Source organism: Leptodactylus fuscus, chromosome 3, assembly GCF_031893055.1.
Source record: "Leptodactylus fuscus isolate aLepFus1 chromosome 3, aLepFus1.hap2, whole genome shotgun sequence".
In the NCBI taxonomy this organism is placed as follows: Eukaryota; Metazoa; Chordata; class Amphibia; order Anura; family Leptodactylidae; genus Leptodactylus; species Leptodactylus fuscus.
The window spans coordinates 22496055-23072770 of NC_134267.1; the positions used below are offsets into that span (position 1 = coordinate 22496055).

Here is a 576716-nt window from a genome sequence, read left to right on the forward strand (position 1 = left end):
ATGAATCTGGGGGCAGAGATGGAGGGACATGAATCTGGGGGCAGAGATGGAGGGACATGAATCTGGGGGCAGAGATGTGGAGACATGAATCTGGGGGCAGAGATGGAGGAACATGAATCTGGGGGCAGAGATGGAGGGACATGAATCTGGGGGCAGAGATGGAGGGACATGAATCTGGGGGCAGAGATGGAGGGGACATGAATCTGGGGGCAGAGATGGAGGGGACATGAATCTGGGGGCAGAGATGGAGGGACATGAATCTGGGGGCAGAGATGGAGGGACATGAATCTGGGGGCAGAGATGGAGGGACATGAATCTGGGGGCAGAGATGGAGGGGACATGAATCTGGGGGAAGAGATGGGGACATGAATCTGGGGGCAGAGATGGGGGGACATGCATCTGGGGGCAGAGATGGGGGGCATGAATCTGGGGCAGAGATGGAGGGGACATGATTCTGGGGGCAGAGATGGGGGGACATGAATCTGGGGGCAGAGATGGGGGGACATGAATCTGGGGGCAGAGATGGGGGGACATGAATCTGGGGGCAGAGATGGGGGGACATGAAACTGGGGCAGAGATGAGGGGCATGAATCTGGGGGTAGACATGGGGGACATGAAATTGTGGGCAGAGATGGGGGACATGAATCTCGGACAGAGATGGAGGGGACATGAAACTGGGGGCAGAGATGGAGGGGGGGACATGAAACTGGGGGAGAGATAGAGGGGGGACATATAATTTACGGGTAACTGTAGGAGTATTATACTGTGTGCGGGCACATGAAAAATGAATGAGAATGGGCGGAGTCAACATAAAAGTGGGTGGGGCTAAATTTGCACATTTTGTCCCTCAAAAGTTGGGAGGTATGGGATCGGTTACTACTGAACTGGCGACTCTAGCGGCCCTAATAGCTTAGCTGAGCTCCCATAATGCATTGCTTTCCGCCCACTGTCTTTTTTGACATAGGTATATATATATATATATATATATATATATATATACACCAGAACTCAGAGCGCTCATCTCAGACACTGCAACAGTAGGAGGGGCTGAAATATCTGAGTCCAGAAATCAAAATAACTCTGAATGCAGCTCTTGATGTGAATGGAGTATAATAAAAAAAAAAAATCTACATCAAGTATGGTAAAATTTTAAAATTTTAGAAAGTTTTTGGTCTTTTTGAAGGTGAACCTGTGCTTTAAGACACTTAAAAGTCCTAAAACATTTTCAGTTTGTATCCTTGTGACAGGCGGGAGCAGAGCTCCTGACCTCTCCTGTATTATATAGATATATTTTACTTGTATATTTATGAGACACAGATTAATTTATGGGAATCGGCACAAAAAAAAAAAAAATGAAATAAAATCAGTCGGGATTTCGATGGATTATTGAGACGGCTGCTTGGAAATTAAAAAAAAAAAAAAAAAAACTTACCAAAGTTTTACACAGAAGTTTTTGAAATGTCTTAAAGGAGAATTTGGTCTCTCTGAGATGGACCATCTTTCAGAAATAAAGTCATTTTTCACAAGGGTGTGGTCAAGTTTATTCCTTCATGCTGGAAAGGCGGGTTGTGCGGTGTGTGCCGCCAAACCTTCAGGTGAGTAGTAGTAGGGTGGAAAATTAGATGTCCAGATGTGAAGGGTTACGTCAGTGCGACGGAGGCAGAAGATAAAAGGGTTCAGGCTCAGCTCTACTCAAACACTATATGGCATTATTATTTATACTGTATACAGCGGTATTATTTGTGCAGCGAATACTTGCGTTGCTATTTCTGAGCACTGTATGGCGTTATCATGTTATGCGAGCATTGTATGATGGCATTACTTTATTTATTAAGCATATGTCATTATTTGGGCAGAGTATGGCTGTATTATTTCTGATCATATTACAGTATATGAGCACTGTATGTCATTATTTGGCCAGTGTTTCATCATATAACGGTATATGAGCGCTGTATGACTGCATTATTGAAGCAGTGTATGATCATTTTACAGTATATGAGCACCATGTGTCATTATATGGGCAGTGTATGATCACATTACAGTATAGGAACACTATATGGCTATATTATTTAGGCAGTGTATGATCATGTTACAGTATATGAGCAGTCTATGTCATTATATGGGCAGTGTATGAATGTATTTCTATATCTGTCTGCCATCTGTCATTACTTGGGCAGTGTATGATCACATTACAGTATAGGAACACTATATGGCTATATTATTTAGGCTGTGTATGATCATGTTACGGTATATGAGCACTCTATGTCATTATTTGGGCAGTGTATGATCCTATTACAATATTTGGGCTCAGTATGGTGTTAATATTTGAACTATATAGAGCAGCATTATATATAAGCAGTATATGACCATAGTACAGTATGATGGTGGAAGTGTTCTATTTCCCTACAGCACCCCAACAGGAGGAATTAAGTATTACATGGTTTACATCACAACCTTTAGGATGTCTTATTAAAGAATGGTTATGGTCGGGGTGAACCTAACCTCTCCTCTGTCTATAGAAAAGCATCTTTCCGAAATATCTGACCCGGTTATCAGTGATTGCGTGATGAAAATTGTAGGCCACTCCTCCTCATTAGCAAATGAAGAAAAAATCCCCTAATTAAATATTTTAGCACCCCCCTGCTGGCCGGTCTCTGCTATTACAGAGTCACGTTGCGATTGCGGGGGAATCTACAGAGATCAGAGACCCCTATAGAAAGGTCCAAATAATCTCTTACGTCTTCATTTATTAACTAAAAACATTTTTTTCATCCTACAAAGCAAAAAACCCGCAATAAAAAAAGAATTTGAATAAGGAAAGATTTCTCCTTCAGTATTCCGGATACTTTGTGTTCAGATTATAGAAACGTCTCCGACGGAATAATTCTGAGTATCATTGTCTTTATCTCGGCTTCATCGTGCAGAACACAGATAGTAAAAGTCACAGAGAAGGAAATTAAATCTGTAGAAATTCCCTTCAGCGACTTAGAATGTAAAGTAGTCAGCGACTAATTGTGTCGAGTTTAATTTATGTTTTATCTTTTTATATCACAATTCAACATCCAAATAGTCCCGAGATCCAGGATTAATGTCTGCGTCATCTGTAATGAAAAGACGTCTTCACTTCTCTAGTAACATTATTGTTCTTCTCCTTCTGGTGCCATCTAGAATGTGACTGCAAATACACAGCCGACACGTAAGGAGATGGAACGTGCAGAAAGCGACAGTGTATAGAAGAATATTCTTGTATATAGGAGCAGTATTATAGTAGTTATATTCTTGTACATAGTAGTATTATAGTAGTTATATTCTTGTACATAGGAGCAGTATTATAGTAGTTATATTCTTGTACATAGGAGTAGTATTATAGTAGTTATATTCTTGTACATAGGAGCAGTATTATAGTAGTTATATTCTTGTACATAGGAGCAGTATTATAGTAGTTATATTCTTGTACATAGGAGCAGTATTATAGTAGTTATATTCTTGTACATAGGAGCAGTATTATAGTAGTTATATTCTTGTACATAGGAGCAGTATTATAGTAGTTATATTCTTGTACATAGGGGGCAGTATTATAGTAGTTATATTCTTGTACATAGGGGGCAGTATTATAGTAGTTATATTCTTGTACATAGGAGCAGTATTATAGTAGTTATATTCTTGTACATAGGAGCAGTATTATAGTAGTTATATTCTTGTAAATAGGAGCAGTATTATAGTAGTTATACTCTTGTACATAGGCAGTAGTATTATATTAGTTACATTCTTGTACATAGGAGTAGTATTATAGTAGTTATATTCTTGTACATAGGAGTAGTATTATAGTAGTTATATTCTTGTACATAGGAGCAGTATTATAGTAGCTATATTCTTGTCCGTAGGCGGTAGTATTATATTAGTTACATTCTTGTACATAGGAGGTAGTATTATAGTAGTTATATTCTAGTACATAGGAGCAGTATTATAGTAGTTATATTCTTGTACATAGGAGTAGTATTATAGTAGTTATATTCTTGTACATAGGAGTAGTATTATAGCAGTTATATTCTTGTACATAGGAGTAGTATTATAGTAGTTATATTCTTGTACATAGGAGCAGTATTATAGTAGTTATATTCTTGTACATAGGAGTAGTATTATAGTAGTTATATTCTTGTACATAGGAGCAGTATTATAGTAGTTATATTCTTGTACATAGGGGCAGTATTATAGTAGTTATATTCTTGTACATAGGAGCAGTATTATAGTAGTTATATTCTTGTACATAGGAGCAGTATTATAGTAGTTATATTCTTGTACATAGGAGTAGTATTATAGTAGTTATATTCTTGTACATAGGAGTAGTATTATAGTAGTTATATTCTTGTACATAGGAGGTAGTATTATAGCAGTTATATTCTTGTATATAGGCGGTAGTATTACAGTAGGTGCCAGTTATATTGGTTTGTATCATGTACTTGTTTTGTCCTAATGTTCATTGCTTCCTCAGATTGTTTAACTAATCTATTAGTTTGTGACCCTTGTACCTCCTCTAAGTCACTTTATAGTATGCTTATTTATTTTGACGTAGGTTAGTTTTCTTTTCTTCAGTTTTTGCTTTGCCTCCGACGCTGCACACAGCTGATTTATCCTGGTATGGCTAGTTGGCTATGAGTACTTTGATGCTACTGACATCCTCTTGCTCTTCTGTGACTACAGTGGTAAGTTATACAAAAGGGAACATTGTTTTTCCTTGATGTGCTTCATAAGTGATTACCACTAGATGGCAATGTATGGTCAGCAGAGCTCCCTTCTACATCTAGCAGTGCTGTGGGTGCAGTCACAGATGTTATATCTTCCCTATATTGAAGCCACAGACTATGGGAACAGTATTAAAAAGGAGGAAGCCATAATTACTGATTCCTGCCGCTCCCATTACATTTCTGCTTTTCATGTCCCTTAAGCAAATGTCCCAAATAATAAAGATGAAGAAATAACTTTCCTTTAACCTTTTATCTTCTTGATTTTTTTCCTGAATATTAAAGTCAATTTACATAGGAATGAAAATTCCACCGTGAATTAATATACAGTGGGGCAAAAAAGTATTTAGTCAGTCACCAATAGTGCAAGTTCCACCACTTAAAAAGATGAGGGGCGTCTGTAATTTACATCATAGGTCGATCTCAACTATGAGAGACAAAATGAGAAAACAAATCCAGAAAATCACATTGTCTGATTTTGTAAGAATTTATTTGCAAATTATGGTGGAAAATAAGTATTTGGTCACCTACAAACAATCAAGATTTCTGGCTCTCACAGACCTGTAACTTCTTCTTTAAGAGTCTCCTCTTTCCTCCACTCATTACCTGTAGTAATGGCACCTGTTTAAACTTGCTATCAGTATAAAAAGACACCTGTGCACACCCTCAAACAGTCAGACTCCAAACTCCACTATGGTGAAGACCAAAGAGCTGTCAAAGGACACCAGAAACAAAATTGTAGCCCTGCACCAGGCTGGGAAGACTGAATCTGCAATAGGCAACCAGCTTGGATTGAAGAAATCAACTGTGGGAGCAATAATTAGAAAATGGAAGACATACAAGACCACTGATAATCTCCCTCGATCTGGGGCTCCATGCAAAATCTCACCCCGTGGGGTCAAAATGATCACAAGAACGGTGAGCAAAAATCCCAGAACCACGCGGGGGGACCTAGTGAATGAACTGCAGAGAGCTGGGACCAATGTAACAAAGCCTACCATCAGTAACACACTACGCCGCCAGGGACTCAGATCCTGCAGTGCCAGACATGTCCCACTACTTAAGCCAGTACATGTCCGGGCCCGTCTGAAGTTTGCTAGAGAGCATTTGGATGATGCAGAAGAGTATTGGGAGAATGTCCTATGGTCTGATGAAACCAAACTGGAACTGTTTGGTAGAAACACAACTTTTCGTGTTTGGAGGAAAAAGAATACTGAGTTGCATCCATCAAACACCATACCTACTGTAAAGCATGGGGGTGGAAACATTATGCTTTGGGGCTGTTATTCTGCAAAGGGGCCAGGATGACTGATCCGGGTACATGAAAGAATGAATGGGGCCGTGTATCGTGAGATTTTGAGTGCAAACCTCCTTCCATCAGCAAGGGCATTGAAGATGAAAAGTGGCTGGGTCTTTCAACATGACAATGATCCAAAGCACACCGCCAGGGCAACGAAGGAGTGGCTTTGTAAGAAGCATTTGAAGGTCCTGGAGTGGCCTAGTCAGTCTCCAGATCTCAACCCTATAGAAAACCTTTGGAGGGAGTTGAAAGTCCGTGTTGCCAAGCGACAGCCCCAAAACATCACTGCTCTAGAGGAGATCTGCATGGAGGAATGGGCCGACATACCAACAACAGTGTGTGCCAACCTTGTGAAGACTTACAGAAAACGTTTGACCTCTGTCATTGCCAACAAAGGATATAGAACAAAGTATTGAGATGAAATTTTGTTACTGACCAAATACTTATTTTTCACCATAATTTGCAAATAAATTCTTACAAGATCAGACAATGTGATTTTCTGGATTTGTTTTCTCATTTTGTCTCTCATAGTTGAGGTTTACCTATGATGTAAATTACAGACGCCTCTCATCTTTTTAAGTGGTGGAACTTGCACTATTGGTGACTGACTAAATACTTTTTTGCCCCACTGTAATCAGCAACAATTTATGGAATGTAATGTACGCCGGACATCGATGCGATAGCGTAAGAAAATATGGGACTTCTTTGCAGGTTATGTATGTGTAATGCGTCGCTGCTACCTAGTGGCCAAACAAATAATATTTAAATGTTATGTGTTAAGGACCTGTGGTCACATGTACAGGTCCTGAAGGTGTTGAAACATATCGCTTTGGTAGGTGCCATCTTAGTCAGTCAGGCTCATGCAAGTTTTCCTCGCTGGGTACACAGTAGCAGCGTTCCAGTGTAAACTCAGAGAAGTGATGGGGTGACCTGATGGGAGTTGCAGTTTCTCAACAGTTGGAGTCCTGTAGGTTCTTCATCCCTTACATAGAGGCCTGGTCTAACCTCAGAAGCTTGCACCCATTTGGATATGATATTTCTTGATATAAACATCCCTTGCAGGCAGTGTGGGACCCCAGGCCGTGGCAGTGGCTAATGTAGCAAAGAAGAGAAGGAGGAACAGCCAAAAAGTTGAGGCTGCAACAGAAAAAACGTGACACAGATTAGATTTTGGCAGAAAATAGAGCTAAAATGTAGGAGAAGAGGGAGTCTCCCAAAGTGCAGACGTGCAGTCAAAGAGGAACCCAGGGATGACGTCTATGTCGAACAATAGTTTGGGTGTGACTTACTGCTAAAGGAGTCCTTTAGTATGAGAACATGCCCAAGGCACAGACCAGCCTATGGTAACAGGACATGGCCTAGAGTAGAGCGGAAAGTGAAGAGAAGTGTCACATCCATTGGGGATCCTATAAAAAGAAAAGTCCACAAAGATGCAGTACACCCAGTGGCGTAACTAGGAATGGCGGGGCCCTGTGGCAAACTTTTGACATGACCCCCCCCCCCAACCGACGCCGAAGACCTCGACTGACCCCCTCCTCCGCACTCTATTATGTCCCTTGGTGGCCCCTGCACACAGTATTATCCCCCATAGTGGCCCCTGCACACAGTATTATGCCCCATAGTGGCCCCTGCACACAGTATTATGTCCCTTAGCGGCCCCTGCACACAGTATTATGTCCCATAGTGGCCCCTGCACATAGTATTATGTCCCATAGTGGCCCCTGCACACAGTATTATGCCCCATAGTGGACCCTGCACACAGTATTATCCCCCATAGTGGACACCCATAAACAATTATTATACTCTTTTCAGACCCCAGAGTATAATAATTGGAGACCCGGGGGAATAAAAACATAAAAAATTACTGTTTCTTACCTGTTCCCCGGCTCCTACGCAGTCTTCTCCGCTGCCGTCCTTCTTCTATGACATCGGACGTCACATGACCCGGGAAGCAGGCCGGGTTCATATGACGTCAGAGATGTCAGACAAGTAGGAAGAAGGCCTGGCAGGATCATGGAGAGGTAAGTAACAGTGTTTTTTGTGTTTCTTACCTCTCCCGGGCCTCCGTTCATTATACTCGGGGGTCTGCAAAGACCCCCGAGTATAATGATAGTATTTGTGGGGCCTGCGGTGTCACTTACCGATCCCGGCCCAGCCAGGATCGGCAAGTAAATAGGGCCTGTAACGGCCTATTAAAAAAAAAAAAAAACAACAAAAACGCAGCGGTAGCGGCTGTCACCGGGCCCCCTAATGTCCTGGGCCCTGTGGCAGCTGCCTCTGCTGCTATGGTAGTAGTTACGCCCCTGAGTACACCCTAGTCAGAAAACGTATTCAATGAGTATATGGATTACTAATCCATACCAGCAGGGGCAGTGTCTCACTCTTTAGCAAAAGCAGGATTGAGGTACTCAGACCCCAAACAGATCCTGTACCCATCACTATAGAAGGTACGGCTCCAGTCTCTACAGTCCAGGTTTCAGGTTCACAACATCATTGCAGATGACGGTGACAGTGTCTATCAATGGCAGTATTTCAGTATTACGGTAATTCTGCCACCCGTTCTATTGACAGATCTGTATTCAACAACGGTCATGTGTAGTCTTAAAGGGATCCTATCATACAAACCATTTTTTTTTTTGAGTAACACGTCGGAATAGCCTTAAGAAAGGTTATTCTTCTCCTACCTTTCGTTGTCTTCTCCACGCCGCCGTTCCGTAGTAGTCTTGGTTCTTGTCGGTATGCAAATGAGTTCTCTCGCAGCACTGGGGGCAGGCCCCAGTGCTCAAACAGCACTGGGGGTGTCCCCAATGCTGCGAGAGAATGCTCTCCAACGCCGCCTCCATCTTCATCAGCAGTGTCTTCTTCATCCTCGTCTTCCACTGCAGGTTTCCGACTTCTAGGTCTCGGGCCTTGGGCAGAGCAGACTGCGCATGCCCACAGGCCACGAGAAAATGGCCACTTGCACAGTATTCCGTGGAGAAGACAACGAAAAGTAGGAGACGAATAGCCTTTCTTAAGGCTATTCCGACGTATTACTCATAAAAAAAAGGTTTCTATGATAGGATCCCTTTAAAGAGGTTTTCCCATCTTAGGGCTCGTTCACATCTGCGCCCAGTCTCCGTTCTGCAGGTTTCTGTTTCCTGCCTGAAACTGAACAGGAGACGGAAACCTCCAGGCATTTTTCAAACCCATTCATTTGAATGGGTTTGATAAGTGTCCGGCAGTGAGCACCCGTGAGCGTTTTATGCTCTCCGCGATGAAACCGTTTTTTTTTTTTTTTAATCGGACATGCAGGATGTTTAAAAAAAAATGGTTCGCCACGGAGAGCATAAAACGCTCACCGGTGCTCACGGCTGGACCTGGTCTGACAGGTTTCCGTCTTCTGCATGCAGAAAACGGAAACCTCAGAACGGAGATCAAACATTGGTGTGAACCCAGCGTCAGTGTTTCAGCCATCTGGTTGCAGTGTTTTCTGCTCACTTCCTGTATCACTTCCTGTCCCCTCTCCTCTGACAGAACAGGACACACAATAATTATGCAGATCAGATAATATGCAGATGCTAGTACAGAATGTACTCAGTGTTATCTGTGCATTTACATAGAGAGATAACAGACCAGGCTTTATCAGCAAACTGCAATTAGCTGAACAATTGTCCCGCTGGCAAGAACAGTGAGTAAGTGACGTCACTTGTCCTATAGGTCCGTCGTTATAGCAACGCTGTGTAAACCATGGGAGCAATAAGGTCACATAGCAGGCAAACAAAGCAGAATTTCCAAAGCAATATATTTAGGAAGAGGCTTCAATTAACATAAGCTACCAGTACAGATAGGATCCTTGAGATGGGACAACCCCTTTAAAAGAGAATATTCCTAAAGGTATCTAAGATGCAGTTAGTTCCTCACTCACTTGGCAGATTAAGTCTGGAGACCACGTGAACCACGGCATGAAGAAGACTTCACAAAGGAACATCGGCATACACAGATCTGATGTGCAGGCTAAAATTAATTTCCCACCCCTGATATAGATGATCTGTCGGCTCTCCTTTATGGTATAGTGTAGAATATAGAACCGGTTCTTTCTCTTTGTTTCTCAGTAATTGATTACTTACATTTATCTCTAATTAGTTTGTTGTCGATTCTTTAGAAACGGAAATGATTGATGGAAAGTAAATATTAGTATTATAGGGATTGTCCCATCACAAGGATCCTATCTATACTGCTAGTTTATGTGGATATAAGACTTTTTCTAAATACATTGCTTTATCAAAACTGCTTTGTTTGGCCGCCATCTTAATTTATTCACTTCATTGTTTACATGTGTTTCTAGGACCACGGGCCCTGGACCACGGGCTTATCTGCTCAGTCCCCCAGTGACGTAGCTGCCTGATTTCAGAGGGAGTGAGTGCTCGGCAGCAGCTCTGAGCTGTGTGTGTCTCTGCCACAGACAAGCAACGGAGCTCCTCAGATAGGGGAGGGGGGAGGGGAGAGATCCGGGACTTCTGAGCTCTTATCTCCTGCTCTTCCACTTATCAGTCGGTTTAATTGAATTTGGCTAATAAGGGCTGAGATAGGGAGTCCGATACCTCTGTCTGTATTACAAACTGACTCAGATCCAGCTCTGCTACATCAGCTTCAAACTGTGGTAATTCATTTACAACCAATCTCTCATTACTGACTGCAAAGATAGCAGAGCAAGTGAAACCCCGCCCACCAATGTGCCGAGAAAACCAGGAAGTGAAGAGAGCACAGAGCCTGCAGGCTGCTGAACAAGCGTGATGGGAATACCCCTTTAACAACAAGACGCAGCAAAACAGGATTTGGGTATGGCAGGGATTTTCAATGAGCAATGTTTATATCCTTTTCCTCATATTTATCTAAGCTCTATGGTCTGATTGTTGGGGCCACTGGGGCCCCTTGTGTGGATAAAATTATAGTGTTCATTCTTAACCACCACTCAAGTATGGGAGCACTGGTAGTCCACCTGGCAATGCTTAGTTAGAGCATTAATAATGGGAACTTTACATCCTGTTTTCTAATAAAACAAAGCTTTATAGATTGATAAACTATATTAGGAAAATGTTCACTCCCCCTTCCCCCGCCCTCTGACAAAATAGTGAAAAAAAAATGTAATGAAATGCGAGTTACACTTTAATGCGCTCAAACTATCACAGGTGAGTATGGAGGCTATATTCAAGTTTTTCTTTTTTTTTTTCTTTTTTTTATTAGTTTGTTATGTGTTTGGTTTTTTGCCAACTATACATTTTATGTGAATTTTATGATTAATATATCTATTTTTTCTGCATTCTTTTGCTCCAGGAAATTCCAAGGCATTAGCATGTGTTGTACATATGATAGTGGCCCCGTCTGTAACAGCTGATTATTATCCTGGCGTCTCGGATGCTGTATATACACTCCTTCTGTGCGTGCGCAGTGTTTTATCTTGTCTTTACAGGCTCATTGTGCAACATTGTTTACATTTTCTCAGAATTATTAATTATAGTTCTACGTGTCAGCTGTCACCATTTATTAATGACGATTAAAGAAGAAAAACGAGTACAAAGGTAATGACAATGTAGAGCAAAGTACATGTCACCCTGCTAATATGAAACAGAGCCCTGTTATCTCAGGAAGAAATAAAAGGACTATAGGGTAACACCCCATCTACCGCATCGTATTAAAAGTCAAATAAGGTCAAGAACAGAGGAATGGATGGAGAGGGAACTCGGTACTTGCAAAATACTCTCATGCTAATAAAGAGTTCCAGCTTCCCTCCTTGAGATTTTCCCCGCTACACCAGATCTTTGTTGGAGATGCTTGGCCAACAAGAGTATGATGTTGGAACTGTCTCCGCTTACATCCATTCTGTGATGAGGACCACATGGTTATTAAGACGGTCACTGGTGCCGCACTGAGAGATGACCCAGCCCTAATCCTTCTCTTCATTTTCCCTCGTCAGATCCAAAAACACGACCATAAATTGGAAGGCTTTCTACAAGGACTGGCCAGGACCATCATTCCCAGGCTCTGGAAGTCTACTTCAGTTCCATCCCTCTTAGGCTCCGTTCTCACGGAGTAACGCGCCGCTCATTTAGACACGTAAACACGTGTCAGAGCGCGGCGCTTCAAAACAGATCCCTTTGACTTCAATGGGTGCCGGCTTACACGTGCTACACATTGAAATCAATGGTTTTAAAAGCCTCCCATTGATTTCAATGTGTAGCGCGCGTAAGCCAGCACCCATTGAAGTCAATGGGATCTGTTTTGAAGCGCCTCACTCTGACACGTGTTTCCGTGTCTAAATGAGTGGCGCGTTACTCTGTGAGAACGGAGCCTTAGACTGGTTCCAGGAGATCCTTAGATATGACATATGGAAGACCTGGTTGCAAAACTCATGCTGGAAGACAGATTTAACCAAAAAGTTTGGCTGCAATGGTTTCCACTTTATATTTTTAGGGGCTTTGCAAATGCGACATGGCACCTGAAAACTATTCCATCAAAATCTGCCCTGCAAAAGCAAATTAGCGCTCTTTCCATTTTAATTCCTGCCAAGTACCCATACAACAGATTACAACTGCATATGGGCTATTCCTGAGGTATTCTAAAGAAATTGTGTAACAGCATTAAAAAAAAGTTTTAAAAAATATAAAAAAATCCCCTAAAAGTTCAACTCACCCCCCTTTCCCAAGAATACATAAAAAAGTAAAATATTACTATGAAAAACATACACATTAGGTATCCCTGTGTCCGCAAACGCCCGGCCAACAAACTTATACAAATATTTTTCCCATATGGTAAACACCGTATAGAGAAATAAAAATCAAAAGTGCCAGACCGCCGTTTTTCACAATTTTGCTTCTGATAAAAATGTTAATAAAAAGTGATCAAAAGGGTATAACCAAAAAGGTACACCTGGAACTGCGAAAATAGAAGCCCTATGCTATGCACGCCTGGAAATGGAAATAGAAAAAAGTTCCGGGTGTCAGAATAGAGAGACTTTTAGAGAATTTTTTTTTTTTTTGCAAAGGTTAGATTTTTGTTAAAGGGGCTCTATCACTGGATTTTCGCTATTTTAGATAAACGTATGCCTAAATAGCCTTTAAAAAGACTATTCAGGTCCTGCTAAAAATTTGTTAATTCCTGTTTTAATGAATTACCTTTTAAACATATATGTAAATGAGAACTTCCGTGCACCGTGAGCGTTCCCGTGCACCCCTCACGGCATACTCTGTTCACTCCCTCCTCTGTGGTTCTTCTATGTAAGTCCCCCCTCCTGCTTTCGATTCACCACCTCCAATTGTCTCTTCTCATGAAGCGTTAGCTCCAGGAATGATCCATGATGTAGCCATCATGGATTGGCTTCTCTTCATTGCTGTAAATACTCTCTGATTGGCTGGCGTCAATGCACTCTGTCATGCTCTAACACTTCGTTCGTCCCTGCTGCTCGGACTTCCTCCCTCGCCCTCCTTCTCGCAGTGAGTCGTCTCTCACATCGTAGCCAGCGCCGCACCTCCCATGAGGCGACCTGAAGCAAGCGCTTCAGGCGGCGCTATACCAGGGCCTCAGGGAGGGCGACATTTTTGCTAACCTAAGCCAGTCCAGGACTTAGCACCGAGCGGTGGTTTGGGGAGGCCACTGGAGCAGCGCTGCTCCAGCGGCCTCCCCTCACGCTCAGGCAGAGCGCAGGCAGTCTCCGGGCCTGCTCTCTGCCGGCGAACGGCGCTAAGCCCCACCCCCTTCGAAGCGCCACACCCCCTCCGCTAAGCCACGCCCCGATCCGCCCCCTCCCCCGGCGGGGGGGGGGCGGCTTTCTGCAGTTCGCCTCGGGCGGCGAAAGGGGCTGGTTCACCCCTGATCGTAGCATGTGGGGATGACAGGGAGCCCTCTGTTAGGAATGGCAGGGCCCCGTGGCGAACTTTTGACATGCCCCCCCTCCTGACCGACACCGACGACCTTAACCAACCGACCCGCCGCCACATTCCTGCATGCTCTATTATGCCCCATAGTGGCCCCATTACACAGTATTATGCCCCATAGTGGCCCCTGCACACAGTATTATGCCCCATAGTGGCCCCTGCACACAGTATTATGCTCCATGGTGACCCCTGCACACAGTATTATGTCCCATAGTGGCCCCATTACACAGTATTATGTCCCATAACGGCCCCTCTTTTCAGACCCCAGGATATAATAATCAGAGACCCGAGGGGGGGGGGGGGGAAATACAAACATTAAAAAAAAAAAACACTGTTACTTACCTATCTCCGGCTCCTCTGCAGTCCTCTGCGGTGTCTGCAATTTTTAATGACATACGGACGTCACATGACCCGGGTTATCACAGAGCAGTAGTGATGTCATCACAGGTCCTTTTCCAGAAGCAGGGAGATGGTGAATCGAAAGCAGGAGGGGGGACTTATATACAATAACCTATGACGTGAAGGGTGCACGGGAACGCCCACGGTGCACGGATGGCTCATTTACATGTATGTTTAAAAGGTAATTCATTAAAACGGGGGGGGGGGGGGTTAAAGGCTATTCAGACATATGTTTATCTAAAATAGTGAAAATCTAGTGATAGAGCCCCTTTAATCGTATCAAAACATAGAATACAGGTGACATGTCGCCATTGTGGCTGCAGAGTGAACAGCATAAAAACAAAGCCCGTAAGAAAACACAATTTTTTTTCCATCACCCCCTCTTCCAGATTTTTTTTTACAGATTCCCTATACATTGTACATAATGAGTTTTAGCATCATAGAGAACAATTTGTCCCGCAAACATTAAGCCCTCATATGGCTCTGAGAATGGAAAAATAAAAAACCTATGGAGTTTGGAAAATCGATTGCAGCACTGGAGTCCTGGGTTCTAATCCTGCCAAGGACAACATCTGCAAGGAGTTTGTATGTTCTCCCTGTGTTTACATGAATTTCGTCCTATACTCCAAAGACATACTAATAGGGAAAAATGTAGATTGTAAGCCCTATATGGGGAAAATCGAAAAATGTCACCAGTGGGAAGGGGTTAATGTAATTGTGCAGTATGACTATCTGTCTGAAAAGCAGAGCATTTCACTATTTTTTTTAATAAATAAATACAAAAATATTGATCAACGTTTACCACTAACATCAAGTACAACGTGTCACGAAAAAACAATCTCAAAATCACTTGTGTAAGATAAAGCGTCTGAAAGTTATTGCCGTATTGACAAATGTCAGTTACGAAAAATGAGGCCGTGTCCCCGAGGGGTTAACGCAATTAAACTAGCACAAGTGAGTTTTGTTACTCTATTTAAGGTTTTTTTATTTTTAGGTTTTTTATTTATGTTGAATTTTTATGTGACTTATTTTTAACTAGCATTACCCGTGACTTCGTCCACACCCCCCCCTCTCCGCGTGCCCCACCTGCAGTGACGCCCTAGTCCACCCGCCCATGGGCCAGTGCGCCCATGGGCCAGTGCGCCCATGGGCCACTACCTTCCACCCCGCTGGCCCCCTTGCCTTCCTCTCCCCCTGGCCCCCCACTTTTTTTCCCTACTCGCTCCAACATTCCCTTGCTCTGTTCTCCCTCCCTAACTTGTGGCCCTGGGCCCCCTTTCCACCCCACCACGTGCCACCTTTTCTCCCCCTACAAAAAGCCACCCCCCACCATGTGCTTTGTTTTTAACCTCTCTATCCACTCCCTCTGTACCCAAGGCTGTGACTACAGTCCCCCCCCCCTCCCCGGGCTGCCTGGTGCGCTGAGGTTATAGGGGTGCATGGGACTGGCAGAGCGTGCAGCGCAGCTGCTGCGGCCACGGACATTGCGCGGCACAGGTAGACGGCAGGTTGTGGGAGTTCCCTCTACCCCTTCCAAACCCTGGGTGAACTCACCGGTCCATGTCGCGCATAGGCCTCCAGCGATGCCGGCATGTGCAGCTCGGGGCTGCCGGCATGTGCAGCTCGGGGCTGCCGGCATGTGCGACTCGGGGCTGCCGGCATGAACGCCGCCATTCTTTTCCTGTGAATGTGCGGCCGGGTTGTGGATCTATAGCTCCGCCCCCACAGTTGCGTGGTCCAATCGGAGGCCCACGCCGGACGTGGTGACATCAGATCAGGTCCTTCAGCCCACACGGACCGTGAATTCGGTGCTCGCAGTCTGCAAACCGGGCAATATATACGGTGATGGTCAGGCGCCTATCTTCTTTTCCGGGTGCCATTGTAGGTATGTGCGAAATTTCAGTCACATCCGTTCACCCGTTGCGGTGTGTTAGTGGAACAAACATCCAAACATGCAAACACACAAACATCCAAACACACAAACTTTCCCATTTGTAACATTAGTAGGATGTATCGATTTATTTACTTTGTATTCTTCTGCTTTAAAATGTTCCTCCGTTTCGCTTATTAACAATGTATTGTATCCACCGGACCATCGGGAATTCTAATACTTTAGCTCAGTCAGTGGAAAGTCGTATGCATTAGCATATTCTCTACAAAAGTGATGGCCATCGTCTATAACAGAGATGGTTGTTATCCCGGCGTCTCTGATACCGTATATACACTCCTTCCGTGGGTGGTTTTACACTCCTTCTGTGTTGTGTCTTGTCTTTACAGGCTTGTTGTGTAACATATTGTTTACATTTCGTATTTCCAGGATTGCATTTACATTTCCAAGGAATTGTTACTTATAATTCTGTGTGTCAACATTTATTACTAAGAGTTAAAGAAGAAAAACCGGTCCAAAGGTGACGATAAAATAGAGCAAGGCAAATGTCACACTAGGCTGTGAGAACTGATGTGACTACTAGGAGTAGGATTGAGCCGATCTTGAGATTTCAGGATCAATTTTAAAATCTGATTTCCGATCATTTTCCAGCCGATCCCGATCATGAAATTTGCTCGATCGCCGATCGGAATCCGATCTTTTCCGATCCCGATCACTCAACCCTAATTAGAAACGATTCTGTAAAATTATTATACTCTGGGATATCTTCAGACACCAGAGTATAATAAATGGGGTCCCAAGAGAGGTATTTCTTTACACCAATTTCACTTCTGATTCTATCCAAACTTTTTCAACCTGAAACAAATCCTTGGGAACTTGTTTGAAATGTACCGGAAGTCTCATCGCACCCCAGAGTATGATAAGTAGAGGTCCAGTAGAGGTTCGGTAGCATAATAAAGTTATACTCACCTCTCCTGGGCACCCTCATGGCTTCTAGATGTTGTCATGCACTTGTGGGTCCACACTGAGGCCTGCCGGGGCACTTGATGTTAGCCAGAATCCGAGGGAGGGCAGTGCGGGGCTGCGAGAATATACACGAGAGGTTTGGGAAGGTGAGCACAATTGTTATGTTTCAGAATCTCCTCTGGGCTTCACCTTATATTCTGGGGACTGAACAGAACCCACAATATATAAATGCTATGTGGATTATGAACCCAAAAAGTTTTGGGTTGAATTTGGCTCGATATGGACTGGCAACAAGACATGATAGAAGGGCAAAATGTGTGGCTACTGGACTGTAACCTTGTGTAACGTTACTGTATAGTCATCCAGATACTTTATGCTGTGCTATGTCAGTCCATTGCTCTCTTTACACTACCCCAATATCAGATTGCTAAATATAGTCATACCCCATATAATAATATTCTTCTACCCAGACACAAGCCGCAGAGGTGAGCCCAGGGAGACCTCAGAAGAGGATGCTCGGAGACTACTAATATTCAATGTGATTTTTGCTGTTGACGCAACAGATGGCCCTGCAAAAAACGACAACTTATTCCTTATATGGAAATATCAAAATGTGGTCAGTGTCAAAATACGGGGCCCCGACTACCCCAATGCCCACTCTCCTTGCCCTGACGAATGGCAAAACAGTCATTGTGGGGCTTACATTGTATAAGGTTAAACCAGGACAGAGCAGACAACTTAGCACCTTAGCTGTATACCCCATCTGCATTACTAATGTGCCAACATTTTGTGGGTGTATCGCTCTAGGGCAAGAAGAGACATGACTCTGATGCGGCCATGATAGGGCTGAAGTCATTGTCTTCTATTAGATCAGGAAGGGTTGACGGTTTAACAATTGTTCCTTGTTAATGGTTACACAGTTGTGTGGGTTTATATCCACTTGTGTTTTCCAGGTTGTGAGCTTTCTAATAATGAGGGCTAGAATAGGAACAGATGATAATTAGAGATGAGCGAACACTAAAATGTTCGAGGTTCGAAATTCGATTCGAACAGCCGCTCAATGTTCGTGTGTTCGAACGGGTTTCGAACCCCATTATAGTCTATGGGGAACAGATACTCGTTAAGGGGGAAACCCAAATCCGTGTCTGGAGGGTCACCAAGTCCACTATGACACCCCAGGAAATGATGCCAACACCTCTGGAATGACACTGGGACAGCAGGGGAAGCATGTCTGGGGGCATCTAACACACCAAAGACCCTCTATTACCCCAACATCACAGCCTAACAACTACACACTTTACACACTCAATACCACCTCTCTGACAGTAGGAAAACACCTTGAAACATGTGTATTTGGCACTTGCAGTGAGGAGAGCTTGTCACCAGCAGTGAATTTGGCCCTTGTAGTAAGTTGAGGTTGGCACCAACATTTGTTTTGAAAATCAGGGTGGATTGAGCCTCTAACCAGCAGAGTTTGGGCAAATTCATGGTGGAGGGAGCCTCTAAACACCCCAGTTTGGGCAAATTCATGGTGGAGGGAGCCTCTAACCAGCCCAGTTTGGACCAATTCATGGTGGAGGGAGCCTCTAAACAGCCAAGTTTTGGGAAATTCATGGTGGAGGGAGCCTCTAACCAGCCCAGTTTGGACCAATTCATGGTGGAGGGAGCCTCTAAAAAACCCAGTTTGGACCAATTCATGGTGGAGGGAGCCTCTAAAAAACCCAGTTTGGACCAATTCATGGTGGAGGGAGCCTCTAAACAGCCCAGTTTGGGCAAATTCATGGTGGAGGAAGCCTCTAACCAGCCCAGTTTGGACCAATTAATGGTGGAGGGAGCCTCTAAACAGCCCAGTTTGGGCAAATTCATGGTGGAGGGAGCCTCTAACCAGCCCAGTTTGGACCAATTCATGGTGGAGGGAGCCTCTAACCAGCCCAGTTTGGGCAAATTCATGGTGGAGGGAGCCTCTAAAAAACCCAGCTTGGACCAATTCATGGTGGAGGGAGCCTCTAACCAGCCCAGTTTGGGCAAATTCATGGTGGAGGGAGCCTCTAAAAAACCCAGTTTGGACCAATTCATGGTGGAGGGAGCCTCTAAACAGCCCAGTTTGGGCAAATTCATGGTGGAGGGAGCCTCTAACCAGCCCAGTTTGGACCAATTAATGGTGGAGGGAGCCTCTAAACAGCCCAGTTTGGACCAATTAATGGTGGAGGGAGCCTCTAACCAGCCCAGTTTGGACCAATTAATGGTGGAGGGAGCCTCTAACCAGCCCAGTTTGGACCAATTAATGGTGGAGGGAGCCTCTAACCACCCCAGTTTGGACCAATTAATGGTGGAGGGAGCCTCTAACCAGCCCAGTTTGGACCAATTCATGGTGGAGGGAGCCTCTAAAAAACCCAGTTTGGACCAATTCATGGTGGAGGGAGCCTCTAAACAGCCCAGTTTGGGCAAATTCATGGTGGAGGGAGCCTCTAAACAGCCCAGTTTGGGCAAATTCATGGTGGAGGGAGCCTCTAACCAGCCCAGTTTGGACCAATTAATGGTGGAGGGAGCCTCTAACCAGCCCAGTTTGGACCAATTCATGGTGGAGGGAGCCTCTAAACAGCCAAGTTTGGACCAATTCATGGTGGAGGGAGCCTCTAAAAAACCCAGTTTGGACCAATTAATGGTGGAGGGAGCCTCTAACCAGCCCAGTTTGGACCAATTAATGGTGGAGGGAGCCTCTAACCAGCCCAGTTTGGACCAATTAATGGTGGAGGGAGCCTCTAACCAGCCCAGTTTGGACCAATTCATGGTGGAGGGAGCCTCTAAACAGCCCAGTTTGGGCAAATTCATGGTGGAGGGAGCCTCTAACCAGCCCAGTTTGGACCAATTCATGGTGGAGGGAGCCTCTAAAAAACCCAGTTTGGACCAATTCATGGTGGAGGGAGCCTCTAAACAGCCCAGTTTGGGCAAATTCATGGTGGAGGGAGCCTCTAAACAGCCCAGTTTGGGCAAATTCATGGTGGAGGGAGCCTCTAACCAGCAGAGTTGGTGGAAATCAGGGTGGAGGGAGCCTCTAACCAGCAGAGTTGGGGGAAATCAGGGTGGAGGGAGCCTAGTATTAGCAGAATTGTGCAACGCTTATGGTGGATGAGTATGAGGATGCGGAGGAATTGGAGAGGTTGAGTACAGACATGGAGTTTCATGTTGGGGTGCTTTACACAGGTGGGCACAAAAATGACGGCTCTACCCAGTGGTGGTTCATTTTTATCAAAGTGAGTCGGTCGGCACTCTCAGCTGACAGACGGGTGCGCTTGTCAGTGATGATGCCACCGGCTGCACTGAACACCCTCTCAGATAGGACGCTGGCGGCAGGACAGGACAGCACCTCCAAGGCATATAGGGCAAGTTCAAGCCACAGGTCCAACTTCGACACCCAATACGTGTAGGGCGCAGAGGGGTCGGAGAGGACAGGGCTGTGGTCGGAAAGGTATTCCCGCAACATGCGCCTATACTTCTCACGCCTGGTGACACTAGGACCCTCCGTGGCGGCACTTTGGCGAGGGGGTGCCATCAAGGTGTCCCAGACCTTAGACAGTGTGCCCCTCGTTTGTGTGGACCGGTGAGAACTTGGTTGCCTACTGGAGGAACTGCCCTCCCTGCCGCCAACGTCACATGCTGGAAACATCTCCATCATATTCTGCACCAATTGCCTGTGGCAAGCATTGATGCGATTGGCCCTCCCCTCTACCGGAATAAAAGACGAGATGTTGTTTTTATACCGGGGGTCAAGGATAGCAAAGATCCAGTACTGGTTGTCCTCCATGATTTTGACAATACGCTTGTCGGTTGTAAAGCACCCCAACATGAACTCAGCCATGTCTGCCACAGTGTTAGTTGGCATGACTCCTCTGGCCCCACCGGAAAGTTCAATCTCCATTTCCTCCTCATCCTCCATGTCTACCCATCCGCGCTGCAACAATGGGACGATTCGAAGTTGCCCGGAAGCCTCCTGTATCACCATCACATCATCGGACAACTCTTCTTCCTCCTCCTCCTCCTCCTCCTCCTCCTCCATTAAACGCAGTGAAGCGGACAGATGTGTGGACCTACTCTCCAGCTGTGACGGATCGGATGCTATCCCTAACTCCTCTGTGTGATCTGAGTTATCCCTGATGTCAATCAGGGATTCTCTCAGAACACACAAGAGCGGGATTGTAAGGCTCACCATCGCATCCTCAGAGCTCACCCTCCTTGTGGACTCCTCAAAGACCCGTAGGATGTCACAAAGGTCTCTCATCCATGGCCACTCATGGATGTGAAACTGAGGCAGCTGACTTTGTGGCACCCTAGGGTTTTGTAGCTGGTATTCCATCAAAGGTCTCTGCTGCTCAACCACTCTATTCAACATCTGAAACGTTGAGTTCCAGCGTGTGGGGACGTCGCACAAAAGCCGGTGTTGTGGCACATGCAGGCGTTGCTGGAGAGATTTTAAGCTAGCAGCGGCTACTGTCGACTTGCGAAAGTGGGCGCACATGCGCCGCACTTTCACCAGTAGCTCTGGAACATTGGGGTAGCTCTTTAGGAAACGTTGCACCACTAGGTTGAAGACGTGGGCCAGGCATGGAACATGTTGGAGTCCGGCAAGCTCCAGAGCTGCTACCAGGTTCCGGCCGTTATCACAAACGACCATGCCTGGGCCCAGGTGCAGCGGCTCAAACCATATTGCCGTCTCATCGAGGAGGGCATCCCTCACCTCGGAGGCAGTGTGCTGTCTGTCCCCCAAGCTGATCAGCTTCAGCACAGCCTGCTGACGTCTACCAACGCCAGTGCTGCAACGTTTCCAACTCGTAGCTGGGGTCAATCTAACAGCGGAGGAGGAGGCGGTGGCGGAGGAGGAGGCGGTAGAGGAGGAGGAGGAGGGGGGTGTTCTTCTCGTGTCCCTGCCAGGAATGTTAGGCGGGGAGACGAGGTACACCGGGCCAGTTTGGGAAGCAGTCCCAGCCTCAACTACATTCACCCAGTGTGCCGTCAGTGAAATGTAGCGTCCCTGTCCGCATGCACTTGTCCACGCGTCGGTGGTCAAGTGGACCTTTGTGCAAAGCGCGGAACTAAGGGCCCGCCTGATGTTGAGTGACACGTGCTGGTGCAAGGCGGGGACGGCACACCGGGAGAAGTAGTGACGGCTAGGGACGGCATAGCGAGGTGCCGCAGTTGCCATCAGGTCCAGGAAGGCGGGAGTTTCAACAAGCCGGAACGCCAACATCTCCTGGGCCAGCAGTTTAGCGATGTTGGCGTTCAAGGCTTGCGCGTGTGGGTGGTTAGCAGTGTATTTCTGCCGCCGCTCCAATGTCTGAGAGATGGTGGGTTGTTGTAAAGAAACGCCTGATGGTGCCTTTGATGGTGCAGGAGAAGGAGATAAGACAGGACCAGGGGAGGATGAGGTAGAAGTCAACAAAGTGGCGGAGGCAGATGAAGTGGTGTCCTGGCTCGTCCTCTGGAGTGCATCGCCAGCACAGTCAGCAGTGGCAGTGGCAGAGGCAGTGGCAGAGGCAGTGGCAGTGGCGTGAACGGCAGGCGGCCTTTGTCCTGCCGTTGCTGCCTGCCACTGATTCCAGTGCTTGGATTCCAAATGACGGCGCATTGAAGTGGTGGACAGGTTGCTCTTCTCAGAGCCCCTAATCAATTTCGAGAGGCAAATTGTGCAGACAACACTATATCTGTCCTCGGCGCATTCCTTGAAAAAACTCCACACCTTCGAGAAACGTGCCCTCGAGGTGGGAGTTTTTCGGGGCTGGGTACGAACTGGAACATCTTGGGAGATTCCGGGTGTGGCCTGGCTTCGCCTAAGCTGCTGACCTCTGCCTCTGCCTCTAGCTACCCTTTTTGGTGCTGCACCTGCCTCAACATCCACACTACTTTCCCCGCTTGACATCCCCCCTGTCCAGGTCGGGTCAGTGTCCTCATCATCCACCACTTCCTCTTCCAACTCCTGTCTCATCTCCTCCTCCCGCACAATGCGCCGGTCAACTGGATGCCCTGACGGCAACTGCGTCACATCATCGTCGATGAGGGTGGGTTGCTGGTCATCCACCACCAAATCGAACGGAGATGGAGGAGACTCTAGTGTTTGAGCATCTGGACACAGATGCTCCTCTGTTAGGTTCGTGGAATCGTGACGTGGAGAGGCAGGTTGAGGGACAATGAAAGGAGCGGAGAACAGCTCTGGGGAGCAGGGACAGTTTGGGTTATTGTTCTGTAAAGCTTCGGAATTTTGGGAGGAAGGAAGACAAGACTGTTGGGTAATAGGAGGAGAGGAGGCAGAGTCTGACTGGCTGCTGGACAATGTGCTGTAAGCGTTCTCTGACAGCCATTGCAAGACCTGTTCCTGGTTCTCGGGCCTACTAAGGTTTGTACCCTGCAGTTTAGTTAATGTGGCAAGCAACCCTGGCACTGTGGAGTGGCGCAATGCTTGCTGCCCCACAGGAGTAGGCACGGGACGCCCTGTGGCTTCACTGCTACCTTGCTCCCCAGAACCATTCCCCCGACCTCGCCCACGGCCTCGTCCACGTCCCTTTCCGGGAGCCTTGCGCATTTTGAATTCCTAGTTAGAAATTGGCACTGTATACCAGTAGTAAAAATTGTGGGTGCACGTAACCCCAATATATTCTTTGAATTCCCAGTCAGACACTGGCACTATATGGCAGTAGCAAGAAATGAGGGTATTTGTATTCCCAATATACTCTTTGAATTCCCAGTCAGACAATGGCACTGTATACCAGTAGTAAAAATTGTGGGTGCACGTAACCCCAATATATTCTTTGAATTCCCAGTCAGAAACTGGCACTATATGGCAGTAGCAAGAAATGAGGGTATTTGTATTCCCAATATACTCTTTGAATTCCCAGTCAGACAATGGCACTGTATACCAGTAGTAAAAATTGTGGGTGCACGTAACCCCAATATATTCTTTGAATTACCAGTCAGAAACTGGCACTATATGGCAGTAGCAAGAAATGAGGGTATTTATAACCCCAATATATTCTTTGAATTCCCAGTCAGACAATGGCACTGTATACCAGTAGTAAAAATTGTGGGTGCACGTAACCCCAATATATTCTTTGAATTCCCAGTCAGAAACTGGCACTATATGGCAGTAGCAAGAAATGAGGGTATTTGTATTCCCAATATACTCTTTGAATTCCCAGTCAGACAATGGCACTGTATACCAGTAGTAAAAATTGTGGGTGCACGTAACCCCAATATATTCTTTGAATTACCAGTCAGAAACTGGCACTATATGGCAGTAGCAAGAAATGAGGGTATTTATAACCCCAATATATTCTTTGAATTCCCAGTCAGACAATGGCACTGTATACCAGTAGTAAAAATTGTGGGTGCACGTAACCCCAATATATTCTTTGAATTCCCAGTCAGAAACTGGCACTATATGGCAGTAGCAAGAAATGAGGGTATTTGTATTCCCAATATACTCTTTGAATTCCCAGTCAGACAATGGCACTGTATACCAGTAGTAAAAATTGTGGGTGCACGTAACCCCAATATATTCTTTGAATTACCAGTCAGAAACTGGCACTATATGGCAGTAGCAAGAAATGAGGGTATTTATAACCCCAATATATTCTTTGAATTCCCAGTCAGACAATGGCACTGTATACCAGTAGTAAAAATTGTGGGTGCACGTAACCCCAATATATTCTTTGAATTCCCAGTCAGAAACTGGCACTATATGGCAGTAGCAAGAAATGAGGGTATTTGTATTCCCAATATACTCTTTGAATTCCCAGTCAGACAATGGCACTGTATACCAGTAGTAAAAATTGTGGGTGCACGTAACCCCAATATATTCTTTGAATTACCAGTCAGAAACTGGCACTATATGGCAGTAGCAAGAAATGAGGGTATTTATAACCCCAATATATTCTTTGAATTCCCAGTCAGACAATGGCACTGTATACCAGTAGTAAAAATTGTGGGTGCACGTAACCCCAATATATTCTTTGAATTACCAGTCAGACACTGGCACTATATGGCAGTAGCAAGAAATGAGGGTATTTGTATTCCCAATATACTCTTTGAATTCCCAGTCAGACAATGGCACTGTATACCAGTAGTAAAAATTGTGGGTGCACGTAACCCCAATATATTCTTTGAATTACCAGTCAGAAACTGGCACTATATGGCAGTAGCAAGAAATGAGGGTATTTATAACCCCAATATATTCTTTGAATTCCCAGTCAGACAATGGCACTGTATACCAGTAGTAAAAATTGTGGGTGCACGTAACCCCAATATATTCTTTGAATTACCAGTCAGACACTGGCACTATATGGCAGTAGCAAGAAATGAGGGTATTTATAACCCCAATATATTCTTTGAATTCCCAGTCAGACAATGGCACTGTATACCAGTAGTAAAAATTGTGGGTGCACGTAACCCCAATATATTCTTTGAATTACCAGTCAGAAACTGGCACTATATGGCAGTAGCAAGAAATGAGGGTATTTATAACCCCAATATATTCTTTGAATTCCCAGTCAGACAATGGCACTGTATACCAGTAGTAAAAATTGTGGGTGCACGTAACCCCAATATATTCTTTGAATTCCCAGTCAGACACTGGCACTATATGGCAGTAGCAAGAAATGAGGGTATTTGTATTCCCAATATATTCTTTGAATTCCCAGTCAGACAATGGCACTGTATACCAGTAGTAAAAATTGTGGGTGTATATAGCCCCAATTCTATTGCTAGGGGACTTGCAGGGTATTTCTGGGGTGAAGGTGGGGGGGCACACCGTTGGAACGGGTATCGGGGTATATATCGGGTATACGGGAATACACTGACAGTGTATTCCATTCAGGATCCTGGGAAAGCTGGGTTGCGGCGATTGAGCCCGTCAGTGCCACGTTACACTGACAAGCTTCTCCCTGGAATTTAGCTCTTATAAGAGCTGTTGGTTGTCTTCTCCTTCCTATCCTAGCCTGTCCCTGCCTACCCAGAATCTAAGCCCTAGCTAGCTGGACGGAAACCTCCGTCCTCGGTGAATTGCAAGCTCAGAATGACGCGAACCTGGGCGTCGCTGTTCTTTTAAATTAGAGGTCACATGTTTTCGGCAGGCAATGGGTTTTGCCTACTTTTTTCAACGTCACCGGTGTCGTAGTTCCTGTCCCACCTACCCTGCGCTGTTATTGGAGCAAAAAAGGCGCCAGGGAAGGTGGGAGGGGAATCGAGTAATGGCGCACTTTACCACGCGGTGTTCGATTCGATTCGAACATGCCGAACAGCCTAATATCCGATCGAACATGAGTTCGATAGAACACTGTTCGCTCATCTCTAATGATAATATATTTGGCTGATACCCAGTCCCGTGCCCCACCCTGTGCCCTGCTTACGTATGAAAATTGGTTGGCGCAAACTATTGCAACCATTTTACTCACAACGTCACATCCTCAAATTGTGATTATTTCACACCAAACAAACTGGAGTAAAATATTAATAAATTCCCCTCGGTTGCGATGCTACACGGGGTGTCCAGACCAGCTCCTGCCAGGACAAAGGGGAAATGACCCAGAAAGGGGTACAAGAAATGCTGAGCTGTGTTGGGATGTACTGCAAGAGTGTTCTGTAGAAGGGAAGAGACCCAGAGAGTCCTACCAGAGAGATCCCACCAGTGATACGGAGACTGCTCCAGAGTACCGAGAGCACCGCTGAGGAGGCGCCAGTAAAATTGTTGCATGTGTTAAATGACTGTCGCTTTCGTGAGATTCACTGTCTTGGTGCAAGCTGGTGCTGAGAAGATACTACAATGCTCATCTGTCACCTGTAAAGTGTCAGAGAGTCTGAAAGGTAAAGAATAACGTTGCGCTCATCTGATCGCATCTTGATTTATTTCTCAGCATGTACCGCAGCGCCTCTCACTGTTACTTACAGGGGTCTTCTGCTAGCAGAAAATTCCGCTAGTGGAAAAAAAAAGCTAGCAGAACCCATTGAATTCAATGGGAGGCTTTTTTTTTCAACGTGGAAAATTCAGTGCCAAATAAGCACCATTTTCCTCCGTGTGAATGGAACCTAAGACCCGCTCTTCTGACAGTGGAGAGATATTACTGCTGAAATTAATGGCACCGATATCTCCAGCACAGGGGCACATACAGTGATAGCTGGCAGTACAGTGAATTCAGTCTTTCTAGTGGTATATAATACCATCCATCTCTGAGGACATGAAAGGTCTAGGTATAGGACAGCTATAGGACCTGCTCCATAATTTGCAGCTCTTCAATTTGGCCCAGACACACGGACGCAAAAACAACAGCCGTATGTACGGCACCATTGAGATATAATAGTCTATAATCTTATCCACAATTGAGGATAAAAATTCTGGTCATGTGCATTACAGCTTAGTAACTCCTTGTGCCTCATAGTAATAGCAGTTAACCCCATCATCTCCCTCACATTAACCCCTGTGTGCCTCACATAAGAGTTACTGATATGTGAGAGACATGGAGGTAATAATAAGTATCTTCATTATTATTACCTCCATATGTCTCACACATCAGTAACCCTTATGTGAGGTACACAGGGGTTAATGTGTGGGACATGATGGGGTTAATTGCTATTAATGTGGGGCACATGGAGCACACCAATGGGCACACCAAATGCCTGACAATAATAGGCATACAGTAGTAACACCAGCATGTACCTGTAATTTTTTACTTTCACATTGCTTGCACCTCTCCTCTGTTCTGTTCTTGCAGGATGTAATGGCTGGAGCTCGGCAGGGTCCATCTTCTGTATAGGGATAAGCCCCGCCTCCTGGGCTCTCATTGGTTGGCAGAGGGCAGCCAGAGAAGGGAAGCGGGGTGAAGCCTCCTGACAGCGCTGAGTGGAGCTTCCTCGATCAATACTTTCAGCTCCTGCACTGGCTGCTATGTACAGTATTAGCGGCTGCAGCTACACACAGAGTCATTGACGTATACTTTCCCTATATTAATAGGGAAAGTATTCCAACGCTAGGGGGCCCCTGCAAGTGCTGGGGCCCTGGGCAATTGCCCAATTTGTCCCTCCCTAACGCCTGCCCTGGCCATGTCATCTTGTACCATTACTACTACTACTGCCATTGCTACAACTACTCCTACCACAACTACAACTACTCCTACTACTACCACTACCATTAATGCTGCTACTAAAACTACTACAACTACTACTACCACAATTACTACTAAAACTACTACAACTACTACTACCACCATTACTACTAAAACTACTACAACTACTACTACCACCATTACTACTAAAACTACTACAACTACTACTACCACCATTACTACTAAAACTACTACTACTACTACTACAAGACTTTTTGACTTTCTTTATAAACTTAAAAAGGAAAATTCTGACTTAGTAATTCTATTCATCTCCACGGAAACAGACTACAAAACACTGTGTAGTCAGATCCTGCCATCAGATTCCCTTCCTTTTGGCTCTTGTTGACCTACAAAACATAAGCTAGCGAGAAGTAGCCTGCAGATAGAAGGGCGTGTGACCACACACTATATAGTGTCTAATTGTAGGGTTACTGTTATTACTACTAATGTTTATCTGCGGTCCTCCTAATGCCTAAACTGCGGCTCCTACTGACATTACATGTGGCATATTATCTACAGCTCTACAATAAAAGGGTTATTTGGGGATAACACTCACATCACCTACATGATGAGGTGCAATGAACATGGCTGGAGTTAACCCCTGTGCAGAGGCCTCCAGCCCCCCAAGTGTATGCATTAGAGTACATGCTTATTGCAAACTATACACTGTCAGGCCACATATACTATAACCCATGCATCAATATGTCTAACAAATACATCAACTGAGTGGAATTGGGAAAAATAGAAGCATAGATCTTTAGTCTTAGGGCTATAATATTAGAAAGGAGCACATCCGTCATCTCTATCCGGTATATAATTCAGATCATCCAATCATATTCTTGCTCTTAGTTTTCTACATTGACTAATATTACCTGATAGCAGTGTCATGTTCTAGGTCATGTCTTGTCATGCAAAATTCTTAGGGAGCAAGATGCAAATCACATTCCTTTACCCTTGTTTGTTAGGTCCCTGTGCAGGTCACCTTGAGCTCTGCTATAGGTACCTGTCCCTACACTGCTGACCTTATTCGCTTCTTATAGCTTCCTCCTTGTCAAGTTACCGACAAGTTACCCTTTTCTTCCATAGGTTCACCGGCCACCAGGGAGTTATACCCGTCCAGTTATGGCAATAGACAATGGACTCTCCCTCCATGCTGTAAGCTGTAACATTTGATTAGGAAATGGAACCTAAATCATATTATATTATACTTAATCTTAGTCATATCATATTACATTAAACTTTACTAATATTCTGGCCCTGTGGCTAGTTCTGTAACTGGTAAGGCAAGGTAGGGCACAGTCATACCATCCCCAGGGCTATTAGTACATATCCAGCAGTTCAGTGGCGTAACTAGGAATGGCGGGGTCCCGTGGCGAAATTTTGACATGGGGCCCCCCAACCAACACCGAAGACCTCGACCGATCCCCCCCAACGCATTCCTATTATACACCATACACTCTATTATACACCATAGTGGCCCCTGCACACAGTATTATCCGCCATAGTGGCCCCTTCACACAGTATTATGCCCCATAGTGACCCCTGCACACAGTATTATGTCCCTTAGTGGCCCCTGCAAACAGTATTATGCCCCATAGTGGCCCCTGCACACAGTATTATGTCCCTTAGTGGCCCCTGCACACAGTATTATCCCCCATAGTGGCCCCTGCACACCATATTATCCCCCATAGCGGCCCCTGCACACAGTACTATGTCCCATAGTGGCCCCTGCACACAGTATTATCCCCCATAGTGGCCCCTGCACACCATATTATCCCCCATAGCGGCCCCTGCACACAGTACTATGTCCCATAGTGGCCCCTGCACACAGTATTATCCCCCATAGTGGCCCCTGCACACAGTATTATCCCCTATAGTGGCCCCTGCACACAGTATTATGTCCCACTGTGGACATCCATAAACAATTATTATACTCTGGGGTCTTTTCAAACCCCAGAGTATAATAATCTGAGACCTGGGGGAATAAAAACATAAAAAACTACTGTTACTTACCTGTCCCCCGGCTCCTACGCTGTCGGCCTCCACTGCCATCCTTGTTCAATGACGTCGGACGTCACATGACCCAGGACGCAGGCCGGGTTCATGTGACATCAGAGACGTCAGAAAGGACGTCAGGAAGGAGGCCTGGCAGGATCGTGGAGAGGTAAGTAACAGTGTTTTTTATGTTTCTTACCTCTCCCAGTCCGCCGATCCGAAAAGACCCCCGAGTATAATGATAGCAGCGGTAGCGGCTGTCACCGAGCCCCTAATGTCCCGGGCCCTGTGGCAGCTGTCTCTGCTGCTATGGCGGTAGTTACGCCACTGCAGCAGTTCCTCAAATTACTGTGGGAACCCTTATGTCCTTTCATAATTTCTTCATGATGTTTTAGAAATGATATTGTCCTAATTCTCTTTAAGAAGGTTCTCCACCAGGGGCAACATCAGGACCAACCCCGCCAGGGGCCACATCGTCAAAATTCGTTTCCAGATCCTACACGTTCCTGCAGTGGTTGGTGTGAACCCGCGTTGCTCTGCCTTCCAATGTTACAGATGTGGCAGTGGTCAGTAGCACATGGTATGGGCCATCAAACCTTGGTTCTTCTCACATGTAGTCACCACTCAATCTCCTATCGACAAATTATGTGATCCTCTAAATCTGGATCAGGGACAGGAGAAAACACATATTTAGAAGCATTTTTCAATTTGACTATCAAAATACCTAACCTAGTTAAATTCCTCTGCAATGAATGTATCTTCTAAGGAAGACACAAGCCTGGGAAGGAGTTACAATTAAGTATCCCATATAGAGTAAGTCTGATCTTTCTAAGGCTGGGTTCATACCAGCGATTGGTTTAGGTTCAGGAATTCCGTCCCCGAATCAGCTCGAAAAATACGGAGAGAAAGCAGGACTTTACTCTCTACATATGTCGGAAACCCAGTGGACCTCTTTATAGTTGATGGGATCTGGGGTTTCTTTTTTTTTTTTTTTTTTTTTTTTTTTTAAATGTAGATTGTGAGCCCCACACAGAGCTCACAATGTACATTTTTCCCTATCAGTATGTCTTTTTGGAATATGGGATGGAAAGCCATGCAAACACGGGGAGAACATACAAACTCCTTGCAGATGGTTTTTTGACTTTTCTAGACTTCTCTAAAATATATTCCTTACTTTAAAGACTCCATATTTTACAGACCACCACAGGTAGTTTCTTAGCCATGTTATTTCATGTCTGAAGTCATGACTCTGGCCATCTTGATCAATGTAGACTAGGACATACTCCTATTGGGCCACCTTTAGCAGTTAGATGAACCCACATGCAGGCTCTGAAACAGTTAAGATGGTTGTGAACTGTGTTGGGCAAGTACCTTCATTGTTTTATCTGGGTTATGGTAGGCAAAGATTATATACGGCTGAGTTCACATGGGGTTTTTTGGTCAGAATTTTGAGGAGGGATCAATGGGAGCCGTTCATTTCCTTTTTCTGTGAGCAGTCTGTTCCGGCTCCCAAAAAAAAAGAAGCAACATGCCCATTTTTCAGGCGGATGCCGCAGCCGTTTCAGCCACGGACGTCCACCTGAAGGCACTCCCTCCTGACTAGGCCCATTCATTTGGGCCTAATCTGGAGTGGAGTGCGCGATTGGATGCCAGTGCTGTGCACCGGCATCCAGTCGCAGCTACTGTTTTTTTGGTCTGGAATCTGAGGCAGCCTCCGCCTCAAATTCTGGACCAAAAAACTCAATTTGAAGTCAATCTACCACAATATACATGGCCTCCTTTACTTAAGTAAGTGGGGTTGCATTCTGGTTGGGTCATTACAAGGTACAGGGCTCTTGGCAAACAAAGTTTCTGTAAAAATTCTCGCTCATCCTGTGGGACTTGTTTCTGCAGGAGACCTAAGACAGACAGATCCACACTCTCCTGGTTGCCTGTATACTCTGTATCACTGTTAAGGGAAAGAGCTACAATGCTGCAGCCTTTGGCAACCTCATCTGTCATCAGGTTGCCCCTGACTTCTAGGGTTGTATAGATTGGAACCTTTGATGGCCACCATCTTTGGTAACTCTAAGGAATGGATTAAAGATTCTACATGTTAGATCGGTTTGCGTGAGGATGGGAGAAAGACGTACAGCCTAATGTCATGTACGAGGGTCCCATTTTATTATAATTCAGTCCACCTTATGTAACATTTTACAGATATGACAACACAATGAACACAACACATTGGCCAGAATTCAAGGTTGTACAAAATCTGAAAGTAGACAAACCGGGGTCTCTTATCTGACTCCTCAAGTGAGCTTGTTTGACAGACAAGTACAAAGATTTGGTCTTTCGCATAACACAATCGTGTAACCCTTCATTAGCATAGGCGGCTGTGACTTTGTTGTAGTGATCTGCATATTAGTCACTTAGGAGGGCGACATATTAAATCATCCCCCTCCCCCATGTGACATTATCCATGGAAGTTTAATGGAATGAGCTGTCTGTGATCTGCGGCTAATAGCAGCCGGGGCTGGTGGCCATTAACTAAAGCGGTCTCATCAGAGCGGGCGCAGACAGACGGCACATTAACAATGTGACACTTGTAAGGCTGCGATGTTAATGTGACAATGATGGCCGCTGTCATTGTGTTTGCTGATAACAATGGCCGCCCGCTTTATAAAGCCGTGACAGCGTTATTATCGCTGTTTATTTAATCTGTCAATTGTCGGATGACTTAATAATGGACTGAGGAAGTCGTGAGAATTATTCCCTTTGTATAAAGATCTATTGTATTCTGTGCTCAGCTATTAAAGGGATCCGAGCCCGCCATATAGAGAAATCTGTCATCTGTTCTTTAATGTTCTACTTATTACATGAACATGGAGATATCACATGGACATAGGGAACCTCAAGTAGGAAAGGGCTCTCTGGGGGAGACTTATGAAGACATCAGTGCAGGCAGAGGGTGTGTCTCATTCATAGAGGAGGGTGCGCCTCATTTATGGTGGAGGGGGTGTCTCATTTATGACGGAGGGCAAGTCTCATTTATGGAAGAGGGTGCATCTCATTTATGGTGGAAGTTGTGTCTCATTTATCACGGAGGATGTGTCTCAATTATGGCAGAGGGTGAATCCCATTTAATGCCAAGTAGTCACATTACATGTATGGACCACCATTTTCCATTTATTCAGGTGTCTCCATACCTCAACTGTATGGACCACCCTGTATGTAAAGTTACAACCTATTACACATACTAGTGCACTTATAGCTGCAGTGTCCCAGGTGTATTGTTGGGGGTATTCCTTGTACCTGCACTTGCACACATGGACTCTCTTCTGTTACTCCATTCTGATGACAGTTTATTTCCTACATTGTTGGCCAAAAGTATTGGCACCCCTGCAATTCTGTGAGATAATACTCATTCTCTTCCAGAAAATGATTGCAATCACAAATTCTTTGGAATTATCTTCATTTAATTTGTCTTCAATGGAAAACCACAAAAAGAATTTTCAAAAAGCCAAATTGGATATAATTCCACAGCAAACATAAAAAGGGGGTGGACAAAAGTATTGGCAATGTTTGAAAAATCATGTGATACTTCTCTAATTTGTGTAATTAACAGCACCTGTTACTTACCTGAGGCACCTAACAGGTAGTGGCAATAACTAAATGACACTTGCAGCCAGTTGAAATGGATTAAAGTTGACTCCACCTCTGTCCTGTGTCCTTGTGTGACCACATTGAGCATGGAGAAAAGAAAGAAGATCAAAGAACTGTCTGAGGACTTGAGAAGCAAAATTGTGAGGAAGCCTGAGCAATCTCAAGGCTACAAGTCCATCTCCAAAGACCTGAATGTTCCTGTGTCTACCGTGCGCAGTGTCATCAAGAAGTGTAAAGCCCATGGCACTGTGGCTAACCTCCCTAGATGTGGACGGAAAAGAAAAATTGACAAGAGATTTCAATGCAAGATTGTGCGGATGGCGGATAAAGAACCTCGTCTAACATCCAAACAAGTCCAAGCTGCCCTGCAGTCCGAGGGTACAACAGTGTCACCCCGTACTATCCGTCAGCGTCTGAATGAGAAGGGACTGTATGGTAGGAGACCCAGGAAGACCCCACTTCTTACCCAGAGACATAAGCCAGGTTGGAGTTTGCCAAAACTTACCTGAGAAAGCCAAAAACATTTTGGAAGAATGTTCTCTGGTCAGATGAGACAAAAGTAGGAAAAGGCATCAACATAGAGTTTACAGGGAAAAAAAGAGGCCTTCAAAGAAAAGAAGACGCCCCCTACAGTCAGACATGGCGGAGGGTCCCTGATATTTTGGGGTTGCTTTGCTTCCTCTGGCACTGGACTGCTTGACCGTGTGCATGGCATTATGAAGTCTGAAGATGACCAACACATTGTGCAGCATAATGTAGGGCCCAGTGTGAGAAAGCTGGGTCTCCCTCAGAGGTCAGGGCTCTTCCAGCAGGACAATGACCCAAAACACACTTCAGGTCAGCACTAGAAAATGGTGGTGAGAGAAAGCCCTGGAGACTTGTAAAGTGGCAGCAATGAGTCCAGCCCTGAATCCCATAGAACACCTGTGGGGGAGGGGGAGAGATCTCTTGGTGGAAGTTTGGAGAAGGCCCCCTTCACATCTCAGGGGGGACCTGGAGCAGTTTGCCAAAGAAGAAGGGTCTAAGATTCCAGCAGAGCCTTGTAAGAAACTCATTGCTGGTTACCGGAAGCGGTTGTGCGCAGTTATTGTGTCTAAAGGTTGTGCTACCAAGTATTAGGCTGAGGGCGCCAATACTTCTGTCCGGCCCATTTTTGGAGTTTTGTGTAAAATGATCAATGATTTGACTTTTTTTTTTCATTCTCTTTTGTGTTTTTTCATTGCAAGCAAAATAAATGAAGATATTACCAAAGAGTTTGTGCTTGTAATCATTTTCTGGAAGAACACAAGTATTATCTGACAGAATTGCAGGGGTGCCAATACTTTTGGCCAACACTGTATGTATCACTTTCTCTACATCAGATAAATTAATATGTAATTTTTAGACATAGTTGCACTAGACAGTCATAACCTGCACCTGTCGGCTCCTGTAGGATAGGAATCTTGCCTAAGGCTAAGGCCCCATGTAGTAGGCCACAGCCATAAAGTGCTGCAGGAAAGACAGCGGCAGAAACTTATTGTGGTTTTTCCGCAGCGCTTTTCACAGAAAGTCTCCAGAGTTTTCCTCTGCAGACTTTCACCTTCCATTATACTTATAGGGATACCACCAACGTTTCTGTAGATTATAATTGACATGCTGCAATTTCCAAAATCGCAAGGTTTTTTTAAATCGCAGCATATCCGCTGCGGATATTTTTCTGCAATGTGTGGATCATGGGATTAGCCAGAATCTCATCCACTTTGCAGGGACTGTAAAACACATAGAAAATGAGGTGTAAAACATGTGACGTTATTGTTGCAACTTCTATCAGAATTCCGGGGCATATTTATCAGTTTATCAATTGTGTCATCTGTGTTACGTGATTAAAGAAAAGGGTAAAGAAACATCAGCGGAATAATTATAATATCTGGCACCCCGCCTATTATTAATGCATCTCCCTTTAGGGGACACTACGCAAGAAAACTGATGACAGCTACGCCTCATTTTCACTGTAGTTTACCATATTGCTGAGGTAAGCACACAAAGAGCCAAAAACCTACCAAAATCATCCAAATAAATTGGTTTCACTTGTATAATTAGAAAATCTCCCAAAAACCGCATCAAAACTGCAACTGCATTTTTTCTGATGCAATTTGACCACTGAAACCCAATCACAGACCTCAGCTGTCATTCCGGAGACTGGAATAGTCCCAAAGAGGACCGAGACCTGTCCCCACGCTCCTCAATGGTATTCATTTGGTCTAATCCCCTGCTGCTGGAGAGTCTGTTCTCTGCTATGGTCAGGGTGCGGTCTAGGACAGGCCTCTTCCGGATCGTGGACATGGTTGATCCCGCAACATTGGAGCTCAGGTCCTTTGAGTTTCTTAAGACTAATGTGAATCTACCTGCTACTGAGTGACTTCACTACTCCCAGATGGTTCATCTTGACCAATATCTTCATGGATCCCTTAAGGTCTCTCTCCCCATTATTTGCTGCGCGGACCCATCTACCGCAGACCTCATTTCCTCTGTTTACTAGCTTCTTTCCTCCTAAGCTAGTGACTCTTCCTTCCATTACCATTACATGTCTAAGTGGTAGGAGACTGTGGATAGCTTTTTTCCCTGGGACAGTACAAGTTGGTGATGCACTGGTATCACACTCCCGCTCTCCTTCACACCTTGAACCCGGCAATTCCTTTGGAGTGCTGGCACTGCCGTAATGCGGTGGGCACTCTATATCACATCTTCTGGATATGCCCCCTCATTCTGGGCTTTTGGAGGGAGGTTAGGGCTCTGATGGATGCTCTTTCCTGCAGAGGGTCCGCCTTGACCCTTTAATTTATCTGCTATACCTCCCTCCTAGACACTTAGATAAGAAGACGTCCAGACTTTTTTTGTATCTTTGTACTGCTGCAAAAACCCTCATGGATGGAAACTGGAAGAGTGTGACTCCCCCTTTAGGTCCCCAGTTGTTGGCTAGAATGAAGGACAAGAGGAGCCTTGAATTTCTGACTGCTAGTCTTAATAACACCCTAGATGCCTTCCAGTCCACCTGGACCCCTGGTGCACATATTGTATTTTACAGGGTTTCTGACCCTCCCTTACTCACCTTGGTCTCTCCCTCTTGTTTTTCCCTTCTCTCTTGTGGTCATCTCTCTCTCACTCATGTGATCCATTGCCATGACATTCGAGAGCCTATTGAAGGCTCCCAGGTTTGTCTTGGCATTATTTCTACAATAGGATACTCTATGCAGCCTGTAATAGAAGTGCCAATATTTTGCAATGCATTCATGATCAAACCCTCACAACCCCTAAGTGGTCTAGTAAATACAGTATTAAAAACAACCCCACAAAACCATAAATTAAAAAAATATAAAAATTATTTCTAAAAAGAATTAAAAACTTAAAGGGGTATTCCCATCACGCTTGTTCACCAACCTGCAGGCTGTGTGCTCTCTTCACTTCCTGGATTTCTCGGCACATTGGTGGATGGGGTTTCACTTGCTCTGCTATCTGCTATGTTTGCAGTCATGAGGAATTGGTTGTAAATGCATTACCACAGTATGAAGCTGATGTAGAGGCTGATGTAGCAGAGCTGGATTTGAGTCAGTTTGTAATACATACAGAGGTACCAACCTCCCTTTCTCAGCCTTTATCAATTAAACTGACTGATTAGTGGAAGAGCAGGAGATAAGAGCTCAGAAATCCCAGAGCTCACACCTCCCCCCTCCCCTATCTGAGGAGCTCTGTTGGTTGTCTGTGGCAGAGACATACACAGCTCAGAGCTGCTCTCAGCACTCAGCCACTCCCTCCCCCCCCCCAAGAGCAGGCAGCTACATCACTTGGGGACTGAGCAGATAAGAGGTCAGGGCCCCGTGGTCATAGAAACGCATGTAAACAGTGAAGTGAATAAATTAAGATATCGGCCAAACAAAGCAGTTTTGATAAAGCAATGTATTTAGAAAAAGTCTTATATCCACATAAATTGGCAGTATAGATAGGATCCTTGTTATGGGACAACCCCTTTAAATCCCCCCTTTCCTTAGAATACATACAGTATAAAAGTAGAAAAGTACTGTGAAACACATACACATTTGTTATCCCTGTCTCAAAAAACACCCAGTCTACAAACTTATAATAATATTTTTCCAATACAGTGAACGTCGTAGCGCTGTTTTTTCCCTGTTTCCCCTCCGATAAATTTTTTTTAACAAAAAGCGATGAAAGCAATGGGCATTCCCCATAATTATACAAAAAAGACGCCCTATGCATCGAATGTCAGAATATGGCGACTTTAAGAAAGGGTTTTTTTTTTTGCCAGGTTTTAGATTTTTGTTAAGGGGTTAAAATGTAAATAAAACTGTATAAATTTGGTATCCCCAAAATTGTACCAAAACATAGAATATAGGTGACAGGTCATTTTGGCTGTATAGTGAACACTGTAAAAACAAAAGCCTGTAAGAGAGTCGCACAAATGCAATTTTTCTCCATTTCCACTCCATTCTGAATTTTTTTCCCAGCTTTCCAGTACATTGTACAGAATAATAAATGGGACCATTAGGAAGAACAATTTGTCCCCTGGACATTAACTCCTCATATGGCTCTGTGAACGAAAAAAAAAAGTTATGGGGATTAGAAAGCAGGAAGTCGAAAACGAAAATCGAAAAATGTCCCTTGCGGGAAGGGGTTAATAAGCCTGACTTGTTTCATACTGGTTCACCGATCAGTCAACAACTGATCTTCTCAATATCCGCACATACATGAGCGCCTCTGGCAATGGTGGCTTTGGGCTGTAGTGAGAGAAATTTGTCATTGTCACGGTCATGAGGTCACTGTGGCGGACAATAGGGCATGATGGATTTGATAGAAGGACTATGGCTGATTTTTATGGGGACATTGATGTCTCTGTGACTCTTACGGGGGTCTTGTGGCTGTTTGGGGGTATTGTGGATAACTTAAGACACACTTCTGGAGACTGGTGTTTTCTCCCTTGAAACAAGTGAATCTTACATCCTCTGGAGTAAGGAGTCTCTAGTAGGGTTGAGCCGATCTTGAGATTTCACGATCGATTTCAAAATCCGATTTCCGATCATTTTCCAGCCGATCCCAATTGTGAAATTTACTCGATCGCCGATTGGGATCCGATCTTTTCCGATCCCGATCCCCAACCCTAGTCAATGCTTCTCTATGGGACAAGTCACTTAAGAGTTGAGCTGATCTTGAAATAATCTCCAACCTCGATTCCGCTGGAAAAGATCGGGTTGGAATTCCGATCGCGATCGTGAAATTTACTCAATCGCCAATCGGAATCCGATCTTTTCCGATCCTGATCGCTCAACCCCAGTCTCTAGTTAATACGTTACCCTAATTTCCTGCTCTCAACTCATCAGAATCTCAAATCTTAGGCTGAGTTCACAAGAAGTTTTTTGGTCAGGATGTTGAGGCCGAATTCGTCTCAAAATCCTGTTCCAGCTCCCGGAAAAAAGAAGCCTCGAGACTTCAATGGGAGCTGTCTTTTAGGCCAGGATTTTGATGTGGATTCGGCCTCAAAATCCTGACCAAAATACCCCATGTGAACTCAGTCTTAGACATCCCAGAGCTGCTATCAATAATAGTAAATCTGCCGGGCTGTGGGAGGAGGTCTCAGGTGTTTCTAGAACTAACCTTATGCAACATCAGTGCCAAAATGACGTTACCCCAGCGCCTCAGGGTTTCTTTCACATGTAGTAACTTATTCCAGGATCTTGATCTCATTTTGCATAAGATAAGTGTTTTGGACCTTCCCCTCCACTTTTTTTTTTTTAAAGTTTCAAGTATTTAAATTCAGGTACATTAAGGACAATGTTCAGACGACAGAAGATTTTCTTGAAGAACAGATTATAGGTGAAGAGAAGAGAAACAGTAAGTCGTCTGCAGTGATATATATGTGATATTTAGTACAATCCAGTGCAATATTATTTATTGTTTTTTGTGCTTGTATTATTCCTATATGTCTTATTTCTTATTATAAAGGAAGTTAATGAATCCGTTTTGTGAATTCTCTTTATATTTTTATTGTATTTTTTTAACTAAAGAAGAAAGTAGTTTGTAAGTAAATTTTTTTTACTACTATTATGATTATTACTATAATCAATATTACATAATTATTGTTATTATTAGTATTGTTATTGTTACTATTGTTAATATTAATAGTGTTATTGTTAATATTGTTATATAATAATAATAATAATAATATAAATAATATAATAATATAATAAATAATATAATAATAATATATAATAAATAATAATATAATAATAATAATATAATAAAAAAATATAATAAATAATAATAATAATAATAATAATAATAATAATAATAATAATAATAATAAAAGTATTATTAATTCTATATAATTTTATTACTGCAATTTTACAGTTATTATAGTAACCTTAAGGGAATATCCACAAGGGTAGTGTGTTTTGCTGCAGAAAAATTTGCTGTGGATTTGGTCTGCGAATCAGAGGCAGAAATGCACACTGAATCTTCTGTAAACTACAATGTGTTATATGCAGATTGCTACAGAATTTGCTGCAGAATGGCCACCGATTTTACCCAGCTTTCTAAGGCTATGTTCACATCTGTGCTAAAGTCTCTTTCGCATTGTCTAGCTAAAATCAGTGGAGACACCTGAAGGAACCACTAATAGTCAATGGGGTCCCCCGGGCTCAGAGTGTTACTGCAACTTTAACAGTCCACCTTTCCAATGTTCAGTTCCCAAAAGACAGAGAGGCGGCACTAGTGTGAACTTAGTATAAAAAGAGGAGAATCGGTGGTAACAATTTGCAGAATATTAATTTATCCAAGGCTGAGGACCCAAGTTGTGGAAAAACATCCTTTTTAGTTGCAGATTTTGCTGCGGAATTAGAGCCAAAGTCAGGAGTGGGTTGAGCAGAAGGGAAACGTCCAACAGCTTATTTTATATTTCCTTTCCTTTTCAAGCCGCTACTAGAGATGAGTGAGTAGTACTCGATCGAGTAGGTATTCAATCGAATACTACGGTATTCGAAATACTCGTACCACTCGTTATTCGAATGTAAAAGTTCGATGCAGAACCAGCATTGATTGGCCGCATGCTATACAGTCGGGCAATCAACGCTGGTTCTTCTCCTACCTTTAGAAGTCTTCTCCGTGCAGCTTCACCGCGGCGTCTTCCGGCTCTTCATTCACTCTGCCAGGCATCGGACCTGGGCAGAGCCGACTACGCATGTCCGCTTGTAGTGCAGGCATGCGCAGTCGGCTCTGCCCAGGCCCGATGCCTGGCAGAGTGAATTCAGAGCCGGAAGATGCCGCGGGGACGCTGCACGGAGAAGACTTCTCGGAGGATCCAGCCCGACCCTCACTCGTGGTCTTGGCAAGTATAATTTGATCGAATGTTGCCTACCCCTGAAACGAGCATTTTCCCCCCATAGACTATAATAGGATTCGATATTCGATTCGAGTAGTCGAATATTGAGGGGCTACTCAAAACGAATATCGAACCTCGAACATTTTACTGTTCGCTCATCTCTAGCCGCTGCTTCAACCGCAGTATAATCTGCAAGTAAAAAACATTGCATTTCTGCAACGTGGGGCTTTATCATACACGTCAGTACAGTTGGCAAAGAGCACATTTATCATTAACTTTTATTCAATTCTTATCCTGGGTATGTCCAAAAAAAACTACAAAAAAAAGTTATTTTAAAACTCATAATTTTATTATTGCATTTTAATAATTACATTTGTATGTCCAGAAGGATAACATAATCCACAATGATTATAAGAACAAAAAGACTACAATTCCACTATTTATTTTTGCAATTTTTTAAAAGCCATACATTGCATTAGTAATATCTTCATTTTAGCCTAAATCCTCTTTTTTCAGAGCATAATGAGCCTGATCAGAAGGAGTAGCTGCACTGGCGCAGCCATCCATACCAGTATGGGCACCCTGGACAATCCACAGAAGTTTCACAATCAGGATTTTGAGACATTAAGAGAATGGCACCTGAAGAAGCGCGTCCTGTTCACAGATGAATCTTTCCCTGCAAATATGAACAGTATTGGATCACGTCTGAAGAATGAGCTCAATGCTCACAATATAGAATGGAAGAGACCAACGGTTAGTAGTGAGTGAGAGGCAGTAAGAGAGCCCTGGAGACGAGAAAGATGCCTTTAAGAGGGATTAAAAGACCTAATGAGAACTGTATATGCTCTATAGAGATGAATAGGACTGTAATGTGCATAATGAGACAACTGGCAGGGATACACAAGGGTGCAAAGGTCAATTTACATTATGTTATACTCCAGTCACATCCAGAGCTGCCCTGAGAAATTTACTGGCTGTTATTTGGATTACATTAGCACTGTGATAAAATACACACACCTAATGGTTTAGATTACATTAAATTACTTATTATCTGTTATACTCCAGAGCTGCACTCACTATTCTGCTGGTACAGTCACTGTGTACATACATTACATTACTTATCCTGTATTATACTCCAGAGCTGCGCTCACTATTCTGCTGGTGCAGTCACTGTGTACATACATTACATTACTTATCCTGTACTGATCCTGAGTTACATCCTGTATTATACTCCAGAGCTGCGCTCACTATTCTGCTGGTACAGTCACTGTGTACATACATTACATTACTTATCCTGTACTGATCCTGAGTTACATCCTGTATTATACTCCAGAGCTGCGCTCACTATTCTGCTAGTGCAGTCGCAGTGTACATACATTACATTACTTATCCTGTATTATACTCCAGAGCTGCACTCACTATTCTGCTGGTGCAGTCACTGTGTACATACATTACATTACTTATCCTGTACTGATCCTGAGTTACATCCTGTATTATACTCCAGAGCTGCGCTCACTATTCTGCTGGTACAGTCACTGTGTACATACATTACATTACTTATCCTGTACTGATCCTGAGTTACATCCTGTATTATACTCCAGAGCTGCGCTCACTATTCTGCTGGTGCAGTCACTGTGTACATACATTACATTACTTATCCTGTACTGATCCTGAGTTACATCCTGTATTATACTCCAGAGCTGCGCTCACTATTCTGCTAGTGCAGTCACTGTGTACATACATTACATTACTTATCCTGTACTGATCCTGAGTTACATCCTGTATTATACTCCAGAGCTGCGCTCACTATTCTGCTGGTACAGTCACTGTGTACATACATTACATTACTTATCCTGTACTGATCCTGAGTTACATCCTGTATTATACTCCAGAGCTGTACTCACTATTCTGCTGGTGCAGTCACTGTGTACATACATTACATTACTTATCCTGTACTGATCCTGAGTTACATACTGTATTATACTCCAGAGCTGCGCTCACTATTCTGCTGGTACAGTCACTGTGTACATACATTACTTATAGTGTACTGATCCTGAGTTACATCCTGTATTACACTCCAGAGCTGTACTCACTATTCTGCTGGTGCAGTCACTGTGTACATACATTACATTACTTATCCTGTACTGATCCTGAGTTACATCCTGTATTATACTCCAGAGCTGCGCTCACTATTCTGCTGGTACAGTCACTGTGTACATACATTACATTACTTATCCTGTACTGATCCTGAGTTACATCCTGTATTATACTCCAGAGCTGCGCTCACTATTCTGCTGTTACAGTCACTGTGTACATACATTACATTACTTATAGTGTACTGATCCTGAGTTACATCCTGTATTATACTCCAGAGCTGTACTCACTATTCTGCTGGTGCAGTCACTGTGTACATACATTACATTACTTATCCTGTACTGATCCTGAGTTACATCCTGTATTATACTCCAGAGCTGCGCTCACTATTCTGCTGGTACAGTCACTGTGTACATACATTACATTACTTATCCTGTACTGATCCTGAGTTACATCCTGTATTATACTCCAGAGCTGCGATCACTATTCTGCTGGTACAGTCACTGTGTACATACATTACATTACTTATAGTGTACTGATCCTGAGTTACATCCTGTATTATACTCCAGAGCTGTACTCACTATTCTGCTGGTGCAGTCACTGTGTACATACATTACATTACTTATCCTGTACTGATCCTGAGTTACATCCTGTATTATACTCCAGAGCTGCGCTCACTATTCTGCTGGTACAGTCACTGTGTACATACATTACATTACTTATCCTGTACTGATCCTGAGTTACATCCTGTGTTATACTCCAGAGCTGCGCTCACTATTCTGCTGGTACAGTCACTGTGTACATACATTACATTACTTATCCTGTACTGATCCTGAGTTACATACTGTATTATACTCCAGAGCTGCGCTCACTATTCTGCTGGTACAGTCACTGTGTACATACATTACTTATAGTGTACTGATCCTGAGTTACATCCTGTATTACACTCCAGAGCTGTACTCACTATTCTGCTGGTGCAGTCACTGTGTACATACATTACATTACTTATCCTGTACTGATCCTGAGTTACATCCTGTATTATACTCCAGAGCTGCGCTCACTATTCTGCTGGTACAGTCACTGTGTACATACATTACATTACTTATCCTGTACTGATCCTGAGTTACATCCTGTATTATACTCCAGAGCTGCGCTCACTATTCTGCTGTTACAGTCACTGTGTACATACATTACATTACTTATAGTGTACTGATCCTGAGTTACATCCTGTATTATACTCCAGAGCTGTACTCACTATTCTGCTGGTGCAGTCACTGTGTACATACATTACATTACTTATCCTGTACTGATCCTGAGTTACATCCTGTATTATACTCCAGAGCTGCGCTCACTATTCTGCTGGTACAGTCACTGTGTACATACATTACATTACTTATCCTGTACTGATCCTGAGTTACATCCTGTATTATACTCCAGAGCTGCGATCACTATTCTGCTGGTACAGTCACTGTGTACATACATTACATTACTTATAGTGTACTGATCCTGAGTTACATCCTGTATTATACTCCAGAGCTGTACTCACTATTCTGCTGGTGCAGTCACTGTGTACATACATTACATTACTTATCCTGTACTGATCCTGAGTTACATCCTGTATTATACTCCAGAGCTGCGCTCACTATTCTGCTGGTACAGTCACTGTGTACATACATTACATTACTTATCCTGTACTGATCCTGAGTTACATCCTGTGTTATACTCCAGAGCTGCGCTCACTATTCTGCTGGTACAGTCACTGTGTACATACATTACATTACTTATCCTGTACTGATCCTGAGTTACATCCTGTATTATACTCCAGAGCTGCGCTCACTATTCTGCTGGTACAGTCACTGTGTACATACATTACATTACTTATCCTGTACTGATCCTGAGTTACATCCTGTATTATACTCCAGAGCCGCACTCACTATTCTGCTGGTACAGTCACTGTGTACATACATTACATTACTTATCCTGTACTGATCCTGAGTTACATCCTGTGTTATACTCCAGAGCTGCGCTCACTATTCTGCTGGTACAGTCACTGTGTACATACATTACATTACTTATCCTGTACTGATCCTGAGTTACATCCTGTATTATACTCCAGAGCTGCGCTCACTATTCTGCTGGTACAGTCACTGTGTACATACATTACATTACTTATCCTGTACTGATCCTGAGTTACATCCTGTATTATACTCCAGAGCCGCACTCACTATTCTGCTGGTACAGTCACTGTGTACATACATTACATTACTTATCCTGTACTGATCCTGAGTTACATCCTGTGTTATACTCCAGAGCTGCGCTCACTATTCTGCTGGTACAGTCACTGTGTACATACATTACATTACTTATCCTGTACTGATCCTGAGTTACATCCTGTATTATACTCCAGAGCTGCGCTCACTATTCTGCTGTTACAGTCACTGTGTACATACATTACATTACTTATAGTGTACTGATCCTGAGTTACATCCTGTATTATACTCCAGAGCTGTACTCACTATTCTGCTGGTGCAGTCACTGTGTACATACATTACATTACTTATCCTGTACTGATCCTGAGTTACATCCTGTATTATACTCCAGAGCTGCGCTCACTATTCTGCTGGTACAGTCACTGTGTACATACATTACATTACTTATCCTGTACTGATCCTGAGTTACATCCTGTATTATACTCCAGAGCTGCGATCACTATTCTGCTGGTACAGTCACTGTGTACATACATTACATTACTTATAGTGTACTGATCCTGAGTTACATCCTGTATTATACTCCAGAGCTGTACTCACTATTCTGCTGGTGCAGTCACTGTGTACATACATTACATTACTTATCCTGTACTGATCCTGAGTTACATCCTGTATTATACTCCAGAGCTGCGCTCACTATTCTGCTGGTACAGTCACTGTGTACATACATTACATTACTTATCCTGTACTGATCCTGAGTTACATCCTGTGTTATACTCCAGAGCTGCGCTCACTATTCTGCTGGTACAGTCACTGTGTACATACATTACATTACTTATCCTGTACTGATCCTGAGTTACATCCTGTATTATACTCCAGAGCTGCGCTCACTATTCTGCTGGTACAGTCACTGTGTACATACATTACATTACTTATCCTGTACTGATCCTGAGTTACATCCTGTATTATACTCCAGAGCCGCACTCACTATTCTGCTGGTACAGTCACTGTGTACATACATTACATTACTTATCCTGTACTGATCCTGAGTTACATCCTGTGTTATACTCCAGAGCTGCGCTCACTATTCTGCTGGTACAGTCACTGTGTACATACATTACATTACTTATCCTGTACTGATCCTGAGTTACATCCTGTATTATACTCCAGAGCTGCGCTCACTATTCTGCTGGTACAGTCACTGTGTACATACATTACATTACTTATCCTGTACACATATAAGCGTGTATTTGTATATGTGATTTGTTGTCCGTGATTGATCTTTCTTTCTGGTTTAGTTATATTTCTTCTTCTTTTCTGCAGGAGATTTGTGCAGCTCCGCACTTCATTGTGGATGGGGTCAGCTTATTTGACATTTTACAAAGCAAACTCGGTAAGGATGAATTGTCAGTGCTGTAAACTTAGTGTAAAATGTAGTTTTCTGCCCAGGTGCTGTAATTCAATATCCTAGGGCAGTAATTGTGAACATTTTAGAGATAGAGTGCCCAAACTGCAACGCAGAACCCACTAATTTATTGCAAAGTGCCAACACGTTCATTTAACCTTAATACAGTGCGGATCCACAACTATGGGCAGTTACATACTTTCAAAATATGGTCGTGTGAGCTTTTCAGAGCTTTCAATGACACAACTTCTGTACTGAAAGGTAGAAGTTTGCATTTGGTATACTTCGGAACAATTAATGTTCACTATTTACATCACACAGGATCTTTTTTTATTGTGACCATGCAATGTTATTACAGCCTTTAATAATATCAAATGTTTTCTTTAAAAAAAAGAATTCTCTGTGATGTGAATATTGAAATATCCCAGTACAATCTTCTCCACAGTGGAACCTAAACAGTACAATCTGCTTCAAAGTGGCCTTACACAGTATAATATGCTCCACATTAGCCCCCACACAGTATAATATGCTCTAAAATGGCTCTTACACAGTATAATATACTGTACAATGGCCCCTAAACAGTAAAATTTACACACAGCAGCCCCTACACAGTATAATATGTCCCACAGTGTATGCACACAGTATAATCTGCTCCACAATGGCCCACACACAGTGTAATATGCACTATAGTATATCCACACTGTATAATATGCTCCAAAGAATCCCCCACACAGTATAATATACCGCACAATGGCCCCCACAAAGTATAATCTGCTCCACAGTAGCTCCCACACAGTATAATATGCTCAACAGTGTATCCACACTGTATTAAATGCTGCACATTTCCCCACAAAGTATAATATGCTCTAAAGTGGCTCTCACAAAGTATAATATACTGCACAATGGCCCCTACACAGTATAATATACTCAAGTAGCCTCCACACAGTATAATATGTTCCACAGCAGCTTCCACATAGTGTACTATGCTCCACAGTGTCCCCCACACAGTATAATATGCGCTAAAGTGGCTCTCACACTGAATAGTATACTACATAATGGACCCTACTCAGAATAAAATACTCACAGTAACCCTAAGACAGCATAATATGCTCCACAGTGGACCCCACACAGTATAATATGCTCCAAGGTGCCCCATTTTCACAAATCATAATATGCTCCACAGTGTATCCACACTACATAATATGCTGCACATTACCTCCAAAACAGTATAATATGCTCTAAAGTGGCTCTCACAAAGTATAATATACCGCACAATGGCTCTTACACAGTATAATATACTCATAGTAGCCCCCAGACATTATAATACGCTCCACAGTGTAGCCACACAGTATAATATGCTCCACCCTGTGTCAGGGTAGAGGTTACAATCTTCTGTTTAAGCCTCGGACCCGCAGCCTACCCTGACAGTTTTCCAAGTGCCCCCTGTGACATGCGTGCCATAGGTTTGTCACCATGGCCCTAGGGGGGTCAGATAGGCTTATTGGAACCCAGAATTGGAAACACAAGCTCCACCAGCTCCCAGTTCCTGGTACAACTGGGCTTTATAACAAAGTAGACGTACAAGTGGGCTTGTCTCTTGCAGGATCTTATTGGCCCATTATTGTACCAGAGCCTGAGACCAGAGAATCTCCTGGTGGTCCAATCTGTCCCTATGTCTGGATGTGCCACTTTTACTTCTATACATATAAAGTATGTGTCTTGCATTCAGATAAGGATAGGTTAACATTTGCCCTGGGCTCTCATTTTGGTCTGTCAGGGAACCTGAAAACTGGAGAGCTGGACTACTAAAACATACTGAAAGTGGTAGAGAAAAATGTCATCTGTGCAGGACTTTTCTCTCCGCCAATATCTGGCAGTTTCTAAGATAGAGACTCTGGCGCAGATGTGAACTTAAAGGGATCCTATCATTAAAACTCATTTTTTTCTGCCTACCACGTACTATCTTCTTCATGAATGGGTCTTCTTCACGTCTTCTTCCGGCACTGGCTTCAAACTTCTAGGCCTCAGGGCTAGGGCAAAGCCAACTGCGCATGCACGCTGGCCACAAGAAAATGTCCGCTTACACAGTATTGTAAGAGGCCATTTTCTTGTGGCCTGTGGGCGTGCGCAGTCGGCAGCCGGAGGCCTAGAAGTTTGAAGCCAGCACCGGAAGAAGACCCGTTCCTGAATATGATGTAGGCGGTGCTGGAGACTTCTCTCGCAGCATTGAACTCATTTGCATACCGACGAAAACTGGAAAATATATTGAACGGCGGCGCAGAGAAGACATCTAAATGTAGGAAAAGAATACCCTTTCTTAAAGCTATTCTTACGTGGAAGGCAGAAAAAATTGAGTTTTAATGATAGGACCCCTTTTACCTAAGTTGGTGACAAGTGGATGACTCAACACAGACAAGTAGATCATCAATGGTGTATTTCACAGGTGATTGCTGGGTGTTATCTGCTATTGGATCCATTACCTTGAAGCCTGGACTACTGGAGAAGATCATGCCACCAGGTCAGGGATATTGCCGAGCCTATGCTGGAATCTTCCATTTCAGAGTAAGAGCCAAATGATTATTTATTGTGAAATGTTAAAGGGAATCTGTTACCAAAAATTGTAGATGTGGTTATACGTTGTAGGCGTGTGTAGGCGTAGGATTGGGTCCCGCAGGCTTCCCGTCCAGCGCATAGCGCCACCTGCGGGCCAATCCAAACCTCGCCCTCGGCGTTGTGCAGTGAGGTGGCTGGAGTCCAAGTCCAGCTTTCGGCCCACTGAGCATGCTCAGACATTTTGGGTCCGCTCAGAGGCTAAGTCCCATTTTGCCCATACTGAGCATGATCGGTGACGTCATGCCACCGCCCCTGTTGGGCGGGGACTAGCCTTTATATACTGTGAGCCGACGCCCACCCGGGGCTCACACTTTGCCTAGTAATACGTTGAGACAGGAGGTTAGGGCCGGGTTCCAGTCAATTGCAGGAGCTGAGTAGGGATCCAGTTAGAATTCCTTGGCTCTGCTGTTTGGAATCAGTCAACCTATTCCTAGTCTAACTGCTGTGTAGCTCCTTGCAGTTTTAGGAGTTTGTTGTGTGACTGACCAGGAGTGAAGTTAACCCCTGGCAGTCTTGTGTTTTCAGCAGAGTGAAGCATATGCTAAGGCCCGGTTCTCCTGCTGTAATTAACAGGTGCTTATGGCAAAGCTTCATTTTACTTCACTCAACTGCTATACATAGGCACGCTCTCCCAGTGAAGTTAACTGGAGAGAGTCTGTTGCAGCCTGTTCACATTTGTGCCGCACAACATCACTGCCAGTGCAGTTTAACTGGTGGTTCATATTCAGACATACGGCTGCCCATCTGGGCTTGTGGACCTCGCCGCAGTGCTCTGCAGCTTAGCGGTTCTGGTTGTGTTCATTATTATTTTTATATATACACACAGAACCGTAACAGCGTGGTTATGCATTGTAGATGTGGTTATACATTGTAGGCGTGGTTATACATTGTAGGTGTGGATATACATTGTAGGCGTGGTTATACATTGTAGATGTGGTTATACATTGTAGGCGTGGTTATACATTGTAGGTGTGGATATACATTGTAGGTGTGGATATACATTGTAGGTGTGGATATACATTGTAGGCGTGGTTATACATTGTAGATGTGGTTATACATTGTAGATGTGGTTATACGTTGTAGGTGTGGTTATATATTGTAGGTGTGATTATACATTGTAGGTTCGATTATAGATTGTAGGCGTGGATATACATTGTAGGTTTGATTATACATTGTAGGCGTGGTTATACATTGTAGGCGTGGTTATACATTGTAGGCGTGGTTATACATTGTAGGCGTGGTTATACATTGTAGGCGTGGATATACATTGTAGGCGTGGTTATACATTGTAGGTGTGAATATACATTGTGGGTGTGGTTATGCATTGTAGGTGTGGTTATACATTGTAGGCATGGTTATGCATTGTAGGTGTGGTTCTACATTGTAGGCGTGGTTATACATTGTAGCCTACAATTTGTAGGTGTGGCTATACAATGTAGGCGTGGTTATACATTGTGGGCGTGGTTATACATTGTAGGCATGGTTATACATTGTAGGTGTGCTGCTTTTATCCTATGATGGATGTGATGTGAACAACAGACTGGAATAGGAATAGTGGGAACTTATTTTTGTCTTTTTACCTTCCAAAAGCCAAACCTTTTTATTTTTCAGTATCAGACCCATATGAGGGCTTATTTTTTGTGAGACTAATTGATTTTCTTAGGGTAAGTTCACACAGAGTTTTTTGGTCAGGGTTTTGAGGGCGTAATTGCCTCAAAACCCTGACCAAAAAGACGGCTCCCATTGAAATCAGGAGCATTTTCCGGGAGCCGTTTCTTCTGGCTCCCGGAAAAAAGTGAAATGCTTCTTCTTCGGGCCGAGTCACCTCGCAGCTGGATGCCAGTGTAGTGCACCGGCTTTCAGTCGCGATGACCCGTTTTTTGAATCGGAACCTCCGCCTCAGATTCCGATCCAAAAAAACTCAGTATGAACTTATCCTTAATGTTGCAGTTTTTAATACTCCATACAATGTACAGGGAAGCTGGGGAAAAAAAAACAGAATGGGGAAAAATTCTTATGTGCCAATTTTGATTTTAGTTTTTATTTGTTTTTAGAGTAACAGCACAAAAAATCTAAAAATAGATGTAACATGTCCAGACAATAAACATTGCAGAAATCTAAGAACAAAGATCAAGTTGCTTAACTCAGAGTTTCACCAGGAAAAGAAACTACTGAAAAATAAAAACAGGGAACATGAAATACAAAAATACAGGAGAGAAATCTTAGTTTATGCAACTTAGTCAACACAGGTTTTTTTTAAATTCATTCACTATATAGTAAAATTGACATGTTCCTTATATTCTTAGGGCAGAAACAATCACTACGACACTAAATGTATATAATTTTTGTCATGTTTTTTATACCTTTACAAAGTTTCAAAGTGCAAAATATTGTTTTAAAGGGATTCTATCTTTCAAACCCTTATTTTCTAACATGTCGGAATAGCCTTAAGAAAGGCTATTCTTCTCCTACCTTTCGTTGTCTTATCCGTGCCGCCGTTCTCTTGAAATTCCGTTTCTTTTCAGTATGTAAATGAGTTCTCTCGCAGCACTGGGGGTGGGCCTCAGCGCTCAAACAGCACTGGGGGCGTCCCCAATGCTGCGAGAGAACTCTCCAGTGCGGCCTCCATCTTGGCCTGGAACGAGGTCTTCACCGCTTCTTCTTCCAGCGGTGTCTACTAACTTCTAGGCTTCAGGCCTAGGGCAAGCCGACTGCGCATGCCCGCTGGCCATGAGAAAATGGCCGCTTACAATACTGTGCAAGCGGCCATTTTTCTTGTGGCTGTGAGCATGTGCAGCCGGCTTGCCCTAGTCCCGAGGCCTAGAAATTAGAAGACACCGCTGGAAGAAGACGCGGTGAAGACCTCGTTCCAGGCGAAGATGGAGGTGTCGCTGGAGAGTTCTCTCGCAGCGTTGGGGACGCCCCCCGTGCTGTTTGAGCACTGGGGCCCGCCTCCAGTGCTGCGAGAGAACTCATTTACATACCGAGAAAAACGGAATTTCAAGTGAACGGCGGCACGGAGAAGACAACGAAAGGTTGGAGAAGAATAGCCTTTCTTAAGGCTATTCTGGTGTGTTAGTAAGAAAAAAAGATAAAAAAAATAGAATCCCTTTAATAGTCACATTCTGAGACTCGTAACATTTTTTGTTTGCAGTACAAGATGTAGATTTTACTTTTACTATTTTGGGGAATATCTGACTTTTTATTCATTTAATTATAATTTCATTTTATTCATTTATTCGTTAAAAAAAATTTTTGAAAAAACTTAGGCTATGTGCCCATTTGCATCAGAATAGGAGACTCCAACAAAAAAATCTGTCAAAAATTGGTGGAGAGACAAGTCCCGCACGGAAGACTTTTTTCTCTGCTGTTTTCAGTATAAAAGCAGCAGAAACCTAAAGGACTCCAGTATAGTTTTTTTTAGCAGGCAAGCTCTCTGATGTTCTGGTCCCACAATGGACTCCAACGACGGAGAACCCAGCGCAAGTGTAAACCTAGCCAAAAAAAAACAAAAAACAATTTTACATAGATTTTAGATACATTTTACAGATTTTGTTCAGGAATTCTTAATCTATTTATATATATATATATATATATATATATACATTTTTTGATAGTTTTGGCACCTTGGTGAGTGGGTCGATGTCGTGATCGATGACAAGCTGCCGTTCCTGGATGGAAAGTATTTGTCGGTGCGGCCATCCTGCGAAAACGAATTCTGGCCTTGTCTCCTGGAGAAAGCTTACGCAAAGTAATTATTCATCTTCTTATTGATCTGATAATTGTAGGTTACTCATGAAGGAAAGATCTCTAGCACTGCCATTGAGTCTGTATTTGAGGGTATCATGAGACACCAGGGGGAAAAAATATAATTAATTTATTTTTTTTTTTTAGATTTTTGGGTTCATATCAAAACTTACACTGGGGAGATCCCGCTGAAGCCTTTGTGAATCTGACCGGTGGACTGACCATGACATTTAATCTAAAGAGCCCCGAGGCCCATACTTACTGGAACATGATTAGTATGGCGAGTCCGGACACATTGATGGCCTGTATCAGCGAAAAGCAGGTAAGGGATTATTACAGAGTCTTAGAAGTGTGGCTTTAGTGACCCATATTTCCATATTGTGGCCTTACTATACAAATGTTTGATTTTTGAGATACTGAAAGTATTTCTTAAAAAGTATTTGCCTGTTTGATGCCACCACAAGGGGGAGCTCAGCTCACTGTATTTTTAATTTAATGAAGTTAATAAGGGCAGTCTTCAGTAAGCTCCTGTGAACCCCTAATGGTAGTACCAGACAGCCAAAAACTTATCGCAAATTTTTGTAAGTAGTAGCAGAGGTAGGTTGTATCTGGAATAAAAAATGGAAAATGGTTAGGGTTGAGCAATCGGGATCGGAAAAGATCGGATCCCGATCGGCGATCGAGCAAATTTCACGATCGCAATTAGCTGGAAAATGATCGGAAATCGGATTTTGAAATCTCAGGATGGGCTCAACCCTAAAAGTGACTTTTCCCATAGAGAAGCATTGACTAGGATTGAGTGATCAGGATTGGAAAAGATCTGGCGATCGGGCAAATTTCACGATCGCGATCAGGATCGGCTGGAAAATGATCGGAAATCGGATTTTAAAATTGATCCTGAAATCTCAAGATCATCTCAACCCTAAAAATGGTAAAAGTAGAGATACCCGTTTTAATTAATAATAATTATACCAACTCTCCGGTGCACGTATAGAAAAATCAAAAATATTACAAGGATTTTTAGATGTGAACTTTACAGATATTTCTAAATCTTCATTGTATTCCAATTTATTTACAATTTTTTTGTAATGTCATTCTGTGTTTTATAGGATTGTATCACCAAGATTCAAAATATGCAGCAGGTAAGATCCAATTATATAGCATGTAATACTTTATTTCACCTGTGGAGGCACTGCAGAAAAATTGAACACTTGCCAAATCCCTTTATATTACAGATGTAATCAATGGGGGATTATCTGTGATCTGCTTAATTCTGTCCTTTAAGAAACCTTACCTCTTCTATTGCCTGTATTTAATGGGCCGCGATATTATTTCAGCCATACAATGCTGATGATGTAATTTTGTTACTTACAGAGATCCTACGCAGGAAACCGGAGGTGCAGTTGTATCAACAGTGTAAGTAGGAAACCCAATTATATGGAAGGTAGAGAGGAATTTGAAGGTCCTGGGCTTTATTAACTAAATTGCCGTTTATAATACTGATCTATTTCAACGTGAGTGAGGGGGACTTGGACCCTCGCAGGCACCAAGGGCAGGAGATACCACTAAGTAGAGGATTTTCCACTTACTTTATACAAATAAACGAGAGTGCAATTGTATACTATAGTAAGATCAGACTACACAGTGTTGGGTTGTAGTCTGTAATCATGGAGACACAGAAGACTACCTAGAAGCTGTAGACATTGATAGAATGAATTTGTTGTAACACAAAATAGTTGCAAGACGTTAGATCCTCATTCGTTTTGGCGATCAATATGTCATTAATATCTGAATTCTTTACAGGAGCGCCCATTGCTAAAATACAATGCTACCGAGGAAAGCCATATTTATACGATGAAAGAGCATGGACAGGTAATAGATGGTGATATATGGTGGGAGCGAAGGGGCTCTGATGGCTGCTTTGTTAGGACGTAAATCTGTACCCACTAGTATAATAAGGTAACACTATCTCAGGTGGATGGATCGGTCCAATTGTTCGCCGAAATACTTTGTGCTGCTTTCACTATGTAAGGATATGTTCACACAGGATTTTTTTGGTCAGGATTTTGAGGCCATATCCGCCTCAAAATCCTGACCAAAAAAGATGGCTCCCATTTAGGGTTGAGCGATCGGGATTGGAAAAGATCTGATCCCAATCGGCGATCGAGCAAATTTCACGATCGGGATCGGCTGGAAAATGATCGGAAATCGGATTTTGAAATCTGAAGATCGGCTCAACCCTAAAAGTGACTTTTCCCATAGAGAAGCATTGGCTAGGGTTGAGCGATCAGGGTTGGGCAAATGTCATGATCGCGATCGGGATCGACTGGAAAATGATCGGAAATTTTAAAATCGATCCTGAAATCTCAAGATCGGCTCAATCCTACTCCCTTTGAAATCAATGGAAGCCGGTCAGTTCTTTTTTCTGAGCGACATGCTCGCGACATCCACCTGAAGACACACTCTCCCAACTAGACCCGTTCATTTGCTCCTACGCTGGAGCGGAGTGTGTGACCGGACAGCATCCAGTCACAGGACCTGTATTTTGGTCCGGAACCTGAGGCGGCCTCCGCCTCAGGTTCCGGACCAAAACACCATGTGTGAACTTACCCTATGTCGGCTTCTGAGCCTCTCACACATTTTAATGTCTTTTATTGTTAGCGTGAGTCCAGTTTTCTTATGCTACTATATACAAATGGTCAAGGCTGAAACTATAAACTATAGTAGGGTCTGACTACACAGAGTCTGTAGTCTGTAGCCATGGAGACACATAGCACTACATAGTAACTGTACGTACAGATATGATAGATTTTTTAAATCAAGACTACTGTACGTGTGAGAGCGGCTTCATTTATATGTTCTATGATATGGTGAAATACAAAAGACTTGATAAAGTTTACATATCCTATAACTTTTGGCTTTAGTTTGTCACCAGTGCATTGTAAACCTATGTATTATTTACAGGGCCACCTAGAGGAGATAACTGATTGCTGCACCCCGGAGGAAATCCAGATATTTAAACTCACCAGTAAAGGACAGGTACAACTTTTTGATAAGAAACAGATGTAAAAGTTTCCTTATCTTTTAGCTTTCTACCTTAGATTGCTATCAATACGTTATTATAATCTGTATTCCTTATAGGACCACCTAGAGGAGATATGTAATGGCCACGCCCATGAGGAATTCTGTCCATGTTATGTCCCAGAGAATGGACAGGTGTGGCTTTATTTATTTATTTTTTGAAAGTAACTGTTAAAGTTTACATAAGTTGTATCTTTCTTCCTTAGATTGCTATCAATATGTTATTATAATCTGTATTCCTTACAGGACCATCCAGAGGAGATAATAAATGGCAACACCCATGATGATATCCCTACATGTGATGACACAGAGAACGGACAGGTGCTGCTTTTTAATCCTATTAATTAGTTATAAACATTTACATTTCCTTTAATTTGCTTCCTTAGATTGCTATCAATATGTTATTATAATCTGTATTCCTTACAGGACCACCCAGAGGTGATAATACATGTCAACACCCCTGAGGAAAGCCCTACATGTAACGTCACAGAGAATGGACAGGTGCTGCTTTTTAATTCTATAAATTAATTGTAAAAGTTTATATTTCTTTCAACTTTCTTCCTTAGATTGCTATTAATATGTTATTATAATTCTTATTCCTTACAGGACCATAAAGAGAAGATATTAAATGGCCACACCCCTGAGGAAAACCATACATGTATTGTCAAAGAAAATGGTCAGGTGTGGCTTTTAAATTATAAAAAATAGTTGCAAAAGTTTATATTTCTTTTAACTTTCTTCATTTCATTGCTATCAGTAGGTTATTAAAATTTGTATTCCTTACAGGACCATGAAGAGAAGATATTAAATGGCCACACCCCTGAGGAAAACCATACATGTAAGGTCACAGAGAATGGACAGGTGGGGCTTTTTAATTATATAAACTAGTAAAAATTTATATTTCTTTAGTTTTATTCCTTTCATTGCTATCAATATATTATTATAATCTGTATTCCTTACAGGACCAGAAAGAGAAGATATTAAATGGCCACACCCCTGAGGAACACCATACATGTAATGTCAAAGAAAATGGTCAGGTGTGGCTTTTAAATTATAAAAATCAGTTGCAAAAGTTTATATTTCTTTTAACTTTCTTCCTTAGATATCCATCAATATGATATTATAATCTGTATTCCTTACAGGACCACCCAGAGGTGATTATAAATGGCCACACCCCTGAGGAACACCATACATGTAATGTCACAGAGATCAAACAGGTGCTGCTCTTTTAATATATAAATTAGTTGAAAAAGTTTGGGTATCTTTTAACTTTCTTCCTTAGATTGCTATCAATATGTTATTATAATCTGTATTCCTTACAGGACCATAAAGAGAAGATATTAAATGGCCACACCCCCGAGGAAAACCATATATATTATGTCAAAGAACATGGACGGGTGAGTGATGTAAATGTGATGATGGTTCATTGTGAGATGCTCAGCGACTCATCAGAGGTGTAACTATAAATTACAAAATTGTATGACTACACACAGTTTGTTTGTAGTCTGTAGCCATGGAAACATATAGCATATCTAGATAGATACAAGGTAAGTGATGATAGCTTATGGTGATTGGCTCAGGGACTTTGTTGCTTTGTTTGACCAGCCTAATCCTCTCTTTAAACACTCATGAGTGGACAAGTCACTGCCTCTAACAAGATCAACACAATTCTCTCCAGAAATACTCTGTGCTGCTGGTAGAACCTGCTCATTGAACTATGTAACTCTATGTTCAGCCATTCTTCTCTATTCCCCTCCTCATGACACTGACTGTCACTAGTATCATCCCATGTGTGGACATGTCATTGCCGCCAACACATTCCTCTCCTGAAATACTGTGCTAATGGGGAATTTGCTCCTTTTACATGTAATAGTTTTTTAGAATATTAAAAATTTCATACATATTAACTAATAAAATCAACTTTAATTTACAGGACGTTTATACAGGCAACCGGAGTAAACACATGCTGAGTGATGTAAGTAACATAGTGTAGAAATTTAGGGGGTGCACGGGACCATGGAAACACCATGAAACAACAGCGGGTTACTCCAAATACACCTTATATAAAAATATGAGAAATTAAAAAAAAAAAAATCTAATCCCCTCGTCTTTTCCTGGGAGTCCATAGGCAGTTGCCTCATTGGCCTTCCCTACCATGTCTCATAGAGAGTTAGGTTGGTCACAGCAGGAAGAACGTGAACCTGGGCTGGCTCCAGCATTGCGTGGGCCGTAGGGCTACTAAACCTCAGTGGACCCCTTTGTGACGCAACTCATGTGGCCACATTGTGTACCTCTAGAAGCTGAAACAGCAAAAACATCTGGTATTTGGCGGTTTTGCTACAAAAGACCTTCAGGAAATGATAGGGGTCTTCGTAGCTTTTAAACTTTGCATTGCACTAATTAGTTTTGAGGGTTAATAAACCTACTAAGTCAGGGTGTTTTTGTGTCTAAAAAAGGGACCCTTACCTACTATGTATGTACTGTTTATAGTTTCTAATACGACAGATGGACCCTGGGATACTCTTGTTCACCAGAGCCCAAGTGTAACTACCTCTGTTCCCCTATAGCGCACCTATAGTTTGTAACTGTTGTGTCTATTCCCACCAGAAACTGCGAGAAAATACTCTCCTGGCGAACGGCCTAGTGGAACGCCATGCTTATTCTATAACAGACTACGCAGAGGTAAATAATGAAGATGTGGCCAATGATAATGAGCCTACTGGGGATTTCTAAATAGGGGTACAGATAAAGTGGGGATGGTCTGTAAACATTGGGGCATACCAGTCTAAGGTAGGGAAGCTCAAAGGACAATATTTCTTCAAGACTTGTCCCCGACATCACATTCCCCAGGGCCACCGCTGAGGCCTGTGATTAGGCCTTAGCTGTCACATGTGGCATATCCTGAAGTCTCATGATGCAAAAGCTTGAGGTCTCAGTAGTGACCCCGGTGCTTGTGACATCATATTAAGGATGCCCAGGAGACCCCGGTGTATAATGATAGCACTTCCAGATCATACCGAACAAGTTTGGCCTGAAATGTACCCAATCTCCAGAATATTTGTTAAACCGAATCTTGTGGGTTTCGCCCATCTCTATCTGTTATGTTTGCTTTGGTAGTAACCAGGATCTGCAGTTCCATATACTTGAATAAGATCTGCAATACCGGGCATTGCCATTACCAGATAGTTGGCAATATGCCTGGTAAACAATACAATGGTCAAGGTGGTCTCTTCTTTCAGCTGATGGGCGGGGACAATGGTAGCTAGACCCCCACTGATCAGATGTTGATGGTTTAGACTATTTGATTTACATTAGGAGATTTGTAGCTCTGTATCAGGAATACGCAGATCTGTCTTCCGATAAAGATACAGTATAGGAATCAGCAAATAATTTTATAGAATGAAGACGTTTCCTTTTAAATTGTGTAAAAATATTACAGTTATGTTTATATCTCTTCACAGGTTCCCTTTAGGAATGGATTTGTGAGACTCATTCGAGTATGGAATCCATGGGGCTTCGGAGAATGGAAAGGGAAGTGGAATGACAGGTAACTATAATGGGGGCACTTGAAGGGGTCTTATATAAGAAGGGCACAAAGTGTACAAAAATCTAAAAAAATATATTATCTGTCACAAAGTCTCCATTAAGGGAGTCCTCTATAGTATATGGGTGTGTGGCCTTACACAAAAGTTGTTAATTTTGGTAATACGCTTCAAAAACATATTCATGATTCCTTCCCTTAGGTGCCCTTTATGGCAGGAACTGAGAGAGACCGATAGACGGAGACTGCACAGAAACAAAGAAGATGGACAGTTCTGGTATGGATCTGCTCTGTCCTGACTTTTCAACTCATTTTTCAGATGCTGACTAGAGATGAGCGAACAGCGTTCAGTCGAGTCCGTGTTCGATTGGATATCAGGCTGTTCGAGATGTTCGATTCGAGTCGAACACCAGGTGGCAAACTCACTAAAAATTGATTCCCCCCACCTTCCCTGGCGCTTTTTTTGCACCAATAACTGCGCAGGGGAGGTGGGACAGGAACTACGACAACGAAAAAAAAATCTAAAAAAGTAATTGGCTGGCTAATTCAGGTGACCTCCAATTCTACAGGCAGGGTTAGCTAGGGATTACCTTTATTTAGGGAGGAATGTTACTCACCCAGCTCTTTGGGGCTCTATCTGGTCGGGATCCCTGTCAGCTTGCGATATGCGCGAGCTGACTTTTTCCCATAGGAATGTATTGACCAGCGTTGATTGGCCAAATGCCATACAGACTACAGCATTCGGCCAATCAACGCTGGCTCTGCCTGAGGCTCGTCTGTGAGGAGGCGGAGTCTAATTTCGGACCAAAATGGAGACTGCTGTGGACCGATCTTAGACTCCGCCTCCTCTGGCAGAACCAGAATTGATTGGCCGAATGCTGTACTTTGTATGGCATTCGGCCAATCAACGCTGGTCAATGCATTCCTATGGGAAAAAGTCAGCTCGCGCATATCGCAAGCTGACAGGGATGCCGACATAATACAGTGACTTGGGCATGTTAGATGCCCCCAGACATGCTTCCCCTGCTGTCCCAGTTGCATTCCAGGATGTTGGCATCATTTCCTGGGGTGTCATAGTGGACTTGGTGACCCTCCTGAGTCGAACAGTGGTTTCCCCCTAAACGAGTATTTATTCCCCATAGACTATAATGGGGTTCGATGTTCGATCGAACAGTCGAGTACTGAGAGGCTACTCGAATCGAACTTCGAACATTTCACTGTTCGCTCATCTCTAATGCTGACCCATCATTTCCAATTTTGTTAACTTCGTGTTTGGACAATTTATCTTCTTTCTGGAATAGTAGACCCCTCCAGATTTAGAGGGGTTTCCAGGACTAGAAAAACATGGCTATCTTCTTCAATTCCAATCCTTGGGTTTTGTCTGATATTGCAACAAAGATTAATTGAAGTAAATTGGGCAAAACCACACTTAACGTGCCACTAAGGATCTATGGAGATCTGGGTAAGCCATGAATAGAGTAGACCGGGGGACCTAGATTGACTTCATCATCCATTTCCTCAAGCAACTTTCCAAGCACAAACTAGTACTTGCAATATAGCTATTAACAATACAACCATTGTCAACAAAACTGGCCAGGATTTCCGTAAATAATCAGTATTTCCATTGTACAAGCAAAATCAGTGAACAATTTATGCAGCACCCAAGACAAAATTGTGTCAAATGTCATTGTGAGACCTCAATGGATGACACAACCAAACCTTATGTAAACTGTAATATTCTGTAATATTCTGGCTCCCAATGTAGAAAGTTATATATACTGTGGATTGAAGAGTTGTCAAACTATTGGACGTTTAGTATACTTTGTATTTTTCAGGATGTGCTGGGAGGATTTTATGCAAGAATTTTCCCGAGTCATTATCTGCAATCAAGTTCCTAATTTTTACGATTGGGGAGATCAACACAAGAAATGGTACCGCAAGATGTTCCAGAACCGGTGGACAATGGATAATATTTCATGGAATCAAATAGATAAAGGTAATTCTGTCTAGGTTCAGGGGTCTTTATAGTAGGCATGTCTCATTGTGCGGGTCTCTCCTTTATGGTGATCACATGTATTAATACGCCGTGTGGACAATAGTAATCATGAGAAAATGGTTGTACTGTTTGTCTGAGATACCAGACACAACCCATGGTCAAAAGTGGTGCTGTTTCCAGCTGCTATACCAGATACAGCCTGCACACAAGAGGGGCAGGGTTTCCGAAAAAGTAGACTTTTTTTGTTACTAGAGATGAGCGAACAATGAAATGTTCGAAGTTCGAAATTCGATTCGAGGAGCCGCTCAATACTCAACTGTTCGATTGAATATCGAACCCCATTATAGTCTATGGGGAAAAAATACTCGTTAAGGGGGAAACCACTATTCGACTCAGGAGGGTCACCAAGTCCACAATGACACCCCAGGAAATGATGCCAACACCCTGGAATGCAAATGGGACAGCAGGGGAAGCATGCCTGGGGGCATATAACATGACCAAGTACCTGTATTACGTCAGGATCCCTGTCAGCTTGCGATTTGTGGGAGATGACTTTTTCCCATAGGAATGCATTGACCAGCGCTGATTGGTCGAATGCCATACAGAGTACAGCATTCGGCCAATCAATGATGGTTCTGCCAGAGGCTCGTCTGCGAGGAAGCGGAGTCTAAGATTGGATCAGAATGGAGACTGCTGTGGACCGATCTTAGACTCCGCCTCCTCCGGCAGAATCAGCGTTGATTGGCTGAATGCTGTACTCTGTATGGCATTTGGCCAATCAATGCTGGTCAATGCATTCCTATGCCGAGATGTAGCAGTGCTGGCCGTGCACTCAGCTCAGCTACACCGGAGATGTAGCAGGACTGAGTGTGCACTGAACGCTGCTGCTGAGTGTGCGCTGAACCACACTCTCCCCTGCACAGTTATTGGTGCAAAAAAAGTGCCAGGGAAGGTGGGAGGGGAATAAAATTTTTAGTGAGTTTGCCACCTGGTGTTCGACTGGAATCGAACATCTCAAACAGCCTGATATCCGATCAAACATGTACTTGATCGAACGCTGTTCGCTCATCTCTATTTGTTACCAGATTCAACCTCTTTTTTTACTTTACTTTTTGTCTGTTTTTTTTAATCAAGACCACTGTGTATAAACATACAATCTTATTACACACAGATTTCTTCCTGAAGAATCCTCTGTACAGTATACAGGTGACCGGATCTGATGAGGTCAAGAGCGGAGTAAATGCTGTGGTATCTCTAATTCAAAACAGCAGAAATCGGCAGAAAGTTGGTGATTGGCTGCCGATTGGCTTCGTGCTGGTAAAGGTAGGTGGCGCCTCGGAGGACGATTGAGATACATGATCTGTATGTAGTGGAGGAGGACAGGTGGTGACTATAATGTATAGATGGAACAGAGGAGACAGGAAATGTATAAAGTGATCGGCCACACAATACAATGTATCCTGGTGTTTAGCTAAATGTTACATTGATTGTATTGACCGTGCTCATTGCTCACCGCTCAGAAATGTATAGCCAGGCGATCTGATAGGATTTGCTTTTTTGAGCTAAAGTGTTTGCAAACAAACAAAAGCTGTAACAGAATTCAGATTCTACATGAAATATGGAGATAAATTATCAGAGAATTATTTCTTATTTTGGATTAATGTATGCTACCCCCCCCTCCCCCATTATAAGAGGTACATGAATGGTGTGATGGATCAAAGATGCATCTATACGTTATATATTTAGTCTCTGTATTACTTTATATATTTAGACTCGGTTTTACTTTATATATTTACGTTATCTTTTACTTTATTTTTCTAGATTCAGTGTTCCTTATAAACTTAGACTAAGTATTACTTTATCTATTTAGACTCGGTATTACTTTTTATATTTAGACTCTGAGTTACTTTATATGTTTAGACTCAATATACTTTATAGTGTAATTCATATTCAAAATATATAATATAATACTGAGCCTAAATATAGAAAATAACATAGAATCTGAATATGTAAAGTAAAGCAAAATCTAAATGTATACAGTAATATTGATATATTGATCTAAATATATAAAGTAATACCAAGTCTAAATTAAGTAAAGCAGAGTCTAAATATATAAAGTAATAGTCTAAATTTTTAAAGTAAAGCAGTCAAAATATATGAAGTAATAGTAAAGCAGTCTAAATATATAAAGTAATTCTAAGTCTAAATATATAGAGTAATTTAGAGTCTAAATGCATAAAGTATTACGGAGTCTAAATATATTAGGTGACAAAGTCTTCTATAGACTTTATATATTTAGAGTCGGCATTACCTAATGTTTTTAGATTCTGTACTACTTTACAAAATTAATATCTGTATTTATATACTTAGACTCTCTACTACTTTATATATTTGGATTCTGTAATATTTTAATATTTTTATATTTTGTATTTTATATATTTAGATTTTGTTTTGCTTTATATATCTAATTAGTTATTACTTTTTATATTTAGACTCAGAATTACTTTATATATTTAAATTAGATTTTACTTTATATATTTAGACTCTTATTTTAAAAATTTAGATTCTGTGTTGCTATAAGTTTAGACTCTGTATTACTTATATATTTAGACTCAGTATAATTTTAAAGATTTAGATTCTGTTTATGTTATATATTAGATTTTAGGTAAGTCTATATATTTAGATTCTGTATTACTTATATATTTAGACTCAGTATAATTATAAAGATTTAGATTCTGTTTATGTTATATATTAGATTTTAGGTAAGTCTATATATTTAGATTCTGTATTACTTTATATTTTTAGACTCTGTGTTCCTTAGATATTTAGACTCCGTGATACTTATATATTTGAACTCTGTTTTACTTTATATATTTGGACTCTGTACACTATAAATTATTTTTTCGTCAAGCACTTTATGGTAGTATTTACTTGGCATGTTATACTCTCACAATTCTATTATTTTGTGAAAAGGCTTGAACGTAGGATTGAGTTATTATTATTGTTATTATTATTATTATTATTACCTGTGTTATTAAATGATTCTTATACTATTATCATTCAAACACTGACCCCCATTGTTCTTGTGTGTCACAGCTCCCAGACTCTGAAAAAAAGCCCCTAAGTTCCATCTTGACTCCAGCAAATATATCAATTATTAAGTCTTTCAAGAAGCACGATGTGTCTGAGGCCTTCAATCTGTCACCGGGGAGATACGGCGTCATTCCATACACCACACAGAAGGACCACGAATCTTCATTCCTCTTCCAAGTTTTCCTGAAGAGTGAAGGATGCATTGAGTATGTAACATTAGGCTTCTCCATACCCAGGTTTAGGGGCAGCAAAATCTCATAGCACAAGGTTATCTGAGTATGAATGAGGAGGGGCTAGTAAGCTTGAGTGGGTAAGAGGATGCAGTGAGGAGGTGGTGTGCGAGAGGCAATTTTGAGGCATATGGGAGCAGCGAGATGGGGCGATAGTTGGCTGGAGAGGATGGGTTGAGGGATAATTTCTAAAGGATGGGTGTGACAGTGGTGTGTTTAAAGGTGGAAGGGTTAGAGATAAGGTTAGAGATAGGTGGAAGAGATGGGTTAAGGCAGGAGTAAAAAGTTCAGTGAGGTTGGGGAAGAGGTGCAACTGGAATCGGTCGAGCGCACAGTTGGTGAGGTAGACCACTGAGAGAGACCAAAGGAGAAACTGGGAGAGGGATAGTAGTTGTAAGTAGGAAAGAGTAAAGGGAGTATTTCTGGGGTGGAAAGCTTGAAGATTTGGGAGTAGCTGTGCAGAGGACACATGGTATGGTAGAACAGATAGAAAGATAAAGATTTAGTTATTGATACTGGTGGTTAGGGGTTGGAAGAGTCAATTTTAGAATTAGGGTAAGAACAACAGTGATTAAGGCGATAAGCATTCTTTGTATGTGACATTGTGTAAGTGTTACATTTATTAGGATGTATATATATAGGTGAATTTTTGCAGTTCCCTTCAGGTCGAATTCTGGCCTAATTCTACTATGCAGATAGGGGTCTCCACTGATGAAATAAATGTGAGCAGAATTTTAAATGCATGTATATTAGAAATAGTACGATTTCATGTTCCATAGGCAAATAACTAAATAAAATGGAATACCCCTTTTAAATAAGCCACAATCCACAAAACCTACAAGGATGGTCCCTTTAAGAAATGATTCTATAACAATCAGAACTATCATAGAGCCGTGTAATATCTTATCATCTATTTTTTGTACTTTCCTATATATTAGTAACCAGTCTGTTTCTATTGTTTTGTTTTAGTGATATCGGTTCTCAACATAACATGGGTTATCATCAACAGAATTTTAAGGTAGGTATCAGTGTATGTACTACAGATAGATAGATAGATAGATAGATAGATAGATAGATAGATAGATAGGAGATAGATAGATAGGAGATAGATAGATAGATAGATAGATAGATAGATAGGAGAGATAGATAGATAGGAGATAGATGGATAGATAGATAGATAGATAGATAGATAGATAGATAGATAGATAGATAGATAGATAGATAGATAGATAGATAGCCGTGAGAAGCTTTATTATTGAGCTTAACCAATGACATTTTTCAATTTTCGATTTTTGTTTTTGACTCCCCACTTTCCAAACCCCATAACTTTTTTATTTTTCTGTTCTCAGAGCCATATGAGGGCTTAATTTTTGCCAGACAAATTGTTCCTCACAATGATGCCATGATGCCTTTCACCAACTCCAGCTCTTTCAATCCTTTAATAGCTGCCCCACCATTGATTCCAGCACAGTTGGAATTATGTCTCTAGCCCCCACCATTCCTGAGCAATCAGTGTTAATTTCAATACAAAATATTCTAATTAAGGTCCCGACTGTCAGGAGTGGGGGGGTCCTGGGCTGAAAGTCTAGGACTGCCCACCCGATAGTAGAGAGCCTAATTAAAATATTGGGTGCTCAAATTAACAACACTGATTGTTCAGGAATATTTGGGGTTAGAGACAGTCATGTTAACCTAAATTCTTTGGGATGTAACTGCCGTTACAATGTTGTTGATTTCTAGCAGTCATGTGCAGAATTAGTGAGTGCAATTCTGGATACAAAGTAATGAAATGAAGAAAGTGTATGAAGATAAGGAAGGGATCATAGGGATGGGTTGTTTTCATGTCCACTGGAAATTTGTTGCACATTTTTAACTTAGATCTGTTCTTGTTTTTAGGGACTGAACGTTCCCGATCATGAAAGTATCTTTAAACTCTATGCCACCAAGGTAAGTTTTACTTCCATATAATTCACCAGCTAGTGACATCACTTTCATGAAGTGGTCACGTGACCATAGCAGCCAAATATGGCAAAACACAATAAGTGTCCAATAGATTTATAGATGTTTCTCATCTCCTGATTTACTATAGGGATCAAGACTCCACGCCTGGGATCTAAAGAGATATCTGAATGACGTGGTGAGGAAAGGTGAGACTGAAAATAGCCAGATAGAGAATATAGAGGGAATGGATGGGTGGGGGGATATATTTTGTTAAATTAATTTAAAAAAATGGAAAATGGGCAAGTGTACAGATCAGTGTGATTGTGACAAGTCAGAACAACGCCGGAATAGCAGGTCTTGTGCGGGGTTCCCAGTTTTTAGTGGTTAGTACCTACAAAACATGGTGTAGAGATGGACCAGAGACAGAGCAGAGGCATCCATGGTTCATTGATTTGTTGAGATAGGGAAGGCTAGTCCATCTGGTCCAATCCCACAGAAGAGCTACTGTCAAGCAATCTGCTGAAAAAACCTGATGGCCATGAAAAAATGATGCTAGTACACACAGGACATGACCTCTTGCTCTATATGAGGCTTTCTACTCACATTGACACCCGTCCACCACTGAAGGGCCTGCAATGGACATAAGTATCAGAACTGGGCCAAGGAAGTAATGTACCCTATTCTGATAAGGCGTGTTCCATCATGGGGTCAGCAAAGTGTGAAGAGATAGCTCATGGGTGCACTACGAGAAGAAGCTCCAGTGGAGGTAGTGTGTCCTTGTGTCCTGGCATTATGTGGATGTTACTGTGACGGGTCAGCTTCCTAAATATTGTACACTCTCCCTCCAATGACAATGGCCTCTTCCAGCAGGGTAATCTCTCTGCTAGAGATGAGCAAATACTATTCGAAATGGCCGTTTCGAATAGAACGCACCCATAGGAATGAATGGAAGCGGCCGGCGCGCCGAGTTTGCCGGCGGCCGGCCACTTAAACCCCTGCGTGCTGTCTGCGTCCATTCATTCCTATGGGTGCGTGCTATCCGAAACTCACTCATCTCTAATTTCTCTGCCACTCTACAAAAACTGTGCAGCTACAGAAAGATAAAGTTGTTGACTTGGTGCCACATTCTCCTGATCTCAACCCAATCCATATGGAATGTGATGGAAAAACAAGTCCGTTCTAAGGAGGCCGCACCAGGCAATTTAAAATATCTTCTGGCAGTGTCTTGTGGAGTCCATGTACGATAGGCCAGCACAGATTTAGTAGCACGGTATTAAGCCAGAGAGTACAAAGTCACACCATGTCAGTGTCGGTGTCTATCTGCATAGCGCATATAATATACGTATTAATGTACAAAATTGTTTTAAAAAAATTAGTAAAATTTAAAATAATTAAAATGTATTTATAATTATTCATAATATATATACATTTATATATATATATATACATTTTTTTTATTGTTCCCAGAATATCCATATCCGTGTGGAGCAAAATTCACCATTGACGGCAGTCGGGAAATACTGGCATCAGTAGATGTATCCTTTACAATATGGGGTTGAGTTTGCTTTTTAATTTTATGATATTTTTTATTTTTTTTTTAATGGTGATGTTATTTTTTATTTTATTTACTATATCTATCTATCTATCTATCTATCTATCTATCTATCTATCTATCTATCTATATTACTCGTTACAGTTCTTTCCAGTAATATCCACGTAAGGTCACTGCCTGCTCTGTTCCTTTTATGGAGCTTTACTTGCAGGCGGATCTAGGTTGATCTTCCCCTTTAACCCCCGATTTTCAGAACAGTCCTGGCACAAGGGGTAGGATAAGTAGGCAATTGCATAGGGTGCAAGAGGTAAAGGAGGAGGCACAATTTATGGAATGAAGCAGGGGGTGCCATGTGAAACCACATTTTTTTCTTAAGTCCTCATGCAGATTTCAAGAAGAGGAACACTTGACGCTCCAAGGTTCCACGACTTACGGCAAACCATCAGTCAATATAAGGTAATTGCAGAATGAGAGATGACTGGCGGCTGCTTATCCAGTATATATAGGGATCTAAAGCTCAAATCATAGACCTAGTTGACAATATAAGGTCGGATATTTAAGCCTCAATCCAAATGCCCAGAAACTGCTCGCTTTGGGGTAAATTTGTACAAATTGCACCCTTAAGACTTCAGGGTTGGCTCCACCCCCTTCTTGAACATTTCCTGAGACTCTTGAGAACCATACATAATGATAACACCAGCAGCATAATACTTAAAGGAATATTTCAGTATTAGGAAAGAATGTTGGTGATGGAAATACTAACTATATTATGTATGTTTCCCTTTAAGGATACTTTTTCCAATATGGACGCCCATCGCTGTGGATTCCTCAATTTTGCAGCATTCCAGAAAATCATGCAGCAAGAAGGTAAAGTGTAGATGTCCACCGGGTATTCAGTATTACATGATTTGTGTCTTTCCATTAATACACTCCTTGGCAAAAAAAAAATACCGCACCCAGGGCAAAAAAAAAAAAATACCGCACCCAGATAGAAATGTTAGATTGAAAAACTTTGCATTCTATCTGTTATATAGTATACACAGCAGCATAGACATGTCAGTAGACCTGATTATTGGTGGGGGCTGTACCCTGTGGTCCCCATCGGTCTCTAGAATGAAGGTGCCGTGATACTGCCCTGAGATCCCCTTCATCTTCTTGGAGTTAGAAAACTTAAAGGGATTCTATCATTAAAATGCAATTTTTTCTGGATACCACGTTGGAATAGCCTTAAGATAGGCTATTCTTCTCCTACCTTTAGATGTCTTCTCCGCACCGCCATTCAGTATAAATACCAGTTTTCGTTTGTATGCTAATGAGTTCACTCGCAGCACTTGGGGCGGGTCCCAGTGCTCAAACAGCACTGGAGGCATACCCAATGCTGCAAGAGAACTCTCCAGCGCCGCTTGTGGCCGGGGGGCACGTGCAGTCGGCAGACTGAAACCCTAGAAGTTTCATGTAGTGCCCAAATAATACAATGACACTGCCCAAATAACAGTCATATATGTAATATCCAACTTATCTGATTCTTTTCTTGTCTAGGGCTCGATGTCCCCAATAATCTCCTCCATCAGTTCTTTGTTCGATATGCAGACATCGAAGGGAGGTTGAGTTTTGTCAGCTTCTTGATCTGTGCGGTGCGAATGAAGGGCGCTCTGGGTAAGTAATGAGCCAAACTAGTATAACACTCCCAAACAATGTGAGCCCCAATGTGTGTCTGATGTAACTGAAATGCATTCTGGGGGTGCTGATATATGTGCAAACATTGACTGTTCCAATTATTCTAAATTTTTGCTATATTGAGAGGGTGACTCCATTCACTTACATGGATGATGGAGTTGCAGGTTGACACGACACTTGACTACGTGTGTGCTCACTACAGAACTGCAGCTCAGTGGCCAGTGAACTCAATGCGAGCTGAACTGCAGTACCGGTGCCTGGCCAGGGACAGGCACTATCTGCTTCCAGCCCTGTGTTGTGCATAGTAGGGGTGTGGGTAGCGGCTCTGCACAGCTGATTGGTGCAGCAGCCTTTTGTCAGACCCCCACCGATCTGATCAGTACCTATACTAAAGATAGGCTATAAAATCCTAAATCCTGGGCAGCGAGCAAAGGGGATACTTTTGTATTCTATGTTGTGGGCACCAAATACACTTAGAAACCTCCTATTTAAAACCCTACATTTGATTTTTTGCAATAGAAGGGTTAATGGTTTGCAATGTCTTCCAGTTGCACCAATGTTGCACCCTTGTAGCATCCATATAATATAAAGCCCTCTTATGCCGAACACATACTATAATCCCACAATTCAACATCCACACAGTATAATGCCATAGCTCAGCCCCACATAGTATAATACCCCTCCGTGCCCACACAGTATAATGCCCTCTGTAACCACACGGTATAATGCCGTAGCTCAGCTCCATGTAGTATAATGCCCCTCTGTCCCCCACACAGTATAATGCCCCGCACTCCCACATAGTATAATACCCCTCCGCGCCCACGCAGTATAATGCCCTCTATCACCCCATAGTATAATACCCCTCCGCACCCACACAGTATAATGCCCTCTGTCACCACACAGTATAATGCCGTAGCTCATTTCCATTTAGTATAATGCCCTCTGTCCCCCACACAGTATAATGCCCCCCACATAGTATAATACCCCTCCGCGCCCACACAGTATAATGCCCTCTGTCACCACACAGTATGATGCCGTAGCTCAGCTCCATGTAGTATAATGCCCCTCTGTCCCCCACACAGTATAATGCCCCGCACTCCCACATAGTATGTTGCCACTCTCCTGATCATCCTCATCATTCTGTTGAGCAGGGATCAGTCAGGGTCAGTAGGTGCGAGGTATTAAACATGAACCTGCCCCCTTGTGTACACCCCTGAGTCTCTACAGTTCTGGTGACATAAAACATCTTTTGTTTCCATCATTTCAGAAATGTTTTATGCCCTGCCTGGTGATGGTAATGGAGCGTACGTACATTTGGAGGAGGTGAGTGTTCTCTATGGGCAATTGTTTTCACAGAATATAGTCACGCCATGTCATAAACTGGATACATTACAGGGGAAACATACAGTAGCTGACATGACAAAGTAGCTGGGACCCCCCATTAATCATAGTTGGAAGAATTCAGAAGACCACAGTTGGTACACTAAAGTTCCAATTGACCTAGATCTGGGGGGAGAAATCCCCATCACTGTTGGAGGGGTTTGGGCACCAAAGTGGAACCATGGCCCTTGTAATTTGGTCCTCTCCCCTCATGAATTACCTATATAGACACTTTTTATAATACTAATGCTGAAATTTGCTGAATCTGAAATAAATGAAAGTAATACTAAACCTAGAAATGAATGATAAATCTAGTTGTAATACTGCAATAAGGGAGGAGAGGGGGAGGATCCTGCTGCAGGATAATTTAATATATTTTACTTTTTTTTCAGTGGATGCAACTTATGATATAGATAAAGTCTGAGAACCTGACAGACTCTTGTGCGTGAAGAAAGCAATGGGTCAATAAGGTTTGGTTCACTGAAAACTACAGCAGGTCGGTGGGCCCTGACTACCACCGACCAAGAGTACAAGAATCTGGATCAATGGACTTCCCATTATTTCTGTTATGTAATAACTTTCAGAGACTTTGTTTCCACCCTCTTAGGATTCAGAATATAATCTTGTGACTTTTTTACTGTGAAATCTGCTGCATACACGGGTAGTATGGGGTCTACCGAATTTGGTTCTAGACATAAGAATAGTCAGCTGCCTTGTGGATGACCGGGCCATCACTAACAACAACACAGATGACTATTGAAGTCAGTGTGGTCAGACTCCGTGAACATGATGATGTTACTCAGACCTCTAAAAAGTGAAGACGTCTTGTCCACCAGGTCAAGAAGGACAAATGGGCAACAATGATGGTTTGAGCCGATGGGGGCGGAGCCTGACCGTCACTGCGCATGGAGTGCTAGACCTGCAGCTCCTCCGTGCCAAGTGCCAGAAACGAGTCACTTACCTCTCCAGCAGCCACGAAAATGGGCAAAACCGGCAGAGATAGGAGTAGTGATCCTCCGGGTACCCCAATATCGAAGCACACCTCCGGAGAAGTCCACAAATTCTTCAGGAAAAAGAACACACAGTCCCCACAACAGGCGCGCAAGATGGCGCCCGGAGGTACGGATGTGCGGGAGGGAGGGATGGATTCAGACGGAGAAAGTACAGCCAGTCTAGACAAACAGGACCTCTCCGCTAACTTAATCACAAAAACCTATCTGAAGAAGGTTTTAGCACAAGCAATGGCTCCAGTTTTGGCGGAGATCGCCGACATGAGAGCGGATCTCAATAATATTAATAGGAGAACTGAAACTTTAGAGGAAGGATGCAGCGCCATCACTTCGCATGCTGCAGCCTCTGCACAACATCTCACACTCCATCACAGGCATCTCAACAGAGCCTATGACATGATTGAGGACCTTGAGAACCGCAATAGAAGACGCAATGTGCGCATAAAAGGACTCCCAGAGTCATATACCCCTGAATCTCTGAGGGAGGTTGTCATGGCGATGTTCACCTCCTTCTAGGCCCAGAGAGAGCAGCCACTGTTCAGATAGAACGTGTTCATAGGGCGGTCAGGCCAAAACCTAAAGAAGGCGAACCACCACGAGATATAATTTGTGGGCTACTGTCCTCTGTGGACACCTCTGCTATTTTGTTGGCAGCAAGAGAACAAAGACCTTTGCAGTACGAACAGTATGATTACCAGCTATATCAAGATGTAGCCCCCTCTACCCTATCAAAGAGACGTATGCTACGCCCGCTGCTAGAAGCCCTTAAAGAAAAAGGCTTGCCATATGCATGGTTGTTCCCCTTCGGCCTATCCATACTCAAGCAAGGCCGTCGGATTACAATACGCACTCCCGAGGATCTGGCTTCGGCGTGGCCCATTCTTGACATCCCGCCCATTCCGATCCCCTCATGGTTGGCAATACCCGAAGATATTTCGGCATTACCACCTCTGCCGCAACCGGAGATCTTCCAGCGTATGGAGACTTCCAGATCCCCGAAATCGAGGAAACTTACAGGCAAACACCGTGATCAGGACTTACCCTAGCCATATTCCTAACCAAACCCCTGGGAGCTCTTACTTTGATAAGAATGGATATATATGCCCAAGCACTTTCAAACTAAGGGCAGTGTTGTTCTGAGACTTAAACCTCACACATGGACTTTGTATAATTAGCCCTTGCCTCCATTACAATTTGGAGCCCCCTCCCCCACCCATTTCTCCTGTCCCGTATCCCTTATCCCTACCCCCGCCTAACTTGGACCATGTCCCTACCATCACCACTCCATATCATTACTTGTTGTTCCTCGGACACAGAAGTTACTCAGAACCACATTGTCTCATCTTGCAAGACCCCAGTTGCTATGGACTCAGATATCCCCTGCAATATCTCAAGTCATCTGGTATTTGCCTTACCGTTTCTTGTTTGTTAATGGTTTAACGTTTATCTTTCCATTACTGTTCATATATGCTCTGTAACTACTTCTACACGTATTATGAACCTTTTTTTTTGGTATAGATGGTTCGGGCTGACAAATATTGCCTGACGCAGACTATCTCCCTTTGTTTCTATTTTTTGTTTTCTTTCATTGTACCCTAGGGGGGCGCTTCTCCCCGGGTCCTCGGGTCCCCCGGACTTTGTGTCTGCGGGCCCCGGGGCCTCGGGGTGCTGCTGTTCCCTGGACCCTCCTAGAGAGGGGATATAAACTGTATTTATTTGCATTTATGTGGCATATGCCTTTTCTCTTTTTTTTTTTGAGTTACTCCCGCTCTCTTCCCCTCCCTTTCCAAATATGCCAATGGAGACGGGAGGTTACCACCTTATGTGCACTTCCATGTCCCACCCATTTGGTAATCTAGTCTATTTCTATTTCTATGTCTCCTTAGCTTAAACTACCAATAACACTTTATAAGTGCATTGAGGTTTTTGACACATTGTATTATAATGTTATTGTATAACCCTGTCATGTCACTCACCTATGTATACCTCCCCTATACATATTAATACGCTTATCCCTCTACATTTATCATAAGGGCTGTAGTCCTTACCTTCACTAATTATGCAAGTACCTCACTCACCCACTCATCCATGTATCCAATGTACCCGTACTCTTCCCCTCTCCACCTTTTCATTCTCCCAACAGTCTCCCAAACATGCCCAATATTGCTTAGCTTCCATACAAGCAGAAATACATCTTCTTCCACCACCCCCAGCCCTCCCCCCCCCCTCACATACTCTCATCCGCTTTGTCACACAAAATTTTACCTCTCCGGAGTAAGCCCAATTTTCGTCTACCTGCCTTCCACATGTTTAGAATTATAAGTGACATAGTTTCTGGCCTTCACGATCAGAACCCTCTCTGTTTCCCTACCATTTGCACTGTCTAAACCCAGACAGCGCGTTTACCACGGTTGTTGAACTGCAGGTGTATCAACAACCCAATTCTCCTCACTTCATACTCTTTTAGTCCCTTTAAGTCACAGGGTTATTTACGGCCTTTCCCTTTTTCACCCACGCTTTCCCTCCCCTCCTCCCCCCCTTCCTTTCTCCTAACCTTCTTATCTTTCTTCTCACCTTTCTACCTTTCTGGCTACTTTCTCTTCCCTGCCTCGCTCACATCCCACGTATTCCTCCACTCAGCCTAGCACTAAATACTCTAACATTCTCATTGCTCTCTGGTCATACCAGTACAGTACTTACACTTCTGTCCCTTGGATACACTTACACACTCTAGTATGTCCTCCCTAACCATCACCACGTTTAACGCCCATGGCATGAACTCCCCCAACAAACGCTCACAAATTTTTACAGTACTACGAAAATTGAAATCACAAATAGTTTTCTTACAGGAAACCCACTTCAAAAAAGATCACATTCCACGTCTTCCCACCAATGCATACACAAAGAACTTTCACTCCACGAACCCAATGAAACCCACGGCCGGTGTCTCTATTCTGATACACCACTCGGTCCCTTTCGAATGTACACAAACATATGAAGATGCAGAGGGCAGATTCCTCATCCTGAAAGGCACAATAGCTTCCCACAAATACACATTAACTAATGTATACGCACCAAACCATGGGCAGGTTCCATGGCTACTGAACATGTTGCATACGTTAGAGCTATACGCGGAGGGTCAAATAATACTAGCAGGGGATTTCAATGTAGCTCTCATCCCGTCTTTAGATACATCTTCTGGCACCTCTGCAGTCTCTCAAAAAGCTCTAGGTAGGCTGTTACAATCTCTACATGACTTAAGACTGATAGACATCTGGCGCTCTCTTCACCCTTCCGTAAAGGATTTTTCCTTCTTCTCCAATCCCCAACAATCCTATCAAAGACTTGACTACATCTTTTTATCCTCTTCCCTTCTCCCCTTCACACCTAAAGCACGCATAGAAAATATTACTGTCTCAGATCATGCCCCAGTCTGGGCGTCTACTACCTTGAGCCAACTACCTAAAAAAGACTGGTGCTGGAAATTGAATGAAGCACTCCTGGACAATCCAGAAACAGTTGTGAAAATTAAGGAACATATTTATACCTATTTTGCTTTAAACTCTAATGCGGACACATGCCCCACTATCACATGGGAAGCCCACAAGGCAGTCATCAGAGGGCTACTTATTTCGCTAGCATCTAAAATCAAGAAAGATTCCCAAGCGGCTCTAGACAAAGTTATCTCAGATACAGCAGCTATTGAGAGACTGCGGAAGTCTAGTCAACAAAGGCCATTTAGAGACAACCTCTCACAGTTACGCGAACAACTAAGGGACATGATCAACTCTCGCACTGCCAAACAGTACTTACACTACCAACATAAGATCTATGCTCATGGGGACAAAGGGGGTAAGCTCATGACCTCAATGCTTCGGAAGAGGAAGACAAAATGCTTCATCAATTCAGTCAAAGATAAACACGGAGTATCACACACCCTGACACCTGACATAGCAAAAGCCTTCTTGCCTTTCTACTCTGATCTTTATAACCTGGAGACAAATAGCGCACCCACTGAAATGAACTCACGTTCTGACAGAATTGAGGAATTTCTCTCCTCTCTTCATCTACCCTCTCTTTTGGAGGAAGATACATCCACTCTTACCGACCCAATCTCCATAACTGAACTCAGAGATACGCTACACAGTTTCCTGACGGGCAAAAGTCCAGGCCCAGACGGGTTTCCACTCCAATATTACAAGATTTTTCAAAACGAACTTCTGCCACACCTTTCGCTTTCTCTGAACTCCCTTCTTTCAGGCGCCAAACTCCCAAGACAGGCGCAAGAGGCGCATATTACTCTCCTACATAAAGAGGGGAAAGATGCCACCCTTTGTGGGAGTTATCGCCCCATATCACTACTCAATCAGGATGTCAAAATCTGGGCCAAAATCTTATCTCACCGCATCAAACACCTCATTCCTAAACTCTTAAACCAGGAACAGTCTGGATTTGTAATGGGGAGGGAAGGTAAGGACAATTCCCATCGTTTACTGCATGCTATTACCTTTGCTCGCAAATCTAACTCCAAGCTAGTCCTCTTAGGTCTAGATGCTGAAAAAGCATTTGACCGTGTCAATTGGAAGTACATGGCAGCGGTGCTACAGAAATTCAAATTCCCGCCCCAATTCATCACAGCCATTTTCACATTGTACGAACAACCACATGCCCGAATCAAAATTAATGACACACTAACCACCTACTTTAACATTAAGAATGGAACGAGACAGGGATGCCCACTCTCTCCCTCATTGTTTATCCTCTCCCTCGAACCCCTTCTACAAGCGGTACGAGACCACCCGGACATACATGGCCTAAAGATTGGCAACCACACGCTTCATTCGGCTGCGTTTGCAGACGACATATTATTTCTAATCTCCAACCCTGATAAGGGTTTCCCACTCATCCTTGACCTACTACACAAATATGGAGAAATCTCGGGTTATAAAATAAATGTAGAAAAGTCGGAAGTGCTTAACATAAATGTACCAAGAAATCAAGTCCAACATATAAAGTCACTGTGTCCGTTCACATGGGCCACCAAATCAATAAAATACCTCGGAATTCGTATACCCTCTGACCCCGCCCTCTTATATGCAGAAAACTTTCAGACACTTCTATCAGACATACGCTCCAAATTAGCTTCCTACAACTCGCTACCTTTTTCCTGGTTTGGCAGGCGTAATCTTCTACAAGTCTACGCCTTCCCTACCATTCTCTATCGACTGCACATGATACCCATTCGCCTCCCTCCCGGATTCTTTAAAACACTTAAAAGCATCTTTTCAAATTTTCTATGGAAAGGTAAACATCCACGCTTGCCTATCAGACTCTTAATGAAAAAGAAACTAGAGGGAGGTATTGGGCTACCGGACGTAACAGACTACTACAAGGCAATACAACTTAAAAGATGGATTGAATTGTCCACCCCTAACCCCTCCATCCTATTTGATATTTCACTGACTACTTTTGGCCCTGCTTCTCTAGCAGATATGTGGCTCTATGGAAAACAAGGCCATAGATCCAGACAAATTGATCAGCTGTTGTTGGGTGCATGTGAAACATGGAGAGACCTAGGCGATTCTCTGGCACCTCTACATTCCCCCATGATGCCACTAGGACTCCTCCCTCACTGGGCGGGTGCTACTAAATCAACCTACGACACACTCTGGACCCACTTAAGCAAACACACCTTTCTAGATGTCCTGGATTCCTCACACAAAATAGACACCGAGAAACTGCTACAACTGGCAGAACCGACGCACCCCACCTTTCTCCACAGACAACACATCCTCCACACCATCAGGTGTTGGTCGAATTCCTACAAACTCCGTACGAATCTTACAGCCTTTGAGCGTGCCACTCTAGCCCATAACAAACTACTAAGAAGAACTTCTTATGTTCTAACCAAATTCATAAGTCCCCCAAAAACCTACAAACCTGCTTATCTCGCATCTTGGGAAATTGACCTCAAACTTTCTCTTACTGAAGAGCAAACTAAACAAATTCTCTCATATTCACATGGATTTTCACCTTGTGTGAGATTGCAGGAAGCGCATTACAAGCTTATTACTAGGTGGTACCGTACGCCTCAATGGCTCCATGACAAGGGACTGTCGGGATCCGATCAATGCTGGAGATGTAAACAGCACACAGGATCACTATTACACATTTGGTGGTCATGCCCCGAAATACAAACTTACTGGACGGACATCCAAAATACTATCAGGGGACTCACTTCGCCTGCCTTTTCACTCACTCCAGAGATGGTCCTTTTATCTCTCGCTTCTGCCGAATATAAACCGTCTAAAAAGAATTTAGTCTCCTACCTCATCCTAGCAGCCAACTCCATTATTCCTCAGAAATGGTTGAGCCCAGATCTTCCTACCAGAACTGAATGGATCAACAAGGTCCATCAGATTGCTCGCTTCGAGGAGCTCTCGAGCTGGCAGTCTAGGAAACATGATAGGTTTTTAAAAACCTGGTCACCTTGGAGAGCCCTCAAACTTAATTAGCATTATTATTCCTCTTTTACGTGGATTCCTTATAATGCCGGCTCGCGCTTTAGGCATTTCTCCTAAAATCTCCCCATAATTTCCCCTCTTACTTAGGATACACCTTGCATCCTATCTCCAAGTGTATAAGTGCACCACTGTATCTGATACCAAGAATGAACTTGTTTTTTATTTTCCCCGTCTATATTTTACCCCATGAACACACTTCTGTCTCCCCAACATTTCTGCCTCTTCCTTACTTACTCCTCCTCTTTCTTTTCCCCCACCTCCCTTATCCTATTTCCCTCTTTTCCTTCTTCCCCCACTCCCAACATCCATTTATCCTCCTCCTGGAACACCCGATTTTTAAGATGTACCCTCCCCTTGCTCGATAATTAATATAGGCTGTATTTGAACCCTTGACTTTATGGATTTTAAGATTGTCACCCGTTACTATATGTGATACTCACATGTTCAGAATTCATTATTTAGCTTTTCTTGTGCTGTTTTCAGAAGTTTATACCCCATGCAATCGTTATCTTGATGTAACCGTTTGTATTAATGTAAAATTTTCAATAAAAATATTATAAAAAAAAAATAAAAAATGATGGTTTGAGCCATGTGGCCTTCTGGCTTGTCTACAGTGACAGCACCATGAGCAACCCAATGGGACTAGAAGTCTCCCATTCTAATGGAGAACATGAAGAACATGAAGCAGGTCTAAGGTGTTTACATAATACATTCCAGAGAAGGGTCGCTATTTTGGGTTTTGCAGCAGTTCCCCCTTTACATAACCCTGGCCTAGTGCTAGACCTTCCTTTATATAAAGTCTAATGATGTAGATGAAGCGGAGCAGCTATCTCATCTCTTGCTGGACTAGGACAACCTTTGGTGACCAAAAGATTTTGAGGCTCACCCTTCAGCTGTACAATGGATGTCCTTCTCCCACTCTCTTTTGATCCTAGCGTCTGCCGTTGCACCTACAGGGCCAAACTGTCAATCAAAGTCTATAAAATAATCCAAAAATGTAATAAAACCCTCCAAGAACTGAAGTGTAGATTGGGGTGTTCTCTCTACTGACTGATCTAATGGGAGTAGCCACCTGTTATCAGATCAGTTGGGGCTGCACCATGTTATAATATGTTGGTTTAATGGGACCTAATGGGAGTTGCCCACTGCTACATCTCAGTTGGGGCTGCCCCCTGCAGGTCCAGTAGGGTGCACCCCTCTTTTAGGATCCCCTACAACTAACTATGGTAAAGTTTCTAGTAATCCTCTAAGGGCCACAAGAATCAGCGAAGCTCAGGGAGGGTTAGTAATAACCTTTATTAGCACACACAGTGATGTACAGATGTCTTCTATGTATTGTGTTTTTGCTTTTCATATCAAGTGTATCATTAATATCTGGTATATAATGAACCTATGATAATCACATATGTGAATAAAGCAATTGTCATGAATGCAGCTTGTATGTGAATATGACCTATGTAAATGTATGCTGCCTGGGGGTCTGACTGCAGGGACCCCACCGATCACAAAAGGAGTCCTGCCTTCCCCTGCTCTATTCACTTCTATGGGGCCAAATCATAGGCCTCAGTAGTCCAACAGGACATCACCCATAAGGCCAGAACATGACTGAAGAGGATCCCGAGGGATCACTGAGTGTTGCAAGCGAGCCTAAGGGAGAGGAGAGAAGGTGAGTGTCAGTGCTTATTATGTTTCTGCACCTACAATTATTAAACTCAAGAGGCCCCAAAGTATAATAACTGCACCCCCAGTTTCAGTGTGGCCCCAAACTAAACAGGTGGACAAACCTTATGCGTATTCCTGAAGTTAGTCTTGCAAGGTTTGTCCATCTCTAGTCATGTTGCAAGTCCTGTTAATGTGTCAGACATTGACTGGCAGGATATCTACTTTCCAACAGGTGGCGCTACAAGCACAGCTTTTTTTGGAGGAGGGGGGAGAAAGTTAACCTGCACTACTGTCCCATTCATACAAGGAACTCAGGAACCCCTGTTCTTGTGATGGTGGGGGTCCCAGTGTTCGTACATTTACCTGTCCTCATTGTTATTAAAACCCTTCAGTGTGCTGATATACCAAAAAATGAGAAACTGGCCCCTCTTATACAGGAGGTACGATACTAAGTAAGGTGAAAATGAGATTTCACTCCATTTCCCTCTAGCTATCACATACCAACATGCAACTATTCACTCCCTATCCCTCCCCTCTTTCCACTCAGATACCCCAGGCCTTTTACACTGACCTTCAAATGTCCTACCTAAATCAATGAGTGCATGTGCTTTGGTATTGGGACTGATATATACAATGGTGTATAACAGGGCCAGGTCAACCTTTGCTTATAGTGATTCAGATGGTGGTCACAATATGTACCATATGTGACTTTGGTAGTGGTAGTTAAGTCCCTGAAGAGGTACAGGAATCGCCATCACGATATTCACTTTATTTATAAGTTGCCATTTCCCCATCACTCTATAACATGTGGGGGATATTAAACTGGGGACAGATGAAGGTGACAATTAAACTGGAGGGATTAAGAGGGACATTAAAATGGGGACAACTGGAAGGGGACATTAAAACAATGGGAGTAGCTGGAGGGGGATCTGTTTGCCTCTAGTTGCCCCCAGTTTCATTTCACGCTCCAGCTACCATTAATTTATTGCCCCCTTCCAACTGCCCCAGTTTCATGTCCCTTCTAGTTTCCGCCAGTTTAAACTGAGGCACCAGGAGAGGGACTTGGGGCAGTTGGAAGGGAACATTATAATGTGGGGACATATAATTTACAGATGACTGTAGGAGGATTATACTGTGTGGGGGCACATGAAAAAAAATGAATGAGAATGGGCGGAGTCAGTGTAAAAGTGGGTGGGGCTAAATTTGCCAAGGCGCGCACAGCGTGCCACACATTCTGCCGCTTTTTCCGTTTTTCAAAAGTTGCGAGGTCTGTCTAGATACTACACCACACAGGACAGATCCTGTATATACTACACCATACAGGAGAGAGGACAGATCCCCTATATACTACACCACACAGGACAGATCCTCTATATACTACACCACACAGGACAGGTCCTCTATATACTACACCACACAGGACAGATCCTCTATATACTACACCACACAGGACAGGTCCTCTATATACTACACCATACAGGAGAGAGGACAGATCCCCTATATACTACACCACACAGGACAGATCCTCTATATACTACACCACACAGGACAGATCCTCTATATACTACACCACACAGGACAGATCCTCTATATACTACACCACACAGGACAGGTCCTCTATATACTACAACATACAGGAGAGAGGACAGATCCTCTATATACTACACCACACAGGACAGATCCTCTATATACTACACCACACAGGACAGGTCCTCTATATACTACACCACACAGGACAGATCCTCTATATACTACACCGCACAGGACAGATCCTCTAAATACTACACCACACAGGACAGATCCTGTATATACTACACCACACAGGAGAGAGGACAGATCCTCTATATACTACACCACACAGGACAGGTCCTCTATATACTACACCACACAGGACAGATCCTCTATATACTACACCACACAGGACAGATCCTCTATATACTACACCACACAGGACAGATCCTCTATATACTACACTACACAGGACAGATCCTCTGTATACTACACCACACAGGACAGATCCTCTATATACTACACCACACAGGACAGATCCTCTATATACTACACCACACAGGACAGATCCTCTATATACTACACCACACAGGAGAGATCCTCTATATACTACACCACACAGGACAGATCCTCTATATACTACACCACACAGGACAGATCCTCTATATACTACACCACACAGGAGAGATCCTCTATATACTACACCGCACAGGACAGATCCTCTATATACTACACCGCACAGGACAGATCCTCTATATACTACACCGCACAGGACAGATCCTCTATATACTACACCGCACAGGACAGATCCTCTATATACTACACCGCACAGGACAGATCCTCTATATACTACACCACACAGGACAGATCCTCTATATACTACACCACACAGGACAGATCCTCTATATACTACACCACACAGGACAGATCCTCTATATACTACACCACACAGGACAGGTCCTCTATATACTACACCACACAGGACAGATCCTCTATATACTACACCGCACAGGACAGATCCTCTAAATACTACACCACACAGGACAGATCCTGTATATACTACACCACACAGGACAGATCCTCTATATACTACACCACACAGGACAGATCCTCTATATACTACACCACACAGGACAGATCCTCTGTATACTACACCACACAGGACAGATCCTCTATATACTACACCGCACAGGAGAGATCCTCTATATACTACACCACACAGGACAGATCCTCTATATACTACACCACACAGGACAGATCCTCTATATACTACACCACACAGGAGAGATCCTCTATATACTACACCACACAGGACAGATCCTCTATATACTACACCACACAGGACAGATCCTCTATATACTACACCACACAGGAGAGATCCTCTATATACTACACCACACAGGACAGATCCTCTATATACTACACCGCACAGGACAGATCCTCTATATACTACACCGCACAGGACAGATCCTCTATATACTACACCGCACAGGACAGATCCTCTATATACTACACCGCACAGGACAGATCCTCTATATACTACACCGCACAGGACAGATCCTCTATATACTACACCGCACAGGACAGATCCTCTATATACTACACCGCACAGGACAGATCCTCTATATACTACACCGCACAGGACAGGTCCTCTATATACTACAGAAAAAACTATCTATAACAGAATCTGAGATATTTCTAGTTAAATATACTGTCATGAATGTGATTTTATATACAGCATGAACTGATCTGATGGATCCCCAGTTATTTTTTGGGGACTTTTATTTTGCCTTCTTGTGCTCCAGGATTTTCCTCTGTATTGTATCCGCCTGTCCATAGTGAATTCTAATACTTTCGATCAGTCAGAGGAAAGTTGTGTGCATTAGCACATTCTCTTCAAGAGCAGTGTCCAGTGAGTAACCTGGCTTCTCTGATACTGTATATACACTCCTTCTGTGGGTGCAGAGTGCTGTATCGTGTCTTTACATTGTTTTCTTCCAGGATTACAGTTCCACAGAATTATCGCTCATAAATCTTGTCAGCTCACATCATTTACTATTGACAACTAAAGAGGAAAAACCGGTCCAAAGGTAACGAAAATCTAGGTCAAGGTAAATGTCAGACTACAGTATGAGAATGGCTGTGAATACTGAACAACAATTCTGTAATATTAAATAAAACATTATCAGAGCCCTCTAATCTCTGGGAGAAATAATAGGACTAGAGGGTATCACCCCAACTACCGCACAAGGTTCGTTTTCATGAATATTCATGAATAGATATGGGAGAACTGATTGGTAACAAGGCGGGTTTGACCTGAGTATTTCATACATTTCAGGGTTGAGGGTTGACCCTCAAACCAGAAGGGAGATTATTATTCTCTGGGGTACCTGCAGACACCAGAGTATAATAAATGGGGTCCCAAGGGAGATGTTTGTTACTTTTTACACTTCCCCTCCTCCAGAAGAGACCCCGGAGTATTTCACTTCTGATTCTAGCCAGCTTTTTTGACCTGAAACAAATCTTTACGAACTTCTTCGGAATGTGCCAGAAGTGCTATTATTATACTCTATGTTCTCATCATAAGTAGAGGTCCAGGGGAGGTTCGGTAACATAATAAACAGTTATACTGATGTACGGACATCCAGAACCCACACAAATCTGCTGCCCTTGCAGCTTCCAAGTGCCCGGAAACTACAGTAGTGGATGGGGAGCAGAATTAAAGGGATTCAATTGATAAAATGCTATTTTTTGTCACTAAAACGTTGGAATAGCCTTAAGAAAGGCTAATCTTCTCCTACCTTTACATGTCTTCTCCTCGCCGCCGTTCGGTAGAAATCCCGGTTTCTGTCGGTATGCAAATGAATTCTCTCGCAGCACTGGGGGCAGGCCCCAGCTCTCAAACAGCACTGGGGGTGTCCCCAATGCTGTAAGAGAAATTTCCAGTGATGCCTCCATCTTCGCCTGAAACGGCCTCTCCCTGCGTCTTCTTTCGGCAATGACTTCAAACTTTTAGGCATGCGCAGTCGGCTCTGCCATCGGGCCCATCTTATAGTCTTTGGGGCTCTTTGGCTTTCATTTCTAACCACTTATTAATGCGTTCAGTATTCTGTTTGGGAGGTCCCCAAGAGGACACACCAAACGGAATACCAAATGTAGATGTGAACCTTGTGTCAGTAGCTAATGACTTATGAGCCCTGGTGCAAGAGTTCATCTTGGAACCCCCCTCTTCCTGACCGCATCCCAAATACCCCCAATGCCCACTCACCTTGCCCTGATGAATGGCAAAGCAGTCGTTGTGGGGCTTATATTGTATAAGGTTAAACCAGGACAGAGCAGACAACTTCACACCTTAGCTGTATACCCCATCTGCATTACTAATGTGCCAAGATTTTGTGGGTGTATCGCTGTAGGGGAAGACGAGACATGACTTTGATGCGGCCATGATAGGACTGAAGTCATTGTCTTCTATTAGATCAGGAGGATTGACGGTTTAACAATTGTTCCTTGTTAATGGTTACACAGTTGTGTGGGTTTATATCCACTTGTGTTTTCCTGGTTGGGAGCTTTCTAATAATGAGGGCTCTGACATGTGACAGCAGATGAAAACGCATGAGTGTCTCCTATAAATTCTGCCTAGTATGTAACTGCATTATATATATCCCCAAACTTCCTGTGACTACTTCAGTACATGTAGCTATAGGTATTCTAGTGGTGGTCACTCAGACAGGAAGTCAGGTGGTTACTAGGCAATCTGAGCCCCAATATCCTAAATAACATGGCTCAGGCTCAGGTCTGGATTCTGCCACACTGTATAATTCTCATTAGGTATTGAATGTTTTCAGTGACTGCGCAGCATAGACAATCGTCTTGTTATGTCTCAATCACAAATCTCTAAATTCTGAAGATCTTCTATTAAAATACAATATTCCGAGCAGAATAATTTACCACCAATCCCAATGATTATTAGTGTCTCGGCGCTTCTAGGCGGCTGTGACTTTGTTGTAGTGATCTGCATATTAGTCACTTAGGAGGGCGACATATTAAATCATCCCCCTCCCCCATGTGACATTATCCAGAGAAGTTTAATGGAATGAGCTGTCTGTGATGTGCGGCTAATAGCAGCCGGGGCTGGTGGCCATTAACTAAAGCGGCCTCATCAGAGCGGGCGCAGACAGACGGCACACTAACAATGTGACACTTGTAAGGCTGCGATGTTAATGTGACAATAATGGCCGCTGTCATTGTGTTTACTGATAACAATGGCCGCCCGCTTTATAAACTACAGCCGTGACAGCGTTATTATCGCTGTTTATTTAATCTGTCCATTGTCGGATGACTTAATAATGGACTGAGGAAGTCGTGAGAATTATTCCCTTTGTATAAAGATCTATTGTATTCTGTGCTCAGCTATTAAAGGGATCTGACCCCAACATATAAAGGGTGTGAATTATTTAAGGCAGAGGGTACGTTTTACTTATGGCGGAGGGTGCGTCTTATTTATGGCGGAGGGTGCGTCTTATTTATGGCGGAGGGTGCGTCTTATTTATGGCAGAGGGTGCGTCTTATTTATGGCAGAGGGTGCATCTCAGGCAAGTAGTAACTTCCAATAAAGGCATAGTAGTCATTAGAGTTGATTCGAATAGTATTCAAAACATAGTTTTGAATACCTCACTCCCATAGGAATGAATGGGAGCGGGCGAACAGCAAGGGGTTAAGCACCGGCAGCTGGTGCCAGCCGCGTGCTGGCCACTCCCATTCTTTCCTATAGAGCAAGGTAATCGAAACTGCAGTTTCGAATACTATTTGCTCATCTGTAGTAGCTCATCTCTAGAAGCCTCTTACCTCTGCCAAGTCAGTCTTCTCTGCGCCGGGCTGAAGAGATCCAATCAGATCGAAACAGCTGTCCTCGGCTGAGAGACTGTACTTGGTAAAATCTCACATCATTGCAACAGAAGCCTCTTGGAAGGTCGGGCATGATGTTAAAGGGAGCGCCCTCTATTGGGTTGCATGACAGTCAGTCAGGATTGCCCTTCCTCACAGCAGTGCCTATAGCGCTGTACAGTGTGAGCGGAGAGGAACTCCCCCTCCAATCCTGATAATAATCGTCTACGGACAAGTACTGGGGGAGGCGTTCCTCCCCGCTCTCGCAGTACAGCGCTATAGGCATGCCCTTTGGACGGTGAAGAGCTGCGGTTCCATCACCGATAGCTCTTCACCTGGGACACAGATCAAACTTAACTTAACTTGAATTGTTTTGTAAAGAGGAATGGTCCAAAATCCCTTCATCCAGGATCCAGGAACTGATTAAAAGCTACAGGAAGCGACTAGAGGCAAAAGGAGGAGCTACTAAATATTACTGGCACTCTTCTGTTGAGGTGCCCAGACTTTTGCACCGGTCAAATTTTGGTTTAATGCATATTGCGCATTTTCTGTTAGTACAAGAAACCTCATTTCAATCCTGAAATATTACTGTGTCCATCAGTTATTAGATAGATCAAACTGAAATGGCTTCTGCAAACACCAAAATATTTAGAACTAAAAATGATTAAGATTAATAGGGGTGCCCAAACTTTTTCATTTGACTGTATAGGGGCACTGGCATCTTTATGTCTCGTATAGGGGTATTGTGGCCGTTTTGGGGCATTGCTGTTAACTTAAAGGATTCTACCATCAAAACTCTTTTTTTTCTAGTTGACACATCGGAATAGACTTAAGAAAGGCTATTCGTCTCCTACCTTTAGAATTAGTCTCCGACCCGCCGTTCCATTAAAATTACGGTTTTGATTGATATGCAAATGAGTTCTCTCGCATCACTGGGGGTGGGTCTCAGCGCTAAAACAGCACTGCGGGTGTCCCCAATGCTGCAAGAGAACTCTCTCCAGTGATGCTTCCATCTTCTTCAGCAACCGCCTCTTCTACCCGCTGGGGTCACACTTCAACGCCTGCGCAGTCGGACTGCATGCAGAGCCAAGTGCACAGGCCGGTGGCCATTTTTTGGAGGCCGCTTGCATGCGCAGTTCAAACTGTACTCCATAGAACTACAGGAGCGTACTACGCATGTGCACATAAGCAGCCTCCAAAAAATGGCCGCCAGTCTGTGCATTCAGCACTGCCTGCAGCCCGCCCCCAGTGCTGCAAGAGAACTCATTTGCATATCATTCAAAACTGGGATTTTAACAGAACAGCGGGCCAGAGACGACTTCTAAAGGTAGGAGACAAATAACCTTTCTTAAGGCTATTCCGACGTGTCAACTAGAAAAAAAAGAGTTTTAATGGTAGAATCCCTTTAAGGTTAAGGCCCCACTAGCCGTATCTGCAGCACTAAAGCGCTGCGGGAAGAAATGCTGCGTGAACGTATTGCGGTTCTTTCCGCAGCGCTTTTAAGAGAAAGTTCACAGAGTTTTCCTCTGCGGACTTTCTCTTAACATTATATCTACGGGAAAGCCGTCAGCGTTACGAGCGCTCCCATTGAAGTGAATGGGAAGTGTTCGGGAGCCGTCCGCAGCGCTCGCGTGTGCGGCTGTGAATGAGTATTTTTACAAGCCCGGCGTTACTCCGTGTGCATGCAGCCTAACTATTCTAATAAGTTACTCTCATTTCCTGCTCTCAGTTCTTCAGAATCGCAGAAAGGACGAGGCCTTGTGTTCCTAGAGTTACACGTATGTGCCCCAGGCTTTCTTTTACATGGCATTTTGTATGTGATAAGTATTTTGGACCTTCCCCTCGGCTTTTTTTTTTTTTTTTACCTATTTAAGTTCTGGTATTTTACAGAGAATCATCAGACAGCGGAACATTTCCTGGAAGAACAGATCATAGGTGAAGAGAAGAGAAACAGTAAGTCAATGCAGTGATATACGGTGTATATAAAGTCCTGTGCACATTTATTGATTGTTTGGGGTTTTTTTGTACTTGTATCATCATTATTATCATCATCATTATTATTATTATTATTATTTGTCTTTTTTATTATAAAGGAAGTTAATGAATCAATTTTGTGAACACGCGTTATATTTTTATTTTATCTTTTTTAATAACAGAACAAAGTATTTTCTAAGTAAAGCTTTGCGGTTTTTACTATTATAATTATTACTATTATTATTATTATTGTTATTAGTAGTATTTTTCTTGTTAATATTATTATTGTTAATATTATTAATAATAATAATAATGTTATGGCTAATACTGTTATTATATATTGTTATCATTGTTGTGTTATTAATTCTATACACATCATTTTATCATTTCACAGTTATTATAGTAATCTTAAAGGAATATTCACAAGGGTAATGTTTTTTGCTGCAGAAAAATCTGCTGTGGATTTGTTTATGAATGCGGAAACTGTAAAATACAATTTGTTACAGGCAGATTGCTACAGAAATGACTGCAGAATGGCCACTGATTTTACCCTGCTCAGTCTAAGTGTCTGCCAAACATCCGCAGACACCTGAAGGAACCCCTAATAGTCAATGGGGTCCCCCGGGCTCAGAGTGTTTCTGCACTTTTTACAGTCCACCTTTCCATTGTTCAGGTTCCGAACAACAAAGAGGCGATGCTAGTGTGAACCTAGCCTAAAAACAGGAGAATCAGCCATGAAAATTGGCGGCATATCAACTTATCCACTCTAAGGCTGGTCTTACACGACCGTATTGGTTTTACGGTCCACAAGTTGCTGATCAGCAACAGTACTACTAGACATTGGACATAGACATTGCAGATGTGCGTGTCCTGCCGCACGCACTAGTCGAGTTCTATGGGCAAGTCCGTGCAGCGCCGGCCTTTGCGGACCTGCTGTATTCAGTACGGACCTCGGTCACGGCCCGACACACCACGGATAAAATATCCGGTGGTGTAAGAGGCCACACTGAATATGAACCATTTGCGGACTGAAAACCCATAATTGTGGACCATTTGCGGACTTAAATTACGGCCGTGTAAGACCAGTCTTAGGCTAAAGCCCCATGTTGCAGAAACACAACTTTTTTTGTTGCAGAATTTGTTGGGTTTTTTTCAGCCAAAGTCAGGAGTGGATTGAGCAGAAGACAGAAGTGTAAGAACTTCCTCTATATTTCCCATTCCTTTTGCGGCCATTCTTGGCTTTGGCTAAAAAAAAGCAACAAAATCTGCAACAAAAAAAGCTGCGTTTCCCACGTTTCAGAAATGAAGCTTTTTCTGTTGCAGACTTTGCTGCAGTTTTTTTAGACAAGGTCAGGAGTGAACTGAGCAGAAGGGAAAGGTCTAAGAATTGTCTTTATATTTTCCTTTTCCTTTGCTGATTTTGGCTCAAAGAAATGCAGCAAAATCTGCAAGAAGAAAAACACTGCGTTTCTGCAAACTGGGGATTTAGCCTACAGGTCAGTACAGTTTCCAAATATTGTATTTATCATTGACTTTTATTAAATTCTTGTGCTGGGGGATGACCAGAAAAATGTAAAAAAAAAATTGAGTTAATATTAATTTATACTTGAATGTCCAGAAGGATAACATAATCCACAATGATTATGTGAATGCAATACTGCAATTCCTCCATTTAGTTTTGCAATGTTTTAAAACCTCACATTGTATTAGTAATTTCTTCATTTTAGCCTAAATCCTCTTTTTATAGAGCAAGCATGAGCCTGGTCAGACAGAATAGCTGCATCGGCTCAGCCATCCATACCAGTATGGGCACCCCGGAGAATCCACAGAAGTTTCACAATCAGGATTTCGAGACATTAAGAGAATGGCACCTGAAGAAGCGCGTCCTGTTCACAGATGAATCTTTCCCTGCGAATATGAACAGTATTGGATCACGTCTGAAGAATGAGTTCAATACTCACAAAATAGAATGGAAGAGACCAACGGTTAGTAGTGAGTGAGAGGCAGTAGGAGAGCCCTGGAGATGAGAAAGATGCCTTTAAGAGGGATTAAAAGACCTAATGAGAACTGTATATGCTCTATAGAGATGAATAGGACTGTAATGTATATAATGAGACAACTGGCAGGGATACACAAGGGTACAAAGGTCAATTTACATTATGTTATACTCCAGTCACATCTAGAGCTGCCCTGAAAAATTTACTGGCTGCGACTTGGACTTATACTCCAGAGCTGCGCTCACTATTCTGCTGGTGCAGTCACTGTGTACATATATTACATTACTTATCCTGTACTGATCCTGAGTTACATCCTGTATTATACTCCAGAGCTGCGCTCACTATTCTGCTGGTACAGTCACTGTGTACATACATTACATTACTTATCCTGTACTGATCCTGAGTTACATCCTGTATTATACTCCAGAGCTGCGCTCACTATTCTGCTGGTACAGTCAGTGTATATACATTACATTACTTATCCTGTATTATACTCCAGAGCTGCGCTCACTATTCTGCTGGTACAGTCAGTGTATATACATTACATTACTTATCCTGTACTGATCCTGAGTTACATCCTGTATTATACCCCAGAGCTGCGCTCACTATTCTGCTGGTACAGTCACTGTGTACATACATTACATTACTTATCCTGTACTGATCCTGAGTTATATCCTGTATTATACTCCAGAGCTGCACTCACTATTCTGCTGGTACAGTTACTGTGTACATACATTACATTACTTATCCTGTACACATATAAGCGTGTATTTGTATATGTGATTTGTTGTCTGTGATTGATCTTTCTTTCTGGTTTAGTTAGATTTCTTCTTCTTTTCTGCAGGAGATCTGTGCGGCTCCGCACTTTGTTGTGGATGGGGTCAGCTTATTTGACATTTTACAAAGCAGACTCGGTAAGGATGAATTCTTCTCAGTGCTGTAAATTTAGTGTTAAATGTAGTTTTCTGTCCTAGTGTTTTATCTCATTACCCTAGGGGGTCAGATAGACTTATTAGTACCCAGAATTGTGTACACAAGATCCACAGGCCCCCGGTACCACAAAGTAGACAAGTGTTCTAATGCGTTTGTTTCTTGCGGAATCTTAGTGGCTTATTTTTGTACCAGAGCCTGAGACCAGAGATCTCCTGGTGGTCCAGTCTGTTTCTGTCTGGTCATGTCAATGTTGCCTCTAAACAAATACAGTATGTGCCTTGACTTCAGGTAAGGCTAGGTTCACATTTACCCTGGGCTCTTCATCATTTGGGTTCACCATGGGACCCAAAGGTTGGAAAGAGGGACTACTATTTTCCCGCAGGCCCTTATAGACCCTATATACTATACAGGGGTCTGCCCGATGTCCTCCGTTTTCATACTGTAACCATTGGAGAGCAATGTCATCTTTTCTCTCCATCCATTTTTGTTGGTTTTTGCAGCAGAGGCTCCGTCTCATATGTGAACTTAGCCTAAGTTGGTGACAAGTTGGTAACTCAACATTACGCAGAAACATTAGATCATTGACGGTGTATTTCACAGGTGATTGCTGGGTGTTATCCGCTATTGGATCCATTACCTTGAAGCCTGAACTATTGCAGAAGATCATGCCGCTAGGTCAAGGATACTCCGTAGGCTATGCTGGAATCTTCCATTTCAGGGTAAGATCCAAATGATTATTAATTGTGAAATATTAAAGGGAAAGTCTTATCAAAAAAAATGTTATACCCAGTTTTCATGTGAATTGTATTTTTTGAGAATTTTTACTGGTTTTATTTTCAATTTTCTATATTTTCTACAATATTTTTACTCCTGGGTGTTCAACGCATCCACTTTGTGATGTTACAAGGGGCTGGAAGGAGGCATTACCAATGATTGGCTCCTTTCCTGTGACATCATCAAGAGGGGCGTGGCATCCGTGGGAGACTCAGCTTTATAAAGCCGGGTTTGGTCAGTAGCGGCGTTGGGTATTCTAAGTACAAAAGCTCATCATCGGAGCTCAGGGAACTTTATTATATTAGGAATGGTTGTTCTTTGGCTAACAGCTACTGTAAAAGTGTAGACTTGTGCTGTGAGAGGGGAGAGGGAGCATCTGATTGGTGACAGCACATAGCACAATCCCCCAGTTCCACATCAGGAGGATCCTGCCCTCTCTGCATAGTTAGGGTTAGTTCGCAATACCATTATTTATCATCTGGTCCTCTCTTCTGCAACAGGATGAGAGCAACGGACATTAAATGACAGATGCAGAAAGAGTCCCTTGTGTCTGGTTTCAATCTGCATTCAACCCCATGTAAAAACACGATGGACGTTTTCTTCCATTACACTGTTTGTTTTTTTTTCATTATAATCAATGGGAACAGACACAGGGAGAGGGCGCACCATCCAAATTTACCACTCTACTACTGTTAATATCCATTGCTTTCATCCCATGATGGATGAGAACAACAGACTGTAATAAAAGTAGTGGGAATTTGCTGTTAGACAAGGTTCTGCATTGGAGACTCTATTATTCCCTTTCCAATGGAGCCATTTTTTATATATTTATTTTTGTATTTTTTATTTTTTACTTTACTTTTTATTTTATTTTTTACTCCCCACCTTCCAAAAGCCATAACCATTTTACTTTTCAGTTTACAGAGCCATATGAGGGCTCATGTTTTGTGAGATTAATTGTTAATGGTGCCGTTTAATATTCCATACAATGTACAGGGAAGCTAGAAAAAAATCAGAATGGGGGAGATTCATATACACCAATTTTGTGTTTTGTTTTTCTTTCTTTATATTGGGTTTTTAGGCTCTTTTACGGAAATTAAGCTTTTTTTTTTTTAACCAGATTTTGCTGTTTTTCTTGAGCCAAAGTCTGGAGTGGATTTAACAGAAAGGAAACATCTAAGGCCTCGTTCATATCTGCGTCGGTAATCCGTTCGGGGTAGTCCGCATGGGGACACCCCCCCTTCCCCCCGAATGGACTACCAAATGCATTTGTAAGCGGTGTGCAGTGATAGCACTCGGATCCCCATAGACTATAATGGGGTCCGTGTGCTGACCGCGAGATTTCCACAGGGAACATGTGGACAGATAAGTACTTCACAATCTACTTTCATGTCCGTATGATTCGTGCGGGCAGCGCACGGTAAGCACACAGACCCCATGCGTTCGGTAGTCTGTTCGGGGGGGTCCCCATGCAGACTCCCTGAACGGATTACCAATTGCAGATGTGAACCAAGGGTAAGAGCTTCTGTTATATTTTCCATTCCTTTTCAAGCTACTCCTGACTTTGGCTCAAAAAAAGCAGCAAAATCTGCAACAAAAAATGCTGCGTTTCCACAACATGGGGTCTTAGCCTTAGGGCCCGTGCACAAGAGGCAACGTGGCGCTCATTCTGACACGTAAACTCGTGTCAGAGTCAGCGCTGCAAAACAGAATCCCATTGACTTCAATGGGTTCCGTTTAACGCGCGTAACACATTGAAATCAATGGATTAAAAAGCCTCCCATTGATTTCAATGTGTAGCGGGCGTAAGAACTCAATGGGATTCTGTTCTGTTCTGCAGCGCTGATTGCAGCGAGTTTACGTGTCAGAATCAACGCCGGGTCCTTAGCGTTACAGCACAAAAAAATCTGAAAATAGATGTGACATGTCTAAACAGTTAACACTGCAAAAAAACTGAACAAAGTTCAAGTTGCTTAAAAAACAAGAACAAATAAATATAATTCAGTATGTGAACAGGTATCAAAGGTTCATCAGGAAAAGAAACTGCCGAAAAATAAAAACCGAGAACATGAAATACAAAAACACAGGAGAGATCTTAGTTTATATAAATCGGTCAACGCAGGTTTCGTTTTTACGGCGTTAACTGTATAGTAAAATTGATATGTCCCTTATATTCTTAGGGCAGGTACAATCACTACGGTGTTACATTTATATAGTTTGTCATGTTTTTTTTTTAAAAAAAAATCTTTAAAAAATCAAAACGCAAAATATGTTTTTAGTCGCCCTATTCTGACACTCGTAACTTTTTTTTATGTTTCCCTGTGTGAGCTGTGTAACCGATTTTTTTTATTTTTGCAGCACAAGATGTAGATTTTATTTTTACTATTTTAGGGAATGTCTGATTTTTTATTACATTTTTTTGAGAGGTAAAATGATTTTTTTTAAAAAAATATATTTTTCAAATCTTAGGAAAACCTAGTCTTAAAAAAAAAAAAAAAAATAACCTATTTCACATCTCCCCTCCTCCTTTCCCCCTCCCAGACTGTATTTCAGTCTCTGGCAAAATAATTACATAACTAATGAAGTTTGCCACCGGAACGCCTCAGTATTGTGTTCTTATGACAGTTTGGGGAGTCTTCAGAAGAGACCAGCAGGGAGCAGAAGGGGAATTGGGCACTATAAGGGCTAGTTCACACGGGGCCAAAGGGGCGGATTTTGACAGCGGAGTCCACGTCATAATCCGCCCCTTTGCAATGGTGGTCTATGGAGACGACTAGCGTTCTTCTTTCTGCTATCGGCAACTGCCGATAGCAGAAAAAAAGAAGCGAGCTGCCCTTTCTCCAGCGTTGGCCCATTCATTTGAGCCGACTTCGGGGTGGGGGAAGCCGCGACATCGTGACAGGCGGGTTTTGACCATATTTTGACTTGTCACTTAAAAGGAATTTCTTCCAAGGAAAACCAGCAATCTTCAGTTATGTAAAAATTGGCATTGCTTTATTCTTTACAGATTGTTTTTTTAAAAAAAAACATGTACAAAATTATTATTTTTTTTTTTTTAGTGCTTCAAAAAACGCATGACACACATAGCATAGTATGACTCACATATTTTGACTCCCCGAGTCAAAATATGGTCAATGTCCACCCCACCGCCCCCCGTGTGAACGAGCCCTAAGGGTAAGTTCACATGGGGTTTTTTGGACCGGAACTTGAAGTGGAGGCCGCCTCAGGTTCCAGTCCAAAAGACGGGTAGCCGTGACTGAAAGCCATTGCACTTCACCAGCATCCAGCCGTGCACTCTGCTCCGGATTAATAAATGGGCCTAGTCCGGAGGAGGGAGTATCTTCAGGCCGAATCACGAAGCGAAATGGCCTGGAGAATGAGCACCTCGCTTCTTTTTCTGGGAGCCGGAACAAGCCTGAGCAGCTCCCATTTATTTCAATGGGATCTCTCTTTTTGGTCAGGATTTTGAGGCGGATACGGCCTCAAAATCCTGACCAAAAACCTCTGTGTGAACTTACCCTAAACCTACTCAACGTCTGTACAACAGCAGAGACCTGACATTATGGCATTGACCCTCCTGATCAGGTGCCCTGTGTAGGGGAGGAGGAATGTAGGTGGAGGAGCAGTCTGACAGTGACATTAGACATCCGGGTCCTCCTATGCCCCTTTTGGGGGTTATAACTCTGGTAATAGAGGTGGGCACCTAATATTCCCAAAGTAGTAATAATATTTTACAACGTAACAAAAAAAAAAAAAAAAATCTGTAAATTTTATAGATTTTGGTCATAAATTCAGAATATAATATGTTTAAATATATATATTTTTTGGTTAGTTTTGGCATCTTGGCGAGTGGGTCGATGTCGTGATCGATGACAAGCTGCCGTTCCTGGATGGAGAGTATTTGTCGGTGCGGCCATCGTGCGAAAACGAATTCTGGCCTTGTCTCCTGGAGAAAGCTTACGCAAAGTAATTATTCATCTTCTCATTGACCTGATGGTTGTAGGTTACTCATGAAGGAAAGATCTCTAGCACTGCCCATGAGTCTCCACTTGAGGGTTTCATGAGCCACCAGGGGGCAAAAAAAAAAAATTTCATTTATAGTTTAATTTTTTTTTTAGATTTTTGGGTTCATATCAAAACTTACACTGGGGAGATCCCGCTGAAGCCTTTGTGAATCTGACCGGTGGACTGACCATGACATTTAATCTAAAGAGCCCCGAGGCCCATACTTACTGGAACATGGTTAGTTTGGGAAATCCAGACACGTTGATGGCCTGTATCAGCGACAAGCAGGTAAGGGATTATTTTGGACCCTAACAAATTCAACCAGACCGTGCACAGAGTCACCAGAGTCTTAACAGAGTGACTTTAGTGACCCATATTTCCACATTGTGGCCCTACTACACAGAAGATACAGGATCATGCTAAGTAATGTTTCATTTTTGAGATAATGAAAAGTATTTGTAAGAATCTGAAATTAAGAAAAATTTGAAGTCACAGACAGGGACATGACCATATACTATCTGTTTGATGCCACCACAAGGGGGAGCTCAGCTCACTATATTTTTAATTCAATAAAGGCAATAAAATCAATCTTCAGTAAGCTCCTGTGCGCCCCTAGTGGTGGTACCAGACAGTCAAAAACTATCGCAACTTTCAATAACTGGGAGCAGAGGCAGGCTGGATCCGGAATAAAAAATGGAAAATAGTAAAGCAGAGAGACCCGTTTTTATTTATAAAAATTATACCAACTCTCCAGCTCACCTACATAAAAATCTACAAGTGAACTTTACAGACATTCCCAAAACTTTATAGTATTTTTAAATAAATTATTTTATTTATTTTTTTTTATTCCATTTACAATGTAATATCCTTTGTTTTATAGGATTTTATCACCAGGAATCAAAGTATACATCAGGTAAGATCCAATGGTTTGAGTTATTATATATCATGTAATACTTCACTTCACCTGTGGAGGCACTGCAGAAAAACTGAACACTTGACAAATCCCTTTGTAGATTACATATGATCCATGAGGAATAATCTGTGATCTGCTTATTTTAAGGGAATCCTTTTTCTTTCCTTGAAGAAACCTTACCTCTTCTATAGTTGTATTTATTGGACCGAGATATTATTTCAACTATACAATGGTGATAATGTAATTTTGTTACTTGCAGAGATCCTACGCAGGCAACCTGAGGGACAGTTGCCTCAACAGGGTAAGTAGGCAACCCAATTGTATGGCAGCCAGAGAGGTATTTGAAGGTCCTGGGCCTTAATGCAAAATTTGGAAAAGGAGTCACCACCTACTATATAGCATTTATAATACAGATCTATTTCAATGCGACTGAGGGGTATTTGGGTGTAAAATAGTGTAATTGTAGAATATAGTAAGATCAGACTACACAGTGCTGGTTTGTAGTCTGTAACTATGGAGACACAGAAGACTACTTAGGAGCTGTAGACACAAATTGATAGAAGGTTTTTAATCTAGAATGAATTTGTTGCATCACAAAATAGTTGCAAAATGTTAGATCCTCTTTCATTTTGGCTATCAATATGTCATTAATATCTGTATTCTTTACAGGAGCGCCCAGTGGTTAAACACAATGCCTCTGATGAAACCCAAATTTTTATGATGAAAGAGCATGGACAGGTAATAGATGGTGATATATGGTGTAAGGCAAAGGGGCTCTGATGGCTGCTTTGTTAGGACATAAATCTGTACCCACTAGTATAATAAGATAACACTGTCTCAAGTAGATGGATCAGTCCAATTGCTTGCTGAAATACTTTGTGCTGCTTTCACTATGTAAGTCTCATTCTGTGCCTCTCACATGTCTCCCAGAGTCTGACCCCTGGCTGAAAAAATAAATCATAGTAGGGTCTGACTACACAGAGTCTGTAGTCTGTAGCCACAAAGCACTACATGGTAACTCTATGTACAGAAATGATAGGAGACTTTATAATCAAGACTACTGTCTGTGTGAGAGCGGCTTCATTTATATGTTCTATGATATGGTGAAATACAAAGACTTGATAAAAGATTACATATCCTTTAACTTTTGGCTTTAGTTTGTCACCAGTGCATTGTAAACCTATGTATTATTTACAGGGCCACCTAGAGGAGATAACTGATTTCTGCGCCCCGGAGGAAATCCAAATATTTAAAGTCACAGAGAACGGACAGGTGCGGCTTTTTTATATGAAACAGCTGTAAAAGTTTTCATATCTTTTAACTTTTAGATTGCAATCAATATGTTATTATCATCTGTATTCCTTACAGGACCACCTAGAGGAGATTGGTAATGACTACGCCCCTGAGGAAGTCCATACATGTAATGTCACTAATGTCACAGAGAACGGACAGGTGCTGCTTTTTTAATATCTAAATTAGTTGCAAAAGTTTTCATATCTTTTAATGTTCTGCCTTAGATTGCTATCAGTATGTTATTATAATCTGTATTCCTTATAGGACCGCCCAGGGGAGATAGTAAATGGCACCGCCCCTGAGGAAGTCTACACATGCAATGTCACAGAGATCAAACAGGTGCTGCTTTCTTAATATATAAATTAGTTGCCAAAGTTTACAAAGAATGGGCCTGCTTTTTTAACACAACAGAGCTTGATTTTTCAAATCTGACATGTGTTACTACACGCAGTAATAACTTTGGAACACTTTAATGGGATCCTATCAGTCAGACACAATTTTTTGTAGGTACCACATTGGAATAGCCTTAAGAAAGGCTATTTGTTTCCTACCTTTCATTGTCTTCTCCGTGCCACCGTTCGCCTACAATCCCAGTTCTTGTGGGTATGTAAATGAGTTCTTTCACAGCACTGGGGTCGGGCCCCAGTGCTCAGACAGCACTGGGGGTGGCCCCAATGCTGCATGAGAACTCTCTTCAGCGCGGGCTCCTCTTCTTCAGCAGCGTCATCTTCAGCCTCTTGTTCCGGTGGTGGCTTGTAACTTCTAAGGCCTCGGGCCTTGGGCAGAGCAGACTGTGCATGCCCACAGGCCACGAGAAAATGGGCGCTTACAATACTGTGCAAGCATCCATCCGACGTGGTACCTACAAAAAATTGTCTCTGACTGAAAGGATCCCTTTAACTCACCAAAGTAATTTTGATATTGTTTTTTCGTGACACATTGCACTTCGTCTTATTGATAAATTTTGGTTGATATGTTTTGTGTTTCGTTATGGAAAAAAATTGGAAATTTGTTGAAAATTTTTAAAAATATGCATTTTAAAATGTTTGAAATGATGTGCATTGCATACAGATTCCACCAAAATTAGATTATAAATCTAACGTACCAGATCCCTACTTTATGTCGGCATCAAACGTTACTGACCCTTTTATTTTTTACGGCCATTATAAGGTTTACAAATCAAACAACAATATTCAAAATTTTCAAGAACATTTCCAAAACCCATTTTTCAAGGGTCTAATCCAGTTGTGAAGGGGTTTTGAAAGCCCTCTGTATTAGAAACTCCCATAAATCACCCCAGTTTAATATGCTATTCACGCATATGTGGGGCTCTATCAGCATAATTTTGTATAACGTTCTTCCTTAGATATCCATCAATATGTTATTATAATGTGTATTCTTTACAGGACCATCCAGAGGAGATAATAAATGGCAACGCCCCTGAGGAAATCCCTACATGTAATGTCAAAGAACATGAACGGGTAAGTGATGTAGATATGATGATGGTTCATGGTGAGGGGTTGAGGGACTCTGATCAGGGGGGTAAATATAGGGGGTGCAGAGGTAGCAGTCAATATTGGGCCCTGGAGACTGAAGGGACCCAAATGTCTCTTAATAGTATAATAAAAAAAAAACTGTATTATACATTGTACATGTTGAGTGGGAGCCCTGTTATAGATTGTGGACTGGGACTTATTCCCCTGACTCTGATTGTGCTTTTTAAGACATGAAGTTGGACCCATTAATATGATAAGTTGGTAGTAGCTCAAGTAAAAGGATTGGCCTAAATATCTTCTGAAATACTCTGTTCTGCTTCTCCCATGTAATTCTAATCCTCTGGCCTCTCATTTGTCTCCATCACCTTCATCCTTTTGGCATAGTACCAAAACATATACTTTTCTTATGCCTTCTATATAAAAATAGTCAGAGGTGTAACTCCAAATTACAATATGGTCTGACTACAGAGAATTTGTTTGTAGTCTGTAGCCATGGCGACACATGGCGATAGTTCTAGATAAGATACAAAGTCACAGAGTACAAACAAGTAAGTCATGTAAAAGTGAAGATGGTTTATGGTGAGACGCTCAAGGAATTTGCTGCCTCATTGACCAGCCTAATCCTCTAGGACTATTTGATATATATAAATATATAAAATTATTCAACCTTATTTTACAGGACGTTTATACAGGCAACCGGAGTAAACGCATACTGAGTGATGTAAGTAACATTGTGTAGAAACCATGAAACAACAGCGGGTTCACTAAAACCTTATAAACCAACATGAGAAATGTGCTTAAAAACATCTCCAATCCCCACGTCTTATTCTAGGAGCCCCTAGGCAGTTGCCTCATTTGCCTTCCTTACAATCTCTCATAGAAGGATAGCTTGGTCACAGCAGGAAGTAGGGAGCTTTTTTCAAACAAGGCTACCTTGAGGATTGCACGAGCCCTTGGGCATCTAAGCCTCAGTGGGCCCCTTTGTAGTGCAACTCAAGTGACCACAGGGTGTCCCTTTAGAAACTGCAGAAGCAAAAACATTGGAAGTTGGGTGGTTTTGCTACGACAGACCTTCAGGAATCATTATGGGTTGTCCATAGCTTTAAACCTTTACATTGCACTACGGGTGAGAGCTGCAGCTATAATTGACATACTGTGCTTATAGACCGCTGTGCTTTAGGTGCCACATGTAGGTGAGATTAATAGAAATCTCATCCACTGTGCTATTAGCTGACGTCAGACTACAAAGACACCGTACGTAGTCTGATTCTACAGCCGTTTGTTGCTCCTCACCACTTGTTATACTATGGATGAGAAGAAGAAAAGATGAGATAGAATAGATAACTCATGACTGCAGGATCAGGGTGTGTTTGTAGTCTGTGACTATGGAGTTATATAGGCGTGCCTAAAGGCTGTAAACAGTAAGAGTTGTGGAGAGTGGAAAGTAGTTCAAAACTATTTGGGGGAATCCAAAATTAGTTTTGATAAATTCACTAAATGAGAGTATTTTTGAGCCTACAAAAGGGACCTTATCTACCATCTAGGTCTCCTAATATGACAGATGGACCCTGGAACACCCTTGTTCACCAGAGCCCAAGTGTAACTACCTCTGTTCCCATATAGTGCACCTATAGTTTGTAACTGTTGTGTCTATTCCCACCAGAAACTACAAGAAAACGCTCTCCTGGCGAACGGCCTAGTGGAACGCCATGCTTATTCTATAACCGACTTCGCAGAGGTAAATAATGAAGATGTGGCCAATGATAATGAGCCTACTGGGGATTACTAAATTTGGGTACAGATAAAGTGGGGATAGTCTGTAAACATTGGAGCATACCAGTCATAAGGTAAGGAAGCTCAAAGGAAGCTATGATAATATTTCTTCAAGACTTGTCCCGGATACAAAAATTGTCATGAACCACAAATTGGTCAAATGAGGTTCCTAAGACCAAATAGATTCTGTGATCCCAATATCTCAGTTGTCTGTTTCATCTAATGCTTGGTTGCATGCGATTCTTCTATCTGTATGAGTTATTTTTCTGTCTGATGCCGAGTATTGTTTGTAATTCTTTGGATGCATTTGTTCTTCCATCTGCCATTTTGGACACGTGTCTTCCTCCTCGCACCTCTTATGACATAACAAATCCCAGGGTCAATTCTGAGGACTGTGATTGGGCCTTAGAAGTAACATGTGGCAATGGGTCAACATGCCATGATATGGATGCACCCTATGCAGCCACTGAGGCCTGTTATTGGATTTCAGTGGTGTCCCCGCTATGTGTAACATCATACAGCAGATGCCAAGAGGCCCCGAAGTATAATGATAGCACTTTCAGGTTGTGCTCAAAAAGTTTGGACTGAAATGTACCCAATCTCATGAATATTCATTAAAACGGATCTTGGGGGTTTGCCCATCTCTAGCGGTGATGTTTGCCTTGGTAGTAACCTGGATCGGCAGTTCAGTTCCATATACTTGAATAAGAGCTGTAATACCAGGCACCGCCATTACCAGATGAATGGCAGTATGCCTGGTAATCTATAAAATAGTCCCTGTGGTCTCTTCATTCAGATGATCAGCAGGTCACTAGATCGGCATGTAACCAGACCCCCACTGATGTTGAGGGTTTAGCCTTTACGTGGCGTAAAAATATAGGAATCAGCACATAATTTTACAGAATGAAGAAATTTTGCTTTAAATTGTGCAAAAATATTAAAGTCATGTTTGTGTCTCTTCATAGGTTCCCTTTAGGAATGGATTTGTGAGACTCATTCGAATATGGAATCCATGGGGCTTCGGAGAATGGAAAGGGAAGTGGAATGACAGGTAACTATAATGGGGGCACTTGAGGGGGCTTATCAATAATTTCCTAAAATGTAAATAAAGGGCACAAAGTGTCCAAAAATATCACACAAAAAAATTACAAAAAATATTTAATTACCCATAACGTCTCTCATAAGGGTCTTTGTGACTCTTCTATGGTATATGGGTGTGTGGCTTTACGTACAAGATGTAAATTTTGGTAATACTCCTCAAAAATATATTCTGTATCCCTGTCCTTAGGTGCCCCTTATGGCAGGAACTGAGAGAGGCCGATAGACGGAGACTGCACAGAAACAGTGAAGATGGAGAGTTCTGGTACGGGTCTGCTCTGTCCTGACCTTTCAACTCTTTTTCCTTCTGACCCATGATTTCCAATTTTGTTACTTCCACATATGGAGAGTGAATTTTCTTTCTGGGATTGTAGAAACCTACAGATTTAGAGATGTTGTCCAGGATTAGAAAAACATGGCTGCCTTCTTGCATTCGAATCCATGGGTTGTATCTGGTATTACAGTTAAGCTTAAAGGGATCCTATCATTAAAACACAATTTTTTGTGACTAATACGTAGGAATAGCCTTAAGAAAGGCTATTCTTCTCCTACCTTTAGATGTCTTCTATGCCGCCGTTCGGTATAAATCCCGGTTTTCGTCAGTATGCAAATCAGTTCTCTCAAAATATTATGGCTCCAATTATGGAGCACTATATATACTGTGGATTGAAGAGTTGTCAAATTTGCCGATGTTTACTATACTTTGTATTTTTCAGGATGTGCTGGGAGGATTTTATTCAAGAATTTTCCAGAATCATTATCTGCAATCAAGTTCCTAATTTTTACGATTGGGGAGATCAACACAAGAAATGGTACCGCAAGATGTTCCAGAACCGGTGGACAATGGATAATATTTCGTGGAATCAAATAGATAAAGGTAATTCTGTCTAGGTTCAGGGGTCTTTATATTAGGCACGTCTCATTGCGATGATCACATGTATAAATATAGTGTATGGACAGTAGTGATCATTATAAAATGGTCGTATGCTTCTGGCTGTGATACCAGTCCCAATCTATGGTCAAAAGTGGCGCTGTTTCCAGTTCCTATACCAGATGCAGGCTGCGCACAGGAGGGGCAATGTTTCTGAAAAAGTAGACATTTGTTTGTTACCAGATTCGACCTCTTTAATGTCTCCACTGCAACTTTTTGTCCTTTTACTAATGTCCACCATATATAAATATACAATCTTATTACACACAGATTTCTTCCTGAAGAATCCTCTGTACAGTATACAGGTGACCGGATCTGATGAGGTCAAGAGCGGAGTAAATGTTGTGTTATCTCTCATTCAAAACAGCAGAAATCGGCAGAAGGTCGGTGAATGGCTGCCGATCGGCTTCGTGCTGGTAAAGGTAGGTGGCGCCTCGGAGGATGATTGAGATACATGATCTGTATGTAGTGGAGGAGGACGGGCGGTGACTATAATGTATAAAGGGGGCAGAGGTGACAGGAAATGTATAAAGTGATCGGTCGCACAATACAATGTATCCAGGTGTTTAGCTAAATGTTACATTGATTATATTGACTGCGCTCATTGCTCAGAAATCTATAGCCAGGCGATCTGATAGGATTTGCTAAAGTGTTTGCAAACAGACAAAAAATGTGATAGAATTCAGATTATACATGAAATATGGAGGTAAATTATCAGAGAATTATTTTGTATTTTGCAATAAATTATGTTACCCCCTACTGCCTACCATTATGAGAGGTAAATGTATGGTGTGGGGGATTAAAAATGTGTCTACACTTTATATATTTAGTCTCTGTTTTACTTTATATATTTAGACACCATGTTCCTTACAAATTTAGACTCTGTATTAATTAACATATTTCAAATCTGGTGACTTCATAAATTTAGACTCTGTTACATTATATTTAGAGTCTAAATATATAAAGTCTAAATGTATAAAGCAATCTAGAATCTAAATATATAAAATAAAGAGCTTAAGTATATAAAGTAACACAGACTCTAAATATATAAAATAATACAGAGTCTAAATATAGACTTAGATGTTTAGATTTTTTTATTTATTTAGATTTATGTACCGTATATACTCGAGTATAAGCCGACACCCCCCCACACACACACACACACACAAAAAAATTGGGAAAACTTATTGACTCGAGTATAAGCTAAGGGGGAAAAATGCTAGCAGTACCATACAGGCCCACAGCTTTTGGGCCTATATGTTACTACTAGCACAGGCTTCGGGCCTATGGTAATATCCCAGACCACGTGACGTCTGGGATATTACCGTATAGTCCTGAAGCCTGCTAGGATTAACATCAGATCCCGGAGAGGTGAGTAAAACTGTTTGTTATGTTCTCTCACCTCCCCTGGGGCTACAATTATTATACTCGGGGGTCTGAAAAGACCCCTGAGTATAATAATAGCGGCAGTGGGATCACGGCCTGGGCTCACCCCTGCTCACTGCTGTTCTCTGCGGCCTATAGTATAAGCCGCCCCAAGATGTTTCCAGAGCGTCTTCTCTTCCTTGGAAACATCTTGGGGTGGTCCTGGAGACAGCGCTGATTCACCAATCACCTATCGGCAGCAGCGCTGCTCCAGCGGCCACTCACAGTCAGCAGCGGGCCTCTGCTCCAGTGCTCGCAGTTAATCCTAGCAAGCTTCAGGACTATATGGTAATATCCTAGACATCACGTGGTCTGGGGTATTACCATAGACCCGAAGCCTGTGCTAGTAGTACCATATAGGCCCGAAAGCTGTGCTACAAATTGCTGCCCTCGATGGTTCGCGTGCTCCGACGTTTTGACAGCTGTCAAGCTGTCTCACTGCTGAACTTATTCCTTTTGCTGTGCCTCTGATTCTTCCGGCATCTCAGCAGCTTGCTTGGATGCCATATAATGATCGTGTTGTTGGCGTTGATGATCTGCCAGCTCCAGCGTTTCGGCAGCTGTCAAGCTTGCCTGTCACTGAACTCGTTCCTCGTGCTGTGCTCGTAATTGCTCTGGCATCTCAGCAGCTCACTGGGACCCCATATAATGAGCGTGTTGTTGGCATCGATGATCCCCCTGAGCTCCGCTTGAGGAGAACTCTGTGACTTCTGGCTACCTTCATAGCTGTCGTTGTTTCAGAATTTTGTAACAAATTAGATTTTCTTTTACCCAGCATGTTTGTCAGCACGCTGCCTGGAGCACATCAGATAATATGCAAATGATTGTACACAATGGAATCAGTGTTATCTGTGTGTTTACATAGAAAGATAACAGGATTTATCAGCAACCTGTAATTAGCTGAGATAAAGCTGCTGCCAAGAGCAGTTTAATATAGTATATGAACATAAATTCATAAGTCGTGAAGCCATGCCATTACCAGTATAAAAAGTTGCCTATGTGATAATCGAGGTTACAAACTATCTATGTGCCAAATCTCATCCAAATCCGTTCAGCTATTTTTGCATGATCGAGTACCAAACACACAAATGTCCAAACTTTTACATTTATAATATTAGTAGGATTTACCTGGCACTTTATATTCTCTCATGTCTATTATTGTGAGAAAAGGGTTGAGTGTAGAATGGAGTTATTATTGTTATTACCTGTGTTATTAAATGATTCTTATTACTATTCGGATACTGACCCCCATTGTTCTTGTGTGTCACAGCTCCCAGACTCTGATAAACAGCCTCTAAGTTCCGTCTTGACTCCAGAGAATATATCAATTATTAAGTCTTTCAAGAAGCAAGATGTGACTAAGGCCTTCAATCTGTCACCGGGGAGATACGGCGTCATTCTGTACACCACGCAGAAGGACCACGAATCTTCATTCCTCTTCCAAGTTTTCCTGAAGAGTGAAGGCTGCTCAGAGTAAGTAACATTAGGCTTCTCCATACCCAGGTTCAGGATTCTGGTCACATTTTCAGCAAAATCTCATGGCACAAGGTTATCAGTATATGAATCAATTATCAATGAGATTGAGTATGGATTGTGACCCCCTAGTGAAGGAGGAGCTCTGAAAATTTAAGATCAAAATATTGGCCTTCTGTCATACAAACAAAATTCAGTCTAATGGGCAGACAACATGCTATAGATAGGTTTATGGGAAAATATTTAGTACAACTTGTAACTTTCATTGAAATCCTTATTCTTTCTATGCTCAGCAGTTCAGTGGGTGGTCCTACCCTATTATTGGAGGCCTTCCCTGTATGAGCGTGCAGACAGAGGGGGCTGTCAGATACTATTTAGGACCGCCCACTGGACTCCTAAACATAGAAAGAGTCATGATTTCAATCATAAGGTTACTACAAGTTGTGCTCAATATTTCCCACATCAACGTGCTCAGCTCCTCCTGCTCTATAATATTCTACCTGCAGATTACATTACATTTTCATTGTGACAAGTTCCCTTGAACCCCCTCCCAAATAAAAGGAGTACCCCTTTAAGTAAGCCACAATCCACAAAAACTTACTGAGCATGGATGGGCCCCTTAAGAAATGATTCTATAACATTCAGAACTATCATAGAGCTGTGTAATATCTTATCATATCTTATTTTTCTTACATTCCTATAAATCAGTAACCAGTTTGTTTATCAATTGTTTTATTTTAGTGATATCGCTTCACAACAGAGTCTTAAGGTAGGTATCAGTGTATATACTGTGTACGATAGACAGACAGACAGATAGATACATAAATAGATAGATAGATAGATAGATAGATAGATAGATAGATAGATAGATAGGAGATAGATAGATAGGAGATCGATAGATAGATAGATAGATAGATAGATAGATAGATAGATAGGAGATCGATAGATAGATAGATAGATAGATAGATAGATAGATAGATAGGAGATAGATAGATAGATAGATAGATGATTGATAGATAGATAGATAGATAGATAGATAGATAGATAGATAGACATGATAAAGATAGATAGGGAGATAGCTGTGAGATGCTTTATTATTAAGCTTAATGTATGTGCAGTAAACTCCAGAGCTCCCCCTAGTTGTGGCTGTAGATAGACTGACTCTTATAAAACTCTGTGTCTGTAGGGAATTTGGAGCTCAGTATACGACAAGTAATATCTTGAAACTCCTGGGCCCCACTTCAAAATCTGCAACAGGACCCACGCCCACCCACCATGCACTATTAATAATCCTGGTAACTTCTTATTGGCTTTGAGCTTCCTAAGACACCAGGGCCCAGGTGTGACTATCTGCTTTGTCCACCCCTAATGGAGCACAGAACAAAAAAACTTTTCACCACCTTCACCAACTCCAGCTGTTTCCATCCATTAAAGGGAGTCTATCATTGGCTATAGTGATTTTTAACTAAGAATATATTTACATAGCCTTTAGAAAGACTATTCCAGGCATAATCCTCCCAGCCGGTTTTGAATTAGCCTGCTTTTAATGATATGCTAATTCGCCTCCACGGTGCACCCGGGAGTGTCTGTGATGTTCTCTGAGCACTGTATGATGTGTGTAAATGGGGGGGGGGAGTGAGAGCAGGGAATGTTGCTGCTGCTGCTGATGGCTCATCAGCCTTCCCTACTCCCCCCCCCTCCCGTTTACACATGTCACACAGTGCTCAGAGAACATCACAGACACTCCCGGGTGCACAGAGGAGGCTAATTAGCTTATCATTAAAAGCGGGCTAATTCAAAAACGACTGGGAGAATTACTGAATAAAAGGTATGTCTGGAATAGCCTTTCTGAATACTATGTAAATATATGCTTAGATAAAAATCACTATAGCCAATGATAGACTCCCTTCCACTGATTCCAGCACAGTTGGAATTTTGTCTCAAGTCCCAACTGTTCCTAAGTACTGTACATAATATGCTAATTAAGGTCTTTCCTGTCAGGAGGGGGGACCTGGGCTAAAAGTATTGAAATGAAGAGTCTATGAGAGTATAAAGATGTGATCATAGGGATGGGTTGTCTTCATCTCCTCTTGAAATTTGTTGCATATTTTTAACTTTGAACTATTCTTGTTTTTAGGGACTGAACGTTACCGATCATGAAAGTATCTTCAGACTCTATGCCACCAAGGTAAGTTTTACTTCCATATAATTCTCCAGATAGTGACATCATTTTTATAGAGTGGTCACATGACCATAGCAGCCAATCACGGCACAGCACAAGTAGGATAAGCATCGGATAGATTTACAGATTATTCTAATCTCCTGATTTATTACAGGGTTCAAGACTCCACGCCTGGGATCTAAAGAGATATCTGAATGACGTGGTGAGGAAAGGTGAGACAGAAAATAGTCAGATAGAGAATATAGAGGGAATGGATGGGTGGGGGGATATTTTGAGATTGTTGCAAAAAAATGGAAAATGGGCAAGTGTACAGATCAGTGCGACTGTGGCATGGGCCAAATTGTGATGCTGACAAGTCAGAACAACGCCGAAACAGCAGATCGTATGGGGGGTTCTCAGTTTGTAGTGGTTAACATCTACAAAACATGGTGTAGAGATGCATTTATTATGTCATAGGTTTTTATATAAAAATATTTTTTTATTTTTCTAGAATATCCATATCCGTGTGGAGCAAAATTCACCATTGACGGCAGTCGGGAAATACTGGCATCAGTAGATGTATCCTTTCCATTATTCTGGGGTTGAGTTTGTTTTTTTAGTTTTGTACTTAGATTTTTTTCATTATTTTTTAATTGCAATGTTATTTTTTTTTATAACATATATATTGTATATATATGTTATAACAGAGTATATGTTTATAATAGAGATGAGCGAACAGTGAAATGTTCGAAGTTTGATTTGAGTTGGCGCTCAATACTCGACTGTTCGATCGAACATCGAACCCCATTATAGTCTATGGGGAATAAATACTCGTTTAGGGGGAAACCACTGTTCAACTCAGGAGGGTCACCAAGTCCACTATGACACCCCAGGAAATGATGCCAACACCTCTGGAATGCAATTGGGACAGCAGGGGAAGCATATCTGGGGGCATCTAACATACCCAAATCACTATATTACGTCAGGATCCCTGTCAGCTTGTGATATGCGCGAGCTGACTTTTTCCCATAGGAATGCATTGACCAGCGTTGATGGCCGAATGCCATACAGAGTACAGCATTCGGCCAAGCAACGCTGGTTCTGCCGGAGGCTCGTCTGTGAGGAGGCAGAGTCTAATATCGGACCAGAATGGAGACTGCTGTGAACCGATGTTAGACTCCACCTACTCCAGCAGAACCAGCATTGATTGGCCGAATGCTGTACTCTGTATGCGAACCCTGCTGCATCAGAGATGTAGCAGAGCTGAGTGTGCACTGAACGCACACTCAGCCCTGCTTCATCTCCGGTATAGCAGTGCTGAGCGCACGGCAAGCACTGCTACATCTTGGCATAGGAATGCATTGACCAGCGTTGATTGGCCGAATGCCATACAGAGTACAGCATTAGGCCAATCAACACTGGTTCTGTGAGAGGAAGCGGAGTCTAAGATCGGTCCACAGCAGTCTCCATTCTGGTCCGATCTTAGACTCCGCCTCCTCACAGACAAGCCTCCGGCAGAACCAGCGTTGATTGCCCGAATGCTGTACTCTGTATGGCATTCAGTCAATCAACGCTGGTCAATGCATTCCTATGGGAAAAAGTCAGCTCGCGCATATCGCAAGCTAACAGGGATCCCGACCAGATAGAGCCCCAAAGAGCTGGGTGAGTGACATTCCCACCTAAATAAAGGTAATCCCTAGCTAACCCTGCCTGTACATCCCCCCTTTGCCCCCATTCATCCCCAATTTCCAGAACAGTCCTGGTATTAGGGGTAGGATAAGTCGGCAGTTGCATAGGGTGCAATAGATAAGGGGGGGGCACAATATATGGACTGAAGCAGGGGGAACCTTGTCAAACTACAATTTTTTCTTAAGTCCAAGTGCAGATTTCAAGAAAAGGAGCACTTGACGCTGAAACGTTCCATGACTTAAGGCAAACCATCAGCCAATATATGGTAATTATAGAATGAGAGATGACTGGCGGCTGCTTATCCAGTATTTATAGGGATCTAAAGCTAAAAATCTAGTTGAATCAAGGATTAAAATTTGGCACAAGCCTCCCTTGGTCTTTGGTGGTCAGTGATATATACAGGACCCCTAGTATCAGATTGTATAAGCATCAAATAAATGACGGTTACTCAGATGCATCAAGGGTATGGTCCTATATTACATCCACAACATTATACATCACATACTGTACATAGCTGGCAATAGAACGTCGGAGATTTAGGCCTCAGCCCAAATGACAAGGAAATGCCCAGAAACTGCCCACTTTGGGGTATATTTACACCTACCCCACCTCTAATACTTTGGGGTTGGCTCCATCCCCTTCATACACATTGCCTGAGACTCTTGGGAACCATATATAACGATAACACCAGCTTCATAATACTTAAAGGAATATTTCACATTTAGGAGAGAATGTTGTTGGTGGAAATACTAACTATATTATGTATGTTTCCCTTGAAGAATACTTTTTCCAATATGGATGCCCATCGCTGTGGATTCCTCAATTTTGCAGCATTCCAGAAAATCATGCAGCAAGAAGGTAAAGTGTAGATGTCCCCGAGTATTCAGTATTACAGGATTTGTGTCTTCCCATTAATACACTCCTTGGCAGAAAAAAATACCGCACCCAGATAGAAATCTTGGGTAATAAATGACAAAGGAGACAAGTGCCATGTCTGTATGGAGAAGGGGCTTAAAGGAGGAAAAGTTCAACTTAAAGTTCTTGTAGAAGACAGAAGCATAGACGTGTCAGTAGATCTGACGATTGGTGGGGGCTGTGCCCTGTGGTCCCCATCGATTTGTAGAATGAAGGTGCCGTGATACTGCCCTGAGAGCCCCTTCATCTTCTTGGAGTTGGAGTTAGAAATCTTAAGTTATATTATGAGAGTCAGGACTGGCCAAAGGTTGGATGGCGCTTTCTGTAATATTTCCTATGGATGACCTGCCCTATAGTGTACCAGGTAGTGCCCAAATAAAAAAAGTATGCAGTACCCAAATAAGATTGTCCTATAGTGCCCAATAACATCATATAATCCCAAGTCAACACAGTCATGGAGAGCCCAAATAATGTTATCCTATAGAGCCCAAAAAGCATTGTGACTATAGTGTCCAGATAACATCATCATATAGATCCCAAATAAGATTATCATGTAATGCCCAAATAATTTTGTCCTATAGTGCCCAATAACATTATCATATAGTCTCCAATTAACATATGGGGATATTGTCACTCCTTAGGGAGAGACCACCATATAGGTGTGTGGAGTCTTACAAAGCCCTTTTCGCTCCACTGTGGGGGATTATGGAAAGAATATGCAAATATGTTTCCCAAGATGTAAATAGGGAAACACTGCCTCTGTATGCTGCCCTCTATGGAAAGCTCCCTTGAACATCATGCCCGACTTTCCAACAAGCCTTTATTGCAATGATGCGGAATTATTGCAATAAAGACTTGTCAGAAAGTCGGGCAAGATGTTCAAGGGAGCTTTCCATAGAGGGCAGCATACAGAGGCAATGTTTCCCTATTTACATCTTGGGAAACATATTTGCATATTCTTCCAATTAACATAGTCATAGAGAGCCCAAATAACTTTATCATATAGATCCCAAAAACATTGTCATATAGTGTCCACATAACATTACCATATACTGCCCAAATAACACTACCCTATATTCCCTCCAGTGGATCGCTCCAAAAAAACGTGTACAATGTACAGCAGGTGGTTCCTTTGCAGTCGTCTTTTGTAGGTTTTGGAGCCAAGAGTGCTGTCAGGATTCTCAATCCGGCTGCTTCATCTTAACGGTTACCGTGTTAACTTGGGAGGCTTCTGCAGTTTCAGAGGTCTCCTGCGTTGGTCCAATAAGCTGCTGAGAAGGCCTATATAAGACCCCTCCCTCCTGACACAGGGCCAGCTAATTGTTGTACTACTTCCTAGTTTGGCTCTGCATCCTTCTTATGATTTGCATGTTTACTGAAAAAAATAATAAATAATAACTTGCAGAGCCCAAATGGGCTCTGAGCTGCAGAGCTACCCTGGTGAGAATGAAGCCTGACAGTTAGCGTCACTGCCAGGCTACTCCACCATTCTATCTAAATATCCCCTGATGAGCACTTTTGTGAAACGTGTTGCATTAGGGTCAGTGTTGGGACCGCCATTGTTAGGGCGGGAGGTATATTTGGGGTGACAAGGTGTCTTAGCATTGTTCTCTTGCACAGAATGGAGGACCTGTGCTTACTAGTTAGTTTATCATGTAGTTCCCAAATAATACAATAACGCAGTACCCAAATAACAGTCATATACAGTATGTAATGCCCAAATAACAGTCATATATGTAATATCCAACTTATCTGATTCTTTTCTTGTCTAGGGCTCGATCTCCCCAGTGATCTTCTCCATCAGTTCTTTGTTCGATATGAAGACGTCGAAGGGAGGTTGAGCTTTGTCAGTTTCTTGATCTGTGCGGTGCGAATAAAGGGCGCCCTGGGTAAGTAATGAGCCGAACTACTATAACACCCCCAAACAATGTGAGCCCCAATGTGTGTCTGATGTGATTGAAATGCATTGTGGGGGCGCTGATATATGTGCAAACACATTATATTTTTGCTGTATTAACTCTACATTAAATGGGCTGTTTTGTGCATATTTTGATGACATTTTGTGAGCCCACCCCCATAACAAGCCAACCTCATTCTGATGGGATCCTACACTGATACATTATATACAGAAGGAGACCATTGGCTGAAAAAAATAGTGACCACTAGGGGAGCTCACTGTACTGGGAGCTGTATGAGTTCATGTGCTGTGAGCTCCCTCTAGTGGTAGCAGCTAAGGACAGACTAAAGGCTAGGGTTTCGTGGAGAGTCCCATTACATAAACAAAGACCACCATGTCACCATGAAACTCCTTCACCAATTCAAGTAATTGCAATCGCTCTGCAACTCCAAGGGTGCTGTCACTTCTAGTCACAAAAACATCCCCCCCAAAGTATAATGTCTCATTTAGTGTTCCCGCCCACAGCATAATGCCCCCCCCCCCCCCCCGCGGCATCCACATAGAATATAGATCTCTTATGCCGAAGACACACCATAACCCCACAACTCAACACCCACAAAGTATAATGCCCACCGTCACCAAACATACCGTGCTCCACCCCCACACAGCACAATGCTCCCTGCCCCCACACAGTATGTGACCTTGGTAGTCAGAGTCGCTGCTGTCCTGATCATCATCATCATTCAGGTGAGCAGTGGTGGGCCAAGGTTAGCAGGTGCGAGGTTTTAACCATGAAACTGCCCCCTTGTCTACATCCCTGAGTCTCTACAGCCCTGGTGCCATAAAATAATACTTATGTTTTGTTTCCATCATTTCAGAAAGGTTTTGCGCACTGCCTGGTGATGATAATGGAGCGTACGTACACTTGGAGGAGGTGAGTGTTCTGTGTGGACGATGGGATTCACAGAATATAGTCATGGCATGTCATAAATTAAAGGGGAAACATACAGTAGCTGACATAGCAGAGTAGCCGGGACCCCCCTTCTCCAGGAATCATAATTGGAAGAATTGGGAGATCACAGTTGTTGCACTATAGTTTCATTGGACCTAGATCGGGGAGGGGGGGGGGAGGAGTCTCCATCAGTGCTGGAGGGGTTTGGACACCAAAGTGGAGCCATAGCCCTTTTAATTTCGTTCCCTCTACTCATGGCTTACCTTTATAGATAAATGAAAGGAACACTACACCTAGAAATTAAGGATTAATCTAGTGTTCCTACTGCAATGGGGAGGCGAGGGGGAGGCTCCTGCTGCAGGAAATTGTATTTACAATGTAATATAGTTTCTGTATATTTTACTTTTTTCTAGTGGATGCAACTTATGATATAGAACAAGTTTCGAGACTCCTGCGTGTAGAAAGCAATGGGTCAATAAGGTTTGGCTCACTGAAAACTACAGCAGGTCAGTGGGCCCTGACTATCACCGGCCAAGAGTACAAGAATCTGGATCACTGGACTTCCCGTTATTTCTGTTCTGTAATAACTTTCAGAGACTTTGTTTCCACCCCGTAAGGATTCAGAAAATAATCTTGTGACTTCTGTGAAATCTGCTGCAGACACGGGTAATATGGGGCCTGCGAAGTCTGGTCATAGACATAGGAGTATAGCCAGCAACCTTGTGATGACCAGGGCCATCACCAACAACACAGATGACTATTGAAGTCAGTGTGGTCAGACTCCATACACATGAAACCCTCCAAGAACACAAGTGTAGATTGGATTGTCTTCTACTGGATGTCTACGGACTAGGATTGAGATTTCAGGATCGATTTTAAAATCTGATTTCCGATCCTTTTCCAGCGGATGCCGATCGTGAAATTTGCTCAGTCGCCGATCGGAATCTGATCTTTTCCGAACCCAATCACTCAACCCTAGTCAATGCTTCTCTACGGGAAAAGTCACTTTTAGGGTCGAGCCGATCTTGAGATTTCAAAATCCGATTTCCAATCATTTTCCAGCCGATCGTGAAGTTTGCTCAATCGCCGATCGGAATCCAATCTTTTCCGATCCTGATAGCTCAAACTTACTACTGACCTAATGGGAGTTGCCTCTTGTTATCATATGTTGGGCTAATGGAGCCTATTGGGAGTTGCCCTCTGTTACATATCAGTTGGGGCTCCCCCCCCCCCTGCTGGTCCAGCGGGGTTTTACTCTAAATTTAAAAGAGTTTTTTTGATAAGGGCAACCATTTTCCATTTCAGGCATATGGATATCCTAGAGGTGCACCCCTCACCTAGAATACCTTACAACTAGTTATGGTAAAGTTTCTAGAAACCCTCAAAGGGCTAGTTCACATGGGGCAAAATGGTCAGGATTTTGACACGGAATCCGCGGCAAAATCCTGCTGCCTCTCATTGAAATCAATGAGAGCCGGTCAATTCCTTTTTCTGTGAGCGGTTTGTTCCCACTCGTGGAAAAAAAGGGAGCTGCCCTTTCTTCAGGCAGATTCAGTCGCGGCGTCCGCCTCGCGACACCACCCTCCGGACTAAGCCCATTCATTTGGAAAGCTGCGACGGAATGTGTTCATGCGGAATCCCGTATGAACTAGCCCTTAGGGCCACAAGAAACAGCGACACTCAGGGAGGGTTTTCAATAACCTTTATTAGCACACACAGTGATGTACAGATGTCTGTTATATATTCAGTTTTTTCTTTTCATATCAAGTGTATAATTTATATCTGGTATATAATAAATCTATGATAATCACATATGTAAATAAAGCAATTGTCATGAATGCAGCTTGTGTGTGAATATGACCTATGTAAATATATGATGACTGGGGGTCTGACTGCAGGGACCCCCACTAATCACCAAAGGAGTCCTGCCTTCCCCTGCTCTATTCACTTCTGTGGGGCTGACGGAGCATTGTACACTGCTAGAGTCCCATTGAAGTAAATAGGGCTGTACAAGTGCACTAGTGCTCCATCCATGCGGTGATGTTCTCGGAACAAATTATGCAAATTGCCGGTGGATTTGGCTTATGTCATGGTCATGTCTAGAAATGAGCAAAATGGTTCTGAACGCTTCGGATTCAATCAAAACTTTCCAAAGGTTTTGGGCTTGAACCAAACCTGAAAAGTTTGGAGTTTACCACCCACAAATCATAATTATACTCTAATATGGTGTGCAGGGGCAGCTATGGAGCATAATAGTGTGTGCAGGGGGCTCAATGGTCACTCCTTCACACTAAGGGGCCATACTTCTGATGGTTATCTCTCCACCCCAGGGAGCCATATCTCCGATGATTACCCCTCCACAACAGGGGGCCATACGTATGATGGTTATCCCTTCACACCAGGGGGCCATACCTATGATGGTTATCCCTTCACACCAGGGGGCCATACCTATGATGGTTATCCCTCCATACCAGGGGGCCATACCTATGATGGTTATCCCTCCATACCAGGGGGCCATACCTATGATGGTTATCCCTCCACACAGCGCCACACCTACCATGAGGGGACCTGAAGCGACCGCTTCAGGCGGCGCTATGCCATGGCCTCGGGAGGGCGGCATTTTTGCTGACCTAAGCCAGTCCAGGACAAGCTGTCTTGGACTGGCTTAGCGTCACCGTGTCTGCAGCCCAACATGGGAAGTGAGCGGTGTATTCGGGCGGCCCTGCTGGACACAGCGCTGCTCCAGCGGCCGCCCCTCACACTCAGGCAGAGAGCAGGTCCCCTCCCTGCCTGCTCTCTGCCTGCGAACGCCGCTCGCTCCGCTCGGACCCGCCCCTCTCTGCTCAGCCCCGCTCCTTTCTTGCGACCCTGCCCCCTCAGCTCCGCCCCCTCCTCCGGGGGGTGGGGGGGCGCTTTCTGACATCTGCTTCAGGCGTCAGAAAGCCCAGGTTCACCCCTGCCTCCACACCAGGGGGCCATACCTCCAATGGTTACTCCTCCACACCAGGGGGCCATACTTCTGATGGTTACCCGTGCACAGGGCTACACCTGAGACATTGCCCATTATTGGCCAAATTAATTAAGTAACTTCAAACATAAAAAAAACATAACTATATATAAATGCACAACAATGACTATAGTGTTTGATAATATTATCTTATCTTAGACCAACCTGAATAGTATATGCAGAATCTCCCATAGACTGCAATACGTTAAATTGCAGTCTATGGGATGATTGCAGGTTCAATTCCCCTAGGGGTAATTAATAGTAAAAAAAAAAAAAAAAAACAATAAAAGTTCAAGTCCCCCCACTCCACTTTCACTAGAATACATATAAAACAAACAAAAAAAAAAATACTGTTAAACACATACACATGAAGTATCCCTGTGTCTGAATATGCCTGGTCTACAAACTGGTTAGCACCGTGGCGGGAAAAAAAAAGTGCTGAACTGCCGTTAAAAATTTAAACAAACAGTGGTCAAATGTGTGACTGTTGTTCATGGAAAACATTAAGACCTACCCCGAAAATAAGCCCTAGCCCTTTTTTTCAGAGATAAAAATATTACAAGACCCTGTCTTATTTTCGGAGAAACACGGTAATTATATACTTATCCCAATACAGACTGTAAATGTTCCTAAGGGCTCGTTCCCATCTGCGCCCGGGGTCTCCGTTTTGCAGGTTTCCATTTACTGCACGAAACTGGGCAGGAGACGGAAACCATTCATTTGAATGGGTTTGAAAAGTGTGCGGCCATGAGCGCCGGTGAACGTTTTATGCTGTCCGCGGCGAAACCATTTTTTTTTTTTTAACCGGACACAGAGTCGGACATTCAGGACTGTGTGTCCGGTTAAAAAAACTGGTTTCGCTGTGGAGCGCATAAAACGCTCACCGGCGCTCATAGCCGGACCTGGTCTGACAGCTTTCCTGAATACAGAGACCCGAACGCTGGTGTGAACCCGGCGTTAGTCATCAGCTACACATGAAGAGTAAGAAATACAATAATCTGGTGCAATGTTTGTCGGAGCAATGTACATGTGATGACGCAGTGGTCAGAATACAACATGGCGGTCAGCCTACAACATGGCGGTCAGCCTACAATATGGCGGTCAGTATATCACACATGGCTATACAAATAATATATTCTTCCAGAAGACTGTGGAAATACATCTAGATAAGGCTCCATGTAATCCACACAGTCTTATACCATCCACCATTTTATGTAATAGATGACTTTCAAATGGAAGATGAAATAGCTACATGAGGTAATGGCGGACATTTTATAGGCATCTGCAGGACAGCATGTATAAAGTAACTGAAGGCTGCCATATATCCGCACAGTATACAGTCCTGATATGGAGGTCATATACAGATCATTAATCTCCATATATAGGGAGGGAAATAATAATAACAATAATAATAATAATAATAATAATAATAATAACACCAGCACTGAGATAGAGAACCTATAGAGATCACTGGACTCCATATACAGAGAGGGACCTGTATACAGCAGGGACAATACACACATCATGTCCAGTACATGTAACTACAAGGGATCATCAGTGCGGCCTCCATACTGTATCACCAGTAACATCACCTCACTGTGTTCTGGTCCAGGCCAGGCTGCTCCTCTCTCACCTGGGGCTCCATTACATATGACCTCCCAGCTCCACCGTAGAGAGCCCCTTAGGCCCCATGAACAAGCAGTAATCTATCATAGATCAGTCATGTCTGCGGTGTGTGAGGTAAATACATGAGAGGACCCTGTGACTGTATATATCCTGAGGTAATACTGCAGTATATATTATATATCAGCCATGTCTGCAGTGGGTGAGGTAAATACATGAGAGGACCCTGTGACTGTATATATCCTGAGGTAATACTGCAGTATATATGACATGGAGTGGTGATACTAAACTAGTAGTGACGTGTAATGTGAATGTGGTCACAGCAGTGCGGTGTGAGGTGATAAACCCCAATATTATACCTGATTCTACAGACATGTTTCCTCCAGTCCTTGTGGAGACAGAAAGATGAGGAGAAGGATGAGACAGGAGGTGACATCTATCCCTGAACTCCTCCCTATAGTAACACACTGAGCACTATATACTAATACTAATTCACACATACACACATATATATACTAATATTATACACACACATATATACTCCTAATACAGTCCTATGAAAAAGTTTGGGCACCCCTATTAATCTTAATCATTTTTAGTTCTAAAAATTTTGGTGTTTGCAGCAGCCATTTCAGTTTGATATATCTAATAACTGATGGACACAGTAATATTTCAGGATTGAAATGAGGTTTATTGTACTAACAGAAAATGTGCAATATGCATTAAACCAAAATTTGACCGGTGCAAAAGTATGGGCACCCTTATCATTTTATTGATTTGAATACTCCTAACTACTTTTTACTGACTTACTGAAGCACAAAATTGTTTTTGTAACCTCACTGAGCTTTGAACTTCATAGCCAGATGTATCCAATCATAAGAAAAGGTATTTAAGGTGGCCAATTGCAAGTTGTTCTCCTATTTGAATCTCCTCTGAAGAGTGGCATCATGGGCTACTCAAAACAACTCTCAAATGATCTGAAAACAAAGATTGTTCAACATAGTTGTTCAGGGGAAGGATACAAAAAGCTGTCTCAGAGATTTAACCTGTCAGTTTCCACTGTGAGGAACATAGTAAGGAAATGGAAGACCACAGGGACAGTTCTTGTTAAGCCCAGAAGTGGCAGGCCAAGAAAAATATCAGAAAGGCAGAGAAGAAGAATGGTGAGAACAGTCAAGGACAATCCACAGACCACCTCCAAAGAGCTGCAGCATCATCTTGCTGCAGATGGTGTCACTGTGCATCGGTCAACTATACAGCGCACTTTGCACAAATAGAAGCTGTATGGGAGAGTGATGAGAAAGAAGCCGTTTCTGCACGTACGCCACAAATAGAGTTGCCTGAGGGATGCAAAAGCACATTTGGAGAAGCCAACTTAATTTTGGAAACAAAGATTGAGTTGTTTGGTTATAAAAAAAGGCGTTATGCATGGCGTCCAAAAAGAAACAGCATTCCAAGAAAAACACTTGCTACCCACTGTAAAATTTGGTGGAGGTTCCATCATGCTTTGGGGCTGTGTGGCCAATGCCGGCACCGGGAATCTTGTTAAAGTTGAGGGTCGCATGGATTCCACTCAGTATCAGCAGATTCTTGAGAATAATGTTCAAGAATCAGTGACGAAGTTGAAGTTACGCCGGGGATGGATATTTCAGCAAGACAATGATCCAAAACACCGCTCCAAATCCTCAGGCATTCATGCAGAGGAACAATTACAATGTTCTGGAATGGCCATCCCAGTCCCCAGACCTGAATATCATTGAACATCTGTGGGATGATTTGAAGCGGGCTGTCCATGCTCGGCGACCATCTAACTTAACTGAACTTGAATTGTTTGTCCAAAATACCTTTATCCAGGATCCAGGAACTGATTAAAAGCTACAGGAAGCGACTAGAGGCTGTTATCTTTGCAAAAGGAGGATCTACTAAATATTAATGTCACTTTTCTGTTGAGGTGCCCATACTTTTGCACTGGTCAAATTTTGGTTTAATGCATATTGCACATTCTCTGTTAGTACAATAAACCTCATTTCAATCCTGAAATATTACTGTGTCCATCAGTTATTAGATATATCAAAATGAAATGGCTGCTGCAAACACCAAAATATTTAGAACTAAAAATGATTAAGATTAAGAGGGGTGCCCAAACTTTTTCATAGGACTGTATATATGTATACTGTATAGACTCCTAATATACACATATACACTTCTAATATACACATATATACTCCTAACGCTGAGTATACACATGTATAGTCCTAATATACATACATATATACAGTACTTCTAAAGCTGAATATACACACATATATATACTCTAAGGGTGCATGCACACTATGTAACGCCGGGCGTGTATGAGAGCCGTACACGCCGGCATTACAGCAGACTGCCGAACACTTCCCATTCACTTCAATGGGAGCGCTCGTAACAGCGGCGTTTACGAGCGCTCCCATTGAAGTGAATGGGAAGTGTTCGGCAGTCTGCCGTAATACCGGCGTGTACGGCTCTCATACACGCCCGGCGTTACGTAGTGTGCATGCACCCTAAGGGCTAGTTCACACGTGGGCAAAGGGGCGGATTTTGACAGCGGATTTCGCTGCAAAATCCGCCCCTTTACAATGGTGGTCTATGCAGACCGCCAGGCTTCTTTTTTCCGCTAGCGGCGGGCTGCTGCTAGCGGAGAAAAGAAGCGACCTGCCCTATCTTCAGGCGGAAGCCGCGCGGGCTCAGCCGCGCAGCTTCCGCCCCCGGCAGCACCCTCCTATGTCGGCTCATTCATTTGAGCCAACAGCGGAGGGGAAAGCCGCGACCGCCGCGTCTCTCTCGGTGTCAAAACCCGCGCGGGCAGTTCACGTGTGAACTAGCCCTTAACCACTTCAGTACCTTCCTGCGTCACATGATGTGAGAGTGTCCGATCGATCTGATTGACTCCCACTCCTTCATGAAGGTGGCAGGGACTGCCCATAAGACTCAGGTATATAAGGGCGAGCCGCGCCAGTCTGTCACATTGGCTATTAAGTACCGTAACCCACAATCAAGTCTTCAGGAACTGCATTTTTTACTGCATTTATTTTAGGCATCGTCCCCTCGATCCATTTTACATCCACTACTCCTGATGAACCTTGCACATGCAAGGAGAAACACGTTGAGGGTTTATCTATCAGTATAACTGAGGCCCCCTGCTTTGTATACAGGGGTAGGATCTACATCTTCTCCCTGTTGTGGATCTGAGCTGGGGTCTCCTTTGGCGTATTCACCATTAGCACTATTATGGCACATTGAAACATTACACAGGGGGGTCACATTGTGTCCTCTGCTGTTGTTACACACATGTGCCCCCTCAGTTGTTATACCCATACAGGCGAGATGCAATGAGAATTTACTCTCCGAAATAATGGCTGATATTGATATGTTTTGTTCATAGTTCACACCACACTTGTATTTTAACTCAATTGGGCTTTTTTAGAGTACACGTTACAAGTTATGTTTTCTATGGTTTTTGGTCGAGACCCCTCTTCTTTCTGTGATTTATAGTCATTCCTTGGGAACCCTAGTCACTGTCTGTGATTATTGTAATTTGGTCACCTTGGATTGGTAAGATCCCTGTCGGGCGGAGTTAATGACAGGTTGGAGGAAACGAGGGTCGATTTTAAAAAAGTGCGCTCTCTCAGACTGAACAATCGGGTTCTGTAAGGGAAGACGTCAAACACCTTACTAAAATCTATAAGGAATATGTCAGCTGCTGGTGAGAAGTGCAGGGGTTAACCAACTACCTGAAGCATAAAATTACACCCCGGGGCCATCCAACCTGCCAGATGGGTGAGATCAGCTGAGCTGAGCTATTTTTTGGTAGGGACCCATCTTCTTCTTGTGATTAATTCACATACCAGCATTGTCACTCCCTGTCCCTCTAGCTATCACTGATTCTTCAGAATTTCATTGTCTTTTGCCTCAATACCCAATCAAAGTCAAGTTCTACGCCCTGCCAAAGATTCACAAGGACCTTACACCCCTGAAGGGATGGTCAGTTGTGGCTGGGATTGGCTCGGTTATTCCAGAGTATATCCTCCTATGTCAGGGATACCGTGGATGTCCTCAGATGAATTGAGGACATTCAGGTGCCTCTTGATGTATGGCTGGCCAGTCTGGATGTGGAGGCCCTGTACAGCTCCATAGCCCATGACAAGGAGTGGTCGGCTGTGGTGGACTTTCTCCTCACCAGCCATCTCTCTAGACACAATAACCTGGTCCAATAACCTTGTCCAAATTGTAAGTTCTTCCACCAGCTCATGGTAGTGGCTATGGGGAGCCGTTGTGTTCCGACCTATGCAAACCTATACCTAGGCTGGTGGGAGAGGGAAGTGGTCTTCTCAGAGAGCATGGACGATTGGCCACAAAAGATACTCCTTTGGATCAGGTTCATAGACAATATTTTCATTCTGTGGAGTAGATCCAGGAGGGCTGTGTGTCCTTTGTACAGTTGCTGAACATCAGTTCCCGTACCATTTTTGGATCTCATTATTATCAAGTCTTCCTCAGGGTGTCCTAGTACTAACATCCACAGCAAGGAGACCGCTACCAATTGTCTCTTGCATTGAGAGAGTTGGCACCCTACACCATTACATGACGATATCCCTAAGGCCCAATACTTGAGAGGCAGTCGCAATTGTTCTGACGTCATGGATTACCATCTGATGACCAGGGACACTCTGTTGAGGGAAGCCACCACCATGCGTCATCTATTAGTGACTCCAACAGTTCATGAAATAAGTGGACAAGAGGCTTAATGAGAACATTTGGCGTACATGTTTTCTTTAAGAAATATTCCTTTATCTACAGGTCCATCATATGTGGATATGTAGTCAGGCATGGGGGATATGTATTTATCCATTCATGTGTATACTTCATCATCCAGTTCCCTATATATTGACTGAGGTATTGGGGGTATTAATATGGATCTAGTGCTCCACTAGTTTATTTTTGGTGGTTGCATTGTCCCTTCTGTCCTATCCAAGTACTGGGAAATCACAGTGTGAATGGCGGCAACTCTGCCTCTGCTTTTGTGAACAAAAGGAAGGAAGCCTGAAATCAGGTGAAACGCGTAGAGGCGGTTGTTCAGGGTTCAATACATCGGTTGGGACTTGGCTTGCTCCAGACACCATGGCCACAGGTACACTTTGTCTCTTGTGGGTATAGCATGTAGCGTATTTCTGTTATTCTGAGAGGGTATATCAGTATCATAGTCTGGCTCAGTTGCTGTATAGAGTGTTTGTATTTCACCATAAACTGTTTATCTACCTGTACCTGGAATAATTTGGTTTGTGGCAACTGTGCATCATCTTTACTGTGGGATTCCCAGTACTGATATGGGTTGGGTCCATATATTTTTGTGACTCTATTTTGGCATATTAAATGCCTATAGATTAATTTTACACCCTCTCATTTAGTACTTTTGCTCATGCTTATTTATGGATGTGGAGGTATGAATTTGAGATATTTATGATCTATGCTATTGATTCATTTATTACATTATAGCCATATACTGTCCCTTTGTTTCCATTTTATGTCTTGTGTGTATGTTTGTATGTTCTTTAGCTATTACCATCTGCCTTGCTGTAAAAGAAAATATTTTTTACTATTTATTTAATAAAATTTATATTTTATAGATATATTTTTTGCAAATTTTTGGCCATTTATTTGTTCTATGGTGGTTTCTGCTTTTGTGAACAAGGCTCGCTATAGACGGGGTCATTTATTTATACCTAAACAATATAATCCATGTGCCTAGCTTGCCTATTCAGGATTTATCCCATGCCAGGTATAGGATAGGATTTTATTGGTATCTCATAATCTTCTTTCTGATATTTTTATTCTATTGTTCTACTCCAGAGTGTTCTCTTGACCTTTATAAATGTCGTTTTCGTGACTATTCCACTTCTCCTCTTCATTCTTTTTCATATTATTTGCCTTACAGTTCTCGTTGGTGTTTATTTAGGAGCCACAGGTTAGATTCCTATTAACTATTTACTGTCAACACTTGGGACTATGCAGTTGGGCGGGGTGTGAAGGGATTGATCACTCCCCCGATGATGCCGCATGGTAGGTGAGGTCTTCTACATTTATACCCCACAGATACAACGGCGCCCCACGGCCATACACTAGTGTCAGGGGTTGCTGTGTTTGGGGATCGCCTGTTTGCAGGACTATCCTCATTTACATACTTCCCTCTGATGAAGCTGAAGGGAGGTGACAATTCTTGTAATATACTTTATTACCCCATCCTTTTTATTATAAAACAGGCTGTAACATTCTCCTTGGCATCACTAGAACTGAGCTGTGGTTAGGGCAAATTCATACACAGTTATATTGTAAAGGTGTAGAGCTGAAGCATTTACTAAAGGACAGGGGGGACGGTCACTTCAAATACCTGTATGTTTTATACCACCTAGAAAAAAATTCCTGGTATCATAAGAATGATGAGATTCTCAACTTTCATACTATGCCAAGCTTTAAGAACTATCTAGAATTATCTGTAACAGAATCTGAGATATCACTAGTTAGAATTTGATTTTATATGTAGCATGAACTGCTATATCCGTGATCCCCAAATATACATTTTATGTGACTTTTATTTTTAAGGTATCTCTTAATTTTCCATTCTTGTTCTTCAGGATTATCCTCTAATCCGGTTACAAATAATATATTGTATCCATCTGGCCATAGGGAATTATCAGGCTGGGTTCACACAGGGTTTTTTGGTCCAGACCAAAAAACGGTCCGGACCAGAAAGTGGGCAGCCGCAACTCAATGCCAATGCACTGCACTGGCATCCAGTCGCTCACTCCGCTCTGGATAAGGACCAATGAATGGGCCTAGCCTGGAGGAGGGAATATCTTCAGGCCGAATCACAAGGTGACTCAGCCTGAAGAATGAGCATGTCTGTTCTTTTTTCTGGGAACCAGAACAAACAGCTCCTGGAAAAAAGACCTGACTGGCTCCCATTGAAATCAAAATCTTTTTGGTCAGGATTTTGAGGCGAATACGGCCTCAAAATCCTGACCAAAATACCCCATGTGAACCCAGCCTAATACATTAGATCAATCAGAGGAAAGTTGTAGGCATTAAGTTATGTTCGCACAGAGTTTTTTTTCCAGCGGATTTTGAGGCGAAATCCGCCTCAAAATCCGCTGCCAAAAACGTCTCCCATTGACTTCAATGGGAGCCACTCGCTTTTTTTTCTGCTAGCTAGTAGTGGAAAAAAGAAGTGACATCCCCTATCTTGCCCCGGATCCCACGACTGATTCAGCCGTAACGTCCGTAGCTCGAGACACGCCAGAATGCCGCAACGGAATGCCGATGCACTGCTTCGGCATCCCGTCGTGGCTAGCTGCGCTGAAGTTTGCACCATTTTCCACCATGTGAACATACCCTTAGCATAGTCTCTAAACAAGCAGTGGCCGCAATCTTTAATAAAGCCAACGGTTAACCCGGCGTCCCTGATACTGTATATACACTCCTTCTGTATTGTGTCTTGTCCTTACAGGCTCGTTGTGTAACGTATTGTTTACACTTCTTATTTCCTGGATTACGTTACAGTTCCACAGAATTATCGCTCATAAATCTGTCAGAATTACTGACAAAGAAGAAAAACCGGTCCGAAGGTAATGAAAATGTAGAAGAAGATAAATGTCAGACTACAGTATGAGAGTGGATACGATTACTAGAAACAAGTCTGTAATATTAAAGAGAACATTATCAGAGCCCTCTAATCTCTGGGAATAATAATAGGACTATAGGGTAACACCTCATCTACCGCACAAGGCTTGTTGTGATGAATATTCATGAATAGAGATGGGAGAACCGATTTGTAACAAGACGGGTTTGATCTGAGTATTCCAAAAGTTTCGGGTTGTCTTGAACTCAAAACTTTGGGGTTTGTTACCCTCAAATCAAAATTGAAATTCTTATACTTTGGGGTATCTTCATAAACTAGAATATAATACATGGAGCTCCAGGGGAGGTGTTTGTTACTTTTTACACCTCCCCTCCTCTTTAAGAGACCCCAGAGTATGATAATAATTTTTTTATGTAGATGGTGAGCCCCCTATAGGGATCACAATGTACTTTTTTTTTTCCGATTAGTATGTCTTTGTAGAATGGGAAGAAATCCACGCAAACACGGGGAGAACATACAAACTCCTTGCAGATGTTGTTCCTGGCGGGATTCGAACCCAGGACTCCAGCGCTGCAAGGCTACAGTGCTAACCACTGAGCCACCGTGTTGCCCCCTCAGAGTATAATAATTCTATCCAAACTTTTTCACTGGCTGTATTTCTCTCCATTCCGACCCCCGTAGGTGGCCACTACAGCCGTCACAAGACCCTCAGGGTTGCAATGAGTCTCTTTTTCCTTACATTGGTGAAGGAGTGGCAGGGCAGGTGTGGCGATCTTTGCTTGCGTGCCAGGAGTTGCAACCAAAGTCGCTGGATATCTCTAGCTTAAAAGTTAGAGTCCTTGTGTCAGTAGCTAAAGACTCATGAGCCCTGGTTCAAGAATTCAACTTGGGACCCCTCCTCCCCGGGCTACCCCCAATGCCCAATCGCCTTGCCCTGATGAATGGCAAAGCAGTCGTTGTGGGACTTATAAGATATAAGGTTAAACCAGGACAGAGCAGACAACTTAGCACCTTAGCTGTATACCCCATCTGCATTACTAATGTGCCAAGTTTTTGTGGGTGTATCGCTCTAGGGTAAGACGAGACATGACTCTGATGTGGCCATGATAGGGCTGAAGTCATTGTCTTCTATTAGATCAGGAGGATTGACGGTTTAACAATTGTTCCTTGTTAATGGTTACACAGTTGTGTGGGTTTATATCCACTTGTGTTTTCCTGGTTGGGAGCTTTCTAATAATGAGGGCTCTGACATGTGACAGCAGATGAAAACTTCTGCTACTACTCCTCCTCCTACTACTATAACTACTACTATTACTAATGTTACTACTATTACTCCTACTACTATTATTAATAATATTCATAGCTCCCATAGCTCCCTGCATGCAGGGTTCCTCTGTCCGCTTGAGAAGTCGGACATCTTCACTTGCGGACAGGGAAGGACAGGCACGGAGTGCAAAAGAACGCACCTGATGCCCATTGAAATAAATGACAGGTGTCACGGACACAGCTAGTGTCCGCTCCTAGTGTCCGTGACAGATTTTGAGCGGACACTAGGAGCGGACACTACCTGTCGGACACCGACGGTAGTGTGAACGCTCCCTAAGAGATAGCCAAGATGATTGTCTATAAAATGATGGGAGTCTCATATTCCTAGCTGTAGTGGGCGGTGAGATCTGGAGCCTGAGTTGTATCATTGTTACCCTTTTGCTCATCAGTGCAATTCAGAAGGGACCTAATACAAGTCTGGTTATCAAAGACAGTCAGTCTACTGTACAGAGATAGAACTTTCTGTGACTACTTCAGTACATGTAGCTATAGGTATTCTAGTGGTGGTCACTCAGACAGGAAGTCAGGTGGTTACTAGGCAATCTGAGCCCCAATATCCTAAATAACATGGCTCAGGCTCAGGTCTGGATTCTGCCACACTGTATAATTCTCATTAAACTCATTAGGTATTGAATGTTTTCGGTGACTCCGCAGCATAGACAATCGTCTTGTTATGTCTCAATCACAATTCTATAAACTCTGAAGATCTTCTATTAAAATACAATATTCCGAGCAGAATAATTTACCACCAATCCCAATGATTATTAGTGTCTCGGCGCTTCTAGGCGGCTGTGACTTTGTTGTAGTGATCTGCATATTAGTCACTTAGGAGGGCGACATATTAAATCATCCCCCTCCCCCATGTGACATTATCCATGGAAGTTTAATGGAATGAGCTGTCTGTGATCTGCGGCTAATAGCAGCCGGGGCTGGTGGCCATTAACTAAAGCGGCCTCATCAGAGCGGGCGCAGACAGACGGCACATTAACAATGTGACACTTGTAAGGCTGCGATGTTAATGTGACAATGATGGCCGCTGTCATTGTGTTTGCTGATAACAATGGCCGCCCGCTTTATAAAGCCGTGACAGCGTTATTATCGCTGTTTATTTAATCTGCCCATTGTCAGATGACTTAATAATGGACTGAGGAAGTCGTGAGAATTATTCCCTTTGTATAAAGATCTATTGTATTCTGTGCTCAGCTATTAAAGGGATCCGACCCCGCCATATAGAGGGTGCATCTCAGGCAAGTGGTAACTTCCATTTGGGCATAGTAGACACATTACATGTATGTTCACCATTTTCCATTTACCCTTGGACCACCCCATATGTAAAGTTACAACCTATTACACATACTAGTGCACTTATAGCCGCAATGGCCCAGGTGTATTGTTGGGTATTCCTTGTACCCGCACTTGCACACATGGACTCTCTGCTGTCACTCCACTATGATGATAGCTTATTTCCTATGTATCACTTTCTCTATATCAGATAAATGGATACTATGTAACTCTTACACAGTAATAACCTGCACCTGCATATTAAGCCCTGCCCCTTTCAATAAGCCACACCCACCTGCCAGCACTTTGTGGCAATGTGTCTAAAAAACAGAGAAAATGAGGTGTAAAATGTGTGAAGTTATTGTTGCAACTTCCATCAGAATTCTGGTGCATATTTATTAGTTTATCCAATTGTGTCCTCTGCGATAAGTGGTCAAAGACACGGGTGAAGAAACGTCAGAGTAATTATAATATCTGGCACCCCGCCTATTATTATTGCATCTCCCTTTAGGGGACACTACACAAGAAAACTGATGTCAGCTACGCCTCACTTTCACTTTATCTGTTGAGGTAAATACAGGAGACCCCTGAGCTTTAATGATCATCATGAGTGGTACGATGACGTCATGAGACTTAGATACCGGCGTCATCATGCAGACACATCCCAAAGGACCACTGAAACCCAATCACAGTCCTCAGATGTCTCATGTGTTTCTAGAGTTAAACTTACCCTTGTCTATATGACGTTAATCCAGCGCCTCGGGGTTTCTTTCACATGTTATATTGCATAAGATAAGTATTTTGGACCTTCCCCTCTGCTTTTTTTTTTCTTAAGTTTTAAGTCTTTAAGTTCAGGTATTTTACAGAGAATCATCAGACAATTTCCTGGAAGAACAGATCATAAGTGAAGAGAAGAGAAACAGTAAGTCAATGAAGTGATATTATATATACATATAAATGTATGTCTATCTATCTATCTATCTATCTATCTATCTATCTATCTATCTATCTATCTATCTATCTGCCTATCTATCTATCTATCTATCTATCTATCTATCTATCTCCTATCTATCTGTAATATCTATCTATCTATCTATCTATCTATCTATCTATCTATCTCCTATCTATCTATCTATCTATCTATCTATCTATCTATCTGTCTGTCTGTCTGTCTGTCTGTCTGTCTGTCTATCTATCATCTATCTATCTATCTCCTATCTATCTATCTATCTATCTATCTATCTATCTATCTATCATCTATCTATCTATCTCCTATCTATCTATCTATCTATCTATCTATCTATCTATCTATCTGCCTATATATCTGTCTATCTATCTATCTATCTATCTATCTATCTATCTATCATCTATCTATCTATCTATCTATCTATCTATCTATCTATCTATCTATCATCTATCTATCTATCTATCTATCTATCATCTCCTATCTATCTCATATCTATCTATCATCTATCTATCTCCTATCTATCTATCTATCTATCTATCTATCTATCTCCTATCTATCTATCTATCTATCTAATATCTATCTATCTATCTATCTATCTATCTCATATCTATCTATCTATCTATCTATCTATCTATCTATCTATCTCCTATCTATCTATCTATCTATCTATCTATCTATCTATCTCATATCTATCTATCTATCTATCTATCTATCTATCTATCTATCTATCTATCTATCATCTATCTATCTATCTATCTATCTATCTATCTATCTATCTATCTCCTATCTATCTATCTATCTATCTATCTATCTAACTATCTATCTAATATAAAGTCCAGTGTAATATTTATTATTTTTTTTGTATTATTATTATTATTTGTCTTTTTTCTTACTAAAACATGTTAGTGAACCAATTATGTGAACACGTTACTTTTTACTTTTTTTTTTTTTAAAGTAAAGATGTAAGTAATTTGTACATAAGGTTTAGAGATTTTTACTCCTACTATGATTATTCCTATCATTAATGTTATATAATTATTCTTATTATCATTAGTATTGTTACTGGTAATATTATTATTGTTAATGTTGTTGCTAATATTATTATATATTGTTATTATTGCTGTATTATTAATTCTATATACATAATTTTATTATTGCATTTAAGAGTTATTATAGTAATATTAAGGGAATATCCACCAGGGTAGTATTTTTGCTGACAAAAAAATGTACTGTGGATTTATCTGTGTATCTGGGGCAAAATGCACAATGAATTAATTTGTTACAGAATTTGCCGCAGAATTGCCACTTATTTAACCCTGTTTTCTAAGGCTATGTTCATATCTGCGCCAGAGTCTCCTTCTGTCGCAGTGTGTGCCTAAAATCGGCGGAGAAGGAACCCCTAATAGTCAATGGGCACAGAGTGTTACCACAGTTTTAAAGGGAGTCTATCACTGCCCTCAGCTACTTTAAATCATTCCCATAGTGCTATAGGTATAGTAAGCAGAATTTAAACAATACCTTCCTTATGTTTCAGGACCCTGGGAAAAAGAACTTTTATTCTTTATTTAAAGAAGGATCTTGGAGCACAGAGGGAGTTTTCTTCTATTACTGAGTTTACCACTGCCCCCAGATACTTTAAACCCTTCCCATGGTGCTACAGATGCTGTTAGCAGAATATAAACAATACCTTTCTTATATTTCAGGGCCCCGGGAAAAAAAACACTTTTATTCTTTATTCAAAGAAGGATCGTGGAGCACAGAGGAAGTTTTGTTCTATTACTGAGCACTGCTGCAACATCACTAAACACACCCATCCTGCATCTCATCCCGCTGGGCAGGGGGAGGAACAACTCACACCTGAACGCAGGATGGGCATTATGGGAGTGGTTTAAATTAGCTGGGGACAGAGAAAGACTCCATTTAACAGTTTGAGTCTTGAACAACAGAGAGGCGACTGTAGTGTGTAGCTAGCACAAAAAGGACAGAATCAGTGTTGAAAATTTGCATCATATTAACCCTATTAATCCACCCTAAGGAGAAGGCTCAGGTCCCGCGTTGCAGACATACAGTTTTTTCCTGTTGCTGATTTTGCTGTAGTTTTTTGAGCCAAAGTCAGGAGTGGATAGAGCAGAAGGGAAACATCTTAGAATTTCCATTATAGATTTCTTTCCTTTACAAGCCACTCTTGACTATGGTTCAAAAAAACGCAGCAAGAAAAAACATTGTGTTTCCGCAACGTGGAGCTTTTGCCTAAAGGTCAATATGGTTGCCAAAAAGTGTATTAATCATTAACTTTTATTCAATTCTTGTGCTGGGTGATGTCCAAAAAAAAAAACCCAAAACACCCAGTATTAATTTAATTCTCATAATTTTATATTTGTATTTTAATAACTTTATTCGTATATTCAGAAGGATAACATAATCCACAATGATTATATCACCACAAAAATTCAATTCCCTCCTTTAGTTTTGCAATTTTTTTTACATCACACATTTACAGCAGTCTATCCTCTTTTTTTCAGAGCATAATGAGCCTGATCAGAAGGAGTAGCTGCGTTAGTACAAACATCCATACCAGTATGGGAACCCTGGAGAATCCACAGAAGTTTCACAATCAGGATTTCGATACATTAAGAGAATGGCACCTGAAGAAGCGCGTCCTGTTCACAGATGAATCTTTTCCTGCAAATATGAACAGTATTGGATCACGTCTGAAGAATGAGTTCAATACTCACAATATAGAATGGAAGAGACCAACGGTTAGTAGTGAGTGAGAGGCAGTAGGAGAGCCCTGGATATGAAAAATATGCCTTTAAGAGGGATTAAAAGACCTAATGAGAACTGTATATGCTCTATAGAGATGAATAGGACTTTAATGTATATAATGAGACAACTGGCAGGGATTGTCAAGGGTACAAAGGTAAAAGTTCAACAGCTTCACTCACTATTCTGCTGGTGCAGTCAGTGTGTATATACATTACATTACTTATCCTGTACTGATCCTGAATTATATCCTGTATTATACTCCAGAGCTGCGCTCACTATTCTGCTGGTGCAGTCACTGTGTACATACATTACATTACTTATCCTGTACTGATCCTGAGTTACATCCTGTATTATACTCCAGAGCTGCGCTCACTATTCTGCTGGTACAGTCACTGTGTACATACATTACATTACTTATCCTGTACTGATCCTGAGTTACATCCTGTATTATACTCCAGAGTATAACTATCCTGGTATAGTCACTGTGTACATACATTACATTACTTATCCTGTACACATATAAGCGTGTATTTGTATATGTGATTGATCTTTCTTTTAGGTTTATTTAGATTTCTTCTTCTTTTCTGCAGGAGATCTGTGCGGCTCCGCACTTTGTTGTGGATGGGGTCAGCTTATTTGACATTTTACAAAGCAGACTCGGTAAGGATGGATTGTCAGTGCTGTCAGTTTGGTGTAAAATGTAGTTTTCTGCCCTAGTGTTTTCTCTCATTACCATAGGGGGTCAGATAGGTTACTGGAACCCAGAATCAGGTACACAAATTCCAGCGGGTCCTGATCCCTGGGACAGCTGGACCTTAAAACAATTTAGACATACAATTATGTTCGAAGGAGCGTGTCCTTTGTGGCCCAATATTGTATCAGAGCCTGAGACCAGAGAATCTCCTGGTGGTCCATTCTGTTCCTATGTCTGGTGATTTCACTGTTGTCCCAAAACTTATAAAGTATAAGCCTTGACTTCCGATAAGGCTAGGTTCACATTTGCCATAGGCATTTCATCATTTTGGTCCACCGGGGGACCCGAAAGACAGAAAGCCAGACTGCTAAAACAGCATTTACCCTCGAGCCCCTGTGGACCTCATAGACTATAATGGGGGCCACCGGGTGTCTGAAGCTTTCTGATGGTTTCCGTGGCAGGGACTCTATCTGGAATGTGAACTTAGCCTAAGTTGGTGACAAGTGGGTGACTCAACAGACAAGCAGATCATTGACGGTGTATTTCACAGGTGATTGCTGGGTGTTATCCGCTATTGGATCCATTACCTTGAAGCCTGAACTGCTGCAGAAGATCATGCCGCTAGGTCAGGGATACTCCGTAGGCTATGCTGGAATCTTCCATTTCAGGGTAAGAGCCAAATGATTATACATTGTGAAGTGTTAAAGGGAATCTGTTACCAAAAATGTTCTATTTTTTTTAAACGAGTTTATGTGAATCTTATTTTTTAAGTTTTTTGACGATTTTATTTGCAAATTTCCATATCACTCACTATGCACAGAACATGTCTAGAAAATTCCCCCATAGACCTCAATGAGTCTGCTCCAGATTCTACACTTAGAAAATAAAAATAGATTAGAAAAAAGTGATAGATTTTAGACATGAGCGAGTAGTATTCGATTGAATACCTCCCCGCCGTATTCGTGTAATTGGCCTAACACCATGGGGTTAAACGCATTGAATACTCGATGTGCTTAACCCCTTGGTGTTCGGCCACTTACGCGAATACCTATGGCGGGGAAGTATTTGATCAAATACTACTCGCTCATCTCTAATAGATTTCACTATCTGGCTAGAATGAATAACTTGGTAACACAGTCCTGTTATATGAAATGACAGAAGGTAGAGACCATTCAAGGTATAAGGACAAGTTCACAGAAGCTAATGGTCAAGACTAGCAATTAAAATTTTTATTGATAATCAAAACAATCTGACTCTGATTAGAAGAGTTCCCAACATTTCACCTTGTAGAAAGAAAAAAAGTGATCTCCTAGTGATCTCTTTTACCCATCCTAAGACAAGACCATACAACATTCAACGCGTTTCCCCCCTAAATAATAGATTGGGGTTCATCAGGAGTGCTGATGGGGTATGAGAATAAATGCTACTGGCTACTGACCAGCTCTGGCCTTAGGGGTAATTGCCTTGCGATTTGACCTGAAGACATTCCCTCCTCCGGACTAGGCCCATTTATTGGGCCTAATCCAGAGCAGAGTGCGCGGCTGGATGTCAATGCAGTGCATCGGCTTTCAGTCGTGGCTATCCGGTATTTGGATCGGAACCTGAGGCGGCCTCGGCTTATATTCAGGTTGGCTTATACTCAAGTATATACGGTAATTGTTAATATTCCATACAATATACAGGGAAGCTAGAACCAAATCTGAACGGGGAGAAATTCTTATGCACTAAATTTGGGTTTTGTTTTTAATTTTAAACCATTTTTCTTGGGTTTTTAGAGATGAAAATAGATTTGACAGGTCCAAACAGTAAACACTACAGAAATCTGAGAATGAAGTTTAAGGTGCTTAAGCAAAGAACAAATACAGATAATTCAGTATGTGAACAGGTATTAAAGGTTCACAAGGAAAAGAAACTGCCGAAAAATAAAAACAGAGAACATGAAATACAAAAACACAGGAGAGATCTTAGTTTATGTAAATCGGTCGACACAGGCTTTGTTTTTACAGTGTTCACTGTATAGTAAAATGAAGGCGTTCCTCAATTTTACTGAATACTAGATACTAAATTTATATAGTTTTTACAAAATTCCAAAATGCAAAAAATTGTTTTAGTCGCCAAATTTCGACACTCGTAACATTTTATGTTTCCAAGTACGGAGATGTCTAACCAATTTTTTTTTTTTGCTGCACAAGATGTCGTTTTTAATTTTACTATTTTGGGGATTGTCTGAATTTTTATTAGATTTTTTTGGGAGTGTAGGCAAAATGATTTTTAAAAAATATTTTTAAAAACTTGATTCACATCTGCATCGAACTTTTCTCTCTGCTGGTTTCAGTATAAAAGACAGAAATCTGATGGACCCCATTATAGTCTATAGATAACCGCTGTTTTAGCAGACGAGTAGGGTTGAGCTGATCTTGAGATTTCAGGATCGTTTTTAAAATCCGATTTTTCCATCATTTTCCAGCTGATCTACCCTATTAACCCTTACCCGACATCTGCCGTAATAGTACGGTGCATGCCGGGTTTGTAACTATGGCGGCCGCCTGGGAGCCAGGCGGCCGCCATAGCCGCCGGGTGTCTACTGCTTTAGGCTGCTTTTACGGCACGCAAACTCTGACACACCGTATATGTGCCAGATCACGCTGCACATTACATCGTGTGAATGCACCCTTACGCAGTAGACAACCGGCACGAATGTCTCCGATTGGTCCTCGGACCGATCAGAGGCATTAACTCCTCCAGTGCTGCGGTCAAAGGCGCTGAAGGCGCCATCTGAAGGCGCATCTGAAGGCGCATAGGCGCCGCCATTTTGCCGGTGATCGCTGGCACCTGGGGCATGCTCCAGGGCCAGCGTCACGTTTCCATGACAGCCGGTCTGCTTTCACTTTCTTTTGCAGGCTGGTCTATGCAGCCCGCAAAAGAAATGATGATTTTTTGCAATGCATTGTAATGCATTGCATTAGTGATCAGACCCCCTGGGGTTCAAGACCCCTAGAGGGTCTAATAAATGCAAAAAAAAAGTAAAAAAAAAATAACATTTTTTAAAAAGTATTAAAAATTCAAATCACCCCCCTTTCCCTAGAACACATATAAAAGTAGTTAAATACTGTGAAACACATACATGTTAGGTATCCCCATGTCCAAAATCGCCCACTCTACAAATCTATAAAAATATTTTTCCTGTTCGGTAAACGCCGTAGCGGGAAAAATAGTCAAAAGTGCCAAACCGCCGTTTTTTCACTATTTTGATTCTGATAAAAATTTGAATAAATAGTGATCAAAGCAATAGCATTTCCCGAAAATGGAAGAACTAAAAAGTACACCCGGCCTCGCAAAAAAAGACGCCCTATGTATCTCCGTACACAGACGTATAAAAAAGTTACGGCTGTCAGAATATAAATAAATGTAAATAAAACCATATAAATTTGGTATCCCCGGAATCGTTACGAAACACAGAATACAGGGGACATGTCATTTTGGCTGCACAGTGAACGCCGTAAAACCGAAGCCCGTAAGAAAGTCACAGAAATGCAAATTCACCCCATTCTGAATTTTTTTTCCAGCTTCCCAGTACATTATACAAAATAATTAATGGTGGCATCATGAAGAAAAATTTGTCAAAGATTAAGACCTCATATGGCTCTGGGAGCAGAGAAATAAAACAAGTTATAGGGTTTAGAAGGAGGGGAGTCAAAAACGAAAAACGAAAATCAAAAAATGTCATCGGCGGGAAGGGGTTAATGATATATACATGAATAGGGTTGAGATAACCTCCGACCTCGATCCCGGTGGAAAAGATCGGGATCGGAATTCTGATCGCGATTGTGAAATTTACTTGATCGCCGATCAGAATCCGATCTTTTCAGATCCCAATCGCTCAACCCTACAGATGAGTTCTCTGTCATTCGGGTTCTCCTGTGGACCAGATTGACGGAGAGCCCAATGCAAGTGTGAACGTAGGCTTAAAAATAAAAATTAACTATTTTAGCCCCCCTACTCAGACTGTATTTTAGTCTCTGGATGAATAACAACATAACTAATGAAGTTTGCTGGAGTCTTCAGAAGGGGGAAGAAAGAGAATTGGGCAGCATAAACCTACTAACTGTCAATACAACTGCAGATAACTGACCGTTAAGGTATTCACCCTGCTGCTGATCAGCCGCCATGTGTAGGGGAGGAGGAACGTAGGTGGAGGAGAAGTCTGAAAGTATCACTAGACATCTGGGTCCTCCTGTACCCCTTTCGGGGGTTATAATTCTTGTAGTAGAGATACGGAAGTCACCTAATATTCCTAAAGCAGTAATAATAATAATATATACTCGAGTATAAGCCAAATTTTTCAGCACAGTTTTTGTGCTGAAAAAGCCCCCCTGGGCTTATACTCGAGTCAAGCAAAAAAAAAAAAATATTTTTATTTTTTTTTTGGGTGGGAGGGACCATGATCAGCCGCAATAGTAATGTATAGAATCTCCCATAAAATAGTGAAGAAAAAAAAAGCTTTAAAAAATGTAATAAAATAATCAAATAAATAAAAGTTGTAAATCCCTCCTTTCCCTAGAATACATATAAAAGTAGAAAATTACTGTGAAACACATACACATACACCCCCTCCCCTTCCCCAGCACCCAGTAACTACTGCACCCAAAAACTCCGACCATTTTAATTTTTGAAATTTTCCAGAAGCTGCTGCATTTCCCCTCCTCGGCTTATACTCGAGTCAATAAGTTTTCCCAGTGTTTTTGTGGTAAAATTAGGGGCCTCGGCTTATATTCGGGTCGGCTTATACTCGAGTATATACGGTAATTAAAATTTTTACAATGAAACAACAAATATTCTGTAAATTTTATAGATTTTGTTCAGGAATTCAGAATCTGTTTAAATATATAAATATTTTTTTGGTTAGTTTTGGCACCTTGGTGAGTGGGTCGATGTCGTGATCGATGACAAGCTGCCATTCCTGGATGGAAAGTATTTGTCGGTGCGGCCATCTTGTGAGAACGAATTCTGGCCTTGTCTCCTGGAGAAAGCTTACGCAAAGTAATTATTCATCTTCTCATTGACCTGATGGTTGTAGCTTACTCATGAAGGAAAGATCTCTAGCACTGCCCATGAACTAAAAAAAAATAAATCAAATTTATAGTTTATTGATTTTATTTTTTTAGATTTTTGGGTTCATATCAAAACTTACACTGGGGAGATCCCGCCGAAGCCTTTGTGAATCTGACCGGTGGACTGACCATGACATTTAATCTAAAGAGCCCCGAGGCCCATACTTACTGGAACATGATTAGTATGGCGAGTCCGGACACATTGATGGCCTGTATCAGCGACAAAAAGGTAAGGACCCCAAAGAGTCTTAGTAGTGGGACTTTAGTTACCCACATTTCCACATTTTGTTCCACAAAACATACAGGATTGTGCTAAGGACAGTTTTACTTTTTAGATAATGAAAAGTATTTCTAAGAAATTTAAATTAAAGAAAATTTGGAGTCACAGACGGTGATATGACCATATTCTATCTGTTTGATGCTACCACAAGGGGGAGCTCAGCTCACTGTATTTTTAATTCAATGAATCCAGTAACATCAGTCTTTAGTAAGTGTGCACCCCTAGTGGTGGTAGCAGACAGTCAAAAACTTATCGCAACTTTCAATAACTGGTAGCAGAGGCAGGCTGGATCTGAAATGAAATATTGAAAATGGTAAAACAGAGCTACCTACTTTTATTAATAATAATTATACCAACTCTCCAGCAAGCTACAGAAAAATCTAAAATTTTACAAAACATGACATGAACTTTACAAACATTCCATAATCTTTATTGTATTACTAGCTGGTACCCGCGACTTCGTCTGCGGTGATTGTAGCAGTGGGTATATACAGGCGCGGGTAAGGTTTTGGTACTGTGTATAAGGTATGGGATAAGAAATGTAACTTTGTATCTTGTTTTTGCTGTAATTCAGAGAATACGTGAGACTTTTGTGTTGAAGTTACTTTGTATTTGAGCTGCTATATATACGGTGTTGTGAGAAACTTTACATAGTGCCTTTGGGACAGAAGTATTTGAAGTTAACCCTTTCCCGCCGATGGCATTTTTTGATTTTCGTTTTTGACTCCCCTCCTTCTAAACCCCATAACTTTTTTATTTCTCCGCTCCCAGAGCCATATGAGGTCTTAATTTTTCCTGGGACAAATTTTTCTTCATGATGCCACCATTATTTATTCTATATAATGTACTGGGAAGCAGGGAAAAAATTCAGAATGGGGTGGATTTGAAGAAAAAATGCATTTCTGCGACTTTCTCACGGGCTTTGGTTTTACGGCGTTCACTGTGCAACCAAAATGACATGTCCCCTGTATTCTGTGTTTCGTTACGATTCCGGGGATACCAAATTTATATGATTTTATTTACATTTTGACCCCTTAAAAAAATCCAAAACTGTTGAAAAAAAATATTTTTTGAAAAGTCGCCATATTCCGACAGCCATAACTTTTTTATACGTGCATGTACGGGGTTGTATAGGGCGTCTTTTTTTCCGGGACCGGGTGTACTTTGTAGTTCTATCATTTTCGGGAAATGTTATTGCTTTGATCACTTTTTATTCAAATTTTTATCAGAATCAAAACATTGAAAAAATGGCGGTTTGGCACTTTTGACCATTTTTCCCGCTACGGCGTTTACCGAACAGGAAAAATATTTGTATAGCTTTGTAGAGCGGGCGATTTCGGACGTGGAGATACCTAACATGTATGTGTTTCACAGTTTTTAACTACTTTTATATGTGTTCTAGGGAAAGGGGGGTGATTTGAATTTTTAATCCTTTTTATTTATTTTTTTTATATTTTTTAACTTTTTTTAAACTTTTTTTTTTGCATTTATTAGACCGCCTAGGGGTATTGACATGGGTGGGCGGTGTTGCGGATTGTCAGAGCGGTGGGGGTCGGCAAACATGGCTGCTCCGGAGCGCTAAAGAGCGCCTCCTGGAGAATTGTTAAGGTGAGGTTCAAAGTGGTAAAGTATATGTATATGAGATTGTGTGGGGTTAGGGGCGAGGCTGTAGAGGGCAATATGAATTTTGTGGCTTTCTATGGTCCAAAGTGTGTGAGATTGCAGAGATGGTAGTGTGAGTTTGGGTTTTGTGGGGGTCCTGGCACAAACGTATGTGCGCTATTGTGATGAAAAGTAGCCTATTGCGCAATTGGGTGTATTAACTATGTTTGTGGAAAATTTCAGCCAAATCGGTGGAGCGGTTTTTCCGTGATTGAGGAACAAACATCCGAACATCCAAACACACACAAACTCACAAACCCACAAACTTTCACATTTATAATATTAATAGGATTGTTTAGGGATTTTCTTTTATTTCCAATTTTTTTTGTAATGCCATTCTCTGTTTTATAGGATTGTACCACAAGGAATCAAAGTATATATCGGGTAAGATCCAATAACATGTAATACTTCACTTCACCCGTGGAGGCACTGCAGAAAAACTGAACACTTGACATATCCCTTTGTAGATTACATATGATTCATGAGGGATAATCTGTGATCTGCTTATTTAAAGGGAATCCTTTTTCTTTCCTTGAAGAAACCTTACCTCTTCTATAGTTGTATTTAATGGGCCGAGATATTAGTTCAGCCATACAAAGCTGATGATGTAAATTTGTTGTTTACAGAAATCCTACGCAGGAAGCCGGAGGTGCAGTTGTATCAACAGTGTAAGTAGACAACCCAATTACAGACAAACTAATATGAGTCCACAGCCCCTCTGATGGAATGGCTGTTGATGCACGGACCCGTCCCCCGGATTGGGATGGTAAAATATATGCAAAGAGAAAAATAGTCCAGCACCAGAAGCATATAATGTGCTAAAACATAGCTTTTAATTGAATAGAAAAAAATAAAAACATATAGGAGGATACAGAAAAATACACCATATCTTCTAAATTCGACACATATTCATGAAAAATAGTCAATAAATAGAAAAGAGCATGACTGTAAAAATAAGATGGAAACAAACCACGTCCTTGTTCACATGATGGAAGCTGACGCGTTTCGAGACACTGGTCATGGCTACGACTAAGAGATCATTGATCATTGATCATTTTTAATTATGTTCTGGTTCTTTAATTAATTTATGCAAATTGGGACCTATGCTACCATGAATTGGTGCATCTAAAAATAGTTGCAAAATGTTAGATCCTCTTTCATTTTGGCTATCAATATGACATTATTATTTGTATTCTTTACAGGAGCGCCCATTGCCTAAATACAATATCTCTGATGAAACCCAAATTTATATGGTCAAAGAACATGGACAGGTAATACATGGTGATATATGGTGGGAGCGAAGGGGCTCTGATGGCTGCTTTGTCTCTCTATCTTATAAAAATGAATTCTTGTCCGTCTGTCTGTCTGTTCTTTATGCGCGACCAAACGACTGGCACGATCTTCACCAAATTTGGTACAGAGATACTTCAAGTATCTGGGAAGGTTTAAGACGAGACTCCAACTCGCTCAGAAGTACCGTTACCGAGATACAGCATTCCCAACACAATGCCCCCCCTCCCCCGACTTTGCCAATACAAACCTGCAAGTCTTTCACTCATATTCCAACTGCAATACACATGGTCACTCCACATGCACAATTCAACACTGATATTCAAACTGAGATACACGCATCAGAGGATTAGATACACACATCTGCACACAGTTCCACACATTGAAGGATTAGATACGTGCATCTGCACACAGTTCCACATGCCGAAGGATTAGATATACGCGTCTGTACACAGTACCACACTTCGGGGGATTGGATACATGCATCTGCACACAGTACCACATGCCAGAGGATTGGATACACGCCTCTGCACACAGTTCCACACACCAGAGGATTAGATACACGCCTCTTCACACAATACTACACAGGGGAGGATTTGATATGCGCGTCTGCACACAGTTCCACATGCTGTAGGATTAGATATGTGTGTTTGCACAAAGAACCACACGGGGGAGGATTAGATACGCACCTCTCAACACAATACCACACAGGGGAGTATTAGATACACACATCTGCACACAGTTCAATACGCCGGAGGATTAGATACACATGTGTTCACACAGCACCACACGCCGGAGAATTTCATACGCATCTCAGCACACAGTACCACATGCCGGAGGATTAAATACGCACGTCTGCACACAGTTTGACTTGACGGAGGATTAGATAAGCGCCTCTTCACACAAAACCACACGGGGGAAGATTAGATATGTGCATCTTCACACAGTACCACACCAACAAAGATTAGATACTTGCGTCTACACACAGTACTACACGGGGAAGGATTAGATACGCGCATCTGCACAAAGTACAACACGCCAGAGGATTAGATATGCGCATCTTCACACAGTACCACACGCTGGAGGATTAGATACGCACGTCTTCAGACAGTACCACACGCCAGAGGATTAGATACGTGCATTTACATACAGTACTTTGTAGGAGAGGATTAGATATGCACATCTGCACACAGTTCCACACACCGGAGGATTAGATACGTGCCTCTTCACACAATACTACACAGGGAGAATTAGATACGTGTCTCTGCACGCAGTACCATACGCTGGAGGATTAGATAGACGGCTATGCACAGAGTACCACACATTAGAGTTTTACTCCAGGTTTCCATAGCAACCCAGCCATTTTTGTTCACTGCTGTATGTCAGCTTTAAAGAAGCAGGGCACTGTGGATGACACAAGGTCACATACACAAGGTCACATACACACAGCTTTACTCCAGGTATCCATAACAACTGATCACAGGTTTTTCACTGATATCCAAAATGAGATACACATGATCACATGACGCTTATGGACACACACAAACGACATACATAATACACCAGTGTCCAATTGGACAATTCTTGGACAAAATATGTAATCTACCCGTGCGAAGCCGGGTCCTCCTGCTAGTTAGGACATAAATCTGTATCCACTAGTATAATAAGGTAACCCTATCTCAGGTGGATTGATTGGTACAATTGTCTGCTGAAATACTTTGTGCTGCTTCCACTATGTAGCTCTCATTCTGTGCCTCTCACATAGCTCAATTTCTGTCCCCTCCTTTTAATTTTAGCATGATTCCACTGGAAAAGTATTCTTATACCTAATATATACAAATAATCAAGGCTGAAACTATAAATTCTAGTAGGGTCTGACTACACAGAGTCTGGAGTCTGTAGCCATGGAGCCACATAGCACTACATGGTAGCTATATGTACAGAAATGATAGGAGGTTTTTTAATCAAGACTACTGTACGTGTGAGAGCGGCTTCATTTATATTTTCTATGAATTGGTGAAATACAAAAGACTTGATAAAAGTTTACATACCCTTTAACTTTTGCATTCAGTTTGTTATCAGCGCATTGTAAAAATATATGTATTATTTACAGGGCCACCTAGAGGAGATAACTGATTTCTGCGCCCCGGAGGAAATCCAAATATTTAAGCTCACAGAGAACGGACAGGTGCGGCTTTTTTATATGAAATAGCTGTAAAAGTTTTCATATCTTTTAACCTTCTGCCTTAGATTGCTATCAATATGTTATTATAATCTGTATTACTTACAGAGTCACCTAGAGGAGATTGGTAATGACTACGCCCCCGAGGAAATCCATACATGTAATGACACAGAGAACAGACAGGTGCTGCTTTTTTAATATATTAATCTTTTGCAAAAATGTATATATCTTTTAACTTTCTTCCTTATATTGTTATCAATATGTTATTATAATCTGTATTCCTTACAGGACCACCCAGAGGTGATAATAGAGGTCAACACCCCTGAGGAATGCCATACATGTAATGTCACACAGAACAAACAGGTGCTACTTTCTTAATATATAAATTAGTTTCAAAAGTTTACATATCTTTTAAGTTTCCTTCTCAGATTGCTATTTATATGTTATTATAATCTTTATTCCTGACAGGACCACCATGTCCAATGCCATACATGTAATGACACAGAGAACAAACAGGTGCTATTTTTTAATATGTGTATACGTTAGTTGCAAAGGTTTACATATCTTTTAACTATTTCCCATAGATTGCTATCAATATGTTATCATAATCTTTATTCTTTACAGGACCACTCAGTGGAGGTAAAAAATGGCAACACCCCTGAGGAAAACCATACATGTAATGTCACAGAGAACAGACAGGTGCTGTTTTTTTAATATATGTTAGTTTCAAAAGTTTAGCTATCTTTTAACTTTCTTCCTCACATTGCTATCCATGTGTTATTATAATCTGTATTCTTTACAGAACCATCCAGAGGAGATAGTAAATGGCAACGCCCCTGAGGAAATCCCTACATGTAATGTCACAGAGAACAAACAGGTGCTGATTTATTAACTAGAAAATCACTGTAAAGTTTAGATATCTTTTAACTTTCTGCCTTAGATTGCTATCAATATATTATTATAATCTGTATTCTTTACAGGACCATAAAGAGAAGATATTAAATGGCTACACCCCTGAGGAAATCCCTACATGTAAAGTCACAGAGATCAAACAGGTGCTGCTTTTATAATATATAAATTAGTTGCAAAAGTTTACACATCTTTTAACCTTCTTCCTAATATTGTTATCAATGTGTTATTATAATCTGTATTTCTTACAGGACCATCCAGAGGAGATAGTAAATGGCAACACCCCTGAGGAAATCCCTACATGTAATGTCACAGAGAACGGACAGGTGTGGCTTTTTTAAATAGAAAATAGCTGCAAAAGTTTAGATATATTTTAAATTTCTTCCTTAGATTGATATCAATATGTTATTATAATTTATATTCCTTCAAGGTCCACCCAGAGGTGGTAATACAGGTCAACACCCATGAGGAAATCCCTACATGTAACGTCACAGAGATCAAACAGGTGCTGCTTTTTGTAATATATAAATTGTTTGCAAAAGTTTAGATATGTTTCAACTTTCTTCTTCTTAGTTGCTATCAATATGTTATTATAATCTTTTTTCCTTACAGGCCCACCCAGAGGAGACTTTAAATAGCACCACCCCTGAGGAAAACCATACATATTTTGTCAAAGAGCATGACCGCGTAAGTGATGTAGATGTAATGATGGATTATGGTGACAGGCTCAGGGACTAATCCACTCTTGAAATACTCAGGAGTGGACAAGTCATTGCCTCTAACAAGATCAATTTAATTCCCTCCAGAAATACTCTGTGCTGCTGGTGGAATCTGCTCCTCCCACTACATAACTGGTGTTCACCTACTTGTCTCTATTCCCCTCTTCATGACACTGCCCCTGTCACTGGTATCATCCCATTTGTGGACAGGTCCATTGTCAACACATTCCACTCCTGAAATACTCTGTGCTACTGGGGAAATTGCTCCTTCCGTCATATAATTGTTTTTAGAATTTCCAAAATTTGATACGAATTAACTAACAAAATTAACCAACTTCATTTTACAGGACGTTTATACAGGCAACCGGAGTAAACACATACTGAGTGATGTAAGTAACATTGTGTAAAAATGTAGGGGGTGCACGGGACCATGGAGACACCATGAAACAACAGCGGGTTACTCCAAATACACCTTATATAACAACATGAGAAATGTACATAAAAACATCTCCAATCCGCACATCTTATTTTGGGAGCCCATAGGCAGTTGCCTCAATTGAGAGGGGAGTATAGTTTGTAACTGTTGTGTCTATTCCCACCAGAAACTACGAGAAAACGCTCTCCTGGCGAACGGCCTAGTGGAACGCCATGCTTATTCTATAACAGACTTCGCCGAGGTAAATAATGAAGATGTGGCCAATGATAAGAAGCCTACTGGGGATTACATGTCTCAAAGTCATGATGCTGGGTTAAAGGGCCATGATATTGATGTACCCCATGCAACCGCTGAGGTCTAAGCTGACACTCTGGTGCCTTTGACATCACACAGAGAAGACCCCAGTGTATAATGACAGCGCTTCATATTTGTGCCGAGTAAGTTTGGCCTGAAATGTAGCCAATCTCACAAGTATTCAGTAAACTGAATCGTGTAGGGTCGCCCATCTCTGTCTGTTATGTTTGCTATGGTTGTAACCAGGATCGGCAGTTCAGTTCCATATACTTGAATAAGAGCTGCAATACCAGGCACCGCCATTACCAGATCTATGGCAGTATGCCTGGTAAACTATAAAGTGGTCACGTGGTCTCGTCTTTGAGCTGATGGGCAGGGGACATTGGTAGCTAGACCCCCGCTGATTAGAGATTGATGGTTTAGCTTTTATTTGACGTAAAAGATATAAAGATATAGGAATCAGCAAATAATTTTATAGTAATAAGAAATTTCCTTTTAAATTGTTCAAAAATATTAACGTTTTGTTTATGTCTCTTCATAGGTTCCCTTTAGGAATGGATTTGTGAGACTCATTCGAATATGGAATCCATGGGGCTTCGGAGAATGGAAAGGGAAGTGGAATGACAGGTAACTATAATGGGGGCACATCGATAATTTCCTAAAATGTACAAAAAAGGACACAAAATGTTCAAAAATCATACAAAATATTATTTATCACAAATAGAGTCTCCCTTAAGGGTCTTTGTGGCTCTTCTATAGTATATGGGTGTGTGGCTTTATACACAAGGTGTAAATTTTGGCAATACTCCTCAAAAACATATTCTGTATCCCTGTCCTTAGGTGCCCCTTATGGCAGGAACTGAGAGAGACCGATAGACGGAGACTGCACAGAAACAGTGAAGATGGAGAGTTCTGGTACGGGTCTGCACTGTCTTGTCCATTTACTCATTTTTCTGCTGCTGACCCTTCATTTCTGATTTTGTTACTTCCATGTATGGACAATGAATATTTTTGGGAAGGATTGTAGAACCATTCAGATTTAGAGGGGTTGTCCACACAACCCCACAGGATTACAAAACATGGCCGCCTTGTATCCATGGGTTGTATCTGGTATTGCAGCTAAGATTAATGAAAGTAAATTGGGCAATACCACACTTAAAGGGGTATTCCCATGTCCCTTACTCACCAGTCTTCGCTGCTGCAAACACTTCTTTCTTCCTGGTTTTCAACGTCAATTGGTGGGCGGGGTTTCATATGCAAAGCCATACTGTCCGACTACCTCCAGTTTAGCTCCGCCCCCAAATTAGCGTGTAGCTCTGCCCACCACATAGCATGATCCTATGGGACGACTGAAGGGCCTGTGATGTCATCAAAGGTCCTATAACACTTGGATTTAGCTTGTTCTATATAGAGTCGGCTAAATCCTAGTGGGCTAAGGGACCAGGTCCCACTAGGATTTAGACTGTTTTATATAAGAAAGTAGCACTCATTTCCCCCCTCCTTTATCTGAGAGCAGGAAGCTAGGTCACAGGACACAGACACAGGAACAGCTACAGACACAGGCTCGCTCCTGTGCACTAAACCCCCTCCCTCCCCCCTAAGAGCAGTCAGCTATGGCACTTGGGAAATGAGCAGATAATCCCAAGGGCCATAGAAACGCAGTGTCAACAATGAAGTGAATAAATTAAGATAGCGGACAAGCAAAGCAGTTTATTTAGCAGTGTATTTAGGAAAAGTCTTAAATCCACATTAACAAGCAGTATAGATAGGATCCTTGTGATGGGACAACCCCTTTAAACATAGTACAGATATGGTGCTGTTTTTGGAAGAAAGTCTAGAATTTCTATGAATCCTAAGTCAGGAATCCAGAGCCAATTTGGTAGTTAAAGGCCTTATTTGCAGGGGAAAGTGCTGGCATTAGATCATAGAAAATGCCAGGTAGGTGACACTAAGGATCCATGGAGATTTGGGCAAGCCATGAATAAAGTAGACAGGGGGGCCTAGGTTGACACTGTCATCCATTTCTACAGGCAAACATACCAGCACAAATTAGTTCTTGCAATACAGGGCACCCTAGACAATGCAAAAAGATGACATGGCTGCTCGGTCTCCAGAATGAGGTTCCTGGAGCCAACAAAAGTACATGATTCAGGGGGCTTATTGTACAATCACCTTAGATTAATAGATCCTGGTACCCTACCATTAGTAGACCCTAGTACCCTACCATAGTAGATCATAGTACCCTACCATAGTAGATCATAGTACCCTACCATAGTAGATCATAGTATCCTGCCATAGCAGAACATAGTACCCTACCATAGTAGACCCTAGTTCCCTACAATAGCAGACCATAGTACCATATTTATTTGTGGTGGTTTCTGCCGGATTATTATTGTGTTATACCCTGCACCCACTAGGGAATCCTCTAGTACTTTGGTGTAACAATCCGACATGGAGTCGCAAACACCTGAGTCACAGGCTGAATTAGGAGGTCAGGTGGTGTCCAGGGAAGAGGAGGATCTGAGTACCAACACAATTTGGGACCCTCTAAATCATCTATGCAGTAACAGACACCAGAAAATCTTTTCACCCAACTTGGCTTAGACACTGGCTCAATTGAGATGAGACTTTTCTATCATGACGTAGACACTTCCGACATCTGAACACCCATAGACTTTAGAGAGTCAGAATTCATCAACCCAACTGGCCAGGATTTCCATAAATAATCACTATCTCCATTGCACAAGTAAAATCACTGAACAATTTATGCAGCACACAAGACAGAATTGTGTCAAATCTCACATGGGTTAGACCTCAATGGAGGACACAACTACATTGTATATAAACCGGAACAGTTTGTAATATTCTGCTTTCAAATATGGAACATTATACACACTTTGGATTGAAGAGTTGTCAAATTATTGGACGTTTCGTATACTTTGTATATTTCAGGATGTGCTGGGAGGATTTTATGCAAGAATTTTCCAGAATCATTATCTGCAATCAAGTTCCTAATTTTTACGATTGGGGAGATCAACACAAGAAATGGTACCGCAAGATGTTCCAGAACCGGTGGACAATAGATAATATTTCATGGACTCAAATAGATAAAGGTAATTCTGTCTAGGTTCAGGGGTCTTTATATCAGGCATGTCTCATAGTGGCCAGGGCTTCTTTAACAATAGGGCCAATGGTGCACTTGAAACCTTTGCACTCGGCCCACCAATGTCTTAAAATGGCTGTGATTGTAGGGGCTCGCCTTTATGATGATCACATGTATTAATATGGCGTATAGACCGTAGTGATCATGAGAAAATGGTCGTATGCTTCTGGCTGCGATACCAGACACAACCTATGGTTAAATGTGGCGCTGTTTCCAGTTCCTATACCAGATGCAGCCTGCGCACAGGAGGGGCAATGTTTCTGAAAAAGTAGACCTTTGTTTGTTACCAGATTCGACCTCTTTATTGTCTCCACTGCAACTTTTTGTCCTTTTATTAATGTCCACCATATATAAATATACAATCTTATTACACACAGATTTCTTCCTGAAGAATCCTCTGTACAGTATACAGGTGACCGGATCTGATGAGGTCAAGAGCGGAGTAAATGTTGTGTTATCTCTAATTCAAAATAGCAGGAATCGGCAGAAGGTCGGTGAATGGCTGCCGATCGGCTTCGTGCTGGTAAAGGTAGGTGGCGCCTCGGAGGATGATTGAGATACATGATCTGTATGTAGTGGAGGAGGACGGGCGGTGACTATAATGTATGAAGGGGGCAGAGGTGACAGGAAATGTATAAAGTGATCGGTCGCACAATACAATGTATCCCAGTGTTCAGCTAAATGTTACATTGATTATATTGACTGCGCTCATTGCTCAGAAATCTATAGCCAGGCGATCTGATAGGATTTGCTAAAGTGTTTGCAAACAGACAAAAAAAGTGATAGAATTCAGATTATACATGAAATATGGAGGGAAATTATCAGAGAATTATTTCTTATGTTGCAATAAATTATGTTACCCCCCTACTGCCTACCATTATGAGAGGTAAATGTATGATGGGATGGATTAAAAATGTGTCTACACTTTATATATTTAGTCTCTGTGTTACTTTATATATTTAGTCTCTGTGTTACTTTATATATTTAGTCTCTGTGTTAATTTATATATTTAGACTTGGTGTTCCTTATAAACTTAGACTTTGTATTAAGTTACATGAACTTCTGTCACTTTATATATTCAGATTCTGTATTACTTCATGTATTTAGACTCTCTGTTACATGATATATTCGGACTCTGTGTTACTATTTAGAGTCTAAATATATAAAGTAACACCTGGTGTAAATGTATAAAGCAATCCAGAATCTAAATATACTGTATAACATACAGAGCCTAAATATTTGATGTAAAACAGAATCCAAACATATAAAGTAACACAGAGTCTAAATATATAAAATAATACAGAGTCTAAAATTATAAAGTAATACCAAACTCAGTATGTAAAGTAAAGCAGAGTCTAAGGCTGTATTCACACAGAGTAACGCCAGGCGTTTTTTGTGTGTTTTTTGCACATTGCGCCGCGATAACGCCGCATAGCGGCGCTATGTGCAAAAAGCACACAAAAAACGCCTGGTGTTACTCTGTGTGAATACAGCCTTAATGTATAAAGTAATACCGGGTCTTAATGTGTAAAGTTATCCAGATTCAAAATACATAAAATAAAATACTGAGCCTAAATCTAGAAATGAACACAGATCTTGGCTATATGAAGTGATACCAAGTCTAAATATATTAAGCTTTACGGATCTAACTATAGAGAGTGTTACTGAGTCTGAATATATAACGTAATACCAAGTCTAAATCTATAACATAAAATAGTCTAAATACACCAAAAAATACAGAAGTCTAAATTTTTAAAGTACAGAGTCTAAATATATGAAATGAAACAAAATAGAAATTTTTAAAGTGAAACAAAGTCTCGATATAGAGTCTGAATATAGAGAGTAATACAGATTCTAATGTTTTAAAGTATTACAAGTCTAAATTATAATAAGCAACAGAGTCTTAGGGTTCATTCACATCTGCTTTTGTATTCCATCCAGGGAGAGTCCGCATGGAGACTCCCCCGAACGAAATACAAACACAATTGCAAGCACTGTGCTGTAAAAGCACACGGACCCCTTAGACTATAATGGGGTCCGTGTGATGGCTGCGTGCTCACCGCATGAATCATGCGGACAGGAAAGCAGTTTGGCAACTACTTTACTGTCTGCATGATCCCTGCGGAGATCTGGCGGCAAGCACATCGACCCATTATAGTCAATGGGGTCCATGCGCTTTTACAGCACGGCGCTTTGCACTTGCGTTTGGTATTCCGCTCCCCCAGACGGAATCCAAACGCTGATGTGAACACTATATGGCTGTATTTATTTGGCAATTTATACTCTCTCATGTCTATTATTGTGAGAGAAGGGTTGAGCCTAGGATGGAGTTGTTATTATTACTATTCGGATACTGACCCCCATTGTTCTTGTGTGTCACAGCTCCCAGACTCTGATAAACAGCCTCTAAGTTCCATCTTGACTCCAGAGAATATATCAATTATTAAGTCTTTCAAGAAGCAAGATGTGACCAAGGCCTTCAATCTGTCACCGGGGAGATACGGCGTCATTCTGTACACCACGCAGAAGGACCACGAATCTTCATTCCTCTTCCAAGTGTTCCTGAAGAGTGAAGGCTGCTCAGAGTAAGTAACATGAGGCTTCTCTATACCCAGGTTCAGGGTGCTGGTCACATTTTAAGCAAAATCTCATAGCAGAAGGTTATCTGAATATGAATGAGGAGAAGTTAGTAAGCTTGAGTGGGTAAGGATCGCGACCCCTAGTGATAGAGGAGCTCTGGAAATTTAAGATCAAAATATTGGCCTTCTGTCATACAACAAATTCAGTCTAATGGGCAGACATGTTATAGATAGGTTTATGGGAAAATATTTAGTACAACTTGTACTTTCTATGCTCAGCAGTCCAGTGGGTGGTCCTACTCTATTATTGGTGGTCTTCCCTGTATGAGCGTGCAGACAGAGGGGGCTGTCAGATACTATTTAGGACCGCCCACTGGACTCCTAAGCATAGAAAGAGTCATGATTTCAATCACAAGGTTACAAGTTTTGCTCAATATTTCCCACATCAATGTGCTCAGCTCCTTCATTTTCATAGTAACAAGTTCCCTTAAATCCCTTCCCATCGCAGCCATTTTCCCAAAGCCATAACTTTATTATTTTTCCATACAGAGCTGTATAAGGCCTTATATTCTGCAGGACAGATTGTACTTTATAGTGATACCATATAATATTCTAGATGATGTAGTGGGAAGCAGCAAAGAAATTCAGAAAGGGCAGATCTAGAAAAACTGTACTTGTCCTATTTTCTTATAAGGGCATTTACTGATCCACCAATATGACCAAATGAGCCACAATCTACAAAAACTTACTGAGCGTGGACGATTCTATAACAATCAGAACTATCATAGCGCCGTGTAATATCTCATCATTTATTTCTCTTGCTTTCCTATAAATTAGTAACCAGTCTGTTTTTCTATTGTTTTGCTTTAGTGATATCACTTCACAACAGAGTCTTATGGTAAGTAATAGAGATGAGCGAACAGTGTTCTATCGAACACATGTTCGATCGGATATCAGGGTGTTCGCCATGTTCGAATCGAATCGAACACCACGTGGTAAAGTGCGCCAAAATTCGATTCCCCTCCCACCTTCCCTGGCGCCTTTTTTGCACCAATAACAGCGCAGGGGAGGTGGGACAGGAACTACGACACCGGGGGCATTGAAAAAAATTGGAAAAAGTCATTGGCTGCCGAAATCAGGTGACCTCCATTTTAGACGAATAGTGGATTTCAAATCCGGGTCATATGAGAATGTGAACTTTGTGACTATGAGACAGGGATAGCTGTACAGGCAGGGATAGCTAGGGATAACCTTTATTTAGGGGGGAATGTTATTAAAAATAACTTTTTGGGGCTCTATCGGGTGTGTAATTGTGATTTTTGTGAGATAAACTTTTTCCCATAGGGATGCATTGGCCAGCGCTGATTGGCCGAATTCCGTACTCTGGCCAATCAGTGCTGGCCAATGCATTCTATTAGCTTGATGAAGCAGAGTGTGCACAAGGGTTCAAGCGCACCCTCGGCTCTGATGTAGCAGAGCCGAGGCTGCACAAGGGTTCAAGCGCACCCTCGGCTCTGATGTAGGAGAGCCGAGGGTGCACTTGAACCCTTGTGCACCCTCAGCTCTGCTACATCAGAGCCGAGGGTGCGCTTGAACCCTTGTGCACACTCTGCTTCATCAAGCTAATAGAATGCATTGGCCAGCGCTGATTGGCCAATGTATTCTATTAGCCTGATGAAGTAGAGCTGAATGTGTGTGCTAAGCACACACATTCAGCTCTACTTCATCGGGCTAATAGAATGCATTGGCCAGCGCTGATTGGCCAGAGTACGGAACTCGACCAATCAGCGCTGGCTCTGCTGGAGGAGGCGGAGTCTAAGATCGCTCCACACCAGTCTCCATTTAGGTCCGACCTTAGACTCCGCCTCCTCCGGCAGAGCCAGCGCTGATTGGCCGAAGGCTGGCCAATGCATTCCTATGCGAATGCAGACTTAGCAGTGCTGAGTCAGTTTTGCTCAACTACACATCTGATGCACACTCGGCACTGCTACATCAGATGTAGCAATCTGATGTAGCAGAGCCGAGGGTGCACTAGAACCCCTGTGCAAACTCAGTTCACGCTAATAGAATGCATTGGCCAGCGCTGATTGGCCAATGCATTCTATTAGCCCGATGAAGTAGAGCTGAATGTGTGTGCTAAGCACACACATTCAGCACTGCTTCATCACGCCAATACAATGCATTAGCCAGTGCTGATTGGCCAGAGTACGGAATTCGGCCAATCAGCGCTGGCTCTGCTGGAGGAGGCGGAGTCTAAGGTCGGACCTGAATGGAGACTGGTGTGGAGCGATCTTAGACTCCGCCTCCTCCAGCAGAGCCAGCGCTGATTGGTCGAGTTCCGTACTCTGGCCAATCAGCGCTGGCCAATGCATTCTATTAGCCCGATGAAGTAGAGCTGAATGTGTGTGCTTAGCACACACATTCAGCTCTACTTCATCAGGCTAATAGAATACATTGGCCAATCAGCGCTGGCCAATGCATTCTATTAGCTTGATGAAGCAGAGTGTGCACAAGGGTTCAAGCGCACCCTCGGCTCTGATGTAGCAGAGCTGAGGGTGCACAAGGGTTCAAGTGCACCCTCGGCTCTCCTACATCAGAGCCGAGGGTGCGCTTGAACCCTTGTGCAGCCTCAGCTCTGCTACATCAGAGCCGAGGGTGCGCTTGAACCCTTGTGCACACTCTGCTTCATCAAGCTAATAGAATGCATTGGCCAGCGCTGATTGGCCAGAGTACGGAATTCGGCCAATCAGCGCTGGCTCTGCTGGAGGAGGCGGAGTCTAAGATCGCTCCACACCAGTCTCCATTCAGGTCCGACCTTAGACTCCGCCTCCTCCAGCAGAGCCAGCGCTGATTGGCCGAATTCCGTACTCTGGCCAATCAGCACTGGCTAATGCATTGTATTGGCGTGATGAAGCAGTGCTGAATGTGTGTGCTTAGCACACACATTCAGCTCTACTTCATCGGGCTAATAGAATGCATTGGCCAATCAGCGCTGGCCAATGCATTCTATTAGCGTGAACTGAGTTTGCACAGGGGTTCTAGTGCACCCTCGGCTCTGCTACATCAGATTGCTACATCTGATGTAGCAGTGCCGAGTGTGCATCAGATGTGTAGTTGAGCAAAACTGACTCAGCACTGCTAAGTCTGCATTCGCATAGGAATGCATTGGCCAGCCTTCGGCCAATCAGCGCTGGCTCTGCCGGAGGAGGCGGAGTCTAAGGTCGGACCTGAATGGAGACTGGTGTGGAGCGATCTTAGACTCCGCCTCCTCCAGCAGAGCCAGCGCTGATTGGCCGAATTCCGTACTCTGGCCAATCAGCACTGGCTAATGCATTGTATTGGCGTGATGAAGCAGTGCTGAATGTGTGTGCTTAGCACACACATTCAGCTCTACTTCATCGGGCTAATAGAATGCATTGGCCAGCGCTGATTGGCCGAATTCCGTGCTCTGGCCAATCAGCACTGGCTAATGCATTGTATTGGCGTGATGAAGCAGTGCTGAATGTGTTTGCTTAGCACACACATTCAGCTCTACTTCATCGGGCTAATAGAATGCATTGGCCAGCGCTGATTGGCCGAATTCCGTACTCTGGCCAATCAGCACTGGCTAATGCATTGTATTGGCGTGATGAAGCAGTGCTGAATGAGTGTGCTTAGCACACACATTCAGCTCTACTTCATCGGGCTAATAGAATGCATTGGCCAATCAGCGCTGGCCAATGCATTCTATTAGCGTGAACTGAGTTTGCACAGGGGTTCTAGTGCACCCTTGGCTCTGCTACATCAGATTGCTACATCTGATGTAGCAGTGCCGAGTGTGCATCAGATGTGTAGTTGAGCAAAACTGACTCAGCACTGCTAAGTCTGCATTCGCATAGGAATGCATTGGCCAGCCTTCGGCCAATCAGCGCTGGCTCTGCCGGAGGAGGCGGAGTCTAAGGTCGGACCTGAATGGAGACTGGTGTGGAGCTATCTTAGACTCCGCCTCCTCCAGCAGAGCCAGCGCTGATTGGTCGAGTTCCGTACTCTGGCCAATCAGCACTGGCCAATGCATTTCTATGGGGAAAAGTTAGCTTGCGAAAATCGCAAACTGACAGGGATTTCCATGAAATAAAGTGACTTTTATGCCCCCAGACATGCTTCCCCTGCTGTCCTAGTGTCATTCCAGGGTGTTGGTATCATTTCCTGGGGTGTCATAGTGGACTTGGTGACCCTCCAGACACGAATTTGGGTTTCCCCCTTAACGAGTTTATGTTCCCCATAGACTATAATGGGGTTCGAAACCCATTCGAACACTCGAACAGTGAGCGGCTGTTCGAATCGAATTTCGAACCTCGAACATTTTAGTGTTCGCTCATCTCTAGTAAGTAACAGTGTATGTACTATAGATAGATAGATAGATAGATAGATAGATAGATAGATAGGAGATAGATAGATAGATAGATAGATAGATAGATAGAAGATAGATAGTTAGATAGATAGATAGATATGGGATCAATAGATAGGAGATAGATAGATAGATAGATAGATAGATAGATAGATAGATAGAAAGAAGATAGATAGATAGATAGATAGATAGATAGATGATAGATAGATAGATAGATAGATAGATAGATAGATAGATAGGAGATAGATAGATAGATAGATAGATAGGAAATAGATAGATAGATAGATAGATAGATAGATAGGAAATAGATAGATAGATAGATAGATAGATAGATAGATAGATAGATAGATGCAAAATCTTGAAATGAAGAGAGTGTATGAAGATAAGGAAGTGATCATAGGGATGGGTTGTCTTCATCTCCACTGGAAATTTGTTGCATATTTTTTACTTTGAACTATTCTTATTTTTAGGGACTGAATGTTCCCGATCATGAAAGTATCTTCAGATTCTATGCCACCAAGGTAAGTTTTACTTCCATATAATTCTCCATCCCATTTATGGAGTGGTCACATGACCATAGCAGCCAATCATGGCCCAGCACAAGTAGGATAAGCATCGGATAGATTTACAGATGATTCTAATCTCCTGATTTATTACAGGGACCAAGACTCCACGCCTGGGATCTAAAGAGATATCTGAATGACGTGGTGAGGAAAGGTGAGACTGAAAATAGTCAGATAGAGAATATAAAGGGTATAGATGGGTGGAAACAGTCTGTGTGTTCATAGTGGGGGGCTCCCAGTTTTTGGTGGTCAGTAACTACACCGCGACAATGCGGAGGCATCCAAAATTCATTGACTTTTTGGGATAGTGAAGGCTAGTCCATCTGTTCCAATCCTACCGAGGTGCTACTGTAAAGCAATCTGCTGAAAAAAGCCTGCCGGCCATGATAGAATTTATGTCAGTACATACAGGACATGATTAGATTTGAGCGATCGGGATCAGGATTGGCTGGAAAATGATCGAAAATCAGATTTTGAAATCTCAAGATCGATTCAACTTTACTGTACATATAATATACACCTAGGGTTGAGTGATCAGGATCAGGAAAGATCAGATCCCAATCGAGCAAATTTCACAATCGGGATCAGCTGGAAAATGATCGGAAATCGGATTTTAATATCCATCCTGAAATCTCAAGATCGGCTCAACCCTAGACATGATCCTTTGCTGTATATGAGGCTTTGTATCCACGTTGACCCCTGTCCACCAACTTAAGGGTCTGCAATGAACACATGAATTTCAGAACGGAGCCATAGGGCAATAAAATAAGGTGTCCTGTTCTGATAATTCGTGTTACATCATGGGAACAGCCTGGTGTATGCGTAATTTAGCTGGGGAAAGATGGGCGCACCAGTGGAGGTAATGTGTCCTTGTGTCCTGGCATCATGTCGATTTATAATTAGTTAATGTACATATTTATTTAGCATTTATTATGTCAGGTTTTTCTATAATAAAGTTTTTTACATTTTTTTCTAGAATATCCATATCCGTGTGGAGCAAAATTCACCATTGACGGCAGTCGGGAAATACTGGCATCAGTAGATGTATCCTTTACATTATTCTGGGGTTGAGTTTGCTTTTATAGTTTTAATGTTGGTTTTTAACTGTAACGTTATTTTTATTATATGTTCTGTATATATATTTTTACTTGTTACAAGTCTTCCCAGTAATATCCACATAAGGTCACCGTCTGCTCTGCTCCTTTTCTGGAGCTGTACTTGCAGACGGATCTAGGTTGATTTGCCCCAATTTTCAGAACAGTCCTGGCACAAGGGGTAGGCTAAGGAGGCAGTTGCATAGGGGGCAATAGATAAAGGGGGGCACAATTTATGGACTGAAGCAGGGGGTGCCTTGTGAAACCACAATTTTTTCTTAAGTCCATGTGCAGATTTCAAGAAAAGGAACACTTGACGCTGAAACGTTCCATGAGTTAAGGCAAACCATCAGCCAATATATGGTAATTATAGAATGAGAGATGACTGGCGGCTGCTTATCCAGTATATATAGGGATCTAAAGCTAAAAATCTAGCTAAGTCAAGGTTTAAAATTTGGCACCTAGCTACCTTGGTCTGTGGTGGTCAGTGATATATACAGGACCCCTGGTATCAGAGTATATAAGCATCAAGTCCATGGCGGTTACTCAGATGCATCAAGGATATTGTCCTATATTACATCCACAACATTGTATGCCGTATACATAGCTGACAATGTAACGTCGGACATTTAAACCTCACCCCAAAGGCAAGGAAACGCCCAGAAAATACCTTTACTTACTTTGGAGTAAATTTGCGCAAACTCCACCCCTAATACTTTGGCATTGGCTCCACCCCTTTACTGCACATTTCCTGAGACTCTTGGGAACCATACATAATGATAACAGCAGCAGCATAATACTTAAAGGAATAGTTCAGATTTAGCAAAGAATGTTGGTGATGGAAATACAAAACTATATTATGTATGTTTCCCTTTAAGGATACTTTTTCCGATATGGATGCCCATCGCTGTGGATTCCTCAATTTTGCAGCGTTCCAGAAAATCATGCAGCAAGAAGGTAAAGTGTAGATGTCCACCGGGTATTCAGTATTACAGGATTTGTGTCTTCCCATGAATACACTCCTTGGCAGAAAAAATACCGCACCCAGATTAGATTGTAAAACTCTGCACGGTGTTATGTGAAGCTCCATATACAGACGCGGTCACACAGGACATTGTGTCTGCCATATAGTACACTAACGCTCCATACCGCACCGACTTGTGCTACAAATGATAAAGACAAGGGGGAAAGCGCCACAATCTTAACCAATACATTTTTATGTTTGTTTATTAGTCACATGCGTAGAATTTCTCCTTATTTTCGGCTGTGTTTTAATGTTCACTGTTTTTAGAATAGTGTAATTTTAATTTTGATAACAATTTGAATGTAGGCCCCTCTTGATCTTGAGGCCCTAGGCTGAAGCCTAGTTAGTCTATTGGCACTGTGCTCAGGCATGTGCAGTACCGCTCTGAACAGAGCCCCGCTGTATAGTGTACCAGATAGCGCCCAAATAAAAAGAAGATACAGTGTCATATGGTGCTCAAATAAGATTGTCAAACAATGTACAGATAAATAGTCATATAGAGCCCAAATAACGTTATTATATAGAGCTTGAATAACATTGTCCTATTGTGTTGACATAACATTATCCTATAGTGCCAAAAATATTTCTCTATGTTGCCCCCAAAAATGTGCTCAACAAAAAACTTATACAATGTGCTGCAGGTGGTTCTTTTGTAGTCGTCTTTTGTAGGTTTTGGAGCCAAGAGTGCTGTCAAGATTCTCAATCTTCTGCTTAACCTGCAAGGGTAAGTTCACACAGGTTTTTTTGGACCGGATTTTGACGCCAAGGTCGCCTCAGATTCCAGTCCAAAAAAGGGCTAGCATCCATTCGCAGCATTCGCTTTGGATTAGGCCCAAATGAATGGAACTAGTCGGGAGGGAGTGTCGTGCTGTGGCGGATTCTGCGGCAAGAATTGGCATGTCGCTTCTTTTTTCGTGAGCAGCACAAAACCACTAGCAGAAAAAAAAGAAGTGAACGTCTCTCATTGAAGTCAATGGGAGGCGGTTTTTGGAGTCCGATTCTGCATCAAAATCCAGTCCAAAAAAACCCATGCGAACTTACCCTAAGGTTACCGCGTCAATCTGGGCGCCTTCTACAGGAAACCCAGGTTTCCTGGGTTGCTCCAATTAGCTACTGAGGAGACCTATATAACACCCCTCCCAGCTAATTGTTGTACTACTTCCTAGTTTGGCTTGGCATCTTGTTTGCGTTCATTTGCTTCATACTGACCCTTGACTTGTTTTTGGATACTCTGTTGCCTCCTTGTTCTGCATGTGATGTGCTTGGGTTTTGTGTTGGTTTCAGCTTGCAGCGTGTTACATATTGGTACATCCTTCTGTTGGTGACAATTCAGACTCTCAAATTTAGCTAAAGTCTATACAGCCTCTCAGCGGGCTCTGGTGAAGATTTCTGGGGGTCTGTCTTATCTCACAGGACTGTGCTAATTTTATACTGTGCTCGCTGTTATCAGCCAGCTCCTGCTGTTGCTATTGTGAAGCCTTACACCAATACCATAACAAGCGCACCCTTATGGTGTATCATGTAGTCCCCAAATAACACAAATAACAGTCATATATGTAATGTCCAACTTATCTGATTCTTTTCTTGTCTAGGGCTTGATCTCCCCAGTGATCTTCTCCATCAGTTCTTTGTTCGATATGCAGACATCGAAGGGAGGTTGAGTTTTGTCAGTTTCTTGATCTGTGCGGTGCGAATAAAGGGCGCCCTGGGTAAGTAATGAGCCGAACTACTATAACACCCCCAAACAATGTGAACCCCAATGTGTGTCTGATGTGACTGTAATGCATTCTGGGGGTGCTGATATATGTGCAAACATTGACTGTTCTAATGATGACATTTTGTAAGCCCGCCCTCATGACAAGCCAACCTCATTCTGATGGGATACTACACTGATACAGTATGTACATCAGGAGACCATTGGCTGAAATGAGAAAAAAATAGTGGCCACTAGGGGAGCTCACTGTACTGGGAGCTGTATGAGTCCATGTGCTGTGAGCTCCCTCTAGTGGTAACTGCTAAGGGCAGACTAAAGGCTTGGGCTTCATGGAGATTCCCATCATGTAAACATAAACCCTGAAACTCCTTCACCAATTTAATTGCAGTCGCCTTGCAACTCCAAGGGTGCTGCGACTTCTAGTCACAAAAATATCCAGCAGTGCCCAATCTCTTTAGAAGTCAGTCGCAGCACCCTCTGGGTGACTCCATTCACTTATAGGGATGATGAAGTCGCCGGTACACATGGCAGTAGGTTATGTGTGTGCCCACTATAGCATTCGGGGCCGGTACTGCAGCTCAGCAGCCAAAAACTGACTGCAAGTACTGAGAACTAATGGAAGGCAAATGGCAAAGGTCACACCAAATATTGATAGGATTTACATTTCTCTTTTCTTCATACACCATAAATATAAACTATTAACCCTTCTATTTCTGAAACCATTAAACCAGTCTCTGCAGGGGATATTCAGGACTCTCAAGGGGGATGGGGGGGGGGGGGGCGTGAATGATCTCCACACACAGTGCAATCTCCCCCAGGTGCACCAAAATATTGTAATACTGTCCTTAATTCCCCTCCAAAAGTATAATGTCCCCCTAGTGTTCACACCCACAGCAATATGCTCCCTTGTGGCATCCACATAGTATAACGTTTTCTTCATGTTTCCACACAATATAAAGCCCTCTTATGCCGAACACACACTATAATTCCACAACTTAACACCCACACAGTATAATGCTCCTCTGCTCCCACACAGTATAATGCTCCTCTGCTCCCACACAGTATAATGCTCCTCTGCTCCCACACAGTATAATGCTCCTCTGCTCCCACATAGTATAATGCTCCTCTGCTCCCACACAGTATAATGCTCCTCTGCTCCCACACAGTATAATGCTCCTCTGGTTCCACACAGTATAATGCTCCTCTGCTCCCACATAGTATAATGCTCCTCTGCTCCCACACAGTATAATGCTCCCACCCCTGCATAGTATTATGCTCCTCTGCTCCCACACAGTATAATGCTTCTCTGCTCCCACACAGTATAATGCTCCTCTGCTCCCACATAGTATAATGCTCCTCTGCTCCCACATAGTATAATGCTCCTCTGCTCCCACACAGTATAATGTTGCTCTGCTCCCACACAGTATAATGCTCCTCTGCTCCCACACAGTATAATGCTCCTCTGCTCCCACACAGTATAATGCTCCTCTGCTCCCACACAGTATAATGCTCCTCTGCTCCCACACAGTATAATGCTCCTCTGCTCCCACACAGTATAATGCTCCTCTGCTCCCACACAGTATAATGCTCCTCTGCTCCCACACAGTATAATGCTCCTCTGCTCCCACATAGTATAATGCTCCTCTGCTCCCACATAGTATAATGCTCCTCTGCTCCCACACAGTATAATGCTCCTCTGCTCCCACACAGTATAATGCTCCTCTGGTTCCACACAGTATAATGCTCCTCTGCTCCCACATAGTATAATGCTCCTCTGCTCCCACACAGTATAATGTTGCTCTGCTCCCACACAGTATAATGCTCCTCTGCTCCCACACAGTATAATGCTCCTCTGGTTCCACACAGTATAATGCTCCTCTGCTCCCACATAGTATAATGCTCCTCTGCTCCCACACAGTATAATGCTCCCACCCCTGCATAGTATTATGCTCCTCTGCTCCCACACAGTATAATGCTCCTCTGCTCCCACATAGTATAATGCTCCTCTGCTCCCACATAGTATAATGCTCCTCTGCTCCCACATAGTATAATGCTCCTCTGCTCCCACACAGTATAATGTTGCTCTGCTCCCACACAGTATAATGCTCCTCTGCTCCCACACAGTATAATGCTCCTCTGCTCCCACACAGTATAATGCTCCTCTGCTCCCACATAGTATAATTCCCCCGCCCCTGCATAGTATAATGCCCCCGCCCCTGCATAATATGTATCCATGGTAGTCAGAGTCACCACTCTTCTGATCATCCTCATCATTATGTTGAAGGTGCCATTAAGGTTTTAACCATCAAACTACCCCCTTGTCTCCACCCCTGAGTCTCTACAACCCTGGTACCATTATATAATACTTAACAGTTTTGTTTCCATCATTTCAGAAACATTTTACACGCTTTCCGGTGGTGATAATGGAGCGTACGTACATTTGGGGGAGGTGAGTGTTCTCTATGGACAATGGGATTCACAGAATATTTTCACACCAAGTCATAAACTGGATACATTAAAGGGGAAACATACAGTAGCTGACATAGCAAAGTAGCTGGGACCCCCCTATCAGAAATCATAGTTGGAAGAATCTGGGAGATCACAGTTGTTGCAGTAAAGTGTCATTAGACATAGATGGGGGGAGTAATCTCCAGCACTACCTGGAGGGGTTCGAGAACCAAAGTGGAGCCATGGCCCTTTTGATTTGATCCCCTTCCCCTCATGGCTTACGTAAATAGATACTTTTTATAACATTGATGCTACCTGAAAGAAACACTAAACCTAGAAATGAAGGACAGATCTATTTGTCCTACTGCAATGGGAGAGATTAGGGGGAGGCTCCTGCTGCAGGTATTTGTCTTTAGTTGTCCTACTGCAATGGGAGAGATTAGGGGGAGGCTCCTTCTGCAGGCATTTGTCTTTAGTTGTCCTACTGCAATGGGAGAGATTAGGGGGAGGCTCCTGCTGCAGGTATTTATCTTTAGTTGTCCTACTGCATTGAGAGAGATTAGGGGGAGGCTCCTGCTGCAGGCATTTGTCTTTAGAATTTAATATATTTTCTATATGTTTTACTTTTTTCTAGTGGATGCAACTTATGGTATAGAACAAAGTCTGAGAACCTGACGGATTCTTCTGCGTGTAGAAAGCAATGGGTCAATAAGGTTTGGTTCACTGAAAACTACAGCAGGGCAGCGGGCCCTGACTACCACCCTCTTAGGATTCAGAAAATAATCTTGTGACTTCTGTACTGTGAAATCTGCTGCATACACGGGTAGTATGGGGTCTACCGAGTCTGGCCATAGACATAGGAGTATAGCCAGCTGCCTTGTGGATGACCAGGGTCTACACTAACAACACAGATGACTATTGAAGTCAGTGTGGTCAGACTCCGTGCACATGAAGATGTTCCTCAGACCTCTAAAAAGTGAAGACTTCATATCCATTCTCCGTCCACCGGGTCAAAATGGACAAATGGACAACGCTGATGGTTTGAACCATGTGGCCTTCTGGCTTGTCTACAGTGACAGCACCATGAGCAACCCAATGGGACTAAAAGCTCCCATTCTATTGGAGAACATGAAGAACCTATAAACAGGTCTGAGGTCTTTATATAATACAGTCCAGAGAAGGGTCGCTATTTTGGGTTTTGCAGCAGTTCCCCCTTTACATAACCCTGGCCCAGTACTAGACCTTCCTAACTTCTTTACATGATCCTTTATGTAAGGTGTAATGATGTAGGTGAAGCGGGGCAGCTATCTCATCTCTTACTGGACTAGGACAACCTTTGGTGACCAAAAGATTTTGAGTCTCACCCTTCAGCTGTACAATGGATGTCCTTCTCCCACTTTATTTTGATCCTAGCATCTGCCGTTGCACATACAGGGCCAAAGTGTCAATCAAAATCTATAAAATAATCCAAAAATGTAATAAAACCCTCCAAGAACTGAAGTGTAGATTGGGTTGTCCTCTACTGGATCTCTATTGAACTAATGGGAGTTGCCGTCTGTTATCCTCTCAGTTGGGGTTGCCTGCTGTTATCAAGTGTTGGGCTAATGGGTGTTGCCCAAAGTTGCACATCAGTTGGGACTGCCCCCTGCTGGTCCAGTGGGGTTTTACCCTAGGTTCAAAGAAATTTTCCATTCAGGACAACCCTTTTCCCCATAAGGCATATGGATATCTTAGAGGTGCAGCCCTCCTTCACAGCTAGCTAGGGTAAAGTTGCTGAAAATCCAAAAAGGGCCACAAGAATCAGCGATGCTCAGGGAGGGTTTTCAATAACCTTTATTAGCACACACAGTGATGTACAGATGTCTTTTTTTTAATGTAGATTGTGAGCCTCATATAGAGCTCACAATGTACATTTTTCCCTATCAGTATGTCTGTGGCCCCCAGATGTCTGTTATATATTATGCTTTTGCTTTTCATATCAAGTGTATCATTAATATCTGGTATATAATGAACCTATGATAATCACATATGCGAATAAAGCAATTGTCATGAATGCAGCTTGTGTGTGAATATGACCTATGTAAATATATATGCCTGGGGGTCTGACTACAGGGACCCCACCAATCACAACAAGAGTCCTGCCTTCCCCTGCTCTATTCACTTCTATGGGGCTGACGGATTGTACACTGCTAGAGTCCTTCAGTCCCATTGAAGGGAATAGGGCTGTGTTCACACAAGTGCACAAGTGCTCCATCCATGCGGTGATGTTCTGGGAACAAGATATGCAATTTCAACTCTCAGCCTGCGCTGTGAACAAGCACTCCGGACACTTGCAGGCCGGGCAGCAGCAGCTCCGGGGGATGACGCGTTCCCCGCTCTTAGGGATGGAGGGAGCCGGGGTGCTGCTTCTTCACAGTGCAGGCTGAGAGTCATCTACAGACACTGGCAGGCGGGGCTGACAGGTGGTAACTCTCAGCCTGCGCTGTGAAGAAGCAGACAGCGGGGATCCCTGGGCGGCCACAGAACGCCGCTGTCTCCTACTTTCACGCTGCCTGGCCCCGCCCACAGACACACCCCACCCACAGGCCCGGATCGGCCCTGCCCACAGACCCGACCCCACCCACAGGCCCACCCCGGCCCCGCCCACAAGAAGTGGGTAGTAGATCTTTTGCCTTGCCAGTTTATAAAGTAGCTCACATGCTGAAGAAGTGTGAGTACCCCTGTTCTAGATCAACTGGATGTAGCCAGACATCTAACTATCTACTAACAAGAGGATCACATGGTCTGTATGATGGAGGTGGACTCTTAGCCAGTCATTACTGGAGGGTGGAAATCTCACAGCGATGATGTCATATGTACAGTGGCGTAACTAGCAATGGCGGGGCCCTGTGGCGAATTTTTGACATGGCCCCCCCCCAACCGACACTGACGTCGAAGACCTTGACCAGCCCCCTTCTCCGCACTCTATTATGTCCCTTAGTGGCCCCTGCACACAGTATTATGCCCCATACTGGCCCCTGCACACAGCATTATGCCCCATAGATGACACCCATAAACAATTATTATACTCTGGGGCCTGTAACGGCCTATTAAAAAAAGAAAAAAAACGCAGCGGTAGCAGCTGTCACCGGGCCCCATAATGGCCCGGGCCCTGTGGCAGCCCTGTGGCAGCCGCCTCCGCTGCCTCTATGGTAGTTACGCCCCTGCATATGTACTATGTATCCTATTAATATTATAAATGTGAAAGTTTGTGGGTTTGTGAGTTTGTGTGTGTTTGGATGTTCGGATGTTTGTTCCTCAATCACGGAAAAACCGCTCCACCGATTTGGCTGAAATTTTCCACAAACATAGATAATACACCCAATTGCGCAATAGGCTACTTTTCGTCACAATAGCGCACATACGTTTGTGCCAGGACCCCCACAAAACCCAAACTCACACCACCATCTCTGCAATCTCACACACTTTGGACCATAGCAAGCCACAAAATTCATATTGCCCTCTGCAGCCTCGCCCCTAACCCCACACAATCTCATATACATATACTTTACCACTTTGCCCCTCACCTTAACGATACTCCAGGAGGCTCTCTTTAACGCTCTGGAGCAGCCATGTTTGCCGACCCCCACCGCTCTGACAATCCGCGACACCGCCCACCCATGTCAATACCCCTAGGCGGTCTAATAAATGCAAAAAAAAGTTTTAAAAAAGTAAAAAGAATATAAAAAAATAAATAAAAAGGATTAAAAATTCAAATCACCCCTCTTTCCCTCGAACACATATAAAAGTAGTTAAAAACTGTGAAACACATACATGTTAGGTATCCCCACGTCCGAAATCGCCCGCTCTACAAAGCTATACAAATATCTTTCCTGTTCGGTAAATGGTCAAAAGTGCCAAACCGCCATTTTTTCAATGTTTTGATTCTGATAAAAATTTGAATAAAAAGTGATCAAAGCAATAACATTTCCCGAAAATGGTAGAACTAAAAAGTACACCCGACCCCGCAAAAAAAGAAGCCCTATGCATCCCCGTACATGCAAGTATAAAAAAGTTACGGCTGTCGGAATATGGCGACTTTTCAAAAAATATTTTTTTCAACAGTTTTGGATTTTTTTAAGGGGTCAAAATGTAAATAAAATCATATAAATTTGGTATCCCTGGAATCATAACGAAACACAGAATACAGGGGACAGGTCATTTTGGTTGCACAGTGAACGCCGTAAAACCAAAGCCCGTGAGAAAGTCGCACAAATGCATTTTTTCTTCAAATCCACCCCATTCTGAATTTTTTCCCTGCTTCCCAGTACATTATATAGAATAAATAATGATGGCATCAGGAAGAAAAATTAGTCCCAGGAAAAATTAAGACCTCATATGGCTCTGGGAGCGGAGAAATAAAAAACTTATGGGGTTTAGAAGGAGGGGAGTCAAAAACGAAAATCAAAAAATGCCATCGGCGGGAAAGGTTAACTTCAAATACTTCTGTCCCAAAGTCACTATGTAAAGTTTCTCACAACACCGTATATATAGCAGCTCAAATACAAAGTAACTTCAACACAAAAGTCTCACGTATTCTCTGAATTACAGCAAAAACAAGATACAAACTTACATTTCATATCCCATACCTTATACACAGTACGAAAACCTTACCCACGCCTGTATATACCCACTGCTACAATCACCGCAGACGAAGTCGCGGGTACCAGCTAGTATAAGATAATGCACAGAGAGAGGAGACACTATTGAAGCTCTGTGAAGTTGACAGATCCTCTATATACTACACCACACAGGACAGATCCTCTATATACTACACCACACAGGACAGATCCTCTATATACTACACCACACAGGACAGATCCTCTATATACTACACCACACAGGACAGATCCTTTATATACTACACCACACAGGAGGGAACACAGGTCCTCTATATACTACACCGCACAGGACAGGTCCTCTATATACTACACCAAACAGGACAGATCCTCTATATACTACACCGCACAGGACAGATCCTCTATATACTACACCACACAGGACAGGTCCTCTATATACTACACCACACAGGACAGATCCTCTATATACTACACCGCACAGGACAGATCCTCTATATACTACACCACACAGGACAGGTCCTCTATATACTACACCACACAGAACAGATCCTCTATATACTACACCACACAGGACAGGTCCTCTATATACTACACCGCACAGGACAGATCCTCTATATACTACACCACACAGGACAGATCCTCTATATACTACACCACACAGGACAGATCCTCTATATACTACACCACACAGGAGGGAACACAGGTCCTCTATATACTACACCGCACAGGACAGGTCCTCTATATACTACACCACACAGGACAGATCCTCTATATACTACACCGCACAGGACAGGTCCTCTATATACTACACCACACAGGACAGATCCTCTATATACTACACCACACAGGACAGATCCTCTATATACTACACCACACAGGACAGATCCTCTATATACTACACCACACAGGACAGATCCTCTATATACTACACCACACAGGAGGGAACACAGGTCCTCTATATACTACACCGCACAGGACAGGTCCTCTATATACTACACCACACAGGAGGGAACACAGGTCCTCTATATACTACACCACACAGGACAGGTCCTTTATATACTACACCGCACAGGACAGATCCTCTATATACTACACCACACAGGACAGATCCTCTATATACTACACCACACAGGAGAGATCCTCTATATACTACACCGCACAGGACAGGTCCTCTATATACTACACCACACAGGACAGGTCCTCTATATACTACACCACACAGGACAGATCCTCTATATACTACACCACACAGGAGAGATCCTCTATATACTACACCGCATAGGACAGGTCCTCTATATACTACACCACACAGGACAGGTCCTCTATATACTACACCGCACAGGACAGGTCCTCTATATACTACACCACACAGGACAGGTCCTCTATATACTACACCACACAGAACAGATCCTCTATATACTACACCACACAGGACAGATCCTCTATATACTACACCACACAGGACAGATCCTCTATATACTACACCACACAGGAGGGAACACAGGTCCTCTATATACTACACCACACAGGACAGGTCCTCTATATACTACACCACACAGGAGGGAACACAGGTCCTCTATATACTACACCACACAGGAGAGATCCTCTATATACTACACCACACAGGACAGCTCCTCTATATACTACACCACACAGGACAGGTCCTTTATATACTACACCGCACAGGACAGATCCTCTATATACTACACCACACAGGACAGATCCTCTATATACTACACCACACAGGAGAGATCCTCTATATACTACACCGCACAGGACAGGTCCTCTATATACTACACCACACAGGACAGGTCCTCTATATACTACACCACACAGGACAGATCCTCTATATACTACACCACACAGGAGAGATCCTCTATATACTACACCGCACAGGAGAGGTCCTCTATATACTACACCACACAGGACAGGTCCTCTATATACTACACCGCACAGGACAGGTCCTCTATATACTACACCGCACAGGACAGGTCCTCTATATACTACACCGCACAGGACAGATCCTCTATATACTACACCGCACAGGACAGATCCTCTATATACTACACCGCACAGGACAGATCCTCTATATACTACACCACACAGGACAGATCCTCTATATACTACACCACACAGGACAGATCCTCTATATACTACACCACACAGGAGAGATCCTCTATATACTACACCACACAGGAGAGATCCTCTATATACTACATCACACAGGACAGATCCTCTATATACTACACCACACAGGACAGATACTCTATATACTACACCACACAGGAGAGATCCTCTATATACTACACCACACAGGACAGATCCTCTATATACTACACCACACAGGACAGCTCCTCTATATACTACACCACACAGGAGATATCCTCCATATACTACACCACACAGGACAGGTCTTCTATATACTACACCACACAGGACAGGTCCTCTATATACTACACCACACAGGACAGATCCTCTATATACTACACCACACAGGACAGATCCTCTATATACTACACCACACAGGACAGATACTCTATATACTACACCACACAGGAGAGATCCTCTATATACTACACCACACAGGACAGGTCCTCTATATACTACACCACACAGGAGAGATCCTCTATATACTACACCACACAGGACAGATCCTCTATATACTACACCACACAGGACAGGTCCTCTATATACTACATCACACTGGACAGATCCTCTATATACTACACCACACAGGACAGATCCTCTATATACTACACCACACAGGACAGATCCTCTATATACTACACCACACTGGACAGATCCTCTATATACTACACCACACAGGACAGATCCTCTATATACTACACCACACAGGACAGATCCTCTATATACTACACCACACAGGACAGATCCTCTATATACTACACCACACAGGACAGATCCTCTATATACTACACCACACAGGACAGATCCTCTCTATACTACACCACACAGGACAGATCCTCTATATACTACACCACACAGGACAGATCCTCTATATACTACACCACACAGGACAGATCCTCTATATACTACACCACACAGGACAGATCCTCTATATACTACACCGCACAGGACAGATCCTCTATATACTACACCGCACAGGACAGGTCCTCTATATACTACACCGCACAGGACAGATCCTCTATATACTACACCGCACAGGACAGATCCTCTATATACTACACCACACAGGACAGATCCTCTATATACTACACCACACAGGACAGATCCTCTATATACTACACCACACAGGACAGATCCTCTATATACTACACCACACAGGAGAGATCCTCTATATACTACACCACACAGGACAGCTTCTCTATATACTACACCACACAGGAGATATCCTCCATATACTACACCACACAGGACAGATCCTCTATATACTACACCGCACAGGACAGATCCTCTATATACTACACCGCACAGAACAGGTCCTCTATATACTACACCGCACAGGACAGATCCTCTATATACTACACCACACAGGACAGATCCTCTATATACTACACCACACAGGACAGATCCTCTATATACTACACCACACAGGAGAGATCCTCTATATACTACACCACACAGGACAGATCCTCTATATACTACACCACACAGGACAGGTCCTCTATATACTACACCACACTGGACAGATCCTCTATATACTACACCACACAGGACAGATCCTCTATATACTACACCACACAGGACAGATCCTCTATATACTACACCACACTGGACAGATCCTCTATGTACTACACCACACAGGACAGATCCTCTATATACTACACCACACAGGGCAGGTTCTCTATACACTACACCACACAGGAGAGATCCTCTATATACTACACCACACAGGAGAGATCCTCTATATACTACACCACACAGGACAGGTCCTCTATATACTACACCACACAGGAGAGATCCTCTATATACTACACCGCACAGGACAGGTCCTCTATATACTACACCGCACAGGACAGGTCCTCTATATACTACACCACACAGGACAGATCCTCTATATACTACACCACACAGGAGAGATCCTCTATATACTACACCACACAGGACAGATCCTCTATATACTACACCACACAGGACAGATCCTCTATATACTACACCACACAGGACAGATCCTCTATATACTACACCACACAGGACAAATCCTCTATATACTACACCACACAGGACAGATCCTCTATATACTACACCACACAGGAGAGATCCTCTATATACTACACCACACAGGACAGATCCTCTATATACTACACCACACAGGACAGATCCTCTATATACTACACCGCACAGGACAGATCCTCTATATACTACACCACACAGGACAGATCCTCTATATACTACACCGCACAGGACGGATCCTCTATATACTACACCACACAGGGCAGGTTCTCTATACACTACACCTTACAGGTGTAATATATACCTTTCCTAGAAGTTGGCTGACTCGATATATTCACCCCTTCTATATGTGGAGATTATTGTGTCTTGTCACTACAGGCTCAGTCAGTAAGATTATTTACATTCCATTCCTTCCATTTTCTGTGAAAGAGTAAAAAACTATTTTCACAGAATCATGAAAAATTATTTTCGCTTTCAGCCGTCACGATTTATTACCGAGAATAAAAGCAGTTTCTGTGGACGAGATTCTAAGAAACTTACAATAATGGACAACCTTACAATTTTATAAGCCGGTACCCACACAAAATACAGGACTCTAAAGGAAAAAGTGCCAATTATCAAATCATTACAAATATGATCCAAAATAAATAGAAATGTACAAATAGTCACAGAAAAATCCTGCTTGGCAAAGGTGGAGTAGAACAGGGACCACAGTAAAGCTCATTCAATATACTGTGTATATACATTATATATATATTCACGTGGGGGGTTAAGCGACTGGCCGCCAGCAAAGTCTGCGTGCCAGCCACTTCCATTCATTTCTATGGGAGCGTGCTATTTGGAATGGCTGTTCCGAATAGTTTTCGCTCATCTCTAATGGATACCAGTAAGTATAGCCCCTTGTATACCCCCAAGTTCAATATAACCATACGGACAAAGACCACCAAGTAGTAAGTTGCAGCTAAGATGATCTATAATGAGATATTATCCATATAGTCCATACCTGAGGACGTGTTGCTGAATAACCGGCGGCCCAAACCCCTTGACCCCTCATACCAGTGCAAAAGAGGAAATAATAAGGTTATGTAGTGTGGGGTCCATATTAAGGGGGATATTATACCATAGGGGCTACAAGGGAACATTATACTGTAGGGGAGCCACAAGTGGGAATGAAACATATGTCTGATCTTATAAGGGAATGATCACACAATGGAAATAGATGAGAAATGTGAGGCTGACTACTTCTTCCATTTCCATCCCGAAGGCTTTCAACCGTGACCACGACTTTCACTCAGATGAACTGGGCTGATCAGCAGACTTGTCCGCAACTTGGGCTCTGCAGCTGAATCAGTCATGGAATCTGCAACGAGATCGAGCCGGACACTTATTTTTTCAGCATCCTACTTCCATCTTTGTCTTCCAATGATTGCAATGGGAGGCAGATTCATGGGGCGAAATTTGAACTGAACCTAAGACCGCATGGTCACATCTGAGTGTGTCATCCAAGTGGGATCAACGATGGTCCGTTCTGTTCCGAGGAAAATAGATCAGGTCCTGTCATATTATCGGAGGTTTAGGCCCTCTCCAACCACAGTCACACATACCTCCCAACCGTCCCGATTTCCGCGGGACAGTCACGATTTGGGTGACATGTCCCGCGGTCCCGGTTGGAGGGAGGTATGTCCCGATTTCAACTCAGATCTGCGTCCAGAGGACGCAGATCTGAGTTGAACACATATGCGGCTGAAGCAAGGAGCTGACACAGGTCAGCTCCTCGCTTCGCCGCTGCCCGCCTCTCTTCCTGACACATGCGGCTGAAGCTGCTCGCGTGCTCGCTTCGCCCCTGCGTCTCTCTCTCGCTGACACATGCGGCTGAAGCGAGGAGCTGACCTGTGTAAGCATCTCGCATTGCTGCTGCCGCCGGCTCCTGGCTTGTAGACGCGATGTACAAGCCAGGAGCCGGCGGCAGCAGCGAAGCGAGGAGCTGACACAGGTCAGCTCCTCGCTTCAGCCGCATGTGTCAGCGAGAGAGAGACGCAGCGGCGAAGCGAGCACGCGAGCAGCTTCAGCCGCATGTGTCAGGGAGAGAGGCGGGCAGCGGCGAAGCGAGGAGCTGACCTGTGTCAGCTCCTTCCTTCAGCCGCATGTGTCAGCGAGAGAGGCGGGCAGAGAGCGGCGAGGGAGCGGAGGAGAAGGTAAGTTTAATGTGGAGGTGGAACGTGAATCTGGGGGCAGATGAAGGAGAGGACGGCATGACACTGGGGGCAGAGATGGAGAGGACGGCATGACACTGGGGGCAGAGATGTGGGGACATGAATCTGCGGGCAGAGATGGGGACATGAATCTGGGGGCAGAGATGGAGGGACATGAATCTGGGGGCAGAGATGTGGGACATGAATCTGGGGGGCAGAGATGTGGGGACATGAATCTGGGGGCAGAGATGTGGGACATGAATCTGGGGGGCAGAGATGTGGGGACATGAATCTGGGGGCAGAGATGGAGTGGACATGAATCTGGGGGCAGAGATGGAGGGGACATGAATCTGGGGGCAGAGATGGAGTGGACATGAAACTGGGGGCAGAGATGGGGGACATGAATCTGGGGGCAGAGATGGAGAGGACATGAATCTGAGGGCAGAGATGGGGGACATGAATCTGGGGGCAGAGATGTGGGGACATGCATCTGGGGGCAGAGATGGAGAGGACATGAATCTGGGGGCAGAGATGGAGGGACATGAATCTGGGGGCAGAGATGGGGGACATGAATCTGGGGGCAGAGCTGGAGGGACAGGAATCTGGGGGCAGAGATGTGGGACATGAATCTGGGGGCAGAGATGTGGGGACATGAATCTGGGGGCAGAGATGGAGAGGACATGAATCTGGGGGCAGAGATGGAGGGACATGAATCTGGGGACAGAGATGTGGGACATGAATCTGGGGGCAGAGATGGAGAGGACATGAATCTGGGGGCAGAGATGGAGGGACATGAATCTGGGGGCAGAGATGGAGAGGACATGAATCTGGGGGCAGAGATGGAGGGACATGAAACTGGGGGCAGAGATGGAGGGACATGAATCTGGGGGCAGAGATGGAAGAGGGACATGAAACTGGGGGCAGATGAAGGGTGTATATGAAACTGGGGGAGAGATAGAGGGGGGACATATAATTTACGGGTGACTGTAGGAGGATTATACTGTGTGCAGGCACATGAAAAATTAACGAGTGGGCGGAGTCAACACAAAAGTGGGCGGGGCTAAATTTGCATATTTTGTCCCTCTTTCGGTTCTTCAAAAGTTGGGAGGTATGGTCACATACTGGAAAATATATTCCTTCCTAGTTTCCTCCTGAATTGGTGACTGGACATAAAGGAAGGATTTAGGAGGCAGCAAGATACATTCATCACCTTTAGTTACACCCTGAGTCAATATTCTAAATGTCAGATGATGGAACGCCTTTTTACCCCAAGGCAAATCTTTCAAAAACATATTATATTGTTTTTCAGCTATTTTTATTGTACTGTATATATGTATATACTGTAGACATTCAGTATCAGATGTCATACCCAACAGGAAGCAGTTGGTGGTGTAGACCTTCTCCTAGGTAGTGTTGTAGGACACACTGAGGTGAGGGGACTCCATACTACGGCGTTCTCGTGTGGACAGAGAAGAGGAATAGATAAAATGTTGCGCTCTTGTGAGTTGAAGGGGTTTTCTGGCCCCAATGGATGCTTCATGCGGATGATCCACCCATAGACGATCAAGTGAAGATCATGTCCTTCTAGAACATCAACTTCATGTGACACAACTCAGCTTTGTGTCCTGGCCAATATTTTAGTGACAGCGTTTAATTAACCTATGGAATGATCCTAAGCAGGAGACGACTCTGCAATGTGCTGGCGCAGAATGTGAAAAATGTTGTTGCCAAATGGATCTGTCCATAGTCCATGTGAATTCTGCCATACATCTATTCTAGTAACTATATATAACTGACTCATGAATGCGATGACATCCGTGATATACAAGGTAAATGAGATCAAAATTTGTTCTCAAAGAAATGTTGATCCATTTTAAATCGATGGCAACAAAAAATTTGCAATTTACAAGGGTTGGAACGTCAATAGTGACAACAATGATGTAGAGATGTCATGCAACAGATCCAGATAATGTCATGAGAGCTGCAGACACTGCGGCCGCAAAATTACTGGCGCAAAATAACGCGGCGTATATGCTCGTAACTCCCATTGAAATCAATGGGATCTTTTTGAGCGCTCAAACTCTGACACGCCGTATACGTGCCAGATCACGCTCAATTTTACATCGTGTGAACGCACTTTAAGGGTGCATTCAGACTACGTAACGCCGGGCGTGTATGAGAGCCGTACACGCCGGCATTACGGCAGACTGCCGAACACTTCCCATTCACTTCAATGGGAGCGCTCGTAAACGCCGCTGTTACGAGCGCTCCCATTGAAGTGAATGGGAAGTGTTCGGCAGTCTGCCGTAATGCCGGCGTGTACGGCTCTCATACACGCCCGGCGTTACGTAGTCTGAATGCACCCTAAGGGTGCATTCACACTGAGTAAACGCTAGCTTATTCTGAACGTAAAACACGTTCAGAATAAGCGGCGTCTAAAGCAGCTCCATTCATTTCTATGGGAGCGGGGATACGAGCGCTCCCCATAGAAATGAATGGGCTGCTTCTTTCACTCCGTGCAGTCCCATTGAAGTGAATGGGGAGTGCCAGCGTGTACGCTCCGGCATGAGCAGAGCTTGCCGTATACGCCGGCACTACCCATTCACTTCAATGGGACTGCACGGAGTGAAAGAAGCAGCCCATTCATTTCTATGGGGAGCGCTCGTATCCCCGCTCCCATAGAAATGAATGGAGCTGCTTTAGACGCCGCTTATTCTGAACGTGTTTTACGTTCAGAATAAGCTAGCGTTTACTCAGTGTGAATGCACCCTAAGGCTGCATGCACACGGAGTTACGCCGGACTTGTAAAAATATTCATTCACAGCCGTACACGCGAGCGCAGCAGACGGCTCCCGAACACTTCCCATTCACTTCAATGGGAGTGCTCGTAACGTGTACGGCTGTGAATGAGTATTTTTACAAGCCGGTGTAACTCCGTGTGCATGCAGCCTAAGGGTTACATCCAAGCTGTTAGTGCGCACTTCCATCAGTCTTGGAGTTCTGCCTATAAGTTGCACCACAGGAGACATTCGGTGCACATTTATCAATATTGTCGTTTCGAACATTGCACAATCCCATTTGCAGTTTTAGACATATTTATGATTTTGTATTACGGATCGTCATATATATGGAGAGTGTCTAGAAGCTCGAAATTCTGACTCTATGCCCGGTTCACATATGCTGATGTGTTCCATCCGTAAGAGTCCGCATGAGGACCCCTACGGACGAAACGCAAGCGCAACTGCAAGTGCTGTGCAGTTCAAGCGCACGGGCCCCATAGACTATAATGCCTGTGTATCACATTGAAAGCTATAGAGAAAAAAGCCCATTCATTTCTATGGGGAGCGCACGTATGCCGGCTCCCATAGGAAGCAATGGGATCTGTTTTAACGCCACTGATACAGAACGTGTTACACATTCAGAATCAGCCAGCGTATACTCCGTGTGAAGGGGCCCTAAAACAATACCCGACTAATAGTGTTGCGTTTCACCATGAGACAAGTATTTGGCACAAAATCTGCAGACAAAAAATTTACCTCGCAGGCTGTAAGGAACAAATATTTGGCGTACAATAACCAGATACAAATCATCTCTCAATTACTGAGGAGACAAATATGTGGAGCATGAGGGGAATACCTGGCGTACAAAGTAAATTGTTATAAATTCATTAGTTTACACCGGTTTACTTTTTGCAAGAAAATCTGCACCATGTTTCATAAATGTGTTGTAAAGTGAGACAGGGCTTGTTTAGTTTGAGGTGAGAAGACGCGTTAGTAACTTTGAGACGTCAGCTGGTTCCTAGAACCAAGGGCACCAACCACACCTTGCTTAGTGGTGACATGGGTTTGCAGGATGTGGACGTAGTATTCCCCACACTGGTGGAAGCATGGTGGATTTCGAGAATCAAGTTCTACTCCTCAGATCCTGCTGGGTGAATATTTGGTTCCCCGTAAAGAGCCCTGAAGCTGAGTCCTCGGGATCCGAGCCAGTGTCTTCCTTCCTCCACCAGGAGACCAGGAAGGAGGGTCATTGAGAGCTGATAAGTAGGGTTGAGCGATCAGGATCGGGAAAGATTGGATCCCGATCAGCGATCGAGCAAATTTCACGATCGGGATCGGCTGGAAAATTAACGAAAATCAGATTTTAAAAACGATCCTGAAATCTCAAGATCTGCTCAACCCCACTGACCAGGCAAGCAGCAAATGGCCCTGGTTGGAAAAAGGTGATTGCCATGTTGTGCACCATCCCAATGGTTACGTGGTGGAATACTGGTTCATTGGTAACACTGTGCCCACAGCAACCAGATTGTCATTTACTAACCTGAAATGGAGCTGCCCCTGATTGGCTTCTGGAGACAGACGCTCCTCATCTCTCTACTACTAGTTCTATACATTATCCCTATAGAGACAAGATGACCACAGTGTCCCTGGCCCCCGAGATGGTGCTGCACGACCCGACCATGTCCTGCCCTTCTCAAATATAAGATCTTTCTGTGAATTCTCCGCCGCTCTCCCTCTGCCCCTCTCACACATCCCCGCACTTGTGAATGCCATAACTTTAATGCGCTTTTTTAATAGAAATCCAATTTTCATCAACTTGCAGCTTGACAAGTCTCAAAATACAAAAAACCCCAAAACAGAGAATTTTATGACGTATTTTGGCTTCTTTACGATATCTCATAACATGAAAAGAAATTGGAAACAGACGAAAAACTGCTGAATTATGTTAACCCCTTAGCAACAGCCCATGAAGATAGAGTGTTTGTAGGAACTTGTTAAAAAATAAGAACAAAAATATTCCTCCTCCTACTACTACAACTACTCCTACCACTACTATTACTACTACAACTACTCCTACCACTACTATTACTACTACAACTACTCCTACCACTACTATTACTACTACAACTACTCCTACCACTACTATTACTACTACAACTAGTCCTACCACTACTATTACTACTACAACTACTCCTACCACTACTATTACTACTACAACTAGTCCTACCACTACTATTACTACTACAACTACTCCTACCACTACTATTACTACTACAACTACTTCTACCACTACTATTACTACTACAACTACTCCTACCACTACTATTACTACTACAACTACTTCTACCACTACTATTACTACTACAACTACTCCTACCGCTACCATTACTACTACAACTACTTCTACCACTACTATTACTACTACAACTACTTCTACCACTACTATTACTACTACAACTACTCCTACCGCTACCATTACTACTACAACTACTTCTACCACTACTATTACTACTACAACTACTTCTACCACTACTATTACTACTACAACTACTCCTACCGCTACCATTACTACTACAACTACTTCTACCACTACTATTACTACTACAACTACTTCTACCACTACTATTACTACTACAACTACTCCTACCACTACTATTACTACTACAACTACTCCTACCACTACCATTACTACTACAACTATTCCTACCACTACTATTACTACTACAACTATTCCTACCACTGCCATTACTACTACAACTACTCCTACCACTGCCATTACTACTACAACTACTCCTACCACTACTATTACTACTACAACTACTCCTACCACTACTATTACTACTACAACTACTCCTACCACTACTATTACTACTACAACTACTCCTACCACTTCCATTACTACTCCTACTACAACTACTCCTACCACTACTACAACTACTCCTACCACTACTATTACTACTACAACTACTCCTACCGCTACCATTACTACTACAACTACTCCTACCACTACTATTACTACTACAACTACTCCTACCACTTCCATTACTACTCCTACTACAACTACTCCTACCACTACTATTACTACTACAACTACTCCTACCACTACTATTACTACTACAACTACTCCTACCGCTACCATTACTACTACAACTACTTCTACCACTACTATTACTACTACAACTACTCCTACCACTACTATTACTACTACAACTACTCCTACCGCTACCATTACTACTACAACTACTTCTACCACTACTATTACTACTACAACTACTCCTACCACTACTATTACTACTACAACTACTCCTACCACTACCATTACTACTACAACTATTCCTACCACTACTATTACTACTACAACTACAACTACTCCTACCACTGCAATTACTACTCCTACTACAGCTACTCCTATTACTACTACTACTACTCCTATTACTACTATTACTACTCCTACTACAACTACTCCTACCACTACCATTACTACTACAACTACTCCTACCACTACTATTACTACTACAACTACTCCTACCACTTCCATTACTACTCCTACTAAAACTATTCCTACCACTGCCATTACTAGTCCTACTACAACTACTCCTACCACTACTATTACTACTACAACTACTCCTACCACTACTATTACTACTACAACTACTCCTACCACTTCCATTACTACTCCTACTACAACTATTCCTACCACTGCCATTACTAGTCCTACTACAACTACTCCTACCACTACCATTACTACTGCAACTACTCCTACCACTACTATTACTACTACAACTACTCCTACCACTACCATTACTACTACAACTATTCCTACCACTACTATTACTACTACAACTACAACTACTCCTACCACTGCAATTACTACTCCTACTACAGCTACTCCTATTACTACTACTACTACTCCTACTACAACTACTCCTACCACTACCATTACTACTACAACTACTCCTACCACTACTACAACTACTCCTACCACTTCCATTACTAGTCCTACTACAACTACTCCTACCACTACTATTACTACTACAACTACTCCTACCACTACTATTACTACTACAACTACTCCTACCGCTACCATTACTACTACAACTACTTCTACCACTACTATTACTACTACAACTACTCCTACCACTACTATTACTACTACAACTACTCCTACCGCTACCATTACTACTACAACTACTTCTACCACTACTATTACTACTACAACTACTCCTACCACTACTATTACTACTACAACTACTCCTACCACTACCATTACTACTACAACTACTCCTACCACTATTACTACTACAACTACAACTACTCCTACCACTGCAATTACTACTCCTACTACAGCTACTCCTATTACTACTACTACTACTCCTACTACAACTACTCCTACCACTACCATTACTACTACAACTACTCCTACCACTACCATTACTACTACAACTACTCCTACCACTACTATTACTACTACAACTACTCCTACCACTTCCATTACTACTCCTACTAAAACTATTCCTACCACTGCCATTACTAGTCCTACTACAACTACTCCTACCACTACTATTACTACTACAACTACTCCTACCACTACTATTACTACTACAACTACTCCTACCACTTCCATTACTACTCCTACTACAACTATTCCTACCACTGCCATCACTAGTCCTACTACAACTACTCCTACCGCTACCATTACTACTACAACTACTCCTACCACTACTATTACTACTACAACTACTCCTACCACTACCATTACTACTACAACTATTCCTACCACTACTATTACTACTACAACTACTCCTACCACTTCCATTACTACTACAACTATTCCTACCACTACTATTACTACTACAACTACAACTACTCCTACCACTGCAATTACTACTCCTACTACAGCTACTCCTACCACTACTATTACTACTACAACTACTCCTACCGCTACCATTACTACTACAACTACTTCTACCACTACTATTACTACTACAACTACTCCTACCACTACTATTACTACTACAACTACTCCTACCGCTACCATTACTACTACAACTACTTCTACCACTACTATTACTACTACAACTACTCCTACCACTACCATTACTACTACAACTATTCCTACCACTACTATTACTACTACAACTACTCCTACCACTGCAATTACTACTCCTACTACAGCTACTCCTATTACTACTACTACTACTCCTATTACTACTACTACTACTCCTACTACAACTACTCCTACCACTACCATTACTACTACAACTACTCCTACCACTACTATTACTACTACAACTACTCCTACAACTTCCATTACTACTCCTACTAAAACTATTCCTACCACTGCCATTACTAGTCCTACTACAACTACTCCTACCACTACTATTACTACTACAACTACTCCTACCACTACTATTACTACTACAACTACTCCTACCACTTCCATTACTACTCCTACTACAACTATTCCTACCACTGCCATTACTAGTCCTACTACAACTACTCCTACCGCTACCATTACTACTACAACTACTCCTACCACTACTATTACTACTACAACTACTCCTACCACTACCATTACTACTACAACTATTCCTACCACTACTATTACTACTACAACTACAACTACTCCTACCACTGCAATTACTACTCCTACTACAGCTACTCCTATTACTACTACTACTACTACTCCTACTACAACTACTCCTACCACTACCATTACTACTACAACTACTCCTACCACTACTACAACTACTCCTACCACTTCCATTACTAGTCCTACTACAACTACTCCTACCACTACTATTACTACTACAACTACTCCTACCACTACTATTACTACTACAACTACTCCTACCGCTACCATTACTACTACAACTACTTCTACCACTACTATTACTACTACAACTACTCCTACCACTACTATTACTACTACAACTACTCCTACCGCTACCATTACTACTACAACTACTTCTACCACTACTATTACTACTACAACTACTCCTACCACTACTATTACTACTACAACTACTCCTACCACTACCATTACTACTACAACTACTCCTACCACTATTACTACTACAACTACTCCTACCACTGCAATTACTACTCCTACTACAGCTACTCCTATTACTACTACTACTACTACAACTACTCCTACCACTACCATTACTACTACAACTACTCCTACCACTACCATTACTACTACAACTACTCCTACCACTACTATTACTACTACAACTACTCCTACCACTTCCATTACTACTCCTACTAAAACTATTCCTACCACTGCCATTACTAGTCCTACTACAACTACTCCTACCACTACTATTACTACTACAACTACTCCTACCACTACTATTACTACTACAACTACTCCTACCACTTCCATTACTACTCCTACTACAACTATTCCTACCACTGCCATCACTAGTCCTACTACAACTACTCCTACCGCTACCATTACTACTACAACTACTCCTACCACTACTATTACTACTACAACTACTCCTACCACTACCATTACTACTACAACTATTCCTACCACTACTATTACTACTACAACTACTCCTACCACTTCCATTACTACTACAACTATTCCTACCACTACTATTACTACTACAACTACTCCTACCACTGCAATTACTACTCCTACTACAGCTACTCCTACCACTACTATTACTACTACAACTACAACTACCACTACCATTACTACTCCTACTACAGCTACTCCTATTACTACTACTACTACTCCTACTACAACTACTCCTACCACTACCATTACTACTACAACTACTCCTACCACTACTACAACTACTCCTACCACTTCCATTACTAGTCCTACTGCAACTACTCCTACCACTACCATTACTACTACAACTACTCCTATCACTACTATTACTACTACAACTATTCCTACCACTACTATTACTACTACAACTACTCCTACCACTACTATTACTACTACAACTACTCCTATCACTACTATTACTACTCCTACTACAACAACTACTACCACTACCATTACTCCTCCTACCACTACCATTACTACTCCTACCACTACCATTACTACCATTATTACCCTTGCTTTCCCTCCGGGCCGATCTTATACTTCATAAAAGACCTAATACAAGTCTGGTTACCAAAGACAGTCAGTCTACTGTACAGAGATAGAACTTTCTGTGACTACTTCAGTACATGTAGCTATAGGTATTCTAGTGGTGGTCACTCAGACAGGAAGTCAGGTGCTTGCTAGGCAACCTGAGCCCCAATATCCTAAATAACATGGCTCAGGTCTGGATTCTGCCACACTGTATAATTCTCATTAAACTCATTAGGTATTGAATGTTTTCAGTGACTCCGCAGCATAGACAATCGTCTTGTTATGTCTCAATCACAATTCTATAAACTCTGAAGATCTTCTATTAAAATACAATATTCCGAGCAGAATAATTTACCACCAATCCCAATGATTATTAGTGTCTCGGCGCTTCTAGGCGGCTGTGACTTTGTTGTAGTGATCTGCATATTAGTCACTTAGGAGGGCGACATATTAAATCATCCCCCTCCCCCATGTGACATTATCCAGAGAAGTTTAATGGAATGAGCTGTCTGTGATCTGCGGCTAATAGCAGCCGGGGCTGGTGGCCATTAACTAAAGCGGCCTCATCAGAGCGGGCGCAGACAGACGGCACATTAACAATGTGACACTTGTAAGGCTGCGATGTTAATGTGACAATAATGGCCGCTGTCATTGTGTTTGCTGATAACAATGGCCGCCCGCTTTATAAACTACAGCCGTGACAGCGTTATTATCGCTGTTTGTTGAATCTGCCCATTGTCGGATGACTTAATAATGGACTGAGGAAGTCGTGAGAATTATTCCCTTTGTATAAAGATCTATTGTATTCTGTGCTCAGCTATTAAAGGGATCCGACCCCGCCATATAGTATTATAGGGGACATTGTCGCTATTATAGGGGGCCTTTTGGCTGTAATGGGGCTGTAAGCGAAATTGTGGCTTGGATGGGGACACTCTGTTGTTGTCATGGGCGTTATATAATATTAAAGTAAGGACCCTGGTGGTTCATAGCAGAAAAAACTATTCAGGCCAATGACCTGTCAGGTCTATAAAGCTTACATCTGGTCATTATGTGGCAGTGTTATTTATAGTTACACCTATACTGTATATACTACTTATTATAGGCCAAATTACTTGGGGGTGGGGGGACACTTATTTATCAGGAGCCTATAGACGCCACCTGCTCGCTGAATTCTTTCTCAGGCCTACACATCTGGGCCTGTGCTCACTATTATCTAATCCTCTTTGTGTTTCTTGAGCTAAACTTAACTTGGGTGTCCACAATACAGTAGACGGCGCCTCGGGGGGGTATTTCATGTGTTCAAACTTGTTCCGTCACCTTCTCATTTTGCAAGCTGTGCAAGATTTTGGACCTTCCCCCTCTTCTGTACTTAAGTTCTGCTGTATTATAGAAAATCATCAGACAAAGGGGAATTTCCTGGAAGAACAGATCATAGGAGAAGAGAAGCTGTAAGTCGTCTTCAGCGAGATATACGGTATATATTATTTGATGTGTTTTGTACTTGTATTATTGTTATAAAGGAAAGTGAAGAATCAACTTGGTGCTACTTTCATTGAAATATTCCAAGAGTCCTAATTCTTTATTTTTCCATTGACAAAGCTGTAGGACTTGTTTAATTGTGGGACAAGTTATAGATTTCATTGGTGCCTTTTGGGTTACCTAGAATTTATTCATTAACTCATTGAGGCAAATTTATTAAGACTGGGATTTCACATTTGGATTTACAAGGTGCAGAACAGAACAGGGGGTTGAGTTGCACGTTTGTGCATCTTAATAATTGTAATCTTAATCTAAGACAGTGGTTCTTAACCGGGGGTTTGATCGAACCCTAGGCCCTATGCACGGTTCATTTTGTGTACCAGTAAAAAAACATATACCTATGTCTTGAATTTGTAAAAAAATCTGACTAAAGAAGGGTTCGGTGAATGTGCATATGAAACTGGTGGGTTCGCTACCTCAAACAAGGTTAAGGTTATATCCACAGTAGTAATATAATCTCCAAAATTTATAGGGACAAAAAAAGTGCAATTTCATCATTAACTTTTCCAAATTTTCGTTTGCTTACACCATGCATGGTAAATTAGTAATATGTTCATTTGAGTCTATCCTTTATTTCCAGACCAAGCATGAGCCTCATAACAAGCGATAGCGGCTCACCCATTCATCCCAAAATGGGAACTCTACAGAATCCACGGAAGTTTTACAATCAGGATTTTAATACATTAAGAGAATGGCACCTGAAGAACTGCGTCTTATTTACTGATGAAACGTTCCCTGCAAATATGAACAGTATTGGATCACGTCTGAAGAATGAGTTCAATACTCACAAAATAGAATGGAAGAGACCAAAAGTGAGTAGTGAGTGAGAGGCAGTAAGAGCCCTGGAGATGAGAAAGATGCCTTTAAGAGGGATTAAAAGACCTAATGAGAACTGTATATGCTCTATAGAGATGAATAGGACTGCTGGTGCAGTCACTGTGTACATACATTACATTACTTATCCTGTACAGATCCTGAGTTACATCCTGTATTATACTCCAGAGCTGCGCTCACTATTCTGCTGGTACAGTCACTGTGTACATACATTACATTACTTATCCTGTACAGATCCTGAGTTACATCCTGTATTATACTCCAGAGCTGCGCTCACTATTCTGCTGGTGCAGTCACTGTGTACATACATTACATTACTTATCCTGTACTGATCCTGAGTTATATTCTGTATTTTACTCCAGAGCTGTGAACACTATTCTGCTGGTACAGTCACTGTGTACATACATTACATTACTTATCCTGTACTGATCCTGAGTTACATCCTGTATTATACTCCAGAGCTGCGCTCACTATTCTGCTGGTGCAGTCACTGTGTACATACATTACATTACTTATCCTGTACTGATCCTGAGTTACATCCTGTATTATACACCAGAGCTGCGCTCACTATTCTGCTGGTTCAGTCACTGTTTACATACATTACATTACTTATCCTGTACTGATCCTGAGTAACATCCTGTATTATACTCCAGAGCTGCGCTCACTATTCTGCTGGTGCAGTCACTGTGTACATACATTACATTACTTATCCTGTACTGATCCGGAGTTACATCCTGTATTATACACCAGAGCTGCGCTCACTATTCTGCTGGTACAGTCACTGTGTACATACATTACATTACTTATCCTGTACTGATCCTGAGTTACCTGAGTTATAATTCTTGTTCTTTTCTGCAGGAATTCTGTGTGGATCCGCACTTCACTGTAGGTGGGATCAGCTTATTTGACATTTTGCAAAGCCAAATTGGTAAGTATATTTTGTCAATATGAAACTTGCTTTTCTGCCCCTGATCCCAATACCATTCAGGGTTAGAACATTATTGGAACCTAGAATCTGGCACACAAGCTCCTGGTACTGTTGGACCTAACAGTATCTAGAGATACAATTGTAGAATCTAGAGATACAAATGTTTTAATGGGCTTGTCTTTTGCAGGTTCTTAGTGGCCCCTTATTATACCAGAGCCTGAGACCCCTGGTGGTCCCGCCTAGCCCCGATGTTCCTATGTCTAGTGGAACAACATTTACCTCTAAACATACATGTGTCTTGACCTTTAGATATGATTTAGCTCCTTACCCAGCTGTGTGACTCATTGTACAGTAGTCTGGACAAGCAGATCATTGATGGCTTACTTTACAGGTAATTGTTGGGTCTTATCCGCTATTGGATCTGTTACCTTGAAGCCTGGACTACTGGAGAAGATCATGCCACCAGACCAAGGATACTCCAAATCCTATGCTGGAATCTTCCATTTTAGAGTAAGATCTGAATGATTATTTATTGTGAAATCTCAGTATGTAGGATGAGCCAAAAATGCTGTATATCAAGAAAATTGCTACCCTAATTCTCTGCCATCTTGAAAGCCACCATATTAGATGCAATACAGTAACTAAAGGGAAGGATGAGAAGAGATGGAGGGGTGAGGAGGGGGATGAAGCTGCAGTCACTCAGCTTATAAGTGACCATACAGATTAGATTTAGGCTGATCATGTGTATGACATGCTTTAGAATCTGTTCATTGTACAGTAGTATGTTTTTTTTGTTTTCAGCTGTGGCACCTTGGCGAGTGGGTTGATGTCGTGATCGATGACAAGTTGCCATTCCTGGATGGAAAGTATTTATCGGTGCAGCCATCCTGCAAAAATGAATTCTGGCCTTGTCTCCTGGAGAAAGCTTACGCAAAGTAATTATTCATCTTGAAGAAAGGAACCTCATCACCACCCACGAGCCTCCTCGGTTCCACACACTTGAGGGTATTATGGGCCATGTAAAAAATATTTCAATTTTAAATTAATCGCTTTTTTTTTTTTTTTTTTTTTTTTTTTTTTAGATTTTTGGGTTCATATCAAAATTTACACTGGGGAGATCCCGCTGATGCCTTTGTGAACCTGACCGGTGGGCTGACCATGACATTTGATCTAAAGAGCCCCCAGGCCCATACTTACTGGAACATGATCAGTATGGCGGGTCCAGAGACATTGACGGCCTGTATCAGTGACAAACGGGTAAGCGGTTATGTCGGACCCTCGCAAATACGACCAGGGCATGCAGGTCGTGAGTCTTAGCAATACATCTATGGTGACCATTGTTGTCCCTACAGCCCTATTACTCAGGCTCATGCTAAATACAGTTTAGTCTTAAGGTGTTGAAAAGTTTTGTAAGAAATTTTTAAAGAAAGTTTTGAGCCACAGAGGGTGACATGACCATATTCTAGCTACTCACCACCACCACAAGGGGGCGCTAAGCTCATCGTATATGTAATTCAGTGAAGCCAATATAAACTGTCTTCAGTAGGTTCCTGCGCGCCCCCTAGTGGTGGCAGCAGACAGCCAAAAAATTAGATTGCAACTTTTTCTGATTGGTAGCAAGGACTTTGGAGATCAAGTTGGGCCTGGAATTAACAATGGAAAATGGTCAAACTGAGGTACCTGTTTTTAGTAATATCAAATCAAATCAAAAAAGCTTTATTGGCACGTCCGAATAGATATTTGGCATTGCCAAAGCTAGTAAAGGGGGGGGGGGAGTTGGACTCGGGTGGGTGAGTGGTGGGTATGGTGGGGGTGGGGTGGGTGGTTTAGGGTATAACAGTCCGTGGAGTCTCATCTTCCTCTTCGTTGGTGACCGCTATATGGGGAGGTGGGGTGGGGCGGGTGTATTGGGATAAATATAACAGTCCGTGGAGACTCATCTTCCTCTTATTAATGGTAACAATACTCCAACTCACCTTAAAGGGGTTTTTCGTTAAGGACACTTATCCCCTATCCACAGGATAGAGGACAAATGTCAGATCATTGTGGGTCCAATATCCAGGTCTCCCAGTGATTAAAAGAATTGGGGATCGGACGTCCCCCTAAAACATCCTTGTGAATGATGCGCCGGTCACATACATACACTGATGAGTAAAGGGTTTTTTTATTTCAATTTTTTTTAAAAAAAAATTATCTTCTATGTCATAGGGTTTTAACCCTAAGAACCAAAATATAAATCCAGTAATCTCCATTGGTTCGTGTAGCATGTAATACCTTATTTCACCCGTGGGGGCACTGTAGGGATATTGAATACTTGCTGCCATGTTCCTTCCCTGGGTACAACTGACCACTGGGGTTCTGGGAAGCAGGATAGTCTGTGATCTGCTCATTTTAAGGGGATCTTTTTTCTTTCCCTGAAGACATGGTTATAGTTGATGGACGAGATATGACGTCAGCCATACAATACTTATGATGTACTTTTGTTACTTACAGAGATCGTTGGCAGGCAGTCGGAGCAGTAGCCTCAACAATGTAAGTAGACAACCCGATTATATAACAGTCAGGGATGAAACCTTGGTGTAAAATTCCTAATAGGGCCACCACCTACCATGTGTCACGTATAATACTGATGTATTCCTGGGATGTGGGGTGCTTTGATCTCTTTAGGTACAAAGGGCAGGAGATGTCCCCAAATAAACAGGTAAGAAAATAATGATAAACTATAGTAACATCCGACTACGCAGAGATTGTTTGTAGTCTACATTGTTCTACATAGTAGATATAGACACAAGAGGTTTTTAATGAATACCATATGTAATTGGATTTCTTCTTATTACTATATGAATTGGAGCATTACAAAATTGTTGCAAAAGTTTACACGCCCTTTATATTTTTTTTACTTGAATTTCCATATCGATGTGTTATAATCTGTATCTCTTATAGGACAACCAAGAGCAGTTATTTAAAGACAACGCCCCTGAGGAAACCCATATGTGTAAGGTCACAGAGAACGGACAGGTGCGGCTGCAAAAGTTTTCATATCTTTTACCTTTCATCCTTAGATTGCTATCAATATGTTATTATAATCTGCATTCCTTATAGGACCATCCAGAGGAGATAATAAATGGCAACGCCCCTGAGGAACTCCCTACATGTAACGTCACAGAGAACGGGCAGGTAAGTGATGTGCAGATGGTTCATGGCGGGAGGTATAGGGACCGGAATCTGATAAATCTGCACCTATTAATATAATAAGGTGCTAATGTAAAGGAATCAATCTAATCCCCTGCTGAAATACTCTGTGCTGCACCTGCTATGTCACTGTGATCCTGTGGCCGCCCACTTAACATTACCCTCCTCCTTTGTGATCTTGGAATGAGACTATTAGATATACATCCTCCCATACTTACAATATACAACTAGTCAAGGGTATAACTAGAGATAATAGGCTCTGACTACGCAGGATTGTTTGTGGAGACAGATTATTATACATTGTAACCACATGTACAAAACTGAGGTTCTTAAACAAGACATTCTTATTGCATATAGCCCAATACAAAGGAGTCCCAAATGTCGCCATACTGTACTATCATGCTACTATGCAATACACTATGTACTGACCTCACTAACATGAGTGGGTAAGTCACTGCCTCTAATAAGATGAGCACACTTCTTTCCAGAAATACTCTGTGCTGCTGGGAGACCCTGCTCCTCCCACTATGTAATTTTCAGTCTGGGACCTCCCACTTGTCTCTATTCTCTTCCTCACATCATGACACTGCTTGTCACCTATAGCTCTGACAACACTAACCATAAGTGGTCAGGTCACTCATAGTCAGCACACTCCTCTCCTGAAATACTCTGTGCTGTTGGGAATGTGTTCCTTCCACTATCCATTGTAGAATTTCCAACCTATGATACATAGTCATTGATAGAACGAATCTATAATTTTATATTTCAGGACGTTTATACGGGGAACTGGAACTTAAACGCGCTGAGCAATGTAAGTAACTGGTCCGCCATATATAGCATGGGAATGGGCCCTTACATAGAGGATTAGGGGCCCCATCTGGGATGAATTTGGGGCTGCAGAGAGGGCTCAATTTAGGTTGGTCACAGCAGAAGGTATGGAGATTCTCCCATGAATGTACCTACATCTTGTGCGGAAAACACATGGACCCCTTTATAATCTATGGGGTCCATGTGATTTCATTGCTCACTGCTTTTTAATGTGTTTGGTATGCCGTTCGGGGAGTGGAATGCCGAACGCAGATGTGATCCAGGCCTAAGTTAGTTTTGAAGGTTGATGTACCCACTGAGCCAGTTTTTGTTTTGTCTTACCTACTATGTTATTTATATCTACTTACATGACAGAGGGGTCCTTGGGCATCTCATTCACTAGATCCCGGGTGTAACTGCTACCAGGGACATAGCTATGGAGGGTAGAGGAAGCAATTGCTATCAGGCCCTGGAGCCCCAAGTCACTCAGAGGCCTCACCACATCATAAGACCCCAGTATTATACATAGCACATGACCTGGGAAGTGGGTTCCCCTAAACTTTTGTGTATTGGGACCCAGGACCTTCTAGTTGCAGGCACACTTCTGACTACTGTGTAATTGTTGCGTCTATCCCCACCAGAAACTCCCGGAAAATCCTCTCCTGGGGAGCGGCATTGTGGAGCGGCATGCCTATTCTATAACAGACTACGCAGAGGTAAATAATGAAGATGTGGCCAATGATCAGGAGCCTGGTACAGGGGTACAGATAAAGTGGGGATAGCCTGTAAACATTGGGGCACACCAGTCATAAGGCAACGGAAACTACCCTGTTTCCCTGAAAATAAGACAGTGCCTTATATTAAATTCTCTTCCGAAATATATGACCTGTCTTATTTTCAGGGGATGACTTATGCAGCAGCTGGAGCGGGGCACAAACTTAGCGGAGCGCCGGCATGACTGCCGGTTGTAAGTGGTCCAGGAGGTGAAGGGGGGGTGTCTTATATTCGGGGAAACAGGGTAAGGAAATATTTTTTTCAGGCTGTTTAGAAAAAAAATAATTGGAACATTGAAACCATCAACAAGCATGAACACATACACTCATGATATAGATCAGTCCGGTCCCACCAAAGGCACAAAGTCAGTCAATGTTGATCACAGTATAAATAATAGAAGGAACCCCCTCCAACTTGTCCCCAACCTCAAAAAAACCTCTTGTTCTCAAGAATCCTGAAGAAGACATGAAGCTTAATCCTCAAGGGCTGGTCAATATCCATAAGAATTATAGATCCATCAACAGCAACTTATTGATGGTTTCTAATTTTTTTTTTTTAACACTGACAACTAAGTTAAAATATCAACAAAGGCAATAAGCAAATATTCTGGATAATGTGGATTTTACGCGGGAGGATGAAATAGTCCAAATACTGAAAGAAGGAAATTCCCTTTAATTTAGTGCTATACATGGTAAGACGTGTCCCAGATCCAATGATTGTCAGGGAGCAGTGGCTGGTCAGATGAGGTTCCTACTGACAGATGGATCCGCTCATCCCAAGTTCCTAGCAGGCCAATATTAGGACCACTGTGACCACCGCTATAACTAACCCCATACAAGTGTAACTGACCCCACAAGGGCTTTACTGGTCTCACAAGGTCTTTGCTGACCCCATAAATACTTAACTGGCCCCACACAAGACTTTACTGACACAACAGGGGATTTACAGACCCCACTATGGCTTTACTGACCCAATTATGGTATTAATGACCCCACAAAGGATTTATAGACCCCACTAGGGTTTTACTAACCCCACATGGAACTTACCAACCCCACTAGGGATTTACTGACCCCAATGAGTATTTATAGACCCCTCACAGGGGATTTACTGACTCCTCTACTGCTTTTATGACACATGAGGACTTTACTGACTCCGACAGGGGCTTTACTGACCCCGTCAGGGCTTTACTGACCCTGTCGGAGCTTTACAGATCTCATTGGGGCTTTACTGACCCCGTCGGAGCTTTACAGACCACATTGGGGCTTTACTGACCCCGTCAGGGCTTTACAGACCTCATTGGGGCTTTACTGACCCCGTCGGAGCTTTACAGACCCCATTAGGGTTTTACTGACTCCCACAGGGGATTTACGGACCCTGCTTTGGCTTTATTGAGTGATGTAGAAAACTGCAATTATAGTTGGATGTAAATTGTAAGATTCAGCTAAAAATAAAAAAGCAACCTTTCAATTTTACTAGATGATTTTCTTCCTCGGAGCTCGGCACAAAGAGACCAATTAAAATGTTTCACTTTTTTCAGCACAAAACCTCATTTAAAAGGTAAATGTTAACTCTGATGAAGCCGCGGAAATCGCTCAGTCACAGCAAGTTCTCTACCGCAGCTTAAAATAACGTAGGTTCGTGTTAGACCTCGTGCACGTGGCAGAGCCGTGTGCGGGAGGATGTGCTGGGAAACATATAGGCTCCACGGCTCTGTAGTATGGAGCCATCACACACGTTGTGCCGCCATATGGTGTCTCCATACACCGCTATATTGTGCAATTCTATCTATAGCCTATATACGGATCTTAATCAGTCCCATAAAAGTAAATGCAGCAGAAGATCACCTAGGGGACCACTGCGGGACCACCGGCCCAATCACATGGGTAATGGAGTGTATAGGGGATAAGATGGATAGAGAATTAGTTGCTCTCATGGGCAAACTTACCTTATGTGCAAATTGGTTATTTGGTTACTATATATCAGTGTTATTTGAGACCTGTATTATGGTGTTTGCTTTGACAATGTGGTGTTCTGTTATTATATCATTATGTATATTGAACTGTATATTGTTATTATTTGTGCACTGTATTACGGTATTTTTATTGTGCGGCACTACTACTTTTGCAGTGTATTGAGGCAGTGGCATGGTTTAGCATTGTTTCCAAATGATATCAGCAGCATATTCAGGTACACAATGTCCCCATAGACTGCTTTTCGGGTTGTATTAAGCATTTACTGATCCATAATACTTCCATATATTATCACTATATAAAGAAATACCACCATGTTAGAAGACTGCTATATAAAATTACCGCTATATAAGACTACCATTTAATACTGCCATATAAAACTTCCATACAATACCTCCACATAATACCGCTATATAAGATTACCATATAATACTGCTGATATATAAAACATCCATATAATACTGTTATATAAAACTGCCATGTAATACTGCTATATAAAACTTCCATACAATCCTTTCATATAATACCGCTATAAGATTACCATATAATATTGCTGATATTGAAAATGCCCATATAATACCGCTCTATAAAACTACTATATAATACTGCTATATAGGACTGCCATACAAAATTGCCATATAATACCCTTATAGAAAATTGCCATATAATACCGCCGTAAAAAATGACCATGGGCGTGTTCTCATCTCTTCATAGGTTCCCCTTGGGAATGGGTTTGTGAAACTCATTCGAATATGGAATCCATGGGGGTTTGGAGAATGGAACGGGAAGTGGAATGACAGGTAACTATAATGGGGGGCATTAGGGGGCTTCGCAATAGTGTCCTAAAATGTACATAAAAGGGGCAGAAAGTGTTCCAAAAATTACCAAAAATATATCTCACTCAGGGGTCTCTGTGATTTTTTTCATAGTATATGGGTGTCAACATTTTCATAGTGCTTCTCGATAACCTATTCTGTATCCGTGTCCTTAGGTGCCCCTTATGGAAGGACCTGAGAGAGGAGGACAGAATGAGACTGCACAGAAACAACGATGATGGAGAGTTCTGGTACGGATTTGCTCTGTCCTGACCTCTCAACTTATTATTCTACTACCGACCCATCGTCTTTAAGTCTGCTAGCTCCATTACAAGCATAGTAGAAGTCTCCAGATTTAGAGGGGTTGTCCAAGATTAGAAAAACATGGCTGTCTTCTTCCACAAACAGCATCACCATTCTTAGGTCTATTGATGTGAACAAAGCTGAGCTGCAATACCACACACAAACTGAGGACAGGGGTGGTGCTGTTTTTGGAAGAAATTCTATGAATTGGAAACCACTTTGGTGGTAACTGACCTCATTTGCAGTGGCAAGTCTTGGCATTAGGAAAGAGTAGCCAGATGGCTGGTCAATGCCACTAAAGACTCATGGGAATCTGGGTTACCATACGAAGCCATGACTAGTTGCTTAGTGTGACTATGTCATCCCTTTCCACCACCAAACTTCTAAGCACAGACCGGTTCTTCCAATATAGACATTGAAATCACGACCAGGGTGCCCAAGACGGTGCAATATTATTACACAATTGTCCATTGTTGGACTGAGGTTGGGCCCACCAGATGAAATTATTCCTAGTCCCATAAAATTCTTCTGCTTGACCTTCATTGTGTTAGATCCTGAACTTACTGGAATTCTGGTGGGCCTGAATGGAGTGCTAAACCACTTGGGTTACAGGTCAATAGGGTTACAATAGGGCATCACGTTGGGGGCACTATCACAATTTCCAATGACAATGCCACACCTTGCACACACTGCATTAGGAGGTCAGGTTGGGTCTAGGGAGACATCTGGGCAGCCATATCTAGTATTCATGGGTCGCCAACCCAATTGGTGGACACTTTGCTACACAATCACTATCTCCATTGCACCAGCAAAAACAATGAACAACAACAACAAAGAACTGTGCAAGGCATCATCCCGAGACCCCAATGGATGACACAACCACACAACAACTGTAATATTCTGGCTCCAGATATGGAAAGTCCTGCACACAAGAGATTTGTCAAGTTATTGGACGTTTAGTATACTTTGTATATTTCAGGATGTGCTGGGAGGATTTTGTTCAAGAATTTTCTAGAATCATCATCTGCAATCAAGTTCCTAATTTTCTCGATTGGGGAGATCAACACAAGAAATGGTACCGCAAGATGTTCCAGAACCGGTGGACAATAGATAATATTTCTTGGAAACAAATAGATAAAGGTAATTATTTTTAGGTCCACTCTACGTAGAGTAAATGATGGTACGTCAGTGATCAGATGATCACCCAGATCAGCAGATCCTTGGCAGCCCCACTGCTTACTCCCACTGCAATGGGGTGAATTTGCCATCCTTTAATAGCCGCCCCTCCGGTGATTCCGAAACAGTTGGAATTTTTTCTCTAGCCCCCACTGTTCCTGAGCAATTAGTGCTGTTAGTTTTGATGTCTGATATGGTAACTAGACTCCCTAATGTCAAGTGGGTGATGTCAGTAAGGCCTGCTTCTGCCTAACACCCACTTGACATTAGGGAGTCTAGTTATATATCAGGAATCAAAACTAACAACACTGATTGCTCAGGAATGGTGGGGGCTAGAGAAAAAATTCCAACTGTTCCGGAATCAGTGGAGGGGAGGCTATTAAAGATGGAGAGAGCTCAAGTTGGTGGAGTAGGGTTATTTTACAACTACTTCTATCCTTACTCTCTATTAATACATGTGATCATCACAAATGAGAATCTGCCACAATGAGACACTATAGGAGCAGCTCCCATTCTTGCAGACTCCAGTCGTCTTTATTTTTGCAAAGACTCAAGTCAAATGATAAAGAAAAATATTCATTATAGTCTTTACTAATAAGCGGTTGCTAGTATATAGTATTCCCCTTGGTATGGAAAAAATTCCAAAGGCTTAGGAATCAGTAAAGACAAAAAGAGCTTGAGATGGTGGAGGTGGTGAAAGGTGCTCTTTAAGAAATGGTTGTGCTATTCCTGGGTGCAATTCCAGACACAACCCATGGACAAAAGAGGCGCTGTTTCAAGCTGCAATACCAGATACAACCTGTGGACAAGAGGGGAGCTGTTTCTGGATAAAAAAGCAGATCTTCATTTGCTACCAGATGTAACGTCTTTCTTGTCTCTAACCACATTTTTTTTTTTTACATCTACTGTATATGAGGATACAATCTTATTATACGCAGATTTCTTGCTGAAGAATCCTCTGTACAAAATAACGGTGACCGGATCTGATGAGGTCAAGAGCGGAGTCAACGTGGTCATATCACTGATGCAAAACAGCAAGAATCGGCAGAAAGTCGGTGAATGGCTGCCGATCGGCTTCGTGCTGGTAAAGGTAGGTGGCGCCTCGGAGGATGATTGAGATACATGATCTGTATGTAGTGGAGGAGGACGGGCGGTGACTATAATGTATGAAGGGGGCAGAGGTGACAGGAAATGGATAAAGTGATCGGTCGCACAATACAATGTATCCCGTGTTTAGCTAAATGTTACATTGATTATATTGGCTGCGCTCATTGCTCAGAAATCTATAGCAGACGATCTGGTAGGATTTGCTTATTTGTGTCTGTTAGGGTGTATTCACACTAAGTATACGCTGAGCTGATTCTGAACGTAAAACACAAAGCAGATCCCATTCATTTCTATGGGAGCCGGCATATGAGCGCTCCCCATTGAAATGAATGGGCTGCTTATTTCCCTATTGGTTTCAATGTGATACGCCTTCTGATATGTGATCTATGTTCTATTTTGTAACTTTCACCCTCTGATATGTATTCTGTGTACAATTGTGTTACTTTCACCTTCTGATATGTGATCTATGTTCTTTGTGTAAGTTTCACATAAAAAAATATGGAGTGAGGAGGGTGGACTTACTATTATTCAAGTAATACCAGGTAATAGTAAATTATTAACATGCTATTTTTACCAATATATCACCCTCCGTTGTTCTTGTGTGTCACAGCTCTCAGACTCTGAGGAAAAGCCCCTAAGTTCCATCTTGACTCCAGAGAGCACATCTTGCATGAAATCTTTCAAGAAACACGATGTTACTGATGTGTTCAATTTGGCACCAGGGAGATACGGCGTCATCCCGTACACCACACAGAAGGAGCACGAATCTTCATTCCTCTTGCAAGTCTTCCTGAAGAGTGAAGGCTGCTCAGAGTAAGTAAGGGAGCGTTCACACTACCGTCGGTGTCCGACATGTAGTGTCCGCTCCTAGTGTCCGCTCAAAATCTGTCACGGACACTAGGAGCGGACACTAGATGTGTCCGTGACACCTGTCATTCACTTGAATGGGCATCGGGTGCGTTCTTTTGCACTCCGTGCCCGTCCTTCCCTGTCCGCAAGAGAAGCTGTCCGACTTCTCAAGTGGACAGAAAAACCCTACATCTAGTGTCCGCTCCTAGTGTCCGTGACAGATTTTGAGCAGACACTAGGAGCGGACACTACATGTCGGACACCAACGGTAGTGTGAACGCTCCCTAACTTAGTATGCTTAATATGTAACATCTTCAGATCCAGGTTCTAGGGTCAGTCACATTGCCAGTAAAATTCATTTATTTATAAATTGAAAGAAGGAATAACAGAGGAAAGGTATAATGCAAAGTACTAGGGGACGATGATCCTGAAGTGTCCAGACCCAGCATATCACCCCAGCCCTGCAGATAGATAGGTTACTGTCACCTTGTGAATCACTGTCTCCATTTCTGAGATATTGGTGCGGTTTTTATTAAATATGCAAACTAGCTTTTGGGTGTTACAATGGCGTCTATGGTTCCAAAGTGTAATTTTCATATTAACAAAAAGTGGATATCTCAGTAAGGAAGATAGGGATTCAGGTACCCTAACATATCTTGCCTACTAAACGTGGAGAATCCCTTTAAGAAATGTTTGTAAAATAATAAGAATTATCTGAGAATTGTGAACATATCTTTATTTTTCATTTATTTTTCTTAGTTTCCTGTGTGAGTAATCTGTCTGTTTTTCCATTGTTTTTCCTATAGTGATACCAGTTCTCAACCGAGTCTTAAGGTAGGTGTGTACTACAGATAGATAGATAGATAGAGTCCTATGAAAAAGTTTGGGCACCCCTATTAATCTTAATCATTTTTAGTTCTAAATATTTTGGTGTTTGCAGCAGCCATTTCAGTTTGATATATCTAATAACTGATGGACACAGTAATATTTCAGGATTGAAATGAGGTTTATTGTACTAACAGAAAATGTGCAATATGCAATAAACCAAAATTTGACCGGTGCAAAAGTATGGGCACCTCAACAGAAAAGTGACATTAATATTTATTACATCCTCCTTTTGCAAAGATAACAGCCTCTAGTCGCCTCCTGTAGCTTTTAATCAGTTCCTGGATCCTGGATGAAGGTATTTTGGACCATTCCTCTTTACAGAACAATTCAGGTTCAGTTAAGTTTGATGGTCGCCGAGCATGGACAGCCCGCTTCCAATCATCCCACAGATGTTCAATGATATTCAGGTCTGGGGACTGGGATGGCCATTCCAGAACATTGTAATTGTTCCTCTGCATGAATTCCTGAGTCGATTTGGAGCAGTGTTTTGGATCATTGTCTTGCTGACATATCCATCTCCGGCGTAACTTCAACTTCGTCACTGATTCTTGAACATTATTCTCAAAAATCTGCTGATACTGAGTGGAATCCATGCGACCCTCAACTTTAACAAGATTCCCGGTGCCGGCATTGGCCACACAGCCCCAAAGCATGATGGAACCTCCACCAAATTTTACAGTGGGTAGCAAGTGTTTTTCTTGGAATGCTGTTTTTTTGGATGCCATGCATAATGCCTTTTTGTATGACCAAACACCTCAATCTTTGTTTCATCAGTCCACAGGACCTTCTTCCAAAATGAAGCTGGCTTGTCCAAATGTGCTTTTGCATACCTCAGGAGACTCTGTTTGTGGCGTGCTTGCAGAAACGGCTTCTTTCTCATCACTCTCCCATACAGCTTCTCCTTGTGCAAAGTGCGCTGTATAGTTCACCGATGCACAGTGACACCATCTGCAGCAAGATGATGCTGCAGCTCTTTGGAGGTGGTCTGTGGATTGTCCTTGACTCTTCTCACCATTCTCCTTCCCTGCCTTTCTGATATTTTTCTTGGCCTGCCACTTCTGGGCTTAACAAGAACTGTCCCTGTGGTCTTCCATTTCCTTACTATGTTCCTCACAGTGGAAACTGACAGGTTAAATCTCTGAGACAACTTTTTGTATCCTTCCCCTGAACAACTATGTTGAACAATCTTTGTTTTCAGATCATTTGAGAGTTGTTTTGAGTAGCCCATGATGCCACTCTTCAGAGGAGATTCAAATAGGAGAACAACTTGCAATTGGCCACCTTAAATACCTTTTCTCATGATTGGATACATCTGGCTATGAAGTTCAAAGCTCAGTGAGGTTACAAAAACAATTTTGTGCTTCAGTAAGTCAGTAAAAAGTAGTTAGGGGAATTCAAATCAATAAAATGATAAGGGTGCCCATACTTTTGCACCGGTCAAATTTTGGTTTAATGCATGTTGCACATTTTCTGTTAGTACAATAAACCTCATTTCACTCCTGAAATATTACTGTGTCCATCAGTTATTAGATATATCAAACTGAAATGGCTGCTGCAAACACCAAAATATTTAGAACTAAAAATGATTAAGATTAATAGGGGTGCCCAAACTTTTTCATAGGACTGTAGATAGATAGATAGATAGATAGATAGATAGATAGATAGATAGATAGATAGATAGATAGATAGATAGATAGGAGATAGATAGATAGATAGATAGATAGATAGATAGATGGATGGATGATAGCCAGATGGATGGATAGATAGATAGATAGATAGATAGATAGATAGATAGATAGATAGATAGATAGATTAGATATTTTGGCACATTTTTTATTTTTACTTTGATCTGTTCTTGTTTTTAGGAGCTGAATACTTCCGATCATGAAAGTATCTTCAGACTTTACGCCACCAAGGTAACATTTACTTTTACATAATTCACCAGATAGCGACATCACAAGAGGTCACATGACCGTAGCAGCCAATCATGGCACAGTACAAGTAGGAGAAGTGTCTGATAGGTTCATGGCTGTGTCTAATCTGATTTATTACAGGGATCACGACTACACGCCTGGGATCTAAAAAGATTACTGAATGACGTGGTGAGGAAAGGTGAGACTGAAAATAGTCAAAGAATAAAGAGGGAATATATGGGGTGAGGGGCCACACGGTGGCTCAGTGGTTAGCACAGCAGCCTTGCAGCGCTGGAGTCCTGGGTTCGAATCCTGCCAAGGGCAAAAAAACATCTGCTAGGAGTTTGTATGTTCTCCCTTTGTTTGCATGGATTTCCATCTCATACTCCAAAGACATACTGATATGGAAAAATGTACATTGTGATCCCTATCTCACCATCTACATAAAAAAAATGTAATATATATATATATATATATATATATATATATATATATATACAGTATATGGGGTGACAGTTGTCCACAATGGGGGAATTTGTATATGGGGGTCTAGTCACAGACCGTTCAGAGCACCCATGCTGACCCCTGCACCCTTGCTGACAGCACCTACGATAGAAATGTGTGTATCAGAGCTAGTCCATGGAAAATGGAGGATGGCTCATGTGTTATATGATGTGGATGGCCAGGTGTCTGCGTCACTTACCTGGTAAGAGCTTGCACCAGGGACATTATATGGATGCTGAAATTACAAGATCTGATGCCAATATCTCTAGACACCGCAGGACTCCTGTAGATGAGTGTGGAGTCCGGGCCTTAATGGGTCAAAGCTGTTTTGGGGGCACAAGAGTGATCAGAATAATACACAATATTAGGTGCAATGTTACATTATTGTTACAATTAATGTTACAGTATTGCTGCATATCTGCATAGCACATACTGTATATAATTTGTCCACATGGTGACACTCTACAATAATGATACTTATCATGTAATATAAAGGCTCAGAGTCTTACACCCCCTGGTGGCAACGACTGTATCTATCTACAAAAATATTATTTAAAAAAAAATTGAAAAAATGGATATCATTTAAATGTATGTAAAATTCTGGACCAGATGTGATGGATGTATCTCCCAGGTGGATTCTCAAGCCTGTTACTATAGGACTTGTATTTATTAAGTTATGATTTATTATAGAATGTTATACTTTTCCCCCTAGAATATCCTTATCCATACGGAGCAAAATTCACCATTGACAGCAGTCGGGAAATACTGGAATCAGTAGATGTATCCTTTACATATATATATATATATATATATATATATATATATATATATATATATATATATATATATATAGTGTGTGTGTATGTGTGATATAAGTACCGTATATACTCGAGTATAAGCCAAATTTTTCAGCACAGTTTTTGTGCTGTAAAAGCCCTCGGCTTATACTCGAATCAAGCAAAAAAAAAAAAGTTTGGTTTTTTTGGGGGGTTTTTGGGAGGGGGGTCTATGACCAGCCGCAATAGTAATGTATAGAATCTCCCATAAAATAGTGAAAAAATAGAAGCTTTAAAAAAAATATAAAAAAATAAAGTAAATAAAAGTTATAAATCCCTCCTTTCCCTAGAATACATATAAAAGTAGAAAATTACTGTGAAACACAAACACATTAGGTGTCCCTGTGTCTGACAGTGCCCGGTCTACTGAATATAGGGGATCTGCAGTGCTCCTGTTCCGTCGGGAAGGGGTTAATAGGAGCACTGCAGATACCCTATAGTCAGCCAGACTGAATTCCAAGTGGGGGGAAGAAAAAACCCAGTCCTCAAGCTCAGGGAAGGGGCAGACAGACAACCAAAACACCCCCTCCCCTTCCCCAGCACCTACTGCACCCAAAAACTCCAACCATTTTAATTTTTGAAATTTTCCAGTAGCTGCTGCATTTCCCCCCTCGGCTTATACTCGAGTTAATAAGTTTTCCCATTTTTTTGTGGTAAAATTAGGGGCCTCGGCTTATATTCGGGTTGGCTTATACTTGAGTATATACGGTAAGTAAAGGTCTCCATGCCTCTCATCTGCCCCTCCGAGGAGGTCTAAATAATCCCATAATTGCCCCCTCTCCCATTCTCAGCTCTAGAACATACCCAGGTGTGAAGGGTAGGATAACTAGGCAGTTGAATAAGGAGCCATGGATAAAGGGGGCAGAGTTCATGGGCACCTTGTTGGGGGACATTGTATCCAATCCTATATTTTCTTACTCTCCTTTCCTTTGAGTTGATTTTTTCTTAAGTCCACATGCAGATTTCCGGAAAAGGAAAACTTGATGAAGGAAAGTTCCTTAACTTATGGAAAATCATCGGCCAATTTAAGGTAATTGTAGAACTAGAGGTGACTGACGGCTGCTTATCCTAAATATATGGATGTGAGGCGCAGGATCAAGTCGGAGGCTACAATTGGAATCTTTCAGTTTTAGAAATGAATGTAGCCAGTAGGAACCCTAAATATATTACGTATGTTTCCCTTTAAGGATCTTTTTTCCAAAATGGATTCCAGTCGCTGCGGATTCCTCAGCTTGGCAGAATTCCAGAAGGTCATGCAGCATGCAGGTATAGCGTGGATATAGGGTGGATATAGGGTGGATATAATGTGACCACTCCAAATATGGGGTTTTCAGTATTACACAAATTGTGTCTTTCAAGGAACATATCCCATATGGTGTATAAGATCTAGTTGTCTGACAAACACTTGCCTTACCAATCCAGTACGTGTACCTACGTCTGACCTAGAGATCGTAGGTCAGGGCTGGCATTAGGGTGGATGGTGCCCATGGCAATACCTCCAATTGATGCTATGGTCAATATTGTTGCCAAAAATTACAATAGAGTACGGAAATAGCCTTGTTATACAGTGCCCAAATAATATTATCACATAGTGCCCAAATAACAACACCCAAATAGGTTTGGGTATAAAGAGAGCACCTTATGTTGTAACACATATTACCTTAATAATACAACAACACAGTGCCCAAATAACATTGCCATATACATATTGCCCAAATAATATCGCCACTCATATTGTGCCCAAATAATATTACCATATAAATAGTGCCCAAATAATATCCTATATGTAATGCCCAAATAATAGTGAACAAAGACTTGGCAATGTTCACTTTGGGGGCGCTAATATATATGCAAACTGACTTTTATAGCTATATTGACTGTGAGGTTCTTAGCGAACACTTTGATCAAATTTTCTTGGCCCATCCTAAAAAGCACAACCTAATTTTCATGGGATCCCCCACTATTACACTCTATACAGGAGGGAAAAAATGGTGTCCATGGCTCCTAGGGATGTAGGTTTGGGCAGCAGGAGTGCCCCCTATAGTGTACCTCATAGTACCCAAAAAGTAAAATGATATTGTGTCCAAATAACATAGTAGCTCCCCTTATAACTGGATATCCTACATGATAAAGGCTCAGTATTCTGGATCCCTTGACTCAATTGAATACTTATAATTAGAGATGAGCGAACAGTGTTCTATCGAACTCATGTTCGATCGGATATTAGGCTGTTCGGCATGTTCGAATCGAATCGAACACCGCGTGGTAAAGTGCGCCATTACTCGATTCCCCTCCCACCTTCCCTGGCGCCTTTTTTGCTCCAATAACAGCGCAGGGTAGGTGGGACAGGAACTACGACACCGGTGACGTTGAAAAAAGTAGGCAAAACCCATTGGCTGCCGAAAACATGTGACCTCTAATTTAAAAGAACAGCGACGCCCAGCTTCGCGTCATTCTGAGCTTGCAATTCACCGAGGACGGAGGTTTCCGTCCAGCTAGCTAGGGCTTAGATTCTGGGTAGGCAGGGACAGGCTAGGATAGGAAGGAGAAGACAACCAACAGCTCTTATAAGAGCTAAATTCCAGGGAGAAGCTTGTCAGTGTAACGTGGCACTGACGGGCTCAATCGCCGCAACCCAGCTTTCCCAGGATCCTGAATGGAATACACTGTCAGTGTATTCCCGTATACCCGATATATACCCCCGATACCCGTTCCAACGGTTTGCCCCCCCCACCTTCACCCCAGAAATACCCTGCAAGTCCCCTAGCAATAGAATTGGGGCTATATACACCCACAATTTTTACTACTGGTATACAGTGCCATTGTCTGACTGGGAATTCAAAGAATATATTTGGAATACAAATACCCTCATTTCTTGCTACTGCCATATAGTGCCAGTGTCTGACTGGGAATTCAAAGAATATATTGGGGTTACGTGCACCCACAATTTTTACTACTGGTATACAGTGCCATTGTCTGACTGGGAATTCAAAGAGTATATTGGGAATACAAATACCCTCATTTCTTGCTACTGCCATATAGTGCCAGTTTCTGACTGGGAATTCAAAGAATATATTGGGGTTACGTGCACCCACAATTTTTACTACTGGTATACAGTGCCATTGTCTGACTGGGAATTCAAAGAGTATATTGGGAATACAAATACCCTCATTTCTTGCTACTGCCATATAGTGCCAGTTTCTGACTGGGAATTCAAAGAATATATTGGGGTTACGTGCACCCACAATTTTTACTACTGGTATACAGTGCCATTGTCTGACTGGGAATTCAAAGAGTATATTGGGAATACAAATACCCTCATTTCTTGCTACTGCCATATAGTGCCAGTTTCTGACTGGGAATTCAAAGAATATATTGGGGTTACGTGCACCCACAATTTTTACTACTGGTATACAGTGCCATTGTCTGACTGGGAATTCAAAGAGTATATTGGGAATACAAATACCCTCATTTCTTGCTACTGCCATATAGTGCCAGTGTCTGACTGGGAATTCAAAGAATATATTGGGGTTACGTGCACCCACAATTTTTACTACTGGTATACAGTGCCATTGTCTGACTGGGAATTCAAAGAATATATTGGGGTTATAAATACCCTCATTTCTTGCTACTGCCATATAGTGCCAGTTTCTGACTGGTAATTCAAAGAATATATTGGGGTTACGTGCACCCACAATTTTTACTACTGGTATACAGTGCCATTGTCTGACTGGGAATTCAAAGAGTATATTGGGAATACAAATACCCTCATTTCTTGCTACTGCCATATAGTGCCAGTTTCTGACTGGGAATTCAAAGAATATATTGGGGTTACGTGCACCCACAATTTTTACTACTGGTATACAGTGCCATTGTCTGACTGGGAATTCAAAGAGTATATTGGGAATACAAATACCCTCATTTCTTGCTACTGCCATATAGTGCCAGTTTCTGACTGGGAATTCAAAGAATATATTGGGGTTACGTGCGCCCACAATTTTTACTACTGGTATACAGTGCCAATTTCTAACTAGGAATTCAAAATGCGCAAGGCTCCCGGAAAGGGACGTGGACGAGGCCGTGGGCGAGGTCGGGGGAATGGTTCTGGGGAGCAAGGTAGCAGTGAAGCCACAGGGCGTCCCGTGCCTACTCCTGTGGGGCAGCAAGCATTGCGCCACTCCACAGTGCCAGGGTTGCTTGCCACATTAACTAAACTGCAGGGTACAAACCTTAGTAGGCCCGAGAACCAGGAACAGGTCTTGCAATGGCTGTCAGAGAACGCTTACAGCACATTGTCCAGCAGCCAGTCAGACTCTGCCTCCTCTCCTCCTATTACCCAACAGTCTTGTCTTCCTTCCTCCCAAAATTCCGAAGCTTTACAGAACAATAACCCAAACTGTCCCTGCTCCCCAGAGCTGTTCTCCGCTCCTTTCATTGTCCCTCAACCTGCCTCTCCACGTCACGATTCCACGAACCTAACAGAGGAGCATCTGTGTCCAGATGCTCAAACACTAGAGTCTCCTCCATCTCCGTTCGATTTGGTGGTGGATGACCAGCAACCCACCCTCATCGACGATGATGTGACGCAGTTGCCGTCAGGGCATCCAGTTGACCGGCGCATTGTGCGGGAGGAGGAGATGAGACAGGAGTTGGAAGAGGAAGTGGTGGATGATGAGGACACTGACCCGACCTGGACAGGGGGGATGTCAAGCGGGGAAAGTAGTGTGGATGTTGAGGCAGGTGCAGCACCAAAAAGGGTAGCTAGAGGCAGAGGCAGAGGTCAGCAGCTTAGGCGAAGCCAGGCCACACCCGGAATCTCCCAAGATGTTCCAGTTCGTACCCAGCCCCGAAAAACTCCCACCTCGAGGGCACGTTTCTCGAAGGTGTGGAGTTTTTTCAAGGAATGCGCCGAGGACAGATATAGTGTTGTCTGGACAATTTGCCTCTCGAAATTGATTAGGGGCTCTGAGAAGAGCAACCTGTCCACCACTTCAATGCGCCGTCATTTGGAATCCAAGCACTGGAATCAGTGGCAGGCAGCAACGGCAGGACAAAGGCCGCCTGCCGTTCACGCCACTGCCACTGCCTCTGCCACTGCCTCTGCCTCTGCCACTGCTGACTGTGCTGGCGATGCACTCCAGAGGACGAGCCAGGACACCACTTCATCTGCCTCCGCCACTTTGTTGACTTCTACCTCATCCTCCCCTGGTCCTGTCTTATCTCCTTCTCCTGCACCATCAAAGGCACCATCAGGCGTTTCTTTACAACAACCCACCATCTCTCAGACATTGGAGCGGCGGCAGAAATACACTGCTAACCACCCACACGCGCAAGCCTTGAACGCCAACATCGCTAAACTGCTGGCCCAGGAGATGTTGGCGTTCCGGCTTGTTGAAACTCCCGCCTTCCTGGACCTGATGGCAACTGCGGCACCTCGCTATGCCGTCCCTAGCCGTCACTACTTCTCCCGGTGTGCCGTCCCCGCCTTGCACCAGCACGTGTCACTCAACATCAGGCGGGCCCTTAGTTCCGCGCTTTGCACAAAGGTCCACTTGACCACCGACGCGTGGACAAGTGCATGCGGACAGGGACGCTACATTTCACTGACGGCACACTGGGTGAATGTAGTTGAGGCTGGGACTGCTTCCCAAACTGGCCCGGTGTACCTCGTCTCCCCGCCTAACATTCCTGGCAGGGACACGAGAAGAACACCCCCCTCCTCCTCCTCCTCTACCGCCTCCTCCTCCGCCACCGCCTCCTCCTCCGCCACCGCCTCCTCCTCCGCTGTTAGATTGACCCCAGCTACGAGTTGGAAACGTTGCAGCACTGGCGTTGGTAGACGTCAGCAGGCTGTGCTGAAGCTGATCAGCTTGGGGGACAGACAGCACACTGCCTCCGAGGTGAGGGATGCCCTCCTCGATGAGACGGCAATATGGTTTGAGCCGCTGCACCTGGGCCCAGGCATGGTCGTTTGTGATAACGGCCGGAACCTGGTAGCAGCTCTGGAGCTTGCCGGACTCCAACATGTTCCATGCCTGGCCCACGTCTTCAACCTAGTGGTGCAACGTTTCCTAAAGAGCTACCCCAATGTTCCAGAGCTACTGGTGAAAGTGCGGCGCATGTGCGCCCACTTTCGCAAGTCGACAGTAGCCGCTGCTAGCTTAAAATCTCTCCAGCAACGCCTGCATGTGCCACAACACCGGCTTTTGTGCGACGTCCCCACACGCTGGAACTCAACGTTTCAGATGTTGAATAGAGTGGTTGAGCAGCAGAGACCTTTGATGGAATACCAGCTACAAAACCCTAGGGTGCCACAAAGTCAGCTGCCTCAGTTTCACATCCATGAGTGGCCATGGATGAGAGACCTTTGTGACATCCTACGGGTCTTTGAGGAGTCCACAAGGAGGGTGAGCTCTGAGGATGCGATGGTGAGCCTTACAATCCCGCTCTTGTGTGTTCTGAGAGAATCCCTGATTGACATCAGGGATAACTCAGATCACACAGAGGAGTTAGGGATAGCATCCGATCCGTCACAGCTGGAGAGTAGGTCCACACATCTGTCCGCTTCACTGCGTTTAATGGAGGAGGAGGAGGAGGAGGAGGAGGAAGAAGAGTTGTCCGATGATGTGATGGTGATACAGGAGGCTTCCGGGCAACTTCGAATCGTCCCATTGTTGCAGCGCGGATGGGTAGACATGGAGGATGAGGAGGAAATGGAGATTGAACTTTCCGGTGGGGCCAGAGGAGTCATGCCAACTAACACTGTGGCAGACATGGCTGAGTTCATGTTGGGGTGCTTTACAACCGACAAGCGTATTGTCAAAATCATGGAGGACAACCAGTACTGGATCTTTGCTATCCTTGACCCCCGGTATAAAAACAACATCTCGTCTTTTATTCCGGTAGAGGGGAGGGCCAATCGCATCAATGCTTGCCACAGGCAATTGGTGCAGAATATGATGGAGATGTTTCCAGCATGTGACGTTGGCGGCAGGGAGGGCAGTTCCTCCAGTAGGCAACCAAGTTCTCACCGGTCCACACAAACGAGGGGCACACTGTCTAAGGTCTGGGACACCTTGATGGCACCCCCTCGCCAAAGTGCCGCCACGGAGGGTCCTAGTGTCACCAGGCGTGAGAAGTATAGGCGCATGTTGCGGGAATACCTTTCCGACCACAGCCCTGTCCTCTCCGACCCCTCTGCGCCCTACACGTATTGGGTGTCGAAGTTGGACCTGTGGCTTGAACTTGCCCTATATGCCTTGGAGGTGCTGTCCTGTCCTGCCGCCAGCGTCCTATCTGAGAGGGTGTTCAGTGCAGCCGGTGGCATCATCACTGACAAGCGCACCCGTCTGTCAGCTGAGAGTGCCGACCGGCTCACTTTGATAAAAATGAACCACCACTGGATAGAGCCTTCATTTTTGTGCCCACCTGTGTAAAGCACCCCAACATGAAACTCCATGTCTGTACTCAACCTCTCCAATTCCTCCGCATCCTCATACTCATCCACCATAAGCGTTGCACAATTCTGCTAATACTAGGCTCCCTCCAACATGATTTCCCCCAACTCTGCTGGTTAGAGGCTCCCTCCACCCTGATTTCCACCAACTCTGCTGGTTAGAGGCTCCCTCCACCCTGCTTTCCCACAACTCTGCTGGTTAGAGGCTCCCTCCACCATGAATTTGCCCAAACTGGGCTGTTTAGAGGCTCCCTCCACCATGAATTGGTCCAAACTGGGTTTTTTAGAGGCTCCCTCCACCATGAATTGGTCCAAACTGGGCTGTTTAGAGGCTCCCTCCACCATGAATTTGCCCAAACTGGGCTGTTTAGCGGCTCCCTCCACCATTAATTGGTCCAAACTGGGCTGGTTAGAGGCTCCCTCCACCATGAATTTCCCAAAACTTGGCTGTTTAGAGGCTCCCTCCACCATGAATTGGTCCAAACTGGGCTGGTTAGAGGCTCCCTCCACCATGAATTTCCCAAAACTTGGCTGTTTAGAGGCTCCCTCCACCATTAATTGGTCCAAACTGGGCTGGTTAGAGGCTCCCTCCACCATGAATTGGTCCAAACTGGGCTGGTTAGAGGCTCCCTCCACCATTAATTGGTCCAAACTGGGCTGGTTAGAGGCTCCCTCCACCATGAATTTGCCCAAACTGGGCTGTTTAGAGGCTCCCTCCACCATGAATTTGCCCAAACTGGGCTGGTTAGAGGCTCCCTCCACCATGAATTGGTCCAAACTTGGCTGTTTAGAGGCTCCCTCCACCATTAATTGGTCCAAACTGGGCTGGTTAGAGGCTCACTCCACCATGAATTGGTCCAAACTGGGTTTTTTAGAGGCTCCCTCCACCATGAATTTGCCCAAACTGGGCTGTTTAGAGGCTCCCTCCACCATGAATTGGTCCAAACTGGGCTGGTTAGAGGCTCCCTCCACCATGAATTTCCCAAAACTTGGCTGTTTAGAGGCTCCCTCCACCATTAATTGGTCCAAACTGGGCTGGTTAGAGGCTCCCTCCACCATTAATTGGTCCAAACTGGGCTGGTTAGAGGCTCCCTCCACCATTAATTGGTCCAAACTGGGCTGGTTAGAGGCTCCCTCCACCATGAATTTGCCCAAACTGGGCTGTTTAGAGGCTCCCTCCACCATGAATTTGCCCAAACTGGGCTGGTTAGAGGCTCCCTCCACCATGAATTGGTCCAAACTGGGGTTTTTAGAGGCTCCCTCCACCATGAATTGGTCCAAACTTGGCTGTTTAGAGGCTCCCTCCACCATTAATTGGTCCAAACTGGGCTGGTTAGAGGCTCCCTCCACCATGAATTGGTCCAAACTGGGTTTTTTAGAGGCTCCCTCCACCATGAATTTGCCCAAACTGGGCTGTTTAGAGGCTCCCTCCACCATGAATTGGTCCAAACTGGGCTGGTTAGAGGCTCCCTCCACCATGAATTTCCCAAAACTTGGCTGTTTAGAGGCTCCCTCCACCATTAATTGGTCCAAACTGGGCTGGTTAGAAGCTCCCTCCACCATGAATTGGTCCAAACTGGGTTTTTTAGAGGCTCCCTCCACCATGAATTTGCCCAAACTGGGCTGTTTAGAGGCTCCCTCCACCATGAATTGGTCCAAACTGGGCTGGTTAGAGGCTCCCTCCACCATGAATTTCCCAAAACTTGGCTGTTTAGAGGCTCCCTCCACCATTAATTGGTCCAAACTGGGCTGGTTAGAGGCTCCCTCCACCATGAATTGGTCCAAACTGGGTTTTTTAGAGGCTCCCTCCACCATGAATTTGCCCAAACTGGGCTGTTTAGAGGCTCCCTCCACCATGAATTGGTCCAAACTGGGCTGGTTAGAGGCTCCCTCCACCATGAATTTCCCAAAACTTGGCTGTTTAGAGGCTCCCTCCACCATTAATTGGTCCAAACTGGGCTGGTTAGAGGCTCCCTCCACCATGAATTGGTCCAAACTGGGCTGGTTAGAGGCTCCCTCCACCATTAATTGGTCCAAACTGGGCTGGTTAGAGGCTCCCTCCACCATGAATTTGCCCAAACTGGGCTGTTTAGAGGCTCCCTCCACCATGAATTTGCCCAAACTGGGCTGGTTAGAGGCTCCCTCCACCATGAATTGGTCCAAACTGGGGTTTTTAGAGGCTCCCTCCACCATGAATTGGTCCAAACTTGGCTGTTTAGAGGCTCCCTCCACCATTAATTGGTCCAAACTGGGCTGGTTAGAGGCTCCCTCCACCATGAATTGGTCCAAACTGGGTTTTTTAGAGGCTCCCTCCACCATGAATTTGCCCAAACTGGGCTGTTTAGAGGCTCCCTCCACCATGAATTGGTCCAAACTGGGCTGGTTAGAGGCTCCCTCCACCATGAATTTCCCAAAACTTGGCTGTTTAGAGGCTCCCTCCACCATTAATTGGTCCAAACTGGGCTGGTTAGAGGCTCCCTCCACCATTAATTGGTCCAAACTGGGCTGGTTAGAGGCTCCCTCCACCATTAATTGGTCCAAACTGGGCTGGTTAGAGGCTCCCTCCACCATGAATTTGCCCAAACTGGGCTGTTTAGAGGCTCCCTCCACCATGAATTTGCCCAAACTGGGCTGGTTAGAGGCTCCCTCCACCATGAATTGGTCCAAACTGGGGTTTTTAGAGGCTCCCTCCACCATGAATTGGTCCAAACTTGGCTGTTTAGAGGCTCCCTCCACCATTAATTGGTCCAAACTGGGCTGGTTAGAGGCTCCCTCCACCATGAATTGGTCCAAACTGGGTTTTTTAGAGGCTCCCTCCACCATGAATTTGCCCAAACTGGGCTGTTTAGAGGCTCCCTCCACCATGAATTGGTCCAAACTGGGCTGGTTAGAGGCTCCCTCCACCATGAATTTCCCAAAACTTGGCTGTTTAGAGGCTCCCTCCACCATTAATTGGTCCAAACTGGGCTGGTTAGAGGCTCCCTCCACCATGAATTGGTCCAAACTGGGTTTTTTAGAGGCTCCCTCCACCATGAATTTGCCCAAACTGGGCTGTTTAGAGGCTCCCTCCACCATGAATTGGTCCAAACTGGGCTGGTTAGAGGCTCCCTCCACCATGAATTTCCCAAAACTTGGCTGTTTAGAGGCTCCCTCCACCATTAATTGGTCCAAACTGGGCTGGTTAGAGGCTCCCTCCACCATGAATTGGTCCAAACTGGGTTTTTTAGAGGCTCCCTCCACCATGAATTTGCCCAAACTGGGCTGTTTAGAGGCTCCCTCCACCATGAATTGGTCCAAACTGGGCTGGTTAGAGGCTCCCTCCACCATGAATTTCCCAAAACTTGGCTGTTTAGAGGCTCCCTCCACCATTAATTGGTCCAAACTGGGCTGGTTAGAGGCTCCCTCCACCATGAATTGGTCCAAACTGGGTTTTTTAGAGGCTCCCTCCACCATGAATTTGCCCAAACTGGGCTGTTTAGAGGCTCCCTCCACCATGAATTGGTCCAAACTGGGCTGGTTAGAGGCTCCCTCCACCATGAATTTCCCAAAACTTGGCTGTTTAGAGGCTCCCTCCACCATTAATTGGTCCAAACTGGGCTGGTTAGAGGCTCCCTCCACCATTAATTGGTCCAAACTGGGCTGGTTAGAGGCTCCCTCCACCATTAATTGGTCCAAACTGGGCTGGTTAGAGGCTCCCTCCACCATGAATTTGCCCAAACTGGGCTGTTTAGAGGCTCCCTCCACCATGAATTGGTCCAAACTGGGTTTTTTAGAGGCTCCCTCCACCATGAATTTGCCCAAACTGGGCTGTTTAGAGGCTCCCTCCACCATGAATTGGTCCAAACTGGGCTGGTTAGAGGCTCCCTCCACCATGAATTTCCCAAAACTTGGCTGTTTAGAGGCTCCCTCCACCATTAATTGGTCCAAACTGGGCTGGTTAGAGGCTCCCTCCACCATGAATTTGCCCAAACTGGCCTGTTTAGAGGCTCCCTCCACCATGAATTTGCCCAAACTGGGCTGGTTAGAGGCTCCCTCCACCATGAATTGGTCCAAACTGGGGTTTTTAGAGGCTCCCTCCACCATGAATTGGTCCAAACTTGGCTGTTTAGAGGCTCCCTCCACCATGAATTGGTCCAAACTGGGCTGGTTAGAGGCTCCCTCCACCATTAATTGGTCCAAACTGGGCTGGTTAGAGGCTCCCTCCACCATGAATTTGCCCAAACTGGCCTGTTTAGAGGCTCCCTCCACCATGAATTTGCCCAAACTGGGCTGGTTAGAGGCTCCCTCCACCATGAATTGGTCCAAACTGGGGTTTTTAGAGGCTCCCTCCACCATGAATTGGTCCAAACTTGGCTGTTTAGAGGCTCCCTCCACCATGAATTGGTCCAAACTGGGGTGGTTAGAGGCTCCCTCCACCATTAATTGGTCCAAACTGGGCTGGTTAGAGGCTCCCTCCACCATTAATTGGTCCAAACTGGGCTGGTTAGAGGCTCCCTCCACCATTAATTGGTCCAAACTGGGCTGGTTAGAGGCTCCCTCCACCATGAATTTGCCCAAACTGGGCTGGTTAGAGGCTCCCTCCACCATGAATTGGTCCAAACTGGGTTTTTTAGAGGCTCCCTCCACCATGAATTTGCCCAAACTGGGCTGGTTAGAGGCTCCCTCCACCATGAATTGGTCCAAACTGGGGTTTTTAGAGGCTCCCTCCACCATGAATTTGCCCAAACTGGGGTGTTTAGAGGCTCCCTCCACCATGAATTTGCCCAAACTCTGCTGGTTAGAGGCTCCCTCCACCATGAATTTGCCCAAACTCTGCTGGTTAGAGGCTCAATCCACCCTGATTTTCAAAACAAATGTTGGTGCCAACCTCAACTTACTACAAGGGCCAAATTCACTGCTGGTGACAAGCTCTCCTCACTGCAAGTGCCAAATACACATGTTTCAAGGTGTTTTCCTACTGTCAGAGAGGTGGTATTGAGTGTGTAAAGTGTGTAGTTGTTAGGCTGTGATGTTGGGGTAATAGAGGGTCTTTGGTGTGTTAGATGCCCCCAGACATGCTTCCCCTGCTGTCCCAGTGTCATTCCAGAGGTGTTGGCATCATTTCCTGGGGTGTCATAGTGGACTTGGTGACCCTCCAGACACGGATTTGGGTTTCCCCCTTAACGAGTATCTGTTCCCCATAGACTATAATGGGGTTCGAAACCCGTTCGAACACACGAACATTGAGCGGCTGTTCGAATCGAATTTCGAACCTCGAACATTTTAGTGTTCGCTCATCTCTACTTATAATACTTATTTGGTCTCTTATTATTTAGGGCTCAATGTCCACAACGATCTTCTCTACCAGCTTTTCGCTCGATATTCAGACGCCGAAGGAAGGTTGAGTTTTGTCGACTACATTATTTGTGCGGTGCGACTGAAGGGCGCTCTGAGTAAGTGCAGAATCAAACTGGTACCCTAAATAATGTGTGCCCCGATGTGTGTCTGCAGTGGCCGAATGCACTATGGGAGCGCTAATATATATGCAAACGTTGACTTTTATAGCGCTATTGACTTTGTGAGGTTCTTAGTGAACACTTTGATCAAATTTTGTTGGCCCATCATGAATGGCAATGGAAGGGTTGCAGCCTGTTTCTAGTTCTTTTTTCTACAATATATCAGCCCAGGCTGCCATATTGTGATAGTTAACTATTTCTGTTCCGCAATTTCAGAAACATTTTACACGCTGTCAGAGGATGGTAAAGGAGCTTACGTACATTTCGAGAAGGTGAGTGTTCAATATGGACGATGGGATTTCTAGATTATATTCATGACAGGTAATAAAGGAATTTATTTAAGTGGGACCACCCATGAAGAACAGCCAAGGATCCCATTGCTAAACTTAGAAATGAAGGATAAATATAATCTTCTCACTCTTTATCAAACTGCAGCAATGTCTGCACGATCCTGACACAATCATCTCCTGGAAATCCTCCAGGGAGCACAAGGTTAATCTACTTCATTTTAAGCTGGAGACTGACTAAGGAGTTGGGGCTTGGCCAAGGGGGCAAGTCTAAAAGGGGTTGTCCATGGATAATGGATACTGTTGACCTTATCCACAGTTTACTACTAAATAAGACTCAGATAACACCTCTCTTTTGTCCTACTTCTGAGAGGGTAGGGGGGGGAGAAGCTCCTGCTGCAAGCAGTTTTCATACATTCAGACATGGGACGGTGAGGAGGAGACTATAAGTATAATTGATATTCTTTTATATATATTTAATTGACTTTTTTCTAGTGGATACAAAGTATGATATAGAATGGATTCTTAGAAACTTTATCAGGGGAGGGAGAGGCTCCTGCTGCAGCCAGTTATGTTACACCTAGACAAAGGACAATCAGGCGATGAATAAAATCAAATGAATTGACAAATATTTTACTTTTTTTCTACTGGATACAATTTATGGTATAGAATGAATTCTCAGAACCTTTAATCCTACTGTGGACAGGTTAGAAAGAGGGGGGGGAGGTTCCTACTGCAGCCAGTTATGTTACACCTAGACACGGGACAATGAGGAGATGAATAACATGAAATTAATTGACATATATTTAACTTTTTTCTAGTGGATACAACTTATGGTGTAGAACGAATTTTCAGAACCTTACGGACTCTACTGCAATGGTTGGTGGGCAGTGGCTATCACTGACCAAAAGAACAAGAATCCTCATCGTTCTGGATTACTGGACTTCTACTTATTTCCATCCCTTCCTGTTATTCAGTTTCTTTTGGAAGAAGACTCTATATTTTATCTTCATAGAATTCTTACAATATTCCCATCTTGGATTTCTTGTATGGTTGCAGAGATGGATTATATGGGACATAGGTAGTCTGGTCATAGACATAAAAACTCCACCTCGTGGATGACCAGACCTTGGGCCACCAACACCAGCAACATAGGAAACATGTGATGATGTTCCTCAGACCTCAGAAAACTTGTCCATCCTTGTCCATCTTGTCCATCCTCAGCCCAGTAGGTCGAAAAGGATAAAAAGGATAACACCACTTGTTTGAGCCATGTGGCCTTCTGGCTTGTCTACCTTGACTGCTACATTAGCAAATTCAGTGGACATAGAATCCTCCAATTCTAATGGAAGACCTGAAGAACTCATAAACAAGTCTGAGATCTTGCTTTGAAGGAGTTGGTTGCTTAAAACTTAGAAAGGGTCACCATCTTGGTTTTCACAGCAGCTTCCCCTTTGCTTACCCCTTGCGCAGAACTGAATTTTTCACATGAGCCTTGGACCATGGAAGTTATAATGATGTGGTCGAGAAGGAGCAACTATCTTATCTGTTGTCAGACTTGGACATGAAAAAATTTGAGGCCCACCCTTGAGCTATACAGAAGACGCCCAAGTCTAATTTTCTTTTCATCCTAACTTTTCCTCCTCACACATGGGACTATCTGGTCAACACGACACTCACGATAAATTATCTGTGAAATAATCCAAATTTGATAAAACCCTCCAAGAACTATCATTCATATTGAGTGGTCTACTGGACCTCAGGGGGTCTGTTGTGGTGGGATCCATTATTCTGCTAGAACTTGGTCTAATGGTGGTCTAAGGCAACTGGAGGGATCTGTATTAGTACACATTGATCTATAGGTGTCTTATGTTTATGATTTAACATATTGGTGTGTTTTTAAGATCAAATATAATGAACCTCTAATATTCAGATATGTAAATCTAGTGATTGCTGTTACCAATGTAACTCTGTGTGGATATGGTGGCTGGGGGTCTGACTGCTGGGACCCCCACTGATTGCAAAAGAAGATACCTTGTCCTGTGAATGGAGTGGTACTGTGCATGTATGACCATGACTCCATTCACTTGCAGGCATTGTACATTGCTAGCCCTATCAGTCCCACTGAATTAAATAGAGCTGTGTTCATACATGTGCATTAGTGCCAAGTTGGCAAACAGTATTATAGACCATGTAGTGCTCGTATGGGAAGGACTGGTGCGGAAACTAGCAAATCAGCCCCTGGTTTGGCTTAGATACTAGTTATGTTACAAGGCCTGTTAAAGTGTTGGACATTGACCTATATCAGGGGTGGGCAATTAATTTTCCCATGGGCCCACATGAGAAATTGTAACGGTTCTAGACGGCCATGCGCACAGCGGCAAATTTAGCTCCACCCACTTCTCCGCTGACTCCGCCCATTCTCGTCATTTTTTCATGTGTCCCACACAGTATAATCCTCCTACAATCACCTCCACATTATGTTTCCCTCCAAATGTCCCACAGTATTAAGTCCGTCTCCTGGTGCCCCAGTATAAACCAGCAGAAACTGGAGGGGACATTAACTGGGGGCAACTAGAGGCAGACATGTCCCCCTCCAGCTACCCCCCATGATTTAATATCCTCTTCCAGCTGCCTCCCATGGTTTAATATCCTCCTCCATCTGCCCCCTAATTTAATGTCCCCCCTCTATGTGCATTCAGTTTAACTGCCCTCCTACATCTGCCCCTAGTCCTTCCTCTTGCTCACACATGCTGTCTCTTCTCTCTTTATCATCCAGCAGCTCCCATTGCCGGCAGCTTGCAGGAAGCACACAGTCTCGTGTGGCTCCTCCCACTAACGAATCATAGCCTATCCTGGTGATAGGCTGCGATGACATCATCACAGGTCCTTGAGCATCTGCCCCCTAGTATTTTAATGTCCTCCTTCCATGTGCATTCAGTTTACCTGCCCCCCTACATCTGCCCCTAGTCCCCCCTCTTGCTCACACATGTTGTCTCTTCTCTCTTTATCATCCAGCAGCCCCCATTGTCGGCAGCTTGCAGCAAGCACACAGTCCCGTGTGGTTCCGCCCACTAATGAGTCATAGCCTATCCTGGTGATAGGCGGTGATGACATCATCACAGGTCCTTGAAAAAACTTCCACTAGTTATGCGGGCTGGATAGAAGCAGTCAGAGGGCCGGATGTGGCCCGCGGGTCGTACGTTGCCCATGTCTGACCTACAGGATAACTACTTTCTCTCCATTCGAGCATGGAATTTGGGAACATTGGAGGTCCGAGTGGCCATACCATTACCTATCCATACTTAGATGACAAAGCCCCTTTCATTTAATTGCTGGTCACAGAGTTACCTTTTGTTAGACATCTTGAAGTCTTCTCTGCTGTTATCAGGCCAGATCCTGGACCCACTAGAGCAGTGGCGTAACTAGGAATGGCGGGGCCCCGTGGCGAACTTTTGACATGGGGCCCCCCCCCCCCCATCCCAACTGACGCCGAAGACCTCGACCGACCCCCTCCTCCGCACTCTATTATGTCCCTTACTTGCCCCTGCACACAGTATTAACCCCAATAGTGTCCCCTGCACACACAGTATTAACCCCAATAGTGTCCCCTGCACACACAGTATTAACCCCAATAGTGTCCCCTGCACACACAGTATTAACCCCAATAGTGTCCCCTGCACACACAGTATTAACCCCAATAGTGTCCCTTGCACACACAGTATTAACCCCAATAGTGTCCCCTGCACACACAGTATTAACCCCAATAGTGTCCCCTGCACACACAGTATTAACCCCAATAGTGTCCCCTGCACACACAGTATTAACCCCAATAGTGTCCCCTGCACACACAGTATTAACCCCAATAGTGTCCCTTGCACACACAGTATTAACCCCAATAGTGTACCTTGCACACAGTATTAACCCCAATAGTGGCCCCTGCACACACAGTATTAACCCCAATAGTGTCCCCTGTACACAGTATTACGTTCCTCTGTGGACACCCATAAACAATTATTATACTCTGGGGTCTTTTCAGACCCCAGAGTATAATAATCGGAGACCCGGGAAATAAAAACATAAAAAAAAAAAACAAAACACTGTTGCTTCTTACCTGTTCCCCGGCTCCTGTGCTGTGCTGTCCTCCTCTCGCGTCCTTCGTTAATGACGTCGGACGTCACATGACCCGGGAAGCATGTCACATGGGTTCATGTGACGTCAGAGACGTCAGACAGCAGTAGGACGGAGGCCTGGCAGGATCGCGGAGAGGTAAGTAACAGTTTTTTATGTTCCCTTACCTCTCCGGTCCGCCGATCATTATACTCGGGGGTCTGCAAAGACCCCCGAGTATAATGATAGCCCTTGTGGGGCCCGCGGTGTCACTTGCCGATCCCGGCACAGCCAGGATCGGCAAGTGAATAGGGCCCGTAACTGCCTATTGAAAAAAAACCGCAGCGGTAGCGGCTGTCACCGGGCCCCCTAATGGCCCGGGCCCTGTGGCAGCTGCTACTGCTGCTACCACGGTAGTTACGCCACTGCACTAGAGGGTCGTCTGGTCACACAATATGAGTCTTCTGTAATACCAGATTGTATATATTGGGGATATTTGTAGGAGAAACAGCGCCGCTCTTGTCCATAGGCTGAGTCTGGTATTGCAGTGCACCTAATAGAACAATCTATAGACAAAGATGGTGCAGCTATTGGACCAAGATCTAATTCAGATCTAAATACATGGCACCCAATGATCCAGAATACTGCAAAATAGGCGTAGAACAAAGTAGTCCCATAATGGATTAGTAAGAAATTGTCTAGGGCTCATGTAAGGTGGACCCAATGTTATAATTATATGGTTTGACATGGGGCTGCACCCAAGGGTGTTGGCTAAGAAACCTCAAGGTGATCACCATGTAACCTATGTATTGAATCTGGACTTCTCTGCGGGAGGGTTACCAGGTCGAGAACCAGAGAGATACTGGTGCATAGCAATGAAGTGTCAGGCAGAATAATGGTGAGGGACAGGCCTAAGGTTCAGGGGGTTTGGTTAGTGAAAGGATAAACAAGGTCAACAAGGAATCCAAAGGAGACAACATGGCGGAGCGAGGTAAGGAACCAGCCAGAGGTCAATACACAAAATAAAGGGAAAACCAATGGACAAAACGTAACAGAAATAGATGGGACCTAAATGTTCAGGCCCACATGAGGGGGCTGAGGAAAACTAAGTAGTCCAGAAAACTCAGGGAAGGGCTGGAGAATGCATTAGCAGTGAGCGTACCCTAAAAACGCAGCAGGAACCGGGAAGGAAAGGGTGCAAAATTGACCAGAGGCCGAAGTCAGCAGCAAAGAAGAGGAAGAGGACTGTGGCACCCCTTTCTATGACATCACTTCCTGCTCTACAACTATTGGTTGAAGCTGCACCTCACCGACTTCCTGTTTCGCCGGACCCTGTATATATTCCATACCTAACAATCGTAATATAGAGAGGTCTCTGCTCCTTTTTAGTTGTTCCCTCCTAGATTTGGACAAGAAATCCTCAGTATTATCAGTATTAAACAAAAGTTCTTCCAGTAGCTGAAGCTTTATATGGTGTAATACCTCATTTGTCCTTTGGGGGTGCTGCAGGGAAATGAAACACTCTGATACAATACATTTTAAAAATGTATTCAAAGCAAATCATGACTTTTTTAATAACTTTTCTAACCTGTTTTATTTTGTAATTGAGGCGGCCATCTTGTCTGAGCTTCTCTTCTGATCTGTTAGTAGCCTTTAGTGACATGCTTTACGGCATCATCAAGGCAAAAGTCGACTCATTGAGGTCTATGGAGAGTTTTCTGTGTAGGAAGGGCAAGGAGATAAACTGTAATGATGAGTCAGTGGTGTTATCTTTATTAAAGAAGTGACAAATGCAAAGAAAACCCCTGAAAAATTTACAAGTCTGTTATTAGGCTTAGTGGTCAGAGTAAAAAAAATGAAATATATAGTAAATTAGATTACTTAGGGTCCCAGCGGAGACTTTACAATCAGGGGATTCTTCTGCCATCGGGAATGAATTTAAAAATCAGTTAAAAAAAATCCTATTTTTTATTACCTTATTTCCTCTGCAGGAATCGCATCTAGTATAAGACTCCACAACAGAATAAAAGTGACCGCACAAATATAACGGAGACACAACATCTCGGCCATCACTAGGAATTTACCTCCGACGTCAGACCCAGAGATTGTGTAACCCGAAGTGCAGAGATTAGGTTTTGGGATGAGAATTGTAAATCATCGGGGCTGCTGCAATGAATAGCATTCTTATTCTAATCATGCAAATGCAATTTTACAGAATCCAAGGGGACATTAACTTTCACAACTTGATGATAATTGTAAAATGCCTAAAACTACACCCTGCTGTTTGCACAATTCTCATTAAGTTTGGCAACACTGACTGCTTGGCATGTATCTGAATACTAATCCTGCCTGGTGGAGCACAGAATGTATTACCAGGGCCATACACGTGTCATTCTCATTACAGCTCTACGGACAAGGGACTCGGATAATTACATTCCTTCTTAAAGGGCTTGTCTATTGTCAGATCAATATTGAGAGACACATGTTAATGCTTGTAGAATAAAAAGTTCTACAATTGCGATTAATGTGTGCAAAGCAATGGCCTGATGGAGCGTCATGCACATAGGTGACGATGGACTAAGCATTAGCACGTTTTCCATTGCTGCACTAACTCTTTCTACCACTAGAGGGGGCAGTAGAGTGTTGCACCACTTTGCGTGTCCTCCAAAAAACCTCTCCAGTGGCTACCTGCGACTGAATGCTGATGCAGTGCACAGAGTTTTCCGGGATCCAGTTGCGCCAAATGAATGGGCCTAGTCCGGAGGGAGTGTCGTGCCGCGGACTCCCGTGGCTGATTCAGCCACAGAAGAAAGGGCATGTCGCTTCTTTTTTTCCGTCAGCGGGAACAAACCCATTGGAAATTCAATGGCAGGCGTTTTTGACACGGATTCCGCGTCAAAATCCGAACCAAAAAACCTCGTGTGAACTTACCCTAAGTGTAAACCTTGTATAACAGACTCTTGTCAGAGCTGAATATCCAGGGCTGTGAAGTGGCGACTCCAGCTTTATAATGAACTGGTGGATTATCTTTGCTTATATGATACAATTATTAGGGTTGAGCAATCGGGATCGGAAAAGATCGGACTCGAGTATAAGCCGAGGGGGGCTTTTTCAGCACAAAAAAAATCCGGTACAACCCCTTTAAGGTCCGAATGCGGTTTGTGTGTCATTATGACCTATGTAAATATATGACTCCTAGGGTCTGACGTCTGGGACCGCCACCGATCCATGGACTCCTGGTCTTGTTGCAAGACCTGCAGAAGGGTCATACATTGACGTATAGGACAACTATTACTATCCAGCAGGTGGCGCTATGGGCACAGCTTAATTTTTAGGATGGTGAGCTTTTTTGCACAACTGCCCTATTCACACAGGGAACCATGAAGTCTACTGTGCTACCATGGCAGATCCAGGGACCACTGGAGGGTCTTCTGGTCCTTTGGTGGGACAATGTGGCCATTATAGCCAAAAATAAGCAAGACGGTTCAAACTGGATTAGACCTGAATTTTCCAAAAATTTCAGACTATCCCAAACCCAAACATTTTAAAAAATTTTCATGAATCACTATTATACATGTATAAGGAAAATGTTTTTGTACCCTTAGCCAGTGGGTAGGAAATATAAAAACAAAAAACTTGAGAGTCTTCAGTAGGTGATACCTTTTTTAATGGCTAACTCATAATGATGACAGATTACTACGTTTTGAAGCTCTCGGCTTCTTCTTCAGGTATATCTACAAACTATCCTCTATAGATCCTCTCCCAGAGGGAACCATCTTGGCCACCATGGATGTAGAATCCTTGTACTCCAACATCCCACACCAGGACGGTATAAACGCCTCCCAGTTTTTCAGCGAAAAGCGAGATATGAACGCTGAATTGGTGGTGAAACTCACAAAATTCATCCTCACCCACAATTACTTCTCTTTTGGTGACTGTATCTATCTACAGCAGACCGGCACTGCAATGGGGAGCAAAATGGCGCCACAGTACGCTAATCTCTTCATGGCTAAACTTGAGAGTGACTTCCTATCCACCTGCACCACCAGGCCTCTGGCCTACTACTGTTTCATTGACGATATCCTAATCATTTGGACTGGGTCTGAACAACAGCTGAAAACCTTCCATGAACAATTCAACCAGTTCCATCCCACCATCAACCTGACACTCAATGACTCCTTCTCTGAAATAAACTTGCTGGACGCAGTCATCAAGATACAGGACAAGAAAATTGAGACATTGCTGTATCGGAAACCAATTGACCGCCCTACCTACCTAAGATGGGATAGCTTTCATCCAAAACACATAAAGAACTCCATTGTCTATAACCAGGCCATCAGATATCATCGCATATGTTCAGACCCTGCAGATAGAGACAAACACCTTGGAGGCCTCAGAAACACATTCTTGAGGCAGGGTTACCATCCAAGAACAATTGAAAACCAAATCACCAGAGCCACCAGAATACCAAGATCGGATTTATTAAAATACAATACCAAACAGGAAAACAATCGGGTGCCCCTGGTTGTCACATATAACCCACACCTGGAGACGCTGAGAGGAATCACACGCAAATTACATCCACTACTGCAATAAGACCACCGTCTAAAATCCATATTTCCAGACCCCCCTCTCCTGTGCTACAGACAACCACCAAACCTCAGGAATATGATTATTAGCAGCTCACTGTCACCTCCAACTAACACAGGAATATTTCCATGTGGACAGAAAAGGTGCAAAACCTGCCCGCACATACTGACCACTGACAGGATAGAGATACCAAACTCTGACAGGGAATATAAAATCCCAGGGACGTTCACCTGTAACACCCCCCCCCCCCCATTGTAGTGTATTTAATAATGTGCACCAAATGTTCCACTGAAAATCTGTATGTTGGAGAGACCGGTCAGAAGCTCAGAATGAGAATGAACACACATCGCTATACAATTAGAGAACAGAGAATGGACCTTCCCGTGTCAAAACATTTTAGCAGTGAAGATCATAATATCAACAATGACATGAAATTTTTGGAGGAAAAAGAGACGGATTTATGAGTACAAGCTGATGACCTTATTTAACCCTCTCGAGAATGGGATGAATCTGTCACATGGGTTCATGGCATCCTACAGAAATCACTGAACTGAAACAGCCATCAAAGACATCCTCTGAACTGATAAGAACATTTCAAACTGATGAATTGTTTAGTTGATTAGTTGTATAACCAATAACCTTCTTCCAGCCCCCTACTAGAATTCTATTCCTAGGTGTCCCTCTGTACATAAATATGCACTATGCAATATGACTCTCAAGTTTTTTGTTTTTATTATAAATGTAGGGTTCATTCACAGGAATTCCTTGTCATTTTCGGCCGACATATTAGGGCACAGGCTTCAGGATTCAGTTGCTGATCAGACCCAGATGAATGTGCCAGATCACGAAGGAGTCTCGAGCCTTGGCATCTGCAGTAAGATCAAGCAGGTCACTTATTTTTTTGAGTGTCCTGCTATGACCTTTGCCCCTCCTTGAAAACAACGGCTGGCAAATCATGGGCGGAATCTGTCACGGAATCAGAAGAGGAATCCGCCCCAACATGTGAACGTACCCTAATACTCACCTCTTCTGGGATCCATCGGGGTCCTCTTTGGTGGTCTTCTGGTCCCTTCCCATCTTATGGGTGATGTAACAAGTCACCGGGGATATTCTGTGGCCCGTGATTGGGCCTCCTGGATCATGTAGGGCGTGTCTTGACACTTATAGATATATATTAAAGACTAGGGCTTGTTATTGGAGAACTTCTGTGACTTTTTGGCCACCACTCCGCCCGCCTCTGCTGACATACAATAATCTCTACTGAAATGGACTCAGCCTCTAATCCATTATTTTGGACAATGTTGTCTTTGAGTCATTGCCATATTAAACCACCTGAACAGAGTAAACAGTGGCGAGAATGGAAGAATCAACACGTACCGAGGAGAACCGAGGCTGAAATCTGTACAGACATCAATAACATGGTGAAAGGCGGCTGAGCCCCAATACTCACCCTGCAGTCTCATCTGTACCTAACATCAGACCATGCACAGATCCCTGGACTAGAGCACCAGACACCCAAAGTCTCCAAAAATATTTCCTTAAAGTAAAAATCTACATAAAGTTTAATTAGTTCAGAAATAGACTTTGCCTTTAAGCCCTTCACCATTTCCGAAATCTATGCTTGTTGTCAGTGACTAATAACACTATGGCTACCATTCAGAGACAGTAACCCTGTACATAGTGAGTCCTGCTCTCAGAAGAGAGGTGGAGACAATTGTATCCAATGTAGACAATGCTCTGTGAGCTCAACATACAAATATATCCAGTGTAGACAATGCTCTGTGAGCTGAACATACGATTGTATCCAGTGTAGACAATGCTCTGTGAGCTTCAATAGTAGGGTTGAGTGATCAGGATCGGAAAGATCAGATCCCGATCGGCGATCAAGCAAATTTCATGATCGCGATCGGGATCATGAAAGAAAATGATCGAAAATCGGATTTTAAAAACAATCCTGAAATCTCAAGATCGGCTCAACCCTAGTCAACAGCCTTGACTCCAGACTGATACATTGTGGCTAGGGTTGAGCGATCTTTTTAGGTGGGATCGAGATCGGTGATTATTTCCCACAATGCTTTGCTACTGACCAAGCATTGTGGGAAAAGATAACAATTGAGTATTGTATACTCAGTGTAAAGGCTCCGCTGCGGTTCCATAGGAATGAATGGAAGCAGCCGGCACACAGCCTTAACCCCCTGCGCGCTGACTGCGTCCATTCATTCTAATGGGAGACTAGCTAACATCTCTAGTAGCTACTTACCTGCGGAGATGGCTGGTCCGGTGCCCGGTGTTCTCGTTCTTCTTCGCTTTGCTGCCCCCACCTCCCAGGTTAGTGTTAAAGAGCTAGGAAGAAGGCGGGGCTTGTGGCTTCGGAGAGTGTGGGCGGGTATAGGGTGGGGAGATGTCACGTCTCCCCACCCAGTACCCGCCCACACTCTCCTAACCCGCCCACACTCTCCTAACCTGGGAGGTGGCGGCAGCGAGGCGAGAAGAGCAGCGTGGAGCGGCAGTGAGGCAAAGAAGAACATCGGGCAGCGGAGCAGCCATCTCTGCAGGTAAGTGGACACCAGGGGGGGGCTAAGTAGCCAGAGGATTAAAAAAAAATCCTCTGGCTACTTAGTGATTCGTTACATAGTGTGGATTCTAACAATTGTTAGATTCCATGCTGTATAGTGAATAGCAGTGGCGGATCCAGGGTTTGCGGGGCCCTGGGCAATTGACTTTGGCGGGGCCCTACTTACTGGGGGGTCTCGCACTTCTAACCTGTACTTCCCAACCATTGAAGATTAGAAAGAGGGAACAAAACGTGCGGCGCGCGCAGCGCGCTGCAGCAAATTAGGCCCCACCCACTTTTATGTCGACTCCACCCATTCTCATTCAATTTTCATGTGATTCCACACAGTATAATCCTCCTACAGTCACCCGTAAATTATATCTCCCCCCATTTTCATATACACCCTTCATCTACCCCTAGTTTCATGTCCCCCCCCCTCTATCTCTGTCCCCAGTTTCATGCCATTCTCCCCCTTTATCTGCCCACAGTTTCATTTCCCCCCCGTCTCTGCCCCAGTGTCATGCCGTTCTCCCCCCTTCATCTGCTCCAATGTCATGCCATTCCCCCCCTTCATCTGCCCCAGTGTCATGCCATCCCCCCTTCATCTGCTTCAGTGTCATGCCGTTCTCCCCCCCCCTTCATTTGCCCCAGTGTCATGCCATTCTCCCCCCTTCATCTGCCCCAGTGTCATGCTGTTCTCCCCCCTTCATCTGCCCCAGTGTCATGCTGTTCTCCCCCCCTCCATCTGCCCCAGTGTCATGCTGTTCTCCCCCTCCATCTGCCCCAGTGCCATGCCGTTCTCCCCCTCCATCTGCCCCAGTGCCATGCCGTTCTCCCCCTCCATCTGCCCCAGTGCCATGCCGTTCTCCCCCTCCATCTGCCCCAGTGTCATGCCGTTCTCACGTTCTCACACACACACACACTCACCATTCCTCGTTCCCTCGCAGCTCTCTCCCTCATACACATATTGTAGCCGCGATGTGATGACGTCATCACATCGCGGCTACAAATGCCGGAGCTCAGCGTTAAAGCAGGAGCTGAGCTGTGACAGCTCCTGCTTTAAACGCCTATGTATTCAGCTCATCGGCGTCCTACCGCCAATGAGCTGAAATACATAGGCGTTTAAAGCAGGAGCTGTCAGCTCCTGCTTTAACGCTAAGCTCAGTTGGAATCGGGACATGCCGACTGGGACCATTTTGTTAGGTCCTGGCCGCACCGCGGGGCCCCGCTAAGCGCGGGGCCCCGGGCGATGTCCCGGCTCGCCCGGCCCTGGATCCGCCCCTGGTGAATAGGATTGTTTTTAAAATCCGATCTCCGATTAGTAAAATTCCATTGACTTGCATTGGGATCGGAATTGGGATCGAGATCGGGTTCGAATGAAAAATGATTGGAAATCGGATTTCAAAATTGATCCTGAAAAGTCAAGATCGGCTCAACCCTAGTCCACAGCCTTGACTCCAGACTGATACATTGTGGCAAACTAGCAGAGAGATTTGTGCAATGCTGTTGATGTGTTGCGTTCACAGAGCATTGTGTAGACCAGCGGTTCTCCTGCAGTGCACATTCCCCGGGAGTATTCCCCGCCGTCCCTGGTATTATGAATACATAAAAGTACGGTTCCTTTAAAAAGCGGGCTTACTGACTTACGGAGACCTCCCACGTGATGTCACATTATGATGTCATCCTACATAAGGGATGAGGTCACTTTGTATCTTATTTGTTTTCCTTATCTTGTTTTCTTTATAATTATGGGATGTTTTATTGACCGTTCACACTGCTGAATTTATGACCAGGAGCAGTGCATTGTGGGAGCTCCGTCACCGGAATAAGTCACATGACTGGCAGGGGGTGGAGCCAAACCATTATATGACTTTAAAGTCAAATAGACTCGACTTTTTACTGACGTTTCCTCTGGAATTTTGTGAAAGTGAAAACGCAGCGAAAATGGTTCCCAGAAACACGAAACGTACAAGACGGGAACCGGAAAATCCAGTCCTGCCAGATGTGCCGGGATATTATATCACATATTGTCATGGACATGAATGTTATTCATTCATCTGTTATTGTTCTCTGTTATCAGCCAATTTCTACTGGTGAGAGGCCGGGCGTAGGAGAGGTGAATACAAGCTATTGTCCCCTGTTATCAGCCATACATGTGACTGGCAGCAGCTCCTCCTGTTTGATATCCTCAGTAGCTGTATACCTGCAGTGATGTATAACGCTGGCAGGGATTCATGCTGATCACTAATCAAACTGCAGCGCCACCACAGGAGAAATGAAGAACTACACAACATGACATTGTATATCAATGAGTTGTCCATGTAACACCCGTAAGCAGTTCTTAGGAAATTATGAAGCACTGATTTACTGACATGTAGCAATCCCTGGGGTTATACAGGACATCATTAACAACTCAGCTGTCACATAAGCTCATAATACACACCTCAGCTGCTGCAGAACATCATAATACACACCTCAGCTGCTGCAGAACCTCATAATACACACCTCAGCTGCTGCAGAACCTCATAATACACACCTCAGCTGCTGCAGAACCTCATAATACACACCTCAGCTGCTGCAGAACCTCATAATACACACCTCAGCTGCTGCAGAACCTCATAATACACACCTCAGCTGCTGCAGCACCTCATAATACACACCTCAGCTGCTGCAGAACCTCATAATACTCACCTCGGCTGCTGCAAAACCTCATAATACACACCTCAGCTGCTGCAGCACCTCATAATACACACCACGACTGCTGCAGAACCTCATAATACACACCCAGGCTGCTGCAGAACCTCATAATACACACCTCAGCTGCTGCAGAACCTCATAATACACACCACGACTGCTGCAGAACCTCATAATACACACCTCAGCTGCTGCAGAACCTCATAATACACACCACGACTGCTGCAGAACCTCATAATACACACCTCAGCTGCTGCAGAACCTCATAATACACACCTCAGCTGCTGCAGAACATCATAATACACACCTCAGCTGCTGCAGAACATCATAATACACACCTCAGCTGCTGCAGAACCTCATAATACACACCTCAGCTGCTGCAGAACCTCATAATACTCACCTCAGCTGCTGCAGAACCTCATAATACTCACCTCAGCTGCTGCAGAACCTCATAATACACACCTCAGCTGCTGCAGAACCTCATAATACACACCTCAGCTGCTGCAGCACCTCATAATACACACCTCAGCTGCTGCAGAACCTCATAATACACACCTCAGCTGCTGCAGAACCTCATAATACTCACCTCAGCTGCTGCAGAACCTCATAATACACACCTCAGCTGCTGCAGAACCTCATAATACTCACCTCAGCTGCTGCAGAACATCTCTATACATGATTGTCTGGATTACTTTGGCCTTTGTTATTTATTGATCACTTATAGAAAGATTTACCTGTAATGTTTGACAAGTCGTCTCTGTAAATTGAGGGCAATAAACCCCGTGGTCAGGTCTCGCCCAGCCTGAGGGATCATTGTCCTTCCCCTGCTCCAGATATGTCCCCTGTATGTGATAGATATGTAACGTATATTCTATATGTCCCCTGTATTATATGTTTCAGTACGATTCCAGGGATACCAAATTTATATGGTTTTATTTACATTTTAACCCCCTAACAAAAATTGAAAACGTTACAAAAATGTTTTCTAAAAGTCGCCATACTCTGACACTTGTAACTTTTTTATATTTCCGTGTATAGGAATGCGCAGGGCATATTTTATCACAGGATCAGGTGTACTTTTTAGTTATACCATTTTGGGGAATGTCTATTGCTTTGATCATTTTTTATTAAAATTTTTATCAGTGGTGAAATAGCAAAAAAACGGCGGTTCAGCACTTTTGATTTTTTTTTTTTCCAGCTACAACATTCACACCACGGAAAAAAAAAAATTATAGGTTTTTAGACCAGGGGTTTTCAGGGTTGAGCTTTTCAGTTTTTTTTGGGGAGGGGGGTTTACGTTTTTTATTTATTTATTTATTTTTTTTTTTTTACTATTTTATCAGCCCCTCCTCCCCAGGGGGCTTGAACCTGCAATCATTTGACTATAAGTCCCATAGGCTGTGATACAATTGTATTGCAGTTTATGGGAGATTGGCTACATAGCTATTAGGGTTAGTTTAGTTATATATTTTACGGTCATAGGCAACAATAGTCTGCAGACAACTCGTGTTATTACGGAGAATTTTCTAGACATGTTTTGTGCAGGGAGGAGAGAAGATGTGACATCATTTATTGTCAATAGTGATGTAATGATGGTTTATTTATAAAGGTGTTATCTTCTATTGTGATCCTATATGTGATGTAAATGAAGCAACTGCTGAAAATAAATCTTTGGCAAGTGGCAGTCTATTGTTAGGCTTAGTGGCTAGAGTGTAAATTGCAGGATATAGATTAATTATTTTTTTTTTAGATAGATAGATAGATAGATAACATGGAAAATTAAAGATAAAATTATAAAAAATTCTTAAAAATATTTCTAATAAAAACTTGGTTATTTTCAGGCAATACATTCCCTTTAAGCAATTCGTTTGGTTCCTTCCAAGATAACGCTGAGTGTTGACCTTTATAAGTAATTCATTAATAAATTTTCACCTTAGTCCCAGCAAATCCCTGCAGGAAGCGGAGAAGGATCGGCCAGCCATAGGTCAGCGATGATATATAACCCCTATATAGTACATGGTGTTACCAAGATAACTCCTCACGTGTTCCTACTGTCATGTTCACACCTATATACACAGAGATTACAAAGATACATATATACCCATGTTTACATTCTATTCACCTCCTTGGGAGTGTCAGTGGAGAGAACTGGAAGGCGAGAGCCCCAATATAATGGCGGCCCCCGGGCAGTTGCTTCATTTGCCTTCCTTATAACTCAGCTTCTTCCATAGAAGCCACAATGTAGATGTCACACAGGATAGACTCAGGCTATGTCTCCTTCGGGGACATTCTTGACATATCCTTAGATTGATCTTATATCCTTCAGACATGTATGACATGACTAATGGAAGTTTCTTCACAAAGCCCATAGTGACTCACTGCAGGCGAGGCTGATCCCCATATCTTCATATGTCACCTGCAGAGGAGGATTTGGAAGTTTTTAAGCCGATCTTCAGACAGGAAGTTGATTCTGCATGCCAAAGGTCAACCTAGGACATGTCTAAGGGGGTGTATGGAGAGGGGGTCTATGGAGAGGTCTATGGAGAGGAGGTCTATGGAGAGGAGGTCTATGGAGAGGGGGTCTATGGAGAGGGGGTCTATGGAGAGGAGGTCTATGGAGAGGGGGTCCAGCCGAGGCCTTGTCAATGTTCCCAAGTCTTACAAGAAATACCGTTGTTAATAGAAATGTATGAACCTCGCGAGATTTTGTTTTGCGAAGGTTTGTTCGCATGTTCTGTTTTTTGGTCTAAGCCAGACGTGCTATTATATTCCTATTATATTCCTCACTTCAGATTTTTAACAAAAGGGTCTGGGGGGTTGTGTAAAAATTGTTCAGGCCAATTCCTCTTTTATATAAAATTACGCCCCCTATTGGAGGCCCCCACAACCAAGAGTGTCCCCCATGCTAGTGTTCTCTTTTATAAATGATATCCTCTTATATTAATATCCCCCCTAATGTCCCACAAAGTCTAATGTCACCCTCAGTGCCTCCATAAATATAATGTCCCCACCCACCTGGGGTGAGCAGTGAGTATCGGGTCATTACTCACCTCTCTGCTCCCTGCCATTCCTACACTGATGACATCACATGGCCACTGCAGCCAATCAGTGGCCTCAGCATTGATACTTGCATGCATGTCATTCTCAAATAAGTTAATAGATCTGCAGTACAGCCCCATTCCACTGAGTGGCGCTGTAGAGGGGAAACGGCCCAGCACGTTACAGCACCTTCTAGGAGGGGGAGGGGACAGGTCACCAGTTACCAACTGTAAGAGGTGAGAAAACCCACTGGGACCGTAGGACGGGGGGGGGGGGGGGGGGATGGGGGGGGGTCCATTCAAGTCATTGAGGCCGATGAAAATCGATCTTAGAGACACACAAGGCAGGAGCGTGTAAATCTGGTTCTTCCAGCTCCCGGTTGCCTGGGATTATACTTATGTACAGTATAGGACAATGGGAAATATGTTGTATCCCCCAAGGCTAGGTAAACAGCCCGGCGTATACAATGTATACAGGGCTAGCTAGACATGAATGCCTATATATACAGTAGCCCTCGTAGTATTTGCTATGGGTGTTGGTTGGGAGCATTTAGAGTTATAGCTTGTTGGGCCCCACTGCAAAATCTGTAACATCCCCTCCTACATGGGCCAGAGGAACCTTAGAGACTAGAGCTTGGGTGTGATAGAAATTGGGTATGGATCAGCCAATGATAGGGGTCGTATTGAGATTTGTAGGGCACAGACTATTTTAGGATGCAAGGTTGAGGCCGGTATTGGGGTTGTATTGATGGCTACAAGATGGTTCAGGTAGCAAATGTAGAAGAGATGGGTCTGAATGCAAAGATCAAACTGGACCCCTATGATGGTTTTGGGTTTTGTCAGCCAGGGCCAAAAGACCTGAGACAGAGTCTCGTATGGGGTTATCGCCACCCATTACGCCAGGTTCACGCTAACACCATGGTCTCCATCGTTTGGAACTACTGGGGGACCCGGGCCTGTCTACAGAGACTGGTATACCCCATTGACTATAATGGGGTTCACTGGGTGCATGACTTTTCTCTTCCGATTTATGGTTTCAGATGTGAACCCAGGCTTAGCCAAGGAGATTAATGGTTGGCCCATTCTTCATGGACACATAGGCTGCCTCTATTTACCTTCACCCTTGGTCGGTTCATGAGAAGACAATGAACAATGATCGGCAATGAGCTTCAGGGTTAATGAGGACCTTTCACAACCTCCATGGGCTCCAACTATTTCATAGGCGCTCCTCTACCGATTCCCGCACAGTTGGAATATTTTCTCTAGCCCCATCGTTCCTGAGCAATTGCCCTCTCTTTGTACTCGCTCTACACTCTGGCCAAGTCTCAAACCAAGGAGCCCCACTTTCTATGAAATGTGGAATAAAGGGTTGTCCAATTTCAACAACCCCTATAAGATAGTAGGAGGACCTCCCAACAGCAAAGGGACCACATGGATGGAGCCTATATGTTTATGTTGATGTAGGTAGCAGATGGAGAATATTCTATTTTCCCCCAGGGATTGAATTTTTTCAATGACACAGGTTGACACTGATGGTTCAGGACTTTCTTGTCTATGGTTAGCCCTAGGGAAAGAGGGTCAAGAACAGATGCAGAAGACAATGTTCCAGTCTGGGAGAGGTCAGACAAGGAGGGAGACCAGTCATCATGAGAGCTCATCGATGGTTGTACTATATGGCGAACTCCACTCTCCCGACCCAGTCCTGCATCTATAGACCCTGGGCCGGGTATAGTAGCCCATTGGAGCCTCTAAAGCACTTGGGGCAAATTTGTCACCATCTTACCCAGCCTTGCCATGTAACTGTATAGAATATATCCAGTCCTGAACTCTGACCTGGACTCTGAATGAGTTAGAAGATCAGGGGTCTCATTCACTTTAGGGTCCAACAACTTTTCTGTAGGTTTTCAATTCGGACCCCAGACCCAAGTAAGCCGACCTTTACCCAAACTCAATGAGTCCCCCCCTGGGCTAGACCGTCAGTCCACCAGGTATATTGCATTAACCCTTTAAAGGGAGGGAGCTCAGCATGTCAACCCAGATGAGATAGATAGGTTAGGGTCACCTGAATCAGACAGTGATTTTTTGGTAGTAAAGTTAGCACCCAGAGCACATTCACCCCCCGCCCCACGGCCAAAAAACTACCATACTCATAAAGGGTAAGGTTATCTAGCGGGCAGGTGGGCATTGTCATTTAGAAGGTTTTGCAGAGCCCTGACAGGTGAGAATATGAGGCGCGAAGGGCCGGCAGCAGGTTGTGTGTACAACGGTGAGCCCTGTGTGATCTGGCACCTGCTCAGGTGACGTTCCCTTTAGAGGCGGGGGCGGTGTGTATGGAGGAGGGGGGGGGCTCATTTGCCTATTAATAGCATGTAAATACAGGCAGAGCTGCAGCCAAGAGCTCAGGTAAACTCCGTCCTGATCAGCACTTACCTGGCTGCAAGGAAAACTCAGGAAACAAGTCAATTAATGACTGGCAAAGCTCCAGAAATCCGGAGAGAACAGACCAATGTGTAACCAAGGCGAGGACACTGCGGGCCGCTGAGGAAGGAGGAACTCTACCCAGGAAATATAAGAGTGGAGGGCAGACAAAACCCACAGGGGCACTGCAGGGATCCCGGGAGCTGCGGCAGGTAACTACTGAAATCTCATCCACTGAATGTATCATGTCTGAGCAGTTGTGTAGTTGTGGAACTAACATTCCCAGCATAACCTTCCATCCCATAGAGAATGGTTCCAGTGAGGAGAAGACTTGCTGGGACTTCTGGTTATACAGTAGTGAGATTCCCAATGTGTCAGGTAGATGCTAAAGCTGGTGTTCATACTGGAGATTATGGGGGAACCTGGAAAACAGACAGTTATGGGGTATCTGGGGCAGAAACTGGAAAATGCAACTGTGGCAGAGATGCTGAAAGGTGGTACCTGGGGTAGGGACACTAGAAGGGGGACCTGAGCAAAGACACTAAAGGAGGCGCCAGGGGCAGAAACACTAGAGGGGGCACCTGGGGCTAAAGGAGGGTAGACACTAGAGGGGGAACCTGGGTCAGAGACACTTGAGGGGCAACGCAGTGGCTCAGTGGTTAGCACTGCAGCCTTGCAGCACTGGAGTCCTGAGTTTGTATCCCGCCAGGGACAATATCTGCAAGGAGTTTGTATGTTCTCCCCGTGTTTGCGTGGATTTCCTCCCATTCTACAAAGACATACTGATAGGAAGAAAAAAAAAAGTACCTTGTGATCTCTATGTGGGGTTCACAATCTACATTAAAAAAAAAAAAAAAAGAAAAGAGACACTTGAAGGGCAATAGAGGGGATAGCTGGGGCAGAGATACTAGAAGGGGCACCTGGGGCAGAGACACTGGAGGGGGCAAAGGGGATAGACACTAGAGGGGGCACCTGGGGCAGAGACCCTAGAGGAAGCAGCTTAGGCAGCCACTATATTCGGCAGCCTGAGGCAGGCATTGATTGGAGCTCCTGGGGCAGAGTTGCTGAAAGGCAATACCGGGATCAGACACTAATATGGGAGCCTGTCACAAGGACATTAAAAGGATGCACCTGGTAGGGAGACCCCGAGGCAGACACTTACTTGGGTACCTGGTAATAGGATGCCTAAAGGTGGTACCTGGAGAAGTTACACTAAACGGGGCACCACTGGCAGTGATGCAAAACACTAATCTGAATATCTGCAGCAAAACTATTGAAAAGGAACATGTAGGGCAGGGGAACTAAAGAGAGTATCAAGGCACTAAATTGGGCACCTGGGGCAATGTCTGGGGCTCACACTAATATGGACACCTGTGGCAAGGACTGAAATACTGGAAGGGGGAACTTAGGCAATAAAATGTCTGTGACAGTCCAGAAGGCTGAGAGGTAAATGTGTGTGAGTGTCGTCTCTAATCACGTGAGTGTATACACACTGTACACAATGTATATAACACAAGCTCTGGCTCTCGCCATGTGTGAGTATATACACACACTGTACACAATGTATATAACACAAGCTCTGGCTCTCGCCATGTGTGAGTATATACACACACTGTACACAATGTATATAACACAAGCTCTGGCTCTCGCCATGTGTGAGTATATACACACACTGTACACAATGTATATAACACAAGCTCTGTCTCTATCCATGTGTGAGTATATACACACTGTACACAAGGTATATAACACAAGCTCTGTCTCTAGCCATGGGTGAGTATATACACACTGTACACAATGTATATAACACAAGCTCTGTCTCTAGCCAGGTGTGAGTGTATACACACTGTACACTGTGTATATAACACAAGCTCTGTCTCTAGCCAGGTGTGAGTGTATACACACTGTACACTGTGTATATAACACAAGCTCTGTCTCTAGCCAGGTGTGAGTGTATACACACTGTACACAATGTATATAACACAAGCTCTGTCTCTAGCCATGGGTGAGTATATACACACACTGTACACTGTGTATATAACACAAGCTCTGTCTCTCGCCATGTGAGAGTATATACACACTGTACACAATGTATATAACACAAGCTCTGGCTCTAGCCATGTGTGAGTATATACACACTGTACACAATGTATATAACACAAGCTCTCTATCCTTGGGCTCCGTCTACAGGGATGTCATATTACCACGAAAAGCAGACAAATTTATGGAATTTTAAAAGCTTCAATTCACGCATAAAATAATCTATAAAAAATACATAAAATCCCAGTAAAGTGACGATATGTAAAGGTTCGGGGTATTTTATGTAAATTGGAGCTTTTCTTTATTAAGGAAAAATTTGCTAAAAAGCAGAACCGTGAGAAGTCGCTCATTATTGGTATTTCTGGAAAGACATGTAGGGACACATGTATGTAACACGTGGAGGGGTCAGACCTGGGCTCATAGACAGGTGCACATTGCTGTCACATGTGGAATGTTTGGGGGGGGGGGTTACCATTGTATAAATGCCCTTGTATTGAAGGGGGCAAAAAATGAATACTGTTGGTAAACCTGTACTACATAGTAACTATACAGCCCGTGTGTTCTGGTTGTAGTGCTCTGTCCATCCTGCAGGGGAAATATACCCTTATACATCTCGAATATCTATGTCCTTCCAAATATGAAGACACTGTGTGACCTGCTTGAGGCGACCGCCCAAAATTGCATTGATAAATGATTTCCTTAGGCAGCTGCCATCTCGAAGAAGATGGTGCTCTGTATAATAAATGATAGGACTGAAAATTTTGAAGAAAATCCAGAAATCTAGTTTGGATAAGGGACATGGTCCAAAGGAAAGGTCATCAGTATCAGATCACCGGAAACCGTATAGAAAGTGTATGACTGAATGTTAGTCTATGCTCTCATTCAAGTGAATATAAGCGGGGCTGCAGTTCCTGCACTTCCAGTTCCACCACTACAGTGTACAGAGCCCTATACAATAAATACAGATACCTATCCAGACACTGTGAAAATGAGCTCTATAGAGCAATGAGGAGGCTGGCATTTCTCCAAAGGACTTATTTGCCTATTGACAAAAATAGCAATATATCCCCAATGGAGGCGGCGATTCACAAGGGAAAACACTAACCTATCTATCTGCAGGGCTGGGGTGATATGCTGGTTCTGGTGACACTAACCTATCTATCTGCAGGGCTGGGGTGATATACTGGGTCTGGTGACACTAACCTATCTATCTGCAGGGCTGGGGTGATATGCTGGTTCTGGTGACACTAACCTATCTATCTGCAGGGCTGGGGTGATATACTGGGTCTGGTGACACTAACCTATCTATCTGTGGGCTGGGGTGATATGCTGGTTCTGGTGACACTAACCTATCTATCTGCAGGGCTGGGGTGATATACTGGGTCTGGTGACAGTAACCTATCTATCTGCAGGGCTGGGGTGATATGCTGGTTCTGGTGACACTAACCTATCTATCTGCAGGGCTGGGGTGATATACTGGGTCTGGTGACAGTAACCTATCTATCTGCAGGGCTGGGGTGATATGCTGGTTCTGGTGACACTAACCTATCTATCTGCAGGGCTGGGGTGATATGCTGGTTCTGGTGACAGTAACCTATCTATCTGCAGGGCTGGGGTGATATGCTGGTTCTGGTGACAGTAACCTATCTATCTGCAGGGCTGGGGTGATATGCTGGTTCTGGTGACAGTAACCTATCTATCTGCAGGGCTGGGGTGATATGCTGGTTCTGGTGACAGTAACCTATCTATCTGCAGGACTGGGTGATATGCTGGTTCTGGTGACAGTAACCTATCTATCTGCAGGGCTGGGGTGATATGCTGGGTCTGGTGACACTAACCTATCTATCTGCAGGGCTGGGATGATATGCTGGTTCTGGGTACACTAACCTATCTATCTGCAGGGCTGGGATGATATGCTGGTTCTGGTGACAGTAACCTATCTATCTGCAGGGCTGGGATGATATGCTGGGGGAATAGATTTACTATAAAAAAAAATCATAACCAGGTCGTGTCTGGTTATGCAGTTCATCTCCAGTGAAGTGAATGGGAATGAGTTGCAATACCAGATACAACCTGCAGGCGGATGTGGCGCTGTTTTTGAAAGAAAGCTGCCAAATTTTCAAATTCTAACCATCCCCTTTAGAATACACCTAACTAGACTCATCCAAAGGGCAATGTGTCCCTAGATGGGCCCCACAGTTTATATGATATGAGATATGAGATGGCTCACGCACTTGGCCTAGACTTGGACACCATTTTTCGACTTGAGGTGGAAACACCCTCCAGATCTTGGCCCGTCTAGTTTTCGTAACTTTCCGAGGTGTCTCAATCAGCAATTTCTTCACTTCTTAATCCCGAGAAGAAATGAATCAATTGTATAGAATTTATAAAAACGCTTCATCTACAAAACACGGAAACCATTAATGACCAAAGATCCGACTAAACATTTCTGTCCTGGCTGCGATATTTCCTCCATCTGCCGCCTTTAATCTTATTGAGCGGCCCAGGTCCTAAATCTTTACCTAATGATCCACACTGGAAGCCAAACAACTTCTTAGCCATTGATTTGTGCGGCCGCGGACTAAGTAGATTGATTTTAATGTAGTATATAATAGAATTACCCCTCCAGGAGCCGCTCCCCGCAGCCGCCTCTTCAGGCTCCGCTAGCTTTAATCTCCTTTAATTTGATTAGAAATAATTTGTTCAGGAGAAGAGTGAAAAGTGGTGAGATTTATGTATCCAAGGGAGGAGGACGGGATGGGGCGGCGGGGGGCGGGGGGGGGGGGGGCGGCTAGTGATCCAGGAACACCTCAACCATCCACAGCGTCCCAAAATACATTTATACCTCAGAAGTAGCATCAGTGTCTGCATACCTCCCAACTTTTGAAGAACCGAAAGAGGGACAAAATGTGCGGCGCGTGTAGCGCGCCGCGGCAAATTTAGCCCCGCCCACTTTTGTGTTGACTCCACCCACTCGTTAATTTTTCATGTGCCCGCACACAGTATAATCCTCCTACAGTCACCCGTAAATTATATGTCCCCCTCTATCTCTCCCCCAGTTTCATATACACCCTTCATCTGCCCCCAGATTCATGTCCTCTCCATCTCTGCCCCCAGATTCATGTCCTCTCCATCTCTGCCCCCAGATTCATGTTCCTCCATCTCTGCCCCCAGATTCATGTCCTCTCCATCTCTGCCCCCAGATTCATGTTCCTCCATCTCTGCCCCCAGATTCATGTCCCCATATCTCTGCTCCCAGATTCATGTCCCACATCTCTGCCCCCAGATTCATGTCCCTCCATCTCTGCCCCCAGATTCATGTCCCTCCATCTCTGCCCCCAGATTCATGTCCCTCCATCTCTGCCCCCAGATTCATGTCCCTCCATCTCTGCCCCCAGATTCATGTCCCCCATCTCTGCCCCTAGATTCATGTCCCCACATCTCTGCCCCCAGTTTCATGTCCCCCCTCTCTGCCCACAGATTCCTGTCCCTCCATCTATGCCCCCAGATTCATGTCCCTCCATCTCTGCCCCCAGATTCATGTCCCTCCATCTCTGCCCCCAGATTCATGTCCCTCCATCTCTGCCCCCAGATTCATGTCCCCACATCTCTGCCCCCACTGTCATACCGTCCTCTCCTTCATCTCTGCCCCCAGATTCACGTTCCACCTCCACATTAAACTTACCTTCTCCTCCGCTCCCTCGCCGCTCTCTGCCCGCCTCTCTCGCTGACACATGCGGCTGAAGGAAGGAGCTGACACAGGTCAGCTCCTCACTTCGCCGCTGCCCGCGTCTCTCCCTGACACATGCGGCTGAAGCTGCTCGCGTGCTCGCTTCGCCGCTGCGTGTCTCTCTCGCTGACACATGCGGCTGAAGCGAGGAGCTGACCTGTCAGCTCCTCGCTTCGCCGCTGCCGCCGGCTCCTGGCTTGTCACATCGCGTCTACAAGCCAGGAGCCGGCGGCAGCAGCAATGCGAGATGCTGACACAGGTCAGCTCCTCGCTTCAGCCGCATGTGTCAGCGAGAGAGACACGCAGCGGCGAAGCGAGCACGCGAGCAGCTTCAGCCGCATGTGTCAGGAAGAGACGCGGGCAGCGGCGAAGCGAGGAGCTGACCTGTGTCAGCTCCTTCCTTCAGCCGCATATGTGTTCAACTCAGATCTGCGTCCTCTGGACGCAGATCTGAGTTGTAATCGGGACATACCTCCCTCCAACCGGAAACACGGGACATGTCACCCAAATCGTGACTGTCCCACGGAAATCGGGACGGTTGGGAGGTATGGTGTCTGAGCCTGCGGACTACATAATATCTATCTCCTATCTATCTATCTATCTATCTATCTATCTATCTATCTATCTCATATCTATCTATCTATCTATCTATCTATCTATCTATCTATTTATCTAGACTCATGGGCCCTACTACAATACTTCAGCTTGGTTCTCCCTACTCCTTATTGTACCTAAACCCCCATCTTCCCGCTATATCCTGCCCATGCGATATAAGTTGAAACCAGGACAGGCAGATAATCTATCTATCTATCTATCTATCTATCTATCTATCTATCTCTCTCCTATCTATCTATCTATCTATCTATCTATCATCTATCTATCTATCTATCTATCTATCTCCTATCTATCTATCTATCTATCTATCTATCTATCTATCTATCTATCTATCTATCTATCTATCGCCTATCTATCTATCTATCTCCTATCTATCTATCGCCTATCTATCTATCTATCTATCTATCTATCTATCTATCTATCTATCTATCTATCTATCTATCTATCTATCTATCTATCTATCTATCTATCTATCTATCTATCTATCTATCTATCTATCTATCTATCTATCTATCTATCTATCTATCTATCTATCTATCTATCTATCTATCTATCTATCTAGACTCATGGGCCCTAGTACAAGACTTCAGCTTGGTTCTCCCTCCTCCTTATTGTACCCAAACCCCCATCTTCCCGCTACATCCTGCCCATGTGGTATAAGTTGAAACCAGGACAGGCAGATAATTTGGGGAATGATTCTCTAAGACAAGGCCAGACGTGGCTGACATACACTGGGATGTGACTGAAAACCACACGGCTCAGTCAGCCGCCACTGATATCTGTTGGATCACGACTGTCTAATGACTATTGGCTGCTGTTATTGCGGTTTTGTGGGTGTTTTTCAGCGACCACATCATGTTTATCCCTAGACAATGAGTTTTGCCATGGCGGGGGCTCAGACATGTGTCATTTACATATTATACACACCTGTACACACTATGTATATACACAAGGGTGTATAAATCAGGCTTATACACATTACACTTGCATATACGTATCATAAGCACACACATATATATGGCGACCTGTAGACTGGAGTGGATATGATGTCTGAGATGGGCTTACTAGAAGGATACAATGTGTACGAGATCGGTGACGAGTGTGAACTGTGAGTAAGAGAAGAAGGACACTTGTTACAAACCTCCCTGTGGCCGGATTGGCCCCCTGTCCCCTCCGGGCCCATATACTAGTAAATAGGATGTCCAGACTATCTGCCCTCTGCTAAGACTTTGTAGTGTCAGTATTACAGGTAATGACCAGGTAATTAACACTTGTGTAAACAATGTCCGGCTATACATTAAAGTGTAGCTGGGCTCCAAGGGGTCATTCACATAGTGCAGTTATTGCAGGTGGTGTATTATTCACTTCCTTCACCTTAGGACTCAGGCTACATGGCCACTGAGAGTCACAGGAAAATAACTGCTAAAATGCCAGAAAATTCACATTGCAGGTGCCATCATATGTAATGTTTGCCCATTAGGGTCAAAGACGACCTTTCACCTCCTCCACTAAGTTGAGCTCTTTTCATTCTTTAATAGCCCCAAACTCACCCACCCCTACCCTTCACTGATTCTGGCACAATTGGATTTTTTCTTTACCCCCCACCCTTCCTGAGTAATCAGTGCTGTTAGTTTTGATGCCTGATATGATAACTAGACTCCCTAATGGAAGGTGGGTGGTGTCAGGCAAGGGGGTGTGACTCAGAGCTCCAATCAGAGGTGGACAGTGTCAGAGTCACGCCCCTCTGCCTGACACCACCTACTTCACATTAGGGAGTCTAGTTATCATATCAGGAATCAAAACACACTGATTACTTAGGAATGGTAGGGGCTAGAGAAAAAATTCCAACTGTGTCGGAATCAGTAGAGAGGCGGCTATTAAAGGATCAAAAATATTGAAGTTAGTGGAGGTGGTAATAGTTCATCTAGAATCACAATGGAGATTGTATTACATGGACGGCCGGCTTGTAATAAGATAAGATAATCCTTTAATAGTCCCACAGTGGGGACATTTCACATGTAGTGGGCACAATGGCATCCATTATACCAGCCCTAATATACGCTGCTCCTTCTCAACTCATAGAGCGCATGTTTAGTAGTGCAACCACCTCCACATTCCAATGAATGAATGTGAGTTGCAATGCCAGATACGACCTTTGCACATAAGTGGTGCTGTATCTCCAGGAACACAAAGGGGCTACTCCGAGTGCAACCACCTGCTGTGGTTTCAGCACTGTTTTTGATAGGGCAGGAAATTTCTTTTTCAGCACATGACCTCCCAGTGCAAAAAATAGTGGGGTTCTGATACGGTTCTCGGTCCGACATTGCCAGGGTGGCGAAAGGGGCAGGTTCACCCCTGGCGGCACCGCCATAGCTACACCCCCGCCGCCAGGGGTGAACCTGCCCCTTTCGCCACCCGAGGCGAATGACAGAAAGCCGGCCCCCGGAGTGGAGGGGGCATGATGGCACGAAGGGGGCGTGGCGGCGCGAAGGGGGCGGGGCTTAGCGGCGTTCACAGGCAGCGAGCAGGCACGGAGAGGACCTGCTCTCTGCCTGAGCTTGAGGGGAGGCCGCTGGAGCAGCGCTGCTCCAGCAACCTCTCCAATCCACCGCTCGGAGCTAAGCCAGTCCAGGACAGCTTGTCCTGGACTGGCTTAGGTAAGCAAAAATGCCTCCCTCCCTGGGGCCCTGACATAGCGCCGCCTGAAGCGGTCGCTTCAGGCCGCTTGCTGGGGTTCAACTCCAATGGCGGCACCGGCATAGCTACAACCCCGCTGCAGTGTTTTAAGGAAGGGGCTATCAGAATGTAACTCTTATAATAGCAAAACTTTATTTCCAAGTTAAATGAGGACGGACAAGACAACACTCTCCGATGGTACAGAATATGAATTGTGACGGTTTTACAGCTTGGCCCCCAAGGATTTGGAAGGCTTTGCTTGACCTCGCTTGTGATTTTCTCCAGCTCATTATCTTTATTTGCTTTAATTATAACACTTGTGTGAAGAAAAAGCCAAGTCAGAGGATGAAAAGCACAAGCCGAGATAAAAGCCAGTAAATGGAAGGCCGGCAGCAGCGGAACAGCCGGTAAACTCGGCTCCTGCTGCTCGTGCAGGAAATCAGGCTGTTTGCATGCACCGTGTGACATGTAACGCCGCGCCTGATAATAAGCTTCGTAAAATCTTCTGCTCACTCATAACTACACGGAAGCTGCTGGGTCCTGGTTTTTGAAGTTTTTGCAAAAAAGTCCCAAAGCTATTTTTAACACCAACCAATTGTGTCGAATACTGGGCCCCAGGGGCCGAGCGGAGGAGACAAAGCCTGCTACATGGAAATGCAGGGAAATTCTACAAAAAGAAGTCTGACATAAAAACTTGGTTTCCGAAAAATAGATCATTATCTGTTGACACTTTCCCTGTAACGTCTTGCAAATCCTTCGTTGCCCCTCGAGTGAAGCCCCGAATATACAGGACCGCGCAAAAGATTTAGGAAAAAATTCCGCGCGGTAAGAATGCTTTCAGAACTAGAAGGGTTAATAAGTTATTTTTAGGAATGAAGAAAAGAGAAATGTAAATCCCATCAATATTTAGTGTGACCTTTGCCCTTTGCCTTCCATCAGTTCTTCTTGGTACTTCTAGACAGTGTTTGAAAGAGCTGGGCAGGGAGGTTGTTCCCGCCGCCATCTTGGAGGTGTAGGCTTGCTCCAATCCGTCTGTCTCTTTGTGTCATCCCAGACAGACTGGAGGATGAGATCAGGGCTATATCTGCAGGGCCATATCCTCACTTCCAGGACTCCTCCTCCTCCAAAGGGCAAAGGTCACACCAAATATTGATGGGATTTACCTTTTTCTTTCCTCCGTTCACTTAAAAAGTAAACCATTAACCCTTCGATTTCTGAAAGCCTTCTTAGTTTGCAGCATTTTCTCCACACCTGCCTAAAACTATTGCACGTTACAGAAATCATTTGCTAAGAATAGTAGTAAATGTAAGTTCTCCAGGTGAGTCCAGTCCTACGCCGTAGATATTTCCGCGCTTCCAGTTCATCCCTCCTGGTTTACCTGCTATGTGGTTGTTCCTGGAATTGTTCAAATAACTTTATTCAAAACAGAAGCAAAGTTATTTGTAGACAAATTGACCCAAATCCCAGGCAGGACGTGGCCATCTTTCTGCTGTATTGACTGGTTTGCAAATCAAATTTCTACTCATGCAGTGAAATCCGGAGGTTACATTGATGACGTATTTTTTTACATTGTCGCTAACGTGATATTATGTAACTATTCTCCTTCTATCATAGCTTCAAGCCAGAATGCCGATCCCTGGGGTGTATCAGAAAGTGGCCGAGGGGCAACAGACCCAGAGAAAAACCGGGACTGTAGAGAACCCCAAAAAGTTCAAAGGACAAGACTTTAACAGCATCCGGGACCTGTGCATCAGCAGGAAGCAGCTCTTTGAGGATGACATGTTCCCGGCCAACCTCTACTCTATCGGACAACATTTACTATCACAGGATAAACTACTCAGCATCAAGTGGAAACGACCAACCGTAAGATACAATTACTATAAGTAGCACCAAAATATTACAAATATCAATATTATTGCACATTTTCGCAAATTCTCTAAGCCAGGGGTGTCCAATACGTCGATCACAATCTACCGGTCGATCACGAAGGACGTATGGGTCGATCGCGGGATTGGTGTCTGCTTGTTGATAGCGCAGGCTGAGAATCATCTCCGGACACTGGCAGGCCGGGGCCTTGCACTCGTTCGCAGTCAGGGCTGCGGCGGCCCCGCCTGCCAGTGTCCAGAGATGATTCTCAGCCTGCTTTGTGAACAAGCAGACACCGGAGAGCTGTCTCTTGCTCTCACGCTCTGCCCTGTCCACAGGCCCCACCCCTGGCCCGCCCCGCCCTACCCCCGCCCCGCCCCGCCCTACCCCCGCCCACAAGAAGTGGGTAGTAGATCCCTTGATCAGTTTCTAAAGTAGCTCACATGCTCAAAAAGTGTGAGCACCCCTGCTCTAAGCCATAACCAAACAGTAGCATTGTAAGTATTAAAGGGGTCTTCCAAGATTGGATCTTGACGACTATTCTTTAAAACAGGTCCTCAATATCAGATCGACGCAGCTCCAATTCCTGGTACCTCTAGTGACCAGATGTTCTCAGCACATGTGAATGGGAACTGAGTTGCAATAGCACCACATGGCTCCTACATGGTGTACAGAGCTATCTGCTTCCAGCTCCATATTCTACACTCTGAACAGCTGATCAGTGGGGGTGCTGGGTGTCAGACTGATGAACTCTTCCAAAGATTGGCAACCAATATTCAGACTGGAAAAACTTAATGGGAGTCAGTTTTCATTGACGTGAACAGAACAAGAATATTTACAAGTATTTCATGCAGTAGAGTAAGAAATTCTCCTAAAATAGGTTGTCTGGATTAGAAAAATAAATTGTATAGAACCCTGTAAGGATTTGGTTAATGTTTTGGGGCAAACTCTATGAAATTGCTAAAATGGAGAGTTCTCTGAAAGACTGAACAAATCCAAACACTACACAGACAGCTCATTGATTTTAAAGAAAATTGTGTAATACTCTACTTCACCTGTGGAGGTGCTGCAGGAAAATGAAATACTTAATGTTGCGTTATCCAGAGAGTACAACTAAACACTAGGAGTCTCAGTAGATAGAGACCTTGTTACCAGCTTTTTATTAGTAGACCATTGTAAAAATATAAATAAATTTGACGATATTTGGCGATACATTCCTATTCAGGAAAGTTCCGGATTATTTTCTTGTAAAGACGCTGGGACTTCCTTGGTAGATTAGATGAAGACGTCTCTATAATTACAGAAGACAACTCAGATCGGTTTCCTGACAGTGACAGATGCGATTCACTAATGGCGGAATATTCTGTTGACCTGGGTTGGACATCGATTGCTACAATGTATTTTAGGTCATTGGATGTACAAAATTAATTTCGATGAAATGTATCTCCTGTGTAGGGTCCATTGTCCGACACACTATAAGGGAATTCTCAGGGGTCCCCTGTTCATGATCCTCATATTCTCGGCCATTGATACCGACAATACAGTACATTGGAATACTCAGAATCAGAAGCCCTAACTATGATCTGTAGGAACACCAGGGATCAGCTGTGGTCTGCAGAGCAGATTAGCAGCAAGTGTTCAATTCCCCTACAGCGCCACCACAGGGAGGAGGACGTATTACACAGTTGTCACTGAAATCAATGGACCGTTTGTGTAGTACAGGGACATCCCAGGTCCTCCAGTGCCGGGGACACTCTTTGTATCTGTTTTGGATGCTAAATAAGTATCCTAAATGACGACCGCCTCTTATCATTCCATAGTAGGGTACTATATCTTATAGTCACCTTAACCAATAAACCCAGAAATATAATCTTCTATGTAATCAAGTCTTTCCATACGTGCCATTAAATGATTTTTCCAGGCTACATAATTGATTAACTAGGTCATCAGTTATAGATGGGCAGGGTCTGACACCCAGGTTCTAGGCTGATCAGCTGCAGAAGCAGCAGTGTACAGACTGCTCACAGCTCCGGACATTGTATAGTGGCTGGGCTTGATATTGCAGTTCAGCCCATTTATTTGAATGGGGCTGAGCTGCAGTCAGGCCATGTGACCAGCTAATTCAAAAGGCCCCGGCTGTCGGTGCTGGGTGTCCTATCCTAAGAAACCCCCTTTAAGCTTTTAATATAAAAATAAGCACAGTGCTGGAACCTTCTAGAAGTCCTTTGTTTGGACTGAGCTGTTTCGTGTTGACTAAGGGCTCGTTGTGGATCAGCAGGATGACTTATCGAAAGGTGCACAATGAGGAGTCCAAGACCAGTTCAGCACTAAAACCAATATGTATAAACTAGGTGTATCCTCGGTGAATGAGCAAATATCCGCATGAAATGTATAGTACAATAGTACTATACTGTACATACATGTACAGTATAGTACATGTATGATGCTGATCGGTATCCCAAGAGTGGCCACTATAGGGGAGAGGAGATATTACAAGCAGCCACTAAAATTGATAGACTAGTAATGTTATTCATTTTCTTAAAGGGAGTGTCATCATGGCACTTGATGTTTCAAATGTACCAAAATTCGATGATTTAGACACTTTTAGTAATTGGTACTCCAGAAGCTCCAGATCCCCCTCTAGTGGTGGCTGCAGGTAGAAAGGATTTTATCATTATCTGTAGGTTTATGCAGGGGGTTGGAAGTTTCACCATCCCTAGGGGTCCCGGCAGCCATTACCTTATCGTTGGGGGCCCAGCTGACAACAAGGGGTCGAACTGTACCAATCAGTAACCGGTTTGTATGGGTGGAGGGAGGAGGGGGATGGGGTGCAGATCTCATGCAGGTGTTTGTTGCTGTCCAGAGTCCTGTACTATGACCCGTGCGGTTATCTCCGTACAGAACTATTATAATGTTGTCACAATGAGCCGCCGTCATCTAATACTCGGCACACACAAGTCCTATCGCAGGTTCTAAAGTTCACGGGCTTATGTTTTTTCTTACTTTCTTGACACGACCATTATTTATATATGGGGTTAGTTTCTTTTCTATATTTAGACTGTGAGCCCTATGTGGGACAGTGATGATAATATCTCTGCAAAGTGCTGCGGAATAGGTTGGCGATATATAAGCAAGGTGAATAAATAAATAAGTTACATTCTATAGGGCAGGAGTCATGTATAGGCCCCAGTATCAGGGTCCAGATGCAATCTGGTCTAGACAACCCCTTTAATGGCCCCTATGGGGGTATGGAGAGGTAAAGTGGGGACCTCAATGACCCTCATACAAGATTATTGTCCCTGACAACTTCATCCACCATTATCATAGTCTATGGCTCCCCTAGAAATAGATGATAGATTATCAGAGAAAAATGCTTTTTTCTCCACTTATTAGGCTCCTCCCCTTAAACAGACATTCTCTCTGAAATCTCTGCCCCATCTGCCTTTCTAGAGCAACAGAGGTGTCATATAAGATGGTACAATAGACATCTGTGACTAGTGGCAGGGAAAAGAGTGAGGAGAAGAGAGAGGAGACACAGTTGGAGCAGATTATCCTTTACTGTCTGTGTGCTGTCTATGGAAGACCTCATAGCAGCTAGTCTGCAGTCACTATCTTAGGGAGAACTGAAGATTAGAGATGGAGACTGCAGAGCAGCACAGGGTGTCAAATCATAAAAGTGTGATATCACAGGGTGTTATATCACAGCTCACAATAGACAACTATGGAGAGGGGCAGGGAAAGGAGTGAGAAGAAGCTGAGTGAGAGAGGAGACACAGACATGACTTCTGTAGATAACACTAAGCTTTAAATCTCACTCCAAATACTTTGCCTGAATCAGTACAGGTTAATACTTTTCTATATGTTCCTGCTTCACCTTCTGAGTGAGTGAAAGAGAGTTATGGAGCTAATTCTTCTCTACTTACTGTGAGTTGAGCTATGGAAACATCACAGCAGTTACTCACCAGCAACCAGCTCAAGGCAAACAATGCTAATTAGTTATGGAAGACAGAGTATCATATTACACTAGAAGTCTACGGAGAGGTGTGGGGGAAGGAGGGAGAAGAAGCTGAATGAGAGAGAATACACAGACATGACTTCTATCTGTAATCTTTCTATTTCCTCCCAATTGCTTTATATAAATCAGTACAGGTCAGTACTTTTCTATAATGTCCTATATGATCCTGCTCCAGCTTATGAGTGAGAGAGTGTTATGGAGCAGATTCTCCTCTACATACTGTGTTTAGAGTATGGAAGAGATGATATCAGCTAATATCCAGCCACCAGCTGAAAATTAGAGATGGAGTGTGTATAATAATAGTGCTATTCATCATGTATATACACTATAATACTGATATACAAAGTTTTTTATAATGTTATTTCTATGCAGGCGATTTGGAACTTTGTATCATAAAATTGGTCATTGACCCCAATAAAGATTAGTTATAAAATTAATCTACACAGAATTAAGATTATAAAGTTTTGGCTGGAGTTTCCCTTTAATAACATCGCCATCTCTCTTAGTTTCCCATGTTGGGTGGTAATAGTTAAACACTGTATCATATAGGAGATGACCCTTCGCCGCCACCTAGATGTCAGTCGTCGTTACTGCTATACCCATTATATGTCTCTCTCTCGTGTTTGCCAGTAAATGACTTCTTGTTCACTCACTTAAGCAGCGTTCCATTGTCATTAGTCAAACACGACGTCTTGATACAGATCAGCTGGTGATACGCCGCCGCCGCGTGAGAACGAAAAGTAACAAATAATTACATTGTAATTAGTTTATATAATCAAATCTCAAGTTAATGACTTTGTTGTGATGAGGCGGAGATGCCTGGAAGACAATGTAAGGTTTTATAGGGGTTCACCACAACTGGTGTGGACGATGGGGAGAAACCCTTTACTTATGTTATTAAAGGGAATGTATCAGAAAGTAATGAATATACTGTATGGAAATCAGAGCAGAGTCATCTCACTATCATCAGAGGCAGAGGTCAGGCTGAAGTCAGCAGACTCATCTTATTATCATTAGAAGACACTGTCACCATGCATTAGAGGACAGGGTCAGCAGAGTCATCTCACTATCTTCAGAGGCAGAAGCTAGGCTGAGGTCAGCAGACTCATCTTATTATAATTAGAAGACACTGTCACGATGCATTAGAGGACAGAGTCAGCAGAGTCATCTCACTATCATCAGAGGCAGAGGTTAGGCCGAAGTCAGCAGACTCATCTTATTATCATTAGAAGACAGAGTCAGCGTACATTAGAGGACAGGGTCAGCAGAGTCATCCCACTATCATCAGAGGCAGAGGTTAGGCCGAAGTCAGCAGACTCATCTTATTATCATTAGAAGACAGGGTCAGCGTACATTAGAGGACAGGGTCAGCAGAGATATCTTTATATTCTTTAGACAGTGGGGTAAGCACATACCTTATTACTAGACAGTGGAATCAATAGATGACAAGGTCAGCGCAGTCATCTTTTTTTTTTAATACCGACGACAGGATCAGCAGATTCACATAATTATCAATACAGGAAAAAGAAAACAGAGTCATTTTTTTTATCATTGTAGGACAGGAGTCAGTAGAGTCATCTAATTGGATTGTTAAGCAGAGTCCTTATTATTAGAGGATGAGTCAGCAGAGTCATCTAATTATCATTATAGGACAGAGTCAGCAGAGTCATCTCGTTAATATTAGTTTACTGGTCAGTGGAGTCATCTCATTAATATTAGTTTATTGGTCAGCGGAGTCATCTCATTGGATTGTTAATCAGTGTCTTTATTACAGGATGAGTCAGCATAGTCATCTAATTATGATTATAGGACAGAGTCAGCAGAGTCATCTCATTAATATTAGTTTATTGGTCAACAGAGTCATCTAATTAGCATTATAGGAAAGATTCAGCAGAGTCATCTCATTAAAATTAGTTTATTGGTCAGCAGAGTCATCTCATTGAATTGTTAAGCAAAGTCATATAATTTTCACTATAGGACAGACTCAGCAGAGTAATATCATTATCATTGAAGTATGGTTCAGTAGATTCTCTTCATTATTAGAAGATGGGTCAATAGATTCACTTCATTATCATTAGAGTACTCATCAGTGAAGTTATCTCATTATCATTAATGTAACTATATGTGCCCCTTGTCGTGCTCTCTCTCCTAACGATTACAGTCACTGGCTTGCTCCAGTTCACACCATGCAGTTTCTGGCACTTCCTGCTCCTGTTTATTCCTTTCTATAGATTATTGATGGTTGATCTTTGGTTATTTATTGACCATGTGTCTGATCCTGACTCTGTTCAGCTGCCTATGACCCCGGCCTGTCCTTGACTTCTGAACTTGATCTGCCTGCTCTGACTCATTGGTTTGTATAACCTTGTTTATCTGCTGCCTGCCCTGACCTCCGGCCTGTTCCTGACTATCCCTCTGCCTGTACCCTCTGGTGCCTCCTATCAGAGTCCATCTGGTCTTTGGTCAGCAGTCACCTACCTTAGTACCCCTCCAGTAGGTGGCATACATCCATTTCCCATTACAATTAGATGGCAGGGTAATCAGATTCACCTCATTATTACGAGAGCAGAGTCAACAGTGGACCAGGTCGGCAGAGTCATCTCATTATCATCACAGGATGGGGTCACCAGAGTCATCTCATCAGTATTGGAGGGAAGAGGTCAGCAGAGTTATATCCTTAACATGCAGGTAATGCCATAGATCAAGGCTTGTAGAGTGGGCCACTTTCTAAAAATTTACTTAAAGATCCTAAAGTATTTGTTGTGTGACAAACATACATATATACATACATACATCACATCATACAGCGGAAGGCCACTAGATTCCCTTCTATGGACTATATAAACAGAACAAGATGGCGGTGGTCACATGATTTCCACATTAAGTGCTTATACAGACGTCAATCCATCCAGGGACTGTCGAGAACACAATCATATACGTCAGTCATGTGATCTTGTACCCTATGGATAACACAACCAAGGCTTGCTGTGTCACATAACCAGTGAGGGGCAATGTATAATGTGACTGATGGACACAAGTCACACAGAAATAGTTTAAGGGATTTTAGCAAAAATTTGTTGAAAGTAGCCCGCCCCTTTAAATCCAGGCATATTATCACCATCATTATGGCTGCCCAGGTCTTCAGGCATCTTAATGGTTAATATCATTATACACAGCTCAGCATTACAAGCCCAGAATGATTTTTCCTTTTCCTTCGGTCATTTCCTCGGCAGCACTAACCAATGTGCATCTGTCAGGCTGTTTTCCCTTCACAGCAGAATTTGCACTTTAAGGTACACTGAGCGCCCTGCGTTTGCATCTTTATCATTTGCATCAAAGCCCTACAGGGATATGTCAGTAAAATGAAGTTGTGTGAAGATCAGGGCAGAGTCTCCGCTTCACAACACATCTCTCTACAGAGGTTCATTCCACAAGGTCGGCTTATCCTTCATACTTTCAAGTTCCCCTCCCCCCCGTTCCCAGCGCTATATGTGGTACTGCTCCATTTACCAAGACAGTATAGCAAAAGCCACCATCTGCCGAGATGCGTAATATACCCTCAAATAGCAAAATGCATCAAACTACATCCAAATAAACTGAAAGGGAGTCACTTTAGAAGACGCCAAGAGCGGCATTTTATGTCAAGAAGGCATCTGATGTCTCAGGGCCTTCTTCTATGATACTAATAGAATTATCCGACTTTGCACGGGTCTATTTCGTTTGTGTGTGTGGTTAGAAACCTAGTGCTATAAAGCCAACCTCTTATAACGTGGCTGGGATGTTATGGAAATCTCGTCTACAACTGTGTGTATGTCAGTGAGGCTAAGAAGGAAGGACCTGCCAGCTTCTGTGAACTAATAAGGGGTTATCTGATGAGTTATTGAAGAAGGCCTTTGATGTGGAAGCCAGAGGAGCCATATTCGCTGTTGTGAATATGTCGCTGGATTGTTATGGGAATTCTGTCTAATACAAAAACTGTCTGAGTTCTTATGGAAATGTGGTCTAAAACCGCTTATGTCAGTGAGGCTACGAAATAAGGATCTGTAAGCTTCTATTGGTTAATATGGGTTATTTAAGGCAGATATGTCCAGTCATTTGGCTAAACATAAAGAATCAACAATATATATATTTGATAGGCACTGTGAATGGCAAATAGGAAAAGTCAACTCAGACTTCTAGTCGTAGGATGGTCGCTTTCCAAACATTCAAATACAATTCACTATAACTATTATATTTCAATAGTTAAAATGAACTCAGCAGAAGTTTGGGCTGGAATATCCAGCTATTCATACAAATACATATCCCGAGCTTTGATGTTTCGATTGAGGCATGGTCAGCACAGTCTTCTCACTACTATGAGAAGCTTTGCTCAGCAGAGTCATTTCACTAATATTAAAGGGATCCTATCATTGGATACCCTTTTTTTCTCCCTAACACGTAAGAATAGCCTTAAGAAAGGCTATTATCTTCTACCTTTAGATGTCTTCTCCACGCCACCGTTCGGTAGAAATCCCGGTTTTCTTCGGTATTCAAATGAGTTCTCTCGCAGCCATGGGGGCAGGCCCCAGCGCTCAAACAGCACTGGGGGCATCCCCCAATGCTGCGAGAGAAATCTCCAGTGAGGCTTCTATCTTCTTCTGGAACGCCCTCTCCTTGTGTCTTCTTCCGTCCTGGGTTTCAATCTTCTAGGCCTCGGGCCTCAGGCAGAGCCGACTGCGCATGTCCGGGCCACAGTAAGCTGGTGTAAGCAGCCATTTTCCTGTGGCCCGGGCATGTGCAGTCGGCTCTGCCCAAGGCCTAGAAGATTTAAACCCAGGACAGAAGAAGACACAAGGAGAGGGCGTTCCAGAAGAATATAGAGGTGTCGCTGGAGATTTTTCTCGCAGCATTGAGGACGCCCCCAGTTCTGTTTGAGCACTGGGGACCGCCTCCACTCCTGCAAGAGAACTCATTTGCACACCGAAGAAAACCAGGATTTCTACTGAACAGCGGCGCGGAGAAGAAATCTAAAGGTAGCAGATAATAGCCTTTCATAAGGCTATTCCTTTGTGTTAGGGAGAAAAAAAGGGTATCCAATGATAGGATCCCTTTAAAGACTAGGTCAGCAGATTCATCTCAGGAACATGGTAAAGCAGGGTCATTAGAATCATTTCATGATTATTAGTAGATGGAGTCAGCAAAGTAATTTTTTGTGATTAGAGGGCAAGGTCAGAAGAGTCATCTCATCATTAGAGGCAAAAATATGCAGAGTCATCTCACTATTGTTAGAGGACTAGGTCAGCAGAGGCATCCCATGATCATTTTACAGTAGGGTCAGCAGAGGCATCTCATGATCATTGTAGAGCAGGGTCATCAGAGGCATCTCATGATCATTGTAGATCAGGGTCAGCAGAGGCATCTCATGATCATTGTAGAGCAGGGTCAGCAGAGGCATCTCATGATCATTGTAGAGCAGGGTCAACAGAGGCATCTCATGATAATTAGAAAGTGGAGTCAGTGGAACCCACAGAGTCAGTTTATTAATTGAAGGTCAACAGAGCCATCTGGATGAAACATTGTATATTCATCCATAGTAGAATATGTAAATTATAGAAGGAGCACTATACAGGGATACATGAGAACATGTCTACCACTGAGGACCCCCTCTGCATAATGCTGTATGAATGAATCCTGCTCTGGTGCAATGGATATGAAGTACATGATGATAAAGATGATGGTTTTCTTTGGAATTGATGACTCATGTTCCCATAATGCACCTCTCTATACTGCTATAACAGTAGTTGGTAAATGCTCTTGTCATATATAATACGTCATGACCAGCAACACCCTAGTGTTTCACTGTATCCATGGTAGACTAAATGTATATGAGCTGCTTGGAACTGTATGTATAGAAATTTCCCCCATACTCTTTAAGTCTCCTTCACAATGACTTCAGACCAAGGTGGCCTTCGGGTCTCCCTTTTTCCGGATCCCAGGAATGGTTCATGACCAGTATTTAAAATTCCTATTTTACCTCGGCTCCTGTCCTGCTGGACCTGTATGTGTGAAACCTCAGTGCACACAATAAATCTATGTATCTATGTGATGAGAAAGCAGTCACCAATTAATTCCTCCTGAAGGTGACCTCCAGACAGAGCCCAGGGCTGCGCTGCCTACCTGCTGCATCTCCAATCTGCAAGAGCCCGTGTGTGAGGAGACGGAACCCAACTTGACATCTAATAAATATTTAAGAGCACATTAAACCTGAGCAGCAAATATAAATATGGAAACCGGAGGAAAACAAAACCATCTGCCGGGAATAAGTGACACCTGCTTAACAATAAGATGTGCACCAAATATAGAAGGCGTAATAAGCCTAATGTAACATGTACATATCAGATTATAGAGCGAGACCCTAGACTGGCCAATATGTCTATCTATTAGGGCAATATTATAGTAGTTATATTCTGGTATATAGGGGGCAGTATTATAGTAGTTATATTCTTGTACATAGGAGTAGTATTATAGGAGTTATATTCTTGTACATAGGAGTAGTATTATAGGAGTTATATTCTTGTACATAGGAGTAGTATTATAGGAGTTATATTCTTGTACATAGGAGTAGTATTATAGTAGTTATATTCTTGTACACAGGAGCAGTATTATAGTAGTTATATTCTTGTACATAGGAGCAGTATTATAGTAGTTATATTCTTGTACATAGGAGCAGTATTATAGTAGTTATATTCTTGTACATAGGAGCAGTATTATAGTAGTTATATTCTTGTACATAGGAGGCAGTATTATAGTAGTTATATTCTTGTACATAGGAGGCAGTATTATAGTAGTTATATTCTTGTACATAGGAGCAGTATTATAGTAGTTATATTCTTGTACATAGGAGTAGTATTATAGTAGTTATATTCTTGTACATAGCAGTAGTATTATAGTAGTTATATTCTTGTACATAGGAGGTAGTAGTATAGTAGTTATATTCTTGTACATAGGAGGTAGTATTATAGTAGTTATATTCTTGTACATAGGAGCAGTATTATAGTAGTTATACTCTTGTACATAGGAGTAGTATTATAGTAGTTATATTCTTGTACATAGGAGCAGTATTATAGTAGTTATATTCTTGTACATAGGAGGTAGTATTATAGTAGTTATATACTTGTGCATAGGGAGCAGTATTATAGTAGTTATATTCTTGTACATAGGAGTAGTATTATAGTAGTTATATTCCTGTACATAGGAGGTAGTATTATAGTAGTTATATTCTTGTACATAGGGGCAGTATTATAGTAGTTATATTCTTGTTCATAGGAGTAGTATTATAGTAGTTATATTCTTGTACATAGGAGTAGTATTATAGTAGTTATATTCTTGTACATAGGAGTAGTATTATAGTAGTTATATTCTTGTACATAGGAGTAGTATTATAGTAGTTATATTCTTGTACATAGGAGTAGTATTATAGTAGTTATATTCTTGTACATAGGAGCAGTATTATAGTAGTTATATTCTTGTACATAGGAGTAGTATTATAGTAGTTATATTCTTGTACATAGGAGTAGTATTATAGTAGTTATATTCTTGTACATAGGAGTAGTATTATAGTAGTTATATTCTTGTACATAGGAGCAGTATTATAGTAGTTATATTCTTGTACATAGGAGTAGTATTATAGTAGTTATATTCTTGTACATAGGAGTAGTATTATAGTAGTTATATTCTTGTACATAGGAGTAGTATTATAGTAGTTATATTCTTGTACATAGGAGCAGTATTATAGTAGTTATATTCTTGTACATAGGAACAGTATTATAGTAGTTATATTCTTGTACATAGGGGGCAGTATTATAGTTATATGTTTGTTTGTTTTTAGTTATATTTTTACATAATATTATTTTTTCTATACAGTGTCTACAGATTTTCTTCCAGTTGAATTTACATTAAAATAATATTAAAACAAAAATTCTTCAGCTTCTTCCAGTGTTGCTTTATGATCCGTATTTTCTGTGATTATTCGGCCACGATCATTGTGTGACTTATTCTTATTTCCTGTGGGATTGTGGGCTGTAAATGTATTAAGAAGACTGTACCTTTAATGCGCCCGTGGACTGGATTAGGGGGATTAATGCTCTGTAAAATGATCTACACTTTTCAATTTTGTGTGTGTTTTTAAGCATGAATCAGAGAATTATTTTTTTTATTGTCTTTTTACTTTCCAGGGGTTTTGGAACGAAGTTAATAGCGTGTGAACGATTTAATTTATTTCAATGTGGAATTGTATACTAATGTAATGTAACTAGAAAAAAATGAGAAAAAATAAAATGACCGTATAATGGGCAAATGGGATCTGAAAAATGTAGGAGAGACAAGATAAAAATATTACGTTGAAGGATTGGCAAATTTGCAAATATATGAGATTACGGCAAAGGCAAGAACCGGGCTCCCACAATGGCCTATACCTAAATTGTGGCATGTCATGGATGTACAGTATATTATATTGTGCACTATATGGCACTATTATGTGTGTTCTATATAGGACTTCTTTGTAGACATTACAATGGCACAATATCTCAATATCCCCCATCAGTGCCTGACAATTAGCATAGATGTGTTTGATAAATTGAATGCATCCAAAAAAAACAGTAAGAAAATGGTGCAACTGCTATTTTTTCCCAATTTGACCCCATTCTAAATTTTTGTCACGGCTTCCCAATACACCATACAGAATAACCTAGGATGCCTTTGTAAAATGCAACTCGTCCAGTAAAAATCGAGCCCTCCTATGGCCTCATCAGTGAAAAATAAAGAAGTTATGGATTTTGGAAGGTGGGGAATAAAATTCAAAAACATAAAGATGAAAATTCTCTTGGCCCTGAAGGGGTTACACCATTATGTATCACGGGAACAGGCCTCTTATCTCCGTGAACTTGACGAATATGAACACCGACGCAATGTGCAAAGTAAAAGTTACTGTTCATCAGAAGTGTTATTTTATCAGCTCCAGGAGACGCGTTGGAGGAGGTTGTCGAGTAGAGTTCAGTGATTAGATGAAAGCGTCTTCTCGAAAGAAACCAAATGAAATAATCACTTCACCTCTGAATAAGACACTGATGAAAATCTCCTCCGTAATTGAGAGACACAGATTACAATCTGCAGTTATTGTGATAAATCCAGAATATCAAATCTAATGTGACAGGAGAGCGTCAGTGATGTAGCGGTGCAGTGATGTTTGTACGTATGGATAGAAGCTCATGGAGGGGCCGCATACAAAAAATCCATAGGGCCACATAACAAAACCTCCTCACTGCCCTAGACCACCAGGGATATTATCACTAACATGTAACATATTCATTCATTCATACATATTAACACCCATAGACCACCAAATGTAATACTATATTAATACGTTAAAGGGATCCTATCACTCAGACACAATTTTTTCTAGGTACCACGTCGGAATAGCCTTAAGAAAGGCTATTCTTCTCCTACACTTCGACGTCTTCTCCACGCTGCTGCTTACAATACTGTGCAAGTGGCCATTTTCTCGTGGTCTGTGGGCATGCGCAGTCTACTCTGCCCTAAGTCCACTGCCATAAGAAGAGGCTGAAGAGGACGCTGCTGATGAAGATGGAGGCGGAGCTGGATAGAGTTCTCTTGCAGCATTGGGGACACCCCCAGTGCTGTTTGAGCTCTGGGGCCTGCCCCCAGTGCTACGAGAGAGCTAATTTGCATACCAAGAAATTGCATACCAGGATTGTAGGCGAACGGCGGCGCAGAGAAGACGATGATAGGTAGAAGAATAGCCTTTCTTAAGGCTATTCCGACGTGGTATCTAGAAAAAATTGTGCCCGAGTGATAGGATCCCTTTAACCACTCTAGACCACCAGTGGTGTTATCACTGACATATAACATGTTACCCTCCATAAACCACCTGATTTTAGGATATATCATGAGATAGATAGATGATAGATAGTTAGATAGATATGAGATAGATAGATAAATAGATAGATGATAGATAGATAGATAGATAGATAGATAGATGATTAGATAGATAGATAGATAGATAGATAGATATGAGATAGATAGATAGATAGATAGATAGATAGATAGATAGATAGATAGGAGATAGATAGATATGAGATAGATAGATAGATAGATAGATAGATGATTAGATAGATAGATAGATAGATAGATAGATAGATATGAGATAGATAGATAGATAGATAGATAGATAGATGATAGATAGATAGATAGATAGATAGATAGATAGATAGATAGATAGATAGATAGATATTCTAACCCTTTGGAGATATAATGGCTATATTTTCATGTTCTCCGTATGGTTTGTCCTTACCAATCTTCTTATTTCTGTTAACAGGAGCTTCAGAGAGACGCCCGCTTTCTGGTTGATGGCGCCAGCTTATTCGACATTATGCAAGGAGAAATAGGTAGGGATATTATATCATTCTGAATATCGACATTAATAAAGATAATCCATTCATGATGTCCCTATTAGTGGCCCCATGTTATAGGTGGGTTGCCTTGGTACGATTATCTATCGCTGGTGCTGAACGCGCAGATCATTACGAGATTTCTCTTTGCTCCGCAGGAGACTGTTGGGTTCTCGCTGTGGTCGGATCTTTAACTTTACATCGAAAATTTCTGGAAAATGTTATTCCCAAAGACCAGGAGTTCACGTACAAGTATGCTGGAATATTTCATTTCAGGGTAAGAGGTGAAGATTGGTGTGGGATATCTTTCTGGCAACATAAGGTTTCCAAGAGTTATCCGAACAGTAATAACACATTGTCAATTGTATCCAGTGTTCTAGTTTTTCCAATGATTTGGCTTTGGCTTGACTTAAACCCCAACCTCTCAACAACCTTTGCATAATGTACATGATAAACCACACTATTTATTGCAAATTTTGAGCAGTTTTCCCCTCTTCAGGCTCTGTTTCTAATGCTCAGTTCTCCCTGAGCTGGTGGGTGTTTACACTGCACACAGAACGTAGAGGAGAATCTTCTCGGTAACACTACATGACTGACTCAAAGGCATCAGTAGGACATTATAGAGAAATTCAAGTCTGTACTGATGTGAGCAAAGCACTTGGGGTGAAACTGAATCTTCCCATTTAGCTGCAGCAGCCTCTGTCTGTGCCTGTGTCTCTCCCCTCTCATTAAAGGGGTTGTCCCATCACAAGGATCCTATCTATACTGCTTGTTAATGTGGATGTAAGACTTTTCCTAAATACACTGCTTCAGCAAAGCTGCTTTGTTTGTCCACTATCTTACTTTATTCAATTCATTGTTGACACAGCCCTTGACTTATCTGCTCAAAAGTCAAGTGATGTAGCTGCCTGCTCTCATGGGGGAGGGAGGTGGGGTTAAGTGCACGAGAGCGAGCCTGTGCATCTAGCTATTCCTGTGTCTGCACCACGTGACCTAGCTTCCTGCTCTCAGATAGAGGAGAGGAGCTGCTTTCATTTCTGAACTCGTCTTCTGTTCTCCCAGTTATCAGGCTAGCTAATACAATTGCGTTCATTATGGCAGAGTCAGGCAGTGTCTGTATGTAACACAGAATGGAGTTGTTCCTGCCTGTACTTCATAGTCCAATATTGTGCACATAGTGTTGTTTGAGGACCTTTGATGACATCACAGGCCCTTCTGCTGCCCCATAGGATCACGCTATGAGGTGGGCAGAGCTACATGTTAATTTGGGGGCAGGTTGCATATGAAACCCCGCCCACCAAATGACGCAAGAAACCAGGAAGAAAGAAGATTTTACAGCAGTGAAGACTGGTGAGTATACGACGTGGGAATACCCCTTTAAGCTATCTTGCTCCTCCCCAGCCATATCTATAGACTTCTATGTAATTTGATCCTTATATCAGTACAGTCTCTTTTTCTCTTAAAGTGTTCCTAAACGTTGTAATTGCATTACACAGACAACCCATTGATGTCAATGGACATTGTGCAATGCTTCATTTTTCCTCTCGTGGTGCTGCAGGGAAATTGAACATATACTGTTAGGATTTTCCACAGATTGCAGATTATTTATGGGTGTCAGAGCACTCGGAAGATGGGGTGCACTTAGGGGGGTAAAGAGTGTCCCTGATGCTAAATAAATCTTCCCCGTACATCACAGAAATTCCATTGCACCCATTGACATAAATGATCTGGTAGAGCATGGTTGCACCGAGTCTTCCACAGCAGGAGCCACTTCTTGCAGTAGCTTTACCTTCAGGCTCATAAAGTATAGCGGATTTTATGTTACTCAGAATTTCAGTATTAATTATGCAGGATCAGTCTACAGCGATAATTGAAGATTAACCCATAACAAGTAGACATTCTCCTATGATAATTCTAAGTCTGAGCTCCTGTGAGGGGGCAGAAGGATCTCCCGCAGGAGGCTGGTAAGGTGCTCGCTCAGTTGGCTCTAGATCATCTTAATCCCGTCTTTGGAGAGTTTTCTTTGTCCTTACACCTGGATTAGGCCGGATAATCCATTCCAAACAATGTGCAAATTGCAAGAGCAGAGCCCAGTGTGCAAACATTTGTATATACCACATGACGGGGCGACATGAGGTTACCGCGCTATGTAAATATAGAACATCGCCGGTATAAGCAGAACCCAAAAACGTCTCCCAAATAAGATGAAGAAAAGGACAATGGAAAGAGTAGAGGAGACCCTCTATAACAATGACCGTATGTGGTCTCTGCCATACAATGATGTGTACAGCAGGGGCACTATATGGCGGTATGAGTAATTTAAAGGGATTATATCATAAACAAAAGTTTTCTCCTGTATTCTAAAGGGTAGGTGATAAGTATGTGATTGGTACTAGTCTGACCAATGGGACCTCCACTGATCATAAGAATTGGGGAAAAATGGTGGAATACAATACTTAGCGATCTGCAACAGTCTCATAGACTTTTATTGGGCTGCGACGTGCATGTGTTATCTATAGTCTTATCAGTCCAGGGACATGGGGCTGCTGAGGGGTGGAGGGAGCATTCACTAATGTAAGAAAAGTAACAACCATCACGTCCACATTATTGACATGTTGTACAAATCTTGTGTTTTTCATTCTCAGTTCTGGCAGTACGGAGAATGGGTGGATGTGGTTGTCGACGATCGGCTGCCGATGCTCCATGGAAACTACTTATCAGTACAACCGCGTGTCAGCAATGAGTTTTGGCCGTCTCTATTAGAGAAAGCGTATGCTAAGTATGTCTGACTATTATATGTATTTCTATTATTACGCTTCATTACTCCAGGATAGAATCCCCTTACAGAATAAATCGACAAAAAATACTTGATTTATATTGTACTGATCCTGAGTTATAAACTGTATTATACTCCAGAGCTGCGCTCACTATTCTGCTGGTACAGTCACTGTGTACATACATTACATTACTTATCCTGTACTGATGCTGAGTTACATCCTGTATTATACTCCAGAGCTGCGCTCACTATTCTGCTGGTACAATCACTGTGTACATACATTACATTACTTATCCTGTACTGATCCTGAGTTACATCCTGTATTATACTCCAGAGCTGCGCTCACTATTCTGCTGGTGCAGTCATTGTGTACATACATTACATTACTTATCCTGTACTGATCCTGAGTTACATCCTGTATTATACTCCAGAGCTGCACTCACTATTCTGCTGGTACAGTCACTGTGTACATACATTACATTACTTATCCTGTACTGATCCTGAGTTATATCCTGTATTATACTCCAGAGCTGCGCTCACTATTCTGCTGGTGCAGTCACTGTGTACATACATTACATTACTTATCCTGTACTGATCCTGAGTTACATCCTGTATTATACTCCAGAGCTGCGCTCACTATTCTGCTGGTACAGTCACTGTGTACATACATGACATTACTAATCCTGTACTGATCCTGAGATACATCCTGTATTATACTCCAGAGCTGCACTCACTATTCTGCTGGTGCAGTCACTGTGTACATACATTACATTACTTATCCTGTATTATACTCCAGAGTTGCGCTCACTATTCTGCTGGTGCAGTCACTGTGTACATATATTACATTACTTATCCTGTACTGATCCTGAGTTACATCCTGTATTATACTCCAGAGCTGCGCTCACTATTCTGCTGGTACAGTCACTGTGTACATACATTACATTACTTATCCTGTACTGATCCTGAGTTACATCCTGTATTATACTCCAGAGCAGCGCTCACTATTCTGCTGGTGCAGTCACTGTGTACATACATTACATTACTTATCGTGTAGTATACTTCAGAGCTGCGCTCACTATTCTGCTGGTACAGTCACTGTGCACATACATTACATTACTTATCCTGTACTGATCCTGAATTATATCCTGCATTATACTTCAGAGCTGTGCTCACTATTCTGCTCGTGCAGTCACTGTGTACATACATTACATTACTTATCCTGTACTGATCCTGAGTTACATCCTGTATTATACTCCAGAGCTGCGCTCACTATTCTGCTCGTGCAGTCACTGTGTACATACATTACATTACTTACCCTGTACTGATCCTGAGTTACATCCTGTATTATACTCCAGAGCTGCACTCACTATTCTGCTAGTACAGTCACTGTGTACATACATTACATTACTTATCCTGTACTGATCCTGAGTTACATCCTGTATTATACTCCAAAGCTGCGCTCACTATTCTGCTGGTACAGTCACTGTGTACATACATGACATTACTAATCCTGTAATGATCCTGAGATACATCCTGTATTATACTCCAGATCTGCACTCACTATTCTGCTGGTGCAGTCACTGTGTACATACATTACATTACTTATCCTGTATTATACTCCAGAGCTGCGCTCACTATTCTGCTGGTACAGTCACTGTGTACATACATTACATTACTTATCCTGTACTGATCCTGAGTTATATATCCTGTATTATACTCCAGAGCTGCGCTCACTATTCTGCTGGTGCAGTCACTGTGTACATACATTACATTACTTATCCTGTACTGATCCCGAGTTATATCCTGTATTATACTCCAGAGCTGCACTCACTATTCTGCTGGTGCAGTCACTGTGTACATACATTACATTACTTATCCTGTACTGATCCTGAGTTACATCCTGTATTATACTCCAGAGCTGCACTCACTATTCTGCTGGTACAGTCACTGTGTACATACATTACATTACTTATCCTGTACTGATCCTGAGTTACATCCTGTATTATACTCCAGAGCTGCACTCACTATTCTGCTGGTACAGTCACTGTGTACATACATTACATTACTTATCCTGTACTGATCCTGAGTTACATCCTGTATTATACTCCAGAGCTGCACTCACTATTCTGCTGGTACAGTCACTGTGTACATACATGACATTACTAATCCTGTAATGATCCTGAGATACATCCTGTATTATACTCCAGAGCTGCACTCACTATTCTGCTGGTGCAGTCACTATGTACATACATTACATTACTTATCCTGTATTATACTCCAGAGTTGCGCTCACTATTCTGCTGGTGCAGTCACTGTGTACATACATTACATTACTTATCCTGTACTGATCCTGAGTTACATCCTGTATTATACTCCAGAGCTGCACTCACTATTCTGCTGGTACAGTCAATGTGTACATACATTACATTACTTATCCTGTACTGATCCTGAGTTACATCCTGTATTATACTCCAGAGCTGCGCTCACTATTCTGCTGGTGCAGTCACTGTGTACATACATTACATTACTTATCCTGTACTGATCCTGAGTTACATCCTGTATTATACTCCAGAGCTGCGATCACTATTCTGATCCTGATACATTACACATGTGCTGACAGTTCTGGATACAGTCACTTCTACGTTATATCCTCTGAATTGTCACTTTCATCCTTTTAGACTTCGAGGGTCGTACCAGAACCTGCACTGGGGCTTTATCTCAGAGGCATTGGTGGATTTTACAGGAGGGGTGCAAATGGATTTTAACTTATCCAAACCCCCATCAGACCTGCAAGACATTGTCTTAGCTGCTGCACGATCGAAATCTCTGATGGGGTGTACAACGCCAGGAGATGTAAGTATACAGTCCAATGTGCTCTTATGATGGGGCAGTAGTTCTGTACTATGACTCTGTTCCTACCTGTGACTACTCTCCCCAATCTCCTGAGGAGTAGTACATCATCTTTTGTTTGACCTCCTTGTTTACCTATCAGTAGTGCCAGCCTCTATCCAAGCGCCAACACCAGTCACTGAGTCCACCTATACCCTCACTAATCCGGTCACCGGGCAGGAACTTGGCACCATGAGCAGAGTCAGACAAATTCAGGCAGGACTAGCGAGGGTTGTATCAACGCCTGCAGTGTGTATATAGGTCTCATCACAGACGCCCCATAATCTGCAGATCTGATCCCCGAGATTGCCGGCAAACAGCTGACTTTGCCAGGTAAATATACTGCCAGTTGCTCAATGGTCATGGAGGATGGGGCAACAGCTTTAAGGATTCCTTATATACATATCTATATGGAGTATATATCCAACTGGATGGTGCAACTTCATCCATAGTTCCCAACCATTCCTCACCGATTTGGTTAGGGTTAAGGTACACAGCTGGTGCCAGGACTTAGATGGGGCAATGCAGTGGCGTACTTAGGAATGGTGGGACCCCTTTAGCCAACTTTTGACATGGGCCCCAGAGTATCAGAGACTCAGGGGAGGATAGAAACATAGAAAACACTGTTACTTACCTCTCCTGGGCTCTGGCGCACTCCCTGTTGATGTCGGCCATCTTCAATGATGGAAAAGACATCACTCCAGCAAGCTTCAGGCCTACTTTGTGACATCACAGATATCACATGGGCCGGGGCTTGCGTCCTTATGCGTCGCGACGCAACCCCCGACCCATGCATTGTCTGTGACGTCACCAAGTAGGTCTGAAGATTGCCGGAGCCAGGAGAGGTAAGTAACAGTGGTTTTTATGTTCCCTCACCTCTCCTAGCCCTCCGATCATTATACTCAGGGGTCTTTTCAGACCCCCGGGTATAATGATAGCAGTGTTTGTGGGGTTTATGAGTCTGCAGCCTCACTTACCAATTCCGGCTCCTGCTCACAGCCTCCGCAGAAGGGGAAGCTCTGGCAGTTGTGAGCAGGAGCCAGGATCGGTAAGTAAATACAGCCCGTTACATGCTGGAGGTACTCCAACAGGTAATGGGCCCTATTAAAAAAATGTCTGCAGCGGTAGCGGCTGCCGCCGGGCCCCCTAATTTCCCGGGCCCTGTGGCAGCCGCTACCACTGCTACCCTGGTAGTTACGCCCCTGATGGCAACTGACTGGCTGTACGGACAGTGTATGAGCCAGTTGGTAGTAAGACTTATTGGGGCTACCATGGCACAGGATCGGATTGTAGTGCGGTATACACCATGTTACAATTTCAGATAAATACAAGTATATATCATTAATGATGTCATGTATGTCTATTCCATATATCATGTAACATATGTTTCTATTACAGTTACATACTGGGAACATTGAGCTACAGAACGGCCTCGTACAGGGCCACGCCTACACCGTGACGGACGGTACTCAGGTAACACATACGGTCTGCACAATCTGACATTACTGAAACACTGGGAAATGATATCCTGACCCCTGAGAATACCAAACATTGTAATATTAATCATATAGCCGTAATCTGAAGGCATTGGATAGCACTAGTACATTATATGATGTATTACTTGAGCACAGTATGGCGGTATTTACATAGGCATTGCATAGCATTATTATATTATGCAATGTGTTACTTGAGCACTGTATGGCGGCATTTACATAGACATTGCATAGCACTGATACATTGCACAATGTGTTACTTGAGCGCAGTATAGCAGTATTTACATAGGCATCATGTGGCACTACTTAGGCACTTGTTATTTATCTAGTGTATTGTGGTGTGTCTGTATAGTACTGATAGCTAAGTAAATGTAAGGGTATGATATTTGATATTATATTGGTCATTTTAAGCACAGTATGACGGTATTTACTTAGTCTACTTAAGCACTAAGAGCTTTATTATTTTCACAGTATATGGTGACAACACCCTATAGCGTTGATAATAAAGAATCTATATAATGCTGTATGATGGTATTTACATATTGACTATTAATGCATTACACTATTTATTTGAGCACTGTATGGCGGTATTTAATTCCATTGCGTGTCAGTATTTAGGCAATTATTTCATAGTCTATGATGGTGGCACTGTATAGTGTTGATATATAGAACACTGCATGAAGCTTATATTTGGCTGTTGTGTTAATTTTGAACATAGTATGACGGTATTTATTTAGACATTGTGTGGCACTACTTAAGCATCAAGAAAATTACTATTTTTGCCGTACGTGGTGGCAACACCATATAGCATTGATATTTCAGCAATTGTATGCTGTTGCTATTTAGACGTTATGGTGATACTTTGATAAAACTGTATGATTTTTATTTGCATTATTTGGGTACTGTATGGCGGTATTGTAGTTAGGCATTGTGAAGCACTGCTTAGCCACTTATTTTTGCAGTGTATGGTGTGTGACACTGTATAGTATTGATATTTGGGCAACTATATAGAGCTGATATTTGACTCTTATGGGGGAAACATTTTAGCACTGTATAACGGGATTTTTCAGAAATTGCATTGGGATCAGAGGTGTAACTACCATGGTAGCAGTGGAAGCGGCTGCCACAGGGCTCGGGACATTAGGGGGCCGGTGACAGAGGCTACCGCTGCATTTTTGTTTTTTTTTATTAGGCCATTACTGCTGGAGTCACTCCAGCTGGTAATGGGCCCTATTTACTTACCAATCCTGGCTGGGCTAGGATCAGTAAGTGACACCGCGGGCCCCACAAAGGCTATCAATATACTCGGGGGTCTTTGCAGACCCCTGAGTATAATGATCGGAGGCCGGAGAGAGGTAAGAAACATAAAAAACACTGTTACTTACCTCTCCAGGCTCCGGGCAGGCCTCAGCTCAGGCCTAGTTGTCTGATGTCTCTGACATCCCAAGACCCCGGCCTGCATCCCGGGTCATGAGACGTCCGACATCATTGAAGAAGGCCGACAGCATAGGGGCCGGGGGACAGGTAAGAAACAGTAGTTTTTTTATGTTTTTATTCCCCCGAGTCTCCGATTATTATACTCTGGGGTCTGAAAAGACCCTAGAGTATAATAATTGTTGATGGGTGTCCACAGTGGGACATAATACTGTGTGCAGGGGCCACTATGGAGGATAATACTGTTTTAAGGGGCCACTATGGGGCATAATACTGTGTGCAGGGGCCACTATGGGGGATAATACTGTGTGCAGGGGCCACTATGGGGCATAATACTGTGTGCAGGGGTCACTATGGGGGATAATACTGTGTGCAGGGGCCACTATGGGACATAATACTGTGTGCAGGGGCCACTATGGGGGATAATACTGTGTGCAGGGGTCACTATGGGGGATAATACTGTGTGCAGGGGCCACTATGGGGGATAATACTGTGTGCAGGGGCCACTAAGGGACATAATACTGTGTGCAGGGGCCACTAAGGGACATAATACTGTGTGCAGGGGCCACTATGGGGGATAATACTGTGTGCAGGGGCCACTATGGAGCATAATACTGTGTGCAGGGGCCACTATGGGGGATAATACTGTGTGCAGGGGCCACTATGGGGGATAATACTGTGTGCAGGGGCCACTGAGGGACATAATAGTGTGTGCAGGGGCCACTAAGAAACATAATACTGTGTACAGGGGCCACTATGGGGGATAATACTGTGTGCAGGGGCCACTGAGGGACATAATACTGTGTGCAGGGGCCACTATGGGGGATAATACTGTGTGCAGGGGCTACTAAGGGACATAATAGAGTGCACAGGAATTCGGAGGAGGGGGTCGGTCAAGGTCTTCGGCGTAGGTCGGGGGGGGGGGGGGGGGGCATGTCAAAAGTTCGCCACGGGTCCCCGCCATTCCGGATTCATGTTATATTTATGGATTGCATTGTAGCGTTATTGTATGATTGAAGTTAAGGCGGTTTTGATATGGAGCTATTATTTGTTCCAAGACATGGCGGTGTTATTTGGGCACTATCCTGCAGCGGCTACGTGAGCACTATGTGGTATGTTTAATTGCATTACACCAGTGTATTCGGCAGGGATCCAACTGCTTTAGGTTACAGTGACCTCACAGCATAATAAAATGGATTTACAAAATCAATGCTGGCTGCAAAAGGACAGGACAATGGAGACTCCTAAAAATAAAAAGTAATTGAACCACAAAAATTATTCTGCCCAGATGTATATAACAAATTAGCAGAGAAAGCGCATTGACATCACCTGCCCCAAATATAGGAAATGTATTCATGTTATAATAGGAGTGAACTGCCGAGGAACAATCCCTCATTATATGTTACTGAACGGGAAGAAGAGCAGAGAGCAAAAGACAATTATATTAAAGAAAAGCAAAACAGAATCCACATCGATGCCAAAGATTAACACAACGACATTAATATAACAAAAAGTAATAACGCCCGATGTGCCCATAACAACAACTTAACCATGAAAGTCACATTCTCTATTCAGTAACTAGAACATTCTACATGTAATATATGTTCTGTATTATTTAGATGAAATGTCAAATTATATATGCAAAATATGTAATCAACATAAAAAGATAAATCACTGTGTTAATGTATTATATTACTTATCCTGTGTGCAGCTCCACTGTATTACTCCAGAGCCGCGCTCACTATTCTGCTGGTGCAGTCACTGTGTACATACATTACATTACTTATCCTGTACTGATCCTGAGTTACATCCTGTATTATACTCCAGAGCCGCGCTCAAGTCGCAGCCTCTTCATAAACCAGACTTACCTTGTGTCTGTCAAACCAATTATTAAGTCTGGCAGGCAAAACACCAGTCTTCAAAAGTCTGCCCCACTAAGTACATATATTACATCACTTCAATTCAATTCAATACAGCCAACAAAAACGGTTGACCCATTGTTTTAGAAGGTTCACTTCTAATTCTCTAATCTAGAGAACATATTGACTCTCGATGTGCTGCTACTTGTATTACCTTTGATCAGTTCAACTGTTACAAAAAAGACAAAGACTCAGTGGATCAGATCTTTGTAGAGGGTCTGACATATTGTTGGCTTGAAATGAGAATTTTCGATTTTTCATTACATAACATTATAACACTAGAAAGGTGAGGCAATTTTTTTTTGGAACAAAGTGTAATTTCTCTCGCCAGTTTCCAAGGATAAGCCTCACATTGTAATAATAACAATATCAAATAACAGAATATGGTTTTGCAAACAAAACAACCTGTTTTCAGAAGAACAATAATAAATTCAATAAAGTTGGAACAATTTCAATGCAAATACCATTCCTGAGAGAGAGAATTGTGTTACAAAGAGCCTTGAAAATATTGAAATAGGAAATAATAAAAAAATATTTAGCAGGAAACTATAAAATCTCAGGGAGTCAAAACTACAAGGAAAGGAGCAACAGAAAAAACTATAACTACTATAATACTGCCTACTATATACAAGAATATAACTACTATAATACTGCCTACTATATACAAGAATATAACTACTATAATACTGCCTACTATATACAAGAATATAACTACTATAATACTACCTCCTATGCACAAGAATATAACTACTATAATACTGCTCCTATGTACAAGAATATAACTACTATAATACTGCCTGCTATGTACAAGAATATAACTACTATAATACTGCTCCTATGTACAAGAATATAACTACTATAATACTACTCCTATGTACAAGAACATAACTACTATAATACTACTCCTATGTACAAGAATATAACTACTATAATACTACCTCCTATGTACAAGAATATAACTCCTATAATACTGCTCCTATGTACAAGAATATAACTACTATAATACTACTCCTATGTGCAAGAATATAACTACTATAATACTACCTCCTATGTACAAGAACATAACTACTATAATACTACTCCTATGTAAAAGAATATAACTACTATAATACTGCTCCTATGTACAAGAACATAACTACTATAATACTACTCCTATGTAAAAGAATATAACTACTATAATACTGCTCCTATGTACAAGAATATAACTACTATAATACTACTCCTATGTACAAGAATATAACTACTATAATACTGCCTCCTATGTACAAGAATATAACTACTATAATACTGCTCCTATGTACAAGTATATAACTACTATAATACTACCTCCTATGTACAAGAATATAACTCCTATAATACTGCTCCTATGTACAAGAATATAACTACTATAATACTGCCCCTATGTACAAGAATATAACTACTATAATACTGTTCCTATGTACAAGAATATAACTACTATAATACTGCCTCCTATGTACAAGACTATAACTACTATAATACTGCCCCTATGTACAAGAATATAACTACTATAATACTGCTCCTATGTACAAGAATATAACTACTATAATACTACTCCTATGTACAAGAACATAACTACTATAATACTACTCCTATGTAAAAGAATATAACTACTATAATACTACTCCTATGTACAAGAATATAACTACTATAATACTGCTCCTATGTACAAGAATATAACTACTATAATACTGCTCCTATGTACAAGAATATAACTACTATAATACTACTCCTATGTACAAGAATATAACTACTATAATACTGCCTCCTATGTACAAGAATATAACTACTATAATACTACCTCCTATGTACAAGTATATAACTACTATAATACTGCCTCCTATGTACAAGAATATAACTACTATAATACTACTCCTATGTACAAGAACATAACTACTATAATACTACTCCTATGTAAAAGAATATAACTACTATAATACTACTCCTATGTACAAGAATATAACTACTATAATACTGCTCCTATGTACAAGAATATAACTACTATAATACTGCTCCTATGTACAAGAATATAACTACTATAATACTGCCTCCTATGTACAAGAATATAACTACTATAATACCACCTCCTATGTACAAGTATATAACTACTATAATACTGCCTCCTATGTACAAGAATATAACTACTATAATACTGCTCCTATGTACAAGTATATAACTACTATAATACTGCCTCCTATGTACAAGTATATAACTACTATAATACTGCTCCTATGTACAAGAATATAACTACTATAATACTGCCTCCTATGTACAAGAATATAACTACTATAATACTACCTCCTATGTACAAGTATATAACTACTATAATACTACTCCTATATACAAGAATATAACTACTATAATACTGCCTCCTATGTACAAGAATATAACTACTATAATACTGCCCCTATGTACAAGAATATAACTACTATAATACTACTCCTATGTACAAGAATATAACTACTATAATACTACCTCCTATGTACAAGTATATAACTACTATAACACTACTCCTATATACAAGAATATAACTACTATAATACTGCCCCTATGTACAAGAATATAACTACTATAATACTTCTCCTATGTACAAGAATATAACTACTATAATACTGCTCCTATGTACAGGCATATAACTACTATAATACTGCTCCTATGTACAAGAATATAACTACTATAATACTACTCCTATGTACAAGAATATAACTACTATAATACTGCCCCTATGTACAAGAATATAACTACTATAATACTACCTCCTATGTACAAGAATATAACTACTATAATACTACTCCTATGTACAAGAATATAACTACTATAATACTGCTCCTATGTACAAGAATATAACTACTATAATACTACTGCTATGTACAAGTATATAACTACTCTATATTAGTTCAGTGAATGGATGATTTCTTGTTTATTTTCCTTGCATTGCTCTGTCACTAGCTGCAGGTTATAGCGGGTGTATATACTATGATGTCATATCTCATTCCCATCCAATAATAACATGACTTCTGTTACTGGTATGAAAGCTGTTACTGTTGTGGTGTATTAATTATTTTTTATTTCACGATCTATTCGGTTTTGGTTGTTTTTCTGATGATTGACATTTTGCCAAAACAATCACTTTTTAGATTTTTTATGTAGAAATAAATAAATGAACCCTTTGTGTTTGGGATTAAAGTATTTGTAGAATATACTGTATATAGTCTGGTAAACAATATGGACACACTGCCACCTATGGATGACAATGAAGATTGCAGACATGCTACCTGGCACCTGTATGCACACACCTACAGTTCACATGAACTACTGACACATTACCTACGTTGTATACAGATCTGTATGACAGCAGTAGTCCCCCTGCCCTGGAGACCTGTAGTATAAGTAACATGTGACTGGGGGGGGGACAGAGGCAGCAGACACAGATCTTATCAGCTGAACCTGGTATATCAACCCAACCCCAAAGATAGGCAGATAGATAGGTTAGGGTCACCTGAATCATACAGTGTTTCTGCTTGTGAACCGCTGTCTCCATTTCCAATATTTTGACTTTTTCTTCATATGCAAATGATCTCTTTGGAACAATGGCAGCCTCCTAATTGTTCAAAATTCGTCTTCAAAAATTATCTCAGCAACGGAGGCAGCAATTCACACAGGGAACACAGGGTTTAATTCAGGTGACAGTAACCTATCTATCTGCAGGCTGGGATGCAGTGGCGTAAGTAGGAATGGCAGGGCCCCGTGGCGAACTTTTGACATGGCCCCCCCCCCCAAACCGATGCCGAAGACCTCAACCGACCCCCTCCTCAGAACTCTATTATGTCCCTTAGTAAGCCCTGCACACAGTATTAACCCCAATAGTGTCCCCTGCACACAGTATTAACCCCAATAGTGGCTCCTGCACACAGTATTAACCCCAATAGTGGCCCCTGCACACAGTATTAACCCCAATAGTGGCCCCTGCACACAGTATTAACCCCAATAGTGGCCCCTGCACACAGTATTAACCCCAATAGTGGCCCCTGCACACAGTATTAACCCCAATAGTGGCCCCTGCACACAGTATTAATCCCAATAGTGGCCCCTGAACACAGTATTAACCCCAATAGTGGCCCCTGCACACAGTATTAACCCCAATAGTGGCCCCTGCACACAGTATTAACCCCAATAGTGGCCCCTGAACACAGTATTAACCCCAATAGTGGCCCCTGCACACAGTATTAATCCCAATAGTGGCCCCTGAACACAGTATTAACCCCAATAGTGGCCCCTGCACACAGTATTAGCCCCAATAGTGGCCCCTGCACACAGTATTAACCCCAATAGTGGCCCCTGCACACAGAATTAACCCCAATAGTGGCCCCTGTACACATAGTATTAACCCCAATAGTGGCCCCTGCACACAGTATTAACCCCAATAGTGGCCCCTGCACACAGAATTAACCCCAATAGTGGCCCCTGCACACATAGTATTAACCCCAATAGTATCCCCTGCACACAGTATTAACCCCAATAGTGGCCCCTGCACACAGTATTAACCCCAATAGTGTCCCCTGCACACAGTATTAACCCCAATAGTGTCTCCTGCACACAGTATTAACCCCAATAGTGTCCCCTGCACAAAGTATTAACCCCAATAGTGTCCCCTGCACACAGTATTAACCCCAATAGTGTCCCCTGCACACAGTATTAACCCCAATAGTGTCCCTTGCACACAGTATTAACCCCAATAGTGTCCCCTGCACACAGTATTAACCCCAATAGTGGCCCCTGCACACAGTATTCACCCCAATAGTGGCCCCTGCACACAGTATTAACCCCAATAGTGGCCCCTGCACACATAGTATTAACCCCAATAGTGTCCCCTGCACACAGTATTAACCCCAATAGTGTCCCACTGTGGACATCCATAAACAATTATTATACTCTGGGGTCTTTTCAGACCCCAGAGTATAATAATCGGAGACCCGGGGGAATAAAAACATTTTTTTAAAAAACCAGTTGCTTACCTGTGCCCGGCTCCTAGGCTGTCGGCTGCCGGCTGCCGCTCTTGTCCTGCATTAATGACGTCGGACATCATATGACCCGGGAAGCAGACCTGGGTCATGTGACGTCAGAAACGTCAGACACGAATGAGGGAGGCCGGAGGCAGGATCATGGAGAGGTAAGTAACACTGTTTGTTATATGCTGGGTCTGGTGACAGTAACCTATCTATCTGCAGGGCTGGGGTGATATGCTGGTTCTGGTAACACTAACCTATCTATCTGCAGGGCTGGGGTGATATGTTGGGTCTGGTGACAGTAACCTATCTATCTGCAGGACTGGGATGATATGCTGGTTTTTGCTGCACTATCCCTGTAATGCTCTTTTGTCACATAGGACAAGTCTCTACTCATGTGACTACTATGATATATCCTCCCTACATGATATTATATGTAATCCTACTCTTTGACTCCTATAGACATTGCAGTTCATCTGGAGTTACTGCCTGTAGTGCTCACATATATGCAGTGGCGTAACTAGGAATGGCAGGGCCCCGTGGCGAACTGTTGACATGGGGCCCCCCCGACACCGAAGATCTCGACCGAGTCCCTCCTACACATTCCTGCGTGCTCTATTATGACCAATAGTGGCCCCTGCACACAGTATTATACCCAATAGTGGCCAATGCACACAGTATTATGCCCCATAGTGGCCCCTGTACACAGTATTATGTCCCTTAGTGGCCCCTGCACACAGTATTATGTCCCTTAGAGGCCCCTGCACAGCGTATTATGCCCAATAGTGGCCCCTGCACACAGTATTATCCCCCATAGTGGCCCCTGCACACAGTATTATGCTCCATAGTGGCCCCTGCACACAGTATTATCCCCCATAGTGGCCCCTGCACACAGTATTATGTCCCATAGTGGCCCCTGCACACAGTATTATACCCAATAGTGGCCAATGCACACAGTATTATGCCCCATAGTGGCCCCTGTACACAGTATTATGTCCCTTAGTGGCCCCTGCACACAGTATTATGTCCCTTAGTGGCCCCTGCACACAGTATTATACCCAATAGTGGCCCCTGCAGGACTAAATACTGTCACGTCACCACTGACCACTATACCAGGACAATTGTGGATAAAAAAATCTGGTCACGTGCATTACAATTTAGTAACTCCATGTGCCTCATATTAATAGCAGTTAACCCCATCATGTCCCTCACATTAACCCCTGTGTGCCTCACATAAGAGTTACTGATATGTGAGAGACATGGAGGTAATAATAAAGTATCTTCATTATTATTACTACCCCCATATGTCTCACATATCAGTAACTCTTATGGTGAGACACAGGGGTTAATGTGAGGGACATGATGGGGTTAACTGCTATTAATATGAGGCACATGGAGACAGTTACTAAAACAGAAGTAATCACCCCAAATGCCTGATATTAATAAGTAACCCCAGAATGTATCTGTGTACCTGACATTATTAAGTATAGTAACCCCAGTACGTACCTGTGTATCTTCAGTTTCAGTTTCCTGGAGCAGCTTCTTCTTCCTCTTCTTCTCTTGCAGGACGGCAGGAGCTCGGCAGGGATAAGCCCCGCCTCCTGGGCTCTCCTCAGCCCTCTCATTGGTGGGCAGAGGACAGGCATAGAAAGGGAGGGGAGAGAGAGGGGGAACGTCCTGAAGCGCTGAGAGGAGCCAGACCTGCAGCTCCTGTGTCTCAGCCGTTGCTGCAGCTTCGGGGCCCCCTGTTGGTGGAAAGTATTCCACCACAGGGGGCCCCAATCATTATACTCAGGGGTCCGAAAAGACCTCCGAGGATAATAATAGCAGCGGTAGCAGCTCTCACCGGGCCCCTGATGTCCCGGGCCCTGTGGCAGCTGCCTCTGCTGCCTCCGTGGTAGTTACGCCACTGCATATATGTAATATAGCTCCACCTACTGCAGAGACGATGTATTACATAGACTATTGTTGATTTTCTATAGGTTGAATATAACAATGGATCAGAAGACATTGTTCGGGTTTGGAATCCTTGGGGCCAAGGAGAATGGAACGGACGCTGGAGCGATCAGTAAGTTTTAACCCTTTCTAGAGAAAGTCTGCACTGCAGCTAATGGGAGATTTTCATGATCACGGAGGAGGTTATGAGGAGCACTTTTGGGCCATTTTCCCTTGTTTTCGGTACAGGCAGATTTGAGGACTATAACAAGGTCTTTTACAAGGTGCTAAATATATTTTTCTTAATTTTTCTTCTCCATTACAGTGATTTTCATGTGATGTGATCATGGGAGTGGCGTACTTTATATTTCATGATAATAATTACCCATTTTCTCTCCTATAAGGTCATAGGTCATGGACCTTTACTGACATTTTACTCCAGCAGTTCCTGTGGTTGCCAGTCGCTTGTGGATCACATGATCACCAAAACAGGACCGGGCGGCATCATGGCCAATCAGCAGTCTGCAGCAGCCTCTTCACTGCTTACCAAGCACAGCGCCATACATTATATAGTGGTTGTGCTCGGTATTGCAGCTTAGTCTCAGTAACTTGATTGGGACTGAGCTGTAAATAAGTAACGTCAGTGATGAAGGGGACAACACCCAGGTGCCACTTCTTTGACCTGCACCAATCTGTTATTGACCTTTTCTAAGGATTGGTCATCAATCTTTAAAGTCCAGAAAATCCCTTAACGTTCTGCAGCTCCAACATGTACCGAACCTCATGATGATGGCAAAGTGGAGTCTTCTCTACAAAAGAAATATCAGACAATAGATTGGGTTTTGGTCCTGTGCCTTGACCTTCATCGAGTTATTTCATGGCCTTCCATATGTATGTTTGGAGCTTCTGACCTTCATCCACCCGTCTCCTCCAGGATTCAGACCAGACCCCTAATGAAACCACAGCGGGCGAGGGATCAATGACCAACAAAACTCCTACACTGAAATTACCACAAAGAAGGATGAGACATGGACTAATGCAAATGGAGAAAGTTGCCAGTGTTACTAGTGGCATTTCCAGCCCCTCTGTCCATCCCATCTGTCATGTGGGAGGGGCATAAGACAGATTGAAAGCAAAGCTTTTTACCCACATGAAACTTCAAAAATTGGACACTGAGACCTTGGTCTATCAGTCCAGCAGATCTCTATGTGCCTAAGCCGAGATGTCAGTGCTGACCAATATGGTGTGTCCTGGTGGTTGTGAAAACAATGACAAAGCAAGAGTTGCGGAGAGGTGAAGATCTGCACATATAGTGCATAGTGATCCAGTCTGTACTGGAAGTGACATTGGACGTCGCGTCCCAAATCTAGGGCAGCAGATAGTGAGGCTACAAATCAGCAGAAGTGGTTAACAACGCATTGGGCTACGAGCCAGACCTCCAACTACAAGTGATCCACTGACCTCATGTCACCACTCTCAAATGCTATCATGTTGATAAGCAAGATTGCAATGGAGGCTGGAGAGGAGGTCTATCCTCTACAGTGATGAGTCCTGGAATGGAGGTCTATTCTCTTCATTGGTGAGTCCTGGAATGGAGGTCTATCCTCTTCAGTGATGGGTCCTTGAATAAAGGTCTATCCTCTTCAGTGGTGAATCCTGAAATGGAGGTCTATCCTCTACAGTGATGTGTCCTGGAATGGAGGTCTATCCTCTTCAGTGATGAGACTAGAATGGAGGTCTATCCTCTTCAGTGATGTGTCCTGGAATGGAGGTCTATCTTCTATAGTGATGCATCCTGGAATGGAGGTCTATCCTCTTCAGTGGTGAATCCTGAAATGGAGGTCTATCCTCTTCAGTGATGTGTCCTGGAATGGAGGTCTATCCTCTTCAGTGATGAGACTAGAATGGAGGTCTATCCTCTTCAGTGATGTGTCCTGGAATGGAGGTCTATCCTCTTCAGTGGTGAATCCTGAAATGGAGGTCTATCCTCTTCAGTGATGCGTCCTGGAATGGAGGTCTATCCTCTTCAGTGATGAGTCCTGGAATGGAGGTCTATCCTCTTCAGTGATGAGTCCTGGAATGGAGGTCTATCCTCTTCAGTGATGAGTCCTGGAATGAAGGTCTATCCTCTTCAGTGGTGATTCCTGGAATAGAGGTCTATCCTCTTCATTGATGATTCCTGGAATGGAGATCTATCCTCTTCAATGGTGAATCCTGAAACGAAGGTCTATCCTCTTCAGTGAGGAATCCTGGAATGGAGGTCTATCCTCTTCAGTGATGAGTCCTGGAATGAAGGTCTATCCTCTTCAGTGGTGATTCCTGGAATAGAGGTCTATCCTCTTCATTGATGATTCCTGGAATGGAGATCTATCCTCTTCAATGGTGAATCCTGAAACGAAGGTCTATCCTCTTCAGTGAGGAATCCTGGAATGGAGGTCTATCCTCTTCAGTGATGAGTCCTGGAATGGAGGTCTATCCTCTTCAGTGGTGAATCCTGAAATGGAGGTCTATCCTCTACAGTGATGTGTCCTGGAATGGAGGTCTATCCTCTTCAGTGATGAGACTAGAATGGAGGTCTATCCTCTTCAGTGATGTGTCCTGGAATGGAGGTCTATCTTCTATAGTGATGCATCCTGGAATGGAGGTCTATCCTCTTCAGTGATGAGACTAGAATGGAGGTCTATCCTCTTCAGTGATGTGTCCTGGAATGGAGGTCTATCTTCTATAGTGATGCATCCTGGAATGGAGGTCTATTCTCTTCAGTGGTGAATCCTGAAATGGAGGTCTATCCTCTTCAGTGATGTGTCCTGGAATGGAGGTCTATCCTCTTCAGTGATGAGACTAGAGTGGAGGTCTATCCTCTTCAGTGATGAGTCCTGGAATGGAGGTCTATCCTCTTCAGTGATGAGTCCTGGAATGGAGGTCTATCCTCTTCAGTGATGAGTCCTGGAATGGAGGTCTATCCTCTTCAGTGATGAGTCCTGGAATGAAGGTCTATCCTCTTCAGTAAGGTGTCCTGGAATGGAGGTCTATCCTCTTCAGTGATGGGTCCTGGAATGGAGGCCTATCCTCTTCAGTGGTGAATCCTGAAATGGAGTTCTATCCTCTTCAGTGATGTGTCCTGAAAAGGAGGTCTATCCTCTTCAGTGATGAGTCCTGGAATGGAGGTCTATCCTCTTCAGTGATGAGTCCTGGAATGGAGGTCTATCCTCTGTAATGATGAGTCCTGGAATGGAGGTCTATCCTCTTCAGTGATGAGTCTTAGAATGGAGGTCTATCCTCTACAGTGAGGATTCCTGGAATGGAGGTCTTTCTTCTTCGGTGATCTCCCCTTTAATAGGTCAAAAAGATACAAAAATGAGTCACAAAATCTTGAAGACTCTCACAGTAATACATGTTACATTCACCTCTGTATGTCATGTAGTTGTTTCCACCATTAGGGTGCATTCACACTGAGTAAACGCTAGCTTATTCTGAACGTAAAACACGTTCAGAATAAGCGGCGTCTAAAGCAGCTCCATTCATTTCTATGGGAGCGGGGATACGAGCGCTCCCCATAGAAATGAATGGGCTGCTTCTTTCACTCCGTGCAGTCCCATTGAAGTGAATGGGGAGTGCCGGCGTATACGGCAAGCTCTGCTCATGCCGGAGCATACACGCCGGCACTCCCCATTCACTTCAATGGGACTGCACGGAGTGAAAGAAGCAGCCCATTCATTTCTATGGGGAGCGCTCGTATCCCCGCTCCCATAGAAATGAATGGAGCTGCTTTAGACGCCGCTTATTCTGAACGTGTTTTACGTTCAGAATAAGCTAGCGTTTACTCAGTGTGAATGCACCCTTATATGTTATTATACTTTGTTTACGATATTAAGGTAGAAAATACTATCTATAGATACAGTCGCCGCTCCGCTCATGCCGTCATTCCGGCGAATATTTCTCTTCCATTAGCAGAGTGTATAAAGTCGACTCTCCTGTAATTATACGACCGCTCCTAGAAATAATTGATATTCTTGATGTGGAAATAATGACTCTCCGCAGATCCGTTGTTGATTTTTCATCAGGCTGTTCACGGTAAATATAATGATACGGTGTAAGCGGTGGAATATGTCAGCCCTGCGCAGTATTAATATGTCTACGGGAAGGTGAATAATAACTGCTTGCAAAAAATCCAATAGTTAAACACAAGCAGGACTGTTCAAGGGCATGAGATTAAACCAGAAATGTGGCATTTTATAACTTTTATCGGCTTTGCTTTATGGACAGTGATCTAAATACTGATGAGGACGGTAAAAATGTGACCTAATTCTGGCCGTGAACAAAATTGTAAATGGTTGTGCTGATTTGGACTGATAGATGGCGCTGTAGGGTTTTGCATTGCATGTGCTTGAATGGATTTCTCCTTGTAACAGCGCACCACGTGGTCAGGCTTGGTACTGCAAACACAGTTTTAAATTGGAGCAGCAGTTGAACAGTTTTGTGATATAAGATGACCCAGAGCGACACATTTAATGGTCATTAGTCACTAATTTTATCAAATCTGCTAACATAATGCATCACCAGTCTTATGTTGAATGAAAGGAAGCAGATCATCGTACACAAATTCCAATATATAAATGACAAACTCAGGTCAGCTCCCCATAACAAGCTCACTACTGCTACATCTATAGCAGGGATCTGACATTATCAGACTTTGGCCCCTCATGTATCATGTAAGGTTTTTTTTCTAAATGTAGCACTTGCAATACCAAAGCCGACCTCTCGGTGTGCTAGAGTGTAGGATATCAATGACTGAATCAGAAGATTTAGAACTGATGCGCCACCTAGTGGTCAAATTTAAACTAATTTTTTCCAGTATTTAAAATATTTCTCTATTCCAGATCACCCCAATGGGAGCGAGTCCGACCTGACGTAAGGAAAAAGCTCAACGTGGAGAGGAATGATGGAGAGTTCTGGTATAAACCATTCATATTATTCAAGCATTGACTCCGTTATTCTAGGATTAATAGAGTTGCTCACTTTGTATAACCCTCGCTCAGTTAAAGGAAACCTGCCATAAGGACTGACCCCTGTAAATCCGTGCCATGAAAAGTATTTGCCCCCTTTCATTTAATTTTAGTTCCAAATCTCAAACCTCATTTAATGTAATCACGATATCTATTGAGGATATAAAAAGGTCCTAAGTCTTCAGGTATTAAGTGGTTAATTTTCCTGCAGCGCCTCCGCAGGAGAAGCAAAGCATTACACCATGTCCAACGCATAAATAAAGGGAAATGAGAGACCTAAGATGGGTCAGGATCAGTGAGGCACGGGGGGAAGTAAGGGGTTAAAGGTAACGCTAGTATACAAAGTTTGGAGTCTGGGCTTTAGCGAGCCATATATTGCAGTAGTTTTGTAATGACAGACATGGCGAGACTATTCTCAGTGCTATAATGTACGCTGCAATATTAGACTTGTGTGGCGGTTTATGTAAGAGCGCGGGCCGCGGGGATCAGTCCTTTACAGCATTCTTATTAATGACCTTCCTACATTACACTATGTTGGGTAATTAACATATAAGAGGATATATGAGCTATAAAGGGAGTCAGAGGGGATGGAGAAGAGAGCAGGAAAATGGCAAATGTGGATAAATAAAAGGTCCTGCGCCCGCACCGTGCTCATAGATCCGAAACTTACAAGTAACATGGGACACAGTGGAAGAGACTTTGGATTCAAGGACTTAAAGGGACTGCCACCAAAACCAGCGTATCAAACTAGCTCAGCAGATAGATAGGTTACTGTTACCAGAACCAGCATATCACCCCAGCCCTGCAGATAGATAGGTTAGTGTCACCAGAACCAGCATATCACCCCAGCCCTGCAGAGAGATAGGTTAGTGTCACCAGAACCAGCATATCACCCCAGCCCTGCAGATAGATAGGTTAGTGTCACCAGACCCAGCATATCACCCCAGCCCTGCAGATAGATAGGTTAGTGTCACCAGAACCAGCATATCACCCCAGCCCTGCAGATAGATAGGTTAGTGTCACCAGAACCAGCATATCACCCCAGCCCTGCAGATAGATAGGTTAGTGTCACCAGAACCAGGATATCACCCCAGCCCTGCAGATAGATAGGTTACTGTCACCAGAACCAGGATATCACCCCAGCCCTGCAGATAGATAGGTTACTGTCACCAGAACCAGTATATCACCCCAGCCCACAGATAAATAGGTTACTGTCACCAGAACCAGCATATCACCCCAGCCCTGCAGATAGATAGGTTAGTGTCACCAGAACCAGCATATCACCCCAGTCCTGCAGATAGATAGGTTAGTGTCACCAGAACCAGCATATCACCCCAGCCCTGCAGATAGATAGGTTAGTGTCACCAGAACCAGCATATCACCCCAGCCCTGCAGATAGATAGGTTAGTGTCACCAGAACCAGGATATCACCCCAGCCCTGCAGATAGATAGGTTACTGTCACCAGAACCAGGATATCACCCCAGCCCTGCAGATAGATAGGTTACTGTCACCAGAACCAGTATATCACCCCAGCCCACAGATAAATAGGTTACTGTCACCAGAACCAGCATATCACCCCAGCCCTGCAGATAGATAGGTTAGTGTCACCAGAACCAGCATATCACCCCAGTCCTGCAGATAGATAGGTTATTATCACCTGAATCATACAGTGCTTTCCCCTTGTGAATCACACTGCTGAGATATCACTGATTTGTCTCTATGCAAATGATATGCTTGGAACAAAAAGGAAGAATCCATTACTCCAAAGAGCTCATTTGCATAATGACAAAAACTGTGATATCTGAGCAAAAGAGGCAGTGATATACGTACAAGGAGAAAATACTGTCTGATTCAGGTGACAGTAACCTATCTATCTGCAGGGCTGGGGTGATATATTTTTCATGGCAGTTCGTATTACCTAGTGATCTGTATCATCTACTTGGACATTGCTAATTCATATTCTTGCCCATAGGATGTCCTGCCCAGATTTCACAAAATATTTTGCTCAAGTGAACATCTGTAACCACACCCCAAGTTACTTAGATTTTGGAAACCCGCAGTACGTCTGGGAGACCACCAGTTATTACAACCAGTGGGTGAGGGGCAACAATGCTGGTGGCTGTAACACTACAGGTTTGTCAAACACTATATGACTATATAAAAAGTTATAAGAACTTAAAAATAGTTTTCCAAGATGTTACATGGATAATATATGAAAGTCCAACAATATCTGATGCAGATTTATCCACAGACCTGTGACTATTGTATTTAGTGTGTGTGCATATTGCTGTGTAAGTGAATAGACTGCCCATTCATCCTGCTGAGCAGTGGGGACCCGATAAAAAACAGAGATGACCTTTATTAGTTTTTTAAATCAGTGAAACTCATAGACATTCTCTGAATAAATTGATATCAGCAAGATAATTTTTGGTAACCAAGTCTTTCTCTCTTATTCAGAGGATATGTGGAAAAACCCTCAATACGTGATCACAGTACCAGAGCAACAAGGAGCAAAAAAGGGATATAACGTGACTGTCGCTCTAATGCAGAGTCTCAGCAATGAAAGGAAGTACAGTCCTCGGTGGCTGCCTATTGGATTTGCATTTTGCAGGGTATGAACAAACTATCAAGAGTAGTGGAGAAAAGTGAAAACGTACAAACTAACAAAAACTACTATAATACTGCCCCTATATACAAGAAAATAGCCACTATAATACTGCCTCCTATGTACAAGAATAACTACTATAATGCTGCACATATATGCAAGAATATAACTACTATAATACTGCTCCTATGTACAAGAATATAACTACTATAACACTGCTCCTATGTACAAGAATATAACTACTATAATACTGCCCCCTATGTACAAGAATATAACTACTATAATACTACTCCTATGTACAAGAATATAACTACTATAATACTACTCCTATGTACAAGAATATAACTACTATAATACTGCCCCTATGTACAAGAATATAACTACTATAATACTGCTCCTATGTACAAGTTTATAACTACTATAATACTGCCCCTATGTACAAGAATATAACTACTATAATGCTATCTCCTATGTACAAGAATATAACTACTATAATACTGCTCCTATGTACAAGAATATAACTACTATAATACTGCTCCTATGTACAAGAATATAACTACTATAATACTGCTCCTATGTACAAGAATATAACTACTATAATACTGCTCCTATGTACAAGAATATAACTACTATAATACTACTCCTATGTACAAGAATATAACTACTATAATACTACCTCCTATGTACAAGAATATAACTACTATAATACTGCTCCTATGTACAAGAATATAACTACTATAATACTGCTCCTATGTACAAGAATATAACTACTATAATACTGCCCCTATGTATAAGAATATAACTACTATAATACTGCTCCTATGTACAAGTTTATAACTACTATAATACTGCCCCTATGTACAAGAATATAACTACTATAATGCTATCTCCTATGTACAAGAATATAACTACTATAATACTGCTCCTATGTACAAGAATATAACTACTATAATACTACCTCCTATGTACAAGAATATAACTACTATAATACTGCCCCTATGTACAAGAATATAACTACTATAATGCTGCTCCTATGTACAAGAATATAACTACTATAATACTACCTCCTATATACAAGAATATAACTACTATAATACTGCTCCTGTGTACAAGAATATAACTACTATAATACTACCTCCTATGTACAAGAATATAACTACTATAATACTGCTCCTATGTACAAGAATATAACTACTATAATACTACTCCTATGTACAAGTATATAACTACTATAATACTGCTCCCTATGTACAAGAAGATAACTACTATAATACTGCTCTATTTTTAATATGAATTTCTCACTGTACATTTCTAATATTTTTTCTTTTCCTTTTTACAGGTGTCAGCCAAGGTAAGACATTTACGGTATATTAGTATTTGTATAGATATATCTTACCCAGACAATAAGATGTACACACTTAAAGGGGTATCCATCTTCTTAAGGATAGGCCATCAATGTCACATAATAGATAACCCCTTTAACAAACACCTATAAGTATTGTAATCTTAGATTTGTGTTCTGTTCTCCGGTGTCTTTATACTTGATCTCCTGGTTTCCTACTCTTTTGTCCCCAGATTATGATTTTTGTAGTTTTTCTGTTCTTCGCACAGTATTTTGGGGCATCAGTTCCTCTTGTCTAGAGCGGGGTTACAAGTTATTCATAATCTATAGAAAATAATCACAAAAACTTTTTTTTTCTGTTTGTCTCTTCTGTCCATATTTTTGAATCTTGACCAGTGGGACACTTCCGATTCGCTGGCACCAGACCTTTGTGCTGTAAAGTCTCTATGGGGTCTGATATAGAAGTCAGAGATGATAATTTTGTGGTCTCATTTTTGGTTTTAGTTTGGTCATCGAGCATCGTCTATTAAAATGTGTAGGAATTATGTTCATAAACACTTGGGGTCATCCTTGATTTTGGAAATTGTTATCCCTGGTGGAGAGTCCACTGTCAGGCCTTCAGTAGTCGGTCATGTAAAGGTGATTTACGGGGCCACAAAGGAACATTGTATTACCAAAAATTCTAAAAAGTGTTGTTTGGTTGGTAGATGTGTCTTGGTGTACTCTCCATGGGAAGGTTGCAAGGTTGGTCCAATCGAATCCTGACCCAATGTGTTCTTGACCCAATTGACTTGACCCAAAATGGTCAAGTCAACGTGGGCAAATATTACTGAAATAGATAAGAAGGTAGAAATGAATCCTATACGATGTACTGTATGCCTTGCGCTATATCAGAGGGTCTGATCGGGCCTGCTAACTCATGAATGGTAGTCAGTAGGGGGCACTTAATCAGGGGAACAATGAGCTTTGGGCACAGTGGATTAAATTCAGCGTTTCACCCTCCAGCAATCTGTTTTTTTCTCGATTGGCCGCAGCTGTTTTGTTAATGACTCACAGCTGAGCCGCATCGTGAACAATTACAGATATGTAGATGATTAGCGTAGGCCGGGAAGATCTCGGATATTTCCCTCTGCTCTAATGTATAGCCGGTTGTGGTTTGGCCAGAATACAAATCTACTACATCTCGATAACTGCAATTTAGTGACCCTGGTTTGCTTTGACCTTCTTTGCTTTGTGTCCATTTTTGGATGTTTTTGGAGAGCAATCATCCGTAGTAGAGTCTGTCAACCAACATCTCCACACATGGAGATATCTGAACTGGGGTTACGCAGCAATTTTTGGCCATGGATGGTCAACTTTTTCTAATATTTCCCTTTGAGGAAATATTTGATAAAATTTGATAAAATTCTTCGACTTTTCACAAATGTTTATGTTCCTTTAAGCATTGCATGTCGAAAAGTAACTGAAGAGTCTGAGCCTTATACATAGAATTTTTTTTTTACATTTTTTTTAAAAAACAAGATGGTTTAAGCCCACAATTGGATTTCCAATTTGAACCACGAATCAATTTGGCAAAAAGGGTGATTTTTTAAGGGATATTCCAGTTAGTGGATGTTATATCTGTTCACCTCCAACTTCTGGGCCCCCCACTAATGACCAGAATGGTGGAGCTTGGTCCAAATTCTCTCCATTGTGGCTTTGAAGGGATTTGAGTAGAACGGAAGTTGAGCTTGTTCTACGCACTCCATTCAAAGTCTATGGCACTGCCAAAAATAGTTGAGTGCAAGGTCACCGAATATATGTTCAATGTCCAGAGGATCGGAGTCAGACTCCCACCACTATAGCAATTTTCACCTATTTAGTAATTGCTTCCAGCCCTAAGACCCCTTTTAATATCTTCTACTTTGGTCAACTTTTCCATCGAGATTTGGGGATTTTTTTTTTCTTTCCTCCAGCATGAAAAAAGCAAAGTGTCTACTAGACTGGTGCCTTCACACCCAAAGAAATTTAGAATTTTTGTTCACGTTAGTCCAATAGCCAATTGAGTTCTATTCCTAGTCGATAATCTGAGTTTTTGGGTAAATTTCAAATCAAACCAAAAAATAAATTTCCAGAAAAGAGGTCAAGTTTCTTACCATCATCTGTTTCTGGCCAAATAATATTAACTACCTAATGTCATAATTTTTTCCAAATTTCATATCAATCACATTCGTTTGTTCTCCTCCAATGTTCCGATAGGGTGTTAAGAACGGGCCACAACAAAAATATTCCCGTCAACATGTCACAGAAACCATCACCTCAGGACTAGAACAAGCCAGAGAAGTCACCAGATCCTTCATGGCTCCACCTGGTACCTACGTCATTCTACCCTTCACCCAAAACAAAGGACAAGAGTCGGAGTTCCTGCTGAGAATCTTTATGAAGACTTCACAGATTGCAGAGTAATCTTTTTTTTTTTATTATTATTTTTTTTTTTTAGGATAGAATATTTTGCAATGAAATAGAAAAAAACATTGAAACCCTTATAGATAGTTATGTTGGACCTTCGAGATATAGGATGTGGTCAAGGCAGCTCCTGTTTAGTCTCTTACAAATTTGGTGCAATTTTCTTTTTTTACTTAGATTTACGAAAATTTTTCAAAAAATTACAGTAAACCTAGAATATATAAAAAACAGAGGATAAAGGTAATGTAAGTTTGGTTGGATCCAAGCTCATACCTACCTGAGGCTATGTGGCTGCTTCATGGCCCTTGGAGAAGGGATCTCATCATGGTTGGACCCACCTTCTGGCCTCCTTTTTGGTTGACTTGTATCCATCTTGTCCCCTTCTGTTTTTTTCCTAAATGTAACATTACTAAGCTTAATTTCAGGTTGTGTCGTTGGATCTTCAGTCTTCTCAACCCTGTGTCCATAATCCCTATGGTTGTCTCCATCCCTCTTGGTGTTGGTCTTCCTCTGCCTAGTTTCTTTCGACTCTAACCTATCATGGTCTTCTTCTCCAGTCAGTTGGATCTTCTCAGAATCAGATAGATCTTCAATTTGGTCATTTGTGTTTCCAGTGGAAGATTTAGTCTTGGTTGTTCATTTGGTCACGGACTCACTTGTGTTTGTCATCTGTGGTCTTTGCCATCATCAGTGCTAACCATATCCCCAGGAGCCTTCACGGTTATACATGATGTGCAAATGTTTTAGACAGGTGTAGAAAAATGCTGCGCAGCAAGAATGCTATCAGAAATAAAAGGGTTAATGTTTATTTTTGTCGATTAACAAAATCAATGGAGAAAAGAGGAATGTAAATCCCATCAATATTCGGTGTGACCTTTGCCCTTTGGAGGAGGAGTCCTGGAAGTGATCATATGGCGCCCACAGACACAGCCCTGACATCATCATCCAGTCTGTGCGGAATGACATAAAGAGACAGACAGATTGGAGCAAGTCTACAGCCACAGAAGATCTGGGCTTAGTTCTCCAAGATGACGGCAGGAACAACCTCCCTGCCGAGCCCTGCCAAAAACTGTCTGCAAGTACCGAGAAGAAGGCAAAGGGCAAAGGTCACACCGAATATTGATGGGATTTACATTTAGCTTTTTTTCATTCACTTGATTTTGTTAATTGATAGAAGGGTTACCTACAGATAGCTATATGGGAGATAGATAGATAGATAGATAGATAGATAGATAGATAGATAGATAGATAGATGATAGATAGATAGATAGATGATAGATAGATAGATAGATAGATAGATAGATAGATAGGAGATAGATGGATAGATGATAGATAGATAGATAGATAGATAGATAGATAGATAGATAGATAGATAGGAGATAGATAGATAGATAGATAGATAGATAGATAGATAGATAGATAGATAGGAGATAGATAGATAGATAGATAGATAGATAGATAGATAGATAGGAGATAGATGGATAGATGATAGATAGATAGATAGATAGATAGATAGATAGATAGATAGATAGGAGATAGATAGATAGATAGATAGATAGATAGATAGATAGATAGGAGATAGATAGATAGGAGATAGATGGATAGATGATAGATAGATAGATAGATAGATAGATAGATAGATAGATAGATGATAGATAGATAGATAGATAGATAGATAGATAGATAGATAGATAGGAGATAGATAGGAGATAGATAGATAGATAGGAGATAGATAGATAGATAGATAGATAGGAGATAGATAGATAGATAGATAGATAGATAGATAGATAGATAGGAGATAGATAGATAGATAGATAGATAGATAGATAGATAGATGGATAGATAGATAGATAGAAGGATTTATGTATCTATATCTATCTATATATTATGTATATTCTATAATTACAGATATTCTGACACTGAGCCAACATCCAGAGAAAGTCACCAGGATCTCCTCGCCTCCAGCAGCGCCTCGTCTCAGTAAGTATCTGTGCATTGGTATAACATATGGCGTACGCGGTTATTCTCGCTCCCCCTCTCTGTATCAGTTGATCTTTTACCTTACAATCTATGATTCCTCTCTGATATGTAAACTGTTGCTAAAGCGGCAGGAGGAAGTTTCGCCATCTGCCCTTGCTATAAATCTTCTGTTACTCTTAGCGTTACATCGGCCTCCTCATGGGTAATTCTCCTTCTCAGAGCTTAACCTTAATAAGACGCTTAAAATTACAAAATGCATTTGGAAAAAAACCTGAAAAAGACCTTTATGTGAGACCTGAAAGGGATAAAACTTCTCCTTTTATCCAAAAAGTTGTATAAGGGGGCAGGGCCTGACTATATTCTTGGCTGAGAGGCAGCTTGCAGCTGCAGAAACCTCCCCCTTTTTGCTCTGAGACCAGGGACCTCAGGTCAGTTTCAGAGTCTGCATTTCGTATAATGTTTTTAACTCCTTCTCTTCCTCCATATACAGTCCTATGAATAAGTTTGGGCACCCCTATTAATCTTAATCATTTTTAGTTCTAAATATTTTGGTGTTTGCAGCAGCCATTTCAGTCTGATATATCTAATAACTGATGGACACAGTAATATTTCAGGACTGAAATGAGGTTTATTGTACTAACAGAAAATGTGCAATATGCATTAAACCAAAATATGACCAGTGCAAAAGTATGGGCACCTCAACAGAAAAGTGACATTAATATTTAGTAGCTCCTCCTTTTGCAAAGATAACAGCCTCTAGTCGCTTCCTGTAGCTTTTAATCAGTTCCTGGATCCTGGATGAAGGGATTTTGGACCATTCCTCTTTACAAAACAATTCAAGTTCAGTTAAGTTAGATGGTCGCCGAGCATGGACAGCCCGCTTCCAATCATCCCACAGATGTTCAATGATATTCAGGTCTGGGGACTGGGATGGCCATTCCAGAACATTGTAATTGTTCCTCTGCATGAATGCCTGAGTCGATTTGGAGCGGTGTTTTGGATCATTGTCTTGCTGAAATATCCATCCCCGGCGTAACTTCAACTTCGTCACTGATTCTTGAACATTATTCTGAAGAATCTGCTGATACTGAGTGGAATCCATGCGACCCTCAACTTTAACAAGTTTCCCGGAGCCGGCATTGGCCACACAGCCCCAAAGCATGATGGAACCTCCACCAAATTTTACAGTGGGTAGCAAGTGTTTTTCTTGGAATGCTGTTTCTTTTTTGGACGCCATGCATAACGCCTTTTTATATGACCAAACACCTCAATCTTTGTTTCATCAGTCCACAGGACCTTCTTCCAAAATGAAACTGGCTTGTCCAAATGTGCTTTTGCATACCTCAGGAGACTCTGTTTGTGGCGTGCTTGCAGAAACGGCTTCTTTCTCATCACTCTCCCATACAGTTTCTCCTTGTGCAAAGTGCGCTGTATTGTTGACTGATGCACAGTGACACCATCTGCAGCAAGATGATGCTGCAGCTCTTTGGAGGTGGTTTGTGGATTGTCCTTGACTGTTCTCACCATTCTTCTTCTCTGCCTTTCGGATATTTTTCTTGGCCTGCCACTTCTGGGCTTAACAAGAACTGTCCCTGTGGTCTTCCATTTCCTTACTATGTTCCTCACAGTGGAAACTGACAGGTTAAATCTCTGAGACAACTTTTTGTATCCTTCCCCTGAACAACTATGTTGAACAATCTTTGTTTTCAGTTGTTTTGAGTAGCCCATGATGCCCATGATCTTCAGAGGAGATTCAAATAGGAGAACAACTTGCAATTGGCCACCTTAAATACCTTTTCTTATGATTGGATACATCTGGCTATGAAGTTCAAAGCTCACTGAGGTTACAAAACCAATTTTGTGCTTCAGTAAGTCAGTAAAAAGTAGTTAGGAGTATTCAAATCAATAAAATGATAAGGGTGCCCATACTTTTGCACTGGTCAAATTTTGGTTTAATGCATATTGCACATTTTCTGTTAGTACAATAAACCTCATTTCAATCCTGAAATATTACTGTGTCCATCAGTTATTAGATATATCAAACTGAAATGGCTGCTGCAAACACCAAAATATTTAGAGCTAAAAATGATTAAGATTAATAGGGGTGCCCAAACTTTTTCATAGGACTGTAATAATAATAAGGTTGTCTTCACATTTTAGATCTGAAAACAACAGAAAGGCCCAAAGAAATGGAAACCAAGCACCGTACCCCAGTGATGCCCCATTAAGGTGAGCAGTGGCACCTTCTCAGGATCACGTACTGTGGGCTAGAAACATATAGTGCACTGATATATGGTGTAGGCCGTTCTTATATGAGCAGAGCTGATCCTAGCTGTATACAGGTATATAGGGGGCTGTACCTCATAGCTCCGAGAACTGCAGTTATGTCAGTCTCTGTCTTTTCCTCTTGTAGTGATTTTGACTCAAGGCTCAACATAAACGCTCAGAATCCGAAGGTAAATGGCGACTCATCTCCTATCTATCTATCTATCTATCTATCTATCTATCTATCTATCTATCTATCTATCTATCTCCTATCTATCTATCTATCTATCTTCTATCTATCTATCTATCTATCTATCTCCTATCTATCTATCTATCTATCTATCTATCTATCTATCTATCTCCTATCTATCTATCTATCTATCTATCTCCTATCTATCTCCCTAATATACATCCCATTTCTCAGCGTGCGATATCACATGATGCAGGTTGGGGTAATTACACGAGGTCTCTCGCTGTCTATACTTTTCCCATGACATTAATTAGATGTTAATTACATTTGCTGCAATTATTCATTAACACTGACTGAGATTTGATTAATTATTATTTGACCTTCTGAAGGACACATTTATACAAGTGACAGAAACAAATCATACACACATTAATCTATCTATCTATCTATCTATCTATCTATCTATCTATCTATCTATCTATCTATCTATCTATCTACAGTGTTGGCCAAAAGTATTGCCCCCCCCTGCAGTTCTGTCAGATAATACTCAGTTTCTTCCAGAAAATGATTACAAGCACAAACTCTTTGGTAATATCTTCATTTATTTTGCTTTGCAATGAAAAAACACTAAAGAGAATGAAAAAAAAGTCAAATCATTGATCATTTTACACAAAACTCCAAAACTGGTGCGGACAGAAGTATTGGCGCCCTCAGCCTAATACTTGGTAGCACAACCTTTAGACACAATAACTGCGCACAACCGCTTCCGGTAACCAGCAATGAGTTTCTTACAAGGCTCTGCTGGAATCTTAGACCATTCTTCTTTGGCAAACTGCTCCAGGTCCCCCCTGAGATGTGAAGGGGGCCTTCTCCAAACTGCCACCAAGAGATCTCTCCCCCTCCCCCACAGGTGTTCTATGGGATTCAGGGCTGGACTCATTGCTGCCACTTTACAAGTCTCCAGGGCTTTCTCTCACCACCATTTTCTAGTGCTTCTTGAAGTGTGTTTTGAGTCATTGTCCTGCTGGAAGACCCCTGACCTCTGAGGGAGACCCCGCTTTCTCACACTGGGCCCTACATTATGCTGCACAATGTGTTGGTGGTCTTCAGACTTCATAATGCCATGCACACGGTCAAGCAGTCCAGTGCCAGAGGCAGCAAAGCAACCCCAAAACATCAGGGACCCTCCGCCATGTCTGACTGTAGGGGGCGTCTTCTTCTCTTTGAAGGCCTCTTTTTTTTCCTGTAAACTCTATGTTGAGGCCTTTTCCTACTTTTGTCTCATCTGACCAGAGAACATTCTTCCAGAACGTTTTTGGCTTTCTCAGGTAAGTTTTGGCAAACTCCAGCCTGGCTTCTGTCTCTGGGTAAGAAGTGGGGTCTTCCTGGGTCTCCTACCATACAGTCCCTTCTCATTCAGACGCTGACGGATAGTACGGGGTGACACTGTTGTACCCTCGGACTGCAGGGCAGCTTGAACTTGTTTGGATGTTAGACGAGGTTCTTTATCCACCATCCGCACAATCTTGTGTTGAAATCTCTCGTCAATTTTTCTTTTCCGTCCACATCTAGGGAGGTTAGCCACAGTGCCATGGGCTTTACACTTCTTGATGACACTGCGCACGGTAGACACAGGAACATTCAGGTCTTTGGAGATTGACTTGTAGCCTTGAGATTGCTCATGCTTCCTCACAATTTTGCTTCTCAAGTCCTCAGACAGTTCTTTGGTCTTCTTTCTTTTCTCCATGCTCAATGTGATACACACAAGGACACAGGACAGAGGTTGAGTCAACTTTAATCCATTTCAACTGGCTGAAAGTCTGATTTAGTTATTGCCACCACCTGTTAGGTGCCTCAGGTAAGTAACAGGTGCTGTTAATTACACAAATTAGAGAAGCATCACATGATTTTTCAAACAGTGCCAATACTTTTGTCCACCCCCTTTTTTATGTTTGCTGTGGAATTATATCCAATTTGGCTTTTTGACGATTCATTTTGTGGTTTTCCATTGAAGACAAATTAAATGAAGATAATAATACCAAAGAATTTGTGATTGCAATCATTTTCTGGAAGAACACGAGTATTATCTGACAGAATTGCAGGGGTGCCAATACTTTTGGCCAACACTCTATCTATCTATCTATCTATCTATCTATCTATCTATCTATCTATCTTCTATCTATCTCCTATCTATCTAACTATCTAGGTTTCTGACTTGCTCTCTGTATAACATACGGAGCGTCTTCCATATTGCTCCTCATGGGACCCCTTTGTTTTACTTCACCATCTTTCTCCTAATTCTTGTGTTCCTTCCCCATTTTCAGGCTGTGCTGAAAAGATATCAGGATGGAAACTATGAGAGTGTTTTTGCCCGTTACGCCAACCAGGTGACTATATGACACGGCCCGGGATCACATGAGGTCAGGGGCTGCTACGTGTGCATACACTCTTATATATGGGATTGCTGTCACCTCCCATATATTTGATATGCCTATTGGGTAAATTTTGGGATTTTCTTCTATGTGTCAATCAGATGCTTTGCTTCATTCCCTGCCCCCTTAAAAACTTCTGCTGGATCCTGGTTATTTGCCATAATGATACTGAGCTTCCAAATTGCCAGGAAGTGTTGACATGGGGACATAATTATATAGACATAGATGATCAAAAATATATTTCTATTATCAGAATTTATGTGAAAATGAAATAATATTTTTGACTTTTTCCTAGAACCTGGAGATGTACGCGGAGCACCTACAGATGCTTCTGAATGATGTGGTCATCACAGGTGTGTGAAAGAGGAGACCGCAGCCTAAAATCTAGTGATCGCACTGATCAAGGAATTCTGGTCACACCCCTTTCCATCTAAGACACACCCATTTTTAAAGGAGTAGACAGGGATCACACTGTAGCAATGAATTACAACACAGAACCCCAATGATGCAAAGCCATGGATGCCATATTTAGTTGCAGAGGGGCCCTCATGGCAAAGGGGCCCAAAACCTCGGGACTATCTAGAACTGGGAAACTTTCTATTTCGTTGGTTTTCTTATTGCAGAAGCAGCCAGTGAGTTTTTGGAGGCTTGTACTGGCACCACTTATAATTTCCTGCATACAGTCAGGTTTGGTGTGACCTCTAATGTGCACAGCGCTCTAGAATTATTCTTCCGTTTTCATTTGCAGATCAAACTTTTGTGGCGGACCGAGGAGAATTCAGCCTGGACTCGTGTAGAGGGATCCTAATGCTGATGGACGTATCTTTACCTGCCATATGGGACAATTCTGGAGAATTAACAGTGCGGACATCCAAAAAGGGCACATACATATACACATACATACAGTATGACAACACACATACATACATATATATATACACACACATACACATAAATACACACATAGACACACACCATATATAGATATGCGCCCACATACACACACGTAAATACATCCACTGTACACAAATACATACACATACAAGCTGCAAACATATCCATACACCACACATTCATATACATGCAAAAGCTGCAAACATACACTACACACATACATAAATACATTACAAACAATACAATAAATAATACCATAACAAATGTTACAAGGGTTTTCCAGGAGACATACAAACATGCCTCAAATGGCTAAACACGTGGGGCAGTATTATAACAAAAAATAAACCACTTCTCAATGATCCCCCAATGCTCACTACCAGACACTGCCCAGGCCCCTACTGCTGCAGACCAGACACTACCTGAAACCCTGCTGCTCTGCCTGGGCCCCCGCTGCTGCCGAATAGACACTACCTGGGACCCTGCTTCTACAGACTAGACACTCCCCAGACCCCTTCTTCTTCAGACCAGACACTGCCTGGGCCCCCGCTACTCCAGACCAGACACTGCCGGGTCCATGCTGCTCCAGACCAGACACTGCCGGGTCCCTGCTACTCCAGACCAGACACTGCCTGGGCCCCCGCTACTCCAGACCAGACACTGCCCGGGTTCCTGCTGCTCCAGACCAGACACTGCCCGGGTTCCTGCTGCTCCAGACCAGACACTGCCGGGTCCCTGCTACTCCAGACCAGACACTGCCTGGGCCCCCGCTACTCCAGACCAGACACTGCCCGGGTTCCTGCTGCTCCAGACCAGACACTGCCCGGGTTCCTGCTGCTCCAGACCAGACACTGCCTGGGCCCCCGCTGCTCCAGACCAGACACTGCCCGGGTTCCTGCTGCTCCAGACCAGACACTGCCCGGGTTCCTGCTGCTCCAGACCAGACACTGCCCGGGTTCCTGCTGATCCTGGGCGACAGTGGCAGGACCAAATTATTGGGGACAGACAAGTAACATTTTCATATAATAGTTCCCTCATATTTTCCACTTCATGTATATTTTTATTCCCCCGATAAACCCCTTTAAGGCTGGTTCACACCTGCATTAGAGACTCTGCCACAGAAACTGACAGAAATAGGCAGAGAAACGTCCGACACGGAGAACTTTTCCTTCCACCAGTTTCAACATACAAATTGCAAACACCCTGAAGACCCCATTATAGTCTAAGGGGAAACCCTTGTTTTATCAGTCGGGCTCAGCCAGTTGTACAGACCAGCAGTTGTCCTATAACGGATGTGGCCACATACCGCCATACAGTGCATAAATACAACTGACAAACAGCTAAAGGCTTAATAATAAATCATCTGTGGTGTGCACTATTGGAAAGTGCTGAAGCTGCTGCAGAACTTCTTCAGGAACAGTCAGGTGGATACTTCTGTTCAATAGTTGCCAGTAAAAGATGCTGCACTATCACTGCTATGTCTGAATGTAATCTAAGAAATAAAAGACTGATTACAATTTATTACAGAATAAATGATAACAATGTAACAGTCTAAGCAACAAGACCAATAGTAAATCTGTATATAAGAGAATGAACCGACGTACAGGCAACATACCATTATATGGTGTATAGTTTATGTAATGTACTGTCATCCCTGTTCACTGAGGTTACACCGCCACCTAGTGACAATTCCTAAATAAGCAAGGTAAAAAAATGTTTCCTACTTAACTAAACATCAGCTGAATGCAAATGGAAGACTCAGCCTTAGTGAGTTTGGTCGCTTATGGAAACGGCTGAATATGTGTAAGGTAAAAAAAAAACCTGCTTTATTATAGTAGTTATATTCTTGTACATAGGAGGTAGTATTATAATAGTTATATTCTTGTACATAGGAGTAGTATTATAGTAGTTATATTCTTGTACATAGGAGCAGTATTATAATAGTTATATTCTTGTACATAGGAGTAGTATTATAGTAGTTTTATTCTTGTACATAGGAGTAGTATTATAGTAATTATATACTTGTACATAGGAGCAGTATTATAGTAGTTATATTCTTGTACATAGGAGCAGTATTATAGTAGTTATATTCTTGTACATAGGAGTAGTATTATAGTAGTTATATTCTTGTACATAGGGGCAGTATTATAGTAGTTTTATTCTTGTACATAGGAGTAGTATTATAGTAGTTATATTCTTGTACATAGGGGGCAGTATTATAATAGTTATATTCTTGTACATAGGGGGCAGTATTATAATAGTTATATTCTTGTACATAGGAGCAGTATTATAATAGTTATATTCTTGTACATAGGAGCAGTATTATAGTAGTAATATTCTTGTACATAGGATCAGTATTATAGTAGTTATATTCTTGTACATAGGAGCAGTATTATAGTAGTTATATTCTTGTACATAGGAGCAGTATTATAGTAGCTATATTCTTGTACATAGGAGGTAGTATTATAGTAGTTATATTCTTGTACATAGGAGGTAGTATTATAGTAGTTATATTCTTGTACATAGGAGGTAGTATTATAGTATTTATATTCCTGTACATAGGAGCAGTATTATAGTATTTATATTCTTGTACATAGGAGCAGTATTATAGTAGTTATATTCTTGTACATAGGAGCAGTATTATAGCAGTTATATTCTTGTACATAGGAGCAGTATTATAGTATTTATATTCTTGTACATAGGAGCAGTATTATAGCAGTTATATTCTTGTACATAGGAGCAGTATTATAGTATTTATATTCTTGTACATAGGAGCAGTATTATAGTAGCTATATTCTTGTACATAGGAGTAGTATTATAGTAGTTATATTCTTGTACATAGGAGCAGTATTATAGTAGCTATATTCTTGTACATAGGAGGTAGTATTATAGCAGTTATATTCTTGTACATAGGAGCAGTATTATAGTATTTATATTCTTGTACATAGGAGCAGTATTATAGCAGTTATATTCTTGTACATAGGAGCAGTATTATAGTATTTATATTCTTGTACATAGGAGCAGTATTATAGTAGCTATATTCTTGTACATAGGAGGTATTATTATAGTAGTTATATTCTTGATTCTTGTACATAGGAGCAGTATTATAGTAGTTATATTCTTGTACATAGGAGTAGTATTATAGTAGTTATATTCTTGTACATAGGAGCAGTATTATAGTAGCTATATTCTTGTACATAGGAGGTAGTATTATAGTAGTTATATTCTTGTACATAGGAGGTAGTATTATAGTAGTTATATTCTTGTACATAGGAGGTAGTATTATAGTATTTATATTCCTGTACATAGGAGCAGTATTATAGTATTTATATTCTTGTACATAGGAGCAGTATTATAGTAGTTATATTCTTGTACATAGGAGCAGTATTATAGCAGTTATATTCTTGTACATAGGAGCAGTATTATAGTATTTATATTCTTGTACATAGGAGCAGTATTATAGCAGTTATATTCTTGTACATAGGAGCAGTATTATAGTATTTATATTCTTGTACATAGGAGCAGTATTATAGTATTTATATTCTTGTACATAGGAGCAGTATTATAGTAGTTATATTCTTGTACATAGGAGTAGTATTATAGTAGTTATATTCTTGTACATAGGAGTAGTATTATAGTAGTTATATTCTTGTACATAGGAGTAGTATTATAGTAGTTATATTCTTGTACATAGGAGCAGTATTATAGCAGTTATATTCTTGTACATAGGAGCAGTATTATAGTATTTATATTCTTGTACATAGGAGCAGTATTATAGTATTTATATTCTTGTACATAGGAGCAGTATTATAGTAGTTATATTCTTGTACATAGGAGTAGTATTATAGTAGTTATATTCTTGTACATAGGAGTAGTATTATAGTAGTTATATTCTTGTACATAGGGGCAGTATTATAGTAGTTATATTCTTGTACATAGGAGTAGTATTATAGTAGTTATATTCTTGTACATAGGAGTAGTATTATAGTAGTTATATTCTTGTACATAGGAGTAGTATTATAGTAGTTATATTCTTGTACATAGGAGTAGTATTATAGTAGTTATATTCTTGTACATAGGAGGCAGTATTATAGTAGTTATAGTCTTGTACATAGGAGTAGTATTATAGTAGTTATATTCTTGTACATAGGAGCAGTATTATAGTAGTTATATTCTTGTACATAGGAGTAGTATTATAGTAGTTATATTCTTGTACATAGGGGCAGTATTATAGTAGTTATATTCTTGTACATAGGAGTAGTATTATAGCAGTTATATTCTTGTACATAGGAGTAGTATTATAGTAGCTATATTCTTGTACATAGGAGCAGTATTATAGTAGTTATATTCTTGTACATAGGAGCAGTATTATAGTAGTTATATTCTTGTACATAGGAGTAGTATTATAGTAGTTATATTCTTGCACACATTTAATAATATTTATTTCTCTGTTTTCCTGTCTACAATAAATGATCAATTTTGCAGACTTGCTACTTTCACTAATCTGTGACATATCCTAATATAATAAATATCATTATTGATTTATTTGGTACGTTTTAGGATCTTTTCCGGACCATTGATGGGAACCAGACTGGATTCCTTGATGGATATGGCTTGGCAAGAGCTGTACAAGAAGCTGGTAAAATGTTCCTGTTATATTTTAGTTATTTCTTATCATATTGTTTGTTTTTCCTTTATTGGTTTATTATATTCTAACTTATTATTTTGTTACTAAATCTAATTTTATAAAAAAAAATGTATTTGTGGGTTGTTGGGTTTTTTTTATTTAAAGGGGTTGTCGCAAGCTTTCCACCCCTCTCACCAATCTAGAGAATCCTCTGTGGATTGATTCCCGGCTGATACATTTCCGCAGAGACAAGAGACAATCTTGTGCTGCTGATGGATTCTTTTCATATAGGATTAGTTACCCTACATACAGTCGTAAATAATCCTCAGCTGTAGAAGTATTATAGAAGTGCAGGGCTATAGGCTTTGGATATAACAAGAATCTTCCCATTCACCTACAGCAAGCAGAGATCATAAAAAATATTGGGGAATCCATTAAACTTTACTTGCTTAAAGGGAATGTCACCAGAACCAGCATATCACCCCAGCCCTGCAGATAGATAGGTTAGTGTCACCAGACCCAGCATATCACCCCAGCCCTGCAGATAGATAGGTTACTGTCACCAGACCCAGCATTTCACCCCAGTCCTGCAGATAGATAGGTTAGTGTCACCAGAACCAGCATATCACTCCAGTCCTGCAGATAGATAGGTTACTGTCATCTGTATCATACAATGTTTTCCCTTTGAGATTTTCCACCTCTATTGCTGATATTTCTATTTTCTTAATATATAATTGAGCTTTCTGACACAATAAGGGCGCCATCATTGCTTCAAAGAGCTTATTTGCCTACTGACATAAACAGCAATATCTCAGTAACAGAGTCAGTGGTTGTGATGGTGGAATCATTGCCTAATACAGGTGACCCTATCCTATCTATCTGTGGGTGGGGTGGGGTGATATGCTGGGTCTGGTGACAGTAACCTATCTATCTGTGGGTGAGGTGGGGTGATATGCTGGGTCTGGTGACAGTAACCTATCTATCTGCAGGGCTGGGGTGATATGCTGGTTCTGGTGACACTAACCTATCTATCTGCAGGGCTGGGTGATATGCTGGTTCTGGTGACACTAACCTATCTATCTGCAGGGCTGGGGTGATATGCTGGGTCTGGTGACACTAACCTATCTATCTGCAGGGCTGGGGTGATATGCTGGTTCTGGTGACAGTAACCTGTTTATCTGCAGGGCTGGGGTGATATGCTGGTTCTGGTGACAGTAACCTATCTATCTGCAGGGCTGGGGTGATATGCTGGTTCTGGTGACACTAACCTATCTATCTGCAGGGCTGGGGTGATATGCTGGTTCTGGTGACAGTAACCTATCTATCTGCAGGGCTGGGTGATATGCTGGTTCTGGTGACAGTAACCTATCTATCTGCAGGGCTGGGGTGATATGCTGGTTCTGGTGACACTAACCTATCTATCTGCAGGGCTGGGTGATATGCTGGTTCTGGTGACACTAACCTATCTATCTGCAGGGCTGGGTGATATGCTGGTTCTGGTGACACTAACCTATCTATCTGCAGGGCTGGGGTGATATGCTGGTTCTGGTGACAGTAACCTATCTATCTGCAGGGCTGGGGTGATATGCTGGTTCTGGTGACAGTAACCTATCTATCTGCAGGGCTGGGGTGATATGCTGCTTCTGGTGACAGTAACCTATCTATCTGCAGGGCTGGGGTGATATGCTGGTTCTGGTGACAGTAACCTATCTATCTGCAGGGCTGGGGTGATATGCTGGTTCTGGTGACACTAACCTATCTATCTGCAGGGCTGGGGTGATATGCTGGTTCTGGTGACACTAACCTATCTATCTGCAGGGCTGGGGTGATATGCTGGTTCTGGTGACAGTAACCTATCTATCTGCAGGGCTGGGGTGATATGCTGCTTCTGGTGACACTCCCTTTGAGCCTGGGCATTACAGAATGAAAGAGTTAAAGCGATGAGAGTCGATGACATTGGTAGATAAGTGCTGCGACCTTCGTATCTCTCGCACTCAGTAAATCACTATAGTCCCGGATCTGTAAGCTGGAAAATCAGGATGGATATGTTCTTCCAGTGAACAGACAAGGCCTATTACTTACATTTACAGAAGAATCACGCCGGGTAATGCTGATGGATTGGCTGCGGCAGATTGTGGAGTTTGGGTTTAATGATATTAAGGTTTCAGGGTTCATTGAGGGGCGATCACTGTGGGGGAGGGGGGCTGTTCCTGACTGTGACTTGTTACGGTCTATAAGAAGGGTTAAGATTGTGGATATGACATGGTTAATTACATTTTTTCCTATCCTATAAATGCAGTGAAAACCGAATCTAATACGTTCAGTTCTTCATGTCCGGTAAGATCTCTGTTTGCTCTTAGTAAATGATTACTTTGTATTGTATAGATCTAGTGGCCGCCACCATCTTGGTCTTGACGCCGCCGGTCCACCATTCCTCCCTAGGTCTCGGCTTTGGATCTTCCCATCACATTGCCCTATTCTTGTATATTTGGCAGGTCTGGTGGTCAGCGAGGCGGTGCTGAATATCATGCTACTGAGATACGCCAACTACGTACAGAAGCTGAGCTTCGCCGACTTTGTCTGTTGTATGATCCGCCTGGAGACTGTGACAAGTGAGTGGAGTCAACGTGCGGGGTGTTATGTGGCTATAGGGTCAGGCGGTATGGCTACTATGGATGCTCATGTTATGGAGGAGCGGACTATGGCAGACAATATTATGGGGCAAATAGGTAGCCTTGATGTGGCCGGCTAGTGATTGCGTGTGTGTGTGTCTGATAATATCCTGTGTATCCCCCTGTACGGGTTAAGCTGTGGATATAGAAGCTAGCCGGCCCCAGTGACTAATATAACACCCCAATACCATCTATTTCCAGAAGTCTTCCAGAACCTAACCAAGGATGGGGCGGGAGTGTACCTGAGCGCGGAGGAGGTGAGTGTCACATAACAGTGTATGGCAGATTTTTACTACTGTAGTACACAGTACATATGGCGTGTTAAAGGGGATGTTCAGGATTTAGGGGTTTTCATGGCCTGTCCTTAGGATATACTATAAATATCTAATCAATGGGTGGGGGGTGATAAGTGGAGATAGATAAGCGGCGCACAGGCACCACAATCCCTGGGGATCCTGGGGGCCCCACCTCCATATATTATAGATTAGTAATATCTTACCTGAAGCTGTTGCATGCTGGGAGTTGTAGTTTCACAGCCCTACAGTGACAGACATGAATAGAGCACCGTATATACTATACACAGTCACCGAGACTACTACTGTACATGTGCAATAAATAACTGATCAGATGTCATTTTATGTTACAGTGGATGCAGATTATCATGTCCAGCTGACCAGCAAGAGCATCACTGCAGGTAAGTCATTGTGGACTCATATACAGTAATGCTGCGACTACATAATACTGCCGGCTTCAGAGCTGTAATCTCCCAGCATTCCCTGCAAGTCCAGTGTCTGTATATACCTTAATTAGTTGATTAATATTCTGGGAAGTGTCATCTTTATACCAAGGAATATATGGTAATCAGATACAGATAGAAATGAAGTGCACCAAAATTATATACAAGACAAGTGGAGAGGCTGAGACTAAGAAGGAAACTGTATCGGACCAAGCAGAACTGCAAATTCAGCTCTGGAGTATAATACAGGATGTAACTCAGGATCAGTACAGGATAAGTAATGTAATGTATGTACACAGTGACTGCACCAGCAGAATAGTGAGCGCAGCTCTGGAGTATAATACAGGATAAGTAATGTAATGTATGTACACAGTGACTGTACCAGCAGAATAGTGAGTGCAGCTCTGGAGTATAATACAGGATGCAACTCAGGATCAGTACAGGATAAGCAATGTAATGTATGTACACAGTGACTGTACCAGCAGAATAGTGAGCGCAGCTCTGGAGTATAATACAGGATGTAACTCAGGATCAGTACAGGATAAGTAATGTAATGTATGTACACAGTGACTGTACCATCAGAATAGTGAGTGCAGCTCTGGAGTATAATACAGGATGTAACTCAGGATCAGTACAGGATAAGTAATGTTATGTATGTACACAGTGACTGTGCCAGCAGAATAGTGAGCGCAGCTCTGGAGTATAATACAGGATGTAACTCAGGATCAGTACAGGATAAGTAATGTAATGTATGTACACAGTGACTGTACCAGCAGAATAGTGAGCGCAGCTCTGGAGTATAATACAGGATAAGTAATGTAATGTATGTACACAGTGACTGCTCCAGCAGAATAGTGAGCGCAGCTCTGGAGTATAATACAGGATGTAACTCAGGTTCAGAACAGGATAAGTAATGTAATGTATGTACACAGTGACTGCACCAGCAGAATAGAGAGCGCAGCTCTGGAGTATAATACAGGATGTAACTCAGGATCAGTACAGGATAAGTAATGTAATGTATGTACACAGTGACTGCTCCAGCAGAATAGAGAGCGCAGCTCTGGAGTATAATACAGGATAAGTAATGTAATGTATGTACACAGTGACTGCTCCAGCAGAATAGTGAGCACAGCTCTGGAGTATAATACAGGATGTAACTCAGGTTCAGAACAGGATAAGTAATGTGTGTATATATATATATCTGCAGTAATGATAATATTTGTTCTTAATGAATATTTGCTCTTGTATCTTGCAGGTGATGACTGTCACTGTCACTCTGTAGCTTTCTGCTTGGACAGGTTTTGCTCTGATTCTTTATCATGGAGACTTCTGATGTCTCGCTGTCGTTTACATTTAGAGATGAGCGAACACTAAAATGTTCGAGGTTCGAAATTCGATTCGAACAGCCGCTCACTGTTCGAGTGTTCGAATGGGTTTCGAACCCCATTATAGTCTATGGGGAACATAAACTCGTTAAGGGGGAAACCCAAATTCGTGTCTCGAGGGTCACCAAGTCCACTATGACACCCCAGGAAATGATACCAACACCCTGGAATGACACTGGGACAGCAGGGGAAGCATGTCTGGGGGCATAAAAGTCACTTTATTTCATGGAAATCCCTGTCAGTTTGCGATTTTCGCAAGCTAACTTTTCCCCATAGAAATGCATTGGCCAGTGCTGATTGGCCAGAGTACGGAACTCGACCAATCAGCGCTGGCTCTGCTGGAGGAGGCGGAGTCTAAGATAGCTCCACACCAGTCTCCATTCAGGTCCGACCTTAGACTCCGCCTCCTCCGGCAGAGCCAGCGCTGATTGGCCGAAGGCTGGCCAATGCATTCCTATGCGAATGCAGACTTAGCAGTGCTGAGTCAGTTTTGCTCAACTACACATCTGATGCACACTCGGCACTGCTACATCAGATGTAGCAATCTGATGTAGCAGAGCCGAGGGTGCACTAGAACCCCTGTGCAAACTCAGTTCACGCTAATAGAATGCATTGTCCAGCGCTGATTGGCCAATGCATTCTATTAGCCCGATGAAGTAGAGCTGAATGTGTGTGCTAAGCACACTCATTCAGCACTGCTTCATCACGCCAATACAATGCATTAGCCAGTGCTGATTGGCCAGAGTACGGAATTCGGCCAATCAGCGCTGGCCAATGCATTCTATTAGCCCGATGAAGTAGAGCTGAATGTGTGTGCTAAGCACACACATTCAGCACTGCTTCATCACGCCAATACAATGCATTAGCCAGTGCTGATTGGCCAGAGTACGGAATTCGGCCAATCAGCGCTGGCTCTGCTGGAGGAGGCGGAGTCTAAGATCGCTCCACACCAGTCTCCATTCAGGTCCGACCTTAGACTCCGCCTCCTCCGGCAGAGCCAGCGCTGATTGGCCGAAGGCTGGCCAATGCATTCCTATGCGAATGCAGACTTAGCAGTGCTGAGTCAGTTTTGCTCAACTACACATCTGATGCACACTCGGCACTGCTACATCAGATGTAGCAATCTGATGTAGCAGAGCCGAGGGTGCACTAGAACCCCTGTGCAAACTCAGTTCACGCTAATAGAATGCATTGGCCAGCGCTGATTGGCCAATGCATTCTATTAGCCCGATGAAGTAGAGCTGAATGTGTGTGCTAAGCACACACATTCAGCACTGCTTCATCACGCCAATACAATGCATTAGCCAGTGCTGATTGGCCAGAGTACGGAATTCGGCCAATCAGCGCTGGCTCTGCTGGAGGAGGCGGAGTCTAAGGTCGGACCTGAATGGAGACTGGTGTGGAGCGATCTTAGACTCCGCCTCCTCCAGCAGAGCCAGCGCTGATTGGCCGAATTCCGTACTCTGGCCAATCAGCGCTGGCCAATGCATTCTATTAGCTTGATGAAGCAGAGTGTGCACAAGGGTTCAAGCGCACCCTCGGCTCTGATGTAGCAGAGCTGAGGCTGCACAAGGGTTCAAGCGCACCCTCGGCTCTGATGTAGGAGAGCCGAGGGTGCACTTGAACCCTTGTGCACCCTCAGCTCTGCTACATCAGAGCCGAGGGTGCGCTTGAACCCTTGTGCACACTCTGCTTCATCAAGCTAATAGAATGCATTGGCCAGCGCTGATTGGCCAATGTATTCTATTAGCCTGATGAAGTAGAGCTGAATGTGTGTGCTAAGCACACACATTCAGCTCTACTTCATCGGGCTAATAGAATGCATTGGCCAGCGCTGATTGGCCAGAGTACGGAACTCGACCAATCAGCGCTGGCTCTGCTGGAGGAGGCGGAGTCTAAGATCGCTCCACACCAGTCTCCATTCAGGTCCGACCTTAGACTCCGCCTCCTCCAGCAGAGCCAGCGCTGATTGGCCGAATTCCGTACTCTGGCCAATCAGCACTGGCTAATGCATTGTATTGGCGTGATGAAGCAGTGCTGAATGTGTGTGCTTAGCACACACATTCAGCTCTACTTCATCGGGCTAATAGAATGCATTGGCCAATCAGCGCTGGCCAATGCATTCTATTAGCGTGAACTGAGTTTGCACAGGGGTTCTAGTGCACCCTCGGCTCTGCTACATCAGATTGCTACATCTGATGTAGCAGTGCCGAGTGTGCATCAGATGTGTAGTTGAGCAAAACTGACTCAGCACTGCTAAGTCTGCATTCGCATAGGAATGCATTGGCCAGCCTTCGGCCAATCAGCGCTGGCTCTGCCGGAGGAGGCGGAGTCTAAGGTCGGACCTAAATGGAGACTGGTGTGGAGCGATCTTAGACTCCGCCTCCTCCAGCAGAGCCAGCGCTGATTGGTCGAGTTCCGTACTCTGGCCAATCAGCGCTGGCCAATGCATTCTATTAGCCCGATGAAGTAGAGCTGAATGTGTGTGCTTAGCACACACATTCAGCTCTACTTCATCAGGCTAATAGAATACATTGGCCAATCAGCGCTGGCCAATGCATTCTATTAGCTTGATGAAGCAGAGTGTGCACAAGGGTTCAAGCGCACCCTCGGCTCTGATGTAGCAGAGCTGAGGGTGCACAAGGGTTCAAGTGCACCCTCGGCTCTCCTACATCAGAGCCGAGGGTGCGCTTGAACCCTTGTGCAGCCTCGGCTCTGCTACATCAGAGCCGAGGGTGCGCTTGAACCCTTGTGCACACTCTGCTTCATCAAGCTAATAGAATGCATTGGCCAGCACTGATTGGCCAGAGTACGGAATTCGGCCAATCAGCGCTGGCCAATGCATCCCTATGGGAAAAAGTTTATCTCACAAAAATCACAATTACACACCCGATAGAGCCCCAAAAAGTTATTTTTAATAACATTCCCCCCTAAATAAAGGTTATCCCTAGCTATCCCTGCCTGTACAGCTATCCCTGTCTCATAGTCACAAAGTTCACATTCTCATATGACCCGGATTTGAAATCCACTATTCGTCTAAAATGGAGGTCACCTGATTTCGGCAGCCAATGACTTTTTCCAATTTTTTTCAATGCCCCCGGTGTCGTAGTTCCTGTCCCACCTCCCCTGCGCTGTTATTGGTGCAAAAAAGGCGCCAGGGAAGGTGGGAGGGGAATCGAATTTTGGCGCACTTTACCACGTGGTGTTCGATTCGATTCGAACATGGCGAACACCCTGATATCCGATCGAACATGTGTTCGATAGAACACTGTTCGCTCATCTCTATTTACATTTCTTTGTTCAGTGTAATAAATGTGTTTGGATGTTTTATAATATATTCATTTCTTATATGACCCTTCTGGGTTTTCTTATATCAGAGATGTTTTGTAGATAATTTGTAAGATTTTGAAATAAAGTTTGTGTCTCTGCATAAGAAACAAATAAAAAGCAAACTCTCTTTATTCAGTGCATGAATGTAACTATCTATAAACTATTTTATCTATCTATAAGTACAAATGTGAAGCTCAGCAGAATGTTTTTGATACAAAGTCTTATACATAGTTCTGCATACATTACCAGCCACAAGGGTGAACGAAATATATCCACAGATACTGCAGTATAGAAATATGAAGAAATCGCAACAAAACAGGATTTGTTAAATATATATTTATTGCTTACTTATATATCGCCATCATATTCCACAGCACTTTATAGATGTTGTCTCGCAAAGTGCTCACAATCTACAATCCCTATCAGTATGTTTTTGAAGTGTGGCATGAAACCCATCAAACATCTTATGTACAAGAATATAACTACTATAATACTACCTCCTATGTACAAGAATATAACTACTATAATACTACTCCTATATACAAGAATATAACTACTATAATACTACTCCTATGTACAAGAATATAACTACTATAATACTGCTCCTATGTACAAGAACATAACTACTATAATACTGCTCTTATGTACAAGAATATAACTACTATAATACTACTCCTATGTACAAGAATATAACTACTATAATACTGCACCTATGTACAAGAATATAACTACTATAATACTACTCCTATGTACAAGAATATCCTACTAATATTATAAGTGTGAAAGTTTGTGTGTTTGGATGTTTGTGAGTTTGGATGTTTGTTCCTCTTGCTAGCACACCAAACCTTTTAAAGCACTTTTACAGTTTCACACGTCTGTGTCCGCCCAATTCTCAAATCACCGCAGACGAAGTCGCGGGTAAAAGCTAGTAACTACTATAATACTGCTCCTATGTACAAGAATATAACTACTATAATACTACCTCCTATATACAAGAATATAACTACTATAATACTGCTCCTATGTACAAGAATATAACTACTATAATACTACCTCCTATATACAAGAATATAACTACTATAATACTGCTCCTATGTACAAGAATATAACTACTATAATACTGCCCCTATGTACAAGACTATAACTACTATAATACTACTCCTATGTACAAGAATATAACTACTATAATACTGCTCCTATGTACAGGAATATAACTACTATAATACTACTCCTATGTACAAGATTATAACTACTATAATACTGCTCCTATGTACAAGAATATAACTACTATAATACTACTCCTATGTACAAGATTATAACTACTATAATACTACTCCTATGTACAAGAATATAACTACTATAATACTGCTCCTATGTACAAGAATATAACTACTATAATACTGCTCCTATGTACAAGAATATAACTACTATAATACTGCTCCTATGTACAAGAATATAACTACTATAATACTGCTCCTATGTACAAGAATATAACTACTATAATACTGCTCCTATGTACAAGAATATAACTACTATAATACTGCTCCTATGTACAAGAATATAACTACTATAATACTGCTCCTATGTACAAGAATATAACACTATAATACTGCTCCTATGTACAAGAATATAACTACTATAATACTACTCCTATGTACAAGAATATAACTACTATAATACTGCTCCTATGTACAAGAATACAACTACTATAATACTTCTCCCTTTACAGTAGAATATGTATCTTAACAATTTGATGTTTTGTAGAAAGAAAATTCTTTGTAAAGTTTCTCTTTGATTTGACAGTCTGATATCTAAGAATTCTGTGATTTTTGCTGTTTCTTTTTCTCCTCTATCCCAGTATTCACCAATGTTACAAATATTTATTTCCCAAATGTTTGTAAATGATGAAATTCTGCCATCTTGTGGTGATTCATTTAAATGCAATAAGTATGTGTTATGTTTCAGATGCAGGTAACAGAATATTGAGTATGTAGTGCCCAGTTCACACTAGCTTATGTGTTCCGTCCAGATGTTGTCCACATGAGGACCACCCAGATGGAATACAAGCGCAACTGCAAGCACTGTGCATTTAAAGTACCCAGACCCCATAGACTATAATGGGGTCCGTGTGTTTGCAGCGCACTGCCCGCACAAATGATTCGTGCAGGCATTATAGTCCATGGGGTCCGTACACTGCACAGTGCTTGCATGCGGGCTCCTTGCAGATGGAACACATAAGCTAGTGTGAGCCGACCTTTAGATAGAGGTAGCAGGACCCGTCCAGACAATTACCAGTGATAAAATCCACAACCAAATCGCACCACACCCAGAACGAGTCAAAACCTGCCTCCAGACGCCTTCACCAGAGCTCCTAGTGGTGAAGTTGGTCTTTGCAGAATCCTTTGACTGGAATGGACACCACATAGAAATGTACTGCGGATTGGTTCACTACTAGCAAAAGTCAGAGACCAGATCTACACACGACTCTCCGGGGAGAATTTTCAACAATCAGGTCAGCAATGGAGCAGGCAGCAAGGCACAATAACAAGAGACAGAGACGAATCCAGGGAAAGTAGCCAGATGTCGGAAACCGAACGTGAGCAGGGTAGCAGAATCACAATCCAAGCAGGAGGTCCAGAAAACAAGCCAAAAGTCCAAAACCAGTAGTCAGCAATGAAACAGGAAGCAGGAACAGGAGCCAAAACGAAGATAAAATCTAATAGCTGGCAGAGAGTAAGGAGATGGACAGGATAATAAAGACCCTGCCCAGCGCATTGATTGAAGTACCATATCTTAAAGGGGCATTTTTCCCTGCGGACCCAGTGGGCTTAAAGGGGCAAAGCAGAATTCACAATTCGAATAGTATGATTTGTTTTGACCAACTATAATGGACACTAAAAACACATATCTAACACATAAATTATGAGCAGAACCTTGTTACCCCATGATGACCTAACTGACGTGTCACCGGATGCCGGACACCGTGTCCACAGTGGGCATGTATTCAACGTTCCCCCGGGTGACACGTCTCTGCTCCTCCTGAAATGGGGACAAGGTCCAGCCTTATGCCGCGGTGACTCCTGGGAAGATAAACAAATAAATAACTACAAGGAGAAAACAACCACAACAGTGCAAAAAAAAAAAACAACAACAACAAGGGAGGGGAATGAACTGTCCTCAACGCTGGTTAGGACCCAAGAGGAAAATCCTCACCCAGTGCCAAAGACTATGTGGAGCAAGGCTCTCCACTACCCCTCCTTGCAACCAATGAATTCTGTTGGCGTGCAGGGAGGAAACCACCAACACAACAGAATAGTACTGAGAAGATCGTGAGAGGAAACCACCAACACAACAGGGTAGTACTGAGAAGATCATGGGAGGAAACCACCAACACAACAGAGTAGTACTGAGAAGATCATGGGAGGAAATCACCAATACAACAGAGTAGTACCGAGAAGATCATGGGAGGAAACCACCAACACAACAGAGTAGTACTGAGAAGATCATGGGAGGAAACCACCAACACAACAGAGTAGTACCGAGAAGATCATGGGAGGGAACCACCAACACAACAGAGTAGTACCGAGAAGATCATGGGAGGAAACCACCAACACAACAGAGTAGTACCGAGAAGATCATGGGAGGAAATCACCAATACAACAGAGTAGTACCGAGAAGATCATGGGAGGAAACCACCAACACAACAGAGTAGTACCGAGAAGATCATGGGAGGAAACCACCAACACAACAGAGTAGTACCGAGAAGATCATGGGAGGAAACCACCAACACAACAGAGTAGTACCGAGAAGATCATGGGAGGAAACCACCAACACAACAGAGTAGTACCGAGAAGATCATGGGAGGAAACCGCCAACACAACAGAGTAGTACCGAGAAGATCATGGGAGGAAACCGCCAACACAACAGAGTAGTACCGAGAAGATCATGGGAGGAAACCAGCAACACAACAGAGTAGTACCGAGAAGATCATGGGAGGAAACCACCAACACAACAGAGTAGTACCGAGAAGATGAACTGTCCTCAACGCTGGTTAGGACCCAAGAGGAAAATCCTCACCCAGTGCCAAAGACTATGTGGAGCAAGGCTCTCCACCACCCCTCCTTGTAACCAATGAATTCTGTTGGCGTGCAGGGAGGAAACCACCAACACAACAGAATAGTACTGAGAAGATCGTGAGAGGAAACCACCAACACAACAGGGTAGTACTGAGAAGATCATGGGAGGAAACCACCAACACAACAGAGTAGTACTGAGAAGATCATGGGAGGAAATCACCAATACAACAGAGTAGTACCGAGAAGATCATGGGAGGAAACCACCAACACAACAGAGTAGTACTGAGAAGATCATGGGAGGAAACCACCAACACAACAGAGTAGTACCGAGAAGATCATGAGAGGGAACCACCAACACAACAGAGTAGTACCGAGAAGATCATGGGAGGAAACCAGCAACACAACAGAGTAGTACCGAGAAGATCATGGGAGGAAACCACCAACACAACAGAGTAGTACCGAGAAGATCATGGGAGGAAACCAGCAACACAACAGAGTAGTACTGAGAAGATCATGGGAGGAAACCACCAACACAACAGAGTAGTACCGAGAAGATCATGGGAGGAAACCACCAACACAACAGGGTAGTACTGAGAAGATCATGGGAGGAAACCACCAACACAACAGAGTAGTACTGAGAAGATCATGGGAGGAAATCACCAATACAACAGAGTAGTACCAAGAAGATCATGGGAGGAAACCACCAACACAACAGAGTAGTACTGAGAAGATCATGGGAGGAAACCGCCAACACAACAGAGTAGTACTGAGAAGATCATGGGAGGAAACCACCAACACAACAGAGTAGTACTGAGAAGATCATGGGAGGAAACCACCAACACAACAGAGTAGTACTGAGAAGATCATGGGAGGAAACCACCATCACAACAGAGTAGTACCGAGAAGATCATGGGAGGAAACCACCAACACAACAGAGTAGTAGCTTTTGCGGCAGAAGGAAGTCACAGCAGATACTGAAAGCAAGGGTTCACATACTTTACCACTCACAGATATATGACATTGGATCATCTTCTATATATATAAATGACCAAGTTAATATTTTTGTCTCCTTCTTTTGTTTTGTTTCTCTTTTTCTACTTTGACAACGTCTGTGAACATCTGGTGAAGTTTTAGGTTCAATTTATGCACAAATGTAGAACATTCTAAGGGGTTCACAAACTTTTAAACACCAAAGTAATTAAGAGCGATCAACTTCAGAGATCCTGCTGGGATGGAGATTTGGGTGGATGAAGCAGTGGCCACCAGTCTATTATGTATCACCTACCTGATGGGGATGAATAGACGTCACCTCCGCGTCACATAAACGCCATGGAGAACAATGGCATGTGGAAGACTCTTGGTTTTCACACTGAATTTGATACCTTTTATATATCATACGGACATAAGAAATCACTAACAACTACTCAGCGTCCGGTAATTGGAGGTCCCTTGTGCCTCGCGTCTCGCACTCTTATTCTTCCCCGATTCACTTCATGTCTTCGGCAGGAAAACGCGTTTCCTCGAATTCCCCTATATCTAGTTTTTGTGCTGTTTGCCACTTGTGACAATGACTCAGAAAGTGATGAGAATGTTCAGTATTTATATAATGACTCACTGCAGATCTGTCAGCCTCAACCAGACTACCGGAACACGATGGGGAGGGGGCACAAGTCTGTCAATGGACAACATCCGGCAATAGCCAAAGTAAGGGGGCATTATATAAGGGGCAGAGAGCATGGCGTTGAATGGTGCCACTTGTTTTATGGTTCAGTCTCTTAGCATAGGGGTATAACCACTTGGCGGTTACATCCATGTGATTATAGACTGTATAACTGTATATGTACACAAGCATGAAGAACAGGGTATATCAAAGTAACTCATTTAAACAACATCTAATACCCACTGTAGATCATCAAATAATTGCATTTTCAAAAACCCAGAATGAGGAGTAAACGGAGAAAAGGAGTAGAAAATGCTAAATTGAAACAGACATTTTTTATTAAATATACATAACACAATAACAAGTTAAAAAGGGTGACAATACCACATCTACCAGCAGTAGGTGTGGGGGATAAATCCAGCAAAATGAGAGTAAAAATAGGGTAGTTATTGTTCCCAGTGTTTGGAGTAAATAGATATGTACAAAATCAGATTAGAAGCTTATAGTAATCGCCCAAATGTAAGGGTGATATAAACCCAGGAACCTATCAAGGTATATTAGAAATTTCAACATCAATGGCCTTCATGCATCTCTGACACAATTCACACAGTGAACTAGTAAGTGCATGTCAGTTAATACAAATGGAGACATAATGTTACAGAGAAAGCCTATCCAGGTGAATACACTTCATGTTATAAATAGGTAGTGCACATGTCAATGAGGTGGAGGTAGTAGTTATAACATGCTAGGTAAAGATGTAGATAAAGAACAATAGGTAACTGAGGTCACAAGTATAACATACCCATAGATGAATTGTAAAAGTATTTGCTGGTTTAGCCCACACACCAGGCCCCAACGCACGTTTCGGCTACAGTATAACTGTATACTATGGACAGTTTGACAGTGAAGGTAGGTTCCTGATGAAGGGGTGTATAATAGGTCTCTCCGAGGCCTAAAGGGTTATTATTATCCAAGCAAGTTGCCCCCAAGTTGGAAATATCTCCTCTGTAGGCCTCACGCCTGTTATGGAATTTACAGTAACCGCCAAGCAGAAGCTGCTATAGAGTGCTCTCCCATGGAAGACAATAGGAGCTATTGGAAGAGTATACAGACGCACTACTCAGCTGGTCCAGTGAGATCTGGCCATAGGGAGACGTTAGTCCCATTTTAGCAGCCCGGGTACTTGGACAATAGTAGGGAGTCTCCTTACTCTAACCCACTGTTCTGAATCGAGTAGCTCCTAGAAGATAACACATGGACCAGGCTGTAGACTCCTTTTGCCCCAGCTTAGGGCACTAACCCTTTCCAAGCTGTCTCATCTCTCTCTAGACCCGTCTTCTTTCACCTGCCACCCTTATGGCAAGGAATCTCCCTCTCCACCTGCACTCCAGGCACTATACGTGTAACATAAACTCTCATAACATACAACTTCAACTGGTGGCCATGAGTAGCATCGGAGGCAGTATATACAGCAAGTCCCCAAAAATGTACTCATTAGTGCTCAATCTCTCTCAGTAAGTTTAAGGGTTCCCCAATTGACAGGATTCTCCAGTACTAAGGCTCAGGTGTGGTCAGTGACCTAACTAGGAATGGAACTTTTCTTTTTATGTAGATGGTGAGACCCATATAGGGATCACAATGTATATTTTTCCTATCAGTATGTCTTTGGAGTATGGGAGGAAATCCACGCCAACTTGGGGAGAATATACAAACTCCTTGCAGATGGTTTGTCCTTGGCAAGATTCGGAACCAGAACTCCAGCGCTGCAAGTCTGCAGTGCTAACCACTAAGCCACCATGTTGCCCCCCCATGGCAAACTTTTGACATGGACCTCAAAGTATAATAAACTTTTCAAACCTCAGAGTATAATAATCGGAGACCTAGGGGAGGATACAAACATAAAAAACACTGTAACTTACCTCTTCTGGGCTCTGACGCACGCCCTGCCATCTTCAATGATGGAAGAGACATCACTTGAGCTGGGACTTGCGTCGTGATGCATAAGGACGCAAGCCCGGGCCACGTGACATCTGGGACATCACAAAAGTAGGCCTGAAGCCTTCTAGAGCCAGGAGAGGTAAGTAACAGTAATTTTTATTTTCCCTCACCTTCCCTGGGCCTCCGATCATTATACTCAGGGGTCGGAAAAGATCCCCCGAGTATAATGATAGTGTTGTGGGGTTGGCAGGCCTGAGACCTCACTTACCAATCCCTGCTCCTGGATCGGTAAGTAAATAGGGCCTGTTACCTGCTGAAGTTACTCCACCAGTTAACGACCTATTTACAAAAAAAAAATCTGCAGCGGTAGCGGCCTCATAATGTCCCGGGCCCTGTGGCAGCCGTTACCTCTGCTACCCCAGTAGTTACGCCCCTAGGTGTTGCTTGCAAGAATCGGTGATAACATGGCAAACACATGCACACCGTGAACAGTTCTGAGGGCTCAAGTACACTCAGATCTTCTCAGTTTCAGGAAGGTTCTAGCTTCAAAACAATTCCAGACAGTCAGTCACTTGTTCTGTGCTCAGGGCTCTGGACTCAGGATTCAGGGCTCAGGACTTGCTCCGGTTGCAGGTTCCTGGCCGTATATTCAGAACCTCACACTGTAAAGCTATCTCACTCACTCTCTGGGCTCCAGGGCTGCCTCGATCGGCAACAGCCATATGGAGGTTCACAGCCTCTCCTCCAACTCTGGTGGTCCTCCAACCTTCTCCTGTCCGATCCCAAGTCTTATTCATTGCAGTGTCCAGGTCAGGGCTACAACATCCCATGTCAACCACCTATAACTGAACCAGATTTTTCAATGACTCCTATATGTGCCACCATGTAATCCTAATAAAGGAGATCCAAGGCTCTACTAGATGGATGCGGAACATAAAGATTGTTTATATCCCAATGTACCATCCAGGATGGTGGAACCTGTTGAGTACTGTACCATGGATGATGTTCACGATTACACCAGCATGGACCATCGCCCAGAGACCACCGTACCTAGCGTGATGTACTATGAACATAACATATTATCGCTGATAGTCATCGACTGACAACAAATGCATGAAAGGAATCAGGACTTTGCGGGGTTAAATATATAGTAATATAATCCCAATCTGTATTCAGTGTTTAATGATCTCTGCGCCGCAGAACTTTCTATATATCCAGGCTCCTTCTAGATCAATACAAATAGCGAAGCGGATCCTTCCAGACACAACGCGAGGAAAATCATATTTACATAAAGTGTTTTACGAGCTGACTCATTAACCAGATTATTAATTCTCGCCATCGATGCTGCATTTCCCCTAATGTGATTCTCGCTGCCACAATGTATCTCACTTCAGTAACGGGATTTAATTAAATTCACTTTAAGGCGCAGAGTGTAAGATATGTAAATATTACCGCGCCGTTTCGTCATAAATTTATTTCCCTAAACACACAGACATACAGAGATATTTCAGAAACCGTTGTTAGCAAAGACTAAAACCTAGATGGATTGTCCCTAAGACATGTCCATAGTCCCTAAGGAGTTAAGAGAAGAGAAATCCCCAACTGAGGACCCTCCTCTATGATCCAGAGGACTCCTGTAAAGAGCGTCTACAGCCCTGGAGGACTCATTGTGACCTTGTATTACATGGCCAACTGTTCATTTTCATGGACTCAGGGACCCCAATGTAATATAATGTGGGGGTTCCAGTGGCCAAACTCCAAGCAATAAGAAATGTATGACCTGCCCCGGGGACAAGTGATAAATGTTGGAAACTCCTTTAACCTTTATACTATCCTTAACTAGCAGAATCTAGGCCGCAAATAACTTATTCATTGAACTCTTTACTGCCCAAGACCACCAAGTACTTTACCATTAACCTCTTTATTACTCCAAACCACCCAGTACTTTATTATTAACTTTTATACAGCCCTAGACCACCAGGGACTCTACCAATAACCTTGTTACTGCCCTCAAAAAACAGGAACATTACCATTCACTTTGCTGTCCTAGACCACCAGGTTCTGGATCTTCTGCTCAAGCTATGTTCCCAGGCTTGCATCTATAATACATAGTGTATGACACTGTCAGGGCTCCTAGGACTATATATATATAATACATAGTGTATGACACTGTCAGGGCTCCTAGGACTATATATCTATAATACATAGTGTATGACACTGTCAGGGCTCCTAGGACTATATATCTATAATATATAGTGTATGACACTGTCAGGGCTCCTAGGACTATATATCTATAATACATAGTGTATGACACTGTCAGGGCTCCTAGGACTATATATATATATATATTACATAGTGTATGACACTGTCAAGGCTCCTAGGACTATATATCTATAATACATAGTGTATGACACTGTCAGGGCTCCTAGAACTCTATATCTATAATACATAGTGTATGACACTGTCAGGGCTCCTAGGACTATATATATATATATATATATATATATATATATATATATATATATATATATATATATATATATATATATATATATATATCTACAGTCCTATGAAAAAGTTTGGGCACCCCTATTAATCTTAATCATTTTTTGTTCTAAATATTTTGGTGTTTGCAGCAGCCATTTCAGTTTGATATATCTAATAACTGATGGACACAATAATATTTCAGGATTGAAATGAGGTTTATTGTACTAACAGAAAATGCGCAATATGCATTAAACCAAAATTTGACTGGTGCAAAAGTATGGGCACCCTTATCATTTTATTGATTTGAATTCCCCTAACTACTTTTTACTGACTTACTGAAGCACAAAATTGGTTTTGTAACCTCAGTGAGCTTTGAACTTCATAGCCAGATGTATCCAATCATAAGAAAAGGTATTTAAGGTGGCCAATTGCAAGTTGATCTCCTATTTGAATCTCCTCTGAAGAGTGGCATCATGGGCTACTCAAAACAACTCTCAAATGATCTGAAAACAAAGATTGTTCAACATAGTTGTTCAGGGGAAGGATACAAAAAGTTGTCTCAGAGATTTAACCTGTCAGTTTCCACTGTGAGGAACATAGTAAGGAAATGGAAGACCACAGGGACAGTCAGGGCCGGCGTCAGCGCACGGCATAGTCGGGCAAGTGCCGGGGCCCACAGAGCCTCTGGGGGCCCCCTGGCACTTGCCTGTCACAATTTCAGCTCATCGGCGTCCGTCCGCCGATAAGCTGAAATACATACGCGATGCAGGAGCTGTGAGATCAGCTCCTGCTTTAAAGCTCCGGCCCCGGCTTGCGTGTGTAGGCGCGATGACGTCATCACGCTTACACACGCAAGCCGGGCCGGAGCTAAACAGGAGCTGATCTCACAGCTCCTGCATCGCGTATGTGATTGGAGGGAGAGAGAGAGAGGAGCGTCGGGGGAACGAGGGAAGGTGAGTGATGTGTTTGTTTTGTATTACATTACATATTAAGGTGAAACATAATGAAGGGGGCCCATGAAACTGGGGGGCAAATGAAGGGGAGGGGGGGAACGGCATGACACTGGGGAAGATGAATGGGGTGGGGAGAGAACGGCATGAAACTGGGGACAGAGATGGAGGGGGCCCAAAGAAACTGGGGGGCAAATGAAGGGGAGGGGGGAACAGCATGACACTGGGGCAGATGGAGGGGGGGAGAACAGCATGACACTGGGGCAGATGGAGGGGGGGAGAACAGCATGACACTGGGGCAGATGGAGGGGGGGAGAACAGCATGACACTGGGGCAGATGGAGGGGGTGGGGAGAGAACGGCATGGAACTGGGGACAGAGATGGAGGGGGCCCAATGAAACTGAAGGGGCAAATGAAGGGGAGGGGGGGAACGGCATGACACTGGGGAAGGGGGTGGGGAGAGAACGGCATGAAACTGGGGACAGAGATGGAGGGGGCCCAATGAAACTGAAGGGGCAAATGAAGGGGAGGGGGGGAACGGCATGACACTGGGGCAGAGACGGGGGACATTAAACTGTGGGCAGATGAAGGGGGAGAACGTGATGAAACTGGGGACAGAGATGGAAGGGGGACATGAAACTGGGGGCAGAGGAAGGGTGTATATGAAACTGGGGGAGAGATGGAGGGGGGCATATAATTTACGGGTGACTGTAGGAGGATTATACTGTGTGGGAGCACATAATAAATGAATGAGAATGGGTGGAATCAACATAAAAGTGGGTGGAACTAAATTTGCCGCGGCGCGCAGAGCGCGCCACACATTTTGCCCCTCTTTCTACTCTTTAAAAGATTGGGAGGTATGGCGTTGGTGACGCCACACTCCTGCATGATGTCACTCGCTTCATCTGCAACGCACAGTGTCTTGACTCCCCCACCTCCTTTACAAGGGGGCCCACTGAGGCTCTGTCGCCCAAGGGCCCATAAAAACCTGGAGCCGGCCCTGGGGACAGTTCTTGTTAAGCCCAGAAGTGGCAGGCCAAGAAAAATATCAGAAAGGCAGAGAAGAAGAATGGTGAGAACAGTCAAGGACAATCCACAGACCACCTCCAAAGAGCTGCAGCATCATCTTGCTGCAGATGGTGTCACTGTGCATCGGTCAACTATACAGCGCACTTTGCACAAATAGAAGCTGTATGGGAGAGTGATGACAAAGAAGCCGTTTCTGCATGTACGCCACAAATAGAGTTGCCTGAGGTATGAAAAAGCACATTTGGACAAGGCAGCTTCATTTTGGAAACAAAAATTGAGTTGTTTGGTTATAAAAAAAGGCGTTATGCATGGCGTCCAAAAAGAAACAGCATTCCAAGAAAAACACATGCTACCCACTGTAAAATTTGGTGGAGGTTCCATCATGCTTTGGGGCTGTGTGGCCAATGCCGGCATCGGGAATCTTGTTAAAGTTGAGAGTCGCATGGATTCCACTCAGTATCAGCAGATTCTTGAGAATAATGTTCAAGAATCAGTGACGAAGTTGAAGTTACGCCGGGGATGGATATTTCAGCAAGACAATGATCCAAAACACCGCTCCAAATCCTCAGGCATTCATGCAGAGGAACAATTACAATGTTCTGGAATGGCCATCCCAGTCCCCAGACCTGAATATCATTGAACATCTGTGGGATGATTTGAAGCGGGCTGTCCATGCTCGGCGACCATCTAACTTAACTGAACTTGAATTGTTTGTCCAAAATACCTTTATCCAGGATCCAGGAACTGATTAAAAGCTACAGGAAGCGACTAGAGGCTGTTATCTTTGCAAAAGGAGGATCTACTAAATATTAATGTCACTTTTCTGTTGAGGTGCCCATACTTTTGCACCGGTCAAATTTTGGTTTAATGCATATTGCACATTTTCTGTTAGTACAATAAACCTCATTTCAATCCTGAAATATTACTGTGTCCATCAGTTATTAGATATATCAAACTGAAATGGCTGTTATAAACACCAAAATATTTAGAACTAAAAATGATTAAGAGTAATAGGGGTGCCCAAACTTTTTCATAGGACTGTATATATATATTACATAGTGTATGACACTGTCAGGGCTCCTACAACTCTATATCTATAATACATAGTGTATGACACTGTCAGGAATCCTGGGACTATATATCTATAATACATAGTGTATGACACTGTCAGGGCTCCTAGGACTATATATCTATAATCCATAGTGTATGACACTGTCAGGGCTCCTAGGACTATATATATATATATACATATATATATATATATATATATATATATATATATATATATATATATTACATAGTGTATGACACTGTCAGGGCTCCTAGGACTCTATATCTATAATATATTGTGTATGACACTGTCAGGGCTCCTAGGACTATATATCTATAATACATAGTGTATGACACTGTCAGGACTCCTAGGACTATATATAATACATAGTGTATGACACTGTCAGGGCTCCTAGGACTCTATATCTATAATATATTGTGTATGACACTGTCAGGGCTCCTAGGACTATATATCTATAATATATAGTGTATGACACTGTCAGGACTCCTAGGACTATATATTTATAATACATAGTGCATGACACTGTCAGGGCTCCTAGGACTATATATCTATAATACATAGTGTATAACACTGTCAGGACTCCTGGGACTATATATCTATAATACATAGTGTATGACACTGTCAAGGCTCCTAGGACTATATATATATATATATATATATATATATATATATATATATATATATATATATATATATATATATATATATATCCTATTAATATTATAAATGTGAAAGTTTGTGAGTTTGGATGTTTGTGGGTTTGTGTGTTCGGATGTTTGTTAGTCAATCACGCAAAACCCGCTTGACCGATTTGGCTGAAATTTTCCACAAACATAGTTAATACACCCCATTGCGCAATAGGCTACTTTTCGTCACAATAGCGCACATACGTTTTTCCCAGGACCCCCACAAACGCCAAACTCACATCACCATCTCTGCAATCTCACACACTTTGGACCATAGCAAGCCACAAAATTCATATTGCCCTCTGCAGCCTCGCCCCTAACCCCACACAATCTCATATACATATACTTTACCACTTTGCCCCTCACCTTAACGATTCTCTAGGAGGCGCTCTTTAACGCTCCGGAGCAGCCATGTTTGCCAACCCCCACCGCTCTGACAATCCGCGACACTGCCCACCCATGTCAATACCCCTAGGCGGTCTAATAAATGCAAAAAAAAAGTTTAAAAAAAGCAAAAAAAATATTAAAAACAAAAAAAAAAGGATTAAAAATTCAAATCACCCCCCTTTCCCTAGACTACATATAAAAGTAGTTAAAAACTGTGAAACACATACATGTTAGGTATCCCCGCGTCCAAAATCGCCCGCTCTACAAAGCTATACAAATATTTTTCCTGTTCGGTAAACGCCGTAGCGGGAAAAATGGTCAAAAGTGCCAAACCGCCGTTTTTTCACTGTTTTGATTCTGATAAAAATTTGAATAAAAAGTGATCAAAGAAATAACATTTCCCGAAAATGGTAGAACTACAAAGTACACCCAGTCCCGCAAAAAAAGACGCCCTATACATCCCCGTACATGCACGTATAAAAAAGTTACGGCTGTCGGAATATGGCGACTTTTCCAAAAAAATTTTTTTAACAGTTTTGGATTTGTTTTTAAGGGGTCAAAATGTAACTAAAACCATATAAATTTGGTATCCCCGGAATCGTAACGAAACACAGAATACAGGGGACATGTCATTTTGGTTGCACAGTGAACGCCGTAAAACCAAAGCCCGTAAGAAAGTCGCAGAAATGCATTTTTTCTTGAAATCCACCCCATTTTGAATTTTTTCCCTGCTTCCCAGTACATTATATAGAATAATTAATGGTGGCATCATGAAGAAAAATTTGTCCTGCAAAAATTAAGACCTCATATGGCTCTGGGAGCAGAGAAATAAAAAAGTTATGGGGTTTAGAAGGAGGGGAGTCAAAAACTAAAATCAAAAAATGCCATCGGCAGGAAAGGGTTAACTTCAAATACCTCTGTCCCAAAGTCACTATGTAAAGTTTCTCACAACACCGTATATATAGCAGCTCTAATACAAAGTAACTTCAACACAAAAGTCTCACGTATTCTCTGAATTACAGCAAAAACAAGATACAAACTTACATTTCATATCCCATCCCTTATACACAGTACGAAAACCTTACCCACGCCTGTATATACCCACTTCTACAATCACCGCAGACGAAGTCGCGGGTACCAGCTAGTATATATATATATATTACATACTGTATGACACTGTCAGGGCTCCTAGAACTCTATATCTATAATATATTGTGTATGACACTGTCAGGGCTCCTAGGACTATGTATCTATAAAGCATAATGTATGACACTGTCAGGGCTCCTAGGACTATATATATATATATATATATATATATATATATATATATATATATATATATATATATTACATAGTGTATGACACTATCAGGGCTCCTAGGACTCTATATCTATAATATATTGTGTATGACACTGTCAGGGCTCCTAGGACTATATATCTATAATACATAGTGTATGACACTATCAGGGCTCCTAGGACTATATATCTATAATACATAGTGTATGACTGATATGTCTCGTGTTCCAGACCACAGTATCTTATATACTGTACATGACATCAGCATTTTATGACATGCACCTACCCCTGACTATCGGCTGAGAGACTGTCAGATAATGTCAGGTGATGTCACACACGTGTTGTTTCTGTATTTACATTGCGCAATGCTTGTCCTTGTGGCCATTTTAGTCCGCCTTAGATTAACCACAAAGTATTTGCTAATGTTAAACACCGAACAATTTGGAATATTCGGGTCAAATCCGGCTCATAGCGAATCAGTTCACCCATCTCTTCTCTTTACTGCCCCAAGCACCAGAGACCTATTTAGTAATATGATGCAGATTTTTTCAGCATGACAAAAATTGACTTGGATTCTGACACAGAATTTGAAGAAGAATTTTGCCAAATTCCACATTCAACTCAATGTCAAATTTGGTGTGCAACTCATATGACAAGGCGCATGCCTCCTCCAGACTGTGCCCCGGGGGGACTAGGAATGCCGCGTATAGCTGGTGTAGATTTCCAACATCATTTACACCAGATTTTTCATGCAACTTTTTATGTCTCATGTGCCAGAAAACTAACGTACAAAGAATAATAAATCTGCCCCATTGTATTTTACAGGCTCACTCTGTGTGATACAGGTTCTGGCCAGCAGATGGCATATTCCACTAATTCCGTCACCAGATTTCCAAAATCTGGATTTTGACTTTTTAAATACAAATATGCAGAAATTGTGATTTTTCTTTTTTACATTTTTTTCTCCCTTTGTTCTTTGTCCACCTTTCACTTTCTCATTTGATGCTTCTATAGCGATCCCTGACTTATCTGACCGTGTTCTTATAGCGTGCGGATAACGTTGCGACCTGTAGATGTCGCTGATGGTTCAGATATCTATAGCTTGTGACTATATTTATAAATCACAACCTGAAAATTGAAATGTGGCTGCGGCTCATCCCAATATTAGGTCAATCTCCTATGTGCCCAGGAAGCCGAGATATAGGGGTTGTTTGCAGGGTCCTCACACTATAGAGCTGTTCCTTGGAAATAGGGTCGTCGTTTGAGGTTTTCTGTCCCAAAGTAGCTGCACTATTGGGTCAAAACCATTCTACTTAACCCTTTAGAGTAGTCTATTGTTAAGCAACCATGGCATCTGGGGGCTTTGGGCAAGTGCCCCCTTCCAGTCTTGGATTAGTCAAAAACATTTGCGTGGTTGTTCCAGACAATGGTTCAGACCCTACAAACAGCTCCTTGTATCTCAGCTTCCTGGATCCGTGTGTCACAGGGTTAATCGTAGCCACCCTTAAATTTTTCAGTAAAGTGATATTATTACAGCTCCCCATTACGCACCCTCCTTAATTTCATCATGGAGAATTAGCGGTGACCGATCGCTCCGACCCTCATCCCGAGAATTCGGCTAATGAGTCAGTAAATTGGATTTTCTGCTTTCTTGTAGATGAGCTCATTTATCATTCACGTAGAGTAATAGGTTTTGTACTTGTGTTTTTGGGTGTCGTTCGGGTTCCCTGTTATCAGCAAGTAAAAAATCTGTCTGTAGGCCGGGGAACATTCCCTATAAGACGTATTCTGAGACAACGCTGCTATTTTCTTCCTGGCCTTGGATAGAGTATTAGATATTACGTCAGAGACGTACCTGTAGGGGGCAGAAGTAACAGTCGCTGGTCCACCAGTGGAGGGGGGCGATGGGTGACCTAAAGCAAATGTAAATTTTACCTACTTTACCAGTCCTCAGCACTCGGTCACTTCCTACTTGTGACTCTTCCATGTCTAGTTGCCGCTGTCTGATGACATCACTACAGACTGTTCTGACATCATCTGTGCCCGGGTTTGTGTTTCCTCCTATCATTGCCCTTAGACTTTGCTTATGTCTTAGATCTTCCCTTGTGTTACGACTTACCTTAGTACTTACCTCAACTATCCTGACCTGGTCAGCTGATTGGCCACACTTCCGCCTAACATCCTCAGAAGTCCACATATTTGCATACATTTTAATGCAAATTTTAATGAATGACCACACCCCCTATGGACATGACCACGCCCTTCTGGATATCGGCACGCACCTTTTGGCTGTACCTACCGACTTTGACAGGACTATCTGACTATATTAGGTGTATAGGGTCAGTAGTCAGTGAAGAAGCACTAAATATTTAAAGTATTTTACAACACATGCTCAATGTTCTTTCCTCCTCACAGCACCCCATGTGGCCAGACAAGGTATAACAAGCAAGTTTTATCACATGTGAAAATTTTCCCTAATCCTGTGTAAATTCAGCATGTAGGGCACAAGGTTTTCTGTAACTGCTTTCAGGGCTGGTTTTAGAGGGGAACTTCATGGCCCCACAGTAAGGGAACCTCAGGAGGCCATTAAAGCCACCAAGTATCCTTTGCGGATTGAATTGCAATATTATGTGTATTTATTGGGGAGTATTACTAAGGTTCTACATATTATGTGGACATTATTATCTTGGCACTAAATGGTGGTATTATATAAAATGAAAGGAGCAGAATAACAGTCTAAAAATGGGAAGCAAATTTACCCCAATATTCCTCTCATCCTTTGGTATCACAGACCTGGCCCTTTCCTGGATCTCCTCATACCTCTCTGACCGTACATTCAGCGTCTCCCACTCGCACACCACCTCCTCACCGCGCCCTCTCTCTGTAGGTGTCCCCCAAGGCTCCGTCCTAGGACCCCTCCTGTTCTACATCTACACCCTTGGCCTAGGCCAACTCATAGAATCTCATGGCTTTCAGTACCACTGCTATGCCGATGACACCCAAATCTACATCTCTGGACCAGACATTACCTCCCTGCTGGCCAGAGTTCCAGATTGTTTAGCGGCCGTAGCCTCCTTTCTCTCCTCCCACTTTCTCAAACTGAACATGGAGAAAACGGAGTTTATCATCTTCACCCCACCCAATGTGGCCCCTCCTCCTGACCCATCTATCAAAGTTAACAGAACCCCACTTATTCCTGTCCCACAGGCCCGATGTTTTGGGGTAACCCTGGACTCCGACTTATCCTTCAAGTCACACGTTCAAACCCTCAACACCTCCTGCCGCCTCCAGCTCAAGAACATCCACCGAATCCGCTCCTTCCTCACCCCTGAAACCACTAAGATGCTCGTCCAGGCCCTCATAATCTCCCCCTTAGACTACCACAACACCCTCCTCCATGGACTCCCAGCAAACACCCTCGCCCCCCTCCAGTCCACCCTAAACTGTGCTGCCCATTTAATCCACCTCACCCCCCGATCTTCATCAGCTGCTCCCCTCTGCCAGTCCCTCCACTGGTTACCTATAGCCCAGCGAATTGAGTTCAAGCTACTAACGCTAACATACAAAGCCATCCACAACCTGTCCCCTCCATATATCTCTGACCTCATCTCCCGCTACCGGCCCACACGTAACCTCAGATCCTCCAATGACCTCCTACTCCGCTCTGCTCACATCCGCTCCTCACACAACCGTTTCCAAGACTTCTCCCGTGCATCCCCATACTCTGGAACTCCTTACCAAGACACATAAGACTGACCCCCACAATCACAGGATTCAAGAAGGCCCTGAAGACTCCCCTATTCAGGAAGGCCTACAACCTCCAATAACACTATCACCGCACCGCCATCTGTACAGTCTCCCCCTCTCCTTCTGTCTCTACCCCTCTTCCCTCATAGATTATAAGCCCTCGCGGGCAGGGCCCTCTACCCCACTGTGCCAGTCGGTCACTGTTAGCATTATATTTACCTGTATATTCTGTGTATTGTATGTAACCCCCAAATTGTATGTAACCCCCAAATGTAAAGCACCATGGAATTAATTAATGGTGCTATATAAATAAACAATAATAATAATAATAATAATAATAATTCAAGCCCTTTTCTGAAATCTAATACCTAGTTCCATGTAAGTGTGGTTATGGGGTGTGGTTGGACCCCATTACTGTACCACTAGATCCCAGCCTGAAGTTTCCGCTCGCCCCTATCTTTTCATACATAACTTTTGTGTTTGAATTCAGTTACTGATACTGTAATTTATGTCGAAGAAAGTTCTTCTAGCAGCGAGATAGGTTGGAACATCTCCAGCTCCTTTGTGCCTTCTAATCTCCAGACAGTGGATGAAGTTGATTTATCCTAAATTTACCTAAATCTCCTTTCTAATCCTTTGTTTGAGTTAGAATTTCAATTGTGGAACAGCATCTCTATAATTGTATTTGTGTGCAGGCCGGATGGGTCTAATCCTTAGGATGATGAAACTTTCAATTGCAAAATCTGCATTAGCCGCGGGCTTCGTATTGTTCCAGACCGCGGCCGGGTCTCCGCCGCTTCCCATAGTAATTATACAAATGCAGTCCAGCGATTATTTTGTCCCATCCTCCTGTTTGACTTTGATCTCCGTATAATTAGAGATTGATAAATACAGTCAGACTGTAATGTCATTAGAATGTTCTGCATATTAATGAGGATAATAACAATAATTAGAATGTCGATAATAACATATTATAAACGATGGCGGCCTCGTATAATAGAATTATTATTACTGACTGAGGGATGAGCGACGGCCGCCTGTCTAAATAGACAAAAACAAATCTGTTCTCATAGAAAAATAATTGTAGGAAAGGTCTTGGATCCGGCAACGAAAATGTGCCAGATGGTCAGATGTTCTGGATTACTGGATGGTCCTAGAGGTAGGACAGCACTTAGTTCTGTGCTGAGACCAGCGCCGGGTCATTGGATTCCTGCATGATTGGATTTTGGAACGTAAAAGGGAACCCCACCATAGATACAGGTATTGACTGTGGTGCCAGACTAGCAGATTGGCCGACATACTGGTGTCATGAATAGTATTGACCAAATTTTACCAGATTTGATATTCAAGGTTTGCCCAATGGTTTTATTTTGGACCAAACTTGTACGGTGTGAACTACAGCATCCTTTATTATACTCTGGGGTCTCTGTAGACCCTCCAAAAGTATACGTGTATGCCACTAACTGGGCCTCACCTGGAGAGAGCCGACATCATGATGCTTAGACACAAGAGTGTGCCCCATATGATGGTTGAGACCCAATAGTCCCCTTGGAGAGGTCCAAAGAGGTCAAAGACCTCACACCGGAGCCAGGGACATAGCCCAGAAGTCATTATGTTACCTCCCCTGGACTTCCATTCATTATAACTGGGGTCTGAAGAGATGGGTGGTGAACCCCCCAAATTTCGGGTTCAGGTGACCCTAACCTATTTATCTGCAGGAAGGGGACCGATGGACGCCGAGGAGAGGTGAGGCAAGGTGAGGGCCTCCACTTATTATACTCTGGGGTTTGAGGAGACCCTCCAGTATAATAGTGTATAGTGAGTGGTGAACCCCAAAAGTTTTGGGAACCCAAACTTTTGGAAAATTTGTGTGGAATCTGGTTCAGATCTGAATCAGAACATTAACTCATGTTAGGGTAACTGTGGCCATTACATTATCTGAGATCTGGTTTATATGTAGGAATTATTTACCAAGTTATTATAATACAAAAAATGTAAAAATAAAAACAAAAATAAAAATTGAGCTCAAAATTCCCTGTAAAGATATATGTATTTTTTCCTGTAACGCCCACTAGGGGGAGCTTCAGAGCTTACTGCATACTGTTTATACACTGAACTCAATGGTAAAATAGTATAGCTGTAGTATAAGCTGTAGAGCTCCCCCTGGTGGTGGCTGTGGGAAGACAAGATTCCATCATGTAATTGTATAGTCTGTATCAGAAAAGCAGAAACTCCGACTATATATATATATAAACATATATATTAAGAAATGAATCAGCTCTGGGATTATGTGACACATGGCAGTGACCACAGGGGCCAGGACTTCTCTGGAAATGGACAAGTCCTTCCATCTATGACACATGAGCACCGCGTGGTCCTTCTACCTCGCAGAAGTTGCTGCATTATCACCCAGAATGTAATGTTTATCCTCCTAAGCCCATATTACTGGAGTCATTCTGTGTCCCAGGGTGGGGGAGGGGTTCAGCTACAAGGGAATCTGCACAGTATTAATATTTTATACAATGCCTAGCCCAGGGGACGAAGTAAAGATCATTGTCCCTGTGGGTGGGTTCAGCGGTGAAAAGCCAGCAGAAGGGCGACTGAGGATTCGCACGACACCCCCCGGCTCTGACATTTATCAGATTTTTGCTTGTGACCTTTGATTAGGTCACTGCGAGGGACCCTGGAGCCGAGTGTACTTTAGGATATGCCTAGATCTGCCGGGACACTGGACGTTGCAGCTTGGAGGCTCCTCGCATGTTCCAGTCCTGGCCATAGGGTCATTATTAGGATATTTTTAGATAATCACTTTATGGAAGATTTCAATGAATTCTAAATGTGTCCTAAATAATAAAGTCTGATGGTAAAGAGACTGTAGTGAGCTATAGGGATATAGGGATATAGGGATATAGGAATATAGGGATATAGGGTATTGGTTCTCATTATGGAGATGGCGTTATATAGTTACAGTCATGGATTCTCCTGACATATTGCAGGCTATACAAAGGAACTGTTGTATTTATTTTACTGCCATTGACCCCCAATAGGATTTATATAAATCTGTATATAGCGAACTCCTTCTAATGGTGGTTACATGATCTGTATGTAGTGAGCTCCGCCTAGCGGTGACTGTAAAATTTGTATGTAGTGAGCTCCCTCTAGTGGTGATTTTATCATTTGTATACAGTGAGCTCCCTCTAGTGCCGACTGTATAATCTGTATGTAGTAAACTCCCCCTAGTGGTGACTGTATAATTTGTATTCAGTGAGCTGCCTCTAGTGGTGACTGTATAATCTGTATATAGTGAGCTACCCCTAGTGGTGACTGTATAATTTGTATACAGTGAGCTCCTTCTAGTGGTGACTGTATAATCTGTATATAGTGAGCTCCACCTAGTGGTGACTGTATAATCTGTACGTAGTGAGCTACCCCTAGTGGTGACTGTATAATTTGTATACAGTGAGCTCCTTCTAGCGGTGACTGTATAATCTGTATATAGTGAGCTCCCACTAGTGGTGACTATATAATCTGTATACAGTGAGTTCCCCCTTAGTGGTGACTGTATAATCTGTACGTAGTGAACTCCCCCTAGTGGTGACTGTATAATCTGTATGTAATGAGCTCCGCCTAGTGGTGACTGTATAATCTGTATGTAGTGAGCTCCCTCTAGTGGTGACTGTATAATCTGTATGTAGTGAGCTCCTCCTAGTGGTGACTGTATACTCTGTTTGTAGTGAGCTCCCCCTAGTGGTGACTGTATAATCTGTATGTAGTGGCTCCCTCTAGTGGTGACTGTATAATCTGTATGTAGTGAGCTCCCCCTAGTGGTGACTATATTAAACTGTATATAGTGAGCTCCCTCTAGTGGTGACTGCAGATAAACAGAATTTTTCATGTTACTCCACTGCTTTGGTAAAGATTTTTGACACTTTTCTTCTGAATAATAAAATGTTAATTTTTGGGGGGATTCTTTATATTGCCTTGAAAACTTAGGCTGAAAATTGTACCTGTAAAAATACATCACATTGTCAAATGTAACCTTACACAATCAATGTGATGTCACAAGGTGTGACACATGACAAACCCTTCTATTACACATCTATAAGTGAAATAGGGAGAGGAATTTCTGAAGTTACTCCCAAGTTATGTGCTCTAGTGAACGTGAAATGCAACTTGATTCATAGGTATATTCAACCAACTGCCTCTAGAGGGAGCTCAGGAGCTGATTGTATACTGTTTTTACACTGAAGTCAATGATAAGACAGTATGCAGTAAGTTAGTGAGCTCCCCCTAGTGGTGGCTGCAGGAAGACAGAATTCTATCATGTATCTCTTTGTCTATGCTGGGGATTTGGTGCTCTGTATCAGTATATTGTACATGTAACATGCACTCTATGCCCTGAAGCTCCAGTACAACATCACAGACTATTCCGGAGAAGATTGACTTCTAATGTCTCATCAGCGGTAATAACCTCATCATTGTTTGCAGAATATGAATGTGGACAGGGCCGCGGTTCTCATCCGTGATGGAAATGGATTTGCATGGTAAAATCTTCCTGTGATCTTCTCGCCATCTCCCGTCACCTTTGATACAACATTGGCGCAAGACATCATTATTTCCCCGTGTGCAGAATTTATTGTTTTTTTGGTGATACTTAGTAAAGTTGGCAGATCCCAAGAATGTTCTGACCCTTCCTAATAAGAAGCCACAACAGAGCGCGAGCGAGATGAGTTATGATTAATTGTGAGACGGTAACACGAATGGAATACATTAGCCGCGAGATGACGGGAGTGACAGCCTGGAACCGGCCCTGACGTGCACCAGCAGCCGCAAGGAATACACAAGTGCAAGTACAACGAGATGTAGCAGATCTGAGATGGTTATTTGATGCAGACATGTCAATTCACCTGTTAGTCCTGGGAGTCTCCTGATTCTCTGACGCTCACTTAGTCTCCACTTTCGCCTGCCCAGACGGCTCCTTGCATTGAATGCTTAAGAAGATGTTGCTTGGGGATCCTCCATCTATCTACAGACTTATTCTGCTTCTGTCCCGGGTCTCAAACCCAGGAGCTTGTGGAGGAGAGGCGGTCACCCTAATACACACCCTAATAGTACAGCGCTGCTATTCCCGATGGAAGAATTGCCTTGACCTAATCTTTGATAGTCTTTTCTTTACATGCATGATATATCAGTATACAGACATCTATATGTGTCTCGGTGTGAGGGTCCTGCACCCGTCTACCTTGTTTTATAGTTACATTCTCTTCTGACCTGCTATGTGTCAGTGTTCACTGTCCCTCTTGCATTCTACTCATGAACAATTTTACACTGTTTCTTGACATTGCAATGAAAAGTGACTGTAGATAACCAGTAAGATGTATTTTTTTCATGAAAGGAGTTGTCCTGTTTATGTATAGGACGGCATTAGGTCCCATAAACAAGGTTACACCGCACGACTACCTGTGCAGCAATAAATGGAGGCTGACATATACCATCCACATAAGACATTCATTTTCTTGCTGTCTCCCCGGGCTCTGATTATCAGCTGATGGCGGGTTTATGTTGATAAATGGGGCTTAATAGATTAAGCGGCTCCTGACAGTAATCCCATTATAAACTGGGTCTGAGGACGGATTGTGGGATATCTTCATATCCATAAATAAGACATAAGGAAGATAAAACGCTGCAGTCACCGACAATGAAAGGAAAGCGCAACAATCAGAACTGTCACCGCGCAAATTCTATTATAGAATTCATATGTGGACGTGCTGCAGGATTTCTGGACGTATAGCACTGTAGACCGCACAGATGGGCCCTCCTCACTTTACTTCTTGGATGTCAGACTTTCAGAACAACACGATTTTGTGATATTAGATCACAGAGTGATTTGCTACATATGTCTATGTGTGGCCACCCAGTGGTTATGCTGTGTATTGCGGTCTGTGATATTGTTTTGTTAGCATCTTGGAAATTCTAGCCAAGGTAAAGGAGGACAAATTTGTATATTATATTATAGATTCTTAGGAGCAAATGCGCTAGTATATATATATTATTAATCCAGATTATATATATGTTAATCCAGAGGGTAGCGGCTTTATCCTCTAAAATTTATTACAATCCATACAAAAACACTTCACACTTTAGACACTAGGCCAAATTTCAGAAGCAGTGAGTGAAATATGACATACACCTTTACTGGTTTTATAGGGATTAACAGGGCAAGTAGTGGCCAAATTTGGCTAAGAAAATGCCATTGGATAGTCTGGAACATTCAATGCAATATCAAGGAGGAAAGGCATCAGCAATGATCTAAGAGAAGTAATAGTTTCTGCCTATCAATCTGGAAAGGGTTAGAAGACCATCATTCTACAATCCCATCATTCTACAATCATTTGACCATCTTTCCAGGCATAGGCGCCCCAGCAAATTCACCCCATGGTCAGATGGTAACCCACAGCCAAATCCATAGTGGGTTTGCTTGCGTCCCTGGAGTGGACGGGGCAGCGTTAGCAGGCAGAGAGCAGGCAGGGAGAGGACCTGTTCTCTGCCTGAGTGTGAGGGGAGGCCGGTGGACCAGCGCTGCATCCACAGGGCCCCCCCAATCCACCGCTCGCTTCCCATGCCGGGTTGCCGAGACGGTGACGCTAAGCCAGTCCAGGACAGCTTGTCCAGGACTGGCTTAGGTCAGCAAAAATGCCGCCCCCCCCCCCCCCTCCCGGCATAGCGCCGCCTGAAGAGGTTGCTTCAGGTTGCCTCATGGGAGGTGCAGCGCTGCTTATGTGGATGAGATACAAAATCCACCGCATTGAAGTCTTGAGTGACTTTTTTGACATCCGCCAGACCATGTGATCCTTCTCCTCTATGCAGATTTAGCAGATGTGGTGCCACCATCTAGTCACCCGATCACCCAGGCTTTATAGATCTGCACAGCCCCTGCTCCACTCAATACAACAGGTAAGACGTCTCATTAGATACCTCCACATGGAGACTCATAAAAATCACTGCGGATCTGTCTCACTCCATCTGACCCTAATACATAAAGAAACCCGATCAGAGATAAAAGGTCTCAGCCTTCCATGAGACAAACGACGTCCTAAGAGGATTCCCGTAATTGTGTAAAATATCAACTATTGGATTAACTCATTGTAAGACCAAACGTAGGCCATAAATCTCCAAAATCCATCTGCCGAGGATACAGGACCATGTAAGTGTTGTATCCCTCCAGCTGTAAGATTAGGGGTGAGATTGTAGATTATTGGGTATACACCGTGCTCAATGTAGTAGGGTGAGATAATTATAGATGAGCGAACAGTGAAATATTCGATATTCGTTTCGAGTAGCCCCTCAATATTCGACTACTCGAATCGAATATCGAATCCTATTATAGTCTATGGGGAGAAAATGGGACACCACCCATTCGTAATGGACCCAGCTTGTTACAAATTGCTTCGTTCATCTCTATTTGCCTGGTTTTTGGCTCTTTCTGAGATCTGTTACCTAGAGACATCAGAAGAATGGATCTAGTTTGTTACATTGTATCACTCCAGGCTGTTTAGACTGGTCACAACTGTAGCAAACCCTCAGCTGTGACAAGTAATGGGTCTGTGCCACTATTCACACTCTCGATATACACAGGATGTTCTCAAGCATAACTTTCCTTAAACAATGATGAAGGTTTAGTTACATGAGACAAGAAACCTGTGACATTTGGTCAATGACATTGTAGCTGGGGCCGATATCCGGTCCGTCGTCCCATAATCCTTCGCTCCTGCACCGTCCTCGCTGACTGCTTGTACATATTTCATGCACCTCTGGATATTTTTTACATTTGCTGTAAGATTCTGATGTTTGATGTTTCCACAAGTCCACGTCAGTGCGGAGGCAGCGAAACGTCACGGGGAGTCTCCGACGTCATTCGGGGACCTTCTGCTGCTCCCCTTACATTCCCCTACACCGCCAGAATACAGAACCTACCCTGTGGCGGGGTAACAGGGGGGATGTGCTGGAGGCGATATACATATGAGGAATGTGCTGCAGAATACAAGGTCACCCCCCTTCCAAAATTTCATTTGTGTCCATGACTGCTGCAGTGATACTGTGGTGTGCATCAAAGGTTCCCTATGGGGGATACACAAGAATTCAGATCTAACTGGATTATACAGACTTAGAAAAACACTGCCACACCTATCCATTGGCTGTGTGTGGTATTACAGGTCAGCAACTTTGAATGGAGGGTAGCTGCAATACCACATACAACCAGTTGTGGCGCTGTTTTTGGAATTCTGGAAAATCCCATTTCAATAAAAGCACAGCAGATGTCGAGAGTTTATATAAGACGCTGGATCCTAGGTCATTACTATACATCTGCTGTAGTCTATCGCATAGGTGACCATCAGAAGGAGTTACCACTACATTTAGCTACGAGATAGATGTCCAACTACAGGTGATCCATTGACCTCACCACTCTAAGAGGATACCATGGTGGACAACAAGATGGTAAAGGAGGCTGAAATGGAGGTCTATCCTCTTCAGTGATGTGTCCTGGAATGGAGGTCTGTCCTCTTTAGTGATGAGCCTGGTATGGAGGTCTATCCTCTTCAGTAATGAGTCCTGGAATGGAGGTCTATCCTCTTCAGTGATGAGCCTGGTATGGAGGTCTATCCTCTTCAGTAATGAGTCCTGGAATGGAGGTCTATCCTCTTCAGTAATGAGTCCTGGAATGGAGGTCTATCCTCTTCAGTGGTGAGTCCTGGAATGGAGGTCTGTCCTCTTTAGTGAGGAGTCCTGGAATGGAGGTCTATCCTCTTCAGTGATGTGTCCTGGAATGGAGGTCTGTCCTCTTTAGTGATGAGCCTGGTATGGAGGTCTATCCTCTTCAGTGATGAGTCCTGGAATGGAGGTCTATCCTCTTCAGTGATGAGCCTGGTATGGAGGTCTATCCTCTTCAGTAATGAGTCCTGGAATGGAGGTCTATCCTCTTCAGTAATGTGTCCTGGAATGGAGGTCTATCCTCTTTAGTAAGGAGTCCTGGAATGGAGGTCTATCCTCTTCAGGGGAGAGTCCTGGAGAGAGTCGAGGAGCACTATGCAGGACAGAAATTCTGTAGGGAGCACTTAACATATTTTATCTAAAACCTACATAGGTGCCTAGGATAACGAGCGATATGAACGAGGGGGGGGGGGGCAGATTTCTAATGAATTGATATTAGATATTACATTTTCTTTCTTTGAACACTTCTGGCGCATTTGGCGTCACTAACTCTTCCAGAAACTCTTCAGCCTGTCGAATTCTTTCAGCATCAGTAATCTCTTCAACACTGCAATTGAAAAGTCGCATCACCCAAATCTGGTGCTGAATAGTCACATGATATTTGAATATACCTGTTGGATGTTGCAGCCGCTGCTCCTACTGGAGGGTCTGTGTCAGTGGCGGCTCCTACTGGAGGGTCTGTGTCAGTGGCGGCTCCTACTGGAGGGTCTGTGTCAGTGGCGGCTCCTACTGGAGGGTCTGTGTCAGTGGCGGCTCCTACTGGAGGGTCTGTGTCAGTGGCGGCTCCTACTGGCGGGTCTGTGTCAGTGGCGGCTCCTATTGGCGGGTCTGTGTCAGTGCTATTACCTGCTTTTCTGCAGGATCCAGTCTTCAACCAGCGATCCATTGTTGAACAACCAAATTAGGAATGTTTTTCCAATAACACGTGGCGAATAACTACAAATACTGCGCAAACTAAACTGACACAGCAAGGATCAAGTGACCGCACAATAGGAGCGTGAAAGATGACTAAAGCACTTCCGTCCATAGGTACAGTTTGTTCAGCGAATATACGAGACCGGCGTATTAAACTGGAAAGGGCGGTCTGAGACCTGAAGCGTTAATCCACCGGCCTCGTATATTCGCCGAACAGACCGTAGCACCGCACCGGTAGGATATTTGGAGTGCATGTGAACCAGTGTTTTAATTTTGAAACCCTTCACATTTACCTATTTCTTTTCTTGTTAACCGTTTATTATCGCCATATCGCGGAGCACCTGTAGATGGTTCGCGGAGCGCAGTTTGGGAACATGTAGAAAATGCCAGACCACATGTTCCTCGTGTTACTATGAGCAGCCTGCGTGGCCTAAACATGTTCCCATGACCTGCAGAGTCTCCAGCTTTGTCTCCCATCGGGCACATCTAGGACGTCATTGTTCGGCCATTGTACAGGAGCCGTCAGTGGCCAATCCTGAGGTTTTGGTGCATTCAGTGTGACAGAAGATTCCTGACAACCATTAATATCCTGATGGATAACATGCCCTGATGTATAAGTGCGGGGACTCCTGCGGGGGGCGCTCATACTCCATACTGAATACATCCAGATGCGCTGAATATTTTGTTACATTTTCGATCTCCAGAATTCTAAAAGTTCTCCTTGGTGGAGTCACTTCCATGTTGATCTCATCAGTATATTGTCCCATATTGCACCAAATGACAAACACAACTCTGCTATATCTATACAGTATATGCTTTGTGCATTGAATCCAGTATCCCGATAGTTCTGGCCTGAATGTGGCTGCAGATGAATCAATTACTTCTCTGCCAGTCAGAACAGCAGGAGGAATAGATATCAATACTCGGAGGCTCAAAAACACCCAGCGGGGCTCCTGTGGTTACACCCGCACACACATCACATCATTCTCATAGATGTCCCAGTTGTCGTTCATTTCCATGTGTCCTGATGTGGCTCCTGCGGCAGCGGCTGCACAATCTTATACTGACAGATATCCACACTCCATGGTGAAAAGCTGGAACGCAGTCGCAGTTGTCAGGAGTCCATGCTGAGAGATGCAGATAAGAGACATGTCCACAGAACAAGACTGCTGACCCGCACCGCCCCAATGGTCTCCAAGACACTGCATTTACTTTTTTTTTATTACTTAAAAATACCAGTCAGATAAAAAGATGTAAAATCCTGATAGAAAGTGGTTAATGTGATTATCACTGATCATCTACAGATAGATAAGAGGTCCCAGAATAACATCTCATTACCTACCTAAGGGTGCATTCACACTGAGTAAACGCTAGCTTATTCTGAACGTAAAACACGTTCAGAATAAGCAGCGTCTAAAGCAGCTCCATTCATCTCTATGGGAGCGGGGATACGAGCGCTCCCCATAGAAATGAATGGGCTGCTTCTTTCAATCCGTGCAGTCCCATTGAAGTGAATGGGGAGTGCCGGCATGTACGCTCCGGCATGAGCAGAGCTTGCCGTATACGCCGGCACTCCCCATTCACTTCAATGGGACTGCACGGAGTGAAAGAAGCAGCCCATTCATTTCTATGGGGAGCGCTCGTATCCCCGCTCCCATAGAAATGAATGGAGCTGCTTTAGACGCCGCTTATTCTGAACGTGTTTTACGTTCAGAATAAGCTAGCGTTTACTCAGTGTGAATGCACCCTAACGGAGATAAGAGCCTGGTCAATAAGAGGTCAATTGCTAGAACCCAAAGTGATTACAAGAGCAGAGGCCAGATACATGCTGTACATGCAAGTCTGGTGAAGAAATGGAGAATTAGCGAGAATACTGCTCCTATGTACAAGAATATAACTACTATAATACTGCTCCTATGTACAAGTATATATCTACTATAATACTGCTCCTATGTACAAGAATATAACTACTATAATACTACTCCTATGTACAAGAATATAACTACTATAATACTGCCTCCAATATACAAGAATATAACTACTATAATACTGCTCCCTATGTACAAGAATATAACTACTATAATACTGCTCCTATGTACAAGAATATAACTACTATAATACTGCCTCCAATATACAAGAATATAACTACTATAATACTGCTCCCTATGTACAAGAATATAACTACTATAATACTACTCCTATGTACAAGAATATAACTACTATAATACTGCTCCTATGTACAAGTATATATCTACTATAATACTGCTCCTATGTACAAGAATATAACTACTATAATACTGCTCCTATGTACAAGAATATAACTACTATAATACTGCCTCCAATATACAAGAATATAACTACTATAATACTGCTCCCTATGTACAAGAATATAACTGCTATAATACTGCTCCTATGTACAAGAATATAACTACTATAATACTACTCCTATGTACAAGAATATAACTACTATAATACTGCTCCTATGTACAAGAATATAACTACTATAATACTGCTCCTATGTACAAGAATATAACTACTATAATACTGCCTCCAATATACAAGAATATAACTACTATAATACTGCTCCCTATGTACAAGAATATAACTACTATAATACTACTCCTATGTACAAGAATATAACTACTATAATACTACTCCTATGTACAAGAATATAACTACTATAATACTGCCTCCAATATACAAGAATATAACTACTATAATACTGCTCCCTATGTACAAGAATATAACTACTATAATACTATCTTTTATGTAGAAGAATATAACTACTATAATACTACCTCATATGTACAAGAATATAACTACTATAATACTATCTCCTAGGTACAAGAATATAACTACTATAATACTGCTCCTATGTACAAGAATATAACTACTATAATACTACCTCCTATGTACAAGAATATAACTACTGTTAATACTACCTCCTATGTACAAGAATATAACTACTATAATACTGCTCCTATGTACAAGAATATAACTACTATAATACTAATCCTATGTACAAGAATATAACTACTATAATACTATCTTCTATGTAGAAGAATATAACTACTATAATACTACCTCCTATGTACAAGAATATAACTACTATAATACTATCTCCTATGTACAAGAATATAACTACTATAATACTACTCCTATGTACAAGAATATAACTACTATAATATTGCTCCTATATACAAGAATATAACTACTATAATACTGCTCCTATGTACAAGAATATAACTACTATAATACTATCTTCTATGTAGAAGAATGTAACTACTATAATACTGCCTCCTATGTACAAGAATATAACTACTATAATACTGCTCCTATGTACAAGAATATAACTACTATAATACTATCTTCTATATAGAAGAATGTAACTACTATAATACTGCCTCCTATGTACAAGAATATAACTACTATAATACTATCTCCTATGTACAAGAATATAACTACTATAATACTACTCCTATGTACAAGAATATAACTACTATAATACTATCTTCTATGTAGAAGAATGTAACTACTATAATACTACTCCTATGTACAAGAATATAACTACTATAATACTATCTTCTATGTAGAAGAATGTAACTACTATAATACTGCCTCCTATGTACAAGAATATAACTACTATAATACTGCTCCTATGTACAAGAATATAATTACTATAATACTGCCTCCAATATACAAGAATATAACTACTATAATACTGCTCCCTATGTACAAGAATATAGCTACTATAATACTACTCCTATGTACAAGAATATAACTACTATAATACTGCTCCTATGTACAAGAATATAACTACTATAATACTATCTTCTATGTAGAAGAATATAACTACTATGATACTACCTCCTATGTACAAGAATATAATTACTATAATACTGCTCCTATATACAAGACTATAACTACTATAATACTATCTTCTATGTAGAAGAATATAACTACTATAATACTGCCTCCTATGTACAAGAATATAACTACTATAATACTGCTCTTATGTACAAGAATATAACTACTATAATGCTACCCCTATGTACAAGAATATAACTACTATAATACTAACTCATATGTACAAGAGTATAACTACTATAATACTGCTCCTATGTACAAGAATATAACTACTATAATACTGCTCCTATGTACAAGAATATAACTACTATAATACTGCTCCTATGTACAAGAATATAACTACTATAATACTGCTCTTATGTACAAGAATATAACTACTATAATGCTACTCCTATGTACAAGAATATAACTACTATAATACTAACTCATATGTACAAGAGTATAACTACTATAATACTGCTCCTATGTACAAGAATATAACTACTATAATGCTACTCCTATGTACAAGAATATAACTACTATAATACTGCTCCTATGTACAAGAATATAACCACTATAATACTACTCCTATGTACAAGAATATAACTACTATAATACTACTCCTATGTACAAGAATATAACTACTATAATACTACTCCTATGTACAAGAATATAACTACTATAATACTACTCCTATGTACTACAATGTAACTACTATAATACTGCCCCTATGTACAAGAATATAACTACTATAATACTACTCCTATGTATAAGAATATAACTACTATAATACTACTCCTATGTACAAGAATATAACTACTATAATACTACTCCTATGTACAAGAATATAACTACTATAATACTACTTCTATGTACAAGAATATAACTACTATAATACTGCTCCTATGTACAAGAATATAACTACTATAATACTACTCCTATGTACAAGAATATAACTACTATAATACTGCCTCCTATGTACAAGAATATAACTACTATAATACTACCTCCTATGTACAAGAATATAACTACTATAATACTGCCTCCAATATACAAGAATATAACTACTATAATACTGCTCCCTATGTACAAGAATATAACTACTATAATACTACTCCTATGTATAAGAATATAACTACTATAATACTGCTCCTATGTACAAGAATGTAACTACTATAATACTACTCCTATGTACAAGAATATAACTACTATAATACTACTCCTATGTACAAGAATATAACTACTATAATACTGCCTCCTATGTACAAGAATATAACTACTATAATACTACCTCCTATGTACAAGAATATAACTACTATAATACTACTTCTATGTACAAGAATATAACTACTATAATACTACTCCTATGTACAAGAATATAACTACTATAATACTACTCCTATGTACAAGAATATAACTACTATAATACTACTCCTATGTATAAGAATATAACTACTATAATACTACTCCTATGTACAAGAATATAACTACTATAATACTACTCCTATGTACAAGAATATAACTACTATAATACTACTTCTATGTACAAGAATATAACTACTATAATACTGCTCCTATGTACAAGAATATAACTACTATAATACTACTCCTATGTACAAGAATATAACTACTATAATACTGCCTCCTATGTACAAGAATATAACTACTATAATACTACCTCCTATGTACAAGAATATAACTACTATAATACTGCCTCCAATATACAAGAATATAACTACTATAATACTGCTCCCTATGTACAAGAATATAACTACTATAATACTACTCCTATGTATAAGAATATAACTACTATAATACTGCTCCTATGTACAAAAATATAACTACTATAATACTACTCCTATGTACAAGAATATAACTACTATAATACTACCTCCTATGTACAAGAATATAACTACTATAATACTACTTCTATGTACAAGAATATAACTACTATAATACTGCCCCTATGTACAAGAATATAACTACTATAATACTACTCCTATGTATAAGAATATAACTACTATAATACTGCTCCTATGTACAAGAATATAACTACTATAATACTGTTCCTATGTACAAGAATATAACTACTATAATACTGCTCCTATGTACAAGAATATAACTACTATAATACTACTCCTATGTACAAGAATATAACTACTATAATACTACTCCTATGTACAAGAATATAACTACTATAATACTACTTCTATGTACAAGAATATAACTACTATAATACTGCCCCTATGTACAAGAATATAACTACTATAATACTACTCCTATGTACAAGAATATAACTACTATAATACTACCTCCTATGTACAAGAATATAACTACTATAATACTACTTCTATGTACAAGAATATAACTACTATAATACTGCCCCTATGTACAAGAATATAACTACTATAATACTACTCCTATGTATAAGAATATAACTACTATAATACTGCTCCTATGTACAAGAATATAACTACTATAATACTGTTCCTATGTACAAGAATATAACTACTATAATACTGCTCCTATGTACAAGAATATAACTACTATAATACTACTCCTATGTACAAGAATATAACTACTATAATACTACTCCTATGTACAAGAATATAACTACTATAATACTACTCCTATGTACAAGAATATAACTACTATAATACTGCTCCTATGTACAAGAATATAACTACTATAATACTACTGCTATGTACAAGAATATAACTACTATAATACTGCTCCTATGTACAAGAATATAACTACTATAATACTACTCCTATGTACAAGAATATAACTACTATAATACTACTCCTATGTACAAGAATATAACTACTATAATACTGCTCCTATGTACAAGAATATAACTACTATAATACTGCTCCTATGTACAAGAATATAACTAAGAAAATAGGAAAAAATATGGTCAGTAGATAGCTTGAATCTTCTAAATGATTCAGCCGGTGCACGTCCCGTCCCCCGGACCTCCTGGGGTAATATGTAGAACCTTTGAGGAAAAAACCCAATACAGTCTGGGCTCCAGGAATCTTTTGTTTTAAGATATAACCTTTATTTGGTCACTTGCTTAAAAACAGTACACATAGACGTGTTAAACAGTGTGCAAAAAAGTTAGAAAGAAAAGAAAAAATAGTGATTAAAAAGGTCGTTCCTGGCTGACGCGTTTCGGGATTATGACTAAATCCCTTCATCAGAGCAAGTTGGATGTACATGAATATACCTATTATATGGCTTTCCTAATAATCAGGCCTTGACAATATGCAGTCATTCATCTTTCTATATCCTCCTTCTCTATATACCCGGTTATATACATTGTCCTATATCTGATGTTCTCTCTGCTGTTCCCGGACGTCCTCCTGTGCTCTACTGACCTGCTTTATATACCACAATATCTGATCTATATAATGTAGGATTATAGGTTAGCTACTGCTGTGATATAATCTCCTGTATATCCTCTCATTTGTCTACATTATTACGGTTATATACATGTGTATTGTTCTATCAGACTGTAGATTTATTATCCCGTCTTTTATGTAACGTTATAAGGTATTTTTGTTATGAATTAAGCTCTGTCTCCATGGCAATGTTTGATTGTGCAGTAAGGTTTTTGCTTACTGTAATATAATGCACAGTTGTGTCATCTATATTCTGGTATATCGCAATACAGTGGCAAGATAATACTACTACATAAAGCCCATACACTCACCGGCCACTTTATTAGGTACACCATGCTAGTAATGGGTTGGACCCCCTTTTGCCTTCAGAACTGCCTCAATTCTTCGTGGCATAGATACAACAAGGTGCTGGAAGCATTCCTCAGAGATTTTGGTCCATATTCACATGATGGCATCACACAGTTGCCGCAGATTTGTCGGCTGCACATCCATGATGCGAATCTCCCGTTCCACCACATCCCAAAGATGCTCCTCTATTGGATTGAGATCTGGTGACTGTGGAGGCCATTGGAGTACAGTGAACTCATTGTCATGTTCAAGAAACCAGTCTGAGATGATTCCAGCTTTATGACATGGCATTGCATTATCCTGCTGAAAGTAACCATCAGATGTTGGGTACATTGTGGTCATAAAGGGATGGACATGGTCAGCAACAATACTCAGGTAGGCTTTGGCGTTGCAACGATGCTCAATTGGTACCAAGGGGCCCAAAGAGTGCCAAGAAAATATTCCCCACACCATGACACCACCACCACCAGCCTGAACCGTTACCGATACAAGGCAGGATGGATCCATGCTTTCATGTTGTTGACGCCAAATTCTGACCCTACCATCCGAATGTCGCAGCAGAAATCGAGACTCATCAGACCAGGCAACGTTTTTCCAATCTTCAATTGTCCAATTTCGATGAGCTTGTGCAAATTGTAGCCTCAGTTTCCTGTTCTTAGCTGAAAGGAGTGGCACCCGGTGTGGTCTTCTGCTGCTGTAGCCCATCTGCCTCAAAGTTCAACGTACTGTGCGGCGTTCAGAGATGCTCTTCTGGCTACCTTGGTTGTAACGGGTGGCTATTTGAGTCACTGTTGCCTTTCTATCAGCTCGAACCAGTCTGGCCATTCTCCTCTGACCTCTGGCATCAACAACGCATTTCCGCCCACAGAACTGCCGCTCACTGGATGTTTTTTCTTTTTCGGACCATTCTCTGTAAACCCTAGAGATGGTTGTGCGTGAAAATCCCAGTAGATCAGCAGTTTCTGAAATACTCAGACCAGCCCTTCTGGCACCAACAACCATGCCACGTTCAAAGGCACTCAAATCACCTTTCTTCCCCATACTGATGCTCGGTTTGAACTGCAGGAGTTTGTCTTGACCATGTCTACATGCCGAAATGCACTAAGTTGCCGCCATGTGATTGGCTGATTAGAAATTAAGTGTTAACGAGCAGTTGGACAGGTGTACCTAATAAAGTGGCCGGTGAGTGTATATTATATACAGGAGATACCCAGGTTATACCAGCTGTACATATAGAATTATATACAGGAGACACCCAGGTTATACCAGCTGTACATATAGAATTATGTACAGGAGATACCCAGGTTATACCAGCTGTACATATAGAATTATATACAGGAGATACCCAGGTTATACCAGCTGTACATATACTGTAGAATTATATACAGGAGATACCCAAGTTATACCATCCTGGTCCATATCACTATATACAAGAATATGTATAGCTTATACCATGTTATAACATACTTATTTTATACTAGCATGGCATATATTAATATATGTAGTGATGGAAAACTTCTAACAATTCTTGTAATCTGTCCTTGTGATCTGGGCCCAGGGATTAGTTGCACCTGCAGAGTTGCCGCCATGTGATTGGCTGATTAGAAATTAAGTGTTAACGAGCAGTTGGACAGGTGTACCTAATAAAGTGGCCGGTGAGTGTATAATACCACCATACAATACTGGGATAATGAACATAGTGATGTCACAGTACAGGGATAATACACACAGTGATGTCACAGTACAGGGATAATACACACAGTGATGTCACAGTACAGAGATAATACACACAGTGATGTCACAGTACAGGATAATACACACAGTGATGTCACAGTACAGAGATAATACACACAATGATGTCACAGTACAGGATAATACACACAGTGATGTCACAGTACAGAGATAATACACACAGTGATGTCACAGTACAGAGATAATACACACAGTGATGTCACAGTACAGGGATAATACACACAGTGATGTCACAGTACAGGGATAATACACACAGTGATGTCACAGTACAGAGATAATACACACAGTGATGTCACAGTACAGAGATAATACACGCAGTGATGTCACAGTACAGAGATAATACACACAGTGATGTCACACTACAGGATAATACACACAGTGATGTCACAGTACAGGGATAATACACACAGTGATGTCACAGTACAGGGATAATACACACAGTGATGTCACAGTACAGGGATAATACACACAGTGATGTCACAGTACAGAGATAATACACACAGTGATGTCACAGTACAGGGATAATACACACAGTGATGTCACAGTACAGGATAATACACACAGTGATGTCACAGTACAGAGATAATACACACAGTGATGTCACAGTACAGAGATAATACACGCAGTGATGTCACAGTACAGAGATAATACACGCAGTGATGTCACAGTACAGAGATAATACACGCAGTGATGTCACAGTACAGAGATAATACACACAGTGATGTCACAGTACAGAGATAATACACACAGTGATGTCACAGTACAGAGATAATACACACAGTGATGTCAGAGTACAGGGATAATACACACAGTGATGTCACAGTACAGAGATAATACACGCAGTGATGTCACAGTACAGGGATAATACACACAGTGATGTCACAGTACATGATAATACACACAGTGATGTCACAGTACAGGGATAATACACACAGTGATGTCACAGTACAGAGATAATACACACAGTGATGTCAGAGTACAGGGATAATACACACAGTGATGTCACAGTACAGAGATAATACACGCAGTGATGTCACAGTACAGGGATAATACACACAGTGATGTCACAGTACAGTATAATACACACAGTGATGTCACAGTACAGGGATAATACACACAGTGATGTCACAGTACAGGGATAATACACACAGTGATGTCACAGTGCAGTATAATACACACAGTGATGTCACAGTACAGAGATAATACAGCGATGTCACAGTACAGAGATAATACACACAGTGATGTCAGAGTACAGGATAATACACACAGTGATGTCACAGTACAGAGATAATACACACAGTGATGTCAGAGTACAGGATAATACACACAGTGATGTCACAGTACAGGGATAATACACACAGTGATGTCACAGTACAGGATAATACACACAGTGATGTCACAGTACAGAGATAATACAGCGATGTCACAGTACAGAGATAATACACACAGTGATGTCACAGTACAGAGATAATACACACAGTGATGTCACAGTACAGGGATAGTGCAGGGTGAGATCACTATGTTTACTCTTAAATCACATTGGAAACAACCTTACAGCGATACCTAAGCATTGGGATAACATAACTAAGATACAGATCACTAGTACTATATAAAGTAATGGTGCACAGAGAGGTGACACAGACAGCAGGTAACCATGGGCACAAAATAAATCCGGGGTTCCATTTTATTTGCGACATCTGTGACTAAATCTTATACTAACTAACCTATTAATGTCTATGGCCTCCAAAAGTCAGTAGTATTTATTATAAAGGAAGACCTAGATAGGGCCCCTGGTAAGAGGGGGACCACTGCTAAACTAAACTCCTGTTTCTTGACACAGTATCTTCCTGCAGCCTCCACTAGGGGGAGCTCACCACACTGCATTGGGTTTGATAGAGCTCCCCGTGTGTCTGACAACCAATGATCCAAAACTGTGGGTTCCTATAGTAGGCTTTGCTGTACTGGTATAATTTGTATGCTCCCCTATGTGATGTAAGGGTCTTCATGTTACACAATCAAGCTATACTAGAGATGATACAAGGGCCAGTGTTCTATTGGGGGCCGAACATCAGGCCCCTGCTTGTAATGTCTCATATTCAGCGTCATAGAGATAGGACATCGATCGCGGGGAGTTATTGTTTTGTCCTTTGAGGCTTTTGATATCTGGTCATTTTATTCTGCTCGACAATGGTGTAATGTAAATCCCTTCCTATCAGCTGCTGCGGCCCCCTCCTCAATGTGGGCTTGAGCCTTGTATACATCACTGAGCTCATACATATTACCTCCTTATATGTTTAGTATATGCACAGGCCATAATATATGCGAGGGTCTGGATTTCATGCATGTGTCCTCATCATGTCCATATAATGGCTGGGTACAGTCATTTCAGTTATCCAAATTCTACATTTTCTCCGCACGATTTCATTGTACCAATATGGCCGTGTAAGAAGAGAATTCAGAGCGTACGATCTGAACCATAAACGGGTCATTGCCGCCCTTTATTTTCTGACATCTGGCGCATTACAGAAATAGATCTCAGTGACTCAGTTGTGTTCTGCAGATCTGAGAATGTACATACACAGCTTTGAAGAATGTATGTCGCCATATTCTCCCAGAAGATGCTTCTTTTTAACAGCACTCCGTGTGGTCTGGCAGGGTATTACAAGTAAAATTAAACAATAGCTGTAAGTGTTTCTAACAGGACTTCCTTTTCCATAGATTCCTATTTTGGCCCCAGTCTTTGGTGGACACCAGGAATGGATAGAGGTGGTTTTCCCAGGTAGTGTAGTACGGAGAAGCTCCTCCAATTAAAGAGTGCTTCGGCACAACCAGTTCCAGGAGGTTCCTTCGTTGGTAGAGCCTTGGTTAGCTCGACATCCAAACCTGTCCTTCTCCCGAAAAACCAAAGTTGTAGACTCCTAATATGGTGGCTCAGTAGTTAGTATTGTATTACCGTGTGTGAAAAAATCCCAACTATCCAAAAATTAAGTTATTTATATTGTATTGTGACCGCCATAAAAAAAATACAATCCATTAATTCATCCATTTTTGTCATCTCGCCAATACAAAGTACCAATGAAAACCACAAAAAAGTCCTCACGTAGCTCCGACAACACAAAAGTAAAAAGTTACGGACATCGGAATACGGCGCCCCCTAGCAAACCATTTACTTTTGAAAAATGTTGTAGGACATCATAAAACCAGGGGTGAACCTACCCCTTTTGCCGCCCGAGGCGAACTACAGAAAGCCACCCCCCCTCCCGGGAGGAGGGGGGGGGGAGTGAAGGGGCGTGGCCGAGCGAAGGGGGCATGGCCGAGTGAAGGGGGTGGGGCTTAGCACCGTTCGCAGACAGAGAGCAGGCACAGAGATGACCTGCTCTCTGCCTGAGCGTGAGGGGAGGCTGCTGGAGCAGCGCTGCTCCAGTGGCCTCCCCAAACCACCACTCAGTGCTAAGCCAGTCCAGGACAGCTTGTCCTGGACTGGCTTAGGTAATCAAAAATGCCGCCCTCCCTGGGGTCCTGACATAGCGCCGCCTGAAGCGCTCGCTTCAGGTCGCCTCATGGGAGGTGCAGCGCTGCATAAAAACCTAAATAAATAGGATTTTGCCGTGATTGTAACGACCTGACGAATAAAGACGCCTTGTCATTTTTTAGACCGTGACCAGTATAGACAGTGCTGTAGAATAGATTGTCACTAGATACAGGACTACAATAAATCACTACCTTCTAGGGTTGAGCCAATCTTGAGATTTCAGGATCGATTTTAAAATCCGATTTCCGATCATTTTCCAGCCGATCCCGATCGTGAAATTTGCTCGATCGCTGATCGGGATCCAATCTTTCCGCTCAACCCTGTACCTGATCTCGAGGCTACTGCCCGGGTAGACATTTTCTAGATAACAGCTCTTCTGGAACAGAAGGTTCTTCATGTTGGATCTGCTGCTGAGTTCGCAGTTTGTGGTGCCAGAGTAAAGGAGAATAAACTGCTGAACATAGAACTGGAAAGAAACCAGAGGAAGCCGAGGTTTTACTGAGCTGAAACGTTCCAGAAAACTCAACACCCAAGTATATTATTGATTTATAATCGAAGAGGATTAAAGAGTTTATTGCGTTACAGGGCAAGAGAAAGTCAAGCACGCCAAGGAGTCGGGAAGACGGGATTAAGGTCTATTTTGATTTGCAAGGACCTATAATGTCACCGTACACTGATAATCTAGAGTCAGGGGGGTATACAGAGGTAGGTGGGGGCGGCACATAAAGTATGAGACCCATAGTCTCTAAAATTCAATGGTTGAACCTCAACTAGACCTGCTCTGTAGAGATTGGCATGAACAGCAGCACAACCGGGGCACAAAAATTTGTTTCTAAAGTGACAATAACATCACTGCTTGGCCTTGGCCTCAAGGAACTAGCATAGCCTTCTTATATTGTCAGGTCTAAAGATGAGTAAACTGGAACCAAATATTCTCAACCTACAATAGGCCACGCTCACACTGGTGGAGTCTCCATTGGCATTTTTGTCACTGTAGACAATAAGAAAAGAGAAACTACATTGGAAACACGGGAACCCATATGGATCCAATTATAAGCCAATGGGCTCCATCAGGCACTTTATACAAGAGTTCGTCACAGTGCTATGGTTTGCATCATGAATGGAAGCCATGCTGAGGATGTGAACAGGGCCTACAGCTGGCCAGTAATGTCAGCTGAACCTTCCAATTTATAGGGGACGGGATGATTATCTAATGTGTATGGGGGCCACTTGACTCTCCTTCAACAGCAGGTGTCAGGGGATGGAAGGGTTTGGTCAACTGGACTTCAACATAACAGATTGTTTAGTTTTGACGGCCACTGTCAAAGATGTCTGGAGAAGACAGAAGGGTCTGACGGTGGTTTCCCCCACTTCCGATTAAGGACACATGCACGTTTGGCCAGGCATGCATATCTACAGGAGGTTCTGAGGAACAGCTGTTGGTAGGATGACAGTGTACGGTCAGACTAATACAATGGGGCAGTATTCTGGATCTGTTAGACTCCATTGGTGCACGTGGGCAGTTTATGATCCCACGGTCTATGAATCATCGTCAAGGGGAATTTGCCGATCTCTACTTTGGTATGGTGGTCAAAGATGGAAAATTTCCCTTTCAATGAAAGATATGGAAGACTGACTGGAAATTCCGCAACATATTTGGTCAAAAACTAAACATTTTCCTCCAAGTTCCCAACACGAAAAAGAGATTGTTGATAGTAATGGATATTGACAAGAATTTGGGCAGGTCCCAATACATTTTGGTTTGTTCTTGAGTGAAATAGTATTTGTGTCTATTCTGTATGGTTTTCGGATAATCAGACATTCCAGACTAGTAGCTTCCAGAACACGCAGAAAACCAACTCATCGTGTCCTACTGACAGTACAAGATGAAAGTCTTAAGGAAAAAGTCGACAAATTCTTCCAAGTAACTGTCAAGGAAGACATGAAGGATCGAAATTAGACTCAGGATCTGGTGTAATAACCTCAGCTTCCTTCATGTCTGGCTGGAAAAAAAAAAAAATCTTGAAGTCCGGGCAAGTATTTTTTGCAAATGTTCCATTTGATTATCCCATCTTTACGCAGTAAATTGGATTAGCCAGGCGTGTTATTTGGACCCAGCACAAGGAGTCATGTAGGAGATTTTGTTTTACTATTTTTGGAGCGAGAACTATTTCCGTAATCTCAGCAAAGTGCCAAAAAAGTCATCCGCGGGATCGTATTTCTCAATAGTCATTAATAAGACCTGTGGGAGACTGGGGCTTTATGGGACGACGCCAAATTCCACCGTATTAAGATAAACAGATTATCCGGGTTATGAAAATTCTTTATTAGTCATCAGTAAGGGATTATCGGGATGTGAAGAAGAGAAAACAGACTTTACAGGAAACTAAGATGTGAACAGTACATTACCTGACGGAGCTGATGGTATCCCATTACTAGAGTGACCCATTGGGGTAAACCAAAAACAAGCAAACGGGTGACGGAGAGGACCCGGCAATGGAACGATGACTGGCATCCAATGTTGAGTGATGGTCCAGTGTGGATATGGATATCACCACACAATGTAGCTATATACAAGTATCCATATCTAATATAGAAGCTCCGTGTATCTAAACACAACGGCCAAGATGGATGTGTATATGTGGCTTTCTGCCCACATATGTCACGTATAGTCCTTAGTAGAGATGAGCGAGTAGCACTCGATCGAGTAGGTATTCGTTCGAATACTACGGTATTCGAAGTACTCGTACTCGATCGAGTACCACTCGCTGTTCGAATGTAAAAGTTCGATGCAGAACCAGCATTGGTTGGCCGAATGCTATACAGTCGGCCAATCAACGCTGGTTCTTCTCCTACCTTTAGAAGTCTTCTCCGTGCAGCTTACCCGCGGCGTCTTCCGGCTCTGAATTCACTCTGCCAGGCATCGGGCCTGGGCAGAGCCGACTGCGCATGTCTGCTTGTAGTGCGGGCATGCGCAGTCGGCTCTGCCCAGGCCCGATGCCTGGCAGAGTGAATTCAGAGCCGGAAGATGCCATGGGGACTCTGCAAGGAGAAGACTTCTCGGAGGATCCAGCCCGACCCTCACTCGTGGACTTGGTAAGTATAATTTGATCGAATGTTGCCTACCCCTGAAACGAGCATTTTCCCCCCATAGACTATAATAGGGTTCGATATTCGATTCGAGTAGTCAAATATTGAGGGGCTACTCGAAACGAATATCGAATCTCGGACATTTTACTGTTCGTTCATCTCTAGTCCTTAGTATGACCACAATTGTACCACATATTACAGACCACAACAACTATAGTCCAACAGTCCTCGTAGAAGTTACCACGTGGCACTATAGTAATTCTGAGCATTGACTAAACAAATGTCCCGACAATCTCGTGGTGAGTTCTTCTTGGCCAACATTGGATCATGGTCATGTAAAATATATGGAACCATGATTTGTGGCTGTGCCCAGTTTACAGCTGTACACGAGAACAGTCTATGGTGAACATAACAATTGTGCTGCAGCTCACATTGTACACAACCTATGAGGACTGGGCAACGGCCCTGTAGCCGAAGTCACTTGTAGCTCTGGATTAAAGTTTTGTCTTGCACCTCATGCAAAATTTGCCGATTGTTACTTACACCTATCTGTGTCCAGAGTTGCAAGGTAGAAAGCTTCCATGTGGTCTATGACTCAAGGATCAACACAAAATACAGTGTCAGTGGTGGATCTGTGCGGGGTGGACCTTCAAAGGGGCCCTAATTTAACTTACATGCTCCGAGTATTTGATGAAGTTGGACCCAGAGGTTTCGATTCCCTGTAATGTGATCAGAACCAGCCCTTGTCCCCGAGTCACTTCACCTCCTCTCTAGTATTCACTTATGGGGCTGTAGTATAGTCATCCTCTTAGCATAGGTATTACCTGTGAAAACACAAGAGGAGGGAGGAGATGAAGCGACCCATGGGACAGGGACGGATTTTGATCACGCTACCAGGAGATGACCCAGCCTGGAACGCCCAGGGCCAGCTTCAACACATGCCCAGAGTAAGGAAGGTAAGCCAGTCAATGGATAACTCCTTTAAGTCCTAATACTGCTGTACTGGAAGGTACACGCCATGAGAGCCTTGGACATGGTAGGCAGTCTGCTCCCATTCACTACATAACATTAAGGCCCAGTGGCCCGTGGCTCTGTTTTTGTGAAGAGACCACGTCAAAATGTTGACGGTAATGTCAAGCAGTGAGACCCTTCCCCAGCCTGAAATGGCCGATAAGAGAAAGCTGTAGAATACATTCACTAGTGCAGCAGAATGACTCCGATGATAGATTTTGTTCCTCTTAAAGAGTTAATCGCATTGAAGAATCCTCCATGGATTGGAAAATCCCCCAAAATTTGCAGCCACAAAAAGAGAAGATTGTAAGCGGCTGAGACCTTAATTAACTGCAGATCTGAGATGTAATTACTGGAGCACGAGACTGTGAAAACGGCGTCACCACCGAAATCACAAGACGCTGCGCTCACCGACAAGGCCGGCTCCAGATGTGTCAAAGCACAACAACCAAGGTCAACGCTGGTCCAAAAAATTCTAAATGCAGTCAACTCCAATTTCCCACTCAGATGTCTAAGAAGCCGAGATATAAGGAGCTGTGTGCAGGCTTTAGCAGTTACAGTGATGGGTACATTATAGTCACAAGTGGTTTTAATTTTCCCCTCAAAGTCAGAATTCTAGTAAGTTAGCTTTAGAAAAAAATAAGGAAACTTAGTAAGGCCTGAACCTGAAAGGACTGCACCAGCAGAATAGTGAGCGCAGCTCTGGAGTAGAAAACAGGATGTAACTCAGGATCAGTACAGGATAAGTAATGTAATGTATGTACACAGTGACTATATACCAGCAGAATAGTGAGCGCAGCTCTGGAGTAGAAAACAGGATGTAACTCAGGATCAGTACAGGATAAGTAATGTAATGTATGTACACAGTGACTATATACCAGCAGAATAGTGAGCGCAGCTCTGGAGTATAATACAGGATATAACTCAGGATCAGTACAGGATAAGTAATGTAATGTATGTATACAGTGACTGCACCAGCAGAATAGTGAGCGCAGCTCTGGAGTATAATACAGGATGTAACTCAGGATCAGTACAGGATAAGTAATGTAATGTATGTACACAGTGACTGCACCAGCAGAATAGTGAGCGCAGCTCTGGAGTATAATACAGGATATAATTCAGGATCAGTACAGGATAAGTAATGTAATGTATGTACACAGTGACTGCACCAGCAGAATAGTGAGCGCAGCTCTGGAGTATAATACAGGATATAATTCAGGATCAGTACAGGATAAGTAATGTAATGTATGTACACAGTGACTGCACCAGCAGAATAGTGAGCGCAGCTCTGGAGTATAATACAGGATGTAACTCAGGATCAGTACAGGATAAGTAATGTAATGTATGTACACAGTGACTGTACCAGCAGAATAGTGAGTGCAGCTCAGGAGTATAATACAGGATGTAACTCAGGATCAGTACAGGATAAGTAATGTAATGTATGCACACAGTGACTGTACCAGCAGAATAGTGAGCGCAGCTCTGGAGTATAATACAGGATGTAACTTAGGATCAGTACAGGATAAGTAATGTAATGTATGCACACAGTGACTGTACCAGCAGAATAGTGAGCGCAGCTCTGGAGTATAATACAGGATGTAACTTAGGATCAGTACAGGATAAGTAATGTAATGTATGTACACAGTGACTGTACCAGCAGAATAGTGAGCGCAGCTCTGGAGTATAATACAGGATATAACCCAGGATCAGTACAGGATAAGTAATGTAATGTATGTACACAGTGACTGTACCAGCAGAATAGTGAGCGCAGCACTAGCACCAGTAACTCAGCACCAGTACAGGATATATGAGAGGTTTCCTACCTACCATGTAGAATACTGGTGTCCTTATACACAGTAATGGAGAGTTTGGGCCTCACTGGACACCAAGGTCTGGATGTGATGTTACCTCTGCACCCTCTATGCTCCCCCCTCCACTTATGTTGTGTGAGACCTAAATAGGAACCATTTTCCAGATTTGTCATGCAGAATATTAAGCACAAGGATGAGAAAAGTTTTAATCTTTTTATTCATATACAATAACAATGCACTTTCAAAGGGTCTACAACACATTTGATCCCTTCACAAATGATTACAAAGTGAAATGAGTGAACACATCAGAGGAAGTGACTGCGTCGGCTGATAAAGGGATGAAACAAGGATTATGGGAGGAAGAAAGAGGATCAGAATATCAAACAGAAAACAATCATTAAAAGCAGAACAATATCAATAAACCCAATAAAAAAAACCCTCGGATGGACGAGTTCACCTAGTTCATATACACGCCATATATAGGGCTATAGTCACACATCACCTCTGCCATGGAGGCGCACACAAACTAAAAACACAGATGGGACGTTACTCTATGGCGAGACGTATAAATAGTTAAAATCTACAACTGGGTTTGGCTTGGTTTATTATTGAACTATAAAGTGCAATTACACAGGGTCACCCGGTTACCGGCAGTCATAGATGGGTATGATATGGTGCCTACTGGCCAAGCAGATACGTTCCTGGGGTGTTAGGTTCTCCGGTACCTCTATGGTCTTCCAGCCACAATAAGCAAGTTATTTCTCTTTTTAGATTTTGTCCCATTGAGGTAACACAACCGTGTATCCCTGGGAAGAACCTGAGTGTTGGTGTCCGATCTTTGCCGTGAGAATACACATTGGCCATGTGAACATACTCTACGCTATTCAATCAGATTAGGACAGGGTTATTGCCCTTCCATCCTCTCCTTCCCAAGTACAAGTTTCTGTTGCATGCCACCATTGGCAATGGGCAACCACCTCGGACGGTAGAAATGCTTCGTTGGTGGGTCTATCCATGAAAAACCTGTCTACATTGTTCTAGATTACATGGACGGTTCGCAGTGAGGCATTGGACAGGTTTTAACTCAAGTCTACAGTCTTGGATAGATGGATTGTCCTACATAAGAATGGAGGTCGGAGTAGATTGAGGGTCTTCCAATGGTTATGCACAAGATGACGTCATGGACTTGCTCAAGAGTACATCATCAACTATGATTGGACCGTGCAAGACACAACCTACGTACAATAATCTACCCGGTCATAGGTCTGGAGAACCGTATCTTGGTTGGGTGAGTGGATTGTCCTGCATGAGGCTGTTTCATGTCCTGAGGCCTCCGTGTACAATATGATAGACACTTGATGTACTAATACATTATCATTCGCTAAGTGATTGTTCGAGCATGAAAATGTGGACCCGCACGCGACCATAACAATATTCTACTTGGCCATTGTGTTGATTAAATGTTGTTTCCACACAAAGACTCATCTTGGTTCGATAAACGGACCAACGGACCGGCTAGAAATCATTCCCAAAGTGGTCCATAAGTCATCATTACCCAAGTCATTCCATACTTTTTGACCAAAATATTAAGATTGTCAATTAATGCATGGCCTGGGTTGACATGGTCAAAGTCTATGGTGGTAGGGGACATGACCAGATGTCTGAAATCTCAACACTTATCTCGAGATGTCCCGTGAATATTAAATTATTGGGAGATCCTAATCCTATAAAAATATCTAACGCTATTGGAGGTCAGGAAGACAACCATTGTCTATATGAGTATCAGCATGGTGCCCCGCGCTTGTGAGCGAAAGCGGAGAGAATCTATAAAACCGGTGGACTTAAGCCACTCATGAATTACATGGAAACATTTGGCCAGACACGACTTCTCCTGGAAAATCAGGTTGATAGCTAGTGTTCTTGGCCATGGTTCAGAAGAGGACACCTATTCCCTTCCTGTGAGATGGTTCTTTACAAAGACATTGTGGTCTCAGGACGAACAAGGAGGAAGAACGTCCGTAATTATCACTCACAAATCTCACTTAAAATTTCCAAGGAGAAACCTTTGGTGGAAAATGAATTTCAAGAGGATGAAAGGAAATCCGCAGGAAGCCAAAGGCTTTATAAACCGTCAATTTATCACCAAGAAAGTGTCTGGAAATCCGACAAAGAACTAGGCTGCATCCGAAATAGGACAAGATAACACTCCTAGGAGAGGGAAGTCCAGGCCAAATCATCTTCAAACACGTCAGAAAAAAGCTTCTAGGACGCAGACATCCTCATCATGTTTGAAAATTGTGTTAAATTTCCAGTCAAGGAAGCAAACTCGCAAAGCCTTCTCAAATTTAGGAATTGTGCAGGGTCATGGACATGTTGGAAGAGGACGTAGTCCAGTTTTTGCCTTTCAGGGTGGTCCTTTTTGACCAAATAAACTTTGTTGAGGACTTTGTAACATACATTATGAGATGCTATGTCATCCCAGTGAGCAGATTTGGTCTTGTCTCGAAAACAGGCATCGGTACAGCGATAACCATCTACCACGCAATGCCAAATCCATTGACCCGGATACTTGCCTCATCACGTCTTCTCTTATCTTCCAAAATCTCCATTTACATAGCCCCAAGTGCCCGAACAGAAGATGGACTTTTACAAAAGTGCAATACAATTCCTATAATTTATAGGACGGGATGGGTAGTGGATCACCGGACGTTTTCTTCTAAGGGTCTCATAATGGGTTCTCTCTGCACAGTTTTTGGTCTCGAGAGGTTTTAGATTATGATCCAGTGCAAACTGATCCGAAGAACTGGATTATCGGAGGCCAGAGTAAAATAGTCAACTATCTAAAATGTACAGACACCTTAAGACTTAACGGGAAGTGACTTTTTTGTTTTAATCAAGTCTTATGTTCAACATATTTTTAAAGAATTTTCGTTGAGGTTTTTACAATTTCCATGTAATCTACATTAAAAAAGGAACAAAAAGAACAAAAAATCCTGAAGTTCTGATGGGCCAATAAGCCAAATAATATCCGGAGACTTCTTGTCTTCTGCAGGAGATTTGGTTGCCTCACTTACAGCACACAGATGATCGCCGCTATCATGTATAGGTAGAAGACACAGAATCCACCAGTTACAATAGGTAATGGCCCATCTTGTCTACCTACCCCTTTGCACACATCACTGCTTGGACGGTGGAGGACAAGAGGTCCTGGACGAGTGAAGCCGCTAGGTCCATAATGAGACCTAGTAACTCCCTAAGAATAGATTCCCGTTGATTATTTATATAGAAGATCAGAGGGGAACATATATTGAAGACAATGACCTGAGTGGTTTATGTAGTTCCAAGGAACAATCCACAATGACTATAGACCAAAAATCCCATAACCCTTTCGTGATAGAAAAATAAGTTTTGTACATTTCATAAGACATGACCCAAATCGGTACTAGTCAAGCAGAGGTCACCTCGAGTGGTTGGTCTGGAAGGTTTATCTAAGGACGGAACCAGTAATGGTTGGTGAAGACCAACCTCTCAAGGTCAACACCACTGTCTTAATTCAAGCCATTCTTGAGGATCTTCAAAAGACTTTACCCCTCAACCCAAAAACTTGAAGGACCATTAGGGTAAATTCACACAAGAAAGTGGAGAGGAATTTTAGGTGGCTTTCGGTGGTGGCTTATACTCTCTGCTAAGGCTCATATCAAAGGGCCTACCCGGCAAAGTGTCTTGCACTGTAGGTTATGCATCAGATAGAGGAGGACACTTATGTTTTCAGCGTCTTGCCTCGGTTTCTGACTCCTATTGAATACAAGGGTAAGCAGATTCAGGACAGAGAGTGGCTTCGATTTGGTGGTGGACTCATCTCCCCAATTATTTAGGCGAGCTCTGCACTTCACTTGAATAGGAGCGGAGCGGTTTCTGGCATCTTGTATAGAGCGCTCGTTGGCAGGAACGCTAGAGGTTGTCCGCCAACCGATCTGGTACCAATGACCTAACCATTGTAAAAGGAACTTGGGCAACCCCATTAAGGGAGCTAAGAGAGGGAAGCTGTACGATCTGGGGCAGTATTCAGAAAGGGGTGGTAAAAAAGTAAAAAATGTATCTCCCCACCAAATGTGATTTATACTCCACTAGTAAAGCTCTGTTTAACCCCAAGCAAAAACATCCGATCTGTGTCAATGGTCGCAGCATCTGGCGCTCAATGGCCGCCACGCTTTCTGGCAGGATTGCATTAAAAAAAAAAAAAAAAAAAAAAAAAAAATTGGTAAAGAAGAAAAACAAAAAGATACAGTATAAAGAAATCTGATTGTCTACCGAACAATATCAAAACGCAAAAACTTTCATGTAAAAGGGGACAACGGATTAACCCTTTGAGTACATTCAGCGATACAGTATGCATTCATTTAGTGAAAGTGTTCAAACCCCATCCAAGGAGCTGCAATTTTTTTTTTTTTTTTTCCTATGAAGGTGGGTAAAATGATTTTTTAAAAATACAATAGTGAAGATACCTGGAAGAACGTATAAGGGAATTCCACCTTTCATCAGACAGGTCCTAACCTAAGAACCCCAGAACCGTTCTCAGAAACAAGAGGCCTAGATTCTCCCTTTGGAGCCCAAATCTTATGGGCACTAGTCAAAGACTCTTAAGATCCACCATCGAAGAAAGACATGAAGGTTTCATAAATCTTTGACCAGTTCTGGAGATCGGTGGTCAACCAGATGAATTGGTAATGATTCCAACTTATAAGGCTTCCACCATAATGTGGGATTCCCCTAAGGTTCTCATGAAGTGCGGGCAACCCAAAGCTGCCCAGGAGCTGGAAAACGACAAACATCAGCACCCTGGAGAGCCTTGGGTTACTTGGTTCACATGCACAATATGATAGATATTACAAAAAGTATCATAAATAGACAGCCCTGTATTATTTTTGTTTGCCCGCCATGGCTTGCCGATTGGTATGATATTGGTGGCATGCCAGCTCGATGAGCTCAAGTCCTCCGTAGAACTTTTGCTGAAGGGCAAAGATGACAATCATGAGGAGGGTGTACCACCGCACAATGGTGTACAGGTAGATGAGGTAAAAGGACGCAACAGTGAACGCTGTCCAGTACAGCAACGAAGCAAACTTTATCAAGTGCACCCTGAGTTCCGATTTGCAAGGAGGGATTCGGCTGCGTCTTGTAACGTCGAAGTATTTATCTCCTTCGTAGAAGGTTCGCAGCCGCTCCTCCTTCTCCTTCCAGCGATCTTGGCACCAGAGCTGGAGGTCTTCCTTAGAGACGGGCAGACTACTGACGGGATACCTACGGACGTGGAAGTGAATCTCCTTGGGGAAGTTGCCATTGAGGATGTGTTTCTCGGTCTGAGGAATGTTGTGAGGATAGGCCACGGTTATGTCATGGATGGCATCAAGGTTGTTGCCTGGAGGAGAGCAGAAAAAATATAAATTAACAGTAAGAAAGCAGCCATAGGTCAGAGCAGAGCTGAAGGCCCCACCCTCTTAATGAGGCTCCTCCCTCGTAAGGCTCCTCCCCTTCAGTCTATATATAGCAATTTTCTAATAATTCCCTTTTTCTTAGTAACTTGTAATCATTCTGGCTAAGCTGTAATGGAAACCGTCTCTCCTTGTGCTGACTTCTCGCTGGGCTTGTGCTTATACCCAGGAGTCAATCAGAACAAGCAGAGCTGCAGTAAAAAGCATGGCTGGAGCAGCTTCCTGAGCCTATTATGACACAGGAAGTAGATCTCAGACTACCTAATAAACACTGCGCTGAGCTGGGCTGGGGGTTGCAGATCTCTACTGTGCATGAAGAGAGTTTTCCACCGCCGATACATCATCAGTAGCCTCGTGATTTGCCACAGCCGTCACGTAAGCACTTCAGGCCCAGCAGGTACCAGAAATGGAGGGAACAGGTGACTGGTGGTAAGTTGTCAGAACCAGCACCCGATCCTAAGGTTCCGATAACCGGTGTTATGGGAACTAGAGGACTATAGAAAATCCAGCCCCCATGATACGGGTTATAACGGGAGAAGGGGCGGAGTGACCTGAGGATTGGGTGCTTGTTCTGATCACCTGACTCCATGGACAACCCCTTTAACACCTCCGGTCTCATCTAAAGCACGTGCTGCTTCTTAGGTATTCCCCATGCTTTACACTACAGCTTTGCTATATACACAGTAGTGTATACTGTATATGGAAAGGAGTAGGATGAATTCAGATGAGGCAGATTTTTCTGTCAATTTACATTTGCAAATTCTGCTACATGTCCACACGTACTGTATTTTTTGTACTGAAAAGCTGCAGAAAATCTGCCATGTCTGAATAGGGCCTATGAGGGTTAAGTTTTCACATATCACAGATATAGAACACAGATGTTACAGTATATCTACATTATATCATACAATTCACCACCCATCTCACATGCTGCAGATTTTTATGTGGCTATAGAAAAAACATATAAGGTCAGCGGAACCAGAGGTGAGAACCTTCTACCTGCAACGCAGTATGCTCTGTCCATCACAAGGCGGAGACATATAGTATATATCGTGTTTATTTCTCTTGCTTATATGGCACCATTATATTCATATACCGTAATGACTGCTAGAATAATGTCTGCAATGTAAGGATAAAGAGAATGGACAGAGCAAGGAAAAAATACCAAAACTATAATCCTACAATAGAATATACCGCTATATAATCCTACTATAGAATATACCGCTATATAATCCTGCTATAGAATATACCGCTATATAATCCTACTATAGAATATACCGCTATATAATCCTACTATAGAATATACCGCTATATAATCCTACTATAGAATATACCGCTATATAATCCTACTATAGAATATACCGCTATATAATCCTGCTATAGAATATACCGCTATATAATCCTGCTATAGAATATACCGCTATATAATACTACTATAGAATATACCGCTATATAATCCTACTATAGAATATACCGCTATATAATCCTACTATAGAATATACCGCTATATAATACTACTATAGAATATACCGCTATATAAAATACTACTATAGAATATACCGCTATATAATCCTACTATATAATATACTGCAATATAATACAAGGATATTCCACCGCTATCACTCCTCTTTACCTAGACTCATGGTTCCTGCCGCCATGGTAGAGCAGTATGTTAGTAGTCATGGGGCGATACTTAATACGAATAGTCACAGGAGGTCATGTGGACATAAGGGTGGAGCCTAATACTAAGTCATAGGAGGTCACTTGCACACAGAGGAAGTCCCATCTGCAATAAGCGTGTACTAGGCATGTATGTATTACCGTGTACCTCCGGTTGTACCACTGGGCGCCCCAAGATTAACCCTTCACAGGTTATTGTCTTGGTCCCACCTGGAATAGCAGTATTCAGCACACGAGCAGATACACATCCACAGACTCGCAGTCTCACCAATTTAGCATCATTTACATAAACAGCCTGAAGGGAACGGAAATCTCCATAATTAGCGGCTGCGAGATTGTTAGGAGGACGTATAATGGAGGATGAAGGGCGCGTAGGTCTCCCATTATTACTTGAGATGTGCGATACGTGTCCACAATATCCAATCGTACATTACCAGTGTCAGTCACGCTTTACTGGTGACCTGCCAAACATCCAGCGTGCACCATAATGGTCATTTTAGGGTTCCCTTTAAATACAGATTTTAAGCTGTTACAATAAAGAACCCTTCCTAGAGATGTGGACTGGACCTTCCTCCTCTAACGCAAGACGTCTAAGCTCCCATTTACAGCAGATTTGTAAAGCTCGTACAGTAAAGAACCCTTTCTAGAGATTGTAGATTGATCCTTTTTCCTCCACCAGCAGAGGGAGCCGTTGTGTATTACAGTGTACAGAGGGTTCTTTACTGGCAAGAGTATCAATTAAAGATTGGTGGTGGACTGATGGCTCTGTACACCGTGTAGTGGCCATTCCTGGTTACTGCAGCTCAGCTCTCACTCAAGTAGACAGAAATTGAGCTGCAGTAACCAGGAATGGCCACTACACGGTGTACGGAGCCTGCTTCACGCTCTGTACTCTGTGCTACTCCCAGCGCTCAGATTCATGCTGCCAATCTGGATGGTGAGGGTACCGGGCGCCGAATCCCCACTGATCTGATACGGATAACCTTTCCTCAATATCTAAATCCTGGAGAGCCCCTTTAAGTGGTTCAGTGGGACTTTATGGGGAAGGGGGGGGGGGGGGAGGGAGTTTTCTATTAGGAAAAGCCCCTTAATTTTTTCCCCATCTTCCTCTCGATGCACCAGAGACAAGCAGGACTTTAATATGGAAGCCCGATTTAGGATCCAGCTTAGGGTACCCTACGGATAGCAATGTACCCCTGGGGACTATAGTGCAGGTGAGGTTATCAAACTCTAGGGGGCGATGTAATAGAGCAGAAAGAGATGACATGAGAATGAGACCTCTGGGGAGATTTGCTGGTGAGGTAGAATTTCAGGCGGAGGTGCCCTTTAATCGTTCTTGTAGCCCTGCGCGGTGTGTTAACCAGCAGCAAAGTAAATGACCCTGCTGAGCCGAGAACAGCTTTCATGTAATATATCCATTATTTTTGTGTGGCATGTGCCAGCTGTGCCCGCTGCTGTCCTGGCAGGAATATGACTCCTACCAGGCGTTCTGCCTGAATGGACACGCTCGGCAGAGAGGATTCCAGGATCTGCAGGATGGAGACGGCTCCGGCGCTCTGACCGCAGGATGGATGATGCACAATTCGCGGAGCGCCATAATGAGCAGAGTCACCTGGGCGGCAAGCATGGGCACTGCCATATATCATATGTAACGCCCTGACCATACAGGGCATAGCTCAGGTGCGAGACCGACACCTAGGCAGTGTGACAAATCAGGAGGTTAGATACAATATGACCGCAACAGAGTAGACAGTATCACACGCGATAGGATTGGATACACTCTTATTGGGCATTTACACAGCATATGCTTAGATACACCATCTTAATGCTCTTTATCAGTGATACAGCATTACCTATAAGTTTAGATACAGCAGACAGTATTACACATGGTAGGATTAGATACATCACCTTAGCAGGCAGTATCACATATAAAGTGCTTGGATACGATTCCCTAGCACGCAGTATTATAGATAATAGGCTTAGATACACCACTCAGCAGATAGTACTGCACACGACAAGGAGGGCTATGGAGTCCGGAGGCCAAACCAACAACTCCTCCATTTTTCCGCAGCCTGACTATGACTACAACGCCTTCAAAAATGGCTGACCGCCTTGGTCAGACAGAATCCGTAAAGATCCTCTATACAATTATATATATTATATTTATCTTGAAATCGGAGTTGGTCATTTTTGACCCAACTCCGTCCAAAATTGGCTCCGACTCCACAACCCTAATGATAAGCTGAGGCTGAGCTCACGGAGACTCCAATGTAGAAACCGAAGACTATAAAATCCCTGCTAGTTTCCGTATAAAACCAGATATACCGCCATTTTGTCGTTCCGGCTCTCCGTCGTTCGGATCCCTTGGCGGACCTGAATGATGGAGATGGACACGTAATCTTACCTATAACATGGCAGGCTTAGATACACAGCTCAGCAGTCAGTATGACACACCGCAGGCTTAGATACCACGCTATTCTTTATTTCTCAGTGTTCCCGGTTATCGCACTGCGCGGATAATATTAACCCTGAGACGATACGGCGGCGCGCTCCTTACAATGCGATAGAATGGCGTTACGTCTTCACTGGCACAATCTGCTCTTGCCATTGTCTCTGTGGATTGCCGGCTATTTATAGAAGTCGCCGCCCGCCGCACTCGCCACTTATAGATTCCATTTACTTCAATGGTCGAACAATTTAACAAAAAAGCCAAAATTTTCTCTGCGGATTCGCTGAGCTATCGCTTTGAAGATTCTCCTGCAATTTTCTTTAACGTGTTGAGGCCAAGAGGTCTCTGGAGCTGCGGCAGGCGCAGGATGAACGCTCCGCTCCCCGCTTATAAAATTCCATTATACGCTCCCCTCCCCCCCAGTCTCTGTGGGGAGAACTGCAGACCCCTCCGCTTGCCTCTGACATTGGATGACTGACGTCAGCGCCGAAATGAACACCTTGATTAATGGCCGCCTTGTGGCAGCGCGGAGATGAGCCCGGCGTTACGGTGCGATGTGCTGAGGCAGCGGATTGGCATCAGGCGCTCAATCCCAGACACGTAAACCTTCATAAAAGTGTCGATCTGTCGCTGAGCCCCCCGTAAGCCCCCGCGCTGGATCACCTGACTCATGAATATGGACGAGCTCCGCGAAATCTCAACTAATTCTTATTAAAAACAACAAAAAAAAGAGGACAGTGAGAAGATGATGGATAGACTGCGCCAAAAATATACGGGCTGTGCGTGAGGCCTACGTCTGCGGATAAGTGGAGGTGTCGTAGATGGATGGCGGGAGGCAAGAAGGGTCAGAAGACAAAGAGAAGACGTGTCAAAGATGTGGAGGAGGCCATAAGACACGGAGAAGATGGATATTAGAGATATAGAAGGTTACAAGATGGACATAAAACATGTACAGTAAGACTGCAGCGACTAGGAGACAGAAGACGTCTATAAAACTAGAAAGATATGTATATAAGATGGATATAAGATGGATACGCTTAGCACAAGGCTAGAGAGTCAATACAAGACGTGTCTACTGCTGTAAGAAGAATGTAAGACGTGTATATGATATATAAGAACCTACAAGATGAACTTGAGACATGTATAAGAGGTGTATATAGCTAGGAGTACAAGACGTATATGGAAATTTAAGATGTATAAAGAAGTGTATGAAGCTTGGAGTACAAGACGTGTATATATATATATATATATATATATATATATATATATATATATACACACACATTTAATAAGGGGCATATAAGGTCATGTGTACATGGTGTACTTAAGGCGTCTGCGTGAATTTAGGGATTCTCCCATTAAAATCACATTTTTTGTCGATCACACGTAGGAATAGCCTTAAGAAAGGCTATTCTTCTCCTACTTTTAGATGTCTTCTCCGCGCCGCCATTCCGTAAAAATCCTGGTTTTCTTCTGTACGCAAATGAGTTCTCTCACAGCACTGGGGGCGGACCCCAGTGCTCAAACAGCACTAGGGGCGTTGCCAATGCTGCGAGAGAACTCTCCAGCGCCACCTCCATCTTCTTCAGGAACGGCCTCTCTGCACGTCCTCTTCCGGAGCCGGCTCAAACTTCTAGGCCTCGGGCAGAGCCGACTGTGCATGCACACAGGCCACAAGAAAATGGCCGCTTACACAGTGCGGAGAAGACAAAGGTAGGAGAAGAATAGCCTTTCTTAAGGCTATTCCTATGTGTGATTGACAAAAAAATGTGATTTCAATGATAGAAACCCTTTAAGACATGTATAAGATGTCTACAAAGCTATACACAGATCCGCAGTCTATGATGAAGAATTACAACTTAACTATTTCAGTCTGTATTCCAGACGTCACGGATTTGGACACCACTGGATATACAGTATATAGGGGGCAAGTGTCTGATCCATGGAGGTCATACCTCTGGGACTGCTGGTGCTCCGAAGAAATATTCATGGCCTTGATCAATTTTATCTGCAATACCACCCCTGACCACATGGAGTGCAATTATGGAGACACGTCTTTAGCACAAAGCCCTGTTTCGCCATCTTGTGGTAGAAATATTTTCTACGGTAATTTACCCTTGCCGTTCTACAAAACCCAAATGGAAAGGCTTTTCAGAGGGACAAAAAATCTCTACCGAGCTGGTGCGGACAAAAGGTGCGAATTTGTAGGGCCAAAAAGCGTAGAAAATGGCAGGTATACTTGTGGGGGGAGGAGGACGGGCGCGGTATTCGTGTTCATTTACACTCTGTCCCATTACCATGTACATTCTCCTGTGATACAATATTTGAGGATGGCGATAGCTTGACGTCCTATCAGCACCAACGCGCCCATTATTGATTGACAAATAAAATGATAATTCTCATCACGGCCTCCGTATCCGGGGACGCAGCGCACATGTTAAATATTCGCTCCAAAAAATCAATATCAACTCAGCGCCGTGCGTGAAAAACTACTGGAATGTGACAGAAAGCGGATTTGATTTGCAGCAGAAATAGAAGTTTAGCAGAATTGGAGAGTAAGGACATCCAGAAAGAAGTAGTCGTCTCCTCACAGACCCCGCACGCTGGATTTAGAGGGGAGCTCCAGCCATGGCTGATACTAAACCCCAGAGGGAACAAGGCCTTAGTTACTCGCTGCTCCTGGTCATTCCTTGTTGTGCAAATCATGGCAGTGATGAAAGAGGTAGATATACTGTTATAGGGAGGACTGATGGCCGATATACTGTTATAGGGAGGACTGATGGCCGATATACTGATATAGGGAGGACTGATGGCCACTATAGTGTTATAGGGAGGACTGATGGCCGATATACTGTTATAGGGAGGACTGATGGCCGCTATACTGTTATAGGGAGGACTGATGGCCGATATACTGTTATAGGGAGGACTGATGGCCGCTATACTGTTATAGGGAGGACTGATGGCCACTATAGTGTTATAGGGAGGACTGATGGCCGATATACTGTTATAGGGAGGACTGATGGCCGCTATACTGTTATAGGGAGGACTGATGGCTGATATACTGTTATAGGGAGGACTGATGGCCACTATAGTGTTATAGGGAGGACTGATGGCCACTATAGTGTTATAGGGAGGACTGATGGCCACTATAGTGTTATAGGGAGGACTGATGGCCGCTATACTGATATAGGGAGGACTGATGGCCGCTATACTGTTATAGGGAGGACTGATGGCCGCTATACTGTTATAGGGAGGACTGATGGCCGATATACTGTTATAGGGAGGACTGATGGCCGCTATACTGTTATAGGGAGGACTGATGGCCACTATAGTGTTATAGGGAGGACTGATGGCCGCTATACTGTTATAGGGAGGACTGATGGCCGCTATACTGTTATAGGGAGGACTGATGGCCGATATACTGTTATAGGGAGGACTGATGGCCGATATACTGTTATAGGGAGGACTGATGGCCGATATACTGTTATAGGGAGGACTGATGGCCGCTATAGTGTTATAGGGAGGACTGATGGCCGCTATAGTGTTATAGGGAGGACTGATGGCCGATATACTGTTATAGGAAGGACTGATGGCCGATATACTGTTATAGGGAGGACTGATGGCCGATATACTGTTATAGGGAGGACTGATGGCCGCTATACTGTTATAGGGAGGACTGATGGCCACTATAGTGTTATAGGGAGGACTGATGGCCGCTATACTGTTATAGGGAGGACTGATGGCCGCTATAGTGTTATAGGGAGGACTGATGGCCGATATACTGTTATAGGGAGGACTGATGGCCGATATACTGTTATAGGGAGGACTGATGGCCGATATACTGTTATAGGGAGGACTGATGGCCGATATACTGTTATAGGGAGGACTGATGGCCGATATACTGTTATAGGGAGGACTGATGGCCGATATACTGTTATAGGGAGGACTGATGGCCGATATACTGTTATAGGGAGGACTGATGGCCGATATACTGTTATAGGGTGGACTGATGGCCGCTATACTGTTATAGGGAGGACTGATGGCCACTATAGTGTTATAGGGAGGACTGATGGCCGATATACTGTTATAGGGAGGACTGATGGCCACTATACTGTTATAGGGAGGACTGATGGCTGATATACTGTTATAGGGAGGACTGATGGCCCATATACTGTTATAGGGAGGACTGATGGCCGATATACTGTTATAGGGAGGACTGATGGCCGCTATACTGTTATAGGGAGGACTGATGGCCGATATAGTGTTATAGGGAGGACTGATGGCCCATATACTGTTATAGGGAGGACTGATGGCCGATATACTGATATAGGGAGGACTGATGGCCGCTATACTGTTATAGGGAGGACTGATGGCCACTATAGTGTTATAGGGAGGACTGATGGCCGCTATACTGTTATAGGGAGGACTGATGGCCACTATACTGTTATAGGGAGGACTGATGGCCGATATACTGTTATAGGGAGGACTGATGGCCCATATACTGTTATAGGGAGGACTGATGGCCGCTATACTGTTATAGGGAGGACTGATGGCCGATATACTGTTATAGGGAGGACTGATGGCCGCTATACTGTTATAGGGAGGACTGATGGCCGATATACTGTTATAGGGAGGACTGATGGCCGATATAGTGTTATAGGGAGGACTGATGGCCTATATACTGTTATAGGGAGGACTGATGGCCGATATACTGATATAGGGAGGACTGATGGCCGATATACTGTTATAGGGAGGACTGATGGCCGATATAGTGTTATAGGGAGGACTGATGGCCGATATAGTGTTATAGGGAGGACTGATGGCCGATATACTGTTATAGGGAGGACTGATGGCCGCTATACTGTTATAGGGAGGACTGATGGCCAATGTACTCTTATAGGGAGGACTGATGGCCGATATACTGTTATAGGGAGGACTGATGGCCGATATACTGTTATAGGGAGGACTGATGGCCGATATACTGTTATAGGGAGGACTGATGGCCGATATACTGTTATAGGGAGGACTGATGGCCGATATACTGTTATAGGGAGGACTGATGGCCGATATACTGTTATAGGGAGGACTGATGGCCGATATACTGTTATAGGGAGGACTGATGGCCGATATACTGTTATAGGGAGGACTGATGGCCGATATACTGTTATAGGGAGGACTGATGGCCACTATAGTGTTATAGGGAGGACTGATGGCCGATATACTGTTATAGGGAGGACTGATGGCCGATATACTGTTATAGGGAGGACTGATGGCCGCTATAGTGTTATAGGGAGGACTGATGGCCGCTATACTGTTATAGGGAGGACTGATGGCCGCTATAGTGTTATAGGGAGGACTGATGGCTGATATACTGTTATAGGGAGGACTAATGGCTGATATACTGTTATAGGGAGGACTGATGGCTGATATACTGTTATAGGGAGGCCTCATGATACACTATTACGGCTGACAATATTATAGGACTGACAAACTGTTACTGGGGACCAGTGTTTGCCCTTTAGTCAATGTAACCATAGGCTGCAACAAATAATGGGGAACAAGGGCGGCTCCTGATATTGGGGGCTTATGTATGTCCCTCCTATAAGGAAACATTAATAAAATAGTCATTTACTAGATGAGCTCCACTGTGCACCTTGTTATATTCTGGTCTCTGTATAGTATTATATTAGTATGCACAGTGCCATGTATAGAAGACTCCTCGTGTATCCTGGAGATCACTCGCTGCCGCCACTACCAATAATGATACTTTATCGATATTTCCCAGACCCCGGCACTATATATAGCAGGAGCTATCAGGCCATGGCTTCCCATTAGCAGTGAGAAGATGGATGTACATCGGTTCCTATATCCCAGGCTCCGTGTCTTGTGTCCTGATATAACAATCCCGCTGCCAGCCCGGACAAGTCTTCTCATTAACATTCAATCACAGGCAGAAAACAAGCCGGGCTTAAAGTCGCCGCTGAGGGTATAAACCTCATTCTCATTTCATTAGGCCACCTGGAATCAATGAGCAGGCCTGACGTCAGCCGCTCGCCGGCTTCATTAAAACCTTCATTTCGTGCCTTTAAATCCCTTCTTATAATAGGACTCCACGTGCAGGGTTACTACGAGGTGCAGGCATCCATCAGCACCAGGGATACAGCAGCTCCAGGGGACCCAGAAGTGTTGGGACCTCACAGGGGGGTTTGCATTCAGATCCTTTAGACCAGTAAATGTGGCTTTACAAGGCATGCTGGGAGTTGCAGTTTTGCTATACCTGCAGAGCCACAGGTTAAGGGAACGGTTTTAGGGGACTTCAATATGATGCGATCCCTGTTTTTAACCCCTTGTGAATAGTCTCACTGTAAATGATCTTTAAATTGTTTTGCTATGTCCTTAAAACCATTCACAGAAGGGGAAAAGATAATGACTAAGATGCCAATGTCTTTCCTCCTTGGCTGTCAGTGATTCAAAACATTTTTTTACTTGGTAAGACTCCATTCACACAACAGAGTTTATGTCTGAGGGGGCGTCCGATGTAATGATATAGCGGCTCCTATCCTGCTCCGTGAGATCAGAATGGAACGAATCGGAACCGCCCCCCCTTCATTGACATCAATGGGGGACGGAAAGCACTGGAGTGTCATCGCAGTATAATCTGCTACAAAAATCAGACCCTGTCCCTGACCCATTCTTTGTCCTCTTACATGCCCTGAACATTTTCCACTGTAGACGGACTTCAAATTGTTTGGAAATGGCTTAATAATCTTACAAAGACTGATGAGCAGCAACAATAACTCGTCTAAGATCATTGCTGATGTCTTTCCTCTTTGGCTGTCCAGATACAATGTAACCACATGTATTCAGCGGCCAGGTCTGCAGACATATTCAGTACTTGTCAGTGCCGGGGCTGTTCTGCCATGATAAACACTCAGTTCACCACTGCCATCCCCGTCACCCAGGACGGATTCGGCCTGATGGAGGCCCAGTGCCACCTAGCACAATAATTCATGATCACCATAGTGCATGACCGATACTGCCATCTGTCTTGTACACTTTCTAATGGAATTTCATGCGGATTTCAGAGTGTATTGCTTACCCTAAAGTCCGCCATCTCTAATGGGAATATACGCTGCAGTATATACAACAAAGGCCATTTTAGGTTTTGTTTTTTGCCCGATTGTATGGGCTAATAAGTTTGCTGATTCGCATGTCAAACTGCAAATCTGGGGTAAGACTTGGATTTTTTTTTTTCTGCTGATTCAGCATTTTTTCTTCATGTGAACATAGCCCTAGGCAGAAGGAAGTAATGCATGGGCGACGTAAACCTAGTGTATGTCTTTATGAAGTCCTGCAGACATATAGATATATAGGACAATTCTCTAGGCCGACCCCACCTCAATATACTCCTGAGGACTGCAGCGGTCCCTGTGCTACTAAACGTCTCCGTATAATCCATGTCTAAGTGTCTACTGGGTAGAGAATGATTGAATTTGTAGGGGTTAAATCCAAGAATCTTCCAGAAGTCTTGAGGTGTTATGAATAGAGAAGTGTCCTTGGCTCCTGGTAGACTCTTCTCTTCCACATGGGTGGATGGGAACAATGCTTGGCTGCGGCACGTCCACCTCTGACCCCAGCTCTTCCTCTCCGGTATCATCATGGGTATTTTCCAGGTGAGAGGGTCGGCCTGGCTGACAGTTGTCTATTGTACTGGGTGCCAGGCACATGACTGACAGCCGGCCGCCGAGTGTGCTGGGGCTGATTAGCTGCTCGTTATGCTCTTCATTAGGCGCCTCCATGGGGAACACGGCTGCCAGTCTTCATTAGTGGAGATCAGCCGGAGCCTGAGCTGAAGGAGAGGGGGCCCAAAGCGGTAGTCAGAAGTGGCCATAGACCTGTATCCTAGAGCCTCCTGCACCTCCCCCTACCAATACCAGGGCCCTTTTTGTTGCCCCATCACATTGGTATTACGACAAGGAATGCCCCTCAAGTCATAATGCAAATTCATTTCTTAATATATCCGTACACTGGTTAGAACTTGCTTTTACTGACACAGAGCTCCAAATCCCCTGCACCGGATTCAGATACATGATAAAATTGTGGTTACCGGCAGCTACCAGTAGGGGGAGCTCAGGAGATAACTGCATACTGTATGATGCTGATTATTGCGGCCTCTTCACTACTTACAGAACAGCGCCACCCATTATATAGTGGCTGTGCTTGGTATTGCAGCTCATTTGAATGGGACTGAATCTGCGCAGCTCTGGATACGACTAGAGCATGAAACATAGCTGGAGACATGACTCAGAATCATTAAAGCGATGTTCACAAAGTCACTCTACATACCCGTCCGCCATGGCACTGTACATATGTAGTGGTATAAATTATACTAGCTAGCAAAGACGCCCCCCCCCCCCCCTCTACTCGCTGTACACAGCTGCTGACTAGTCACTGGATTAGACATTGGGTCACCTCTCTACATAAGGGGTACTCGAGCCCCGCACCCGCTGCTCAGTAATTGCGTTCCCTCCGCTGGCAGCAGAGCTCGGCCATGATGAAAATTCATGAGCTATACAGCAGCCATTACAGTAATGTGTCTAATCTGACATACATTGTGGCTGCGGATGAATTAGTGGCCAGGCCGAGGGGGAGCCGGGGGGCGGGTGGGGGTACGGGGGAGTAATTACTTATATTCAATAGGATGTAATGCAGCATCAACATGAGAAACATCGGATCGGAGAATGAAAGTCGCCGTTCTCCGCATTCTAGCTGATATAATAAAACATTGTTGAGAGCCACTTCACACCGCGCCTCCGGTAATGGAGGAATTATATCGCCCGCTACTGCTAGAGTGGAGAGTCAGACGGGAAATTATACGCCAAAGTGCCCGACACCGCGCCATAGTCACACAGCCAGAATCAGGCTAAGGTAGAAGAATAAATAATGAGTGTGGTGTTACATAGGACTGCAGGAAGATCAATGAGAGTTACCACTGTGTTATCTGTGGTGTTACATAGGACTGCCGGTGACATCTACTACATTATCTGTATATAGAGAGTTATCACTGTGTTATCTGTAGTGTTACATAGGACTGCAGGAAGATCAATGAGAGTTATCACTGTGTTATCTGTGGTGTTACACAGGACTGCCGGTGACATCTACTACATTACCTGTACTCAGAGAGTTATCACTGTGTTATCTGTGCTGTTACATAGGACTGCAGGTGACATCTACTACATTACATGTACTCAGAGAGTTATCACTGTGTGATCTGTGGTGTTACATAGGACTGCCGGTGACATCTACTACATTACATGTACTCAGAGAGTTATCACTGTGTGATCTGTGGTGTTACATAGGACTGCAGGTGACATCTACTACATTACCTGTACTCAGAGAGGTATCACTGTGTTATCTGTGGTGTTACATAGGACTGCCGGTGACATCTACTACATTACCTGTACTCAGAGAGGTATCACTGTGTTATCTGTGGTGTTACATAGGACTGCAGGTGACATCTACTACATTACCTGTACTCAGAGAGGTATCACTGTGTTATCTGCGGTGTTACATAGGACTGCAGGTGACATCTACTACATTATCTGTACTCAGAGAGGTATCACTGTGTTATCTGTGGTGTTACATAGGACTGCCGGTGACATCTACTACATTACCTGTACTCAGAGAGTTATCACTGTGTTATCTGTGCTGTTACATAGGACTGCAGGTGACATCTACTACATTACCTGTACTCAGAGAGTTATCACTGTGTTATCTGTGCTGTTACATAGGACTGCAGGTGACATCTACTACATTACCTGTATATAGAGAGTTATCACTGTGTTATCTGTGCTGTTACATAGGACTGCAGGTGACATCTACTACATTACCTGTACTCAGAGAGTTATCACTGTGTTATCTGTGGTGTTAGATAGGACTGCAGGTGACATCTACTACATTACCTGTATATAGAGAGTTATCACTGTGTTATCTGTGGTGTTACATAGGACTGCAGGTGACATCTACTACATTACCTGTATATAGAGAGTTATCACTGTGTTATCTGTGGTGTTACATAGGACTGCCGGTGACATCTACTACATTACCTGTACTCAGAGAGTTATCACTGTGTTATCTGTGCTGTTACATAGGACTGCAGGTGACATCTACTACATTACCTGTATATAGAGAGTTATCACTGTGTTATCTGTGGTGTTACATAGGACTGCCGGTGACATCTACTACATTACCTGTACTCAGAGAGTTATCACTGTGTTATCTGTGCTGTTACATAGGACTGCAGGTGACATCTACTACATTACCTGTATATAGAGAGTTATCACTGTGTTATCTGTGGGGTTACATAGGACTGCCGGTGACATCTACTACATTACCTGTACACAGAGAGTTATCACTGTGTTATCTGTGGTGTTACATATTTGTAGCATCAGTTCCTATTTTCCTGTAGCTGATTTGACCTCGGCCTTGTTCCTGACTCCGCTCCTTGTTGTCGGACTCCTGGCTCCTCAGGCCTGTCACTTTCTCACAACTACCGTATCTTGCTGACAATCTTTGACTACGTTCCCGACTATGGTGCCATCTTATACTTGGGCTTGTCACTTCCTGACATCTTCCTAGATATTAGAGCGAATAATGGGGGCCCTGGGCATAAAGAATTTGGGGCTCCTCACAGTCTCTCCGCTGTGTAACTGCTGGCTGACCTGTATGGGAAAGTATGTGCTCCAGAGCTGCGCTGCAACGTGGTCAGGATGGAAGTCCTCCTGGGAGTAGTCAGCGACTATTCATCCCTCTCCAGCGCTCAACCTCAACATTTGCTAAAATTTTGCAACATAAGCAAAAAAAAAAAAAAAATCAATAAAATAAAATAATGCAACGCAATAAGCAGCCTTCATGGATCACGTGAAGCCGAACTATTCCTGGCAGCCCCGAGCAGAGTGTGGATTTAATGAGTGGTTACTAAGCCGCTTACAGGCCTAAAGACTTCTCTGCTAAGCTATTATTAAATATTACCAAGAAAAGGCCACCAAATGTTCCAAGTTACCCCCCAGCGCCCATCAGAGGTGGGACCATGCCACCACGCCAATGAGGGGAACACGCTACAAATGTAGGTCTGTGATATGTCCGAAGATTAGGGTGGTCTGGATTGCCCCTTTAAGGCTTCACAGTGACTGCAGAACGGGAGATGTGTAAGGTGGTCACCAAACTTCTCCTAATAAGCTCATCAATTGGTGTCTGCTGCTCCCCCTGCAGGCTCGCTGGAGTGTTGGTGATGTGGAGTCACCCTTTAAGCTAAACTCACTTGGGATAGCACTTACCCAATCGTACCCGCTATTAAGGTATATGGCCATCCTATGGTAACTCAATACCCCCCCCCCTTCCCCAGAGCAGAGAATACCTCCTCCTATGATGGGTGTATCACTTATAGAGAGAGCCTGTGAGTCCTGCTTCTCCCCCCTACTCATAGAGAGAGCCTGTGAGTCCTGCTTCTCCTCCTACTCATAGAGAGCCTGTGAGTCCTGCTTCTCCTCCTACTCATAGAGAGAGCCTGTGAGTCCTGCTTCTCCCCCTACTCATAGAGAGAGCCTGTGAGTCCTGCTTCTCCCCCTACTCATAGAGAGAGCCTGTGAGTCCTGCTTCTCCCCCTACTCATAGAGAGCCTGTGAGTCCTGCTTCTCCCCCCTACTCATAGAGAGAGCCTGTGAGTCCTGCTTCTCCCCCCTACTCATAGAGAGAGCCTGTGAGTCCTGCTTCTCCCCCTACTCATAGAGAGCCTGTGAGTCCTGCTTCTCCCCCTACTCATAGAGAGAGCCTGTGAGTCCGGCTTCTCCCCCTACTCATAGAGAGAGCCTGTGAGTCCTGCTTCTCCCCCTACTCATAGAGAGCCTGTGAGTCCTGCTTCTCCTCCTACTCATAGAGAGAGCCTGTGAGTCCTGCTTCTCCTCTACTCATAGAGAGCCTGTGAGTCCTGCTTCTCCTCCTACTCATAGAGAGAGCCTGTGAGTCCTGCTTCTCCCCCTACTCATAGAGAGAGCCTGTGAGTCCTGCTTCTCCCCCTACTCATAGAGAGCCTGTGAGTCCTGCTTCTCCCCCCTACTCATAGACAGAGCCTGTGAGTCCTGCTTCTCCCCCTACTCATAGAGAGAGCCTGTGAGTCCTGCTTCTCCCCCTACTCATAGAGAGCCTGTGAGTCCTGCTTCTCCCCCCTACTCATAGAGAGAGCCTGTGAGTCCTGCTTCTCCCCCCTACTCATAGAGAGAGCCTGTGAGTCCGGCTTCTCCCCCTACTCATAGAGAGAGCCTGTGAGTCCGGCTTCTCCCCCTACTCATAGAGAGAGCCTGTGAGTCCTGCTTCTCCCCCTACTCATATAGAGAGCCTGTGAGTCCTGCTTCTCCCCCCCTACTCATAGAGAGAGCCTGCGAGTCCTGCTTCTCCCCCTACTCATAGAGAGCCTGTGAGTCCTGCTTCTCCCCCCTACTCATAGAGAGCCTGTGAGTCCTGCTTCTCCCCCCTACTCATAGAGAGAGCCTGTGAGTCCTGCTTCTCCCCCTACTCATAGAGAGCCTGTGAGTCCTGCTTCTCCCCCTACTCATAGAGAGAGCCTGTGAGTCCGGCTTCTCCCCCTACTCATAGAGAGAGCCTGTGAGTCCTGCTTCTCCCACTACTCATAGAGAGCCTGTGAGTCCTGCTTCTCCCCCTACTCATAGAGAGAGCCTGTGAGTCCTGCTTCTCCCCCTACTCATAGAGAGCCTGTGAGTCCTGCTTCTCCCCCCCTACTCATAGAGAGCCTGTGAGTCCTGCTTCTCCTCTACTCAGAGAGAGAGAGCCTGTGAGTCCTGCTTCTCCTCTACTCATAGAGAGAGCCTGTGAGTCCTGCTTCTCCCCCTACTCATAGAGAGAGCCTGTGAGTCCTGCTTCTCCCTCCTACTCATAGAGAGAGCCTGTGAGTCCTGCTTCTCCCCCCTACTCATAGAGAGAGACTGCGAGTCCTGCTTCTCCCCCTACTCAGAGAGAGAGCCTGTGAGTCCTGCTTCTCCCCCTACTCATAGAGAGAGCCTGTGAGTCCTGCTTCTCCCCCTACTCATAGAGAGAGCCTGTGAGTCCTGCTTCTCCCCCTACTCATAGAGAGAGCCTGTGAGTCCGGCTTCTCCCCCTACTCATAGAGAGAGCCTGTGAGTCCTGCTTCTCCCCCTACTCATAGAGAGCCTGTGAGTCCTGCTTCTCCCCCTACTCATAGAGAGAGCCTGTGAGTCCTGCTTCTCCCCCTACTCATAGAGAGCCTGTGAGTCCTGCTTCTCCCCCCTACTCATAGAGAGCCTGTGAGTCCTGCTTCTCCTCTACTCAGAGAGAGAGCCTGTGAGTCCTGCTTCTCCTCTACTCATAGAGAGAGCCTGTGAGTCCTGCTTCTCCCCCTACTCATAGAGAGAGCCTGTGAGTCCTGCTTCTCCCTCCTACTCATAGAGAGAGCCTGTGAGTCCTGCTTCTCCCCCCTACTCATAGAGAGAGACTGCGAGTCCTGCTTCTCCCCCTACTCAGAGAGAGAGCCTGTGAGTCCTGCTTCTCCCCCCTACTCATAGAGAGAGCCTGTGAGTCCTGCTTCTCCTCTACTCAGAGAGAGAGCCTGTGAGTCCTGCTTCTCCTCTACTCATAGAGAGAGCCTGTGAGTCCTGCTTCTCCCCCTACTCATAGAGAGAGCCTGTGAGTCCTGCTTCTCCCCCCTACTCATAGAGAGAGCCTGTGAGTCCTGCTTCTCCCCCCTACTCATAGAGAGCCTGTGCATCCTGCTTCTCCCCCTACTCATAGAGAGCCTGTGAGTCCTGCTTCTCGCCCTACTCATAGAGAGCCTGTGAGTCCTGCTTCTCCCCCTACCCATAGAGAGAGCCTGTGAGTCCTGCTTCTCCCCCTACTCATAGAGAGCCTGTGAGTCCTGCTTCTCCCCCTACTCATAGAGAGAGCCTGTGAGTCCTGCTTCTACTGTGTGCATATTTATGGGTAAAGACCTTTACATTTTCAGGACGTGTCAGCAATGACACAAGTGCTGAGATTACATTACAAGGGTCTCCAGGTCACTACCCCGGTCCGGGCACAATTCTGGACCATGGCACTGCCCATATATAATCCATTGTTAATTACTCCTGAATGTATTTAATGAGATGTAAATCCACTACCGCAGGATTGTTAGCAAAGTTAAGACTGTCCCTCACCACAGGAATATCTGCTAAATACATTGTGTACTCAGTAGGTGATGGTAACCTTCTTTCCATGTTCTTAAAGGAAAACTGCCCTTAGACCTGAAATCGATCACTTGGTGTCCTATTCATTATAAGACTTTACGGTTACAGTACAGGAACATACGTATATTGATGACCTATCCATAGAATAGGTGATCAGTATGTGACTGGTAGGATCCGACACCCGGGACTCCTGCCAATGAGCCCTTTGAAGAGGCCAGAGCATGCGGGTGAACACAGTGGCTTCTTCACTGAATACCAAGAACAGCGCCACACATATGACAGTGACTGTGTCTGGTATTGCAGTTCATTTACTTGAATTTCAGGGTACTGATGCTATACCATGTGACGTTAACACCACAGGGATGAAGCAGCAGTGCTCATGAGATCAGACGATCAGTGGCGGTCCCATGTGTCTGATCCCCGCTAGCCTCTGGATGTAAAGTATAATGTTACCGTTCATGCACAGCAAGCAGAGCTCTTGAAAACGGCGAGAAACTGAAGCACAAAGACTATTAGTAAGCAGAGAGCGGCAGTGCTGACCGGGCTGCGGATTGACGTCACCAGACATAGAAATATCCGACAATAGGGACCTGGCCGGTGTGACCTTCGTATTTCATCGCCCGACCGTCGCTGCGGTTCTGTATGGAGAAACCTTACACAGCGCACAGACTGACAAGCATTATGTGCCGCCTTCCGCTAACACAATAGAGCCCTCGGTGGCGCTCGCTGCCGGCCGCAGCACAATGCTGCTGTCCTCGGCTTCCATTAACAATTCATTCCCGCTGCACGATGTATTTTTAATCTATTTCCATGTTGCGCCGCGTTGTTGGCTAATTAGTTCCCCGGACCCTTACTGTGTTTCACAGGATGAAACGTAAGACGAGACGATTTCATGACAAGTTTCCACTTGATGCTACATAAGCATTGCTCGATTATAGGCTACATTACCTATGGACGGCTGATCGCGGCAGGACCGACATATAGCCATAACATTAAAACCAGGTGATTGTAGCATGGTATATACCAGGCAGGGAGTGAACAGTTCTGGAAGATGGGGTGTTGGACGCAGGAAAAAATGGGCAAATAAATGTAAGGAACAAAGCACATTCAAGAGACGTCTGAGATGTAGGCATAATGGATATAGAGGACCTAGCCAAAGGACGGCAGGTCAGTATCTATAGGGGCCCAAGTCCAGGATCCCGCACCAATCTGCTGGAAGTTGAATACTAGATATACGGAGGGAAGTAGCTCTGATCCTATTAAAGTGAATGGGATCAGAGCTGCAGATCCCAATGTCACCACTACAGTGGTCAGCTCTATACACTATATACACCTTCCAGCTCCTTACACTGTACACAGCTTCCGGCTCCTTATACTGTACGCAGCTTCCAGCTCCCTACACTGTATACAGCCTCTGGCTTCTTACGCTGTATACAGCTTCTAAATCCTTACACTGTACACAGCTTCCGGCTCCTTACACTGTATACACCTTCCAGCTCCTTACACTGTACACAGCTTCCGGCTCCTTATACTGTACACCTTCCAGCTCCTTACACTGTATACAACTTCTGGCTCCTTACACTGTATACAGCCTCTGGCTTCTTACCCTGTATACAGCTTCTAACTCCTTACACTGTATACAGTCTCTGGCTCCTTACACTGTATGCACCTTCTGGCTCATTATACTGTATACACCTTCCAGCTCCTTATACTGTATACAGCTTCCAGCTCCTTACACTGTATACAACTTCTGGCTCCTTACACTGTATACAACTTGTGGCTCCTTACACTGTACACAGCTTCTGGCTACTTACACTATATATACCTTCTGGCTCCTTACACTGTACACAGCTTCCAGCTCCTTACACTGTATACGCCTTCTAACTCCTTACAATATATACAGCCTCTGGCTTCTTACCCTGTATACAGCTTCTAACTCCTTACACTGTATACAGCTTCTAACTCCTTACACTGTATACAGCCTCTGGCTTCTTACCCTGTATACAGCTTCTAACTCCTTACACTGTATACAGCTTCTAACTCCTTACACTGTATACAGCCTCTGGCTCCTTACACTGTACACAGCTTCCGGCTCCTTATACTGTACACAGCTTCCGGCTCCTTATACTGTATACACCTTCCGGCTCCTTATACTGTATACACCTTCCAGCTCCTTATACTGTATACACCTTCCAGCTCCTTATACTGTGTACAGCTTCCGGCTCCTTACATGGTATACAACTTCTGGTTCCTTACACTCTAATGGTGGCACGAGGAAACCGCAGATCCCATTCAATTGATTGTGCAGGGTCCAGATGTAGAACCCATGGACCTGATCAGTGATGGTTACTACAAACATGGTGCCAGACAGGATACGGTCAGAGGTCATGTGGGGTCACAGTACAATGGGATCTATACATTATTAATCAATGTTATGGCTGAGGTGTGTAATATACATATACACACACACACACACATATATATATACATGTATTTTATTTTTATTTTTTTTTATTTTCCCCTCACCTCATGACAATTGGTATGCTAGGGTTTTCTGAGAGCCAGTGATGAATGGTTATCAATACCAAATTAGTGGGGTCAGATGCCTAGAACTCCAGTGGATCGGCTGCTCAGGTGTCACTCGGGTGGACGCTGCTTCTGCTTCACAGGCCAGTCACGTTCATTCGACACATAGTCTAGTTGATGGAGCTGAGCTGCTATATCGAGCACTGCCACTACATAAGATATGGCACTGTATTTAGTATTCAGTGAAGAAGCCGTGAGCGCTCACCCGTGTGATGTGGGCTCTACAAACAGCTGATCTGTGGGAGTCCTGTGTGCTGGGTCTCAACATTCTGATAGAAATAATCTATACTAAGGACAGATCTGTAGCAGTTAATGCTTAGAAAACCCATTTGAGGAGAATGTCACCAGATCCAGAATATCACCTGACTCATACAGTGTTTTCCTCCTGTGAATCACTGATTCCATTGCAGAGATCCTACTGGTTTTTTGAATATTCAAATTAGCTTTTTGGAAAAACCTCCTTACTCAACAAAAACACCAATAACTCTGCGATAGAGGCAGCAATTCACAGGAGGAAAACACTGTATGAATCAGGTGAGCCTAACCCATATACAGGACTGGGGTGATATGCTGGTTCTGGTGACAGTAACCTATCTATCTGCAGGGCTGGGGTGATATGCTGGGTCTGGTGACACTAACCTATCTATCTGCAGGGCTGGGGTGATATGTTGGGTCTGGTGACAGTAACCTATCTATCTGCAGGGCTGGGGTGATATGCTGGTTCTGGTGACACTAACCTATCTATCTGCAGGGCTGGGGTGATATGCTGGGTCTGGTGACACTAACCTATCTATCTGCAGGGCTGGGGTGATATGTTGGGTCTGGTGACAGTAACCTATCTATCTGCAGGGCTGGGGTGATATGCTGGTTCTGGTGACACTAACCTATCTATCTGCAGGGCTGGGGTGATATGTTGGGTCTGGTGACACTAACCTATCTATCTGCAGGGCTGGGGTGATATGCTGGGTCTGGTGACACTAACCTATCTATCTGCAGGGCTGGGGTGATATGCTGGTTCTGGAGACAGTAACCTATCTATCTGCAGGGCTGGGGTGATATGCTGGTTCTGGTGGCAGTAACTTATCTATCTGCAGGGCTGGGGTGATATGCTGGTTCTGGTGACACTAACCTATCTATCTGCAGGGCTGGGGTGATATGCTGGTTCTGGTGACACTAACCTATCTATCTGCAGGGCTGGGGTGATATGCTGGTTCTGGTGACAGTAACCTATCTATCTGCAGGGCTGGGGTGATATGCTGGTTCTGGTGGCAGTAACCTATCTATCTGCAGGGCTGGGGTGATATGCTGGTTCTGGAGACAGTAACCTATCTATCTGCAGGGCTGGGGTGATATGCTGGTTCTGGTGGCAGTAACCTATCTATCTGCAGGGCTGGGGTGATATGCTGGTTCTGGTGACACTAACCTATCCATCTGCAGGACTAGGGTGATATGCTAGTTTTGGTGACAGTCTTACACAGTCTTTACGATCAGTCACCATCACCATGTTGATCATTTCCAGTTATTTATTTACAGGTGGAGATTCCGGATACAAATGTATCAGAGGAAATAACGATACAACGAGAATACAAAGTATCAGCCTTGATACAGAGCACAGCTAAGCTTGGCCATTGCCCGGCTATATACCTACATGCCATTTATGTATGGATATAAGAGGCGGAGTCGGAGCCTTCAATGACCTCTCACCTCTACGCCCTGACCATATGACAACACAGTGATGTTGCTTTGTCGTTACACTTGGACGAGGCCTATAAAAAATTCGGTCTCTGTCATAATATTTGCTGGTTTTAGCGCTTGTGGCACATTGTTCTGCCCTTGTCCGGAACAAACGCAGCGGAAAATGAGAAATAAGAGATGCACATAGTCACTTGGATGAGCAAATCCTACAAGGAGCGCCGCACAATTGTTTTCTGTAATTGCCAGTCTGGTTCCTGGAGCTCGCAGACAGCTTTCTATTGCCAACATGATAAGTGATGGCAGTCAGCGGGGCCAGCTGCCACTGGCAGAACACGGCAGCCTTCACAGCTGGGTACAAGGGAAGATAACACTGCCGAGCTACCCAGTCTTATAATACCGAATATACATCAATGGGCTGTGTATATATACAGGAGTATATACAGGAGATACCCAGGTTATACCCAGATACCCAGGTTATACCAGCTGTGCCTATATTATATACAGGAGATACCCAGGTTATACCGGCTGTATATATAGAATTATATACAGGAGATACCCAGGTTATACCAGCTGTACATATATATATTATATACAGGAGATACCCAGGTTATACCGGCTGTACATATATTATATAGAGGAGATACCCAGGTTATACCGGCTGTACATATATATTCTATACAGGAGATACCCAGGTTATACCCGCTGTACATATATATTATATACAGGAGATACCCAGGTTATACCGGCTGTACATATATAGAGGAGATACCCAGGTTATACCGGCTGTACATATATATTATATACAGGAGATACCCAGGTTATACCCGCTGTACATATATATTCTATACAGGAGATATTCAGGTTATACCAGCTGTACATATATATTATATACAGTATATACCCAGGTTATATTGGCTGTACATATATATTATATACAGGAGATACCCAGGTTATACCAGCTGTACATATATATTCTATACAGGAGATACCCAGGTTATACCAGCTGTACATATATATTCTATACAGGAGATACCCAGGTTATACCAGCTGTGCATATATAATTATATACAGTGTATACCCAGGTTATATCAGCTGTACATATATAATTATATACAGGAGATACCCAGGTTATACCGGCTGTACATATATATTATATACAGGAGATACCCAGGTTATACCGTCTGTACATATATATTATATACAGCGTATACCCAGGTTATACAAGCTGTACATATATAATTATATACAGTATATACCCAGGTTATATTGGCTGTACATATAGAATTATATACAGGAGATACCCAGGTTATACCGGCTGTACATATATATTATATACAGGAGATACCCAGGTTATACCAGCTGTACATATATAATTATATACAGGAGATACCCAGGTTATACCAGCTGTACATATATAAGTATATACAGGAGATACCCAGGTTATACCAGCTGTACATATATATTATATACAGGAGATACCCAGGTTATACCAGCTGTACATATATAATTATATACAGGAGATACCCAGGTTATACCGGCTAGACATACATATTATATACAGGAGATACCCAGGTTATACCAGCTGTGCATATATAATTATATACAGTGTATGGCACCCAGTGTATGGCACCCAGGCCTACTCCTAAAACTCCTAGAGAGTGGAATAGGAGGAAGAACGTACGACGTCATCAAGAGCTCCTACACCGGAAACCAGTGCAGTGTGAAGGTGAATGGGAAAAGGACAGCATACTTCCAACAGGCCCGAGGGGTCAGACAAGGCTGTAGCCTGAGCCCAACGCTCTTCAACATCTATATCAATGAACTGGCTACAGCCCTGGAGACCTCACCAATCCCAGGCCTCACCCTGAACAATCGAGAGGTGAAGTTCCTGCTATACGCCGATGACCTCCTACTCCTGGCCCCCACCGAGAAAGACCTCCAAGAAAGCCTGTCAGTGCTGGAAAAATTCAGCACCACATGGGCCCTACCCATCAACCAGAAGAAGACCAAAGTCATGGTATTTCAGAAGAAGGGCCACAATAAAGCCTCCACCACCCCACAATTCACACTGAACGGCTCCACACTGGAGAAAACCAACAGCTACACCTACCTGGGGCTGGAGCTCAGCCAATCAGGAAGCTTCAAAGCAGCAATAGAAACCCTGAAAGCAAAAGCCTGCAGAACCTTCTACGCCATCAGAAGACAACTGTACCACCTCAAACCACCGGTGAGGGTCTGGCTGAAGATATTTGACGCAGTCATCTCCCCGATCCTTCTCTATGGCAGCGAGGTTTGGGGCCCAGCCACCTACCCAGACCAGTCAAGGTGGGATTCCAGCCCAACAGAGAACTTCCAACTGGAGTTCTGCAAATACCTGCTCCATGTCCATCGCAACACCACCAACATAGCCTGCAGGGCAGAGCTAGGCAGACTCCCCCTATGGCTCACCATACAGAAGAGGGCGCTAGCTTTCCAGGCACACATCCAGGGGAGCAAGCCTGACTCCTACCACCACCAAGCATGGCTAAGCCACCTGAGCAAACCAGACATTCAACAACCAAACAACAGCCAACCACCAAACCAAAAACACCAACAGATGATAACCAAGGTCGAAATAAAGGCGACCACAGAAGCAAACAGAGAGCGGTACATTGAAGAATGGAGAAACGAAATAAATAACTCCAAGAAACTCACCGTGTACCAATCCCTACAAAGGGACTACACCATGGCCACCTACCTGGAGAGAATACGCCACCCCAAGCACAGACAGACCCTGAGCCGGTACAGACTGAGCGCCCACAACCTAGAGATAGAGACGGGGCGATACAGACAGACCATCAAGCCACGGGAGACCAGACTGTGCCAGCACTGTGACCAGGGGGCCCTAGAAGACGAGACCCACTTCCTGCTACACTGCACCAAATACTCAGCTGTGAGGGCCGTCTACTACCAAAGACACTCTGCCCACATCCCAGACTTCATATCTGCAGACGAGAAGAGGAAACTCTACATCCTACTGGGAGAAGAAGAGGCCACTGTGGAGATCGCTGCCCAATACGTGTCCAGCTGTCACCAAATAAGAGGAAGATGAGACTCCACGGACTGTTATATTTATCCCAATACACCCGCCCCACCTCACCCCACCCCCCCATATAGCAGTCACCAACGAAGAGGAAGATGAGACTCCACGGACTGTTATACCCCAAACCAACCGCCCCGCCCCACCCCACCTCCCCACATAACGGTCACCAACGAAGAGGAAGATGAGACTCCATGGACTGTTATACCCCAAACCACCCACACCACCCACCCACCCGAGTCCAACTCCCCCCCCCCACTCTACTAGCTTTGGCAATGCCAAATATCTATTCGGACGTGCCAATAAAGCTTTTTTGATTTGATTTGTGTATACCCAGGTTATATCAGCTGTACATATATAAATTATATACAGGAGATACCCAGGTTATACCGGCTGTACATATATATTATATACAGGAGATACCCAGGTTATACCGTCTGTACATATATATTATATACAGTGTATACCCAGGTTATACCAGCTGTACATATATAATTATATACAGTATATACCCAGGTTATATTGGCTGTACATATAGAATTATATACAGGAGATACCCAGGTTATACCGGCTGTACATATATATTATATACAGGAGATACCCAGGTTATACCAGCTGTACATATATATTATATACAGGAGATACCCAGGTTATACCAGCTGTACATATATATTATATACAGGAGATACCCAGGTTATACCAGCTGTACATATATAATTATATACAGGAGATACCCAGGTTATACCCGCTAGACATACATATTATATACAGGAGATACCCAGGTTATACCAGCAGGCTCCATATCCCTATATATATGTATATGAGTGGTTTTCGGTTTCCTGTACAATCCTTATATATTTCTCATTATTTCTGACTATAATATTTTCCAGTACGGATCTATGTGACATCTGGAAACTTTTAATGTCGCAGTCCTGACCTCCTTCCCCGCAGTTACGTGCGTCTCGGAGGGCGCCGCCTTGTAAAATATACCGCACTATATCCTGTCCTCCTGACTTCTACTTCCTGTTGAGCCGTAGGAAAAATGAAAATCCAACGTCAACTGGGAGCAGGTTGTACTTTCCACTCGGTAAATGTTCCGAAACGTTCCACCTCCGCTGTACAGCTACCACCTGGACCGTTGTAGGATACACGACCTCCGCTATAGTCCGGGTATAGGACTTCTGGAAAAGAAACATCTACAGGACAGGAGCACGGATACGCGTTCCAGTCTGAATTATGCCACAAATCTCTCGCAAACTTTTTTTTTGCAGTCTTAACCTTTGGCAATGCAGAGCAGCGAGCCTAGGGTACCCATTTATAGGGTCACTGATCCCTTATACAATTCCTATGGATGGGTAACGTATATGGATATCCATAGGGCAGGGTCTATAGATAGGGGATAAGTGTCCATAACAGCACAACCCCCTTAAGTCAGTGTATTCACAAGAGTACAGACCAGTGCTCCTCTATACATGTCCCGCATTGTCCTGGGTGACAGACAGTTACTTATACAGCAGATTCTCCTCTACTTACTGTGTGCAGTATAGGTCAGCTAGTCTCCATCCGCCAGCTCAGCCAAGCTACAAATACAACATACAGAGGGGAAAACTGCCAAAACTGCAGAATATATATCCTATAATGACCAGATATAATGATACTCCTCATGTACACACTACAGCTTATCCTTATACAAATATGCTTTAGCAATGGGTTACATGTTAGTACAACTTGTGAACACTAGAGGGCACTGTGGAATAAAACAATTAGGCGACTAATTACTGTATATTCTATTATTCTGATGCGGTGTTTTGGGGATGTATACTACCAGTAGTATATCCGGTATGACAGGTGCCGACTCTGACTTGTTACAGTGTATTACAACCCCTGATGTTTTTGGTGTATTTCCTGAGAACTAAATGGTTTTAGGGAGTGCAGGGACCCCAATGATCAGCTGCTATACAGATCTATGGATCATCTATTGATCTCAGTGACTGCACCAGGTCCTTGATAGTGATATTTAGGGAGACCCCTCCTCAGCCTGACAATAAAATATCACTTTATTGGGGGCCATACTACAGAAATACACATAGGGGGGGTCTAGTGGTAGCGGACGTTGGTATGGTCAGATCTCAGCATAACCCAATCTATAATGTGCCCAAACTCAACCCTACTGGCAAACTGCAAGCCATTCATGTCTAGGTGAAGGTCTGTAGATTTATATGTTATATACTCAAATAGTATATCACAGACATGGTGTGCACCCGGGGAAGGGTCTCCGCCTGTCTCCATTACCCTGCTACAGTTAATGACATCCTACGAAGGATGACGGCAACGGACATTAATAACGATAGTCCTCCTTCCCCCTCTATATAGTCCCCAGTAAGTCTCCTTCCCACTCTGGCAGCCATATAGTCCTCTAAAAGCCCCCACTGTTCCTGAGAAATTGGTGCTATTAGTGTCAGTACCCAATATACTAAGTAGGTAGGTCGTCCATGTCTACCTGCTCCAATCCAAGACCACCCACCAACGGTGACGCCACCGTACATCGCAATCCTTCCTGTTACTGCCTCTCGCCCCTCCTAGAAAAGTGTGAATGAATAGACAACTGGGTGTTAACTTCCCCCCATGACAATGGAGCATGTCCTCGCACAGTCTTTTCAAGGTCAGGGTAGGTAGTGACACTCCTTCAAGTGGTAACGCCCAGTTGTTCATTTACTTGTATGTTTTCAGGAGGAATAACAGAGGGACTACACAACGTAGATATTCCAAAAAAAATTACATATAAGCCGCAAAAAATTTAAATAACCTGAATAGAAAACAAAATTACCAAAAGTGTGTCTGGTTCCGAACCAGGAAAAACGGCCTGGTCATGAAATGGTTAAGATGGCGAGATATCAGAGTGAAGTATGCACACGGTTATCTCTGAAGGATAATGCGCTCCCCAGGGATTCGGCTGCCTTTGTCACCCCCCTCAGCAGTCAGACCCTTACCTACCCTGCGGTAGAAGACAGACTTTTTTATTTTTTTTTAAGGCATGAGTCCTTTTAACAATAAGGGGTGTAGATTTCGGCACAGCTTTACCGCTCATAAATACCTTTTCTCCTTACACACATGACGCTTGTCATACAAAGACCCCAATGGTTTGCACAGAAGGCGTAAGTTCATATAAAATTTAGCCCACTCCTCTTTTACTACTTTGACGCACTGGTCCTTATTTAACTATGGGGTATGGCCCCCATTACTCCTATACTATAAGTCAGTGATGACGAACTTGTGGCACTCAGAGCCCTCTCTGTGGGCACCCATCTGTGGAGCAGATTATACTGTGTGGGGGCCGCTGTGGAGCAGATTGTACTGTGTGGGGGCCACTGTGGAGCAGATTATACTGTGTGGGGGCCACTGTGGAGCAGATTATACAGTGTGGGGGCCACTGTGGAGCAGATTATACTGTGTGGGGGCCGCTGTGGAGCAGATTATACTGTGTGGGAGCCACAGTGGAGCAGATTATACAGTGTAGGAGCCACTGTGGAACAGATTATACTGTGTGGGGGCCACTGTGGAGCAGATTGTACTGTGTGGGGGCCACTGTGGAGCAGATTATACTGTGTGGGGGCCACTGTGGAGCAGATTATACTGTGTGGGGGCCACTGTGGAGCAGATTATACTGTGTGGGGGCCACTGTGGAGCAGATTATACTGTGTGGGGGCCACTGTGGAGCAGATTATACTGTGTGGGGGCCACTGTGGAGCAGATTATACCACGTTGGAGCCACAGTGGAGCAGATTATACTGTGTGGGAGCCACTGGGGAGCAGATTATACTGTGTGGGAGCCACTGTGGAGCAGATTATACTGGGTGGAAGTCACTGTGAAGCAGATTATACCGTGTGGGAGCCACAGTGGAGCAGATTATACAGTGTAGGAGCCACTGTGGAACAGATTATACTGTGTGGGGGCCACTGTGGAGCAGATTGTACTGTGTGGGGGCCACTGTGGAGCAGATTATACTGTGTGGGGGCCACTGTGGAGCAGATTATACTGTGTGGGGGCCACTGTGGAGCAGATTATACTGTGTGGGGGCCACTGTGGAGCAGATTATACTGTGTGGGGGCCACTGTGGAGCAGATTATACCACGTTGGAGCCACAGTGGAGCAGATTATACTGTGTGGGAGCCACTGGGGAGCAGATTATACTGTGTGGGAGCCACTGTGGAGCAGATTATACTGGGTGGAAGTCACTGTGAAGCAGATTATACCGTGTGGGAGCCCTTCACTATTTATATCACACAGTGTCTGTTTTATATGTGATACTAGGACAGATCATAATAACACTGCAGGGTCACGATAAAACAGATTTGTGCAATGTAATAGTGCACATTAATTGTTCAAAATTATACCAAATGCAGTACAAAGTTGTTCATATAGAGAGAGTTTTGGGTTGCAGTTTGGGCACTTGGTCTCCAAAAGGTTCATCATCACTGCTATCGGTGGTGAACGCCTAGTCCTCAGAAGGGCTGAGGGATTCAGTGGTCATCAACGACGGCAGATACACCTATATACCGGAGACACACATATATACCCCTAGAGGTCGTATAATCAGTAATATTTGGTTATAACCCCCCTGAGGCTAATGCTGGGGGTCACCTCTCTATGAAATCTTTCCAGCGGGCAATGCCGATTGTTCTAGCAGGACGAGTCGCCCTCTACAGGTCACGGGACTTGCACCTTCCTACAGCCCCTTTGGCCTATCCCCGGCCCATAACATCACATCCATCAGATAATGGCGGACATCCTCTATTCTCTTCCCCGTCACCTCGGATCCCGGGAGATTTATGTTCCCATTACGCAGCTAATCCACCTCGAGCGCTCTGTGTAATATATCGCAGTCACCGCTCCATCCGGACGCTTTTATTTTTGCAGACTTAGAAAGCAGATTTCATTCCTGCGACTATATTTGCCGTCCTATTTTTAGAATAAAATAATGTTCGCCGCTCGGTTCTACTCTCCCCCGAGGATCGGCGACTGCCAAGAACCAAAATTAATTCACACGAAAGCCACCGAGGGATGAAAGTTGTCATTGAAACAAAGATTTTCTGCTGAAGCATGTAAACACGATCCCTGGGCTGACTGTGAGGAAAACAGGCGGCCGGCTTTTATTTTTACATCTTCCCCCTTGGAGATTGGAGACGTCCTGAGGACGAGGGTCTTGTGTTTGGGCCACCTCTAACCTGAGATGGAAATTTACGGCTCTTCCATTTGACCCCGTACCCTCCGCCCCTCGATTTATCTGGACGAGTCCCGGGTACATTGTGTCCAATGTGAGACCAAGTAATTCACGAGCAAAACAAACCTCTAGGTCGGAAACTTTCCCATAAACTATGGGGGAGATTTATCAACCAGAGGCTGGCGAAGAGGGACACGTGAGATTGCGGGACGTTGTTTGTCCCCGTAAGGCGCTTTCCCTGCCCCACTGTGCGAATGTGAGAAGAGCCGAGTGGGCCAGAGACGACATATTCGATAATGAAGAAGTCGAAGCCTCTGTTCCCTATGCCTGTCAGACCCTATAAGGCCGGCGTAGAATACACCAGTCTCGAGAAATCTGCCCCATTGCCCTTCAATTCCTCCTTTGTAACTTGTCGACATCTAGATATTGAAAACGAGAACAAATCTAAGATTTGTCACAGCTGAGAGTTTGTTACAATTGTCACCAGTCTACAAAAAAAACCTCAGCATCACTATAAAGATAGCAGAACAAAAAACCATCGTCTTATACTATATCTACTTCCAATGTCAGGGAGACTCACAAGGAGAGCCAAATTACCTCCTCTAATACTCTGTGCTGCTGACACCATTCCCACCATCTCATCAACTGATCAACAACAACAAATGTATCGAGTGGACAACGAAACCACCCAGATTACCAAGATCCCAAATACTTCTGGTCACAGTGTCATGTATAGGAGACACGTACCTTCTCTAAGACGGTGCACAATAAAAGTAAAACCCGTAGTACGAGGGTGCAGGACGTAGTCATACTTCTCCAGAGCGTTCTTCTCAGCAAAATCATGGCTGCGAGCTTTAGTGTTTTCTGAAAGAAAAGAAAACTGGAGTTAATTCTTATCAGTTCAACATTAATTACCCAAACTTAACATCCTGCGTTATACTCCAGAGCTGCGCTCACTATTCTGCTGGTACAGTCCCTGTGTACATATATTACATTACTTATCCTGTACTGATCCTGAGTTACATCCTGTATTATACTCCAGAGCTGTAATGTAATGTAATGTAATGTAATGTAATGTATGTACACAATGGCTGTACCAGCAGAATAGTGAGCGCAGCTCTGGAGTATAATACAGGATGTAACTCAGGATCAGTACAGGATAAGTAATGTAATGTATGTACACAGTGACTGTACCAGCAGAATTGTGAGCACAGCTCTGGAGTATAATACAGGATAAGTAATGTAATGTATGTACACAGTGACTGCACCAGCAGAATAGTGAGCGCAGCTCTGGAGTATAATACAGGATGTAACTCAGGATCAGTACAGGATAAGTAATGTAATGTATGTACCCAGTGACTGTACCAGCAGAATAGTGAGCGCAGCTCTGGAGTATAATACAGAATGTAACTCAGGATCAGTACAGGATAAGTAATGTAATGTATGTATACAGTGACTGTACCAGCAGAATAGTGAGCGCAGCTCTGGAGTATAATACAGGATAAGTAATGTAATGTATGTACACAGTGACTGTACCAGCAGAATAGTGAGCGCAGCTCTGGGGTATAATACAGGATAAGTAATGTAATGTAACACCATACACTTTTTGTAAACTACAAAATATTGTTCAGAGATGGAGAAGAGCCCGAAACTCTACTTTACCCATTAGATTGTGTTAGCCAAGCCGAGAGCTCTACAATAACAGAATATTGCGTCCTAGCGCTATGATTTGTTCCGGATTACTGCGCCCTTTCATTCAGCATGTTCTTGTTTGGCAGGTTCGGCTCCGGAACACAACAAAGGTCAGTAGCTAATTCGCTCATTCATGAGAAGCAGTGGGTTGCATCTTATGACGTGCACAATGCTGCAGTTTGCTACTGGCATAATGTCGATAACCGTACTATGGTGATTAATGGCAGATTGTGCCAACAGCCGCGAAACAACGGAAAACGCTTGTCCTTGTCCAACACGGAGATGCGGCGTCGGATCCAACCAGGCAAGTAATAAAGAGCGAGACAAACTTCATATATTCCATGACAACTTTCCGTTGACATGTTTGTAAATTATATAATCATTTCCGTGCCCCAGATGCTGCAGAACCTCATAATACACACCGCAGCTGCTGCGGAACCTCATAATGCACACCTCAGCTGCTGCAGAACCTCATAATACACACCTCAGCTGCTGCAGAACCTCATAATACACACCTCAGCTGCTGCAGAACCTCATAATACACATCTTAGTTGCTGCAGAACCTCATAATACACACCTCAGCTGCTGCAGAACCTCATAATACACACCTCAGCTGCTGCAGAACCTCATAATACACACCTCAGCTGCTGCAGAACCTCATAATACACACCTCAGCTGCTGCAGAACCTCATAATACACATCTTAGTTGCTGCAGAACCTCATAATACACATCTTAGTTGCTGCAGAACCTCATAATACACACCTCAGCTGTTACAGAACCTCATAATACACACCTCAGCTGCTGCAGAACCTCATAATACACACCTCAACTGCTGCAGAACCTCATAATGCACACCTCAGCTGCTGCAGAACCTCATAATACACACCTCAGCTGCTGCAGAACCTCATAATGCACACCTCAGCTGCTGCAGAACCTCATAATGCACACCTCAGCTGCTGCAGAACCTCATAATACACACCTCAGCTGTTACAGAACCTCATAATACACATCTCAGCTGCTGCAGCACCTCATAATACACACCTCAGCTGCTGCAGAACATCATAATGCACACCTCAGCTGTTACAGAACCTCATAATACACACCATAGCTGCTGCAGAACCTCATAATACACACCTCAGCTGCTGCAGAACCTCATAATACACACCTCAGCTGCTGCAGAACCTCATAATGCACACCTCAGCTGCTGCAGAACCTCATAATACACACCGCAGCTGCTGCGAAACCTCATAATACACACCGCAGCTGCTGCGGAACCTCATAATGCACACCTCAGCTGCTGCGGAACCTCATAATACACACCTCAGCTGCTGCAGAACCTCATAATACACACCTCAGCTGCTGCAGAACCTCATAATACACACCTCAACTGCTGCAGAACCTCATAATGCACACCTCAGCTGCTGCAGAACCTCATAATACACACCTCAACTGCTGCAGAACGTCATAATGCACACCTCAGCTGCTGCAGAACCTCATAATACACACCTCAACTGCTGCAGAACGTCATAATGCACACCTCAGCTGCTGCAGAACCTCATAATACACACCTCAGCTGCTGCAGAACCTCATAATACACACCTCAGCTGTTACAGAACCTCATAATACACATCTCAGCTGCTGCAGCACCTCATAATACACACCTCAGCTGCTGCAGAACCTCATAATACACACCTCAGCTGTTACAGAACCTCATAATACACACCTCAGCTGCTGCAGAACCTCATAATACACACCTCAGCTGCTGCAGAACCTCATAATACACATCTTAGTTGCTGCAGAACCTCATAATACACACCTCAGCTGCTGCGGAACCTCATAATACACACTTCAGCTGCTGCAGAACCTCATAATACACATCCTAGTTGCTGCAGAACCTCATAATACACACCTCAGCTGCTGGTGCAGAACCTCATAATGCACACCTCAGCTGCTGCAGAACCTCATAATGCACACCTCAGCTGCTGCAGAACCTCATAATACACACCGCAGCTGCTGCGGAACCTCATAATACACACCGCAGCTGCTGCGGAACCTCATAATACACACCTCAGCTGTTACAGAACCTCATAATACACACCTCAGCTGCTGCAGAACCTCATAATGCACACCTCAGCTGCTGCAGAACCTCATAATACACACCTCAGCTGTTACAGAACCTCATAATGCACATCTCAGCTGCTGCAGCACCTCATAATACACACCTCAGCTGCTGCAGAACATCATAATGCACACCTCAGCTGTTACAGAACCTCATAATACACACCATAGCTGCTGCAGAACCTCATAATACACACCTCAGCTGCTGCAGAACCTCATAATACACACCTCAGCTGCTGCAGAACCTCATAATGCACACCTCAGCTGCTGCAGAACCTCATAATACACACCGCAGCTGCTGCGGAACCTCATAATACACACCGCAGCTGCTGCGGAACCTCATAATGCACACCTCAGCTGCTGCGGAACCTCATAATACACACCTCAGCTGCTGCAGAACCTCATAATACACACCTCAGCTGCTGCAGAACCTCATAATACACACCTCAACTGCTGCAGAACCTCATAATGCACACCTCAGCTGCTGCAGAACCTCATAATACACACCTCAACTGCTGCAGAACGTCATAATGCACACCTCAGCTGCTGCAGAACCTCATAATGCACACCTCAGCTGCTGCAGAACCTCATAATACACACCTCAGCTGTTACAGAACCTCATAATACACATCTCAGCTGCTGCAGCACCTCATAATACACACCTCAGCTGCTGCAGAACCTCATAATACACACCTCAGCTGTTACAGAACCTCATAATACACACCTCAGCTGCTGCAGAACCTCATAATACACACCTCAGCTGCTGCAGAACCTCATAATACACATCTTAGTTGCTGCAGAACCTCATAATACACACCTCAGCTGCTGCGGAACCTCATAATACACACTTCAGCTGCTGCAGAACCTCATAATACACATCCTAGTTGCTGCAGAACCTCATAATACACACCTCAGCTGCTGGTGCAGAACCTCATAATGCACACCTCAGCTGCTGCAGAACCTCATAATGCACACCTCAGCTGCTGCAGAACCTCATAATACACACCGCAGCTGCTGCGGAACCTCATAATACACACCGCAGCTGCTGCGGAACCTCATAATACACACCTCAGCTGTTACAGAACCTCATAATACACACCTCAGCTGCTGCAGAACCTCATAATGCACACCTCAGCTGCTGCAGAACCTCATAATACACACCTCAGCTGTTACAGAACCTCATAATGCACATCTCAGCTGCTGCAGCACCTCATAATACACACCTCAGCTGCTGCAGAACATCATAATGCACACCTCAGCTGTTACAGAACCTCATAATACACACCTCAGCTGCTGCAGAACCTCATAATACACACCTCAGCTGCTGCGGAACCTCATAATACACACCTCAGCTGCTGCAGCGCCTCATAATACACCTCAGCTGCTGCAGAACCTCATAATACACATCTCAGCTGCTGCAGAACCTCATAATATACACCTCAGCTGCTGCAGAACCTCATAATACACACCTCAGCTGCTGCAGAACCTCATAATACACACCTCAGCTGCTGCAGACCTTAAACTGTGTTCATGGTGTTTTATACCAGTCAAGGAATACATGGTGAAAATGAATCTCCCATTTGCTTTCCGAAGAGGTGCTGTAGCAGCTGAAGTGTGAATATTGAGGTTCTGCAGCAGCCGAGTTGCTTACTATGGGGCTACAACAGCTAAGGTCTCTATTGTCAGGATCAATGAGTGATATATAAAGGAACAGATTACATTATTCCATCCATATTAGAATAGTTTGTAAAGAAGAAGTTTATACTAGAAGTGCAGTAAAGACTGACACTCCTACAGACAAACCAGTAGCAGAAATGTAATTGCTGAATAGTATAGATTTATATTTCTCTCAGGGTCTGTGGAAAGTTGGGTGATCCTCTCTGTATGGAGGGGGCAGGAGAGCAGGAAACAACCAAATAGCGGTGATCTATTGTATTATAGCACATGGTGAAGGATCTGCTCTGTACACTGCTTACTCACTCCCGGCCAGCGCGTCTTGAGTCACGAAGTCCTCTGCCGCCTTATTACTCCACAAATCTCCCCAATGTCTCACGTTTGTCTACGTTATTGGAACTTTCCATGAATTTCCGTCGTCATTACTCATAAGGCCGCAGTAACGCAGGTGGAAGAAGAATTATCCGAGAAATAATGATGGAAAGAAAATCCTCCAGAGGAGAGAAGGCGTTTATTGTACGGCGAATTACAGGGACTAGGGACACAGCTGGGACTTAAAGGGATTGTGCAGAATAAGACAAGAGAGTCTGACCGGTGGGGGCAGGGTATCGAGACCCCACTATACAATGAGCACGAATAGGAGATGGCCTATGTTCACGCTGTCCCCATGTAGGTCCAAGATCTAAATTTACTGCAAAGTTCCAAACTGGGGGTCAGAATTCATTTCAGGGCTCTGTTTATGGGGTCAAAATTCACTGCAGGGCTCGGGGACAAGGTTTCAACTAATTTTTGCGGCGTAGACTGGGAATCTGCCTCAAAACCAGCGCCAAATTCCTCCATACCCCAATACTTCTCAAACGTGACGGGTTGTTACAATCGCATCGCTCCGGACTCCCGACATTGTACAGCCTCGCGCAGCCGCTGCCGGAGTGTTCAGTCCACAGAGGATTGCATCGACCTGGATGAAACTGTAACAAATCCTCAGCTGTGAGATGTATATTAGTGTTGTGCAGAGATTTCAGCCTCTGGATGTAAAGAAAGGTTTTCAAGGCCAGAATAATGAAGAGGAAGTGATCGAGAAAGAACATGAAAAGAACTAAGTCATTTTTTTTGGAAACTTGAAATTTAAATCCAGAACGTTAAAAATAGAAGTGAAATCAACCGGAAGAAAGATATAATATATGTATATACAGCGGGGAGAGGAAGTCGTGTCTAGACGAGGGATTCATGTAATCTGCAGAATCAGAAGGAACGAGGAAGGGAGAAAGCAAATGGCAACTGTGATAGAAGAAAATATAAAGCAAGAAACCCCAAATTACCAAAAATACTCCCAGCGTGTAACAGGACAGAATTACTACTGAGAGGTCCGAGAACATCCAATATTGTAGTATATAGGGGTAATATAGAAAGTACAGGAGACCGTCCTGTTCAGGATCCCGAAATAGTTCTATGTTATATCCTGTATTATACTCCAGAGCTGCGCTCACTATTCTGCTGGTGCAGTCACTGTGTACATATATTACATTACTTATCCTGTACTGATCCTGAGTTACATCCTGTATTATACTCCAGAGCTGCACTCACTATTCTGCTGGTGCAGTCACTGTGTACATACATTACATTACTTATCCTGTACTGATCCTGAGTTACATCCTGTATTATACTCCAGAGCTGCGCTCACTATTCTGTTGGTGCAGTCACTGTGTACATATATTACATTACTTATCCTGTACTGATCCTGAGTTACATCCTGTATTATACTCCAGAGCTGCGCTCACTATTCTGCTGGTGCAGTCACTGTGTACATACATTACTTATCCTGTACTGATCCTGAGTTACATCCTGTATTATACTCCAGAGCTGCGCTCACTATTCTGCTGGTGCAGTCACTGTGTACATATATTACATTACTTATCCTGTACTGATCCTGAGTTACATCCTGTATTATACTCCAGAGCTGCGCTCACTATTCTGCTGGTGCAGTCACTGTGTACATATATTACATTACTTATCCTGTACTGATCCTGAGTTACATCCTGTATTATACTCCAGAGCTGCACTCACTATTCTGCTGGTGCAGTCACTGTGTACATACATTACATTACTTATCCTGTACTGATCCTGAGTTACATCCTGTATTATACTCCAGAGCTGCGCTCACTATTCTGCTGGTACAGTCACCGTGTATATACATTACTTATCCTGTACTGATCCTGAGTTACATCCTGTATTATACTCCAGAGCTGCGCTCACTATTCTGCTGGTGCAGTCACCGTGTATATACATTACTTATCCTGTACTGATCCTGAGTTACATCCTGTATTATACTCCAGAGCTGCGCTCACTATTCTGTTGGTTCAGGTGCAATAACAGTTGTGGCAGAGCCATTGCCATTGAAGTGCATCTCCTATGTGTACAGATATGTAGAGGGCCTTTATGTACATATATATATAATTGATGTGTATACATCACCTCCTAACCCCGACAGTCACGCATTTCTCAGCCGATACTTTACATGTCTGTAGTAATTATCACTTAGCCACCATTAAAGCACTATAGATCTAAAAGCAGTCCGCCACTTGGTACGCGTCGTTCTGTCCTAACATTGAAAAAAATCCATTCTGCTCACAGTAACCTGCCTGTAAATAGATAAGTGCCTACGCGTTTCGAGATTTGGCTGCATTTTAATGGATCCGCTGCTCAAGTATTCTAGGAAAATAGCTCGATTCTGGTAAAGTCGTCACGCTTATAACTGTGGGGGCAAAAATACATTTCATGGAAGGTTTTGTTTTTTTTTTTTTTTTTTTGTAGCGCTGTGCAAAATTCATTGGCCACTATTGATTTTTTTTTTGTAGGATAATGCCCCAGTCCTTGATGGTCTTGCATAAAAGAGGGGGTTCATGTTCAATTCCATGGTGGTCTACAATAATTCCATGTTTCATCGTATGCTTAAGCAATGCATTCTTCTTTGGTAGTCTAACGTAAAGTATTATCTTATCTTATAAACCCGATCAGCGTTGGTCTACAGGTTCATATATGAATCCTTTGTGTAAAATTTAATATGGGATAGTCTATGTAAGAGGAAGAGTGAAAGACCTATGGTAGTGACGGGTTCAGGTTTGACTCCCTAGACAATAAGAACAGAGAGACCTGGCCTAGCAGAGCCGCGGCCCTACAATACTGATCCCTGAAGATGAAAGAGTCACATCTGTGAACGGAGAGATCACCCTAATCCAGGTCAGCAGGGGGATTATAATCTGAAGGGTGAGGCTACATCTATAGAGCTCATCTATGTTGTTGTCAACTAAATGTGTCAGATAAGAAAAAAAGTCCATAAAATACATTAAAATCCACAGTAAATACAAGAACATACAATAACATTTATAGAGCTAATATGGCAAATGAAGGGGCTATACCAGACTCCTGTAATGTAATGCTATACAGCCCATATACTGTATTATGGATTAGAGGAGTCAAGTAAGTAACTCAGCTTTTGGACGCCAAATTCTTCATGGTTTTGTTTACCAAATACATACAACAGTACTAAACTATAGAGGCTATAATACTGCTCTGGATAGAAAGATAGAGAGATGGATAGATATGTACAAGAATATAACTACTATAATACTACTCCTATGTACAAGAATATAACTACTATAATACTACTCCTATGTACAAGAATATAACTACTATAATACTGCCCCTATGTACAAGAATATAACTACTATAATACTACCTCCTATGTACAAGAATATAACTACTATAATACTGCTCCTATGTACAAGAATATAACTACTATAATACTGCTCCTATGTACAAGAATATAACTACTATAATACTACCTCCTATGTACAAGAATATAACTACTATAATACTGCTCCTATGTACAAGAATATAACTACTATAATACTGCTCCTATGTACAAGAATATAAATACTATAATACTACCTCCTATGTACAAGAATATAACTACTATAATACTGCCCCCTATGTACAAGAATATAACTACTATAATACTGCTCCTATGTACAAGAATATAACTACTATAATACTGCTCCTATGTACAAGAATATAACTACTATAATACTGCTCCTATGTACAAGAATATAAATACTATAATACTACCTTCTATGTACAAGAATATAACTACTATAATACTACTCCTATGTACAAGAATATAACTACTATAATACTGCTCCTATGTACAAGAATATAAATACTATAATACTACCTCCTATGTACAAGAATATAACTACTATAATACTGCCCCCTATGTACAAGAATATAACTACTATAATACTGCTCCTATGTACAAGAATATAACTACTATAATACTGCTCCTATGTACAAGAATATAACTACTATAATACTATTCCTATGTACAAGAATATAACTACTATAATACTGCTCCTATGTACAAGAATAGAACTACTATAATACTATTCCTATGTACAAGAATATAACTACTATAATACTGCTCCTATGTACAAGAATATAACTACTATAATACTGCTCCTATGTACAAGAATATAACTACTATAATACTGCTCCTATGCACAAGAATATAACTACTATAATACTGCTCCTATGTACAAGAATATAACTACTATAATACTGCTCCTATGTACAAGAATATAACTACTATAATACTGCTCCTATGTACAAGAATATAACTAATATAATACTGCTCCCTATGTACAAGAATATAACTACTATAATACTATCTCCTATGTACAAGAATATAACTACTATAATACTGCTCCTATGTACAACAAGAATATAACTACTATAATACTGCTCCTATGTACAACAAGAATATAACTACTATAATACTTCTCCTATGTACAAGAATATAACTACTATAATACTACTCCTATGTACAAGAATATAACTACTATAATACTACTCCTATGTACAAGAATATAACTACTATAATACTACTCCTATGTACAAGAATATAACTACTATAATACTGCTCCTATGTACAAGAATATAACTACTATAATACTACTCCTATGTACAAGAATATAACTACTATAATACTACTCCTATGTACAAGAATATAACTACTATAATACTATCTCCTATGTACAAGAATATAACTACTATAATACTGCTCCTATGTACAAGAATATAACTACTATAATACTACTCCTATGTACAAGAATATAACTACTATAATACTTCTCCTATGTACAAGAATATAACTACTATAATACTATCTCCTATGTACAAGAATATAACTACTATAATACTGCTCCTATGTACAAGAATATAACTACTATAATACTGCTCCTATGTACAAGGATATAACTACTATAATACTACCTCCTATGTACAAGAATATAACTACTATAATACTACACCTATGTACAAGAATATAACTACTATAATACTACTCCTATGTACAAGAATATAACTACTATAATACTACTCCTATGTACAATAATATAACTACTATAATACTACTCCTATGTACAAGAATATAACTACTATAATACTACTCCTATGTACAAGAATATAACTACTATAATACTACCTCCTATGTACAAGAATATAACTACTATAATACTGCTCCTATATACAAGAATATAACTACTATAATACTGCTCCTATGTACAAGAATATAACTACTATAATACTGCTCCTATGTACAAGAATATAACTAATATAGTATTGTCCCTTATATACTATCTGTATTTTGCTACATATAATGGGATATTTTATGATAAAGTCTTTCGCTCTGAGAGATTCTACTGCAGGATTCTTACGTGAAGTAATTATTTCTCATGTCCATTCCCCGGCCTGACTAGTGCCAAACATTATTAATAAACTTGTCATCTTTACTTAAGTGCAGACATTTACAGGATGACGACTTTCGGATGTTTCTTCTCCTCCTGCCAATCTCATTCTTTCTACCTCGGTCACAGTCGATCTGCAAAATGTTCATCAACACAATTTTGTCCCTGTCATAGGACAATCTCTGCTTCTTCTTAATTTGCTCCTCAGCCTCCATTTTCTGATTTTGGGACAACATGTACAGTTTGGCGTTCTAGGAGTAACCGCCAGCTGGCAAGTAACTTCATGACCGGTGAGAGGTCCCGTTGTCCTCCAAAATCATTGTGTGTGTACAAAATCTGGAAATCTTGTTGGACCGAGGACGTCCCGGCAGTAGCCTTAACAAAACACACATTTCATCTTCTCGAGTTTGTGTTGGAACGACTTGAGAGATGTATGAAGATACAAATGCGGTTGGAGCAGCTTTATAAAAACTTCCCTCCTTTGAAGTGGATGATAAAGACACGAGACAAGTTGTTTCTAACCCCAGATGCTTCCTAGACTCTACTTTGAGACGTTTCACTTGGAACAACCCCGTATGATGTTAACAGAAGCATGAGAAAATATCCCAAAAATAATAAGAATTGTAAAGACATTTTTGAAGAAATATTTTGGGTGAGAATCAAAAATTAGTAAAGTTCACACCACATAAACATTCATAGGGCTCCTGGCAGTACTTGCCAAAACAAAAAGTGGTGATTTGTTTGACCATTAGGACAACCCCAGAAGCCTTTATTCACTGGGCATGGGTGGGCCTTGCATTACATTTTCACTGGGCATGGGTGGGCCTTGCATCACGTCTTCACTGGGCATGGGTGGGCCTTGCATCATGTCTTCACTGGGCATGGGTGAGCCTTGCATCATATATTCAATGGGCATGGGTAGGCCTTGCATCATGTCTTCACTGGGAATGGGTGGGCCTTGCATCACGTCTTCATTGGGCATGGGTGGGCCTTGCATCACGTCTTCATTGAGCATGGGTTGGCCTTGCATCACGTCTTCGGTGGGCATGGGTGGGCCTGGCCATAACGTCTTCACTGCACTTGGGTGGGACTTGCACCATGTCTTCACTGGGCATGGGTGGCCCTTGCATCACATCTTCACTGGGCATGGGTGGGCCTTGCATCACGTCTTCATTGAGCATGGGTTGGCCTTGCATCACGTCTTCACTGGGCATGGGTGGGCCTTGCATCACGTCTTCACTGGGCATGGGTGGGCCTTGCATCACGTCTTCACTGGGCATGGGTGGGCCTTGCATCATGTCTTCACTGGGCATGGGTGGGCCTTGCATCATGTCTTCACTGGGCATGGGTGGGCCTTGCATCACGTCTTCACTGGGCATGGGTTGGCCTTGCATCACATCTTCACTGGGCATGAGTATATCTAATGCTCAATGTGGGATGCTCAATGAGAGCCAAATCACAAGTTGTGTTCTACAGAAATTAGAAAGGTCAATGGTAATAATGTTATGGCCCAATCCATTGTAATGTGAACATGGTCTAGACAAGGGAGAGAGTGGAGAATTATATAACCATCTTCAGCCTATGAACAAAGGTTCTTCACCTGAGACATTTTTCTGTCTCAAAAAATCCCAATAGACATATTACATCTAGCCAGAGGACTGGAATCCACAAGGTCAAGGTGTTCTGTGGTCAGACTACGGCCAAGATGTCAGAAGACGATGCTATTAATCCAGTCCAGTGTGGCCTCCATGGATTGGACTTGTGTCCCGGAATTTTTCCACTGTAAAGTTGTTCTTCTGTAGGATCGAAGATCAGACCAGACAGGCTAGCATTCCCACCACCCCAACAATGAGTCTCGAATGCCCTTGACCCTGTTGCTGGTTGCCCAGTTGTCCTTCCTTGGACCAGTTCTGGTTGGCACTAGCCTCAACATACCAGGGAAGTCACACTAGATCTACCATTCTAGAGATACGCTGTCCCTTTTGTCAGCATCACAAATGGGCCCTTGCCAGCTTCTCACGCTTGCGCATTTTATCTTCTTTCCAACACATCTACTGTAATAACTGACTGTTCAGTTGGTGTGAATCCCACTCCATGAGAGGCGCCATGGTCATGAAATAACCAGTGCTATTCCCTTCATCTGTCAGGGCTTTCAATATAATGGTTATTCAACTTAAACCCTTGAAGGTTTGGGCATACATTGATACAATCACCATGTCTAAAGTCCCACCAATCTGAAGTGACCAATGGTCTCAAAATGTCATGGGTAAAACTGAGGCAACATCGTGTGGGCATTGGCCGTTGTAGGCGTTTGTCACCACCTGAGACACACGTGAACCAAGTTTCAATGGCCGAGAGGAAGATGTCGATGGACAGCCATTTTGCTCTGCCTCTGCCCAGCAGGAGGGGTCTGTGACTACAATGGCCAGAAAGGACAAGTCGCCATACAATGCCATACAACCACCACTGGCTGAAGCAATTGGCTACAGTGTACTTAAAGGGAAAGGAGCGAAACCTAGTTGTCCGGGTGGATGGTGTCCAGCCCAACCAAACAGCATATGGCGGCAGTGTCTACATACTAATATACACCATCACAGCCATAATACTATCGGATACAGATTACCAGGCCAATTTTTCAGTCTTTCTGGTCTATAAATACAAGCAGTAGCAGACGGACGGTAAGATCCTATTAGGTGATGGGCAGAACTGCTGCGGCAGCACAAGACGATGCGTCATGGGTACGGTAAAAATGTAGGATAGGACGGCACCATGGATAATGAGTCTATTAATAATCCGCTGTTTGCGTTGGCGTCTCCTCTGCCTGCTAATTCCGGGAGACAGGTAGATGCCTAATCCAGTGACGTCGCGTAGAGCCTGTGAGATAATCTTCCCACTCCTTGTCCCAGACAGGACATCCTTCTCCTTCCCTCTCAATGAGCGGTATTATAGATTACTTGTCACTTACGTAAATGGACTTGGCTGTGCGAGCGGAGAATCCTGGCTCGTTCCCTCCTCTCCGCAATGTTTACAAGCCAATAGTGTGCCCGAGCCGCAGGGTTTTGGATAATGCGAAATAAATGAATCTCATGCGACTACGCCCGGCTGTGGCACTGGTGGAGAGCCAAGTGGTCCTATAAATACAGGCCTTTAACTTATAGGTCACCTTGCAGCGAAACTTGGCAGCCGTGATGAATGGGACTGTCACGTTACCCAGAATCCTCTGCATTCAGGCAATTGTGGATACGGCAAGTTAAAAATCAGCAAGCAGAGATCTTACAGGAAGACAACACAGAGCAAAAAGTTGAGGAATGTTTCAATTTACACTGATTAACCCCTTCCTGTTGCAGGAGTTTTTCCAATTTTCATTTTTTTACTCCCCTCCCCTATTTCTCCATTCACAGAGCAATGTGAAGCTTTTTTTCTTTTTTTTTTTCTTTTTTTTATGTAGATGGTGAGCCCCATATAGTGATCACAATGTACATTTTTTTTTTCCCTATCAGTATGTCTTTGGAATATGGGAGGAAATCCACACAAACACAAGGAGAACATACAAACTCCTTGCAGATGTTGTTCCTGGCGGGATTCAAACCCAGGACTCCAGCGCTGCAAGGCTTCAGTGCTAACCAATGTTGCCCCATGAAGGTTTATTTTTTGCAAGACAGATTAAGCTTCATATGGGGTAACATTTAATATCCCATACAATGTACTTGGAAGCTATAAAAAAAAAAAAAAAAAAAAAAAAAAAAAAAAAAAAAAAAAGAAAGGCATGGGAGGAAACTTATAAAAAAAAATAAAAAAAAAATAAAAATTTACAATTACGGTGATACAAAAGGTATATATATTTTTACTATTTTGAACACCTTGATGGCTTTTGACAATTTTTTCAGAAGTGAAATGGTGAAAAAAAAAAAAAGGGTAGTGTTGCTGTTGCTATTTTTTCCCCCCAATATGACGTTCACCGTGCGGGAAAATCTTTTTTCTATGATTGTAGATTTGGAATTTCCAGTCGCGAGGAGGACTAATTTATTTGGGATCTAGAGAAATGGGAGATCCTATATACACTCTGTTGGCCTCACGGACTCCGAGCTCTCTCTCAGTTTTTTTTCCTATCTTTTGGGGTTCCTCAGGTTTCGGTCCTAGGTCCCCTGCTCTTCTCTATCTATACACAGCCCATACTGGACAAACCATCAGCAGATTTGGCTTCCATCTTGCTGATGACCCCCAGCTATATACCTCATCCCGTGACATCAACCCTGCACTACTACACAACACTAGAGACTCTCAGTCTCCTTGCTGTGTCTAACATCATGTCTTCTCTTTATCTTTCAAAAACTGAACTTCTTATGTTCCCTCCATCCACTACCCAACCTAACCCTGATATCTCCATTTCTGTCTGTGGTCTTACTATTACACCGAGGCAGCATGCCCGCTATATGGGGGTTGTATTTGACTCGGATCTCACCTTCACCCCACATATTCAGACACTCAGACGCTCTTGTTACCTGCACCTCAAAAGAATCTCTAGAATTTGCTCTTTTCTCACTATGAAAACATCAAAACCCCTCAATGCTGTTCTGATTCTCGCTCATCTTTACTATTGCAATTCTCTTCCAGTTGTTCTTCCTCTTACTAATCTCTCCTCTATAATCTGTCCTGACCACCCTACATCTCCTCCCTCCTCACTGTCTACCGCCCTAACCGTCCTCTCCGGTTTACCAATGACCTTAGACTTGCATCCTCTCCCACTCCCGTCTCCAGGACTTTTCTCGAGCTGCACCGATGTTCTAGAACACTTTACCCCGGACAATCTGATTAAACCCCAACTACAGCAGTTTCAAACATGTCATAAAGTCAAGTCAAGGGGTTAGTGGGATTGATAAGAAGTGACTGATCCCTGGGACCCCGATTATCATCAGAATGTGGGTCCCTGCGAATTAACCACTTCATGACCGGTCCATTTTGCCTAGGCCATAAATAGACGGATTTACAAGTCTTTTGGCACAAGCAGTTTTGGGGTATTACAACATTATTTTTTGTAACAGAAAATAAAACAAAAATCAATATTTTTTTTTTTTTGCCAGTTTCGCCTGTAACTGAGGGTGATGGATAAGCCCCATAGAAATGAATGGAGTGATGGTCACCCCTACAGATCACAGCTCCATGGGGCCCCCTAGGACCTCTGCTGTAATGACTGCTGGGGGTCCCAGAAACTGAAACCCAACACTCACTGATCCCTGAATATAGGAAAAGTGTCAGTGGTGGGAAATACCTTCCATGGTAGAACTAATCCTGGAATAAAATTCTACGAAAGAATCTTCTAATTGTATCCACTGCAGATAATCCAAACTCATGTGAGCTCAGAACCTGAGATATAAGGAGTCGTTTGTCACCTCTGGGTATGGTCGAGGTCACTGACAGACAAATGGCATCCTGGCACTTCATTCACAAATCTACTAACCTGTCAGATCAGTCCCCTCGGGAAAGATGAGAAGTTGGAGAGGTTCCTTAATGTCACAGAAATAATCCAACATGGCTTCAAAGTGACTCTTATCCTCTTCCCACTTACGACGTATAAAAATGAAGGCAGCGACCTGCATGGCCCAACCTAGAAAAGGACGGAAACCAGAGATTAGTATGGACACCGGACCAGCAGGGGTATAGTCTACTGTTCTTTGTAGTCAGGTATTTAAAGAGGTTCAATTCTTAAAATGCAATTTTTTTGTCCCTACACGTAGGAATTGCCTTAAGAAAGGCTATTCTTCTCCTACCTTTAGATGTCTTCTCCACACTGCCGTTCGGTAGAAATCCCGGTTTTCTTCTGTATGCAGAAGAGTTTTCTCGCAGCACTGGGGGCGGGCCCCAGCGCTCAAACAGCTCTGAGGGCGGTCCCAATGCTGTGAGAGAAATCTCCAGCGCTGCCACTAGCTTCGCCTGGAACGGCCTCTCCCTGTGTCTTCTTCCGGTGCTGGCTTCAAACTTCTTGACATGCGCAGTCGGCTCTGCCGTCGGAGCTAGGGCAGAGCGGACTGTGCATGCTCACGGCAATTTTCCTGTGGCCGCTTACACAGTAAACTGGTGTAAGCGGCCATTTTATTGTGGCTGCTTACACAGTAAGCTGGGGTAAGCGCCCACAAGAAAATGGCCACGGTCATGTGCAGTTGGCTCTGCCCGAGCATGTCTAAAAGTTTGAATCCAGCGCCGGAAGAAGACACAGGGAGAGGCCAATCTAGGTGAAGATAGAGTCGGTGCTGGAGATTTCTCTCGCAGCATTGGGACCGCCCTCAGAGCTGTTTGAGTGCTCGAGACCGCCCCCAGTGCTGTGAGAGAACTCACTTGCATACCGAAGAAAACCCAGTTTTCTACCGAATGGCAGTGCAGAGAAGACAGGTAGGAGAAGAATAGCCTTTCTTAAGGATATTCCTACGTATTAGGTACAAAAAAAATTGTTTTTTAATGATAGGATCGCTTTAATACTGGAAGAAGATGAGAGGGAAATCTCAAAATCTAGAAACACTACTACCTGTATAAACACATAAATATACGGAGTCCTAAATTTACACATAGTATTATAGTAGTTATATTCTTGTACATAGGAGTAGTATTATAGTAGTTATATTCTTGTACATAGGAGCAGTGTTATAGTAGCTATATTCTTGTACATAGGGGCAGTATTATAGTAGTTATATTCTTGTACATAGGGGCAGTATTATAGTAGTTATATTCTTGTACATAGGAGTAGTATTATAGTAGTTATATTCTTGTGTATAGGAGTAGTATTATAGTAGCTATATTCTTGTACATAGGGGCAGTATTATAGTAGTTATATTCTTGTACATAGGAGTAGTATTATAGTAGTTATATTCTTGTGTATAGGAGTAGTATTATAGTAGCTATATTCTTGTACATAGGAGTAGTATTATAGTAGTTATATTCTTGTACATAGGAGTAGTATTATAGTAGTTATATTCTTGTACATAGGAGTAGTATTATAGTAGCTATATTCTTGTACATAGGGGCAGTATTATAGTAGTTATATTCTTGTACATAGGAGTAGTATTATAGTAGTTATATTCTTGTACATAGGAGATAGTATTATAGTAGTTATATTCTTGTACATAGGAGGTAGTATTATAGTAGTTATATTCTTGTACCCAATAGTAGTATTATAGTAGTTATATTCTTGTATATGAGTAGTATTATAGTAGTTATATTCTTGTACCCAATAGTAGTATTATAGTAGTTATATTATTATACATTGGAGCAGTATTATAGTAGTTATATTCCTGTACCTAGGGGGCAGTAATGGAGGCACAGATGCAGTATGAGCTCTGGTTGATGTGGGGTCCTGTGAGGGGTTACTTTGTGATGAAGTACCTGGTAGCAGCAGGTATATGTCATGGAGGAATGCACTGACCACAACACGCTGCATGGCCTCTACCTTATATAGTAACTTTCTGGGATTTCATGGATTTCACGCACTCTTCATTTGACCATTAAAGGTAAAATACGTTCCAGCTGCAATCTAGCAGAACCAGCTGATGACTGCACGAGGGAAGATTGGGGAGGAAAGGGGAAAATCTGCTGGAATTTTGGCATAAAGAAAACAAACAACAAGGGAGAAAGAGAGGAAAACAAGAGAGCGAGGAGAATGAAGAAAGCAAAGAATCTTTCTTAAAGAGACATAACCCTAAAGCTTCTGCACTTTGTATATCTGCTCTGTGTACAGTATATATAGATTCCTATAGTCGGCGTCCATTAGGATTCTGTTCGCTTTACATCCAAGCGTGACTATGGCGGATATTTCAGAAATACCATACCCACTCCCCACAGCTATGTGTGGCGAAACCTGGCAGCAAGTGTTCAGTTTTCCTGCAGTGCCACCACAGGACAAACCAAGTATTACACCGTACCAATTCATATCATTGGGGTGGGTAATGCAGAACAGAACCAGAAGGTCTCTCTATTAACTGGGGGAGTCCTAAACTGGGCAAGTTCTAACCAGTTACTATGATATCATATTATGTCTTAGGATTCATCGCTGTGCTAAGATCTGAAGTGGCTTAGCAGATCTTTGGCTGCTGTCAGTCCATGGAAACGTTCACATATCTGAATCCCCGTCCTGTTATGTCCACCTCGCGCAGACACAGCTTGGTATGAATATACTGTATGACCCTGTACCAAGCTCTGCTGCACTCCTCTGTTTTCATTCCCTGACAGCAAACAGAGATAGTGAGGTTCAATAAGGACAGCCCCAGTTTATGGCACAAGGAGTGCGCTCACTTGGCATCTTAAGGAACAGTAATTCTCTGCAGCTCTTGGCCGGTGTCCCCGTATAACAAGATCGGAAACAGAGCCCCGCGCCTCACATCCTGTGTTTTCTACATCTGTCACCTGAGTTCTACTTAAGACAAAATGGATTACAAACGCGGCCGGACTCTGGAGATGGGAGAGGAGCCGAGGAGAAAGCCCCGCCGGCCAGGGACGTGCTCAGTCTCAAATTTAAAGACGACGGACGCGAAAACACACAACTAAAGGGATCATGGGAAATTGTAAAATCTATTTGGTTTTATTACAGATTTTACAATATTACATATTCTAGTTCATGGTTTATAACATTGAAAGTATTAAAGGATCAGCCGATGTATAAAATAACCTTACACGGCCCGCCCCTATAAATATGAAGGCGTGTGTATAAATGGGTTATGTGAATGACAAGGAAACATTAACAAAGCCACGTACCGAATCCTGGGATGCCTTTAAGACTGGATTTGAGGCAGATTTTTTCCAGCCTGAGGTAACTGTATCGTAATAAGCAATTCCATAAGAACATCCAGTCCAGTCTGGTGCGATGGTTCATTATTATAACGCTCCTTTCTCCCGGAATAAAACCATCTCCGGTTATAACCACTTTGGCGCCAAATACCAACTCCAGCAAAGCCTGAAGCAGAAGGAAGACAGAAAAGATTATAGCTATAATAAGACAGGTGATATATAGCTATAATATGTATAATCAGTCACTGTATCCATACTGTACATTACAATACTTCTATACATCATGTACTCCAGAGCTGCACTCACTATTCTGCTGGTATAGTCACTGTGTACATACATTACATTACTTATCCTGAGTTACATCCTGTATTATACTCCAGAGCTGCACTCACTATTCTGCTGGTACAATCACTGTGTACATACATTACATTACTTATCCTGTATTATACTCCAGAGCTGCGCTCACTATTCTGCTGGTGCAGTCACTGTGTACATACATTAAATTACTTATCCTGTACTGATCCTGAGTTACATCCTGTATTATACTCCAGAGCTGCACTCACTATTCTGCTGGTACAGTCACTGTGTACATACATTACATTACTTATCCTGTACTGATCCTGAGTTACATCCTGTATTATACTCCAGAGCTGCGCTCACTATTCTGCTGGTACAGTCACTGTGTACATACATTACATTACTTATCCTGTATTATACTCCAGAGCTGCGCTCACTATTCTGCTGGTGCAGTCACTGTGTACATACATTACATTACTTATCCTGTATTATACTCCAGAGCTGCGCTCACTATTCTGCTGGTATAGTCACTGTGTACATACATTACATTACTTATCCTGAGTTACATCCTGTATTATACTCCAGAGCTGCACTCACTATTCTGCTGGTACAATCACTGTGTACATACATTACATTACTTATCCTGTATTATACTCCAGAGCTGCGCTCACTATTCTGCTGGTACAGTCACTGTGTACATACATTACATTACTTATCCTGTACTGATCCTGAGTTACATCCTGTATTATACTCCAGAGCTGCACTCACTATTCTGCTGGTACAGTCACTGTGTACATACATTACATTACTTATCCTGTACTGATCCTGAGTTACATCCTGTATTATACTCCAGAGCTGCGCTCACTATTCTGCTGGTACAGTCACTGTGTACATACATTACATTACTTATCCTGTACTGATCCTGAGTTACATCCTGTATTATACTCCAGAGCTGCACTCACTATTCTGCTGGTACAATCACTGTGTACATACATTACATTACTTATCCTGTATTATACTCCAGAGCTGCGCTCACTATTCTGCTGGTACAGTCACTGTGTACATACATTACATTACTTATCCTGTACTGATCCTGAGTTACATCCTGTATTATACTCCAGAGCTGCACTCACTATTCTGCTGGTACAGTCACTGTGTACATACATTACATTACTTATCCTGTACTGATCCTGAGTTACATCCTGTATTATACTCCAGAGCTGCGCTCACTATTCTGCTGGTGCAGTCACTGTGTACATACATTACATTACTTATCCTGTATTATACTCCAGAGCTGCGCTCACTATTCTGCTGGTACAGTCACTGTGTACATACATTACATTACATTACTTATCCTGTACTGATCCTGAGTTACATCCTGTATTATACTCCAGAGCTGCGCTCACTATTCTGCTGGTACAGTCACTGTGTACATACATTACTTATCCTGTATTATACTCCAGAGCTGCGCTCACTATTCTGCTGGTACAGTCACTGTGTACATACATTACATTACTTATCCTGTATTATACTCCAGAGCTGTGCTCACTATTCTGCTGGTACAGTCACTGTGTACATACATTACATTACTTATCCTGTATTATACTCCAGAGCTGCGCTCACTATTCTGCTGGTGCGGTCACTGTGTACATACATTACATTACTTATCCTGCACTGATCCTGAGTTACATCCTGTATTATACTCCAGAGCTGCACTCACTATTCTGCTGGTGCAGTCACTATATACATTAAATTTTATCAGAACTGGTCCTGACTACTGCAGTTTATGATGTACGCACCACTCTATGGACTTACCACGGGGAGAGTCAGCCACGTTGCCACGATCCGATCAGTCAGCCACCGATACCAGCTCGGAGACACAAACATCAGAGGCAGAAATGGGCCGAGCATGAAAATGCTCCCAAAAAAACTTCCCAGAAACAGAGAGCAGACAAAGTAAACCCCTCTCCATGACACCATGGCTCTGAAACATTGGAGAAAGGGAAGAGTCAGCACAAACAATACACGTTATGGCAGTAAAGAGCATCAACGTGGAAGTGGCAGCATGTGGCAGATTAGGAATTGGATTCAGTTGGTGAATAACTAATGTAACTGAAGAACGTCACTAAATAAGAGAGCAGAGACTGGACGGCCCCGCTATATACATAAGGGGTTCTCTGGGAATTAGTGACTGTACCAACAACTCAGATACCCGACATCGGGGCAACTTTTGCTGCTCTTAATTAAAAAAAAAAAATAGTCCCACTGGCAGTGTCTCTCGCAGAGTCTCTCTCTGTCTCTCGCAGTGTCTCTCTGTCTCTCGCAGAGTCTCTCTGTCTTGCAGTCTCTCTGTCTCTCACAGTGTCTCTGTCTCTTGCAGTGTCTCTCTGTCTCTCGCAGAGTCTCTCTGTCTTTCGCAGTGTCTCTCTGTCTCTCGCAGTGTCTCTGTCCCTCGCAGAGTCTCTCTGTCCCTCGCAGAGTCTCTCTGTCTCTCGCAGAGTCTCTGTCCCTCGCAGTCTCTCTGTCTCTCGCAGTCTCTCTCCGTCTCTCACAGAGTCTCTCTGTCCCTCGCAGTCTCTCTCTGTCTCTCGTAGTCTCTCTCTGTCTCTCGCAGTCTCTCTCCGTCTCTCACAGAGTCTCTCTGTCTCTCGCAGTCTCTCTCTCCTTCCTGTAGTCACTTCTCTGCCTGTAGTCACAGCAGAGCTATCTGAACCACCTTGCCTCTGCCCTCACTATAGTAGTCACAGCACGGTACATACTGTATACCATTACATTTACCACCTAGTAACAACTGAGCTTTCCTTGAAGTGTTGGCAGTAACTGAGACCAGCAAAGACACTCCCTAGTAGTCACAGCAGTTCTCCCTCCTCCATACACTGACCTCCATGCTATCATGGTGCACACTTTCATAGATGCCACTGTTGTTCCTGCAATCCATACCTGATACAATTTCTGACTACTTGTGCCTTCCCCCTCATAGTTTTAGCAGTGCTCAACAAACAGCACCTTTATCCACCCCAGTTTCCCCAGCAGCCAAGAGCCTGCCTCCCTCTTGCTCCCCTAGCATTACTTCCCTGGCTACCACATCCTTGCTTCGGCTCTCTGTCCAGCAGTCACAGCAGAGCCCACTTACTATAATACGTAAATCCCACAATGTAGCCTCGGTTCATGGATCTGGAGGGGAGTCAATAACCAGCAAAGTTTTCCTTCAAGTTCCCCGTCCTCCTTATACTTAGCTCCATGGTGCTCACTTGGAGTCATCGGTGCTTTGCCCCTTGTAGTCCTAGCAGTGCACCGCTTTTTGCCTAAAGCCACAACAGCACCTTACTCTACCCCCTAACCGGTGACTTTCCTCCTCACCCTAGCAGTCAGGAGCACGCCTCCCTGTTGCCCCCCAAGTATCACCCACCCTCCGGTATCCACACCCTCTCTTTTGTTCACTGTCCAGCAGTCACAGCAGGGCCCATTATACTTCCCATTATACTTACCTTCCATTCCACAATACCCCCCCAGTTGACGGCTCTTGGGTGTGCGGCAGTAAAACCTAATATCCCTTGTAGTGCTGCCAGTATCACATGCCAATCAGAGGATTACTGAAGCCTCAAGACACATTTGGGATTGGCTCCAACTACTTGTACTCCACCCAAAATGACATTTCCGTCGATGCACTTGTCTCAAATTAGTTTGTGTTTTCCACCAAACAGCATGTAAATGGATAATCCCCTGGGGTATCTGTAGTCACAGACTAAAGTGAATGGTCTGAGGGATCCTGAGCGATCGCCTGCGCAGGGCCCAGAAATAGGGGCGGAGCAGGCACCGTATTATTGGCACATACTAAGTATCTACCCGAGTGTATATACACAGTAATTATGTACGATCAGCCATAATTACCATTATATAATGAGCTATAAGATTTTATTACAGGATAGAAACAGCCACCGCAGAAATATAGAAAACAATGGCTTCTGGACATGTGCGCCCCCTACAGGACGCCACCATAGTTGTCAGGGCCAAAGACTTCCGGACCGCTCGGAGAGAGATCATTGGAAGTGGTTTTACAGCCTCAGATCATTCTTTCACACCAATGAAATATCTATTACACAGGACACCAGTATGTCACCTATGGGGGCTGACACCCGGAGCCTGCACAGATCAGCTATTACAGCAGCCGGGTGCCAGAGGCTACTAGTGCACCTATAATGTTGTTCTTATTCAAATAACAGTGGGGGTGCAGCAACCTCGTCCAATGAATATTGGGGCTTCCCAGGATTTGGAGCAATGTTCCTAATACTTGAATAGAGGCAGTGCCGCACAAGCTGCCCATTCACTAGCAGCCTCCGGCACCCAAACATAGGAACAACAGCTGATCTGTGCGGTGTCTGTGAATAGGCCAGGCTTACTATATCCATACCGCTACTAACTCTACAGGCTTGTGCTAAGTGTATGGGAAACATGTACAGAAGGAACATGGATGAGATCCGTGTGCAGCTCGTGTCTCCATAGGCCTACTGATTTGCTTCAGTCAGTCCAGGCTGCAAAACAGACAGGTATAGGATGTGTCCTGCGTTTCGGCCCCGGGTCAGGACCAAAAGTTTGGATAGGTGGTGGACAAAAGCAATCATCTAAGTGGAGCAGCCAGTCACATTATTTTGCCTCTCCCTGGAGAGGAGTATGGATATAAAGGGAGTCTGTTAGCAAAATACAATATATCACCCCAGCACTGCAGATAGATAGGTTATCGTCACTATACCCCACGTCACCCCAGCACTGCAGATAGATAGGTTAGTGTCACCAGAACCAGCATATCCCTCCAGCCCTGCTGATAGATAGGTTACTGTCACCAGACCCAGCATATCACCCCATTCCTGCAGATAGGTTAGTGTCACCAGACCCAGCATATCACCCCAGCCCTGCAGATAGATAGGTTAGTGTCACCAGACCCAGCATATCACCCCAGCCCTGCAGATAGATAGGTTAGTGTCACCAGACCCAGCATATCACCCCAGCCCTGCAGATAAGTTAGTGTCACCAGAACCAGCATATCACCCCAGCCCTGCAGATAGATAGGTTAGAGTCACCAGAACCAGCATATCACCCCAGCCCTGCAGATAGATAGGTTACTGTCACCAGAACCAGCATATCACCCCAGCCCTGCAGACAGATAGGTTACTGTCACCAGAACCAGCATATCACCCCAGCCCTGCAGATTGATAGGTTACTGTCACCTGAATCAAACATTTTCTTCCCTTTGTGAATCACAGATTCAGTTGCCAAAATATTGCCTTTTTTCCTATATGCAAATGAGCTCTTTGGATAATGGCGGCGCCCTCGTTGCTCCAAAGAGCTGACATAAACAGTGACATTTCAGCAAAGGAGACACCGATTCACAAAGGGCCTAATAACACTAACCTAATAGAGAGGTTAGGGTGCCATGAATCAATCTGCCAGGGTGGGGTGATAAGCCGGGATTTAGCGACACACTCCCTTTAAGAGAGTATCCGCGAATCCTTACAATTAACACCGATCACATCGCTCTTTGGCCTCACAGGCAGTCAGGACATGCTGGGAGTTGTAGTTTTGCGACCGCTGGAGAACCACAGGTTGTAGACCAGCGGTGTTCCTGCAGAAATGTAGTAGTGTACCAAACGCCCGCCACACTTCCTCCCCCTCTAGATTCACTATTCGTAAACCGTCATTCGCGGCGCTTTATAAATTAGTTGTCGCTTTATAAATAAGACAATAATTAGAACGACTGTTCCGTGCGGAAATGCAAAAATAGGATCTGAACAAAGGATGAATCACCTGACTCCCTCGCGTCGCTGGCTTTATTGTCGTAACGTTGCGATGCCCGATATACAACTATTAAGTAATTATAGGGCGAGTATAAAATAGTCAGAAAAACGAAGTATAATTACTATAATCCCTGCCACATGCAATAAAAAGCACAAACCTTGTCATTACATCTAATCTGATCTACATAGAAGCCCAGCCTCGGGATATCTTGGCAGGTGCACTACTGGAGATACGGCGCCGCGCCTACCTGCTGCCAATTTGCATAGTTGTTGTTTTTTTTTGGCAAGCCAGGTATAGCGATCATTTACCTCATCATGGGAGTGATACCTGAGCGATGGTCAGGGGCTTTGTGATCTCGGCCAACACATCTCAGTGGATATTGCTAAATCGGAATCTGGGCGTGCTAGCCGTTGCTATAGGCAGTCAGTCTTCGCGAGGACAGGCGTGTGCCAATCTGCAGGCCATTTGGGGTTGTGTAAAGGATATTGCCACACACAGTGAGGTTTAACAACTTATAGCCTGACAAAGAGTTGTAGTTGTAACGCACCTGGACAACTGCAGGTTACAGATCACTGTCGGAGGACGCAAAGTAGACAAAAAAAACTGTATTACGCACGCCTGCAATGCCCTGTGTGCACCGACACCTATCCTTCCTAGACTGCAGAATGTTTTACAGAAATGTATCCTCTGCTGGATCGGACCAGGCGGCTAGTCTTATTCCCCACACATGGGTCACAGGATCACCATTTGTCCTTTCTTGGATATTAACCATGGCATACCAGTCGCAACCCACAAGAGCTGCCAGTTTTTAAGATGTTAAGTCCACTAGTGATCACAATTTGGCCCTTGCACTTGCTCATTTCACCTACTTCCAACATATCAGCTGTAATAGGTCCCTTGCCATCCTCAACAGGTCCCTTATCCAACTACAACAGGTCCCTTCTCCAACTACAACAGGTCCATTTCCCAACTTCAACAGGTCCCTTCCCCAACTTCAACAGGTCCCTTACCCAACTTCAACAGGTCCCTTCCCCAACTTCAAAAGGTCCCTTCCCAACTTCAACGGGTCCCTTTCCCAACTACAACGGGTCCCTTCCCAACTTCAACAGGTCCCTTCCCCAACTTCAACAGGTCCCTTACCCAACTTCAACAGGTCCCTTCCCCAACTTCAAAAGGTCCCTTCCCAACTTCAACGGGTCCCTTTCCCAACTACAACGGGTCCCTTCCCCAACTTCAACGGGTCCCTTCCCCAACTTCAACGGGTCCCTTCCCCAACTTCAACGGGTCCCTTCCCCAACTTCAACGGGTCCCTTCCCCAACTTCAACGGGTCCCTTCCCCAACTTCAACGGGTCCCTTCCCCAACTTCAACGGGTCCCTTCCCCAACTTCAACGGGTCCCTTCCCCAACTTCAACGGGTCCCTTCCCCAACTTCAACGGGTCCCTTCCCCAACTTCAACGGGTCCCTTCCCCAACTTCAACGGGTCCCTTCCCCAACTTCAACGGGTCCCTTCCCCAACTTCAACGGGTCCCTTCCCCAACTTCAACAGGTCCCTTCCCCAACTTCAACAGGTCCCTTCCCCAACTTCAACAGGTCCCTTCCCCAACTTCAACAGGTCCCTTCCCCAACTTCAACAGGTCCCTTCCCCAACTACAACAGGTCCTTTTCCCAACTTCAACGGGTCCCTTCCCCAACTTCAACAGGTCCCTTCCCAACTTCAATAGAACTTCACGATCATTCTCAGAAGCTTTAAAAATGATCAGATGACACGCAGTTCACGATTACTCAAAAACAGCAATAACTGTTGGCAGAATCACATGATCCTTTGCAGAGATGTAGACTGGCTCAGAATGATCAGGTGATGAACCATGTGACTGCACAAAACCAGGGAATGCTTTCTTTTAGCCCCTCCTGTTTGGCCCTGTGGGGTCGACAGTGAGGGTGACTGCACGCGCCAGTGTAACTCTCTAAGGCTAGGTTCACACCTATGTATAAATGGATACTACAACATCGCACAGGACCGTCATTCCATGCACAGCAACAGCACTAAAGAAATCTGTTGACTAAGAATATATTCACATATACACAATAGAGGGGGGATGTACTAAGACTGGTCTTCTGTACGCCAGTCTTTATCCATTCCCTCGCCATCACCAACTGCGCCGTATTAAGGGGAATGTGTCAGGGTGATTAGGGACAGTAAAACACCCGCAGGTTCCCTGTAAGAGTCGCCAGCACTCCTGTGCGCCAGAAGCGAAGTCTACGTCAGTGAACGTAGACGAAACGTTAAAGACGTAAGTACAGATGGGAGACTAAGGAGATTAAATATTATGTCCAAATGGGAGAAGAGAGTCTAAGTCACACTGTTGGGATCATGGGCATCTGTGTAGGACATGGATGTGACGGCTCCTCCAGAGCAAGTACAGGTCCTTACTACAGCTCCGCACTCTGCTAATACAATGTAGGTAAAAAACAGAGGACCCCAAAATCAATTAATGGGGCTCTCAAGGTTGGTCATATTGTGGGAAAATGAACTAAGCCTTCGTACTAAATGTTGCGGAAAGTGACTGCATACATGTGGCTGACTCAGTGGACAGCAGGGAGGGCATCCGATGCCATGTACTTGGTGGGAAATCCCAATCACTCAATCACTGGACTTCCACCCACCTCACTTATAACCGATGTAAATTATTTCCTAATTCATCCAAACTGGACAATTCCTTTAACCTCACTCCCAGAGTTCCACATTGTGTACTCACTGCATATGTGACTTATAAGAAGATGTCCTGCCCTGAGACATCTCACCCTGGCTGTAGTCCGGGCCTCACACCACAGTGTCCGGGTACCTGAAGTCTCAGCATGAAGCACATTAATCATTAACGTGCACCCTGGAATCTACTATGGGGAGAGACACAAGGGCCCGAACCGCCACATAATGTCCTCAGTGCAAAGGTTAACATTTATCTATGGGCTTCATTCTGCTGGTGCCAAATATACAGATACAGCAGTGGAGAGTTTGTCAGCTAGTACAATAACCAAATGTATACCCTACTGATCCTGAGTGACATCCTGTATTATACTCCAGAGCTGCGCTCACAATTCTGCTGGTGCAGTCACTGTGTACATACATTACATTACTTATCCTGTACTGATCCTGAGTTATATCCTGTATTATACTCCAGCGCTGCGCTCACTATTCTGCTGGTACAGTCACTGTGTACATACATTACTATCCTGTACTGATCCTGAGTTACATCCTGTATTATACTCCAGAGCTGCGCTCACTATTCTGCTGGTGCAGTCACTGTGTACATACATTACATTACTTATCCTGTACTGATCCTGAGTTACATCCTGTATTATACTCCAGAGCTGCGCTCACTATTCTGCTGGTGCAGTCACTGTGTACATACATTACATTACTTATCCTGTACTGATCCTGAGTTACATCCTGTATTATACTCCAGAGCTGCGCTCACTATTCTGCTGGTATAGTCACTGTGTACATACATTACATTACTTATCCTGTACTGATCCTGAGTTATATCCTGTATTATACTCCAGAGCTGCGCTCACTATTCTGCTGGTACAGTCACTGTGTACATACATTACTATCCTGTACTGATCCTGAGTTACATCCTGTATTATACTCCAGAGCTGCGCTCACTATTCTGCTGGTACAGTCACTGTGTACATACATTACATTACTTATCCTGTACTGATCCTGAGTTACCTCCTGTATTATACTCCAGAGCTGCGCTCACTATTCTGCTGGTACAGTCACTGTGTACATACATTACATTACTTATCCTGTACTGATCCTGAGTTACATCCTGTATTATACTCCAGAGCTGCGCTCACTATTCTGCTGGTGCAGTCACTAGGGTGTATTATGATGTCACTCTGTGTATACTGGAGGATTATATGACGTCACTCTGCATATACCTGTGTATACTGGAGGATTATATGATGTCACTAGCTGTATATAAGCTGGTTCTCTGATGACATCTTGTACAGATATGACATATACACAGACACCGGCCACTACATAATACACCTCACACTACAGGCAGATAAGAAGTAGTCGGGTCACCTGCTGCTGCCGCCGGTGTGCCCGGCTCTGTATCACTCGGGTGTGCCCCCGCCCGGCCTCCTCCCGCAGCACACTGATGACCCCATCAAGGGACACACGCTCCGGGTAGGAAAGAGTTAACCAGCAGCGGATCTCTGCTCGCTCCACCCCTCGGAGTTGAATGACGTCACCACGTCGCAGAACATCTTACGTCTGAGCAGTTGAGGAGGCGGGGAAATGTGAGGTAAGGACGAGGAGTGGGCGGGGCATCCGGAAGCGGGAAACCGTGAGGTGATGTCTGAGGAGGGGGCGGGGCCTGGCGCTTGTGCGCTCCGTGTATTACTAATGGTGATACGTCACTAGTGGTGGGCGCACACTTGGGTTTCTCTCACCTCACAGCTCATAATGGATATTCTTACTGCTATATATGGCGGAGGATTCGTATCCATGGGAGAATATTAGATCCTGACATTGCTGTATCATCTCAGTGACGTCATAGTGTGAGGTGGATAATAGTCACCTCTATGGAGGCAGGAAGAGATAGAAACAGGCCGGTGGCTAGTCACAACAGCCCACTTCCAGTGATTTGGTGACTGTGGCCCAATGATATTGTCATCAGGGCAACAGCAGCGCTTGTAGGTCGTGCTCAGCTCACATGAGGGGACCACGAATATCATCACATTCACCTCAGTAACTCGAAGCTCCTGTGGCCCAATATGTGATCTGTAAGGGGGCCGCTATCTGCCGTGGTATATTTTATGGGCTCAGGGCCACGTATTGATGCACCCCTTAGACTGAGGCCCCACGTTACAGAAACGCAACGTCTTTTGATGCAGATTTTGCTGCAGTTTTTTGAGCCAATTCAAGATCGGTTACAAAACGAATGGAAAAAATACAAGAATTTCTGTTAAAGGGGCTCTATCAGGAAAATTATGCTGTATGAGCCCCACATATGCGTGAATAGCCTTTAAAAACGCTATTCAGGCACCGCTAATCTTATTTTAAACCCCCCTCCCGTTTTAAAATAAAACTATAAAAACATATGTAAATCATACCTGGACGTGCACGCTGGGCGGTCCTCCACGGTCCGACATCATCTTCTGGCACGCCTACCTCTTCTTTCTTCTTCTTTCGGTGACGCCCTCCGGTCCTAGCTCTTCCCCGGCTTCATCCTCTTCCGGCAGTTCAAATCTGATTGGTTGAAATCCGGCGCGTGCACAGTAGCGCTCCCTCCAGAGCTACTGCGCACACTCCGGTGCCATTTTTCTCAATGGCAGTGCACCGGAATATGCTATTGCGTGTGAACTTAGCCTAAGACAGTGATGGCGAACCTATGGCACGCGTGCCAGAGAGGGCACGCAGAGCCCCCTCTGCTGGCACGCGTGCTGTCGCCCTGATCGCTCACTAACGGCGAATCCGATGCAGGATTCCCCGTTAGTGAGCGATCGCTGCCTTCAGCTGGTTGTGCAAATGCGCATCCAGCTGAAAGCTGTCAGTGTAGCTCAGTGTAGGCCACGCGTACTACGCGGCCTACACTGACTACAGAGTGTGACCTCTGAACAAGCGCGGGCGTGATGACGTAAGTCATCAGCGCGCGCAGTGAACAGAAGAGAGAACACCCGGCAGCTCTTCAGGTAACTATATTGTGTTTGCACTGTCAGGGGAGGGGGGCAACGGTAGACATTTCATGTTGTGTAGGAGGGGGCTACTGTAGACTTTCATGCTGTGTGGGTAGGGGGCTACTGTGGACCATTTTATGCTGTATGGGAGGGGGCTACTGTGGACCTTTCATGTTGTGTGGGAGGGGGCTACTGTAGACTTTCATGCTGTGCGGGTAGGGGGCTACTGTGGACCATTTTATGCTGCTACTGTGGATCTTTCATGCTCTGTGGGAGAGGGCTACTGTGGACCAGTTCATGTTGTGTGGGAGGGGGCTACTCTGGACCATTTCATGCTGTGTGGGAGGGGGCTACTGTGGACCATTTCATGTTGTGTGGGAGGGGGCTACTGTGGACCATTTCATGTTGTGTAGGAGGGGGCTACTGTGGATCTTTCATGCTCTGTGGGAGGGGGCTACTGTGGACCATTTCATGTTGTGTGGGAGGGGGCTATTGTGGACCATTTCATGTTGTGTGGGAGGGGGCTACTGTGGACCAGTTCATGTTGTGTGGGAGGGGGCTACTGTGGACCAGTTCATGTTGTGTGGGAGGGGGCTACTGTGGACCAGTTCATGTTGTGTGGGAGGGGGCTACTGTGGACCAGTTCATGCTGTGTGGGAGGGGGCTACTGTGGACCAGTTCATGTTGTGTGGGAGGGGGCTACTGTGGACCAGTTCATGCTGTGTGGGAGGGGGCTACCGTGGACCAGTTCATGCTGTGTGGGAGGGGGCTACTGTGGAGTATACAGGTATAATCCTGTGTGGGGGCCACTGTGGGCCAGATTGTACTGTGTGGGGGGCCACTGAGGGGCAGATTGTACTGTGTGGGGGGCCACTGAGGGGCAGATTGTACTGTGTGGGGTCCCCTCACTATGTATATCACACAGTATTTGTTTTATAGCAGACGTGAAATTAGTACAGGATGTAATAACATTGCACGGTAAACTATAAAACAGATCCTGTGCGATGTAAATAGTGAAAATTAATTGTTTAAAAGTACAGAATGCAGAGACCTTTACCTTTCAGTACAAGATCTGTAAAGCCCCAGTCACATGACTGTAATTTGTGGGTCCGCAATTGTGGACCCACAGAGTTTTAAGGTTAAATTGCCGTGTTGGCACTCCGTGATAATTTATTTGGTTTTGGGTTGCAGTTTAGGCACTCGGTCTCAAAAAGGTTCGCCATCACTGGCCTAAGAGCTTCCTTTATATCTTCCATTCCTTTTCAATCCACTACAGACTTTGGCTGAAAAAAACACAACAAAATCTGAAACAAAAAAAGCTGCATTTCTGCAGTGGGGGGCCTAAGGTCGGGGAAATACCACGATTTGTCCATGGGAAAAATCATGGCGTTATACAGTACATGCAAAGTGGATGGCATTCATGCGAGTCACATGCTCACTTTGCGGTTAAAACCGCAGACACGCTGCCCGTAGATATAATTTTAACAGAAAGTCCGCAGAGGAAAACTCTGTGAACTTTCTGTTCAAAGCGCTGCAGGAAGAACCTCGATGCATTCCCACTGTGGTTGTTCCTGCAGCGCTTTAGCGCGGCGTTTCAGGCCTGTGGGACCTTAGGTGGTATTTTTTATTGAAACTCCACCCCTTTGTATGAACATAGCCATAGTGCTAGTAAGCCATAGCATGTTTACCTGTATAGTCACATATGTCCACCAAATTCTTCCAAGGCATGACTGAAGGGACGAGTGAAGGAAAAAAGTATTCTATACCGTTCCTAAGCATCAAGGCTATTTTGCTTAAAGAGGACCTTTCACCATATCCGGGCACATGCAGTGTTATATACTGCTGGAAAGCTGACAGTGCGCTGAATTCAGCGCACTGTCGGCTTTCCCGATCTGTGCCCGGTGTGAAGAGCTTACGGCCCGGTACTGTGGCTCTTCTATGGTCAGAAGGGCGTTTCTGACCATTAGCCAGATACGTCCTTCTGCCTCGCAGCGCCTATCACGCTGTGCTGTGGAGCCGGGAGGAACGCCCCCTCCCTCTGCTCACACAGCTTGTCCGTAGACTAGCATTATCAGGAGAGGGAGGGGGCGTTCCTCCCGGCTCCACAGTACAGCGCGATTGGCGCCGCGAGGCAGAAGGACGTCTCTGGCTAATGGTCAGAAACGCCCTTCTGACTGTAAACCGCTACGGTACCGGGACCGATAGCGCTTTACACCGGGCACGGATCGGGAAAGCCGACAGTGCGCTGAATTCAGCGCACTGTCAGCTTTCTGGCAGTATATAACACTGCCTGTGCCCAGATATGGTGAAAGGTCCTCTTTAAGAAGACATCTGAGCCGTTTTTTAAGCTGTTGCTGCTATCACCTGCTCCTGGGTAGGCTATTATACAGATTCACAGTCCTTACAGTATAGAAACAGCTCCTGGGGTAGGTTAGTCCAAAGATTCACAGTCCTTACAGTATACATCCTGCTCCTGGGTAGGCTATTATACAGATTCACAGTCCTTACAGTATACATCCTGCTCCTGGGTAGGCTATTATACAGATTCACAGTCCTTACAGTATAGAAACAGCTCCTGGGGTAGGCTAGTCCAAAGATTCACAGTCATTACAGTATATAACCAACTCCTGTGTAGGTTATTCTCCAGATTCACAGTCATTACAGTATAGTAGGATAATTCACAGTGCTTACAGTGAAGAAGTCTTGGTTCCCCCGTGACATTACAGAGCTTACATAGCACATGAGACACCAAAATTATGTGTACTTGTTACTCAGGAACGGTGGGGACGAGAGAGAAAGTTCCAACTGTGCTGGAATAAGTGGAGTGGGGACTATTAACAGACGCTGAGAACTGGAGTTGATGGGCAGGAGGGGGGTGAAAGGTCCTCTTTTAAGAAATAGAATGTAATGTTCGATGCACCTTAAGTCATGAGATTTTTTTTTTATCAAAGAAAAAAAAAATTGTTTCCTGGTTATCTGATTGAGAACTTTGTGTACTCTGTGAAATCCGTGGAAAAGAAGAACTAGATGGTAAAGCTTCTAAATCCTTCAAGGAGCAGCTTAGAAGGGGGGCCCTCAGGACAAATGTAAAGCAAGACAGCTGTAATTGCCTGAATGCCATGGCCCTTACTGACCCTCGATGACATTCGCTCTCTGTCCCTTTTTGTTTGGCTCTTTTCATGCCGCGCCACAAAGACCCTTTAGCAAAGCTCTCTGCTTGGAAAGAACCTGAGAGACTCTACAGATATAATGTCCATTATAGAGCCGTACAAAGGCTTACATCGCAGGTTTATTTTTCAATTTTGTGGATATTTTTGCTACATATTGTGTATCAGACCTTGGTCTAATATTCCTTCAAGTCTTCAGGTTATGTAGTGAAAGCAGCAATGTGCTCATACATGCTAACTGACCCACTTTATATGGGGGCCGAATACTGACAGGCAGATGCTCAGGCCCTAAAGATTAAAACCCAAAGAGAAATAAACCATGGAGATCTACGGCACCTACAAAATAGCACCCAAAATGCCATTATTGGGGCAGGTTTGAAGGACTTTATATCCAGTCATGGCAAGGAGCCACTTAGGTCAGTCAGCAGTACTGAGGGGATCCCCTTCAGAAGTCCTTTTTTTTTTTTTCTTAAGACGTTTCCTGACTTTAGTGGTATTCTATACCAGTAGAAGGCTGACTGATTTCCAGGATGTGCCCTTTGTGCAGAGATGTGCCCTCCTGAATGTTCCATTTGATTGTGCCTATAGGTTGTTGTGTTTCACACAACCTGCCAAGGTGAGAGGCCATCCTGTTTTCATCTTATATTTCCATTTCATTTATTGAAATTACTGCACTAGGGTCGGCTCGGCGCCCTGTTTTTCTTTTTCGCAGAGATATCGTTGCTGTTTATTTGGGCAGCGATGTCCCTGTACCGTGAGAGAGGCTGGCCATACATCTGTTTTTCTAGCAGGATGCATTCGGATGACATGGGGGTTCCGATTTCATGGAGTAGCACCTGCTTTATAATTATCGTAACAGCATTGGAAGCCCCTTCGGACACCACACTCGGTCGTTTGTATGGGGCCAACTTGTCTTCCAGGTCTGTGTGCCCATTTTGGATGGATCTGAATAGGACCTGCTTTAAAGATATCGGAGCATAACACCAGGAGACACTCAGAGAGTGCACGGTCATGTTTTTTTTACTGTTGTGTAGGGGGCTGTTTGGTGAACATCATATTTTATGAACCTACAGTCCTATGAAAAAGTTTGGGCACCCCTATTAATCTTAATCATTTTTTGTTCTAAATATTTTGGTGTTTGCAACAGCCATTTCAGTTTGATATATCTAATAACTGATGGACACAGTAATATTTCAGGATTGAAATGAGGTTTATTGTACTAACAGAAAATGTGCAATATGCATTAAACCAAAATTTGACCGGTGCAAAAGTATGGGCACCCTTATCATTTTATTGATTTGAATTCCCCTAACTACTTTTTACTGACTTACTGAAGCACAAAATTGGTTTTGTAACCTCAGTGAGCTTTGAACTTCATAGCCAGATGTATCCAATCATAAGAAAAGGTATTTAAGGTGGCCAATTGCAAGTTGATCTCCTATTTGAATCTCCTCTGAAGAGTGGCATCATGGGCTACTCAAAACAACTCTCAAATGATCTGAAAACAAAGATTGTTCAACATAGTTGTTCAGGGGAAGGATACAAAAAGTTGTCTCAGAGATTTAACCTGTCAGTTTCCACTGTGAGGAACATAGTAAGGAAATGGAAGACCACAGGGACAGTTCTTGTTAAGCCCAGAAGTGGCAGGCCAAGAAAAATATCAGAAAGGCAGAGAAGAAGAATGGTGAGAACAGTCAAGGACAATCCACAGACCACCTCCAAAGAGCTGCAGCATCATCTTGCTGCAGATGGTGTCACTGTGCATCAGTCAACTATACAGCGCACTTTGCACAAATAGAAGCTGTATGGGAGAGTGATGAGAAAGAAGCCGTTTCTGCACGTACGCCACAAATAGAGTTGCCTGAGGTATGAAAAAGCACATTTGGACAAGGCAGCTTCATTTTGGAAACAAAAATTGAGTTGTTTGGTTATAAAAAAAGGCGTTATGCATGGCGTCCAAAAAGAAACAGCATTCCAAGAAAAACACATGCTACCCACTGTAAAATTTGGTGGAGGTTCCATCATGCTTTGGGGCTGTGTGGCCAATGCCGGCATCGGGAATCTTGTTAAAGTTGAGAGTCGCATGGATTCCACTCAGTATCAGCAGATTCTTGAGAATAATGTTCAAGAATCAGTGACGAAGTTGAAGTTACGCCGGGGATGGATATTGCAGCAAGACAATGATCCAAAACACCGCTCCAAATCCTCAGGCATTCATGCAGAGGAACAATTACAATGTTCTGGAATGGCCATCCCAGTCCCCAGACCTGAATATCATTGAACATCTGTGGGATGATTTGAAGCGGGCTGTCCATGCTCGGCGACCATCAAACTTAACTGAACTTGAATTGTTTGTCCAAAATACCTTTATCCAGGATCCAGGAACTGATTAAAAGCTACAGTAGGCTGTTATCTTTGCAAAAGGAGGATCTACTAAATATTAATGTCACTTTTCTGTTGAGGTGCCCATACTTTTGCACCGGTCAAATTTTGGTTTAATGCATAGTGCACATTTTCTGTTAGTACAATAAACCTCATTTCAATCCTGAAATATTACTGTGTCCATCAGTTATTAGATATATCAAACTGAAATGGCTGTTATAAACACCAAAATATTTAGAACTAAAAATGATTAAGATTAATAGGGGTGCCCAAACTTTTTCATAGGACTGTATATACACAGTCCAGTCATATTAATGTGACCACTTGTCAAAATCCAGAATAACCCCCTTTGGCAGAGTGGACCACTGCGAGACGTGCAGGTAGAGAGGAGATGTTGTGATGATGTTCGCTGGGATGTTGAGCCGTGCCGTGGCCAGCTGCGCTAGGTTACGCGGTTGAGCATCCATGGCGCAAAGAACCCGATTGAGGTGGTCCAACAGATTCTCAATTGGATTCAAGTCCGGGAATTTGCTGACCAAGGGAGTACGGTAAACTCATCCTGGTGCTCCTCAAACCACGCACGTACACTGCAAGCTTTATGACACGTCGCATTGTCCTGCTGGTAGATGCCATCATCCTGAGGAAAAACAATTTGATTGTAGGGGTAAACATGATCCGCAAGGATAGATGGATACTTCTGTTGATCCATTGTACCTTCCACAATGATGAGTGCACCCAGATGACTGATGACACTTTCCTTCTGCGAATGGTTATTTAACGTTGACGTCAAAAGTAGGCGGTGATCAGATTAATATGACTGTACTGTGTAGTAGAAAACAGGCTCTAAAGTTCTAGCTAGCATTGCCCTAATCTAAGTGTTGTCAGTGAGAGCCTGTCCGATATGTCAGTTTTAGTAAAGGCTCCTACACGTGTGACAGATTGGAATTCAATGCCAGTCAAGAACTGAAAAAAAGTACAGTTTTCACCAAACCTGATAACTACGAAAGAGAATTCTGCTTCCTGTAAGCCGGACCCCATGGACAGATCTTGACTCTGCACAGTGTGAGGAGCCTTGGAGATCAGTGGACTGGAAGAGTCAACATGCCGCCATACAGATGACATGACAGTGTGAGCCCACAGCTGCTTCATCCACCATTTATTTCTTTTAAGTTTTTCGTTGGTAAAATCCCTTTACTAATGCCAACCGCCATGTGTGAAGGGCGTGACGTGACTACTGCGAAACACCGCCAGTCATAGTCTGCCGGTCCTTAACACCAAACATCAACTGCATATAAGTTACAAGGATACCCGCCAGTATGGAAACAAGTCTATATATCTTCCATATTAATCAGATTTGTATAAAACTTATTCAGATGGAGATCAAGTCAATAGTAAATGTTTGCAGATCATAAATTCACAAGCTCAGTATTTGGCAGACATCTCCGTCATATACAAGGTCATAAAGTGTAACCTAAGAAGGATTGTTCACAAGAATCTCAGAGGTCGGAGAAATTGGATTACTATAGAAGGAAATCAACGTTACATCCTCCTACTAAACTGCATGTCGGACATTTAGGGGTCGTGTATAATTCTGGCAGGAAATAGACCTAAAAATAGAAGGATTCTTAAAATGTTCTTCCAGGGTTTTATTATAGACAATGGGACGTACATAAGGATACGTGTATCTCATCTCATGAAGGTCCTCGCGGTATGCAAACCAGTGATCCTAAATCTATAGTATGGCTCCCAAGTTTCTAGCATTTATGTGTCTGTATACATATGTATGTATTCAGGCTCCCCATACACATAAGCTAAGAATTTTGGCATAAACTGTTTACTGTCTTTTTGGGATCCTCCACCAATAGAAACTGTCAAGGGACATCAGGATTTGTCAAAATAAGGGGCCAGCAGACAACCATTCAGAAGTATAGGAGCATCTTAAACTTTATTGATATGAGGCAGAAGCCATATTTTTTACATTATATTCTTGCAAGATGTAGTTGTTTGGTCTACTTGTATATGTATAGGATACGCACTAGAATATCTACAGTATACACCTGGCTTCAGTGTAGTACGATGGCTTGTCCTTTCGCCTATAGACTGTAGATGCAGAAGGTACTGCCCAGTGTTAATTCCTATTGACAATGTGGCACAGATAGGGCTACCTCCCTGTCTCTCTTTCTATATATTATTCAGACACAAATAGTGGTGTCTTTTTGTCTCTCCCTGTAAATATTGTACTGTAGGCACAATTAGTACGGCCTCCTTGTTTCTCCTTTTAAGCAATACAGGCACAGATAGTGCTGCCTCCTTGTATTACCTTGTAATTGACAGAGATAAATAAAGTGCTGGCCCCCAACACTTCCTATAAGTAACTTAGGGACAGGTAATACAGCATGTTTAAAAAATTATGCATAAAGCAGAAATAGGGTAAATTTATATTTTATAATTATTTGGGGTTTGAAAAGAAAAGCATTTCAACTTGAATTTTTTTTCCAAATTTGCTATTTTTTAATTTTTCTAATAAATGCAAAAAAATACATAGACAAAAGTTTACCACTAACATGAAGTACATTGGAGCAAATTTATTAAAAGGATTCTATCATTAAAACGCCTCCATCTTTGCCTGGAATGGCCTCTCTCCGCGTCTTCTTCCGGCGCTGGGTTCAAACTTCTACACATGCGCAGTCAGCTCTGCCATCGGGCCTCGGACAGAGCCGACTGCACATGCCCACGGCCATTTTTGTGTGGCCGCTTACACAATAAGCTGGGGTAAACGGCCACAAGAAAATGGCCACGGGCATGCGCAGTTGGCTCTGCCGTCGAGCCTCTAGAAGTTTGAACCCAGCACCAGAAGAAGACGCAGGGAGAGGCCATGCCAGAAGAAGATAGAGGCGTCGCTGGAGATTTCTCTCTTAGCATTGGGGACGCCCCCAGTGCTGTTTGAGCGCTGGGGACTGCCCCCAGTTCTGTGAGAGAACTCATTTGCATACCGACAAAAACTGGGATTTCTACGGAACAGCGGCGCGGAGAAGACATCTAAAGGTAGGAGAAGAATAGCCTTTCTTAAGGCTATTCCTATGTGTTAGTGAGAAAAAATATCATTTTAATGATAGGATCCCTTTAAGACTGTGTATCTTAAAGGGGTACTCCCACGTCGCATACTCACCCGTCTTCGTTCCTCTAAAATCTTCTGTCTTCCGGCTTTGTTTCGTCATTGGTGGGCGGGGTCACATATGCGAAGCCAAGCGGCGAGATGCCGCCGGCCCGACACCCTGCGGGTCTGTATTAGCATTGTGAAGGCTAGACTGGTGTATGAGCGTGCACGCAGGGCCGGCGGCATCTCGCCGCTTGGCTTTGCATATGTGACCCCGGAGCGGAACAGCATCGCTTCTGCCGCTGCTGTCTTCATGCAGGGCAGAAGCATAGCGATGTGCCTGTGCCGGCGTCTAACAGTCCCCAGCATCCGCCTATTACAGCGGATGCCGGGGAGTTAGACGCCGGCACAGGTGAAGCCAGCAACATCGCTATGCTTCTGCCCTGCATGAAGACAGCAGCGGCAGAAGCAATGCTGTTATTCTGCTCCTCCGCCCCCCCCGCCCCAGAATAGCAGCATCGCTTCTGCCGCTGCTGGCTTCATGCAGGGCAGAAGCATAGCGATGTTGCTGGCTTCATCTGTCCCCCAATGGGTAAACTATCCCCCCCCCCCTTCAGGCTCGCTCCCGTGCACATAGCCCCTCCTCCCTCCCCCCTGAGAGCAGGCAGACACATCACTTGACTCCGGAGCAGCTAGGTCAGGGCTGTGGCCACAAAAAAATGAATAAAGTGAGATAGTGGCCAAACAAAGCAGTTTTGCTGAAGCAGTGTATTTAGGAAAAGTCTTACATTCACATTAATAAGCATTATAGATAGGATCCTTGTGACGGGACAACCCCTTTAATAAATGGCCCTAATGTCACAGAGACCTCTCCATAAAGTTGTTGGACGTCCCAGTGACAGAATGGAAATCTGTTTCAGGAACTGGCTTTGATTTCCATTCTAACACCACAAAACTGAAGTGAGTTATAATAAATCAGTGGGGCTGAGGCACACAGTGATGAGTAAGGAGCAATTCGGGTCTTGAGGTGCAAGGAAGGGCTTTGCACCAAATGTGCACCTCTAGATCATTGCTCTATGCCAGTTTTCTCATGAATTCTCTGCAATGTGCAACAAAAAATGTGGTCAAAATCACTCAGTTAAGTTAAAGCATTTCAAAGTTATAACCACATATGTCAGATTTGTAGAATGGAGCCGTGTCCTAAAGGTGATTTTAGGCCGTGTCCTCATCGGACTGAAAATAAAAATGTCAGTTTGATCAGGGGCCATTGAATTACACTATTCAGCCTTTGTACTTGGTGACAGGCCTTCTTTATGGGAAAGCCGGTAATCAGTTACAGCGTAAGCATCGGCGGCCGCAGCGGTGACGCTTGTTTGTCGGCTGATTGCAATGTTTCTGTTACTTAAATGATGGATGATTGTCACCAGCACATCACCCTGTATAAGTAGGGATGTAATACCAGCAATCACATTAAACTCTATGTGCTCCTGTATGGTCCTGTATAGAAGGTCGATACAAGAGACACCAATGGGCGCTCTTCAGCCCTTCACCGGACTGTGTAAATCCTGCTTAATTCTCATAAACTTAGTGTTGAGAAGTGACTATAAGAGTCTTGGTGGGAAAACTAGGAGGGATGCTGTGCACGCCGGCCATCCACCTGGAAGATGTTAGATAAGATGATCTGTGAAGGGTGCCAGTATCAGACCCCAACAGATCACATCTGATGACTTATCATGTGGATAGATCATCACTGTGAAAATTTGGAAGCTGCCAGTGGACGGGCGGTGCGAGCTGATTCACTCTCTTTCAAGTAATAGGAGCCACGCAGCAGTGGATGGCTTGGGTCAGTGAAAATAGACATGATTTGAATATGCTCTAAAAAAAAAAAAAAATGGAACAGAGACCCGACCTGGTGTCAGCTGCCATCTGTCCAAGTCCTCTGTGAAAATCAAGGAAGCTAATCTGTTTGGTTGGTACAGACATCCGATCCAATATACCTTCCCATTTAGGATTATGGAGCAAAGTGCACAACCTGCTACTGAAGGATAATATTTATGTGTGTGTATTCTTTGATAAAATCCTCTGATAATGGCTGATAACAGAGAACAACAGTGAGTGAGGTTTGTATATATGTATAGATACAAGTCTCTAAGGGGTTGTTTACACTAGCGGCGGTGTCCGACAGCTAGTGTCCGATGCTAATGTCCGCGGAAGATTTTAGCCTAAATGTAGGGTTTAGGTGTCCGCTTGAAAAATCGGACACCTTTGTAAACGGACACTTAAGGACAGTAAAGGACACTAAATGACAATACATGGTGTCCCATTTAAAATCATGCAAATTGCAAACGGACACAGCTAGTGTCCGATGTTAAAATCTTCCACGGACATTAGCATCGGACATTAGCTGTCGGACACCGACACTAGTGTGAACCCTGCTTAATAATGGCTGATAACAGAGAACAACAGTGAGTGAGGTTTGTATATATGTACAGATACAAGTCTCTAATAATGGCTGATAACAGAGAACAACAGTGAGTGTTATATATGTAGGTATACAATCTTATAATGGCTGATAGCAGAGAGTGTACGCGGTATATATATATGTATGCTGTGGTTGATAACCGAGAACAACAGTGAGTGCCGAAATCCTCTGGTAGTGGTGTATGATAGATGCTAGAATGGAGTGGGTAAATTCAGATGCTGCCTGGCATGCAGTGGATCCAGAAGGTGGCGCTGCCTGCTGTGACTGTTAATATGAGGCATCACCTACTGTGTCCATGTCAAACCAGGAGGGATAGGGCTAGTTCACATGGAGTTTTTGCAGGCGGAGTTTGACGCGGAGTCCGACTCAAATTCCGTTTGCAAAAATGGCTTTCATTCACTTTGATGGGAGCTGCTCACTTCTTTTTCCTGCTAGTAAGATGCCGGTGCGAAAATGCTGAAGTTCGGGGTGTGTTACCTGTGATGGGCTGGCAGAAAGAACAGTTAACACTTCCAGAGCCGAGGCAGCACCCCCTACTGGATCTACAATATGGTGTATGTCAGTGAGGCTAAGAATGAAGGACCCGTTGATCTAAGCTAATATGGATAATGTGATGTGACGGAAGGTCCTTGATATGGAAGCCAATGGTGCTACATTATATTTGGTTTTATGAATATGTCGAAAACGGTAGGCCTTAGAGAGCAGAAACCAGGTCTAAAACCTTCAGAAGTGCCTGATTGATCTATGCGCCAAATTTAGTTCAGATTGGTCAAGTGATTTGGCCGTGCATAAAGAACAAACAGCAGAAGTCCATTTACATATATACAGTATATAATGTATAGAGAGTTATCCACAGCTCGCATGTTGCATCAAATTACAGATCTTGCCATTTTCTCATCAGCTTTATGGCGCTGCTCCAACTCCAGGGATGGTGCGTTAAGTTTACCATTGTTGGTTGTCATAGCTTAAAGACAACATTTCCCCCGTTCCCAGGTAACCAAAACTCACAGTCCTAAAATATCCTTTTTTTTAAAGTTAATTTTGCACATTCCAAGCTAACTTAGGGTAGAAATAATTTTCCAAAACAGTTGCATTTTTGGAACAAGCTATCATCTGTATTAAACCTTTTTCTTATCCTCCGGACAATATTTTAGCCAGGCAGCGAGGGTCTGTTACTAATACATCCCAGATGTCATTCTTCATGGCCTGCGCTGGTTCCTTGGATGCTCTAAATGGCTTAAATCAAACTATTATTTCGGGTTTACGTAATGTTAAAGCATTGTTATTACATTAATTATTGAAAAACGATACAAATGTAGCACACTGACCGCTTTATTGGAGCGGTTTCACACATGCCGAAAAATGGACGTGCAGTCTTTAATGCAGTTTTTTTGAATGGATTCAGAAGGAATGGGAAATATGAAGGACAGAATTAACCTTCCTGTTGGATCAATGTCTGGCTTCGGTTCAAAAAAATTACATCCAAAAATGCAGTAGTGTTTTTCCAAAAAAAAATCACTGTGTGTGAAACTTTTTGTAGACTCAGGCCACACTTGGAAAAGCGGCAGGTTTTTTTTTTGTTTTTTTTTTAAGGTTTTGCTTTGCTTTTTTTGAGCCAAAGTCAAGAGTGGCTTCAAAAAGAATGGGAAGTATAAAGGAATACTACTCCCCCTTCTAGTAAATGCGCTCATGGTTTTGGACCAAAAAACATAACAACAACTGCAACAAAAAAAAACACGGTTTTTCTGCACCGTTTGTTCTCGACCTCAAAGAAATAACAAATCTAGAAATGGTTGATAATAGTAAACAGAAAACAATGTCAAAGTCGCATCTCGGTTTATTCTACCTCCTCATTCCTATTGAAGTTAATGCGAGAGCTAGAAGGCAGGGTTTTTTTTTAAAAAAAATCTGTGTGACTCTAGCTTAAAGGGATCCTATCTTTCGAACCTTTTTTTTTCTAACAGGTCAGAATAGCTGTAAGAAAGGCTATTCGTCTCCTACCTTTCGTTGTCTTCTCCGCGCCACCGTTCGACTAAAATCCCAGTTTTTGACGTTGTGTAAATGAGTTATTTCGCAGCACTGGGGGCGGGCCCCAGTGCTCAGACAGCACTGGGGGCATCCTTAAAGCTGCCAGAGAACTCTCCAGCGCCACCTCCATCCTCTTCTGGAACGAGGTCTTCACCGTGTCTTCTTCCAGCGGTGTCTTCTAACTTCTAAGCCTCGGCCTAGGGCAAAGCCAAGTGCGCATGCACACCGGCCACGAGAAAATGGCCGCTTACAATACTATGTAAGCGGCCATTTTTCTAGTGGCCGCAAGCATGCGCAGTCGGCTTTGCCCGAGGCCTAGAAGTTAGAAGACACTTACCCTCAAGCCTCCTTTTGAATGAAGCAGCAGCGCACTTACATGACCAGTGCTCCATTCACTCCTATAGAGCTGCCGCAATGGTAATATCCTGGTCAGTGGTGAACCTAATAGTCAGACCTACAGCGACGTGACACTTAACCCTAACAAATGTCCTTAATAAAACAAGCCTGTAAGCTAGTCCCTGGCTATCGCAGATTTCAATTCCAGCTTGTGGGACTTTCAACGTTGTACCAGCGCATAATGCACTACTTATAATAAATCTCTCTCATTGTTGTCACTATGGGGCCCATCCACTGGCATACTTTGGAGCCTTTCCCAACATACATCCACCTCACGACTAAGACATTTGGGTGCAATGCATTGTCAGAAAGCATCATAGTATGGTAAGGACTATACAGAAGGTAATTTTTAGAGCAAAAATCCCCAATGTGTTATTTATAAGGATGCTTTTGTGGTAACTGAGCACTACCTGCAGTGCTTTGCATGAAGATCTCAGTAGGTGTCTCCACCACCATTAGCACCAGGTTGGGTGACCCCACTAGTCACACTGGAAAGCCCCGAGGAGTACAAGGAAGCTCAACGGTCTTGTGAACTTTAATGGAAAGTCAGTAATTCCACATAACATTTGGTAGAGGCTTCCACTGACCACAACTGGAAGGTCCCGACGAGAAGTCAAACCCACAAGACGAGGCGCTCCAGACAGCACCGGCTTTGTTTTCCGATCAACATTTTTGATCATCACCTAGAAAGTGAAAGATCTTTATCTGAGCTACAAACAACTTTCCATAACACATCGAGGTGTTCTCTGTAAACTTCTTTTGTTTCCACCATGAACCGCCCACGGAAAATCTTATCTTACCGTGGTTTCGTTTTCATCCTGTCGGAGCCAGCGAGGATACCCATTTGGTTTATGTTTCTTTGAACCTTCTGTTGTAGCCACAAATTAATGTGTTAACTTTACAGATTACAAAAATATATTTTTCTGGTTTGCAGAATAAGTTTGAAAACCTTCCTTAGGCCGGGGCCCCACGGACCGGAAACGCCGCGATTTGCCCGCAGTGGAGACACTGCGGGAAAAATTGCGGCATTGTACAGTGCAGGCAAAGTGGATTCATGTGAATCCCATCCCGACTTTGTGGAAAAGATCGCAGCGCGGACACGCTGCGATTTGCAAAGCCGTTGCAGCTTTGCAAACCACAGCATGTCAATTATATCTACGGAAACGCCGGCAGCTTTCCCGTAGATATAATGTTAAGAGAAAGTCTGCAGAGGAAAACTCTGTGAGCCTGTATATACCTCCATGTCCTGTCGTATCTCATCTTGTATCCAGACTATAGGTGTAACATCTGTAGCAAATGTACTGCTGTATACCATACAGAGCCTGTATATACCTCCATGTCCTGCCGTATCTCATCTTGTATCCAGACTATAGGTGTAACATCTGTAGCAAATGTACTGCTGTATACCATACAGAGCCTGTATATACCTCCATGTCCTGCCGTATCTCATCTTGTATCCAGACTATAGGTGTAACATCTGTAGCAAATGTACTGCTGTATACCATACAGAGCCTGTATATACCTCCATGTCCTGCCGTATCTCATCTTGTATCCAGACTACAGGTGTAACATCTGTGATAAATGTAGTGATATATACCATACAGAGCCTGTATATACCTCCATGTCCTGCCGTATCTCATCTTGTATCCAGACTACAGGTGTAACATCTGTGGTAAATGTACTGCTATATACCATACAGATCCTGTATATACCGCCATGTCCTGCCGTATCTCATCTTGTATCCAGGCTACAGGTGTAACATCTGTGGTAAATGTACTGCTATATACCATACAGAACCTGTATATACCTCCATGTCCTGCTGTATCTCATCTTGTATCCAGGCTACAGGTGTAACATCTGTGGTAAATGTACTGCTATATACCATACAGAGCCTGTATATACCTCCATGTCCTGTCGTATCTCATCTTGTATCCAGACTATAGGTGTAACATCTGTGGTAAATGTACTGCTATATACCATACAGAGCCTGTATATACCTCCATGTCCTGCCGTATCTCATCTTGTATCCAGACTACAGGTGTAACATCTGTGGTAAATGTACTGCTATATACCATACAGATCCTGTATATACCGCCATGTCCTGCCGTATCTCATCTTGTATCCAGGCTACAGGTGTAACATCTGTGGTAAATGTACTGCTATATACCATACAGAACCTGTATATACCTCCATGTCCTGTCGTATCTCATCTTGTATCCAGACTATAGGTGTAACATCTGTGGTAAATGTACTGCTATATACCATACAGAGCCTGTATATACCTCCATGTCCTGCCGTATCTCATCTTGTATCCAGGCTACAGGTGTAACATCTGTGGTAAATGTACTGCTATATACCATACAGAACCTGTATATACCTCCATGTCCTGTCGTATCTCATCTTGTATCCAGACTATAGGTGTAACATCTGTGATAAATGTAGTGATATATACCATACAGAGCCTGTATACCTCCATGTCCTGCCGTATCTCATCTTGTATCCAGACTACAGGTGTAACATCTGTGGTAAATGTACTGCTATATACCATACAGATCCTGTATATACCTCCATGTCCTGCCGTATCTCATCTTGTATCCAGTTCTCCCCAATATCCTTCTCCTTTGGCTATAATATTGTCGTCACTTCCATAGATCATCATTACATTACACTGAGAAAGTTTCATTCTATTCCAACAAGTCCTTCTTGACGCCAATTTTTTTGTTAATGAATTTATATGAGTTTCTATATCCTATAGATACCTTTTGGTTACACTTCAGAACCCCAGATGTCACGTGTCGGTGAGGTGACTTCTACTGACAGACCCACTGTACAATGTATTCCTGCATGTAAAATGTATCAATGTGGAGTCAGAGAATTATCTAGACAAGTAGATACAATTATGAAGATGTTTACTTTAAAGGGGTTTTCCGCACTTAAATTTATTTTATTACACTGATCAGTATGTGATCTGTGGGGTCCGACGCCTGAACCCCATATAGATGAGCTGTGTCGCCAGCCTGTGGGTGCGGGCAGCCGCTCGTGGTCTGGGCAGTGTTGTATCCAAGTGATAGAAGTGGCGCAGCAGCTCTGTCTATCATATAGCGGTGCAGTTGGTGTATTACCATGCCACTATTACTTAGGAGGAGTAACACTGCATGTGCTGCCTGACCATTAGGACAGCTGATCTGTGCAGGGTCTAGGCGTCTTGTGCATAAGTCATCAACATGAAATGACATTTTGGAAAACCCCTCGAACTAGATATTGGAAGTATGTGATAAGGTTCAGTCAAGCGTCTCTTGATACAATGTTAAACTTTATTTACATGAGCCCCTTTATTTACTGATGTGTTGCCAGAAGTGTCTGGACAATGTGCAGGACGCAATGAGCTGGAATATCATTAGCCGCCCCTGTGTTTATGTGACGCTTCCCTCATGTGTTAGGAATTATTTAATGTCAATTTGTTATGTGACTTCATACTGTGAGATTTAACAACATCTCTCACGCTGTTATTGCTGCGTCCGGATTGAACTGGTCCAGACAAATGTAATATTCACAGCGAGAATTATTTTATTTGTTTGAAAGTGCTTGAGCTTCATGGAAAATGAGGGGAAAATTGAAGTGTTCACCTCAAACATATTTCTTGTCTAAGGAAGGGAAAGTTTCCATAGTCCATTATTTTGGATGAACAGGCAAAATTTCATTTCCTCCCATAATTCACCTTGCTCGCATTAAATAAACAGATATCTGCACGTTAAGACCAGTCCTGTGTTTTACAAAGGAAGGAGAAGCAGATTGGGCGAGAGGAATTTTATGTATTATTCTAAACCAGAAGACACCCAGGTTATACCAGTCTGATCCATATCACTATATACAAGACGATGTATAACTGATACCAGCTGTACATATATATTATATACAGGGGATACCCAGGTTATACCAGTCTGATCCATATCACTATATACAAGACGATGTATAACTGATACCAGCTGAACATATATATTATATACAGGAGATACCTAGGTTATACCAGCTGTGCATATATAATTATATATACAACAGATACCCAGGTTATATCAGCGGTACATATAGAATGATATACAGGAGATGTTCAGGTTATACCAGCTGTACATATATAATTATATACAGGAGATACCCAGGTTATATCAGCATGGTCCATATCACTATATACAAGAAGATGTATAACTTATACCAACTGTACATATATAACTATATACAGGAGATACCCAGGTTATACCAGCTGTACATATAGAATTATATACAGTATATACCCAGGTTATAGCAGCTGTACATATATAATTATATACAGGAGACACCCAGGTTATACCAGCTGTACATATATAATTACATACTGTATATATCCAGGTTATACCGGCTGACACCCAGGAGACACCCAGGTTATACCAGCTGTACATATAGAATTATATACAGGAGATACCCAAGTTATACCAGCTGTATATATATATATATATATATATATATATATACACACTCACCGGCCACTTTATTAGGTACACCATGCTAGTAACGGGTTGGACCCCCTTTTGCCTTCAGAACTGCCTCAATTCTTCGTGGCATAGATTCAACAAGGTGCTGGAAGCATTCCTCAGAGATTTTGGTCCATATTGACATGATGGCATCACACAGTTGCCGCAGATTTGTCGGCTGCACATCCATGATGCGAATCTCCCGTTCCACCACATCCCAAAGATGCTCCTCTATTGGATTGAGATCTGGTGACTGTGGAGGCCATTGGAGTACAGTGAACTCATTGTCATGTTCAAGAAACCAGTCTGAGATGATTCCAGCTTTATGACATGGCATTGCATTATCCTGCTGAAAGTAGCCATCAGATGTTGGGTACATTGTGGTCATAAAGGGATGGACATGGTCAGCAACAATACTCAGGTAGGCTTTGGCGTTGCAACGATGCTCAATTGGTACCAAGGGGCCCAAAGAGTGCCGAGAAAATATTCCCCACACCATGACACCACCACCACCAGCCTGAACCGTTGATACAAGGCAGGATGGATCCATGCTTTCATGTTGTTGACGCCAAATTCTGACCCTACCATCCGAATGTCGCAGCAGAAATCGAGACTCATCAGACCAGGCAACGTTTTTCCAATCTTCAATTGTCCAATTTCGATGAGCTTGTGCAAATTGTAGCCTCAGTTTCCTGTTCTTAGCTGAAAGGAGTGGCACCCGGTGTGGTCTTCTGCTGCTGTAGCCCATCTGCCTCAAAGTTCAACGTACTGTGCGGCGTTCAGAGATGCTCTTCTGGCTACCTTGGTTGTAACGGGTGGCTATTTGAGTCACTGTTGCCTTTCTATCAGCTCGAACCAGTCTGGCCATTCTCCTCTGACCTCTGGCATCAGCAACGCATTTCCGCCCCCCACAGAACTGCCGCTTACTGGATGTTTTTTCTTTTTCGGACCATTCTCTGTAAACCCTAGAGATGGTTCTGCGTGAAAATCCCAGTAGATCAGCAGTTTCTGAAATACTCAGACCAGCCCTTCTGGCACCAACAACCATGCCACGTTCAAAGGCACTCAAATCACCTTTCTTCCCCATACTGATGCTCGGTTTGAACTGCAGGAGATTGTCTTGACCATGTCTACATGCCGAAATGCACTAAGTTGCCGCCATGTGATTGGCTGATTAGAAATTAAGTGTTAACGAGCAGTTGGACAGGTGTACCTAATAAAGTGGCCGGTGAGTGTATATTATATACAGGAGATACCCAGGTTATACCAGCTGTACATATAGAATTATATACAGGAGACACCCAGGTTATACCAGCTGTACATATAGAATTATGTACAGGAGATACCCAGGTTATACCAGCTGTACATATATTATATACAGGAGATACCCAGGTTATACCAGCTGTACATATACTGTAGAATTATATACAGGAGATACCCAAGTTATACCATCCTGGTCCATATCACTATATACAAGAATATGTATAGCTTATACCATGTTATAACATACTTATTTTATACTAGCATGGCATATATTAATATATGTAGTGATGGAAAACTTCTAACAATTCTTGTAATCTGTCCTTGTGATCTGGGCCCAGGGATTAGTTGCACCTGCAGTCCTTCCTCTGTTATAGAAGATGTAAGGATACTCGGGCCATGTAATAAATGTCATCTGTGTGTTAATGTTTTCCTGTCTCCATCTGTGGTACACTGTGTTACCAGCAACGCTCTGTAGTGGTTGGAAACCTGGCCTGACATTGAGGGGATGCCCTGCCTGCCTGAGCTTCCTGTTATTGTACATAGACTCCCGTGTCTGAGTTTTACACGTGTCATTGTGATACTGAGAAATGAGACCTTGGAGGTGTCTGGAAAATATCAGATGTGGCACTTGTAGATTTATTGTTGGTGATACCTCAGTGAGCGGCTGTGGAGTAGCTGATGGAGTAAAACTCTGGACATAAATATTATGAGTCCATAGAATGGGTGTAGCATTCAATATCAGTGCTCGGAGACATATCTACAGCATAACTCTGACAATCCCATAAATAGATGCCCCTCAACAACATATTGCAAGTTTGATCTAGAAAAAAAATGAAATCCCTCCATACATGGGACTCACTGTATAGTGGAGGGAGTCACAGGCACTGCTGTCAGGCCTCTGCTGTGTCTTTCATAGACACTGTTCTCAGGTCCTTGCTGTGTCTGTCACCGGCATTGCTGCCAGGTCACTGCTATGTCTTACACAGACCGTACTGCCAGCTCCCTGAAATGTCTGTCACAGGCACTGCTGTCAGGTCCCTGCTATGTCTGTCACAGGCACTGCTTCCAGGTCCCTGCTATGTCTGTCACAGGCACTGCAGTCAGGTCCCTGCTATGTCTGTCACAGGCACTGCAGTCAGTTCCCTGCTATGTCTGGCACAGGCACTGCTGCCAGGTCCATGCTATGTCTGTCACAGGCACTGCTGCCAGGTCTCTGCTATGTCTGTCACAGGCACTGCAGTCAGGTCTCTGCTACGTCTTTCACAGTTCCTACTGCCAGGTCTCTGCTATGTCCGTCACAGACACTGCAGTCAGGTCCCTGCTTTGTCTGTCACAGGCACTGCTGTCAGGTCCCTGCTATGTCCGTCACAGGCACTGCTGCCAGGTCTCTGCTATGTCTGTCACATGCACTGCTGCCAGGTCTCTGCTATGTCTGTCACAGGCACTGCTGTAAGGTCTCTACTATGTCTGTCACAGGCACTGCAGTCAGGTCCTTGCTGTGTCTGTCACATGCACTGCTGCCAGGTCTCTGCTATGTCTGTCACAGGCACTGCTGCCAGGTCTTTGCTATGTCTGTCACAGGCACTGCAGTCAGGTCCCTGCTATGTCTGTCACAGGCACTGCTGCCAAGTCTCTGCTATGTCTGTCACAGGCACCGCTGCCAGGTCCCTGAAATGTGTGTCACAGGCACTGCTGTCAGGTCCTTGCTTTGTCTGTCACAGCTTCTGAGTGTGCACCATTTTTAAAACCCCTTCCTGATGTTAATAGTCATCTTAGCAATGGCAGGGGGTTAGAGGATGTTTATGAGACTAACACTATAAGGGGCAGGGGTATATTTTTGCAATGTAGTCACATGATCACCCATAAAAACACTGAAATTACAGTAATGGGTGTCAATCACAGATCACTGGCAGAAGGGTGTAATGGAAATAATTGAGCTACAGTACCATACTCCCATCAGTATATGAGAGTACAGTCACCACCAATGTGACGCAGTCAGGCGACTGTGCGCCGGTGGTTATTGGTTGGATTTCATTTGGCCGTACCAACATTAATCATAGAAATGGCTGTCATCTGGAGAATCTCATCACCTTATTGAAGTCTCACAGTGAGTTATGTGGTGGGAACGGCCCTGGCTGCAGTTGAGGACTCCAAACAGCAAATTATCCTCATTGTGGTTCCATTCTCCGCATTGTTGATGCCTGACATCATGTTCTTGTCTTGTTTGTATTTTTAACAGGCTGCTGTATACCGTATAAGACATTATGTACAATACGGCTTTATGGAAAATCTTCAGAATTGTTTTCCCATCTAAGTAAAGAGGATTTTATGTGGTGAAATCTCATGTAATATACTACAATATATATATATATATATATATATATATATATATATATATATATATATATATACTATAATATACTACAGCAGATTGTACACAAAAGAGTCACTGCAACTAGGAGCTCAGAGACATATATCCATACCATAAGCCAAGAAAGTACTTGATAAGACTGTTACAGAAAGTGTATTATACACTGACAAGAACATATCTTTCAAGTCTATAGGGAACAGTATTATAGTACGGTAATTATATTGTTGTACATAGGCAAAGTATTATAGTAGTTATATTCTTGTACATAGGAGCAGTATTATACTAGTTATATTGTTGTACATAGGAGTAGTATTATAGTAGTTATATTCTTGTACATAGGAGCAGTATTATAGTAGTTATATTCCTGTACATAGGAGCAGTATTATAATAGTTATATTCTTGTACATGGGAGCAGTATTATACTGTAGTAGTTATTGACAGGGTCTAGGGTTGCTAGGTGGGGTGGTATAGACACACAAGTCCAGTTTCTTTAGTCCAAAACAAAGGTAGAGTTTATTTTCACTCAAAAAAGGTAGTGCAGCAACAAAGGAAACAATACAAAAAATAAATCCCTGCCCGGCTAGGCTCTAACTAATCATAGAATAGGTTACCTCACCTACAATAACAGAAATCCAAAAGCCAGTAGAATCATTCAGGACACAGCTCCAAAAATATGACCTCTCTGTCAGCTCTCCAGCCATGCTCTGCCAAAGTGTTGTTGCTGGAGCAACTTCTTAAGCCTCTTTGACGAGGAGACTCTCTTCAGCTAAGTCGCTGCTGGAATATCCCCAAAGTGTGGACTGGAGGGGGGTGGAATGACAAGTCCCACTACCAATCCTACCTGCCATTCCTAAAAATCCAGCCCAGTAACTGGAACTTTGAAATAACCCTCAGCAGACAATAGTTATCTGCTGAGAACAAACATTCCTGGAGTTTTCTCATCTCACCCACCTTAGTAGTCTGGGTGTGATGTACACCCCCTCCATTACCTGACCAGCCATCGGCTTACATTATATTCTTGTACATAGGAGTAGTATTGTTGTACATAAGGGTCATATAACATTAGTTATATGTACAGACATGTACTTAGGTAGTAGTTATACAATAGTCTTATATAAGGAACAGTATTATAACAGTAATAATGGATGAGGTCGTTATATATATACCATGCAGTGTAATTCTGCTAAATAAATCTACTAAGGCCTCCAACATCAGTGTGAATAGAGCCAAATGATACTACTGTGTATTAGATTATACAGAAATATGAAGACCTCTGTACCATTATCTCAACCACAACATGTGTGATAATTGTTAGATTGTAAGAAAGAGATAAAGGATCTTACTTTGCCTTCACACTTGAGGATGATGTTTCTTTGCCATAACACATTGTCTTGCATAAGGAGAGTCTCTGGACGGCGCTTTCCTTGTCCTATTGTTCGCAGGAAATTGCTATTTGTTGCCAAAGGAAATTATTGTTTTCCTTCCATTCAGAATCTTAGTAATTCACAAAATTAGTCTGAAAAGATGTTTATTCTCAGGTTAACGTCAGCCTATGAAATCTTTCTGCAGATACATTACATTGATGTAGACAGTAACCCTCACGTGGACTGATTAGAGAAAAAAATTACATCTTCTCCATAGCTCTTAGTTGTGTGTTGGCAGCGTTCACCCTGCGCTATGAATGACGTGTTCACTCTTTTTTCTTTGGATCATTTCATCTGAGATTATATTAAATTTAGATTTTTTTTATTATGGTAAAAAAACCCCACACTTTACCTGTCTCACTATATGCTGATATTCCATGTACCTTTCTCTTTTTTCTCTTTTTTTTTTGCTGTGGACTGAAATGTTTCAGAGTTTAATATTCGCGGCCTGCATTGTAGTTTTCATTTTCATAAGTTTGGGGTACATACCAATTTTGACCAATTTTTATTTTTTTGTTTGTGAGAGATGGGATGAAAAGAAAACTCCTTTTTTCTTACTTCTTTACTTTCTTCCTGTCCCTTTTGCCCAACGATTGCTGTTTTTTCGTTACTCCTAAGAGGTCGTCTGCATATGGACAAAAAGGCAATATCTCGGGAACGGAGGCAGCAAATCCCAAGGGGACAAAAAACAATTGATTCAGGTGACACTAACCTATCTATCTGCAGGGCTGGGGTGATATGCTGGTTCTGGTGTCAGTAACCTATCTATCTGCAGGGCTGGGGTGATATTCTGGTTCTGGTGACAGTAACCTATCTATCTGAAGGGCTGGGCTGATATGCTGGTTCTGGTGACACTAACCTATCTATCTACAGGGCTGGGGTGATATGCTGGTTCTGGTGATGATAACCTATCTATCTGCAGGGCTGGGGTGATATGCTGGTTCTGGTGACACTAACCTATCTATCTGCAGGGCTGGGGTGATATGCTGGGTCTGGTGACAGTAACCTATCTATCTGCAGGACTGGGGTGATATGCTGGTTCTGGTGACACTAACCTCTCTATCTGCAGGACTGTGGTGATATGCTGGTTCTGGTGACGGTAACCTATCTATCTGCAGGGCTGGGGTGATATGCTGGTTCTGGTGACGATATCCTATCTATCTGCAGGGCTGGGGTGATATGCTGGGTCTGGTGACAGTAACCTATCTATCTGCAGGGCTGGGGTGATATGCTGGTACTGGTGACACTAACCTATCTATCTGCAGGACTGGGGTGATATGCTGGTTCTGGGGATAGACTCAATTTAAAAGGGTATTGCTGTAGGGTATGTATCCCATGAGTACCTTGTAGATATGGTTCTCATAAAAACCCAACATCACTGACCAACATCTTGTGGTTGCTTATAGTGCAGGCTGGCCATCCATGTGTGCTCCCTCACTTGTAGATTGCCTATAAATAACTAAGATGAGTATGTGGCAAAAGGAGTGGCTTAAAAGGACATGGTTTATTCAATGTGGATGTAGCTTAAAGGGGCTGTCCACAAATTGGGTAGTCAATCACATAAATCATTGATTGGTCCCAGCCGTAATGTACAGCACAAGACTTCTGCCGAAGAGGACTCACCACGAGACTGAACGGACTGCAACGGTGGACAGAGGAGTGTCGGGGACAGGTATGTTTTAGTTTTATAATCCCCTGGCCCCCTCTATGATCTCCCCAATTCTTGGACAACTGCTTTAAGATGTAACAGTGTTTGGAAAAATTAGGTCAACGTGTTGGTACAAAATCCTATCCAAATTTTGACAAGGAAAACCTTGCGAGATACATTTTGCAAATATTGCCTAGTTTTGTCCTGGGTTTCTGCTTATTATACACGGAAGAGACTTTAGAACATAGCAATGATTTGTGGGTGACAATTCCCAATAAATATCAGGTTTGGCCAAAGCCGAAAATTTTGGAAAACTCGTAACAAACCTGACTCATTCCAAACTGAGTCGCTCATCCCTAGTGTTACCAAAGACGAGACAGTGTGAAGGTGCAGGAGATTTATCATCCAGCAACTACAACGGTGATAAATCTATGGCATTTTTATAGCAGACTGTCCTATCTAAGTTTATACTCTCTAAATCGTACACAAGATTAGTAATACCGCCCCATTGTGTTTTCACTGTTTTCAGCAGAAGAATCTAAATCAAATTGTTCGTTTTGTTATAATAAGAACTTTTTCCGCAGGTCTGGAGTCCTGCAGAGATAAAAATGATGAGTAAAATGTTATGTGGCGTGAAGAGAATTAAGTAACTGACTGAAAAGAGAAGAAAGAACAAATGACGACAAGTCAACACAGAAGAAAAATTACAGGAAAAAGTGAAAGGAAACAGCACAAATCTTATACAATGTTGTACGACTAATATGTAAATGCTGTATGGTATGGAAAATGAGAAACGTGGGCAGTATTATAGAAATCATGTACTTGAACATAAGGAGCTGCATTATAGTACTAATATACTAGGTATATTCTTGTACATCAGAGCAGTATTATAGTACTTATATTCTTGTACATAGGAGTAGTATTATAGTAGTTATATTCTTGTACATAGGAGTAGTATTATAGTAGTTATATTCTTGTACATAGGAGTAGTATTATAGTAGTTATATTCTTGTACATAGGAGTAGTATTATAGTAGTTATATTCTTGTACATAGGAGGCAGTGTTATAGTAGTTATATTCTTGTACATAGGAGCAGTATTATAGTAGTTATATTCTTGTACATAGGAGGCAGTATTATAGTAGTTATATTCTTGTACATAGGAGTAGTATTATAATTGTTATATTCTTGTACATAAGAGGAGTATTATAGTAGTTATATTCTTGTACATAGGAGCAGTATTATAGTAGTTATATTCTTGTACATAGGAACAGTATTATAGTAGTTATATTCTTGTACATAGTAGGCAGTATTATAGTAGTTATATTCTTGTACATAGGAGCAGTATTATAGTAGTTATATTCTTGTACATAGGAGTAGTATTATAGTAGTTATATTCTTGTACATAGGAGTAGTATTATAGTAGTTATATTCTTGTACATAGGAGCAGTATTATAGTAGTGATATTCTTGTACATAGGAGGTAGTATTATAGTAGTTATATTCTTGTACGTAGGGAGGTAGTATTATAGTAGTTATATTCTTGTACATAGGAGTAGTATTATAGTAGTTATATTCTTGTACATAGGAGCAGTATTATAGTAGTTATATTCTTGTACATAGGAGTAGTATTATAGTAGTTATATTCTTGTACATAGGAGTAGTATTATAGTAGTTATATTCTTGTACATAGGAGTAGTATTATAGTAGTTATATTCTTGTACATTGGAGGTAGTATTATAGTAGTTATATTCTTGTACATAGGAGCAGTATTATAGTAGTTATATTCTTGTACATAGGAGGCAGTGTTATAGTAGTTATATTCTTGTACATAGGAGTAGTATTATAATTGTTATATTCTTGTACATAAGAGGAGTATTATAGTAGTTATATTCTTGTACATAGGAGCAGTATTATAGTAGTTATATTCTTGTACATAGGAACAGTATTATAGTAGTTATATTCTTGTACATAGTAGGCAGTATTATAGTAGTTATATTCTTGTACATAGGAGCAGTATTATAGTAGTTATATTCTTGTACATAGGAGGTAGTATTATAGTAGTTATATTCTTGTACATAGGAGCAGTATTATAGTAGTTATATTCTTGTACATAGGAGCAGTATTATAGTAGTTATATTCTTGTACATAGGAGCAGTATTGTAGTAGTTATTTTCTTGTACATAGGAGCAGTATTATAGTAGTTATATTCTTGTATATAGGAGTAGTATTATAGTAGTTATATTCTTGTACATAGGAGTAGTATTATAGTAGTTATATTCTTGTACATAGGAGCAGTATTATAGTAGTTATATTCTTGTACATAGGAGGCAGTATTATAGTAGTTATATTCTTGTATATAGGAGTAGTATTATAGTAGTTATATTCTTGTACATAGGAGTAGTATTATAATAGTTATATTCTTGTACATAAGAGGAGTATTATAGTAGTTATATTCTTGTACATAGGAGCAGTATTATAGTAGTTATATTCTTGTACATAGGAGCAGTATTATAGTAGTTATATTCTTGTACATAGGAGGTAGTATTATAGTAGTTATATTCTTGTACATAGGGGCAGTATTATAGTAGTTATATTCTTGTACATAGGAGCAGTATTATAGTAGTTATATTCTTGTAGATAGGAGTAGTATTATAGTAGTTATATTCTTGTACATAGGAACAGCATTATAGTAGTTATATTCTTGTACATAGGAGCAGTATTATAGTAGTTATATTCTTGTACATAAATATTTGCAAATTTTAACAGTTTAAGTGAAATAGCCCAAAACATATTACAATATTCATATATAAAGTTTTTTCTTCAAAATCAAATTCAGTTAGTGAGTAAAAGCAATGTAATGAATGAATCACAGTACAAAGATACATAAATTAGAAAGCAAAAGAAAGAGGCCAGCAGCAAATTCTGCTAGCTATTGGCAAGATCAGATATCTCTGCTAGTGTCCTCCACATGAAACAACGCCATTAGCTTTGTATTAAGAGCATCAAAAATGTTTACTAGTACTGATGGAATACTAAATATATCTGTGACCTTAAATGGCCAGAAAGCTCATAAATTAAACACTGGCAGTATATGCCATAATACATTCAAGAATATAACTACTATAATACTGATCCTATGTACAAGAATATAACTACTATAATACTGCTCCTATGTACAAGAATATAACTACTATAATACTGGTCCTATGTACAAGAATATAACTACTATAATACTGCTCCTATGTACAAGAATATAACTACTATAATACTGCCTCCTATGTACAAGAATATAACTACTATAATACTACTCCTATGTACAAGAATATAACTACTATAATACTGCTCCTATGTACAAGAATATAACTACTATAATACTACCTCCTATGTACAAGAATATAACTACTATAATACTGCTCCTATGTACAAGAATATAACTACTATAATACTACCTCCTATGTACAAGAATATAACTATTATAATACTACTCCTATGTACAAGAATATAACTACTATAATACTGCCCCTATGTACAAGAATATAACTACTATAATACTACTCCTATATACAAGAATATAACTACTATAATACTACTCCTATATACAAGAATATAACTACTATAATACTACTCCTAAGTACAAGAATATAACTACTATAATACTGCTCCTATATACAAGAATATAACTACTATAATACTACTCCTATATACAAGAATATAACTACTATAATACTACTCCTAAGTACAAGAATATAACTACTATAATACTGCCCCTATGTACAAGAATATAACTACTATAATACTGCCTCCTATGTACAAGAATATAACTACTATAATACTACCTCCTATGTACAAGAATATAACTACTATAATACTGCCCCTATGTACAAGAATATAACTACTATAATACTACCTCCTATGTACAAGGATATAACTACTATAATACTACCTCTTATGTATAAGAAATTAATTGCTATAATCCGTCTTTGTGTTTTCTTCTTGTGCCATTTCTTTTCTTAGATCTCACATTCCGTTCGTTCCTTTGCAGTCGTTTTTTTCTTGCTTTGTCTTGTTGATAAGATGACGTCATTCATTGCATTATATCCATCAAAATAACGATAATTACATATTAGAGATGCTTCTCGCTTAGTAGTTTAATAGGTTTATTTCAGTAGTTCTGTCGCTCATGAAAGGGAAATTATTGTAAATCCAAAAATAACTCTCGGGGTCATATTATATATGTATACATTATTCAGTGCGGGCTAATTTTATCTGCTTGTTATTTGTGGCTCTCTGATGAGTGATTGTGAATTACAGTTGTCTCTTAGGTGTGCGTACACATAGATGCAGATAATGGAGGGTTTGTGTGAAGCTGTGACTTTGTAGGTAATTTAAGGGGAGCGGAGTGGAGAATGAATCACTGCGATTTTCGTCACGTCGTGATTTTTTTTTCTCTGGCTTTTTCCTTTATGTAAGTGACTTTTATATTCAATTTCAGCATAAAAAATACCTGCAGTGCACGGTCTGTTCTAGATCAATTTCAGTAAATAAAGTTATTTGTACGACCCCCTGCGAGCTTATTGTCCTGACTCAGGAGGAAATATCAGGGAAAGAAATGACACAGAGTCCGGTAACAAATATACCGAAAATGTAACGGGTGAATAGTGAGGTTTCATTTTGAGAATCCATATGTAATAATATAAGGTGATGTAGAAATATAAAGTTTGTCTTATTTAGTTCCTAGATAGCATTAATCTACTACAAGGTTGAACCATTGTACGCTGTAATACATGCAGTATGTTATTTATCCTATAAAGAGCCTGAGCTACAACCTCAATAGCACAGAACCTGAGACTGCGGCAGTCACTGTGTACATACATTACATTACTTATCCTGTACTGATCCTGAGATACACTCTGTATTATACTCTAGAGCTGCGCTCACTATTCTGCTGGTGCAGTCACTGTGTACATACATTACATTACTTATCCTGTACTGATCCTGAGTGACATCCTGTATTATACTCCAGAGCTGCACTCACTATTCTGCTGGTACAGTCACTGTGTACATACATTACATTACTTATCCTGTACTGATCCTGAGTGACATCCTGTATTATACTCCAGAGCTGTGCTCACTATTCTGCTGGTACAGTCACTGTGTACATACATTACATTACTTATCCTGTACTGATCCTGAGTTACATCTGTATTATACTCCAGAGCTGCGCTCACTATTCTGCTGGTACAGTCACTGTGTACATACATTACATTACTTATCCTGTACTGATCCTGAGATACATTCTGTATTACACTCCAGAGCTGCGCTCACTATTCTGCTGGTGCAGTCACTGTGTACATACATTACATTACTTATCCTGTATTATACTCTAGAGCTGCACTCACTATTCTGCTGGTACAGTCACTGTGTACATACATTACATTACTTATCCTGTACTGATCCTGAGTTACATCCTGTATTATACTCCAGAGCTGCACTCACTATTCTGCTGGTACAGTCACTGTGTACATACATTACATTACTTATCCTGTATTATACTCCAGAGCTGTGCTCACTATTCTGCTGGTGCAGTCACTGTGTACATACATTACATTACTTATCCTATACTGATCCTGAGTTACATCCTGTATTATACTCCAGAGCTGCGCTCACTATTCTGCTGGTGCAGTCACTGTGTACATACATTACATTACTTATCCTGTACTGATCCTGAGTTACATCCTGTATTATACTCCAGAGCTGCGCTCACTATTCTGCTGGTACAGTCACTGTGTACATACATTACATTACTTATCCTGTACTGATCCTGAGTTACATCCTGTATTATACTCCAGAGCTGCGCTCACTATTCTGCTGGTACAGTCACTGTGTACATACATTACATTACTTATCCTGTTTTATACTCCAGAGCTGCACTCACTATTCTGCAGGTACAGTCACTGTGTACATACATTACATTACTTATCCTGTTTTATACTCCAGAGCTGCACTCACTATTCTGCAGGTACAGTCACTGTGTACATACATTACATTACTTATCCTGTTTTATACTCCAGAGCTGCGCTCACTATTCTGCTGGTACAGTCACTGTGTACATACATTACATTACTTATCCTGTACTGATCCTGAGTTACATCCTGTTTTATACTTCAGAGCTGCACTCACTATTCTGCAGGTACAGTCACTGTGTACATACATTACATTACTTATCCTGTACTGATCCTGAGTTACATCCTGTTTTATACTTCAGAGCTGCGCTCACTATTCTGCAGGTACAGTCACTGTGTACATACATTACATTACTTATCCTGTACTGATCCTGAGTTACATCCTGTATTATACTCCAGAGCTGCGCTCACTATTCTGCTGGTACAGTCACTGTGTACATACATTACATTACTTATCCTGTACTGATCCTGAGTGACATCCTGTATTATACTCCAGAGCTGTGCTCACTATTCTGCTGGTACAGTCACTGTGTACATACATTACTTATCCTGCACTGATCCTGAGTGACATCCTGTATTATACTCCAGAGCTGCGCTCACTATTCTGCAGGTGCAGTCACTGTGTACATACATTACATTACTTATCCTGTACTGATCCTGAGTTACATCCTGTATTATACTCCAGAGCTGCACTCACTATTCTGCTGGTACAGTCACTGTGTACATACATTACATTACTTATCCTGTATTATACTCCAGAGCTGCGCTCACTATTCTGCAGGTGCAGTCACTGTGTACATACATTACATTACTTATCCTGTATTATACTCCAGAGCTGCGCTCACTATTCTACAGGTGCAGTCACTGTGTACATACATTACATTACTTATCCTGTATTATACTCCAGAGCTGCGCTCACTATTCTGCTGGTACAGTCACTGTGTACATACATTACATTACTTATCCTGTACTGATACTGAGTTACATCCTGTATTATACTCCAGAGCTGCGCTCACTATTCTGCAGGTGCAGTCACTGTGTACATACATTACATTACTTATCCTGTATTATACTCCAGAGCTGCGCTCACTATTCTGCTGGTACAGTCACTGTGTACATACATTACATTACTTATCCTGTACTGATACTGAGTTACATCCTGTATTATACTCCAGAGCTGCGCTCACTATTCTGCAGGTGCAGTCACTGTGTACATACATTACATTACTTATCCTGTACTGATACTGAGTTACATCCTGTATTATACTCCAGAGCTGCGCTCACTGTACTCCCATGTTTTGGTGCGATATATTTCCCTTTCATATCACACACTTCACATGTCCATTTCCCGTGGTCACACATACTTGGTAGCCCAGTCACACTTCTTGGATCTTCTTGTACAGTATTTGGGAATTAGTAGCTTTTTCTCACCCTATCAGTGACATGAGATGGATATTCTGAGAGGGATTCAATAATACAGCAGGGGGCACTGTGACAAATCTAAGTCTATAATATGATTCCAGGCAATAAACTAGATTTTCTCTTATCTGAGATATTTAATATTTAATTGAACTGAGGACGCCCCCATTCATTCTCCCAGTATTCCCAAAATTGGGAATTGTTCATTGAGTCTTGATAGAGCTTGTTGTGGTGACGTCAATTTGGGAAGTGCCAGTGCGACATCTGATACAGACCACGCTTACTGCCACCTAGAGTTGTTTTTTATGAGAAGCTTACTGACTGTTTCCAATATCAAGCAGCAGAATTATGATCACAGCTCTGCAATGTAAGTGATGATATGGAGTATATTTAAGGGAACAGTCAAGTTCTCAGACCAGAGGTGTACAGTAGTTTATAGAACAGGCCATACTCTCTGGCACCCCCTACTGCAAAGCCAAAGAAGAGAGCCGATGTGATCAAGGACATATCTGATCACCACTTTTGGGTGGACTTCTCCATAGATTGCTGACAGATGGTCTCGAATTGTTTCAGTTTTACTCATCTCATGTAGCAAAGACTGAAGACATCCAGAAATTTCCTATGTAGAAGGCACAAGATGTATGAAACATCAGGGTAGGTCGTAGAGCTGAGGCACTTTGTCTTTTTTTTTTTCCACCCTTGTTTAAGCAAACCATATGGAAGACATAGCATGACTCAAGTGCACTGCACCCAGCGGAAATCGGGTAGAAGGAGCTGCAAATCTGTTTAATGTGCTGCTCTTGGCACAGGACCCTTCACATTTCATTCTTAGACTTGGCTTCAGTTTTAAATCAGTGGAAGAATGCAAACAATGTTCTTCAAACAAGGCGGAGTGACTGGAGTGCCCCCTCCCTGGCCGAGGCCCCTGCACATCTCAACTTCTCAGATAGTCACCAATGTGACTGTATTTGTCTTAAAGGCCCATAGATCTACTCTAGGTCCTAGGTTTGGCCTAATATAAGGTTCCTGAGTATTTTCAGATATTGAACCTTTATGAGATGACGACACGACACAATATTGTTTCCGTTAGAGATTAGGGTGTCCCAGTCCTGTTGTCTTGAAACACTTGGGTTAGAGATCAGTCTAGAGGGTCACCTGCATAGACTTTGTATGTTCTCTCCATGTGTGGTAGGCATCTTCCAAGTTCTTCAGTTCCTTCCCATATACACTGGATGTCTCAATTTTCACAGATATCTCTAGTCATGTTTCAAGTTTCTTTTTTGAGTTGGACACGTGACATAATGTAGCAACCAAATTGCCGAGCTTCCCCTGAGCAATGCTCTCCTGTCTGTATATCTGAGCAATTCTCTTGTTTCTGCCTGTATTTCTATGTGGGTACATGTCCTACCTTGATTCTTCTGGCTACCCTGTGCCTGTAACTCTGCTACCTGTCCTGACCACTGGACCTTCTACTACGGACTTCTGATTTTGTATCTCTGCTACCTGTCCTGACCTCAGCACCTTCTTCTATGGTCTTCTGATTTCGTATCTCTGCTACCTGTCTTGATCAGTGGACCTTCTACTATGGACTTCTGATTTAGTATCTCTGCTACCTGTCCTGACCACTGGACCTTCTACTACGGACTTCTGATTTAGTATCTCTGCTACCTGCCCTGACCCCTGGGCCTTCTTCTATGGACTTCTGATTTATTATATCTGCTATCTGTCCTGACCTCGGTGCCTACTTTTATGAATTTCTGATTTAGTATCTCTGCTACCTGTCCTGAGCTCGGTACCTTCTTCTATGGCCTTCTGATTTAGTATCTCTGCTACCTGTCCTGACCTCGGTGCCTTCTGCTATGGACTTCTGATTTAGTTCTCTGCTACCTGTCCTGACCAGTGGACCTTCTACTATGGACTTCTGATTTAGTATCTCTGCTACCTGTCTTGACCTCGGTGCCTTCTGCTATGGACTTCTGATTTAGTTCTCTGCTACCTGTCCTGACCAGTGGACCTTCTACTATGGACTTCTGATTTAGTATCTCTGCTATCTGTCCAGACCTCGGTGCCTTCTTTTATGGACTTCTGATTTAGTATTTCTGCTACCTGTCCTCACCTCAGCACCTTCTTCTATGGCCTTCTGATTTAGTATCTCTGCTACCTGTCCTGAACTCTGGGCCTTCTACTACAGACTTCTGATTTAGTATATCTGCTACCTGTCCTGACCAGTGGACCTTCTACTATGGACTTCTGATTTAGTATCTCTGCTACCTGCCCTGACCCCTGGGCCCTCTACTAAGGACATCTGATTTAGTATCTCTTCTACCTGATCTGACCTCGGTACCTTCTTCTATGGACTTCTGATTTAGTATCTCTGCTACCTGTCTTGACCTCTGGGCCTTCTTCTATAGACTTCTGATTTATTATATCTGCTACCTGTCCTGACCACTGGACCTTCTTCTATGGCCTTCTGATTTAGCATCTCTGCTACCTGTCCTGACCTCGGCACCTTCTTCTATGACCTTCTGATTTAGTATCTCTGCTACCTGTCCTGACCTCGGTACCTTCTTCTATGGCCTTCTGATTTAGTATCTCTGCTACCTGTCCTGACCACTGGACCTTCTTCTATGGCCTTCTGATTTAGTATCTCTGCTACCTGTCCTGAGCTCGGCACCTTCTTCTATGGCCTTCTGATTTAGTATCTCTGCTTCCTGTCCTGACCTCGGTGCCTTCTGCTATGGACTTCTGATTTAGTATCTCTGCTACCTGTCCTGACCAGTGGACCTTCTACTATGGACTTCTGATTTAATATCTCTTCTACCTGTCCTTACCTCAGTGCCTTCTGCTATGGACTTCTGATTTAGTATCTCTGCTACCTGTCTTGATCTCCTGGTGTTCTGCTATTGCCTTATGATATACCGCAAATTTGGGGGGAAAAGAAGGGTGCGTCTTATAGTCTGAATGTGGCGCCTGGCATCCGCTGTAATAGAGAGGCGGAAGCCGGCAAGTGATAGACGCCATTACAGGTGCCGGGGCCTGCGACATCGCTGCCCTGCCCTGCATGAAGCCAGCAGCGGGAGGAGTGATGCTATTCCGCTCCTCCGTCCCCCCGCCGCTGGCTTCATGCAGGGCAGGGCAGCGATGTCTCAGGCCCCGGCGTCTATCTCTCACCGGCATCCGCCTCTCTAGTACAGCGGATGCCGGGTCAGTATCAGCGGCCCCTTCTCCCCCGGGGCCGGTCCCCACCGGCCCCGTACCTGTAAAGTTGCAGGCCGGCTCCTGCGCGGCGATATCGCAGGAGCCGACCTGTTCAGGTGACAGCCGGGAGCCTAATGAGGCTCCCCGGCCTGTCACGGCTATATATTAGTATTGCGGCTGGGTCTATGACCAGCCGTAATACTAATAGACAGAATGTCCCATAGATGGCAATACAGTTGTATTGCCGTCTATGGGACTTGCAATCAAGTGACCGCAGGTTCAAGCCCCCGGGGGGGAATAAAATTGTAAAAAAAAAAAAAAAAAAAAATGAAATAAATAAAAGTTCTAAATCACCTCCTGTCCCTAGAATATATATATAAAAGTAGAAAATCATATATCATAAACCACCGATTTTTTTTTTTTCAATACAAGGTGATCTAAGCCAGTGATTTTCAACCAGTGTGCCGCGGCACACTAGTGTGCCGTGACACATGGTCGGGTGTGCCGCGGGGAAAGTTCCCCAGACGCATGCCAAGATTGGCACGGGAGACCTATTTTGCAGGCACAGCAGCCAGTCCCCGTGTAAATGTAGACAGAGCGTCCCTTCACTGCTCTGCTAGCTAGAGCTGAGGTGTAGGACACGCCCCCTTCTCTCCCTGCCCACCAATCAGAGGTGAGCCTCTCACTGCACAGGATAAGGGCTCCCTGGACCTGCTGCTACATGTGAGGAGGAGCTCCTGCCGTCTGCAGCCCTGAGGAGAGAGAGGAAGCTGAACAAAGTGAAAGTAAAAGAAAACACCAGGTTAGTAACTATTCTTATGAATGTCAGGCATTTGGGGTTATTACTTTAGTTTTAGTAACTCCATGTGCCTCACATTAATAGCAATTAACCCCATCATGTCCCTCATATTAACTCCTGTGTGGCTCACATAAGAGTTAATAACATGTGTGACATATGGGGGTACTATATAATGAAGATATTTACTTAATTATCACCTCCATATGTCTCACATATCAGTATCCCTTATGTAAAGCACACAGGGGGTTAATGTGAGGGACATGATGGGGTTCACTGCTATTAATATGAGGCATATTGAGTTGTAACCTGTAATATACATGACCAGACTTTTTATACACAACTGTGGATAAAAGTACAGACCTATACATTTCTAAGGACCCATATATACAGCCATTCTTTTTGTGGCTGTGTATCTGGGCCAAATTGAAGAGCTGAAAATTATAGAGCAGGTCCTATATCTGTCCTATACCTACCCTATATCTGTCCTATATATACCCTATATCTGTCCTATACCTACCCTATATCTGTCCTATACATACCCTATATCTGTCTGCATTTGTGGCCCTGTCAATTAATTTTTAATGTTTATATCAGTGAAAACCACATGCGTGCCACTTGTATGCAGGAGGCGTAAGGCTGAGGCCCCACGTTGCATAAACGCAGCGTTTTTGTTGCAGATTTTGCGGCAGTTTATTTCAACCAAAGAATCAACCATTTAGAATCTATATTATTAACTATATGTATAATATGTACTGTTTTAGTGTCATTTTGTGCCATTTTGGTTGGTGGTGTGCCCCGGGATTTTTTAAGTGTAAAAAGTGTGCCGCGGCTCAAAAAAGGTTGAAAATCACTGATCTAAGCAATAGATATTCCCCAAAATGGTATAACTAAAAAGTACTTCTGGCCCCGCAAAAAAAAACACTCTGTGCATCCCCGTACAGCTGCAGGGTCACCTGTCAATGTGGCCTTGCAGCTGTTGCAAAACTACAACTCCCATATATTAAATATTTTACCAGTTTTTGCTTCAAAATTTTTTTCCCTATTTTCCTCCTCTAAAACCTAGGTGCGTCTTATAGTCCAGTGCGTTTTATAGTCCGAAAAATACGGTAGTATATACCTCTACTACAGGGCCTGATGTTCTGCCTTAGACTCCTGTTTATGTCTTGGCCTGTTCCTGATTCGGTACATGTTACCTGTCCTGTCCACCTGTCTTTAGTTATGAAGTTATGACTTTATTCATTTACCTAGCTGTGTAATGCCCTGTGCTGGACCATGCCAAGAAGTAGCAAGCTGGTGGTGTCCCTACAGGTGAATATCAGGGGGCCACATAGACAACACATATAGCTATGGCCAGTTTGGTGGACCACAACCTGCCATCTGTTACATCCCTGCCAATACTCCTTTTCAAGCCTTGCTGATTTCACCGACACCTTTCTTGCAGATGCCTAGTCTTATATGATCTCCTCCATTTTTAGAAGGGTACAGGAGCTCTACAGCCCCATAGGCAGAAAATAGCTAAAAATGGAATTCCCCTTTAAACCATTTGCAAACTTCCAAAAATATATCAGTTCATCGTTTCCTGACGTTGACATCCGAAAAACTTACCCATCAAGTTAACAACATCTTATTAAATGTCTTCAAATAAGGCAATAGTGACTCCAGGAATGCGCCAGTCTCCGAGCGTTCATGTCAATTCACCCGGCTACATTCTGACAAGTCTATTGTTACTTATAAATAGCAAGAAGGCCGACACGTTTCACTGATTGCTCATTCCTAAAATATCACTCCAGGTCTCGTGCCCCTCCGACGGAATAATTGGCGACAATACATAATGCACAAAGCTTTGCATGGAAATCTCTACACCCCAGAGAAAGCCACCTCTAAATGTCATATTCCCCAGAGCAGGGGAAGGGGAGAAATACATAATGATATTTTCACGCAAAGAGCAGACGGTGACATTGGCATTTACAGTGTGAATATATAAATAGAATATATGTTACCAGTCTGTGATGAGGATATTCCTGTGGATGTTGCCGCGTCTGCACAACGGGTTTACTGTCTAATTTACACATCTCGCATTACGGATCATTTCAACACCTCATTCCCCATCAGAGAGGCGTCTGACTATAGACAGTGTTTAATCATAATGATGTAGATGGGGGTTCCGAGTATACCTGGAGGTTGCAAGATGTGATACCTCGAAATGAAGAAGTTGCGCCATGGAAGGTCTCTCTGAATCAGCCACATTTCTTACCCCACCTGGAGCTGCTGATTCATGCAGAGATGTCGATCATAACACCACAGCTTGTATTCTCCCAATATCCCATTTTCAATGCCAACTGGTCTGTTTTAAAGGGACAGTATCAACAGAACCAGCATATCACCCCAGCCCTGCAGATAGATAGGTTAGTGTCACCAGACCCAGCATATCACCCCACCCTGCAGATAGATAGGTTAGTGTCACCAGAACCAGCATATCACCCCAGCCCTGCAGATAGATAGGTTAGTATCACCAGACCCAGTATATCACCTCAGTCCTGCAGATAGATAGGTTACTGTCACCAGAACCAGCATATCACCCCAGCCCTGCTGATATATAGGTTAGTATCACCAGACCCCAGCATATCACCCCAGTCTTGCAGATAGATAGGTTAGTGTCAGCAGAACCAGCATATCACCCCAGCCCTGCAGATAGATAGGTTACTGTCACCAGAACCAGCATATCACCCCAGCCCTGCAGATAGATAGGTTAGTGTCACCAGAACCAGCATATCACCCCAGCCCTGCAGATAGATAGGTTACTGTCACCAGAACCAGCATATCACCCCAGCCCTGCAGATAGATAGGTTACTGTCACCAGAACCAGCATATCACCCCAGCCCTGCAGATAGATAGGTTACTGTCACCAGAACCAGCATATCACTTCAGCCCTGCAGATAGATAGGTTACTGTCACCAGAACCAGCATATCACCCCAGCCCTGCAGATAGATAGGTTACTGTCACCAGAACCAGCATATCACCCCAGCCCTGCAGATAGATAGGTTACTGTCACCAGAACCAGCATATCACCCCAGCCCTGCAGATAGATAGCTTACTGTCACCAGAACCAGCATATCACCCCAGCCCTGCAGATAGATAGGTTAGTGTCACCAGAACCAGCATATCACCCCAGCCCTGCAGATAGATAGGTTACTGTCACCAGAACCAGCATATCACCCCAGCCCTGCAGATAGATAGGTTACTGTCACCAGAACCAGCATATCACTTCAGCCCTGCAGCCCTATCTATCTATCTGCTGGTTCAGATCCCAGACACATAGCAGCTCCATCATCTCACAGTCTCCTCCTTCTTCACTGGCTTCAGAACCTACAAAGACCCGGTCATGTGACCATTTCTGTGCAGGTTCTTTAACAGCATTGCAAAGTCTGGTGTGAGGTTTGTGAAACTGCTGAGGTTCACTGCCACATGTAGAATTTAACTGTATCTGTATCTATATGATGCAGACATAATTAAAAATGGTGCGGTCTTAAGGGTCTGCTGCCAGGCAGCCCAATACTAATGTGCCATTTGGCAATGGTTACAACTACCCTCTCCCATTGCATTTACTACCTGGGTGTGACTGGGGTATGATATCTTATGTAATCCATGATAAATGCAGGAAAAGTAAACCATTTACAGATCTGGCATTATGTGGATTATAATTATATTCTGCGTTCATCAGAGGAGCATTTGTTTACATGTTATTATTATATACCGCCATATAATCCCATCACTAACCCGCTCCGCAATGCACAGAGACCTCGCCACATAAACCAATCTATTATTTGTCAGTGCAGCAATCTCCCCATGTACACATTGCGCCTTGCAGCTGCTCTGCCGGTGACAGGAATAATTTACAAGATATCTATAAATTCTCTAATGCTACATTTTACTTCACATGACGGTCACACGATTCCTGCGATGGCGTAAACTGTTGTTGATGATAATTGCTTTAGATCCATGGACATAATAGGAAACAAAGTAGCAGCCTGGAACATTAATGTGGAGACCACGCCATCATTGTTATTGGGGGCATGACTTTGTCCTTGTCATTGACTATGTGTCCATGTCTTGTCAGAGGTAAATACAGGTTTTCTAAAGGAAGGTTTTGAATTGTTGTGTTATATAGACATGTCAAATCTCCCCTCTCCCCATTATATGGACTGTCCAGTAATTTACAGACATTAACACCTGTGGATAACACCCAAAGTTCCTGGTGGTTTAAAGGTGCAGAGGTTAATGGTGTTCAATGCAGAAACATTATAGGGGACGTGCTCTGTTTTTTCATACATTATTCAAATTGTCCTACGTCCCTTCACATAGTCTAAGTCTCTTTACACTGGTATTGTTGCATTGCTTTATAACATAAGTGGAATATTGAGAGAAAAGAGGGAGAGAGCGCAGATTTGCAGAGAATATCTTCTGAGCTCTGAACCTGCAGCTTAACAAGCAGGAAACACCCACTGAGCTCTGAATCTGAAGTGCTAGAAGCTGGGAACGCCCACTGAGTTCTGAATATGCAGCTCAACAAGCAGGAAACACCCCCTGAGCTCTGAACCTGAAGTGCTAGAAGCAGGGAACGCCTACTGAGCTCTGAACCTGAAGTGCTAGAAGCAGGGAACGCCTACTGAGCTCTGAACCTGAAGTGCTAGAAGCAGGGAACGCCTACTGAGCTCTGAACCTGAAGTGCTAGAAGCAGGGAATGCCCACTGAGTTCTGAATATGCAGCTCAACAAGCAAGAAAGACCTGCTGAACTCTAAATATGCAGCTCCAGAAGCAGGGAATACCCACTGAGCCCAGAACCCACAGCCCTACAAACAGCCAACACCCATGGAGCACTGAGCTTGCAGATTTACAAGTAGGGAACACCCACAGAGCTCTGAAACTGCAACTTCGGAAGCAGGGAACCCTCTCTGAGCTTTGAATATAAAGCTCTAGAAGCAGGGAATGCCCACTGAGTTCTGAATATGCAGCTTAACAAGAAAGAAACATCCACTGAGTTCTGAATTTGCAGATCCAAATGCAGGACACACCAACTGAGCCCAGAACCTGCAGCTTCAGAAACAGGGAACACCTATGGAGCACTGGACCTGCAGGTTAACAAGCAGGGAATACCTACAAAGATCAAAACCTACAGCTGTACAAACAGGAAACACCCACTAATGTGCTGACCCTGCAGTTCCAGAAACAGGGAACATCCACTAAGCTCTGAACCTTTAGTTGAACAAGTTGGAAATACCCACTGAGTTCTGATCCTGTAGCTAAACAAGCGGGGATCACCCACTGAGCCCCAAACCTCTAGTTTAACAAGCAGGAAACACCCTCTGAGCTCTGAATCTGCAGCTCCAGAAGCAGGGAACACCCACTGAGCCCAGAACCCGCAGCTCTAGTAACAGGGAACACCCATTGAGCACTGAGCCTACAGGTTTACAAGCAGGAAACACCCACAGAGTTACAAAGTTGCAATTTAATAAGTAGAGAACACCCACTGAGCTCTGAATCTGCAGCTGAACAAGCAGAAAACATGCAATGAGCTTTGATCCTGCAGCTAAATATGCATTGAGAACTGACTAAGCTTGAAACCTCAGTGGAACAAGCAGAACACACCAAATGAGCCCTGATGCTGCAGGTCATTGAGGTGGGAATACCCACTGAACTCTGAACCTGGACTTTAACAAGCACTTATATATGAGGACACTTAGAGGAACCTGATCCCTTCTAGGTATATCGAAACATTGCAAAAATTGTAAAAAAATAACCCAAACATTTCTTCCAGTGTAAAAATACATGTGCTTTATTGCAAGTACTGTATTATATGTACTGAGTATCTAAGGTAGGATGTAGTCAGTGACAGTGTGTGCCAAGGCGATGCACAAATTCAAGAGGCTCCTTATTTTTGTCTCCGGTTGTGATAAGAATTGCTTTGGTCTGAAGTCTTTTATTAATGTAATCACGGGGATAACGCTCTTGTCCTCCACCGTATTACATAGTGACTGACAGTCGCACTTGAATCCAATGATCCCTAGAGGATATTTATCAACTGACGGCACACATTTTCCATTTCACTTCAATTACTTACCATTTATTCTATTAAAAACTTCACCTCCTTAGCGGGTTCAGAGGGATTTGGTTTAAGCTCCCTGGAGGGTATTGCTTTAAGGTGCTCTCTAAGACGTCAATTAGACTGAGCAATCTAAATTGGCTTTTAGGTTCTTTGACTTGATAACATTGTCCGAAGGATTCCCACAATTTCACGACTACGACATAGTCTCTGATCCCTATAATGTGCCTGTGTTCCTGGCGGCCCATGTTCTGTAAGGGTGATACAATGTTACAGCAATGCTGCGACCTGGGAGGCATACAACAATCAATATTACAGGCATTTTCCAGTCATAATTTCTTTTTTTTAAAGAAAGCTCTGTTAATGTTAATAATGGGTTAATAAGTACACACATATAACTTTAGCAGTGTTTGGAGTGATTTCTGGGTGTCTCTGGTTGCTGCTGGAATCCTCTGCATTTGTTTATATAGTTTTGGCTTCTTGTTGTGTAGCCTCCTGTGTAGCTTCTACACTAGTTCCCTGTCACTCAGTTCCCCCCTCATCTCTCACTTCATTACACTGCCCCTCCCTGTCTCACTAGCCTAGTGATCCCACTCATTACTAGCCCCTCCCACTCTCCCTGTCTCACTAAGCCTAGTGATCCCGCCCATTACTTCCCCCTCCCACTTTCCTTGTCTCACTAAGCCTAGTTATTCCACCCATTACTAGCCCCTCCCACTCTCCCTGTCTCACGAGCCTAGTTATCCCACCCATTATTAGTCCCTCCCACTTTCTATGTCTCACTAAGCCTAGCAATCCCGCTCATTATTGGCCCCTCCCACTTTCCCTGTCTCACTAAGTCTAGCGATCCTGCCCATTACTTCCCCCTCCCTCTTTCCTTGTCTCACTCAGCCTAGTTATCCCACCAATTACTAACCCCTCCCACTCTCCCTGTCTCATGAGCCTAGTTATCCCACCCATTATTACCCATTATTAGTCCCTCCCACTTTCTCTGTTTCACTAAGCCTAGCGATCCTTTCCATTACTAGCCCCTCCCACCCTCCTCAGCTAACCTATTCCGCCTACTACTAGCAGAGAGGAAGAGGGGAGGAGATGTTCCCAGACACAGGAAGGCTTGGAAAGTATTGATGGGAACAGGGGAGAGGGGAGTGTAATAGTGTAGTGACGTTCCGTTTCAGAAGCAGTGAAATGGAACGTTACCGGATTATTAGAAAGTGTCCCTGGAGCGTCACATGAACGCTCCAGGAGTATGGGTAATTATAGATCTTTTTTTTTTTTTTTTAATTGAAGTAAATTAGAAGTTTGGTGGTGGGGGGGTTAGTTTAGGGGTTAATTCTTGGTTTATCCTTTAACACTAAATCTAGGGATTGGTACACACAACGTCTTACACATTTGTGACATTGCTGCTAGTGTCCTGCTGGTCACTTCTCTGCCACGTTCTCTCTGGCCTTGGTGCCTTCCATCCTCCTCTTCCTCCACCTGTATGGTATGCATATTGGCTCTCTTGGCCTCTTAAAGGGCCAGTATTTCATCCCCAGCCTAATACTGCTTGCTCCTGCGTTGTGACCCTGGTTTGTACATTACTCTCTCACCCCCGGAAGGGTTTCTGGTCTGTTTTCTGGCACCTTATTCTGGATTTGCAACCTGGGTCCCGAGCAGCAAAGTCCATCTTGCCTTGCGGTGGGCTCTCCTGAATACCTCGAGTAGCCTCGGGGACTCTGTGAACCATATCCATGCAGGATTATTGTAGCTTGCTGACTGCTGGTCCTGTCAGTTACCGGCTGCATCTTGGGAAATTGCTTGTGTATGTACGGTCATATATACCACATGTGATGGGGTAGGCTGCGATATACAGATCTCTGCCGGACACTTTATAAAAAATTTGCAAGGTCACCTGTAATTTTTTATAGGATTGCAGTTTTTGGTTCTTTTCATTTTTCCACCACGTAAGCACAGCTCGCAGACCCATCCGTTACGATATCGCTGAATGCTGAATTAGCACTTCTCGCCGCTAACATTATGTCAGCTGGAACAGGCAGAAGGGTTCAGGGAGTTCAGGAATTTGGGGAAGCTTGTTTCAGTTTTTGCATCGTTCCAATGGGTGTGATTTGGAAATGCCTCGTAGTCACTGCGGACTTATCCCATGGAAAAGTCAGGGGTTATGGGGTGATGGTTTTATAAATAGGCTGTAAATGAGTTATTTTTTGGTGTGCGCTTAGTATGAGTAAGGGGCATGTCAGAGCACGGGGGTGGGGTGGGATATTCTCCATTGTGGAGCCGGAGAGCAGGATGTCAGCGGCGGAGCAGTTTCTAATTAGGAAAAGGCTGCTCTGAATATCTGCAGGAAAGTGCACAGGGAGTTGAGTTTTATTGCTCTTGGCCTTGGATTTCCAGGGAAGTTTTCGATGCCAAGTTTCCAGACTGCTTGCTAATTTACATGACAAAACAATGAGCACGAAGCGAACCCTGTGCAGAGCATTACACCTGCAAGAAGAGACCGTGCGAGAGGGAGAGGGAGAAATGGAGAGAGCAGCAGTTACCAATCCCATTCCCATTGGGGGCTTTAGGCAATTGTTCCACTCTTTCTTCTTTGCATTAGTTTTGATACTTCCCAAAATTGGATGATCCAAAAAGTTAAAGACCCCATATCAAACATACTCCCCCAACCCTGGATAATAAGATTGGGTTGAGCCAATCTTGAGATTTCAGGATCGATTTCCAATCATTTTCCAGCCGATCTCGATTGTGAACTTTGCTTGATCGCCAATTGGGATCCGATTTTTCCCGATCCTGATCCTTCAACCCTAATTGTATATTATATATATGGTAGGGTTGAGCCGATCTTGAGATTTCAGGATCGATATAAAAATCCGATTTCCGATCATTTTCCAGCCAATCCCGATTGTGAAATTTGCTCGATCGCCGATTGGGATCTGATCTTTCCCGATCCCGATCCCTCAACCCTAATTGTATATTATATATACGGTAGCGTTGAGCCAATATTGAGATTTCAAAATCCGATATTCGATCATTTTCCAGCCGATCTCGATCGTGAAATTTGCTCGATTGCCGATCGGGATCCGATCTTTCCCGATCCGGATCACTCAACCCTAGTGAGAGATCCTCCATTGGGATTCATGCGCCCTGTTGTGACCAGTCCACATTATACCGTCGGATCTTGGGGCTGTTTTTTGTTTTTTTTAAAGGGGTTGACCTGGAATAGTCCTCGTAGTATTCACACATGGAGAATGAGCCACTTGGTCCTTGCTGGGATGACTGTCAGCCCCTCACTATTTATAGACTCTCTTAAGTAGAGGCAATAAATACAAAATCCTGGCCCACCCCTTTAATTGTCTTTTGTTGACCATGATACTAAGCTGAGATATTTACTGGAGCTTGATACTGTTGGTAACCTATGACTTCTAATGGCTGAGGGTTTGTTACAGTTGTATCCAACCTAGATATTTATATGTGAAATTCACAAGTTGTAGTTACAAGAAGACCCTATTCCGCAAAGGCCATCTGGCCCACAACCTTCCTTCCGCAGTCCAGCAATTGTGAATCTACAGCTTCCAGCATACACACTTGTTCTTCTATTCTTCTAGAACTTCCGCAGAAGTGAATGGACCATACTAGACGCTGGGGTACCGAAGGTTGCTGACCCCCACATATGAGGAACCAAAGATATAGACATCTAAGGCCTGGTTCACACCTGCGTTTGGGTTTCCGTTCGAGGAGTCCGCTTGGGGACCAAATGGAAACCTATACGAATAAAAAAGCGGTTAGCTAAGGAAACCTGCGGAACCCATAGACAATAATGGAGTCCGTGTGGATTCCGCACTAAACATGCAGAGATAAAAGAGTTGGTCGCAGAACATTTCTCTCCACTGGTTTCGTGTGGAATCCACATGGACCCCATTATAGTCTACGGGGTCAACGGGTTTCCCAGGTAACCGCTTCTTAATGTGTATAGGTTTCCGTTCGGGGGTTCCCCAAGCTGACTTCCGGTACGGAAACCCGAACGCAGATGTGAACCAGGCCAAATTTAAACAGTCAAGACTCCAGGTTGATACATTTATCTGAACTGATACATTGTAGCAAAGAATAGACAGATAATACGTGCAGCTAATGAAGCAAAACCTCAGCTGTGAGAAGTATAAGGTCAGAGCAGGTTGTTAACCTCTAGGTGTAAGCAAGAATCTTTGTATTCACTGACAGCAAACAGAGATGTTGTACAAGTCGAGGAATTGATGCATAAAGTACATCAAAAAGTCACAAGACGCGATTACCCGTCAGCATTAATACTATGGACGACGAGTTCCTTCCATTCCTGTGTATAAATAGTGTCTTTGTTACAAATATGTAAGAAACCAAAGACTTAATGCAGCGTTCAGCAGACCCCAATACCACTGCGGGGCGAGACTTTCCATACAGAGCGGCCTTGTCGCCGTGCGCTGAGAGATCTCCGGGGTCTGTGCCAATAGTAACACCGATAACAGACTCATAAAATCATTTCTTACTTGTTCCACTTTAGATTTTATGACATTGTAACATTTCCGAGAAAAGGAACAAAACAAAAAGAATTTATAACAATGTAAGAAGATGTCGGGATAAGACTGTAGGGGCCGAGGATGGCGGGAGTAACCGGACAGCAGGGCAGAGGGAACAGAAAATGTAGACAAAAGATCGTAAAATGAACAGAGAAAACTGTGATGAGTGACACAATATATACACAGGAGACAGGGCCGAAAGAATAATGAGCCGCTCATAGTGGGGGCGATAAACAGAGAATATACACCAGGAGAAGCGCGGTCACTGACCGGGTGTAACTGCTGTACACAGGGAGGTGTATGGAGGGGGGTGAGGAAAAACTACCCCAACTACAATATATACTCTTCACCATAGAGGGCAGTATTATAGCAGTTACAGTCCTATGAAAAAGTTTGGGCACCCCTATTAATCTTAATCATTTTTAGTTCTAAATATTTTGGTGTTTGCAGCAGCCATTTCAGTTTGATATATCTAATAACTGATGGACACAGTAATATTTCAGGATTGAAATGAGGTTTATTGTACTAACAGAAAATGCGCAATATGCATTAAACCAAAATTTGACCGGTGCAAAAATATGGGCACCTCAACAGAAAAGTGACATTAATATTTAGTAGATCCTCCTTTTGCAAAGATAACAGCCTCTAGTCGCTTCCTGTAGCTTTTAATCAGTTCCTGGATCCTGGATAAAGGTATTTTGGACCATTTCTTTCTACAAAACAATTCAAGTTCAGTTCAGTTTGATGGTGGCCGAGCATGGACAGCCCGCTCTCAAATGATCTGAAAACAAAGATTGTTCAACATAGTTGTTCAGGGGAAGGATACAAAAAGTTGTCTCAGAGATTTAACCTGTCAGTTTCCACTGTGAGGAACATAGTAAGGAAATGGAAGACCACAGGGACAGTTCTTGTTAAGCCCAGAAGTGGCAGGCCAAGAAAAATATCAGAAAGGCAGAGAAGAAGAATGGTGAGAACAGTCAAGGACAATCCACAGACCACCTCCAAAGAGCTGCAGCATCATCTTGCTGCAGATGGTGTCACTGTGCATCGGTCAACAATACAGCGCACTTTGCACAAATAGAAGCTGTATGGGAGAGTGATGAGAAAGAAGCCGTTTCTGCACGTACGCCACAAATAGAGTTGCCTGAGGTATGAAAAAGCACATTTGGACAAGGCAGCTTCATTTTGGAAACAAAAATTGAGTTGTTTGGTTATAAAAAAAGGCGTTATGCATGGCGTCCAAAAAGAAACAGCATTCCAAGAAAAACACATGCTACCCACTGTAAAATTTGGTGGAGGTTCCATCATGCTTTGGGGCTGTGTGGCCAATGCCGGCATCGGGAATCTTGTTAAAGTTGAGGGTCGCATGGATTCCACTCAGTATCAGCAGATTCTTGAGAATAATGTTCAAGAATCAGTGACGAAGTTGAAGTTACGCCGGGGATGGATATTTCAGCAAGACAATGATCCAAAACACCGCTCCAAATCCTCAGGCATTCATGCAGAGGAACAATTACAATGTTCTGGAATGGCCATCCCAGTCCCCAGACCTGAATATCATTGAACATCTGTGGGATGATTTGGAGCGGGCTGTCCATGCTCGGCGACCATCTAACTTAACTGAACTTGAATTGTTTGTCCAAAATACCTTTATCCAGGATCCAGGAACTGATTAAAAGCTACAGGAAGCGACTAGAGGCTGTTATCTTTGCAAAAGGAGGATCTACTAAATATTAATGTCACTTTTCTGTTGAGGTGCCCATACTTTTGCACCGGTCAAATTTTGGTTTAATGCATATTGCACATTTTCTGTTAGTACAATAAACCTCATTTCAATCATGAAATATTACTGTGTCCATCAGTTATTAGATATATCAAACTGAAATGGCTGTTGCAAATACCAAAATATTTAGAACTAAAAATGATTAAGATTAATAGGGGTGCCCAAACTTTTTCATAGGACTGTATATTCTTGTACATAGGAGGTAGTATTATAGTAGTTATATTCTTGTACATAGGAGCAGTATTATAGTAGTTATATTCTTGTACATAGGAGGTAGTATTATAGTAGTTATATTCTTGTACATCGGAGCAGTATTATAGTAGTTATATTCTTGTACATAGGAGCAGTATTATAGTAGTTATATTCTTGTACATAGGAGGTAGTATTATAGTAGTTATATTCTTGTACATCGGAGCAGTATTATAGTAGTTATATTCTTGTACATAGGAGTAGTATTATAGTAGTTATATTCTTGTACATAGGAGGTAGTATTATAGTAGTTATATTCTTGTACATAGGAGTAGTATTATAGTAGTTATATTCTTGTACATAGGAGTAGTATTATAGTAGTTATATTCTTGTACATAGGAGGTAGTATTATAGTAGTTATATTCTTGTACATAGGAGCAGTATTATAGTAGCTATATACTTGTACATAGGAGTAGTATTATAGTAGTTATATTCTTGTACATAGGGAGCAGTATTATAGTAGTTATATTCTTGTACATAGGAGGTAGTATTATAGTAGTTATATTCTTGTACATAGGAGTAGTATTATAGTAGTTATATTCTTGTACATAGTAGTATTATAGTAGTTATATTCTTGTACATAGGAGCAGTATTATAATAGTTATATTCTTGTACATAGGAGTAGTATTATAGTAGTTATATTCTTGTACATAGGAGCAGTATTATAGTAGTTATATTCTTGTACATAGGAGTAGTATTATAGTAGTTATATTCTTATACATAGGAGTAGTATTATAGTAGTTATATTCTTGTACATAGGAGTAGTATTATAGTAGTTATATTCTTGTACATAGGAGCAGTATTATAGTAGTTATATTCTTGTACATAGGAGCAGTATTATAGTAGTTATATTCTTGTACATAGGAGTAGTATTATAGTAGTTATATTCTTGTACATAGGAGCAGTATTATAGTAGTTATATTCTTGTACATAGGAGTAGTATTATAGTAGTTATATTCTTATACATAGGAGTAGTATTATAGTAGTTATATTCTTGTACATAGGAGTAGTATTATAGTAGTTATATTCTTGTACATAGGAGGTAGTATTATAGTAGTTATATTCTTGTACATAGGAGCAGTATTATAGTAGTTATATTCTTGTACATAGGAGTAGTATTATAGTAGTTATATTCTTGTACATAGGAGCAGTATTATAGTAGTTATATTCTTGTACATAGGAGTAGTATTATAGTAGTTATATTCTTGTACATAGGAGCAGTATTATAGTAGTTATATTCTTGTACATAGGAGTAGTATTATAGTAGTTATATTCTTGTACATAGGAGTAGTATTATAGTAGTTATATTCTTGTACATAGGAGCAGTATTATAGTAGTTATATTCTTGTACATAGGAGTAGTATTATAGTAGTTATATTCTTGTACATAGGAGCAGTATTATAGTAGCATTCTTGCACACATTACAGTTATTATTATAGACTAGTCCAGTCTTTGCAGTCATCTTTGGGCTATATATTGCAGTGTGCTGGAGAGTGGTTTGTATTGTCTATATATTTACCTAGACCAGGAACAATTCTAATAAACCTAATAACAGGACGTTTCTGAGTTGACTGATCTTCATGTGCTGACCTCTGCTGTGATCTCTGCTCTCAGATTTTTTTCTCCCATCTCCATTCTGGGTCATCCGTGGTCCTGGGTTCTCATCCCCTATGAATGGAGGGAGTACAGAAAATGCCAAGTGCAGACAGATGGTGCAGGCTCAGACCACATGATGCTTCTTGTCATTCTGGACCATTTCAAGGGTTCATAATGTTCTCTTAAGTGAGATAAATTCTAACAATTGCAGTCGGGAATCGTCCAAAAACTCACATTATACAAAGCTGTAAATTGAAGCCAAATGCCGTCCTGTAGCTGCACACATGTGGATCATTGCCGGATGAGACATCATCTTGGCTCGTGTCCTCTGTCATCAGGGTCTTACTAACACTACATTCACATCCTGTACAGATCTATGACTAGGTTTATCCATTCCTGACAACAGAACATGGCGGCGCTATGGAGGCACTAGTGACAGACTTACAATGTGAAATCTGATTACAATGGCTGTCATTTACTCATTGAGAAATAGTGTGTGTTACCTTGGGGGGGGGGCAGGGATCCTGTTAATAGGACACAGCTGCATGTAATGGGGTAAAGTCATGACTTGCGTTTACACCGCGCTCCAAATTATTTTGCAAATTGGATTTATGAAGTGTTATAAAGATGTAATTTTTGGATTTTCAAAATAAAACTCATGGATGGTTTTGTGTCTTGCGGCTCCTTGGATCAATCTCAAACACCTGCAGGGCTGGGGTGATATGCTTGGTCTGGAGACAGTAACCTATCTATCTGCAGGGCTGGGGTGATATGCTGGGTCTGGTGACAGTAACCTATCTATCTGCAGGGCTGGGGTGATATGCTGGGTCTGGTGACAGTAACCTATCTATCTGCAGGGCTGGGGTGATATGCTGGGTCTGGTGACACTAACCTATCTATCTGCAGGGCTGGGGTGATATTCTAGTTCTGGTGACACTAACCTATCTATCTGCAGGACTGGGGTGATATGCTGGTTCTGGTGACACTAACCTATCTATCTGCAGGACTGGGGTGATATGCTGGGTCTGGTGACACTAACCTATCTATCTGCAGGGCTGGGGTGATATGCTGGGTCTGGTGACAGTAACCTATCTATCTGCAGGGCTGGGGTGATATGCTGGTTCTGGTGATACTAACCTATCTATCTGCAGGGCTGGGGTGATATGCTGGTTCTGGTGACACTAACCTATCTATCTGCAGGGCTGGGGTGATATGCTGGTTCTGATGACAGTAACCTATCTATCTGCAGGGCTGGGGTGATATGCTGGGTCTGGTGACACTAACCTATCTATCTGCAGGGCTGGGGTGATATGCTGGTTCTGATGACAGTAACCTATCTATCTGCAGGGCTGGGGTGATATTCTAGTTTTGGTGACACTAACCTATCTATCTGCAGGGCTGGGGTGATATGCTGGTTCTGATGACAGTAACCTATCTATCTGCAGGGCTGGGGTGATATGCTGGGTCTGGTGACACTAACCTATCTATCTGCAGGGCTGGGGTGATATGCTGGTTCTGATGACAGTAACCTATCTATCTGCAGGGCTGGGGTGATATGCTGGGTCTGGTGACAGTAACCTATCTATCTGCAGGGCTGGGGTGATATTCTAGTTTTGGTGACACTAACCTATCTATCTGCAGGGCTGGGGTGATATTCTAGTTCTGGTGACACTAACCTATCTATCTGCAGGACTGGGGTGATATGCTGGTTCTGGTGACACTAACCTATCTATCTGCAGGACTGGGGTGATATGCTGGGTCTGGTGACACTAACCTATCTATCTGCAGGGCTGGGGTGATATGCTGGGTCTGGTGACAGTAACCTATCTATCTGCAGGGCTGGGGTGATATGCTGGTTCTGGTGATACTAACCTATCTATCTGCAGGGCTGGGGTGATATGCTGGTTCTGGTGACACTAACCTATCTATCTGCAGGGCTGGGGTGATATGCTGGTTCTGATGACAGTAACCTATCTATCTGCAGGGCTGGGGTGATATGCTGGGTCTGGTGACACTAACCTATCTATCTGCAGGGCTGGGGTGATATGCTGGTTCTGATGACAGTAACCTATCTATCTGCAGGGCTGGGGTGATATTCTAGTTTTGGTGACACTAACCTATCTATCTGCAGGGCTGGGGTGATATGCTGGTTCTGATGACAGTAACCTATCTATCTGCAGGGCTGGGGTGATATGCTGGGTCTGGTGACACTAACCTATCTATCTGCAGGGCTGGGGTGATATGCTGGTTCTGATGACAGTAACCTATCTATCTGCAGGGCTGGGGTGATATGCTGGGTCTGGTGACAGTAACCTATCTATCTGCAGGGCTGGGGTGATATTCTAGTTTTGGTGACAGTAACCTATCTATCTGCAGGGCTGGGGTGATATGCTGGTTCTGGTGACAGTAACCTATCTATCTGCAGGGCTGGGTGATATGCTGGTTCTGGTGACACTAACCTATCTATCTGCAGGGCTGGGGTGATATGCTTGGTCTGGTGACAGTAACCTATCTATCTGCAGGGCTGGGCTGATATGCTGGTTCTGGTGACAGTAACCTATCTATCTGCAGGGCTGGGGTGATATGCTGGGTCTGGTGACAGTAACCTATCTATCTGCAGGGCTGGGGTGATATTCTAGTTTTGGTGACACTAACCTATCTATCTGCAGGGCTGGGGTGATATGCTGGTTCTGATGACAGTAACCTATCTATCTGCAGGGCTGGGGTGATATGCTGGGTCTGGTGACAGTAACCTATCTATCTGCAGGGCTGGGGTGATATGCTGGTTCTGGTGACACTAACCTATCTATCTGCAGGGCTGGGGTGATATTCTAGTTTTGGTGACACTAACCTATCTATCTGCAGGGCTGGGTGATATACTGGTTCTGGTGATAGTAACCTATCTATCTGCAGGACTGGGGTGATATGCTGGTTCTGGTGACACTAACCTATCTATCTGCAGGGCTGGGGTGATATTCTAGTTTTGGTGACACTAACCTATCTATCTGCAGGGCTGGGGTGATATGCTGGGTCTGGTGACAGTAACCTATCTATCTGCAGGGCTGGGGTGATATGCTGGGTCTGGTGACACTAACCTATCTATCTGCAGGGCTGGGGTGATATGCTGGGTCTGGTGACATTAACCTATCTACCTATCTGAAGCACAGAGTACTTCAGAAGATGGCATACTTGGTGTGAGTCCATAAGTTTTATGTGAATCCTGTGGTTTGTGACGCCTCGTGCGTCACCTTGCTTTGTGGTTGTGATGGATGGATCTGTCATGTCCCGATAGGTTTGTACCAGACTGATGTGATACATAATAGTTCCAAGTGTCCTCTGAAAGTTTCCGTCAATCACTTCGCATTCTTCCCTTGTCTTGATGTGTCTCGGACGGTTTATTCGCAGCCTGGCAGAATCATCGGTCAACGCAAACTCAAACACCTCATCTATCTCCAGCAGCCGGGATAAAATTAGCCGCCCCGAGATGTGACCCAGGAATGTTTAGATAGAGATATATCCGGATGGCTCTGACGCTGCGGGACATTGTAGACACTGACACATATTTCACTGACGTGATACTTCATTTCTTTGTAATCCACAATATCTGATCGTCCGCTCTAGTCAGGATACTGGAACAGGAAGTAGCTATCTCAGCCCTGCCCCTGTCCGCCATGTTCTGCTGCAAGGGGCGAGCGCCTTGCATGGTATATATACAGTATATCATGAGAATGCCATGGCTAAACAGGCAACGGTTTTGCCATCACTGAGATGATGTGGGGACTCTACTTTCTTTGTTTTGGTCACCAGAAGCCAAAGGAACTCTAAGAGTGTAGGATGATTCTACCATGAATTGCTGTGGTTTAGTTCTTGGCTGCGGAGATTGTATAAGTAATGGAGTCACCTGTGCGTGATGTAAGGCTGAAACCGCTACATGTAGACACCGCCTTAGAGATGTTCATCTGTAATTATCTATCTATTCTATATATCGGTCTATTATATGTGTATCTCATATCTATCTCTTATCTATCTATCTATCTATCTATCTATCTATCTATCTATCTATCTATCTATCTATCTCATCTATCTATCTCATCTATCTATCTCATCTATCTATCTATCTATCTATCTATCTATCTATCTCATCTATCTATCTCATCTATCTATCTATCTCATCTATCTCATCTATCTATCTATCTATCTATCTATCTCATCTATCTATCTATCTATCTATCTATCTATCTATCTATCTATCTACTGGAATACTGTGTACAGTTCTGGGCGCCTCAATTCAAGAAAGACATCGATATATTGGAGCAAGTCCAGAGAAGAGCAACCAAAATGGTGGAAGGTCTGCAAACCATGTCCTATGAGGAGCGGCTAAAAGAACTGGGATTGTTTAGTTTGCAGAAGAGAAGGCTGAGGGGAGATTTAATAGCAGTCTACAAATATCTGAAAGGTAGTCACAGTGCAGAGGGATCTCCCCTATTCTCATTAGCACAAGGAAGTACAAGAAGCAATGGGATGAAACTAAAGGGAAAGAGATACAGATTAGACATTAGGAAAAACTTTCTGACAGTGAGGGGAGTGAGAGAGTGGAATAGGCTGCCACGGGAGGTGGTGGGCGCTCCATCAATGGAAATCTTCAAGCGGAATCTGGATAAACATATAACTGGGATGATTTAGGAAAACCTGCACTTGCAGGGGGTTGGACCCGATGGCCCTTGAGGTCCCTTCCAACTCTACCACAAGAAAAAATAAATAAATCTATCTATCTCCTATCTATCTATCTATCTATCTATCTATCTATCTATCTATCTATCTATCTATCTCCTATCTATCTATCTATCTATTTATCTCCTATCTATCTATCATCTATCTATCTATCTATCTATCTATCTATCTCCTATCTATCTATCTATCTATCTATCTATCTATCTATCTCCTATCTATCTATCTATCTATCTATCTATCTATCTATCTATCTCCTATCTATCTATCTATCTCCTATCTATCTATCTATCTATCTATCTATCTATCTATCTATCTATCTTCTATCTATCTTTCTATCTATCTATCGCCTATCTATCTATCTATCTATCTATCTATCTATCTATCTATCTACTGTATCTATCTCTCAATCATATATCAGTTTCCCTATTTATTTCACATCTATAATATATTCCTTTAGCTAGAAGGACTATTCATCTAGACCAGCACAGAACTTTCTATATACAATATTCTATACTCTCAGGATTTCTGGATTATTGGACTTTCTGTGCTGTACAATGACTTTCCTTCTATTTCCGCCGTCTGTGGTGTGATCCTCTGGAGTCTCGGCTACATTATCCTCCTGAGCGCCGGCCAACTAATCAGTCTTTGTTATAAGATGGAAAAATAGAATAGTTTAAGCCGTTCCAAATTAAACAAACAGATTGAGCGATCGCCACTAATCAGCACCAAAGCTGCGGCCGCGAGAAATAATTCTATTACACAGCACAGAATCCATCCGTCACTGGAAGTGCCGAATATCGCTTGATATAAAGTGATCTATAAAAGTAAGTGGAGCCATGAATTACAGGTCTGTGCGCACAACAAGATGTCAGCGCCGCATGGTAAGAACAGAACACGGCGTCTTATGAGCCTTCGTAATATTCAGCCCTGCGGACACCGCCATTATTAATCACCCCATACCCTAATATGAGGATTGCAGGTCATGGAAAGTCGCCAAGAAGGGATGTGCAAAGTTTTACTGTAAGCGCCGACTCTTTATGTAGGTCAGGTGCACAAGTGTGACCTCAGATACCCACCTCTGATCAGACCCCCTCATATCAGACCCGTCAAATACAGATCCCGGACTAGACCTCTTAAATGTATACAATGTATACCAGACTGCAGTGGCGTAACTAGGAATGGCGGGGCCCCGTGGCGAACTTTTGACATGCCCCCCCCCCCCCCCCAGCCGACACCGAAGACCTCGACCGACCCCCTCCTCTATTATGCCCCATAGTGGTCCCTGCACACAGTATTATGCCCCATAGTGGCCCCTGCACACAGTATTATGCCCCATAGTGGCCCCTGCACACAGTATTATGCCCCATAGTGGCCCCTGCACACAGTATTATGTCCCATAGTGGCCCCTGCACACAGTATTAATCCCCATATTGGCCCCTGCACACAGTATTATCCCCATAGTGGCCCCTGCACACAGTATTATAGCCCATAGTGGACACCCATAAACAATTATTATTCTCTGGGGTCTTTTCAGACCCCAGAGTATAATAATCGGAGACCTGGGGGAATAAAAACATAAAAAATTACTGTTTCTTACCTGTCCCCCGGCTCCTATGCTGTCTTCTCCGCTGGCGTCCTTATGAAATGACGTCAGACGTCACATGACCCGGGACGCAGGCCGGGTTCATGTGACGTCAGAGACGTCAGAAAGGAGGCCTGGCAGGATCGTGGAGAGGTAAGTAACACTGTTTGTTATGTTCCCTTACCTCTCCCGATCCGCCGATCATTATACTCGGGGGTCTGCAAAGACCCCCGAGGATAATGATAGTATCTGTGGGGCCCCCGGTGTCAGTTACCGATCCCGGCCCAGCCAGGATTGGCAAGTGAATAGGGGCCATAACGGCCTATTTAAAAAAAAATTAAAAAATGCAGCGGTAGCGGCTGTCACCGGGCCCCCTAATGGCACGGGCCCTGTGGCAGCTGCCTCCGCTGCCTCTATGGTAGTTACGCCCCTGCCAGACTGCCTAAATACAGATTCCGCACAACACTCCTTAAATACATGACATCTTGAGACCAGATCTTATATATACAGATCCAGAACCCCCTAAAAATATGTAGAGTATGCCAGATCCCCTACAGATCCCAGATAACACCCTTTAAATTAATGCAGATCCCAGACCAGATCTCCTAAATACAGATCCTAGACAAGACCCTTTAAATACACGCCATCTTGAGACCAGACCTTATATACACAGAACCAGAACCCCCCAAAAATATGAAGCGTGTACCAGATCCCCTAAATACAGATCCAAGACAAGACCCCTTAACTACATGCCATCTTGAGACCAGACCTTATATACAAAGAACCAGAACCCCCTAAAAACATGGCGCGTATACCAGATCCCCTAAATACACATCCTAGACAAGATCTCTTAAATATATACAATGTATACCAAACCTGCTAAATACAGATTCCACACAAATAAAACCTTAAATACAGAAACCATATCTTATATATACAGAACCAGAGACCCCTAAAATATGTAGAGTATACCAGATCCCCTACAGATCCCAGGTAACACCCTTTAATTTAATGCAGACCCAGATCAGATCCACTAAATACAGATTCCACCTAAACACCCCTTAAACACAGGCCATCCTGAGACCATACCTTATGTATAAAGAACCAGGACCCCCTAAAAATATGGAGCGTATACCAGATCCCCTAAATACAGATCCAGACAAGACCCTTTAAATTAATGCAAATCTCAGACCAGATCCCCTAAATACAGAATCCACACAACACCCCTTAAATACATGCCATCATGAGACCAGATTTTCAAATTACAGAACCAAGAAACTATGGACCCTCTACCAGACCCCATGAATTTAGATATCAGACCGGACCCTTAAATTAATGCAGGTCCCAGACCAGATCCTCTAGACATGGACACTAAATTAGACCACCAAAATAAATATGGACCCTAAACGCAACCTATAAATGAAAACAGAACCCAGAGCAGACCTGTAACCATGTCGTCTCCATACTGACTTCAAAAATATATATGGACCCCAGACCAGAACCCCTGAATACAGACTACGGACCAGATCCCAAGTACACAGGCACCAAGTCCAAAAGCTTCATTACAGTAGTCCCAGAAAATAAATAAGGACCCCCTTAAATAAATACAGACTCCAGATCAGATCTCCCAAATACAGACGTCAGCCTAGACCCTAAATTAGATGCCTAGATACATTATTATACCTGACAGCCTAAATACAGACCCCTTAGATTAGTAATAACCTAAGACAGGACCCTAAACCAGACCCACAAATTGATAGAGACCCCAAATCAGGTGTGGAACCAGACCACCTAAATACAGACCCTACAATAGACCCTCTAAATACAGACTCCAGATCAGATCCTCTAAATACAGACCCATATCCCCAAAAGATGGATCCTAAACCAGACCTCCTTAATACCAACCCTAGACCCCCCCTTAAATGAATACAGACTCTAAACCTGAGAGCCTAAATACAAACCCCCAGACCACCAAAATAAATATGGTCCCTATCCTGAATGCAGACCCCAGACCAGACCCCTTAAATTAATACAAACCCTAAACCAGCCATCCTAAATACAGGTCCAGACCCCCCAAATAAATGCAGACCCTAAACCAGACCCCCTAAATACAAACCTCAGACCTGATGCCTAAGACTCCCAAGACGGATATGGTCCCTATACAGGACCCCCTGAATGCAGACCCCAGACCAAACCCCTTAAATGAATACAGACCCTTAACCAGACAGCCTCAATGTAGATCCAGACCCCAAAACAAAGACAGACCCCATAGCAGATCCTTTAAGTACAGAGATTGGACTGCCTAAATATAGACCCCCAAGGGACCCCCGAAATACAGACCCCTTCAATAAGCACAGAATACTGGATATGTTTTCCACTTCTCCCAGACACATAACATCCCAGACACTCGGCACATCTGCCAATCAGGAGCCTGGGAAAGCTGGGTGATGTTTTGTTCTTAAGAATAGAGATTCTATTAATCCCGCAGAGTCACTCCCACTCCCCGGACCACCAAGAACCTGTAATAAAGATGTGAGTGAGATCTGGCGGGATATTGTGGTGTCTGATTTACGTCTTGGCGTATTTATTACGGACATGGCGTCCATCAGCCAACGTGATTTAAGGGAGTTCAAGTTGCAACAGTGGACGTTTTCCAAAACTTTACAATTTTAGATTAAAAAAAAAAAAAATCCGGCCGTCCGAGTGGTGTAAACATTTCTGAGATGGACCATTTACAATTTACAGATGTTATTAAAGCCTCCAGATCAGCGCAGGGTGGGGGATGGGGCGGCCGAGGAGGGGAGGGGGGGCAGCTGGCTAAAAACAAGATTCCGAATTTCATTAGAAGGAGAGGCAGGGGGTCAGTGACACTGCTGCATGGATTTTTCCATCAGTTTTCTGTCTCAGACTTGCAACGTGTAATCTCGACGCTTTTATCTGTTTCTGAAAATAGACAGGAATTTTTTCCACCGCTCGCTCCAATCTGGCTGGATTGATGTGAAAAAGGATTACGGGGATAAGTTCTCATTTCGGCAGTCGACGCGCCTCTCTGAACAAATGCTTGGCCCATTGTGACAGTAACGGATTATCACTAAGAGAACAAGATGCTTCATACCTGCCAACCACCAAAATATAAAGGACGCCCCAAACCGGAGCCACCCCCGCCCCCGAGCAAGGGGCCCGAAATACAACCCCAAAGATGTCAGACTCTCTACACAGACCTGATATACAGACCCCAGACCCCTTGTATACAGACCCCCTGTATACAAACCCCAGACTGAGTGTATACAAACACCAGAACAGACCCCCTGTATAAGACCCCAGACCAGACTTCCTGTATACAGACTCCAAAGCAGACCCTCTGTATATAAATCCCCTATATACAGACCCAAGAACAAATCCCCTGTATACAGACCCCAGACCAGACCTCCTGTACACAGACCCCTTGATAAATAAAGATTCTCCCCAATCAAATTAATAGACCACAAATTAGACCCCAATACAGTCCTTAGACCAAGCTCTCTTTATACAGACCCCATGTTAGACATCCTATTTACAGACTGAGACCTCAGACTAGAACAGGCATGTCAAACATGCCGCCCGCGGGCCGCATGCGGCCCTTTACAGGCATATCTGCGGCCCGCACAAAAGTCTCAAACTTTGTTTCTAAACTTTAGAGACAAAGTTTGAAACTTTTGTGCGGGCCGCAGATGTACAAAACTCACGATCAGCACTTGGAAAGTGAGCGGTGGATTGGGGCGGCCCTGCTGGATGCAGCACTGCTCCAGCGGCCGCCCCTCACGCTTCGCAGAGAGCAGGTCTCCCTGCCTGCTCTCTGCCTGCTCCGCTCCTCCCTCCTCTCCGCCCCCTCCACTCCGCCCCCTCCTCCCCACACGCCGGGTGACGTGGCCACGTAATCAGGCCCGCACCTGACGTGTGCCTGCGTCCTACGCGGTCTCACAAGACCGCTGCGCAGGCTGAAGAGCAGAAGCAGGTAAGCTTCTGCAGAAGAAATTGTGATTTTTCAAGTAATTAACCCCTATCCTATGGATAGGGGATAAATACTAGATTTATGATGATGGGGGGGTTGGAGTGCTGAGGAAGGGTTGGGGTGCTCAGGGAGGGGGGCTTTTTGATGTCTGTCTGGCCTTTCCTTGGGCTTTAGGACTGTTTTTTTTCCCACCCACCTTGTAATTCTTTCACTTGGGGGTTAATTGGAGCATTACAGTCTGTAGTGCTCCTATTAACCCCCAAGTGCAAGAATTGCAAGTGGGTGGGAAAAAACAGTCCTCAGGCCCAAGGAAGGGCCAGACATCCAGAAGCCCCCCTCCCCCAGCACCCCCAGCACTCCAACCCTTCCCCAGCACTGCAACACAATAATGGTGTCTGCCAGCTTTAACTGAGGTGCCATTTTACCGGCAATCGCAGGCACCCGGAGCAAGATTTGGGGCCTGCGTGCATTTTTATGGCAGCCGGGAGCCTTGTGAGGCTCCAGCCTGTCATTCTATACTTTCTATTGTAGGCTACTCTATGTAGCCTGCAATAGAAATGCCGGATTTTTGCGATGCATGGTATTAGTGATCAGTCCCCTAGGCCCTAGCTATTAGCTGCTGTGTGCGGCCCTTGCAACAACCTCTTGTAACTCATGTGGCCCTCGGGGTACCCTGAGTTTGACATGCCTGGACTAGAACCCCCATCTACACAGGTCAGAGCTATATACAGATTTCTGACCAGAAGCCTTTTTATACAGACCTCAGACAAGACTTTTATGCAGACCCCCCCCCTATACAAACACCAGACCAATCTCCCCCTCTTTACAGAGTATAAAGACCCCACACAAAAACCTCACTAGGTGTACAGAACCCTTCCCTCTATAGAAACCCCAGACACAGGAGCGCTTCTTCTATGAGGCAACCTAAGGCAAATCTTTCTATCTGTAAGGACTGGGGTGATATACTGGGTCTGGTGACAGCAACCTATCTATCTGCAGGGCTGGGGTGATATGCTGGGTCTGGTGACAGTAACCTATCTATCTGCAGGGCTGGGTGATATGCTGGTTCTGCTGACACTAACCTATCTATCTGCAGGGCTGGGGGGATATGCTGGGTCTGGTGACACTAACCTATCTATCTGCAGGGCTGGGGGGATATGCTGGGTCTGGTGACAGTAACCTATCTATCTGCAGGGCTGGGGTGATATGCTGGTTCTGGTGACACTAACCTATCTATCTGCAGGACTGGGGTGATATGCTGGTTCTGGTGACAGTAACCTATCTATCTGCAGGACTGGGGTGATATGCTGGGTCTGGTGACACTAACCTATCTATCTGCAGGGCTGGGGTGATATGCTGGTTCTGGTGACAGTAACCTATCTATCGGCAGGGCTGGGGTGATATGCTGGATCTGGTGACACTAACCTATCTATCTGCAGGACTGGGGTGATATGCTGGCTCTGGTGACAGTAACCTATCTATCTGCAGGGCTGGGGTGATATGCTGGGTCTGGTGACACTAACCTATCTGCAGGACTGGAGTGATATGCTGGTTCTGGTGACACTAACCTATCTATCTGCAGGGCTGGGGTGATATGCTGGTTCTGGTGACAGTAACATATCTATCTGCAGGGCTGGGGTGATATGTTGGTTCTGGTGACAGTAACCTATCTATCTGCAGGACTGGGGTGATATGCTGGTTCTGGTGACAGTAACCTATCTATCTGCAGGACTGGGGTGATATGCTGGGTCTGGTGACACTAACCTATCTGCAGGACTGGAGTGATATGCTGGGTCTGGTGACACTAACCTATCTATCTGCAGGGCTGGGGTGATATGCTGGGTCTGCTGACACTAACCTATCTATCTGCAGGGCTGGGGTGATATGCTGGTTCTGGTGACACTAACCTATCTATCTGCAGGGCTGGGGTGATATGCTGGGTCTGGTGACACTAACCTATCTATCTGCAGGACTGGGGTGATATGCTGGGTCTGGTGACACTAACCTATCTATCTGCAGGGCTGGGGTGATATGCTGGTTCTGGTGACACTAACCTATCTATCGGCAGGGCTGGGGTGATATGCTGGATCTGGTGACACTAACCTATCTATCTGCAGGGCTGGGGTGATATGCTGGATCTGGTGACACTAACCTATCTAACTTTGCAAAATATTAGTTCTAGCACTGTAATCACAAGCGTTTTCATTAAATATTTAATAGAGGAAGAAAAAAAAATAGAAAAATGTAACAAAAAATCAATGAAAATGCTGCGGAAAAAATTGTATTTCACCACATAGGACCTTCAACTAAAAAGAGAGATAAGCGTCTGATGACAAGACCGTAAAGACAGTCGGCCCCTCTGTTCCTCTCCCTGGCTGTATAACCACTACGGGGCCTGGGGGGGGAAGGGTCGGGGTAGTGCAGACATTTTACCACATTTTTTAGTGATGTGTTTTAAGCACTTAAAGATCCATTTATTTGTAATAAAATAGCAGGCGCCGTTTTACCAGGTCGCCACTCGCTTTGTTTTCTCTTCGTTTAAGTTTAATCACTTCATGACCGGGTCATTTTCTCTAGTTCACAATTGTTAGATTTTCATTTTTGTATGTTTTTTTTTATTTTTTTTTATATCATATACTGTAAAACATTGGTAAGGAAATTGTGTGTTAATTTTATTTATTTTTTTTTTAAATAATTGAATATATTTTTTTTTCTCATTTTTCTCCTCGTAGTTGTTGTATCCTCAGGGGTGGGGCTAGAACCTGCGATGTGGGCGTGGTAGTCTTTTTTAAAAAATTTTTTATCTTTATTTTTCTTGTGTGAGAGATCCTTCTACTCGAAGCAGTAAATACCTGGCTAATGTTGGAGGAATTAGGAGTGAACCAAGCTCAATGGAGAAGACAATTCTCAGAGGAAGACGAGAACCAGGAACACGTCATGGACAAGATCATTTCTGGAAAGGTAATGTGGTCTCCAGGTGTTAGAACCATCTTAGCATCTGATAATAACAAACATAATGAGCCCGGTTTGGTACAAATCTTCCAAAAATGTCTTCAGACTCTGGAGTATAATAAGTGGAGGCCCAGTGGATAGGTGTGGAGAAAAGGCAAACACTAATACTAACCTTTCCTCTTCCCTCAAGGGCTCCACCATGGGATCTGGTCTTCCTGAGATCTTCAGTCCTCCAGTGTTGAGTCACCATTGGGCGTCATGACATCGATGCTACCCTGTGAGACCCAATCACAAGGCTGAGGATTCCCCCCAGTCTGATGATTCCATCCAGGTAGCTGGAAGATGGTGCAAGAGAAGACAAGACGAATGGTGAGGAAAGGTACATATATTTTTGGGAATTTTTTACATCACCACTGGCCTCCGTTTATTATACTCTGGGGTCTAAGGAGACCACAACTAGTGGCTGAATGTTCCAGATATTCATCAAATGAATCTCGCGAGGTTCACCCATCATTAACAGTGGGTTATATGAAATAATAAAAATTTCCCCCAATAAAACATGAAAAAAATAGATAAATTCAATCTTCATAAACCAAGAATTGGTAAAATTTCTGGCTATGACAAACGTGGAGTTACAATGAATCACCTCCTCCGGCTTAGTCATTGGTAGGTCACCTTCAAAAGGACAAGTCCAGTTACCTGAGGCGCCATCTGACATTTTTTAGCATGATCTCGTTGTTATAATTATCTCTAAGCATTATAATGATAGAGGAGACGTGTCATAAGGTCATCTCCATGTGTAAGTAATTGGCTCTTTCTAGATCATTCTAGTCATGAGGAATGGAGAACAGAAATAGAAGTGATAAGGCTTTCCTTTAGGATTCTCCATTGTCGTTGCCTTGTGTGTGACCTCCATGGGAAGAGATATGGCCAGTTGTCTCCTGAAGGAATTATTTTTGCCTGTAATCTATGATGCCTTGTTCCTCAGAGGTGACCTGGTTGACTTGAAGCACTTAGAGTCCTGGGCTGAGTTTTTCCCATGACATGGCTCCCTAAGATTGAAACAGGGTACCAACCTCAAATCTGGAGCGTACTGGTCCTTCTTAGGAAGAAAGTTTTCTTTCCCCCAAAAAAATCATCTGTCCTGTACAGATGTACAGAGTCCTGCTCCACCCCCCACGTCAGGACTCACCAGAAGCCATCAGGCTCACTTGGCCACTAAGACCAATCAGTGGCCTCATCATCATGATCAGACATTCTTGGGTCTTACTTGTACATGGCTTTGAAGGCTTCAGGAGAAAGCTCCTGCCGTTCCTTACCCCAGTGAATCACATGACTGCTGGATCAGGAGGATACTACATCATGGGGGGCTTTATACAGCACTCGGAGAGGCAAAGATGGTAATAAATTGCCTCTGCCCCTCTTTGGGGAGCCTCTCATGTTTGCTAACTCTACAAGGTCCCACAGATACATCAACAGGATGTATCTTGTCATTGGGTGGTTGGAAAGTGGATAAAGGTTCAGGCATTGACTTATAGGGCAGCGTCTTCCCAACAGGTGGCGCTAGAAGTACAACTTTTTGATTTTGGATTGAGAGCTCCTTTGCATTCCACTTTTATACTAATCCAAGCTTGGTATGTCTATGGAGGTGCCCATAAAAAACTGGAAGAGAACGTCAAGAGTCATGTCTGTACATAGGTGGGTGGCTGGGCGGACAGAAAAACCCAATCCCTGAACTCCAAAATGGTTGTCTGCCTTTGCGACCCCTAGTCCTTAATTATGAGAAGGATGACAAGATCTAGGTGAGAAATTCTGTGAAGACCAAAAGGACAAGAACCTTAATCAACATTGCATTGCAGAAAATAAGCTATCAGATCCCATACAGGGTTAAATCAATGGGTGCTATGAGTGTCTATTATAGAACAAATTGGTGCCGGACGGTTGTGAGATGAGAATCGGTCACTATATAGTGTTGTGCAGTAGGTTATGGCGCTTCTACAGGTTACATATCACTTCTTGGATTTCTTCCCGTCGGATGTTTCTAGGAATATTTCTGTGTCTATATTTAGTTATAAATAATTGCCTGGGAATGCAGCGCGGAGAGGACGGTGAGAACGGCCGAGAGACGCAGCCGACACATATACATTCTACATTTCCCAGAGCTGGATGGGTTTCTGTTGAGTTCATGTTTACATTATAGTTCAGTCCGTGCGTCCTATAGATCAGCCATGTCTACACGTAATGATCATGACAAGACACGACTGTGGGGGAAGGGGAGACAGCCAAGAAGTTTAGTGACTTGTCAGATGTCTGTTTTTAAATATTTACAGGTTTTTCCCACCATGAACACCTATGGAGAATTAGTAATAATATATAATGGTGGAGTGGACGGGCTAGGAGGTCCATTGTGTCCAGTGAGATTCAGAACCACTATTTTGTACTTACATATAGAATTAACCTACACAAAAAGTTGTTACTTTGTACATTACTTATCCTGTACTGATCCTGAGTTACATCCTGTATTATACTCCAGAGCTGTGCTCACTATTCTGCTGGTACAGTCACTGTGTACATACATTACATTACTTATCCTGTACTGATCCTGAGTTACATCCTGTATTATACTCCAGAGCTGCGCTCACTATTCTGCTGGTACAGTCACTGTGTACATACATTACATTACTTATCCTGTATTATACTCCAGAGCTGCGCTCACTATTCTGCTGGTACAGTCACTGTGTACATACATTACATTACTTATCCTGTACTGATCCTGAGTTACATCCTGTATTATACTCCAGAGCTGCGCTCACTATTCTGCTGGTGCAGTCACTGTGTACATACATTACATTACTTATCCTGTACTGATCCTGAGTTACATCCTGTATTATACTCCAGAGCTGCGCTCACTATTCTGCTGGTGCAGTCACTGTGTACATACATTACATTACTTATCCTGTACTGATCCTGAGTTACATCCTGTATTATACTCCAGAGCTGCGCTCACTATTCTTCTGGTACAATCACTGTGTACATACATTACATTACTTATCCTGTACTGATCCTGAGTTACATCCTGTATTATACTCCAGAGCTGCGCTCACTATTCTGCTGGTACAGTCACTGTGTACATACATTACATTACTTATCCTGAGTTACATCCTGTATTATACTCCAGAGCTGCGCTCACTATCCTGCTGGTACAGTCACTGTGTACATACATTACATTACTTATCCTGTACTGATCCTGAGTTACATCCTGTATTATACTCCAGAGCTGCGCTCACCATTCTGCTGGTACAGTCACTGTGTACATACATTACATTACTTATCCTGTACTGATCCTGAGTTACATCCTGTATTATACTCCAGAGCTGCGCTCACTATTCTGCTGGTACAGTCACTGTGTACATACATTACATTACTTATCCTGTACTGATCCTGAGTTACATCCTGTATTATACTCCAGAGCCGCGCTCACTATTCTGCTGGTACAATCACTGTGTACATACATTACTTATCCTGTACCGATCCTGAGTTACATCCTGTATTATACTCCAGAGCTGCGCTCACATATGATACATTACTATTAGTTGTAATATAAGTTGATACTTTCTCGGTATTTGTGGTGTTATGTGTTACATTTTGTATGTTACTTTTTAGTGACATTCTGATAATCTGGCATACGTGTTATCTCTCAGCAGGTTTCCAGACTATTGGATTACTGGATTGGTATCTAATCTCCTGTCTGTGTTGCTTAGTTTTTGTAGGATCCTGATGTGGCGGTTCTCAGCGGCCGCCTCACACACCAGGATTACTGTATTTTACCTGTCACTTCCCGCACAGGTTTATATTTTCGGGGTAAGATTTGCTCATTTGCAGGTCTCCCGCCTGATGGAAATTACTCTCTATTCATACCTTGGAATTAAGTCAGGCAATTACACGTCTTATTTCACACTTCTCAGTTTCTAGAAGCCTTTTGATGAATGCTCAGGGATCTGTTTACAGTAAATCTTCTGACACCCCGATTCCTTGTGGTGCAATCAACTCTGACAACCTTGTATCTCACATCGCCACCGACACAAGGACAAGCACCAATCATCTGACAGACAGATGAAAACTACGAGGAAACTTGCAAAACTCTCTCTCTCTCTCTCTCTCTCTCTCTCTCTCTCTCTCTCTCTCTCTCTCTATATATATATATATATATATATCATCCATTACCCTGCAGAGCTCATTGTACACAATGGGGCAAATTTATGAAGACTGACATAGCGTACACCAGTCCTAATAACCGGCACAAATGACACAGGGAATGAGTGATTGACAAAGGGGCTGCGGCCTCATCATAAATATCTTAGATGTCCTGGCATTGGAATGGAAATCTATGCCAGATAAATAGTGTCGTCCAGTACTCAGACGAATAGTGCCATACAGTGCCCAAATGAATAGTACCGTACAATGCCCAGGTGAATAGTACCATACAATGACCAGATAAATAGTGCCGTACATTGCCAAGATGAATAGTACCGTACAATGCCCAGATAAATAGTGCCGTATATTGCCCAGATGAATAGTGTCATACAGTTCCCAAATAGTGCCGTACATTGCCCAGATGAATAGTGCCATATAGAGATGAGCGAGTACTGTTTGGATCAGCCGATCCGAACAGCACGCTCCATAGAAATGAATGGATGCACCTGGTACTTCCGCTTTGACGGCGGCCGGCCACTTAACCCCCCACGTGCCAGCCGCTTCCATTCATTTCTATGCGATCGTGCTGTTCGGATCGACTGATCCGAACAGTACTCGCTCATCTCTAGTGCCATACAATGCCTGGATAAATAGTACCGTACATTGCCCAGATGAATAGTACCGTACAATGATCAGATAAATAGTGCCATACAGTGCCTGGATGAATAGTACCGTACATTGTCCAAATAAATGGACAATGAGCTGAGCGTCAACTACACGCTGATCATGACATCATAATACGACGCAGAGCAAGAATGCGTTTTTAGATCAAGATCCTTCAAGCTAGGCACACTAAGGCCGGGTTCACACGGAGTATTGTGGCTCGTCATTTGATACGTACACGCCGCGGGATCTTTTGCGGGCCGTATACGCTCCCATTGTTTTCAATGGGAGCCAGTACTGTACATGCGGCGCTATTTTGCGGCTGTGATTTTGCGGCGGTGTACGTACCAAAAATTTTGTACGGTGTACGTACCAAATGACGAGCCACAATACTCCGTGTGAACCCGGCCTAAGGCCTTGTGAGTTCTGTAACTACAGGGAAGTACACTTAGTAGGTTAGAGCCGATCTTGAAATTTCAGGATCGTTTTTAAAATTCGATCATTTTCCAGGAAATTTGCTCGATCGCTGATCGGGATCCGATCTTTCCGGATCCCAATCGCTCAACCCCATTAATGATATATACATGAATAGGGTTGAGCCGATCTTGAGATAACCTCCGACCTCGATCCCGCCAGAAAAGATCGGGATCGGAATTCCAATCACGATTGTGAAATTTACTCGATCGCCGATCGGAATCCGATCTTTTCCAATCACGATCGCTCAACCCTAACACTTACACAATAAGGAAATCTGTCCACATGACAACATTTACTTTAGCATTGGGAACTAATAGAAGGAACAGCTGGGCAGACAACTATAAAATATCAATATTATGATGTAAGAGTCCCAGCTACAGACGAAATGTGGAAAAACACTCTAAAACGATGGTCTGAAACAACAACTCCCATCATCCCCTGATTCTAAGTGCACCACTTTCCCAAAAAAGTTCCCATTTTAATAGCAGCTCAATGGCTTCCTAATTCTGGAAATGTACACAGCCCTCTATTAATAGCCGCTGGTTTACCACTCTGTGTCTTAGATCGTGTTAAGAGTTCACATTCCATCTCTCGAAAAATCCAAATATACCGCACAATATTAGCTGAGAAACCGGAAAAGATTCTCAGAAAGTTATTTTCCTTGTCCGAAGTGGCGGTGAGAAATGATGGGCTGCGGATATGAATAACAACACAGATTTGAGAGAATTTAAAGGGGAACTTTCACTACCTACACCAACTCCAGCTCTTTACATCCTTTAATAGTCGCCTCTATACTGATTCCAGCACAGTTGGAATTTTTTCTCTAGCCCCCACCATTCCTGAGCAATCACTGCTGCTAGTTTCAGCACCCAATTCACTAATTATGCCCCTCGGCTGGACGGCTAAAGAACCATTACACCTGAAGAAGGGCAGAGTGTATGCCCGAAACGCGTTGTGTGTTGTTCCAATAAAGTCATTTTCCTTCACCTAACCCTATCAGCGCGGGTCCTCTTTTGTCCTGGATTGTAACTACAATTTGACAACTTGGTCCTTTTTTGCATTCTCATACACCCTTGTGGTGTAAGGTACTCCGCAGCTGTACCCAACTACAGGATCCCTGCTTGGATCTTGTTGCCTAGAGAAGTGTTGTGTATCTACACAACTCTGAAAGGTGAGCCTAAACTTTTATTTCACCAAACCCTAAAGTCACAGATCTACACTACGGTTTGCTCGGTGTCTTTTTCTTTTTTCTTTTTGCAATTCACTAATTAGGCTCTCTACTGTCAGGTGGGCAGTCTTAGGGTGGGATTGGTAGTCTGGGATCCACCCACTTGACAGTAGAGATCCTAATTAGTGTTTGGGTGCTGAAACTAGCAGCAGTGATTGCTCAGGAATGGTGGGGGCTACAGAAAAAATTCCAACTGTGCCGGAATCAGTGAAGCAGTGGCTATTAAAGGATGCAAATAGGTGGAGGTGGTGAAAAGTTCTGTTTAAGTTATCATGCTGATCCTGAGGTCCCTAGGTCATGAACAGAATGTCAATACTTCAGTGTAGACTGACACCTATACAGGTAGAATAGCAGGAGGGAGACTTTGAGGTAAATGTAACTACATTGCAATTTTGGTGGAGATTCCAGCCCCTTACAGTGTGGACTAAACTTTCAAGCGTCAACCCCAATCTGTGGAGACATAATGATTGCAAAACATGGCTTTGCGGCATGTGACAAATATACATGAAATGAGCCGTACTATTATGGTGGATATCGGGGCTTTAAATATGGTGCTCGTTCAGAAGCTGAGCGGCTGGAATAGGACCCAGCAGAAGTACTGACATCAGAGTGGTCTCTGAGCATGATCAGATGCAGTGGCGTAACTACCGCCATAGCAGCGGAGGCAGCTGCCACAGGGCCCGGGACATTGGGGGCCCGGTGACAGCCGCTACCACTGCTATCATTATACTCGGGGGTCTTTTCGGACCCCCTGAGTATAATGATCGGCGGACCGGGAGAGGTAAGGGAACATAAAAAACATGTTACTGACCTCTCCACGATCCTGTCTGACGTCCTTTCTGACGTCTCTGACGTCACATGAACCCGGCCTACGTCCCGGGTTATGTGGCGTCAGACGTCATTAAACAAGACGGCAGAGGAGAAGGCAGCGGAGAAGACCATGTAGGAGCCGGAGTCAGGTAAGTAACAGTAGTTTGTTATGTTTTTCTCCCCCCTGGGTCTCCGATTATTATACTCTGGGGTCTGAAAAGACCCCAGAGTATAATAATTGTTTATGGGTGTCCACTATGGGGCATAATACTGTGTACAGGGGCCACTATGGGGCATAATACTGTGTGCAGAGGTCACTATGGGGGATAATACTGTGTGCAGGGGCCCCTATGGGGGATAATATTGTGTGCAGGGGCCACTATGGGGGATAATACTGTGTGCAGGGGCCCCTATGGGGGATAATACTGTGTGCATGGGCCCCTATGGGGGATAATACTGTGTGCAGGGGCCACTATGGGGGATAATACTGTGTTAAGGGGCCACTATGGGACATAATACTGTGTGCAGGGGCCACTATGGGGGATAATACTGTGTGCAGGGGCCACTATGGGGGATAATACTGTGTGCAGGGGTCACTATGGGGGATAATACTGTGTGCAGGGGGCACTAAGGGACATAATAGAACGCGCAGAAATGCGGAGGAGGGGGTCGGTCGAGGTCTTCGGCGTCGGTGGGGGGGGGGGGGCATGTCAAAAGTTCGCCATGAGGCCCCGCCATTCCTAGTTACGCCACTGATCAGACGTCTTGGTCAGATACAACCATTGCCTTTAAGTGGTTACTCTCACTTTCCTCTTTACGTTTGGCAATACCCGCACACTGAATCACCGACTTTTCACTGATTTGCCCCTGAAAAAAAGAGTCCTTACACAGCTCCATAAACCGAAATATAAAAATTATGGCAACGCGAAGAAAAAATTTTGTTTTTCAAAATTTGAAATTTTTCAAACCTGAAAAAAAAATATTGAAATTTGGTGCAATATGGCAATTCCAAAGATTTTTTTTTTTTAATTTTGAATTTTTCTAAATGTATTAAAACATAAAAAAAAAATATTGAACATGTTTAAATCACAACGGACGCCTCGAAAATAAAACCTGTAAGAAAAAGTCACAATTGTTGGTTGATGTTCCAATTCCACCCCATTCTGATTTTTTCTTTCTGGCTTCCCAGTAGATTGCACAGAACATTAAAATTTCCCACAAAAAAATAAGCCGCCATATGACTGTGAAAGGAAAAATGAAAAAAAGTTATGGATTTTGCAAGGCAAAATGAAAACACAAAACAGTCCTCAAGGGGTTCTAGAAGCTCTGATAGATTTTCCTATGTTTTTGCTTTTCGGACCCTGCAACATTTTCCATTTCAGAAGGAACATTATTTCTTTGTGGCGGGTCAGGGACTATTTAGTTGGGGAACGCTTCCTGTTTTGTTGCGTGGTTTGGGCTCCTTGTGATTTATAGGGTTTCCTGCAAACTTCTATACACATCTGTATACAAACCCTGGCAGTGACTTAATGTAGTCTATGATGGAGCTTTCATGGTTAAGTTCCGTCTCGCCACCTAGTCCCTGGCAGCAGCCATAAAGCACAAGCTTTCTTCATCATTTCTGATATTTTTATATCAGTAGTTTTTGGAAATACTTTACTCTTCATACAGAATTTGTCCGGTCCGAACACCTGGCCCCAACCCTGAGCTCCAACCCCAAGCTCCAACACCCAGCCCCAACCCCTGGCCACAACACCCAGCCCCAACACCGAGCCAAAACATACAGCCCCAACACCCAGCCCCAACACCCAGCCCCAACCCCGAGCCCCAACACACAGCCCCAACACCCAGCCACAACACCCATCCCCAATACCTGGCCCTAACACCTGGTCCCAACCCTGAGCCCCAAGCTCCAACACCCAGCCCCAACCCCTGAACCCAACACCCAGCCCCAACACCGAGCCCCAACATCCGGCCCTAACACCCAGCCCAAACACCCGGCCCCAACACCCAGCTCCAATACCTGGCCCCAACACCCAGCCCCAACACCCAACCCCGAGCCCCAACACCCAGCCCCAACCCTGAGCCCCAACACCCAGCCCCAACACCCATCCCCAATACCTGGCCCTAACACCTGGTCCCAACCCTGAGCCCCAAGCTCCAACACCCAGCCCCAACCCCTGAACTCAACACCCAGCCCCAACACCGAGCCCCAACATCCGGCCCTAACACCCAGCCCAAACACCCGGCCCCAACACCCAGCTCCAATACCTGGCCCCAACACCCAGCCCCAACACCCAACCCCGAGCCCCAACACCCAGCCCCAACTCTGAGCCCCAACACCCAGCCCCAACACCCATCCCCAATACCTGGCCCTAAGACCTGGTCCCAACCCTGAGCCCCAACCCCAAGCTCCAACACCCAGCCCCAACCCCTGGACCCAACACCCAGCCCCAACACCGAGCCCCAACATTCGGCCCTAACACCCAGCCCAAACACCCGGCCCCAACACCCAGCTCCAATACCTGGCCCCAACACCCAACCCCAACACCCAGCCCCAATACCTGGCCCCAACACCCAGCTCCGACACCCAGCCCCAACAGCCGGCCCCAAGTCCCAACACCCAGCCCCAATACCTGGCCCCAACACCCAGCCTCGACACCGAGCCCCAACATCCGGCCCCAAGCCCCAACACCTCGCCCCAACACCCATCATCGAGTTCCCAAGTCCCACCATCCTCTAGGAATGATAAGGAAATGGGATGTAACATTCAGGATTCTAGGAAAGTTGAGTCATATGAGCTGTAATGGGGGCTAAATAGATTTGTAGTATTTGGAAGAAGAGGGAGATTCAACAAGTTTAATTGCTACCCTTCAATGTTTATGACACGAGCCATCCGAGGCGATAGTCAGACATGCCATGTAGCGGGACTCGCAGCGGCCCGTCCTTGATCTTACCATCTTCCACCTCCATTATCACGATGACTTTTTTTCCAGTTGGTTTGTTTGACAAATGGAGATCATGGACGGCGCTCAGTCTGTTCCATTATGCAACGTCGTGTATAAAAATATCTCTCGTCGCCTTCTCGATTCCCTTCCAGTTTTGTTAAAATGTTCATATGCCAAATTTGAGAGATGATTCACGAAATGGTTTCCGAGGCAACGTCTATCCCCATACTTCTAGCGATTTGTGATTGACTGACCCGTAATGTGTTCCTGAAGACAATGCCGCCATTTGGTGTCACACTTGTGACACATCTGCCCGATTCTGTTGACGCTCACAGTCATTAGTGTCTCGTCCATTAAGTCGATGGCTGAGAAGTTGCTGAGCCAAGACACGATGGCACTTAGTGGAGGTGGAAAGCAATGGCGGGACAGAAACATAGACGTGTCCATGCAAACTAATCATTAGAGAGGACGCAGGAAGCGTCTCCAAGTGGTTTCTATTGAGACTTCTTCGTCTAGGTCACCTTCCAAGACGTGGTGGCCAAGGTGACAGAAGACGTTTCTAGGAATAGGAGGCTCTTAGTGTCCAGAGATAATAGTTTAATGTCTGAGATTCAGTTTTTGGTAAGCACAAGATTATTTTTATCTTCAGAGGACTCCGAAATTGTGCCATGGGCATATATAACAGAACCCCTTCCATTGGTACTGATGGTTTCCTCTGTACCGCCCATGAGGAACCTGTAGATGTTGATCTTCTGCCTAGTCCATAAAAGAAGACTCAACCTTGGCGGGCAGAAATATCTTAGAGGTGGAAAAGTCTAGAAAACTCATCTGCTAAGCAATACCAATGGCCTGGTCCCTTGAAGTTAACAGTAGGGGGCCAAATTTAGCAGTTTTACCCACTACTGGGTGCCTAAGGTCCATAAAACAAGTCAGCATGGAACATGGTAGAATGGAGAATAGAGATGGGCGAACCACTGAAGATTTGTTACATTGCGGCTTTGGATAGTTTGACCCAAAGATTTGTTTTGGGTTGAATTAGTGAAATTATTATACCCTGGAGTCTACCAAATATAACAGGTACATGCCTAGAGGAGGTGTGGGTAATACCAAATGGTTGTACTCCCCTTCCCTCATCTCTTCTGGCCTCTTCCAAAGTCCTGGGTGATGTCATATGCCCTGGGGTCACCACTACCACCTGTGATTGGGCTTCAAGGGTTACATGGGCGTGTCAATGTCATGATATTATGCAAGCAGTGACCATGAGGTGCATGACATCATCCAGTAGGCCAGAAGTGGCCCCAGAGAGAATGCCAGGTGACAAAAAGATGCCCAGAAGAGGTGATGGAAGGGGAGATCAACTATTACTATTGCACCTCACATCCAGAACCCTGGAGGTCTGAAGAGTATCATAATTTTCACGTTTGGTTTACAGGTGATGTGTTCGGGTTGAACCTAAACCCTTTGAAAAATTTGGGATCAAAATGGTCAAATCTGTATGGGCTTGCTCATTTCTAGCGGCTGTTTTTGCATAAAATACAATTGATTGATATTAATATTTATTACAAAACAAAACCCCAGAACCCCAAAACAAAGAGGCTTCTAGGTGCTGCTTGTTTGCCCTTCCATTTAAAGGAACACTCCACAATGTCTCTAGTTGGTCTGAACGGGCACAACACATATCAGTTTGGGATAATTCCATCTAGTATAAGGTTTATGACGTGACTTTTGTTAGGCTATTGGATATAGATTTTCTGGACATTTATCGTCTCACGTTATTGCTGGATTTATATTTGCAGGTTTGACGCCGCGGACCTGGATTATAACAAGATCGCAATAACAAGTGGCTTACTATAGTGTGTAATAGAATCAGGATCCCAATCAATCACCTTCTTGGTTAATGGCCAAAACATTACAAGCAGCCTGCAAAATGCAGCGAGGGCAGCTGTGAGAAAGTGGAAAAACTCACATCATCTGTTGTATTACCGCCCTGTCTCCAGCTGAGCAGGTGGGGGGCAGATCTTATAATGGTTTAGAAGATTGCTTTACTTAGAAATGTGTAAAGTATAAAGTGATATTATTACAGAATATACAAACCAGATAACAAGATGAAGGGCCCAACAATTATGAGCTCAATGTAGCCCCCTACAGAGCAAACATACTTAGCAAGAGCTGCAAAGAGGAGGGGGCAATAGAACTGAAATCTACATTGCACATATGCACAAAAAACACTACTGTACAATAACAACTATAATACTGCTCCTATATGCAAGAATATAACTACTATAATACTACTCCTATGTAAAAGAATATAACTACTATAATACTGTTCCTATATACAAGAATATAACTACTATAATACTGCTCCTATGTACAAGAATATAACTACTATAATACTGCTCCTATGTACAAGAATATAACTACTATAATACTGCCCCCTATGTACAAGAATATAACTACTATAATACTGCTCCTATGTACAAGAATATAACTACTATAATACTGCTCCTATGTACAAGAATATAACTACTATAATACTGTTCCTATATACAAGAATATAACTACTATAATACTGCCCCCTATGTACAAGAATATAACTACTATAATACTGCTCCTATGTACAAGAATATAACTAGTATAATACTACCTCCTATGTATAAGAATATAACTACTATAATACTGCTCCTATGTACAAGAATATAACTACTATAATACTGCTCCTATGTACAAGAATATAACTACTATAATACTACCTCCTATGTACAAGAATATAACTACTATAATACTGCACCTATGTACAATAATATAACTACTATAATACTACTCCTATGTACAAGAATATAACTACTATAATACTACCTCCTATGTACAAGAATATAACTACTATAATACTACCTCCTATGTACAAGAATATAACTACTAGAATACTGCTCCTATGTACATGAATATAACTACTATAATACTGTTCCTATATACAAGACTATAACTACTATAATACTGCCCCCTATGTACAAGAATATAACTACTATAATACTACTCCTATGTACAAGAATATATCTACTATAATACTACCTCCTATGTACAAGAATATAACTACTATAATACTACTCCTATGTACAGGAATATAACTACTATAATACTGCTCCTATGTACAAGAATAGAACTAGTATAATACTGCCCCTATGTGCAAGAATATAAGTTCACACTGAGTTTTTTTGGACCGGAACCTGAGGCCATATGATTAAAGATTGCGGCTGCTCTGATGCTGCTTTCCAGGGTCTGCGCTGCAATGTACAGCGGATTACAACTGTCCCCAGGGCCGGTCCCCAGCAGCCTTGTATCTTTCTTGTTGCAGGCTGGGAGATTGTGGGAGTTGACTGTTTCTTTCACAGCCGGGAGCTTTAGGGTAAATTCTCACAGTTTTTTAGTCAGGATTTTGAAGCCGTATCCACCTCAAAATCCTGACCAAAAAGACGGCTCCCGTTGAAATCAATGGGAGCCGGTCAGTTCTTTTTTCCAGAAGCTGTTTGTTCCGACTCCCGGAAAAAGAAGTGACATGCTTATTCTTCAGGCGGATTCACCTCGCGACATCTGACTGAAGACACTCCCTCCCGACTAGGCCAATTCATTTGGGCCTAGTCGGGAGCGGCGTGCACAACTGATTGCCAGTGCAGTGCATCGGCATCCAGTCGCAGCTACCCGTATTTTGGACCGGAACCTGAGGTGATGTTCCAGACCAAAAAATCGTGTGTGAACCCGGCCTTATAAAGGTTCCCTGGCATTTCATAGGTATATTACTATTGAGGATGGTCGATGACCTGCCTCAATAGTAATTTAGTGAATCTCCCATAGACTGAAATGCTGTTGTATTGCAATCTATTGTATGAATGCAGGTTCAAGCCCCCTAAAATGGGTGAGTTTAATAAAACAGTAAAAATAAAAAATTAAAAAGTTTTAAAAAATAAAAAAAAATCAATAAAACTTTCAATACCCCCCCTCCCACCTCATTCATTAGAATATATGTAGAATAAAAAATTACTGTGAAACACACACACATTAGGTATTGTGTTATACAAATATTTTTCCCATACAGTGAATGCTGGGGCGGTGCGTTGGGTTCCGTGTGTTTCAAACAATTACTAGGTATTTCTTGCAGCAGTTTTTTGCAGTTTTGATCTTATATTTTTTCTCTATTTCATCTACAAACAATATGAGAAGTGTAACTCCTGCTCAGTGCGGCTGACAATGTGCGGCAGGTATTGTTCAGCGGTGACACACGTGTATTATCCACACTGCCGGCTTTATCTAGATAGATCTCATGTGTCAGGCGGTGATGGAGCATTAGGCCCTTTGTCTTGCACATCTCGCTCTATTATTCTGATCCCTCATGATGGTTTCATTTCTCTAATTCTTTCTAACGAATATGAATATCTCTCCCCATTCATCTGGTGCTGCGGCTGCTGCGGATAATTTATCTACCGGCGCCTTTCATAATCTGTCACATTAGTTGAAGATTTCACACTTGGAAAGGAGATGGATCTTACACGTTCTATTCAACTTTCTTACAGAAGCTTCGATTACCGCACCGCATGGAACAGCTGCTAATGCCGCACACACGTGCAAGTGTATACTGTATCCGTATGAAAAGTGTAATGAAAGGCAAAATTGTCACTATCTATCTTCTATCTATCTATCTATCTATCTATCTATCTATCTATCTATCTCCTATCTATCTATCTATCTATCTATCTATCTATCTATCTCCTATCTATCTATCTATCTATCTCCTATCTATCTATCTATCTATCTATCTATCTATCTATCTATCTATCTCCTATCTATCTATCTATCTATCTCCTATCTATCTATCTCCTATATATCTATCTATCTATCTATCTATCTCCTATCTATCTATCTATCTATCTATCTATCTATCCATCCATCCATCCATCCATCCATCCATCCATCCATCTATCTATCTATCTATCTATCTATCTATCTATCTATCTATCTATCTATCTATCTCCTATCTATCTATCTATCTATCTATCTATCTATCTATCTATCTATCTATCTATCTATCTCCTATCTATCTATCTCCTATCTATCTATCTATCTATCTATCTATCTCCTATCTATCTATCTATCTATCTATCTATCTATCTACCTATCTATCGATCTATTAATACTATATCCAAATCTGTGTGACAATTCATGTATATGCTAAGATAACAAGATAACAATAGTGCAATAAATATCCTATAAAATCCATATATAATTAGTGTAGATGTATTTGGTTACAATTAATCATTACATCATTCCGAGCACTTTTCACATCCTCTATGTTCAAATATATTTTGGTGTCTAACTAGGTCTATTGTGCATGCGTAACATGTGGAGCAATATCATGGTATACATCAGACCGCTGTAGTACCAAGTATCTCTCAAATTCCCACATGACACCATCTCACATCTCGCGCATGCGCAATGTGTATTTCATGACATCAACATTCCATTGCAATTCGCGCATGCGCAATGTGTATATGATGACATCACCACTCCATGTCTATTCGCTTATGCAGATTAATTCCATGGTTGCTGTATTCTTCTGGTGGCTAAATTAGTATCCCAGACATATAAAGGGCATCCCCACAACCCTTGACATTATATTTTTAATTGAATCCATATATTATACATTAGAGGAATGTTCCCAGAAAAAAAGAAATGACTTATGACTCACCCATGATTTTTTAACCATTGATCATAAAAATACAAGGAAAAATTAAAAAAAATAATAAAATAATATGAAAATTAAAAAATAGAAAAATAATAAAAACGAAAAAATAATATAATATAAAAAAGATGAAAAGTAATAAAAATTTAAATAATATAAAAATCGAAAATAATAAGAAAAAATTATAAAATAGAAAATAATAAAAATAATCCTACTAATATTATAAATGTGAAAGTTTGTGCGTTTGTGTGTTTGGATGTTTGTTCCACTATCACAGCCAAACGCTGTACGGATTTGGCTGAGATTTCGCACATACCTAGATATTTACCCGGAATGAAGGATAGGCCACCTCCCGAGCCGCGCACTCCCTCGACAGCCCCGCCAGGACCGACAAAACACTGCTCCGGCTCCGCTGTACGGCCTCTGATGGCGTCCTCACTGGTCTGTCGCGGCGCTCCCAATGGTTCCCGCCTGACTCTAGGTGGGCGTGTGGAGAAGTGGCGTGGCCCCATACGTCCAAGGCAGTGTGTGGGCAGGCCGCTCTCCAGCCCAGCCAGCATGGCGCCTACACGCAGCTCTGGAGCGTCGCAACCATGCTGCCTGCTCTGTCTCATGTATGCCACACGCAGCTGCTAGGCATACCTCCCAACCATCGTCCCGACACCTATGTCAGTGGAGTGAGCGGCGGGGGAGTGTGGGAAGGTGAGTACAACTATTTCTTTGTGTTAAACATGGAGGGGGACATAATGTAGGGAGCCTATGAATCTGGGGGCAGATGAAGAGCAGGGGGGAGAACAGCATGACACTGGGGCAGATGAAGGGGGGGCTAATGGCATGACACTGGGGCAGATGAAGCAGGGGAATGGCATGACACTGGGGCAGATGAAGGGGTGGGAGAACAGCATGACAGTGGGGAAAATGAAGGGGGGAGACGGCATGACACTGGGGCAGATGAAGGGGGGGAACGGAATGACACTGGGGCAGCTGAAGGTGGGGGAACGGAATGACACTGGGGCAGATGAAAGGGGGGAACGGCATGACACTGGGGCAGATGAAGGGGCGAAAATGGCATGACACTGGAGCAGATGAAAGGGGGGAGAACGGCATGACACTGGGCCAGATGAAGGAGAGGAGAACGCCATGACACTGGGGTAGATGAGGGGGGGAACGGCATGACACTGGGGCAGATGAAGGGAGAAACAGCATGACACTGGGGCAGTTGAAGGGGGGAACGGCATGACACTTGGGCAGATGAAGGGGGGGAGACCCGTTTGACACTGGGCCAGATGATAATAAAAATTAGAAAAGTAATAAAAAATTAAATATAATAAAATAATATGAAAAAATTAAATAATATAAAAATAAAGAATAGAAAAATAAAGACTAAAAAATAATAAAATGATATAAGAATAAAAAATAGAAAAATAACAACAAAAATGAAAAAGTAATGAAAAAGAAAATTTAGAGATAAGCCATGTATGTATGGCCTTTCATGCTCAAATACAACAGCATAAAAATACATTATTATATTCAAAAAATGCGGAAAAAATTTTACAAAAAATATACATTATATGGATGGAAAATCGCTTCATTCTGATTTTATTCTATTTGTCAATTTTCAGTAATCTACAAAAAGAATGAAAAAATTAATCACGCTCCAAATTAACAAAAATAATTCAGTAGAATTTTAAATTAGAATTAAATACCAGACACCCACAGGGCAGGTGACCCAATACAATACACCCAGAATTTTGAAATCAACATTTCAGTCATTTGGTCTCTAGGTATTCAGCCTGTATATCTATTGCGGTTCTTTTTTCTTTAGTATCGTCACTCTGTCAGCCCTGGAGGATCCTGCTTATTCTTCTACCGGAGCTGCACCTCATTGTGTTTACTTTCTAGGCCTTCTCTTCTTCCAACAGGTGTTCACTTCAGAACTCTCCCGTGTATTGTTTCCATCCATTTCTGGGGCCTCTTTGATGTATGTTGGGGGTCATTGTCCTGCTGACCCATGACCTAGGACGCAAACCTAGCTTACTGACACTGGGCCCTAAATGGAGACCCAAAATCCTTTGGTAATCTTAAGATTTCATGATGTCTTGCACACAGTCAAGGTTCCCAGTGGCAGAGGCAGCAAGACAACCCCAACACATCTCTGACCCTCCCCCATATAGAACGGTTTGTCCTGTTTTCTTTTCTTTGTAGACCTCATTCCATTTTTGGCAAACAGTAGAATGATGGGCTTTACCAAAATACTCTGTCTCAGTCTCCAAAAGATGTTTACCCAGAAGGATTTTGGCTTACTCTTGTATATTTTAGCTTTTTTCAGTCTCTGTGTCTGTAGTGGGGTCCTCCTGGGTCTCCTGATACATAGGACACTGATGCCCCTTAGGCCTGCAGGACACCTTGGATGTCTTTGGCACTTGGGTGGGGCTTCTTATCCACCATCCGGACTATCCTACGTTACAATCTTTCATTAATTTTTCTCTTCCATCCCTGTCCAGGGACATTAGCTACAGAGTCATGGGGTGGAAAGTTCTGGATTATGTTTTGCACCGTAGACAAAGGAACATCAAGATTTCTGGAGATGGACTTGTAACCTTGAGATTGTTGATATTTTTGGTTCTCCAGTCGTCAGACAGTTCTCATTTCTTTCTGTTAGAACTGTTAGACAACTTCTCTCCTTTTTATCTAGTGTCAGGTGTGACTTTTTATTTTGCCCACACTTGTTACTTGCCATAGATGAGTTTGAACGATCATCACAGGCTGGAAAAAGTTATTTACCCACAATTGTGAAAAGGTGACAACAATTTTATTTGGCAATTTGCCTTTTTTCTCTGTTTTTTTTTTTTTTTTTTTTTTGTGTTGTTCCATTACATACAAAGAAAATAAACCTGAGAATAACAAAACTTAGATAATTGCAATAATTTTCTGGGAGAAATACTTCATTTTCTGGAAAACGTTCAAGGGTGCCAACACTTATGGCTGTGACTGTCTATGAATTGTGCTTTACTATATCTATTATAAGACTATATTGTCATGTAATTATACACTGAGGTAGATTTTATTGAGATCATGTATGAAATTATTTCACTCGTTTCCTATATGAGCTTGATATGTGCGCTGTGTTACTTGCTTGAGAAAGGCTCTGGGTTTGAGTAACGAGGTGAATAAAGTCCATTAGCTTGTTACTTTATCTGGAGGCTGCCCTGCTTATACTGTATTTGTATTGTTTGATCTATTTGCTTGGATCTTGGAAACAGAAAACGGCTGATTGGTTATTTTTCTCTATCTATCTATCTATCTATCTATCTATCTATCTATCTATCTCCTATCTATCTATCTATCTATCATCTATTTATCTATCTATCACTCTCTCTATCTATCTATCTATCTCCTATCTATCTATCTATCTATCTATCTATCTATCTATCTATCTATCATCTATTTATCTATCTATCTCATCTCTATCTATCTATCTATCTATCTATCTATCATCTATCTATCTGCTATCTATCTATCTGCTATCATCTATCTATCTATCTATCTATCTATCTCCTATCTATCTATCTATCTATCTATCTATCTATCTATCTATCTATCTCCTATCTATCTATCTATCTATCTATCTCCTATCTATCTATCTATCTATCTATCTATCTATCTATCTATCTATCTATCTATCTATCATCTATTTATCTATCTATCTCATATCTATCTATCTCCTATCTATCTATCTATCTATCTATCTCATATCTATCTATCTATCTATCATCTATCTATCTGCTATCTATCTATCTGCTATCATCTATCTATCTATCTATCTATCTATCTATCTATCTATCTATCTATCTATCTATCTTCTGTTACCACACTATATATAATAACCATTAGTGTGACTTACCTTCTAACGGTACAACCATCTCTCACATCTACATCGTGCAGTGTTATATTATATAGAGCGTGTAGTGAATTACTTCCTAGAACAGACTGGCGTCTTCTACTGCTTGCCCGTATTATGCTATCTTTCCCATGTGCCAATACTCCGCTACATCACTAGTGGAACATTCCATCTTGGATAATTTGTGCAATGTATTTTTATTTCTAGGAATTTGAACTTCATACACGTCTGGCCTGTGAGCCGTCTTTATACCACAGCCGCCCCCTCTACGGCACCACTTAATCTGTAAATACATATCCTATAAACCCTCCAGCCAGACTATTCCTTCATTGCGCCTTAAGAATTATCCCACTTACAGCCAAGAAGAAAAATGGATCTTTGTATCAACGTTCAGATTTTCTGGAACTCATCCCTTTAAGAAACTAATGACACATCACCTCATTAATGGCCTTAAATTCCCTGCACTGCTTAAAGGGGTTGTCAAGGAATCAGATATAAAACAAAGAAAATGTCATATCCTCCTACTCCAGTGCTCTGTAAAGAGAGATTCCTAGGAGCCCAAAGAGTGTTCTACACTATGTATTATAGATATATAGTCCTAGGAGCCCTGACAGTGTCGTACACTGTGTATTATAGATATATAGTCCTAGGAGCCCTGACAGTGTCATACACTATGTATTATAGATATATAGTCCTAGGAGCCCTGACAGTGTCGTACACTATGTATTATAGATATATAGTCCTAGGAGCCCTGACAGTGTCATACACTATGTGTTATAGATATATAGTCCTAGGAGCCCTGACAGTGTCATACACTATGTATTATAGATATATAGTCCTAGGAGCCCAAAGAGTGTTCTACACTATGTATTAGAGATATATAGTCCTAGGAGCCCTGACAGTGTCGTACACTGTGTATTATAGATATATAGTCCTAGGAGCCCTGACAGTGTCATACACTATGTATTATAGATATATAGTCCTAGGAGCCCTGACAGTGTCGTACACTATGTATTATAGATATATAGTCCTTGGAGCCCTGACAGTGTCATACACTATGTATTATAGATATATAGTCCTAGGAGCCCTGACAGTGTCATACACTATGCATTATAGATATATAGTCCTAGGAGCCCAAAGAGTGTTCTACACTATGTATTATAGATATATAGTCCTAGGAGCCCTGACATTGTCGTACACTGTGTATTATAGATATATAGTCCTAGGAGCCCTGACAGTGTCATACACTATGTATTATAGATATATAGTCCTAGGAGCCCTGACAGTGTCGTACACTATGTATTATAGATATATAGTCCTAGGAGCCCTGACAGTGTCATACACTATGTATTATAGATATATAGTCCTAGGAGCCCTGACAGTGTCATACACTATGTATTATAGATATATAGTCCTGGGAGCCCTGACAGTGTCATATACTATGTATTATAGATATATAGTCCTAGGGGCCCTGACAGTGTCATACACTATGTATTATAGATATATAGTCCTAGGAGCCCTGACAGTGTCATACACTATGTATTATAGATATATAGTCCTAGGGGCCCTGACAGTGTCATACACTATGTATTATAGATATATAGTCCTAGGAGCCCTGACAGTGTCATACACTATGTTTTAATGTTTCTGGGACCCGAGCTGCTGAAGCCAAAACAAAAAGAATCTTCAGAGGTTCACCCATGTCTAGTCAAAACCATCGAACCATTAGTCAATTTCTTTTTCTGAACTCTAAAAGTGAAGATCGGGTCTCCTCCACTTGTGCCAACTCCATCATTGTTGAAAGGGTCCACCATCGGGCTCAGGACACTACTGTTTAAGTCTTACCTGTAAATCTATGACCATTGAGGAGATTACATCTCAGATTTCCCCTCTAGACCTCGGACTGGAGCCCTCCATAGCTGGATGAATACTCGCTCCTTATGGTGACCTCTACATGGTATGATTTATAGATGTCACATTGTGTCCTGTCACATCCTCCCAGTAACTCATTTACAGATACAAGATTTATGCTGGAGCTCCTGGAGATGATCCCTCAGCTGATCTCAGGACACCTCTCTTCTATCTCATCTTTCCGATACACAAGTATCAAAGACGTAGCAGATTGGGCCAATTTTATTCATTGTCGGTTAATATGGAAGCCAATAGTCAATAGTTCAGTCTGAGTAATATGATCATTTATCAGGGAGATGCTCAGATCTATTGATTATCTCACATGCGGAAGGTTCCCAAACACTCAGCTCCGAGTCTATTGACGTCATAGCAGATAGTAAACACCTAAGATGACACCAGGAGGAGAGATAGCGTGGCTGTTAAGGATCAGTCATTAGCACCTAGGAGCAAGTAAATGAGCTTTTTACATATGGATTATCTGTTCATTTCATACTGTAAGTGAAACCGCACCCTGAATAGATACAGTCATTGTATAAACTGTTCTTATAAAACCTGTCTATAAATGTACCTTAATGGTAGTGCAGTAATATTTCCAGCTACTCCTGATATAAGCAATTCAAAGTGTATATCCCGTATAATCCTACTAATATTACAAAGGTGAAAGTTTGTGTGTTTGGATGTTTGTGGGTTTGTGTTTGGATGTTTGTTCCTCAATCACAGCCAAACGGCTGAATGGATTTTGTTGAAAATTCACACACACAGACATACTGCTCCTATGTACAAGAATATAACTACTATAATACTTCTTCTATGAACAAGAATATAACTGCTATAATACTGCCTCCTATGTACAAGAATATATCTACTATAATACTGCTCCCATGTACAAGAATATAACTATTATAATACTACTCCTATGTACAAGAATATAACTACTATAATACTGCCCCTATGTACAAGAATATAACTACTATAATACTACTCCTATGTACAAGAATATAACTACTATAATACTGCTCCTATGTACAAGAATATAACTACTATAATACTGCCCCTATGTACAAGAATATAACTACTATAATACTGCTCATATGTACAAGAATATAACTACTATAATACTACTCCTATATACAAGAATATAACTACTATAATACTGCTCCTATGTACAAGAATATAACTACTATAATACAACTCCTATGTATAAGAATATAAATACTATAATACTGCTCCTATGTACAAGACTATAACTACTATAATACTGCTCTTATGTACAAGGATATAACTACTATAATACTGCTCCTATGTACAAGGATATAACTACTATAATACTACTTCTATGTACAAGAATATAACTACTATAATACTACTCCTATGTACAAGAATATAACTACTATAATACTACTCCTATGCACAAGAATATAACTACTATAATACTACTCCTATATACAGGAATATAACTGCTATAATACTGCTCCTATGTACTAGAATATAACTACTATAATACTACTCCTATGTACAAGAATATAACTACTATAATACTACTCCTATGTACAAGAATATAACTACTATAATACTACTCCTATGCACAAGAATATAACTACTTTAATACTGCTCCTATGTACAAGAATATAACTACTATAATACTACTCCTATGTACAAGAATATAACTACTATAATACTACTCCTATGTACAAGAATATAACTACTATAATACTGCTCCTATGTACAAGAATATAACTACTATAATACTACCCCTATGTACAAGAATATAACTACTATAATACTACTCCTATGTACAAGAATATAACTACTATAATACTACTCCTATGTACAAGAATATAACTACTATAATACTACTCCTATGTACAAGAATATAACTACTATAATACTACTCCTATGTACAAGAATATAACTACTATAATACTACTCCTATGCACAAGAATATAACTACTTTAATACTGCTCCTATGTACAAGAATATAACTACTATAATACTACTCCTATGTACAAGAATATAACTACTATAATACTACTCCTATGTACAACAATATAACTACTATAATACTGCTCCTATGTACAAGAATATAACTACTATAATACTACTCCTATATACAGGAATATAACTGCTATAATGCTGCTCCTATGTACTAGAATATAACTACTATAATACTACCCCTATGTTCAAGAATATAACTACTATAATACTGCTCCTATGTACAAGAATATAACTACTATTATACTACTCCTATGTACAGGAATATAACTACTATAATACTGCTCCTATGTACAAGAATATAACTACTATAATACTCCTATGTACAAGAATATAACTACTATAATACTACCCCTATGTACAAGAATATAACTACTATAATACTACCTCCTATGTACAAGAATATAACTACTATTATACTACTCCTATGTACAGGAATATAACTACTATAATACTGCTCCTATGTACAAGAATATTACTACTATAATACTCCTATGTACAAGAATATAACTACTATAATACTACCCCTATGTACAAGAATATAACTACTATAATACTACCTCCTATGTACAAGAATATAACTACTATAATACTGCTCCTATGTACAACAATATAACTACTATAATACTGCTCCTATGTACAAGAATATAACTACTATAATACTACTCCTATATACAGGAATATAACTGCTATAATACTGCTCCTATGTACTAGAATATAACTACTATAATACTACCCCTATTTACAAGAATATAACTACTATAATACTACCTCCTATGTACAAGAATATAACTACTATAATACTACTCCTATGTACAAGAATATAACTACTATAATACTGCTTCTATGTACAAGAATATAACTACTATAATACTGCTCCTATGTACAACAATATAACTACTATAATACTACTCCTATGTACAAGAATATAACTACTATAATACTACTCCTATATACAGGAATATAACTGCTATAATACTGCTCCTATGTACTAGAATATAACTACTATAATACTACCTCCTATGTACAAGAATATAACTACTATAATACTGCTCCTATGTACAACAATATAACTACTATAATACTACTCCTATGTACAAGAATATAACTACTATAATACTACTCCTATATACAGGAATATAACTGCTATAATACTGCTCCTATGTACTAGAATATAACTACTATAATACTACCCCTATTTACAAGAATATAACTACTATAATACTGCTTCTATGTACAAGAATATAACTACTACAATACTGCTCCTATGTACAGGAATATAACTACTATGGCTTTACCGCTGCCTTCTGACACTGAGCAGTTGTAGTAGATAAATTGATCCAAACAGCAGAAATATATATTTCCCCTTTTCTGACTATTTTCTACTTCTCAGAAGTTGATATTTTTTCATTGTGACTCCTGATATCTGAGCCCCGTTTCCCAGACTTGTCAGATGACCTCTCTTCATTCTGATACCGCTCGGCCATGGTATTTGTGTCTCCTGCAGGTTCTCATTGCAGCTTTCAGGGGACATGATGTTTTTTTTTTTTCATTTACGTACATTTTTAAGCCAGACTGCGGATGATGGAGACGACTGTGAGAAAGTTGGAACAAAAACATAGAAAAAAATCTTTTACAGCTCTGAGCGGTGTATCTGCCTGCATTGTGACAATATTTGGGTTCTCGGGATCCAGGCGCTGGGAAAATCGTCCCTTCCTGATGTTCTGGTGATGAATAACGCGACACATTTAACAGTTTCAGGCTTTTTCAGACATACGTGTTATTGTATAGGATAAACATGAGCGTATATAGGGATTAATATATAATCTACTCAGAATTTTTAGTTTGACTCATCGCTTGTTCCATGTTTTTTGTTAGAGGTGAGGGTTAACTCAAAGAGCAGTTTATAGTCACATCTGCCTCTTTGTGTGCCAACTACTTATAGGGTTTCATGACCATATTTATAATGCCTGCAGCTTCCACTAGGGGGAGATAAGGAGTATACGCTACAGTATGCACTAATCTCTTGAGCTCCCTCTAGTGGTGGCTGCGGGAATCAGGAAATGTATTGTTTTATTCCATGGAAACTTGTGCGGATATGTGAACATGAAGTCTGAGGAAGAAGCAAATTCTGGACATACCCTATTATATCAGTCCACAGACCCCCTTATATATTACTCTACAGACATCCATTATGTCAAACTACAGACCATCGTATTATATCATCCTCAAGACCCCCCATTATATGTCTTCAGACCTCATTATATCATCCTGCAGACCCCATTATATCAGCCTGCAGACCCTCCTAATAGATCAGTCTACAGACTCCCATTATATCGTCCTAGAGACCTCCCGAATTATATCACCCTGCATCCCAATACGTCATCCTACAGACCCCCTCTATTATATCATCCTGCAGACCTCCCACCCCTATATATTATCCTATAGACCCCCATTATATCATCCTACAGACCCCCACCCCAATATATCACCCTATAGACCCCCATTATATCATCCTACAGAACCCCCACCCCGTTATATCACCCTATAGACCCCCATTATATCATCCTACAGACCTCCCGCCCCATTATATAATTCTACAGACCCTTCACCCTATTGTATCATCCAACAGATCCCCCGCCCCACTATATCACCCGATAGACCCCCATTATATCATCCTACAGACCCCTTTCCCCATTATATGATTCTACAGACCCTCCACCCCATTATATTATCCAACAGATCCCTCACCCCACTGTATTACCCTATAGACTCCCCATTATATCATCCTACAGACCCCCCCATTATATGATGCTACAGACCCCCCACCTCATTATATCATCCAACAGATCCCCCACCCCATTATATCACCCTATAGGCCCCCATTATATCATCCTACAGACTCCTTTCCCCATTATATGATTCCACAGATCCTTTACCCCATTATATCATCCAAAAGATCCCCCACCCCACTATATTACCCTACAGATCCTCCATTATATCATCCTACAGACTCCCCATCCCACTATATCATACTCAGGTCTGTAGGACGATATAGTGGGGTGGGGAGTTTGTTGGATGATATAATGGAGGGTCTATAGGGGGATATAGTAGGGTGGGGGGATCTTTTGGATGATATAAAGGGGTGAAGGGTCTGTAGAATCATATAATGCGGTTGGGGCCAACCAGCTGCAGCTTCCATCCTGTTGCCTGACAACTTATTATTTCTCGCTATAATTATCTATTTTTCCACCATTTTCATTTTCTGGAAATAGAGAACATATAAAATCATAAAACTCTCCAACATAATCCTGGAAATTGTGATGTGGATGCAGAAACCTTAATTATGTGCGGTACAATTTACGAGCGCCCTCACCTCGTCTTATCAACAAGTTATTTTTAGCTTCAATTCAAAAGGAAAAAATAAAAAATAAATCGGGGATTTTTCTCACTTTTGTAATATGTGGAGTGACGCAGGTCGCCGGTAGCTGGAGCGGCTGGGAAACGTGCTCATGAGGAATGTGCATGGGGGCAAACTGGAAAATATGCCACAACCTCCATTTATAACTGGCTGAAAGGTAAGCAAGAAAGTTGTCACCACACTAGCCCACCAGGGACTTAAAGGGATTGTCCAGAAATTATAGGAAACTCAGGGGCGGTCCAGATGGGTGTGAAAAAAAAGGCATTCGCTGTTGTTCAGTCCTGGACCCCTTTGCTTCCCGTTCTGTTCCTCAAAGAGGCTTACATGACAATTGAGACCAATTACTGGCTGTAGAGGGACTGATGACATCACTCACATATAGATGTGAGTGATGTCATTCCACCCCCCTCCAGTCCACACTTTGGGGATGTTCCGGCAGCGATCAGCTGCAGAGAGTCTGCTCATTAAGGAGGCTTAAGAAGTCAGCTCCAGCAGCAGACTCTGGGCAGAGTTTGGCTGGAGAGCCAAAGAGGTCATATTTTTGGAGCGGTGTCCTGAGTGACTCAATTAGCTTTTGATTTCTGTTCTTCTAGGTGAGGTAACCTATTCTATGTTTAGTTAGAGCCGTGCAGGGATTTATTTTTGTATTCTTTCCTTTTGTTGCTGCGCTACCTTTTTTGAGTGAAAATAAACTCTACCTTTGTTCTGGACTAAAGAATCTGGACTTGTGTGTCTATGCCACCCCACCTAGCAACCCCAGACCCTGACACAGTATATAATGTGCAAATATTCTTTACAGCTCCAGTGTCAGCGTAAAGTCCAGTCCAAGCATGTCCAGTCATTCATGGTGATTGGTGACAACTAAGTACAATCCTGGTAAGAAGGGAGTGCTGAAAAGGGATATTATTATTAGTCCACTAGATGCCAGGGAAATTATTATTAGCCCACTAGACACCAGGATATTACTATTAGCCCACTAGACACCAGGGATATTATTATTAGTCCACTAGACACCAGGGATATTATTACTAGCCCACTAGACACCAGGGATATTATTATTAGTCCACTAGATGCCAGGGAAATTATTATTAGCCCACTAGACACCAGGGATATTATTATTAGTCCACTAGACACCAGGGATATTATTACTAGCCCACTAGACACCAGGGATATTATTATTAGTCCACTTGACACCAGGATATTATTATTAGCCAACTAGACACCAGGGATATTATTATTAGTCCACTAGACACCAGGGATATTATTATTGGTCCACTAGACACCAGGGATATTATTATTAGCCCACTAGACACCAGGGATATTATTATTAGCCCACTAGACACCAGGGATATTATTATTAGCCCAGTAGACACCAGGATATTATTATTAGTCCACTAGACACCAGAATATTATTATTAGCCCAGTAGACACCAAGGATATTATTATTAGTCCACTAGACACCAGGGATATTATTATTAGTCCACTAGAGACCAGGATATTATTATTAGTCCACTAGACACCAGGGATATTATTATTAGTCCACTAGACTGCAGGGATATTATTAGTCCACTAGACACAAGGATATTATTATTAGTCCACTAGACACCAGGGATATTATTATTAGTCCACTAGACACCAGGGATATTATTATTAGTCCACTAGACTGCAGGGATATTATTAGTCCACTAGACACCAGGGATATTATTATTAGCCCACTAGACACCAGGGATATTATTATTAGTCTACTAGACACCAGGATATTATTATTAGTCCACTAGACACCAGGGATATTATTATTAGTCCACTAGACACCAGGGATATTATTATTAGCCCAGTAGACTATTATTAGTCCACTTGACACCAGGATATTATTATTAGCCAACTAGACACCAGGGATATTATTATTAGTCCACTAGACACCAGGGATATTATTATTGGTCCACTAGACACCAGGGATATTATTATTAGTCCACTAGACACCAGAGATATTATTATTAGCCCACTAGACACCAGGGATATTATTATTAGCCCAGTAGACACCAGGATATTATTATTAGTCCACTAGACACCAGAATATTATTATTAGCCCAGTAGACACCAGGGATATTATTATTAGTCCACTAGACACCAGGATATTATTATTAGTCCACTAGACACCAGGGATATTATTATTAGTCCACTAGACTGCAGGGATATTATTAGTCCACTAGACACCAGGATATTATTATTAGTCCACTAGACACCAGGGATATTATTATTAGTCCACTAGACACCAGGGATATTATTATTAGTCCACTAGACTGCAGGGATATTATTAGTCCACTAGACACCAGGGATATTATTATTAGCCCACTAGACACCAGGGATATTATTATTAGTCCACTAGACACCAGGATATTATTATTAGTCCACTAGACTGCAGGGATATTATTAGTCCACTAGACACCAGGGATATTATTAGCCCACTAGACACCAGGATATTATTATTAGTCCACTAGACACCAGGGATATTATTATTGGTCCACTAGACACCAGGGATATTATTATTAGTCCACTAGACTGCAGGGATATTATTAGTCCACTAGACACCAGGGATATTATTAGCCCACTAGACACCAGGATATTATTATTAGTCCACTAGACACCAGGGATATTATTATTAGTCCACTAGACACCAGGGATATTATTATTAGTCCACTAGACACCAGGATATTATTATTAGCCCAATAGACACCAGGGATATTATTATTAGTCCACTAGACACCAGGATATTACTATTAGCCCACTAGACACCAGGGATATTATTATTAGTCCACTAGACACCAGGGATATTATTATTAGTCCACTAGACACCATCGATATTATTATTAGTCCACTAGACACCAGGGATATTATTATTAGTCCACTAGACACCAGGGATATTATTATTAGCCCAGTAGACTATTATTAGTCCACTAGACACCAGGATATTACTATTAGCCCACTAGACACCAGGGATATTATTATTAGTCCACTAGACACCAGGGATATTATTATTAGTCCACTAGACACCATCAATATTACTATTAGCCCACTAGACACCATGGATATTATTATTAGTCCACTAGACACCAGGGATATTATTATTAGTCCACTAGACACCATCAATATTATTATTAGCCCAGTAGACACCAGGGATATTATTATTAGCCCACTAGACACCAGAATATTATTATTAGTCCACTAGACACCAGGGATATTATTATTAGCCCACTAGACACCAGGGATATTATTATTAGTCCACTAGACACAAGGGATATTATTATTAGTCCTTTAGACACCAGGGATATTATTATTAGTCCAGTAGACACCAGGATATTATTATTAGTCCATTAGACACCAGGGATATTATTATTAGTCCTTTAGACACCAGGGATATTATTATTAGTCCTTTAGACGCCAGGGATATTATTATTAGTCCACTAGACACCAGGGATATTATTATTAGTCCACTAGACACCAGGAATATTATTATTAGTCCTTTAGACGCCAGGGATATTATTATTAGTCCACTACACTCCAGGGATATTATTATTAGCCCACTAGACACCAGGATATTATTATTAGTCCACTAGACACCATGGATATTATTATTAGTCCACTAGACACCAGGATATTATTATTAGTCCACTAGACACCATGGATATTATTATTAGTCCACTACACACCAGGGATATTATTATTAGCCCACTAGACACCAGGATATTATTATTAGTCCACTAGACACCATGGATATTATTATTAGTCCACTAGACACCAGGGATATTATTATTAGTCCACTAGACACCAGGGATATTATTATTAGTCCACTAGACACCAGGATATTATTATTAGTTCACTAGACACAAGGGATATTATTATTAGCCCACTAGACACCAGGGACAGTAGTATTAGCCCACTAGACACCAGGATATTATTATTAGTCCACTAGACACAAGGGATATTATTATTAGCCCACTAGACACAAGGGATATTATTATTTGCCCACTAGACACCAGGGATATTATTATTAGTCCACTAGACACCAGGATATTATTATTAGTCCACTAGACACAAGGGATATTATTATTAGTCCACTAGACTGCAGGGATATTATTATTAGTCCACTAGACACAAGGGATATTATTATTAGCCCACTAGACACAAGGGATATTATTATTTGCCCACTAGACACCAGGGATATTATTATTAGTCCACTAGACACCAGGATATTATTATTAGTCCACTAGACACCAGGGATATTATTATTAGTCCACTAGACACCAGGGATATTATTATTAGTCCACTAGACTGCAAGGATATTATTATTAGTCCACTAGACACCAGGATATTATTATTAGTCCACTAGACACCAGGGATATTATTATTAGTCCACTAGACACCAGGGATATTATTATTAGTCCACTAGACTGCAGGGATATTATTATTAGTCCACTAGACACCAGGATATTATTATTAGTCCACTAGACACCAGGGATATTATTATTAGTCCACTGGACACCAGGGATATTATTATTAGTCCACTAGACTGCAGGGATATTATTATTAGTCCACTAGACACCAGGGATATTATTATTAGTCCACTAGACACCAGGATATTATTATTAGCCCACTACATACCAGGGATATTATTATTAGTCCACTAGACACCAGGGATATTATTATTAGTCCACTAGACACCATGGATATTATTATTAGTCCACTAGACACCAGGGATATTATTATTAGTCCACTAGACACCAGGGATATTATTATTAGTCCACTAGACACCAGGGATATTATTATTAGTTCACTAGACACAAGGGATATTATTATTAGCCCACTAGACACCAGGGACAGTAGTATTAGCCCACTAGACACCAGGATATTATTATTAGTCCACTAGACACAAGGGATATTATTATTAGCCCACTAGACACAAGGGATATTATTATTTGCCCACTAGACACCAGGGATATTATTATTAGTCCACTAGACACCAGGATATTATTATTGGTCCACTAGACACAAGGGATATTATTATTAGTCCACTAGACTGCAGGGATATTATTATTAGTCCACTAGACACCAGGATATTATTATTAGTCCACTAGACACCAGGGATATTATTATTAGTCCACTAGACTGCAAGGATATTATTATTAGTCCACTAGACACCAGGATATTATTATTAGTCCACTAGACACCAGGGATATTATTATTAGTCCACTAGACACCAGGGATATTATTATTAGTCCACTAGACTGCAGGGATATTATTATTAGTCCACTAGACACCAGGATATTATTATTAGTCCACTAGACACCAGGGATATTATTATTAGTCCACTGGACACCAGGGATATTATTATTAGTCCACTAGACTGCAGGGATATTATTATTAGTCCACTAGACACCAGGGATATTATTATTAGCCCACTACATACCAGGGATATTATTATTAGTCCACTAGACACCAGGGATATTATTATTAGTCCACTAGACACCAGGATATTATTATTAGTCCACTAGACACCAGGGATATTATTATTAGTCCACTAGACACCAGGGATATTATTATTAGTCCACTAGACTGCAGGGATATTATTATTAGTCCACTAGACACCAGGATATTATTATTAGTCCACTAGACACCAGGGATATTATTATTAGTCCACTGGACACCAGGGATATTATTATTAGTCCACTAGACTGCAGGGATATTATTATTAGTCCACTAGACACCAGGGATATTATTATTAGTCCACTAGACACCAGGATATTATTATTAGCCCACTACATACCAGGGATATTATTATTAGTCCACTAGACACCAGGGATATTATTATTAGTCCACTAGACACCAGGATATTATTATTAGTCCACTAGACACCAGGGATATTATTATTAGTCCACTAGACACCAGGGATATTATTATTAGCCCACTAGACACCAGGGATATTATTATTAGTCCACTAGACACCAGGATATTATTATTAGCCCACTAGACACCAGGGATATTATTATTAGTCCACTAGACACCAGGGATATTATTATTAGTCCACTAGACACCAGGGATATTATTATTAGCCCACTAGACACCAGGGATATTATTATTAGTCCACTAGACACCAGGGATATTATTATTAGCCCACTAGACACCAGGGATATTATTATTAGTCCACTAGACACCAGGATATTATTATTAGCCCACTAGACACCAGGGATATTATTATTAGTCCACTAGACACCAGGGATATTATTATTAGTCCACTAGACACCAGGGATATTATTATTAGCCCACTAGACACCAGGGATATTATTATTAGTCCACTAGACACCAGGGATATTATTATTAGCCCACTAGACACCAGGATATTATTATTAGTCCACTAGACACCAGGGATATTATTATTATTATGGAGGGTCCCTGATCCTTTTTACCTATAGAATTGAAGAACCGGCCCATCCACAGCATCTTACATAACACTTTGTATCTTCCCTGAAAGCTTTGCCTGGAAGACTCGCGGATCAGTTTTCTAATCTCCAGGAATACATCTGACTTCTAATTCATCTCCAAGTCTCAGGTTTTTTTTCAAGATGATTATTTTCAAGTGCTATTAAAAGACTCGCTGACAAAACGGACTGGAACAACATTGCGGATATTTCCGAGAGTCTTACCTGCTTTCTCCGAAACCGCAATTAAACCATGCAAATTAAATTCTGCAAGAACGTTTCCAGTGACCCCAAAATGGAACAGAAGACGGTTTGTACAACCAACGGCCCCAAATATACAGCCAATGTCATGAAGAACTAAAGAAGAACAAGGAGTCCTGGAAGTGATGATCCGGCCCTGATCTCAACATCATCCAGTCTGTCTTGGATAACATGAAGAGACAGACGGATTGGAGCAAGCAACATCCACAGAAGATCTGTGCTTAGTTCTCCATGATGGCGGTGGGAACAACCTCCCTGCCAAAAACTGTCTACAAGTACCGAGAAGAACTGATGGAACGCAAAGGGCAAAGGTCACACTGAATATTGAAACGATTCTTCTTCATTCACATAAATAAACTATTAACCCTTCTATTTCTGGAAGCATTCTTACAGTGCAGCATTTCCTCCACACAGGTCTAAGACTTTTGCACAGTACTCCATGTATTGTGATGATTTTCCTCTTGGCTGCCACTGTTTTCGGTCCTCTGCTATTCTTGGTACGAGGCAGCAATGTGCACTTTACCAGCGATGTTGTATACAGTCAATTACTTATTCAGTTGAAAAGGACTTCTCAAGGACGGATGTCATTATTCCTTGAGATCGCCCATGGGAAGATGATGCCACAGCAACGGCAATCAATGTCATCGCTCAGGCGCCCAGGAGTGGCAACAAGCAGCGCGTGTAGCTGACGGCGATTTTCAATGAGAGACCAGATGTCGGCTCTACCAGTGAGTCCGCTGCTAGTGTACACAGGGAGGCTGCCGGGGACATGGAATTGGGTTCTCCTATGGCCGGACATGGTGATCATGAACGACCAAAGCTTAACTATGAGCAGAGCAAATACTGGAGTAATATAACCTGACATATAATACAAGGAAATGGGCGGCAAACAAGTCAGTACATCAGTCATTTAAAGGGAATGTCACCAGAACCAGCATATCACCCCAGTCCTGCAGATAGATAGGTTACTGTCACCAGAACCAGCATATCACCCCAGCCCTGCAGATAGATAGGTTACTGTCACCAGAACCAGCATATCACCCCAGTCCTGCAGATAGATAGGTTACTGTCACCAGAACCAGCATATCACCCCAGCCCTGCAGATAGATAGGTTACTGTCACCAGAACCAGCATATCACCCCAGCCCTGCAGATAGATAGGTTACTGTCACCAGAACCAGCATATCACTCCAGTCCTGCAGATAGATAGGTTACTGTCACCAGACCCAGCATATCACCTTAGTCCTGCAGATAGATAGGTTACTGTCACCAATTTGTCTTTTGGCTACTCCAATGAGCAGTGCTAGGATGATAAATGGGTTACGCTAGGTTCACACTAGCGTTCTGTTTCTGTTTCTGAGGTCCATATGGAAACCTGAATACTGGAAACCCTATCCACTTAAAAAAGCAGTTAGCCTAGGAAATCCGCAGACCCCATAGTCTATAATGTAGTCCGCCAAAAAAATTACAGACCTCTCCATTATTTATGGGTGGAGAGAACTTGCAAAATCGCCAGTGTATCAAATATTTATTTTCCCCACTATGTCTGTGGGCTGGGTTGACATACTGAATTCAGTTGACACACTGGTGCAAATTTATTATGCCACGTATGTCAGTTTTCTGGCGTACAAAGTTACATTTTTATGCACAAATCAGGGTTTTGCAAATTAATTCTTACTGAAAATGGGGAAATCTATGCCAGTCATTAACTACACCAGTTTTTATAAATCTGTCCTAATATCCTCATTAGAGGGTCATTACCGTCTGTGGTCCCACTGAACAGAAACCTATACGCATTAAAAAGCGGTTACCTGGGAAACCCGCAGACCCCATAGACTGTAATAGGGTCCGTGTGGTTTCCACTCAGTTTCCACACAAAACATACAGAGAGTAAAGTGCTGTTTGCCGGAATGTTCTCTCCGCATGTTTCATGTGGAAACCACATAGACCCCATTAAAGTCTATGGGGTCTGCAGATTTCCCAGGTAACCAGTTTTTAATGCGTATAGGTTTCCGTTCGGGGGGTCCCCGTGTGGACTCCCCGAACAGAAACCCAAACACAGATGTGACTAGGGCCTAATAATGATTGTGTTTGGAAATTAGGTGGGTTTCCTCCGGGTTCTCCGGTTTCCTCCCACACTTCAAAGACATCCTGATAGGGAATGTACATTGTGAGCCCTATATGGGACAGTGACTGAGAATGTCTGTACAGCGCTGCGGAATATGATGGTGATATATAAGTAAGCTAAATATATAGAAATTCTAGTAAAAGCATAATCACATGCAGTTCCTGTCTAGGGGGCGCTAAAGGACAGGAACTCCAACCTTGATCTGATTGAGCTGAGCTGAGCTGATGGAGACCACTGTAGAATTTTTTACTCCTTTAACATTAAAATATGCTGTAAGTCATTTTATTGCTTTTGCCATTTTACCTGGAAATGGGTGGAGCTTATCTGGAATGGCACGGCCTCCAAAACCTGAAACATTAATTGTTTCTACTGATCATAGTTCAGTATGCAGAGACTGGCAAAACTCCTGCAGAGTTAAGCAGCTGTGGCAGAAAGTCAAAGCTTGGCTTTGGTTTTGCTTTCACAGCAGTTTATGATGGTTTTTACTGATACTGTTGCCCTTAAACTTCTCTTCTACCCTGTCCTGCAGTAATTTGAGGGGCCGTAGTTTTATATTCTTCTCTTCAGTTTGCTATAGTACTTGTATATACCTTATATCAAGCTTTGACTTTTGACCATAGCTGCTTCTGTCAGCAGATATCTTCCTGTTCTTTTGGTCTTGTCATTTTGGAGGCCCCTCTAGTCAATATGTTTAGGTCCCATTTGCAGTTCAAAAAAATCTTGAAAAAATACTGCAGCATGCTGCCCTTGTCCAGTAACATGCCAAGTCTCCACACAGTCCGCGTTAATGTCTGCGTTACTTGCCCCCACACAGTATAGTGCCCACTTTTATTGGACCTTAAACAGTATAACTCCATTTTTATGGACCCTCCCAGAGTTTAAAGCCCACTTGACTAACGGGAAGAGATCATCTTGACTACATAACAATAGGGGGTGTTCCAGTTCTTTTGTCCAACCCCCGAATATTGCTATTGCCGGTCACCAACAGGTTAATTTCCTTCTGCTGTAAATCCATAGGTAAAACATGCAAGGACTGGAGCGGGATGGTGTAAGTGCTGGAATAATGAATCCGTAATGTGGAATAAACGGGGTTTAACTTGTTGTGTTAATACATATGCAAATCAGACAGAAAAACAGATTCTGAAAGAAATCAGAATACGTTTATTCAATTCATGAAAATCCGAGGGACTCGATCACACATGAATTATGGAAAAATGTCACTGATTGAATCAAGATTGCCTCATTTCTGCAATTCTTCGGGCTGACCTTTGATGGGGACCCATCAGACTTGATTAGAGCTTTGTCAGTCGGAGCGGCAGAAAATACTCGCTGATTTCTAGATGTCTCTTCCTGTCTGCAGATGCTTTTACAGGAACCAGATCCAAAGACGGCGGAAATCTTATGTAGTTGTCACCTTTCTAAAGTCATCACTTCCTGATCAGTATCAACATTACAGCTCCAGCAGGGGGTGCCACCCAGGTACTTCTATGCGCAACTATGTCGAATTCCCAAGTATACACACGGCAGCCTCTTCTTCCTCTTCTATGCGTGTCTATGGCTTATTCCCGAGCACACACAACGTTAGCCTCTTCTTCCTCTTCTATGCGCATCGACGACTGATTCCCGAGCACGTACAGCATTAGCCTCTTCTTCCTCTTCTATGCGCATCTACGACTGATTCCCGAGCAGGTACAGCGCTAGCCTCTTCTTCCTCTTCTATGCGCATCTACGACTGATTGCCGAGCACGTACAGCGCTAGCCTCTTCTTCCTCTTCTATGCGCATGTACGACTGATTCCCGAGCAGGTACAGCGCTAGCCTCTTCTTCCTCTTCTATGCGCATCTACGACTGATTGCCGAGCACGTACAGCGCTAACCTCTTCTTCCTCTTCTGTGCGCATCTATGACTGATTCCCGAGCACATACAACGTTATCCTCTTCTTCCTCTTCTATGCGCATCTACGACTGATTCCTGAGCACGTACAGCGCTAGCCTCTTCTTCCTCTTCTATGCGCATCTACGACTTATTCCCGAGCACGTACAGCGCTAGCCTCTTCTTCCTCTTCTATGCGCATCTACGACTGATTCCCGAGCACGTACAGCGCTAGCCTCTTCTTCCTCTTCTATGCGCATCTACGACTGATTCCCGAGCACGTACAGCGCTAGCCTCTTCTTCCTCTTCTATGCGCATCTACGACTGATTCCCGAGCACGTACAGTGCTAGCCTCTTCTTCCTCTTCTATGCGCATCTACGACTGATTCCCGAACACGTACAGCGCTAGCCTCTTCTTCCTCTTCTACTCGTATCTACGACTGATTCCCGAGCACGTACAGTGCTAGCCTCTTCTTCCTCTTCTATGCGCATCTACGACTGATTCCCGAGCACGTACAGCGCTAGCCTCTTCTTCCTCTTCTATGCGTATCTACGACTGATTCCCGAGCATGCACACCTTCAGCATCTTCTTCCTCTTCTATGCGCATCTACGACTGATTCCCGAGCACGTACAGCGCTAGCCTCTTCTTCCTCTTCTATGCGCATCTACGACTGATTCCCGAGCACGTACAGTGCTAGCCTCTTCTTCCTCTTCTATGCGTATCTACGACTGATTCCCGAGCACGTACAGCGCTAGCCTCTTCTTCCTCTTCTATGCGTATCTACGACTGATTCCCGAGCATGCACACCTTCAGCATCTTCTTCCTCTTCTATGCGCATCTACGACTGATTCCCGAGCACGTACAGTGCTAGCCTCTTCTTCCTCTTCTATGCGCATCTACGACTGATTCCCGAGCACGTACAGCGCTAGCCTCTTCTTCCTCTTCTATGCGTATCTACGACTGATTCCCGAGCATGCACACCTTCAGCATCTTCTTCCTCTTCTATGCGCATCTACGACTGATTCCCGAGCACGTACAGCGTTAGCCTCTTCTTCCTCTTCTATGCGCATCTACGACTGATTCCCAAGCATGCACACCTTCAGCCTCTTCTTCCTCTACTAGTGCTTCGGGACCGGGTCAGGGCACCTCTTCTCTTGCATACCTCCCAACCGTCCCAGATTCTACGGGACATTCCCAGATTCCGGGTTGTGTCCACCGCCACAAATGAGTCTGACTGCATGTCAACCCCAGGACATGTCAGAAGGCTTCCGGACATCCAGGCATTGATCTATAAGGATCGGCCTTCCAAAAGGTGGCGCTAGGGAAAAAGTCCTCATTTCTACATTAAGAAAAACCAATATATTTTTATCTTCCCCTTTAATTCCAGCATCCTACTAATCCTGCTCATTTCTGTATTCTATGTATAAAGTGTCCACTTGTTTTTAGAATTCCCTCTGAATATGGAAACTCCGAATCCATAAATAATTTCTACCTAATTTTCTGATTCCATGTTTATTATTAGCTCTTCCGATTGTTATAATTGTCGCAATGTGATGATAATATCCCTCTCCCGGACAGATAGGAGCACGATGCGGCCCCATGTCAATCTTTCCATCACACAGCTGTGTTGTATACAAGCCCAGATCTCCGCTGTGTGATAAGGGTGCAACCATCCGCTAAAAATAACCTGCTGCCTGCCGTGCCGCACCATCCCCTCCCCCGTGAACGTCCTGCCGGCTCCACAACAAACCACTATTCCCATAGACATGGATAGTTTACGGGTCATTTGATCATTGTCCATTGTCTTACTATTATAGACAGTTGTTGTAAATTGTCATTTCCGCAAGGATTTATTGTCTTTGGCCTCGGTAAATCGAAGTAAGATCGCAGTATTACTGCCACCAGGTGCCGCCTCAATGACTCGCTATGGAGGGAAAAGTGCAGTGAGCCAAATATTCATGTAATGGCCGCGTATGAAGGTCACAGAATCTCCAGACCACAAAGTTCTACGTTATACGTCAGCTATCGAGCGATCACCGGTGCCCCAAATCCAAAGAATGCTGCAAACTTGTTGGCGCCTTAAGCTTGGATACGAAACTAGATTTGGTTGGGCATGGAGGTATACAATTCTGATGGCTCCCCACATCATCACACCAACAGGGGGCAGTGTATTATTCCAGAGCACAGGCAGGATTGAAGCGCTCACCACGAGGCCTCGATACTTCAACCAACCGCTATCAGATCCCGGATCCATCACTATAGAAGATACGGCTCCAGTCTGTACGGTTCTTGTTCACTAAACCACTGTAGATGAAGGTGAGGATTGTCAACTGTACAATGTAATGGGCACCGGGACACCAAATTTCCTGCTGGTAACTGCCTGGAAGTAGTGGTGGTAGTCAATGATATCTCACCAAGAGGTACACTACCCAAAAGTAGCCTCTGAGAGCCTTTTATATGGATAAAATAGGGAGGGGGCAGAGTCTGGTCCTTGTGCTACGTAGTGCATGGGGCTCCCTGTTCTGCAAAGTGGCCCGGTCGTTGTACTGCAGTTCAGCTCTCATTGACGTCTAACGGGTAATGAGCAGCATTTTGCTCACCAATCCCAACCCCTTCCAGGCCCGCCTCTGTGTCGCTGCACATTACATCTTGATACTGACATTAGTCAGTAGTAAATATCAGTCATCACATGTCGGAATAATCCAATAGATAACAGCCTAATGGGTCACTGTGTTGGGGGAGAAGTTAAAGGGGCAATATTCATTGTTGGGGCCAAAAAAAGAGGGCGATATACAATGTGGGGACATAATACTGTGATGAGCAGCCCTGAGTGATATATGGTGGCGTGCAGCATAGGACGCCTGGCATTTTTCATTATTTTGACCTGCAAATGGGGGAAGTTCCAGTAAAGAGGGGACGAAGCGTTATCATTTTGGCCAAGGGGACCCCTTGACAAATTTTTTACTTCAGGTTCTGAAATGCAAAGTCCTTGCTGTGCACCATATAGGAGGTAAAGAAAATATATCATGGAGTCCATCTTAATAAGACACTTTCTATATATATAGCTTAGGTCTCGGTGTGACTGCCTCCTGTGGCAAGGAAGGTGTTAATTCTGTGCACTCTATATAGCACCGCCACCCCTGCTACATTAAGTCACCGAACACACTGAATACCAGCACAAAACCATCACCCAGTGTGAATCATCTTTTCACTGAATACATTTAATCGAACGCTCCGGAGATGGCGCCGCCGCGGCCGCCGCTATCTATACAGCACATTGTCATACAGGAGAGTTGCGGCCTGAAATTACTGCTCTTGGAATAGTCATCGGCCAGTTAATGGCATCAAAATGGAGGTGGCCGGGCCTGTTACTGCCTCCTCCTCGTGTACCCCACATTGATTTTTATGTTTGTGTCCTCCAGTCTTATATTACAGTAAATGTCACCAATCTCAGGTTGTTAATATCTACTCAATGGTCGGTAGTTTTTTTTCTTTACATTTACAAGATGTTTTCTCCTGCTGTATACCGCCATGTCCTGCCGTATCTCATCTTGTATCCAGACTACAGGTGTAACATCTGTGGTAAATGTACTGCTATATACCATACAGAGCCTGTATATACCACCATGTCCTGCCGTATCTCATCTTGTATCCAGACTACAGGTGTAACATCTGTGGTAAATGTACTGCTATATACCATACAGAGCCTGTATATACCGCCATGTCCTGCCGTATCTCATCTTGTATCCAGACTACAGGTGTAACATCTGTGGTAAATGTACTGCTATATACCATACAGAGCCTGTATATACCTCCATGTCCTGCCGTATCTCATCTTGTATCCAGACTACAGGTGTAACATCTGTGGTAAATGTACTGCTATATACCATACAGAGCCTGTATATACCTCCATGTCCTGCCATATCTCATCTTGTATCCAGACTACAGGTGTAACATCTGTGGTAAATGTACTGCTATATACCAGGGTTCGGGGGATATTGTCACTCCTTAGGGAGAGACCACCATATAGGTGTGTGGAGACTTGTTAAGCCTTTAGCACTCCACTTTGCAAGGAACTATGGGAAGAATATGCAAATCCGCCTTCCATGATGTAATTAGGAAGACAGTTGCTGCCTCATTGTTGCAAACCAATAGAGGGCGCTCACTGGAATGTGCAAGCCTGTCTTAAGACAGGATTCCAGTGAAATAACCCAATAATGGCTGCTCCCTTTAGCCTCATGCCCGACCTTCCAAGAGGCCTTTGTTTAGCAATGACGCTGGGATTATTACCAGGTTATAGTCTCTCAATCGAGGACAGCTGTTTCGATCTGGTTGGATCTCATCAGCCCGATGTAGAGAGGACTATAACCTGGTAGAGGTGAGAGGCTTAGACAGGGTTCGGGGGATATTGTCACTCCTTAGGGAGACAATATCCCCCGAACCCTGTCTAAGCCTCTCACCTCTACCAGGTTATAGTCCTCTCTACATCGGGCTGATGAGATCCAACCAGATCGAAACAGCTGTCCTCGATTGAGAGACTATAACCTGGTAATAATCCCAGCGTCATTGCTAAACAAAGGCCTCTTGGAAGGTCGGGCATGAGGCTAAAGGGAGCAGCCATTATTGGGTTATTTCACTGGAATCCTGTCTTAAGACAGGCTTGCACATTCCAGTGAGCGCCCTCTATTGGTTTGCAACAATGAGGCAGCAACTGTCTTCCTAATTACATCATGGAAGGCGGATTTGCATATTCTTCCCATAGTGCTATATACCATACAGAGCCTGTATATACCGCCATGTCCTGCCGTATCTCATCTTGTATCCAGACTACAGGTGTAACATCTGTGGTAAATGTACTGCTATATACCATACAGAGCCTGTATATACCTCCATGTCCTGCCGTATCTCATCTTGTATCCAGACTACAGCTGTAACATCTGTGGTAAATGTACTGCTATATACCATACAGAGCCTGTATATACCTCCATGTCCTGCCGTATCTCATCTTGTATCCAGACTACAGGTGTAACATCTGTGGTAAATGTACTGCTATATACCATACAGATCCTGTATATACCTCCATGTCCTGCCGTATCTCATCTTGTATCCAGACTACAGGTGTAACATCTGTGGTAAATGTACTGCTATATACCATACAGATCCTGTATATACCTCCATGTCCTGCCGTATCTCATCTTGTATCCAGACTACAGGTGTAACATCTGTGGTAAATGTACTGCTATATACCATACAGATCCTGTATATACCTCCATGTCCTGCCGTATCTCATCTTGTATCCAGACTACAGGTGTAACATCTGTGGTAAATGTACTGCTATATACCATACAGATCCTGTATATACCTCCATGTCCTGCCATATCTCATCTTGTATCCGTACTACAGGTGTAACATCTGTGGTAAATGTACTGCTATATACCATACAGAACCTGTATATACCTCCATGTCCTGCCGTATCTCATCTTGTATCCAGACTACAGGTGTAACATCTGTGGTAAATGTACTGCTATATACCATACAGAGCCTGTATATACCTCCATGTCCTGCCGTATCTCATCTTGTATCCAGACTACAGGTGTAACATCTGTGGTAAATGTACTGCTATATACCATACAGATCCTGTATATACCTCCATGTCCTGCCGCATCTCATCTTGTATCCGTACTACAGGTGTAACATCTGTGGTAAATGTACTGCTATATACCATACAGAACCTGTATATACCTCCATGTCCTGCCGTATCTCATCTTATATCCGTGCTATATACCATACAGAGCCTGTATATACCTCCATGTCCTGCCGTATCTCATCTTGTATCCAGACTACAGGTGTAACATCTGTGGTAAATGTACTGCTATATACCATACAGAACCTGTATATACCTCCATGTCCTGCCGTATCTCATCTTGTATCCAGACTACAGGTGTAACATCTGTGGTAAATGTACTGCTGTATACCATACAGAGCCTGTATATACCTCCATGTCCTGCCGTATCTCATCTTGTATCCAGACTACAGGTGTAACATCTGTGGTAAATGTACTGCTGTATACCATACAGAGCCTGTATATACCTCCATGTCCTGCCGTATCTCATCTTGTATCCAGACTACAGGTGTAACATCTGTGGTAAATGTACTGCTATATACCATACAGAGCCTGTATATACCGCCATGTCCTGCCGTATCTCATCTTATATCCAGACTACAGGTGTAACATCTGGGGTAAATGTACTGCTATATACCATACAGAGCCTGTATATACCTCCATGTCCTGCCGTATCTCATCTTATATCCAGACTACAGGTGTAACATCTGTGGTAAATGTACTGCTGTATACCATACAGAGCCTGTATATACCTCCATGTCCTGCCGTATCTCATCTTGTATCCAGACTACAGGTGTAACATCTGTGGTAAATGTACTGCTATATACCATACAGAGCCTGTATATACCGCCATGTCCTGCCGTATCTCATCTTATATCCAGACTACAGGTGTAACATCTGGGGTAAATGTACTGCTATATACCATACAGAGCCTGTATATACCTCCATGTCCTGCTGTATCTCATCTTGTATCCAGACTACAGGTGTAACATCTGTGGTAACAGGACTTTTTTCTTGTATATTTTCGGTGGATTCTGCAGGTGTATACTTAGCCATATATTGTCATCCCTTTTATAGATCTGTACACTTATTATGTGTAGCTGTCATGTCGGGCTCCGATGATAATATGGACATTCCCTGTAAGATGATGCAGCTGTAATGTCCCCTGCGGATGTGATACAGATGATTCTGTAGATTCAATGATAAAGGGACAGTCACTCCTCATATAAAGCTGCTGCACAACCTGTATATGCTGTATACCTGTAGTGCTCTATAACAGTGCTCCATGTCACTAGATATTTACAGCAATCCATTCTCAGACCTGCCGCACAGACAGCCGGGCACCGCGCAGCAGCTTCGTTGATACTGGGCCGCTCACAATGTATTGCTGGCTATGACTGTATATACTTCTGGCGCCATATAAATAATTGATATATACATTCTCCAGGGTTCTCATAAAGATGTAACTGCCCCAGACAGACAGCGACATCGAGAGGTACAGCTTTATGAGAGTACAGAAATACAATGTATAACAGAAGAACTTATAGCAATGCATATATAACAGGGCTGGTATATCACAGAAAGAGAGTGAGATATATATGAGATAGATAGATAGATAGATAGATAGATAGATAGATAGATAGATAGATAGATAGATAGGAGATAGATAGATAGATAGATAGATAGATAGATGATAGATAGATAGATAGATAGATAGATAGATAGATAGATAGATATGAGATAGATAGATAGATAGATAGATAGATAGATAGATAGATAGATGATAGATCGATAGATAGATATGAGAGATGATGAATAGATAGAGAGATAGATAGATAGATAGATAATGAGATAGATAGATAGATAGATAGATAGATAGATAGATGATAGATAGATAGATAGATAGATAGATAGATAGATAGAAGATAGATAGATAGATAATAGATAGATAGATAATAGATAGATAGATAGATAGATAGATAGATAGATAATAGATAGATAGATAGATAGATAGATAGATAGATAGATAGATAGACGGATAGGAGATAGATAGATAGATAGATAGATAGATAATGAGATAGATAGATAGGAGATAGATAGATAATAGATAGATAGATAGATAATAGATAGATAGATAGATAGATAGATAGATAGATAGATAGATAGACGGATAGGAGATAGATAGATAGATAGATAGATAATGAGATAGATAGATAGGAGATAGATAGATAGATAGATAGATAGATAGATAGATATGAGACAGATAGATATGGGATAGATAAATAGATAGATAGATAGATAGATAGATAGATAGATAGATAGATGATAGATAGATAGGAGATAGATAGATAGATAGATAGATAGATAGGAGATGATAGATAGATAGATAGATAGATAGATAGATAGATAGATAGATAGATAGGAGACAGATAGATATGGGATAAATAGATAGATAGATAGATAGATAGATAGATAGATGATAGATAGATACATAGATAGATAGATAGATAGATAGATAGATAGATGATAGATAGATAGATAGATAGATAGATGGATAGGAGATAGATAGATAGATAGATAGATAGATAGATAGATAGATAGATAGATATGAGATAGATAGATGATCTACATACAGGGCCCTACAGGTCGCCCCTAGTGGTGAGTTAGCCACGTGACTGAGCTGTGTGTATAGGGACAGATCTATGCTATAAGAATCGAGCCCGGTCATATCCTGATCAGTTATATAAGGAGATTCTTCCAAATATTTTGGAAGATAATTCTACAAGGAACTGGGAGGGACTTGAAGTCTTCTCTGCGAAGTGTCTCATCACCAATAAGATGTGAAGACTTTTTATCAACAGCGTCCTGGAAATGTAGCTAAAAACATCCATCTATGTGCGGATGGCTCAGGGCATATTACTAAAAAATACCGTCCTCTAAGACGACCTTCAGTGCAGGCGGCGATAACGGAAGCGGCTGACAGATGTTTGGTGCTGAAGGCAGACTCTCAAGCAGAAAGATAAGCACCCACTCTGAATACAGCAGCCTCCATGTACCCCCTTAATTAACCCCTTTCCCTGAAAGACTCTGCTTTTTGGTTCCTTATGTTCTTAAAGGGAGTGTGTCAACAGATCCAGTATATCAACCCAGCCCTGCAGATAGATAAGTTAGGGTCACCTGAATCATATGTTTTTTTTTCCTTTTGTGAATCGCTGCTACTGTTGCAGAAATATTGTTCTTTTTATATCATTGGTGTTTTGTTAAGCAGGGGTGGGGCTTATTCAGTGATGTCACTTTCGGTATAATTTTCTCTTCCTGTTGAATTCCCAGAAGATGGAGCTGCAATTTCTCGTAAACAGAAGTGATCATGTGATCTATTGTGTAGGGGCCACTCTTACATTATGTTAACTTTTGCGGCATTATATGTGTTTATATGAAAGGTGTTTTGTTAAGCAGGGGTGTGGTTTATTCAGTGATGTCACTTCTATGATTCTCTAATTCCCAGAAAATGGAGCTGCAGTTTTTTCTACACATGAGCACGTGATCTATTGTATAGGGGCCACTCACAGATGTTATCATTTGCAATAGTATATGAGTTTATATGAAAGGTATTTTATTAAGCAGGGGTGGGGTTTATTCAGTGATGTCACTTCCTGTATGAGTTTCTCTTCCTAAGAAGATGTAGCTGCAGTTTTTCTTATATATAAATGATCATGTGATCTATTGTATAGGGGCCACTCTCAGATGTTAGCTCTTGTGGTATTATATGATTTTATATTAATGGTATTTTAGTAAGCAGGATTAGGATTTATTCAGTGATGTCACTTCCTGTATGAAATTCTCTTTTTGTTTAATTCCCAGGAGATAGAGCTGCAGTTTTTCTTACACATGATAACGTGATCTATTGTGGGGGAGGGGGGGAACACTCTCAGATGTTAGCTCTTGTGGTATTGTATGAGTTTATATGAAAGGTGTATTGTTAAGCAGGGATGGAGTTTATTCAGTGATGTCACTTCCTGTTTGATTTTCTCTTCCTGTTTAAGTCCCAGAAGATGGAGCTGCAGTTATTCTCCCACATAACTGATGATGTGATCTATTGTGTAGGGGCTACTCTCAGATGTTAACTCTTGTGGTATTATATGAAAGGTATTTTATTAAGCAGGGGTGGGGTTTATTCAATGATGTCACTTCCTGTTTAATTTTCTCTTCCTGTTTAATTCCCAGAAGATGGAGCTGCAGTTTCTCTTAAATATAAGAGATCATGTGATTTATTGTGTAAGGGGCACTCTCAGATGAGTTTATATGAAAGGTATTTTATTAAGCAGGGGAGGGGTTTATTCAATGATGTTACTTCCTGTTTAATTTTCTCTTCCTGTTTAATTCGCAGAAAATGGAGCTACAGTTTTTATTACACATAACTGATGATGTGATCTTTTGTGTAGGGGCCACTCTCAGATGTTATCTCTTGCAGTATTATATAAAAGGTATTTTATTAAGCAGGGGTGGGGTTGATCCAGTGATGTCACTTCCTGTATAATTTTTTTTTCTTCCTTTTTATTCCCCAAGAGATGGAGCTACAGTTTTCCTTACATATGTGATCTGTTGTGCAGGGGCCCTCCTGGCACATTATCTCTTGAAGGGTTAATAAGCGGATTTATAAGGCCAGTCCTGTTTTCCTCACCGCAGATGACGTATACATAGGCAGGAGTATCTGACGCCAGCGCACAATAATGTAATGTAAATACAATGTACTGTATATGTATAGTGTGTATATATATACACAGTGTGTAGAGACAATTGTTTCCAAGCAGATCTGTTGGGAACTTGTGACCTTTTCTCTGGTGTCAGGCCTGCCATTATCCTGAGGTTACGCAGCAAGCAGCAGCGAATTTCCCCCATGAGGCAATGCAAATATTTGTACATACAAAGTTCTGCTACTATGGGGAAGATTTTCCATGATAAAATAATTCCCACTGTGTTTGTGCCTCTAATGATTAGACATGATCTACTCGGTTTTATACTCCACTCACATCCAGAGCTGCATTCAATAGGGTTACCTTTCTGACTACATGTTATCACATGTTCTTGCAGATTCATTTTCATGAAGCATGTCCTGCTGTGTTGCATTGTGGGAGATGTAACTTGAAGTACTGACTGACACCCAGTGGGGATTCTGAATACAGCTTTGTATGTGATTGGAGTATAAGATATCATGTAACTTCTTTTTTGTGCAAGACAAGAGTAGTAAAGTATTTGCATTGTGGTTGACGTAGTGCAATCACCTAATGGCATCTGATGCCTGCAGTTAAGAGGCAGCCTGAGGAATTCTAAATGCTGCTTTGTCTGTAACTGGAGTATAAATATGATCTAACCATAGATTAATACAGGTCACATGTGTAGTGACCTGATAGTATTAGCAGATATTGCAGCTAGGGGTGTGCCTGACAGCAAGGTGCTGACCGATTTCTACTGGCAGCCATAGGAAACGGGATGGGCTGCAGATTTGTATGTGATTGGAGTATGATGGAAAATAAGGTAACTCCAGATCAGAACAGATATAGCTACATATCTTACTGTACTCTGCCCTAGGATCGTCTCTATAGAGTTAGGGGTCCTGGAATTCTAAAGGCAGCTTTATATGTGACTGGAGGAAAAAGCTTAATTTGGCTTTATATTACATTCTCATTGCCAGAAGAATAGTGAATGCAGCCTTGTGTGTTACTGGAGTATAAAACTTGGTGTAACTCCAGATTAACTTTGCATTGGCAAGCACACAAATGTTGAATGCAGCCTTGTATGTGATTGGAGTATAAAATTTGCTGTAATCCTAGATTAGATTCTCCTTGATAGTTTCAAGAATTGTGAATGCTGCTTTGTATGTGATTGGAGTATAAAATATGCTGTAATCCTAGATTAGAATCTCAATGATAGCTTCAGGAATTGTGAATGCTGCTTTGTACGTGACTGGAGTATAACATTTTCTGTAAACCCAAATTAGATTCTCTTTGATAGCTTCGGAAATTGTCAATGCAGCCTTGCATGTGATTGGAGTATAAAATTTGGTGTTACTCTTGAATAGATTTGCATTGATATCCACAGAAACGCTGAATGCAGCCTTGTTTGTGACTGGAGTATAAAACCTGGTGCAGCTCTAGATTTGATTCTCATTGGCATCCATAGGAACGCTGAATGCAGCCTTGTATGTGACCAGAGAACAAATGTTGGTGAAGATCCAGATTAGATTTGTATTGGCAGCCACAGGAATGATGAATGCAGCTTTGTATGTGACTGGAGTATAAAACTTGGTATAGCTCTAGATTAGATTTATATTAGCTTCAATGGGAATGCTGAATGCAGCCTTAAAAGTGACTGGAGTATAAAACTTGGTGTACTCCAGATTTGATTGTCAGGCAGCAGAATTTTGAGTGCAGCTTTGTCTGTGAGTAGAGAATAAAATATGATGTAACTGCAGAAGTGAATGGCGCTTAGCTGCAGTAACAGATACAGGTGTGGCGCTGTTCACACAATGCAGACAGGTTATGTAAGTTATACGTCTCTTTGTGCATTGTGTACCGGCCCTTTAAAATTGCTGTAAATTTTCTGATAATTTTTACTTATTGACGCTGCCATAAGTAAATGTAATTGGTTACGTAATGCCACAGGTGGCGGGGGGAGTCAGGGGCGTAAGGCGATCGCCCCAAGCTTCATAGAGTTTATTATGTTCTGTACTAGAGATTGAGGCTGATCCCGACACAAACAACACCAGCCGTAGGTCTCCATACACACAGGACAAACAAACATGGCCAGGCGAGATCTTCATTAATTCCCCTAAACTTCCCGGTCATCCAGCCACGGACACGGCGATCCCTCCGCTCTGACATTACCCTACAAGGAGACAGAGGAGAAGAAAAGAAGAGGAAGCTGAAACAATGGAACAAATAAGAAGGTTTATTTTGGTACCATCTGCTGCATCCAGACATGGCGGGATCATCCGGAGAGGAGATGAGGATGGATGAGGGAAAAATCATCGGGACTCTGAGACACAAGGCAGGAAATAAATGGAAATGTGGCGGGGGAGGGGAGGCCTTATAATAAAAAAAATATCCTTCTAGATTTCCCTGCAATGCAATGACGTCTTCTCCAAACACTGATAAAGTCCATATGTGTCCTATAAGGAGAATGTGTGGAGTGTATAACGGACTACAAGTCACCCAAACAGGATAATATACCGTATACCGTAATATAATATCATGTAATCTACTTCTACATAGTGATATGGACCGAGCTGGTATAACCTGGGTATCTCCTGTATATAGTTATATATGTACAGCTGGTATAACCTGGGTATCTCCTGTATATAGTTATATATGTACAGCTGGTATAACCTGGGTATCTCCTGTATATAATTATATATGTACAGCCGGTATAACCTGGGTATCTCCTGTATATAATTCTATATGTACAGCTGGTTATAACCTGGGTATCTCCTGTATATAATTATATATGTACAGCCGGTATAACCTGGGTATCTCCTGTATATAATATATATGTACAGCCGGTATAACCTGGGTATCTCCTGTATATAATTATATATGTACAGCCGGTATAACCTGGGTATCTCCTGTATATAATTCTATATGTACAGCTGGTTATAACCTGGGTATCTCCTGTATATAATTATATATGTACAGCCGGTATAACCTGGGTATCTCCTGTATATAATATATATGTACAGCCGGTATAACCTGGGTATCTCCTGTATATAATTATATATGTACAGCTGGTATAACCTGGGTATCTCCTGTATATAATGTATATGTACAGCTGGTATAACCTGGGTATCTCCTGTATATAATATATATGTACAGCTGGTATAACCTGGGTATCTCCTGTATATAATTATATATGTACAGCCGGTATAACCTGGGTATCTCCTGTATATAATTCTATATGTACAGCCGGTATAACCTGGGTATCTCCTGTATATAATATATATGTACAGCTGGTATAATCTGGGTATCTCCTGTATATAATTCTATATGTACAGCCGGTATAACCTGGGTATCTCCTGTAAATAATTATATATGTACAGCTGGTATAACTTGGGTATCTCCTGTATATAATAATATATGTACAGCCGGTATAACCTGGGTATCTCCTGTATATAATATATATGTACAGCCGGTATAACCTGGGTATCTCCTGTATATAATTCTATATGTACAGCCGGTATAACCTGGGTATCTCCTGTATATAATATATATGTACAGCCGGTATAACCTGGGTATCTCCTGTATATAATTATATATGTACAGCCGGTATAACCTGGGTATCTCCTGTATATAATATATATGTACAGCCGGTATAACCTGGGTATCTCCTGTATAACCTGGGTATCTCCTGTATATAATTATATATGTACAGCCAGTATAACCTGGGTATCTCCTGTATATAATATATATGTACAGCTGGTATAACCTGGGTATCTCCTGTATATAATATATATGTACAGCCGGTATAACCTGGGTATACACTGTATATAATATATATGTACAGCCAGTATAACCTGGGTATCTCCTGTATATAGTTATATATGTACAGCCGGTATAACCTGGGTATCTCCTGTATATAATTATATATGTACAGTCGGTATAACCTGGGTATCTCCTGTATATAATTCTATATGTACAGCTGGTATAACCTGGGTATCTCCTGTATATAATATATATGTACAGCCAGTATAACCTGGGTATCTCCTGTATATAATTATATATGTACAGCCGGTATAACCTGGGTATCTTCTGTATATAATATATATGTTCATCCGGTATAACCTGGGTATACACTGTATATAATATATATGTACAGCCGGTATAACCTGGGTATATTCTGTATATAATTATATATGTACAGCTGGTATAACCTGGGTATCTTCTGTATATAATATATATGTACATCCGGTATAACCTGGGTATACACTGTATATAATATATATGTACAGCTGGTATAGCGTGGGTATACACTGTATATAATATATATGTACAGCTGGTATAACCTGGGTATCTCCTGTATATAATATATATGTACAGCTGGTATAACCTGGGTATCTCCTGTACATAATTATACATGTACAGTTATATAGATTATACACCATACCCTATATAGTGATATGGACCATGCTGGGAGTCTTTTGGCATACAATTATATAGGTAAATCTCATGTAAGTTACACACACTAAGCTTCTGGTATTGCCCCGCCCATGAGGAACACATCATTGAATTTTTATCCTTTTATTTTGTGTATTATATGTTGTATCACTTTTCCACGGATCTTGTGGTGAAATTGAAGGAACTTTCTTCAAAGTTAACATATTTCCTACCACTATTATTTGGTTGATGTTCCATAAGAGCTGGCGGCGGCTCTCGCTGACTCATCGTGCCCCGTGACTGCGACTATCCTTGAGACAAATGACATAAGCATTGTGTTTCAATAAACCAGAAAATAAACAGTAAATGTATTTTCATTGCACTGAGACCTCAATTACTAAAATAAATCAAAGAATTCAGTGGATATGAATGAGGCTGTATGTTACATTGTGTGCCGGGATGTACACGCACCCACGGATCAGCCGACTATGTGGGGTCTGTGGCCTCACATGTTTAACCTGGTCATATCTGTATCCGGCCTCGTGAGTCTTCTACACGTGGCAGGAAAATAAGCTACAATGCCGAGCTCTGGAGGACTCTGTACATTGCACGGACGGTCAGAGAGTTTAATGGTAACTGTGTAATACTTCACTTTTCCTGTGGTGGCGCTGCTGATACATTGAACAATTGACAACTGATTTCTCAGCTGATCCTGGGGCCTCTGAGATCATGCAGGAGGGTGGAAGATGACCGAAGACACCCATGAAGGAGCACTAGTGCTACAGTGGAGCTCTGGAGAGATGAGGGGAGTTGGCAAACTAGATTTTAAGGAGGTATGTGATACAGAGTATACACTGTGTATAAAGGTACTGCGGCGGGGTTAACCTTTAACATCCCTTTAAATTCTACAATGTTTTGCTATGGAGAGCTAATAAAACGCGGGCAGCAGACGTGAAGATACTTCGTAGACGACTATAAAATCTACAACCTTTGACTTCTATCTGTTGGGTGAGGTCACTTTTTCCACTCTTAAGCCCCTTTTCCCTCGTCTCTTGCCAAATATCTCGTACTATAGTTTATATCCTCACATTTCTGAAATGTCTGTAGAACATACAAACCCTGAAAGTGACCGAGCCCTAGACAAAGAGGAGCTCAGAACTACAGAGAGCCCTCTCCATGGACTGTACATTAAAGGTCCTGCGGCAGATACAGCGCCACACCTGTGCACAGGTGAAACCCGGTACTACAACACAGCTCCATTGGAAGAAAGCAGACGTTTTCCGATCCCTTTAAAAGGTCATAATCTAACTCAGGGGTGTAAACCAAATCCATCTCTTCCCACCCTGTTTCAAATCTATAACCCTAGCAGGTATCATTTATAGAGGGGCATACCCTAAGGGGCAGAAGAGACATTGACACAATCCCATCCTACATTTTGCATCCTCGGTCTGTCCCTATTCCAATTTTGAAGGATGTGGTAGATCTACTCAGGGGCGTGAACCAAATCTGTCCCTCCCACACTGTATTGTAACCATGTCCTTTACATCAGCCATTTAAAGAGGTGGGGTCATACCCTAAGGAGCATACAGGACACTGACACCATCCCACCTTTTGTATTCTCAGTCCATTGCCCATATTTCAACACTGAAGGATGTGATAGATCTACTCAGGGGCGTGAACCAAATCTGTCCCCTCCCGCGCTGTATTGTAAAAGCGACCTTTACAACTACCATTTAAAGTTGGGGTCATAACCTAGGGAATATACAGGACACTGACACTATCCCACCTTTTGTATTCGCAGTCTATTGCCCATATTCCAATATTGAATAATATGATAGATCTACTCAAGGGCATGAACCAAATTCGGCCCCTCCCACGCTGTATTGTAACCCTAACCTTTACAGCTACCATTTAAAGAGGTGGGGTCTTACCCTAAGGAGCATACAGGACACTGTCACCATCCCACCTTTCGTATCCACAGTCCATTGCCCATATTCCAACACTGAAGGATGTGATAGATCTACTCAGGGGCGTGAACCAAATCTGTCCCCTCCCGCGCTGTATTGTAAAAGCGACCTTTACAACTACCATTTAAAGTTGGGGTCATAACCTAGGGAACATACAGGACACTGACACTATCCCACCTTTTGTATCCACAGTCTATTGCCCATATTCCAATATTGAAGGATATGATAGATCTACTCTTGGGCGTGAACCAAATTCGGCCCCTCCCACGCTGTATTGTAACCCTAACCTTTACAGCTACCATTTAAAGAGGTGGGGTCATACCCTAAGGAGCTTATAAGACACTGACACCATCCCACATTTTGTATCAACAGTACACTGCCCATATTCCAATATTGAAGGATATGATATTTCTACTCAGGGGCGTAAACCAAATCCATCTCTACCCACACTGTATCATATCCATAACCTTTAGGGCAACCATTTATAGAGGAGGTCATCCGTTAAGGGACATATAGGACGCTGACACCATCCCACCTTCTGTATCCACAGTCTATTGCCTATATTCCGACACTGAAGGATATGATATTTCTACTCAGGGGCGTAAACCAAATTTATCCCCTCCCACAATAATTTGTATCCTTTTACCTTACACTTTATATAATGGGTCATACCCTGAGGAGCAGATAGAACACCAACACCATCCTCACTTTTATATCTTCAGTGTTGCCCTTATTCCAACATAGAAGTTCTACTCAGGGGCGTAAACCAAATCCATCCCAATATTGTCTATTGTTTTTACAACATACCTACTTTCCTCATTCTGAATGGATCAGATATGGTTAGACAATGAGTTTATCATGGTTTTCTGTCAGCTTTTAGTCACCTGGTCACCCAACAACGCGCAGATTCTTCTTGAGCCCCTCCTTTATCTTCTACTCTTGTAAATTTTTGCTACATGCACATGACAGCCTACATATGCCCTGACAACTAGGAATGCAAATGTGCCCCCTATGGTCTGCATACCTATCAATGGAAACTACAGCAAATAAAAGCAAGCCGTGCTGCGTGGTGTGACTGGGGCTCTACATCACGGAAGCAGCCAGAGAATGAATTGTTTGTCTCCCTCTATCCCTGTAATGATGGTCACAGATAAGGACATTAGCACCGCACATCCTACAATGATGACTTCTATCTGTCAGGATCTGGAGAAGATGCCGCGTCCCCCTGATTGTGCCCTCGGTGCCGTCTGCCGGACATTTTATCTTCCCGCTTCTAATGTCAGCGCTCACAGCAAACTGAGATGTATTTTTTTAATCTCCTGCTGGAGAAAAATAACATTTCCTGACAGTGATATCTGCGCTGCTGGTCACAAATATATAACCATGTATATACAGTCGCCTCAGAGTAGACTAGTAGATGAATGAGGACCAAATTGAGCTTGTTTCATCATTTAATAGCCACCCTGACATCTCTGACACAACCAGAATTTTTTTCTCTAGGCCCCCGCCATTACAGAGCATTCAGTGCAGTTAGTTTTGGTTCCCAATAGTCTAACTAGACTCCCTAATGTCTAGTGGATGGTGTCAGGGAGGAGCAGGTAGAAGGGGGCGTGACACAGAGCACCAATCAGAGGTGGACAGCATCAGAGACCTGAATCACGCCCCGTGCCTGCCTGACATCACCCACTGGTCATTAGGAAGTCTAGTTATCAGTGCACTGATAGAGGACGACAGAGAGCAGCAAAGAAGGTCAGCTAAATAGTAATGAAGAATGATGAATGCAGCTCTGGATGTGACTAGAGTATCCAACATGATTGAAACTAAAATAAAAATGATCACCCAAGATGTTATACCGCCATTTCAACCGACTAAGAGTTACTATCCGATCACAGGAAATAAACAAGCATAGAATGCAGCTTTGGCTGTGACTAGAGCATGCACAATTTGTAAGTACATGTAGACAATGTTATATTTTAGTCCCTCTTTCAGGCCGTGGTATATGTATAAATTAAGAACATGATTCATGGCTCCATTGACTTAGTGTTCCCTGTTATTTTTAGAGTAGTGGAGAGCGGTGGGAAGTCGCCCTCGCTGATTGTACGTCTGACAGGCGGCTGCTGAATATGCAGATCTGTTAATTAATAAACATTTATCAAGTCGCCTGATCAGCTTATTAAATAGTGCAAGGCCATAAAGGGACGTATAGCGGGATGTATGGATTGTAGTGTAATTGTCTCTGCCCATTATAAATATACTGCGGCGTGTAAATGGCGGTAAATGTGGAAGGACCTCGATATCTGTCCCAGAATGCACTGCACTCACCTCGACACATCCAGCTGACACACTGTAGCAGTATTGTTTGGGCACCTTCATGGCTTATTACCTACCTTGGTTTAGATCACGATGTGTCTACGCCAAGATGTCAGCGCTGGTCAATGTTGTGTGTCCTGGTGGTTGTGAGAGCAACAAGGAGTCACAGCAAGGTGTGCAAAGATCTGCAGGAGGGGATCGTCTGAAGAATGATCTAGTGATCCAGTCTGTACTGAAAGTGACAATGTCACATCCCAAGTCTAGAGCAGCAAATAGTGTGGGGACAAATGAGCAGAAAGGGTTAACACAATAATGATGTCACTGTACAGGGATAATACACACAGTGATGTCACAGTACAGGGATAATACACACAGTGATGTCACAGTACAGAGATAATACACACAGTGATGTCACAGTACAGAGATAATACACACAGTGATGTCACAGTACAGAGATAATACACACAGTGATGTCACAGTACAGGGATAATACACACAGTGATGTCACAGTACAGGGATAATACACACAGTGATGTCACAGTACAGAGATAATACACACAGTGATGTCACAGTACAGGGATACTACACACAGTGATGTCACAGTACAGGGATAATACACACAGTGATGTCACAGTACAGGGATAATACACACAGTGATGTCACAGTACAGGGATAATACACAGTGATGTCACAGTACAGGGATAATACACACAGTGATGTCACAGTACAGGGATAATACACACAGTGATGTCACAGTACAGGATAATACACACAGTGATGTCACAGTACAGAGATAATACACACAGTGATGTCACAGTACAGAGATAATACACACAGTGATGTCACAGTACAGGGATAATACACACAGTGATGTCACACTACAGGATAATACACACAGTGATGTCACAGTACAGAGATAATACACACAGTGATGTCACACTACAGGATAATACACACAGTGATGTCACACTACAGGATAATACACAGTGATGTCACAGTACAGGATAATACACACAGTGATGTCACAGTACAGAGATAATACACACAGTGATGTCACAGTACAGAGATAATACACACAGTGATGTCACAGTACAGGATAATACACACAGTGATGTCACAGTACAGAGATAATACACACACAGTGATGTCACAGTACAGGGATAATACACACAGTGATGTCACAGTACAGAGATAATACACACAGTGATGTCACAGTACAGGATAATACACACAGTGATGTCACAGTACAGGGATAATACACACAGTGATGTCACAGTAACCTTGTACTGCCCCTTTAGTAGTGCTCTTATCCTCCCAGTCACCCTCACCAGTCATTACCGGGGTTCTCGCAGGCAGTATATTGTTGTTCCAGTAATTTTTTTTTTTTTTTGCTTTCATTTACAATCAATGTGTTTTCCCATCTCTGATGTGTGACTGTTTCATTCTGCTCAGGAAGTGTACAGACGTGGTTCTCCAGCAGCCCCGGGGGTCACACGGCGGCCTTCAGACAGCACTTATCTTCACCTACCAGGATGTACGCCTCAGAACATTCATTTGTCCTTTTTGTTTATAAAAATATATATGTATATATTAACAAAAGACTGTACTTTCACTGTCAGCAATGGCATATAGGAGGTGAGGGGTACAGCGCCCCTCCAGGTGAAAAGGTGAAGAAGACGGAAGAGAAGATGCAAAACTGGCATGGAGAAGATCATCAAAGGTGTCTGATTAGATAGAGATAGATAGATAGATAGATAGATAGATAGATAGATAGATAGATAGATAGATAGATAGTGACAGTTTTGTCTTTCATTACATTTTTCATACGGATACAACATATACTAGCACGTGTGTGTGGCATTGGCAGCTATTCCATGCGGTGCGGTAATTGAGGCTTCTGTAACTACTATTACAGTAGTTATATTCTTGTACATAGGAGGTAGTATTATAGTAGTTATATTCTTGTACATAGGGGCAGTATTATAGTAGTTATATTCTTGTACATAGGGGCAGTATTATAGTAGTTATATTCTTGTACATAGGAGGTAGTATTATAGTAGTTATATTCTTGTACATAGGAGGTAGTATTATAGTAGTTATATTCTTGTACATAGGAGCAGTATTATAGTAGTTATATTCTTGTATATAGGAGTAGTATTATAGTAGTTATATTCTTGTACATAGGAGTAGTATTATAGTAGTTATATTCTTGTACATAGGAGCAGTATTATAGTAGTTATATTCTTGTACATAGGAGCAGTATTATAGTAGTTATATTCTTGTACATAGGAGCAGTATTATAGTAGTTATATTCTTGTACATAGGAGCAGTATTATAGTAGTTATATTCTTGTACATAGGAGCAGTATTATAGTAGTTATATTCTTGTACATAGGAGCAGTATTATAGTAGTTATATTCTTGTACATAGGAGCAGTATTATAGTAGTTAAATTCTTGTACATAGGGGCAGTATTATAGTAGTTATATTCTTGTACATAGGAGTAGTATTATAGTAGTTATATTCTTGTACATAGGAGTAGTATTATAGTAGTTATATTCTTGTACATAGGTGTAGTATTATAGTAGTTATATTCTTGTACATAGGAGTAGTATTATAGTAGTTATATTCTTGTACATAGGAGCAGTATTACAGTAGTTATATTCTTGTACATAGGGGCAGTATTATAGTAGTTATATTCTTGTACATAGGAGCAGTATTATAGTAGTTATATTCTTGTACATAGGAGCAGTATTATAGTAGTTATATTCTTGTACATAGGAGCAGTATTATAGTAGTTATATTCTTGTACATAGGAGCAGTATTATAGTAGTTATATTCTTGTACATAGGAGCAGTATTATAGTAGTTAAATTCTTGTACATAGGGGCAGTATTATAGTAGTTATATTCTTGTACATAGGAGTAGTATTATAGTAGTTATATTCTTGTACATAGGTGTAGTATTATAGTAGTTATATTCTTGTACATAGGAGTAGTATTATAGTAGTTATATTCTTGTACATAGGAGCAGTATTACAGTAGTTATATTCTTGTACATAGGGGCAGTATTATAGTAGTTATATTCTTGTACATAGGAGCAGTATTACAGTAGTTATATTCTTGTACATAGGGGCAGTATTATAGTAGTTGTATTCTTGTACATAGGAGCAGTATTACAGTAGTTATATTCTTGTACATAGGGGCAGTATTATAGTAGTTATATTCTTGTACATAGGAGCAGTATTATAGTAGTTATATTCTTGTACATAGGAGCAGTATTATAGTAGTTATATTCTTGTACATAGGTGTAGTATTATAGTAGTTATATTCTTGTACATAGGAGTAGTATTATAGTAGTTATATTCTTGTACATAGGAGCAGTATTATAGTATATGTATATATATATATATATATATATATATATATATATATATATATTGATAGCTAATGTAATGTGTATAAGACGTATATTTTGTGCTGCTGCTGGTTTAGAACAATATAGATGGTGACCTATAGATTACGATATTATGACCACAGGGCAGCACACCCTGCTCTTGTATGTACATCCCTTACCCTAGGGAATAGCACTGTGCCGGGCTTCACAGGGCTCACAGATGACTGATCTTCACTTTTCTCTACTATAAACATGTTGATGTGATTGTAATTATATTGCTCATTGTCAGTAACTTCCTCTTCCAGGGGAAATCTTGGGGCAGTCTGTGGAAAGTTCTACAGTCCGTGTTTGCTGGATTTACTGGACTTGTATGGGGATATAATGGGTTCTGCTTCCTGAGAAGGTTACTCTGTTCTGTCTTGCACTGTAAAGCATTGTGACACATCTTACTGTTACAATGTTAATATTGTCTTGTATTGCTTATTGCCACATACATCAGTGTAAAATTCCTGGACGCCATCGTGCAGGAGGGGGCGGTATGAGTCACAAGGGGGCAATGACATGACTTAAGTATATTTAAGAAATGAGCAGAGAAAAACAAATACAACATTATGACCGGCCTCAACAGCTATGTAGCAAATCTCCCAGTGTCCCAAATCTCCCACAGTTGCGTTGCAGCTTATTGGACTTGCAATCAAATGATTATTGGTTCAAGCCCCCTAGGGGGAGCTAATAATATAGTAAAAAAATAAATAAATAAGTATCCGAAAACGCACGATCTACGGAAGTATAAAAAGTAAAGGGTGCCAGAATATGGCGACTTTTAGAAAAAAAAATTTATTTTTGCAAAGTTTTAGATGATTTTTAAGGGGTTAAAAATGTAAATAAACCCTATAAATTTGGTATCCTCAGAATCATACCGAAACATAGAATACAGGTGACATGTCATTGAGGCTGCAGACTGAACGTCGTAAATAGGAAACCCATAAGAAAGTCGCACAAATGCAATTTTTCTCCAATTCCACTCCATTCTGATTTCTTTCCAGCTACAGAATAATAAATGGGACCATTAGGAAGAACAATTTGTCCCTTAGACATTAACCCCTCATATGGCTGTGCGAATGAAAAATTTAAAAAGTGACGGGGTTTGGAAGTTCGGGAGTCAAAAACTAACATCGAAAAATTCCTTCCACGGGAAGGGGTTAAAGAAGAAGGCTAAGAAAATCCTCCCATAGACAACAGTTCAGACTCAGACCCTTTCAGGTATAGACAACATATCAGAACTATCTTAGGGACTGATGTCGACCCTGCACAGACAGGACCCCCAGGAGGAACCTGAGATTTGGCCAAAAACCTATGATTTGCAACCTTAACCCTAAAAAAACCAAAAAAAAAAAAAAAAATAAGCCTATGACTTTGTAGTGATATATTTGTCACTCTATAGCAGTATTATGTATTGTAATAGGTATTGCAGTACTATAAGGTTACTGTATGCAAGGAAATATATGGTGATGCCTATAAGCTGGCAATAATATTTTTTGCCCAAAATCTAATTTTCTATAATGCTACAATGTGAACATTGTCAAAAGGACTACAACAGCAAAACACCCACCCAAGACTCCTTATAATTCCTTATTCCCCAGGATCTTAGACACAGGACATTGATGCATGAGACTATATTGAGCATGGTAGAAATAACGTAGAGCGGGGGATGTTGGAGGTTTGGTGTTTTTTGTGTTCCTCTTGGACTATGTAGCAGCGCCATACTGGTGTGATGAAGATCGGAGAGGATAGGAAGATGACACATGTGCCTGGAGTGTCCTTGGAATGCTCTTGGCTTCTTCCTCCAACCTATTGACATGCGCAGCCTGTATGCATTAAATCCTATTCTCATCAAAGCCTTGGCTGGCCGGGCCCGGCTGCCATTATCTGCAGGAGGCAATGACATGTAACACGTCAGTGTACAGTGGATGCGAGCACAGAAGCGCTAAGGGCTGGTGTGCCTTAAATAGCTGAGATATCTGTCACATCCATACAAGAGCGAGCAGGAATAGACTGCAGCCACGGACAACATTGAAAATATGAAGGGAAATGGAGGTCGGGAGCAGATCTGAGTCAAAACGAATCACCGAAGAGGGGCTCTAATTTATCCGGGGGCAAGAAGCACTATAAATGATGCTCTGGAGGTGTGCGCTTCACCTCCCGGGTGCAGGGTCAATACGACATCTTACTATAGAGCATCAGGTGAAAGATTCCCCTCAAAATAAAAGATGTCCTTGAAGTGTCTTTGTCCCACATGTTGCATATAAAGAGGACCTTTAACCTCCATCCTTTAATAGTTTCCTTTCCACTGATTCTGGAACAGTTGGAATTTTTTTCTCTAGCCCCCACCATTCCTGAGCAATCAGTGCTTTTAGCTTTGGTGCCTGATATGATAACTAGACTCCCTAATGTCAAGTGGGTGTTGTCAGGCAGGAACAGGGAGGGGGCGTGATTCAGAGCTCTAATCAGAGGTGGACAGTGTCAGAGCTCAGAATCATGACTCTTGACTGCTCCTGCCTGACACCACCCACTTGACATTAGGGAGTCTAGTTAGGATATCAGGCACCAAAACTAATATTATGCATTGGTCAGGAATAGTGGGGGGTAGAGATAAAATTCCAACTGTGCCAGAATCAGCAGCTATTAGAGGATGAAAAGAGGTCAAGTTTTTGACCTAATGAGTATAGCAGCGTGGCACTGCTCCATACAATGTCGTCTTATTATCGATTGTCTCCTCTTGACATTGACTTATAGGAGATCCATGTACATGGCCTGTGTGCCAGACAGGTGGAAAGAAGTTCTGTTAGAACTCACAAGGTCTAAACAGGCCTTTCCGCAGACAGGTAGATAACTCCAGATTTTGCAAAAACATACAGAATAAACCTGAAGAATGAGCTTGTAAAGGATCCATATTGTGCTGATGAGGTTCAAAAGATCAAAACAGGACTGTCCAAAGGTAGATATCTCTAGTTTAGATCATATCTGGACATCAATGTTTATTTCTGGTTAGCTAACACCAAGACCATACTTCTTATAACAATGACTTCAGAGTCAGATACAGAAATCCATATTTTGTAAAGAAAATATTCGGAAAATTAACTTTGGAAGGAAGAGACGTGCGCTGATGAAGTTACAACAACCAAACAGGTCTGTCCCCACACATATATCTCTGGCTAGCTGCTATCTGTGACAACGCCATCAAACATTGAGTTTGGAGTCAGGTAGAGAACGTTAACTTGTTACAGAACAGACTTGTGCTGATGAGATTCAAAAAGGCTGAAACAGATCTGTCCACCAATGTTTATTTCGGGTTAGCCAAAACCCAAGTCAATACTCCTTCAGAGACAGGTAGGGAACCCCAGATTAGGATACACTGAAAGAGTTAACTTGTAATGGAGGAGGCTTGTGCTGATGAAGTTGGAAAAAGCCACAACAGTTCTGTCCAACCATGAATATCTCTTAGCTTATACCCGAGCCACAACTCATTCTGACATTGCCTTTGGAGCGAGGTACAAAGCTATAGAAGCCACAGAAGTATAGAATAAAAGTGAAGAAGCAGCCTCGTGCCCTGTGGAGTTTTTCACGTACCTGAATCTTCTCCATACACTCATTTTTCAATCTTCATTTAATTTGGTTACATCTGTTATTTGGCATCTGTGTCCGCTCTCCCCAGCGCTTCGAGTCTCACCGTTATTTCATTAAACAATTTAGCATCTGCCATTTTGATTGTAATTTGTCATATTAACATCTACTTGCCAAGGTCTGGAATAATGATTCGCTGAAGTTTCTCCATAACAACATTGTACTTTGTGACATGACTTTCGGGCGATGCAATGGTTTCTGCGTATTACAGTGTTGTCCTTGACTTTGTATCTTCTAAACTTCTCTTACCAGTATTCATTGTCCACTGGGCTAAACATGGACATGGGTATTTTTTATTGTTATAGGTCATGACCTGCGTCCTTGTGTTTTCTTCCATTTCTCCCAGTCATTGCCGTCAGTCCATTGGCTTCATCTGGTGATCTTCTATGACTTAGATCTTGCACTTGATGTTCTCCTGATCTTGGTCATCTCCTGGCTTCATCTTCTTAAGCAAGAGAACATCATACAAAGACCCTTGCCATTATGGAAACTTTCTATATACGTCTGACCTTTATTTATGACCGGATTCAACATCTTCAATGATATGAACATTGGTGGAGACTCATGAGAAGACTGGACAACAAAGAAACCAAACATTGCGATTCTTGGCCTAATCATCAAAATCAACTTTCCACTTGACCAGTTGACTGGACTCAAGTTTTATCTTAGCCTAGATGTCTATTGAGAAGACCCAACTCATTGGAGAAGACAATTATGAGTTGTTTTGATATGAGGAACAAGATAACTGATGAGATAAATGGAAAGTTGAAGTGGTTAAGAGCACCCAACTGGAAGACCAGAAGTTCTGGAGATGTTCTCAAACCATTGGGTCATCTGGTGTTGACATTGACTTGATGGTCGAACACTTATTACCTTTAGTACGAGTTCCCGCTTATCTCTCGGAGGGTATTTCTATATTTATGATGTGAAGTATCTTTTATAGTAATCTTTGTGGTTTTTATGTCAACAGGAAGTTACAAGAACAAAAAAACCTCTTCAGCTATCTCAGCGCTCATGTAAAATACCACAACACCTGCAGCGTGTGACAAATATTTATATCAAACATTCTCAAGTGTGATACATTTCTCTTCTGTGCCATCGCCTAAATCTGGGTGGAGAGGTGTAAAAGGATCGGCTGCTCCGAAGAGGTGGTCAAGAATAGAAATTTATTTCCAGAAATAGCGCCACTCATGTCCAGAGGCTGTTACTGGTATTGCCCAATGTATAGGCCTAGTCGGGAGGAGGGAGTGTCTTCAGGCCGAATTGCGAGGCGAATCTATCTATCTATCTCCTATCTATCTATCTATCTATCTATCTATCTATCTATCTATCTCTCTCATATCTATCTATCTATCTATCTATCTATCTATCTATCTATCTATCTCTCTCATATCTATCTATCTATCTATCTATCTCCTATCTATCTATCTATCTATCTATCTATCTATCTATCTTTCTATCTCCTATCTATCTATCTATTATCTATCTATCTATCTATCTATCTATCTATCTATCTATCTCATATCTATGTATCTATGTATCTTTCATGCATGTAATATCTACTCTTCCTTTCCATCTTCCGGCGGCGGATGTCTGATAGAAGTCTCTGGATATTGGGGGGGGGGGGGGGGGGCTGCTCTGCACTTTCTTATTGTTTCTATTATTACTGAACTTCTTTACATAACTTTATAGAATAAGGACACGGAGTGTTCGGTCCAAGGCCACCAGCCGTGATGGTCCTGGAGGGATGGAAGGTGCTTCCTTCATAACACATGAGCTCCCAGTCAGGATTGTTCCGGCAGCTGCTCGGAAAGACTGAGCTCAGAGCGATGAGGCCGGAGATTGGGAAGAGAACATTGCTTTCCTTATCTCTAATATATTCTCATATGACCCGCAGCAGAAGAATGGCACAACAAGGGACAAGTGCTCCAGACAGACAAAAAGTTACATTAAAGGGCCACTCCACCTAAAGATGGCGGCTGATAATAGTGGAGACATAAAGCAGTGATCAATTCCACTGACAAAAACTACTGTCACAGCTTCTGAGATGGCTGATAACAGGGAACAATAGATTACACCGCAAATGACGGCAGATTAGCGGTGGACTACGAGTTACAATAAATCTCCAATAAATCTGCACCATTCCTTCTCTGAGAAAGGGCCGAGACTCCTGGAGCAAATATTGAAAACATTTCTCTTCTGAAAATTTTTTAAAAATTTTAATCAACCATTTCTGAGAAAGTTGCGTTTGAACTGTTTCTGGGAAAGTTGGGTGGCAACTGATATGGCCAGCATGAAAAAAACCCAGCCAAGATTCCTGAATGGTAAATCTGTCCAGATATGTAGTAATTAGAGATGAGCGAACACTAAAATGTTCGAGGTTCGAAATTCGATTCGAACAGCCGCTCACTGTTCGAGTGTTCGAATGGGTTTCGAACCCCATTATAGTCTATGGGGAACATAAACTCGTTAAGGGGGAAACCCAAATTCGTGTCTGGAGGGTCACCAAGTCCACTATGACACCCCAGGAAATGATACCAACACCCTGGAATGACACTGGGACAGCAGGGGAAGCATGTCTGGGGGCATAAAAGTCACTTTATTTCATGGAAATCCCTGTCAGTTTGCGATTTTCGCAAGCTAACTTTTCCCCATAGAAATGCATTGGCCAGTGCTGATTGGCCAGAGTACGGAACTCGACCAATCAGCGCTGGCTCTGCTGGAGGAGGCGGAGTCTAAGATAACTCCACACCAGTCTCCATTCAGGTCCGACCTTAGACTCCGCCTCCTCCGGCAGAGCCAGCGCTGATTGGCCGAAGGCTGGCCAATGCATTCCTATGCGAATGCAGACTTAGCAGTGCTGAGTCAGTTTTGCTCAACTACACATCTGATGCACACTCGGCACTGCTACATCAGATGTAGCAATCTGATGTAGCAGAGCCGAGGGTGCACTAGAACCCCTGTGCAAACTCAGTTCACGCTAATAGAATGCATTGGCCAGCGCTGATTGGCCAATGCATTCTATTAGCCCGATGAAGTAGAGCTGAATGTGTGTGCTAAGCACACACATTCAGCACTGCTTCATCAAGCCAATACAATGCATTAGCCAGTGCTGATTGGCCAGAGTACGGAATTCGGCCAATCAGCGCTGGCTCTGCTGGAGGAGGCGGAGTCTAAGATCGCTCCACACCAGTCTCCATTCAGGTCCGACCTTAGACTCCGCCTCCTCCGGCAGAGCCAGCGCTGATTGGCCGAAGGCTGGCCAATGCATTCCTATGCGAATGCAGACTTAGCAGTGCTGAGTCAGTTTTGCTCAACTACACATCTGATGCACACTCGGCACTGCTACATCAGATGTAGCAATCTGATGTAGCAGAGCCGAGGGTGCACTAGAACCCCTGTGCAAACTCAGTTCACGCTAATAGAATGCATTGGCCAGCGCTGATTGGCCAATGCATTCTATTAGCCCGATGAAGTAGAGCTGAATGTGTGTGCTAAGCACACACATTCAGCACTGCTTCATCAAGCCAATACAATGCATTAGCCAGTGCTGATTGGCCAGAGTACGGAATTCGGCCAATCAGCGCTGGCCAATGCATTCTATTAGCCCGATGAAGTAGAGCTGAATGTGTGTGCTAAGCACACACATTCAGCACTGCTTCATCAAGCCAATACAATGCATTAGCCAGTGCTGATTGGCCAGAGTACGGAATTCGGCCAATCAGCGCTGGCTCTGCTGGAGGAGGCGGAGTCTAAGATAGCTCCACACCAGTCTCCATTCAGGTCCGACCTTAGACTCCGCCTCCTCCGGCAGAGCCAGCGCTGATTGGCCGAAGGCTGGCCAATGCATTCCTATGCGAATGCAGACTTAGCAGTGCTGAGTCAGTTTTGCTCAACTACACATCTGATGCACACTCGGCACTGCTACATCAGATGTAGCAATCTGATGTAGCAGAGCCGAGGGTGCACTAGAACCCCTGTGCAAACTCAGTTCACGCTAATAGAATGCATTGGCCAGCGCTGATTGGCCAATGCATTCTATTAGCCCGATGAAGTAGAGCTGAATGTGTGTGCTAAGCACACACATTCAGCACCGCTTCATCAAGCCAATACAATGCATTAGCCAGTGCTGATTGGCCAGAGTACGGAATTCGGCCAATCAGCGCTGGCTCTGCTGGAGGAGGCGGAGTCTAAGGTCGGACCTGAATGGAGACTGGTGTGGAGCGATCTTAGACTCCGCCTCCTCCAGCAGAGCCAGCGCTGATTGGCCGAATTCCGTACTCTGGCCAATCAGCACTGGCTAATGCATTGTATTGGCTTGATGAAGCAGTGCTGAATGTGTGTGCTTAGCACACACATTCAGCTCTACTTCATCGGGCTAATAGAATGCATTGGCCAGCGCTGATTGGCCGAATTCCGTACTCTGGCCAATCAGCACTGGCTAATGCATTGTATTGGCTTGATGAAGCAGTGCTGAATGTGTGTGCTTAGCACACACATTCAGCTCTACTTCATCGGGCTAATAGAATGCATTGGCCAGCGCTGATTGGCCGAATTCCGTACTCTGGCCAATCAGCACTGGCTAATGCATTGTATTGGCTTGATGAAGCAGTGCTGAATGTGTGTGCTTAGCACACACATTCAGCTCTACTTCATCGGGCTAATAGAATGCATTGGCCAATCAGCGCTGGCCAATGCATTCTATTAGCGTGAACTGAGTTTGCACAGGGGTTCTAGTGCACCCTCGGCTCTGCTACATCAGATTGCTACATCTGATGTAGCAGTGCCGAGTGTGCATCAGATGTGTAGTTGAGCAAAACTGACTCAGCACTGCTAAGTCTCTGCATTCGCATAGGAATGCATTGGCCAGCCTTCGGCCAATCAGCGCTGGCTCTGCCGAAGGAGGCGGAGTCTAAGGTCGGACCTGAATGGAGACTGGTGTGGAGCGATCTTAGACTCCGCCTCCTCCAGCAGAGCCAGCGCTGATTGGTCGAGTTCCGTACTCTGGCCAATCAGCGCTGGCCAATGCATTCTATTAGCCCGATGAAGTAGAGCTGAATGTGTGTGCTTAGCACACACATTCAGCTCTACTTCATCAGGCTAATAGAATACATTGGCCAATCAGCGCTGGCCAATGCATTCTATTAGCTTGATGAAGCAGAGTGTGCACAAGGGTTCAAGCGCACCCTCGGCTCTGATGTAGCAGAGCTGAGGGTGCACAAGGGTTCAAGTGCACCCTCGGCTCTCCTACATCAGAGCCGAGGGTGCGCTTGAACCCTTGTGCAGCCTCGGCTCTGCTACATCAGAGCCGAGGGTGCGCTTGAACCCTTGTGCACACTCTGCTTCATCAAGCTAATAGAATGCATTGGCCAGCGCTGATTGGCCAGAGTACGGAATTCGGCCAATCAGCGCTGGCCAATGCATCCCTATGGGAAAAAGTTTATCTCACAAAAATCACAATTACACACCCGATAGAGCCCCAAAAAGTTATTTTTAATAACATTCCCCCCTAAATAAAGGTTATCCCTAGCTATCCCTGCCTGTACAGCTATCCCTGTCTCATAGTCACAAAGTTCACATTCTCATATGACCCGGATTTGAAATCCACTATTCGTCTAAAATGGAGGTCACCTGATTTCGGCAGCCAATGACTTTTTCCAATTTTTTTCAATGCCCCCGGTGTCGTAGTTCCTGTCCCACCTCCCCTGCGCTGTTATTGGTGCAAAAAAGGCGCCAGGGAAGGTGGGAGGGGAATCGAATTTTGGCGCACTTTACCACGTGGTGTTCGATTCGATTCGAACATGGCGAACACCCTGATATCCGATCGAACATGTGTTCGATAGAACACTGTTCGCTCATCTCTAGTAGTAATGCAATTTTTTAAGAGGACCGCCTCCACCACCCTGAGCCCTGTTCTTATAATAGCCAACCTTCACCTGATTCCAGCACAGTTGGAATTTTTTCTCTAACCCCCACCGTTCCTGAGCCATCCGTGCAGGTGGTTTTAGTGTCTGATATGATAACTAGACTCCCTAATGTCAAGTGGGTGTTGTCAGGTAGAAGTAAGCATGGAGGCGTGGCTTAGAGCCCTGACACTGTCTACCTCTGATTGGTGCTCAGAGTCACGCCCCTTACCTGTTCCTGTCTGATATCACCCACTGGACATTAGGGAGTCTAGTTAGCAAATCAGACACCAAAACTAACTGCAGATTGCTCAGGATTGGTGGGGGCTAGAGAAAAAATTCCTACTGTACTGAAACAGCTGTCAACTAACGGCGCCCCCTAGGGAATAACTTTTTTTTTTTTACCGAAACTGGAATATCCCTTTAATTTTCATTATAATTGTTCCGATTTTTTTTTTTTTTTTTTTTTTTGATACAATAAAAGTGAAATATTTTTGTCTTCACTCAGGGAAATGGAAAAAGTGTACAGTGTTTATCGCTACCTGATGACGGCGGTTATGGTTACTGTATCTGTCGCTCAAGACGGCGCTTGCAGGTTGTTGCAGAACATTTCGAGTGAATTCACTTCCTCTGCGGCCGCTTCACTTCCTCTAGTATTGCACAGCAGCCTCCGCACCCCCCGACACCACCATCAGCTAAACTCGGGTTCTTGCAAAACGTCAGGTTGTCTTGCAAACAAAGCCGTGCAAAACAAACCTCTTGTTCAGCAGCTGCTTCTGCAAAAGGAAGATAAATATAGCTGCAAAAAATTCTTCAAGATCAGGGCTAGAAAAATATAGAAGGAAGGAGATACAAATAAGCAAACAGAGAATATCATCTTATCTGAACCAAGTGTACGGGCAAGGACTTGAACACCTACAGTGGTTACTGTCAGACATATCACTGCATGAGATAGTCATCGGATCTCTCTGAGAAAAACATAAAATCGGGTTGTAAACATTTTTGTTGATCATTGGAGATATCACAAGTATAAGGCAAACTCAGCTCTGTAAATCAACAAAGTCAGCTCTGCTACATCTCAGTATTGAGGAAGAATCTGGGGGTCTGTAAACGGAGGGGTCTAGTCTGGGAGGTCGGCAAAAGGAAGGGGGCTGGGGTCTCTATACAGGGAGATCTGGCTGTGGTTAGGTTTGCCCCGAGCCTGTAAACTGAGGGGGTTTGTTCTGTGGCCTGGCTCTGGGAATAGAGATGGTCTGGGGTATGTAAAAAGAAAGGGGGACTGGTTCAGGGGTCTTTAAAAAAAAGCATCTGGGTCTGGGGTCGATATACAAGTGGATCTTGTCTGGTGTCTATATACAGTGAAGAATGGTTTGGGGCTGTACACAGGGAGACCTGGTTTGGGGGATGTGTATACAGTGGGGACCTGGTCTGAAGTGTGTACACCGGGATCTGGTCTCGGGGTGTATACAAGGGGGATCTGATGTGAGGTTTATACAGGGGGATCTGGTCTGGGGGTGTATACAGGGGGATCTGATGTGAGGTGTATACAAGGGTTCTGGTCTGGGGGGTGTATACAGGAATATTTGGTCTGGTGGATGTTTACAGGGATATCTAGTCTGGGGGTATATACAGGGGTCATTTGGTGTGGGGGTGTATATAGGTGGAATCTGGTCTGGGGGTGTGTACAGGGGGATCTGGTGTTAGGAGTGTATACAAAGGGATCTGGTCTGGGGGTGTATACAGGAGAATCTGGTGTGGGGGTGTATACAGGAGAATCTGGTGTGGGGGTGTATACAGAGGGATCTGATGTGAGGTGTATACAGGGGATCAGGTGTGGGGGGTGTATATAGGAGGGATCTGGTGTGGGGGTGTATACAGGGGGATCTAGCCTGAGGTGTACACATTGGGATCTGGTGTGAGGTGTATGCAGGGGATCTGGTCTGTGCGGTGTATAAAGGGGGATCTGGTCTGGGGGTGTATACGGGGGAATCTGGCATGGAGGGTATATACAGAGGGATCTGGTATGGGAGGTATACACAAGAGGATCTGGTTTGGGGGTGTATACAGGGTGGATCTGACATAAGATTTGTATATAGAGAGGGGTCTTAACTGGGATATGTTTAAAGGGGCTGGACTGGGGTCTGTATACAAGAATGGGCTGGGATCTAAGGGGTCATATATGTTATTTAAATGTGGTAGGTTGGGGGTGTGTCCAATATAAATGGGCGGGGCTTCTCACACTTTATATTCCCATCTTCCCGATGTCTCTTTTTACCACCTTTTGTACCTGAGGCTCCCCCGGCCATGTATGAGCAGTCCGTCATGTGGACTGATAGATAATAGACACATTTACAGATTACCCCGGTAGAGGGCGCTCTCCGCTCTGTCATGGCGGTCAGCCATTTTGGCCATTCTGCTCGCGCCGCGCTGTGTAAGCCGCCCTGACAGTAGAGAAGCCGGATTTTCTGGAATGATCTATTTCTGTCAGTTCCTCTCTCATTATTTTGCGCCGGCTGCTTCCTTGCCCAGGCTTGTACTTGCGTGAACTAATACAATTGTCTGTCATTTGTTGCCGTAGCGATGCGCCGTCCTCCATAGAGATCATCAATCTTGATGAAAACAATGTAAATAAGTGCACAGATATATTTTCCACGATATTCGTCCACACTTGTCGGGTGCCATGGCGCGGGTCTGATAAGCCTTTAGTGACGCGCAGGGCGCAGGCGGAGTGTTTGTTGTACGTAAACATTTCACGGTTTTAATAGAAATGGCGAGTTATTGAATGTATACCGTAACCACGGAGGAAATTCTATGGCTTAGGAATCTGTGAAATTCTACCTGTTATGGAAAGACTGCTCCTTTAAGGATGGGGGGAGGAGGGGCGGAGAGCTGATCATTTAGTCGCCAGGTCACCCAGGCTTCGTAGAAACGCACAGACCCTGCGCCCCCTCCTGGGCCTTATTTGTTAAAACAGAAACTGAAACTAAAAGCAGAAAACAAACAACAAGGGGAGGGAGTTTAGGCAAACTCATACTTGCCAACTCTCCCGAAAACAGCAGTGACCACCTGGACTCCCAAAAGAGTAGACAAACCTCCAGGGCCCGGCGAAATAATATAACATATAACAATATCATACCTCCTAACTTTCAAAGAACAGAAAGAGGAACAAAATGTGCGGGGTGCAAATTGTGCGGAGGGGCAAATTTAGCTCCACCCACTTCTACGTTGGCTGCGCCCATTGTCATCCATTTTCCATGTGCCCCCCACACAGTATAATCCTCCTACAGTCACCCGTACATTATATGTCCCCACATTATAATGTTCCCTTCCAATTGCCCCTCAGTATTAAGTCCCTCCCCTGGTGCCCCAGTTTAAACTGGTGGAAACTAGAGGGGACATGAAACTGGGGCAGCTGGAGGGGGACATTAACAGTGGGGGTAGTTGGAGGGGGGCAATAAATTAATGGCAGCTGGATGGGGACATTAAACTGGGGGCAACTAGAGGGGGACATTATTAAACTGGGGGCAACTAAACGTGGACATTAAACTTGAGCAGCTGGAAGGGGACATCAAACCGTAGGGGTAGCTGGAGGAAGACATTAAACTGGGGGCAACTAAAGGCGGATAGGTCCCCCTCCAGCTACTCCCATGGTTTAATGTCCCCCTCCAATGACCCCCATTGTTTAATGTCCCCCTCAATTTGTCCCCAGTTTAATGTTCCTGTTAATATCCCCCCAGTTTAAGTGACCCTTTCATCTGACCCCAGTTTAATGCCCCCTCCATCTGCCCCCAGTTTAATGTTCCCCCTCCATCTTTGGCCCCAGTTTCATGCCCCCGACCCTTCATCTGCCACCAGTTTAATGTCCTCCTCCATCTGCCCCCCCTTCATCTGCCCCAGTTTAATGTCCACCCTTCATATGGCATTAGTTAAATATCCTCCTCCATCTGCCCCTAGTTTCATGTACCCCCTTCATCATGTCCCCCCCTCAATTTGCCCTCAAAGTTTAACAAAAAGCACTGATACTCACCTCTCCTCGCTCCCCTGTTGCTCTTTCTGCAGTCTCAGTCACGGAGTGTTCTTGGAGATGTAGGCGCGATGTAAGGGATGTCATCAAACTGCGCCTACCGCTCCCGGGGCCGGAGCACAGCGGTGAAGGTGATGCTGTCAGCCGACAGCTCCTGCTTCATTCACTAGTGTTTCCAACATATCTGCGTCCTCCGGACACAGATGAGTTGACACTGGGACATAGCTCCCACAAAACGGGACGGAGGGACACAACCCGGAATCCAGGAATGTCCCGCAGAATCTGGGATGGTTGGGAGTTATGCAATATATCACAAAAAAGTGACATGACACGTTCAGAAATAGGCGTGTAATTTGCAAAAGGAGGCCTGTCCTGCCAATAGGGGAGTGTCCTCGTCCATGCGCTGTGACAACCACCATGAAATACTGCCAAATATAGTAAAACCGAACTCTCATATTTACTGGAGTTTACCCTAGCTATAGAATTTGTATGGGGTTGTGTTCTTAAAGGGATTGTCTTGTAGACGCGACCTTGAAGTGGGCGTGGCTTATCTAAATCAATCCCAAAATACGTGTCTCTATGTCTGTAAGTGGCGTTTACTTACAAAGTGGGGAGGATGGCGCAATAAATAAAAACTTGGGTCTCTATCCGTGTAAAATGTCTCAAGTATCCAGTGGAAAGAAGAAAGATATGTTATCACATTCGTGCAAAGTGCAAGTGTAATGGTGAACGTGTGAGGAAGGTTTATATGGAAAATGTAGCTTAGACAACAGCCATAAAGAGACAGAGTTGTAAAACTACAAGGACCTTGTCACAGACACCGCGTATCGCTCACTCCGGTTCTATCCCCCTGCCGCTATGTGAAATATGTGAAATATGTCTGTGCAAGCAAAAGGAGACATGGAAAAAAATAATAAAGCGAGGAAACCAAGAAAAATACAATAATAGGAGTTGTGAAGAATCTATATGGCCGAACTATAATAGCAGAGGTGCCAGCCGCGTCCAGACCCTCATCTAAGACATCAGTATTATACATGGCATCTGATACGTAGGGGCCCAGGTGTAATGTAATATATGTACACAGTGACTGCACCAGCAGAATAGTGAGCGCAGCTCTGGAGTATAATACAGGATGTAACTCAGGATCAGTACAGGATAAGTAATGTAATGTATGTACACAGTGACTGTACCAGCAGAATAGTGAGCACAGCTCTGGAGTATAATACAGGATAAGTAATGTAATGTATGTACACAGTGACTGCACAAGAAGAATAGTGAGCGCAGCTCTGGAGTATAATACAGGATGTAACTCAGGATGAGTACAGGATAAGTAATGTAATGTATGTACACAGTGACTGTACCAGCAGAATAGTGAGCGCAGCTCTGGAGTATAATACAGGATAAGTAATGTAATGTATGTACACAGTGACTGCACCAGCAGAATAGTGAGCCCAGCTCTGGAGTATAATATAGGATGTAACTCAGGATCAGTACAGGATAAGTAATGTAATGTATGTACAAAGTGACTGCACTAGCAGAATAGCGAGCGCAGCTCTGGAGTATAATACAGGATAAGTAATGTAATGTATGTACATAGTGACTGTACCAGCAGAATAGTGAGTGCAGCTCTGGAGTATAATACAGGATATAACTCAGGATCAGTACAGGATAAGTAATGTAATGTATGTATACAGTGACTGCACCAGCAGAATAGTGAGCGCAGCTCTGGAGTATAATACAGGATGTAACTCAGGATCAGTACAGGATAAGTAATGTAATGTATGTACACAGTGACTGTACCAGCAGAATAGTGAGCGCAGCTCTGGAGTATAATACAGGATAAGTAATGTAATGTATGTACACAGTGACTGCACCAGCAGAATAGTGAGCCCAGCTCTGGAGTATAATACAGGATGTAACTCAGGATCAGTAATGTAATGTATGTACACAGTGACTGCACAAGAAGAATAGTGAGCGCAGCTCTGGAGTATAATACAGGATGTAACTCAGGATCAGTACAGAATAAGTAATGTAATGTATGTACACAGTGACTGTACCAGCAGAATAGTGAGCGCAGCTCTGGAGTATAATACAGGATGTAACTCAGGATCAGTACAGGATAAGTAATGTAATGTATGTACACAGTGACTGCACCAGCAGAATAGTGAGTGCAGCTCTGGAGTATAATACAGGATGTAACTCAGGATCAGTACAGGATAAGTAATGTAATGTATGTACACAGTGACTGCACTAGCAGAATAGCGAGCGCAGCTCTGGAGTATAATACAGGATGTAACTCAGGATCAGTACAGGATAAGTAATGTAATGTATGTATACAGTGACTGCACCAGCAGAATGGTGAGCGCAGCTCTGGAGTATAATACAGGATAAGTAATGTAATGTATGTACACAGTGACTGTACCAGCAGAATAGTGAGTGCAGCTCTGGAGTATAATACAGGATATAACTCAGGATCAGTACAGGATAAGTAATGTAATGTATGTACACAGTGACTGTACCAGCAGAATAGTGAGCGCAGCTCTGGAGTATAATAAAGGATATGTAATTTATATATACCGTGACTCCACTGAACATCTTATATTGCTGGTATCTACATGTAGATAATTTCTCACTTTGTTGTACTGAGCTGAGTATAAGATATATGTGTTGGCTCTTGCTGTACGTTCTGACCTTCTATATATTATCTGCCATGCAGTGAGTGACAATGACTTTCATAGGACACAGGATAATGGGAGCTCCGACTCTTTAAAGACAAGGTAATTGCTCTCACATTGTACACACTTATATTAGAGACCTGTCCTACAATGTGACCTTTTTTTTTTTTTACAGCCGCTGTCACTTTCAGTCCATCAGACAAGATGACTGGTGTGGAAAACACAGGAATATAGGAATACAGGGCTCCGATAGAAAACTGCATGGGAAATGATTTTCTGCACGTGCACATCTGCAGTCGATATTGGAATGACGAGTTATAATAGAACACGGGCAATTGAACGTTTTCCGCTTTACCGTCATTAAATGGTCGCCGTTTTGCCGAGCACCTGGAGTTCTATTATAAACACCCCCCACCCGGGAGTCTAAAATTAGCCTCTAGAGATGACATTTACCATATAATAAAAATAACTCCGGGGCCGCGTTTTATCAATGTTTACGGTTTTCTGACCAAAGCAGCCGAGTGTTCAGGATAATATCCCAGCCTGCTGCGAGGAACCGGTTCAGCACATACAGAATTGTAGATGCAATAAAGCAAATTTTTTCCTCAAAAAAATTAACCAAATGATCTGTGAGTCTCTCATTTATTCTGCCATTAGTACGTCATCCTGGCAGGGCCATTATATATAGGCCCAGCGGACCGATTTCACAAGTGCCCCCCAACACACAACATTAACTAAACACCTACCAAATTTCAGAGCTCCACAACAGCAGCAATCTTATGCACACTAGGCCAAGCCTCTAGGGGCCCAAGGTGCTAGTTAGGTAGTGGCTCCTGTCTAAGGCCGGGGCCCCAAAGACCGGAAAATATGCAATTTGCCCGCAGCAGAGACGCGTATTGTGCAGGCAAAGTGGATGGGACTCATGCGAATCCCATCCCCACATTGCGGAAAAGATTGCAGCGCGGACAATATGGTACTATAATACTGCTCCTATGTACAAGAATATAACTGCTATAATACTACCTCCTATGTACAAGAATAGAACTACTATAATACTGCTCCTATGTACAAGAATATAACTACTATAATACTGGTACTATGTACAAGAATATAACTACTATAATACTGCTCCTATGTACAAGAATATAACTACTATAATACTGCTCCTATGTACAAGAATATAACTGCTATAATACTACCTCCTATGTACAAGAATAGAACTACTATAATACTGCTCCTATGTACAAGAATATAACTACTATAATACTGCTCCTATGTACAACAATATAACTACTATAATACTGGTACTATGTACAAGAATATAACTACTATAATACTGATCCTATGTACAAGAATATAACTACTATAATACTGCTCCTATGTACAAGGATATAACTACTATAATACTGCTCCTATGTACAAGGATATAACTACTATAATACTACTCCTATGTACAGGAATATAACTACTATAATACTACTCCTATGTACAAGAATATAACTACTATAATACTGCTCCTATGTACAAGAATATAACTACTATAATACTGCTCCTATGTACAAGAATATAACTACTGTAATACTGCTCCTATGTACAAGAATATAACTACTATAATACTGCTCCTATGTACAAGAATATAACTACTATAATACTGCTCCTATGTACAAGGATATAACTACTATAATACTACTCCTATGTACAGGAATATAACTACTATAATACTACTCCTATGTACAAGAATATAACTACTATAATACTGCTCCTATGTACAAGAATATAACTACTATAATACTACTCCTATGTACAATAATATAACTACTATAATACTGCTCCTATGTACAAGAATATAACTACTATAATACTGCTCCTATGTACAAGAATATAACTACTATAATACTACCTCCTATGTACAAGAATATAACTACTATAATACTGCTCCTATGTACAAGAATATAACTACTATAATACTGCTCCTATGTACAAGGATATAACTACTATAATACTACTCCTATGTACAGGAATATAACTACTATAATACTACTCCTATGTACAATAATATAACTACTATAATACTGCTCCTATGTACAAGAATATAACTACTATAATACTGCTCCTATGTACAAGAATATAACTACTATAATACTACCTTCTATGTATAAGAATATAACTACTATAATACTGCCTCCTATGTACAAGAATATAACTACTATAATACTGCTCCTATGTACAAGAATATAACTACTATAATACTGCTCCTATGTACAAGAATATAACTACTATAATACTACCTCCTATGTACAAGAATATAACTACTATAATACTGCTCCTATGTACAAGGATATAACTACTATAATACTGCTACTATGTACAAGAATATAACTACTATAATACTACTCCTATGTACAAGAATATAACTACTATAATACTACCTCCTATGTACAAGAATATAACTACTATAATACTGCTCCTATGTACAAGGATATAACTACTATAATACTGCTACTATGTACAAGAATATAACTACTATAATACTGCTCCTATGTACAAGGATATAACTACTATAATACTGCTACTATGTACAAGAATATAACTACTATAATACTACCTCCTATGTACAAGAATATAACTACTATAATACTGCTCCTATGTACAAGGATATAACTACTATAATACTGCTCCTATGTACAAGAATATAACTACTATAATACTACTCCTATGTACAAGAATATAACTACTATAATACTGCCTCCTATGTACAAGAATATAACTACTATAATACTGCCTCCTATGTACAAGAATATAACTACTATAATACTGCTCCTATGTACAAGGATATAACTACTATAATACTGCTCCTATGTACAAGAATATAACTACTATAATACTGCTCCTATGTACAAGAATATAACTACTATAATACTACTCCTATGTACAAGAATATAACTACTATAATACTGCTCCTATGTACAAGAATATAACTACTATAATACTACTCCTATGTACAAGAATATAACTACTATAATACTGCTCCTATGTACAAGAATATAACTACTATAATACTGCTCCTATGTACAAGAATATAACTACTATAATACTGCTCCTATGTACAAGAATATAACTACTATAATACTGCTCCTATGTACAAGAATATAACTACTATAATACTACTCCTATGTACAAGAATATAACTACTATAATACTACTCCTATGTACAAGAATATAACTACTATAATACTACTCCTATGTACAAGAATATAGCTATTATAGTTCATCTTAGTTACTCTGTAGACTAGAATATATTTCTTTACATTCCTGCACTTTCACGCCCTGTCCATCACGTCGATTGCAGTATTTTTTATAGTCACATGCTGCATCTGACCAGATCACCTGATCCCTCTGACAAACACTTATATTTGGAGAAGATGTGAGATTTGCCGCCAGTGTACACAGAGGGATTAACCCTCAATCCTGGAAGTCTTGAGACCAGAAAGTAATAGAACAGGCGTCTATTGTTTCGCGCACAATGGTTTCTATTCTGGCAGTTTGGTGCGGTACATTTTTGTCAGGATTATGTCACACTGAGTAATGAGCGGCAACTAAATTAAAGCAAAACTAAACCGAAAATAGAAACTGATGAAAAGCGAAAACGCAACTGGTAACATTCACAAGTCATGGAGACGCTTCCGAGGTGGCGGAGAAGATCCTGACACTGTGATGTGAAGATGATGGTGTGAAGCTTTTCTATCACTCTCTCTCTGCTATTATTTTAAAGGTTGCACTCTCCATGTCCTCACATGACTGCAGGGGGCAGCACATTCGGAGCGCTATTCCCATTGTATCCTTCAATATTCTAATACATCATTTAAAGGGAATGTAACATTAGACAACCAAGTTTTTATGTTCTATCAAAAATTCTTATTGACATGTTTATTTTTGAAAATTTTCCATGAGACTCTCTGTATATTATATAAAGCACTATCTTCTGTATTATAGGCTGAAATATTCACTCTGGCCACCAAGCCTAATAATAGACTGAGAGTTGTCAATTCTGTAAGGGTTTTCTTGGTAGTAGTCACTTCATTTACATCACAGACAGGATTACATTCAAGATGACACCTCAATAGATAATACCACTGACCCATCATTACTTCTTATCTTCTTAGTTGTCCCCCTCCCAGCGTGTCTTGTAAACTCTCCTATAGACCTCCATGAGTCTTAAGAGCAGGCAAATCTTCCCGGCCCTTCATTTCACATACTGTATGAAAAAGAGTTGTGGCCAGCACGTTTCATGCCCACATCACATGAAATATGGTGTAATGACTGTACGTTGTTTGGAAGTGTCCAGAAAGGGACGTGGCAATGCCCACATGGGGTGCGGCACCTCCCAGACATGTTCACAGCTTCTATATTGTGCCATTTTCCCAGGACAGCCTTCACAAATGTTGGCACATACGGTTATCCAATAATGACTTAGTGGATCCCCCACACCTGGTGTGAATATAACACTGCCATATAGTTACCCTCCATCAATGTGATCTCTACTGATTGGTGCAGGAACAGGAAGTCACACACAACAACTGCTTATAGGTAACGTCCTATAGGAGGGGATAGGGATGGTACCTCTACTTATAATATAGGCACAAAGAGCATGGAGTATATGTGCGGTGCTTTACTATGGGCACTACTATGTAACTGGTTGGGATCTACAGCCGGGGAAGCGGTATAGAATCTATATGACATACTTAGTACATGGACAAGACCGGGCCAAATCTTTGACATGGTTATGGCAAAGACTAGATATCAGTGAACTGGTTCATAACAAGCCAGATATAGGAGCCAAGGAGAAGGGAGGGAATGAGTCTGGTTTTTTTTTTTTCCTGCACCTTCCCTGGATCTCTAAATATTTTATTGTGGAGTCTTAAGAAATACCAGCCGGCAGATAGATATGCTGGTTCTGGTGACACTAATCTATCTGCAGGACTGGGGTGATATGCTGGGTCTGGTGACAGTAACCTATATCTGCAGAGCTGGTGTTACGTTCAGATGTTACAGGCCCGGCTATAACATCTGTGGTAAATGTACTGCTATATACCATACAGAGTCTGTATATACCTCCATGTCCTGCCGTATCTCATCTTGTATCCAGGCTAGAGGTGCTTTCAGGGTCCTAGAGCCTGCACTCAGTTGACGTTTCCTCAGTATCCTTCTCCTTTGCTGTAATATGGTCATGACTTCCATATATTATTACTGAGCATGTCTCCCAGTACAGCAGTTCTAGGGACCAGATTTCTCCGTTAGTATATTCTGGCTAGGGATGGGGGCCAATATAGGACCTCTAAATTTACACCTATGGTGGAGGTGCAGCGCATTGATCAGCAGGCGCTACCGGATAGGACCAATAACCGGATCATTGGTGGACTAATTTTAGCTTCTGTTTCCATCCTGAACTTACGGTCTGACATGAAAAACATTAAATCCAGTCATTCCCACCGGCCACATAAAAAGATGAAAGCTCAGACTGACCAGGAACGGGAAACAGTCCACATTCCTGACTGCTGATACATCTCACCGGGTCTGTACAGAACGTTTCCTTTACCAAGTAGGGGAATGAGATCCTATAAGGACAAGTAATGGACAAAACACAGATCATAAACCAGTCAGAGGAGACGACCTGAGGGGTCAGTACCAATCCCCATTATTCCCAACGTGAGTAAGGTCTTCTGTTACTTCACAGGGCTCTAGAGAAGACGAGGCAAATCTTGAATGCTAAGTAGCTGAAGGCGGCCATGATGCAACCATGAATTTAACCCCCTTGTACAAGGAGGGGACCCGGGCCTTAAAATCCATTGTGTTTTTATGGGATTTCTTGACCCAAACCCAATTGGAAGTCCCATAGCTTTACTGTCCTGTATATAGCACAGAGGCCATAACACAACCCACACAATTTTGTTGGACCCCATAGACCAGGGGTCAGCAACCATCAGCAATCCAGCTGCTGTGAAACTACAACTCCTTGCATACTCCACTCACTTCCATGGTTATTCCAAGACCAGTAGAGCAAGTATGCATGCTGGGAGTTGTAGTTTTACAACAGCTGACGTGCCAAAGGTTGTCTACCCGTGCCATAGACCATGGGCCCCCACAGCAATGGGGTGCCAATATTTACTACTCAACGATCCCCATTCCCGTCCTGGTCTACATCTAGGCAATATCCGTAGGCCCCTGGAGGCCAAACCAGAGGTGGAGAAGGACAGACGTCAGGTTTGGGGAGTAAATATCGGCCCCCTTCCTGTTTAGGCCGCTACCTATTGGTGTATTAATGTGTCACTTTGTAGGGGGCTATAAAAGGGGGCAATATTCTGAGTGGGGGCCAGTAAACAGGCAATATACTGGGCAGCCCAATAAGGAGGGCAGGATTCTGTGAGAGGGCCATTAAAAGGAGGAATATAATGTGGGGACATAAGGGGGTATTATAGTGACTAGATTAGGAAAGGCGATTTTCAGGGAGAAGGGGTGACCTTAAAATTTGACATTTTCAGTCTAGGGCCCCTGAATACAGTTTGCTGAGGATTGCAGGATTCCCAGTATCGTAGATCACCATGATGCAAGAAGTCCCAGTTTTCTGGCCAAGAAATCCAGCCATTGTCCGGACCAGGTTTTATGGCCGAATTTCCCCATGTCTAGGGGGGCCTTCTGCTTAGTCGTTCGAGCAGCTAAACCCAGATCTTTAAGATTTCGCTACCATCGCCCAAGACCCTTTACAAGCCAGGAAAAAATGTTCATTTCGTGACTCTGCAAACCCACAACGTGACAACCCCTGGCCCGTGATTGATGACCCTCACCTGCCAGCCACATACCAGATTCAGCACAATGTCAGTCTGTTTCTTCTCAGTCTGGTACGGGCAGGAAATACAGGACGCGGTGGGAGCGGCCCTCACACGTGCAAATAAAAACACCGTGTCGGCTGAGTTTGGAAAGCAATCTGAAACTTTTTATTTACAACTGTCACAGTGACATAAAAGTTTTTGAAAAAAAAAAAAAAAGCTAGCATCTCCCTGAGCCTCAAAAATTACAGAAATATATATATTTATATATAACTATTATACAACAGGTTACTCGAGTGCTTTTGTTCGCAGACATTTGTAACAAATGGAAATATACAATACTCTCAAGAGAGGGGAAAAAAAACAAAAAAGGACAAAAGCAACGTAGTTCCTTCCACAGAGTTGACCTTGTTTGAGATACCAGTAGGAACTTTTAGGGATGATGGAAGTCCGAGAGGTCTCAGTGGATTGTCACTACACATCTACTGGAACACCACAATTGTATCAAGTTCAATGCGGCTTACGGCAAATCCTGTCACACCCAAGAGTGCAAAAAAACACTCGCACCCCTACCCAAAACCCATTCGTGAACCGTGACATACAGACGTCTATACCATGACCTGGAGAGCGTTCAGCTGGTGACGACCATTGAAAGATGCAGATACTACCACAAAAACATTTTACGTGCCACTTGCAAGATATACACATGAAAATTTTGGAGAATTGGACAGGAATTATTGCTGGACAGTCATTGGAACGAGTCTACATGGATGAAGCATCTAGCCATGGGTTGGTGTAGGGTTTCTCCTCCATAGCCACCACTGAGGTATTTTTGAAATTCAATGGATAGGAAAGCATTGTCAAAAATTTAAGGAGACCCATGTGGTGGAGTCAAGGAAAGCAAAGGCGTTTTACATTGTGAATGTGGGACTTTGCTCCGAGACGGATGTCTATTTATAGAGCCGTCATCATCCATCAGATTCTGTTTATGAATAGGGTCTTTAGAGGGCGAACACAATGGGACGAGATACCCCCCCAAGCATGGTAATGTCCCAATGTTCTAGACAAAGCCTTTGAGATTATTCATCAAGCGTTACATGCACGTTTCGCAATGCTTTCCACTAAATTTGGCAAACTTTCTTCTCACCGTAACAGGTGGCCAGTGTACAAGCCAAGATGCCCAACCAAGACACCAATTCCGATGACCTGTACAAATTTCCGAGCACATACAACGTAATGCATTGATGCAGGACATGGCCATTTCGTCCCGAACGGAAGCGCAATGTTTTTGTAAATTTTTTTCTCGTCTACATACTCGTCTACAAGGTTGACATTGCCGAACCCTATAAAAATTTACTGTAAGCCAAGGAACACACCAACATCTCAGTACAGGACAAATACATGACAATATTGCATCCTTGTACACATTGATGAACACTGGTATTAATACTATAGAGACAGATTCCACTTTTTGATCCAATTACGAAGAGTTACGACACACTGATGACGTTTAGAACTTGTCGGGAATAGAGTCAAGGTGGTACACTGCCAGTTCATCAGAAGATGACTTGGGTTGGCATAGATCAGACTGACGACAGTTACCAGAATTGTCCCAACAAAGACTCTGTTGGGATGGACGGTATGACGACACATTCGGATGGAGGAGTGACGGGTCGACCTTTTGTTCTTGCAGAAAAGGCAGTTTTTCTTAAGAGTCGTTGAGTCTGTAACTCTGTCCAAAGAATTCCTTCTTACGTTATTCTAAGATTATCAATGCATCTAGCCTCGGAAAAACCTCAGATAGGACTCTAATGATTGAAATAAAATAAAAAGCAAACACTTCTTCAAGACTTCGGGCTGTTAATCACAACGAAGGCTGGATTCTTCCACCGAGAGGAAAAAGAAAAAAAAAAAAAAAAAAAAAAAAAAAAAAAAAAAAAGACTCATCACAGGTGCATCTTGGAATTTGTCGGCATTAACAAAATCCTTCCTAACCGATTTATTGTAGGCCCATTGTTGGGCAATTTTCTCTTCCACATGACTAGGGTCACCACACGGTTACTGTTCCTTGTTGTCTTTCTTTTGTGTATCACAGTTTGATTCCTTCTCTTCTTCAACCAAGAACTCTTCGGGAGGCCATCTGAGTTCTCCGCTCTCCACATCTCCCTCCGTGGGCTCCACCACAATGGAGGGCAGTCTATCCTTCAGTTTGCAGCATCGTTCGAAGTCTGAAGGGTCTGGGAAGATCTGGAGGAGAAAAAGAACAAATGGTTAACGTAAAAAAGCTTTCAAAAAGTTG

General features: G+C 42.8%; 7 protein-coding genes across 7 annotated transcripts in view; 5 read left to right on the plus strand and 2 right to left on the minus strand.

The window, feature by feature from the left end:
* The first annotated feature begins 41880 nt into the window (after nucleotides 1–41880).
* LOC142196878 (calpain-13-like) lies at nucleotides 41881–72787 on the plus strand. The gene is made up of 22 exons (XM_075266864.1): nucleotides 41881–42111; nucleotides 46983–47052; nucleotides 49508–49626; nucleotides 53295–53428; nucleotides 53572–53746; nucleotides 54534–54566; nucleotides 54799–54840; nucleotides 59113–59187; nucleotides 59967–60052; nucleotides 60249–60323; nucleotides 61882–62042; nucleotides 63214–63365; nucleotides 65139–65341; nucleotides 66335–66383; nucleotides 67262–67312; nucleotides 67455–67512; nucleotides 68774–68841; nucleotides 69246–69314; nucleotides 69647–69725; nucleotides 70398–70514; nucleotides 71803–71858; nucleotides 72752–72787. Exons 1-22 carry the CDS (start codon nucleotides 41881–41883, stop codon nucleotides 72785–72787), a joined length of 2139 nt encoding a protein of 712 aa, XP_075122965.1.
* Nucleotides 72788–89429: 16642 nt separating this feature from the next.
* Nucleotides 89430–437359, plus strand: LOC142196879 (calpain-13-like). The gene is made up of 28 exons (XM_075266865.1): nucleotides 89430–89457; nucleotides 91226–91463; nucleotides 92320–92389; nucleotides 93009–93127; nucleotides 97015–97148; nucleotides 97301–97475; nucleotides 98068–98100; nucleotides 98360–98401; nucleotides 98770–98838; nucleotides 99298–99372; nucleotides 100800–100874; nucleotides 101569–101610; nucleotides 102553–102627; nucleotides 103628–103713; nucleotides 103951–104025; nucleotides 104477–104637; nucleotides 104962–105113; nucleotides 107387–107589; nucleotides 154035–154062; nucleotides 158022–158072; nucleotides 158211–158268; nucleotides 159091–159158; nucleotides 204636–204704; nucleotides 204862–204940; nucleotides 216446–216562; nucleotides 216842–216897; nucleotides 217734–217791; nucleotides 437345–437359. The coding sequence occupies exons 2-27, from the start codon at nucleotides 91233–91235 to the stop codon at nucleotides 217752–217754; spliced, it is 2364 nt and encodes a 787-aa protein (XP_075122966.1). The 5' UTR covers nucleotides 89430–89457; nucleotides 91226–91232; the 3' UTR covers nucleotides 217755–217791; nucleotides 437345–437359.
* Nucleotides 133608–153174, plus strand: LOC142196880 (calpain-13-like). The gene is made up of 19 exons (XM_075266866.1): nucleotides 133608–133838; nucleotides 134436–134505; nucleotides 135090–135208; nucleotides 139446–139579; nucleotides 139705–139879; nucleotides 141944–141976; nucleotides 142219–142260; nucleotides 142795–142863; nucleotides 144996–145070; nucleotides 145173–145247; nucleotides 145353–145427; nucleotides 145689–145763; nucleotides 147040–147081; nucleotides 147295–147369; nucleotides 147964–148049; nucleotides 148263–148337; nucleotides 150375–150535; nucleotides 150963–151118; nucleotides 152975–153174. Exons 1-19 carry the CDS (start codon nucleotides 133608–133610, stop codon nucleotides 153172–153174), a joined length of 1968 nt encoding a protein of 655 aa, XP_075122967.1.
* LOC142196881 (calpain-2 catalytic subunit-like) lies at nucleotides 186668–199501 on the plus strand. The gene is made up of 16 exons (XM_075266867.1): nucleotides 186668–186687; nucleotides 187359–187590; nucleotides 188471–188540; nucleotides 188932–189050; nucleotides 189342–189475; nucleotides 189623–189797; nucleotides 191034–191072; nucleotides 191484–191558; nucleotides 191643–191717; nucleotides 192502–192543; nucleotides 193181–193255; nucleotides 195998–196083; nucleotides 196275–196349; nucleotides 197381–197541; nucleotides 198516–198667; nucleotides 199295–199501. Exons 2-16 carry the CDS (start codon nucleotides 187366–187368, stop codon nucleotides 199499–199501), a joined length of 1710 nt encoding a protein of 569 aa, XP_075122968.1. The 5' UTR covers nucleotides 186668–186687; nucleotides 187359–187365.
* Nucleotides 236307–307745, plus strand: LOC142197154 (calpain-13-like). The gene is made up of 25 exons (XM_075267254.1): nucleotides 236307–236528; nucleotides 246992–247240; nucleotides 261631–261700; nucleotides 261862–261980; nucleotides 264349–264482; nucleotides 267158–267332; nucleotides 268767–268841; nucleotides 279221–279306; nucleotides 284054–284128; nucleotides 286153–286313; nucleotides 286638–286792; nucleotides 288125–288136; nucleotides 290366–290568; nucleotides 292481–292552; nucleotides 294713–294781; nucleotides 294966–295008; nucleotides 297332–297394; nucleotides 297735–297792; nucleotides 298188–298258; nucleotides 300070–300138; nucleotides 302891–302969; nucleotides 305453–305569; nucleotides 305831–305886; nucleotides 306276–306323; nucleotides 307621–307745. The coding sequence occupies exons 2-24, from the start codon at nucleotides 247004–247006 to the stop codon at nucleotides 306300–306302; spliced, it is 2226 nt and encodes a 741-aa protein (XP_075123355.1). The 5' UTR covers nucleotides 236307–236528; nucleotides 246992–247003; the 3' UTR covers nucleotides 306303–306323; nucleotides 307621–307745.
* LCLAT1 (lysocardiolipin acyltransferase 1) lies at nucleotides 359086–425735 on the minus strand. The gene is made up of 6 exons (XM_075267242.1): nucleotides 425582–425735; nucleotides 417512–417680; nucleotides 415367–415565; nucleotides 412086–412232; nucleotides 396089–396205; nucleotides 359086–364305 (listed from the first exon to the last, which is right to left on the minus strand). Exons 2-6 carry the CDS (start codon nucleotides 417674–417676, stop codon nucleotides 363806–363808), a joined length of 1128 nt encoding a protein of 375 aa, XP_075123343.1. The 5' UTR covers nucleotides 417677–417680; nucleotides 425582–425735; the 3' UTR covers nucleotides 359086–363805.
* Nucleotides 437360–574562: 137203 nt separating the features above from the next.
* LBH (LBH regulator of Wnt signaling pathway) overlaps nucleotides 574563–576716 on the minus strand; it is a 14026-nt gene continuing 11872 nt past the window's right edge. The window contains exon 3 of the mRNA XM_075267253.1: nucleotides 574563–576664. Within this exon, the coding sequence (XP_075123354.1) occupies nucleotides 576476–576664 (189 nt within the window). The 3' untranslated portion in view covers nucleotides 574563–576475. The remainder of the gene's footprint in view (nucleotides 576665–576716) is intronic.

Bases quoted from the DNA above. Each gene is read 5' to 3' on its own strand.
- LOC142196878 (XM_075266864.1), top strand. From the start codon at position 41,881: ATGAGCCTGATCAGAAGGAGTAGCTGCACTGGCGCAGCCATCCATACC. The intron at 63,366-65,138 runs GTAGGTGGCGCC...TGTGTGTCACAG, and splicing joins TTGGCTTCGTGCTGGTAAAG to CTCCCAGACTCTGAAAAAAA. The intron at 69,315-69,646 runs GTAATTGCAGAA...TTTCCCTTTAAG, and splicing joins AAACCATCAGTCAATATAAG to GATACTTTTTCCAATATGGA.
- LOC142196879 (XM_075266865.1), top strand. From the start codon at position 91,233: ATGAGCCTGGTCAGACAGAATAGCTGCATCGGCTCAGCCATCCATACC. The intron at 93,128-97,014 runs GTAAGATCCAAA...TTTTTTGGTTAG, and splicing joins CTGGAATCTTCCATTTCAGG to TTTTGGCATCTTGGCGAGTG. The intron at 104,638-104,961 runs GTAATTCTGTCT...TATTACACACAG, and splicing joins GTGGAATCAAATAGATAAAG to ATTTCTTCCTGAAGAATCCT.
- LOC142196880 (XM_075266866.1), top strand. From the start codon at position 133,608: ATGAGCCTGATCAGAAGGAGTAGCTGCGTTAGTACAAACATCCATACC. The intron at 145,071-145,172 runs GTGCGGCTTTTT...TATTACTTACAG, and splicing joins AGCTCACAGAGAACGGACAG to AGTCACCTAGAGGAGATTGG. The intron at 145,248-145,352 runs GTGCTGCTTTTT...TATTCCTTACAG, and splicing joins ATGACACAGAGAACAGACAG to GACCACCCAGAGGTGATAAT.
- LOC142196881 (XM_075266867.1), top strand. From the start codon at position 187,366: ATGAGCCTCATAACAAGCGATAGCGGCTCACCCATTCATCCCAAAATG. The intron at 189,051-189,341 runs GTAAGATCTGAA...TTTTGTTTTCAG, and splicing joins CTGGAATCTTCCATTTTAGA to CTGTGGCACCTTGGCGAGTG. The intron at 191,559-191,642 runs GTGCGGCTGCAA...CATTCCTTATAG, and splicing joins AGGTCACAGAGAACGGACAG to GACCATCCAGAGGAGATAAT.
- LOC142197154 (XM_075267254.1), top strand. From the start codon at position 247,004: ATGCCGATCCCTGGGGTGTATCAGAAAGTGGCCGAGGGGCAACAGACC. The intron at 268,842-279,220 runs GTAACACATACG...GATTTTCTATAG, and splicing joins CCGTGACGGACGGTACTCAG to GTTGAATATAACAATGGATC. The intron at 292,553-294,712 runs GTAAGTATCTGT...TTCACATTTTAG, and splicing joins TCCAGCAGCGCCTCGTCTCA to ATCTGAAAACAACAGAAAGG.
- LCLAT1 (XM_075267242.1), bottom strand. From the start codon at position 417,676: ATGGTGTCATGGAGAGGGGTTTACTTTGTCTGCTCTCTGTTTCTGGGA. The intron at 415,566-417,511 runs GTAAGTCCATAG...CTTCTGCTTCAG, and splicing joins CGTGGCTGACTCTCCCCGTG to GCTTTGCTGGAGTTGGTATT. The intron at 364,306-396,088 runs GTACGTGTCTCC...GCTCTCCTCCAG, and splicing joins TGTGCACCGTCTTAGAGAAG to GCAACAACCTTGATGCCATC.